This window comes from Lepidochelys kempii, chromosome 7, assembly GCF_965140285.1.
Source record: "Lepidochelys kempii isolate rLepKem1 chromosome 7, rLepKem1.hap1, whole genome shotgun sequence".
In the NCBI taxonomy this organism is placed as follows: Eukaryota; Metazoa; Chordata; order Testudines; family Cheloniidae; genus Lepidochelys; species Lepidochelys kempii.
In genome coordinates, this window is record NC_136386.1 from 125024928 (window position 1) to 125592866 (window position 567939).

The 567939-nt window shown below is 53.3% G+C and overlaps 8 protein-coding genes across 20 annotated transcripts; 2 read left to right on the top strand and 6 right to left on the bottom strand.

Annotated features, from left to right (window-relative positions):
- Positions 1 to 17259: 17259 nt before the first annotated feature.
- Positions 17260 to 77547, top strand: R3HCC1L (R3H domain and coiled-coil containing 1 like). 6 transcript variants are annotated; one of them, XM_073354652.2, is made up of 8 exons: positions 17835 to 18290; positions 19167 to 19304; positions 48945 to 51301; positions 72190 to 72365; positions 72748 to 72818; positions 73476 to 73571; positions 74134 to 74274; positions 76672 to 77547. In XM_073354652.2, the coding sequence occupies exons 3-8, from the start codon at positions 48959 to 48961 to the stop codon at positions 76725 to 76727; spliced, it is 2883 nt and encodes a 960-aa protein (XP_073210753.1). In that variant the 5' UTR covers positions 17835 to 18290; positions 19167 to 19304; positions 48945 to 48958; the 3' UTR covers positions 76728 to 77547. The 6 variants fall into 6 exon arrangements, with proteins under 6 accessions (XP_073210749.1, XP_073210754.1, XP_073210752.1 ...); XM_073354648.1 differs by lacking the exons at positions 17835 to 18290; positions 19167 to 19304 and adding an exon at positions 17260 to 17317; XM_073354651.1 differs by lacking the exons at positions 17835 to 18290; positions 19167 to 19304 and adding an exon at positions 17262 to 17304.
- Positions 77548 to 88881: 11334 nt separating this feature from the next.
- On the bottom strand, positions 88882 to 104195 carry LOXL4 (lysyl oxidase like 4). Of its 5 annotated transcripts, XM_073354659.2 has the most exons (15): positions 104074 to 104195; positions 101029 to 101314; positions 100293 to 100465; positions 99588 to 99793; positions 99199 to 99237; positions 98797 to 99013; positions 98081 to 98264; positions 97254 to 97408; positions 92948 to 93115; positions 92514 to 92676; positions 91987 to 92230; positions 90900 to 91015; positions 90246 to 90382; positions 89810 to 89921; positions 88882 to 89552 (listed from the first exon to the last, which is right to left on the bottom strand). In XM_073354659.2, exons 1-15 carry the CDS (start codon positions 104077 to 104079, stop codon positions 89482 to 89484), a joined length of 2277 nt encoding a protein of 758 aa, XP_073210760.1. In that variant the 5' UTR covers positions 104080 to 104195; the 3' UTR covers positions 88882 to 89481. The 5 variants fall into 5 exon arrangements, with proteins under 5 accessions (XP_073210760.1, XP_073210755.1, XP_073210756.1 ...); XM_073354654.2 differs by having other exon boundaries at positions 89810 to 90382; XM_073354655.2 differs by having other exon boundaries at positions 89810 to 90382; positions 104046 to 104195.
- An 18648-nt stretch (positions 104196 to 122843) lies between these two features.
- On the bottom strand, positions 122844 to 145724 carry PYROXD2 (pyridine nucleotide-disulphide oxidoreductase domain 2). Of its 2 annotated transcripts, none has more exons than XM_073354663.2 (16): positions 145408 to 145724; positions 144210 to 144229; positions 143703 to 143796; positions 143552 to 143625; positions 143104 to 143250; positions 140792 to 140945; positions 133509 to 133570; positions 133147 to 133244; positions 131671 to 131812; positions 131197 to 131331; positions 130533 to 130605; positions 130036 to 130192; positions 129448 to 129602; positions 127798 to 127904; positions 127157 to 127277; positions 122844 to 126504 (listed from the first exon to the last, which is right to left on the bottom strand). In XM_073354663.2, the coding sequence occupies exons 1-16, from the start codon at positions 145694 to 145696 to the stop codon at positions 126434 to 126436; spliced, it is 1899 nt and encodes a 632-aa protein (XP_073210764.1). In that variant the 5' UTR covers positions 145697 to 145724; the 3' UTR covers positions 122844 to 126433. The 2 variants fall into 2 exon arrangements, with proteins under 2 accessions (XP_073210764.1, XP_073210766.1); XM_073354665.2 differs by lacking the exon at positions 145408 to 145724 and adding an exon at positions 144786 to 145399 and having other exon boundaries at positions 131620 to 131812.
- A 782-nt stretch (positions 145725 to 146506) lies between these two features.
- On the bottom strand, positions 146507 to 153270 carry LOC140915122 (BLOC-3 complex member HPS1). Of its 3 annotated transcripts, XR_013636112.1 has the most exons (12): positions 153201 to 153270; positions 152905 to 152972; positions 152053 to 152389; positions 151012 to 151191; positions 150859 to 150926; positions 150524 to 150649; positions 149932 to 149998; positions 149205 to 149348; positions 148761 to 148874; positions 148318 to 148400; positions 147979 to 148062; positions 146898 to 146986 (listed from the first exon to the last, which is right to left on the bottom strand). XR_013636112.1 is itself a non-coding variant. In XM_073354662.1 (11 exons), the coding sequence occupies exons 2-11, from the start codon at positions 152919 to 152921 to the stop codon at positions 146824 to 146826; spliced, it is 1299 nt and encodes a 432-aa protein (XP_073210763.1). In that variant the 5' UTR covers positions 152922 to 152972; positions 153201 to 153270; the 3' UTR covers positions 146507 to 146823. The 3 variants fall into 3 exon arrangements, 1 of the variants encoding a protein (XP_073210763.1); XM_073354662.1 differs by lacking the exon at positions 147979 to 148062 and having other exon boundaries at positions 146507 to 146986; XR_013636113.1 differs by lacking the exons at positions 146898 to 146986; positions 147979 to 148062 and having other exon boundaries at positions 148316 to 148400; positions 148677 to 148874.
- A 1419-nt stretch (positions 153271 to 154689) lies between these two features.
- On the bottom strand, positions 154690 to 158285 carry LOC144930757 (BLOC-3 complex member HPS1-like). Its single transcript, XM_078853907.1, has 5 exons — positions 158197 to 158285; positions 156556 to 156672; positions 156163 to 156300; positions 155690 to 155832; positions 154690 to 154794 (listed from the first exon to the last, which is right to left on the bottom strand). Exons 2-5 carry the CDS (start codon positions 156670 to 156672, stop codon positions 154779 to 154781), a joined length of 414 nt encoding a protein of 137 aa, XP_078710033.1. The 5' UTR covers positions 158197 to 158285; the 3' UTR covers positions 154690 to 154778.
- A 5715-nt stretch (positions 158286 to 164000) lies between these two features.
- On the bottom strand, positions 164001 to 436331 carry HPSE2 (heparanase 2 (inactive)). Its single transcript, XM_073354666.1, has 12 exons — positions 433325 to 436331; positions 431489 to 431646; positions 406765 to 406926; positions 263409 to 263582; positions 260850 to 261021; positions 237952 to 237999; positions 213054 to 213147; positions 197861 to 197967; positions 196050 to 196164; positions 168172 to 168317; positions 166646 to 166792; positions 164001 to 165953 (listed from the first exon to the last, which is right to left on the bottom strand). The coding sequence occupies exons 1-12, from the start codon at positions 433582 to 433584 to the stop codon at positions 165788 to 165790; spliced, it is 1749 nt and encodes a 582-aa protein (XP_073210767.1). The 5' UTR covers positions 433585 to 436331; the 3' UTR covers positions 164001 to 165787.
- Positions 436332 to 476227: 39896 nt separating this feature from the next.
- CNNM1 (cyclin and CBS domain divalent metal cation transport mediator 1) lies at positions 476228 to 547565 on the top strand. Its single transcript, XM_073354668.2, has 11 exons — positions 476228 to 477704; positions 512193 to 512336; positions 513127 to 513267; positions 513817 to 513986; positions 516069 to 516168; positions 516733 to 516780; positions 538895 to 539052; positions 544577 to 544760; positions 544995 to 545108; positions 545273 to 545389; positions 546787 to 547565. The coding sequence occupies exons 1-11, from the start codon at positions 476228 to 476230 to the stop codon at positions 546930 to 546932; spliced, it is 2799 nt and encodes a 932-aa protein (XP_073210769.1). The 3' UTR covers positions 546933 to 547565.
- A 2790-nt stretch (positions 547566 to 550355) lies between these two features.
- GOT1 (glutamic-oxaloacetic transaminase 1) lies at positions 550356 to 558615 on the bottom strand. Its single transcript, XM_073354669.2, has 9 exons — positions 558421 to 558615; positions 555461 to 555642; positions 554494 to 554617; positions 554155 to 554267; positions 553803 to 553907; positions 551993 to 552143; positions 551710 to 551875; positions 551458 to 551600; positions 550356 to 551000 (listed from the first exon to the last, which is right to left on the bottom strand). The coding sequence occupies exons 1-9, from the start codon at positions 558536 to 558538 to the stop codon at positions 550861 to 550863; spliced, it is 1242 nt and encodes a 413-aa protein (XP_073210770.1). The 5' UTR covers positions 558539 to 558615; the 3' UTR covers positions 550356 to 550860.
- Positions 558616 to 567939: the final 9324 nt, after the last annotated feature.

Below are 567939 nucleotides of genomic sequence, written 5' to 3' on the forward strand. Positions count from 1 at the left end.
CATTGGGCAGGGCTCCACGGCTTGCCGGGCCACCACCTCCAACCTGGGGGCCGTTTGCACCTGGCTGGGCAGTGCTTTGCACACAAGCCCTGAAAGCTGCTCCAGGGAACTCGGCCACTAGCCCAGGCATCAGGCCCAGCGGGGCTCTGGCAGGGGGCTGCCGGGCAGCCAGGGGCCCTGTGGCAGGGTGCCAGGCTGCAGCCAGAACCCCTGGGCAGAGAAGCAAAGGACAAGGGCACCAGGCACCGGACAGGAGCCGAGGAGGCACCAGTTCGCTCAGGCTGGGGTGCTGGGTAGGGTTTGCCAGGCATCTGGTTTTCGACCTGAGCACCTGGTTGAGAAGGGACCCTGGCGGCTCTGGTCAGCACTGCTGACTGGGCCATTTAAAGTCCGGTCAGCAGTGCATTGGGGCTAAGGCAGCTGGCTCTGTGCGGCTCTTGGAAGCAGCCGGCATGTCTGGCCCCTGGGCACAGAGGCGATCAGAGAAGCTCCGCGTGCTGCCCCCGTCCCCAGTGCTGGCTCCACAGATCCCATTGGTCAGGAACTGCAGCCAGTGGGAGCTGCAGGGGCGGTGCCTGTGGGCGCGGGCAGTGTGCACCACGCAGAGCTGCCTGGCTGTGCCTCCGCCTAGGGGCCGGACATGGCGGCTGCTTCCGGGAACCACACAGAGCCAGGGCAGGCAGGGAACCTGCCTTAGCCCCACTGCGCTACCGACCGGGAGCCGCCTGAGGTAAGTGACGCCCGGCTGGAGCCCACACCCTGAACCCCCTGCCCCAGTTTGGACCCCCCTCCCGCACCCAAACTCCCTCTCAGAGCCTGCACCCCGAGCCCCTGCCCCAGGTCGGAATCCCTTCTTGCATCCCAACCCCCTACCCACCCCTGAGCCCCCTCCCACACCCAAACTCCCTCCCAGACCCTGCACCCCCACCTGCACTCCAAACCCCCTACCCACCCCTGAGCCTCCTCCCACACCCAAACTCCCTCCCAGACCCTGCACCCCCACCTGCACTCCAAACCTCTTGGCTCCAGCCCAGAGCCCCCTCGTGTACCCCAAGCCCCTCATACCTGGCCTAACCCCAGAGCCCACACCCCCAGCTGGAGCCTGCACCTCCTTCCACACCTCAACCCCCTGCCCCAGCCCTAAGCCCCCGCCCCCAGCACTCAAAACCTCTTGGCAGCAGCCTGAAGCCCCCTCCTGCACCCCAAACCCCCCATCCCCAGTGTGACGTTGACTCCGTATGCTTTATGGAAATATGCTTATGAATATGACATAACTGGAATATACTTTACACTAAATACCCCTTGTATGGTGTCATTAGAAAGATTATTTGGGCGTAAGCTTTTGTGGGCTAAAACCCACTTCATCAGGTGCATGGAGTGGAAAATACAGTAGGACGATATATATATATATATATATATATATACAGAGAACATGAAAAGATGGGGGGGCCTCACAAAAGTGGCAGGGAAGGGGGTGGGGCAAGGGTGTTCAGTTTTGAGCAGTTAGAAAGTTGGCAACCCTAGTGCTAGGCATGCTGCTGGCCCTCGGTTGCAAGCCCATTGCCTGAGCTGGGAGCAGGGGGCCTCCCCAGCTGGAGCCAGACCGGCTCAGACCTGCGGGCTGAACAGCTCTGAACTTGGGCCCGGTGCGCCGGGGAGCGGGAGGACATCTCACCGGCTGGGCCCCTTGCCCCTGGGGGGCCGATGTCCAACGGGCCCTGGGCGCAGCTCAGCCCAGGGTTGCTGGGGAGGCGGGGGGGCATGCCTGGCCCAGCCCAGCCTCCTCTGCCAAAACTTGGTCAGCTCCAAGTGGATCCCGCCGACGAATTGGATCAAATCACCGCCTACCCATGCAGGTCAGGTTCCTTCCCCAGCACCCAGCTGGGTGTCATCCACCCACGGCCCCTCTCCCCGCCCCAGTCAGAGCCAGCCACTGGGCATGACCTTAATCCCTGAGCACTGCTGAAAAGAGCCCCTCTTCTAGGACCACGCCCAGGGTCTGGGGTCATCAATGCCAGTGCCCCGGCCCGCCACCCCAAAGCGCTGCCCGTCAGGGGATGGGGTAACCCCACCACAGCAGCTGCCTCTGATACAATCTGGACTGGGGCGAAACAGGGACAGGGAGTTCTGTGGTCGGGGTGGGGGGGAGGAAACACCGGGACAGATAAAGAGAACTGGACTGGGGAGAGAAGCAGGGTGTCTAAAGGAGGCGGGGCACTGCCCTCCTCAGCGGGTTTCGAAGGGGAGGCTGGGCAGTGACAGAGACCCAGGGCAGGGCTGGAGGGGCCCTGGGACAGGAATGGGCTGCATGGGCTGGGTGGCAGGCCAGGGTGGGACAGGGCTGGGGGGCCCATGGCAGGGCTGGGCGGCAGGGCCCAGGATGGGCGGGGCACTGTGCCTGGTGACGTGCCCAGCTGATTCCAGCCATCACGCTGCCAGGGATCCGCGCCGCTCAGCCTCCCGCAGACATAAATCATTCTCTAATTTCTAACATGAATAATTGATTTTGCCTTCGCAGCCAGCGATCAATCTGCTGCGTGCACATGCATAAGAAAACCCTAATAATGAAGGGGATCAGGATCTGCCGCCATCGATTGGCTGTGTGAACGGCCACTTTCCCTGCAATTCATGCCTTCTTGTTTCCCGGGCAGGGTTCCCGCTGGGCAAACAGCTGCCCCCTGTACTCAGCCCCAGGAAGGCCGAGGTGGGTCCCTCTCTGGTCCTGCGCCGGGGAATGGCACCTGCCTGGGGTTCAGGGCTGGCCCTGGCTCAGGGGCGGGTCCCTGGGGCTGTTGCCTGTTTGCAGAAGGGCAAGCCCCAGCCGTGCTCCATGCACCTCTCAGTGCTCGTGCCTGGGCTGGGCAGTAGACGCTGGCCCAGAGACAGCCTTTCTCCACGTGCTCATTGCATTCAGTGCCACCGTTCTGCTGGCAGGGCCCCGGCCCCTTGTGGGCACTGCAGCACCAGTGCCCTGGGGTGCCCTGGCTCCCGCCCTACACTGCGCTCCCCAGTAGGGCACATGGGGCGAAGTGTCTAACACAACCCCAGTCTGCTGGACCCACACAGGCCCCTCTCACTGGGGGCAGAAATGTAAAGCCAGATGGCTTCAGCCTGGCACGTCACCTGCCAAGTGGGTCCCGCAGACCTGCCTGGCATCGTGTGTCCCAGGGCCGCAGCTGGGCTGGCTCAATCCTTGGTGTAAGGCCGGCAGGTTCACCCCGTGGAGGATTCCCCGGGTCTGGGCCAGACAGAATGACCAGGGAGGAGCCCCCGGGTGATGTGGGAGAGTGGCAGGGCGGGGCCGAGAAATGCCAGGTGGGGCGGGGCTGGGGCCAGGGAATGCTGGACAGGGAGGGACGGGGCCAGGGAATGCTGAGCGGGATGGGGACGGGGAATGCCAGGCAGGGAGGGGTGGGGCTGGGAAATGCTGGGCAGGGCAGGGCGGGGCCGGGATATACCAGGCAGGGAGGGGCGGGGCCAGGGAATACCAGCCAGTCCCAGCCCCGGGGTATGGACCTGCTGGGGTCTCTGTCCCTGGCTGCCCGCTGGCCAGAGGAAGACCCCTGCTAACGGTGAATCCCTTGTAATGATGCTGGTTCTGGCGGGACCCAACTGAGAGTGCCAAATTGCTTCAAGCAGGGCAGTCACAGCCCAAGGCTGCGGTTTCTCCATCTCTAAGGCAAACCAAACCAGCCAGCCAGAGAGGACTTTGGTCTCACCCCACTGGCTAACCGCAAGTCACACAAGCAATTCCCTTAGACACTCCAGTTTCCCAGTATCACCACCAGGGCCACTCGTTAGGGGGATAAATGGTTATGAAAACCAATACCCCAGTAAAAGAAAAAAGGTTCCCTCGATTCCAAAGGACCAAGCCCCAGACCCAGGTCAATACACAAATCAGATCTTAGCCACCAGTCACGCTGTTGCCAGTCCTTTCGAATCTAAAATCTAAAGGTTTAGTCACAAAAGGAAAAAGATAAAGATAAGAGCTAGGATTGGTGAAATGGAATCAATGACATACAGTCATGGCCAAGCTCTTGGTTCAGGTTTGTAGCAGTGATGGAATAAGCTGCAGGTTCAAATCAAGTCTCTGGAGAACATCCCCAGCTGGGATGGGTCTTTCAGTTCTTTGTTTAGAGCTTCTGTTTGTAGCAAAGTCCCTCCAGAGGTCAGAAGCAGGATTGAAGACCAGATGGAGGAGCTGCAGCAGGTTTTTATAGTCTCTTGCCATGTGGTCTTTCTTTCTTTGTCCCAAGGACAAGCTGCCCATCCCATGGCCTGGAAACACCTCAGAGTTCTGTCCATAGGCAGGTCCCTGCACACCTGGCTGAGTCGCAAGGCGTGTCTGCCTTCTCTCAGTGGGTCAGTTGTGTTGCTGATGGTCCCTAATGGGCCATCCGGCAGGCTAGGCAGAGCTGACACCAACTTGTCTGGGGTGTCCCCCAGAAGCAGAGCACAAGTTTGAACTACGGACAGTACAGAGCCAATATTCATAACTTCAACTACAAAAATGATACCCACATACAGACAGCATAATCATAACCAGCCAACCATCACCTCGTCTGAGACACCTCATTTGACCCCCTTTATACAAGATTTGGTGCCACTCCAGGACTTTGGTTGCAATGATGTTCTATACGGTCCCAGACTGGGTCAATAATGTCACACCCCCCTTGCCGCTTGCCAGCGGGTCCCTGTTCCCCAGCTCCGCCTGGCCTCCCCTCGCCTCCTTCGTAGCCGGAGAACGTTCTCGCCCCGCTCGGGCGCCATTCACAACGGCGCTGGCAGCCGAGCCCCGTTTGAGGCTGGTGCTGAGCTCGCGGCGCCCCAGGAAATGGCTCCGTCACGATGCTGGCGAAGGGGAGCCAGCTCCAGGGACACCAGCCACCCGCTCCGTCTGTCCGGCCGTCAGACACACTGCCGCCCCGAGCGCCCCCTCTGCTCACAGGAGCCCCCAGTGGGGCGAGGGGCGGGCAGGCAGGTGGGCCTGGAGCTGAGCCCCCGCTGAGATTTAACCCCCCCCCGTTCTCCGGCCTGCCTAGCAGCAGCTGGCCCTGCCGCTTGCCACCCCCCGTGCCATGTGTGCGCGCGTGTGCATAGCACGGTGTGGGGGGTGTGCGCAGTGCGCAGTGCCGTGTGTGTGTCTGTGTGTGTGTGCGCAGTGCCGTGTGGGGGTGTGTGTGTGTGCGCAGTGCTGTGCGCAGTACTCTGTGTGTGTCTGTGTGTGTGTGTGCAGTGCCGTGTGTGTGTGCGCCTGTGTGTGTGCGCGCAGTACAGTTGGGAGTGAGTGTGATGGGGGTGTGTGTGCGCGCAGTGTGCAGTGCCGTGTGGGTGTGGGTGTGTGCAGTGTGCAGTGTGCAGTGTGTGTGTGTGTGTGTGTGCGCAGTACAGTTGGGAGTGAGTGTGATGGGGGTGTGTGGGGGTGTGTGCAGTGCCGTGTGCAATGCTCCGAGGTCAGACCCAGGAAGGTGGAAGCCGGGTGAGCTGTGTGTCCTGCAGACAGGCTGCTCACAGAAAGGCGACTACCCCAGAGTCCTGACTGTGAGCAGCCTGTCTGCAGGACACACAGCTCACCCGGCTTCCACCTTCCTGGGTCTGACCTCGGAGCATTCAGCATCCTCTGCCCCCCATGCGCTTCCACCAGTGCCATGGGTCAGGGGTGGCAGTGTGGGGGTCAGGGCGGACGGGGGAGCCGGGGCGGGGGGCCGGGGGGAGCTGGTGCGGAGGCTGTCGCCCAGAGTCAGGCGTGGGGGGCTGGGAGCCCAGCCTGCCGGGGAGGGGGCGATGGCGGCAGGACTGGGGTTATTAGGAGGAGCTGCCGTATCTTGCTGGCAGCTCTTATTACATCCTCTCCGCGGCGGCGAGACGGGGCCTTATCGCTCCGTCAGCAAAGCCTTCCTCCCGCTGAAATGAAACCTGCCGGCGAGGTGGAGCCGGGCCTGGGCCCTGCACCGGTGCCAGCCCCAGGCCTGCCTCCAGGGCACAAGCCGTGGGGGCCCCGGCGCCAGGGGGCACCTGGGGGTGGCTCAGGGCTGCCTCCAGGCCACGGGAACGGGAGAGGGGCTGGGGCAGGGGCGCGCTCTCCCCCCAAGGCCCCGCAGCAGCAAGGAGCGCAGGACCGGAGGGAGGAGACTCCCGTCGCCAGCCCTGCAGTCCGAGCTGTGGGCTGTGCCGTGCCCATGGGGAGCCCGCGCCCAGCCTGGGGGGTGGGACAGGACCTCTGAGACCCCCCGACCTGCTCGCCAGCCTGCTGCGCCTGGGCCCAGAGCCGCAACCCGGGCGCCGGGCTGTAGCCACCACCCAGGCCCGACTGCTCAGAGCCCCATGGCTGCTGTGCTGCCGGGGGTCGCAGGACAGACGGACGGACAGGCAGGTCCCGTCGCATCGCCACCCCAGCAGCACAAGGCAGCAAACTGCAGCCCTGCTGGCGCCAAGGGCATGCGGCCAGCGGCCACCCTCGCACTGCCGGCCGCAGGGCGGCTAGCTCCCCCCAGGCACCCCTGCAGCCAGGCTCTCCGGCAGCCCCACCCAACATTCAGAGGCTGGGCTGTGTCTCCTGGTAGGAGCTGGTGCAAGGACTCATGTCCCACATCAGCCCATACGGCGTGTGGGGCAGGCAGCCCTCTGCCCAGGGTGAACGCCAGCCCCTCCACAGCCAGGGGGCCTATCACCCTGCAGGTGGCTGGGACAGACTCCTCATCAGCCAGGACATGCACAGACTGCATGGCAGCCCCCCAACACCGCCCTGACCACACACCCTGCCAGCCAAAATCCATGGGAATCCACAGAGTGGGGTGTCTCCAGAACACTCTGCTCCCAGCCCCCCCAGGAAACCCTACCATGCACCGCCCCAGTCCTCCTGGGGGACTGTCAGACAACAAACCAGGCTGCAGGACTTGGAGTAGACCCTACAACAACAAGACTTACGGAGTGCAGTACACTTGGTGAGCAGCCCTGTAGTACAGAGGAAAGCAGTATGTGCTAGCCCAGTCCTCCTGTGCCTTTCCTGAATGAACCCAGCCCTACCGCAGGCCTTTGCAGTCACAGCTGGCTACAAGACAGGCAGAAGGAAGGGGGCTATGAGATATCTAAGCAGAGCAGCTCAGGGAGCTGGCCAGCAGCTCCAGGGGATTCCCCAGCAGGTTTGCATTCCTGTGGGGCACGGGCTTTTTGCAGCTTGACACCAAAGAGTAGTGCAGAAAAGGCAGATGTGTTCAATGCACATTTCTGTTCTGTATTTGGGAAAAAAATAATTGATGTAGTCATAGCATATGCTACCACTCCTTCCATTCCACTGGTATCTCACAACGATGTTAAGCAGCAGCTGCCAAAGTCAGACATTTTTAAATTAGCAGGTCCAGATAACTTACATCTAAGAGTTTTAAAAGAGCTGGCTGAGGAGCTGGCTGGGCCATTCATGTTTATTGTCAATAAGTCCTGGAGCACTAGGGAAGTTCCAGAAGATGGGAAGAAAGCTAATGTTGTGCAAATGTTTAAGATAATGGAGCAGCTGATATGGACCCAATTAATAAAAAATTAAAGGAAGGTGATATAATTAAAGCTAATCAGCAGGGGTTTATGGAAAATAGATCCCATCAAACTAACTTGATAACATTTTTTGATGCTATGACAAGATTGGCTGAAAGAGGTAATACTTTGACTTGGTAGCATGAGACCTTTTAATTAAAAAATGAGAATGATCTAAAATGAACCTGACCCACATGAAATGGATTAAACACTGGCTAACTGACAGGTCTCCAAATGTCACTGTAACTGGGGAATCGTCATTGACCAGGCCTGTCTCCATTGGGGTCCTACAAGGGTTGGTTCTTGGCCCTATCCTATTTAACATGCTTATCAACGACTGGAAGAAAATCATCACTGCTAACGTTTGCAGATGACACAAAAATTGGGGGAGTGGTAAATAATGCAGAGGATGAGTCACTGATACAGAGCGACCTGGATCTCTTGGTAAACTGGGCACAAGCAAACAGCAGGCATTTGAATACAGCTAAATGTAAATGTCTAGATCTGGGAACAAAGAACGCCAGCCACACCTCCAGGCTGGGGGCTCTGGCCTGGCAAGCCGTGACTCTGAAGCAGGTCTGGAGATTGTGATGGGTAATTGGCTGAACAGGAGCGCCCAGTATGCTGCTGTGGCGAGAACAACGAATGCGATCCTGGGATGTATAAACAGGGGACTCTTGAGTAGGAGCAGAGAGGTGATTTTCCCTCTGGATTTTGCACTGGTGCGACCACTGCTGGGATCCTGTGTCCAATTCTGGTGTCCACAGTTCAAGGAGGATGTTGATAAATCGGAGAGGGGTCAGAGAAGAGCCACAGGAGTGATTAAAGGATTAGAAACTTGCCTTATAGTGACAGACTCAAGGAGCTCTGTCTATTTAGCTTAACAAAGAGAAAGCTAAAGAGTTACTTGATTGCAGTCTATAAGTACCTACCTGAGGAACAAATATTTAATACTGGGCTCTTCAATCTAGCAGAGAAAAGTCTAACCCGATCCCATGCCTGGAAGCTGAAGCCAGATAAGTTCAGACTGGAAACAAGGTGTACATGTTTAACAGGGAGGGTAATTAACCAGTGGAACAGTTTACCAAGGGTGGTGGTGGATTTTTCATCACGGACAATTTTGAAATCAAGATGGGATGTATTTCTAAGATCTGCTCTAGGAATTATTTTGGGGAAATTCTATGGCCTGTGTTGTACAGGAGATCAGACCAAACGAGACTGGCAGAGTAAAAGAGGCAGCTAGATGCAAAAAGGCATCCTTTAAAAATTGGAAGTCAAATCCCAGGAGGAAAGTAGAAAGGAGCATAAACTCTGGCAAGTCAAGTGTAAAAGTATAATGAGGCAGGCCAAGAAAGAATCTGAAAAGAAAAAGACAAACTAACTGCAAAAATATTTTTAAGTACATCAAAAGCAGGAAGCTGCCAAACAATCAGTGCAGCCACTGGACAATCGAGGTGGTAAAGGAGCGCTCCACGCAGACAAGGCCATTGCAGAGAAGCTAAATGAATTCTTTGCCTCGGTCTTCACGGCTGAGGGTGCGAGGGAGATCCCCACACCTCAGCCAGTCTTTTTAGGTGACAAGCTGAGGAACTGTCCCAGGCTGAAGTGTCAATAGAGGAGGTTTTGGAACACACTGATAAACTAAACCGTAATAAATCACCAAGACCAGATGAAGGAACTCAAATATGAAATTGCAGAACAACTAGCTGTGGTGTGTAACCTATTGCTTCAATTAGCATCTGTACCAGGTGACTGGAGGAGAGCTCATGTAACACAGATTTTTACAAAAGGCTCCAAGGCGATCCTGGCAATGACAGGCTGGTGAGCCTGACTTCTGTGCCAGGGCAACTGGTTGAAACTAAAGAACAAAATTATCACACACACAGATGAGCACAATATGTTGGGGAAGAGTCAACATGGTTTTTGTAAAGGGAAATCATGCCTCACCAATCTACTAGAATTCTCTGAGGGGGTCAAGAAGCATGTGGACCAGGGGGATCCAGTGGATATCGTGTACATGGACTTTCAGAAAGCCTTTGACAGGATCGCTCACCAAAGGCTCTTAAGCAAAGTAGGCAGTCACAGGATAAGAGGGAAGGTCCTCTCAGGGATCAGTAACTGGTTAGAAAATAGGAAACAAAGGGTAAATAAGTGGTCAGTGTTTACAGTGGAGAAAGTAAATAGCAGGGTTCCCCAAGGATCTGTACTGGACCAGTCCCGTTCAATATATTCACAAATGGTCTGGAAAAAGGGGTAAACAGTGAGATGACAAAGTTTGCAGACAATATTAAATTACTCAAGATAGTTAAGCCCAAAGCAGACTGTGAAGAGTTACAAAAGGATCTCACAAAACTGGGTGACTGGGTAATAAAATAAAATTCAATGTTGACAAATGCAAAGTAATACACATTGGAAAACATCATCCCGACTATACATACAACATGATAGCATCTAAATGAGCTGTTCCCACTCAAGCAAGAGATCTTGGAGTCACTGTGGAGAGTTCTCTGAAAACATCTGCTCAATGTGCAGCAGCCGTCAAAAAAGCGACCAGGATGCTAGGAACCCTTAGGAAAGGGAGAGATAATCAGGCAGAAAATATAATAAGGTCTCTATATAAAGCTACGATATGCCCACACTTTGAATACTGCATGCGGTTCTGGTCGCTCCGTCTCAAAGAAGATATATTAGAATTGGAAAAGACAGAGAAGGGCAACAAAAATGATCCAGCTTCTGTACGAGGAGAGATTAAAAAGTCTGAGACTGCCCAGGTTATAGAAGTCTGTAAAATCCTGATGGGTATGGAGCAAGTGAATAAGGAAGTGTTATAATGTATGTGGCACCCTGCTGCCAGGTGGAGTCAGCAGCAACAAGGGACGGGTCCAACATCTAGGGGGTCCTTCTGACAACACAGAAGAGAACCAGCTTGAGCCCCCGTGACGCAGCAGGGAGTGGGACAGATTTGACCTGGGATGTTGCAGGGGAGTTTTACTGGGACTGTCTGCATTGAGGAGGAGAGACTTCACCTGAGGGACGATACCTGAGCCTGTAACCTGAGCCCAGGATCGGGGTTGGGGCTGGGTGACACCTTCTGCCGAGGAAATTGGACAAAGGCTGGAGGAGGAGCTGGGGAGAGGCTGGGGGAGATGGCTGGAGAGTTTTTCCAGTTTGGAGTTGGCTGGGGAAGAGGAGGGAGCCCCCAAGTCTGGGATCTAATCTCCCTGCCCCCCAGAAGGACCTGACTGTGGGGTCCTGTTTGTACCTAGAAGCTCTGGTTTGGACTATGTGCCTGTCATCTCCACCACTTACCACAGCTCGGCGTGATTTTAGCTGTTAGTAGGGGAGCCCCACTGTAGTGCGGGGTGGGCAGGTCCCAGCCCAGGTCTATCATGCACACCAGGTTATTTACATCAGTGATTGCAGCTCTAGTGACACAACCGAGACTCTCAGTTGAGTTGTAACCAGCTCTGTCGTTACACAGTGGAGAGGGGAGGCGCAAGTGGTGTCATTTACAGCGCGCTTTGGCACCCCTGCACCCTGCTCAGTGAGTGCAGTTCCGTTCAGGCTGAACCCCTCAGTCGGGGCCTGCCAAGCCCACCAGGATAACCCCCTTTATTACCCCGCACCCAGTAACAGAGTGACTTGCAGCCCAACACCAGCCAAAAGTGATCACCGGGGCAAAGCCGCCCCATCATGCTGCGCACCTAGGCACGGTGGGCGGGTCTAAGCAAACAAGGTCAGTTCATGAAGTCTTTTCCCCCAGCTCACGGCTAGATGTCAGGGGAGAGCTCATGCAGACCCTGCTTACACAAGAACCAGGGTCACCCAATGAAATTAATGGGCAGCAGGTTTAAAACAAACACAAGGAAGTATTTCTCCACTCAACACACGGTCAGCCTGGGGAACTCTTTGCCATGGGGTGTTGTGAAGGCTAAAAGTATAACTAGGCTCAAAAAAGAATTAGCTAAGTTCCTGGAGGACAAGTCCATCAGTGGCTACTAGTCAAGATGGGCAGGGACGCAACCTCATGCTGTGGGTGTCCCTAGCCTCCGACTGCCAGAAACTGGGACTGCAGGACAGGGGATGGTCACTCAGAATTGCCCTGGTCTGTTCTTTCCCTCTGAAGCAACTGGCACTGGCCACAGTCAGAAGACAGGATCCTGGGCTAGATGGACCCTTGGCCTGATCCAATGTGGCCATTCTTATAACAACAATGGTCCCTTCTGGCCTTGGAATCTATGAATCTTTGGGAAAAGAACTCGACAGGTGGCCAGACGTGGCCCCACCAGCAAAGCTTGTGGCCGAGGGGTTACAGTCCCTTTGCTAGTGCTGGGAATGTCTCACTCTGTCTCTCGACCTGTCACCCTTACAGAGCAGAGAGGAAGCAGGACTGGGACGCAGCCTGGCGGCCAGCTGTGTCCTTAACCTCTTCAGAGCCTCCCTGGCACTGGGTGAGCGGCTGAGCCACCTCGGACGGACACAGGACAGAACATACTTCCTGTCACGGAGTCCCTGGGCAATGCTCTGGAACTGCTCCCCATGAAGCCAGTCAGGACTCTGGGGAAGTCTCCTTTCTGGGAGCAGCCTGTCTGCAGGACACACAGCTCACACGGCTTCCCCCTTCCTGGGTCTGACCTCGAAGCATTCAGCATCCTCTGCCCCTCCGTGCGCTTCCCACATCAAGTCCACCCAGGGGGGGTCCGGGAAGCCAGAGGGTCCTGCCCCCCAACTCCGCAGTCAGAGGTGACTCTCAGCCAGCCAGTAACACAGAAGGTTTATTAGACGACAGGAACATGGTCTAACACAGAGCTTGTAGGTGCAGAGAACAGGACCCCTCAGCTGGGTCCATTTTGGGGGGCAGTGAGCCAGACAACCACGTCTGCCCTTCACTCCATGTCCCAGCCAGCCCCAAACTGAAACTCCCTCCAGCCCCTCCTCCTCTGGGCTTTGTCCCTTTCCCCGGGCCAGGAGGTCACCTGATTCCTTTGTTCTCCAACCCTTTAGCTCTCACCTTGCAGGGGGGAAGGCCCAGGCCATCAGTGGCCAGGAAACAGGGTGTCGGCCATTGTCTGTGTCCAGACCCCTGCACACACCTGCCCTCTAGGGCTCTGCAATGATCATACACCCTTATCCCACCCCCTAGATACTTAAGAACTGCCTAGGGGAAACTGAGGCACCCCCACACTATTCAGAGGAACCATTAAGAACAGTCCCGCTTCGTCACACTTCCCTGCCGGGATATATGAGCCTTGAAATCTGCATGTGAGGCGGGTGGACAGGGAGCCAAGCTGAGTGGTGGTGCCAACCATATAGTGTCGGGGGGTGATTGGTTGGCACTGGGAGAACAGGGAGCTGGGCTGGGCAATGAGCACTGGGAGGACACAGGGGCTGACCTGAGTGGTGGCACTGGGAGGATGGGAGCGCAGTGATGGGCAGGCAGGGCCGGGTGGTGGCACTGGGAGGACGGGGGTGCAGTGATGGGCAGGCAGGGCCGGGTGGTGGCACTGGGAGGATGAGGGGGCACAGTGATGGGAGGCAGGGCCGGATGGTGGCACTGGGAGGATGGGGGGGCCCAGTGATGGACAGGCAGGGCCGGGTGGTGGCACTGGGAGGACGGGGGCCCAGTGATGGGCATGCAAGGCCGGGTGGTGGCCCTGGGAGTATGGGGCCCTGGTGGATGGGCAGGCAGGGCCGGGTGGTGGCACTAGGAGGATGGGGGTGCAGTGATGGACAGGCAGGGCCGGGTGGTGGCACTGGGAGGACGGGGGTGCAGTGATGGACAGGCAGGGCCGGGTGGTGGCAGTGGGAGGACGGGGGCCCAGTGATGGACAGGCAGGGCCGGGTGGTGGCACTGGGAGGATGGGGGGGCCCAGTGATGGACAGGCAGGGCCGGGTGGTGGCACTGGGAGGACGGGGGCCCAGTGATGGGCATGCAAGGCCGGGTGGTGGCACTGGGAGAATGGGGGGCCCGGTGGATGGGTAGGTGGGGCTAGGTGGTGGCACTGAAAGGACGGAGGGCCCAGTGGATGGGCTGGCTGGTTGCCCTTCAGCCAGGCTTTCCCCTTTGATCAGCGCTTCAGTCGCTTGGTGGTGCTGTCTGTAGATGGAGGTGGAAGAGAGAGGAAACATGGCAAATGTCTCTCCCTTTTATTGTGTTCTTTCTTTCCCCTTGGCTTTGCCCCCCCCTTCAGAGTCAGGGGAGCATTACCTCACCGCAGTCCCCACCTGACCAAGGGAAGGGGGGTGACTCACTGGAGAGTCCAACAGAGCCTTTTTGCTGCCTAGACCAGTGTCCTTTGTTCCTGGGAAGCTGGGCTGGGTTTGTCCCATACATGTCCTGACGAGGGGTGAACGGCCCCTCTGCTCCTGGAGAGTTTTGCCTGGGCCTGTTTTAAGCTGGGAGGACACATTTTCAGCCTCATAACTATTATACATTAAATTACGACCTATAACATCACTATAGCACCACTGCTCAGCCTTCCGAAGACACCCGACATGACAAACTTTGCACTGGATACCGGACAATCATATTATCAGGATGAACGTGGGGGTGCAGGGTGTTCCCCTGCGATAGAGTGTCACAGCCATGCCTTCCCAAGGGGGAGAATTGGGGGCCCTGCATTGTGTGCCTCGCACTCACTGCCTGTACCATCCATGCCCAGGATAGCTGGTGGCTGGGATTCAGTGGGAAGTGCCTGCAGTGTGACCCCCCTACGGCCCTTTCCCTGGGGAGCTCTGGGGACCCCTGCAGTGGGTGGCTGGCAGGGGGAGGGGTGGGTGCCTGACTGTAGTTTTAAGTTGGACAATGCCAGTGAGACACCAAGTGTGACAGCCCAGGCTGCAGGGGGTCCTGGGAGCAGGGCCCTAAAGCACCAGCCACGGGGATGCCTCGGGACAACCCGAATGCCCAAGGCCTGGGGACACTGCTCCCTTGCTGAATGTGCAGGCTGGGGTCTGCCAACCCACCCCCAGGACTCCAGGCCTTATTGGCAGGACTCCTCCATGGCTCTTCTCAAAGCTCCCAGAACGGGGGGAATTGAGAGGCTGAATCCAGGACAAACTTGCTGTGATCTGTGAGCCGGTGGAGCCTCGGTGGGGACAGACAGAGTCCCGTAGGGAGCCTCGCAGGCCTGGTCTCACATGGACCCTCCTTGGGCTTGACATCTGCCTTGGTGCACAAGGAGCTGGGAAGCAGGAGGCTGGGCCAGGTGCTGGCTGGGGCCGTTATCGCTTTCTCATTTGTAGCCCCGCTCCTGGCAGACCCCAGAGTGACTCCCGGCGAGAGTGGCTCTGCCGGTCCCAGGCGCGAGCAGCGCTGCATCCGCTGCAATCAGTGGAAGGAGCAAGGGCAGCAAACCTGGCCCCGTGACTGAGCGCTCGCTTTGGCGGGGCAGAGGCTCTCAGGAAGAGCTGCTCTTGTTCCCCGGGAACGGTGGGGCAGCCCTCTGGGTGCCATGCGGGTCAGAGAAGTGCTCCTTCGGCCTGCAAGTCTATTAAACCCTCTCCGCTCTGCACACCGGAAAGCAGGGAATGGGGCCAGAGCAACCCAGAGCTTCCGGCAGGGAGGTGTGAGCAGCTCCCCGCACCCCCAGCACAGGGTGACCTCACCACACCGGCCCAGGGCTTGGGGAGGGAGGGGTAGCCTAGGGGCTTGGTGACAGGCCCATGGTGGCCTTGGCCCCGTCACTGTACCTCTCTGCTGGGAGGCTGAGCGAGCAATCTGCACGCAGGAGACACCGGCTAAGGGCTAAAGGGGGGTGGTGTCCTGAAGCCAGCCAACTCCGAGCCTACCTGGCAGGAAGGGGCTTGGGGTTCCCCCAGACACTCTGAGAATGGAGCCTTTCCTCTGGTTGCTCTCTGCCTCCCCCGCCCCGCTCAGACCCCTTCCCCAGGCCCCCCCATCCCCATTTGGATCAGTAACGACTGGGCTCCCCTTGGTGGTCAGTCTGGCTCAGTGGGGAGCCTGAAGGCCAGTACCCAGGTGCCCAGTACCCAGGCTCGTACTCAGGTGCAGTGCGAGGGGCAGTGGCTGGAGCTGGCCTCCCGGAGCCTCGCTGAGCAGGGAGTCGGCTGGCGGCCTTGGCAGCAGCAGGAACGAAAGCACCGTCCAGCCCCATGAGGCCTGTCAGAGCCAGTGGGACCTGCGCCCGGGCTGCGCTGCAGGTCTGAGGGGCTGTGGAGACAGAGATGGAGCGATCTCTGCAGACTCTCAGGCTCCCCGACACCCAGGAGCTGTGGGATCATCCAAACCTCCTTCACCCAAAAGCCCTGCAGAGCCGGGCAAAACCCTGACCTCTGCCAGAGCTGGTGCCCCCGGGCAGCGCTGGGCAGGTCAGGGAGGGGGCCTGGAGTTGCACTCTGAATTCTGACCCTACAGGACCCCAGAGAACATGGCTCGGCCCTTTCACTCCAAGTGGGAAATGGGTTTAACCCTAACAAGGGTCTATGGGGGCAAAGGAAGGAGCCAATGGCAGAAAGGAAGCGGCCGGGGGTGTCTGGTTACCAGACCCTTCTTGGAGAGAGCATCCACTCCGAACCCCGACAGCCTTTCCGACACACCGGGTCGGCCTGTTTGGGGTGACGATCGCTGGGCCCTGTCCGCCCCGGGGGGCCCTCGTGTGCCACGGGCCTTCAGGCTCCTGCTCTCAGAGCAGGGTCGTTATCGTGGCATCGAGACACCCGGATCCCCCGTTTCTGGGTGCCCCTGAGAGCCCCTGGGTGGGGGCGGGCAGGCCCAGGTGAGACAAGCCCCCCACTGCCTGCCAGGGGCCTGTGGGCCTGGCAGCTGTTGCCGATGCAGAGCGAGGCGCCCGAGTCCAGCCCTCTGCCCCGAACGCTCCCGGGGGGAGGCTGGGCCCTGCCCCCCACAGAGCTGCAAATCAAAAGGGTGGGGCTGGGGTCGCCCCCTGAGTCTCTGGAGGCGGGGGGAGGGGCTGGGGTCACCTCCCCAAGTCTCTGGGGGTGGGGGGAGGGGCTGGGGTCGCCCCCCGAGTCTCTGGGAGTGGGGGAGGGGCTGGGGTTGCCCCCGAGTCTCTGCGGAAGCGGGGGAGGGGCTGGGGTCGCCCCCCGAGTGTCTGGGGGCGGGGGAGGGGCTGGGGTCGCCCCCAAGTCTCTGCGGAAGCGGGGGAGGGGCTGGGGTCGCCCCCCGAGTGTCTGGGGGCGGGGGAGGGGCTGGGGTCGCCCCCCCAAGTCTCTGGAGGTGAGGGGGAGGGGCTGGGGTCGCCCCCCGAGTCTCTGGGGAAGCGGGGGAGGGGCTGGGGTCGCCCCCCCAAGTCTCTGGAGGTGAGGGGGAGGGGCTGGGGTCGCCCCCCGAGTCTCTGGGGAAGCGGGGGAGGGGCTGGGGTCGCCCCCCCAAGTCTCTGGAGGTGAGGGGGAGGGGCTGGGGTCGCCCCCCGAGTCTCTGCGGAAGCGGGGGAGGGGCTGGGGTCGCCCCCCGAGTGTCTGGGGGCGGGGGAGGGGCTGGGGTCGCCCCCAAGTCTCTGGGGAAGCGGGGGAGGGGCTGGGGTCGCCCCCAAGTCTCTGGGGAAGCGGGGGAGGGGCTGGGGTCGCCCCCAAGTCTCTGGGGGCGGGGGGAGGGGCTGGGGTCGCCCCCCCAAGTCTCTGGAGGTGAGGGGGAGGGGCTGGGGTCGCCCCCCGAGTCTCTGGGGAAGCGGGGGAGGGGCTGGGGTCACCCCCCCCCGAGTGGCTGGGGGCGGGGCAGACACTACATTTCCCATCACCCCCCGCGGCGGGCGGAAGCGGAAGCGGCGGCAGGACGCAGCGGCGGCGGCGACCCCGGTTCGGTCACCTGGTAACCACCCCCCCCGGACCCCCCCGCGCCCCGCCCCCAGGGCTTCACCTCCCCCAGACCCCCGATCCTGCCCCCCGGGCCCCCGCCGCCCCTTCACCCCCGCCACGGCCCCCCCCGGGCGGATCGCGGGGCGCCGGCGCTGGGGGGCGAAGGGGCCCCCGAGCTGCGCCCCCTCCCCCCCCGCCCCGGGAAGGGGCCCCCGAGCTGCGCCCCCTCCCCCCCCGCCCCGGGAAGGGGCCCCTCCCCCCCCGTCCCGGGAAGGGGTCCCCGAGCTGCGCCCCCTCCCCCCCCCGCCCCGGGAAGGGGTCCCCGAGCTGCGCCCCCTCCCCCCCCGCCCCGGGAAGGGGTCCCCGAGCTGCGCCCCCTCCCCCCCCGCCCCGGGAAGGGGCCCCCGAGCTGCGCCCCCTCCCCCCCCGCCCCGGGAAGGGGTCCCCGAGCTGCAGCCCCTCCCCCCCCGCCCCGGGAAGGGGCCCCCGAGCTGCAGCCCCTCCCCCCCCGCCCCGGGAAGGGGCCCCCGAGCTGCAGCCCCTCCCCCCCCGCCCCGGGAAGGGGTCCCCGAGCTGCGCCCCCCCCCCCCCGGGAAGGGGTCCTTTCCCCTCGGGCCAGGCTGTCCCCAGGCAGCGGGCCGGAGGGGTGGTCACAGAGCCAGCGGGATGGGGGGAGCCCCTTGACCCCCAAGAGCTCCGTGACTCCGCTGCTCCCCTGCCGCTCCAGGCTCCCTCTCCCCCGTAAACCGTCTGCCCGCCCGGCTCCGGTTCTCACGGTCTCCTGCCAGCCCTGGTCTCCCCTCCAGTCGCCACCCTGGCCTGGGCCCTCGGGAACTGCCCCTCCCGTGGCCTGGGCCTGCCGGGGGGCCAGGGCTCCGCAGCACCTGCGGACAGGCCACGGGCTGCACGGGGGAGCCCTGAAATCACAGCAGCGCTTTGGGCGCTGAGCCAGGATGTCTGGGCAGAGCCGGCAGCCCTCGTCCGGGGTGCGTGAGACAGAATGGGGGGGCAATGCAGGCAGCCCCCGGCGTGGGGGGCCTGAGGCGGGGGTGGGCGGTGCAGGGAGCCCCCAGTATGGAGGGGATGAGGTGGGCGTGGGGGGTGCAGGCAGCCCCCGGCGTGGGGGGTGCAGGCAGCCCCCGGCGTGGGGGGTGCAGGCAGCCCCCGGCGTGGGGGGTGCAGGCAGCCCCCGGCGTGGGGGGCCTGAGGCGGGGGTGGGCGGTGCAGGCAGCCGCCAGCCCCTGCTCTGGAACTGGGGCCGGAGCAGTGCCAGCAGCCCGTGTGAAGTGTGCGTGGTACAAGGACTGTAGTTGGCAGGACTCCTGAAAGTGGTGGTCCTCTGCCCTTCTAGAGCCGCTCATGTACAGAGCTCGAAGGCTTTGCTGGTGTGTTATGAAGACCCCGGGGTTGTGGTAGGAATCGCTCACCCCAGGGAGCTGTACCTTCAAAGAAGGGCCTGACGGCTGTTCAGCAGGGCATGGCATCGCCATCCCTGCGGTGAGGAGAGGAAGGGGAAGTGGTGCGGGTCAGTTAGGGAGGCAGAAGGGAATCGCCCGGCCTGGGAGGTGGCCAAGACAAGAGGGTGACAGGCCTGCACCTGGGATGCAGCCGGGGGCTCTTTGACCACAAGCAGGCAACCCCTGCTCCACGCCTCCTGTGAAGGAGGTGGCGGGGCGGGGACTGAGCCCTAACCCCGGGGGAAGTGTTACCTCCTGCAGCATTTTAGGGCTTGTCCTGGCTGGCGGTGAGATCTGGCGGGGCCCCAGGCGGCAGGCAGGGCGAGTGGGCTGCTGCTGTCCTGTCTGTGTTGTCAGTTGCCAAGTTATACAGATTTTGCTCTTTTAATCTGCTCATTCTTACAGCACCCTACCCTGTGCCTGGGGCCTCCCAGACCACACGTTGCCTGGGTCCCTGCCCAAAGCACTTCCTCCCTTAGCCTGATGTGCCATGGCAGTGAGCCGGTACAGGGTGTCAGTCGGAAGGTCTCCCAGCAAAGACCAGTGAGTGGTGTTGGAAGCTAAGCTCCCACGGGCTCTAAGGCAGGGGTGCCTCTTGGTAGCTGTCTAAGTCTTTGTTAAGTCCCCCCTTGTCGCAGGGGGGAGTTGGGGCCTCCAGTTGTGTGCAGCCCTGGGGCTTACCGTTGCTTTCAGACTCCCTCCTCTTCCTGTTTGTCATGCTCACGGGGTTCTGTTCTCCGTGAGGTTGCTGGCAGCTCTTTGGGGCTGGGATGAGCTCCTCCCCTTTGCATTGCCCCGGCATAGGGGTGATCAGGGCCTTCTGCATGCAGCAAACAGGAATGGAGCATCAGCAGGATTCTGGGTGAGGTGAGGCAGGGGCTTTGGTCTGCAGGCTCTAGGAGCCTGGTGCAGGCCGGCCCGGCCGTGTGGAAGCCTTTGTGCGGGGAGGAGGTGAAGGAGGCATGGAGCTGGTGCCAGGAGGGTGGAGGGAACAGATCCGAAAAGTGACCTGGTAAGAGATGCAGGCAGGGGCTGTGTGAGGCATGTCCGGGGATCCACGCTCAGCGCCTTGGGGAGCACAGATTCTAAGGCTGAGGGACCATAGTGATTGTCTGCTCTGACCCCCTGTGCAGCCCAGGCCAGAGAGCTGCCCTGGATTCATTCCTGATGGAACTAGAGCAAAACATCCCATCTTGACTGAAAAATGGCCAGTGATGGAGAATCCACCATGGCCCTTGGTAAATTGTTCCAATGGTTAGTTACCCTTTGTTACAATGTGCCCCTTATTTCCAGTCTGAATTTGTCTAGCTTCAGCTTCCAGCCACTGGATCTCGTTAGACCTTTGTCTGCTGGGTGAGGAGCCCTCTGTGATCAAATTCAAGGTGCGGGGGGACGCCATGGCTGAGGCATCGTGTGCCAGTGAGGAGGATTTTGGAGGGGGTGGAGAGAGGGGAGGTTGTCTTTGTGGTCATGCAGCCTCTCCTTGAGCATCCTCCCTCCAGCCTCTTTCATCATTTCTGGTGCTTTTCTCTGAATTCTCCCATTTGCCAGAACAGGTTGGTACTGAAGGGCCTGGCTGGATCACGGCATTCAGGATGCGGAGCTTGAGCTGCCTCTGCAGCCTGAAATAACTCAGATGCTTTCAGCATCGCCCCGTGTATTTCTCAGCTGTCCCAGTGAATGTCTGCATTGGGCTGTTTTCACTACACTTTTCCAAGCTGAATTCTCCTGTATTTCTAACCTTGCTAGGTTGGTTTGAATTATTTATCTGTGCTTTCTGGTGTTTGCAACACCTCTCTGCTCCAGCTCATCTGCAAATTTAATTATAATTCATTATTCAAGTGTCAAACGATACCCTGGTGGTCAGTTAAATTGTGTCTACTGTGCTTGTTCAAAAGCTCTGGCCAGTAATCCTAGTGAAATAACTTGTGTTCTGGATAACCCCCATGGCTGTCACTCTACGTTTGCAGAGTCTCTTTGGTTTTTGTTCCATTCTTTCACTAGGGATTGCAATTGGATTTGCCATACGATGGGGGCTGGGGTTACTGTTCTTTCTCGGATAGAAAATCAGTACCTCCTTTACGTTTTTCACTCCTCTCCAGAGCGCCATGATTTTTTACCAATATTGTCTGTAGTTCGGTAGGTTAATTAGCTGACTCCTGGATACCCGACAGTGCCTGGCACCCTGATGAGCTGATTTGATAGAGAGCGATCTTCGGTGTTCTATTTTCTTTTACCAGCAGCTGTTTTCACAAGTCCTTATTTGGGTGGCTAAAGACATTTAAATAATCTCAGCCTTTTTTGAGTCCTGGTTAATTTTATCTTCTTCCTTATTTATTACTAGACCTGCTTTCTCTCTAGCGCTGATCCTGTCCCTGATAGATTTGTAAAATCCCTTCGTGTTTCCCTTAGCCCTTCATGTCATTAACTCATTCTGCTTTTTGTTGCCTTTTCTTTTCCCTGCAGCTTTGAAGGGACAGTATCAACTTACAAATCACAGTCCTGTCTGAAAATGTTTCCTTTCTATTGTTGCAGGTATCTCTTAAGAGCATCAGGGGAAAGGCTTGATTGAAATCTCTCTCTTTTCCAGTGAGATTCCTGTGTACCTTTGACAGCTCTCCAGCTTTCACTGTCTTCCCTTTGCAGTTTATTTCCCCTGCTGTTTGAGTGGATCTTTCACACAGCAACTGGGGAGAGAGACATTTTAAAAGAACACCAGTTGGCAGGGGTCTCAGGGCAGGAGGAGGCTGTGGAACTACTCTCCAGGCACTTTTGAGAACTGACTAGCTTTGTACTTTACTCTGTGCCTTTCTTTGGCTCTGTGTCTGTGGGTTCAGTCCCCCGCATTTCTCCATTGCCAGGGCAGCTTCCTGTATCCTCAGCTCTGCCTCTCCCTGGCAGTTTTCTAGGTACATTTGTGGCCCCTCACCTGAGTGTCTGAGCTAGTCCCTTGTGGAACAGGTTGGATGGGGGTCGCTGTAGTGTCCATTACCCCTGCTTGCCTCTGAGCTGGTCTGGGTCAGGTGAGTGCCAGGAGCTGTGTTCTGAAAGGCCGCCCTGTGGAGAGGTGTTGGACCTTCCCCCTGGCCGTGGCTCTGCCTGCAAAGGGTACTGCTATCCTCTGGTCCCTAATTCCTTTGGGATTCTTGACAAGGCGGCAGGGCTGGTTCTTAAGTGACCAGAGGAGCTAGCAGATGGGAGTTTTGCAAGGGAGTGTAGAGAGGGAGCGTGACAGCCAGATACACCTAACAAACATGCACTACACGTAGGCCAGTAACCCCACCAAAGAACGAACAAACAAATGAAATCTCTGCAAGAGTAAAAATAATGCAAAGATCACAGGCAGCCATCCAGCAGTGGAGTGGGGGCTGTCCAGTGTATTGCACTGAATGCAACATGTACATGGGCGCATTCAGTGCAAGGAGCTTGTGGCTCTCAGAGACCAAGTGCGGGCTCTGGCGACTACAGTGGCTGAACTGGAGGAGCTAAGGGAGCAGAGGTGCATAGAGGAGACTTTCCAGGACACAGCAGAGTGGTTCCACTCCCTGTCTGACAGCCTCTGTGCTGTTGAGGAGGATGAAAGTCTCGGGGAAAGAGAACATCAGGCTGGAGTGGAGGGAAACAATCCCATAGTTGGGACCCTTCTTCCAGGTGATGCAATGGTATCCTCTAGCACTGAGGTCCCCAGTTATTAGGAAGGTAATAGTAATGCAGGATTTCATAGAATCATAGAATATCAGGGTTGGAAGGGACCTCAGGAGGTCATCTAGTCCAACCCCCTGCTCAAAGCAGGACCAATCCCCAATTAAATCATCCCAGCCAGGGCTTTATCAAGTCTGACCTTAAAAACTTCTAAGGAAGGAGATTCTACCATGTCCCTAGGTAACGCATTCCAGTGTTTCACACCCTCCTAGTGAAAATTTTTTTCCTAATATCCAACCTAAACCTCCCCCACTGCAACTTGAGACCATTACTCCTTGTCCTGTCCTCTTCTACCACTGAGAATAGTCTAGAACCATCCTCTCTGGAACCACCTCTCAGGTAGTTGAAAGCAGCTATCAAATCCCCCCTCATTCTTCTCTTCTGCAGACTAAACAATCCCAGTTCCCTCAGCCTCTCCTCATAAGTCCAGACCCCTAATCATTTTTGTTGCCCTTCGCTGGACTCTCTCCAATTTATCCACATCCTTCTTGTAGTGTGGGGCTCAAAACTGCACACAGTACTCCAGATGAGGCCTCACCAATGTCGAATAGAGGGGGACGATCATGTCCCTTGATCTGCTCGCTATGCCCCTACTTATACATCCCAAAATGCCATTGACGTTCTTGGCAACAAGGGCACACTGCTGACTCATATCCAGCTTCTCATCCACTGTCACCCCTAGGTCCTTTTCCGCAGAACTGCTGCCGAGCCATTCGGTCCCCAGTCTGTAGCAGTGCATTGGGTTCTTCCGTCCTAAGTGCAGGACTCTGCACTTATCCTTGTTGAACCTCATCAGATTTCTTTTGGCCCAATCCTCCAATTTGTCTAGGTCCTTCTGTATCGTATCCCTGCCCTCCAGCGTATCTATCTCTCCTCCCAGTTTAGTGTCATCTACAAACTTGATGAGGGTGCAATCCACACCATCCTCCAGATCATTAATGAAAATATTGAACAAAACCGGCCCCAGGACCGACCCCTGGGGCACTCCACTTGACACCGGCTGCCAACTAGACATGGAGCCATTGATCACTACCCGTTGAGCCCGACAATCTAGCCAACTTTCTACTCACCTTATAGTGCATTCATCCAGCCCATACTTCTTTAACTTGCTGACAAGAATACTGTGGGAGACCGTGTCAAAAGCTTTGCTAAAGTCAAGAAACAACACATCTACTGCTTTCCCTTCATCCACAGAACCAGTAATCTCATCATAGAAGGCGATTAGATTAGTCTTCCCTTGGTGAATCCATGCTGACTGTTCCTGATCATTTCCCTCCCATGTAAGTGCTTCAGGACTGATTCCTTGAGGACCTGCTCCATGATTTTTCCGGGGACTGAGGTGAGGCTGACTGGCCTGTAGTTCCCAGGATTTGATTATTACAAATATAGATAGCTGGGTTTGTGATGACTAGGAGAATCGCATGGTGACTTGTCTGGTGGGTGCGAAGGTTGCAGACCGCTTGAGACATCTAGACAGGAGCTGGTGGTCATGGTACATGTAGATACTAATGACATAGGGAAAAGCAGGTGAGAGGTCCTGGAGACCAAATGTAGGCTGCTAGGTAAGAGATTGAAGTGCAGCACCTCCATGGTCGCATTCTCTGAAATGCTTCCAGTTCCATGCTCAGGGCTAGGTAGACAGAACTGCAGCGTCTCAGTGCATGGATAAGACGATGGTTTTGGGAGGAGGGATCTAGATTTATTAGGAACGGGGGAATATTTGGGGAAAGGAGGATAGCCTAGTAAAGAGGAGATGATAGAAGTTGGTAAAATACAGGTAGGAACTGAAGAGAAATGAAAAAGACCCATTCAGTTCCATCACATGAAGGCAGACAACCAACTAGTGACAAATTTTGTAAGTGCTTGTGTACAAATGCTAGAAGTCTAAATACTAAGATGGGTGAACTTAAATGCCTGGTAGTAAAGGAGGATGTTGCTATAATAGGCATCACAGAAACTTTGTGGAACAATGATAATTGATGGGATGCTGTAATACTAGGGTACGAAATATGTAGTCAGGATGGAGCAGGTCACGCTGTTGAACGAGGGGCACTGTATGTGAAAGAAAACATAGTCAAATATAGTAAAAATGTTAAATGGTGCCAGAGAATCGCACTGGACAGAAATTCCGTACTGGAATAGTAAGAGTCTAGCAGTAGGGATATACTGCCAACCCCTGACCAGGATGGTGACAGTGACTGTGAAATGCTCAGGGAGATTAGAGAGGCGACAAAAACAGAAACCCCAATAGTAATAGTGGATTTCAGCTACCCTATATTGACCAGGTACATATCTCTTCAGCCCAGGATGCAGAGATAAAATTTCTAGACACCATTAATGACTGCTTCTTGGAGCAGCTTGTCTTGGATCCTCCAAGGAGAGAGGCAGTTCTTGATTTAGTCCTCAGTAGAGCACAGGATCTGGTCCAAGATGTGAATATAGCTGAACCGCTTGGTAATAGCATCACAGATCCATAGGGCTGGTGCTGTGACCCCAGCTTTGGAACAGTCTCTTGGAAGAGCCCTTCAATGAGCCAGACCCCCTAAAGGTTTCACTTTTCTCCAGAGTAAGCCACACGGCTTCACCACCTCCTTAAGCTGAACCTCTGGTCCTTCAGCACCTGTACCTCACACTGAGCTCTGGCCAGTGAGTCCAACTGGGACAAACCCTAAGGGAGACTTGTGCAGGCTTAGGGAGCCAGGCACCTGCTCTGCCAGTGGCTGCAGGGACATTCAGCCAGCACTTTCACACAGAAGCCATTGTTAGTTGACTGGACACGGCACAGAAAGTCCTTGGTTAGCCCAGAGAAAAGGAAGTGACAGCTTAGTCCATCCTGCTCAGCACAGAGCCCAACCTCCGTCCCTCTGACCTCTCTTAGTCGGGGCACCTGACCTGGGACAGCTTCCCATAGCCACCACTTAACTCCCACCTCACCCCCAGGCCTTTGTTCCCCAGCTGGGCAAACACGGCTTGGCTTTCTGCGGAGAGTTGGGGCCATCCATGGTGGCTGGCCGCTGGGTACCAAAGTCCCAGTGATAGGGGTTGCCATTGTCTTCTCACGAACTTCCTGGATATGGGGCCCGAGCCCCAGACAGCTGGGAATTATCCACACCTGAGTCTCTGAGCTGCTGCAGAGAGCAAACAGCCCTTTCTATCCCTGGGGTAACCCTACATCACATAGGGGAAACTGAGGCACAAATAGGCTTCAGAAAAATATTTGAAAAACTTTCCACTCTGTCATAAATAGTCACCATAATGTAATTAAATTTCATATCCTTGTAGGGTGGAATATACAAAAGAAACCCACCACAGCAGCATTTAACAACAAAAAGGGGAACTACACAAAAATGTGGAAGCTAGTTACATGGAAATTAAAAGGAACAGTCACAAGAGGGAATTGCCTGCAAGCTGCATGGAAACGACTTAAACACCCAATAGAGGCTCAAATGAAAGAGGACCAAAAAATACCACCTTGGCTAAACAATGGAATAAAAGAGGTGGTTAGATGCAAAAAGGCATCCTTTACAAATTGGAACTCAGATCCCAATGAGGAAAATAGAAAAGAGCATAAGCTCTGGCAAGTCAAGTGTAAAAGTATAATGAGGCAGGCCAAGAAAGACTTTGAAAATCAACTAGCCAAAGGCACAAAAGCCAACAGCAAAATTTTTTAAAGTACATCTGAAGCAGGAAGCTGCCAAACCGACAATGGGGGACACTGGGCAATGGAAGTGCTAAAGGAGCACTCCAGGCAGACAAGGCTGTGTTGGAGAAGCTAAATTAATTCTTTGCTTTGGTCTTTGCTGCAGAGGATGTGAGGGAGAGTCACACACCTGAACCATTCTTTTTCAGCACAGATCGGAGGAATTGTCCCAAATGGAGGTGTCAGTAGAGAAGGTCTTGGAAGAAACTGTTTAATTTAACAGTAATAGGTCACTAAGACCAGGTGTTATCCACCCAAGAGTTCTGAAAGAACTTAAATGAAATTGCAAAACCAGTAACTGGAGTACATAACCTATTGCTTAAATCAGCCCCCCGATGACTGGAGGATAGCTAATGTAACACTGATTTTTACAAAAGGCTCCAGAGGCGATCCTGGCAATTACAGGCTGGCGAGCCTGACTTCTGTGCCAGGGCAACTGGTTGAAACTAAAGAACAAAATTATCCCACACACACAGATGAGCACAATATGTTGGGGAAGAGTCAGGGGGGACTGAGTCATCTATCTGCCGCCCCGACCGGGAAAATGGAGAAGTCTGCTGCTTGCCAGGAGCTAAGATTCGCGATGTGATGGAGAGACTGCCGAGACTCATCAAGCCCTCGGATCGTTATCCCTTCTTGCTTCTCCACGTGGGCACCAATGATACTGCCAAGAATGACCTTGAGCTGATCACTGCAGACTAGGTGGCTCTGGGAAGAAGGATAAAGGAGTTTGAGGTGCAAGTGGTGTTCTCGTCCATCCTCCCCGTGGAAGGAAAAGGCCTGGGTAGGGACCGTCGAATTGTGGAAGTCAACGAATGGCTACGCAGGTGGTGTCGGAGAGAAGGCTTTGGATTCTTTCACCATGGGATGGTGCTCCAAGAGGGAGGAGTGCTAGGCAGAGATGGGCTCCACCTAACGAAGAGAGGGAAGAGCATCTTCGCAAGCAGGCTGGCTAACCTAGTGAGGAGGGCTTTAAACTAGGTTCACCAGGGGAAGGAGACCAAAGCCCTAAGGTAAGTGGGGAAGTGGGATACTCGGATGAAGCACGAGCAGGAACGCGTGAGAGGGGAGGGCTCCTGCCTCATACTGAGAAAGAGGAGTGATCAGCGGGTTATCTCAAGTGCCTATACACAAATGCACGAATCCTGGGAAACGAGCAGGGAGAACTGGAAGTCCTGGCAAAGTCAAGGAATTATGATGTGATTGGAATAACAGAGACTTGGTGGGGTAACTCACATGACTGGAGCACCGTCCTGGATGGGTATAAACTGTTCAGGAAGGACAGGCAGGGCGGAAAAGGTGGGGGAGTTGTACTGTATGTAAGAGAGCAGTATGACTGCTCAGAGCTCAAGTATGAAACTGCAGAAAAACCTGAGAATCTCTGGATTAAGTTTAGAAGTGTGAGCAACAAGGGTGATGTCGTGGTGGGAGTCTACTATAGACTACCGGACCAGGGGGATGAGGTAGACGAGGCTTTCTTCCGGCATCTCGCAGAAGTTACTAGATCGCACGCCCTGGTTCTCATGGGAGACTTCAATCACCCTGTTATCTGCTGGGAGAGCAATATGGCGGTGCACAGATCCAGGAAGTTTTTGGAAAATGTAGGGGACAATTTCCTGGTGCAAGTGCTGGAGGAACCAACTGGGGCAGAGCTCTTCTTGACCTGCTGCTCACAAACCAGGAAGAATTAGTAGGGGAAGCAAAAATGGATGGGAACCTGGGAGGCCGTGACCATGAGATGGTTGAGCTCAGGATCCTGACACATGGAAGAAAGGAGAGCAGCAGAATATGGACCCTGGACTTCAGAAAAGAAGACTTTGACTCCCTCAGGGAACTGATGGGCAAGATCCCCTGGGAGAATAACATGAGGGGGAAAGGAGTCCAGGAGAGCTGTCTGTATTTTAAAGAATCCTTATTGAGGTTACAGGGACAAACCATCCTGATGTGTAGAAAGAATAGTAAATATGGCAGGCGACCAGCTTGGCTTCACAGTGAAATCCTTGCTGATCTGAAATACAAAAAAGAAGCTTACAAGAAGTGGAAGATTGGACAAATGACCAGGGACGAGTATAAAAATATTGCTCGGGCATGCAGGAGTGAAATCAGGAAGGCCAGATCACACCTGGAGTTGCAGCTAGCAAGAGATGTTAAGAGTAACAAGAAGGGTTTCTTCAGGTATGTCAGCAACAAGAAGAAAGTCAAGGAAAGTGTGAGCCCCTTGCTGAATGAGGGAGGCAACCTAGTGACAGAGGATGTGGAAAAAGCTAATGTACTCAATCCTTTTTTGCCTCTGTCTTCACGAACAAGGTCAGCTCCCAGACTTCTGCATTGGGCAGCACAGCACGGGGAGGAGGTGACCAGCCCTCTGTGGAGAAAGAAGTGGTTCGGGACTATTTAGAAAAGCTGGATGCGCACAAGTCCATGGGGCCGGATGCGTTGCATCCGAGAGTGCTAAAGGAGTTGGCGGATGTGATTGCAGAGCCATTGACCATTATCTTTGAAAACTCATGGCAATCAGGGGAAGTCCCGGACGACTGGAAAAAGGCTAATGTAGTGCCCATCTTTAAAAAAGGGAAGAAGGAGGATCCTGGGAACTACAGGCCAGTCAGCCTCACCTCAGTCCCTGGAAAAATCATGGAGCAGGTCCTCAAGGAATCAATTCTGAAGCACTTAGAGGAGAGGAAAGTGATCAGGAACAGTCAGCATAGATTCACCAAGGGCAAGTCATGCCTGACTAATCTAATTGCCTTCTATGATGAGATAACTGGCTCTGTGGATGAGGGGAAAGCGGTGGACGTGTTGTTCCTTGACTTTAGCAAAGCTTTTGACACATTTCCCACAGTATTCTTGCCAGCAAGTTAAAGAAGTATGGTCTGGATGAATGGACTATAAGATGGATAGAAAGCTGGCTAGATTGTCGGGCTCAACGGGTAGTGATCAATGGCTCCATGTCTAGTTGGCAGCCGGTATCTAGCGGAGTGCCCCAAGGGTCGGTCCTGGGGCCGGTTTTGTTCAATATCTTCATAAATGATCTGGAGGATGGTGTGGATTGCACCCTTAACAAGTTTGCAGATGACACTAAACTGGGAGGAGTGGTAGATACGCTGGAGGGTAGGGATAGGATACAGAGGGCCCTAGACAAATTGGAGGATTGGGCCAAAAGAAATCTGATGAGGTTCAACAAGGACAAGTGCAGAGTCCTGCACTTAGGATGGAAGAGTCCCATGCACCGCTACAGACTAGGGACCGAGTGGCTAAGCAGCAGTTCTGCAGAAATGGACCTAGGGGTTACAGTGGGTGAGAAGCTGGATATGAGTCAACAGTGTGCCCTTGTTGCCAAGAAGGCCAATGGCATTTTGGGATGTATAAGTAGGGGCATAGCGAGCAGATGGAGGGACGTGATCGTTCCCCTCTATTCAACCTCATCTGGAGTACTGTGTCCAGTTTTGGGCCCCACACTACAAGAAGGATGTGGAAAAATTGGAAAAAGTCCAGCGGAGGGCAACAAAAATGATTAGGGGACTGGAACACATGAGTTATGAGGAGAGGCTGAGGGAACTGGGGATGTTTAGTCTGCGGAAGAGAAGAATGAGGGGGGATTTGATAGCTGCTTTCAACTACCTGAAAGGGGGTTCCAAAGAGGATGGCTCTAGACTGTTCTCAGTGGTAGCAGATGACAGAACAAGGAGTAATGGTCTCAAGTTGCAGTGGGGGAGGTTTAGGTTGGATATTAGGAAAAACTTTTTCACTAGGAGGGTGGTGAAACACTGGAATGCGTTACCTAGGGAAGTGGTGGAATCTCCTTCCTTAGAAGTTTTTAAGATCAGGCTTGAGAAAGCCCTGGCTGGGATGATTTAGTTGGTGTTGGTCCTGCTTTGAGCAGGGGGTTGGACTAGATGACCTCCTGAGGTCCCTTCCCACCCTGATATTCTATGAGTCAACATAGCTTTTTTTAAAGGGAAATCATGACTCACCGATCTACTAGAATTCTTTGAGGGGGTCAGGAAGCATTTGGAGAAAGGAGATCCAGTGGATATAGTGTACGTGGACTTTCAGAAAGAACTTTGACAGGATCCCACACCAAAGACTCTTAAGCAAACTCTGCAGTTATGGGATAAGAGGGAAGGTCCTTTCATGGATCAGTAACTGGTTAGAAGATTACTTCTAACTCAAGTTGCAGTGGGGGAGGTTTAGATTGGATATTAGGAAAAACTTTTTCACTAAGAGGGTGGTGAAACACTGGAATGCGTTACCTAGGGAGGTGGTAGAATCTCCTTCCTTAGAGGTTTTTAAGGTCAGGCTTGACAAAGCCCTGGCTGGGATGATTTAACTGGGAATTGGTCCTGCTTTGAGCAGGGGGTTGGACTAGATGACCTTCTGGGGTCCCTTCCAACCCTGAGATTCTATGATTCTATGATTCTAAGATAGGAAACAAAGGGTAGGGATAAGTGGTCAGTTTTCAGAATGAAGAGAGATAAATAGTGGTGTGTCCCATAGTGGGAGTGTGCCTGGACAAGTGCTGTTCATATATTCATAAATGATCTGAAACGGGGATGAACAGTCAGATGGCAAAATTTGCAGATGATACAAAACTACTCAAGGTAGTTAAGTCCCAGGTAGACTCCGAAGAGTTACAAATGAATGGGTCACTGGGCAACAAAATGACAGTTGAAATTCAAATTGATAAGTGCCAAGGTAATGCACGTTGGAAAACATAATCTCAACTATACATACAACATGATAGGGTCTAAATTAGCTGTTACAACTCAAGAAAAACATCTTGGAGGGTATTATGGATATTTTTGTGAAAACATCCACTCAATTTGCCACAGCACTCAGAAAAGCTAACCAAATGGTAGGAACCATGAGGAAAAGGACTGATAATAAGACTGAAAATTTCATAATGCCTCTATATAAATCCATGGTAGGCCCACACCTTGAATACTGCGTGCAGTTCTGGTTGCCCCATCTCAAAAAAGAAAAATTAGAACTGGAAAAGGCGCAGAGAAAGGCAACGAAGATGATCAGGGGATGGAACAGCTTCTGTACCAGGAGAGATTAATAAGATTGGGACTGTTCTACTTGGAAAAGGGATGACGGGGGCTGGGGGGCTATGATCGAGGTCTAAAATCATGACTGATGTGGAGAAAGTGAACAGGGAAGTGTTATTTACCCCTTCGCATAACAGACAAACCAGGGAAACGAATAGGCAGCAGGTTTACATATGGAAATATTTCACACAATGCACAGTCAGCCTGTTACTGGTTGCCAGGGGATGATGTGAAGGCCAAAAGTATAAGTGGGTTCAAAAAAAGAATTAGATAAGTTTCTGCAGGACAGGTCCATCAACAGCTATTAGCCAAGATAGTCAGGGATGTAACCTCATGCTCTGGGTGTCCTTAAGCCCCTGACTGCCAGAAACTGGGACTAGCCAATGGGATGGCTCACTTGGTAATTGCCCTGTTCTGTTCATTCCCTCTGAAGCATCTGGCACTGGCTGTTGTCAGAAGACAGGACACTGAGCTAGGTGGACCATTGCTCTGGCCTGGCATGGCCATTTGTGTTGAATGGCTGTGTCCCTTGTTCTTGATGTGCCTGCTTGGGTGTGTTTAATCCGGCACGGTGCAGATCGTGACACTTGGATTTGTGTGTCTGTCATGGTGGCAGCGGATGCTGCTGGGAGTGGAATGCCTGGGGTGCAGCAGTGCTTGGGGCACCTGCCTTCCCTATACAGTACCTGCTTCGGCCCTGGCATTTGCAGTCCACCTTCCCTGTGCTTGTGAAACAGTGCACTTCCCAGACCAGATGGTCCATGAACATATTCAGTCTGGTGTCCCACCCCCAGTGCCCAGTTAGCAATCTGTCTGCTGCTGCTAGTGCAGTTAGAGATCCCCTGGCTTTGGGAAGCAGATGGGGGGGGGGGGAGTGAGTGTGCACACAGTGTGCACTCTGGGGTGTGTCTGGGCAGACTCGTGCCAGCACCAGGGCAGTAGGTGGCTCTGGCTGGCTGGGACTGAGTGCCCAGATGGCTCTGAAGCATCGGAGAAACTCGAAAGGAATCCAGGTCATGGGTTCGCAGGGACAAAAGGGCTGTGTGCTCCCGAGGAATGGGACGTGTAGGCGACTGACACGCTCCCCATGGCAGCCCCTTGTGGGGGCCTGTCACGGAGTCCCTGGGCGATGCTCTGGAGCTGCTCCCCAGGAAGCCGGGCAGGACTCTGGGGAAGTCTCCTTTCTGTGAGCAGCCTGTCTGCAGGACACACAGCTTCCACCTTCCTGGGTCTGACCTCGGAGCATTCAGCATCCTCCGCCCCCCATGCGCTTCCCACAGCGAGTCTGCCCAGGTGGGGTCCTGGGGAAGCCAGAGGGTCCTGCACCCCAACTTTGCAGTCAGATGTGACTCTCAGTCAGCCAGTAAAACAGAAGGTTTATTAGACGACAGGAACATGGTATAACACAGAGCTTGTAGGTGCAGAGAACAGGACCCCTCAGCCGGGTCCATTTTGGGGCCAGTGAGTCAGACAACCACGTCTGCCCTTCACTCCATGTCCCCTGCCAGACCCAAAACTGAAACTCTCTCCAGCCTCTCCTCCTCTGGGCTTTGTCCCTTTCCTGGGCCAGGAGGTCACCGGATTCCTTTGTTTTCCACCCCTTTAGCTCTCACCTTGCAGGGGGGGAAGGGCCCAGGCCATCAGTGGCCAGGAAACAGGGTGTCAGCCATTCTCTGTGTCCAGACCCCTGCACACACCTGCCCTCTAGGGCTCCTTACCTCACCCCCTAGATACTTAAGAACTGCCTAGGGGAAACTGAGGCACCCCCACACTATTGAGGGGAAACATTAAGAAGAGTCCCACTTCGTCACAGCGCCCCAGGCCAGTTCTCAGCTCTGCAGCTGCGGGTGGCATGGGGCTCTGCCGTGTAGGTGCAAGCGCTGATGGGGCGTGCAAGGAGGTGGGACGAGCTCTGCAGCCCAAAGGGGTTCGTCATCTGGGCTGGCTAGAGAGTCTCCTTGTCCCTGCAGTGTGTGAGAAGAGCCCAGTCTGCAGCAAGCTGCGAAGAGTGACATTGTGTGCATGGAAGTGCTGTACTGACACATTGCGCTGTCCCACAAGGGCACTTCCCAGCTCCCTCAGTGCTGCTGCCAGCCGGCAGGAGCCCATGAATCCTGGAGGGGAGGCTGGGCAGGCATGTCCCAGTCCCTGGGGGGAAGGGGGCAGGGCAGGGCAGGGCGACTCCTCTAGCCAGGGATAGGGCAGGTGCGTTCTGATGCCATGTTCGGCTGGCTCACTGCTGCAGCCCAGCCACCACGGGCACACCAGTCTGCGGGGAGAACGGCACATGCCTCCCGCTCCTGCCCAAGGTGTTGCTGTTTCATTTGGTTGTCAAGGCTTTAAGGTTAAACGTTCTATTGACAGAACTATGGATTGAGTGGAACTAGAAACCTCGGAGGCTAAAAATACAGCTCCCTGCCAGGAAACGAGGCAGCGTGCTGGGAGCGTGGCACTTCCAGCGTTTCCAGGAACGGGCACACCAAGTGTGGACCCAGCAACCTGGGATCCGCGCCCTGTGATGCCCAGCACGCGGCCTGCATCGTTTAGCTCCCTCTGTGCCTCCTGCTGACCCCAACACCCTTCAGTAGGAAAGGGTGCATGTTCTGCTGCATCATAGGGCATGCCAGCCCAGGTGCTGCTCCGCCTGGGGCTGGGCTGGGGGCCTCACGACTGCTCCGACGCAGAGACCGGTGTTGGGGAGCGTGAGCTGAGCCCTCACTGTAGGCCGGTGTGGGCAGGATACAAGGCCATCTGCTGCTGGGACTGTTGAGGGCCCAACAAAGCCCCGTGTTAACAGGTTGGGGGTTGCTGCAGGCTATCGCTGGCTTACTGGTATTGTAACAAGTATGTTACAGCTTTGCAATCTTTTATTGAAGAGACAGAAAAAGAAGGGAGAACTGTGAAAGCATCTGACCTGGAAAGAATCAGTCAGGCTTTGATGTCATGATATTCCTTGTTCCCTTTAGCTGCAGAGTCTTATCTCCTAGATAGTATTCGCTGCTCTTCTGGGGGAACAGGGCAACAGCTGAGCTGGGCTGAGCAGCTGCTGGTGCTGGAGTCCAGTCCTCTCTCCTCTCAGAGGCGGACACAAAGAGGAGAGAAAACAATAGCTGAGATGGAGCGGGCAGCTTTTGTTTCTGGGGCTGACTCCCTTCGGCCTTGCTGCTGGAGGGGCAGGGGCCCAGACACAGTGTGATCCCTCACGGTGACACCTGGCACACACGTACCCACGGCAGGCTGTTTTGGGCCTTGCTTTTAGCAGCCTTTGTGGTGACAGGTTCACAGCAGTGTTGCAAAGGTGGAGTTGCCTCGGCCAGCTAAATCAGACTCTACCCAGAAGCGAAAGAGAGAGGAGAGAGGGGAACGAAGGTGGGGGGCGGGCGACAGCAGGCAGCCCATGCTCCTGGGCCAGAGGCTGGTCAGAAGGTAGCTGGTGCTGTTGGAGGGGGGATGTTGTTAGTTCCCTCTCTGGTGGGGCTGAGGAAGGCCCAGTGGTGTCCGGTGGCCGCAGGGACACAGGAGAAGGGGGGTAAAGCTTGCTCCTTCCAGTCCACGTACTCCTCTCCCGTGTGAGCAGCGTCCCGGGCAGGGGTAGCCTCATCCTTTGACTTTAACTAGGTGAAACACAGTTTGATTATTTTACCTATACATGTTTCCTCCCACATCTGGAACCTTCCCGCTGGTTCTCACGGCAGCCCGTGACCTACCCGGAGCCCTGCAACCTCCTGGCCCGGGTCTTTGAACTGAGCCAGCCCAGTCTGTCCCAGGTGCGCGTGCTGGCGTTTGCTGATTTGATGAGTCATTTCACACAACAGGCGGAGCTGGACTTCTGCTAAAGGCACAACCAGACTTGGCTGGTGCGACCTCTGGCTCTGCATGTGACTGGGCTTTGGCTGCCGCTGGGCCAAGCCACCTTCCTTGTTCCTGCATCGTCTAGTCTGGCTGACTGGAGGAATGGGACGTCCCTAGCAAGGCATGTCCCCACAGAAATGCACCGCTGTGAGTCCGGGCAGGTCTCGGCCCCTGCTCGGTGTTTGGCTGGGCGGCAGAGCCAGCCTGTGCTCATGCTGCCCTCAGAGCCTGGGGTCCCGCAGCCTCTGCCGTGCCCCTGCTTGTGCCCTCCGCCCCGGCACAGCACAGAGGCTTCTTCGGGCTCCTCTTGGTGGCAGCTTGCTCAGCTGGGGCTGGAGCTTCATACTGTGTGGTGGGCCCCGGCGGTGTGAAGGGGGTGAGCTATGGGGTCACCTGCTCAGGCAGCGTGAATGAGGCTGAGCTGAGGGCCATTGCCCTGCCCCCGGAGCGTGAAATGGGTTCGTGGTGACGCATGGCGGGGCCGTGCGGTGGAGTGTGTAATGGGCTGGGGGCATGAGCTGCATTACCCTGTGAAATAAACCTCCGCACGCTGCAGCATGTTCCCTGCACGGGCAGGCTCTGCGTGCCTGTGTCCCACCCACGCTCCTGGGGATCTCCAGGGGCTGCCTTGTGCAGTGAGCCCGGCTGGCCCTGAAACGAGCAGCCCTGCTCCTGGCATATGCTGCACCAGAGATTGGTGCCAAAGTTGCGGTGTGGTCCATCTGCCCCCAGCTGCCAGTGTGACCCCTGCTCACTGGGCTGGCCATGTCCCTGCTAGGAATCCACTGAGAGGAGAGCGCTTTGTGGCCGGCCTGCTGTGGCCTCGGCTGGCAACTATCCATGTGCCTGTACGCCACTGGACGTGTGGCTGGCTCTGGCACTGGAGGGCTGCCAGGCTGTGCCCCAATGGAGAGGTGGCTGGCAGGGGTGCAGGGTGGGGGGGCGGTTCCTCCCAGCACCAGGCGCCTGCTAATTGATCCCATCTGGCTGGGAACGGGAGGCAAGCTGAATGGGAATCAGCTCTTCTGAGAAGGCCGTAAATCCTCAATAGGACGGTTCTCCTTGGAGGTGACTGGGACTGCGGGGAGCCGCTCCAGCCGAGTGCCGCTGCTGATGGGGGAGGTTCCGGGCCTGTCCGCTGTCCTAGCAGCTCCCCTCTGCGTCCCAGCTCTCAGGAAGGGTGACTGTGTGCAGAATTGGGCCTTGAGAAAGGCGGACGTGGTCAGTCGGTGACCTGGAGCTCGGCAGCTGAGTAGCCTGAGCCCAGCCGGCTGCCGGGACTGGCCCCACCGCATGCAGCTGAGGGCCCGGCTGGACTGGGGGGAGGCTGGTCCATAGGATGCTGGCCCTGGAGCATGGGGTCCCCAGGCCAGAATCTCCAAGCAGCTGACTGCCCCGTAGGAGAGCTCCGTGGTGCCGCACAGCGCCGAGGGGAGTGTGCCGCCCGCCCTGCTGCCTTGGCGTTCCGGTGCAATGGTGGGAAGGCATCTGGGGACGGGTCTGGAATGGCAGGGCCCAGCTGGCTGCCGTCGGGGGAGGCAGGCTCCCTTCCGTGCATTGTAGGACGATAACACACTGAAGATGGTGCCGGAGGTGGGGCTCCGGCTGCCCCCCCAGCTCTGATTCTCCCTAGAGAGAGTGGCTACCAGCCCAGCTGAAGCTAGGTGCAGTGGGTGTACTGAGGCTGTGCAGTGACTTTCCTGCTCCTCGTGGGGGGAGCCCTTCTGGCCTGTCGCCCTGCAGAGAGTTTCTCAAGGCTGGGTGGGGGACCAGCTCTTTTCCCACTCTGGTTCTGAAGCTGCTGGGCTGGTGGGGAGAAGCCCTGGCGGAGAGGCGGCTGTGGATGTCCTGCTGAAGGCTGACCTGGGTGCGAGTGAGCTCGGAGCCGTCAGGAATTCTCTGCTGGGCCTTGGCTTCTTTGCCCTTGTTTCTTGCTGAGCATGTCTCGTTCCCAGGGAGGGCAGCCAGGGCTGTGCTAGCCCGGCAGCCTGTGGCAGATGCTTTGTCCCTGCACCGTTGGGTGAGGAGCAGAGGGGATAGGGAGGCTGCTGTGTGCCAGAGTCTTGCCCCATTGTCCCTTGACAGTGATGGGGCAGGGTGTGCTGGGGAGGTCTTAGCTTTTCTCTGTGCTAACAGAGCTTCACGATCCTTCGGAGAAGCTGCTGCTGTTTGAGCTGGACCATTCATGTTGCTCACTGACATGCTGTAGATTGGCCAATGTCACAGTGAAGGTTTCCTGCTTAACCCTATCCCTGTCCACTTCGGGCAGTGGCATTTTTCAGATACCCCCTTTAGTGAAATGAGTGCAGGTCATTGCTTGGCCAGTGCTGTCGCGTCTCGTGCCACTGGTTCTGGAGGCCTCGGTGTACAGCCGTGCACTCCTCTGCATGGGGCAGGCAGAAGGTCCTGCCGAGCCTGTCCAGTGAGAGTACACATGAAATATACCGTACTTACCCTGTAAACTCTGCAGAGTGAAAACTCACTGGCTTAGAAAGCCCGCAGAGTCCATGGCGAAGCCCAGCACTGCCTCCTCCCCTGAGCTGCCCTTCAGGAAGACCGTGCTGCCCCTCGGAAAGAAAACAAATCATGCCTTGGTGCTGAAAAATGACTACCCAGGCTGTGAGCGGCTTCCAGGATGTGTTCTCTTCATGCAGTCAATAAAGAGAAAGGGACCATTCTGTCAGTGGAATGACACCGGCTGTATGTGCATCTCTGGCTAGACAAAGATACGCATTCAGACGTTCAAAAGGGAGCTAGATAGATTCATGGAGGAGAGGTCCATCAGTGGCTATTAGCCAGGATGGGCAGGGATGGTGTCCCTGGCCTCTGTTTGCCAGAAGCTGAGATTGGCTGACGGGGTGGATCACTTGAGGATAACCGTTCTGTTCATTCCCTTTGGGGCACCTGCCATTGACCACTCTCAGAGGACAGGATACTGGGCTAGATAGACCTTTGGTCTGACCCAGTATGGCCATTCTTATGTTAAAGGGGCTGGCTTATAGTCCTGTGCTTCAGGGCCTGTCCTCCATGGGCCGGCTGCCTTCATTCTGTGCAGCGCTAAAATGGGACATGGCGCCTTCCCCGCCGCGTAGCTAGTTGCTATCTGGTCCCCTGGGCGATGCCTCGTGGTCTCTGCTCTCGGACAGGGTCTCTGGCTGCTGCAGGGGTGGTGGAGTGTGTGCCCACTGCCCAAACCCCCTGTAGAGCCAGCACTAATGGCCCCCTTGCTGGCACTCCCGGACAAAAGCTCAAGGGGCGTGGGTGGAGGCCAGAGACGGAGCTCCCTTCCCTTCCTCCAGCTCAGCACTGGGCAGGGTGGGTCATGTGGGCTTCCACTTGCAGGGCTGTGCCTCTGGCACCTTTCAGCAGCATGAGAGTCGCCGAGCCATGTGCAGTCATTTGGTGGGCGCTGCGTGGGGATGGGAATCCCCCTGGGCATGGCACGAGGGGAGCCCTGGCATGGGTAGGGGAGGGCAAGACTGTGCCGGGGCTGGGTGTTTGTGCCTCAGTGTGTCTCCATCTCCTGGGGCCTGGAGTGCCGGCAGGTTGGGGAGAGCTATGAGGGACCCGTGCATCACACAGGCTGCACGGGAGCTGCCTGCAAGCGCCGCTTTCCCCAGGCAGGCGGCCGTCCATCCATCCATCAGCAGGATGGAATGAGATTTGGCGGAACAGGTGGCCCTGCAGCGGGGACATTTTCTAACCGACAAATGGGCCGTGGCTGAGGCCCGACCACAAAGTGCACCTGTGGTTTGGCCTGCTGTGGGTGTGCACCTGTCTTCCCGGCACTGCCGGCCCGAGGCGTGCAGCCAAGCTGTGCTCCCCCCCGGCTCCTGCCCCTCTTCAGCCAGCGGGCCGCCCCCCGGCGCCTGCTGTTGGTTCTGGAGGGATCCGTTTTCAGTTGGGGTGGGGGGCAGGGGAAGGAGCCTAATGCACCGGAGGTGCCTCGGAAATGAGAACCTTGGATGGATTCCTGGCCCTATTGATCCGCTGGCAGTTTCTGCATCCTGACATTCGTAATCTTGGGCGGCTCTGAGGTTCCAGATTAATGGGCTCGGGAGCTGTCCATCCGTCACTTCACATTAATTACTGGAGAGGTGTTTTTCCAGTGATTTACCTGACAGTGGCCTGTGATGAATACCCCTAAACAGAGTGGGCAGTGATTCATCACACAGCCACGCCCCTCCCCCACGCTCCCTTCCCCCAAACCACAGGACAGACCCCTGAGCCATCCGTCTCCATAAACACTGCCTGATGCATATTGATAGGGGGCTGGGGCCTGGCAGATAGCAAGGTGCTTCTTTGTGCCAAAGATTATGAAAAATAAATCTCTGCCAGGAAGGTGCGGTGGGCAAGCGGGGCTCCTCCACCTTGTGTGGCCAAGCTGCAGGCAGCGTGGGCTAGTGGTTGGAACACAGGACAGGGAGTCGGGACTCTTGGGTTTGCTCCCAGCTCTGCCACGGCATCACTCTGACCTTGGGTTGGTTGCATCTGGCTGCCTCAGTTTCCCCATCAGTACAACGGGGGTAGTGACCCTTCCTGGCTGGGAAATGACTCCTCTGCAGCACTCTGCTCCTCGCGTGGGATTGCCACATGTGGTTATTGCTCTGCCATGGCTGTTTACCAGAGAATGTGCCAGCTTGGCAGGGGAGGGTGTGTGCTCGCCGTCCTGTGCAGGCAACCCTACCTGTGCCCCAGATCTCTGAGCCTGCCTGTGGTGTGGGGTACCATGCCCTGGCTAAGGGGCAGGGCAGAGACTCAGCGTGTCTGGGTGCTGTCTCTGCAGATGGCAGAGAGCAGGGAAGGTGCTGCCAGAGAGGGGCTTGTAGGCGCAGATGTTCAAGAGGAAATTGATTCTTGCGCTGATGAATGTAGCTTCATTACAGCCCAGCTAATTACTCACTGACCTCTCTAATGGATGGCTCTGTAGGCCAGGGATTGGCTGTGGAAGGGGGCGGGGTGCACTGCTGGAGTCTCCTGAGAGGAGAAGTTGCGGTGTGTTCCCTTGAGTTTCTCTCACCTGCCCTTAAGGCAACCCCAAGCTGTGCTGGTGAGAGCGCCAGGCGTTTGCTGGAGAGCCGGGGGATCCGGGCACAATGGCAGGGCAGCCCCAGACTCCCTCTGGCTCTGTGTGGGGTGGACAGAGGTGGGGAGTGGAGGGTCTGGGGGCGCTCCCTGTCTGGGCACAAAGACAGGGCTGTGACCCCTCTGTGGTTCTACTTCTGCTTGTCTCTCAGGAGCAGGTTCATTCCTTCTGCCTAATGGTTACGTAGAAATGGCCTGGCTCAGTGCCCAGCCTCTCACTGCACTCCGCACCTGCTGCTTCAGAGCCAGGTGTGAGAAGCCTGGTGTCTGTCATCCGTTGAATGCCCTGATCATCCCCATTACACAGCTGCTCCTTTGCTGAGCTGCCGCACGCTTGGCCCCGGGGTACCTGGTGGCACTGAGTTCCTCTGGCTAAGCATGTGTGTGTGTCTCCTTGTATCAGTTTCAAAAGTCTTGATGTTCAGTTCCACTGAATCTCTTGTTCTTGAAAGGGAAATCTTGGTGCCTGAGCTCCCTGCTCCGTGTCAGACTTCATCTGCATCTGTCTCTTCCTGCCTCTTATTCCTCTCCTATCTCAACTCAACGGCCTCCATCTTTCCTCTCTTTCACACTTGGGACTCTTCCAAGGCCTCCAAGAACTACACAGGGCAGTAAATGTTGTTTGTTGTGTGGTTGGTGTGTGGTTGTGAGAGAGACAGAGAAATTTGCTAGCTAAGTTAGCAAACTCTATACTTGGATTGTGGCAGGACTTCCGTCGCAGCCCCTGTGTTCTGCTGCCCAAACGTTCTAAACCCCTCCTTGCTGGGCTGAGCCGGGCGCTGTCTCTGAGCAGGGGAGCTGCTGTGGTGGAGAGAGGAAGGCCAGTCTCAACCAAGCCCTTTCAGCCTTTCTTGCATTCTGTGACCTGCTGCTCACAAACCGGGTAGAATTAGTGGGGGAAGCAAAAGTGGATGGGAATCTGGGAGGCAGTGACCATGAGTTGGTTGAGTTCAGTTGAGTTCAGGATCCTGACGCAGGGAAGAAAGGTAAGCAGCAGGATACGGACCCTGGACTTCAGGAAAGCAGACTTCGACTCCCTCAGGGAACGGATGGCCAGGATCCCCTGGGGGACTAACTTGAAGGGGAAAGGAGTCCAGGAGAGCTGGCTGTATTTCAAGGAATCCCTGTTGAGGTTACAGGGACAAACCATCCCGATGAGTCAAAAGAATAGTAAATATGGCAGGCGACCAGCTTGGCTTAATGGTGAAATCATAGCGGATCTTAAACATAAAAAAGAAGCTTACAGGAAGTGGAAGGTTGGACATATGACCAGGGAAGAGTATAAAAATATTGCTCGGGCATGTAGGAATGTTATCAGGAGGGCCAAATCACACCTGGAGCTGCAGCTAGCCAGAGATGTCAAGAGTAACAAGAAGGGTTTCTTCAGGTATGTTGGCAACAAGAAGAAAGCCAAGGAATGTGTGGGCCCCTTACTGAATGAGGGAGGCAACCTAGTGACAGAGGATGTGGAAAAAGCTAATGTACTCAATGCTTTTTTTGCCTCTGTTTTCACTAACAAGGTCAGCTCCCAGACTGCTGTGCTGGGCATCACAAAATGCGGAAGAGATGGCCAGCCCTCTGTGGAGATAGAGGCGGTTAGGGACTATTTAGAAAAGCTGGACGTGCACAAGACCATGGGGCCGGACGAGTTGCATCTGTGACGAAGTGGGACTGTTCTTAATGTTTCCTCTGAATAGTGTGGGGGTGCCTCAGTTTCCCCTAGGCAGTTCTTAAGTATCTAGGTGGTGGGGTAAGGGTGTATGATCATTGCAGAGCCCTAGAGGGCCGGTGTGTGCAGGAGTCTGGACACAGAGAATGGCCGACACCCTGTTTCCTGGCAACTGATGGCCTGGGCCCTTCCCCCTGCGAGGTGAGAGCTAAAGGGTTGGAGAACAAAGGAATCAGGTGACCACCTGGCCCGGGAAAGGAACAAAGCCCAGAGGAGGAGGGGCTGGAGGGAGTTTCAGTTTGGGGCTGGCTGGGACATGGAGTGAAGGGCAGACGTGGTTGTCTGGCTCACTGCCCCCCAAAATGGACCCAGCTGAGGGGTCCCGTTCTCTGCACCTGCAAGCTCTGTTTTAGACCATGTTCCTGTCGTCTAATAAACCTTCTGTTTTACTGGCTGGCTGAGAGTCACGTCTGACTGCGGAGTTGGGGTGCAGGACCCTCTGGCTTCCCCAGGAGCCCCACCTGAGTGGACTCGCTGGGGGAAGCGCACGGAGGGGCAGAGGATGCTGAATGCTCCGAGGTCAGACCCAGGAAGGTGGAAGCTGGGTGAGCTGTGTGTCCTGAAGACAGGCTGCTCACAGAAAGGCAACTACCCCAGAGTCCTGACTGGCTTCATGGGGAGCAGTTCCAGAGCGTCGCCCAGGGACTCCGTGACAACTGGTGGCAGCGGTGGGATGTACTGCACCCCGTGGATGGCACTTCCTGCAGTAAGTGACTGGGGAGCAGTAAAACGAAGGGGGACTGATGAGGACCAGGCCTGCTGAAGGCTCAGAGAGGAGCGGTTTCGGGGGGCGGTTAACCCCTGGGAGTGTGTGACCAGCGAGAAGGACTGTGCAGTAATGGGGTCCCCCTGGGGACTGCAGTGAGCAGTCTCAGGGGCGGAGGAGCCTGCAGCTTGGCCCGGGGAGAGAGAAGGACTTTTGCAGTAACAGGGTTCCCCTGGGGATTGCAGTGAGCAGTCCAAGGGGCGGAGGAGTCTGCAGCTCGACCCTGGCAAAGAGGTGGTGACCTCGAGAAGGGCTGGCACACGAGGGGTTCTCCCTGGAAACCGTGGGGAGCTGAGAACACACGGGCCTGTGAGTCCACAACAGCTTGGGAAGAGCGGAGTGACGGCCTGTCACTGTCTCCTTAAGAAGGACATTGTAACCCTGTGCAGAAAGAGAGGGTTGAGCGTTGGAAAGTTCACCAAAGCACAGTTAATCGTGCAGCTGGAGGAGGATGACCGCTCTAAGGAACAGATTCCTGACCCCAAATGGGGCTATAGCAGGATCTGGGAGCAGCTGGAGTGGGAGCCAGGCATCCCCAAGACTCCTGTCCCCGACCAGACGAGGGTCTTCACGATCGGGTTCCCCATCGGGGTATCGGAGACGGACGGGATTGGAGCTGAGTCCGAGAGAGCCAGAGGACCGTGGGAGACAGCGAGAGCCCGAGAAAGAGCTGCAGAAGCAGCAGCAGCATGAACTGGCGGTGGGGGAGCGGAGAGGCCTAGGGGACCTCCCCGGGGTGAGTGGGGATAGACCCCGGGGGGCCAGTTCCGCAGGGAACCTCGAGACTAAATTGCTGCCCCTGGTTAAGGAGGGGGGGATGTGGATGCCACCTCACTGCCTTTGAGCAGGCTGGCGATTTGAACCAAGGGGACCCTGTGGAAAAGCCCCAGTGTCTAGCTCCCTTGCTGGGTCCCAAGGCCATAGACTCCGTCATCCAGATGGTTGGGGAGGTGGACAGGCTCCCACTCCTGGTCCCAACCTATATGTCTGTGTGGAGTTTCCTGGGGCCAGGCCCCTCGGATCTCCAGTGGGAGCAGAAGGTGATGGTCAATGGGGAGACATTCTTGGGGTGGCCAAAGGGCATGGGCTGCATAAACCTTCCCACATGCGGCCTGCGAGTGCTATCGACCACCCCTGACCTAAGGGAGGGCGTGAAACTGGAAGGGCCTGGTGTAACTCCTACCAAGGAATGGGAGAGATGCTGGGGCATCCATGGGAACGTTGGTGGCTTCGAACTTCCCCAGGGCACCGGCTAAAGTGACCCCGCTCAGTTCGATCTCGAAGGGGGGAGAGATGTGACGAAGTGGGACTGTTCTTAATGTTTCCTCTGAATAGTGTGGGGGTGCCTCAGTTTCCCCTAGGCAGTTCTTAAGTATCTAGGTGGTGGGGTAAGGGTGTATGATCATTGCAGAGCCCTAGAGGGCCGGTGTGTGCAGGAGTCTGGACACAGAGAATGGCCGACACCCTGTTTCCTGGCAACTGATGGCCTGGGCCCTTCCCCCTGCGAGGTGAGAGCTAAAGGGTTGGAGAACAAAGGAATCAGGTGACCACCTGGCCCGGGAAAGGAACAAAGCCCAGAGGAGGAGGGGCTGGAGGGAGTTTCAGTTTGGGGCTGGCTGGGACATGGAGTGAAGGGCAGACGTGGTTGTCTGGCTCACTGCCCCCCAAAATGGACCCAGCTGAGGGGTCCCGTTCTCTGCACCTGCAAGCTCTGTTTTAGACCATGTTCCTGTCGTCTAATAAACCTTCTGTTTTACTGGCTGGCTGAGAGTCACGTCTGACTGCGGAGTTGGGGTGCAGGACCCTCTGGCTTCCCCAGGAGCCCCACCTGAGTGGACTCGCTGGGGGAAGCGCACGGAGGGGCAGAGGATGCTGAATGCTCCGAGGTCAGACCCAGGAAGGTGGAAGCTGGGTGAGCTGTGTCCTGAAGACAGGCTGCTCACAGAAAGGCGACTACCCCAGAGTCCTGACTGGCTTCATGGGGAGCAGTTCCAGAGCATCGCCCAGGGACTCCGTGACAGCATCCGAGAGTGCTGAAGGAATTGGCGGCTGTGATTGCAGAGCCATTATCTTTGAAAACTCGTGGCGAACCGGGGAAGTCCCGGATGACTGGAAAAAGGCTAATGTAGTGCCAATCTTTAGAAAAGGGAAGAAGGAGGATCCTGGGAACTACAGGCCAGTCAGCCTCACCTCAGTCCCTGGAAAAATCATGGAGCAGGTCCTCAAAGAATCAATCCTGAAGCACTTGCATGAGAGGAAAGTGATCAGGAACAGCCAGCATGGATTCACCAAGGGAAGGTCATGCCTGACTAATCTAATCGCCTTTTATGATGAGATTACTGGTTCTGTGGATGAAGGGAAAGCAGTGGATGTATTGTTTCTTGACTTTAGCAAAGCTTTTGACACGGTCTCCCAAAGTATTCTTGTCAGCAAGTTAAGGAAGTATGGGCTGGATGAATGCACTATAAGGTGGGTAGAAAGCTGGCTAGATTGTCGGGCTCAACGGGTAGTGATCAATGGCTCCATGTCTAGTTGGCAGCCGGTATCAAGTGGAGTGCCCCAAGGGTCGGTCCTGGGGCCGGTTTTGTTCAATATCTTCATAAATGATCTGGAGGATGGTGTGGATTGCACTCTCAGCAAATTTGCGGATGATACTAAACTGGGAGGAGTGGTAGATACGCTGGAGGGGAGGGATAGGATACAGAAGGACCTAGACCAATTGGAAGATTGGGCCAAAAGGAATCTGATGAGGTTCAATAAGGATAAGTGCAGGGTCCTGCACTTAGGACGGAAGAACCCAATGCACAGCTACAGACTAGGGACCGAATGGCTAGGCAGCAGTTCTGCGGAAAAGGACCTAGGGGTGACAGTGGACGAGAAGCTGGATATGAGTCAGCAGTGTGCCCTTGTTGCCAAGAAGGCCAATGGCATTTTGGGATGTATAAGTAGGGGCATAGCGAGCAGATCGAGGGACGTGATCGTTCCCCTCTATTCGACATTGGTGAGGCCTCATCTGGAGTACTGTGTCCAGTTTTGGGCCCCACACTTCAAAAAGGATGTGGATAAATTGGAGAGAGTCCAGCGAAGGGCAACAAAAATGATTAGGGGACTGGAACACATGAGTTATGAGGAGAGGCTGAGGGAGCTGGGATTGTTTAGCCTGCAGAAGAGAAGAATGAGGGGGGATTTGATAGCTGCTTTCAACTACCTGAAAGGGGGTTCCAAAGAGGATGGCTCTAGACTGTTCTCAATGGTAGCAGATGACAGAACGAGGAGTAATGGTCTCAAGTTGCAGTGGGGAAGGTTTAGATTGGATATTAGGAAAAGCTTTTTCACTAAGAGGGTGGTGAAACACTGGAATGCGTTACCTAGGGAGGTGGTAGAATCTCCTTCCTTAGAGGTTTTTAAGGTCAGGCTTGACAAAGCCCTGGCTGGGATGATTTAACTGGGAATTGGTCCTGCTTTGAGCAGGGGGTTGGACTAGATGACCTTCTGGGGTCCCTTCCAACCCTGATATTCTATGATTCTATGAAGGGGAAGAAGAAGCCCACTCCCCAAATGTCGGATGGGCTTTGCACACAGGCCAGCTTGACTGCTCTGCAGCTGTTACGGCACCAAGTGCTCTCAAAAGGTCGGTAACAAGTGCCCAATAAAATGGAGCTAGTGTTTAACCCAGGCAAGAGGCTAGTCCTCAGTGAGGGGTGACGCCAGGCCAGCAAATACAAACCCTGAACGATAAGCTATTAGAATGCGCTTCCTTAAGCACACCTTCAAATGCCTGGCGATGTTTGGCTCTGCGAGACCATCTGCGGGGCCGTGGTAGCAGCAGAGCTGATGTCTACAGGAGTCTCTCCGTGCGGATGGTGTCAGTAGGACAGCTGTGTCCTTAGCTGGTCCTGCTGTGAACAGTGACTAAAAACCAGCTGCCTCCTACTCGGCAGAACTGCCCCGAGGTAGGAGGGTCGTCTCTGCTGATTGGGGGCTTGGGGCTGTCTCTCATCTTGATGACATTAATAACGGTTTCCTGCTTTTTGCTCCTTAGCCCAGCCAACCTCTCCCTCCTTGGCCTGAGCCCCAGTGCTGCGGCCTGTCGGTGACACCTAGCTGTGCTCGCTGCAGGCAGCGGGGCTGCACGGGTGATGGGGGACAGAGGCAGAGCTGTCATTGCTGGGGCCAAGGCCTGAGAGCGAACTCTTGGCGCCAGGCGGAGAAGTGGGGCTGGCAGGTAGGAAACCACCCTCGTACGTTGGACACGAGCTGTGGAGCTGCTAAGCCGCAGGGAGCCCCGCACACCATTCTGCTGCCGCTCTCCGGGCACGGCTGCGTTCCCGGCCCCTCGTAAGCCCGTTCTGCCGCAGGTGAGCTGCAGGCTGCAGAGCTCAGTACTGATGGTGTCCCGAGCCTCTGTCTGCCAGAAGGTGGGAACAGGTGACATGGGATGGCTCACTGGATGTTACCTGGTCTGTTCATTCCCTCTGGGGCATCTGGCATTGGCCACTGTCGGAAAACAGGATCTTGGGCGAGGTGGACCTTTGGGCTGACCCAATGTGGCTGTTTTTATGTTCTTATGATTGTCTTACGGTGGCTCTCCAGGCGCAGACCTGTAACCCAGCTGGCCCAGGCTGCGGGGAGCCCCGCACACCATTCTTCTTTCGCTGTTTGGGCGCGGCTGCGTGCCCGGCCCCTCATGAGCCCGTTCTGCAGGCAGGGCTGCCCCGGCAGAGCTCGGTACTGATTGTCTGCCGGTGGCTCTGCACACGCAGGCCCGGGCAGTGATGGAGGCCACGTTCCGCTGCTTAGAAACCTCCAGGAAAGTAGAGGACTGACAGTGCGAAGTGCTGAGCGGCAGGGCCGGTGGCTCTGAGCCCCTCGGAAATCCGCCTGCAGGGTTTCGTGTTGGCTGTTGCAGTGAGCTGCAGGCTGTGGTGTTACCGAGTCAGGAGCTGGGCTGGGAAGGGCTCACTGGGGGGCTGGCCCCATCTTGGCGCAGTGTCGTGTTCCCTGTGGGGCAGTATGTCGTAGCCGGTCTGTGTTTACTGGAGGCGGGGTGGGTGGATGTATTAACTAGCCTTGCTTGGGGCACCATGGTCCCCCCTTTCCTGAGGTCAGAGTCACCTTAGCACTGGGGTGAGTGTTTGGCACTGTGCGCTGTGTCCCCTACGGACACTGGCCTGGGCACCGTGCTGGGTGATCCAGGGCGTCAAGTGTCATGAAGGAGGGGCCGGGGCTCAGACCATTTGTTTACTTTATAACTGAGGTGGCAAAGCCCAGAGGGGCCAGGGCCTGGCCCTGCCACGGCCCGGAGACACCGGGGCTCTCCCCTGGCAAGCCCTGTCACAAATTAAGCACTGGGGTCTTCTCCACTGGAGTGTCCTGTGCAGCCAGGCTGGCCAGAACTGCAGTGGTGGCTTGGTGTATTTCAGTGGCATCCAGAAATCCCAGTTGAGATAGAGGCTCTGCGGGCGTGGGTGCACACGGCCTCGTGGTGGGCTCTGCGGGCGTGGGTGCACACGGCCTCGTGGTGGGCTCTGCGGGCGTGGGTGCACACACGCTCGCGCGCAGAGGAGTTTACAGCTGTAGGGACCCCCCCACCCCTTTGTACGCTGGAGGCTCTGAGATCGCTCAAGGCGGTAGAGCGGTTGGAGGCCGGAGGAGAAGTGGGGGTAACGTAGCGCAGGAGGGAGCCTTGGTGCTGGTGCTGTGCAGCGAGGGCAGGCAGGGAGCAGGGCTGTGGCCGGAAAGGCCCAGCGAGCTGCTGTCCTCCAGGACAGAGGATCTTTTGCGTGGTTATGCCCCTTGGGGCACGGTCCTGTCTGCGGGGCTGTAACTGGCTTGCCCTTGCTGCAAGCTCAGCAGCAGGACCTAGCTATGGGGCTGCCCCACTGGATCCTGTGGGCCGGGCTGCCTGGGAGGGGAGGGATAGTTTGTCGGAGGCCCTGGAGCCCCTGGGGTTAGAGTGAGCCGTGTAGAGACCTGTCTTGTAGGGTTGCAGTGCAACTCACTCCAATTCAGCCTGGCCAGCCCCATGGTGAGGGACGGGCGGCAGGGCCCTGCCCCTGGGACAGGAGCTGCTGCTGCAGGGCGAGTGCAGGGCAGGCTGTCTCTCCAGCCCCCTCCCCAGGGCCCCTTTGGTCTCCATGGCAATGGGTTGGAAGGGAGGGGGCCTTAGTTTTGGATTTTGTCCCAGGCCCCCAACAGCCTGTGCGGCTCGGCCCCGGGGGGTCCCGTCGGCTCGGCCCCGGGGGGTCCCGTCGCATTGCTGCCTTGGCAATGATTTAATGCTTTCTCTCCCTGGCAGGTGGAGGTGTCACCATGCAGCAGGAGGGGGAGAAGAGCCGGGTCCGGCCCAGGAAGCCTGACATGGCCCTCTACGTGCCCAAAGCGCGACGGGAGATGGCAGCCCAAGGAGCAGGCCCTGCCAGTGGTGCATGGACCATGGGGAGCCGGAGGGAGGAGGAAAACCGCCGTGTGCTGCAGAAGGAGGGTGCCAAAGGCAGCTGCGAGAGGCAGAGCCCCAGCACTGGAGCCCATGAGCCCGTGGCCAGAGAGGGGAGGAGGTCGGAGGGGAAAACAAGGAAGCGCGTACCCCTGGGGGACAGGAAACGGGGCAGCGCCCCAGGGCAGTCCCAAGGAGCCTCTGCTGAGGGCTGGGATCAGCGTCGCACACGCCACCAAAACCATCTGGCCCCAGAGGAGCAGCCGTGTGTGCGGCTGGAAACAAACCTCCACAGTGAACAGCCCAGCCCTCAGGAGCCCCGCCTGGATCAGGCTCCCGCTCGGCCAGGGGGCAGTGAGGAGCAGGTGCCCAGCCAGCCAGGGCTCCGGGAGCTAAGCCCAAGGTGCTGGGATTCAAGGACAGGTACTGGGCCTTGTTCCTATCTCTTGGTGGAAACATCTAGTCCCCTGCTCGTGCCGCCACGTGGAGGGGAGCAGCAGGCACAGAAGCAGAGGCTTGGGGGCTCACTGGCCCGGCGAGGCCCTTCCTCTCAGCCTAGGAATGAGAGCAGGGATGAAATATCAGAGCAGGCAGCGGGGAGCACAGGTGGCGCATCTGAATGTGCAGGCAAGAGCATCCCAGCTCCGAGCGGGGAGAGCGCAGGAAGCGCGTGCGAGCTCAGAGGGGAGGGTGCCGCAGATCCGAGCAGGGAGAGTGCAGGAAGCGCGTGCGAGCTCAGAGGGGAGGGTGCCGCAGATCCGAGCAGGGAGAGCGCAGGAAACGCGTGCGAGCTTACAGAGGAGGGTGCCGCAGATCCGAGCGGGGAGAGCGCAGGAAACGCGTGCGAGCTCAGAGGGGAGGGTGCCGCAGATCCGAGCGGGGAGAGCGCAGGAAGCGCGTGCGAGCTCAGAGGGGAGGGTGCCGCAGATCCGAGCGGGGAGAGCGCAGGAAGCGCGTGCGAGCTCAGAGGGGAGGGTGCCGCAGATCCGAGCGGGGAGAGCGCAGGAAGCGCGTGCGAGCTTACAGGGGAGGGTGTCACAGATCCGAGCGGGGAGTGTGCCGCAGATCCAAGCCGGGAGAGCGCAGGAAACGCATGCAAGCTTACAGGGGAGGGTGCCACTGATCCGAGCGGGGAGAGCGCAGGAAACATGTGCGAGCTCAGAGGGGAGGGTGCCACAGATCAGAATGGGGAGGGCGCAGGAAACGTGGCCGAGCTTACAGGGGAGGGTGCCACAGATCTGAGCAGGGAGAGCGCAGGAAGCATGTGCGAGCTTACAGGGGAGGGTGCCACAGATCAGAGTGGGGAGAGTGCAGGAAGCATGTGCGATCTTACAGGGGAGGGTGCCACAGATCTGAGCAGGGAGAGCGCAGGAAGCGTGTGCGAGCTTACAGGGGAGGGTGCCGCAGATTCAAGCGGGGAGAGCGCAGGAAGCGCGTGCGAGCTTACAGGGGAGGGTGCCGCAGATTCAAGCGGGGAGAGCGCAGGAAGCGCGTGCGAGCTTACAGGGGAGGGTGCCGCAGATTCAAGCGGGGAGAGCGCAGGAAGCGCGTGCGAGCTTACAGGGGAGGGTGCCGCAGATTCAAGCGGGGAGAGCGCAGGAAGCGCGTGCGAGCTTACAGGGGAGGGTGCCGCAGATCAGCCGTGCGGGAGGGCAGGCAGCGTGTCTGACAGCGAGGGGGGGAGCACTGCTGTCTGTCCAGAGCAGGGGTGTGGGCAGGAAGGAGGCATGCCTGAGCGTGCCAGGGCGAGAGCGCACAGCAGAGCCCATAGGACAGACTCTGGCGCTGGGGCCCTCCCGGAGCGTGTGGACAAGGCCAGAGGCAGCGCACCGCTGTGTGGGGAGGAAATGCCCTGCGACTCAGGCCCCAGTGCACTGGGGGACACCGAGCACTCGCCAGCTCATGGGAGCAGGGAGCACAGCCGGTCTCCGGAGATCCCGGGCAGCTGCTCGGCAGGGAGCCTGGCTGAGGAGCTGGACTGTCCAGGCGGGGTGGCGAGGCCATTACATGGCTTGCGAGCTGATGGAGAGCCTGGGACGGAAAGGGAGGATGATGGTGGTGTGATCGAAGGCGGCATGTCCTGCTGGGACAGCAACACCGAAGGGCCTGAGCAGTCCAGTGCCGGAGCCCGGAGCGACAGCAGTGCTGCGGCAGAGGGGAGCTGGGACTCGCTGTTTAACGCCGATGGAGACTGCCTGGACCAGCGCCTGCTGGAAGAGGTATGTTCTGTCGGCTGGGCTCAGGCCGGGCCAAAGGGGCTGACCCCACCCGCCAGCTGCCCTCACTGCCCGTGCTTGCGTGTACGGGGTGGGGAACAGCTCCCGACGCGTCCGGTCAGGCTGCTTTGGCGCTGCAGGAGTGGTCTGTACCCCAGCCCAGGCCTCAGATGGTACCATAGACCATGCTGTGAGCCCTGTTCCCTGCAGCCCCTGTGCACCTGTGGTCTTGTCCTCGTGCGTGGTGGTGATAAATGTCACCCCGATGGATCAGCACTTCGCTAGGCAGGGTGTAGCTAGCCTGTGGAACGCACGGCCTCTGGCTTCACTGCTGGCACGAGTGGCTGGGGGATTAGGAAAGGGTTCGATGTTCTTGTGGCTGAGGAGAACATCCAGAGTTACAGGGGAAAATGGAAGGGCCCAAACCTGTCTGATGCAGGGCCAGAGCCACCCACTCCCTGCCAGAGGCTGGAGAGAAACCTGCCTCTGCAGTGTCTGGGCCTGGTCACTGGGAGATGGGCCTGACTGGCTGTCCTTGGGTCACCCTGAGTGTGGGGGAAGGGAGGGAAATGCTTTTCAGTTATAGTACCTACAGTGTGCCCGGAAAAGGCCACGTGCTGCACCTGTGCCCTCGTGACACAGACTTGTAAGAAAGAAACAGGCTGAGACACATGGCTTCCCACTGAAAGAGCACCGTGAAGTTTCAGGGAAACGACAGCTTCTTAATCAGTTGTGGTTCATTACCATATCTTCCCGCAAGCACAGGGCTAAATTTACTGCAATGAGCTGGTTAGCACTAGGAAGCAGTTTTCCTGTTGACTGAGGAGGAAAGTTCAGCTTTCGCTGTGAAGCTGGAAATCCATTATTACATTTTCAAGCGATAGTTTGAAACCGGTAATCTGCAGAATGACATTAATGTCCCTAAAGTAACAAACAGGCCTAATCTTGTTCAAATGAATGTCCAGCCTGGTTCCCAAGTACCGTCTGAGCGTGTCATTCTAGTGTCTATGAAGAGCTGAAATTAACTAAACAGCTTCATTACCGAGGGGTTAGCTAATAAACCCTCCAAACCGTGGGATAACATCAGCTGTTACAGCTCCGCAGAGAGCATCGGTGGGAAGCAGTTTCAGATTTAACACAGTTTAATTCATGTGCGTATCTGTGCCGAAGTAAAACCCCTCTCAGGACTGCAGTGCTTGGCAGGCCAGCCCCAGCCCTGAGGGAGGCACTTGTGACTCCTCCCAAAGATGTGGGCTAAATTCAGGGGGTTGGGAATGGGGATACAAGCTAAACGTCTGGGGTCAGTGGAACTCACGTGCTGCGGGGTGGCTTTTCAGCCATGTGTAACTTGCCCGCACTGGTGGGGGATGTTCACAAGCATGTGTAGCCGTCACCCTTGCTTCCTTACACTCTGCTCTTAGTGGCTGGTCTTGCCAGAGCCCCATTGGCCCCTTGGTTTGTCCCCAGAGCAAGTCCCACTGCTTTGCCACTGTGACGAAGCGGGACGGTTCTTAATGGTTGCTCTGAATAGTGTGGGGGTGCCTCAGTTTCCCCTAGGCAGTTCTTAAGTATCTAGGGGGTGGGGTAAGGGTGTATGATCACTGCAGAGCTCTAGAGGGCAGGTGTGTGCAGGGGTCTGGACACAGAGAATGGCCGACACCCTGTTTCCTGGCCACTGATGGCCTGGGCCCTCCCCCCCTGCAAGGTGAGAGCTAAAGGGTTGGAGAACAAAGGAATCCGGTGACCTCCTGGCCCGGGAAAGGAACAAAGCCCAGAGGAGGAGGGGCTGGAGGGAGTTTCAGTTTGGGGCTGGCTGAGACATGGAGTGAAGGGCAGACGTGGTTGTCTGGCTCACTGCTCCCCAAAATGGACCCAGCTGAGGGGTCCTGTTCTCTGCACCTACAAGCTCTGTTTTAGACCATGTTGCTGTCGTCTAATAAACCTCTGTTTTACTGGCTGGCTGAGAGTCCCGTCTGAATGTGGAGTTGGGGGGCAGGACCCTCTGGCTTCCCCAGGAAGCCTGGGCGGAGTCGCTGTGGGAAGTGCACGGAGGGGCAGAGGACGCTGAAGGCTCGGAGGTCACACCCAGGAAGGTGGAAGCTGTGTGAGCTGTGTGTCCTGAAGACAGGCTGCTCCCAGAAAGGAGACTTCCCCAGAGTCCTGACTGGCTTCGCAGGGTGCAGTTCCAGAGCTTCGCCCGGGGACTCCGTGACAGCCACTTACGCCACTGTTCATGTCTCCATGGAACTTGTTCTGGCCATTTTATACAGAGAAGAGAATCTAATCTGGGCTAGGAAAGACCTTGGTGCTGCTGAAGAAGCAGACATCTGTGAATTGCAGCACACCTGATGTCTGCCTGATGTACCATGAGTGGGGGTGACACAGATGCAGGACTGTGTGCCCACCGGAACCAGAGACTGCATTGCAGTGTGTTTGTGCAAGGGGCGGAGTTAAGGTGAAGCAAGAGTTCAGCTTAACCTCTGCATTCCCTAGCTCTGCCACCCTGGCATTGCTGCTGCATGGTAACGGGAAGCATCTGGAACTTCCTTCTGCTGTTTAAAATAAAGAACAAACTTAGAAATCAGAAAATAATCTGCCTGCGTGTACGGGCAGGGCTGCACACAGTGGTCATGTCGCTTGGCCTTTATCAGCCTGCGGCCAGTCCAGTTAGAGCCATGCAGGCCCCTGTTGTGGGTTTGGTTACCCTGTTGTAAGGGTGCTGGTATCTGAAGTGGATTCCCATCAATATACAAACTACGCTATCCCAGTCCGAGCACCTTCCTAGCAATATTCTGATTATTATTCATCTACATTAGTGTAGTGCCTAGGAGCCCGGCCACAGACTGGGACCCTGCTCTGCTAGGCGCTGCACAGACAGAACAAAGATGGTGCCTTCCCCGGCAAGCATCCAGTCGAGTATGATACAAGTCAGCAGCTGGAGACAGACAGGTGAGGGCGTCCAGGGAGCAATGAGACAGGATTGGGCGGGGCATTCAGCACGCCCTATCCTTGTTAAGTATTTTGTAGGCTTCATGGCAAAGGAGGGTTGTGAGAGACTTTGTGGACATGCACAGGGAGCCCCTCCCAAGCAAGGGGCAGCTTGGGAGAAACACAGAGGTGCTTGTTTGAAAATGTAACCAGTGGGCGATGGGGCTCGTCGCAGGCAGGAGTCAGCCTGTGATGCTACCAGTGCAGAATCACTGCCCGGCCGACAGCTAAATCAGCACCTGGAGGGTGTGGGCTCGGGGGAGGGACGGCCAGCCAGGGCAAAGCGCCAGCAGCCGTGAGTACAGAGCTTGCAGTGCGCTGTCTCCTGAGGGTTGTGCTCACCCCAGCAGTCAGGCCTGCGGGTGGGTGGGAGGTAGGTTGTGTGTGGCGGGGGCGGATGTGTCTGGGTGGGGCTGGGGGAGGTGTCGCTGTAATGTGAGGGTGCACAGGTACTGTGTGGGTCTGGGGTGCGGGGGAGATGAAACTGTCCCCGGGTTGCTGGAGTCAAAATCTCTGTGGCTTGGTCCAGGGTTGCTGGGTGGCTGCGGAGCAGCAGGGAGGGTCTCTGGCAGAGCCGTTAGCTGCAGCCCTGTGGAGATGGACCAGTGGGGACCTGGGTGTGCTGCTCTCTGCGTTCCCATTGTCCGCGGGGGCAGTCAGCACAGCAATGTGGGTTTAGCCTTTTCTGCAAACGTTCCCCCCTTGGTCCCAGGATGGCATCCCACAATGCCCTGTGCTGGGACGTCCCTGAGAGCGGCTGGGCAGCGTTTGCAGGGACTCTGGGGTTTCCCCAAGCCATGCGGAGGTGGCGTTGCAGGGCAGGATGGAAACAGAGCACCTTAAAGATTTGGAAGCCCCTCATGCTTTGCTGAAGAGCCTGTTAGTGGGGACACCTGGGCTTCCTCTGTTATCAGGCCCCTTTGCCTGCGGGAGAGGGGCGGCTGTGCAGTGAGGAGTGTGGATGTTGTGGCTAAGATGTCCTTAAGGTTCCATCCTATTTACAGTGATGATTCAGCCTTTTTCTTTTTTATGCAAGACACACACGTGTCTGCCCCCAGATTTCCAGCACAACTTCTCAGGGCAGCGCTAACTTCATCAGTTTTCTGGGCTCTCAAAAATTCACATTCTTCAGGTGACGGCCCCTAGCTGTGCTGCACGCATGGGGTAGGCGTGTGCACCAGGCACCTGAGTCTGGGATTTTTTGCAAGCCGTATCTGTTGGCCGCACATAGAAGATCAGGGCTGGAAGGGACCCCAGGAGGTCATCTAGTCCAACCCCCTGCTCAAAGCAGGACCAACCCCAACTAAATCATCCCAGCCAGGGCTTTGTCAAGCCGGGCCTTAAAAACCTCTAAGGAAGGAGATTCCACCCCCTCCCTAGGTAACCCATTCCAGCGCTTCACCACCCTCAGCTCTCCTCATGCTCCAAACCAAGGGCATAAAAGATGGTGCCCCCCTGGGGTCTGAAGCCTGTTCCTCAGACTCGTCATTCTCTATAAGCTGAGCAATCAGCTACTTCTTAGTGAGCCTCCTGATGCTCAGCCCTCTCTCCCTGCAGAGATGTGCCAGGTCGCTCTTATGGAGCTGGTTATAGACCATTTCCAGGCTGGTTTCTTTCAATACCCTCATTCTTTCGCTGGCAGCCACTTGCTGCCAAGCGCCTGCGCTTGCAGGCCACCGTCTACAGGGGGCGTCCGCGAACCATCCTCTGTTACCAGGTTGTCACGGACTCACCGATCGTGCCCACTCTTGGCCCCATGTGGTCCATGGCGGGTGCCCCTTTCAGTGAGACAGCCCTTCTCCCGGGGGTCCACTCTCTGTCGGGGTTAAGCCCCTCCACCTCCTGGAGCCACACCTCTCTGAGCCTTAGCACGCCTGCCTTTCTCTCGCCGTGGGCCCCTCAGGGAGTCCACTTGCTCTGGACCCACGGGGCCTTCACCCCCCGAAGGGGACTATGCAACCCTGTTCTCTAGACAGGAGTGACTCTCAGCCAGCATAAAACAGGAGGTTTATTGAGCATTGAACACAACACGGGAAACTCGCATGATCTCAGGCCTGGCCTCCCTCAGCACAGCACATTCAAATCTCCCCTGTATCCAGGGGGGCTCTGCCTGCTCCCTCCCTCCAGCCCAGAGCCCCCCTGCTTCCCAGCTGGGCATCTGATGTCACCGGCCCCAAGCCCCCCTCTGTCCATTGTCTTCTGTCCAGGTAAACAGGTGTGATGTTATTGACATAATCTGGTATCGTATAGATCATCATTGCAACCAAGGTCCTGTAGTGGCACCAAATCTTATATAAAGGGGGTCAAATGAGGTGTCTAAGACAAGGTTATGGTTTGCTGGTTATGATTATGCTGTCTATATGTGTGTATCATTTTTGTAGTTGAAGTTATGAATATTGGCTCTATACTGTCTGTAGTTCAAACTTGTGCTATGCTTTGACGAAGTGGGACTGTTCTTAATGTTTCCTCTGAATACTGTGGGGGTGCCTCAGTTTCCCCTAGGCAGTTCTTAAGTATCTAGGTGGTGGGATAAGGGTGTATGATCATTGCAGAGCCCTAGAGGGCAGGTGTGTGCAGGGGACTGGACACAGAGAATGGCCGACACCCTGTTTCCTGGCAACTGATGGCCTGGGCCCTTCCCCTCTGCAAGGTGAGAGCTAAAGGGCTGGAGAACAAAGGGATCCGGTGCCCTCCTGGCCCGGGAAAGGGACAAAGCCCAGCGGAGGAGCGGCTGGAGAGAGTTTCGGTTTTGGGTCTGGCTGGGGACATGGAGTGAAGGGCAGACATGGTTGTCTGGCTCACTTCCCCCCAAAACGGACCCAGCTGAGGGGTCCTGTTCTCTGCACCTACAAGCTCTGTGTTAGACCATGTTCCTGCCGTCTAATAAACCTTCTGTTTTACTGGCTGGCTGAGAGTCCCGTCTGACTGCGGAGTTGGGGGACAGGACCCTCTGGCTTCCCCAGGACCCCGCCTGAGCGGACTGGCCGTGGGAAGCGCACGGAGGGGCAGAGGATGCTGAATGCTCCAAGGTCAGACCCAGGATGGTGGAAGCTGTGTGAGCTGTGTGTCCTGCAGACAGGCTGCTCCCAGAAAGGAGACTTCCCCAGAGTCCTGCCTGGCTTCATAGGGAGCAGTTCCAGAGCATTGCCCGGGGACTCTGTGACATATGCTTTTGGGTGACACCCCAGATAAGTTGGTGTCAGCTCTCCCTAGCCTGCTTGATGGCTCATTAAGGACCATCAGCTACATAACTGACCCATTGAGAGAAGGCAGACACCCCTTGTGACTCAGCAAGGTGTGCAGGGACCTGCCTATGGACAGAACTCTGAGGTTTTTTCAGGCCATGGGATGGACAGCTTGTCTTTGGGACAAAGAAAGCAGAGACCACATGGCAAGAGACTATAAAAACCTGCTGCAGCTCCTCCATTTTGTCTTCAGTCCTGCTTCTGAGCTCTGGAGGGACTTTTCTACCCTGAAGTTTTGAACCAAGGACTGAAGGACCCACCCCAGCTGGGGATGTTCTCCAGAGACTTGATTTGAACCTGCAGCTTATTCCATCGCTGCTAAAAGCCTGAACCAAGAACTTTGTCGTTACTGTGTGTCATTGATTCCATTTAACCACTTCTAGCTCTCATCTATATTTATTTCCTTTTATGAATAAACCTTTAGATTTTAGATTCTAAAGGATTGGCAACAGCGTGATTGGGTAAGATCTGATTTGTATATTGACCTGGGTCTGGGGCTTGGTCCTTTGGGATCGAGAGAACCTTTTTTCTTTTACTGGGGTATTGGTTTTCATAACCATCTGTCCCCATAATGAGTGGCACTGGTGGTGATACTGGGAAACTGGAGTGTCTAAGAGGATTGCTTGTGTGACTTGTGGTTAGCCAGTGGGGTAAAACCAAAGTCCTCTCTGGCTGGCTGGTTTGGTTTGCCTTAGAGATGGAGAAACCCCAGCCTTGGGCTGTAACTGCCCTGCTCTAAGCAATTTGTCCTGAATTGGCACTCTCCTGTTGGGTCCCACCAGAACCAGCATCGTTACACCTGGCCACCTAGTACTGGCCTCGTCAGCATATTTGGCGGGGAGCCAGCCATCTCGTCGTCCTCCCTGGAGGAGCTGGTTACTCCATCGCTCTGACTCGGCCGGACGCAATGCCCAGAGCTCGTGCTCGGGGGCTGCAGAGCTACAGGTTGAGCCAGAGGAAGCCCAGGAGCCCCAGGACAGCTAACTAGGCATTCTGCAGCCTTCCACTCCCAGTGGCGTGGCCTTGGCCATTGTGGGCACACTCCGGTTTCTTCGCTCCCACCCCTACGAGGGCTGAGGAGCTCTGCTTTGCTCTGTCCAAGGGGGAGTTGTTGTTGGTCACCCCCCACTTAGCTCTTTGGTGTCTACAGAGTGGTCCAAGCAATGGCACCCAAAGGCTACTCCCTCTGAGAAGGGACACAAGCTACTCGGCCTTCTAGGGAGAAAGGTCTTCTCTTCCACCTTCCGCCAGTTCAGGGTCTCCACATCAGGTGACCATCCCTCAGGACATCAGTCAGAACTCGCCTTCTCTGCCTTGGTCACGTGGCCTGATGCACACACGTGATGCTGTTCACTGGCCTTCATCTTTGCTGCCTACAAGCCTGGCTTCTCTTCATGCACTCCACGGAGAAGGCAAGAAACACGGCAAGGCAGGTGTTAGACGGTCGTCTGGTGGATTCAGCTGGAATTCCTTTCCTCACCCCAACTCCCAAGACAACCGTTGTTACCGACACCTGCCTCTTGGGTTGGGCTGTTCACACGGACAATTGTGGCATCTCAACCGTACGGGATCCAGGGAATGCATCCATTTACTTGAACTGTGGGTGGTCCATGGAGCCTGCGACACCTTCCTCCCTCTCATCGAGTTCAGCAATGTCAGACGACAGACTGGTATTTTATATAAACGTGCCTGGGGGTGCATAGAGGTAGTTGTCCTCTGGAACTGGTGCATCAGCCATCGCATAGCCGTACCAGCAGCATGTTTACTGGGGTGCAAAACTCCCTAGCGGGCTGCCTGTGCAGACAGTTTTCTGCAAATCACGCATGGGAGATTCACCGTTCAATTCTCGACGATGTCTTCTCCCAGTGGGGACCGCTGGTGTGGGAGCTTTTCACCTCGTGGGAGAGCAGCAAACTTCCATGGTGCTGCTCCAGCGCACCCTTCCGCACCCTGCTGTTACAGATGCAGCCTGCCGAACGCCAGGGCCCGCGCACCCTTCCGCACCCTGCTGTTACAGATGCAGCCTGCCGAATGCCAGGGCCCGCGCACCTTTCCGCACCCTGCTGTTACAGATGCAGCCTGCCGAGAGCCATGGCCCGCGCACCTTTCCGCACCCTGCTGTTACAGATGCAGCCTGCCGAGAGCCATGGCCCGCGCACCCTTCAGCAGCCTTTAACCTTTTGTTACAGGTACAGAAAAGAAGAGAAAACATTGGAGCATTTGAAGTATAGAGGATGAAGTAAGGCTGTCTTTTTATTAACATCCCTTGTTCCCTCCCCCTGCAGCTGCCGAGAGTCTGTGGAAGGAAATCCCCTTGTCTGACAGTCTCCTAGATGGTAATCCTAGAAGTGTAGGGCTGCAAGGGACCTCACTGGGTTGTCTAGTCCAGCCCCCTGCACTGAGGCAGGACTCAGTATTATCTAGCCCAGCAGTTCTCAAACTGTGGGTCAGGACCCCAAAGTGGGTTGCAATCCCACTTTTAATGGGGTCGCCAGGGCTGGCTTAGAATTGCTGGGGCTTGGGGCTGACGCCTGAGCCCCACAGCCCTGAGCGGTGGGGCTCAGGTTACAGGGATGGTGAGGCTCAGGCTTTGCCCCACTCCACGCGGGGTGGTGGGACTTGGGCAGACTCAGACTTCGGTCCCACCTCCTGGGGTCGTGTAGTAGGCTTTGTTGTCAGAAGGGAGTCGCAGTGCGATGAAGTTTGAGAAGCCCTGGTCTAGCCCATCCCTGACAGGTGTGTGTCGAACTGCTCTTAAAAACCTCCAGCAATGGAGATTCCACACCCTGCCTGCGTAGTTTGTTCCAGGGCTTAACCACCCTGACAGGAAGATTTTCCTCATGTCCTAAAGTCCAGCTGTGCTTGGCGGGGGAGCAGTGAGTTTAGCTGGAGCTGTTGCTGCTGTTACAGTCTGATCCTGTTTCCTGACAGACACACACAAGGGGGAAGAAAACGGCAAAGAGAGAAAAATGCAGCTCTGGTCTTGACGTCACTTGCAATCTCAGTGCTAAAAACGCAGGCCCAGCACATGGTCTTATCAGCCCCTCGGAGACTGGCAAACTTGTTCTGGGCATTGCGTGGAGCTGCCTTTCTGGGCAGTGCTGTAAAATACTGTCTGCGTCTTGGCCAGCTCAGCCAGACAATTTTATTAAGAAAAAGAGAAGGAGGACTTGTGGCACCTTAGAGACTAACCAATTTATTTGAGCATAAGCTTTCGTGAGCTACAGCTCACTTCATGTGTATGATAATCAAGGTGGGCCATTTCCAGCACAAATCCAGGGTTTAACAAGAATGTCTGAGGAGGGGCGGGAGGCGGAAAAAACAAGGGGAAATAGGTTACCTTGCATAATGACTTAGCCACTCCCAGTCTCTATTCAAGCCTAAGTTAACTGTATCCAATTTGCAAATGAATTCCAATTCAGCAGTTTCTCGCTGGAGTCTGGATTTGAAGTTTTTCTGTTGTAATATCGCAACTTTCATGTCTGTAATCGCGTGACCAGAGAGATTGAAGTGTTCTCCGACTGGTTTATGAATGTTATAATTCTTGACATCTGATTTGTGTCCATTTATTCTTTTACATAGAGACTGCCCAGTTTGACCAATGTACGTGGCAGAGGGGCATTGCTGGCCCATGATGGCATATATCACATTGGTAGATGTGCAGGTGAATGAGCCTCTGATAGTGTGGCTGATGTGATTAGGCCCTGTGATGGTGTCCCCTGAATAGATATGTGGGCACAGCTGGCAATGGGCTTTGTTTCAAGGATAGGTTCCTGGGTTAGTGGTTCTGTTGTGTGGTGTGTGGTTGCTGGTGAGTATTTGCTTCAGGTTGGGGGGCTGTCTGTAGGCAAGGACTGGCCTGTCTCCCAAGGTTTGTGAGAGTGATGGGTCATCCTTCAGGATAGGTTGTAGATCCTTAATGATGCGTTGGAGGGGTTTTAGTTGGGGGCTGAAGGTGACGGCTAGTGGCGTTCTGTTATTTTCTTTGTTGGGCCTGTCCTGTAGTAGGTGACTTCTGGCTCTATCAATCTGTTTCTTCACTTCCCCAGGTGGGTATTGTAGTTGTAAGAATGCTTGATAAAGATCTTGTAGGTGTTTGTCTCTGTCTGAGGGTTTGGAGTAAATGCAGTTGTATCATAGAGCTTGGCTGTAGACAATGGACCGTGTGGTGTGGTCTGGGTGAAAGCTGGAGGCATGTAGATAGGAATAGCGGTCAGTAGGAAGGAAAGGGCCTGGGGCCAGGGGAGCGGAGGCTGACTGAATCTCACATCCCAGGCAATGGTCGGGATACAGCTGGAACCAGAGGAGCTGGTGATGTCATCTGGGTCCCTGTCTTTGCCCTGGCTGGTCAGGACTCCTGTGAGGCCCCATGGGGTCCCAGGAAAGGGTGGGCGTGACAGCCCCGATAGAGGAGCGTGCTTCTTCCCTTTCTTTCTGTCAGCCAGCATTGCAGTAGCCAGCCTTCCCCCCCCAGGGCTCTGTCAGAGGACCCCAAAATGAGGGTGAGGGGTGAAATAACCCCACCCCTCGATGTTTTGTCCACCAATTTCCGGCACACCCATTTTGCTCCATTGATTCCTAGGCACTTCTCCTGTGTGCCTGGCATGATCTCCCACAGGCCTTGGGCTCCAGCAGAAGGCCACCACATTTGCGGGAGCTCTGGCTGACTTGTGCACCTCCTCTCAACCGCGGTTGTTGCTGTCGGTTATTGTGAGATGTGGTGAGCGTTCGCTCCCGGCTGAGCACACGCTGAAGGTGTGTGTGGGCCCAGCGGTCCCGATGCCCCTGGGCTCCCCGCCGGCCAGCCCGTGGCCCCGAAAGTGCGGCCGTGGGGCCGGGCCATGCTTGGGCTCTCCTGGGAATTCTTTCAGCCCCCACCGTGGGACCGCGGTGGAGAACAGGCCGCCCTGGGGGTGTGGGGCTGGAGTCCTGCTTGGGGCAGCCCCACCCATGCCCCTGATAGCACTCACCTGCCAGGTTTGCCCAGCAGCTAGTGTCCTGAAGCCCCACCATGTGGGGATGGATGGCGGCTGAGCTCTGCCCTGGGTTGGGGGTGCAGCTCTGGCTCTAGCCTGCCCTCTTGGTGCCGTGTCGCTGGCTGGCACTAGCTGGTGAGCCAGGGGAAGGGCAGCTCAGTCACTCCAGCCCTGACTGAGCAGCTGCCCAAGGAGCAGGGCAGGGAGCCCTTGCAGTGGGGTAGGCCTCCCGCATTCCTAGCAGGCATTGCCAGGAGCAAGCAGGTAGGTTCAGGCAGAAGGGCTGCAGCTGGCAGCGTCTGGCCACCTGGGCTGGAGAGCTCGCAGAGCGCTGCCCTGACCTGTGCCGTTAGGCCTGGAAGCAGCCGCTTGGCAGCCCATCTCTGTCATCCCTCTTCCCCCTCCCCTGCACTCAGTGGTTCGTGAAGGTCAGGGCTGGCAGGGGCTAAGCAGCTGGAGCAGTTTGCACTCCATGGTGTCTGATCATCGGAGTTACCCGAGTGCTCTGCTTCCTGGAGCATCTCCGCAGGGCCCGATCCTGCCTGAGCCACGCAGCACAATTCCCACCGATGCCGGGGCAACAGAGGGGCTCAGCCTGCTGGATGAGAGCTCTGAGAGCGCTCCTCGTGAACGCAGGGCTGGCCCGGCCCCACAGTGCTGCTGGCACGCTCTCCGATAGCCGGAGTGTGTCCCACGTGCTTCGCAACTCGGCCGTCCCTTCCGCCAGCCCCCTCGCTCCCTCCTTACTGGCAAAGGGTCTGAATTAATACTGCGCAGTGACTGAGCTGCCTGGGGTTTACAGCCTCGAGCCTGGCAGCCCGCTGCGTCCTGCTACGGCTGCCTGGGGATCGGGCAGGGACTGGGGCTGGGCAGAGCTGCCGGAACTAGGGGGGGCTGCTGCACCCCCTGGCTTGACGTGGTTTCTGTCATATCCAGGGTTTACAGTTTGCTTCAACGGCTCTCAGCACCCCCCCTACAAATAGTCCCAGCACCTCTAGGTTATAGACGCCCCCTGCACGGTACCTGCCCTCCGCACTCAGGCCCTGCGCGATGGGCCAGGAAGGGAGGCAGTGAGTCACGCTAACAAATGGCTGCTTTGTTTGCGCGGGAGCCGGCCTGACTGGAGCAGTAAATCCGCTGGTTGGCCGAGGGAGCGGCTCTGCCCGGGACTCAGCACTGCTGCGGGGCCTGTGACAGCGAGAACGGCCCCGTCCAGTCTACCAGGGGATGCGTTAGGCGCTCAGTGACCGGGTGCCAAGGGTAACGCAGCCGCACAGCAGCTGGTGGTGGCTGACCCCTGGCAGCGCGGGAGGAGCAGCTCCTGGGCTGCAGTACGGCTAGGTGTGCCAGGCCAGTGGCTCTGCTGCGAGGGGGGGTTTCCTCTGTCCCCTGGGCATGTCGAAGGTGCTCACCGCCGTGGGATCCAAGTGTCCTTGGATGGGATGTAAAACAGAGCTCCAGGCAGCCTGGTGCTATTAGAGATTGTGACAAAGTGGGACTGTTCTTAATGTTTCCTCTGAATACTGTAGGGGTGTGACGATGTGACTCAGCAGGGAGGGGGGAGTGTTGACCTGGGAATGTGCCCTGGGGATGGGAGACCTGAGAGCCTGTCACCTGAGCCAGGAGGGGGAGGGGGAGGTAACACCTCTGCCCAGGAATGTGGACGGAGGCTGCAGCAGGGAACCTGCTGGGTGGGTTTAGTTTCAGTTTGGGGCTGGGTGGAGGAACACAGGGAACCCCAGGGCTGGGGTCTAAGCTCCCTGCTCCCCCAGAAGGACGTGATTGAGGGGTCCTGGTTGTACCCACAAGCTCTGTTTTTGGACTGTGTTCCTGTTGTCCAATAAACCTTCTGTTTTACTGGCTGGCTGAGAGTCTCAGTGGATCCCAGGAAGAGGGGTGCAGGGCCTGGACTCCCCCACACTCCGTGACAACTGGTGGCAGCGGTGGGATCTACTGCACCCCGTGAACGGCGCTTCCTGCAGTAAGTGACTGGGGAGCAGTAAAACGAAGGGGAATTGACGGGGACCAGGCGTGCTGAAGATTCAGAGAGAGACGGTTTCGGGGGGCGGTTAACCCCTGGGAATGTGTGACCAGAGAGAAAGACTTTTGCAGTAACAGGGTCCCCCGGGGGATTGCAGCGAGCGGTCCCAGGGGCGGAGGAATCTGCAGCTCGACCCTGGCAAAGAGGTGGTGACCTCGAGAAGGACTGGCACACGAGGGGCTTTTCCTGGAAACCGTGGGAAGCTGCCCGGCCTGCGAGGGGCCAGCAGGGAGATGTACGCTAAACGCCTGAAGAGCGACCTGGTGGAGCTGTGCAGGCAGAGGGGGCTGCACATCGGGAGGTCCACCAAGGAACAGCTGATTGCCCAGCTGGAGGAGAGGGATCGCTTGGATGACCCGATCCCTGTCCCTGAGGGAAGCCGCCCGGCAGACGCAGCGTGGGCCCTGGGGCCTGACCGGGCTGGGAGGGGTCAGACTGCTGCTGAGGGCATCCCGAGACCCTTCCTACCTATGTCCGGGGGAGGGGTTGGGGGAAGCCCGGCGAATACCGAGGGCACCCTGACCCCGGCACCCAGCAGGGGATCCTCCCGGCGGAGCTCCCCATCCCTGGAGCGGAGGCGGCTGGAATGGGAGAGGGAGATGAAAATGAGGGAGCTGGAGGATCATGAAAAACAACGTCAACATGAGCAGGAGGAGAAGGAGAAACAACGTCAACATGAGCGTCAGGAGAAGGAGAAACAAAGACAGCATGAACTGGAGCTGGCCAGGCTGAGGAGCAGTGGGGCCCCGGCTGCGGCTGCGGTGAGTGCGGGGGGACCCAAGACTGCAAGGAGCTTTGATAAGTGCTTCCTGGCCCAGCGGAAGGAGGGGGAGGACATAGATAGCTTCCTGACGGCCTTTGAGAATGCCTGTGAGCTGCACAGGGTTGACCCCGCAGACAGGCTCCAGTTCCTCACCCCCTTACTGGACCCCAAAGCCGTGGAGGTGTACAGCCGAATGACAGGGGCGGAGGCAGGGGACTATGAACTGTTCAAGCAGGCCCTGCTCCGTGAGTTTGGGCTGACCCCCGAGATGTACCGGAGAAGGTTCCGGAGTCAGCGTAAAACGCCTGAGGTCACCTACCTACAACTGGCCAACCGGATGCAGGGGTATGCCCGCAAGTGGACAGCTGGGGCCCGAGCTAAAGAGGACCTGCTGGACCTAATCGTACTGGAGCAACTGTATGAACAGTGCCCGTCCGACCTGAGGCTGTGGCTGGTGGACAAAAAGCTCGAGAACCCCCAGCACGCAGGGCAGCTGGCCGACGAGTTTGTGAACAGTCGGTCAGGGGGTAGCCGGGAGGAGTCCCAAAAGAACAGGCCCCCCCTGATGCAGAGAGAGAGTCACCAGGGGGCCTCCCAGCGGGGAAATAGGGAGAACCCCCTCCCACGGGGAACGCCTGGCGTCGGGCCCCTCCGACCCGCTCGAGGGGACCAACGTGACCTGAGCTGCTATCACTGTGGCCAGAGAGGCCACGTACGGTCCCAGTGCCCCGGGCTCAGGGACAAACTGAGCAGACCCAACCTACCCAGGGTTAACTGGGTAGGGACCCAGCTGGACGAGGGGCAGACGACCCAGGAAAGGGGGCCTACCAGTTTACCACCTGCCCCGGAGGGAAGAGTACCCCAGGCCAGCTCCACCAGAGGGCTGGAGGCTCTGGACTCAGGGTGCTCAGTTTACAGGGTGGGCGCGGGGCTGTCCCTCCGGAGAGAGTGCCTTGTTCCCCTGGAGGTGGATGGGAGGAAGGTCAATGGATACTGGGATACGGGCGCGGAGGTGACACTGGCCCGGCCCGAGGTGGTGGCCCCAGATCGGGTGGTGCCCAACACCTATCTGACCCTGACAGGGGTGGGCGGGACCCCATTTAAGGTGCCCGTGGCAAGGGTACACCTGAAATGGGGGGCCAAGGAGGGCCCCAAGGATGTGGGGGTACACCACCATTTGCCCACTGAAGTTTTGATGGGGGGAGACCTAGAGGACTGGCCAAGCAAGCCCCAGGCCGCCCTGGTTGTGACACGTAGCCGGAGCCGGCGAGGGGCACTGCGCCCTGACCTCGGGGAGGGTATCACACCGGAGGCGCAGGACCCTACCCTGGTGGGGAGGGAGGGCCGAGGGGCACGGCTCAGAGAGGCGGAGGCCTCGGACCTGGCCAGCGAGAGGGAACCGGGCCCCATCCCTTCCCCAGCCGCTGAGTTCCAGGCCGAGTTGAGGAAAGATCCCTCCTTGCGGAAGCTCAGGGACCTGGCCGACCTCAGTGTGGGACGGACCATGAGGAGAGGCTGCCAGGAGAGGTTCCTGTGGGAGAAGGGGTTCCTGTACCGAGAATGGGCTCCCACAAGGGAAGTAGAGTCCTGTGGGATCAGGAGGCAGCTGGTGGTCCCCCAGAAGTATCGCTGCAGGCTCCTGTACCTGGCCCATGACATCCCCCTCGCAGGGCACCAGGGAATCCGGCGCACCCGGCAGAGGTTGCTACAGAACTTTTACTGGCCCGGGGTCTTTACCACGGTCCGGCAGTATTGCCGATCCTGTGACCCCTGTCAGAGGGTGGGGAAGGCCCGGGACAAGGGGAAAGCGGCTTTGAGACCTTTGCCCATCATAGAGGAGCCTTTCCAGAAGGTGGCCATGGACATCGTGGGGCCTCTCAGCAAGACGACCCGGTCGGGGAAGAAATACATTCTGGTGGTGGTAGATTTTGCCACCCGCTACCCCGAGGCAGTGCCCTTAGCTTCCATTGAAGCAGACACCGTGGCCGATGCGCTCCTGACCATTTTCAGCCGAGTGGGGTTCCCCAAGGAAGTCTTGACAGACCAAGGCTCCAACTTCATGTCGGCCCTGCTCCGGTGCTTGTGGGAGAAATGTGGGGTCCGGCACGACTGGGCCTCAGCTTATCACCCCCAGTCCAATGGGCTGGTGGAGAGGTTTAACGGGACGCTAAAGATGATGCTGAAAACCTTTATGAACCAGCACCCGCAGGATTGGGACAAGTACTTACCTCACCTGCTGTTCGCGTACAGGGAGGTGCCCCAGGAGTCGACCGGATTTTCGCCTTTCGAACTGTTATATGGCAGGAGGGTGAGGGGCCCCCTGGACCTGATGAGAGACGAGTGGGAGGGGAAGGCCACTCCCGATGGAGAGTCAGTGGTGGAGTATGTCCTGATCTTCCGAGAGAGACTGGCTGAACTCATGGGCCTGGCCAGGGAGAATCTGGCCAGAGCCCAGAGGAAGCAGAAGGTCTGGTATGACCGCACGGCACGGGCCCGTGCCTACGCCACCGGGGATCAGGTGATGGTTCTCATCCCAGTGAGAAAGAACAAACTACAGGCCGCCTGGGAGGGCCCTTTCAAGGTCGTCAAGCAGCTCAATGAGGTAAACTATGTGGTGGAGCTGTCAAACCGGGTGCACCACCGCCGGGTGTACCATGTGAATATGATGAAGCCATATTATGCCAGGGGGAATGTGGTGTTGGCCGTGTGTGGACAGTGGGAAGAGCAGGGAGATGACCCTTTAGTAGATCTATTCCCTGGGACCAGAGCTGGTTTCCCCCTGGAAACAATTCCCCTCTCGGATCAGCTAACCCCTGCCCAGCAAGCTGAGGTCAGGGAGGTGCTGCATCCGTACCGACAGCTGTTTTCCAACCAGCCTGGACGCACTAATCTGACTGTCCACCGGGTGCAGACAGGGTTGCACCCGCCGATAAGATGCTCCCCCTTCCGAGTCACAGGGAAAACTGCTCAGGACCTGGAAAGAGAGGTCCGGGACATGCTGGCTTTGGGGGTGATCCAGCCATCTGCCAGCCCTTGGGCCTCGCCGGTGGTGCTGGTCCCCAAAAAGGACGGGTCGGTCCGGTTCTGTGTGGACTATCGGAAGCTCAATGCCATCACTGTATCTGATGCCTACCCCATGCCCAGGCCGGACGAGCTCCTAGACAAGCTGGGAGGAGCTCAGTACCTTACCACCATGGACCTTACAAAGGGCTACTGGCAAGTGCTGCTGGATGCAGATGCCCGACTGAAATCGGCCTTTATCACCCCTCTGGGGCTCTATGAGTTCCTGACCCTGCCTTTCGGCCTCAAGGGAGCACCGGCCACCTTCCAGCGCCTGGTGGACCAGCTCCTGAGGGGGATGGAGAGTTTTGCCGTGGCGTATATTGATGACATCTGTGTCTTTAGCCAGACCTGGGAGGACCACGTGTCCCAGGTTAGACAAGTGCTGGACCGACTCCAGGGGGCTGGGCTGACTGTAAAAGCGGAGAAGTGCAAGGTGGGGATGGCTGAAGTATCTTACCTGGGCCATCGGGTGGGGAGCGGCCGCCTAAAGCCGGAACCAGCCAAGGTGGAGGTGATCAGAGACTGGCCCGCTCCCCACACCAAAAAGCAGGTCCAAGCCTTTATTGGGATGGCAGGATACTACCGAAGATTTGTGCCCCACTTTAGCGCCATCGCCACCCCCATCACGGAGCTATGCAAGAAGGGGAAGCCAGACAAGGTGGTCTGGACCGAACAGTGCCAGGTGGCTTTCCGGGCGCTGAAGAAGGCTCTGGTCAGTGGCCCAGTTCTGGCAAACCCAGACTTTGACAAGCCCTTTGTGGTGTTCACCGACGCCTCAGACACGGGACTGGGGGCGGTGTTAATGCAGGAGGATGAAAAGGGGGAGAGACACCCCATCGTGTACCTGAGCAAGAAGTTGCTACCCCGGGAGCAACACTACGCGGCCATCGAGAAGGAGTGCCTGGCCATGGTGTGGGCCCTCAAGAAACTAGAACCCTATCTCTTCGGGCGGCACTTCACCGTCTACACCGACCACTCTCCCCTGACCTGGCTGCACCAGATGAAAGGAGCCAACGCCAAACTCCTGAGATGGAGCCTGCTCCTGCAGGATTACGACATGGACGTGGTCCACGTGAAGGGAAGTGCCAACCTGATAGCGGATGCGCTGTCCCGGAGAGGGGGCCCCGAACTTCCCCAGGTCACTGGTCAGCGTGACCCCGCTCAGTTCAGTCTCAAAGGGGGGAGAGATGTGACGATGTGACTCAGCAGGGAGGGGGGAGTGTTGACCTGGGAATGTGCCCTGGGGATGGGAGACCTGAGAGCCTGTCACCTGAGCCAGGAGGGGGAGGGGGAGGTAACACCTCTGCCCAGGAATGTGGACGGAGGCTGCAGCAGGGAACCTGCTGGGAGGGTTTAGTTTCAGTTTGGGGCTGGGTGGAGGGACACAGGGAACCCCAGGGCTGGGGTCTAAGCTCCCTGCTCCCCCAGAAGGACGTGATTGAGGGGTCCTGGTTGTACCCACAAGCTCTGTTTTTGGACTGTGTTCCTGTTGTCCAATAAACCTTCTGTTTTACTGGCTGGCTGAGAGTCTCAGTGGATCCCAGGAAGAGGGGTGTAGGGCCTGGACTCCCCCACACTCCGTGACAAGGGGTGCCTCAGTTTCCCCCGTGCATTTCTTAAATCTCTCGATGGTGGGATTAAGGGAGTGTAACTGATGGCCTGGCCCTTCCCCCCTGCAAGGTGAGAGCGAAAGGGTTGGAGAACAAAGGAATCCGGTGACCTCCTGGCCCAGGAAAGGGACAAAGCCCAGAGGAGGAGGGCCTGGAGGGGGAGTCAGTTTGGGGTTGGCTGGGGACGAGGAGTGAAGGGCAGACGGGGTTGTCTGGCTCATGGCCCCCCAAAATGGACCCGACTGAGGGGTCCTGTTCTCTCTACCTACAAGCTCTGTTTTAGACCATGTTCCTGTCGTCTAATAAACCTCCTGTTTTACTGGCTGGCTGAGAGTCACGTCTGACTGCGGAGTTGGGGTGCAGGACCCTCTGGCTTCCCCAGGACCCCACCTGAGCGGACTTGCTGGGGGAAGCGCACGGAGGGGCAGAGGATGCTGAATGCTCCGAGGGCAGACCCAGGAAGGTGGAAGCTGTGTGAGCTGTGTGTCCTGCAGACAGGCTGCCCCCAGAGAGGAGACTTCCCCAGAGTCCTGCCTGGCTTCGTAGGGAGCAGCTCCAGAGCATCGCGCAGAGACTCGGTGACAGAGATCCCTGGGCCCTGCTCTAGAGCCAGACATGACCCCAGCATCCTGGCTGCATCCTGTGCTGGAAATGCGCTTTGCCCCTCTGAGATCCTCTGGGGCTGGGCTGGACCCAGGGTTCCGCTGGTGGGCATAGCACAGCAGGGAGAGCATGAGACAGATCGCTGCCCCTGGCGTCATCACTGGGTCTCAGCACGTGGCTGTAACCGCTGGCAGCGCTGGGCGTCCCTGGGCCTGTCCTGCAGTGCCTGGCGATGCTGGGTCTCGGCACGTGGCTGTGACCGCTGGCAGCGCTGGGCGTCCCTGGGGCTGTCCTGCAGTGCCCGGCGACGCCCCGGGGGGCTGGTTCAGGGTGGGACAGGATCCCCCATGCAGTGCGTTGCGGTTACCTCTGTGGGGCTGGGAACTGCTGTGCCCGTGCGATGTGGAAGCATGAGCTGCTGTTGTTACTAGGACTCTGTGCCGGCCTGTCTCTCTGCGGGGTCCCAGGAGACTCTGTAGATAAGAGCCTTTCAGTGCCTTCTGTGTCCCTGTGCCCAGCGGACACATTGGCTGCTGGGTGGGAATGTGCCTTGCTCTGGAGAACCGGGGGAGCCCAGGGCAGAGCCTGGACTGGGTGAAAGGTTTGCCACCCAGGTCTGTTCGCTGTCTCTCGGGCAGAGGCGCAGGCTGGCATAGGACCCACTTGAGGGGGACCGCCGTAATGTGGGAAGGGGCAGCCTGGCTTCCTCATGCAAGTGGAGTGCAGTCCCCAGGCTCTGACTCCATCCCATCAGTCAGCCCCAGCTTTGATCCATGTTGCAGATGATACTCTGGCTCCGGCTCCAGCAGCTGTGCCCCGGGGCCTCTCCCCTGCTCCAAAGCTGCAGGTGCCCCAGGCCCTGCCTGTGCCCTGCTGCCCCTCCCAGGACCCAGGGGTGACACCTAGCCTATGAGCGCCATGTCAGGGGCTGGTTAGTGTGTCCGGCCCTTGGTCCAGATCCCTTGGAGAGTCGCTGGGACCGCTCCATCTCCAGTGCTCATGCGGCAGCTTGCAGTGCCCAGTGTGGCCCTTTGCCTGCCTGGTGCAGGCCCGGGGAGGTCCAGCCGGGGCACTGGGGTTGAGCTGGGCGTGTGGTGTGCTGGCCTTGTTTTGGGGAGGTGCCATGTGACTGTCCCTGTGTGGGGCAGCGTGCCCTGGCAGGAGCAGTGAGCATGACCAGCATGTGAAGGGTTCCCAGGGAGCCAGCAGCCAATGCACCAGCCGTGGCTGTGCCCTGCCCCCTGTCTCGGGACCCCAGTGGCACAGCAAAGCCAAGGGAGGTTAGTAATGGGAGAGGCCCAGCTGCAGCGTGGAGGCCCGATCGATAGTTCCCTGCGTCCCCAGGGCTGTTAATCCATCTCCCGGGCTGATGGCCGGCATGCGGGCCCAGGAGCTCACCCCATTTATCAGCCTGCTTGCTCTCTCCACACAGAGACTGCAGCCAGCCAGGCTGCCAAGCTGCAGAGTGTGCAATGGGGCAAGTTCCTGAATGGAGCAGCCAGTCCTGCGAGCCGTCACACTGAACCGGGCTGTTGGGTAGGGCGGGGGGTGCCCAGCCTGGGCACCAGGGGGTAGCTCACAGCCCCATGTATGTCCCCACAGCTGTTGGGCGGTGAAAAGCCCAGGAGCAGCCTGCAGGAGCCCCGCTTCGACTACTCCGGCTGGCAGCCTGCTGAGCTGGACCTCAGTGACTCGGAGCTGCCCCATGTCATCGAGATCTACGACTTCCCGCAGGACTTCGGCACCGCTGACCTGCTGCACATCTTCTGCAGCTACCAGTGAGTCCCCCCGGCCCAGGCAGAGAACACCGCCCCCAGAGCCCTGCACGGTCGCTCTGCGCCAGAGGCCAGGAATCTTGTCCCCGACCCTCCCCCCAGCAGCGCCCAGCTCTGCAAGCTCCTTTGCCAGATTTGCACGCCCCCGAGATGGCCACAGGGCTCTGGATCGAGGCCTTCCCCAGCCAGTTCCCGCTCCTGCCCGCTGAGCCTCTGGGCTCTGCCTGTCCTCCCTCCCGAAATGGCGCTGCAGAAAGTGCTCCAGCCTTGTCTAGCCCCTCCCCAGGGTCCCTGTCCTTGGCGGCCCCGGTGCCCCCTGTCCTTCGCCCCCACGGTGCTGATGCCATCGATGCCTCATATTTCAGCTGCTCGCTCTCCCTGGCAGGAAAAAAGGCTTTGACATCAAATGGGTGGACGACACGCACGCACTGGGCATCTTCTCCAGCCCCATTGCAGGTACGTGCACCTCCAGAGCTGGGGCGGGTGCAGCTGTGAGGCTCCTGGGTAAAGTCCTGCCCATTGCTGGTGCCCAGGCTGGAGTCTCTGCTGAAGGAGCAGCCTGGGTGAGATGGGCAGTGCTGTGTCCACCCGCTCGCCCCCAGGGTGCTAGGCACTGGGCTCCGTGTGCTGGCCACAGGGCTGGCTGACCTGCCTGGGCTCCTGCTGGGATGGGCAGGGCTGTGGATCAGCGACTGGCAGACAGCCAAGCGATGCTGTTAGTCGAGGCTGGCCGCTGAGACTGCCAGCTGTGGCTGCTGGGGTGTTCTTGGGTGTGCCCTCCCCCCACCTGGCACAGCCTGGGGCTGGTTTCGTTGCTCTGCTGTTGCCTGTGGGGCGTGGGGAGGCTGGGTCCAGGTGCCCCGGCACTGGTCTCCGGGTGGGCATGGGCTGCTCGGGCATGGGCATGGCACAGAAATGGGACCTTGCCCGGCGTGCTCCTTTTCCCTTACCGCAAGGGCAGGCTGGGCACGGCACTGCTGAGCCTGGGGGCCAAGGAGCTGGGAGAGCCCTGTTGGTCCCTGTTCTCAGGGCTTGCCCGGCAGGCTCCCCGGCTCTTGGTGCAGCTCCCTTGGGGGTCCCTCCCTGACTCTGGCCCCCGCCCTCTTCCCGCAGCGCGCGACGCCCTGAGCAGCAGGCACGTGATGGTGAAGACCCGGCCCCTGGCGCAAGGCACAAGAGCAGCCAAAGCCAAAGCCAGGGCTTGTGCTGGTGAGTGCGGAGGGGGGCAACCTCCCCATCCCAGCTGCTGGGCTCCAGGAGTGGAGTCATCACATGGGAATGCTGCTGCAAGGGTCTGGGGCCGTGCAGCACCCGGATCGCGGCTCAACTGGCCCACGGGCAGGGCAGTGTTGGAGCCAGGAGAGAGCTGTACCTCCCCCGTGCTGTGCTCAGAGTGCCCTGCAGGGTCAGGGTGCGTGGGACTGGCCATGGATGCCAGCGTCTGGTTCGGTCTGCCGTGATCCCCTGGGAACAGGTGGCTGCTTGCTCCAGGCCCGGTGCTAAGTGGCCTGGCACAGGGAGGACAGCTGCCTGCATGGCCCAGAGCAGGGAGGTGCCCACGGGGCGGGGACCGGACAGGGAGCAGGGCTAGGACTCATCTGGCCCCAGTGCAGCCAGCCGCATGGGGGAGCCCACTGCAGACAGGGCCTTGGCGTCTGGCAGCGATCACAGTGTGGGGCGGGTTAGCGCTCCCCACAGCCAGGCCTGGGACACGCGTCCCTGCTAGCTCCGTGCTGCAGTCCCTGGGGTGATGGCTATCTCCTCTCTCCAGACTTCCTGCAGCCAGCGAAAGAGCGTCCGGAGACGTCTGCGGCCCTGGCCCGGAGGCTGGTGATCGGAGCCCTCGGAGTGCGGAGCAACCAGAGCCGAGCCGAGCGCGAGGCCGAGCGCAAGAAGCTGCAGGAGGCCCGAGGTTGGCTCCTAGCTGCTGCTTTCCTGCTGCTTTCCTTCATCCCTGCAGCCTGGGCTGTTCGGCTTGCAGGCGCTGGGGGTGTCACGTCGGGGCAGTGGGGGCATGCAGGGGTTTCTCAGCCATCTGCTGCCCGCTGCCCGATTGCTGCTGCTGGCTGTTCAGGGAGAGCCTGGCCCAGGCCTCGCTGTCTGCTTGTGGAGAGCCGTCAGGCTGGCTGGCTGCACCTGCAGCCACGCTGGGATCTGTGCTTGCGTGGGAGAACCCGGGGGGCTGCAGGCGCTGCGGGAAGCAGTGCTGATGTTCAGTGCTCTTCACTAGGGGGCGGCTGAGCCCTGACCCTGGGCCTTGCCCCCAATTCGGGCCCTATCCCAGGCATTCTGGCCAAATTCCCTCTGTGGAAAGTAAATCCCCCTGCCGTTTGTGGGGGGGGGTTAGGCATTCGCCCCAGCCCACCCCAGAGGCGGCTGCAGCTTCGTGGGTGGGGAAGTGCGGGCGGAGCGGCTGGTGAAAGGCTGTGGCACGGTGGTGCTGGGCAGCGTTGGTTAGATGCCAGTTTGTGCTACGCCCTGGCCCTTGGCCGCTCTGGGAGTTGGGCAAGCAGTGAGACCGGGCAGCGGAGCCCCACGACCAGCCCCTGCGCTTCAGCTCCATGCCCACCTCGTTCCTGGCACAGCTTGGTGCTGCCAGGACATGGGCCAGGCTTTGGGCAAATGCTGCCCACATGGCCAGTCCGGGCACTCCTTCCCTCCCCACACGGGGATGCAGGGTTGGTGGGGAAGCCATTCCCCCAGCTCACTGGCCAAGCTGCCTGGCTCCTAGCCCCGCCGGGGGCCGCTCTGTGCTGCTTCACAGACCAGAGCACGGTGGGGCAGGAACAAATCCTGGGTCCTGCCTCGTGTAACCCCAGCAGGCCCCACACTTGCATTTGGTGAGTCCCTGGGGCTGGTGGCTCCCGCAGATTGTCCAGTGGCTCCTGGCCCTGCCCGCCCAGGGCTGCACACTCCTGCCCCCGTCCTGGCTTAGCCTGCTCCACCAGCCCTCCTCCCACGTCAGCACTGCCCGGCCTGGCTCCTTTCTGCCCTGCCCCATCTGTCGCTGGGTGCGTGCGCTGGGTGAGGTTGGCCCAGGGCATTGTGCAGTGCCAGCTCCTCTCTGGTCCTGCCCGCAGCTTTCCCCTCGCTCTGAGGCGGGGTCCCTGTGCCATGGTGCCCTCACCCGCCACTTGCTGGTGCTTGCAGCCCCTCCCCCATTTAGTGCCTGCTGCAAATCTCATTGCCTGTCTTGGCTAGCTCCGGGAGAACGATGGTGGGGCCTGTTCCCTGCAGTGCCCCCCGGGCCTTGCCCAGCTCAGCCCTTTGTTGCTGGTTGAAGGGGGAGCGCTCTGCCTGGGGGTGTGCAGGCAGCTCTGGGAAGGGGGAGCGGGTTCTCCACCCCAGGACCTGTCTTCGGCTCCACGGTTTGCAGCCCCTCTACAGCCCCACCTGGGGCAGCATCTGGCAATCGGCTGGGCTGCTGGGCAGAGCCTGCTGCAGGCTGTCAGTCTGCCCGGCCCCCTCTGGCAGGCATGGCAGCTGGCTCGCGGCCCTCCAGCTGCAACGGCCAGATAACCGGTGATGGAGCGAGCCGGGCGGGCCAGGAAACAGACCGAGTGTAACAAGGTCACGGTGAATGTCCAGAGCGTGTCTGTCTGTCGTGAGCATGGAACGGGCCAGGAGATTAACCCTTACCTGTCTGCCTGCCACGAGAGCACTCTGCCTTTCGTGGTGTGCCCATGTGTGCCTGCCTGCCCATGCAGACCCTCGCCCCCTGCCCAGGCCCCCTCCCTCCTGCCCACTTGTGGGGTGGTGTTAGTGCTCTCTGGGACTAGGAGTCCCTGCCACTCTTACCCAGGGCATGATGGTGCTGTGGGGGGGGGCACAGTGGCAGGGAAAAGCCTGGAGCTGAGCAGAGACCTCCCATTCCTGTGGGTCCACCCCACTGCGCCCCTCGGAATAGCTGAGTGAGGGGCCCCCTCAGGCCAGGGGCAACTGCCCTCCCCACCTGCCTCTGGCAGCAGGTGCATTTCTCCTGGGCTGCAGGGATCAGCTCGTGCCACTAGGTGGAGCCCAAGCAGCGCGCTCGGTGTGGGGCACCAGAGCCAGCTCACAGGTGGGGGTGACAGACAGGCTGGGAGCTCCCAGGCCCCCCTTTCCGGCCCTCTGCCTCACTGCTCTCAGCCCCGAGAGCCCCTGCCCGTCTAGTGGACGGCCTGGGAGGGGTGCTGCAGTAGGGTAGCAGGAGCGGGGGGCATGGGACATGGAACACGCTGTGGCTGGGACAGCCGGGGCTGGTGCGGGCCCTTGCTCGGAACCCAGGGGCCTGGAGCCAAGCTTCACCCTCCCTCCCTTGTCTCTGCAGAGAGAAAGCGCCTGGAGAACAAGCAGCGGGAGGACATCTGGGAAGGCCGGGACTGAGCCAGGGCTGCAGCGGAGACGACCGGAGCACCCAGGGCTGCTGGCAGGCACATGATGGGGGGCACTGTGGTGCCATGGGTTTCAGATGCCAGTGCAGCCCAGTGCCAGCTGCACCCACGCAGGCTGGCCAGGCTGTGTCAGAGGGGGGAAGGGGAGAGGCCTGTCTGGAGCCTGGCGCAGGGGAAGCGGGGTCTGGCTGACAAAACACAGCAGCTGTTTGTATTAGGACTCTTAGTGGGGGAGCCTGGCAGGCCCTGCCGCCGGCTGTGTGCACCCCTGGAGGGGTGTGGGGGCTGGCAGGCCCTGCTGCCAGCTGTGTGCACCCTGGAAGGGGGCCTTGGCCTGCCCCGTCCCCGTCCCTTGCCCTTTGAGACCCTGGAGTACAGGGAGTCAGTGATCTGGGGCAGGAAGGGTTTGAACGCTGGGCTGGGGCAGCGAGAGCTCAGCTGAGTCTGGTGGCTGTGCCCTGTGCCTGGCACTGCCCAGGCTATGCTGGTGCTGGGTAACGCTGTCCTGACACACTGGCTGCAGCCTCGTTTGCTGCTGGGAACGTGGCCTCCAGGCTGCCCAGCTCGCTCTCAAGATGGTAACCCCCTTGCTCCCTGCAGCAGCCTGGACCATGCAAACAGCCCTAGGCAGCGGGAGGGGATTTTGCAGGACTCTGCGTGAGCTGTGCTTTGGTGAGCCATGCCGTGCTGTGCTGTGCCGAGCCGAGCCAACGCAGCCTGGGGGCGTGCCAAGCATGAGTGAGTGAGAAGCCGTGTGAGATGGAGATTCCCTGTCCTTTATTTTGCTATTAAATTGCCTGGTTTTTACACTGCCCAGAGGCTCCGGGCTGCAGATCTCTGTACTTACCCCTCGTAACCCTGGCAAAGGAGTGATATGGGGGGCAGAGGGAGCTACGCTCCCTTGCAACTGGCCGTCTCAGCACCTGGAGAGGCTGTTTAGGACAGTGGCAGAAGTGCTGGAGCTGGGTATTCCTGGTGAAATGGTCAGTAGTGAAATGGTTAATGTATGGACATTTAACACAGTATTAGGTTTCAGAGTGAACAGCTTCAACGCGATGGGCTCAGACTGGCATTGCAGGGTCAGGTTCTCGCGGGGAGGGCGTGGCGCTGTAAGGGCGGGAGCCCCCCGTGCCATGCACTGGGAGTCAGGGGTACCGTTCTGCCTGCAGAGCACACAGCAGGTGCGCACCGGAGACCTTTTGCACTGCCCGGGCATCTCTCCTGCCCTGTGGGATGGGGCCTGGACAGCAAGGGGTTAACAATGTCAACCTGAATGAGAGGTGAGACAGGCAGGCACTGGGGAACCCTCCCTCCCTCAGCACTTGGAGCCGCTGGCTGCCCTGGCCCCTGGCCTAGCTGGCCCCTGGCCCGGCCCTGCCCTGCCCTGCCCTGCCCTGGCTACTGCACCAGTTCGGGTCCCACATGCCACTTTCCTGAACGTTTTTATAGAAAACCCAAACCCTTTCTGCTCAGTCACTCTGAGAAGGAGCCCCAGGGCTGCGGTCCGTGCGCAGGGTCCTGCAGGCTGCGGGGCCGCTGAGACGCCTCCCGGGTACCTTGGGAAACGGGACAGTTTCAAGGGGATTTCAGTCAGACCCTCCTGGTGTTTCCCAGCCAGGACCCGGCCCCAGGAGGTCCCACCTAGGATGGGGCACTGGGGAAGTTGGGGCCTGCTGGGAAGCTTCCCTACAAGCTGGTCCCATCTCAGAGCTCTGTGAGCGCCGGGCCGGGCTGTCACGGGCTCTCAGGTCGTGCCCACTCCTGGCCCGTACAGTCCCTGGGGAAACCCCTTCAGTGTGACAGCCCTTCTCAGGAGTCCACTCTTTCTCGGAAGCCCCTCTGCCTCCTGGAGCCGCACCTCTCTGAGCCTTAGCCCACCTGTCTCTCGGCGTGGGCCCCTCAGGGAGTCCACTCACTCTGGAGCCCTGGAGCCTCCACTCCCAGAGGGAATAATGCCCCCTGTTCTCTAGACCAGAGCGACTATCAGCTGGCGTCAAACAGGAGGGTTTATTGAGCGTCTGAACACAATACAGGAAACTCTCAGGGCTATCAGGCCTGGCCTCCCTCAGCACAGCACATCCAAGTCTCCCCTGCATCCAGGGGAGTTCTGCTTGCTCCCTTTCTCCAGCCCTGAGCCCCCCTGCTGCCCAGCTGGGCATCCAATATCACCGACCCCAAGCCCCCCTCTGTCCATTGTCTTCTCTCCAGGTAAACAGGGTCACCTGGGCCTCCTCCGTCCTCTGGCCCCCTCTGGCCAGACTGGCTGGTCAGGTCACCGGGGTCCTCTCTCTGCAGCCCATTGTCCTCCCACTGGGCAGAACGAGCTGTGACTCCCGAGCTGGGCCTCCAGGTCCCCAGGTCACCAGTCGCTGGGGTTTCCATTCTCCAGGCCATTGGCCGGGGTCCCAATTCCCTCGCTAGTCCTGTGTCCTAACAAACCCCCTCTCCCATCCCCTCGTTAAACCAGTAACACCCAGGGACACTGAGTCCCACCCCTTCGGCATGCAAACCATTGACAAAACCAAGAAAATCCCCCCCTTTGTCGCACGGGCCCGCTCGGGGGCTCCTGGGGGAACGTGGCCGGCGGGCAAGCAGGCGGGGCACCCTGCCTCTGAAGGAACGGCTCCAGCAGTGAGCTGGCAGCCGCTGTGCCCTGTGACCACCGCGTCCCGTAAATAGCAGCCAACACTTAGTGCAGCACGAGCGTCGGCTTCCGCCTCTGTCTGTCAGAAAGGTCACGGGCTGGTTTCCGGGCACTTGGCCACGGAGCAGCCCCAAACAAGGGGCCGTGTGTGCTGTGTGCACAGGGGAGGAGAGCGGTCGAGAGCCCTGGCACTGAGCTGGGTCTGGACCTGGGCAGCAGGGACCTCGGGGGAGCAGCTCCACCGACTCCTGCTCCTGCTGGGCCCAGCTCTAGCTGGATGCAGCTGCCAGGGCTGGGGATGGGTGCTGGCAGTGCCCAGAGGGCCGGGGGAGGTGAGGGCTGCTGTGCCAAGAGGTGCTGCCTGGGGCCCAAAGGCGGCAAGGGGCAGTGGGCACCATGCTCCTGCTGCCACTGTGGGGGGGCACATCTCCCCCGAGCGCCCTGGCAGGGCTAAGGGGGCAGTGAAGGCAGCCCAGGTGGAGGCCCTGCTGCGCTCTCCCAGGGACTCTGGCCATGTGCAGGGCCTGGCCGCTGCACCGAGTGTCAGGAAGGTGCAGGTCCCAAGGACGCCCTCCTGGCAGGAATGTGCTGGCCTCCTGCCCAGAACAGCGGGGTGTGCCCTGTCTAGGAAGGGGCAGACGCAGCCCCTCTGTGGGACGTGTCATGTGGGCAGCATTCCGGGACATGGGCGGGCAGGCGGGTGGCTTCCTGCCCAGCACCATGGGACCTGCTTTTCCTGGCGCTCGCAGTAGCTCTAACCACCTGCCAGCCTTGGGCCCCTCCTGCTCCTTGGAAACAGCTTCCTTCTGCTCTGAGCTGCTGCTTGTCCCTGGATGGCAGATGTGGCCTGGCAGGGAGCCTAAGGTTCCTCTGCCCCATTCATACCATGCTGCCCTTGGGAGACAGGACCCACGTGGGGATGGGGCCGGTCCCACTGCCCCCAGGAGCCCTGGACTGGGCTTCTTGGGTGACCTGCCCATGGACCCCATTTCCCCAGCCCGTCAGGCCGGGCGCTCATGCCCTGCCCAGGGCATTGTGCCCCCAGCAAGAGACGCGTCTGTCTGTCTAGCAGGACGGCAGCTCCTGGTCCAGGGGCAGGGAGTTCACGCAGCCCCTGGCTCACCTGGGCAGTGCTGTTCCCTTCACTCAGCCCCTAGCAATGCCCTTAGCCGCCCCCTTGTCCGTGTGTCCTGAGCTGGGCTGACAGCAGCCAGATGCCCTGCCTTGTGTCAGGCTCTATTTACTGTCCAGCATGTCTCCTGATGTTTGTCTCTTCTGGACGTTAAACAGCCATGCCCCATGGCCTCTCTCCCCCCAGGTCCTGTAGAGGTGACTGGGAGAGGAAGATGGGGCTGGGGGATCTCTGGAAACTTACCCTCTTCCCTGCACTGCCCCTGAGGCTCTGGCACGGGCCCCTGTCTGAGGTAGGTACTGGGCTCGAGGGACTGTTGGTCTGACCCAGTCTGGCCATGCTCATGGTCTGCTGTAACCTTTCTAAGCAGAGGCTCTGAGAACTGAGCAGATGGCCAGCCGTGGGCACTGCTGCCCTTCAGTGATATCATCGCGCTTTCCATCCCATTCGTTACCCACCCTAACCATGGGGCCGTGTGGCTGGCAGCTGCTGCCCCATCAGCAGCTTGCACAGAGCTGGCCAGAGCCATGCTCTCGTCTCTTCTCGGAGCGGCTTCAATTCATCTAGAACCAGGCAATGGGTGTGAACGGTTCCTGGTTTACTGCGCGCTTGCCGGCACCAAATTTCAGCTGCCGTCGTGCTGCCACCTCCCCTCACTCGGCCCCCAGCCCGCTCTGGGCCCGACGACCCGAACTAACGCTGGGGCCTTGGGCAATGAGCAGGGGGCTGGACTAGATGACCTCCTGAGGTCCCTTCCAACCCTGATATTCTGTGAATGTGGCCCCCTCCTTTACCAGCCGCTTTCCCAGCTCCTTGGCAGCAGTGCGCGTGGCCGGCCCGCTCCTTGGGCTGCCGGACGCTGCTCACTGTGTGACCGTGTTCAGTGTCAGCCAAGCTTGACGCCTGGGCACCTGCACAGAAGTGTCAGCCGGCGCCGCCAGGACCAGGGCAGGGGCATAAGTCAGTTTGTCCATGTGAAAGAATTCATACAGCCCTGCACTGGAGAGGCTAGGGGGAGAGGCGTCACCCTGCTGCCAGGGATGTGCCTTTTGCCCTCCCTGCAATCCGGCCACATCTGGATCTGAAAAACCCCTGTTCACATGGGTGCCAGAGACCTGCTAGCCCTGGCCTAGAGTCCAGGATTCCTGGCTGTCTGCATTTTTCTGCGGTCCAAGCTGTGAACCCCCAGCAAAGTGTGTGTCTCACCTGTGCCATTGTCTGGCCCACAGGGAGGATGACAACCTACTACTGCTGTCAGTTACTCAGTTAGCTCAAGCGGCAGACCTGTGTGCGATGGCCCTGAAGGTCTGCTGCCCCAGACGGGTGTCAATATAGGGCGGTGTGATAGAATTTGTGGGTTTCTCAGTTTGCTTTTGTAAAAAGCCAATAATGACACACACAGTGAAAGTGCAGTGAGGGGCCGTCCCGCACTCCAAGCGGGACCGTGGGTGGCCTGTGCAAAGTTTGCAGATGACACAAAAATGGTGGAGTGGCGAGCAAGGGCAGGGTGCGTGTACAGCGTGACTGCATGAGCTGGACTCCTGGGAACAACGTGCGCGTTAAATGCAGTCGCATGCAAGGTGCTAAGGCTGGGAACCAGGCATAGGGGTCAGGCTGCCCGGCTGGCAGGCGGTGGCCTGGAAAGCAGTGACTCAGGAGAGGACTGGGGGGGCATGAACCCAATGGACCAGGGCTCCCAGCAGGGCCCTGCAGCGAAGAGGAGCGTGAACCGCGCTGTGTCCCTGGGGAGTGGCAGTCGGAGCAGGGAGGGGCCGTTACCTCCGTATAGTGCCGTAGGGAGCCGTTTGGGGAGGGAGTAACCCACAGGGGAGGGCATTGGGCCCCCAGGCCGGCTCCTCACCCCCTGCAGTCCTGGAGTCGCTCTGGCCACGGGCACTGCCGGCCAGCAGCTGTAAGTGGTGCGGGGCCTTTGCTGTGCCCCTGGCTGCACAATGGCCTTTGTGTGTCCTGCCCCTGGCACAATGGGGCACAGCCAGTGGGGAAGGCCCAGCAGGGCTGGGGCAGTGGCAGGGAGAAGGCCAGAGGCCCTGGCTGTCCCCAGGGCTGCTCCTTTGTTTAGGGGTTGAGGGTGCAGCTGCCCAGTTGGGTGGAGCCGGGTGCAGGCACCCCATTGCCCATGGCAGCTCCAGCTGGGGTGCGGCAGAGGAGGGGTCCTGGCTTTGGGCTGTTGCTGCTACAGGCTACCTGGGCCAGAGCCAGTCGGCTGGGCACCCTGTGTGGCTGCAGGAGAGTGGGGGAGCTATGGGGGGGCTGCCGAGGGCTGGGGTGGGGGATTGCTTCCTGTGTGGCTGCAGGGGCCTGGTCCCCAAGTCCCAGGACAGGCGTGTGCCCACACACTCGTCTTGCTGAGCTGACAGCTCTCTGTCTCTGTCCCCTGCAGGCTCTACCGCCCCCGCTCCCCAGCCCCAGCTTTGGGACTAGGGCAACAGGTGCCTCCCTCCACACACACCCACCATGCCACAGGGACGGGCAGCTCCCTAGAGATCAAGACCAGAAGTGACCCCTGTGATCAGTCCAGCTGCACAGGGCAAAGCCCCCCCCCCCCCCCGCCCTGATGTAACGCTGGTCTGGGGGAAAGAGGAGGGGCACCTGTGTGATGAAGTGGGACTGTTCTTAATGGTTCCTCTGAATAGTGTGGGGGTGCCTCAGTTTCCCCTAGGCAGTTCTTAAGTATCTAGGGGGTGGGATAAGGGTGTATGATCATTGCAGAGCCCTAGAGGGCAGGTGTATGCAGGGGTCTGGACACAGAGAATGGCCGACACCCTGTTTCCTGGCCACTGATGGCCTGGGCCCTTCCCCCCCTGCAAGGTGAGAGCTAAAGGGTTGGAGAACAAAGGAATCAGGTGACCTCCTGGCCTGGGAAAGGGACAAAGCCCAGAGGAGGAGGGGCTGGAGGGATTTGCAGTTTGGGGCTGGCTGGGACATGGAGTGAAGGGCAGACGTGGTTGTCTGGCTCACTGCCCCCCAAAATGGACCCAGCTGAGGGGTCCTGTTCTCTGCACCTGCAAGCTCTGTGTTAGACCATGTTCCTGTCGTCTAATAAACCTTCTGTGTTACTGGCTGGCTGAGAGTCACATCTGACTGCGAAGTTGCGGGACAGGACCCTCTGGCTTCCCCAGGACCCTGCCTGGGCGGACTCGCTGTGGGAAGCACACGGAGGGGCAGAGGAGGCTGAATGCTCCGAGGTCAGACCCAGGAAGGTGGAAGCTGTGTGAGCTGTGGGTCCTGAAGACAGGCTGCTCCCAGAAAGAAGACTGCCCCAGAGTCCTGACTGGCTTCATGGGGAGCAGTTCCAGAGCATCTCCCAGGAACTTGGTGACAAGGGGTGCCTCAGTTTCCCCTATGCAGTTCTTAAGTCTCTAGGGGGTGGGATAAGGGGCTGTAATTGTTGCAGAGCAAAGGGCCAGGGTACGTAAATGGCCAACGCTCTGTCTCCTGTCCACTGATGGCCTGGGCCCTTCCCCCCTGCAAGGTGAGAGCTAAATAGATTCATAGATATCTAGGTCAGAATGGACCATTGTGATCATCTAGTCTGACCTCCTGCACAACGGAGGCCACAGAATTTCACCCACCCCTCCTGCAAAAAACCTCACACCTATATCTGTGCTACTGAAGTCCTCAAATCTTAGTTTAAAGACTTCAAGGAGCAGAAAATCCTCCAGCAAGTGACCCGTGCCCCATGCTACAGAGGAATGCGGAAAACCTCCAGGGCCTTCCAATCTGCCCTGGAGGAAAATTCCTTCCCGACCCCAAATATGGCGATCAGCTAAACCCTGAGCATATGGGCAAGATTCATCAGCCAGATACTACAGAAAATTCTTTCCTGGGTAACTCAGATCCCACCGCATCTAATATCCCATCACAGGCCATTGGGCCTATTTACCATGAATATTTAATTACCAAAACCATGTTATCCCATCATACCATCTCCTCCATAAACTTATCGAGTTTAATCTTAAAGCCAGATAGATCTTTTGCCCCCACTGCTTCCCTTGGAAGGGCTGTTCCAGAACTTCACTCCTCTGATGGTTAGAAACCTTTGTCTAATTTCTAGTCTAAATTTCCTGGTGGCCAGTTTATATCCATTTGTTCTTGTGTCCACATTGGTACTGAGCTTAAATAATTCCTCTTCCTCTCCGGTATTTATCCCTCTGATATATTTATAGAGAGCAATCATATCTCCCCTCAACCTTCTTTTAGTTAGGCTAAACAAGCCAAGCTCCCTGAGTCTCCTTTCGTAAGACAAGTTTTCCATTCCTCGGATCATCCTAGTAGCCCTTCTCTGTACCTGTTCCAGTTTGAATTCATCCTTCTTAAACATGGTAGACCAGAACTGCATACAGTATTCCAGGTGAGGTCTCACCAGTGCCTTGATAACGGTACTAAAACCTCCTTATCACTACTGGAAATACCTCTCCTGATGCATCCCAAGACCACATTAGCTTTTTTCACGGCCATATCACATTGGCGGCTCATAGTCATCCTATGATCAACCAATACTCCAAGGTCCTTCTCCTCCTCCGTTACTTCTAATTGATGCATCCCCAGCTTATAACTAAAATTCTTGTTATTAATCCCTAAATGCATGACCTTACACTTCTCACTATTAAATTTCATCCTATTACTAGTACTCCAGTTTACAAGGTCATCCAGATCTTCCTGTATGATACCCTGGTCCTTCTCTGTATTGGCAATATCTCCCAGCTTTGTATCATCCGCAAACTTTATTAGCACACTCCCACTTTTTGTGCCAAGGTCAGTAATAAAAAGATTAAATAAGATTGGTCCCAAAACCGATCCCTAAGGAACTCCACTGGTAACCTCCCTCCAGCCTGACAGTTCACCTTTCAGTAGGACCCGTTGTAGTCTCCCCTTTAACCAATTCCCTATCCACCTTTCAATTTTCCTATTGATCCCCATTTTATCCAATTTAATAATTCCCCATGTGGCACGGTATCAGATGTCTTACTGAAATCGAGGTAAATTAGATCCACTGCGTTTCCTTTGTCTAAAAAATCTGTTACCTTCTCAAAGAAGGAGATCAGGTTGGTTTGGCACGATCTACCTTTTGTAAAACCATGTTGTATTTTGTCCCATTTACTTCAATGTCCTTAACTACTTTTTCCTTCAAATTTTTCCCAAGACCTTGCCTACTACAGATGTCAAACTAACAGGCCTATAATTACCCAGATCGCTTTTCTTCCCTTTCTTAAAAATAGGAACTATGTTAGCAATGCTCCAATCATATGGTACAACCCCTGAGTTTACAGATTCATTAAAAACTCTTGCTAATGGGCTTGCAATTTTGGGTGCCAATTCCTTTAATATTCTTGGATAACGATTGTCTGGACCCCCCGATTTAGTCCCATTAAGCTGTTTGAGTTTTGCTTCTACCTCAAATATGGTAATGTCTACCTCCATCTCCTCATTCCCATTTGTCATGCTACCATTATCCCTAAGATCCTCTTTAGCCTTATTAAAGACTGAGGCAAAGTATTTGTTTAGATATTGGACCATGCCTAGATTATCCTTAACCTCCACTCCATCCTCAGTGTTAGGGGTCCCACTTCTTCTCTTGGTTTTCTTCTTACTGACATGGCTACAGAACCTTTTACTATTGGTTTTAATTCCCTTTGCAAGGTCCAACTCTACTTGACCTTTAGCCTGTCTCACTTTATCCCTACATGTTCTGACCTCAAGAAGGTACCTTTCCTTGCTGATCCCTCCCATCTTCCACTCCCTGTATGCTTTCTGCTTTTTCTTAATCACCTTAAAGGGTTGGAGAACAAAGGAATCAGGTGACCTCCTGGCCCAGGAAAGGAACAAAGCCCAGAGGAGGAGGGGCAGGAGGGAGTTTCAGTTTGGGGCTGGCTGGGAAATGGAGTGAAGGGCAGACGGGTTGTCTGGCTCACTGCCCCCCAGAATGGACCCAGCTGAGGGGGTCCCGTTCTCTGCACCTACAAGCTCTGTGTTAGACCCTGTTCCTGTCGTCTAATAAACCTCCTGTTTTACTGGCTGGCTGAGAGCCATGTCTGACTGTGGAGTTATGGGGCAGAGGATGGGCAGACTCGCTGTGGGAAGCGCATGGAGGGGCAGAGGATGCTGAATGCTCCAAGGTCAGACCCAGGAAGGTGGAAGCCGGGTGAGCTGCGTGTCCTGCAGACAGGCTGCTCACAGAAAGGAGACTTCCCCAGAGTCCTGCCTGGCTTCATGGGGAGCAGTTCCAGAGCATTGCCCGGGGACTCCGTGATACCCCGCCACCGGGTCCGCTGGGCCGAGGGTTCATGGCTCACTGGTAAGGACGCACACAGCAGCACTGGTGTGAGTGGGGCTGGGTTCTGGGCTGCCATGGGTCAGTCTCTGCAAGACCTAGGTTCAGTGGTTGTTCCCCAGGCAGCTACTTCCAGCCTGTGATCACCCCACAACCTTGGTCAGGCTGCAGCCGCTCCATGAGCCCGAGCCCCCAAGGCAGGTTTCTCGGCCTTTAATCTGCCATGTGGCCCCCTCACCCGTTATCAGCCTCCTGCTCAGCCCCCCAGCCTCAGTGCTCCACTTTGCGCTGGCCCCAGCGACCCGCTTGGCTCCGGCCCTCCAGCACCTCCGCCAGCCCTGGAGCCCCCCAGTCTCCTTGCCAGCCCCAGCACCCCACCCTCCGCCAGCCCTGGAGCCCCCCAGTCCCCATGCCAGCGCCCTGCCATGGCCCCAGAGCCCCTGTGCCAGAGGCTCACATTCAGCTCGTTCCCCCCCAGCCCCCCACATGGCCACCCGCCATTGTCCCCAGCGTGCCAGGCCAGGGTGGGTTGGGGGTGCTCCTTTGAGGCCTTGCACCTTGGCCCCAGCATCTTCCCTACAGCCAGGTTCCCTCTCGCTCTTCTTTGGGAGGGCGGGGGGAGTAGCAGATGTGGCCGTATGGGTGTGGGGGTCACTGTCTGCCGCTCCCCAGCAGCCTCTGCTGACCCAGTCACCCATGTTGGGGGCCCCCTTGAGCACCCCCCTGCTGTGGAGCAGGGAGGCCCCCAACCCCCACTGAGCTCTTGGGGCTGCGTCCTTGTTCCCCCAGGCAGCCCCCTGGAGCTGGAGGGGCGCATGAGCAGGGCCCTGGCTGCAGGAAGAGGTGGGGCAGGTGCTGGGGAAAGGGCTTGGGGGAAGGCTGAGTCCCGGGGCGGCAGGTCCCCCAGGCTGCACGGCTACCCCGACGTGTTCCACTGCAGCCCCCAGTGGGGTATCAGTGGGGTGGGAGGGGGCTGGGGCCAGGGCTGCCCCGGGCTGGGTTCTTGAGCCTCCCCTGCCTGCTGCACATCCACACCTGTCCGGTTCCTCAGGCCTGGTGCTTGCACGGCCCCTGGGAGCCCCCTTTAGTGTGTGAGCCCCCCAGGGTCACACACTCACTGGGGTAAGGCCCGGGGCTTCCCCAGCTGCTGGGACCCACCCGCAGTGCCTGCAGCCCCCAAGGCTCACGCCGTGACTCCCCCGCGAGCGGGTCCAGCAGGGAGACGCCCCAAGGGGAGCCAGGCACCCCCAGGTTCCTTGCACTGCAGGGACTCAGCCAGCGGGTGACCGCAGGGGCTAGGAGGGGCTGGAACAGGCATAGCCCGGCCTCGGTTAGCACCGAGAGCAGGAAGTTACAGCCTGGCCCAGCTGGGTCCGGCCCAGAGCCCAGAGCTCGCGGCCCCTCTGTAGTCCCAGCCCAGAAGAGCTTCTCCCTCTGCCTCCAGCAGCCCCAGGGCCAAGTGGGGCAATTTTCCCCGGGCCCCACAGGGGCCCCCACGTGAGTTTTCTGCAGCAATTCGGGGGCGGGGGGGTCTTTCAGTGCCACCAGACACACCCGGAGTGAAGGACCTGCCGCCGCTTCTTCCACTCGGGGTCTTCGGCAAAGTGCCCCGAATACCCAAAGCAGAAGGACCCCCGCTGCCGCCAAAGCCCCTAGGCCCCCTGAATCCTCTGGGCAGTCCTGAGCAGCCCCGCCCTGACACCCCCTAGCCCTTTGCTCTCCAGCTGGGTCAGGCCCAGAGCTCCCATCCCCCCCTTTGAGTCCCCGTCCAGATGCATGGCTCCTGGGCACCTGGCCCTTTGGTCTCCAGCTGGTCGAACCTGGCTGGCTTCCTGCAGAGGGTGGGCCCCTGGGTTGCTAGGTACCACATGGCTGGGCCCTTCTCCCCTAGGCCCGGGCCCCACACAGCTGGGGCACAGTCCCACCTCTAGCCCTGGGTCTCTGCAAAGAGCAAACACTCCCACCCCTGTTAACCAGGCACCACCGCAGGGAAACTGAGGCACGCACGTGCTCTTCACACAAAATAGTATGGACAGTTTCCACTCCATCCCAGCACCCCCTGGATCCAGACACCAGCCTTTGACTTGCACAGAACTTTTATTAGTGACATGCTAGTGCTTGCAGACGTGGTGGTCGGCCCGCGGCCGCTCCTGAGACGAGGGGGCCTGGGCCCCACAGGCACAGGGCTGTGCTGGCCACTGGGGCGGCTGAGGTAGTCGGCCTGGGAGGGGATGCGGAGGAAGGCTCCTGCTGGAGCGTGAGTCGTGGTGCCCGCCCCCGTGGTGGGCGGCTGCTGGCTCCGGCGGTGCCCCCCGGGCATTAGGCGAGCACCAGCCCCATTCGCCCTCCAGCACCAATAAATACCAAGGCTCCCTGAGTGCAGTCGGGGCTGCCCCAGCGCGGGAGGGCCAGGGGGACAACCACCAGGATTTGGGGGGGCAGGCCTGGCGTGCCACCCCAGCACCGGCCCAGGAGAGAAGCTGCCCCCCAGCCCAGAGGGGCCTTGTGGGGGTGCTCTCGGGGGAGCCCCGGGGCTGGCAGGAAGGCCCAAGCAGAGGGAGGCAGTGTCCAGCCCCCCCCCCCCCCGCGGCTGCTGTGCAGGGGGCAGCGCTCAGCCCCACGCTGCCCCCTTTCGGGCTGCTCCCCCGGCGCCAGGGCTCCGCTCCGCCCCACACGCGTCACAGGAGGTTACTGGCCAGGCGCTGCTGCTGCTCCAGCTCTCGGAGGGCCTCGGCGCCGTACTGGTCACCTGGGGAGAGGAGGGGGCGGGTGAGGGGGGCCTGCTCCCCCCTGCCTGGCTGAGCGGGGGAGGGGCACAGGGCCTGTCCCCTGGAGGCCTGGTGCCCCGGTCGCGCCCCCGAGGGGTATGCTGCCAGCTGGGCCAGAGGGGCTCAGCTACCCCGGGCTGGGCCGGCTGCCCCCCCAGCTGCCTCCCCTAGGCCCAGCCGGCCCCGCTCCCCCGCCCCCCTCCCCCCGGGGCCCCGCCCCCCCAGGCGCCCCCCTCACCTGTGTGGCAGCCGTGCAGCCAGGCGCGATGCCCATCGTACCTGCACTGGCAGCGCATCACGTTGTTGGAGAAATCGGACTCGGCCACCTCGTGCTGGGGGTTCACGACCACCTGGGCAGGAGAGGGGAGGGGAGGGAGGAGAGAGGAGGGGCAGGGGGCCCGCGGGGGGGCAAGGCCAGGCACGCAGAGCTGGTGCCCGGGCTGGTGGGAGAGGGACGGGGGCTGGGCAGCCTCACACCGGGGCCCCCGGCCCCTCCCCGGCTGCCCCCAGCCGCAGGCGTCGGGGCTCTGGCCTCTGGCCCAGGCCGGCGGGTTCCCGCCCTGGCCGGCTCCCAGGGCGCAGCCAGGCCCTGAGCGGGCGCTGGGGGGAGGCGCGGCCCGGGGGCGGGCAGCGCGGACAGGCCCCGGCCCCGGCCCCGGGCACGCGGCTCCTACCTGTAAGACGTAGCTGCCGGGCCCCACGTCGCTGATGTCCACCCACTGGCAGTCGATGTCGTGCCGGTAGGTGTCCCAGCACCCCGCGCTCACCCCCTGCTCCCCGAAGTTGGCACACGCAAAGCGCCGCTGCAGCCCTGGGGGAGACGGTGAGGGGACAGGAGGACTCAGGCAGCCCCCCTCCCCCAGTCCCCCCAGCACCCGCTTCCCCCCCACACCCACCACGCAGCGGAGAGCTCTCCCTTCGGGGCTGCTGGCTGTGGGGGGCGCTCCCAGCAGGGGGCGCTGTGGGGGGCAGGGCACTGGCTGTGGGGGGAGCTCCCAGCAGGGGGCGCTGTGGGGGGCAGGGCAGGGTGCTGGCTGTGGGGGGAGCTCCCAGCAGGGGGTGCTGTGGGGGGCAGGGCAGGGTGCTGGCTGTGGGGGGAGCTCCCAGCAGGGGGTGCTGTGGGGGGAGGGGCAGGGTGCTGGGGGGGCACGGCAGGGCGTTGCCTGTGGGGGCAGCTCCCAGCAGGGGGCGCTGTGGGGGGCAGGGCAGAGCAGGGCAGGGCTGGCTGTGGGGGGAGCTCCCAGCAGGGGGCGCTGTGGGGGGCGGGGCGGGGCTGGCCGCGGGGAGCGCTGGGTCTGAGGAGGGGTTCCCGAGAGCCCGGCCCACACCTGGGGGGCAGCTGGTGTCCTCGAGGCAGAAGCTGGCCTTGTGCCCTTCGGCCACCCTGGAGCCGTTGGGCGTCAGCAGGTCGTAGTGGGTGAAAACCTCCATGCTGTGGTAATGCCTGTGGGGGACGAGAGGGGGCAGCTGAGCGCACGGGGGGGGGAGCAGTGCCCCCCCCCAGACATCGGGCCCGGTCTCCCCTGCTTGGTGAGCGGGACGGGGAGGCCGGAGGGTGAAGCCCCTGGGCGTTTCGGGGAAGCCCCCTGTGACGATGTGACTCAGCAGGGAGGGGGGGTGTTCACCTGGGAATGTGCCCTGGGGAGGGGAGACCTGAGAGCCTGTCACCTGAGCCAGGAGGGGGAGGGGGAGGCGACACCTCTGCCCAGGAATGTGGACAAAGGCTGCAGGAGGGAACCTGCTGGGGGGGTTTAGTTTCAGTTTGGGGCTGGGTGGAGGAACACAGGGAACCCCAGGGCTGGGGTCTAAGCTCCCTGCTCCCCCAGAAGGACGTGATTGAGGGGTCCTGGTTGTACCCACAAGCTCTGTTTCTGGACTGTGTTCCTGTTGTCCAATAAACCTTCTGTTTTACTGGCTGGCTGAGAGTCTCAGTGGATCCCTGGAAGAGGGGGGCAGGGCCTGGACTCCCCCACACTCCGTGACATGCCCCTGCAGTGGGCAGAGCCAGACCCCTGGCCGGGGAGGGCAGGAGGGAGCTGCCGGGGGTGGGGGCCAGAGGCCGAGGGCTGGGCCCAGAATTGCAGCTCTGCGTCCACATGAAGCCGTAACGACAGTCCTGGCCCAGATGCTGCCCCTTACACCCGGCGGGGCCGGCCCCACAGAGCCAGCCAGGGGGCAGGGGACAGCCAGCCAGGGGCCACGTGGGGCCTGGGCGTGGGGCTCTGGGGCAGTGGCTCGCTGGGCACGGCCCAGCGTCCTGCTGCTGGCTCTGGTTCCTCTCCTCGTCTGCCAGGGCACCCGGCCAGCAGCCCTAGCTCCGGGTGCTGCTCGCAGCTGCTGCAGTGGGGAGCTGGCATCCCTGGGGGCCCAGGCAGCCCCAGAGCCCGGCTGTGCAGCCCTGCGGGGGGCGCTCACCTGTGGCACTGATGCCAGAGCCAGGCGTGGCGGCCGGTGTGGGGCCGGAAGTCGGCTCGGCCCAGGTTGTGGATCCGGGAGGAGAAGCGCAGCAGACGCCGGTGCCCGTGGGGCCAGCTGGCGTGGTCGGCCGAGCGTGAGAGGCAGCGCTCCTCGTGGGCGCAGGACAGCATGGCGAGCGGCCGCTCCTCCAGGTAGCCCGTCTCCTGCACCAGCTGCGCATCCAGCACCAGGTCCGGGGCGGCTGCAGGATCCGCGGGGTCAGGCTGGCCTGGCTTCCCCTGGGACACGGGGCCGTGCAGGGCCCCCCCGGCCCCGGCAGGTGCAGAGCCGGGGCGTTACCGCCCGGCCCCTGTGGCCCAGCTACAGACACCCGCCCCCGCCGGCGGCCGTGGGCAACCGAGGGCTGGCCCGGCTCGGTGAGATCGAGGGGGCTGACCGCCAAGGAAATCCCCAGTCCCACCCCCGCCCTGGGGACGCGACACCTGCTGCCCCCGCCCACCCAGGCGGGCAGGCCCGTCACTCACTCTCGGTGCAGCTGACCCCGGCAGAGAAGCGCCCACCGCCAGCCGGGCAGTGCACGGGGCCATGGCGCTGGCACTGCTGGATGCTGAGCTCAGAGCCCGTGCAGCGCACGCCGCTCACCACCACCTCGCCCGCCTCCGGGCTGCCCTGCCAGTACCAGGTCTCCTGGGGGGGGGGGGGAGAGACACCCCAGTGCTCAGCGGGGACACAAGGGCCCAGGGCCCCCCATCCCCACCGTTGATGCCCGTGCCCTCCCCATCCTGCCCCTCAATGCCCGTGCCCTCCCCATCCTGCCCCTCGACACCACAGCACCTGGGGTCCTGCCCTGCCCCTCCCCACTCCCCCCCCCACAACGTCCCCTGCCACCAGGGCACAGGGCTCCCCCATGCATCCCCCCCAGCCTGGGCACAGCCCCTCCCCCGGCTCTGGGACTCACCTGGAGGGCGTGGCTGGCGAAGCCCAGCCCCAGCTGTCTGCAGACCACCATGGCCTCGTTCAGCCCCCACCGTTCACCGCACACGGAGCCCCACTTCAGGGTGCCCCCCCCCGGCACCAGCACCTCCACCACACCCTCCTCGGGGCTACGGCCCCCCACCAGGCGCACCTGGGCAGAGCAGGGGTTAGCTGCCAGCTCCTGCCCCAGCCCGGGGAGAGCCACTGGAGGGCTGGAGACCCCCACCCCAGCTGGGGCACCTGGGGGCCCCCACACCGGCTGCCTGCCCCACCCCATGTCTCCCTCCATGTCATTCACCACCTCCTTCAGCCTGTGGCATCCTCCCCATGGTTCCCTGTGCCACCCTCTCGTCCTGCAGTGTCCCCCAGCACCCCCGGCACCCACTCCGCCAGGCCCCTGAGCGTCCCCCAGCACCCCCTCCCCCAGGCCCCTGAGCGTCCCCCAGCACCCCCGGCACCCACTCCCCCAGGCCCCTGAGCGTCCCCCAGCACCCACTCCGCCAGGCCCCTGAGCGTCCCCCAGCACCCACTCCGCCAGGCCCCTGAGCGTCCCCCAGCACCCCCGGCACCCACTCCCCCAGGCCCCTGAGCGTCCCCCAGCACCCCCGGCACCCACTCCCCCAGGCCCCTGAGCGTCCCCCAGCACCCACTCCCCCAGGCCCCTGAGCGTCCCCCAGCACCCCCGGCACCCACTCCGCCAGGCCCCTGAGCGTCCCCCAGCACCCACTCCCCCAGGCCCCTGAGCGTCCCCCAGCACCCCCGGCACCCACTCCGCCAGGCCCCTGAGCGTCCCCCAGCACCCACTCCGCCAGGCCCCTGAGCGTCCCCCAGCACCCACTCCCCCAGGCCCCTGAGCGTCCCCCAGCACCCCCAGCACCCACTCCCCCAGGCCCCTGAGCGTCCCCCAGCACCCACTCCCCCAGGCCCCTGAGCGTCCCCCAGCACCCCCAGCACCCACTCCCCCAGGCCCCTGAGCGTCCCCCAGCACCCCCGGCACCCCCTCCCCCAGGCCCCTGAGCGTCCCCCAGCACCCACTCCCCCAGGCCCCTGAGCGTCCCCCAGCACCCACTCCCCCAGGCCCCTGAGCGTCCCCCAGCACCCCCGGCACCCACTCCCCCAGGCCCCTGAGCGTCCCCCAGCACCCCCGGCACCCACTCCCCCAGGCCCCTGAGCGTCCCCCAGCACCCACTCCCCCAGGCCCCTGAGCGTCCCCCAGCACCCCCGGCACCCACTCCCCCAGGCCCCTGAGCGTCCCCCAGCACCCACTCCCCCAGGCCCCTGAGCGTCCCCCAGCACCCACTCCCCCAGGCCCCTGAGCGTCCCCCAGCACCCCCAGCACCCACTCCCCCAGAAGTGCCCCACGGCACCCACTCCCCAAGACCTCCCAGCACCCCCCAGTGCCCACTCCCCCAGGCCCCTGAGCGTCCCCCAGCACCCACTCCCCCAGGCCCCTGAGCGTCCCCCAGCACCCACTCCCCCAGAAGTGCCCCACGGCACCCACTCCCCAAGACCTCCCAGCACCCCCAGCACCCCCTCCCCCAGGCCCCTGAGCGTCCCCCAGCACCCACTCCCCCAGGCCCCTGAGCGTCCCCCAGCACCCACTCCCCCAGAAGTGCCCCACGGCACCCACTCCCCAAGACCTCCCAGCACCCCCAGCACCCCCTCCCCCAGGCCCCTGAGCGTCCCCCAGCACCCACTCCCCCAGGCCCCTGAGCGTCCCCCAGCACCCACTCCCCCAGAAGTGCCCCACGGCACCCACTCCCCAAGACCTCCCAGCACCCCCCAGTGCCCACTCCCCCAGGACCCTGAGTGCCCCACAGCACCCCCGGCACCCACTCCCCCAGAAGTGCCCCACGGCACCCACTCCCCAAGATCTCCCAGCACCCCCCAGTGCCCACTCCCCCAGGCCCCTGAGCGTCCCCCAGCACCCCCGGCACCCACTCCCCCAGGCCCCTGAGCGTCCCCCAGCACCCACTCCCCCAGAAGTGCCCCACGGCACCCACTCCCCAAGATCTCCCAGCACCCCCCAGTGCCCACTCCCCCAGGCCCCTGAGTGCCCCCAGCACCCCCCAGCACCCACTCCCCCAGAAGTGCCCCACGGCACTCACTCCCCAAGATCTCCCAGCACCCCCCAGTGCCCACTCCCCCAGGCCCCTGAGCGCCCCACAGCACCCACTCCCCCAGAAGTGCCCCACGGCACCCACCCCCCCAAGATCTCCCAGCACCCCCCAGTGCCCACTCCCCCAGGCCCCTGAGCGCCCCACAGCACCCACTCCCCCAGAAGTGCCCCACGGCACCCACCCCCCCAAGATCTCCCAGCACCCCCCAGTGCCCACTCCCCCAGGCCCCTGAGCGTCCCCCAGCACCCACTCCCCCAGAAGTGCCCCACGGCACCCACTCCCCAAGACCTCCCAGCACCCCCCAGTGCCCACTCCCCCAGGCCCCTGAGCGTCCCCCAGCACCCACTCCCCCAGGCCCCTGAGCGTCCCCCAGCACCCACTCCCCCAGAAGTGCCCCACGGCACCCACTCCCCAAGACCTCCCAGCACCCCCAGCACCCACTCCCCCAGGCCCCTGAGCGTCCCCCAGCACCCCCAGCACCCACTCCCCCAGAAGTGCCCCACGGCACCCACTCCCCAAGACCTCCCAGCACCCCCCAGTGCCCACTCCCCCAGGCCCCTGAGCGTCCCCCAGCACCCCCGGCACCCACTCCCCCAGAAGTGCCCCACGGCACTCACTCCCCAAGACCTCCCAGCACCCCCCAGTGCCCACTCCCCCAGGCCCCTGAGCGTCCCCCAGCACCCCCGGCACCCACTCCCCCAGAAGTGCCCCACGGCACCCACTCCCCAAGACCTCCCAGCACCCCCCAGTGCCCACTCCCCCAGGCCCCTGAGCGTCCCCCAGCACCCCCGGCACCCACTCCCCCAGAAGTGCCCCACGGCACCCACTCCCCAAGACCTCCCAGCACCCCCAGCACCCACTCCCCCAGAAGTGCCCCACGGCACCCACTCCCCAAGACCTCCCAGCACCCCCCAGTGCCCACTCCCCCAGGCCCCTGAGCGTCCCCCAGCACCCCCGGCACCCACTCCCCCAGAAGTGCCCCACGGCACCCACTCCCCAAGATCTCCCAGCACCCCCCAGTGCCCACTCCCCCAGGCCCCTGAGCGTCCCCCAGCACCCCCGGCACCCACTCCCCCAGAAGTGCCCCACGGCACCCACTCCCCAAGACCTCCCAGCACCCCCCAGTGCCCACTCCCCCAGGCCCCTGAGCGTCCCCCAGCACCCACTCCCCCAGGCCCCTGAGCGTCCCCCAGCACCCACTCCCCCAGAAGTGCCCCACGGCACCCACTCCCCAAGACCTCCCAGCACCCCCAGCACCCACTCCCCCAGGCCCCTGAGCGTCCCCCAGCACCCCCAGCACCCACTCCCCCAGAAGTGCCCCACGGCACCCACTCCCCAAGACCTCCCAGCACCCCCCAGTGCCCACTCCCCCAGGCCCCTGAGCGTCCCCCAGCACCCACTCCCCCAGAAGTGCCCCACGGCACTCACTCCCCAAGACCTCCCAGCACCCCCCAGTGCCCACTCCCCCAGGCCCCTGAGCGTCCCCCAGCACCCCCAGCACCCACTCCCCCAGAAGTGCCCCACGGCACCCACTCCCCAAGACCTCCCAGCACCCCCAGCACCCACTCCCCCAGAAGTGCCCCACGGCACCCACTCCCCAAGACCTCCCAGCACCCCCCAGTGCCCACTCCCCCAGGCCCCTGAGCGTCCCCCAGCACCCCCGGCACCCACTCCCCCAGAAGTGCCCCACGGCACCCACTCCCCAAGATCTCCCAGCACCCCCCAGTGCCCACTCCCCCAGGCCCCTGAGCGTCCCCCAGCACCCCCTCCCCCAGAAGTGCCCCACGGCACCCACTCCCCAAGACCTCCCAGCACCCCCCAGTGCCCACTCCCCCAGGCCCCTGAGCGCCCCACAGCACCCACTCCCCCAGAAGTGCCCCACGGCACCCACCCCCCAAGATCTCCCAGCACCCCCCAGTGCCCACTCCCCCAGGCCCCTGAGCGCCCCACAGCACCCACTCCCCCAGAAGTGCCCCACGGCACTCACCCCCCAAGATCTCCCAGCACCCCCCAGTGCCCACTCCCCCAGGCCTCCCTGCCCCACTGTACCCCATGGCACCTACCCCACCCCAGGCTACCCGCTTCTAGATGGTGCCACAAGGCCCCCTCCCTAGCTATGCGCCCCACCCCCCAGCCTGACTGACAGCCCCCCGGGGCCGCGGGGCTCACCTGGCTCTGGTAGTCCATGCGGGGCACGTTGCACCGGACGGCAGCATCGGCCTCATGCCGGCAGCCGCTCTGCGCTGCCTCCTGGAAGCGGCACTCGTGGAGGGAGCGCTCGGAGCCCGTGCACTGCACCTCGGTCATGTGGATGGGGCCCAGGCCTGGAGCCAGAGCCCAGCGTCAGCCTGACTCACCCCTGGGGCCTGCAGGGACCCCATCCCCGCCCCCAGGCTGCTCCGGTGCCGCCCAAGGGGCTCCCTGCACAGGGCAGCTCCCGCCTCCCTCGGGAGGGTGGGAGGCCAGAATGGCCCCTTAGACCCTCCAGCCTGGCCTCCTGCAGAGCACAGGCCAGAGCCCCGCAGCCCCAGACAGGCCTCAGGGGCTGAGCCATGGAGAGCTGGGGAATCCCCGCTCCCCGGGAGCTTGTCCTGGGGCTCCCCAGCCGCCCGGCACGTTGGGGACTGGACCGGGCCTGGCTGCCGGTCCCTGGTGTGCCCGGCTCCCCAAGGCCTCACGCCGGGATCCGGCCGCTCTCCCTCCCAGACGCTGCCCAGCCCGAAGCTCCAGGCTCTCCCTGCCGGTTCTGCTCCATCCCAGGGCCCTTTGCCACTGGGGAGCCCAGACCTGGACACCCCAAAACCCTTTGCAGAGGGACCCCCCATGCCACCCCAGAGCTCACCCTCAGTGGCTCGTCCGCTACACCCCCATAACTGCTCCTGGGACACAGGCACATGGGAGCGGGGCCCCAGCACCCCAGCACGGCACCCGGGGTCCGGCCCCCCAGGTCTCCATCACCGCGGCTCCCCACGCGCTGGCTCCTTCCAGCCGCTCACCCTGGCCCAGCTGGGCCCCTGCCAGGGCCTGCCTGGCCGTCCCGTAGCCCAGCTGCCGACACACCACGCTGGCTGCGAGCAGGTTCCACTTTTCGTCGCACACGGTGCCCCAGTGGCCACGGTGCAGCACCTCCACCCGGCCCTCGCCCACCTGGGCGCCAGCCCGGAGACGCACCTGGGGCCCCTGCGAGAGCGGGGGGGGGGGATTAGGAGGGGCCAAATGTGTTCGTGCACCCCCCCGGGAATGGCTGGGGTAGAGAGCTGGGGTCCGGCCTGTAGCCAGGGCCCCCCACAGCCAGCTCCTGCCCTGCTCCCCACAGCGCCCCCTGCTGGTACAGGCTGGGACTGGAGCAGCCGGGAGCCCCCACCCCACCCAACACCCTGCCCCCTGTGTCCCCCCAGCACCCCCGGCTGGGACAGGACAGGGCTGGAGTAGCGGGAGCGCCCCCTACAGCCAGCTCCTGCCCTGCCCCCCACAGCGCCCCCTGCTGGGACAAGAGCAGCCAGGAGTCCCCCCACCCCCCAGCCGGCGTGTGGCCTCGCTCCCCCTCCGGAACCGTTGCTCGGTTTGTGCTGCTGACGTCAGTCCCAAGAGGAACCGTTTTCCCACCCCCGGCCCACGCCGTGCTGTGGCCCATTCCCTCGGGGCCGGGGTCTCTCATGGGGTCTCCCCCCATGTCCCCCAGACCCGGGGCCGTGGCTCTGGTAGGGCTCACCTCTGCGCGCCGGCCCTGGCGGAACGGCCTGGCCTTGGCTTTCTGGAACTCGGCGCCCGGGACGCAGCTGACGACGGCGTGCATGCCGCGGGGGCAGGCGGGCTGGAGCCGGCTGGCAGGGGACGCCTGCACCGGGCAGTGGGACAGGTGGTGCTCCGTGCCCAGGCAGCTGACCCGGTGGATCCAGAACGCGTTCTTCCGGCTCAGGGTCCTCAGGCTGCAAACCAGGGGGGTCAGGTCAGCCCACGCTAGGTCCTGCCCGGCTGGCGCTAACAGCGCCCGGCTCTAGGGGCACCCCTAGCGAGGTGCAGCCGCCCCATGGGACGGGCGCACCCCGTGGGAAGCCTGGCACCCGGCGGGTCAGCCCCGGACGGGAGCGCTCAGGCAGGGACGAGTCCGTACCTCGACTTGGGATCCTTCAACTGCAGGTTCCAGAGCTTCCTGCAGGGTTCAAAAGGGCTGGTCAGCAGGGCCGTGGGCAGCCCCCACAGGGGTCGCCGTGCCCTCCGCCCCCCACCCCTGCGCCCCCCCAGGGGTCTGCATGTCTTCCGCCTCATCCTTGGATCCAGGACTTCACACCCCAGGGAGCCTGTGACCCACCCCTCGCACCAATGCACATGCGTGTGCAACACTCAACCTTCTGTGACCTTGGACCCCTCCCGTGCCATCTCGTCGAAGCACCTCAGACCATTGCGAGGGGACCTGCCCGGACACCCCCCAGCCAGCCACGCGACCCTGACCGCAGGACCCCCCCGCCCCGCTCTGCACCCGCCCGCGGCGCCCGGCGCTACCTGTAGAAGCCGGTGTTGAGCCGCTTCTCCCGGGGGAAACCCAGCATCCCGCACACCACGCGGCTGCTGTTCCTGGTCCAGCCGGCGTCGCACACCTGCCTCCAGCGCCCCTCGTGCTTCACCTCCACCACGCCCTCGGTGATGGGCATGCTCAGCTTAGCCCAGGCCAGGACGGGCTTGAGCCGCACCTCCTCCAGCTTCGTTCCCTGCCCCAGGCCAGATGCCGGGTGAGATGGGCCCGGGAAACATGGGCAGCCCCTGGGGCACTCGGGACTGGGGGAAGCTGGGCAGGGCAGCGCATGGAGGGGTGGCGGGAGGATGCCCAGGGCTGCGGGTCGGGAGCAAGGGGCACCAGCAGAGCTGTGGGGGAAGGCCTGGGGAGGGATAGGAGGGAGCCGGGAGGGGGAGCTGAAGGCCGGAGTCACAGCAGGGATCTGCCCCCATGGGCCTGGGCTGTCCTCCCCCAGCACTCCTGCTTTGCACCCCCGGGCCGTGGCTCCTGGGGGAGGGGCTCGGGCCTGTTACATGGGTCAGACTAGCTGAAGCTCCTGGCCCGGCAAACCAGGGATCCCCTGGCCCTGCGCTGCGGAGCGAAGGCCCTTCCCTGCTGGCTGTTCCACTAGGGCAGGGCGACCGGCAGCAGGAGCCCCAGGTGGGAAGCGCCCCAGCCAGCCCCAGGACCCCGTGAGCCCGGTCCCCGCTCACCTGCAGGCCGGCGCCTGGGCCCGGGGCAGGGGCACCAGGCGGGTGCCGGCCCGAGCACACGACGCCGGCGTCCTCTCCGTGGTGGCAGTCACTCACGCCCCAGCCGTTGGAGTTGCACTCGGCCAGGGAGCCCTCGGTGCCGGCACACTGCACGTTGTCCAGCCAGACAGGGCCTGACGCAGCAGGGGCGGGTCAGTGACAGGCCCAGGCCAGGAGCTCTGGCACCCCCAGGGCCTGGAAGGGGCCTGGGCTGGGACACCCCCCTCCCTCCATGGGCTCAGCAACAGGGCCCCATGCCAGCAGCCCCCGCTCCCAAAAGCATCGGGGTGGGGCTGCAGGGGGCTCACTGACCATGGGGTACCAAATGGGATGCCCCAAATTACTAGCAGACACCCCACCCCCTGGGAGAGCTCAGGGGCTGTGCTTCTGACTACATCACCACCACTCCCCCCCGGCTCCCACAGCACCCCCTGCTGGGAGTAGCCAGCACCTCCCCCCACAACCAATGCCCTGCCCCCACAGCACCCCCTGCTGGGACAGGCCAGGGCTGGAGTCGCTGGGAGCTGCCCCACAGCCAGCACTAGGCCTTGGGGAGGGGAGAGTTCTGCAGCTGGGGGGCTCTCATCCCCATATCTCCACCCACAGGAGCCCGCACTCCATTCTGGGGTAGCATGGCTGGGGGTATGCCTGGGAGCCATGCCCCGGCTGCCCTGTGAGCAGGGGGGCGCAGCCTTACCTTCCCCTCGGCCATACTTGGCGCTGTGGGCCCATGTCACGGCCGACTCAAAGCCCAGCTCCCTGCAGGCCACACTGGCCACGTGGATGTCGAAGTCGTCGTCACACACGGTCCCCCACTGCCCATCGTACAGCACCTCCAGCCGCCCCTCGCCTGCCTGGCTCCTGGCCCCCACCAGCCGCACCTGAACCTGGGGGGGCTGCTGCCAGCTGGGGGTCGCCAGGCACAGCAGGAGCAGGGTGGGGATGGGTCCAGCCAGCATCACTGATCCTCCCCAGACAGACTCCTAGAAACAGCGTGGCATGGCAGGGGTCCGGGCCTGGCAGGGGTCCCCAGGGGCGCCCCATCCCACTGATTCCAGGGGGACAGACTGGCTCGGGGGCAGGGTTTGGGATGGGGCCTTTCCCCTCTAGGGGTGTGGCTGCGAGTCTCGCCCTGCTCCCCAGGGGCCGTGGACACACGCAGCCCCCGGGTGCCAGAGAGCAGGGCTGGTCCCACCTCACCCTGCAACCGTCACAGCCGGACACCCACCCCGAGCTGGCTGGACCCCACTCGCGGGCAGGGACCCCACGAGCGTGAAGCCCTGGAGGACCGGGGGAGCGAGGGTCCCAAAAATCAACAGCCCAGGTAGCTGCTGGCAAAGATCCAAGGAGCGGCCGATGGGAGCCGGCGCTGCCCATGCCCAGCCCAGCGCGACCCAGCTCAGACCCCCGCAGGTGTCTCGCCGTCTCCCCCAGAGCCCGCTGCCCAGTCGCTGGGGGGCTGCCTGGCCCAGCACCGACACCTCCCCCACCGTAACCAGCGATAAGGTGACAGGGCTGCTGCCCCCCGAACTGCTCCCGGCGCCCCCAGGCAGAGCCCTTGCCACTCCCAGCCTGACCCCCCCACGCGTCCTGTGCCCCCCACAACCTCCTGCCTACAAATCCCCCACATCCTCCCACCCGCCCTGTGCCCCCTTGGCCCCCACATCCCCCCGCCTGCCCCCCATATCCCCCTACCGGGTGTCCCCCCAACAGCCCCACATCCTGTACCTGCGACCCCCCAAGGCTCCCACATCCCCCCACCCTGTGCCCCCCAACAGCCCCACATCCCCCGTGTGCCCCCAATGCCCCCCACCCTGTGCCCCCCAACAGCCCCACATCCCCCGTGTGCCCCCAATGCCCCCCACCCTGTGCCCCCAATGCCCCCCAACAGCCCCCCATCCACCCTGTGCCCTCCAACAGCCCCTGTGCACAGCGCCCGGCACCAGGGCCCCGATCCCGCCGCTCCCCGCCACTCACCGCGCGGGCCGGGCCGGGCCAGGCAGGACCGAGGGGACTGACGAGCTGCTGGGGCCCGGCCCGCCCGGCCTTTTATCCCGGCAGCCGCCCTGGCCCCGCTCCGGGCAGCCCCCGCCTGAGCCCGGCCCCGGGGAGGCTCCGCGCCAGCAGGTTCCGCACCGGCGGGCGCAGAGCCAGCGGGTCCCCGCGCCCCACCCCCGAGCCGCGCCTGCCCCCCGCCGGGCCCCCCGGCGCCCCTGGTCCCCACCTGCCCCCCCGCCGGGCCCCCGCCTGCCTCCCGATGCGCTGGGGCCCCCCGACCCCCGCCTGTCCCCCCATCGGGCCGCCTGCCCCCCGCCGGGCCCCCGCCGGGCCCCCCGGCGCCCCTGGTCCCCACCTGCCCCCCCGCCGGGCCCCCGCCTGCCTCCCGATGCGCTGGGGCCCCCCGACCCCCGCCTGTCCCCCCATCGGGCCGCCTGCCCCCCGCCGGGCCCCCGCCTGCCCCCTGATTCCCGGCGCCCCTGGTCTCCACCTGCCCCCCCGCCTGCCCCCCGACCCCCGCCTGTCCCCCCATCGGGTCGCCTGCCCCTCGCCGGGCCCCCGCCTGCCTCCCGATGCGCTGGGGGCCCCCCGACCCCCACCTGTCCCCCCATCTGGCCCCTTGCCCCCTGCTGGGCCCCCTGCCGGGCCTCCCCAGCCCCCACCTGGTCCCTGACCTTGCCGGGATGCCCTGGGCTGGGACCCCGCCTGCCCCCCAGCTAGTGTGACCAGAGAGCAAATGTGAAAAATCGGGAAGGGAGTGGGGGGTAATAGGAGCCTATATAAGAAAAAGACTCAAAAATCGGGACATCTGGTCACCCTACCCCCAGCCACCCACCTGCCCACTGAACAGGACTCCCTCCTCAAAACCTCCTGCCTGGGCTGAACCCCCAGCCCCCTACCTGGGCCGAGCTCCTGGGCCTCCCGGCTGGGAGTTCATGGGCACGCCCAGAAAGGAGCAATTTGCCGAAGTTAGAAACCCTCTGGGCCCGAATGAGCCACCCGCCAGGGGCCCGGTGCCCGGAGCCAGCCCCGCTGGGAGAGCCCCATGTCACGCAGCCGGCTCTGGGCTCTCCTCACTGACCCGGGGGCCAGACTGGTCACTGGCTGGCATTGGCATCCGGGACCCCTGCCAGCCCTGCTCTGAGCAACCGAGACAGGGGGTGACCCGACCCCTACCAGGGTGGGGGTGGGCAGGGCTCTCGCCCCAGGCCACCTTTGTGCTGTTACTCTGGCCCTGCCAAGGCCCCTCAGCCCCGACCCGCAGCCCCCTGCTGTCCCAGCCATGGGGTCCCCCCGCTCTGCCCTGCCAGGGCCCCTCAGCCCCGACCCGCAGCCCCCTGCTGTCCCAGCCATGGGGTCCCCCCGCTCTGCCCTGCCAGGGCCCCTCAGCCCCAACCCGCAGCCCCCTGCTGTCCCAGCCATGGGGTCCCCCCGCTCTGCCCTGTCAGGGCCCCTCAGCCCCGACCCGCAGCCCCCTGCTGTCCCAGCCATGGGGTCCCCCCGCTCTGCCCTGTCAGGGCCCCTCAGCCCCGACCCGCAGCCCCCTGCTGTCCCAGCCATGGGGTCCCCCCGCTCTGCCCTGCCAGGGCCCCTCAGCCCCGACCCGCAGCCCCCTGCTGTCCCAGCCCTGAGGTCCCCACAATTCTGCCGGTGCCGCTCAAGCCCGACCCACAGCCCCCTGCTACCCCCAGCCTGGGTCTCCTCTGACTGCTGTACCCCTGAATCTGTCCCCAGCGGCTCTCACTGCCATAGCAGGTGTTGGGATGGCATCTCTGGTGCCCAAGGGCCGCTGCTTGAGCCGCCCCCCCGGAGCTGCGGTGCCCACGCGCTGGGACGCGGATAAACAGGAAGCTGCGTTCCCCCAGCTGTCCCTTGCAGGGATGTGCCAGTGGCCACGGGCTGTTTATTTGGCGTTTAAGGAGCAGGTTCCTGTCGGGAGGAGCCAGGAACCACAGGGCCTGGAATAGCCCGTGAGCTCATCACCACATCCGCGGGGGGGCGGGGGCAGCGGCCCAGGGTGCCCACTGACTCCCAGCAGAGAGGAAAGACCTGCAAAGCCTCCTGCACAGTATGCGCAGTGCCTGGGGCTCCCAGGGCTCTCCACACTGCCCCTGCCCAGGGAACCACTGGCCTCGGTCCCCACTGCATGGGGTCCCCCGCCGGGGCCATGGCACTGGATGTACACAGCCTCCAGCCAGCCCCAGAGCGTTACCTGCAGGCGGGGCCAGAGCCCGCACAGCTGGGGCAGGACGCTGGAGCAGAGCCGGGCAGTCATGGGTCGGGGACCCCGGCTCCCTGGCCTTGGGCTGCCAATCGCGCTCTGGGCCCAGGCCGTGACACCTGTGATTTATGGGTGACCAGGGAGCTCTGTGCCCACCCAGCCCCGGCTGGAGAGTGCAATTAAACAACCCCCCCGCCAGGCCCAGGGAGTCCCCACGTACCTCCAGTCTGGCTCGCAGGAGGTGCTTGGCTGCTAGGGGTCAGTTCGGGTCAGGGCAGGGGCCCTCAGTGCTGCTCTTGGGGGGTTGCCTCAGGGTCGGGGCAGGAGCTGGTTTGGGGTAGGGGGCTGCCCAGTGTCACTGCTGGAGGGCAGGGTGGAGGGGTGTGGGCTGGGTCCCCAGGGGCTGGACGAAGGCTCCCCGGCTGGCGCAGGCTGCAGACCCACCTGGTTGATGATTGGGGCAGAGGGCATTTGTCCCTTTGCATTGGGCTGCGCCCTGCAGCTGATTATGGTGCCTAAGGTGGCCAGGGGGCACCTGGGCTGGGTGCTGCATTAATTCAGCAGAGCGAGACCCCTGCGGTCAGGCAGCGGGTGCAGGGCCCACGGGCAGAGCTGGCAGCGCCTGGCTGAGTGCTTGGCACGTGCTGGGCAGGGGGGCTGCAGAGCTCCCCAGTTCAGGGGTGGGGACAGGCCTGATGCCAGCTGCTCAGGGGATACTCTGCCCTGTGCCCTGGGGGGCCAGTCTGGGTGCTTGGTACCCGCTTTGCCCAGCTGTGGGTGGTGACACGTGAGGGGATGTGAGTCAGACAGGGCCAGGCTGGGCCAGGAGAGCCACAGTCATCACCCAGAGCGGGGGCGGGGGGAGCCCCCCATCACGGGACCCAGAGCTGCCAGCCAAGCGGCAAAGCTGGGGCATTTGGGGATGGGGAAGGGGGCTGCAGGGCAGCTGCCCGGAGCCAAAGGAGATTTCGGCAAGGGCAGCTCAGCAGCGGGAGGGGTATAAGAGGGCTCTAGAGAACTCCGCTGTACCTGGCTCTGGGACGAGAGTGGGGGCTAGTAGATTGCAGGGGGAGGGCTGGGATCCAGGACTCCTGGGTTCTCTCCTTGGCTCTGGGAGGGGAGAGGAGTCTAGTTTGTTGCGGGGGGGACAGGACTCCTGGGTTCTCTCCCTGGCTCTGGGAGGGGAGAGGGGTCTAGTGTTGTTTTTTTTGTGGGCGGGGGGAGTTAGGCAGGACTCCTGGGTTCTCACCTAGCTGTACCACTGCCTCGGGCTGTTGGCAGCCCCCCGTGCCAATGGGACAGAGCCCATGGCTGGCTGGGGTTTCCTCACTCCAGCGAAGCTCCAGGACCTGGGGTGGCAAGGCCTCCCCACGGACACGTTCCAAGGGGGGGCTGTTACCGTGGGGGGCTGGCAGCCTGCGCAGAGAGCTACGCGGGCAACACTGGACTAAAAAGGAAAACTCCCACACCACAGCGACAGCATTGCTGGCTGGCTGGCGGGGCCGGGAGGGAGGGGCTGTGGGGCCCAGGTACAGGCCGTGCAGCCCCGTGCACGGGGCTGGCAGGAAGTGCTGAAGGCACCCGGAGGGCCCAGGGGCTATTCTTAGCCAGTCAATATTGATTCAGCAGCTCAGGTGCAGCTGGGTCTGGAGCTGTTTTATTTCGGGCGGTGGGGGGCGGGCTGGGCGCTCAATCCAGCCTTGTCCCCGGGGAGGAAGAGGGTTGGGCAAGGCACTGAGCCCTGTAATCTTCAGGGACGGGGCAGCGTGCGGGGTGCTGGCTGGGAGGGCTCGGCTCATGGGTGAGGACACACCCTGCTCGTTGCCATGAGCGGGCAGGCTGGGGGTGAGCTGTGCCAGGGGTCAGCCCGGAGCTAGACACACTCACACCAAGGCCGGCCCTGGGGGGGCCAGTGGGGGGGTTGGAGGGGCAGCCAGGGAGTGGGACTCTGCTCCAGCCCTGCAGGCGGGGATGTGGCTGGCACCGGGGGGCACCGCTGGATCCATGACCCTGAGCAGGTAGCTGGGACCCTCCAGCCTGGGGCAAACGCTGGCCCAGGGACCCTCTGCACCCGGTGGCCCTGAGCACGGCTTCAGGAACCAGTGAACAGCAGCTGAAGTGCACCAGGGGACCTGCCCATGGGGAGTGGGGGTCAGTGGCAGGGGCTCAGGGGGGTGTCTGGGCCCCCCCCACCTCGTGGGCTGGTGAATTATGGCTCAGAGCAGCCCTGCGAGGCAAAGCACCCCCCAGGGGCAGGGCAGGGGGGAAGATGGGGTGTGATCCACAATCCACCTGCACCATCTAGAGCTGCCTTGTTTCTTGGCTGCCCAGGGGAGCCGTGCCCAGCGCTCTGCCTCGGGCTCCCAGGAGGGGCAGGCAGGGGCCGGGCACCAGGATCCAGGCTCTGCCGCCGTGAGCCCCTGTTCTGGCCCGTTAGCACCGGGGCTGCTGCTCTGGGCACCCTGACGAGCCTCGGCTAGGGTGCCCCCTTCAGGCAGGCCCAGATCAGGGGCGGGCGCCGCACAGATCACCCCAGTGCCAGGGGCTGAGCCCAGCATCTCCCAGAATGCCCGGCCGTTTGCTGGGCATTATTCTCAGCACGGCTGAGTGCCCGGCTCCGCCTGCCAGCACTGGGGCTGTGGGAGGCTCTGGGAATGGGGCCTCTGGGAGTGTGACTGCGGCCGGCCTGGCACCGGGCGGGGGCACCGGGCAGGGGCACCGGGTGGGGGCACCAGGCAGGGGGAATGGGATGGTCGCGGACCCCTCCCCGTGTGACTGCAGCCGGCCTGGCACCGGGCGGGGGCACCGGGCAGGGGCACAGGGCAGCAGCCCCCTCGGGTGCAATGGGGTTCACTGAATTTGTCGGTTCTGGGCAGTGGCGAGCTGCTGCTGCCCCCTGGTGGTGCACATTGGACAAGCCTTCATCCTGCAGAACACGGTGCCCCTAAGGGATCTGGCTGCCTGCCTGGGGGCCATGGGGTGGGGGCCACCCCCCTCTGGCGAGTTCAGGCAGACCAGGCAGCGGCAGTGCAAGGAGCAGCCCGAGGTGCACAGGCCACCCCGAGTACCATGGGGCTGGGCAGGGCCCATGGGAGACCCACTGACCCGCAGTGCACAGTCCAGGGGTCAGGAGGAAGGGTTTGAACCACCTGATGTGCACACGGTCCCCACTTGGCACCCGGCGACACCCGCACCTCACTCAGAGGAGCAAAGTGCCCTAGAGCAGGCCCCGGGGGGGACACCAGGAGCCAGCCCCTTGTGCTGAGCCCGTAGGGGTGGCTAGAGACGCCCCGGGCCGGTGTCTCAGCACAGCTGGGAGCTCTGCTCCGTCCTCCCCACCCCACCCCGGGGCACAGCAAACGTGGCCACATCCCCCAAGGCAGCAGCCGCCCACCTGCAGCAGGAAGGCGAGCTCCCCCCGCCCCCAACAGGCCCTTCTGGAGCCGAGCCCCCCAGAGCCAGCCTGGGTGCGCCTGGCACTCAAGCCACTGGCTCCAATGGGCTGGTGGGGGCGGGGGGGGGCAGCACCAGCTGGGCAGGGGTCACGCTGCACTTGGCATTGCCAAGCTCACCCCCTGCGCGCCCCTTGGGGCTGGGCATGGGGCACGTCACCTCTAGCGCCCCCTGCTGACGGTCCCATGACGTTCAGCCTCTTCTCGGCTCTCAGCCCTGCAGCCATGTCCGGTCCCAGCTCTCCTGGGGCTCCAAAGTCCAGCAAAACAAACGTCTGGACCCTCCGTCGGGTCTGCCGCCCCCACATCTGGGCCCTGTGGTCCATTCCCCCCTCTCGCAGGGCTCCCATCAGCCCGTATCCCCTTCTTGGGGGCTTCACGCCACCTTCCCTGGGACAGGTTGTGATGAAGCGGGACTGTTCTTAAAGTTTCCTCTGAATATTGTGGGAGTGCCTCAGTTTCCCCCAGGCAGTTCTTAAGTATCTAGGTGGTGGGGTAAGGGTGTATGATCATTGCAGAGCCCTAGAGGGCAGGTGTGTGCAGGGGTCTGGACACAGAGAATGGCCGACACCCTGTTTCCTGGCCACTGATGGCCTGGGCCCTTCCCCCCTGCAAGGTGAGAGCTAAAGGGTAGGAGAACAAAGGAATCCGGTGACCTCCTGGCCCGGGAAAGGGACAAAGCCCAGAGGAGGAGGGGCTGGAGGGAGTTTCAGTTTTGGGGCTGGCTGGGACATGGAGTGAAGGGCAGACGTGGTTGTCTGGCTCACTGCCCCGCAAAATGGACCCAGCTGAGGGGTCCTGTTCTCTGCACGTACAAGCTCTGTGTTAGACCGTGTTCCTGTCGTCTAATAAACCTCTGTTTTACTGGCTGGCTGAGAGTCATGTCTGACTGCGGAGTTGGGGGGCAGGACCCTCTGGCTTCCCCAGGACCCCGCATGGGCGGACTCGCTGGGGGAAGTGCACGGAGGGGCAGAGGATGCTCCGAGGTCAGACCCAGGAAGGTGGAAGCCGGATGAGCTGTGTGTCCTGCAGACAGGCTGCTCACAGAGAGGAGACTTCCCCAGAGTCCTGACTGGCTTCGTGGGGAGCAGTTCTAGAGCATCGACCAGGGACTCTGTGACACAGGTAGGGGAGCCTGGCCTGGCCTCTGCGCTGGTTCCAGGGTCACTCACCTGACTCCTCGTTGGCACCTCCCTGGGCTTCCTCCTTGCCTGGGGAGACGCCCTGGTCCCTATATGTGTCTCATAGACTTTAAGGTCAGAAGGGACCATTATGATTTTCTAGTCCGACCTCCTGCACAACGCAGGCCACAGAATCTCACCCACCCACTCCTGCAATAAACCTCTCACCTATGTCTGTGCTATTGAAATCCTCAAATTGTGGTTTAAAGACTTCAAGGAGCAGAGAATCCTCCAGCAAGTGACCCGTGCCCCATGTTGCACAGGAAGATGAAAAACCCCCAGGGCCTCTTCCAATCTGCCCTGGAGGAAAATTCCTTCCCAACCCCAAATATGGCGATCAGCTGAACCCTGAACATATGGGCAAGATTCACCAGCCAGATATCCAGGAAAGAATTCTCTGTAGTAACTCAGATCCCACCCCATCTAACATCCATCACAGGCCATTGGACCTTGTCACGGAGTGTGCGGGAGTCCGGGGCCTGCACCCCTCTTCCTGGGATTCACTGAGACTCTCAGCCAGCCAGTAAAACAGAAGGTTTATTGGACAACAGGAACAGTCCAAAACAGAGCTTGTGGGTAGCCCCAGGACCCCTCAATCACGTCCTTCTGGGGGAGCAGGGAGCTTAGACCCCAGCCCTGGGGTTCCCTGCATTCCTCCACCCAGCCCCAAACTGAAACTAAACCCACCCAGCAGGTTCCCTCCTGCATCCTCCGTCCACATTCCTGGGCAGAGGTGTTACCTCCCCCTCCCCCCCGCTCAGGTGACAGGCTCTCAGGTCTCCCACCCCCAGGGAAACTCCCCTGCCCCCATTCCCAGGTCAACTCTTCCCCCTCCCTGCTGCGTCACAGGCCTATTTACCACGAATAGTCAAAGATCAATTAATTGCCAAAACCATGTTCTCCCATCATACCATCTCCTCCAGAAACTTATCGAGCTTAATCTTGAAGCCAGATAGGTCTTTTGTTGTTCGTGGGCGTCCCTCCCTGCAGCCCCTCCCCAGGGTGGGGTTTCCTCACTCAGGCTTGGCCCACCCCCAGGGCAACCCGGGGCGGGGTGAGGGGGCAGCTAACTGAGGGCTCTGGGGAGCAAACCCGGGTGCTGAAGAGCCCGCTAGTGGGAAAGGCAGCGGGCCCTGGCTGGGGCTGAGCAGAACTCAGGCCCCGGTTTCCTGCAGCGACGCCGCTGGGACAAGCCCCCCAGGGAGGCTCCTGGAGATCTTCAGCAGAGAGGCCTTAGCCAAGTGCACGTCGCTGGCTCGCACAGGGGTACTGGGCTGGGGGGGCGGCACCGTGCCCTGTGGGAGCTCAGAGCAGGTGCACTCATGGGCTGTGCTGGACTTAAAATGCATGAATCCCTCACCACCTCCCCGCACCCAGCCTTGGGGGCTCCATGCTCTCGGCAGCCCCCACTGCCCAGCCGCCAGGGACACCCCCTTCCATCCCCACCCTCCACAGGGAGGAACTGGTGCGTTCCCTGGGGAACCCCTGCGAGGTCAGCTGGGAGCGATGCTGGAGACTCCTGCCCGGGGGGGGCCACATGGGGGCTGCCAGGCTGAGCCTAGGGAGACCAGGTGTCTGGTTTTCGACCTGCGGGATCTTGGTGGTTGGCGGCAGAGAGGGGCTGGCAGGCTCCCTGCGCCGTGCGGCTCCCGGGAAGCAGCTTGCGTAATGACAGAAATGGCAGCTGGCACATTTCCCCATCACGAGCGGTTACCGCCATGTAAATACGGCCTTCTTTGCTTACCCAGGGCAGGGCTGGGGAACTTAGGGCCCATGGGCTGGATCTGGCCCCTTGGTTAATTTCATCCAGTTTGGGGGTGGGGGGGGAAGCCCTGAGTCTCAGCACCCCCCCCCCCCCACAGGGCTGGAGCCACTGCGCCAGCTTGTCCTGCTATGGGGGAAAAGCCCCCCCCCCCACCCGGCTGGAGCCACAAGCAGGGAAGCCCTGAGTCTCTGCCCCTCCCATTCCCTCTCACGGATGAGTGACCCATGATTGATTTTTTTCTGTGGGTCAATGGCCTGTGACAGAAAAAAGGATCCCCAGCCCAGAGCCTGCACCCCCAGCCCTCACTCCACCCCACCATGCCCCAACCCTTTGCCTCAGCCCTGAGCTCCCTCCTGCCCTCTGAACCCCTCAGTCCCAGCCCAGAGTTCCCTCCTGCACCTCAAAACTCTCATCCCCAGCCCCACCCCAGAGTCTGCACCCCCATCCAGAGCCCTCACACACCCCTGCACCCCAACCCCCTGTGCCAGCCCAGAGCCCCCTCCCACATTCCAAACCCCTCGGTCCCAGCCTGGAGCCCCCTCCTGCACCCCAAATTCCTCATCCCCGGCCCCATACAGAGCCCACGGCTCCAGCCGGGGTCCTCAGCCCCCCCCCACGCCAATCCCCTGCCCCAGCTTGGAGCCCCCCTCCTGCACCCTGAACCTCTCATTTCTGGCCCCACCCCAGAACCCACACCCCCGCAGCTGGAGCCCTCACCCCCTCCCACACCCCCAACTCCCTGGCTCAACCCGGAGACCCTGCCCACACTCTGAACCCCTCAGCTCCACTCCCCCCTCCCCAAAGCCCCCTTCTGCATCCCAAAACCCTCATCCCTGGTCCCACCCCCACAGCTGGAGCCCTCACCCCCTCCCACACCCCCAACTCCCTGGCTCAACCCAGAGACCCTGCCCACACTCTGAACCCCTCAGCTCCACCCCCCCTCCCCAAAGCCCCCTTCTGCATCCCAAAACCCTCATCCCTGGTCCCACCCCCACAGCCGGAGCCCTCACCCCCTCTCACATCCAAACCTCTGAGTCAGCCCGGTGAAAATGAGCAAGCGACTGAGGGTGGGAAGAGCGAGCGATGGGGGCGGGGAGTGGGTGCTCCCAGGGCTTCCAGGCTGCTGGCTCCAGGCAGAGTCTGGAAGCCCCCTCCCCCCCGTCACAGAGATTGGGGAAGTCAGGGGCCTGCACCCCCACTTCCTGCGATTCACCATGACTCTCAGCCGGCCAGAAGAACAGAAGGTTTATTAGCAATGACGGGAACACAGTCCAGACCAGAGCTTGCAGGTGCAAACAGGACCCCACAGTCCTTCTGGGGGGCAGGGAGATTAAACCCCAGAATTGGGGGCTCCCTCCTTTTCCCCAGCCAACTCCCAAAAACAAAACCCCTCCAGCCGTCTCCCCCAGCCTCCCTGCAGTTCCTCCTCCAGCCTGTGTCCAGTTTCCTGGGCAGGTGTCACCTGGACCCAACCCCCCTCCCGGCTCAGGTATCGTCCCTCCAGTGAAGTCACCCCCTTCTCTCCCATCCCCCATGCAGACAGTCCCAGTAAAACTCCCCTGCCACATCCCCAGGTCAATCCGCCCCGCTCCGTCCCCACACATGGCTCCCCAGGCTCTGGAACAGCCCCTGGGAGCCCCCTTCAGTGCGTCAGCCCCTCGGGGTCACACACTCACTGGGGTAAGGCCCGGGGCTTCCCCACCTCCTGGGACCCACCCTCAGTGCCTGCAGCCCTCTTGGGTCACGCCGTGACTCCCCCGCGAGCGGGTCCAGCAGGGAGACGCCCCAAGGGGAGCCAGGCACCCCCAGGTTCCTTGCATTGCAGGGACTCAGCCAGCGGGTGACCGCAGGGGCTAGGAGGGGCTGGAACAGGCGTAGCCCGGCCTCGGTTAGCACCGAGAGCAGGAAGTTACAGCCTGGCCCAGCTGGGTCTGGCCCAGGGCCCAGAGCTCGCGGCCCCTCTGTAGTCCCAGCCCAGAAGAGCTTCTCCCTCTGCCTCCAGCAGCCCCCGCTTAACAACCCCGTCCCCCCCCATCCCTGACCCACCTCGGTCCTTTGTCCGGGGCAAACATTGTCACCTGGCTCTTCCTCAGCCCTTTGCTCTCCAGCTGGTCACATCCGGCTGGCTTGGGTAGGGGGGAGAAGGGCAGGGAGGGGAAGAGGTGCATGGGTGTTTCTTGCTAGGTACCAAATGTCTGGGCAATTGGAGTGGCCATTGTCTTCTGGGACTGTCCATGGACATGGGGCCCAGACCCTAGACAGCCCCAGGTCAGTCACACCTGGCTCTCTGCAAAAAGCAAACAACCTTCCCCCCACACCTAGTTACCCATGCAGCATATAGGGGAAACTGAGGCACACACTCCCTCACACCCTGGCAGAGCCTAGCAGCCACAAGAGCCCTGGCTCCAGCTGGGGCTCCCCGAGCTGAGGCTGCAGAGTGAGGGGATTGCCTGCCCTCCCCCCCAAACCCCTCTAGCCAGGGCTCACCCAGGGACCGGCAGGCTCAGGAAACCAGATTGTCCAAGAGAGCTACGTTTTGTTGGAACCATTCTGGCCTGCTCCACTGGCGAGGCCTGGCTGCTTTGTAAGTGGTTTATTTTCTTCTCCTGGGTCAGGCCCCTGCACTGTGCCAAGAGCAGACGCCACGGAAATGCAAACATCTTTCTCAATGGCTGCATTAGCCACGTTTCCTCGCTGCTATTTCAGGGCGAACAATGAAATGCACAAGCTCCAGGCTGCGCTGCCGGCAGGGCACCAGGTGTTCTAATAACTGACGAATGTACCAGCGCTGAATACAAAACGAGCTGGTTGGATGTTTATATAGACCCAGGGTTTTAATAGGGATTTAATTCACTCAGTGGCAAACGTCTGCCATTTCCTTGTTCACAGGCTGGGCCTGCATGCTCTGTGCGAGGCCCCGGCCCCGTGTTGGTTCAGCTATTTATAAACCTGAAAGGGCATGGTGCGGGGTGGGGGGGGAAGCAGAGGTGTCCAAGGCTGCAGGTGACAGGTTATTTAGGTAAGTGGGGACCAGAGGGGACTGCCAGGCACGTCAGCGAACCCGGAGCCAGCCAGGAGGACGGGCCTCGTGATGGCACTGAAATTCACTGTGCTTCGGGCCGAGTAACGCCACAGGGGTTCAGGTAACTGTATCAACTCAGCGAGCGGCCGCGGAGCAGCAGAGCCCTGCAATGCACAGCTGTGCTCAGTGGGGCGGCCATGACATCGGCATGGGGGGGTTCAACACAGAACAGAGGGATCGGGGACGAGAGCCCCAGCCCCTCTCGGTACCTGCTGCTCCAGCCCCTGGCCCCCAGCTCTAACCTGACACTGCAGCCCAGCCAAGAGTCCAGCCCCTCCCTGTGAGGAGAGCAGCCAGCCCAGCAAAACCTGCCACTGGGGGCACCAGCCCCATGCAGCCCCTCCTGCCAGGTGTTCACACCACCCTCTGCAGTGGCTGGCCTGGGCTCAGATGAGAGCTCAGACAGCCTGATATCCAGTCGCAGCTCTGCCACTGGCTCTGCGCACGGCCTCGGGCCAGTCCCCTGGTGTCTGTGCTGGTTTCTCTCTCTCCCAGTGCGTAGGGGGCTTGTGAGGGTGAATTGCCGCCCTCGGCAGGGGGCTGGAGAGGCAGACAGCCCTCCACCCCTCTGGGGCAGGGACCCTGGCGCAGCAGAACCAGTCCCCCTACACAGGGCCCTGCTGCACCAAGGCAGAGATCCTCCTGCTCCGAGTCCCTCTTGTCACCATCATGTGCCCTGGTCACCAGCCCCAACCACCAGCCCGAATCCGTCACCTGGGGATGGATAACTAGGCCCAGGTAGGGCTGAGCCAGCCCTCACCTCCCCAGTGACTGTGCGGGTTCATAGCGCAGGGGGACCCTCCTCCGGCGGCCGTGGGCAGCACTGGGCCCCCCGGCTCTGCCAGGAGTGTGCAGGAGGGGAGGGACAAGGATCCCCAGGCCTGGAAAACCTCTTGCAGGCAGAGAGTGAACCGAGGGGGGTTGTCAGCAGAGAATGGAGCCGGAGGCGGACGTGACCAAGTCTCTAGCCCAGTGCCCAGCGAGGGGAGCTTGGGCGCCTCTGTTCTGCCGGCCTCCCAGGGTCGGGACCTTGGGTTTTGAGGCAGCTCCAGGGGGGCACAGGAACCAGTACAGACTCAAAGTGGGGAGCCCCCCAAGAACTGCTGGGGTCCGAGCGCTGTCTGTGACTAACGCACCAGTGTTTCCCTGGGTGGTTTCCCAGCCAGGCCCTGAGTAGTTATACAAGCAGCCTGGCTCCCTGCATTAGCTGGCGTTTCCCACGGCGGCACTGGCTGGCTCTGAAACCAGCTCACGGCTGACAGTGATGGACTGGGGGCTCCCTGGCCTGTGGGGCGTCTCACTCCGAGGCTGATGCTGCCCTGGGAGCCGCCTGCGGCCTGGCCCGGAGAAGAGCAGGGGGATGAGCGGTCGGCAGCACAGATGCTGGGCCGGCTCAGTGGCGCACACGGGGAGCCCAGCCCAGCAGGGAAGCCAGCTCCCTCTGCCCCCCAGCCCACGCGTGCAAATTCCCGTGAGCTGCCGTCACGCAAAGCCCCATCTCAGTGCGACAGCCTGTGCATCGTGGCAAGACAACTGCCACGGGGTCGCCCCATGCGCCGTCTCTGGGGCGTGCCGGGGACATGAGCGGTCTCGCGCGACATCTCCGAGCCTGGGGCCGCTGCCCGGCAGCTGCGTGGATGCTCACCCTTCGCTAGCCCTTGGCGCAGCAGGGCCCTGCGAGCAGTCACTAATTAACCTTTCGCTGAGACATTAAACCGCAACCCTGACACCTACGCTCATGACAGAGCCCAGGGCAGCTGGGCCAACCCCTCCTCTCCCTTCCACGGGCTCAGGGAAAGCCATTCCCGCCCTGGCTGGAGCCGGAGCCCGCTCCCAGAGGCTGCCAAATTCACCTGCGGAATTTGGCACATGGGCCAAGGTGGTACCGGAGTGACCCCTGCTGGCATACTGTGGCCTATGCAGATTTTGGGGACACCCCCCGCCCCCCATTGCCAAATGAGCCCGGCGGCTGCTCTGCAAGAGCAGGTGGCTGATGAGGCACAAGGAGACTTGTCACGCACGGGGCTGGGGCAGGTGTGTCTGAATGCAAGGAGCAGCGATAACAGGAGACACCTGGGGCTGCAGGGGGCTCAGGCTGGGGGGCGGGGGGGGGCGGCTCTGTACCAGAGCACTGACGAGGCTCCAGAACTGCTGAAGTAACTGCCCAGCTGCCCTGGGCTCTGTCATGAGCGCGGGTGTCAGGGTTGCAGTTTAGTGTCTCAGCTGAAGGTTAATCAATCAGTTACTAGGCACAGCGACCTCAACTGCAGGATCCTGAGACAGGGAAGAAAGGAGAGCAGCAGAATACGGACCCTGGACTTCAGAAAAGCAGCTTTCACTCCCCCAGGGAACTGATGGGCAGGATCCCCTGGGAGAATAACATGAGGGGGAAAGGAGTCCAGGAGAACTGGCTGTATTTTAAAGAATCCTTATTGAGGTTACAGGGACAAACCATCCCGAGGTGCAGAAAGAATAGTAAATATGGCAGGCGACCAGCTTGGCTTAACAGTGAAATCTTCGGGGAGCTTAAACACAAAAAGGAAGCTTACAAGAAGTGGAAACTTGGACAGATGCCTAGGGAGGAGTTTAAAAATATCGCTAGCTCATGCAGGGGTGTGATCAGGAAGGCCAAGGCACAACTGGAGGTGCAGCTAGCAAGGGATGTGAAGGGTAACAAGAAGGGTTTCCTCAGGTATGTTAGCACCAAGAACGTGGTCAGGGAAAGTGGGGGGCCCTGACTGAATGGGGAAAGGCAACTTAGTGACACGTGATGTGGAAAAAGCTGAAGCACTCAATGCTTTTTTTGCCTCGGTCTTCACAGACAAGGTCAGCTCCCAGCTGGCTGCACCGGGCAGCACAGCATGGGGAGGAGGTGAGCAGCCCTCAGTGGTGAAAGAACAGGTTCAGGACTATTTAGGAAAGCTGGACATGCACAAGTCCATGGGTCCAGATCTAATGTATCCGAGGGTGTTCAGGGAGTTGGCTGATGTGTTTGCAGAGCCATTGGCCATTATCTTTGAAATGGCGATGGGGGGAGGTCCCGGACAATTGGAAAAAGGCAAATATAGTCCCCATATTTTTAAAAGGAAAGGAGGAGAACCCAGGGAACTACAGACCGGTCAGCCTCACTTCAGTCCCTAGCAAAATCATGGAGCAGGTCCTCAAGGAATCCATTTTGAAGCACTTGGAGAGGAAGGTGTTATGGTGCGGGGGTGAACTGCAAACAAAACAGGGCAGACAAACCCCAACCGCTGGTGGATATTTCAATACTTAGATTTACCAAACCAGCTTCTATAGCGAGTCCCTGGTTACTCAGACATCCAAATAATGCACTTCCCTTGAAGTACCCAGCCTCAAGCCTCTGTCCAGACACATGTCAAATATATAATGATAAATTCTGAAAACCTTATATCATATAAACGAAAGGGTTTTACTGACCCCAAAGGACCAAGCCCCAGACCCAGGTGTCATGTTATTGACTTGAACTGGGACCATATAGAACATGATTGCAACCAAGGTCCTGGAGTGGCACCAAATCTTGTATAAAGGGGGTTAAATAAGGTATCTAAGACAAGGTTATGGTTTGCTGGTTATGATTATGCTGTCTGTATGTATCATTTTTGTAGTTAAAGTTATGAATATTGGCTCTATACTGTCTGTATTCCAAAATTGTGTTATGCTTCTGGGTGACATCCCAGATAAGTTGGAGTCAGCTCTGCCTAGCCTGCTTGATGGCCCATTAAGGACCATCAGTTATACAACTGACCCTTGAGAGAAGGCAGACACGCCTTGGGACTCAGCAAGGTGTGCAGGGACCTGCCTATGGACAGAACTCTGAGGGTTTTCCAGGCCGTGTGATGGGCAGCTTGTCCTTGGGACAAAAAGAAAGAAAGACCACATGGCAAGAGACTATAAAAACCTGCTGCAGCTCCTCCATCTGGTCTTCAATCCTGCTTCTGACCTCTGGAGGGACTTTGCTACCCTGAAGCTCTGAACCAAGGACTGAAAGACCCCTCCCAGCTGGGGATGTTCTCCAGAGACTTGATTTGAACCTGCAGCTTATTCCATCACTGCTAAAAGCCTGAACCAAGAACTCTGCCATTGCTGTGTGTCATTGTGACGAAGTGGGACTGTTCTTAATGTTTCCTCCGAATAGTGTGGGGGTGCCTCAGTTTCCCCTATGCAGTTCTTAAGTATCTAGGGGGTGGAGTAAGGGTGTATGATCATTGCAGAGCCCTAGAGGGCCGGTGTGTGCAGGAGTCTGGACACAGAGAATGGCCGACACCCTGTTTCCTGGCAACTGATGGCCTGGGCCCTTCCCCCCCTGCAAGGTGAGAGCTGAAGGGTTGGAGAACAAAGGAATCAGGTGACCTCCTGGCCCAGGAAAGGAACAAAGCCCAGAGGAGGAGGGGCTGGAGGGAGTTTCAGTTTGGGGCTGGCTGGGACATGGAGTGAAGTGCAGACGTGGTTGTCTGGCTCACGGCCCCCCAAAATGGACCCAGCTGAGGGGTCCCGTTCTCTGCACCTGCAAGCTCTGTTTTAGACCATGTTCCTGTCGTCTAATAAACCTTCTGTTTTACTGGCTGGCTGAGAGTCACGTCTGACTGCGAAGTTGGGGTGCAGGACCCTCTGGCTTCCCCAGGAGCCCCGCCTGAGCGGACTCGCTGGGGGGAAGCACACGGAGGGGCAGAGGATGCTGAATGCTCCGAGGTCAGACCCAGGAAGGTGGAAGCTGTGTGAGCTGTGTGTCCTGAAGACAGGCTGCTCACAGAAAGGCGACTACCCCAGAGTCCTGACTGGCTTCATGGGGAGCAGTTCCAGAGCATCGCCCAGGGACTCCGTGACAACTGGTGGCAGCGGTGGGATGTACTGCACCCCGTGGATGGCGCTTCCTGCAGCAAGTGACTGGGGAGCAGTAACACGAAGGGGGATTGCCGAGGACCAGGCCTGCTGAAGGCTCGGAGAGGAGCGGTTTCGGGGGGCGGTTAACCCCTGGGAGTGTGTGACCAGCGAGAAGGAATTTTGCAGTAACAGGGTTCCCCTGGGGATTGCAGCGACCAGTCCAAGGGGCGGAGGAGTCTGCAGCTCGACCCTGGCAAAGAGGTGGTGACCTCGAGAAGGGCTGGCACACTAGGGGTTCTCCCTGGAAACCGTGGGGAGCTGAGAACACACGGGCCTGTGAGTCCACAACACCTTGGGAGGAGCGGAGTGATGGTTTGTCCCCGTCTCCTTAAGAAGGACATTGTAACCCTGTGCAGAAAGAGAGGGTTGAGCGTTGGAAAGTTCACCAAAGCAGAGTTAATCATGCAGCTGGAGGAGGATGACCGCTGTAAGGAACAGATTCCTGACCCCCAATGGGGCTATAGCAGGATCTGGGAGCAGCTGGAGTGGGAGCCAGGCATCGCCAAGACTCCTGTCCCCGACCAGATGGGGGTCTTCACGATCGGGTTCCCCATCGGGGGATCGGAGACGGACGGGATTGGAGCTGAGTCCGAGGGAGCAAGAGGATCGTGGGAGACAGCGAGAGCCCGAGAAAGAGCTGCAGAAGCAGCAGCAGCATAAACTGGCGGTGGGGGAGCGGAGAGGCCTAGGGGACCTCCCCGGGGTGAGTGGGGATAGACCCCGGGGGGCCAGTTCCACAGGGAACCTCGAGACTAAATTGCTGCCCCTAGTTAAGGAGGGGGGGGGTGTGGATGCCCACCTCACTGCCTTTGAGCAGGCTGGCGATTTGAACCAAGGGGACCCTGCGGAAAAGCCCCGGTGTCTAGCTCCCTTGCTGGGTCCCAAGGCCACAGACTCCGTCAGCCAGATGGGTGGGGAGGTGGACACGCTCCCACTCCTGACCCCAACCTATATGTCTGTGTGGAGTTTCCTGGGGCCAGGCCCCTCGGACCCCCAGTGGGAGCGGAAGGTGATGGTCAATGGGGAGACATTCCTGGGGTGGCGAGATCCTGGGACAGAGAGAACTGGTGTCAGGCCCTGGGTGGTGCAGCCTCAGATGCTGAGGGTCTGTGTGAGCTGGGTGAGGGTCCCAGGGACGAAGCCCCTCGCCCTGCCTATGGCCCAGATCCCTGTGCAGACCCAGGAGGAGTGGGGCTGACTGGTCGTTGGGGTGCCCCAGGACACCAGCTGCGAGACCCTGTTGTGGGGTGACTGTGTCTCTTTGGGACAGGATCCAGGCCCTGTTCCTGTAACTGCCAAGGGTTTGAATTTGAATCCAGGGAACCAATCAGCGGAGAGGGAAATGGTCAGTGAAAATGCAGATGACCTGGCTGGCAGCAGGGAGGAGCCGCTAGGCTCAGGATACCTGCCTGCCTGTAACCAGACCCCTGGGGCTGGGTGGGACAGAGAGATGCTCCCTGCCCCCTTGCACACAAGAGTGGGGACTCTCCCTGGCTCTGATGCATTGAGGAAAGCAGTGGCCTGCCCCCACTGGGACAGCAAGGGCAGTGCTGAGCACAGTGGGAGCTGAGACCCCAGCTGAGTGGGGGGAGACACAGGCAGGGCAGGGGATCTGTGGGGAGTGGCAAGGTGCTTGGTTAGGAAAGTTTGGATGAGCCTAGGCAGCCTTGCGATCTGATGGCTGTGTCCAGTCAGCAGGGTGGGAAGGCGAGGAGAGCGGAAGATGAGAGTCCCTGGACCTTACCTGTTAGCTGGGTGGAGAATTGGGACAGTGAAGGAAATGGGTCTCTGTCTGTCAGGGGTATTGACTTGCCTATGGAGGGAGCTACCCTGATCTCCAAGCAGTTGTCTGTGACCAGCCTTGTGTGCTGGGACAAAGGGAAAGAGATCCCAACCTGTGTGTCTGGTAAAGGAGAAAGTGTGTCCGGCTCTTCTTGGTCTGTGGAGCAGACAGAAGGGACCTTTCAGCCTATGATGGTTGAGGGTCGTGCAGTTGTCTCAGAGCTGGTTCTGGACTCAGCTAAAGCCCAGGAAGGGAAGGGTCCTAAGTTTCTGTCTGCTCGGGAGAATGGCCCTGTAACTAGGTCGCATCCAGTTAGGGTCTATGTAAAATCCCCGAGACCAGACAATTCTGGTGCTTGTATTTTGCCTGTTGCTAGTGTGTTGTTGGAAAGGGTGGAGCAACTCTGTCTAATCAGGGTGAGATCCTAGCCAGGGCACAAGGAGAGCATGAAGGTGTGTGATTGTGTTACCTACTGAGGGTGTGGAAACCTGTAGCAAGAAGGAAAAGATTCCTGAACTTGTGTGTGGCAAAGGGAAGGAGAATGCTTCTAACCTTTTATCTAGGAAGTCTGTAAGTTTGCCTCAAAGGGGATTATGTAGGAATCCGCCTGATGGGCCAGAGGTGATTCTGGATGTAAGGGAGACCCAGAAAGAGTCTGTTGTTGCTCAGGAAAGTGTTCCCCTAGAGCAAGCCCTAGGTAAAGAGGGTAAGAGCAGAATTTCTGGGAGGGGTGAATTGTTGCATAGAAAAGCCCTAGGGAAAGGAATCCTCATGGAGTCTTTGCAAGCAGTTTACTGCAACTGAAGGGTGTGAAAAGGATTTAATCAAGAAAGTTTCAGTTCCTAACAGCCAGAAATGTTCTGTTGTGAATGGATCCACTGACTTTCCTGTTGAAAGATCCAGTGTGGAGAGCTTTGAGAAGGTCTCAGATGCAGTGAAAGCTGTTAAGAAAGGTATACCGTCCTATAACCAAGTGGCTGTGTTTGGCCAGCTTGTTGGGAGACAAGGTTGTGGAGAAAGGGATGTCTCCATGCTAGTTCTGTAAGTGAACAGTATGTGGCCCAGGTCAAGATGGGGGCCCTTAACCAAGAGAGCCCGAATTGCAGCCCTCCAGACTGGAGCACTCGGAGAAAACCCAATCCCAGTTTGACCCCCTGGGGTTTTGGGGTGGCCAAAGGGCATGGGCTGCAGAAACCTTCCCACATGCAGCCTGCTAGTGCTATCGACCACCCCCGACCTAAGGGAGGGCGTGAAACTGGAAGGGCCTGGTGTAACTCCTACCAAGGAATGGGAGAGATGCTGGGGCATCCATGGGAACATTGGTGGCTACGAACTTCCCCAGGTCACCGGGTAAAGTGACCCCGCTCAGTTCGATCTCGAAGGGGGGAGAGATGTGACGAAGTGGGACTGTTCTTAATGTTTCCTCCGAATAGTGTGGGGGTGCCTCAGTTTCCCCTATGCAGTTCTTAAGTATCTAGGGGGTGGGGTAAGGGTGTATGATCATTGCAGAGCCCTAGAGGGCCGGTGTGTGCAGGAGTCTGGACACAGAGAATGGCCGACACCCTGTTTCCTGGCAACTGATGGCCTGGGCCCTTCCCCCCCTGCAAGGTGAGAGCTGAAGGGTTGGAGAACAAAGGAATCAGGTGACCTCCTGGCCCAGGAAAGGAACAAAGCCCAGAGGAGGAGGGGCTGGAGGGAGTTTCAGTTTGGGGCTGGCTGGGACATGGAGTGAAGTGCAGACGTGGTTGTCTGGCTCACGGCCCCCCAAAATGGACCCAGCTGAGGGGTCCCGTTCTCTGCACCTGCAAGCTCTGTTTTAGACCATGTTCCTGTCGTCTAATAAACCTTCTGTTTTACTGGCTGGCTGAGAGTCACGTCTGACTGCGAAGTTGGGGTGCAGGACCCTCTGGCTTCCCCAGGAGCCCCGCCTGAGCGGACTCGCTGGGGGGAAGCACACGGAGGGGCAGAGGATGCTGAATGCTCCGAGGTCAGACCCAGGAAGGTGGAAGCTGTGTGAGCTGTGTGTCCTGAAGACAGGCTGCTCACAGAAAGGCGACTACCCCAGAGTCCTGACTGGCTTCATGGGGAGCAGTTCCAGAGCATCGCCCAGGGACTCCGTGACAGTCATTAATTCCATTTCACCACTTCTAGCTCTCATCTATAGCTTTTTCCTTTTATGACTAAACCTTTAGATTTTAGATTCTAAAGGATTGGCAATAGCGTGATTTGTGGGTAAGATCTGATTTGTATATTGACCTGTGCCTGGGGCTTGGTCCTTTGGGATCGAGAGAACCTTTTTTCTTTTATTGGGGTATTGGTTTTCATAACCATCTGTCCAAATAATGAGTGGCACTTGTGGGGATACTGGACTCTAAGGGAATTGCTTGTGTGACTTGTGGTTAGCCAGTGGGGTAAAACTGAAGTCTTCTCTGTTTGGCTGGTTTGGTTTTCCTTGGTGTGCAAAGAAACCCCAGCCTTGGGCTATAACTGCCCTGCTTCAAGCATCCGATGAAGTGAGCTGTAGCTCACGAAAGCTTGTGCTCAAATAAATTTGTTAGTCTCTAAGGTGCCACAAGTCCTCCTTTTCTTTCTGCTTTAAGCAATTTGTCCTGAATTGGCATTCTCAGTTGGGTCCTGCCAGAACCAGCTTTGTTACACCAGGTCAAGTGATAACTCAGATCTTACCCAAAATACACGCTTACAGTCAATTCTTATTAACTAAACTAAAATTTATTAAAAAAAGAAAAGAAAGAGTGTTGGTTAAAAGATCAGTATACATACAGACTTGAGTTCAATTGTTGAGGTCCAGATACACAGCAGAGATGAGTTTGTAGTGGCCAAAAGTCCTTTTAGAAATAGTCCAGAGGTTATAGTCCAAAGTCCATGTTCAGGGTGACTCCAGTCAGCAACTGGGGATCTCAATCCTTGTGGCTTAAGGTTTCCCCCTCTTGAAACCCAAAGCAGATCTGAGATGAGGAAGGATCGTGTCCCAGGGTTTTTATACATTTCCTGCAGCCTTTTGGCCTGAGAAGACAATAGGCTTAACTTTCCTTCTCCCAAACACCATGGCAATTAGCACAGGATAATTTATCCATTAAACCGTTCAGATACAGGCTATCACAACCTTCAAAGAGACATATAGACAATAATACGATTTCACTCAAGTGTCTTCCTAAATGTTAATATTCCTCTCTTGTTCTTTGAATCAAAGCTACAGCCATAGACAAGACTTCTTTGCTGACATCACAAGACCTGAACAAACATCTCCCCTTCTATCTCTAACAATGCAGGCTGCATTTCAAAGCTCTATTTGTTTCCATCTCTTCCTAACCAGCCTCTAAAGTTCGGCCTGGGGTCAGGTCAGTCTGGGAGTTAATTAACTCTTTCTGGCCCCGTCACCTTTCAATGAGATATTATATTACACTCAATGTCACAGAAGGTGATCAGGAACAGTCAACATGGATTCACCAAGGGCAAGTCATGCCTGACCAACCTGATTGCCTTCTATGATGAGATAACTGGCTCTGTGGATATGGGGAAAGCGGTGGATGTGATATATCTTGACTTTAGCAAAGCTTTTGACGCTGTCTCCCACAGTATTCTTGCCAGCAAGTTAAAGAAGTATGGGCTGGATGAATAGACTATAAGGTGGATAGAAAGCTGGCTAGATTGTCGGGCTCAACGGGTAGTGATCAATGGCTCAATGTCTAGTTGGCAGTCGGTATCAAGCGGAGTGCCCCAGGGGTTGGTCCTGGGGCCGGTTTTGTTCAACATCTTCATTAATGATCTGGATGACAGGATGGATAGCACCCTCAGCAAGTTCACAGATGACACTAAGCTGCAGGGAGAGGTAGATACGCTGGAGGGTAGGGATAGGATACCTAGACAAATTGGAGGATTGGGCCAAAAGAAATCTTGGGCCAAAAGAAATCAAATTGGAGGATTGGGCCAAAAGAGGTTCAACAAGGACAAGTGCAGAGTCCTGCACTTAGGACGGAAGAATCCCATGCACCGCTACAGACTAGGGACCGAATGGCTCGGCAGCAGCTCTGCAGAAAAGGACCTGGGGGTTACAGTGGACGAGAAGCTGGATATGAGTCAGCAGTGTGCCCTTGTTGCCAAGAAGGCTAACAGCATATTGGGCTGCATTAGTAGGAGCATTGCCAGCAGATCGAGGGATGTGATCGTTCCCCTCTATTCGGCACTGGTGAGGCCACATCTGGAGTACTGTGTCCAGTTTTGGGCCCCCCACTACAGACAGGATGTGGACAAACTGGAGAGAGTCCAGCGGAGGGCAACGAAAATGATTAGGGGACTGGAACACATGATTTATGAGGAGAGGCTGAGGGAACTGGGGATGTTTAGTCTGCGGAAGAGAAGAGTGAGGTGGGATTTGATAGCTGCTTTCAACTACCTGAAGGGGGGTTCCGAAGAGGATGGACCTATTGGGTTCCGGGAAGTGAGCAGGTGGGAGCCCACTGCTTAAGGACCGCCCCCCCCCCGCCCCAGCCTAAGGGGAAGATCTACAGGACCTGGAAACCAAATGATTCCGGGGGACAACTAATGAAATAACAGGGACAGGAGTGCGGTCAAAGGGTCAAAAGAAGGGAGCCTGACGGGGACACTGAGCAGAGAACCCCGGACAGCGCCCACTGCTCCTCAAAGGCGTCAAGGGATACGTGAACGGACCGAGGATTGGAAACAGGCCCCACAGTCACAGGAGTCTCCATTGGCCAACCTCCTCACTCTGGTTTTATAGATGGCCGTTTTAGCCAGGGCCAGGAGGAGGTTGACCAGGAGGTCCCGTGACTTTGTGGGGCCACGGATAGGGAGTGCGTAGAGCTCGGCTGTTCTCAGTGGTAGCAGATGACAGACCAAGGAGCAATGGTCTCAAGCTGCAGTGGGGGAGGTCTAACTTGGATATTAGGAAAAACTCTTTCACTAGGAGGGTGGTGAAGTGCTGGAATGGGTTCCCTAGAGAGGGGGTGGAATCTTCTTCCTTAGAGGTTTTTAAGGCCCAGCTTGACAAAGCCCTGGTTGGGCTGATTTAGTTGGGGATTGGTCCTGCTTTGAGCAGGGGGTTGGGCTCGATGACCTCCTGAGGTCCCTTCCAACCCTAATCTTCCATGATTCTATGGCATGGCATGACATGACACGACAAGCGTGGCAGCTGTTGGGATTTTTATTCTGCTGCTGACTGAGAACATGTGTAACATGGTCCAGACTTCAGCTTAGCTCAGGGGCAAGGATGAGTGACCCTGGCCAGTGCTGTGCCTGGCGGTTCTAAGAGAGCAGGCAAGGGCTCAGTCTGCCCTGGGCCTTGTCTACACTAGAAAGGGTTGGCCAGTGTCCCTCTCCAGGCAGAGCTAGACCTGCCCCTGCCAACAGCCCTCTGTGGGCAGCTCTGGGACGGGGCTTGATCCCCTGGGCTCTGCGGCGTGTGCGCTGGGACCAGCACTGCCAGGGCAGGATGGGCTAGGAGCAGACAGGGCTCTGCCAGCCCCACACGCCCCGGTTACCATGCCAGAGACAGGTAAGAGCAACGGTGCAAACACTCAGAGCACGGGGGCGGGGGGGAGGCAGCAGCCCCAGGGCAGGGCTCGCTCTAACAGCACCATGCTGTGGGGTGTGTGGGGGGTGGTGAGAGGCACCCGCGTGGCCAGGTCACGACAGCCACCATCCGTTTCCCTGGGCTAGGCTGGTGCGTCACCTCTGCCATCATACGTGCTTGAAGTCCTTGAGGGCCACGCTGGCTGCGTTGCGGCCTGGAGCGCCCATCACTCCCCCACCTGCAAGGAAACAGATGCATGTGGGGCCCAGGAGCTCTGGGCGTAGCAGGGCTGAGCTGCCATGGGGAGCAGGGGCAGGAGCCCAGATGCACAAGAGGGCAGCAATGGCTACGTTTCCAGCTGGAGAAGACTCCCCGCCACCCACGGCAGCTTCATGGCAGCTGGGAAAAACCTGGGGCTGGAGCACAGAACCCGGGCGGCCCCCACCCTGCCCCAGCTCGAGGGTGCAGCCTCTCTCTGGCCTGCGTACCGACTTCTCCCTCCTGCTGTGCCGGGCCCACCCCTTGGGCGGAAGGAGCACAGCGCCCGGTGGGACTTGTGCCAGCCCTGGGCAGAGCCATCTGCTGGATCCCAGCACGGGGGCAGCTGCTCATCACAGGCGCCCCACAGGGCACAAGGCACGTGGTGTCCCGTGGCATCAGCCTGTGACCCACGGGGTGTCCGTGGCCTCGGCTTCTCCTGCTCAGACCCTGGGCAGAGCTGGCAAGGTCAGCACGGCGCCCTGCAATCGCGCCTGTACCCAGAAGGGCCTGTGCAGCCCCCAGGGCAGCGCTCGCAGCAGCAGGGCCCGGGGAGGGCTGGACCCAGCGTGAGCCTCCGCCTGGCGCTCTCCCCACTGTAGCCACGAAGGGAGGGATCCCAGCTCACATACCGGGGTGGGCACCGCTGCCACAGAGGTACAGGCCTGGGATCGGGGACCTGTAGCCAGAGTACGAGGGCACAGGTCGGGCAAAATACAGCTGGTCCAGAGACATCGCACCGTGGAATATATTCTGCAAACAGGCTGAGTTAGGTCCTGGAATTGTCTCCTCCTCTTCCCGCGCTCCGAGCCAGACAACTGGGCTGCATGGCTCCAGCTTCCCTCACTAGGCTTTGGGCCAGGCTGGCTGGCAGGCTAGGCAGGTGCCAGATTGGCCGGGCACCGGGTAGGCAGATGCCAGGCAGGCTGGGCTGGGAGCAGGCAGGCTAGGCGGGCACCAGGTGGGCAGATGCCAGGCAGGCTGGGCTGGGGGCAGGCACTGGGTGGGCAGATGCCAGGCAGGCTGGGCAGGGGGCAGGCAGGCTAGGTGGGCACTGGGTCGGCAGATGCCAGGCAGGCTGGGCAGACGCCTGGCAGGCTGGGGCGGGCACCGGGTGGGCAGACGCCAGGCAGGCTGGGCTGGGGGCAGGCACTGGGTGGGCAGACGCCAGGCAGGCTGGGCAGAAGCCTGGCAGGCTGGGGGCAGGCACCAGGTGGGCAGATGCCAGGCAGGCTGGGCTGGGAGGGCTCTGTGAATCTCATGATATACCCACCCCTCCGGGCAGCCCAAAGATCTTCTCCAAAGCCGGCGGTGTTAGGATGTCTCTGCCGATGACGGACGCCTTGAAGCCTGGCGCGTAGGCCTCGACCCAGTCAAACACTAGAGAGCGAGCGAGAGATGTGGCTCAGCCTGCGTGTCTCACGTGTCTGCGTGTCTCAGCCTGCGTGTCTCAGGGGCCTAGCCCCAGGCCTGCAGCTCCCTGCAGGGCATTGGGGAGCAGGGCTGGATGGCCCCCGGGGGTAGGGTTACCAACTTTCAAATCCCCTCTATTCGACATTGGTGAGGCCTCATCTGGAGTACTGTGTGCAGTTTTGGGCCCCACACTACAAGAAGGATGTGGATAAATTGGAGAGAGTCCAGCGAAGGGCAACAAAAATGATGAGGGGTCTGGAACACATGAGTTATGAGGAGAGGCTGAGGGAACTGGGTTTGTTTAGTCTGCGGAAGAGAAGAGTGAGGGGGGATTTGATAGCTGCTTTCAACTACCTGAAAGGGGGTTCCAAAGAGGATGGTTCTAGACTGTTCTCAGTGGTACAAGATGACAGGACAAGGAGTAATGGTCTCAAGTTGCAGTGGGGGAGGTTTAGGTTGCATATTAGGAAAAACTTTTTTACTAGGAGGGTGGTGAAACACTGGAATGCGTTACCTAGGGAGGTGGTGGAATCTCCTTCCTTAGATTTTTTCAAGGACAGACTTGACAAAGCCCTGGCTGGGATGATTTACTTGGGGATTGGTCCTGCTTTGAGCAGGGGGTTGGACTAGATGACCTCCTGAGGTCCCTTCCAACCCTGATATTCTATGAATCGCACAAAACCGAACACCCCTGCCCTGCAGCCTCATCCCCTGCTCACTCCATCCCTGTCACTTGATCTCCCCTACCCTCACTCACTTTCACTGGGCTGGGGAAGGGGTGTGGGAGTGGGTGAGGGCTGGGACAGGGGGTGCAGGCTCTTGGGTGGGGCCAGAAGTGAGGGGTTCAGGGTGTGGGAGGAGGCGGTGCAGGCTCTGGGAGGGAGTTTTGGGTGCAGGAGGAGCTCAGGCTGGGGCAGGGGGCTGGGGTACGGGCTCCAGCCAGGCGGCGCTTACCTCAGGCGGCTCCCTGCCTGTGTTGGCTCCGTGTGGCTCCCAGAAGCGGCCGGCATGTCCCTGGGGCCCCTAGGCGCAAGACTAGTCAGGCGGCTCTGTACAGTGTGTGCTGCCCATGCCGGCAGGCGCCACGCCCCCGCAGCTCCCATTGGCCATGGTTCCCAGCCAATGGGAGCTACGGAGCCGGCACTTGGGGCAGGGCAGCGCGTGGAGCCTCCACGGTCACGCTTCTGCCTAGGGACATGTTGCTGCTTCCGGGAGCCATGTGGAGCTGGGCAGGGAGCTGCCTTAGCCCTGCTGTGCTGTGGACTGGACTTTTAACAGCCTGGTCAGCGGTGCCGACCAGAGACAACAGGGCCCCTTTTTGACCAGGCGTTCTGGTCGAAAACCAGACACCTGGGAACCCTACACGGGGGGAATTCTCTGCCCTGCTCGGAAGGCAGGACTGAGGGTGCCGGGCACTGGACGCCTCCCGGGGATCAGGCGCACAGGGAGCGGCAGTGGGCAAGGGGCCGTGGATGGGAAGCTAAAGAGCGCCGAGAGCTGCTGGCTTTACCCCTGTCAGCGTACGCGTTATGCTCCTGCTCGTCCCATGGCCGCCCGCCTGCCAGCGCGTATGGGGTGTACTGCGTGAAGAGAGAGACCACATGGCAGCCCGGGGGAGCCAGCGTAGGGTCCAGAGCAGAGGGGATGCACAGCTCGATCATGGGCCTGGGGAGAGCAAGAGAGAGTCAAAGCCCTCGGACTGGGCAGCCCGGGAAGGAATCCAGTCCGAGCCCTGCCCAGCACCCTGGCATGCTGCCAATGCAAACGCCTCACCGCCTCACCCCCTGCCCACTGGCTCCTCCAGCAGGGATTAGCCCCACGTCACCCAGCCTCAGGCTCTCCTCTGGGCACCTCCCCTACGTTCCTTCCAGAAATCCTGGTGTCTCCCCTGTGTCCTTCCCTTCCCAAGAGGCCCTGTTGCCCTGATGAGCGTGGGCAGCTGCCCCAGAGCCCCGGTAGTGTCGCCCTGAGAAGAGCTCTACGAGGGGCACCAGACCGGGCTGCACCGAGAAGTCTGGGCTATCTCCCCGCTGCCATCCCCCATGGCAGGGCCCAGCAGGGCCCAGCTCTGCCAACGACCAGCCAGCTCCAGCCCTACCTGGTGGACGGCTCCCCACTGCTGGCCTCCTGGAAGGCACGGTGGAGGAGGTGCGTGTCCTCGCAGTTCAGGTGGATGGAGCATTGGTGATGGGGCAGCGGGCGGCCATCACTGGCGTTGGGCGCAGCCACGAAGCTGGGCAGCCGATCCACAGCCACTGGGGATGTTGGAGACGGGGTGACTCCGAGGGGCAGAGGGGACATGGAGCCTCCCATGGTCCTGACATCCTGAGGGGCCAGGGCAGATGGCTGAACCCCAGGAGAGCACGGCAGACACGGAGGGATGGTGCCGTGAAAGGCCAGTTTCCCCTCTGGACTCAGGCTGCAGTAGGGAGCCTCACGGAGGCCCGCGACAGCTCCTTCCTCCCAGGGAAGCGCAGATCACAGGAGCAGCATCTCACGGGGCCCTGCTCCCCCAGGGAGCCAGCGCCAGGCTGCAGCCAAGCCCCAGGGGACCCCAGTGGGGCAGGGAGTGGGACGTCCCGCACTGACACTTACCGTTGATCTTGGTGACAGGGGAGCGTGTGTCGAACTGTGCCACTCGCTGGAGGAACTCCTCCGGCAGCTGCCCCTGGAGCGGGGAGAGCCCGGCTCAGACACCAGGGGCTGGAAACGAGCCTGGGAACTGGCTGGAGGCGCAGCCAGCACTGGGCTGCATCTGGGCACGGCTGGAGCTGCCCAGGACCCCTGGGGGCCACAGCCAGCGCCATGCTTTGGGGTGCAGCCCAGCCACATGGGGCTGGCCCCCAACAGTGACGGGCCCCACTGATGGGGGAGGGGGAGCAAACTCGTGCCCCCAGACACCTTCCTCTCTGCCGAGCTCCCCCTCTGCTCCCCTGCGTTGCTCCAGCCTCGGCCTCCACCCACCACACCGTGTTTGCTGTAAGCCTGGGGGCTCCCAGGCCAGCACCGGGGAGGCCCCTTAGTCACTGAGGGGGGAGGGGGAAGTGGCCTCCTCCGGCTGCCCCACAGGGGCTGGGGTGTGTCACACTCATTGTGGGGGGAGGGGCTCATACCATGAGGAACGCGACCCCTCCCCCTGACTGTACCTGCCGGTCTGCACACATCTCCCCCAGGGCACCCTCCTCCCCTCCAGCCCATCTCCCCCAGCGCGTCCCACCCAGGCTCGTCTCCCCCAGGGCACCCCCCCGGCACGTCTCACCTGGGGAACGAGCTGCAGGAACGTGAGCTGAGCGGACGCGTTGGACAGAACCAGTTTGCTCTTCACCTCGGTCCCGTCCTGCAGGACGACACCCTGCGCCTCCCCACGGGGGCCCAGCAGCACGCGGGCGACCGGCTAGCGAAGGGAGAGACAGGAGATCAGCCTGGAGCACGCTGGGGCGCCCAGCCATGCACGGGGTGGGGGAAGCAGGTGCTGAGCGGAGCCTGAGGTACGGCTGCCGAGGGGCTGAGTGACCCTTTCCCGTGTGGATGCTGTGGGGCTGGCCCAGCCTCCTCCCCCCACTCTTACCCCGTGGGGTTTACGCCCCTCACCACAGTCTCTGATCGCTGTTCCATGGCGGCTAATGGGCAGGAGGGAAGGGAAGAATTTGGGGCCCTGTGGTCTCTTTGGGCTGGGGAGCACCTCAGTGCTGGGGAGCTGTGTTCTCTGCCCCCTCCCCGGGAAGCCGGGCACCTTCTCGGTGAAGATGTCTGTCCCGTGGGCAGCAGCTGCGCTGGCGATGGCCTGGGACACCCCTCCCATGCCGCCTGCCACGTAGCCCCAGGCCCCCTTCTGCCCCTCCAGCTCGCCCATCACGTGGTGCAGCAACACGTACCTAGGAGAGAGGTCAAAGGTTAACAGCTGGGTCAGGGTAGCGCCCAGCAAGCGGTGCCGGGGTATGGGCAGGGCAGAGATACCGGCCAGGGGCGGGCAGCATTCCCACTGTGCATGGTCGTGGGGCACAGCCCTGGGACTAACTCTGATCCAGCCCTGCGAGCCAGGGGGCTCAGGCTCGGCCTCCCAGCAGGGTGAGTACATGCAGAGGGTCCCACGCTCCCCCTGACCCCACAGGCACAGCCGAACACCCATCCCCCTCCCATGCCCGCGTGCTGCCAACCCCCCCCAGCGGGGGACACTGAGCCCAGCTCCGGTCCCACCAGGCTGCAGGGCTGGGCACAGACAGCTGCCAGGCTGCAGAGGGATTCAGGCCCAACAGTGCCAGCCCAGGCAAACCCCATGGACCTGCTCGAGCAGGGGGCCCCTGAGCCTGGTGTGTGCCTGGGGGATGCTGTCATGGAGTCCCTGGGCGATGCTCTGGAACTGCTCCCCGTGAAGCCAGGCAGGACTCTGGGGAAGTCTCCTCTCTGGGAGCAGCCTGTCTGCAGGACACACAGCTCACCCGGCTTCCCCCTTCCTGGGTCTGACCTTGGAGCATTCAGCATCCTCTGCCCCTCCGTGCGCTTCCCACAGCGAGTCCGCCCAGGCGGGACTCCTGGGGAAGCCAGAGAGTCCTGTCCCCCAACTCCGCAGTCAGACGGGACTCTCAGCCAGCCAGTAAAACAGAGGTTTATTAAACGACAGGAACATGGTCTAAAACAGAGCTTGTAGGTGCAGAGAACAGGACCCCTCAGCTGGGTCCATTTTGGGGAGCAGTGAGCCAGACAACCATGTCTGCCCTTCACTCCATGTCCCAGCCAGCCCCAAACTGAAACTCCCTCCAGCCCCTCCTCCCCTGGGCTTTGTCCCTTTCCCGGGCCAGGAGGTCACCTGATTCCTTTGTTCTCCAACACTTTCGCTCTCACCTTGCAGGGGCGAAGGGCCCAGGCCATCAGTGGCCAGGAAACAGGGTGTCGGCCATTCTCTGTGTCCAGACCCCTGCACACACCTGCCCTCTAGGGCTCTGCAAGGATCATACACCCTTACCCCACCCCCTAGATACTTAAGAACTGCCTAGGGGAAACTGAGGCACCCCCACACTATTCAGAGGAAACATTAAGAACAGTCCCACTTCGTCACAGATGCTCTCCAGGCATGAGGGGGAACATGGTAGCCAGCGCGGGGCAGGAGTGGGAGGAAGCGAGTGCTGGGGTGCGACACCCCAGCACCAGCTGTTGGGGACGGGAACAGGAGGGCCCTGGGGAGCTGTGAAGTCTTCAGCCGCCACCTTACCCGCTGCCAGGCGTGTGGGGACTGGCCATGGCGCCGATCACTGCATCCGTAGCCAGGGTCGCTTTCAGGGGCTCCGACTCGAACCAGAGATCCAAGATCTGGAGAGAGAGAAAAATGAAAATGGTGTTTAACGAAGAGAGCCCAGCACAGGGGGCCTGGATCCCATGGCGGGGGGGGGAGGGGGAGGAGGAGGCGGGTCCCCCCAGGCCTGGCACAGGGGGCTGGATCCCATGGGGGGGCCACCACTCAGCCCGTAACCCCCTCCGAGGCCCAGCCCCAGGCCTGGTTTGGTCGGCCCCTGCCCCCAGGGAGGGCGTCTCCCATCCCTTGGGCGTGTCCCCTTGTACGGAGCTGTTACTCACCCTGGTGACTGGGGCCGTGAGCACTTGGTAACACTGGGGCAGCTGCTTCCCCAGCGCCAGGCCTGAGGGAAAGAAATGGGCGTCAGTGGCGGTGTCACCCAGCCTGGGAGGGGACGGCTCCCCGGGCCCCACCACACCCTCCCGGTGCCCGGCTGTGACGCAGCAGGGAGAGGGGGGTGTTGACCTGGGAATGTGCCCTGGGGAGGGGAGACCTGAGAGCCTGTCACCTGAGCCAGGAGGGGGACGGGGAGGTAACACCTCTGCCCAGGAATGTGAAGACAGGCTAAGAAGGGAGCCTGCTGGGGGGGTTTAGTTTCAGTTTCGTGCTGGGTGGAGGAATGCAGGCAACCCCAGGGCTGGGGTCTAAGCTCCCTGCTCCCCCAGAAGGACTTGACTGAGGGGTCCTGGGTGTACCCACAAGCTCTGTTTTGGACTGTGTTCCTGTTGTCCAATAAACCTTCTGTTTTACTGGCTGGCTGAGAGTCTCAGTGGATCCCAGGAAGAGGGGGGCAGGGCCTGGACTCCCCCACACTCCGTGACAACTGGTGGCAGAGGTGGGATGTACTGCACCCCGTGAACGGTGCTTCCTGCAGTAAGTGACTGGGGAACAGTCAAACGAAGGGGAATTGACGGGGACCAGGCGTGCTGAAGAGTCAGAGAGAGACGGTTTCGGGGGGCGGTTAACCCCTGGGAATGTGTGACCAGAGAGAAGGACTTTTGCAGTAACAGGGTCCCCCGGGGGATTGCAGCGAGTGGTCCCAGGGGCGGAGGAGTCTGCAGCTCGACCTTGGCAAAGAGGTGGTGACCTCAAGAAGGACTGGCACACGAGGGGCTTTTCCTGGAAACCGTGGGAAGCTGCCCGGCCTGCGAGTGGCCAGCAGGGAGATGTACGCTAAACGCCTGAAGAGCGACCTGGTGGAGCTGTGCAGGCAGAGGGGGCTGCGCATCGGGAGGTCCATCAAGGAACAGCTGATTGCCCAGTTGGAGGAGAGGGATCGCTTGGATGATCCGATCCCTGTCCCTGAGGGAAGCCGCCCAGCAGACACAGCGTGGGCCCTGGGGCCTGACCGGGCTGGGAGGGGTCAGACTGCTGCCAAGGACATCCCGAGACCCTTCCTACCTATGCTGGGGGAGGGGTTGGGGGAAGCCTGGCGAATACTGAGGGCACCCTGACCCCAGCAGCCAGCAGGGGATCCTCCCGGCGGAGCTCCCCATCCCTGGAGCGGAGGCGGCTGGAATGGGAGAGGGAGATGAAATGAGGGAGCTGGAGGATCATGAAAAACAACGTCAACATGAGCAGGAGGAGAAGGAGAAACAACGTCAACATGAGCGTCAGGAGAAGGAGAGGGAGCGTCAGGTGAAGGAGAAACAAAGGCAGCATGAACTGGAGCTGGCCAGGCTGAGGAGCAGTGGGGCCCCGGCTGCGGTGAGTGCGGGGGGACCCAAGACTGCAAGGAACTTTGATAAGTGCTTCCTGGCCCAGCGGAAGGAGGGGGAGGACATAGATAGCTTCCTGACGGCCTTTGAGAATGCCTGTGAGCTGCACAGGGTTGACCCTGCAGACAGGCTCCAGTTTCTCACCCCCTTACTAGACCCCAAAGCCGTGGAGGTGTACAGCCGGATGACAGGGGCGGAGGCAGGGGACTATGAACTGTTCAAGCAGGCCCTGCTCCGTGAGTTTGGGCTGACCCCCGAGATGTACCGGAGAAGGTTCCGGAGTCAGCGTAAAACGCCGGAGGTCACCTACCTACAACTGGTCAACCGGATGCAGGGGTATGCCCGCAAGTGGACAGCTGGGGCCCAAGCTAGAGGACCTGCTTGACCTAATCGTACTGGAGCAACTGTATGAACAGTGCCCGTCCGACCTGAGGCTGTGGCTGGTGGACAAAAAGCTCGAGAACCCCCAGCACGCAGGGCAGCTGGCCGACGAGTTTGTGAACAGTCGGTCAGGGGGTAGCCGGGAGGAGTCCCAAAAGAACAGGCCCCCCCCGATGCAGAGAGAGAGTCACCAGGGGGTCTCCCAGCGGGGAAATAGGGAGAACCCCCTCCCAAGGGGAACGCCTGGCGTCGGGCCCCTCCGACCCGCTCGAGGGGACCAACGTGACCTGAGCTGCTATCACTGTGGCCAGAGAGGCCACGTACAGTCCCAGTGCCCCGGGCTCAGGGACAGACTGAGCAGACCCAACCTACCCAGGGTTAACTGGGTAGGGACCCAGCTGGATGAGGGGCAGACGACCCAGGAAAGGGAGCCTACCAGTTTACCACCTGCTCAGGAGGGAAGAGTACCCCAGGCCAGCTCCGCCAGAGGGCTGGAGGCTCTGGACTCAGGGTGCTCGGTTTACAGGGTGGGCGCGGGGCTGTCCCTCCGGAGAGAGTGCCTTGTTCCCCTGGAGGTGGATGGGAGGAAGGTCAATGGATACTGGGATACGGGCGCGGAGGTGACGCTGGCCTGGCCTGAGGTGGTGGCCCCAGATCGGGTGGTGCCCAACACCTACCTGACCCTGACAGGGGCGGGCGGGACCCCATTTAAGGTGCCCGTGGCAAGGGTACACCTGAAATGGGGGGCCAAGGAGGGCCCCAAGGATTTGGGGGTACACCACCATTTGCCCACTGAGGTTTTGATGGGGGGAGACCTAGAGGACTGGCCAAGCAAGCCCCAGACCGCCCTGGTTGTGACCTGTAGCCAGAGCCGGCGAGGGGCACTGCGCCCTGACCTTGGGGAGGGTACCACACCGGAGGCGCAGGACCCTACCCTGGTGGGGAGGGAGGGCCGAGGGGCACGGCTCAGAGAGGCGGAGGCCCCAGACCTGGCCAGCGAGAGGGAACCGGGCCCCATCCCTTCCCCAGCCGCTGGGTTCCAGGCTGAGTTGAGGAAAGATCCCTCCTTGCGGAAGCTCAGGGACCTGGCCGACCTCAGTGTGGGACGGACCATGAGGAGAGGCTGCCAGGAGAGGTTCCTGTGGGAGAAGGGGTTCCTGTACCGAGAATGGGCTCCCACAAGGGAAGTAGAGTCCTGTGGGATCAGGAGGCAGCTGGTGGTCCCCCAGAAGTATCTCTGCAAGCTCCTGTACCTGGCCCATGACATCCCCCTCGCAGGGCACCAGGGAATCCGGCGCACCCGGCAGAGGTTGCTACAGAACTTTTACTGGCCCGGAGTCTTTACCACGGTCCGGCAGTATTGCCGATCCTGTGACCCCTGTCGGAGGGTGGGGAAGGCCCGGGACAAGGGGAAAGGCTCCTCTATGATGGGCTTTGAAACCTTTGCCCATCATAGAGGAGCCTTTCCAGAAGGTGGCCATAGACATCGTGGGGCCTCTCAGCAGGACGACCCGGTCGGGGAAGAAATACATTCTGGTGGTGGTAGATTTTGCCACCCGCTACCCCGAGGCAGTGCCCTTAGCTTCCATTGAAGCCGACACCGTGGCCGATGCGCTCCTGACCATTTTGAGCCGAGTGGGGTTCCCCAAGGAAGTCTTGACAGACCAAGGCTCCAACTTCATGTCGGCCCTGCTCCGGTGCTTGTGGGAGAAATGTGGGGTCCGGCACGACTGGGCCTCAGCTTATCACCCCCAGTCCAACGGGCTGGTGGAGAGGTTTAACGGGACGCTAAAGATGATGCTGAAAACCTTTATGAACCAGCACCCGCAGGATTGGGACAAGTACTTACCTCACCTGCTGTTCGTGTACAGGGAGGTGCCCCAGGAGTCGACTGGATTTTCGCCTTTCGAACTGTTATATGGCAGGAGGGTGAGGGGCCCCCTGGACCTGATGAGAGACGAGTGGGAGGGGAAGGCCACTCCCGATGGAGAGTCAGTGGTGGAGAATGTCCTGATCTTCCGAGAGAGACGGGCTGAACTCATGGGTCTGGCCAGGGAGAATCTGGCCAGAGCCCAGAAGAAGCAGAAGGTCTGGTATGACCGCACGGCGCGGGCCCGTGCCTACGCCACCGGGGATCAGGTGATGGTTCTCATCCCTGTGAGAAAGAACAAACTACAGGCCGCCTGGGAGGGCCCTTTCAAGGTTGTCAAGCAGCAAAATGAGGTAAACTACGTGGTGGAGCTGTCGAACCGGGCGCACCACCGCCGGGTGTACCATGTGAATATGATGAAGCCATATTATGCCAGGGGGAATGTGGTGTTGGCCGTCTGTGGACAGTGAGAGGAGCAGGGAGATGACCCTTTAGTAGATCTATTCCCTGGGACCAGAGCTGGTTCCCCCCTGGAAACAATTCCCCTCTCGGATCAGCTAACCGCTGCCCAGCAAGCTGAGATCAAGGGGGTGCTGCATCCGTACCGACAGCTGTTTTCCAACCAGCCTGGACGCACTAATCTGACTAACCAATTTATTTGAGCATGAGCTTTCGTGAGCTACAGCTCACTTCATCAGATGTTTACCGTGGAAACTGCAGCAGACTGTTTCCACGGTAAACATCTGATGAAGTGAGCTGTAGCTCACGAAAGCTCATGCTCAAATAAATTGGTTAGTCTCTAAGGTGCCACAAGTACTCCTTTTCTTTTTGCGAATACAGACTAACACGGCTGTTCCTCTGAAACTAATCTGACTGTCCACCGGGTGCAGACGGGGTCGCACCCGCCGATAAGATGCTCCCCCTTCCGAGTCACAGGGAAAACTGCTCAGGACCTGGAAAGAGAGGTCCGGGACATGCTGGCTTTGGGGGTGATCCAGCCATCGGCCAGCCCTTGGGCCTCGCTGGTGGTGCTGGTCCCCAAGAAGGATGGGTCGGTCCGGTTCTGTGTGGACTATCGGAAGCTCAATGCCATCACTGTACCTGATGCCTACCCCATGCCCAGGCCGGATGAGCTCCTAGACAAGCTGGGAGGAGCTCGGTACCTTACCACCATGGACCTTACAAAGGGCTACTGGCAAGTGTCGCTGGATGCAGATGCCCGGCTGAAATCGGCCTTTATCACCCCTCTGGGGCTCTATGAGTTCCTGACCCTGCCTTTCGGCCTCAAGGGAGCGCCGGCCACCTTCCAGCGCCTGGTGGACCAGCTACTGAGGGGGATGGAGAGTTTTGCCGTGGCGTATATTGATGACATCTGTGTCTTTAGCCAGACCTGGGAGGACCACGTGTCCCAGGTTAGACAAGTGCTGGACCGACTCCAGGGGGCTGGGCTGACTGTAGAAGCGGAGAAGTGCAAGGTGGGGATGGCTGAAGTATCTTACCTGGGCCATCGGGTGGGGAGCGGCCTCCTAAAGCCGGAACCAGCCAAGGTGGAGGTGATCAGAGACTGGCCCGCTCCCCACACCAAAAACCAGGTCCAAGCCTTTATTGGGATGGCAGGACACTACCGAAGATTTGTGCCCCACTTTAGCGCCATAGCCACCCCCATCACTGAGCTATGCAAGAAGGGGAAGCCAGACAAGGTGGTCTGGACTGAGCAGTGCCAGGAGGCTTTCCAGGCGCTGAAGGAGGCTCTGGTCAGTGGCCCAGTTCTGGCAAACCCAGACTTTGACAAGCCCTTTGTGGTGTTCACCGACGCCTCCGACACGAGACTGGGGGTGGTGTTAATGCAGGAGGATGAAAAGGGGGAGAGACACCCCATCGTGTACCTGAGCAAGAAGTTGCTACCCCGGGAGCAACACTACGCGGCCATCGAGAAGGAGTGCCTGGCCATGGTGTGGGCCCTCAAGAAACTAGAGCCCTATCTCTTCGGGCGACACTTCACCGTCTACACCGACCACTCTCCCCTGACCTGGCTGCACCCGATGAAAGGAGCCAACGCCATACTCCTGAGGTGGAGCCTGCTCCTGCAGGATTACGACATGGACGTGGTCCACGTGAAGGGAAGTGCCAACCTGATAGCGGATGCGCTGTCCCGGAGAGGGGGCCCTGAACTTCCCCAGGTCACTGGTCAGCGTGACCCCGCTCAGTTCAGTCTCGAAGGGGGGAGAGATGTGATGATGTGACACAGCAGGGAGGGGGGAGTGTTGACCTGGGAATGTGCCCTGGGGATGGGAGACCTGAGAGCCTGTCACCTGAGCCAGGAGGGGGAGGGGGAGGTAACACCTCTGCCCAGGAATGTGGACGGAGACTGCAGCAGGGAACCTGCTGGGTGGGTTTAGTTTCAGTTTGGGGCTGGGTGGAGGGACACAGGGAACCCCAGGGTCCCCCAGAAGGACTTGACTGAGGGGTCCTGGGTGTACCCACAAGCTCTGTTTTGGACTGTGTTTCTGTTGTCCAATAAACCTTCTGTTTTACTGGCTGGCTGACTCCCCCACACTCTGTGACACCTTCCCGCTTTGGCAGGCGGCGAGGGCAGCCGGGGCCCAGCGTGGGCTGTGCATGCGTGAGCCCTGGGCCCGTCTCTGCCCGGGGATGATGGGTACTTGACTCACACTGGAGCCAGGGGCTTAGCTGCCCAGAGGAAGGTCTCAGGCCTCTGCCAGCCCCAGGGCAGTGTCCGGGGCACCTGGTGTGACGAAGTGGGACTGTTCTTAATGTTTCCTCTGAATAGTGTGGGGGTGCCTCAGTTTCCCCTAGGCAGTTCTTAAGTATCTAGGGGGTGGAGTAAGGGTGTATGATCATTGCAGAGCCCTAGAGGGCCGGTGTGTGCAGGAGTCTGGACACAGAGAATGGCCGACACCCTGTTTCCTGGCAACTGATGGCCTGGGCCCTTCTCCCCCTGCGAGGTGAGAGCTAAATGGTTGGAGAACAAAGGAATCAGGTGACCACCTGGCCCGGGAAAGGGACAAAGCCCAGAGGAGGAGGGGCTGGAGGGAGTTTCAGTTTGGGGCTGGCTGGGACATGGAGTGAAGGGCAGACGTGGTTGTCGGGCTCACTGCCCCCCAAAATGGACCCAGCTGAGGGGTCCCGTTCTCTGCACCTGCAAACTCTGTTTTAGACCATGTTCCTGTCGTCTAATAAACCTTCTGTTTTACTGGCTGGCTGAGAGTTCCGTCTGACTGCGAAGTTGGGGTGCAGGACCCTCTGGCTTCCCCAGTAGCCCCGCCTGAGCGGACTCGCTGGGGGGAAGCACATGGAGGGGCAGAGGATGCTGAATGCTCGGAGGTCAGACCCAGGAAGGTGGAAGCTGTGTGAGCTGTGTGTCCTGAAGACAGGCTGCTCACAGAAAGGCGACTGCCCCAGAGTCCTGACTGGCTTCATGGGGAGCAGTTCCAGAGCATCGCCCAGGGACTCCATGACACCTGGTACAGGAAGCGCTGCTCCCCCTCTGCTCTGCCGGCGCCCTCTAACGCCAGCACCGTGCCCCACTGGATGGGCATGGACCCGTGGCCCTAGCCTCCGGCGCCAGACGTACCCGCCCGCATCAGGGGCTGCAGGCCTCGCAGGGCGCGGAGCCGCTGCAGCAGGGGGCCCTGGCTCCAGGCAGAGGGGTCCACCGGCGCGGCGTCCAGCAGCGGGTCAAGGGCCGACACCAAGCGGCTCAGGAACGCCTCGTACTTTGGATAGGCCTGAAGCGGAGACAGAGGCAGGAGCCAGCAGACGCCAGCCCTGATCCCCGGCCGTGCCCCTCCTGGCTCCCTGCACTCTGCTCAGCACCACAGTGCCTCTGGCCCCAGGCCAGCTCTGGGCTCCTGGACACGCGCCCCGGCTCCTCCCCTGGTCTCTGGCTAGCACACCCATGGTCAGAGGCAGGCTCAGCCACCCAGCCCTTGGCAGAGGGGTGGCAGGGGACAGCCTGCTCCAAAGCCCCAGCAAGCCGGCCGAAGGAGACACCACTCTCAATCACGCCGTAGGGCTGCATCTCTCCCGTCTGCGCTTTGAGCAGCAGGGACATTTCACAATCTGATGTTAATGGAGCCTTGGCTTCAGCCTGCCCTATAAACAGCAATCGGCTCAGGCTCCCTGCAAACTCAGGCCAGGTCCTCGGTAACACAGACAGGCCCAGGCAGGTACATTACACCTGGGTCTGACCCACTGAAGGGGGGCTCGGATGAGACCTGCCCAAAGCTGTGGGAAACGTGGAGGCTGCTGGAGGAAAAGCCCATCCCCGAGCCCAGGTGGGTCTCAGCTACTCAGCCGATAGTGAGAACCAGCAGCATCCTTTGACCCAGCCCTGCCCTGTGCTTCCAGCTACAGGCCTGAGCGTGGTCAAAGCAAAGAAAAGCCTCTGAGAAAGGTTCAGGGCTCAGCTGAAGCTAACGAACCGCCCAGGTTTTGGAAAAAGAAAGTGTGACAAGGTGGGGGTGTAGATGTGATGAAGCGGGACTGTTCTTAATGTTTCCTCTGAATAGTGTGGGGGTGCCTCAGTTTCCCCTAGACAGTTCTTAAGTATCTAGGGGGTGGGGTAAGGGTGTATGATCACTGCAGAGCCCTAGAGGGCAGGTGTTGCAGGGGTCTGGACACAGAGAATGGCCGACACCTGTTTCCTGGCCACTGATGGCCTGGGCCCTTCCCCCCTGCAAGGTGAGAGCTAAAGGGTTGGAGAACAAAGGAATCAGGTGACCTCCGGGCCCGGGAAAGGGACAAAGCCCAGAGGAGGAGGGGCTGGAGGGAGTTTCAGTTTGGGGCTGGCTGGGACATGGAGTGAAGGGCAGACGTGGTTGTCTGGCTCACTGCCCCCCAAAATGGACCCAGCTGAGGGGTCCTGTTCTCTGCACCTACAAGCTCTGTGTTAGACCATATTCTTGTCATCTAATAAACCTCTGTTTTACTGGCTGGCTGAGAGTCACATCTGACTGTGGAGTTGGGGGGCAGGACCCTCTGGCCCCCCCAGGACCCTGCCTGGGCGGACTCGCTGTGGGAAGCGCACGGAGGGGCAGAGGATGCTGAGTGCTCCGAGGTCAGACCTAGGAAGGTGGAAGCTGTGTGAGCTGTGTGTCCTGCAGACAGGCTGCTCCCAGAGAGGAGACTTCCCCAGAGTCCTGCCTGGCTTCGTAGGGAGCCCTTCCAGATCATCGCCCGGGGACCCCGTGACAGTAAATTATTAGCCCACAGAGGGAGCGAGCGGGACTCATGGCGGCTGGGAGTGGAGTGTGTGTTTTGCCTGCAGCTTCGGGAGATCGCCCCTGGCTGGGCAGAGCCGGGGCTCCCCCCTCATGCTGGGGGGAGGTGGCAGCAATTCCCCTGGACACCTGGGTAACCCCGAAATAGTGACACACTCACGCTGGCACAGCCAGGTCAGCTGGGGGGATGATGGCACCACACGCTGTGCTGACAAATGCCCCCAGCATAGACCCGGCTAGCCTGGGAAAATCGCGCTTTCCCTGGCACAGCTTGTGTCACTTGGAGGGGCTGGTACATACTGTGTCCACAGAAGGAGCTTTGCTAGGACGTGTGCCAGACCAGGGGTCCTAGGGCGGACCTGGTCTCAGGCTGCAGCTATGCGTTGTGCAGATACTGACCACCCTCCGCCCCCTGCCCCTGAGCGTTCGAGCTGGGACGTGCCCATGAGTTGGCAGGCTGGGGAGGGAAAGGATCCAAATCCTTGTTTTGTCTCTGACTCGGTGAGCGGCCAGGAGGCTGCAGGGAACGCTCCCAGGCCAGCCCCGCTGGTGAGTCCAGCCTATCATGGCTGCACGCCTGGGATTTGGGCCCTTTTGGGCCAGTCACACTGGGGTTGGCAGGACTGGGAGCCCAGCCCCAAGCCCCTCCTGCTGCCCTCAGTACCTGTGCATCCTTGGAGGAGAACTGAGCGATCTGCCGCTGGGTGTCCGCCATGTTGTGGCCCAGCAGGAGCGAGCGCCGGGCTTGCCCATCCTCCAGCATGGGGGTGAAGGAGTAGGGGTCACGGGCATAGACCCTCAGACCATGCCGCTGCAAGATACAGAGCATGGCCAGTGCCAGGCAGCGTGGCCAATCGTCACGGCCCCTCCGACCCCCCTCACCAGCCCAGAGGGGAGAGGCCAGGGGAGCTGTTCTGAGCTGGGGGCTGTCAGGCTCCGGGACTGGGCCCTGAGGTTCAGGGAGGTGGGGGAGAGGCAGGAGCGAGTTGGGCCTGGCCAGGGCATCCTGGCCCCGCAGTGGTGCTAGGGCCTCACACCCACCAATGCTCCCAGCAGTGGGAGGGAGGCAGCACGGGGGGCTGGCTGAGCCCCCCCTGGACTGGCCTCGCTACCTGCAGCTCCAGCTCCGTGAAGATCTGCGGCCGCAGGAGGCTGAGCAGGTAGGATGCTCTGGAGAACTTAAAGCCTGAAAGAGAAGGGGAGCGTCAGCTACCAGCCTGCCCCAGGCACCCGGGGCATCTCGCTGGGCAGGGCTGTGGTTACCTGGGACAATCTCCTCTGTGACCGCAGCGCCTCCCAGAAGGTGACGCCTCTCCAGCACGGCTGTCCGCACGCCCGACTTCTGCAGGTAGGCAGCCTGCCGAGAGCACAAGAGTCACCCGCCCCCACGAGCCCCCCAACAAGCCCACCCAGGACACCCCCAATCCCCCACCTGGGACACGCTTTCCCAACAAACCCACCCAGGACACCCCCAAAGCCCCACTCGGGACACGCTCCCCCGACAAACCCACCCAGGACATGCCCCCACTCGGGACACGCTCCCCCGACAAACCCACCCAGGATGCTCCGGGGGGGATCCCCCACTGAGGACACCCCCTCTCCCCAACAAACCCATCCAGGATGTTTGCACTCCAGAGTGCTCTTTGGAGCTTCCTCCTCACCCCATAGGATTCCCCCCATGCACATGGGAACTCCCCTGTCACCCCACAGGATTTCCCCACCCCCCCAAGCTAGGGCACAGAGGCAGATGCCTTGGCATTCAATACTCACTGCCACCAGCCCGTTGTGCCCTGCAACGAGAGATGGGCAGGGGGTGAGAGGGGCCAGGGCCCGTGGCACCAATGGGTCCTGCTGCTACTCACCACCTCCCTGGCAGCCAGGGCTGGACGGTGCCGTCTATGCTGCTTTCACCACAATGCCCCGTGGCCGCAAGGCAACGGCGCCCACGTGGGCGCAGGGGGCGAGGGGCGGGGACAGCGCTGGCAACTGCCCTAAGCATTGGAACCACCCTTGGGGACCTTAATGAATATGGGGGTTAGGGGCTGGGAGTTACGATGCTCCCCACACCAAGACCCCCCAGCCCGCTCCCTTTGCCCAGCAGCACTGGCTCCCCCCGAGCCTCGTTCCCCAGAGCACAGCACCCCCCCACACTGAAAGCCTCCCCCCAGCAGCACTGCGGCCCCTACCCCATTCTCTGCAACACAGCATGAAATGCACCCCACTGAGACATGGCGGCAGCACTGACCCCAAGGAGAGAGTGGGCCCCCACTCCAGCCCCCCGTCCTTCCTCTCCCCAACAGGTAGGACCCCCTTGCAGCCCCCTGTGTCATTTCCATGGCAACATACCGGCGGTTTTGCTGTTCACCTGCTTGTCTGGCATGGCTGAGGCCTGTTAGCTCATCTCACCCAATGGCAGGGGAGCAGAGCTGTGGCAAGAGGCTGCACCAGCCCCTGCCCATCACCCTGGGCACAGAGAGCTCCCCTGCACCCTGGCGGGCGTAGGGTGCCAGCCCCAAGCCGCAGCACCATTTCAGACTGGGGGGGCCGGGGGGAGCCACTTTACTGGTGACTCCAGGGGCTACACTTCAGACACAAGTCGATTTCAAAAATAACCAACCACCACCACAGCCTGCAGGCTAAGTCTCCTAAAGGTACTGGCTAGTTACCGAAACACTATTTTGTTAGCGGAAGATTTCTTTGCTTTTCCTACATCTCTAGCAGAATTATCTTTTTTTAAATATTCTTTGCCTCACAGCACAGCACAGCAGCGGCAGGCTGAGTGGGGGTGGAGTTGTGTGTCACACACACACACACAGACACACACAGAGCTCTCCACCCCTCTCTTAAAGGGCCAGTGCTCCTGCACAGCCAGGCTTGCCCCCGGGGGGAGCTGGAGCCTGGCGGGGGAGCGGGGAGTGCCACCCTAAAGGTGCCCCTCAACAGCAGCAGCCCCCAGCCCCGGCATTACCTCCCCCTATCACCACGGCGTCGTACTCCCGCTGCAGCTGGCCCCTGGGCCCGGCGTGAGCCAGCCTCCGGCCCTGCCGGCTGCAGCCAGCCCAGGCCCTGCCCAGCCCGTGCCCGACGGCCATGGCTGTGACGGGCACCAGCAGCTGCACCCCTGCCAAGCCTGGCCCTCGCTGCCGAGTCAGCGCTTCCCGCAGGGGCGGGACAGGCGGCGTCAGAGCAGGGGAGGGACGGGGCAGAGCCTGGAGCCGAGCCAGCCCGACAACGGGCCAGGGCCCAGGCAGAAACATGCTGGCCCCTCGTGGCTGCCCCCGGCCCCAATTCTCCTGCGACTCCCACAGCACCCTCCCACCCACACAGGAGACAGCCCCCGTCACTGCGCCCCCCCAACCCCCGTGTCACCAGGTCAGCCGCTTGCTGGGGCGACAAGTGCCATGCCCATGCTCCCTGCCCCCCAGGCACCACCCGGCCTGCAGGGAGCCTACTCCCCCGCTGCGGGGCAAAACTTCGCCGGGCAGGGGCGAGGGAGAGCTGCCGCCACGTGGCGAGGGGCCCAGCAAGACAGCTGTGCCCAGGGGCACCAACGCATGCCCTTGGCTGGGAGCAGCCGCACCCTGGCATAGCAAACCTGAGCCCTCCAGCCACTGGGGCAGGGATGAAGGGAGGCCTTAGAGCTGGAGCTGGGAGAGTAGACCCCTGGGGCAGGCTGGCTGTCCCCCTTTGCTAAAAGATGCTGAGGGCAGCTGTAGACCCCTTAGTCCTAGGGGCAGGGGAGCCTGGGGGGAGGGGCCCCTTGGATTGCAGGCACAGGTGAGAAGCCAGCGGACTCTCCCCCCCCAGTGCAGGAGGTGGGCAGGGCAGAAGCCTGGCAAGTACCTGCCTGGGCCCTACCCACACTGTGGCAAGAAGGGCCCAGTCCTGGCGGGAACACCGTGAACCCTCCTTGGTACCAGGCTGGAGAATGCATGGCAAGCAGGCATGTCTCCATGTTCTCACGTGCGTGTGCAAACACGTCTGTCCATGTACTCGCACAGGCAGGTCCACAGGCAAGGCCCAGTAAGCGGCCAAGCCCCTGACACAGACAGGGAGGAATCAGGGAGTGCACCACGGTGACCAAGTGCACCAGCTTTAATGCAAGCCTGGAGTGTGGCACGTACAGACAGAGACACGCTACCATGGCCATGCACTTCCAATGGCCCCCGCTGCCGGGCCGCTCCAGGGGCAAGTCAGGGGAGCCCCCTGGCCAAGTTTCAGCAGGTGGGGAGCTGACGGCTGGCTGCTGGCGGGTGCTGGTCTCCCAGCCGGGCCTGTGGGCTGCAGGGCCCAACGAGGTGGGTGCTGCAAGGGGCCCGTTGAGTCTGACTCTGAGGGTGGGAACAAGGCCCTCGTGGGGACGCTTGCTGCCAGCCCGCGTGGCTCAGAGCAGGGGGATGCGGGATGGCTCCCAGAGCCGCCGGGCCAGGTCGCAGGCCTGCTGGATCACATGCTCGGTGGGGATCACACCCAGATGCAGCGTCAGCAGCTCGTAACACTTCACCCCCTCGGCCGGGTGGTTCTTGCTGTAATAGCGCAGAAGCTTCCTGCACGGGAGGAGACAGCGGTCAGGTGGAAAAGCCTCCGCCGGGCCCCGGTCCAGCCCCCAGGGGGCAGCGCAAGTGCCTCAGACCCACCCCAGATCAGACTTAGGGCAGCACACGGGTCCCTGGGCCTGGCCAGCCCATTCCAAGGAGAGGCCCAGAGGGGAATATGTACGAACGGCCAGGCTGGGTCAGACCCAAGACCCATCTAGCCCAGTGTCCTGTCTGCCCACAGTGGCCAGGGCCAGGTGCCCCAGAGGGAACGAATAGAACAGGGAATCACCAAGTGACCCACCCCCTCTCGCCCATTCCCAGCTTCTGGCAAACGGAGCTTAGGGACACCATCCCTGCCCATCCTGGCTACTTGCCATTGATGGACCTGTCCTCCAGGAACTTATCTAGTTCCTTTTTGAACCCCGTTATAGTCTTGCCTTCACAACATCCTCTGGCAAGGAGTTCTACAGGTTGAGTGTGCATTGTGTGAAGAAATACTTCCTTTTGTTTGTTTTAAACCTGCTGCCTGTTAATGTCATTGGGTGACCCTGGTTCTTGTGTAATGAGAAGGAGTAAACAACACTTCCTTATTCATTTTCTCCACATCAGTCAAGATTTTATAGACCCGTCATATCGCCCCGTCATCATCTCTGTTCCAAGCTAAAAAAGTTCCAGTCTTTTTAACTTCTCCTCCTATGGAAGCCGTTCCATACCCCTAATAATTTCTGTTGCCCTTTTCTGAACCTTTTCCAATTCCAATATACCTTTTTTGAGATGGGAAGACCAGATCTGCATGCAGTATTCGAAGTGTGGGCATACCATGGATTTATATAGAGGCAATATGATATTTTCTGTCTTATTATCTATCCCTTTCTGAACGATTCCCAACATTCTGGTCACTTTTTTGATGGCCGCTGCACGTTGAGTGGATGTTTTCAGAGAACGATCCACAGTGACTCCAGGGTCTCTCTCTCGAGTGGTAACAGCGAGTTTGGACCCACCGTTGTGTATGTACAGACGGCCTCGGAGCCTGGACATCTGGGTTTGATCCCTGGCTTAGCGGCAGGCTCGTGTAACCTCAGCCCCTGGTGGAGACATGGGGACATCGCGAACCCCTGTTCTGGGGCATGTGGTTACAGCTGCCAGGCATTGGGCACCGAGACAGGGTCCCGCAGGGCTCAGAGCCCAAGCACTGCCAGCTCCCAGCCCCACCTGCCACCTGTGACCCATGGCAGGCGAAGGGCAGCCCTGCAGCACAGGGCTCTTCCCATCCGCTGCTGCCTAGCCCAGCAGCCAGAAGAGGACTGGGGGGGCAGGGGCTAGCTGGGTCCAGCACTCACCTGTAGTAATCCCCTGCCAGCATCCCGATGGGAGCAGAGTCGTCGGAGAGAACAGGAACCTCAATCACCTCCAGTTTGTAACCCTGCATGGCAAAGGGACAGCCATGAGGGGCTGGCCACGCCACCTGGAGGACCCGAGGCTGCAGCGGGGTGCTGGCTGCGTGGCCTTGAGCTCATGTACCAAGGCAGGGCTGACTAAGCACTTTGGGGAAACCTGTGTGCTGGGCGAGGGGGCTAGCCCCAGGTCCCGGGGCCTCAGGAACACACCACGGGATGATCTGCCAGGCCATGTGCCATGGGGATTGTGTGCCAGGGCAGCGGCTGGCCACATGGCCTCGGAGCCCAGGTGATGCCCACACCTCTCCATTTCTCGCCCTACGGAAGTGCTGCCGGGGCGAGGGGCCTCGTCAGGCAGGTCAGAGGCCGAGCGCCCCCCAACGCACCAGCTCGTTCTCGAACCAGAGGAAGTAGGAGCAGTAATAGTCGCCGTCGCGCAGTGTGAGTGTCGTGTAGCCCTTCTGCAGGTAGCGCCGAGCCAGCCAAATCAGAGACCAGACCTGGCGGGAGAGGAGGCAGCTGCAGCCGGAGCAGAGATCCCCCCGCCCCACAGCTCTGCTCCTCTCCCTCGGAGCCTGGGGCACCCTTCCAGCCAGAGCCAGGGCCGCTCCTGCTGAGCTCCCTGCTTCCCCAGCATCACACTCGACCCCTCCTGCCCGGCTCCCGCCACCCCAGCCATCGCTCTCACGGGGTTCTACAGCTGGGCCCGCGCTCCACCTGGCTGGGCCCCCACGGCCGAGCAGACCGGCCCAACCTGGGCGGGATGGGCCCCTTCTGAACCTCCCCACCCTCAAACCTAGGGGATCAGCGTCAGAGCCCAGGGCTGGTACCTTCTTCTTGATGAAGGCAGCCAGGGCACCCTTGCCCAGCTCTGAGGTGGAGTCCTCGGCCACGTTGAGAGAAGGTGCCACCATCTGCCCAGCGGTGCGGTCCACATAGATGAAGTGTACCAGGCCTGGGAAGTCCTCCAGGTATGTGGGGGCAGGTTAAGGGCGACCAGACATAGGGAAACCCCCTGTCCATGGGTGCCCTGCTGAGCCTGCCCTGGGCAATGGGGAGATCCCACGGACCCCCCAGGTGGTTCCGGATGGATCCTGCTCCCCGCCTCCCCTCTTGGTGATGGGAACCCAAACGCCAACAGCCCCCTGCCCACAGTCCCAGCAGCACCTCCTGTATCCCCCCCCAAGGCATCTGGAGGCGCAGAGGGGGGCTCTGTCCACAACCCCATGGCGTGGCCTACCTGAGGCCAGCCCAGTCCCCCACAGACCCCTGCCCTGTGGGACCCAATGTGTCTCGTTCAGGCCCCTCGCCAACTGTTGGCTGGGCTCCCTGCAGTCTCGTCTCCCCAGCGCTGGGCAGAGTCCAGCCCTGCTGTTGGAGAGATGGGGCGAGCCCCCACTTAGCTGTGCCAACTCAGCCAGGCCAACTGCCCCCCGAGCCGGCCGGAAAGCCGACCCCCAGCCCTTGCTACACCGCGGGAAGGTCCCAGGGCGGGAGGGAGGGAGGGAGGAGCCTGCTGTCCCCAGGTGCCCTTGCCCAGGGCTCTCTGGGCGGATGTGACACCATGGTGATATTCCGCTTGCTCTTCACCAGCAGGAAGTCCCTCCAGTCCAGCAGCTTCTCCCTGCAGAGCGCGAGGCCTGGCCTGAGCGTGGCGCCCTCTCCGCCTGGCCAGGCCCTTGGGTGCCCAGCACTGACACGGGGACGCCGGCCACGGCTGGCTCGTACCCCGCGCTGGAGGGGACGGGGCACGTGCCACCCCAGGGAGCCCCACAGAAGAGCTGCCCGCCCAGCCCAGGCCCCGGAGGTGGCTGGGGTTCAAAGTGCCCTGCCGGTTACAGGGACACGTACCTGCTAAACCCGCCACGGTCTGCGGTGGCCTCTCCACGCAGGGCCCAGGCCAGTCAGCCCCCGCCAACGGGCCCGGGGCTCAGCTGGGCAGCCCAGGGCGCCACCCACCGAGTTGCAGCTGGCGCTGCCCGGGGGTTGGTTTCCAGCCATTTCCCCACGAGTCCTGTTGAAGTGCCAGCCTCCCCCCCAGACCCCCCCACGCACTCGCCCCTTCCCCGGCAACCTCCTCTCCTCTCCTCCCCCCAGCCCCCTCCACGCACTCGCCCCTCCCCCAGCAACCCCCCCCCCACGCACTCACCGCACCAGCTTCTGGGCCCAGTCCCGCAGGCCCTGGGCCAGGCCCTGGGCGGACGGCGAGGTCAGGAAGAGCTGGCGATAGACGGAGCAGAGCTGCTGCCTCACGCTGCCGAGTGCCTGCAGGAACCTGGAGAGAGACAGCCCCTGAGCAACGCCCCTACCTGGCCCCCACCCCGGGCCCCCGACAACAGCTGGGGGCCCCCCCAAGAGCTGCCCCAACTTTCTTCCTTGCCCTCCTGGACCTCTGGGCCTGGAGCCCCCACCCTGCCCCAGAAGTCCCCGCCCCATCCCAGCCACCCTGTACCCCTGGTTTTCTCCCCACACCCCCATACTCACTCCCTGGAGCTCCCGGACTCATGTCTGGAGAACGCTTTGCTCTTGAACTCCAGCCAGGCGTTGTGTAACTAGGACGACAGACAGGGCAGCCGTGAGGTGTGCGGGCTGTGCAAGGGTCCCCAACCGCCTCGCAGCTCCACGCCGGACTCCCACCTGCACGTCCTGCCTGCCCAGCTTCTTCATGAACTTGTCCATCCTCTGGCGCAGCTCAGCCAGGAGTGGGTGGGAGCGGGTGGGTGGCCCCACCTCCTGCCCCTCCCTCAGCTTCTTCTCCAGCACCAGGAACCCGTCCAGCAGCTGGTACAGGGAGCAGACGACATGGGTGCTGGGGCTCTGAGTTGGGGGAGAGGGGTGTGAAAGTGGGAATTGGTTTGTATGACTTTTACGAGTCTGATGCGCCTCAGTTTCCCCTGCACTGTTCCCCCGTGGGTGGGATAGGACTCTTTGCTCTCAGGGCAGGCTGAGACAAGGGTGGGGCGTCGCCTGGCTGTCTGGGCCTGGCCCCAGATCAGTGGAGATTTGAGATGCCGATGGCAAATCCAGTTCCCAGGACACTGACACCCAGTACCCCAGGGGACAGAGATCTCCCCGCCTCTGCGCAAGGAGGCTGAGACATGCCCCCCAGCTAGAGATCAAAAGGGCTGGGAAGGGGGTGGGGGGCTTAGAGGGGGCTGCTTGAAGAAGTTGGGGCTCTCACTGAGAGTCGGACCAAGGGGGTCAGAGCCTGACACAGCTGGAACCCAGGGGCTCCCTACAGCCTGGCTGGGCTCTGGGCTCCCCAGAATGGGCCGTGCTGTAACCTTCAGTTCTCTGGGAGACCCGACCACTGGCCTGGGTCGTGGCCAGTTACCGAACAAACCCGACTGTCTGACCGCGCTGGGGAAGTCGCTGCAAACGCTGGCCGAGGGGCAACCTTCAGGGGCTAATGCACAAGCCTCCCTCGGGGGCTCTCCCAGCTGGACCCACTGCCCTGAGCTCAGGGGGGCAGCAGGGGCGCTGTACAGCTGGGGTCCACGCTCAGGAGGCGGGGAAGCAGTGGGGCTCACCCAGGAGGAAGAGCGAGACCCCTGGGGGCCTGACCCACTGACAGGCTCCTCCCAGACACTATTCCAAAGCTGGGGCCGTAGCACTGTCACTGTGGGTCTGTGGCAAGCCAGGCTGGGCAGCATGGACCACGCCCCAGACCCAACTCACCTTGGTCAGGAGCACCAGCGAGATGCCAGGCCAGAGCGGCAGGCAGTACATGGTGTGGGGCACCATGGGGCAGTAGCCCTCCCGCAGGTTCGCATCCAGGAAGATCCTTCTGGGGTTGGAGGCATCGGGCGCTGGGGGCACCAGGGCCCGGAGTGAGTCTTCTGCCACCTGGAGAGAGAGCGAGCGAGCGCGCGCAGCCGGCTGGACACCCCGCACCGGGGAAGGGACCAGGCAGCAACAGCCTGGTCTGCCCACGTGCCACGCCGCGCAGCAAGGGCAGAGCTGATGGCACCACCCCCGGGAAGCTGCAGGCAGATGTGGGCAGGTGGGAGGACTCCTGGGCAGAAGGGAGAGGGCGACAGGCAGAGCAAAGTGGGGAAACTGAGGCTGAATCTTGGGACAAACTCCCCACAAGGGGGGGGGATGGATCCAGCTGGGGGCTCAGACCCGCCCCAAACCTTCCCTAGGAGCTTGTCAGGCAGGGAATTCAAGTCTGGACAGTGCCCTCGGGCAGGTGCCGCCAGGCCCGGCCCAGGCCCACTCCAAGTCCGGGTTCCCTGGCCAGAGGGGCAGGGAGGACAGGGTGGGGTCTGCAGTGGTGGGCAAGTCTGAGAGGCCTGGCCTGTGCTGAGGGGCTGGGGAAGGAGCGAGTTGGGGTGGGAAGAGCTCTGGGGGAGAAGGGGCTGCAGGAGCCCTGCGGAGACCCCTCCTTTGGCCATGCTGGGAGGTGGGTGCGCGGGGGACAAGGGCAGGCTGGCAGGGCCAGGACTGCACAGGAAGACATAGGCACCAGGGGCTCTCACAGGGTCTTGCTCAGGGCAGGAATTCCTGGCGAGCCCATCCCTGGCTTACCTGGACATCAGCAGCATCTGCCTCCCCGGAACCCGCTAGCTCTGAGCCCTCCGACCAGCTGGCGCCTCCTGTGGGCAAGAACAGAGAAGGAGCCAGCTGCCCCAGCACCGTGTGCAGCCAAACCACCCTGTGGGGGGTTCCTGCCCTGGCCTCTGACACCCCACCCCGGGCCTTGGCCTCCCCCAAGATCCCCCGGCCCTCCTGGCACAGCGCCCTCGTGCCGGCTCTGCAGCCTGCCGCCTCTGGGGCACAACCAGTTTCCCGGTGTGAGGTGGCCCGTCTGTCCAGGGACTCACCTGTGCTCTGCCTGCTGGGCGAGGGCTGGGGGGTGTAATACTCCTCGGGCATGGAGAGCTCGTCCGCATCCTGCAACGAGAAGGGAGCCAGCTCAGCGGGGCAGTGGGACCCTCCCCCCAACGACAGGGCTTTGGGGATGGGTGGGGAGTTGCCAGGCCGGGCCAGGATGGGCCCCCAAGGGACAGAATAGCGAGGCTAGGCTGGTTGCGAGGCTGGGGCACAGTCAGGCTCCAGGTAGCTGGATTCCATCAAACACCCCTTAGTGCACCGTTTCCAGACAGCTGCCCCCCGGTAGGAGACAGATTTGTTTTGTGTACCCCAAGTGTCACCTCTCTTAAGAGCTGCCTGCTTACAAACCCAGATGTCAAAATACAAGTGTCCCAGCACGCCAGTACTGACCAACGGCGGACTCCTTTTTACCGTATCACCGTAAAATAGATCAACTGGATTAGAAACACTGTAGGTACATGTCAGCGTGCAGTGTATGGGGCAGAATGAACCAGCCTGGTCTGCATGAAGCCTCAGTTTGTACGGACTCCGCTAGTGCTTGATGTAGCCTGCTGTAAAACTAGGCAAATCTCCGAGTTGATGTGCCCCCTGGAAGAGCTCTGTGTACCCCAGGGGTACATGTACCCTGCTTGAGAACCTCGGCCTTAGCAGAGAGTCGCACCCAGCAAGTCCTGGCCCCATCCCTCCAGGTACCGGCAACGCCCCCCACTCTGCACCTTTGCTCTGATCACAGCAAGCGCTTTGGGGCAGGGAGAACGGCTTGGCTTGTGCTCCCAGAGTGAGGGGGGCATGAGCCCAAGCCGCTCCTGATCCTGGGGTTTGAAATGAGCCATGCAGCTCCCAGCACCAAAGGGCCCTGTTCCTGATGGGGAGGAGAGAACAGCTCTGACCATCACGGGACCCTGCCCTTGCTGGGGCTCCAGGGAACCACAATACCCACAACCCCTGTGCCATCCACCCGGGTGCCAGGCCCAGCCAGCCAGCCACACACACCTGTTCCTCTGCCTCGCTCCTGGGGGTGCCGTGTGGGCCTGGGCTCCTCACTGGGATGCTCTCGCTGCTCTTCGGCCTCTGGAGAGTCGGCCCCCCCTCTGCCAGCTGCAGGGAGAGCAGGAGAGCTGCTTAGAGGGGTCCAGCCCCCATCACAGAGGAGCACCCCTCTCCCGACAGTCCCACCAGCCCCAGGCTGCTCTCAAGGCCTGTCCCCCAGGCAGACCCAGGGCAGGCACCTGTGGGCTCTGGTCCTTGTCTGCGCTGGGGCTGCGACACAGGTCCTGCACCAGGAGGATGAGGGTGAGCAGGTCGGCTGGGCGGATGGTGCTGGCGCTCCGGCTGCGGCGAGAGAAGGCCCGTGAGCGGGGAGGGGCGATAGAGCTGCTGCTCCAGGAAGGGTCATGGAGGCAGGGTGGGGAGACGCTCTCACCTGGAGTAGAAGGCCAGCAGCCTGGTGTGCACCAGCAGGAAGGCGTGCATCACCTCCTCGCCCCCGCGCTGCCCGCTGGCGTTGATGTGCTGCACCACCTGGCGCTCCAGGAACTCGATGCACTGCTCACACAGCTGGGGGTGGATCAGCCGTTCCACGGCCTGCGGGCAGGTCACAGGGAGACAGACCCGGCGCTGAGCTGGGATGGGGCAAGGGGAGCCAGCGGCCCTGTGGGGCAGCTCCCGGCCACGCCAGCTGGGGAATGGGAGGAACCCCCAAAATATTCTGCACTCACGCCCCCCCCAGGATCCCCCAGCGCTGCCCAGGCCCTCCTCGGGGCAATTCACCCCAGTCACACCCAGCGCCCACAGCCTGGTAGCCCCCCTTCCCCAGGCTAGGCCCCCCACCACCCGTGGTGCGCCCAGCAGAAGGTACCTCCACGGCAAAGCTCTGCTCGGCCTCCCGCAGGCTGCTGTAGGTCTGGAGCAGTCCCTGGAACAGGGCCCACACGCGGCTGCGCTGCTCCGAGACCGCCGGCCGCAACCTGGGAGCACAGACGCCAAGTGAGCCGAGTCCCGCTCGGGAGAGGCAGGCCTGTCCCAGGGACTGCCCCTGGGCTCCCGGGGCCCCTGCTTGGGCCAGGTCTCCTCCCTGGGACCGGGACACACTGCTGCCAGCTGCTTCCCAAGCTCCAGTCGCTCCTCCCGGCCCTCAGAGGCAGGCGTGGGGAAGGAGGCGGCACCTCCTCTGGGCTAGCCACACTCCAAGAGCCGGAGAGGTGACCCAGCACGGTGCACGCTGCCCTGGGACCTAGCCTCCCTCCAGGCCATAGCCCACAGCACAGCTGCAGGCCCCACGTTCACCAACGCCCAGACCCCGGCACCTCCCAGGCCGGTCGCTGACCGGGCAGAGCGTCGGAGCCCCAGGGATCGGCCGCAGCGCTACCTCACCAGTCAGGCACTGGCTGCCGCGCTGACGTGCGCATCTGGGGGAGAGGGTCAGCTCAGCCCCACCCAGGCAGCGCCAAATGCCCTCCCGGCCCAGCCAGCCACTCACTCCTTGCAGATAAGGTGCGAGTCCAGGGTCACCAGGCCGAAGTGGACCTCGACCAGTCTCCTCAGCACGTAGAGCTTCCGGCGCAGGTCGTCCTCGCTCTCCGAGCCGTCACCGTTCACCGCAATGTACAGACACTCCCCGAACTGCAGCGCGACGGCAGGGCCAGGCAGGAAACAGGAAATCCCTGCCCGTTAGACCTCCTGGTCCCGGCTGGGCCTGGGGCAAAGCTCCCCGTGGGCCAGCCCTCGTCAGCAGCAAGGGGGTCCCCTGCCGGGAGTACAGCCCGGGGATCCTGCCCTGAAGGGACCCTCCCCCCGTGCACACGCAGTGACCCGGCGCAGGGCTCTTCCCGGGGCCAGGCAGGATGGCAGCTGCATCCCGACCGGGGCTAATGCCACACTCCCAGTGAAGGGACACACGCTCCCCTTGCCAGTGGGTGCTGAGCCCGGGAGGGGGTCCCTGGGCACCGTTACCATATGCAGCACGTAGAGCTGGCCTCCATCCTCAGCCGAGAAGCAGGTGTAGGTGTCCGAGAGCCGCTCCAGGAGCGTCACGCAGGAGATGATCAGGGGGGCGAAGAGCGTGTTGATGCTGTCCTCAAAGGCAGGCGGCTGCAGGGCAGGGCCAGACGGGCCATGAGCCAGTCCCGCTCCAGCTGCTCCCCCTCCATGCCCCCGCGCCCCCCACAGCACGGGGCCCTCAGCCCAGCCCCAGCTAATTCCCCCACCCTCCCAGTTCCCAGCTGCACCCCCGCGGGGGTCTGGAGCTGAGCCTGGAAGTCCTCCGCCCCCCCCAGCACGGGGCTCTCAGCCCAGCCGCTCCCCCCGACCCGGGGGCTTGCTGCACCCCTGGGGCAGAGCTCTCACCGGGTGCCCCCCTTGCCCCGCCGGGCTGAAGCGCCGGCCCAGGCTCTCTGTGAACGCCTCGTCGGCCCAGTAGAACAGCACCTCAGCCCCCGGGCTGGCGACCAGCACGCACTTCATCTGGGGAGAGGGAAACCCGGGTCAGCACCCCGCCCCGGCTGGGGCCCCCGGGCAAGGAGCCTGCTCGCCCCGGGCCCAGCTGCACCCCGGAGCCGCCTCAAGCCCGCCCGGCTCAGGGGTCCGCGCGCCCATGCCCCGTACAGCCGCGCCCGCCTGGGGAGGCCTGGCCCAGGGGGCGCGGGGGGTGGGCGGGGAGGGGGAGGCCTGGCCCAGGGGGCGCAGGGGGCGGGCGGGGAGGGGGAGGCCTGGCCCAGGGGGCGCGGGGGGGGCGGGCGGGGAGGGGGAGGCCTGGCCCAGGGGGCGCGGGGGGGGCGGGCGGGGAGGGGGAGGCCTGGCCCAGGGGGCGCGGGGGGGGCGGGCGGGGAGGGGGAGGCCTGGCCCAGGGGGCGCGGGGGGGGCGGGCGGGGAGGGGGAGGCCTGGCCCAGGGGGCGCGGGAGGGGCGGGCGGGGAGGGGGAGGCCTGGCCCAGGGGGCGCGGGAGGGGCGGGCGGGGAGGGGGAGGCCTGGCCCAGGGGGCGCGGGAGGGGCGGGCGGGGAGGGGGAGGCCTGGCCCAGGGGGCGCGGGGGGGGCGGGCGGGGAGGGGGAGGCCTGGCCCAGGGGGCGCGGGGGGGGGCGGGCGGGGAGGGGGAGGCCTGGCCCAGGGGGCGCGGGGGGGGCGGGCGGGGAGGGGGAGGCCTGGCCCAGGGGGCGCGGGGGGGGCGGGCGGGGAGGGGGAGGCCTGGCCCAGGGGGCGCGGGGGGGGCGGGCGGGGAGGGGGAGGCCTGGCCCAGGGGGCGCGGGGGGGGCGGGCGGGGAGGGGGAGGCCTGGCCCAGGGGGCGCGGGGGGGGCGGGCGGGGAGGGGGAGGCCTGGCCCAGGGGGCGCGGGGGGGGCGGGCGGGGAGGGGGAGGCCTGGCCCAGGGGGCGCGGGGGGGGCGGGCGGGAGAGGAGGGGGGGAGGCCTGGCCCAGGGGGCGCGGGGGGGGCGGGCGGGAGAGGAGGGGGGGAGGCCTGGCCCAGGGGGCGCGGGGGGGGCGGGCGGGAGAGGAGGGGGGGAGGACTGGCCCAGGGGGCGCGGGGGGGCGGGCGGGAGAGGAGGGGGGGAGGCCTGGCCCAGGGGGCGCGGGGGGGCGGGCGGGAGAGGAGGGGGGGAGGCCTGGCCCCGGGGGCGCGGGGGGGGGGCCTGGCCCCGGGGGCGGGCGGGGAGGGGAGGGGGGGAGGCCTGGCCCCGGGGGCGCGGGGGGGGGGGGCGGGAGGGGAGGCCTGGCCCAGGGGGCGGGCGGGGAGGGGAGGGGGGGAGGCCTGGCCCCGGGGGCGCGGGGGGGGGCGGGAGGGGAGGGGGGGAGGCCTGGCCCCGGGGGCGCGGGGGGGGGGGCGGGAGGGGAGGCCTGGCCCCGGGGGCGCGGGGGGGGGGGCGGGAGGGGAGGGGGGGAGGCCTGGCCCCGGGGGGGGGGGCCTGGCCCCGGGGGCGCGGGAGGGGGGGGCGGGAGGCCTGGCCCCGGGGGCGCGGGGGAGGGGCCCGGGCCCCGCCCCCGGGTACCGGTACCGTGTCCGCGCGCTCCCGCCGCCGCCCCCGGGCACCTCATGTGACCCGGCACCGCTCATGTGACCAGCCCGGCCAGGGGGAGGGGCAGTCGGCCCCGCCCCCAGCCCGGGCCCCGCCCCCAGCCCGGGCCCCGCCCCCAGCCCGGGCCCCGCCCCCAGCCCGGGCCCCGGCGGCCGCGCTCTCCCCCCCCCCCGCCACAGCGCCCCCTGCCGGGAGAGGGCGGGGCCGCGCTCTCCCCCCCCACCCCCCGCCACAGCGCCCCCTGCCGGGAGAGGGCGGGGCCGCGGGGGGCCCCCTCGCCGACCCAGAGCCCCCCAGGCTCCGCGCAGGGCTGGGGGCGAACCCGCTGCTGCTGGGGGGGCCGGGGGCATAAGGCAGGTGGTTTCCCCTCAAAGCCCGGCTGGAGAGACCCCTGCCCCGGCTGGCCCCCCATGTGCTCCGCGATCCCCCCCATCAGAACACGCCCCAGTTTCTCTGCAGCGGGGGGCCCCAGAACCTCCCTCAGCCTCCGGGAAACGGGATGGGACCAACCCAGGTGCCCTGCCCCGCCCCTGCCGGGGGCTGCTACGGGGCAATAGGGCCCTGGCTCTGCCCACTGCAGAGCCGAGTCCGACATGGCCCCTTGGGCTTGTGGGGCCTGACGGGGCAGCTGCCCCCCTCCCTGCCCCCCCCAGGCCCTGTGCCCCGCTGACCTCCAGCCGCCGCCTCGCCCAGGTGTGAGCTGCGGGTAGGCCAACGCCCGGGGCGGACAAGCCGGCCGCTGCGAGGGGCTTTGCGTGTGCAGCTCCAGAGCCGGCCTGGGCCACAGGGTCTCGCCCCAGCCTGGGTTCCTGGCGGACCGAGAGGGGCTGGCCCGGCGGCGCTCGGCTCCCTGCTCGCGCTCTGCAGATGCCGGAGGCTGGCGGGACACCCCAGTTCCTGCTGCAAGGATGGGAATGGGGCCCAGGGGCCCCAAGTGACCTGGTGGCTCCCGAGCCCCGCTGGCCGCGTCCTGCTAGCCGGCGGCATTCTGCCCCGCCGCGGGGCCTGCGCGCACCGGCCTGGCGGCTGCTGCATTGGGGTCAGGCCCAGGCCCCCACTGTCTGCAGCCGGGGGGACCCGGCTTCGTGCTGCCCCGTTTCCTCCCCGCCCTACGCAGGCTGCCAGAGGAGGGCAAAGTGCAGACGCGGTGCAGCTGGCCCAGTCATTGTCTGGGAGGGAGCCCAGAGCCGCAGACACTCCTAGGGCGGGCGGGAAGATGCTGCCTCAGGGGGTCTGTTTACCCTCTGAGCAGAAGGGGCCTAGTATCTCGGCTGGGTCCGTGTGTGTGTGGGGGGCCTAGCCCGGCTCTGGGCACACATTGCCACGACTACTCTCTTCGGGGCGCTCTAGCGTGTCACGGGCACGGCTCTTCCTGCTGGTAATCGCCCCTGCTCGGCATGCAGCCAGGTCCTACGAGCCAGGCCAGGGCACTGGGCAGAGACAGGGAGCCAACCGCTTCCCCTGAGAAACGCGCACGAGAGCCGGACCGGGGGTGTCTGTCTTGGGAGGCAGCCCCAGAACTCAGCACGTGCTGGGGCCGGGGCCCAGGAGCAGTGGGAGCCGGGCCCGCCCCGAGAGGAGACGGGATTTGCACCCGCGTGGGCTGTCACTGACTCAGCGCTTGGTCTCAGGGTTTTAAATCACGGAGCTGCCAGGCCCGCGTGAAGCCGTGATATGCAGCCAGCCAGCGTCTTCCCGGGCACAAGCCGGAAAGCGTGGCGTGCAGGGCAGGCTCCAGGCCAGGAGCGGGGATGCTGCACTGCTCTGCATGACTGGCTGCACTGGGCGCGTCCCCCGCCACCCCGGCAGCGAGGGGAAGAGGGGGGATGCAGCGCTGGACCCTCCCCCCAAATTCACAGCAACCTGCCTGCTATTAGGGCCGCAGCCGGAGAGTGCGAGCCCCACAGGATCTGTTCCCACTGCCCTGGCCTGTCCCCGCCCCTCCCGCCAGCCCTCCTGCCAGCTGGGCGAGATCCCAAGCAAACCCCCAAGCGGGGGGCTGGGGGACACTCAGTGGCCAGGCCCCAGTGGCTGTTCCCTGCAGAGGCAGGAATGCCCCGCGTTTCCTGGTAGGTCAGCATCTAGCAATCCTGGTGATCGGCTAGGCAGCCACCGAAGCCAACAGCCCCCAGCCCTGCCACCCCCTCTTGCCCCCCCGGGCGTGCAGGCTGGCTGAGAACGGGAGCCTAGCGGCAGCAGGCTAATGGCTCACCCCACGTGCAGCACAGCCGTGACTGGGGCACCGAGTGCCGCTCCCTACGGGTCAGCCGAGGCACCCCGTGGCCGTGAGAGGAAGCCGCTGTGTCGATGGGAGCCGCCCGCCCGTTGGCGCTGTCTACACCGGCAGTGAGGGCATCGCTTGGGCGCGGACGCTCTGCACCCCGTAGCTACCCCGACCGGTCTGTCGTGCGCCAGGTCCTAGCTGGTGCGTACCGGGGCGAATCCAGGACACAGCGGGGCAAGGAGCTGGATTTCAGGAACGCACAGCTGGGGGCGGTGAGATACCCAGAGCCCCAGGAGCCAGGGGCGGGAGCTGGGGAAGCCCAGAGACATGCTGGTGAGGCTGGACACCCCAGTAACACGGCTGCACAGGGAGCGAGCGACCGCGGTGGCGGTTACAGGCGACTGTACAGGGGGCAGCTACGCATGGAGCGCGGGGTTGGGGGGCTGGCCACTAGGGGGTGCTCTGCAGGTGAGCATGAAGAATTCCCAGCTCCTGTTCAGGGTGGGAGGTGGCTCAGGACTCTTGTCTGGAATGAGTCCCACCCTGGCCAGGCATCCTGCTGCTGGAAGCCCCCCAGGCTGCCCCCCCCCACTTCCAATCCTGGCCCTTAATTCAGAGCCAGCAAGGGGGCAGCCAGTCCAGTGGGGGCCCTGCTGATGCAGGGGAGAACAGGCAGAGGGTCAGGACAGGCAGAGCGCTGGCTGCAGGCAGGGGAGAACAGGCAGAGGGTGGGAGGGTCGGGACAGGCAGAGCGCTGGCTGCAGGCAGGGGAGAACAGGCAGAGGGTGGGAGGGTCGGGACAGGCAGAGCGCTGGCTGCAGGCAGGGGAGAACAGGCAGAGGGTGGGAGGGTCAGGACAGGCAGAGCGCTGGCTGCAGGCAGGGGAGAACAGGCAGAGGGTGGGAGGGTCGGGACAGGCAGAGCGTTGGCTGCAGGCAGGGGAGAACAGGCAGAGGGTGGGAGGGTCGGGACAGGCAGAGCGCTGGCTGCAGGCAGGGGAGAACAGGCAGAGGGTGGGAGGGTCGGGACAGGCAGAGCGTTGGCTGCAGGCAGGGGAGAACAGGCAGAGGGTGGGAGGGTCGGGACAGGCAGAGCGCTGGCTGCAGGCAGGGGAGAACAGGCAGAGGGTGGGAGGGTCGGGACAGGCAGAGCGCTGGCTGCAGGCAGGGGAGAACAGGCAGAGGGTGGGAGGGTCGGGACAGGCAGAGCGCTGGCTGCAGGCAGGGGAGAACAGGCAGAGGGTGGGAGGGTCGGGACAGGCAGAGCGCTGGCTGCAGGCAGGGGAGAACAGGCAGAGGGTGGGAGGGTCGGGACAGGCAGAGCGTTGGCTGCAGGCAGGGGAGAACAGGCAGAGGGTGGGAGGGTCAGGACAGGCAGAGCGCTGGCTGCAGGCAGGGGAGAACAGGCAGAGGGTGGGAGGGTCGGGACAGGCAGAGCGTTGGCTGCAGGCAGGGGAGAACAGGCAGAGGGTGGGAGGGTCGGGACAGGCAGAGCGCTGGCTGCAGGCAGGGGAGAACAGGCAGAGGGTGGGAGGGTCGGGACAGGCAGAGCGCTGGCTGCAGGCAGGGGAGAACAGGCAGAGGGTGGGAGGGTCGGGACAGGCAGAGCGCTGGCTGCAGGCAGGGGAGAACAGGCAGAGGGTGGGAGGGTCGGGACAGGCAGAGCGTTGGCTGCAGGCAGGGGAGAACAGGCAGAGGGTGGGAGGGTCAGGACAGGCAGAGCGCTGGCTGCAGGCAGGGGAGAACAGGCAGAGGGTGGGAGGGTCGGGACAGGCAGAGCGCTGGCTGCAGGCAGGGGAGAACAGGCAGAGGGTGGGAGGGTCGGGACAGGCAGAGCGTTCAGCCCAGGCTTCCTGTGTACCCCCCTGTGGTCAGCATGGTTCCTACAGCCGCGCTGGCTGGTTCGGGGCAGAGTCACAGCGTCATGTTGGCAGCCTTAGAGATGGGACGTTCCCGTCGACACGGGGCTGGGGGCTCAGCCCCGGCTTGGCACCCAGTTAGGGATCGGCTAGGCATGGCCTGCGGCCTGGTGGTGCAGCTCCCTGTTGGGGCTGGGCCTTACGAACAAGTGGTCTCAGCCTGGCAGCAGATGGATAACAAGGGCTTGGGGCCCAGCTGTGACAGAAACGGACCCCAGCTGTTGTGTTGCACACGCATGCTCCAGCTGGTCGCTCACATGCTCTCCAGATGCTCTGGCTCTCACACTCCAGCTGTTCTGTCCCACTTCCCTGCTGCAAACTGGAACAGTGAAATGCCCAGGAAAGCCTGGCCCGCAAGCGTGGGATTTCCACATTGTTACCAGCCACATCCTCCTCTGGCAAAGGCCTCACACCCTCCCCAGTCTCCAGGTCTCCTCTGGGGCTGGGAGTAACCCAGATAGTGCTGTGATCCCTGGTGTAAGGCTCTCACAAAGGCAGCTGGGTGGTGAGATGGATGGGAGTCCCTGGGACTCCCTGGTCAGGCTGTTCCAGCACCTGAGGAGTTCACACCTGATACCTCGTGGGTGAGATCTAAGTGCAGAACTCAGCCATGGTGGGGTCTGTGCCTGGCTCCTGACAGCCGGCCTGAGGCTGGTACCCACGCTCTGGAGTCGCTGCAGGACGGCCTGACAGAATCCAACCCTAGACTTCACTTCTCTGTGGGTGACACCAAGCTCTCCCTCTCCCCAACTCACTGACCCCTCTACCTCCCTCTGTCTGGAGCCCCAGCTCCTGGCCTCACCTGTGTCATTGGCTTGGACGGTGCAGTCGCTCTCCTGCACTCAGGACTTCCGAAGCCAGAACCTTGTCCCCTTTGTCCCTGCCCTGTGAACCCCTTGAACCCCTTTGCCAGAATTCACACTCCCTCCAGCCAGGATCTGGATCCAGGCCTTCGCCACCCTATCGCCCCAGCCGGACCCTGCTTCACAGGCTCCCTCACGCCCCACTGCCATGTCTGGAACCCCACATGGCTCTGCAGCCTCTGGGCACAGCACTCTGAGAAGGAGCCTGGCACTGACTGCTCAAACTCTGAGCCCCCCAGTGATGTGCAAAATGGCTCAGCCAGGTCATAGAAAGCCAGGCAGGTGGTTGGCACCGAATGGGTTGTGCCCTCACACCGCAGGGTTACCGCTGGGTTAGTGACCAGCTGCCAATATCTCGCCCCTGCCAGGGGTACAGGCTGGTCCGTAACGCTGTCTCTGCCATGTCCTACCTGTGCCTGTGTCACTGGGCGAGTTACGCCTCCTTTCTCCCAGCTTTCTGGGCACGAGGGCATCTCTGAGGGCATGGGCTGCTGGGCCTCTCTGGGAGCCAGGCCCTTCTGAGGCTCTATGGCCCAGCTCCCCAGAAGACACTGAGAAGCACGTGCACAAACGGGTGACAATGGCTGTGACGCGAACACACTTGGGCCCAGTGTCCCTGAGTCACGGAGCAGCAGCGGCTGCTCTGTTGTGTAGCCACGTCCTACAGCTGGGGACTTGGCCACGGCTCCAGGCCTGGGACAGACCAAAGGAGCATGGCACGGCAGGCCTGGCATTCGCTGCTGCGGAGAAACGAGGCCAGGCATGGTTGGACAGCCCACCTTTATTATCCAACATCTCCCACACAATCTCAGCTAGCTCCCGGAGCCCGGCTCTCCACACGCCTCAATAAAATCTCTTCTGGAAGGAAATATTCACACCTCTAACAATGCCCCCCAAGCCCCTGGGGAGCAGTGACCCTGCCTGTATCATCTCAGCCCCCTTCTCCTGTGAGCTGGGGAGAGGAGTGCCCCACCCCACTTCCCTCCCACCAGCTTCCAGACTAGCAGAGCTCAAAGTTTCTCTTCTTCAGAAAATATAATTTAAATATTAACATTTTTATAGCGAAGGCTCCTGCAGGCCTGGCTCGCAGCGCCCCAGCCAGTGCCGGGGCAGGACTCCTCATGGCTAACGCCCCTGCACAGGGCTTGGCTGACCCCATACGGGCTTCCTTAGCCTGGCCGAAGCGACTCCTTGCAGCCCCCCCAGCGCGTCTCATGTTGCCACTGTCGCAGCGTGGCTCCCGGAGGGGCTGGTACAGCTATTCCCTCACCCACCTTGCCTGTCTCGTGGCCAGGAGGAGCTACTCCCATGCATGTTCTGTCTGGGAAAGCTCTGGGTGGCTCAGTGGGCTGATACCAGGATCCCTCTGGCCCTCGGTCTCTCAGTGGGGTGGGCACAGGGTGCTCTATGGCTGCCAAGACCTGACTCTCAGGATCCGAGGGGAGAAGCAGTCGGAGGGCAATGGCTACCACTGGGGACCAGTCAGTGCCTAGCCCATCACTATTGTGAACGATGAAATCCCTGCTGCACTGAGCCTGGCCCACTTGTTTCCCCAGTCCTAGGCTCACCCCGTTATGGGCACTGGAACAGCAGTGTGGGGAGAAGGGTGGCCGGGAGGCTGGCTTCTCCTTGGGGCTGGCAGGCTGGAGCTGCCAAGAGCCCCTGGCACTCTCTGTCCAGCAAACTCTGCCCAAAAGCAAAGCACCCTAGGGGAGCGCAGAGCCGGGATGATGCCCACAGTTCTCCACAGCCTTGGTTAGCGTGGGGAAGGGGAGGCTCTGAGGGGCTGGACTGGCTCTAGCCAGCTGGGTTAGCTCCATCCCCTTTGCAGTGTTTGTGACTCTGCTCCCTGTCCCAGCTAAGACACAACTCTTGAGCTCCCTGTCTCCGCACTTCCCACAGAGCAGGAAGCCAGCTCCCCTAACCAGGAGGCTGTTAAGAAGCCGGCCTGGTGCAGCGCTATCCCCTGCAATCCGAGCCCTCGGAGCCAGGGTCGTCCGTGGGCACAGACCGAATTCACCAGCTGGATTTTCACTAGTCCTGTGGAAGAAACGCTGGCGGTGTAAAGAGGGCGTGTGGCCCACAACTCCTGGGCACCATTGCCTCTCAGTTGCAGGTCTCTGGCACTGCACCAGAGCCTCAAGTTCTCAGCTTTTCCAAGAGGAGCCAGTTGTCTCACCAGTGGAGTCATCTTCCTCCCCACAGACACAGCAATCCCAAGGGCCAAGCTGGCTCGTACTGCTGGGGCCAAGCGGCCAGCCTGGCCAGGTATTGCCGGGGGGAGGGTTTGCCATGCCTTTGGGCCACGCTGGAGGAGTCGCTCGGGACTTCTCTGCTCTGAGTGGTTATTCTCCAAGGGGCACAGGACCTGCCAGTGATGACACACATCCCTCCGGGTGCAGAGTCCCCAGGAGAGGGGGGCCCATTCTGCATCTGCCAGGCCTGGCAGTGGGCAGGTCACAGCCCCACTGACTGGCAGCAAGTTCTGTGCAGGAAGCGAGAGGACAGGGGAGGGTTAAAGCAGGTCCAGCAGGTCTCGTCTTGGCCAGCGGCTTTTGGGTAGAGCTATCGGTACCGGCAGGCCAGGGCGTTAACGTTCTTCACCACATAGAAGCTCATGGTCAGTGGCGGGATGACCAGGGTGCGGCCAGCACGAAGGGGACGAGGTTTCAGCTCAGGAAGTGTCCCGTCATCCGCCATGGCCAGCAGCTGCCCGTTGAGCTGCACGGACCTGCAGGAGAGGCACACTCAGGTCAGCGTCTCCACATCGGCCTGGGAGCCCGGCAAAAGGCGGCCAGCAGACACGGTGTGTGCCTGGAGCCCGGTGGGCTGTGCACTCTGCATGCATCTGCCCAGGAGGCAGGAGCCACAGGTCTGCAAAGGCAGGAGAGAGCCCAGCACGAAGATGGCCATGGGAGGAGGCAAAGGAAAGAGCAGGTGGTGCTGGGAGCCTCTGCAGGGACTGATGCATGAGGACAATGAGCTGATCTCCCAGGGGGCTGAGCTCCCACAGCTTCAGCAGGAGTCGGGGGGGGGGGGGGGAAGATTCTGCAGGTGTTCAGCACCCCACCCCCCGGTCCCTTATCTGGGTGCCTCACTTGGAGCTATGGCAGTGGTGGGCAACCTGCGGCCTGTCAGGGTAATCCACTGGCGGGCCGTGAGACAGTTTGTTTGCATTGGCCGTCCACAGGCCTGGCTGCCCGCAGCTCCCCGTGGCCGTGGTTCGCCGTTCCCGGCCAATGGGAGCTGCGGGAAGCGGCAACCGGCACGTTCCAGGAGTCAGCTGGGTTCACGAGGCCCGGCTGCAGGTGGTGCACCATGGCCTGGCTTCAGCCCTACGCAGTGCGGCTGGCCACGCGCCCGTGCTGCTGGCTGCCAGGCCCCGTGCTGGCGTTCAGGGCACAGCCCCGGGTCCGCACTCACCGGGCGTGAAGCCCGTCCTTGCCATGCGGCTGCAGCAGGTACTGGTGAACAATCTTATCCCGCAGCGTTCCCACCAGCTTGATTTTCTTCCGGGAGCGATGCAGGTTGATGATGTAGAGGGTGATGGATCCTCGGACATAACTGTGGCTGAGAGCGAAAGTGACAATGAAGGTGGGGTTGTCTGCATGTTGACTAGGAAACCGCATCGGTTCTAGGCAGCTTTAAAAAACAGGATGTAGCGAAGAGGCCAGTTAAGCAGGGGGTCTGTGCTAGGAACCGGCCTTCTGCAGAGCCCAGGAGGGGACGACACCAGCACTGCAGGAACTGGGGGCCGTCACCGTAACACTGCAGGGTTGGCACGAGCCCTCCAAAGGGAGAGAGGCTGTGTGTAGCAGGGGCAGACGCTGGCTCCCTCCCCAGATCTGTACAGAAGTCTGTGCCCTGTTTCCATCCCCTGGGCCTAGCGAGGGGCTAGGATGAATACGCGCTGGGCTGAGCAGCATTGTGCCATGGTAGGGGCGGGCTCAGGGCCTCGATTTACCCTCTAATGAGCGCAGGGTAGCCGCACATGCCCGACCCACGTGGCCCCGTGGCTGCCGTTGTCTGCCCACTTTAAGCAGCAGGCACCATGCTGCTTCCCCTGGGTTGCAGGTCAGAGCGGGGCAGGGAGGTGGCGTTTCCAGGCAGACACTGAAGGGCACGGGCCCATGGATTCACCTCCCTTGTGCTGTGCAATGGGGCAGGGCACAGGGATGTGCTGTGGGGAGCCCCTGCCCCAGCTCCCAGGTATGTGGGGATTGCAAGGGGGGAGGCTGAGAACAAGGTGAGTGCTCTGTGTGCCCGGGCGTTACCCTGGACACGTCCCGAACAGAGACAAGACATGGGTGCTCCGTCTCGCCCAGCACGCAGCCCAGAAGGGGGCCGGAGAGCGGGCTGCACCTGTTAGTTACTGGACAAGGTTTCCTACAGGGTGGGGGATGTTGAAAGCATCTGGAATATGTAACCGAACGGCCTCCCCTTGGCCACAATAGGAACTTGTGTCCGTGGAGATGGCAGGCCCACCCCCCTCCCCTGTGGGACCCTTTGAAAGAGCTTATCACCGATCCAGCCACCAGGCAGCTCCCTGTCAGCGGAGGGCAGTGTAACCCGACCCTCTGGGGCCTGGTTGAAATCCACTCCCTTGATCTCCCGTGCTGGGCTTGTGCCCAACCCCCCAGTCTCACTCTCTCTGCTCGGGGGCCCGCTGCCATTGCAGGAACCCCCTGTTCTGCTCACTCACATGGCACGGGGCAGCCCCATTCCCAAAGCACCTTCCGAGGGGGGCCAGCCCCCTACAGCCCCCCCATCCTGCACCCCCTCTGCTCCCCCAGCGGCACCGAGTGCGCCTGACCCAGCAGCCCCGGGCAGCGAGCGCCAAGCCTGTCCGGAATATTTCTGGGGTGCAGCTCAGAGGCCCCACGGCCTCGCCGCCCTGGGCTGCCGGCGGAGTCGTGCAAGGAGCAGCCAAGCCTGGCCGGGGGACTGACTTGTGGGAGCTGGTGCAGTGAGCGTAGATGCGGAGCTTGTCTCGAATAACTCTGCCGGGCCGCGGCTCCCGTTGGAGCCCTGCCACGTGGACGGCCAGCACCTTGGGCCCAGCCAGGTGCTTGAACAGGAGCGAGAGCCAGTAATCCTGCCGAGAGAGAAGAACTGACATGTCACCTCCTCCGCTCCCCGCTGGGCTGGGAGCAGAGACCCCCTGCCCCCCGCTGTACGACCCTCGCTAAGCTTGAACCATTTGGGCTGCAGCTTCCCATGCCTGGGGGCTGCCCCAGGCTCACCGCTGCTGGGACCTTTCCATCCTGCGGCTCAGCTGCACCCTAGACTCCGAGAAGGGCAAGATCCTGGGTTTTGTAATGTTAAAGGAACCCCAGCACCCCCCCTTCGGAACAGGGCCTGTGGGTGGCTCCCCTGAAAATCCGCCCACATGTAGCCATGTTATAAACTCTCTGAAAAACCTCAGCCTGCACATGCTCAGCAGAGACGCCCAGGGCTGCCAACTTTCTAATCGCACAAAACAGAACACCCCTGCCCCGCCCCTTCCCAGAGGCCCCGCCCCTTCCCAGAGGCCCCACCCACCCTGCCTCACTTTCACTGGGCTGGGTTGGGGTGCGGGAGGGGGTGAGGGATCTGGGGTGGGACCAGGGATGAGGGGTGGAGGGTGAGGGCTCTGGGCTGGGGCAGGGAGTGGGGTGCGGGAGGGGGTGAGGGATCTGGGGTGGGACCAGGGATGAGGGGTGCAGGGTGAGGGCTCTGGGCTGGGGCAGGGAGTGGGGTGCGGGAGGGGGTGAGGGATCTGGGGTGGGACCAGGGATGAGGGGTGCAGGGTGAGGGCTCTGGGCTGGGGCAGGGAGTGGGGTGCGGGAGGGGGTGAGGGATCTGGGGTGGGACCAGGGATGAGGGGTGCAGGGTGAGGGCTCTGGGCTGGGGCAGGGAGTGGGGTGCGGGAGGGGGTGAGGGATCTGGGGTGGGACCAGGGATGAGGGGTGCAGGGTGAGGGCTCTGGGCTGGGGCAGGGAGTGGGGTGCGGGAGGGGATGAGGGATCTGGGGTGGGACCAGGGATGAGGGGTGCAGGGTGAGGGCTCTGGGCTGGGGCAGGGAGTGGGGTGCGGGAGGGGGTGAGGGATCTGGGGTGGGACCAGGGATGAGGGGTGCAGGGTGAGGGCTCTGGGCTGGGGCAGGGAGTGGGGTGCGGGAGGGGGTGAGGGATCTGGGGTGGGACCAGGGATGAGGGGTACAGGGTGAGGGCTCTGGGCTGGGGCAGGGAGTGGGGTGCGGGAGGGGGTGAGGGATCTGGGGTGGGACCAGGGATGAGGGGTGCAGGGTGAGGGCTCTGGGCTGGGGCAGGGAGTGGGGTGCGGGAGGGGGTGAGGGATCTGGGGTGGGACCAGGGATGAGGGGTGCAGGGTGAGGGCTCTGGGCTGGGGCAGGGAGTGGGGTGCGGGAGGGGGTGAGGGATCTGGGGTGGGACCAGGGATGAGGGGTGCAGGGTGAGGGCTCTGGGCTGGGGCAGGGAGTGGGGTGCGGGAGGGGGTGAGGGATCTGGGGTGGGACCAGGGATGAGGGGTGCAGGGTGAGGGCTCTGGGCTGGGGCAGGGAGTGGGGTGCGGGAGGGGGTGAGGGATCTGGGGTGGGACCAGGGATGAGGGGTGCAGGGTGAGGGCTCTGGGCTGGGGCAGGGAGTGGGGTGCGGGAGGGGGTGTGGGGTCCCGGCGGCTCCTAGGCGCATGGGCAGCCAGGGAGGCTCAGCTCACTGCCCTCGCGCCTGCAGGTGTTGCCCTCACAGCTCCCATTCCTGTCCAATGGGAGCTGCGGAGCCAGCATGCAGGGCGGCGGCAGCGTGCAGAGTTTCCCTGGCTGCCCATGCGCCTAGAGGCCACGAGGACCCAGTAGCTGCTTCCAGGAGCCGCATGGAGCTAGGGCAGACAGGGAGCCTACCTTAGCCCCAGGCCTCGGCTGCGCTGCCGACCGGACTTTTAACAGCCGAAAGCCGGATGCCTGGCAACCCTAGAGATGCCTCAAAGTTTTACAGCAAAAATCTTTGAAGCTTCTGCCATCCCTGAGCAGGCGTCATGCCTGATGGCACGGCCGTGGAACCTGGCTGGGCCTGGGCCTGCCCCACAGAGCGAGCCAGCATGCTCCGTCTCCGGGTGGGGCCGGGCGCCTGGCTTGCCTGTGTGCTCAGTGAACCCTGGGGGTGCCCAGGCAGCAGGGAGGAGGCAGCTGCCTGCTCAAATGCAGAGGGGAGGGGAGAGCAGCCGGGGAGACTGCAGCTGGAAGAGGATGGGAGAGACACCGAGAGGAGACTGGGACTGGCAGAGTTTGTGGAACTGGGGCAGGCAGGTCTGGCCCACCCATAACTAGAGGCCGGCCTCTCACTAAACTCAGGCTCCAGCTGATAACACGGGACGACACAGGAGAAAACAGGAGTGAATGTGAGGTCAGGGGATGAAAACAAGGAGCCAGAGGGGAACACTGGGCAGAGACCCTGATGGTGTCCACTGCTCCTCACAGGTGCCTAGGGGTCAGTGGACACTGCCCAGAGGAACTCTGCCTGGAGCGATGACTGCATAAGGAGGGGGAAATAGGCCCCAGAGCCCCGGTCAAGCTTCCTCCTCCTGGCCTGGTGGGTGGATGGCCATCTTGGGCAGGGCCGGGAGGAGGCTGACAAGGCAGTCCCGCAACGGGATGCTCCAGGATCAGGAGGTTAAAGAAATCCCTGTCCCAGGTCGGTACTTATTGACTGTGATCGAGTCACCTCTCCAGCTTCTCTCGGACAAGTTAACTAGACCAAGTTCCTGAAGGCTCTTGCTATCAGCCCTGTGGCCCAGGCCTTGGCTCCTGCTTGTAGCTCTTTCCTGAATCCTTCCAATTTGTATCCACCCTTTTGGAAGTGTGGACACTAGAACTGGAGAGAGAATTCCAGTACCGGGCTCACTAAGGCTGTATACAGAGGAAATACCAGCTCCCGGCTCCTTCTTGTTATGACCTACTTCTACCTCTGTGGATCATGCTCAGTCACTGGGAACTCATGCTTAACTGGTTATTAAGTCCTTTCTCGTGTCGCTGCATCTCAGGATACAGATCCCCATCTCAAAAGTGTGACCTACTGTGACACTGGCAGACCAGATGCCAGCTCATGCCGAGGCCCCTAGGCCTCTCTGGACCTGACAAATACGTCGCTGGAAACAGTCTGCCTCACTTACGTGTTAGTGTTGTTAAAACAGACGTTAGTGTTGGAAGAATGTGTTTAGTGTTCAGATATTATGAAATGCTTATAGGATGCTGCATGTATTAATCTTCCCTGGAGTAGCTGTGTCCCAGGTTAAGGCACTATTTAAGCGTTTGCTCTGTAACTGTAAAAGTGTTTGCTAAAACAGTAAAACCCCACAGCCAGGAGAGACGCATCACCAAGCGTGTAATGGTCGTTTACCACAAGAGGTGACATCTTCTCCCCAACAAGAGAAGGCGCAAGAGACACCAGACAAGCCACTGTGGAACATCAGTGGATAAAAGACTTTGTTGATGGTTTCCGCCACACCCATGAAGAGGGCATGTGCACAAACCCTTGTCCCATCATAGCTTGAATGCTGGGAAAAGGGCATGAAAATCCCTGTCAAGGAAGAATTGTTCTCTCTATGCGGCTTGGAATGCGGAGATGTGATATTTCTAAGCATAAGCAAGGGATCCCCAAGCTGCCTGGCTCAGGTAAGCCCTAAGGACATATAGCACTTGCATATTATAGCACCATCTATTTATTACCTTTTGGACCCTAAGACTACATGTCATTTGTGTTGGGGAGGCTGGGGGGAAGGGAGTGTTTAACTGTTTTAACCTTGTCAATAACTCTCATTTCTTTTTCCTAGTTAATAAATCTTTAGTTAGCATTACAGGATTGGCTACAAGCATTGTCTTTGGTTTGAGATCTGAGTACAATTGACCTGGGGTAAGAGACATGTCCTTTGGGACTGGCGGTAACCTGACACTGTTGTGATTTTTGGTGTAAAGTGACCATCTATCACATAGTCCAGCTTGCCTGGGTGGCAAGTAGGCGGAGTGCCCAAGGGACTGTCTGTGACTCCGTGGTCAGACTGTTATAATGCTTTAGGAGTTCACACTTGTCACTGGGTTGGTGACAGCTAATTATAGACCATATGAGCAGTTTGGGGTTTGTGCCCTGCTCCTTGTCAGTCTACACTTACACTCTGTTCCTAGGTGTATGACCTTGCCTGCAGCTGTATTAATGTGAATGTTGTTTGACGAGGCCCCTTACCCAGCGATCCAGGCCGATCTGTAGAACTGACCTGTCCCCATCATTGTTTACCAATCAACCAGTTCTGCAGTTCGTGCTCTCTACGGGGTTTTAATCGGAATGCCACACAGGGCTAAGCCCAATACCTTACAGAGATCTCAGGCCTTGTCTAGACAGTGCAGTAAAGTGCTTGGGGTGTGTGTGTGTGTGTGATTTGTAAAGGGCTCTAAGTGCACCATGCAGACCCTGCTGGTGTGCTCTAAAAGATCATCTCATTTGTTAATGTGAACTAGGTACCGTTTAGAGCACGCCAGCAGGGTCTATGTGGGGGGAGGGGCCCTTCAGCTGTGAGGACAGAGCCAGTCACAGATGTAACGTTGGACTAAGCTAACAGAAAGGAATCGGCTCAGGTATTGGTCCCCGGGGAAGGGAAGAAGCTTTCTTGCTCTAACTACTTTGCAGAGCCATTAACCTGTGCTGGCCCTAAGTCCCTCGGTGGAGCTGCTGGCAGCAAGCACCCGAGCAAAGAAAGCAGCTCAGTGCTTCCGCAGCTTTTCTGGCTAGGAAACCTGATTTATGGGCCGGAAGGGCAGCTGCCTCAAGTGATGTGATTTGTAGACTTAGGGCCGACCATATCTACCGAGTGCCATGGGGCCAACGAGGGCCCAGGAGCTTTCCATTAGACAAGGAAAACCCAGAGGGTCTCATTTTATCTCTCTTCACCCTTTAATTCATTGCAGGAGCTTTTAGAAACTTAAGCTGTTGGAAATGGGGCTGGTTAATCAGCCCTTCAGACAGACCTATTAACCAGATCCTCCTGTCTCCAGCATGGTTACAGCATAACCCCCTGACCTCTCCTAGACAGAGCGAAGTTGCTTGGCAGCACGGCTGCATCTGTTCAATTGTGCACTAACCACATGTAGCTGTGACCAGAACGCTAGTAACAGACCCATAGCCGCTCAGCCCCTCGGGCTGTAACCAGCAGAGGCAGCTGAATAGCACATGGAAGCTCTGTGCAGCCCCACGGGTGCCCAGCCAACCAGCCCATCTCGTGCCCAGGACAGAACAGCATGTACGCCTGCCTGCAAAGGGGACAGTCCAGCAGCGGAGACAGCCAGTGGTTTGCTTCCGGGCGTGATACACTTGTGGGGATCTTTGTGAGACACGTGGCAAACGGCTCCCACTCCAGCATTCTTGTCGGGACAGGAGAGGGCCCCTTTCCAGCGGGATCTTAATCCCATCGGCCGAATTTGTCACTAGCTCCCTCTATCCTTCCTTCTCCAGAAACAAACGAATGTGAGCCCAAGACACATTTATACGTTGGGCTTCAGTAACTTGCTCCTCATGTCTATTCCCCAGGCAGTCAGTGGCATTTTACAAACCTGTCCTTGCAACAAAGCCCGTTGCCAGCTGTGCCCACATGTCTATTCAGGGGCACCATCACAGGGCCTAATCACATCAGCCACACTGTCAGGGCCTCGTTCACCTGCACATCCACCAATGTGATCTACGCCATCATGGGCCAGCAATGCCCCTCTGCCATGTACATTGGTCAAACTGGACAGTCTCTACGTAAAAGAATAAATGGACACAAATCAGACGTCAAGAATTATAACATTCAAAAACCAGTCGGAGAACACTTCAATCTCTCTGGTCACGCGATTACAGACCTAAAAGTGGCAATATTTCAACAACAAAAACTTCAAAAGCAGACTCCAACGAGAGACTGCTGAATTGGAATTAATTTGCAAACTGGACACCATTACATTAGGCTTGAATAGAGACTGGGAGTGGATGGGTCATTACGCAAAGTAAAACTATTTCCCCATGTTTGTTTCTCCCCCATCCCCGTTCCTCCCACGTTCTTGTCAAATGCTGGAAATGGCTTGATTATGGCTTGATTATCACTACAAAAGGTTCTTTTTCTCTCCTGCTGGTAATAGCTCACCTTACCTGATCACTCTGGTTACAGTGTGTATGGTAACACCCATTGTTTCATGTTCTCTGTGTATATAAAATCTCCCCACTGTATTTTCCACGGCATGCATCCGATGAAGTGAGCTGTAGCTCACGAAAGCTCATGCTCAGATAAATCGGTTCGTCTCTAATCTAAGGTGCCACAAGTCCTCCTGTTCTTTTTACCACTTGTTCTGTGAGCTGGGCTGAGTTGCTGGCGGGGCCGGAGGGGTTGAGCTGTACAGCCAGGCACTGGAGCTGGGGAGCAGTCACACGGGCTGCGCCTCCTTGGGTCCCACCAGCTGAATTCCCTCTCTGCTGGTCCCACCAGGCTTGCTATGTCTCCGTTTTCTGGATGACGGCCGGACAGTCGCCATCAGGGTGACGGAGGAGGTGAGATCCATGCTGGGACGTGGGAAGACCTGACTGCACAGCAGGGGACACTAAATGCAAAGCAGCAGGTTTGGAGCCTGGCTCTGGCTCTTTCCAAGCAGGCCGGCTGCTGCTTCCTGTGGCGTGGAGCAGATGGAGGAGCAGCCTGAAATCTCTCCTCTCATCGCCTCCGTCTGACAGAGCCCAGGCCATGGCGGCCGCAGGGAGGGAGAGGAGCTGCTGAGTCAGAAACCAAGAGCCATCCCTTTGGAGTTCTCGCTTCTCTTTTCACTTCCCGCTCGGGTGGGAACAATAAATCCAGGGTGGGACGAACCTGCCTGCAAAGCCATGGCACTGGCGGCTTCAGCTGAAGCAGGCAGGTCTCCGGAGTTTCATGGCACCTACCCTGGAGACACGGAACAACATCTGCAACTGAGCAGGCCAGATGTTGAAGCGCTGCAGCTGGCAGAACATGGCTGGGAAGGTCACAGCACGCCTAACGGGGGATCAGGAGAAACCAGATGGGGAAATAGATCCATTGCCCACTTCTAATGGAGTGAGAGTTGTAGGAGGAGCACACCTGGTGACCCTGCCCCCAACACCGGGAGGGAGCCGTTTAACTCCACGCTGGCCAGCTCTGAAGTTTGTAAGAGAGAGAGGCCTGGAAAGGCCAGAAACTCCCAGCCCCATGGGACAAAGGCTGGAGGAGGAGTTGGGGGCTGGCTGGGGACGAGGAGTGAAGTGCAGACGTGGTTGTCTGGCTCACTGCCCCGCAAAATGGACCCAGCTGAGGTGTCCTGTTCTCTGCACCTACAAGCTCTGTTTTAGACCATGTTCCTGTCGTCTAATAAACCTTCTGTTTTACTGGCTGGCTGAGAGTCCCGTCTGACTGCGGAGTTGGGGGGCAAGACCCTCTGGCTTCCCCAGGAGCCCCGCCTGAGCGGACTCGCTGGGGGAAGTGCCCGGAGGGGCAGAGGAGGCTGAATGCTCCGAGGTCAGATCCAGGAAGGTGGAGCCGGGTGAGCTGTGTGTCCTGCAAACAGGCTGCTCACAGAGAGGAGGCTCCCCCAGAGTCCTGCCTGGCTTCATAGGGAGCAGCTCCAGAGCATCGCCCGGGGACGCCGTGACACTGCACGCTCTGCCCCTTGACAGAGGGGGCCGCGTGCTGCTCTCAGTCACATGGTGATGCAGCCCCACTCATTGCTAACGTGTTCAGACCAGTGTTGCGGTGGTGACGGAGCTTGGGGATTTCCTGCACTTTGTGAACTTTCCGGCTCAGTCCAAGGGCTGCAGTCCCGCAGCGCTGCCTGCCCTCCTGGCGCTCCATGGTACGCTGATGGCGTGGAACTAGCTGGTGCCGATGCCGTCAGTACCAGACGGACAGTACTGGAGTCGATGGCAGAGCATGGGACTGGGGCTGCCTCAGTGCCGGAGCGCAGGTCTGGCCCAGCTCCATCTGGAGGACCTCAGAGTCACGGCATGTCTGGCAGAGGAGGACAATCTCCCCGAGCCGGGGGCGGCTGTGTCCCATTTGAGGAGACCTCTCTTGGACGAGCTGAGGAAGGCAGAGGAGTCTAAGGGCCCTGCTAGCTAACTAGAAACCAAATCCCGGAGACGGAGATAACAGGGGTGTGAGGTGAGCACACACCGAGCGCTCTGACTCTAGCCGGGGGTGGTGAGAAGGACCGGGGGGGGGGAGTGCCACCATGGGAGGGGCTCGGAGGGCGAGGGCACAGCGCCACCCCGACGGCCGGGTACCGCGACGCAGAGTTCTCCGGCTGCAGCCGCCAGGTAGGCGCACCCCTGAGTGGGCCGTCTGCAGCCACTCCGTGACGAACGGCTCCTCCAGCCGCTGGGGGCAGGACTCGGGGGCGGCTACTCCCTGCTGGGAGCTCAAGCAGCACAAGGAGGCGTCTGATGTGTCACACGCCGGCCGGCTTCGGGTCTCCACCGGCCGCATCCCACAGCCCCTCACAGGGACCCACAAAGAGAAATCCAAGCTGGGCAGAGGCCCTAAGCGTGGCCAGCGCGGCTGGGCAGCTCCCAGAATGGGGGGCTCCTTCTCCGCTGGGCAGGAAAGCCCTGGCCTGGCTCTCTGAGGTTTCTGGGCTGCAGCTTGCTCAGCAGGCAGAGCCCTTGAGCTGGCCTACCAGGGTCCCGGGGGCCACTATCTGGGGAGCTGGGAGAGTTTCCTGTATGAGTCACTGTCACTGTCCCTTTCAGGGAGCCAGACCCCACCCAGGGGCTCGCTCTGCCACTAGGGGAAGCTTCACCGCCCCCGTGGACTGAGTCTTCAGCACCCCTGGGTCATGCCGTGAGCTCCCTCCAGCGAGTCCACCTGAGAGAGACTTGGACCCCCAAGGGGCGCAATGCCCCCCACCTCCAGCCCCTGCAGGGCCGCAGCCGGCACGGTTACAGCAGGAGGGTTATGAGGGGCGTGGAACAGAGCTAGGCAGGCCTTGGGTAGTACCGAGAGCAGGAAGTTACAGTCTGGTCCACCTTGGTCAGCCCTGATCCCTCTTTTGTTCTATTCAGGAGAGTCTCAGACTTCCAGCAGCCCACCCTTAACATCCTGTCACCTGGCCCCTCCTCCTTCCTTTGTTCTTGTCCCTGGGCAAACATTGTCCCCTAGCTCCTCCTCAGCCCTTTGTTCGCCTGCTGGTCACACCTAGCTGGCTTCTTGAAGAGGCATGGGCCATCCATGGTCATTAGTTGCTAGGTAACAAATCTCTTGGCAATTGGAGTGGCCACTGTCTTCTGGAAGGAGTCCTTGGGGCACCTTAGAGACTAACACATTTATTTGGGCATCAGCTTTCGTGGGCTAAAACCCACTTCATCAGATGCATGGAGTGGAAAAAATGGATGTTGCCATACCAACTCTAACATTTGAGTTGTTATGGCAACACCCATTGTTTCACGTTCTCTGTGTATATATATCTTCTGACTGTATTTTCCACTGCATGCATCTGATGAAGTGGGTTTTAGCCCATGAAAGCTGATGCCCAAATAAATTTGTTAGTCTCTAAGGTGCCACAAGGACTCCTCTTTCTTTTTACTGATACAGACTAACCTGGCTACCACTCTGAAACCTTGGAGACTAACAAATTTATTTAGGCATAAGCTTTCATGGGCTAAAACCCACTTCCTCAGATGCATGCAGTGGAAAATACAGAGGCAGATATAAATACACAGCACATGAAAAGATGGGAGTTGCCTTACCAAGTGGGGGCGGGGGGTCAGTGCTAACGAGCCAATTCAATTAAGGTGGAAGTGGACTATTCTCAACAGTTGACAAGAAGGGGTGAATCTCAAGGGAGGGGGGGAAAGCACCTTTGTAGTGCTAATGAGACCAATGTAAACAAGCTGGCCCATTTCAAACAGTTGATAAGAAGGTGTGAGTATCAGCAGGGGAAAATTAGTTTTTGTAGTGACCCATTCACTCCCAGTCTTTATTCAGGCCTAATTTGATGGTGTCCAGTTTACAAATTAATTCCAGTTCTGCAGTTTCTTGTTGGAGTCTGTTTTTGAAGTTTTTGTTGTTGAAGAATGGCCACTTTTAAGTCTGTTATTGAGTGTCCAGGGAGATTGAAGTGATGGCCGACTGATTTTTGAATGTTATAATTCTTGATGTCTGATTTGTATCCATTTATTCTTTTGCACAGAGGCTGTCCAGTTTGGCCAATGTACATGGCAGAGGGGCATTGCTGGCACATGATGGCATAGATCACATTGGTTTTTGCTGATACAGACTAACATGGCTACTTGTCTGAAACCTGGGACTGTCCATGGACATGCAGGGAGGATTGGGGGAGGGAGGCAGGCCCCAGACAGTCAGTGTCCAGCACACCTGGATCTGCAGAGAATAAAAGACCTTTCCCTGCTACCTAGGTAACAACGCAGCATATTGGGGAAACTGAGGCACACACACTATTAACACAAAATATTACAGAAAACTCCCACTCAGTCACAGCCACACTGGATGCACTGGCTCCCAGGGTGAGAATCCTGCACCGATACACTCTCCAGACAGCGAGTCGCGGTTAAAGCAGGCAAGGCAAACCAAAGCAACAAACTCAGCATCCTGCCTGCTGAGCCTGACCTGCCCCAAAGCCGGGGTTCATGTTTATGCAGAAGTAGCAGTGAGAGCAGAAAAGCTACCCAGGACGTCAGGAGAGGCCACTGCTGTAAAAGCAAGAGAGCCTCTTACCTATCAGCCGAGAGCGGGACAGAGGCAGTTACTAGTCTCCGGTGCCGCCGCAGAGCCGGCGTCACCGGCTTGGGAGGAAATTCAGCGACTGAGTGCGAAGCCCAGGGAATCCGGGACCACATCATGTGCCTGAGGCTAAGCCCATGGCGGAGGGCGAGGCCCGGTGCCGCTTGGTGACAGCCAATGGTGCACTGGGAGCTGTCCCGGACTCCTGGACCATGGGGAGGGCATCCTTGAGGCGCAGCTCCACTCCTGTTCCCAGCCCCGCTCCCCCACAGAGCCTTCAGCGAGCCACCTCACCTGCCCTCAGATAGCAGAGCGTGGGCTCGCCGGGTCCTGCTGGGCGCAGCCTGGCGGGAGGGCTTCAGGCACTGTCCGGAGACGACCCCATTCATCCAGGCAGGCCCATCCGGGCTACAGTCCATACTGATTGGACACTCCCGAACAGGGCTTCATTTGTAACGAAAGAGGGGCTGGGGTTCAAGACATTTTTTTACTTCATAACTGATGCAGCAAACCCAGAGGTGCCGAGGCCCAGCCCTGCCGGGCCCAGAGGTGCCAGGGCTCAGCCCTGACACAAATTACACCCTGCTCCTAATAACCCGCCCTCAGACCTGGGCTGTGTGTGACAGATGTGGCTTAGGCACACACTGCTGTGGATGGCAAGGAGATACAGCAGCCTGATTGTGAGGAGGGGCACTGAGGGAGCAGCCAGCTCTGCATGCATTGGGGGGCGTCCTGCAGGGGGCGGGTGGGAGTAGGGGGGTAGGTGGGGAGCAGATCGCCCCCTGGAGGAGATGGCCCAGCCTGTCTGGGCGTGCAGCGGGAGCCTGGAAGACACTGTGTTATCTGTAAGTTTTCTGGCGTTCGACAGGTCAGGGCTGTTGTAAATCACCCAGCTTGGCCTCCCGTGGTTCGTGCAGAGCTCCAGCCAGGATTAAAGCATTGCTGTCTCAGGAGGGGGCAGCGCCTGGCAGCGCACTCAGGATGCGCAGCGCAGCAAGGGGACCGGCTCTCGGCAATATCACCGAGACGCTAGTTCTGGGTCAAACAGCAGGTTCCCCACCATTACGTGTTCCTTAAAGAGACACTGCCCGTGCTCCTCGGAGCAGCCGCTCCTCAAATCACGTTCGATAGCACGTACAGAACTGAGCATGGCCCTGCTGCGCCCTCTCCTGGGCTTTCATGGTCGCTGGGTGTCACTGGGGCAGGACTGGGCATCGCTATGATGAGTTAGGGCGAGAGACTGTGGTGCAATGGCAGGTTATTGCTCGAGTTTGGTCCAGGCCGGAGCGCATCTCATCCCCTTTCCCATGGGGGGAGCAACGCTGCTCTAGCTCCCCACGTCCCCAGCCTTCAGGGCGGGGGGCCAGCAGCGGGCAGTAGGACTGCTTTCACACGTCTGATGAAGTCCAGAGGCGTTTCATGGTGCAGTGACAGTAGGAGGGAAAGGTCCTTTAACCCACTGTGACAGCAAGCAAAGAGGAGCCGCTCTGAGCCCAGGAGGCAGCTCTAAATCTCTCTCTCCAGTCTCGGATAAAAGGAGCCTCTTGGAGGTCCTGGTCATCAGTGCAGGCCCCAGAAGTCTGCAAGCATCTTGCAGGGAACGAGGGATGCTGCAATCATTATGCAAAGATACAACTGGGGGTGGGGCGCTAGGCGCAGATCCAGGTCTGAATCACACTCAGGCCAGGCCTCATGCAATGACAATATGTGACCCCAACAAATCCCTGGGAGGAACAAAGGATGGTGTGCGTCTGGTTTCCTCCCTTTGCCCCAGAACGCCCCATCTGGTCACCCAGTTCATCCCCAGGGCCAGCGTGGGGCTACCCCCAGGGAACCTTTCTAGTGCTTTGTCCAGCCTAGATGTAAAGGTCCCAAGTGACAGGGCTTCCACGCACCTTTGTGGGGCTGACTTCACAGCCTGAGTGCTCCTCTGGAGAGACCCCCCCCTCCTCACATTCTGCGTGAGCCCCTTCCTCCTAGTTACAGCTGGACAACAATCCACCCCAAACGCTTTCTGCCCACCTTTCAGTCTACACCCCCCAGATATCCACAGACAAGTACCGGAGCACTGGGGCGTGGCACGGCTGCTTGCTTTGTCGATTTAGTCCTCAGGAAACGATTCCACGTTGTCACTGTCTGCTGGACTGTCTCCCTCCCCTCCACCCTTCATATGTCGCCTGCGAGTGCTTCGAGGCAGGGACCGGGCCTTTGGACGTGCCAGCCCAGCACCCGATTCGGACCGGGGTCTCTCAGCACATCAGTGGTGCAAATCATGCCACGTCACCACGAGGCTGAGAATTCACTAGCCAGGCAGCCAGCATGAGGGCGGCTGAGCTGCACTGTGTCTGTGGCACTGTGGATTAGGGCTCAGCTGGCAAATGCAGGTTGGCAAGGCCCTGCCCCGGCAACGCGGTGGGCCACTTGGCTGTGGAAGCCTGAACATTGGGTTTGAAACAGGCGCAGGGCAGGGGGCTAATGTTTGCCAAGTGCTTTGAGGAGAGAAGATTCTCAGCCTCGCACTCACCTCTGTATTTCATAAGATACCGTCCTTGAGCAGTACCTGGTGCCCTCCCCTCTCCTCTCCTGCCTCCTATACCCTGATATCCAGGCAGGCAGTGGGATGTCTCCACCTGCCAGGCAGCAAGGAGGCAAACTAGCTGCCAGGCCAGTGGGTAAAGGCAGCCTGCTCTTCTCATTCCAGACTCTGGCCGATCTGACCAAATAGCCAGTAGTTTGAAAGGCGCTGAAGGGGAGAAGCGTGGGGAAGAGGAGACCCACCGGTCAGTAGTTCTTGTTTGTAGACGGTCTCCCCCTTGCCCCACCAGAGCAGACACAGCATGCAACCCTGCAGAGGGAGATGGCTCTTACCTCCAGCCAAGCCAGCCTCGGCGAACAAGCTCACCGGGGAACACGTACGTACGTCGACACAAGACCCCCTCTCTTCAACTGACACTTAGAAACACTGAGCCCAAAGCTGAGCTATGGGCAGGGGCCCCTGGCTGTTTCGGTGAGACGGGGCGTTTCTCCAGGCTGAGCTTTCACAGGTGGGGGAATCTGCTCTTTGCAGCTAGGGAGCAGGATGGGCCCAAGTTCTGAGCCTGCCAGAGCGAATGACTCAAATGTTGCTGTCTGGCATTTGCCTTTGTGAACAGGGTGGGTCAGGCAGGGTGCCGGCTGCTCACTAACAGACTCAGACCAAGAATCCAATGCGATTCTCAGGGACCACATGAAAAATTCTTCAGCTGTCATTTCACCAATACTAGCTGAGGGCTGCCATGGCCCTTGGCACGCTTGCACTGCAATCAACATGACTAGACCGGGACGAAGGTGTTCCTCAGCAAGAGGGAGAGCGGCAGAATCTGGTCCCAAGCACGTGGATCTTATGGTGAGGGCACTGCCTAGACAGACAGGCAGACAGACAGACAGTCTAATGACCAAAAGCAAAACAATCCCCCTTCTGCGGTACACACCACCGTGCTCTGCAATGTTCTCGGCCCCTTTGGGCGACACTGCGCCAGGGAAAAATGACCTCGGAGCTGCCAGTGTTCAATCAAAGCTGTGCCAGACACAGCACGCACGCAGCCTCTGTCCAGGGCTCTCAGTGGGCTTTGCTGCTCACGGACGACCAAGTACGGAAGGGTAGCTGTAACTGGAGTTCTTCGAGCTGAGTCCACATACCCACATGTATGGGTAATGCGCTGCCTGGTGGTACCTAACTGCAGAACCTTCCAAGCAGTGTCCGCGTGCCAGCCGATCCCCACCTCACCATCCTCGGATGTTCTGGGGGCGAGGATACACCAGGGGGCGCTGCACGCTCTACGTCCTCTGCCCTTCCACCATTAGCCCGGAGGAGAAAAGCAGGGCTGTGAGCAAGAGGGCGAGACAGGTGGGAAGCGTGAATACGCAGCCTCATCTCGAAGAACTCGGTTGAAAGTAAGTCACTTTCGTTTCTTCTGCATATTCCCACTCCTGGGTAATTTGGGAAGCAGTGCTGAAACCTGAGGGGGAGGGAACAGCGTCCTAATTAAATAACGATTGACGCACCATTCTACCAAATCTGGCATCTGCTCTTGAAGGCAAATCCAAAGCTTAACGTTTGAGAAAAGTACGGACTGACTTCCAAGTAGTCGCCTTACCAAATTCCCCAACAGGAACATGTTTAAGGCAAGCAAAAGATGTTGCCACTGCCCTAGCAGAATGAGATTTTACAATTGAAGGCACAGAGAGTGCCGCTAATTTATACCATTCCCTGATACATTGTTTAACCCAGCTGGAAAGAGTTTGACTAGATCTACTATTGCCCAGATAGAGACAAATAACCTAGATGACTTTCTAAAACAATTAGTTCTATTTAAACAATATGCCAGAACCCTGCTTGCATCTAAAGTATGCATCAAAGAGTCCCCTTTATTAGCAGGCATTTTAGGGGGGAAACGGTAAATTAATAATGTGACCGATGGGAAATTCAGACACTATTTTTGGTAAAAACCTGGAATCAGGTGTAAGAAGCACCTTGTCTCAATGAAAAATAGTAAATGGGAGATCCGCCACCAGAGCATGCAATTGGCTTGCCCTTCCGGCCGACATTACAGCAATAATAAATAGTCTTATTAGCTAAATAAAATATGGAACACTCTGCCAAAGGGTCAAAGGGTGGTTTCATAAGCCTAGATGTGACCAAACTGAGATCCCCTGGTGGGACGAGATCCCTCAAAGAGGGATACGGATTGGACAACCCCTTCACAAACCTTTTAACTGTATCATTCACAAGTAATGATCTACCATCAAAGCATGGTAAATAGAAACAGCTGCCAAGTGAACTCCTAAAGAAGCATCAGATAAGCCGTTAGACTTCAAATACATTAAATACTCTGAAACAGAAGGACTAGAAGCTGAAATGGAGAATCAGATTTTCCCTGCATCCAAGAGACAAATCTAGTTCCTTTCAGACAACATCAGTTCCTTGGGAACAGCTTCCTGGAGCTGAGCAATACCCCCTGGGGCTGACGAGGACCAGGGCAGTCACAGTCTCATCTGCCAGGCTGTCAGATGAAGGGGGATGTTTGGAAATTCCACCCACAGCTGAAGGAGATCCATGTACCACTCTTGCCTCGGCAAACTGGGCAAACAAAAGTCATCCTGCCTTGTCCTGATGTCCTTTCCTCAGCACTTCCAGAATTAAGGGAAACAGGAGAACATACAGACGTGTCCGTGACCAGGACATGGGTGGTCATGCCTGTCAGAGCAGGAGCTGGTGGCCAAGAGTGGGAGCCAGGGCCAGCGCCAGAGTCAGAGGCCAGATGCTAGAGCCAAGGGTCAGAGCCAGGTTACCTGGAGTGAGGCAAGGCTGGGTCAGAGGCAGGAACAAGGTGGGAGCAAGGCTGGGAACAAGGCGGGTGAAGAAGCTAACACAGCTGTGGGCAAATACTTTGAGGAGCTGCTGATCTGATCTGCTGACTTGTCCCACCAAGATCTGAGGGCCAAGTGAATGGCTCTTAACTCCAACACATTTATATGCAAGTTTTTGTGAAACAGCCTGCGGCCTTGAACTGGAAAAAGGACCCGGATGAATTCCCCATCCGTTGCCGGATGCACTGGAGGCTATGGTGACGGAAGGTGAAGGAGGACTGAACAAGACACCTCTGAGGACATCCCATCTGGCTGCCCACGACACCAATGAATTCAGAACATCCTCAGGCATGGTGACTAACATCTGAGGCTGTCTGGGTCTGTAAACTTGAGTTATCTGGAGCTGCATCTACCTCATTTGAGGAAACAGAGACATGTAAGTAGTTGCTACTATAAGGCCCATGAGACCCAGAAAGAAAACCATCATCTGGGTTAAACATAATTGGATGTGCCAAATAGATTATTCTATCTTCAGAAACCTTCCCTCTGGGAGAAAAGGCCTTCTGCTACTGAGTCCAGTACAGAACCTAGGAAATGAAGTCTCTCAGCTGGGCAGAGATCTGACTTTTTGATGCTCAATAGCAGAGCCAGCTTCATAAGCAAGAAGATTGTGGAGTTGATGTGAAGTGGCAGGCTTTGTGTGACGAGAACTTCAGTGGCCAATGGTCTAATATGGGTAAACAAAACTACCCTGCGTTCTTAAATATGCCACTACTACAGAGAGGCACTTTGTACAAATTCCTGGTGCTGCAGACAGGCCAGATGGTAGGACCTTGTACTAGAAACGTTGCTGGGCCACCACAGAATGAAGATTCTTCTGATGGCTCAGCCAGATTGAAATAGGAAGATACGCACCCTTGACATGGAGAGTTGTGAACTATCCTTGGCTGAATGCAGGGGACATACTGAGCCAGGGTGAGAATTTGAAACTGGAACTTCCAAGTGGACGTGTCCAATCGTATTAGATCTAAAATCAGACAGAATCCCTCATCTTTCTTCTGTACCAGGAAGTTCCTTGAATGAAACAATTGGCCTCAAAGATGTTTGGGTCTCTTCAACAGCAACTCCCGGAGCAAGTTTTGAACCTCTGTTAGAAGAGCAGCCTGGTGATAATGTTCCCTGCAGAGAGAAGGGTCAGGGGTTGGAAGTGGGTCATTTTTCAGCTGCACAACATAGCCCTCTCTATAATTTCATGAACCAACTTGTTTGCCATAAGAAGCTTCCAACTGTTGATGAAATGGGCTAGTCAGGGATCCTTGCTGATTGGTCTGCGGTTCTCGATACTCCCACCAGAGCAGTGGCCCGGTGATCAAGGAAGGCAAAGAGGAGGGAGCAGGTTGTTTTAGCCAAGGTCTGTACTTGAAAGACCTCTTTTTGTCCTGGGTCTAGGACAAAGAATAAGCTTGCTATGCTGTTGTTGCTGTTTCTGATTTAAGGAAAAATAAAGAGACAATTGAGGGTATCAGTGTAACCATTCTGTGATATCAGTGTAACCATTCTGCCAGTTGGTGTCCACAGCAACAAGGGCTGGGTTCTGTATCTAGGGGTTTCCCTTAACATTAAAAAACAACTGGCTCAAGCCCTCCACGCCCAGAAATCTGGGGAAACGAAACACCACCCTGGGCACCTCTCGAAGCCATAATTCCCCATGCACAAGCACAGAAATCCTCTTAACTTTTATTAAGAGAAGAAAACCCACCATTGGTTTGGGAAAACACTGCAACAATGACTTGATAGTACATAAGCAATAAGTAAAACACCTGTCCCACAGGACCTTGGGCAGCGTCCTCTGCCTCAGTTTCCCACCTGGTGGTATGGAAGTCCAAGAGATGAATGTCTCTTTAAGATGCAACTCCCTTTCCCTCTGCTGCAGCAACTCGCGGTTTGTTGGCCGAGGTCACCAACATCGCAGAGCCTAGGGGGGCGTTCAGGTGGGTTCACCTCCCACCCTGCGGGAGCTGGGGAGTGAGTGACACCTTTGACTCTGCTCCCTGCTTGTCACTGTCTCTGCTGCCCTCACTTGGCTGCCTCCGTTGCTGTTGCCACGGGCTGCGAGGCTGCGTTCCGAGGTTCCACCTCGTAGCCCAGCTCCTAGAGACGGGGAGTGGGGAACCTCTTGGCGGCTGCCCCATCTCTTCACCGCAGCGCGGTCTCTGTCCCCGGTCTGAGGCTCAGCCCTTAGACCAGCTTATCAGTGATTTCAGCTTTCGTGCTGAGACAGAACCAGGATTCTCAGCTGAGTCGAGTCAGGCCTGCCTCTGAACACTGGACAGGGGGGTCAAACGGTCACTTGGACTCATTAAAACATCCGCACCACTGGGGGTGAACAGCTGTTCCCATGGCCTTGGATTTGGTATCACTACCCTGGCCCCCTCATCAGGGCAGGCCAAGTACAGGTCTGCTTGCCTTCTACTCCTCCGGTAACGCCCACATCTCATTACCCCGCACTCAGTAGTACAGTGAATTTGAACCCCAAGCAACCAAATGGATCACTTGGGCAGGCAGGTCTGTCTGCTGGTTACCTGTGCAGAGTAGGAGCAAATACAGCCTGCTCCTGGAGTCCTTTCCCCCAGTTCATCACTAGATGTAGGGGACAGCTCCCACAGACCCAGCTTACACGCATAAGAAGGGATATGTGGTCTCCCTCTGACACAGGGGTATACAGGGGTGCTGGAACAATTTTTACAGTGCGGGGGCTGAGAGCCATTGAACCAAACTGTAAACCCTGGATATAATGGAAACCACTTCAAGCCAGGGGGTGCAGCAGCCCCCGGCAGCACCCCTAGTTCTAGCACCTATGGGGATATAGACCCGGTGATCACACAGTGGACTGAGTTTCCTTCAGTTTTTCTATCAGTTCATCAGTCTTGTTGCTGAAGAGACCACCACCCTCAAAAGGAAGATCTTCTGTTTCAGTTCTGGTTTCCACAATCAGTGCAGATGAACGCAGCCAGACGTGTTGTCCGAAGGTAACTGCGGCAGCCAGTTGGAAGAGTCCGAAGCATCCGCTGAAGCCCTGAAAGCCTGTTTCACCATGCTCTGTCCCTCCAGAAAACCAGCCCATCTTCTGGCAAATCCTGGACAAACACAATTGTCTCTTCCCATAAATGGAGCTGGTAATTATTTACCCTAATACCAAGAGAAGAGGAAGAAAAAAACTTTCTTCCAAGGGCACCAATCTTTCCCCTCTGTCAGCAGCTGTTGAATGGGCCAGACTGGACCTAAGTCTATTACTGGCAGCAGCCGCCACCAGTGAATTAGGCGCAGGGAGAGTAGGAAAGGAGGAAATCCCCTACTGAGGTATCGGAGACAATTTATCTTCCCTGGCAGGAAGCAGGGGTTGCCCAAACAGGCCTAGCAGGCTGCAGCAGACACCCTGTATCGGCAATGCAGTCTGATTCCTGGAGGCAGCTCCAAGAATCTGAAATACCAGGTGAGAGGTTCCTCCTCAGCCACCAAAGGTAGGTTCGATGCAGATGCCATGTGATCCACCAGGCGATGAAACCTCAACCCATGTGCTGGAGGAGACCAAGCAGAAGCAACATTATGTGCTCATCAAGTGAGAAATCGGAATCCATCGGACCCTGTTCAGAAAGAGGAGCTGGCTCCTCACCCTGCCTTCCAGACAGCGTCTCATTGCACAGCTGTGCGTGCTGCAGACGGCCCAGTCAGGTGGAATGGGATCTGAGGATGGTTCTGCCTCTGGATCTTTATTTGATAAAACATCAACTCTCCAGCCATGCGGATACAGGTTAAGAATTGCTGCGGTGGAACCCAGGGAGGCCCTGGAGCCCAGGACGGCCAGTCGCTCCAGTAGCTGGGACCTGGGAACATGCTCATAAGAGGAAAAACAAATACTGGAGTGAGGAAACCCAGGCTGAGGAGCCATAAACCAGGATGAATAAGTCTCTTAATTCTTCCTCTACCCTCTGAAACTGAGGCTCCAACCTTGGATCCACGTGGATCTTGCCAGAGACAGCAATGGAACCAGAGGGTAACAAGCAATAGAAGGTGACAGTGATTGGCCTGAGTCCCTGTGAGGGCCCTAGAAGAGGCATGAATGGATCTGGAGAAAGACAAAATCTCTTCTGCTCTTCTCCTCCTTTCAGGTGAGGAGGCAGCCGAATGCAGAACCGAAGGCGGCTCCCTTCCTCTGCCAGCTGCCTCTCACCGGAACGCGAGGCATGCTCAGAGGCGGGATGATGCACACGCTGCCAGGAGTGGAGCGAGGAGCTGGCCCCACAAACCTGGAGAGCAATGTTTCCTCCAATTTTTTCCACCCATGTACAGAATAAATTTTGTTATGTGCACCGAGGTATGTGTGGATCTGCGCCACTAGCAGAAACAAAAAGCCTAGATATAATATATATTTTAAAAAAGTTACCATAGGGATAATTACTCCAGCCAGGACAGGTTAGGCATTTTAGAACTCACTACTCAAAGAAGTACATTTAAGCGTAAGAGAGAAATAAAAACTATGAAATGCATAGACCAGTCAAAAAACTAAAACAACACACTTTGAAAGAACAAAATACAGAGAATATATGCGCATTGCAGGAAGTACCAAGAAGTAACAACAACAACAGTGTTGGGAGGTGTGTGACACAGACAGTGTGTGTGTGTGTGTGCATGTGTGTGCGTGTGTGACACACAAACTGTGTACGCGCTGGCTGCTGGGGAAGTTTCTGAGAGATGCCTGTCCCCTGTGTCTTTGAGGCACTCACTGAAAGCTCTCCTCCTCCTGAACCATGTCCCCTGTCCCTCGCTCTGCGGAGATGGGGTACATGAGCAGGGGGGACGGGGAGAGACAGAATGTGTGGGTGTGTGAGAGACAGAAATTGTGTGTGCTGGCTGCTGGGGAAGTCTCTGAGAGACTGTGCACTGTCTCTTTAAGGCACTCACTCACTTGAAGGCTTGTTCAGATCTCAGAGCTGCTGAATCCTAATGAGCCCAGTCCCCTCTCCCCTGCTTGGTGGAGATGGGGTGCAGGGGCTGGGGGAAGGGGACACCCTGACATCAGCATCCCCCCCCCCCGCGCTGCACAGCCAGCAGGAGGGTCCCAGGAGCAGCTGCAGGAGCAAGGTGGCTGCAAAGCAGTGCGGGGAGGGAAGGGCTGCCGGCTGGGCACGCTCTGCTATCAGCTGGGCAGCATTTGACCCTCTCCTGCGCGGCCGCCCAAGCACGCAGCTTACAGGGAACACAGCTGGAGAGCACCAAATCTGGTGAAAGACTAAGCTCTACACCTCTGGTCTTCCAAGTTGAAACCAGAACTGACTTAGGTTTCAGAGACAGAACCGTAGAGACCATGTCAGAATTGGCAGACCAATAAGTCTGATGCACGGACTCTGACACCACTAACAGAGGTTGTCTTCTTCCTTGCCTTCTGCCTGGCAACCCATGCATCTGGAGCAGACAACATGGCTCTAGGGTCTTTAGCAGGCAGTCTGTCTTTTTTCACAATGGTGCCTTGGGAGCCTTGATGGCTTTGACAGAAAGATCCAGAGCTGGATCCAAGGAAGATCCTGACACCTTGGAATCTGTAGACAGTTCAGCCTTACTGGAGAAAGCTCCTGGAGCTGAAATGGGCTTTAAGACTTCGGCTCTGATGACCTTCTGCCATCAGACAGCTTAACAGCAAGAGCTTCCTTAGGGAGAAGCACCTGCAGTCTGTTCTGCCGCTCCTTGCATGCTCCTTGCATACAAGTCCAGCAAATAAATCACCCAGGAGGAGAGTGTCCTTCCCGCAAGCATTTCGGGCACCTAACGTGGTCACCCGACACTGGGAAGACGCTGGGCATGAAGCACACCTCTTCATGCGTCAAACTACCTTATACTAAACTGATAGAAGAAGAACAACTGATCAGAGACTATCCATGGAGAAAACCTCTGGATCCGAGTGGACGGGAATGGCTCATTTCTGTCTGGCCCAACAGCGGGAAGGAACTGAGGAGGTAGGGGCACAGCACCCCCTTCCACAGCCTGTCCCTCCGAATGTTTGAGGATGCTGAGGGAAGGAGTAGGAGGGGGCCGGTGCAGGCTTTACTGGGGGTCCAGGGGTACAAAGCACCCCCAGGAATCAGGATTAACCAGTGTGCACTTGCACAGGGCCCCCATCTCTGTCATGATGGAGGGGCAACCTGGGTGGCGCTGCAACCCCGTGTGCCAAGTCACAATGCCCAGGACGGGCAGCAAGGCCCAGCCCCGTGGAACAGGCGTCACTGCTATGGGCGGAGCGTGGGGCAGGCCTGCTCTCCAGCCCCTCATGCCCCAAGGCCAGGCTTAAAGTGCGGTGTCAGAGCAGAGGGGGCTGCTGCAGGCGGTCGGTGCTCCCTTAACAGAGCACTGAATCAGGAGGCCCCACCTGACCTGGAGGGGACGCATATGAGCGCTAATGGACACGGCTTGGGGAGGGCTCTACCATCAGGCACCGCCGGGAAGGCCGTAACCAGCGAGCGGGAACATGCAGCGCCGTTTGAAGACCCACCCCAACTTCTTCCCCACAGCCAGGAGAGCAGGTTCTGCCACCCCGTCACCCTCTGATCTCCCTAAACTCTCCTCCCTCCGCCTATCCCATGGCCCGTTACCCAGCTGGATTAAGGGAAATCCAGCATCGTTCTACCTGAACAGAACCAGACGTCTCCCCACCTCCAGGCTGGGTCTGGCAGGAGAAAGCTCCACAACTAACCGGAGATGTAAATGCAAGTTTAAGCACCAGCTTCTCCTGGGCTCTGGGCTGCTCTGGCTCCACTGGTTTCTACCCAGACGTCTGATGTTCCTGTCGCATCCCCCATGTTACGTAGAGCCGTTTCCCGAGCAGGAAAACCCTCCCATGTCACGCACAGCACCCACCCAGGGTCGCACAGGAGTACAGGGCCATTACATCATCTGGCCTGACCTCCTGGATTACACAGGTGTGACGAAGTGGGCCTGTTCTTAATGTTTCCTACGAATATTGTGGGGGTGCCTCAGTTTCCCCTATGCAGTTCTTAAGTATCTAGGTGGTGGGGTAAGGGTGTATGATCATTGCAGAGCCCTAGAGGGCAGGTGTGTGCAGGGGTCTGGACACAGAGAATGGCCAACACCCTGTTTCCTGGCAACTGATGGCCTGGTCCCTTCCCCTCTGCAAGGTGAGAGCTGAAGGGTTGGAGAACAAAGGAATCAGGTGACCACCTGGCCCGGGAAAGGAACAAAGCCCAGAGGAGGAGGGGCTGGAGGGAGTGTCAGTTTGGGGCTGGCTGGGGACGTGGAGTGAAGGGTAGACGGGGTTGTCTGGCTCACTGGCCCCAAAATGGACCCAGCTGAGGGGTCCTGTTCTCTGCACCTACAAGCTCTGTGTTAGACCATGTTCCTGTCGTCTAATAAACCTTCTGTTTTACTGGCTGGCTGAGAGTCACGTCTGACTGCGAAGTTGGGGTGCAGGACCCCCTGGCTTCCTCAAGAGCCCCGCCTGAGCGGACTGGCTGGGGGAAGCGCACGGAGGGGCAGAGGATGCTGAATGCTCGGAGGTCAGACCCAGGAAGGTGGAAGCTGTGTGAGCTGTGTGTCCTGAAGACAGGCTGCTCACAGAAAGGCGACTGCCCCAGAGTCCTGACTGGCTTCATGGGGAGCAGTTCCAGAGCATCGCCCAGGGACTCCGTGACAACAGGCCAGAGAACCCCCACCCGCAATCCCTTGCTGAGACTGAACCCCACCACTTGCGTGTGGCAAACGGACGTGTCATTTGCGAGGCGTGTGAGACAAACAGATTTCCTTAGCGGAGGGCGACAGCCACCGACGTCCCCACTACAGAACAGCACAGAAAGCTCAGCGCGGCCCTCCAGGTCCGATGTGCTGCGTGGTGATGGGGGTGGACAAAGTCACCCTCACCCCACTGGTTTCTCCAGGGGGCAGGGCTGACCCAGGGCCCTGGCAGCAGTTCCAGCAGCCTTGACAGTGGCCAAAAGCTGCTTTCCCACATCAGTAACGGAGGCCCTTTGAGACTCCTGTGTGGTCTCTGCGTAACCAACCTACGAGCACTGCTTCACCAACAGAAGCCACTCCCAGAAACGGAGCCCTGGAGCCCCCAGCCAGCAAAGCATTTCAGAGTGTACTTAACTTGTGGGACTACTCACAGGTGTACCTTGGAGCACGGTCTGAAGTGCTTTCCTGAGTCAGAACCTGAGACATGACGGTCTCATCTGCATGACAGCCCAGCATCAGACAACCTTCCCCAGCAAGACAGGGAAGCAGCATCCCCGGGGCAGAACGGTCTCTCTCCAAGAACATTGGAGGGCTGCAGGTCACGCTGCTGTAATCAAGGTGGGTGATCAGGTCAAACCTCTGCTCTTGGTGGCTTCTCACGTTCTCAGGAAACCCCTCAGGCTGGGAGATTCTCAGGCCTGACTGCACCCCAAAGGTGATTTTCTGAAAAACCAGAAGGCTCTGTCCAGCCACTGGCATCTGGTGAATGGAGAACTTTGTGCTGGGTGAGCAGCTAGTCCTGAGCAAACACCAGGACCTCTCCCCGTTGGAGAAATGCTGATGGTGCGGGAGAGGAGCATTTCCCACACACACTTTATTGATATACCACAGCAAGCATGGCCAGGGAAGGAGTGGGTTTCTTTAGCAGGCCCATACCCACATGAGAGATTTTCCTTGCTGATTTAACTGCACAGTCCCCATGCTGGCAAAAATCATCGTGCAGACAGGGGAACTGTACACTCACTTTTCCTTTGTCTTTTCTGAGAACATTACAGTAACACAGCGGCATGGAGGAGACTTTAAATAAAAGCAAACCAGTCAGGAAAGTCAGAAGTTAAGATTCCCACAGCTATGCCAAGCAGGCCAGTGTTGTTATTTTCAACCCAGAGGTGCTCAGACCCCCAGAGAGGTTTCCTGTGCCATGTTTGAAATGCCTGTTTATGCTAATAAATGTAACACGATGTGACAAGCAGAATGCGCAGTGCGGCGGAGCTGTGTGTGAGAACATTCGCTTCTGAGTGTCCTGATTCAGGGATTTTAAGTGATCAGTTCCCTTGTGTCAATTGCACTAATAATATTTAGCATGCACCAGAGCAAACAATCTGTATTTGATACTTTGCAGAATGACAGGTGAAAGGTCAGACTGTTCCCATCACTATCTTATCCCTGGATCTCAAAGGGAAGCCCAGCTACTCGAGAACAGCACCTAGGAGGGGCAAAGGAGCTCTGTTGTAAAAGGATCAGTTCAGCCCAGCATCCGAGGGGCTGGAAAGCCTGATGCACCAGCACTCTTATCTGACAAGGCTGGATCGGCAGTGGCATGGAAAGAAAAGAAGAAACGCGCTCCTACAGAGAGCCCAGCCCAAGTTCTCTGCCAGCTGACGAGCAGCCAGGTCCATTCACAGTGATTGATCATGCAGTTGATGTTGCACTTCTCTCAGCAGCCAGCTGACGCACACAAAGGCTACATGTGGAAAAGTCTTTGTCACTGCAGCTAACGAGGGGATTATATTTCACGTCACAGCTACCCGGCACAGGTACAGTCAGCTGCTTTCATCTCGCGGATCGCTCCCACGGGAAAATAGCACCCGCTACACCTACAGCCATGTCACAGTCTGGTCTTGTTGGGTTTTTTCATTTCTGCAGCTTTTAAACTCTTTAACAATTTTCACCTGCCCTGAACGCTTTTAAACCACAGGGGTGAAAATAAATTATTTTACAAAGCACACGTTAGAATCTATCCAGGAAGGTGATATAGGAGCATGGGAAATGAATTAATTCTGAAGCATGTGGGAGAGGGAATAAACAATTACTCCAGGGGGGATGGCAGCTCTCTTACTTTATGACAGGAATTATCTTTAAAATGGCAATGAAGTCCATGTTAAAGCCCTGTGCTGCCTTTAACAGCCAAGGGTTTGCTCCTGTAACTCCTGCCCTTGGAGCTCATAATCTCACACCATCTTAACCTCTGCAGAGGGCTCCTCAAGGCACTTACTCCCTGCTCCAGCTGAGCCAGCTGGCAAGTGGGCACATATACACTGCTACCTAGACCTTAGAGTAAGTCAAGCTCTGGGCTGTAGAAGAAACTTCTCAACAGGAGTTTGGAAAGGCCCCAGAGTCACCTGGGGATGGAGGTGCTGAGGCTTGGCCAGGGGACTTGGGTCTTTGGAGGAAAACCATCAACCATTTGCCCCAGGAGCCAGTTTTAGTTCAAACAGGATTGAAGGATGAATGAACAGGGAGACTCACTCCCCTGTGGCCAGGAAAGAGGGATCAGTCTGGGTCACATTAGGACATGTTGGTGGGGCCTCCTGGAGCCCGGAGCCCATTATGAAGTTCAATGGGGAGCTGAGGATGCATGGACAACATGAGATTGTATTCCCCTCTGCTTTAGCGAGTCACTCTTTGCTACTACCCACAGAATGAATTTGGGAGAAATAATCTAAAACATAGACCTCCAATGTCTTCCCCTGATGCCTGATGATGCGAGAACAGAGGTGTACAACTCAACAGCTGATTAGCTGGGAGAAAACTGTAAAACCCACTTCATGGAGGCTCTGACCCCTCGCTGACTCTCCCTGAGATCTCAGCACAGTATAAAACCCACCGCTTTTTACTGGCAGGATTTTGTTATCAAATGCTGAGCTCTCTGAAGTGGCTGCCCTTATGATTCCCAGAGCTCCACTCCACATTCCAAGGGCCTGCTGGCAGGGCTGTCAGATTGGTACCCTGGACCAGCCTTGTAAATTCCTTTCCGTGGAGATACAGAACACCTCTCTGCAGTGCCAAGTTCTCCACTTACAAGGTGCAGAATTTATTAGACTGAGAAAAGATGAAAAGGAAACCTGCCCCTTTAAAGCAGTTTTACATACGGTTTCTTTATTAGAGCTCTGCGCGCTTGGAGCTCTGCGCACAGCTGCCTGAGTCTTTCTGAAGAGCTACAAATGAAAGGTTTTGCACTGAATCAATGGGAACTGCTCTGCTCTGTGAACATCTTTTGCCTTCATTTCTATAAATCGAAAACCAGGCACTGATTCCAACCCCAACTCCCTGGGTCCGGTGCTCTCTGGAGATCTGGTCACTCTTCACTTTGAGCCTGTGTTTCTACACCACACTTTCCCTTCCTTCTGAACCCAGGTACCTCCTTTGGGCTGTCCCCTCACTCTGCCCACTCCAGTGCACAGGGCCCCTCAAAGTGATGTGCTGCATGTCCTCTGCCTGCCCACGGCACCCCCGGTTAGCCAGCAGCATTAGCCTCTGTCCCAAGTTCAGCCCCCGGGGTCCACAGAGTCTCCTCTTTTGGATACCGTTTCAGCTCCAGACGTAGAGCTGCCCCATCTGCTTTCAACATGTTGCGTCTGACATTAACTAATGTCTCCTATTAGCACTGAAAGAAACCGATCTGGAAAAATTCATTTTCAAGTGGAGTTCAAACAGGCCACAAGGAGAAGTGGATTCTTGACTGCACACAGGATTGTTTTTGCGGTGAAGCCAAGCGTCTGAGAAACCGGTCAAGGGCACAGACGACAAGAACTTCTCTCTCTGATTTACTAACTGGGAACAGGAAAGGGAAGACAAAATCCACCCACTTCAAAGGGCCAAGAAGGTGAATCACAGAGACTGTGTGTGCGTGTGCGTGCAAGAGTGTGTGTGTGTGTGTCAGTGACAGAGAGATGGAGCAGGAGCCTCCTCACACACCTACCGGCAAAGGGTTAAAGTTCTGGTCCACAAGGTGATTATGTCCATGGTCAAAAAACGAGCGTCGCATCACTACCTCAATGCCCTGGTTGGCCAACATACCCAAGGTGTTCAGCCACCTGGAACGAGGAAGAGAGCTGTGTCAATAGGTGGCCGGAGGAGCACACTTGCTGAGTGGCCGGCTGAGAAACCCCCAAAGGCATGTTTCTGTCCCAAGGGCCACGCTCCAGTCGTTTGCACTGGGCACTAGCTCCAGGAGAAGGCAATATATGAAGGTGCTAATGTCTCCGTTCCACGGGATCGTTACGACAGAAGCCATGTCGAGCACTTTATTGTTCCACATAGATGAACTGAGGGACCTCAGACAATTTTACCAGCTGGATACCTAGTGCCTCTCCCCAGTCCTGCCACACCACGTCACCCCTGCACACATCAGTTCTGCTTGTCCACACCTCCATCACCGGAGCCCATACACACTCCCACTATCACCCCTACACACACATTGCATCCTCACACCCAGCCACATCACTACAACCCACGTGCACAACCCTAACCATCACATCCCCACACACACCATACTGCCCTGGTATATGCCTCCTCCTCCCAAGCATCCCAGACTGTAGCAGGGTGCTGTTGCAAAAGCACCTAATTAGCCTCTGCCCAGTCAGCTCCAATCAGGGGAAACAGATGGGGGCTGATGGAAAAGGCCTGATGCCGGCCTGAGGATTGGCAACACCTGCCAGCCTGACAAGCCAAGGGCTATAAAGGCCGGGAGGGAGTCAGAAGGCAGGGGGGCAGCCCGGGAGAAGCCAGTCAGGGAGGGAACTGGAGGCCTCCTAGCTGACGGCCGACTCTGCCTGTAAAGGAGGTTGAATAATCCTGTAAAGCTTGTAAATAGAGAAACACCGGTGGTGGGATAACTGCAGGTAAATAAAGACACGGGTGTTGCACAACCCTGAAGCCTCTCTGAGCCTTACTGGGGGCAGCAAGAGGGCCCCAGGAAGAGGGGCGGGTTGTGGACCCTGTTACACAGACCTACAGACACACCTTACAACTCTTTCCAGAAAGAAAGATAATCTTCTAAACCTCCGATTATTGCAGTCAGCTCTAACCCTAGGAACTGGAACTATGCAGCAAGAGACCACAGGCTGCTCTGTCATGCCAGCCAGCAAACCCTGGGAACCATGAACATCTTGGGCTTCTAAGGTGTAAAGAAACCGGATTCCAAACTGGAGCCGTACAGAGCTCCTTTATAGGCTCTTGCTTCAGATGAGATTGCACACCCCTGTGAATGAATGAAGGAGTGAGTGCCGGTGAGAAAGCATGTCTGCAGCTGAAAGAAAAGGGCAAAGAGCTGGGGACCCAGCGACATGCCAGGGGGAGGGGGTGCGGGTCTCTCTGTGGCCAGACAAGCATGTCAGGTGAGCGATGGAGCCGCTTTCCTTCCCTCTCGAGACAGAATCAGGGGTAGAACCGGCCGGTTTTGTTCACTCCCAGCTCTGAGATGCCCCGGGAATCGGACTGTTCCGAATAGTCCCACGCTTTGATTCCTGTGGCCGGCCTGGGCCTGTGGGGCTGTTCCGCTTTCCTGTCTCCATCCGTTAGGCAGGAGGGGGACAGATTCGTATCTCGTGTGCCCTGCTGTCAGCCCAGAGCTCCTCGCCTGTGGTAATGAGACTGCTCAGGCGCAGAGCACGAGCCGTGGAAATGTGCGCTCCCAGCAGAGCTGTGAACCTGCTCCCAGCTGCAGACAGCTCCCCCCCGCCCCATTGCACTGTAGGAGTGTGTGTGGGTCCCACGCCCCACCCAACTCACAGGAATCCAGCAGCGTACGAATCCGAGAGATTGTTCATGCCTCCAGCTGAGGTGGCTCCGATACCTTCAAGCCAGATCTTCTTCCCAGGTGCATAGGTATTTACCACCTGTTCATAAAACAAAAAGAGCAGGAGACCGTCATCCTGTCCCTCGGCTGCAGGGTGCAGGTCATCACTGCCTGGCCACTGGCAGGAGCCTGAGAACAACCAGCCAAAGCAGGAGGTTGGCCAGGAGCAGCCCGCCACAGAGCCGGGCAGGGGAGCCCAGCGCCCGGCTGAGCCACTGGGGATGCCAGAGGCCGCTGTAGTCTCGACCCGCCTGACACGGCAGAGGGTGAAAGTGGGCACAGGCTGCGACGCTACCTGATTAAACTCGGACCACGGAAATCTTTGTTGCTACCACCATCACATAATTGCAGGAAACCTTGTACAAAAGCTGTCTAGTGAGGTGTCCATGGAAAGGTTGTGATTCGCTGAATGTGGTTATGCTATTTGCACGCATGGATCGTATTTGTATCTGAAGTTATGAGTATTGGCTCTGTACCTGGATTTCTAATGTGTTTGTTCTGGGAAACTCCAACAAGCCTGCACATCTTAGAGAGACTATGCAAATTAAGTGGATCATCAAGGAACATTTAACTCACAATGGAAGACATCGACCTACCCTGAATGGACTTTCCTGTGAAGAACATGCTGTTTGGGGTATAGGTAATGACTTTTACTGGGACTAAGTGAAATCAGGCATGGACATGTGACTTGCCCATGTGACCCCAAACTCCATCTTTTACCTGTAATTTTCCACCAGCAGCAGTGAGGGCTTTGTTTGAAACATTGGATTTCCCTCTGCATGGCAGAAGCTATGAAAGGCGCTGGAAACACCTCCATTTTGCCTCTTTCCTGCTCAAGGCTCTGGACTGTGGACTTATACTAATAGGAGCATCTAACCAAGGGACTGAGGACCTTCCAATGATTTGGAAGCTATCAGAGACTTGACTTAAGTCATCAGTTTATTCCATCACTGCTACAAGCCTGAACCAAGAACTTTGCAATTATTGTATGTATTTGATTCCTTTAACCAATTTTAACTTTCTTTCTTTCTTTCTTATAAATAAACCTTTAGATTTTAGATATTAAAGGATTGGCAAAAGCGTGATTATTGGGTAAGATTATTGGGTAAGATCTGAGTTGTATATTGACCTAGGTGTGTGGCTGGTCCTTTGGGATCAGAAGAACCTTTTATTTGATAGGTTTCAGAGTAGCAGCCATATTAGTCTGTATTCACAAAAAGAAAAGGAGTACTTGTGGCACCTTAGAGACTAACCAATTTATTTGAGCATAAGCTTTCGTGAGCTACAGCTCACTTCCTCAGATGCATAAAGTGGAAAATACAGTGAGGAGATTTATATACACACAGACCATGAAAAAATGAGTGTTTATCATACACATTGTAAGGAGAGTGATCACTTAAGATGAGCTATTACCAGCAGGAGAGTGGGGTGGGGGGAGAGTAAACCTTTTGAAGTGATAATCAAGGTGGGCCATTTCTAGCACATTTCCAGGAGTTAACAAGAACAGTGGGGGTCACTGGTCACTCTGGTCACTTGATTTCTGACCTAAAAGTGACTATTCTTCAACAAAAAAACTTCGAAAACAGACTCAATGAGAGACTGCTGAATTGGAATTATTTTGCAAATTGGATACAATTAACTTAGGCTTGAATAGAGACTGGGAGTGGTTGAGTCATTATACAAAGTAAAACTATTTCCCCTTGTTTATTCCTCCCTCCCCCCCGTTAACTCCTGGAAATGTGCTGGAAATGGCCCACCTTGATTATTACTTCAAAAGGTTTACTCTCCCCCCACCCCACTCTCCTGCTGGTAATAGCTCATCTTAAGTGATCACTCTCCTTACAATGTGTATGATAAACACCCATGTTTTCATGGTCTGTGTGTATATAAATCTCCTCACTGTATTTTCCACTTTATGCATCCGATGAAGTGAGCTGTAGCTCATGAAAGCTGATGCTCAAATAAATTGGTTAGTCTCTAAGGTGCCACAAGTCCTCCTTTTCTTTTATTTGATGAAATTGGTTTTAAAGAACCACTCATCTTTAAGTCTAGTGTTTTGGGTGGTGATACAAGGACTGGAACGCCTACGAAAATTGCTTTTCTGACTTCTTGTTAGCCAGTGTGGTGAACCAGAAGTTTACTTTTGTTGCTGGTTTGGTATATCTCATAGGAGAATAACCACCAGTTTTGGGGTGTGTCTGCCCTATTTCTCAGCAGTTTGTCCTGAATTTGGTATTCTCAGTTGTGACCCACGATGGCCTGGTGACAGGCATCAGGGAGCAGGGAGGTGACAGGTGCAGGAACAGTCAGGCAAAGCACATGCAGTTTCCAGTCCTGTCGGGCCAGATCTATGATGCGCAGAGGGAGTGCTGAGGGATCCCCACCCCCAATTGGAGAGACGATTGAAGGGATTTCCCTGCCTCTGGGGGACTCTGCTAAATCTCCCTCAGTAGAGAGCCCTGCCCCATGGGCTCAAAAGCCTGTTCCTGGAAGAATGCGTACACAGCTGACGGCAAGCGTGGTCCTTTGGGCTGGGCTGGGCACGTGGATCCCACAGATGCTGCTCCCGCCCCTGCACAGGAGTTTGGAAATTTCTCACTGAGCAGCACCACTCAGGCTCTCGTGCTCCTGCTCCTGAAAGCCTGGTGGGCGGGGCGACCCCAACTGCCAGCCAGTTTCTTCGCCATCCAGGGCCTGAAGGGTCAGACTCTGAGCTGTGGGGCTGGAGTGTGGGGCCTGGGATCCACATGCACATCCACATCTCAAAGAACCACAATTATTGTAAGGCAAGTGTGACACTGAGCCAGCGAGGGTTAAACAGTCAGCAGGCTACGGGCCCTAAAGATCAACCTTCAAGAACATATTAGGGAAGTACTGAAGTGGCAAACAGTCAGCAAAGCCATGGACAAGAGCTCCATATCGTTAGCAAATTAGAGGTAAATACTAATTGTATTTGTCTATGTTTACCTATATCAGGGTTGGAAGGGACCCCAGAAGGTCATCTAGTCCAACCCCCTGCTCGAAGCAGGACCAATTCCCAGTTAAATCATCCCAGCCAGGGCTTTGTCAAGCCTGACCTTAAAAACCTCTAAGGAAGGAGATTCTACCACCTCCCTAGGTAACGCATTCCAGTGTTTCACCACCCTCTTAGTGAAAAAGTTTTTCCTAATATCCAATCTAAACCTCCCCCACTGCAACTTGAGACCATTACTCCTCGTTCTGTCATCTGCTACCATTGAGAACAGTCTAGAGCCATCCTCTTTGGAACCCCCTTTCAGGTAGTTGAAAGCAGCTATCAAATCCCCCCTCATTCTTCTCTTCTGCAGGCTAAACAATCCCAGCTCCCTCAGCCTCTCCTCATAACTCATGTGTTCCAGTCCCCTAATCATTTTTGTTGCCCTTCGCTGGACTCTCTCCAATTTATCCACATCCTTCTTGAAGTGTGGGGCCCAAAACTGGACACAGTACTCCAGATGAGGCCTCACCAATGTCGAATAGAGGGGAACGATCACGTCCCTCGATCTGCTCGCTATGCCCCTACTTATACATCCCAAAATGCCATTGGCCTTCTTGGCAACAAGGGCACACTGCTGACTCATATCCAGCTTCTCGTCCATTGTCACCCCTAGGTCCTTTTCCGCAGAACTGCTGCCTAGCCATTCGGTCCCTAGTCTGTAGCTGTGCATTGGGTTCTTCCGTCCTAAGTGCAGGACCCTGCACTTATCCTTATTGAACCTCATCAGACCACACACTCACTGAATGCTGGGCTGCAGCAACAGCGGTCTCACAGGTCCAGATGGGTCTCTCCAGGGTCTGCAGGAGACAGGCTTTCACAGGAAGGTGTTATTCACACCTGTCTGATGCAGCCCCAAAGTGTCTGGCACTCAGGGCCAGCCCACAACATTTTGGCATCTGAGGCTGGGCGCTCAAATGACACCCCCATGCCCCTTCACTTGGGCCAAAACTTTGAAAGGTCTCAGTTCTGCTTTCTTCCTGTTCTACTCCTCTCATGGTACTGCTCTGCTACCTACCCCAATGACGGAGAACTAACGGCTTAAAATGCCTTGTTCAAAAATTTTAAGTAACACTTAACTTTCAAATGTCTGAACGGCAAATGTAACTTTTCTTGTCTGCATAGTAAATACTGGCATTTTTATCTGTTTGAATAATCAAAGTGGTGCTTTCCGTGCCTTCTTGGTTGCAAAGATTTGAACTGCTTCCTGAAGGTCCACAGTCTGGGCCAGCTCATGCTTTGTTGAGATGGTGGCAAGGCCGACCAGCCTCTCCTGTGTCATTGTGGCGTGTAGATGTGTTTTTATTAACCTCAGCTTGGAGAAGCTGTGTTCTCCACTGGCAACTGCTACAAGAAGTGTTAGAAGTATGCGCAGAGCAACAAAAGCATTTGGAAAGAGGGTGGTCATCTTATTTGTGCACATATATTCCAGAACAGCTTTTGGAGTTGATCCTGCTGACATGTATCTTGAAAGGGCTTTCAGTTCATCCCCTAAATCACTCGCATCAATATCGCGCATGTCATCATGTGTCATCAACACTGTCTCTAGTGCCCTGCATTGCTGGTGTCGGTCTTCTTCAGGTATAGTGGGGAGTTTTGGAATATCATACAACATCCCAAATATACTTCTGTGTTCCTTGAGCTGCATGAAATGTTCTTCACCTGACTGTATTGCACAATCTAGCACCTGGTTAAAGAATTCAACTTTGAATTGTTGTTTGGGGTCTCTTATGGGATTATCCCGTGCCTTGTAATGTCTTCTTCGGTGACTCTTGTACTCTTGAATGGGTGGGAAAATAGCTTCAGTGTGAAGTTCCTCTGCCAACTTCTGTGCACTCTTCAGAACATTTTGAAATCCCTCATCTGACCGGTAAAACTGTAGGTATGACTTTGCTTTGTCCAGTTGTTCCATTGCTCCAGATATATCAAGGTCAACACCTTGGAGTCTCTTGCTTACAACATTTATTTCAAACAGTATGTCATGCCACAACACTAAGCCACACGGAAATTTGAAGTTATGTATGTTTCTGGTGATTTCATTTCCCTCTGCCACTGTTCTCCCACGAACAGTTCCTGTCATAGCATTATCCTCCATAATGGCAACTATGGCATCATCTATCTTCCCAATTTGGTGTTTGATAGGCTTTATTGCCTCCACACGACTTTCCTATTGTGTGGCACTCAGTGGTTTCAGTGTCAGAGAGGATGTTCCCAGATGTTGCTTCAAAATTTGCCATCAATGAGTTGATGCAGAGAAAAATACACAGATGCTTTGAATTACATTAAAAAATTCAGCAGCCTCACGAGAAGCTGATGCTGCATCACTGACCACCAAGTTCAATGAATGAGAACTGCATGGGACAAAAAAAGCTCGAGGGTTTAGCTCTCGGATCCGTGTCTGCACTCTTCCTGTTCTTTCCTCTCATGTTGGCACCATTATCGTAGCCCTGACCTCTCCTGTCAGCTATCGCAATTCCCGTCTCTTCCAGCTTTTTAAGAAGCACATTTGTCACACCCGCTCCTGTAGCATCATCAATGTCAATAAATTCTAGAAAATGCTCTGACAGTCACCACTGCAGGGACATTGTCACTAGGCTCTGTTGTTGTTGTTACAAAACGCACCATTAAAGTCGTTTGTTCCGTATGGCTGATGTCAGGTGTGCAGTCCAGAATAACAGAGTAAGATCTTGCTGACTTCAGATCTGCCACAATCTGCTGTTTGACTTTTGTTGCCAGAAACTGTATGATCTCATTTTGAATGGTTTTTCCAAGGTAGTGGTGTGTGTACATCTCTTGGGTGGTGACTCAGATGCTCTGGAGTCCAGCATCAAAGTCAGCCATCAGCTCCACAATTTTAAGGAAGTTTCCATTGCTTGGCACATACAGCTGATCTGAAGTGCCACGCAGGGCTAGGTTTTGGGTTGCAAGCATTCTCACAAAGGCAATGAGCCTTTTCAGAACATTTGGCCAGTAAAGAGACTCTGATGCAATCTTCTCTTGATGCTGATCATCTGTGGTGGCCTTTAACCTTAGTCTCATCTCAAGCTCTTTCCACCTGCGGAATGCTCTCTGGTGATTTGCTGCCTTCTCATGGCATGCCAGATTTCTAGCCAAATGTTTCCAGTCCTTTGTTCCTGTAGAACCCAATGTGGCTGGAACATTAGACTGGAAGAGTTTTTTCAACAAAACCAGTATGCAGCATTCTGGGTTTTTGAGTACATAAGCCATGGCCTCTCCACTTTGTCACCACTGGGGATTTCACGCCAGTAATGTGCTGGATGGAAACTTCTATTTTCATTGTCTTTGGGGAACATGAAGTTTTTCACTTGCTGTGGCCCGTGCAGTACAAGGAAGTCCCTCAGGCTACTGCTCAGGGGGGTCCACTGTCCTGGATCCTCTAGACTTAAGGAACTAAACTCAGCAGCTGCTGTTTCCTTGCGCCTCCACCACACTCTTCTCTGATCCACACTTTTCTTCAGGACTGTGCATGGTTACATCCATTTGCGGTGAAGATATGGATGCTGCAGCAGCTGCCAGGTCACCTGCACTCTGACTGACTGGAAGATCAGGCAGCTCCTCACCACTCACATCCTCACTGGGGCCGGAAGGCTCACCGTGAACATTTGTGTCTGTGTATCTCGGGAGAGCTCCTTCCTGCTTAGATAGAAAAGCTTCCTTTGCTTTCTTTCTTTTTCTGAATGCTGCCCCAGAGGGGCGTTTTCTTCTTTCACTCCTGGCTGCTGTTCTGGGCCAGCTAGAGTGGCTCTCAACACTCAATTGAAGGGGACAAATAAACAGGCTGGTAGCAGGGCCTGAGCAAGGGAAGAGATCAGCGTCTTAAGGGCCTCACTGGCTCCTACTACTTCAGTTGACGGCCTGTTCTCCTCCAGTGGGTTCAGGGAAGCAGCAGGGAACAGGAAGCTCCCCGAGAAGCTGGGGTTAATCAGTCCAGGCCCTGGGGGGGCTAGAGAGGTACCCAAGAGGCTCCTCCTCCTCTCTCTCCCTGCATCTCCTGCTGCTTTCTGTGATTCCCTCTCCCCTTGTCTCCTGCCTGCCTGTTCTGTCTCTTGTGCCCCCCTCCTCCAGCCCAGCTTTCCCACATCTCTGTGTGTCTCCAGCAGAGAGAATCCAGACTCACCAGCAGCAGACACCATTTTCTACACCCGGGGTCCTAGGGGCGCCCCCCGCCCCCAGTCTGACACCTGAGGCGGCCGCCTCAGTTCGCCTCATGGTAAGGCCAGTGCTGCTGGCACTGGCAGAGAGGGAGGGGCACAGCCCCGTTCAGCCCACCCCCCCCAGCGACTTCACAGCGGAGGGAGGGCAGCACCACCACCTTCCCTTCGCCCTGGTGAATCCCCTCCCAGGCACGTGGCACAGGACGACGTGAATGGGGTTGGTGAGCTCTGCTGGAAGCAGGTGGCATTCATACCTTGCTCCTAATAGACCACCTGCCCACCCGCAATCCACACTGCCCTCCCTCCTGGGGTTCGGCTCTGTACTACCTCAGACATTGCACCCCAGTGCCTAGGGTTTCCCTGCGCGCCCTCTCTGCCCCACCCCGTCTTCCCGCTCGCCGGAGAGAGGGGCGCCAACCCTTTTGGTATCGTGGCTGGAACTAACTGTCCCCGGCTGGTGGCAGGACTCCGCAACGGTCGCACGGCGTCTTCTGCAGGCAGGGGTCGGGCACCCGGGGCCGCCCCTTCGTCAGCTGGTTCCGAGAGCCTGGCTTAGCGTTAAACCCACTCTCCCTCGTTTACTTGGCGCTCCTGGGCTGTTACTGCCCCTGCCTGGCAGACCCCGGATTGTGCATTGCTCTCATTCCACTGCAGCCACTGATTTACACCAATGCAGGATCGGGCCCTAGGCAGCTGTTCCGGAGACGAGCCGAGCCCCAGCAGGGCGTCACGTCTCTGCAGGTTGCCTCTCGGAGAGCCTCCCCCTTTCAATGCTAGGCCAGGGGCTCGCGGGCTCCGTGACAGCACTGCCCATTGGAACATGGAGGACGTCATTTTGAAGCGCAAAATAGCTTCCTCTGCAGAGCGCGGCCTCAAGGCTCATGGAGACGTCGCTCTGCAAAGCACACACCCTACATGTGAGGTCATGCTCTGTGGCGCAGAACGACGCCCTCTGCAGAGTAGGGATCGCTGTGACCCCATGCGCTGCGACCCACCGTTCCGGAACCGCTGCATCAGGCCCTGGGCCCTCACAATACATCTACCCAGTGTTTTGGAGCCCGCGGGAGCGAGCATCCCAACCTGGCTGGACAGACTTGGGTTACCGGGACTCACACAGCACTCTAGAAACAGCTGTGTAGACCGTGCCTCGACATGCCAGCTCAGGCGGGAGCTTGGGTTCCGAAGCCTCGGGAGGGCGCGGACGTCAGACCCTGAGCTGCAACTTCAGCGCACTGGTGACACCGCTGTTTCTAGAGCTCTAGGTAGAGGCCCGCTAGCCCAGGTCTGTCGAGCCAGGCTTCAGGGGGAGGCTGGGAGGCCCCACAATGCTGTATAGACGTACCCCACTTTCCATGCTCCATCACTCCACGCCTGGGTTCCTGACCTCAGCACCTCTGGGCCTCACCAGGGCTCTTTCAGAAAGCTTAGCAGCTTGGAGCCTGCCCCTCCTGGGAGCCAGACGGCCAGCAGGCATTTGCAGCGACCCAGGACAGATTTTTCTAAGCACGACCCGTGTTTATTAGTCAGCTGGAATTCAGTGTTTAGGGACAGTGAGTGGAAATGCCCCGGCCTAATTGGCCAGTTTCTCTTTGCTCAGTTAGGCAGTCCCACGTTGCACTGGACGGGCAGGCAGGCTGCCTGCTTGCAGCTAACCGCCCTGGCCTTACTCTGCTGGAAGTTCTGGAGAGCCGGTTTCCTGTCCCCCTTCCTAATGCCTTGGGGTTGGTCCTTTGTCTTACGTCTCGGTTATGCTGTTTTCATGTGTACTGCCCGTCCCCCTGACGCACGGGTTCAGGTAGGGGACGGGCTGTGGTCAGACAGGTAATTGTCCATCCACATCCAACAGATCCTCTGGGCTGGCTGTCATTACCATGGTGTCTCCATGGTAGCTTCATTCACATGCTCACAGTTCTTGTTAGTCCATTCATACTAACCTGGCATGATCCACACCTGGTCAATTCATCATTTAGCCCCCCGTCTCTGGAAAGAAATTAACCCCTTTGGTGGCAGTACAAAAGTGAGTGGGAAACTGAGTCATACAGGCTTTTCATAAACCCCCCCAGAACTTTCCCATGTTCTCCCTGCAGAGCTTTCCCATCTCTCACTCACTGCTCCTATCAGTCTCTCCAACACCCCGCTGCTGCTCCAACCACGTCACTCCCCCACCCCCACTTCTGGGTCCCTGCGCTGCCTCCCCATCTCTTTTTGTCCTTGCCCTCACCTTCCAGATAACTGGACCCCTTCCTCCATCGCCGCCCAGCCCTGCTCCCCGCATCTCCTTCCATAGCTCTACCCCAGGTCTGAGCAACCTCCTGTCTCAGCACACCAAGCTACACCACCCTCCTCCAGGCCCCTCACAGCATCTCACGCTGCCTGGTTTTCACCCCTCCGTGCACCTGCGCAGGGTCAGCGTAACCCTTGCCCCTCCCCAACACAGCACAGATCACGTGCCGCAATGGGAGATGTTCTGCTCAGCTGGGCCCAAAGGAGACAAAAAGGCTGATTGAGTCACACAGTCAAAGCCCCCAAGGACAGAGCTTCCTGCCGTCACAGATCAAACAGCAAGAGAACAGCATTTCCTCAGGCCTTGACTCTCTCTTTAGCTTCCCCACTTCTGTTGCTGGCATACTGCCCACCCCCACCCCTCCAGGACTCGGGGGAGGCTGCCCATGAAGCTTGTTTACAAGGTGAGGGACACAGTTTGGCTCTGTGCTGCATCGCCAGCAGACCCGAGGGGGCACTTCCCCTCTGCAGCACCAGGGATGCCCGGCCTCACCCTGCTCATGTCTGAGCAGAGAGGAGGTGCCATTCTTCCCCCCGAGATGCCAGATTCTGCCCAGAGAGGAAAGGTCCCTGTGTATCGAGAGAAATGCTCGCAGCCCAGGAACGTTGAGCCAGACACTGAGCCCGAATGCAAGAGATGCTAACATCTCCGCTAGCAGGGTGCAGCGTAGACCTGTGGCACCAGAGCACCCCTGCCCGGGCACCAGCCAGCCGCAAACATGCCGTCCCTGGAGTCCCAAGACTGTGATGGCACCGAGGTGACAGGAATGGAGGCTCCACATAGAGGCCAAGTAGGCAGCAATTTACGGAAAAAACCCAGGTGCTTAGGTCCCAAATCCCAGGGTGCCAGAGCCTTGTGGCAGGTGCTGGAGCACAAGAGCCCAAGCACAAGTGACAACGCCCCCAGAAACGGAGCTTCTGTATCAGACCTGAGCCGCAGGCAGAGCAGGAAGCGGGAAAAGGAAAGTCAGGGGTGCCCGGGGACTGGAGATGAGTCAGTGCAACGTCCGTGCAGAAACTGCTTTGTTGGCCACATCACTGGAGTGGATGGGAACACTCTAAGGGAAGCGTTTATAGCCAGCAAGGGGACCCCTTCCAGGGGCCGGCTCACTCTCTACCCCACTACCGCTGCCCTCAAGGGTAGAGCTGGAGAAGTCCCGCTAGCCCTGGGCTAAGGAGCTCCTGGGAGTATCAGTACAAACCCCGAAGAGATGTGAGGTGTGATGGACGTTTCAGACAGCCAGGAGCTCCCCTCCCATGACAGGAACACCCTCCTGTGCCCAGCACAGAGCCTTCTCTCCAGATTTCCCAGCTCCTCCAGGCAGTGGTCACTAGATGTTTGCAAACGCCAAAGAACCAGGAGCATTTTTGTTCCTGGGCCAGTGTGGGCGGATGGAACACGTGGCTGGACTGGGTTCCCAGGAAAATGTTAAGGACGTCAGCGCTGAGTTGCTTCCCTCGCAGCCTGTGAGAGTCAGCATCCCTGACGGAAGGCCCAGAGGTGCTGGCATTCTGCCTATAATTATCTAAGCCCGCCACCTTCCTGAGCAGAGAGGAAGCAATAAAACAGGAGAGTGTCTGAGCCCAGCTGTGCTAATCAGCCGGCAGGATGCACTCGCTCCCAGTGAAGCTGCATCCCATTAGCGCCCAGCTCCGCGTGCTCTCAGCTGCGCTGCAAGTCCCACAGGACTCCTTCCCCCAGCCCCAGCAGCTCCTCCAGGCTTCCCGAGACTCAGGCCCCTGCAAACCCCGGTCCCTGCCGGCCTTCCCAGGGCCCTGCGCCTACCCCCAGTGGCTGCTCACGCTGCAAAGAGGAGCGATGCTGGGGCAGTTGTCATGGCATGCAACCCTGTGTAGGGTTCAGTGCTAGGGGGCACTGTGTAAAACGAACCTCAGCCGCACCTGGCAGAGCATTAAGGGGTCGAGTGATGAGCACAGCCGGGGCGTGTAGGCAAGCGCTGCAGACAGTTCCCATCCGGTACAGAACACGCCAGCAAAAGGGCATCCAGCATCTTCAGAGCAGGAACCCAAGAAAGGGTCTGAACAAGCAGAGGCCATGGGGCCCAGCACTCCCCCTTGTAACACACTGGTCCCCTACCAGTTGTCACCTCGTCCCTGCCCGCTCAGAGTGAGAAGTCTGCCAACTCTCAGCTTCTCTCAGATCGGGCCCCCTCCTCAGCTCCTTCCCTGGGCCAGCCCCACTGGGATCGCTGCCCAAGCTCTCCGGTGACACCACAGTTCTTCAGGTTTGGATCCTGTTTCCCACCTCTGAAAATGCCTCCCTTGACCTTCTCACTCCATGTGGCCATTTGTTCCCTCTGACGGCCCCCTGGAGCCTTCCCTCGCAAAGAGGGAATGAGCCCCTCCCTGCACCCATACCCAGCACAGCCGTTCATCCTCCCTGCCTGTGCCCAGCCCAGCATCCTGGTGATACACACGGTCCCTGTGACGGACGTTTCAGACAGCCAGGAGCTCCCCTCCCATGACAGGAACACCCTCCTATGCTCAGCACGGAGCCTTCTCTCCAGATTTCCCAGCTCCTCCAGGCAGTGGTCATGAGATGTTTGCAAACGCCAAAGAACCAGGAGCATTTTTGTGCTCCTTGTGCCCTTTCACTGGCTCCTTGTGCCCTTTCATTGGCTCTCACCACCAAACCCTCCAGTGGCAGGAGCACGCTAGGGTTATTTCTTGACATGGTCAGCGATTGTCCCTTCCACTTTGCTGCACGGCCCCTCAAGTCCCTTCCCCGTATTCTCTCCGCGTTGCTTTCCCATCCCTACAGTCTCTCCAGATGAGAACTGCAATAGTCAGGCAGAGCAGTGACGAGTGGTATAAAAACCTAGACAGAAGAGAGAGACAACACGTCCTCCAGGCCCTTTACCAAGGGCGTAGCCCCTCGCTGAGATTCTCCCATTTGAAGGTGTCCTGTTTTTATTGCGGGGCTCGCAACTGAGCACGCAGCGCTAACGCCCGGTCCACACTGCAGCTGAAGCCACTGGCTCCCTGGCTCAGCGCGTTTCCCGCCCAGCCGTTGCTAGCACGCTCCAGCCCCGTCTGCCGCCCAGCATGGACAGGACAGGCGTCCTGAGACTCGTGCTAGCCGGTCAGTGCTGTAGGTTCAGACGCAGCAGGCTGAGGAGTGCCGGGGTTTATAGCACCCTCAGTCACCACATGACTGCCAGGGAGAAAACAAACTGCTGTTCATGAGGACCAAGGAAACTTGTGCTAGAATCATGCCAGCAGTAACGGCTGGAACGGCGTTACAGCCGTGCTACCAAGGCCCAGCACTAGCCTGGCGTAGGGCAGACCTGCGGCCCCACTGCGTTTCCCTTGGTCACAAACACGCACTTGGATCACAGAGCGAGCTCAGGTTTAGTCTGGCCTGAGCTGTTTTCAGAAGCCCCCCAGCCTCCACTTCTCAGGTGCTGCCAGGTGCTCAAGGCCCTGCTTTTTGCTCCGTGTGGTTAGGAGCTCTGGAGGTGGGGGCCCTGCTCTGGGCTCTCCTTGCCCCTCTCCCATGTGTACGGGGCTGTTGGCCCCTCACTGAAAGTCAGTGGGGTTTTTTGGTTGGCCTCTTGCAATACCAAAAGAAAGGGGAAGGCCTGAAAAGAAATCAGGATCCTGAGACTGACAGTCCCCAGGGCCAATGGAGAGAGGCCAACGCTCCAGGTCAGCACGACTGACAGGGCAGGCAGGCCAATGGGGGAGCCAGGGGCCTGGGGGCCCGTCCTCGGGGTGAGCTGGGGCAGAGCTAAGGGGAGAGCAGCACCAGAGCCAGCGGAAGCAGAGCAGGAGCCCAGCAGGCGGAGGCGGGCTGGAGGCAGGGCAGCAGCACGGAGCCCACCGACGGGCAGCCTGGAGCTGCGGGGCCGGAGCCGGGGAGCAGACGCGGGCCGGGCCTCACAGAGTCCTGCAGCTGAGCGCAGCGAGCGGCTGGGGAGAGACGGGGTCCCTGGGCAGAGGGCCCAGCGCAGGGAGACGTTGCCAGAGAAGAGGCCTTGCAGGCTGGACTCAGAGCGGGGTTGTGACCCTGACAGGGGGTCTAATGCTGGGGAGAAGGGTCCTGTCACATAGAGCCTGAGGGCGTGGGGCCACCCCCAGAGCAGAGTCTGGCCCGCGGTGTCACCGCAGCGTGGCCAGGGCCTGGACGGGGGCCTGGGACATGTGAGGAGCAGACTGGGAACTTTCCTTATGGCCCAGAGACACGGATTGTGCGTCCCCGTGCCCACAGGGCGGGGTCTTGTTTTCCTTTACCTTTTCCATTTTTCCATATTTTTCTTACAGTTGCTGTTTAATAAATCATATGTGGTTTGAACGGAATGCAGGGATCAGTGGGGCAGGGACGTGGCCAGTGTGGAGAGATCACCGCAGAGAGGGGACACCCTAAGCCCTGTCTTAAGTGACCACAACAAGACTGGGGTTCAGCCTCCCAGGGATCAGGGTCACGAGGACTCTGCCATGCACGTTGGAGTCTATTTTTGAAAATGCGAAACTGCAGAACTGGACACCATCAGATTAGGCCTGAATAAAGAGTGGGAGTGGTTGGGTCATTACAAAACCTAAACCTAGTTTCCCCCATACTAATTTCCCCCTACCGTTACTCATACCTTCTTGTCAACAGTCTGAAATGGGCCACTCCCATTACCCCTACAAAAGTTATTTTTCCTCCCTTGGTATCCTGCTGTCAATTGAATTGTCTCATTAGACTGACCTCACACTTGGTAAGGCAACTCCCATCTTTTCATGTATTTATACCTGCTCCTGTATTTTCCACTCCATGCATCTGATGAAGTGGGTTTTAGCCCACAAAAGCTTATGCCCAAATTGATAGGTTAGTCTCTAAGGTGCCACAAGGGCTCCTCATTGTTTTTGCTGATACAGACTAACATGGCTCCCCCTCTGAAACTTAGTGGTCTGTTGAACACAGTATCTACTTCAATGCTGCTTCCTTCAGGGACTTGGGAGGCAAGTCGCGAGAGATGGCTTATTTCAATAAGTTTGGCTTTGCCACCCATTCCTTCGCCTGCTGCAGCATCCCACTCGCTACGCCAACAATTGCAGCAGCCCCAAGAATCCTCCCCCTGCATTGCCCAGGTACCCTTGAGCCCAGCCCATTTCACGCTCTGCTCCTCTGAAGTCCCATGCACTGTGTTACTTCCTTTCCCGCAGGCCTCACTCAGCATTTCACACCTGTTACTACCATGAGTCCCCTGCAGGGGCTATTCCACTGCTACCCCCCTGATCAGCCCTGGCTGGTTCCCATTTGTTAGCCACACTCTGCAAGGAGGCTGGGAGTTCGGCCACCTCCAGTGGCCCGGCTCCTTAGTCAGCTTTCCCAGTCAGAGTCTGGTAGCTGCCATCCCCCATGACCACCACCTGGCTTGACTCGCAGCCCCTTTTGCCTGCACAGGGGCTTCCTGACCTCCCTGGCGAGAGCCAGGTGATTAACAACTGAAAACATGCCAGACTCAAGAGCAGCCAAGATCAAGGCCCCGTCTCTCTCAGCAGTTCCACTGCTGAACACTACTCCTGAGACCAAACGTGCGCACAATTAGGGTCAGTCGTGCAGGTCCCCGACCAGAAGCCTGTGCCAAACCGCAGCCACTAGAGCTGGGTCGCCCTTTCACCCCGCGCAGTCCCTTGGCACTCACGCACTTTCTGGATTTTCCTGATCTGGTCAGAGAGCGTGTCTAACAGGCGTGTTTTCAGGAAGTCCGTCACTTTGGCCACTCGGCCATCAATGTAGTAACTGGAATGAGAATAAGAAGGCAAGAATCAGACAGGAACTACAGCAAGGAGCTGGGAGTAACTCTGTCCCTGACCTTGTCTTCTAAATGTCTGCTGGGCCACACCCAGATGGCTCCTTCACTCAGGCTGCTCATGGACTGGGAAGAGTCCCTAACCTGGGATGGCCCCTGCCTCATTCCCCCTTCCCAAGCACTGAACCCTAGCCATGTCTGTCGCTGGGCTCCTCCGTGAGCTCCCGGTCACATATGTATGTAACAGTTTGATCAAGGCATGGAGTGAACTGCACCTGAAGTGCCAAATGCTCACCTGGAGCAGAAATTACTGGGAGGAGCTGGGATCTCGCTCTCTACTCTTCCGAACACTCAGGGTAGATAACAGGGCAATGGGCATGTAGCAGATACGTCGTAGGGAAGTCAGAAGACAAGGAGTTGGCAGCCGTATCGTGCAGGGATGTTGTAAAGTTCTACTGATTACTCTCTGTGAAGTGCTCTGAGATATCCCACTGAACAGTGAGCAACACCTGGCAGCGGAGGGGTGGAAATTATAGACCTGACCATGTCAAACTGCTGTGTAAGTCTGTGTGAATCCTGGCTTCTCTTCGTAAGATCAGTGCTCTGTCCTTGGACTCCCCCAGAACAGCAGTTAAACCCAACCGCCAGCTGCCAGTGCTCACAGAGACTATTGCCAGGGAAAGGGCCATACGAGCATCCTTCTCTACCTTCCACCTCCGAGGTCTCGTGTACAATACACGTCAGGAATCCAGAGGCTGCACCTGCTGCCAGTCCACTGTCCATGATGCCCAGGGACAAACTGGCAAGTTTTGTTTTCTGTGGCTTGAGGCACCAGATTCTGGTGAGTGCTTAAAGCAGTGGGGAGAGGAGAGCACACTGAAGTACTGTGTGCCAAATCATCCCCATGAAGAGAGCCCAGGTGAGGTCTATGCACCACGGGCATCCCAGCCAAGGCCCAGCAGACTTACGATGCAGAAACCTTCAGCACAGGGGTCAATTTCACACCATGCAAGATGGATACCCGATACCACACAGAGTGACAAGGACTAACTGGGGCCTGGTGGTCACCCTAACAGCAGATTTGTAATTGTAAATGCCCTATAGCCAAAAGTCCCTCTCCTCCTTCAGGTCCCTTCTAGAGACACATTTCTCTGTGCTGCCCACAAATCAAACCATAACCTATGCCACTCAAACACCTGCTCCACTCCAGCAGCTTGTAGGCAAGGGAAGTACGAAAGAGGGACCTTGCAGTATGTCTTGTCTTATCTGGGTCTTTAGCTGCAAGCTGCTAGGGGCAGAGGCTGTCCTCAGTGGTGTTTCGTACGGCACTCAGCATATCATCATCACTTAAATAATAACGTCATTAAATCCCTGACCATGCCGTGAACAGACCACGAATAGCCGGTACCCATGGGACTATACTTTTTACAAGTGAGTTACAAAAACAGCGGGCCCCGGGAATGGCAGGTATTTGAATTTTAGTGAGGGACAGACGCTCTCAAGGACTGAACTGAAAAGCTCATTTAGACTGGCTTGGATGAAAGCACTGTCCCATGGGTTGAAAACTAGCTGAAAGATCAAACAAAGGGTTATGTTAACGGACATGGACAGCAGTTTGGGAGAAGTGTCTACTGAGTGCTGCAGGGATCGATGTCACTTGACACCTTCGTTACTGATCTGGACAGAGAGGGAATGGCACACTAACGTATTCACAAGTGATGATGGGTGGGAAGGTTCTATGAACATCCGTGACAAAAAGAGCAACGTTACCTGAGATTAGAGACAGGGGCAGGAAATAGAATGAAAACCAGCTTGGAAAATATAGCTCACTGAGCTGTGAAAGGCAGGTATTCACTGGGAGGGAGCTGTCTGGGAAGCAAGGATCATAGAAAGGCCTAGATGTGAAGGAAAGCATGTTACTGATGAATCTGTAACATGATACAGCAGCAAAAGAGCTATCTGATTTTGGGCTGCAAAAGCCCAGAAGACATCCTGGAGTGAGGTGGGAATAGGCAGCCTGGCACTGGGAGGACAGGTGGCTCTGCCATTGTCCCAGAGTACTGCAGTTAGTTCTGGGCACCACATCATCAGAAAGACACTGGTTGGCGTCCCAAGAAAAGCAACAGCAAGTATCAGAGAACTGGAGGAACTGCTTACTGAGGAAAGCTGAAAAATGCTGAACGTGTCTAGCTTGGCTGAGTGGTAAGTAAGGGGACTTGACGCAAACCTATGAAGGGTTAAACACTATTGAGGAAGAAGATTTATTAAGCAGAGTAAAAGGGAAGATAACTAGGAGTAATGAGACGAAAGTAAAAAAAGAAACATTGAGCTTCAATATCAGGAAAACCTCTGTGAAAGCCTGTGGAACTGTCTTCATCTCATGGGACATTTAACTAGGGGAGGGAACCAGCAGGAGACTGCATACCATTCACTAGGGACCTCTTGCAAATCTAATATCATGGTGTGACGATGTGAGGCAGCAGGGAGGGGGGAGGGTTGACCTGGGAATGTGCCCTGGGGAGGGGAGACCTGAGAGCCTGTCACCTGAGCCAGGAGGGGGAGGTGACACCTCTGCCAGGAATGTGGAGGGAGGCTGCAGCAGGGAACCTGCTGGGGGGGTTTAGTTTCAGTTTGGGGCTGGGTGGAGGAACACAGGGAACCCCAGGGCTGGGGTCTAAGCTCCCTGCTCCCCCAGAAGGACGTGACTGAGGGGTCCTGGGTGTACCCACAAGCTCTGTTGTGGACTGTGTTCCTGTTGTCCAATAAACCTTCTGTTTTACTGGCTGGCTGAGAGTCTCAGTGGATCCCAGGAAGAGGGGGGCAGGGCCCGGACTCCCCCGCACTCCGTGACACATGGAAAGTTCTTAGCTACTCCAGCAATGGATGCTACAGGAACCCAAAACCGGACATACAGATTTAAAACTAAACTAGGCCAAGCTCAAGAACTGTCAGGAACTCTCCTGCTTTGGCACCACAATGAACTGAATCATCGAATGGGCCTTTTCCATTCCTCTTTTACATGGATCAAACTTAGGCAAGTCCATCCAAAGCCTTAAAAAAAGTAAATAAAAGCACTTTAAAAATCCATGTGTGACTTTAGCAATTGTAATGTCTTTACAGCACGAGAAATGTCTGCCAGGTTTGGATTCCTTCTGATTCTACACACAAGATGCAATGAAATCAAGTGTGCTGGACAAAAGAGTCACATCAATCCAGCCTCAGAAAAGCCAAGAGCAGCCACACAAAGGTAGAGTATTCACAAATCATTAAAGATCTCGCCCCCAGAACAATGATTTCTGTTTAGGAATACTGCAGCTAGATCAAAGGGAGGATTCACCACAAAGTGAGGATGGGTGTTCGGCATGGAGGGGCAGCACCATATCTGCCTTTCGAACACGGGATGAAGAGGTCTTGGTCATATTAGCAAATGGAATTTCTAGGAAAAGGCAGTATAGCGCTTTTAGCACCATGTAATGCTGTGTTTGTTCATGTGGGTCATAACCTCCAGACAGCATCTGCAGCTCAGAAATGATATGGTCAGAGACACCGCCCACTTTACTAGTGACATGCACAGCTTTTAGAAAGAACTTGCACCACAGTTACCATCAAGCATTCCCCAAGATCTCACTGCTTTTTCGATCAACTCAACAGAACTTGTCCGTCATAGTGCCACCTGGTGATGCCCAATAATATTACAAAAAGAAAAGGAGGACTTGTGGCACCTTAGAGACTAACCAATTTGCTCATATAAATGGGTTAGTCTCTGAGGTGCCACAAGTCCTCCTTTTCTTTTTGCGAATACAGACTAACACGGCTGCTACTCTGAAACCAATAATATTACAAGTCACTTACCTTGATCCCACAAGGAGAAACTCCACTATAGTCTGGTTCAGTTTAATAAAATGATGTGCTATCCAGTACCTGATGTCTCATAAGGAATCAGTCAGGTTGCAGCTGACAGATTAGAGAGCAGAGCGGGCTAAGGTGTCATCTACACACGAGCAGAAACGCAGGCTGAGCTGGCTAACAATAGCTCTCAGCAGAAGCAGAGAGAGATGTAGAACAGAGTTGTTCCTTAAGAAGGACACTGAAGGAACCTATGGCTATATGAGCAGATTTGGGGTTTTACAAGAAACGACCGCTAACCAGTGAGAGCGATCAGGTTTAATGCACACCAAGACCATGCCCAAAAGCTGAGCAGCACATTATGGACTCATGAAGAGAAATCAGAAAGCAAGTGGTCAGCCAGCAAAGCAATGGATGAATCGTGCGAGATCCAGAGACAGAGGTTCTTGAGGGAGAATGCTTGGTCCTGGGACGAGCAATCAGAGGAGATCAGCACAAGACAAAGGCTGAAGTGTCTTGCTGTGAGCTCTGAAGAGGATGTGGAGCCAAAGCCTTCCTGCCATTATCAAAGCCAAGACAATACTGACATCCCCAGCCATGCACACAAAGGCACCAGAGCTCCCACAAGCCTGGGAGGCATGCAGAGCAGACTCAGCTATGGACAATGCTATGCAAATCTAATTGTTCATCATTTAGTAATTCCTGTCATGACCATGATAGAAATACAGCCCACAGAAAGAGAGGCACTCAACAAATTAATGACTGGACAGCAAGCACCGTACAGGCTACCATTGCCTGATGCTCATTAGACAGTTCAGATGCCATCGCCTCTAAAAGTGCCATTGAACACAGAGCTAGTGTGTATAAACCTCGCAGGGCCAGCTCATGAAGTTATACTATTGAAACAGAGCAAAGGTTAGAGTGACTATAGAGTTCCCTACACGCCTCGGGAATCTGTATGCATGAAGTCAATACAAGCAGTGCATTTTACAAATCGCTGTCATGCTTCGGGATACAGTTAAGACCAGTGAGAGGCTGTGTTTCTCTGCTTGTATCACAACCTTGAGTGCCCCAAAATGCTTCTGCTATGTGTCAGCCTGGGACACACACAGCCGGCAGCCAGCATGCACTTTGTGTTCTGTAAGTAGGACAGCTCTGCCAGTTATCCCAGACCCACTCTTGACATTAACCCAGTCTGGTAAAGACATCAGGTGACCCCAACACACTCCTAAATCCGAACTTCCCAAAACCCATGTGCCCTGCAATGCCCAGCCCTCTCTTGTAACAATCCGAGGAATAATACCGTCCATTTGTTCCTTTAAATAGACAGAACCCGGCAGCTTGACACACAAACTGGAGTTAATGAACACTTTAATTCAAACACAGCACTGTTGGTGTAGATGAAACAAGCTTTTTAGCAAAAGAAGATAGGATTTCAAGTGAGTTCAAATACAAGGGATAAAGTTCAAAATGGTTACAAGCAAATAAAAAGGAAAACACAAATGTAAAAGTCTAAAACTTACTCTAGCAAGGTGCAGGCTTTGTTCACGATGGCTGTTCTCACTCACCGTCTTCCAGCAAGATGGTGGCTGCCCCCTCCCCACCAGGATTCCCCCAAAGCCCCAAAGTGTTGGTTCCTTGTCGTCTCAGGTAAAAGAGAGAACTGGGGCTTTTCTGCCCCTCTCTTTTACAGTCCAGTGAACTTTGGAAATGGATTCTTCTGAAGAATACCCTGCAGAGCAAAGTTTATTCAAGCTTTGAGGAAGGCGACATGGAGGCTGGTGGTGAAGGAAGCTCCTTGCTGTTTTTTACCACTGCTGCTGTTTGCTAAAATGGAAATTGTTCTGTTTCCTGCAACTCCCCGCCCTGCGGTCTTGATGGCCCTGTTTACTTCTTATATGTAAACTGCGGTAAACCCACAGCCCTATGTTTAGGACAGACCTGTTTAACACCTTCCCCTAGGAATTGTTTAAAATCATCAGCAGTTGCTGCATTAATCGCCCCGTCTGGAGAGGAGGAGGAGGAGTTATTAGTGTCTGGGGAGATGCCTGCTCAGGACTGTTCTCCTATTCCTCTGCTGGTTCTTCGTGGGGCTCAGATGGTATCGTCGCTGATGGTGGTAGCAGAGATCTAATGCTCTCCCTATGTGGACTGAGGGGTCTGCTGTACTGCCTTCTGTACGGCCCACAAGGGTCCCAGTAGGGCCAGTGTGTAGGAAACAGCATGGGTGGGCCCATCCGTGGGGGTCCATACCAGGGTGGTACCTCCTGTCTGTATGTCGACCTTGATTATAAAGGTCCAGATGTTATGGTCGATCTGACAGGAGAGGAATGGTGTGAGGAAAACACCCTCCCTTCCTCATCATCAGCCTCCTCGCTTGAGAATGTGGGAGCTACTGGTGATAAGGGGTACTCTGGTACTGCGTGCACTGGGAAGATATCGGTGCCCAGAAGCGGGGACTCCCATGTTGAGGACACCAACAGATCCTTCTAGTGATTGGTGCGGTGCTGGAGGCTTCGGTGCTGAGGAGGTCGGTGCCGGCACTTCATTGGTGTAGCAGTTGGTGCTGGTGGCACCGCTGTTGTGTCAACATAGAAGCACTGGGGGTGTCAGAGTGGGTCTCAGGGCCGTCTCCTTCAGCGGCATTGACAGTGCTGTGGTGGAGGAGGCAGGCTTGGTCTTGCCACTCAACTCTGCACTGAAGCGCTGGGGAGTGGCAGAGGCCACTGTGCAGGTGGCGCTGGAGGATCCTGGTGCCTCGTATGTGCTGAGCCGCGGTCAGCACTGAGGAGAGCAGCCTGGTTGGAGAACGCTTTCTCTTGGTCTACTCTCCGCGAGGTGAAGTAGAAGCTTGCTTCCTCTATGATTTTTTTGAGGAATGAGCCTTAGCCGAGTTCGGAGAGGTCTCCAGTGAGCTATTCCCAGTGGGGTCTGTTGTCCTGGGTCTGAAGCTGGCCATAGGGACTTTTCCATCAGATGAGTTTAAGCCTCAGGTCTCTGTCTCTGCGAGCCCGGGCTTTGAGGTTGCTGCAGTGAGAGCACTTCTAAGGGATGTGCAACTCACGCAAGCAACAAACACATTGCAAGTGTCCATCCGACATTGGAACCGCTTCCCTGCGTGTCATGCAGTGTTTGAAGCCAGGTGAACCAGGCATTTTTTCCAGTTCACAGCCATTATCCTACCTCTGCTACAGATTTGTTGGGTTTTTTTGAGAAAGAAGAAAGAAAGGTAAGTGTGACGTTCTGTACCTCGTAGGAACACCCTGCACCCCCATGTTCATCCTTGTAAAATGACTGTACAGTATCCAATGCAAAGTTTGTCACGTCGGGTGTCTTCGGAAGGCTCATGATGCACCGAGCAATGTTGCTATAGTAATGTTATAGGTTGTAATTTCATGTATATAATTATGAGACTGAAAATGTGTCTTCATGGCTTAAAATAAGCCCAGGCAAAATCTCTCCAAGAGCAGAGAGGCAGTTCACACTGCATCATGGCAGGTATGGGACAAACCCAGCCCAGTCCCACGGGAAGAAAGGACGCTGGCCCAGGCAGCAACTAAAGGATCTGTTGGACTCTTGAGTGAGTCACCCCCCTTCCTTTGGTCAGTTTGGGACTGCGGTGAGGTAATGCTCATCTGACTCTGAAGGGGAGGGGGCAAAGCCAAGGGGGAAGAAAGAACATTATAAAAGGGAGAGACGTTTGCCATGCTCTTCCTCTCTCTTCCATCTATATCTACAGACACCACCACCAAGTGACTGAAGCGCTGATCAAAGGGGAGAGCCTGGCTGAAGAGCAACCAGCCAGCCTGTGGTGAGAAGCATCTAAGTTTGTAAGGGCACTGAAAGTGTTAAGATCAGCTTAGAATGCGTTTTGCTTTTATTTCATTTGACCAAATCTGACTTGTTGTGCTTTGACTTATAATCACTTAAAATTTGTCTTTTGTAGTTAATACATTTGCTTGTTTATTCTACCTGAAGCAGTGCATTTGGTTTGAAGCGTGTCAGAGACTCCCCTTGGGATAACAAGCCTGGTACATATAAATTTCTTTGTTAAATTGACAAACTCATATAAGCTTGCAGCGTCCAGCGGGCATAACTGGACGCTGCAAGACGGAGGTTCCTGGGGTTGTGTCTGGGACCGGAGATATTGGCTAGTGTCATTCGCTTGCACAATCCAAGGAGCAGCTGACATGCCAGAGGCTGTGAGTGACCAGCCCAGGCGTGGGGGTTCTCACAGCAGAGCAGGGTCAGGCTGGCTCCCAGACTCAAGGACTGGAGTGACCCAGCAGATCACTGGTCCAGATAACACCAAGGGAACGTCACAGTAAGTAACTATCCAATAATTAAAACATATGCTATCTAAATCACCATAACACTCTTTGAACAGTAGGACGATCTACCTTTGCAGGGTTGCTGCGGCTCCATCTCAGGCCAGGGACAGTTGAGAAGGAACCGTGGAGGTCGGGTCGCACACGCACTAGACAAGGCGCCAATGGCACCACGACTGGCATGGGGCCTGCGGCTGGAGCTCTCCGAGTGAAGGTGCAGGGATGCACCAGCTCCTCAAGGGGAGCATCCACAGGGACATCACTAGAAGAACAAGCCTGGGATACTTCCTACTCTCCTCTCATGATGTACATGGATCTCAGCATCATCCTCCGTTTCCCCAGGGTACACCGCCAGCAGCAGTCCCATAGCTCCTTGGTGTCCTGGTCAGCTGGCAAGTCTGGCAGGTCTGCTGAGTCCTCAGTGCTGCAGAAGTCCACTTTGGGCTCCTGCTCCAGCAGCAGGTGGGAAGTGTCTGGCTCCTCCGGTGGCTCCATCCCAACTGAGCTGCAAGGCCAACCTTCTGTACTTCCTGTCCCACCCCTCAGCTTCCAGCGGAGCGGACGCCGGTGTCCTGGCTTCACCCACCAAGGGGCGGGCGCAGGTCCCTCCCTGTCAGTCTTGGAGGGAGGCCATGCCCCCTCGCTACAAGCCTTTAGTTTTACGACCATACTAGTGGAGAGAGATCACTTAGGACCCTGATTTCTTTTGAAAGACATAGGGCTGGAGTGGTTAAGCTGTCACACCATGGCGTAGCATTCTCTATGACAGAATAATTCTGTTCCGGGGGGTCACTTCCTGGCTTCAGAAAGCTATGGGGGGTTTCTTGCTACTCTTGCCAGTGCCATCAGAGCAGCACCTAGGCCAACGTCTGCAGTGTCTGCGCAGCTCCAACGTTCTGTCAAAATCTGGACTGGCCAGAACAGGGTTTTCCCACAAGTTTTTCTTAGCCTCACCAAACCCTCTTGACATGCCTTTGACCATATGGCTTTGGCTTGGTCTTTTTACATACGTTGATGTTTTGCAACGTCACTGACCCCCCAAACGAACTGTCGGTAATGGCTTACCAGACCTATGAAAGACTGGAACTGCTTCTTGGTGTGGGGCACAGATCATTTAGCAATAACTTCAACCTTTAAGGGATCAGGTGAGATTTGATCACCTACCCAACGTCCCAAATAAGGCATGTGGCTGCTCCAAGTTTATATTTAGACTTTTATAGTCAGAGCAGCCTCTGAGCTTTGACAACACAATTCCCACGTGTTTCTTGTGCTCAGGCCCAGAGTGCCGAACCCCGCTCTATAGCTGACGCAGGCCCTTGTGAAGTCCTGTCGTCCGTTTAACACGGGGGTCACCAGCCTCTGAAAAGTGGCTCCTGCAATAATTAACCCTAACAGTCACACTCTGAATTCACACAGTGCCAGAGCAGTAATAAACGCCGATCTTTTCCGTGACTTGGGTTGCAAAGGAATTTGCCAGTATCCTTTCACAGGGTCACACGTGGTAAGATGCCTAGCTTTGCTCACAGTATCTATCGCATCAATTCCAGGTGTAGGCTAAGCATCGGAGACAGTGACGCCCAGGGCTGGCTGGTCCTGGACAGGTGCTAGCAACATCCCCCAGGGGGAATTCAGAACTCGACAGATAATGGTGCTACGCACCTTTCACCAGGACGCGACTAACCAGCGAGTTTCAGCGTTCACATGACACCTCACGAGGCAGGCTTTGTACAAAGCTCATTACACTGGTGCATAGGGTGTGACCACAGGGTGCTCAGGGTCACAGCCCCATTTCACAGATGGGGAACCGCAGCACAGAGAAGGGGGATGAGTTACCCAAGGCCACTCAGCAAAGTCTAGGGCACAGCTGAGAACAGACCACAGGTTGCCCGCCTCCCAACCCTGTTCCTCATCCACTAGACCCATGGTCCAACTCTGCAGCTAACTCCCCCACTGTCCCACCCTGTCCATGGCTGCGGGTTTCCCCACAAGGGAGGGTCAGGGGGTTTTCTTTGCCCTTAATACAGGTTAGTCCCAACGCGGGCTGGTTCGTACACCACCCTCACACCTGTCGGAGCTGAAAGGCTGGAGCAGACAAGGCAGCACAGACGCTAACATGGGCTCAGCTGGCTGGCAAAGCCTGGCAGAGCTAGGGACCCCTCCGCCTTACCCAGAGCCACGTGGCCTGTGCAAAGTGTGCACGGCCTGGTCCCACGAGGCAGCGGGCCAACATGCCTCCAACGCCTGCTCTAGACAAGCCTAAGAGGGCAAAGCGGGAGGCACCAAGCGCAAACTTCCCCTGAGCCTGGCACGGCTGGAGCCTGGCTCCTGCAGTGACACCAGTCTGCAGGGACTCCCCACATGCTGAGCCCCCAGGAGCAGGGTCTATCACCCCAACCCTGAGCCCCTGGGGGAGCAGTGCCCCCGGGAGCAGGGCCTACCCCCCAACCCCGAGCCCCTGGGTCAGCACACCCCTGCCAGCACTGCCCCAACCCCAAGCCCCTGGGGGGAGCACACTCTCACCAGCAGTGCCCCAACCCTGAACCCCTGGGGGGAGCACACCCCTGCCAGCAGCACCCCCTCCGCACACAACACTGAATAGCACTCCGCCATAACCCCAAGCCCCTTGCGGGAGGAGCAGCATGCATGTTCCCCCCCAGCACGACCCCGAACCCCTCAGGGGAAGCAGTGCCCCTCCCCTGCCACAACCCTGAGTGCCCCAACCCCAATTCCCTGGGGGTAGCAGCACATGCCCCCCCCCCCCCCCGCCACGACCCCAAGCACCTGGGGGTGGGGGGAAGCAGCGTGTCTCCCTCTGCCATGACCCTGAGTGCCCGGGAGGAGCGACACCGCCCACCTGCCACAACCCCGTGCCATCCTCCCTGGCACAACCCTGAGCTCTCGGGGTTTCGGCACAGGGGGGAAGCAGCATCTCATCGCCACAACATAGGTAAGTCACAGCTCGCTGTTCTGAAATTCTTTTTTTTCCCATCCACAGAAATTTTTGCCAAAAATGTAGAAATGTTTGTTTTCAAATAACTTTTCACGTGGATACTTTTGAGTTTTTGGCCAAATTATTTTGACAAAAAAACACCCCCAAAACAATGACAGCTGAGATTCTCACGTAATCACATGACTCCAGCAGCTGGAGCCATATCATGGAGCATACCACATAAATACACTGAGACTCGTGACACAGGGCCGGGTTGGTGACACTGGGACAGGACAGGTTATGGAAGGGAACCAGTAATAACAATAACTACCTAGTGTGTTTCATGCCTAGCGCTCAGAGCTTTACAAAGGAGATCAGTATCATTAGCCCTACTTTACAGGTGGGGAAACTGAGGCACAGAAGGGGACGTGACTTGCCCAAGGTCACCCGGCTGGTCAGAATAGAACCCAGGGTTGCCTGTGTGCAGGGCTCTGCCTCACCGTTTAGCACCACCAATGCACTGCACAGGACTGGGGCAGTGTGTCAGACGCAGTCACCCCACCATACCCCATGAAGGCAAAGCCGGGCACCAGGGTTCCCTGGCTACTCCTGGGGCCTGGCTGCATCTCTGCCGCCCCCTCCATCTCTGGGTTTCCCGCTGCCTTCAGAATCCTTCCCCAAAAGGGTCACAGTTAGCTGCCTGGCCCATTAGCCTCTTACCCTGTTTAATGAAGAGAGCCCCCAGCCCCCGAGCAGCTGGTTTTGTTTACTCTCCCCTTATTTTAAAGAGGGACCTTTGCCCCTATTATCTGACCCCTTCTTTTATTTCAGTTAATTAAATTAAAGCCAACTTCCCAGAGCTCAGGAATTTCCGGATCTAGTGCGTTGCCTGCCGCTACAGGGAGAGTCTGCTTAGAATTATACCGCCCGTGTGCCCGGGGGCTGAGCGCACGGTCCCTGGTGGCCAGCCGGGAGGGGCAGCGGGTGGCGAGTGTGCGGGGAGAGCTGCTACCGCGGACCTGACACCTCTGCGCATGGCCAAAGAGCTTTGTCCCAGAGAGATGGGGGGCAGCCCCACCCCTGCCGGGCACACAGAGGGGGCAGCCCCACCCCTGCCGGGCACACAGAGGGGGCAGCCCCACCCCTGCTGGGCACACAGAGGGGGCAGCCCCAGGCCCGCCGGGCACACAGAGGGGGCAGGGCAGAGACACAGACACAATTATTTTGTGTTTTCAACCCGCTTTTTCCCATTTCTTTTACCAGCCCCAGCCCCTGGCCTGAGCCGGCAGCTCCTTCTGTGCTCACTGTGACCCCTTCTCCTCCAAGCTCACAGGTCCACACGCCGCGCACACACTTCCCGCAGGCCCCACGTGCACACCCCCAAACAAACAGGCCCTACCCGTGTGCCTGCCTAGTACAAACCAACCTCCGCTTCCTCCCTCCCCCACACAACGAGCCACACAACCAACACATCTCCACTCAGCCTTAATGCACCCGAGGCCGTCTCAGCCGCCCCCTGCCCACACCCCGCCAAACCCTCTCAAACCAACCGCACCAACACGCCCCCCACCCAAACCAAACCCCGCCCGACACACCCCCGACCCAAACCGAACCCTGCCCCCACACATGCCCCCCCGCCCAAACCGAACCCTGCCCCCCACACATGCCCCCCCGCCCAAACCAAACCCCGCCCGACACGCCCCCGACCCAAACCGAACCCTGCCCCCACACATGCCCCCCCACCCAAACCGAACCCTGCCCCCACACATGCCCCCCCACTCAAACTGAACCCTGCCCCCCACACATGCCCCCCCACCCAAACCGAACCCTGCCCCCGACATGCCCCCCACCAAACCCCACCAACACACGCCCCCACTCAAACTGAACCCTGCCCCTGACATGACCCCCCACCCAAACCCCACCAACACACACCCCCACCCAAATCGAACCCTGCCCCCGACATGCCCCCCACCAAACCCCACCAACACCCCCCCACACTCAAACTGAACCCTGCCCCCGACATGCCCCCCCACCCAAACCAAACCCCGCCCGACACACGCCCGCACCCAAACCGAACCCCGCCTGACACACCCCTGACACAAACCGAACCCTGCCCCCGACACATGCCCCCCTCACCCAAACCGAACCCCGCCTCCGACATGCCCCCCAAACCGAACCCTACCAACACGCCCCCCCCACCCAAACCAACCCCTGCCCCTAACACACATGCCCGCCCAAATGAACCCTGCCCTGACACATGCCCCCACCTCAACTGAACCCCCCTAACAAAGGCCCCCACACTGACACATGCCCCGGCTCAAACCAGCCCCCTGACAGGCCCTCTACCCAAAGTCCCCCCAACATACCCATGGCACCTGCCCTGACACCCCCCCCCCCAACTGAACCTGCCCACGCCCACGCTCTGAAGCCAGCAGCATTCCCTCTGTGTGCCAATGCCAGCGACTCCTTTGTTTTACGGGAACGTTTTCACAAGTGGCCCACGCCCCATAAGCAGCCGCACACACCGCGAGGCACCATGCGCACAGCTGAGCCCTGCGGCCGCAACGCCAGCTGTGCAGACCAACAGGGCTCACGGGTTAGTGGGCAAGAACAGGGCCTGCCCCTTTCCTTACTCAAGCAATCCGTTTTCAGCCTGGGCAAGGACACCAAGCGGGCATCGAAGTCCGGAGGAGGGGCCTGAATGACTGGAAAGACCTTCTCGACTCCTCTGCTCTGCAGGTGCAATCCTTGAGGGGTCTAGCCGATGACAAACTCACTCGTAACCAAGCACAATGAACAAAAGTATATATCAAAAGGAAAACGAGCAAGCCCCCGGTGCATTGTCAGTCCTACCCGCCAGACCCAACTATAAGAGACCCTCTGCATGCACGTCTGAGCCACTAACACACTGAGTCAATAATACTTCGTCCTGGAAGCAGGAGAGAGGGACACAGTGAATTATGTCAGTCAGCTCAAGAATATCTGGAACGTCTGGCAAATCTGCTTATAGAAACCCAAACAAGGTCATATTTTCATCCGAGAGATCTGAAGAGCGAGGGGAAAGCGGAGTTTACACCCAGCCAATCTGCCAGGCAGGGTTTGTTTTGGAGCTCCCTGGGTGGAGCAAGCGTAGCCTTTCAAAGGGATAACAGCTTTGACAAATTATACCCAATGTCCCCTGAGAATCGTCAGGATTTGGGAAAGCAATGTTCATATTTTAAGCTAGACACCAATTTGGTTTCATCAGCATTAAAATAAACTGTCACCTGCTAATAATTTTCTCGTTGGTTACAAAGGGCTTGTTTGGTGCGTGTGTGTTTGTTGGAACAAAGAGGGAAGAGACGCCATTCTGATCATTATCCACAGACACAATCCACTGCCAGCCCCCACAACTGGTTACGGATGCCACGCTGCAGACTTGGAATTCAAAGCCAGGACGAGGCCCCACAGACCAGAGGCGGCTCCATAGAAGTGTGGCCCTTACCTTACACACCTGGAAACAATCCAACAAGCCCTCCTGTTTCCCTTGGGGTGCTGCACGCGGCACCTCCCCAGCACGCAGCCAGGCAGCACCAGAGCAGCAGAACGCGGTCCACGGTCCCTGCCCCCAAAGTCCCCAGGAACTGGGAGAGGGAGCCCTGCCCTACTGAGTCAAGATGAATTTGCATTTATTTAGCCTGGGAGTTTGTTTCCGCTAACAGGCCCTGATCCAGGCAGCTTTCCACTGATTAGGACCTAGTAGAGGAAGCAAACTCCCAGCCTGAATAAATGCAATCTGCCCACAGTGTAATCCTGGGAAACAGACCCCCCAGCTGAATGCAGGTCACCCCTGCTCAATCTGAGCTTGGAAATAATAAATAATGCAACCCATGCTTCCAGAGGAGAGGGCTGTACAGCCGGCCTCCGAGCCCTCCTGCCCAACACCGCTGGCCAGGCAGCAAACCCCAGGAGCCGTACGCTCCAGCTAAGCCAACACCATTGCAATATTCGGGAACCCAGTGAGCCACACTCCCAGAAAGTCATGACTTGTAAAACCCCAGCAGTGCGCTTGGTGCTGTGCGCAGCTCAAGGATAAAGACAATTGGCTGCTGCCCCGAGGGGCACCCAGGCTGAGACACCAGACCAGAGAACGCAGGCGCAGTGAGGGGAGAGAATGTGCAATCTGAAATCCACTGGTAGGGCCCTGGGCTGGGGCTTGGTGGATTCAGGTGGGCCCGGGCCGCCACCCCCCCTGGTGGCAGCCCCTTGGGTATTGGCCACTAGGCCATACTGCCCTGTATCTCAGGGATGCTATTTTGATTCTGTCCGCTAGGCCACGGTGCGCTGAAGGCAGGGGCCGCTAGTCTGTGCTGCCCTGGACTCAAGGGCCACTGCTTTCACTCTGTCCCTTGGACTTCAGTGTGGTGAGGTCCAAGACAGTCAGGCAGACAGTAACCGCGGTGTCCACACACCCACTATCCACCTCGACCGGGGACGGGGTATGCATACACCACCACACTCTCTTTCTGCAGTTAATAAATCTGTTTCATACTTTACCTAAAAAGGTGTGTTTAGTCGAAGTGCTTAGGAAATCTCAGCTCAGATTACAAAGGCTGGTGCATTGTCCTCTTCACATCGAGGGAGGGGCAGACTGGGTAATAAACTGACACTGGTCAGGCTTCTGACCAGGCAGGATGGTACAGCTCTGGAGTGTAAGGCTGGGGAGCTGAGAGGAATTGGCTGGTACCTTTCTCTGTGTGATTCATGAGAGACTTTGGGAGCCTTCATGCAATCTAGCTGGGTGAGGGGCTCCACATGCAGTTGTACTGAGTGATCACAGCTCCTGGAGGGGTTTGCTGCTTGTGACCAGCAAAGCACTGAGAGAGACACCCAGGCTGGAGACTTAAGGGGGCTCAGTGGTGCCCCAGTTCCAGGATGCACCCCAGGGATCCCACCACAGTCACATCCTTAATGATATTCTTACGATCTGATGGATGCTTTGCCAATTGGTTATCAGCAGAGGGATGGTTCCTGCCAGAGTTTTCCTGTAAAGAACTTGTTTTACCCCGCCGGGGCACCCTCTTTCATAATGTGATTCAGACCCTGCACATGTGTGTGAAAGCATTGTCCTCTTTTTCCTTATTTGTATTGTGTCCCCCAAGAATATTGGGGTTCCCCATTTTTCATTGGTTGTTTGTAGTTCTTTTTATTCTCATTAGCATTTACACACACAGTGTACCCTGCGATTAGGGCATGTGTTCGAAAAGTGTGACTACCTGGGTGTCGTGTAGTCAAGATTACTCTTACTGTTCATTTTTTTGCAGTACCGCCCCTGGGTGCATCTTTTCCCATAATCTTGTGGCCTAGGGCCATTCTCTGGTCACTTACTTATGTCAAGCATTTCTTAAGCCTATGGTCTAGTCAGGCTAAGCTGACATCTGACAGGCCACAGCCTGCAGGCCTTGCATTTCAGCCATACTTACTTAGATACCGAATGCTACTTATCAGTCTTATCCTTCTATAACCCTACAACTTCACCCTATTTAGCAAACAATGATTATATGTGACATAGCAGATGAGTTAATTATAACATCACACAACACACAATAAATTAATGATAAAATGAACTAATTGGCTACATTATGCAGAAGTCCCAGAGGTGAATTGCCTCCTGGTACAGTTGGGTGGCTTGTGCTCCACGCTGGCTATTTATGTAAAACATGGCCACCCAATTATCGGTTAGAATTAACACATTTTCCCCTACTATGTGGGGGAGGAAGGCTGGGCCGGGTCAACGCACCACTCTTAACTCCGTGACATTTATATGAGTCTTTAGATCTTGAGACTAGAGGGACCCCATGTGAGCGTCCCAAGCCAGGGAGGATGTGTCTATGACTAGAGTGAGGGTTGACGGTAGGAGGACACAGAGGTCCCCCATGCAAACTTTCAGAAGGTCCATTCACCAATCCAGAGATAACAAAACTAAGATTCGCAAAAAGAAAAGGAGGACTAAGGTGCCACAAGTCCTCTTTTTCTTTTTGCGAATACAGACTAACACGGCTGTTACTCTGAAAACTAAGATTGGCACTTGAAGCACTTTGTCCAGCTGATGATGATTCAGGGCATACATTAGCCCTCCCTACAGCTTTCTGAGATGCAGCCTGGTGTGCTGAACTACCTAGGCACCTGCTGCCAGGAGACCCAAGTGACTAAGGCAGTTGCATGCTGTGGGGAGAGAACATGCTCTCAGCCACACCACTAGGTCCCATAACATTTCGAACCTGGATGTGGTAGAAAGGCCTTGGCCTTTGTGGAGTCTAAGACTGCCCCATGAACTCTATTCTCTGCACTATTTACTAGGAGTCCTAGCATGTCAAGATGGACAGGACTGTGGATGCTCTGGATAACACTTGAGCCTCAGACTGACCTCTGATCAGCCAGTTGTCCAGGTGCAGGAACATATGGACTCCGCATTTTCATAGATGCGCTGCCATCATGGTCATGCACTTCGTGAATATCCGAGCAGCAGATGACAGATTGAATGGAAGCACCGGGAACTGATAACGGTTCCCACCCATCCACCACAAATCTGAGGGGTTGTGGTGTATTGCCACATGGAAGTAAGCGTCCTTTAAGTCGAGAATAGCACACCAGTTTCCCTGTTCCAGGGAGGGGATAACTGAAGTTAGCATAACCAGGTGGAATTTTATTTTCTTTGGGAATTTGTTCAACTCTTAGATCTAAAATAGGTCTGAGGTCCCTGTGACGCATGGCCAGAAAGGGTTAAGCATCCTGCAGGATAAATGACCCAAATTCAGCCTTTAGAGACATGTTAGAAAAGTATGTAAATGGTAATTAGGGCCATTCCATGCAAGATAGGCTAGAACTTTGAAATGCAAACCTGTATGGTTAGAGAATTAGAGGTGATACTAATTTTATGTGTTTACTTATATCCTGTTAGATGTTACCCATGTAAACAGACAGTTCCTGTCTGTTACTATAGCTATTGATTCAGAGATCAAAAGGAAATATTAACATTTAGAGGAATCTTGGGTGAAATTGTGTCATTGACTATATGTCTCTTTAAAGCTGTACATGAGCTACTTAATGGATAAATTACCTTATGTTAATCCATGTGGTTGATTACCAGTGATGTTTGGGAAACAGAAGGTTACATCACCCAGGACTGTATGGTCAAGGGGCTGCTAGAAAACTGTAAAAAAAGATCAGGTCCCAAGAGTCTTTTAATCTCAGATCTGCTTGATGCTTCATGCAGGGGAAGCTTAAGTCAATAAAACTGAGATCTCCACTCCTAATCTGGATCACCCTAAATATGAACATTGGACTGTAACCTATGGACTAATTCGGAAAGAACTCTTTGCAACTACAAAGCTCACCATCTCCACTACGAATCTGATCTCAGAACTGTACTCATGTCTGTATAGATACTGATCTTTTAACCAATACTCCCTCTTTTCTTTTTTAATAAATTTTAGTTTAGTTAATAAGGATTGGCTGTAATTATATATTTGGGTAAGATCTGAAATATTCATTAACCAGGGAGGTAATGTGTCCAATCCTTTGGGATTGGTAGAACTTTCTTCTATGATGAATAAGATTTTCAGTAATCCTCATCACATTTGACTTGGGTGTCTGGGTGGAGGCCTGAGGCTGGGTTGCTTTAAGGGATCTGTGTTGCTGGCTTCTGGAGAACCAGGGAGGTGCTATAGAAGCTGCTTTGTGCTGGTTTGGTAAATCTAAGTATTGGAATATTCACCAGCTTTGGGAATTGTCTGCCCCGTTCTTTGCAGTTTACCCTAATTGAGTAACTTCAGTGTGGCTCCCCGGGACCGCAGTCACAGCCCCCTTTTGCCTTGGGAATGAAGAAGTTATGGGAATAGCCTTTCCCCTTGAGGTACAACAGGACTTCCTCTACGGTCCCTCTCTAAAGAAGAGACTACACCTCATGTTGAAGGACAATCTCTTGAGAGTGGTTCTTGTAGAGGGAAGGGGTGGGGGGAAAATGAACTGGAGAGCATATTCCAGTTCCACCGTGCTTAAGATCCAAGCACTTAGGAAGTGGGATAAGGAATTGGTAAATGAAAGGTGGGGAACCAATAGAACTATATCATAGGACACTTCCTATGACCCCGGCCCTTTCTCTTTGGCAGATCTTGGGATCGGGGAGCAAAAATTTTGTGCCTGTACAGCTGCTGTAGATGAAATTGTTTCCCTTTCATTGCTGGACTACAGATTTCAAGAGATTTTAGTGTTGCCCTGGAATCTTTTAGCCGATGGAGTCTATCATCCATTTTTTTCTGAAAACAACGAGGGATCTTTGAAAGGGAGGTCCTGGATGGTCTGCTGGACTTCTGGCGGTAGCCCGGATGACTGCAACCACGAACACCTTCTCATAGTAGTAGCTGACGCCATGGTTCGAGCAGCCAAGTCTGCACTACCTAAACTGTCCTGGACAGCAGTCCTGGCGACCAGTTTACCTTCTTCTATCATTCCTGTAAACTCCTGTCTACAGTCCTCTGGTAACTTCTCTTTACATTTTGTTTTCCCCATGACTCAGAGTGACTCTTGGTTTGCAATCCTGAGTTGCAGACTTCCTGCCGAATAAAGCTTGTGATCAAACAGATCCAGCCTCTTCAAATCTTTGTCTTTTGGCATCGATGCTTGTTGTCCCCGTCTCTCGCGCTCATTGGCAGCTGCCATTAAGGGAACCTGAGGAGGGAGGAGAGCAGAAATGGTCATGCCCCTTTAAGGGGATGTAGCACCTCCTCTCAGCTTGCTTTGCCGTGGGAGGCCAGAAGGAAGGCGTCTGCCAAAACACCTCAGCTGGCTCCATGAGGACGTCGTTGGCTGGCAGAGCTACCCTGGCAGGGACTGTCGATATCAGAACGTCCACCAGCTTGTGGGAACATCCACACCCCTCCTCTGCCTGGATGTCAAGCACAGAGGCCATACTTCTCAGTAGATCTGGATGAGCCCCTGTCGTCCTCTGGCAGCAGGGAATCTGGTGATGAGACGACACAGGTGCTGGAACTAGAGGTCCAGGCGGGTGGGAGGGGACGGGCTGCCGCACCCCCTGGCTTAAAATGGTTTCCATTACAGTATATCCAGGGTTTACAGTTGGTTTAATAGCTCTCAGCAGCCGCACTATAAACATTGTTCCAGCGCCCCGTGAGACGAGAATGCCACAGACTTCTGAGGTGGTGGCTGACCTATGTCTTGTGGTGAAGAAGCTGCCTGAGAGACTTCTGGCTGGTTGGTACGGATCTTGGGGCAGAACCCGCTGAGACTGGAGGGGTGACAGTACAGGCTTGCCCCTTGACTGCTCCAGCTTTTGTGGAAGCTTGTGACGTTGCACTCTATATGTTTATGAAAATATGCTTATGAGTGTGACTATAATGTAACTGGAATATGCTTTATGCAAAAGGTCTCTTGTAAGGTGTCATTACAAAGCTTATAATCTACTGAGTGTGGTCATCCTATTTGTATGAACGTACCGTTCTTGTATCTGAAACTAGGAGTATGAAATATAACTCTGAGGTTCTATTGTAATTATGCAAAGTGTGGGCCATTAATGGTGGTTTGGAATCTTGATGGCTCCCATTAACCAGGACAACTGGTTGTAAATGGCTCTGTTTACTTGTAAGATTTCCTGTATACGTGTGTGCCAGCGAGTGGGTAATGAAGTCTCACAGGACATGTGATCATGTCACCTGAACTGGAATCCATCTTTAACCTTGTGCTTTTCCATTTAGAAGGAGGGGTGGGAACCCAGAGAGAGAGAGACAAAGGATTCCCACCTTGTGCCAAAGCTATTAAAGGGGGTGGAACAGAACAATTGGGGCTGCAGTCATGAGAAATCCCCTAGTTACCACCTGAGCTGGAATTAACAAGGACTGTACCAGGGGAAAGGATTGGACCCAGACTAGGAAGGAGTCTAGTCTATGAAAGAAGCTTATTGGAACATCTCTGAGGGTAAAATTTATCTGTAATCAGTTTCTTAACGTATTAGGCTTAGACTTGCATGTTTTTGCTTTATTTTACTTGGTGACTTACTTTGTTCTGTCTGTTATTATTTGAAACCACTTGAATCCTACTTTTTATACTTAATAAAATCACTTTTGTTTATTAATTAACGCAGAGTAAGTGACTAATACCTGGGGGAGCAAACAGCTGTGCACATCTCTCTATCAGTGTTATAGAGGGTGGACAATTTATGAGTTTACCCTACATAAGCTTTATACACAGTAAGTAAAGTGGCACTGCAGAGATCTCTCAGGGGATGGCCTCGACAGACCTGGCACAGGTTCCAGAGGCAGCAATCTCCTCTCCCTAGGCGAGGAGTGCTCCAGGGGCAGCTTCTCCCCTGCATGTTTCACAGAGTCTCTGCCTCTACTTGGCCCTGGTACCGAACCTGAGGAAGGCCTGAGCCTTTTCTTCAGTACCGCCAAAGAGAGAGAGAGAGGAGAGGAGACGACATCTCCAGTGGGGCACTCCACTCTGAAACTGACTTACGGGGGGCGCTTTCCCCAGTGATGACTCTGATGGAGGGCAAAGTGCTGCCTCCCTAAGTAAGCATGTGAGCCGCTATGTTGTTCTTTCTTTGAGTGGGGCTTGGTCCCTTCACAAAAGGGACATTTGTCACTAATGTGGGATTTTCCCAAATGTTGTAAGCAGGCCAGGTGTGGGTCGCTGACAGGCACAGGCTTAGCACAAGTCCAGCAGGACGTAGCCCTGGAGATCCAGGCATCGTTCTGGTACCGATCCTGGTACCGAAAGATAAAAAGTGGTCAAAAAAGGCCTAAAATGCAAACCTAGCACTGAGAACTGGCTAATTTCTAACAGCAACAGGCTATATACACACAGGAGTGAGGGACGCATTTGTCGCACGCAGCCTGGCTTTGCTCTGACAGCCATCGGTGGCAGTAAGAAGGAGCTGAGAGGGCGCAGGGTGGCTCTGCCCTCTCAAACCAGGGTGGCGACAGAGGGCTCTCGGAGCACCCTGCTGGGTCCCGCAGAGGGTAACATTCTCCAATCACTGTGCACAAGGTGCGCACCTACAGTGGAACGTGCCCGTGCAAACACTCCAAGACGAACCGGGAAAGCGGATGCTCATGGGGAAGGGGAGAGGACATGGAATAATTTACACCAAAAAAAGCCAACACCCTATGGTGGCCAGTGCCGCTAGTCAGGGTTTGGTTTTTAACATACCCCTCATTGTCAGGGGAGTCGCTGGGGCTCAGCACGCTCCCTGAATCATAGGAAGTGGTTCCTGACTCTCTAGCAGGATTAGGGTCATGGGCAGCACATCCCATAGGCTGGGGAAGGCTGTGCCTACCCAAACAGCCCGGCGCAGCCCCACCCATGCTCCTCCCCGAAGCTCTGCTTAGTGCTTGCCCTTCCCCCTTGACCCCAGCCCTGGCATGGTGCTCCTCTCTAGGGAAGCAGCTTGCTGGGGCTAGGGCGGCTGGGACTTGGAGTGGCTGGGGCCGCCCAGCGCTGGGGAGAGGTGGGTGAGGCTGGAGGCACTGAGGCTGCCCGCCCTGTGCTTGGGTGGGCCACGGTGGGGCCACGCCGCCTGCCCTTTGCTCGGGGGCCAAGGGAGGGGGCCTTGTGCCTCCCGGGTCCTCGTGTTGGGGGGTGGGACTGGCTGGGAGCTAGCCTCCCGCAGCTGGTGGTTCACGCACCGCCCATGATTAGGGTACACAGGACAGCTCAGGCTGTCTGGCATGAGGCATTCCCACTATTTGCCCAAGACTAAGGCTACGATTTTTTCACGGAAGTCACGGAATCCGTGAATTCAGCCCTGTCAGCTGGAAGCTTCAGGGTTCCCCCACTGCTCCCTGGGGCCGCGGGTACCAGGGCCTCCCAGAGTTCCCAGCCATCACAGGCAGCAGCTCCTGGCTGCAGTGGGCGGTGGGGTAGCCCTGCAGTTCCCCGTGGCTATGGGTGCCAGGACCCCGGCGTATTTCCCAGCCAACACGGGTAGCGGGGCCCCAGCGGAGGTGGGCAGCGGGGGTCCCCTGGGGCTCCGAGCTGCTGCAGGCAGCACCCCAGCCCTGCGGCCCCTGGCCAACACAGCCAGTGGGGCCCTCCCGAGCTCCCTGCCACCATGGGTGGTGGGACCACAGCTCCTGACCACAGCGGGGCCCCCGCAGCTCCCAGCCAACACAGGGGGTGGCCCCTGAGCTCTGAGCTGCCGTGGGTGGTGGGGCCCCAGAGTTCTGAGCTGCTGGGGTCACTGGGGATCCTTCAAAGCTCCTGGCCCCCACAGGGAGGGGGGACCCCCAGAGCTCAGAGCCTGGGAACCCTGGAGCTCCAAGCCCCCACAGGCAGGGGGGACCCCCAGAGCTCAGAGCGGCCCCCACAGCTTTCCAACCTCTGGAGGCAGCTGGCCTCCCCATTTGGTCAGGGATATTTTCAGTAAAAGTCAGGGACAGGCCACGGGCTTCCAGGAATTTTTCTTTATTGGCTGTGACCTGTCCCTGACCATTACTAAAAATATCTCTGACAACATCTTCACCTTACCCATGACATACGAACATGCTCCAAGCCTCTCTACCAATGGCACTATTAACACTCATTTTGTAATTTGGGGAGTCAGGTGAGAAATCAAGCATTAACCTCTGGCTGACAATCCCATCCTGGACTGGAATCTGGGAGTTTACATAAAAGATTTCCATGGAATCTATTCTCCAGCCCTGTATCCTAGTTACAGTGCTGTGTAGTGGTTTAAAGGTTATTCCTATAGGTGGATTCCCCCTGGACACCCAGTCTCTGTTTCCCATGTAGGGATGGCAGAGAACCCAGCTCTACATTACTCCTGGGCAATAATGTATTTTCCATTGGACTGAGTTTTCTCTCTCTAGCTCTGGTGGGTTTAGATTCAGGCCACCAGCATGTGAGAGGCCACAGCCAGAGGTGCAAAGAGAAGCAGGATACACAGAAGGACTTTCAAATTGTCCAGTGACGCACCGCATGCAGCTTTCTGCTCCCCTGTCCAGTGCAGCCTGGCCTAGCCCTGAAGCTGTCTGCCTACCTTACGAGGTATCAGGTACCCAGGCAACAAATGAAGCTTGGGGAAGAGCTTTTTCCACTTCCTGCAATTTGGTAGAACAATCTGGTAGCTGGGAGGGGTGACTGATTATTCCGAGATTCCAAGACCCAAAGAGTCACTGTGGTCACCTAGTCTGACCTCCTGTATAGCACAGGCCAGAGAACGGCCCCAACATAATGCCTAGCGCAGATCCTTTAGGAAGGCAGTGTCAGTGCTGGAGATCCATCCCAGCCCTTGCTAAGTTGTCCCAATGGATAATTACATTCACCATTAAAAATGTACACCATATTTCCAGCCTTAATTTATCCAGCTTCACCTTCCTGCCCCTGGCTCTTTGTAGACCTGTCTCTGCTAGACTGGAGAACCCATTATTAAATATTTGTTCCCCAGGTAGATACTTACACACCCAGCCCAGGGCAACATGCGTCCCTGCCATGGCGTGTTTCCGAGTGAGCTGCCAGGGGATGGCCTTTTTCTCCACTTAAGCACAGTACAGTGGCTGAAGAGGTGGCTTCCAGGGGGTCTGTCCCTTTCACAGTGACCTTTTGAACCTAGACAAGATGTTAACTCTGCCCTAAACATCTCATTGCTGCACAGCTGCTAGTTTGGGAAAGTAAAAAGAATGGTGAATACCTACTGTTGCCAGGTAACAGCATCCACTGTGCGGCCAGCCACCTTCATGAACCTACAGGAAACAAATGAAGAAACCATGTAAGCCTGATATTGTGACAGTGGTTGATGAGCGCATGACAAATCCAAATGCAACAGACACTCCTCCCAACTCACATGCTGGCAGACACAGTCACTGCACCAGCTGCTGCTGAACTGGATTACTGTATCCTTCAATGGAAAGAACCAACCAACCAATTATTGTAAGTGTCTGTTGCATCTCCAGCTCAGAGCACAGGAGGAGGAGAAAGCTAACCCAAGATCAAGGCCTTGAGCATTCTTTCAGGACGTCAGATCTAGGAGGATTATGGAAGCACTTTAGGAGCTCCATAGTTAAGGTTCCAATAAGGTATGTGCATGAATTAGTCTCTTGATAGTTCATGACTCAGAAGTCTAAGCCCATGGAAGAGCTCATCCCCACACAACAGTCATGTTAAATTAGAGTTAAGGCTGTTCAAGTTTATTTCCTCACATGCCTAATGCCAAAAACAAGGAGGTTATAGATTATAGGTACCATTCACACCCAGTACACCACCAGCCTCCAAGCCTTAGCTTACTGCCACCAGTACACTAATGGCATCTCTAGTCATCAATACCATCACCCTCAATGCACACATCAGAAACCATGCTCCCCAAAATCACACTGCAACGCACAGTCTGTGACTAGTTCGTTATAAAACACATTATAAATATACATACAAAAATATTGATTTGTACATTTTAATGACAGTTGTGTGCGTGTGTTCAGCAGTGCGCATTGTACTGTGATATTTTTGGGAAGTCACACTGTAACTATTGTGACATGCGTGAGTGTTCTCCAGACCAGTCTCATCACTTGCCCTGTAACCTGGGGGGCCCTGCAATGCCTTGCTGCTGTAGCTCCCAACCTGGCTTGCTCACAAACAGCCACCAGCATGCAGGTGCCCCTGCGTCTGTGTGTAACTGCAGCCTGCCAGCCACATTCTGGTTCTAACCAGTCTCGGTTACTACTGCAGGGTGACCACAACACATCCCCAGTCTCAGATTCCTCCCCAAAATGTATGCTCTGAACCATTCAGCTGTTTCCCGGACAGTCCAGAGATATTAGGTCCATTGTCCCACTAAGGGAACAATACACAACTTGCCACCCAAAATGGAGTTACCCAGACAATGTAACTTAAACACACTGGATTGGATTAAACAATAAAACCAGTTTATTAACAAAGGCAGATAGGATTTTAAGTAAGACTGAGTACAAGTCATGAGGCATAAAAGTCAGCATTGTTTATAAGAAAAAGAAAGATAAGTACTTCCTAACATAACAAACTAGATTTAATTCCAGGTAAATTCCTTACCACATCCTCCCAGCTATATTACTGAGCAAAATCTTCAGAGCAAAGTCCAGCAGTTTGTTCTTTTGTATTCTTAGGGGCAAAGAGGGAGATGGATAGGGAGAGAAATCCCTTGCAGTGTTTGCTCCTCACTTTTATCATTCAGCCTATTAATTTCATTTGGTGGTTCCTAGTTCATGTAATGAAAAGGAGTAAATAACACTTCCTTATTTACTTTCTCCATACCAGTCATGATTTATAGACCTCTATCATATCCCCCCCTTAATCGTCTCTTTTCCAAGCTGAAAAGTCCCAATCTTATTAATCTCTCCTCATACGGAAGCCGTTCTATACCCCTAATAATTTTTGTTGCTCTTTTCTGAACCTTTTCCAAGTCCAATACATCTTTTTTTGAGATGGGGCAACCACAACTGCACGCTGTATTCAAGGTGTGGGCATACCATGGATTTATATAGAGGCCATATGATATTTTCTGTCTTATTATCTATCCCTTTCTGAATGATTCCCAACATTCTGTGTGCTTTTTTGACTGCCACTTCACACTGAGTGGATGTTTTCAGAGAACTATCCACAATGACTCCAAGATCTCTTTCTTGAGTGGTAACAGCTAATTTAGACCCCATCATTTTATATGTATAGTTGGGATTATGTTTTCCAATGTACATTACTTTGCATTTATCAACATTGAATTTCATCTGCCATTTTGTTGCCCAGTCACCCAGTTCTGAGAGATCCTTTTGTAGCTCTTTACAGTCTGCCTGGAACTTAACTATCTTCAGTAGTTTTGTATCATTTGCAAATTTTGCCACCTCACTGTTTACCCCTTTTTCCAGATCATTTATGAATATGTTAAATAGGACTGGGCCCTGCACAGACCTCTGGGGGACACCAATATTTACCTCTCTCCATTCTGAAAACTGATAATTTATTCCTACCCTTTTGTTTCCTATCTTTTAACCAGTAACTGATCCCTGAGAGGACCTTCCCTCTTATCCCATGACAGCTTGCTTTGCTTAAGAGCCTTTGGTGAGGGACCTTGTCAAAGGCTTTCTGAAAATCTAAGTACACTATATCCACTGGATCCCCCTTGTCCACATGCTTGTTGACCCCTGTCACTGTGCTTTCTTGGATCACAACTGAGAATACCAAATTCAGGACAAACTGCTGAGAAATAGGGCAGATGAACCCCAAAACTGGCAGTTACTCTCCCATTTGGTATACCAAACCAGCAACAAAAGTAAACTTCTGTCTCACCACACTGGCTAACAAGAAGTCAGAAAAGCAGTTTCCTGAGGCATTCCAGTCCTGGATTCAACACCCAGACACTTGACTTAAAGATGAGTGGTTCTTTAAAACCAGTGCCTTGCATGGTGACAGGTTTCACAGTGGTAGCCATGTTAGTCTGTATCAGCAAAAACAACAAGGAGTCCTTGTGGCACCTTAGAGACTAACACATTTATTTGGGCATAAGATTTCGTGGGCTAAAACCCACTTCATCAGATGCATGGAGTGAAAAATACAGTAAGCAGTATAAATATTACAGCACATGAAAAGATGAGAGTTGCCTTATTAAGTGGGGGGTCAGTGCTAATGAGGCCAATTCAGTTAAGGTGGAAGTGGCCTATTTCACCTTAATTGAATTGGCCACATTAGCACTGACTCCCGACTTGGTAAGGCAGCTCCCATCTGTTCATATACTGTGTATATATGCCTGCTGCTGTATTTTTCACTCCATGCATCTGATGAAGTGGGTTTTAGCCCATGAAAGCTTATGCCCAAATAAATTTGTTAGTCTCTAAGGTGCCACAAGGACTCCTCGTTGTTTTTTCTTTAAAACCAGTTTAATCAAACAAAGAGTTCTTCTGATCCCAAAGGACCAGCTACACACCCAGGTCAATATACAACTCAGATCTTACCCAAAAATCACACTGTTGCCAATCTTTTAGTATCCAAAATCTAAAGGTTTATTTATAAAAAGAAAGAAAGAAAGAAAGAAAGAAAGAAAGAAAGAAAGAAAGAAAGAAAGAAAGAAAGAAAGAAAGAAAGAAAGAAAGAAAGAAAGAAAGAAAGGTGAGAGTTAAAATTGGTTAAGGGAATCAAATACATACGGTGACAGGGTCGGGCTAGATGGCTACAGGAGAGTAACAGAAGGCAGATATATTAGCCCCAGGCTAAGTAGGTCCCTTTTCCATGGGTAAGGTAACAGGGAAGGTTCCAGAACAATCAGGAACCTTCTGGAGACAATTAAGACAGGCTGATTAGAACACCTGCAGCCAATCAAGAAGCTGCTAGAATCAATTAAGGCAGGCTAATCAGGGCACCTGGGTTTTAAAAAGGAGCTCACTTCAGTTTGTGGTGTGCATGTGAGGAGCTGGGAGCAAGAGGCACTAGCAGCTGAGAGTGGGAACGCGGACTGTTGGAGGACTGAGGTGGACAAGCATTATCAGACACCAGGAGGAAGGTCCTGTGGTGAGGATAAAGAAGGTGTTGAGAGGAGGCCATGGGGAAGTAGCCCAGGGAGTTGCAGCTGTTGCACAGCTGTTCCAGGACAGCTGCATTCCACAGGGCCCTGGGCTGGAACCCGGAGTCGAGGGCGGGCCCGGGTTCCCCCCAAATCCTCCCAACTCCTGGTCAGACACAGGAGGAGTCGACCTGGACTGTGGGTTCACAAAAACAGCCAAGCTGAGGGCTGCCGTGAAGCTCCAAGGCGAGCAAATCCGCCAATAAGCGCAAGACCCACCAAGGTAGAGCAGGAACTTTGTCACAATACAATAATTGCAAAGTTCTTGGTTCAGGCTTGTAGCGGTGATGGAATAAACTGCTGACTTAAGTCAAGTCTCTGGTTGCTTCCAAATCATTGGAAGGTCCTCAGTCCATTTGTTAGATGCTCGTATTAGTATAAGTCCATAGTCCAGAGGCTTGAGCAGGAAAGAGGTAAAATGGAGATCTTTCCAGGGCCTTTTATATCTTCCTCCATGTGCAGGGAAACCCATTGTTTCAAACAAAGCCCTCAGCAGAGCTAGTGGCAAATTACAGGTAAAAAATGGAGTTTGCAGTCACAAGAGCAAGTGACATGTCTATGCATAAATTCACTTAGTCATAGCAGGAAAGCGAATTATCTGTAGATAGGCGTCTCCCATCGTCCATTATGAGTTAAATGTTCCTTGATGAGCCACTTAATTTGAATAGTCCCTTCAAGATGTGCAGGCTATTCCCTTGTCTACTTCCTTGGGGACATGCCCCTCCCACCATTTCCTTTATGGATCCCTTTTGGTTTTTAGATAGCTAAAAAGCTCCTTGTGCAGCCAAATTGGCCTCCTGTGGCTCTTATCTTTCCTCTGTGTTGGAATAGCTTGATGTTGAGTCTCCAATTTACAGCTTTTAGGAACTGCCAGTCTCCTTCGACTCCTTTTCTTCTTAACTGGTCTTTCCATGGCATCTCGCCTGCTATTTCTCGGAGTCGGTTGAAATCGCCTGTCTGAAGCCCAGTTTGGCTGTTTCCGAGGATCTTGAATTCTATCAGATCACGATCACTTCCTCCCAAGTTCCCGACCACCTTCCCGTTCACAAGTAATTCATCCCTGGTGGTCAAAATCAGATCCCAAATGGTTGACCCCTTAGTTGTTTCCTCAACTTTTTGGATTAGAAAGCTGCCCCCTACACATGCTCAGAACTCGCAGGCGCATTATGGTTATGCTGCAATCATAGGCGCCAGCTCCGGTTCTGGAGCACCCCCTGGGGAAAACAGTGGGTGCTCAGCACCCCCCAGCGGCCCCACTGAGCAGCTCATGCGTTTAAATAGCTTTATTGGGTTATATTTTGTCAATTTCAAATTTTATTTTAAGTAGGTTTATTTTTATGAATAACTCGTCTTTAATTTCAATAACCTGATTTCAATCAAATTTTTAACTTTTTAAAAATGATCAATTTTTGTCCATCCTGACCTGAACACTTGCTATTTTTTCAAAGGGATCACGGTCTAAAAGTATTTTCATCGGGCAGAGATTTCTGGTGATAGGTGGCTCTTTAATTCATCAGGAAAAGGCAGACTGAGATCCAGTGGCTGGCAGCTGAAGCTAGACAAATTCAGACTAGAAATGAGGTGCAGGTTTGTGCACTGATTCATTAACAACTTAGAGGGGGCGGATTCTCCATGCCTGGCAGCCTTTAAGGCAAGACTGGATACCTTTTCCAAAGAGACACTGCAGCTCAAAGACCTGGATGATCATAAACGGTCCCTTCTGGCCTTAAATTGATGACTAACGCTATGGGGCCTCTGTGTGCTACTCTAACAATAACAGTGTCCCCTGAACCAAGGCTAGTCAAGCACAGCACACCCGTACTCTAATGAACCCCTCGGAACGCAAGCCGGTTCTTTGTTATAGCCAGGAGTTCGTTATAGCAAAAGAGATCCGTGGAGGCGGGGGCTGACAGCTCCTCCAGCCCCAGCACCGCAGTGGGGCTTGAGGTGGGATCCAGGGACCAGGTTCGTTGTAGTCCAAGGTTCGTTATTGTGAAGAGCATTATAGTGAGGGTGTACGGTACGTATGTGCCAGCAACCTCCGCACAGGAATTACATTATACACTGGTAAGAATCCTTATCTAGTGCTTGTCATCCCTAGGTCTGGCTCTGCGAAGGAGGTGAAGGATTACTACTCTGAGTTAAACTCCATAGTTAAAGATGAGCCAGAAGTTTTAAGTTTAATGAGATCTTTAAGCCTTTGGTTTTTGTCATTTTACTGATATTTGTACAAAATAAACACAAAGTTTTTGAACCCTGAGCAGAATTAGAATCTTTCACAGTCGTCTGAACATTGGTATTATGCAGAAAGAGTAAGAAGAGTTCCAGAACTGACCCTTTTTTCCCCCTGAAGTTTTTTCACTTGATTGTCTCATCTTTGCTTTCTATTAATTTTGATGGCATAAATGGGCCCAAAGAGTCAAAGATGGCCTTGTCATTGGCCAACATTAACCAGTGTTAAACAAGGTTCAGGTTTGGTGTACAGAGACCACAGCCTGCTTACTATCATGACAAAAATAACATTCAACAACCAAATCTGGTCCAAAAGGTGAATCTAGCTGGACCGTTTGGTAATAGTGATCATAATATAATTAAATTTAACATCGCTGCGGCAGGGAAAACACCACAGCAACCCAGCATGGGAGCATTTAATTTCAGAAAGGAGAACTACAGAAAAACGAGGAGGTTAGTTAAACAGAAATTAAAAGGTACAGCGCCAGACGTGAAATCCCTGCACGCTGCATGGAAACTTTTTAAAGACACCATAATAGAGGCTCAACTTAAATGTATATCATAGAATCATAGAATCATAGAATATCAGGGTTGGAAGGGACCCCAGAAGGTCATCTAGTCCAACCCCCTGCTCAAAGCAGGACCAATTCCCAGTTAAATCAAATATCCCAAATTAAAAAACATAGTAAGAGAACCGAAAAAGAGCCACTGTGGCTAAACAACAAGATAAAAGAAGCTGTGAGAGGCAAAAAGACATAAAAAAAAAAAGGATAGCTAATGTGATTCCAATTTTTTTAAAGGGCTCCAGAGGTGACCCCGGCAATTACAGGCCAGTAAACCTGAATTCAGTGCAGGGCAAACTGGTTGAAACCTATAGTAAAGAACAAAATTGTCAGACACGTAGATGAACATAATTTTGGGGGGAAGATTTTGGAGTCATTCTGGATAGTTCTCTGAAAACATCCACTTAATGTGCAGCGGCAGTCAAAAAAGCAAACAGAATGCTGAGAATAATTAAGAAAGGGATAGATAATAAGACAGAAAATATCATATTGCCTCTACATAAATCCATGGTATGCCCACATCTTGAATACTGCATGCAGATGTGGTCGTTCCATCTTAAAAAAGATGTATTGGACTTGGAAAAGGTTCAGAAAAGGGCAACAAAAATGATTAGGGGCAGGGAACGGCTTCCGTATGAGCAGAGATTAATAAGACTGGGACTTTTCAGCTTGGAAAAGAGATGGCTAAGGGGGGATATGATTGAGCTCTATAATCATGACTGGTGTTGAGAAAGTAAGTGAGGAAGTGTTATTTATTCCTTCTCATAACACAAGAACTAGAGGTCACTGAATGAAATTAACAGGCAACAGATTTAAAACAAACAATAGGAAGTATTTTTTCACACAAGGCGCAATTAGTCTGTGGCGCTCCATGCCAGAGGATGTTGTGAAGGCCAAGACTATAACAGGGTTCAAAAAGGAACTAGATAAGTTCACGGAGGATAGGTCCATCAATGGCCAGTGGCCAGGATGGGCAGGGATGGTGTCCCCAGGCTCTGTTTGCCAGAAGCTGGAATGGGCGATGGGGGATGGATCACTAGATGATTCCCTGCTCTGTTCATTCCCTCTGGGGCACCTGACATTGGCCACTGTTGGAAGACAGGATACTGGGCTAGATGGACCCTTGGTCTGACCCAGTATGGCTATGCTTATGTTTTTATATTCTTAAATTCATGGATGACAGGAGAGGTCCCAGAAGACTGGAGAAGGGCTACTGTGGTGCCCTGCTTTACAAAGGGGGGAAAGAGGAGCCGGGGAGCCATAGACCAGTCAGCCTGACTCCGATATCTGGGAAGCTGCAAGAGCAATGTATCAAACATTCTATGTGTGAACACCAGGAGGACGAAGGGGTGATCACCAGCAGCCAGCCTGGATTTAGCTTCCAAACTAGCTGGATTTCCTTCTCTGACAGGCCGACTGGTTTGATGGATAGGGGGAAATGTGGTGGACATTATACTTAGACGGCTTTTGACACAGTCCCATGACATTCTGATAAGCGAGCTGGAGAAACGTGGTCTTGGCAGAACTACCATTGAGTGGATACAGAATCGGTTAAACCACCGCAAACAGAGTAACTATTAATGGAATGATGTCAGATAGGAGGGAGGTCTCAAGTGGGGTTCCACTGGGATCTGTTCTGGGTCTGGTGTTTGTTTAACATCTGTACTAATGACCTGGGTGTGGGGATAGACAGCACACTGATCAAGTTTGCCGATGACACGAAGCTGGCGGGGAGGTTTCCAACACTTTGGAGTATGGAGCTACAATTCAGAGGGATCTTGATAAGTTGGAGAACTGGGCTACAGACAACACAATGACATTCAGCAAAGACAAAGGTGAGGTGCCACACTTAGGAAAGAAAAACCAACTGCACAAATACAGAATGGGGGATAACTGGCTTGGCAGCAGCACGGCTGAGAAGGATTTGGTGGTTGTGTTGAGGTTGTGATCCACCAAGAGTCACCAGTGTGATCCTGTTGTAAAAAAAGCAAATGCAATTTTGGGTTGCATTACCAGAGGCAGAGCACGCAAGTTACAGGAGGTGACAGTACCGCTCTGCTCGGCGCTGGTGAGGCCTCAGCTGGAGAACGGTGTCCAGTTGGGGTCGCCAATGTCTAGAAAGGATGTAGAGAAACTGGAAAGGATCCAGGGGCGAGTGACAAAGATGATCAAAGGCACGGGTGGCAAGTATCGCAGGCCGGGTGAGGCTACGCATCCCCAAACAGCCCCAAGTAGCGCCGCCCATGATCCGCCCCCAGGCCCCTTCCTGCTTGCCGCTCCCTCCTTGGCCCCAGCTCAGGCAAGCTGCTCCCTTCCTGGAAGTGGACTGGGACTGGGGCTAGGGCAGGCCAGCCTGCTGCCGGGACTCAGGGTGGCTGGGGCCGCCCGGCACTGAGAGGCCCCCGGGCCCTGGGGCCACACCACCCAGGGCTGGGCGTGCGCCGCCCAGCACTAGGGGCGCTGGGAACGGAGGGTCAGCAGGGCCTCCTGTAGAAGGGATGTGGCAGGGGCTAGCCTCCCTGAATGGGAAGCTCATGCGCCACCCATGATCAAAGGGACAGAATGCAAGCCATATGAGCAAAGGCTGAAAGAACTGGGTATGTTCAGTTGGGAAAAGAGGAGATTAAGGGGGGAATATGATTGTGGTCTTCAAATACTTGAAAGGCTGCCATACAAAGAGATGGAGAAAAGTTGTTCTCTTTTGCCACAGAGGGCAGGACAACGGGCAATGGGTTCAAACTACAGCACAGCAGATGTAGATTAAATTTCAGGAACATCTTTCTAACTGTAAGAGCAGTCGGCCAATGGATCAGATGCCTGGGGAGGTTCTGGAAGCTCCTTCTCTGGAGGCTTTCAAAAGGAGGCTGGATAGCCATCTGGCTTGGGTGGTTTAGACACAGTAAATCCTGCATCTTGCCAGAGGTTAGATGAGGTGAACCTTGTGGTCCCTTCTAATCCTATTATTCTATGATTCTATAAATTAAACACAAAAAATATTAAGCTATACATGTTTGCTGTCAAGTTTTAAAGAAAACTCAAACTACTGAACTGGTGGAAATCACTTGCTAAGCACCCAGAACCAGAGTTTGTTGAAGTGCTAAACCAGCTGTTGACAACAGTAGACAGGCGGAATCTCCATCCTTAGAGATTTTTAAGTCCTGGCTTTATAAAGTCCTGGCTGGGATGATTTAGTTGGGGTTGGTCCTGCTTTGAGCAGAGGGTTGGACTAGATGACCTCCTGAGGTCTCTTCCAACCCTAATCTTCTAAGATTCTATGAACAGTAGCCTCTCCTGCAGGTGCAGAGGGAATATTTTCTTCATGTCTGTTTATTCACCTAGTTCAGCTCACTGACTAGTTTATTCAAAGTTACAAAACCAATTGGAAGCTGAAAAAGCAGGAAAGCTTATTCGCCTCTTCCAGTCTGAATAAAAACTAGGCATGAGGATGAGATCTACTAGTTCTAAATTCTTGAAGCACATGGTGACCCGAAACAAATTAGTTCAATTAATTAACTACAGATGATACTGCCTTTGTTTAATACATCTGTTAGTTTTAAATGAAAAATATGTTTTGATGAGAAAAGAGTTTATGTATCCAGCACATTTAAGGTAGTTTATGTAATAAAAAACTAAAATGCTGGTTTTGCACATTTTAAATTGCATTTGAAATTCCATCTCAGTCAAGCTCAACACAAATCACAAGTAAAAAAATTAATCTCATAAAGAAAAACACCATTAACCATTTTCTAACATAATTTAAAAAAATATTAAAAAGAAGAATCAAAGAAATGTAAATTAAGCTATAGGATTGCTTATATAAATGTGTCTAGACATAATGTATCCTCCTGGAAAGCAAAAAGAAGCACCACATTTAGTGCAAAGGTTATATTTAGTTGTAAATCAATGTGTTTTAATGCTCAACCAATGAGAATCAACCTTTCTTTAGGAAAATGACTAAAAAGCACAAAATACAATTAAATTTGATGATTTAAAAGAAGTTTTTTTGCTTCCTGATTTAAACCATAATTGAAAGTTAGTGCTTTAAATCATATTGATTTAAATCTATTAACCCTAGTTAATGTAATTAAAAATGATATGATACATACACACAAGGGGAACAAATTCAGGTTGCACAGGCAACCTTAATTCTGCCATCTTCTAACTTTTGAGTGCTTGACTTTGCAAACTTAACACTCTTTTAAATTTAATTTTTTTAAATAGCAGGAATTCCACAATGTGGAACCATATTGTCACCCTCCACTCCCTGTGGTTTATCAGCAGGGCTGGGATATTTAGATCCACAGCACAGAGTTTTACCACATGAGCTAATGGAGTAAACTGGTAGCAGTAGTAGGCTATTAACCTCTATGCGAACCAGCCAATGGCAGAGGATAAGACAAACACTTTGCCAGTAGGTTTCACAGCTATCTGCTGACAATAGAGGAGTACAGAGACTCAGGAATACTGAGCTCAGTCCTGGAAAGGAGTGCACGCCAGTGATTGCAGACCCTTCTGTCCATGTGATTGGAATAATAGAGACTTGCTGGGGCAGTTCACATGCCTGGAGCACTGTCATGGATGGGTATAAACTGTTCAGGAAGGACAGGCAGGGGAGGAAAGGTGGGTGAGTTGCACTGTATGTAAGGGAGCAGTAGGATTGCTCAGTGCTCCAGTGTGAAACTGGAGAAAAGCCTGTTGAGAGTCTTTGGGATAAGTTTAGAGGCGAGAGCGACAAGGGTGATGTCATGGTGGGAGTCTGCTATAGACCACCAGACGAGGAGGAGGAGGTAGAAGAGGCTTTCTTCGGACAACTAACAGAAGTTTTCAGATCACAGACCTTGGTTCTCATGGGGGACTTCAATCACCCTGACATCTGCTGGGAGAGCAATACAGCAGTGCACAGACAATCCAGGAAGTTTTTGGAGAGTGTTGGGGACAATTTCCTGGTGCAAGTGCTGGAGGAACCAACTAGGGGCCGTGCTCCTCTTGACCTGCTGTTCAGAAACAGGGATGAATTGGTAGGGGAAGTAGAAGTGTGTGGCAACTTAGGCAGCAGTGACCATGAGATGGTTGAGTTCAGGATCCTCACAAAAGGAAGAAAGGAAAGGAAAGCAGCAGAACACGGACTCTGGACTTCAGAAAAGCAGACTTTGACTCCCTCAGGGAACTGATGGGCAGGATCTCCTGGGAGGCTGATATGAGGGGGAAAGGAGTCCAGGAGAGCTGGCTGTATTTTAAAGAAGCCTTATTGAGGGCACAGGAACAAACCATTCTGATGTGCAGAAAGAATAGCAAATATAACAAACAACCAGCTTGTCTTAACAGAGAAATCTTCGATGATCTTAAACACAAAAAGGAAATTTACAAGAAGTGGAAACTCGGACAGATGACTAGCAAGGAGTATAAACATATTGCTCAAGCATGCAGGGGTGTAATCAGGAGGACCAAAGCACAATTGGAGTTGCAGCTAGAAAGGGATGTGAAGGGGAACAAGAAGGGTTGCACCCTAAGAAAGTTCATGGATGACACTAAGCTGCAGGGAGAGGTAGATACACTGGAGGGTAGGGATAGGGTCCAGAGGGACCTAGACAAATTGGAAGATTGGGCCAAAAGAAATCTGATGAGGTTCAACAAGGACAAGTGCAGAGTCCTGCACTTAGGATGGAAGAATCCCATGCACCGCTACAGACTAGGGACCGAATGGCTCGGCAGCTGTTCTGCAGAAAAGGACCTAGGGGTGACAGTGGACGAGAAGCTGGATAGGAGTCAGCAGTGTGCCCTTGTTGCCAAGAAGGCCAATGGCATTTTGGGCTGTATAAGTAGGGGCATTGCCAGCAGATCAAAGGACGTGATCGTTCCCCTCTATTCGGCACTGGTGAGGCCACATCTGGAGTATTGTGTCCAGTTTTGGGCCCCACACTACAGAAAGGATGTGGACAAATTGGAGAGAGTCCAGCAGAGGGCAACGAAAACGATCAGGGGGCTGGGGCACATGACTTATGAGGCGAGGCTGAGGGAACTGGGCTTGTTTAGTCTGCAGAAGAGAAGAGTGAGGGGGGATTTGATACCTGCCTTCAACTACCTGAAAGGGGGTTCCAAAGAGGATGGAGCTCTGCTGTTCTCAGTGGTAGCAGATGACAGAACGAGGAGCAATGGTCTCAAGTTGCAGTGGGGGAGGTTTAGGTTGGATATTAGGAAAAAGTATTTCATTAGGAGGGTGGTGAAACACTGGAATGGGTTACCTAGGGAGGTGGTGGAATCTCCTTCCTTAGAGGTTTTTAAGGCCAGGCTTGACAAAGCCCTGGCCGGAATGATTTAGTTGGGGCTGGTCCTGCTTTGAGCAGGGGTTGGACTAGATGCCCCCTGAGGTCCCTTCCCACCCTGATCATCTATGAGTCTATGTCTGCTGTGATGCTGGCACACCAGGCCTCATGCCAAGGCCCCAGGCCTCACTCAACACTGACAAATGCGTGTCTGGAAACCAGTCTGACTCACCTGTGTGTTGGAAGTGTTAAAATAGATATCAGAGCTGAAGAATGTGTTTATGGAATGCTAGTAGGATGCTGCAGGTACTGTATTAATCCTACTTATAATGTCTGTCTCCCACACTGTAAGATAAGGTTTAATTGTTTGCTCTGTAACTGTAAAAATGTTTGGTAAGACTGTAAATCCGCCCCAGTCAGGGGAGAAGCACTACCAAGTGTGACATAATCCCTCTTGTGGTGAACGAGTATCTCCTCCCCAAGCAAAGAAGGACTACAGACATCAGACAAGCCACTGTGGACAAAAGACTTTTTTGACTGCTTCCCCCACAGCCTGGAGAGGGTACGTGCCCAAGCCCTTGTGCCATCACAGCTCGAATGCTGGGGGAAGGGAATAAAAATGTCTGTTAAAAATTTATTATTCCTATGCTGCTGAACTCTGAGGGGCGAGGATTACTAAACATAAGCCAGGAGTCCCCAGCCGTTTTGCCTGGGTTAGCCCTAAGGGATAGACAGAATCTGCTCACTATAGAAGTTTTTATGATCTTCTGAAACCTAACTCCTTTGTGTGTGTTACCTGCTTTAACCTAGTTAATCAACCTTTACTTTGTTACAGGATTGGCTACAAGCATTGTCCTTGGTTTGAGATCTGAGTACAATTGACCTGGGGTAAGAGACGTGTCCTTTGGGACTGGCGGTAATCCTGACACTGTTGTGATTTTTGGTGTAAAGTGACCGTCTATCACATAGTCCAGCTTGCCTGGGTGGCAAGTAGGCGGAGTGCCTAAGGGACTGTCTGTGACTCCGTGGTCAGACTGTTATAATGCTTTAGGAGTTCACACTTTTGTGACTGGGTTGGTGACAGCTAATTATAGACCATATGAGCAGTTTGGGGTTTGTGCCCTGCTCCTTGTCAGTCTGCCCTGAGGTTGGCATTCATGGTGATGAGGCACTGCAGACTGCGTGACAGCCACATGCCCCCAGCTCTGATCCTCATACCCTTCATTTCCTACCTGCTCCCTTCCCCTCCCATACTGCTATGCCTCAGCTCCCGCCCTCCCCCTCTGCTCCTATCCATCTCCTCCATCATCCCACTCTTCTGCCCCCCAGGCTCCTACCTCTCGGCTCCTATCTGTACCCCCTCTCCCTCCTCTGCCCCATGGTTCCTGCCCCTCTGCTTCCATCTGCCCCTCCCAACTGCACAGTTCTTGCCCGCATTTGATCCTAACCACCCCCCCCCCACATGCCAGCTCCTCGTCCCTCTGCATTCCAGGTGGGGGTTCCTCCTTCTCTCCCTGATTCTTGGGCACCAGCAAGGGGGCATTGAGAGCTCACCATTTCTCATGACCAGCACAGTAGTGTCCCCTGGCAGCAATTGCTTGGGAAATCCTGTGCAGCCCCTGAAGCCCTCAGCTGGAGCATGCTCAGTGCAGACAGACTCTTTAGAGAGTTGAGCTGCCAAACTCTAACAAGTCTCTACTGAGCATGTGTGAACTGAGGTTTTTCAATGAGGCATAACTCAGCCAGATTTTAGCAGATTTTCCATGGGAATGGCAAAGGTGCTTCCCTGCCAAATTTCAAAACCCTGCTCCAAAGCATGTAGGTGTAACAGTGTCTCAATTAAATGTCTGTAAGATTTTTTTTTAACATGGCCAAACAATGTATTTTCATATAACCTCATTCCGACAAATGGCTGAATAATTTTAAAATAGCTTCCAAACAACTTCTGCCTGTGGCAGCCACCCCAAATGGTGAAAATTTGGCAAAGTTATAAGCACCTAAAACCCGGGTCTTATAATGGAGTAATGAGCAGCCTTAACTATAGGTTGTTGTTACCTTCACCCCTTACATTAGTATGGACATTTTATACAACACCTTTCACCCCAAACACTCCCAATGTTCAAGAGGATGATTATTCTTGGTGACCCTTCTGCCTTAATGGTATGTTAGAACTATCATCAGGCCTCATCTCTTGAGGAGTAGTGCTCTGTATTAAGGAATAACCGTCTTCCTGGTTTCTGTGCTGTGTGGCTCAGAGCACCAAACAAGCCTTGACTGCTCTAGAATGGACTCACCAGTATAAGAAGACCAGCAAACCCTTCAAGGGGAGATGCAGCTGTACCCAGTGCAACAGTTCTTTTGCCAGTAGAATGTATTCTAGTTCCCCAAACAAAATAAGTATATCAGCAAGATAACTTTTTGCCTGTATAACCTTGTCTACCCTGGGGCTTTTGCAGATACAGCCGTGTCAGTTAGGGGCAGTGATTTTTCCTCATTTTAAACTGACAGCAAAGTCAGCAAAACATTTCAGTGTAGACCAGGCTTCGGTGTTACACTGAAAAAACAAACAGTCACATTCCACAGTTCCTGGAGAGAGAACAACCATCCTATCCATTAGCAAACTGCTATTCCCTCCAAGCAGGAAGAGTTTGATACTTGAGCACTGGACCAGCCAGAAAACACAGGTAGCTGCAGATAACCTAACCAACCCTAGGATGTCACTCTTCCACCACACAAATGCTGCTGAAAGACTAGGGATATCAGTAAAAACCTAATTCCACAGAAGGAAGTTCAGAGACAAGTAGCTAAATTCATTTTGAGAAGTACATGTTGATATTTATACATTAGTGAACCTGCAATCTGTCCTGTGGGTGTGACGTCATGGAGCTGCTATGTAATAATCTAAGCATACTGATATGTAACTTAGTTATTGAGATAGACTGTATAACATATACTGGGGGAAGGGGTATGGTTATCATATGCCCTTAATGCTTCAGTTCAATGGGGACTGTGCAAAGTGACACAATGACTGTCCCAATGAGAATATCCAGGCACACACTTGAAAGACAATGGGGAAAACTCTTCACTTTGAAAAGGAGTACTTGTGGCACCTTAGAGACTAACCAATTTATTAGAGCATAAGCTTTCGTGAGCTACAGCTCACTTCATCAGATGCATATCGTGGAAACTGCAGCAGACTTTATATATACACAGAGAATATGAACCAATACCTCCTCCCACCCCACTGTCCTGCTGGTAATAGCTTATCTAAAGTGATCATCAGGTGGGCCATTTCCAGCACAAATCCAGGTTTTCTCACCCTCCACCCCTCCACACAAATTCACTCTCCTGCTGGTGATAGCCCATCCAAAGTGACAACTCTTTACACAATGTGCATGACAATCAAGTTGGGCTATTTCCTGCACAAATCCAGGTTTTCTCACATCCCCCCACCCCCATACACACACAAACTCACTCTCCTGCTGGCTGTCTCCAATAAACTGCAACACTTCAATCTCTCTGGTCACGCGATTACGGATATGAAAGTTGCTATTTTACAACAAAAAATCTTCAAATCCAGACTCCAGCGAGAAACTGCTGAATTGGAATTCATTTGCAAATTGGATACAATTAATTTAGGCTTGAATAGAGACTGGGAGTGGCTTAGTCATTATGCAAGGTAGCCTATTTCCCCTTGTTTTTTCCTACCCCCCCTCCCCCGACGTTCTTGTTAAACCCTGGATTTGTGCTGGAAATGGCCCACCTTGATTATCATACACAATGTAAGGAGAGTGGTCACTTTGGATAAGCTATTACCAGCAGGAGAGTGAGTTTGTGTGTGTGTGGGGGGTGGGTGTGTGTGAGAAAACCTGGATTTGTGCTGGAAACGGCCCACCTTGATTATCATACACATTGTAAGGAGAGTGATCACTTTAGATAAGCTATTACCAGCAGGAGAGTGGGGTGGGGGGAGGTATTTTTTCATGCTTTGTGTGTATATAATAAGATCTTCTAAACTTTCCACAGTATGCATCCGATGAAGTGAGCTGTCGCTCACGAAAGCTCATGCTCAAATAAATTGGTTAGTCTCTAAGGTGTCACAAGTCCTCCTTTTCTTTTATCAGATCAAAGGACTGCAAACATTTAAAAGGTGACAGGATGCCTGTGAATGGGGGTGGCGGGTACTCAAAGGACTGGTCAGGGCAGGGGGAAGAGTACTGCTTTGTGAGTCAAGGGAAGATACTGTCACCCAAGCACAGAGACTTTGCAGAGGAGTCCATAGACCCAGATTCCAAGGCCAGAAATGACCACTGTGATCAGCTGGTCTGACGTCGTGCATTGCACAGGCCAGAGAACTTCCCCCAAAATAATTATTAGAGCAGAGCTTTAAAAAAAAATCCAATCTTGGATTTACAAATTGTCAGTGATGGAGACCCCACCGTGACCCTTGGCAAATTGTTCCAAGGGTTAATTACGCTCACGGTTAACAATTTACACCTTATTTCTAGTCTGAATTTGTCTAGCTTCAATTTCCAGCCACTGGATCATGTCACACCTATCTCTGCTAAACTGAAGAGCCAATTATTAAATATGTGTTTCCTGATAGGTACTTCTAGACTGTAATCAAGTAACCCCATAACCGTTGCTCTTTTAAGATACACAGATTGAGCTCTTTGAGTTTATCACTATCAGACAGGTTTTCTAAACCATTTTTGTGGCTCTTCTCTGCCCCCTCTCCAATTTATCAACTTCCTTCTTGAGCTGTGAGCACCAGAACTGGCAAAGGATTCCAGCACTGGCCACACCAGTGCCACATACTGAGGTAAAAGAACCTCTCTGCTCTACTTGAGATTCCCCTGTTCATGCAGCCCAGGATGGCATTAGATCTTCTGGCCACAGCATCACACTGGGAGCTGACGTTCAGCTGATTATCCACTATGATCCCAAAATCTTTGTCAGAGTCCCTGCTTCCCAGGACAGAGTCCCCCGTCCTGTAAGTACGGCCCTGCGTCAGTGGTTCTCAACCCGCAGCACAATCAGCACCGGCCCATGTGACATCCTCAGGGCCATACAGGTAGTATATATATTCTGTGGATGCAGCCCATATAACACAGAGAGAGCTGCATATGTAGCCCAGGGTGGTAAACAGGTTGAGAACCACTGGCCTACATTCTTTGCTCCTAGATGCATACATTTACATTTAGCCATATTACAATGCCTATTGTTTGCTTGCACCCAGCTCACAGAGGTAAAATGACCTCCGTAGTCCTATTCTCCTGTTTATGCATCCCAGGATGGCATTAGCTTGTTTGGCCACAGGTAGCTCATGTTTAGCTGATTACCACCGTGACCCCCAAATCTTTTTCAGAGTCACAGTTTCCCAGGACAGAGTCCCCTATTCTGTAAGTACGGCCTACATTCTTTGCTCCTAGATGCATACATTTACATTTAGCCATATTGAAACGCAGATTGTCTGTTTGCACCCAGTTTACCAAGCAATCCAGATCATTCTGAATCAGTGACCTGTGCTCTTCATTACTTACCCCTCCCACAATTTTTGTGTTATCTGCAAGCTGTATCAGTGATAATATTATGTTTCTGTCCATGTCACAGAGAAACATGTTAAATAGCATATGGCTAAGAACCAATTCCTGCAGGACCCCAATGAAAGGAAACATACACTCAATGATGATCCCCCAAGATGATGAGAGTTTTAGCTGCATGGGTGGAGAGAAAAGGCCAGATCCTAGAAATACGCAGGAAGAATCTGTATAGTATGTCATCACTATTACCTTTATTAACCAAACTTGTAATCTCATCAAAAAAAGACAGCAACTTAGTTTGACAGGATCTATTTTCTATAAACTCATGTTGATTGACGTTAATTATATGTTCTTTAATTCTTCATTAATTGAGTCCTGTATCAGCTGCTCAATTATCTTGTCCAGAATCAATGTCAGACTGAAAGGGCTTTAATTACCCAGGTCATCCTGTTTACCCTTTTAAAATATTGGAACATTAGCTTTCTTCCTGTCTTCTGGAACTTCCCAGGATTCCAAGATTTATTGAAAATCAACATTAATGGTCCAGCGAGCTCCTTGGCCAGCTCTTTGAATACTCTTGGAGGTAAATTACCTGGACCTGCTGGTTTAAAAATGTCTAACTTTAGTAGCACCTGTGTAACATCCTCCTGAGATGCTAGTGGAATGGCCAGGGTGTTACCCTCAGATGTTGAGACTACGTCATCGGGTTTTTTCCCCAGACACAGAACAGAAATATTTATTGAACACTTCTTGTTTTTCTGCATTATTGTTGAGAATTCCACAATTTCCATACAGTAAACTTAGGAAACACTCCAGTGACCACAGAACCCCACAGCCCATCTCTTCAACAACAGGGGCTGCCGCAAGCACATCACCCTGGCCTCTCTGCTCTCTCCACGGGCTACGATACGTTCAAAGGGAGGATAGAGATGGGGAGCGGGAAGCAGGGCTAGCCTTCTCACAGCACGCCTGCCGCACGTGGAGGGCGGGTGGGGGGTCCCAGTTCCATGAACGGATGGGTGTCCCGACCTTGAGACTGGCGTCCATTGTCTGCTTTGTGTGCTGTGCTTCAAGCAGAAGCCAGGAGCGTTCAGAGGCCTATGTGACATCGCGCTATGAGCCACAGGAGCCAGATGCGCTCCAGGAACACGTGTGGCTACAACAGAGGTACACGTGCTTTACCATTAGCAATCCAGAGTGACGCTGAAGAGTCGGCACTCCTGCCAGCTTGGCGAGGCCTGCGACCCTGAGTCTTCGAGCGGCTGCCAGAGCACTTGGGAATTCCAGAGCCCATGGACGCCTTTGGGCAGTGTCGACAGTGCAGCTCTATTGCCTACTTCTTTCCCAGCACTCAAGGGTGCGTCGGCCACGCATTACTCCATGTGCCAAAGCCTGAGCTGCTATTAAAATCTACATGAATTCCTTACAATCCCACAACTTTTTCCCAAGCAAAGAACTCTGCCGTTCTGGGATTCCTAGTCCTGTGAGCTCAGTAGGTAGCTAACATGTCTGTTCTCCAACAGCTCAGGCTCCATGAATGGGCTAATTAACACCTCATCAAACTGGACTGTTTGTTGTGCCTGCAGAAATTCCCTCTTGCACCTGTGCACTCACAAGTCTCCACTGCTAGTCTCCTGCACAGCCGGCAGCAGCCAGGAAGCTAAAGAAGCAATGTCTCATCTCCCTGCAATCTGTTCTTGGTCATCTTAAATCCAAGTATCAGTTCTTGTCTCCCAGTGTGAGCACACGGCTCACTGCGCAGTTAACACCGACACTCCCCTGACGCTGGCCAGGCATTTCACCTCTCACTGTGTGCCCTCACCCTTAACATGGGCAGTGATCCTCCCTCCCTCCCTCCCAGGGCCTGTGAGGAATCAACAACTAGCTTGGAGCTGTACAGAGCCTAGGTCTGAGTTTCAGGTTGGGCTCTTTGCTGGGCACAGAATGCCTTTGTCGCGGCACCTTGCCCAGCATTGTCAGCACTGAGAAATTATAACCAATAATCAGAATCACAAAGCTCCCTGTGGACCAGAGCCTGCTGGTTTCCTCCAGCCTCACTGTGCTCCAGCAGTGTGAGAACAGCCTAGGCTGAGGGTGAGACAGGCATGACTGTCACCCCCATTCTGCATCCCAGCCCTTCCAGCAGTGTCACCAGTGAAGTGTTCACTTGAGCTCCAAGACAAATCCAGGAACAGCAGCAATCTGCCCATCCCTGATCCCCCTCCAGAACAGCCAGGACCCGTTAGCCATCTCTGGGCCCACTCATCCCGGGAGAGGGGTGCCGTGCTCAGTAGTCACAGAGGGCCCTTGATGCTAGAGACAGAGCCTCTCTTATTCCGGATACGTCTACACTTGGAGTTGGGAGTGTGAGTCTCAGCTCAAGACACACTCCTGTTAACTCTAACCTAGCTAGTGTGCCGAGGGTGGGAGTGGCGGGAGGGACTATGGGTCAGAGGCCACAGGGACACACTCAGGGCAGCCAGCGCCTCTAGCCACAGTGGCACGAGCAGCATACTCATGTCCAGCACAGAGCTGGCATGGGTATGCCTGCTCCAGCCCGGCCTCACCCCCAGCTCCAGTGCTGACACGGGTCCCCTCAATGCCAGGTCCATGGGCCTCTTCAGCACCCTTCCTGCGCTCCCTGTCTGGAGAGCTCAGACACTTAAAGGCACAGCTCCCGCACCCGGGGGGAGGCGACCATGAGTTTACACCTTTTCATTCCCTGGATGCTGGGGCTGGCCAGGACCCAGGTCAGCTCTGGACACAACTTAGAGCAGCCTCATGCCTTGGCCCCTTGGTTCCTAGACACAGCCACTAGGTCAGAACCTTGGAGTGGGGGTGGCAGAGACACACGGAGGCAGTGGAATCTCAGGGGGCTGCTTAAGGCAGCTCTACGGCTCCTCTGTGCTGCTGGAACAGAGCTGAGGATCTGGTCGGAGCTCTCTCCTTGGTGCACCAGGGATTATGTTCGTGTGCTGTTTATTGTCTATGGCAGATTATTCGTGCAGCTGTTAATGAAGTCTGGACCTAACTCCGCTCCCAGCGGAGTCCACTAGCAACCTCCCCTTGCCCAGCCCCCATACTGCAGCTTTTGTTCACAGTCCTTCAGGGAACTGCTGCCACAGAACAATGGTCCTGTTCAGCACGATGCAAATTCCTTTTCGCTGGAAGCTCCTGCATCTCCCATGTTTCTGTGGCTGTCCTGTGTCTTCTCCAGCTGTTGGTGTCCATCACCGCCTCGTCTCCTCTTCTGCTATCCCCTTCCACTATGGCTGCTCCCTTCTCTCTGGCCTGCCTCACTTCTAGTCCCGGCAGAACCTCGCTGCCCCCTTCCTCATACATATGAAGACGTGAGACGACAGCACGCATGCCCGTCAGCACCTCCACTGGCTCCTGGACACCCTTCGGCAGCTCCCGGGAGTTCAGAGCTGAAATGCAGAGGATGGCTAATGCCATCCAGGAATCTCTGATTCTGAGAGGTGCCAGCGGGACTTGGCTGTTTGGTGCCTTTTAACGGCACAGCCAGTCTGCCAGAGGATCTTCTTCTCCAAGATGAGGGGAGGGACCTTCCCCAGCCCTGGCCTCTGCTTCAGAAGTGGAAAGCAGGGATTTAGCCCTTCTGCTGTAGCTCAGGGAAATCATGTAAGTGGCTTAGGGTCATAGTCAAAGCAAACGATTATTAGCAAGAACTCTGACAATGACTGGAGCACTGTCCCCAGCTCTACACCTTGCCTGTGCTCTGGACGGAGCAAGCAGAGCGCTTGGCACAAGGCAAAGTCTGGCAGCACGCTAACCGACATGTGCCAGGCCCCTCCTCCCTGCGCTGATCTGAATGGCAGGATGAGGAGACAGGACACTCCAAACAGAGCAGGAAAGCAGCATCTCTCTGAAACATGCTTCTCCTGTCCTCTGAAGAGACTGAGATGAGGCACACTCCCTGCTTACTGTTGCACTTACTGTCTAATTATTACCACCATTGTTATTATCATCTCTCTAGCTCTTGTGTTAGAAGGTTCCAGTCAGGCTCAAGGCCCCTGGTTCTTGGTTCGGCATAAACATATCGGAGGCAGAATCCCTGTCTGAGGAGCTCCTTCCCTAAACGGACTGTGTGTGGATGACAGTGTCATAGCATGGAGGCACAACACTCAGAGTTAAGAATGGGCGTATCTGTACGCGCCCGGCTCTGCTCCCCGTGGATTCTGGGCCACCATGCCCCCACTCCAGACGTTCTTTACCACGCGGGGACCCTTGGCCTCCTTCGCGCCATTACACGGAGTGACAAACAGCAGTGCACCAAGCTTGCCCAGCAAGAGACTCAGTGCATCTGCAGGGGTGGGACTTGGACTTGTTTGGCCTCCATCAGCCTTGGTGAGGGGAGATTTGAGGACCTGGGATCTAACCCGCATCACTTACCCCTCCAGGAGAGTGATGACGTTCTTTCTGGGCCGCCCAATGTTGGGCCCATAGAGGCTGGCTCTGGTGTAGGTGCGGATAAGCTGCAGCAGGCTCTTCAGCTGGATATAGTCCTTCCCCAGCTGACTGCCATTCACGGTACGGCCAGTCAATGTCCGATAGTTGTTGGGTTCTGGGAAAATAAACATCAACAAGCCCGCTCAGCCCTTCTGGAGAAGGTCACCCAGCTCATGCACCCCACCCAACAAAGAGCCACAGCAGGGGACCTCCCGGCTGTTTATACTGCAGCACCTAGCTGGCAGAGCCCACTAGTGTAAACACAGGCGAGGTCTCTACTGAAAACACCCCAGGGCCACAGCCCCAGCTCTGCAGGGCTTCGGTGCAGACACTTCCCACAGCACTGGGTGGGAGCTCCAGTCCATGCAGGTAACCCACCTCCCCGAGAGGCAGGATTCTGTCCATCTCGTGCTGTCTACACCAGGGCTTAGCTTGGCTTAACAATGTCTCTCCGGGGGCTCAGGGATTTTCACAGCCCTGGGAGAAGCTACGCTGACATACCTTTTCAGTGCAGACCCGCCCACAGCGTATGCTGACAGAAGGAGATTTTCTATGCTGGAGGAACACCACCATCCAAACGACATTAGCTATGGCCAGGGCTACACTTAAATATGAGGTCGACCCAGCTATGTTACTCAGGAGTGTGAAAAAGCCACTCTCCTGAGCAGTGCCGCTAAGCCGACCTAACCACCATACAGACAGCACGAGGGCACCCTCGCCACTGCCCCTCGGCAAGGTGGATTCACTCCAGCAATGGAAACCCTCCCCGCACGCTAGCGAGTGGTTTAAGTCAGTGGTTCTCAAGCAGGGTACATGTACCCCTGGGGTATACAGAGCTCTTCCAGGGGGCACATCAACTCAGCTAGAGATTTGCCTAGTTTTACAGCAGGCTACATCAAGCACTAGCAGAGTCCGTACAAACTGAGGCTTCATGCAGACCAGGACTGGTTCATTCTGCCCCATACACTGTACGCTGACATGTACCTACAGTGTTTCTAATCCAGTTGATTTATTTTACAATGATATGGTAAAAAGGAGAACCTAAGCCGCTCTTCAGTACCAGTGTGCTAGGACACGTCTGCATTTTTATGCCTGATTTTGGAAGCAAATCATTTTTGAGTGAGGTGAAAATTGGGGGGTACTCAAGACAAATCAGCCTCCTAAAAGGGTACAGTACAGAAACTCCTCACTTAACATCCTAGTTATGTTCTTGAAAAATGCAACTTTAAGTGAAACAATGTTAAGTGAATCCAATTTCCCCATAAGAATTAATGTAAATGTGGGGGGGTTAGGTTCCAGGGAAATTTTTTTCACGAGACAAAAGACATTATATACATATACAGTATAAGTTTTAAATAATTTTAAAGAAACAATTTAATACTGTACTTACCAATGATGATTGTGAAGCTTGGTGGAGGCAGGGGCGTAGCAGGGTGGGGGCATGAGGCCTTGCCCCGCTCTGCCTGTCTGGCATTCCAGCCGGGGAGCAGGCAAGCCCCTGTGCCCCGACTCCGCTCCCTGGCAGGAGCACTGGGCAGTCAGAACAGGGGAGCCAAACAACGTTATAAGGGAACATTGCAGGACTTTAAAGGAGCATGTTCTCTAATGGCGTAGCGACCTAAGAACGTTTACTGGGACGACGTTAAGTGAGGAGCTGCTGCAGTCTGGAAAGGCTGAGAGCCCCTGGTTTAAGTGTGGACGTAGACGGTGCCAACAGAAGCACTCTGGTATCACCGGGGTTGTATCAGAACTGCTGTGTCGCTGGTGGGTGCGGGTTTCACGCCCTGTCCGACACAGCTCGGCCAGCGTCAGTTTTAAATGTGGAGCAGGCCAGAGAGGCAGGAGGGATATAGGAATAAATGGGTGCTGTGAGCTCCCCTCGCCGCCCTTCCCCAGCCTGGGGTTCAATCTGCAGGTTTTCCTGAACTGGGAAGAAGGCGGAGAGGTGGCCTTACTACTCCTTTCCACCCTGGCAACCTGGGGCCAGCTGAGGGCTAATGGGCACAGGGGCTGGAACTGGGGGTGCCGGAGTGGCTTCCATTAGATACAGGATTTACAGTTTGGTTCAATGGCTCTCGGCACCCCCACTGTACACATTATTCCAGCGCCCCTGTTTCCTTCGCTGCGTCTCCTGTAGCTAGTTATCGCAACTGTCCTTTCTGCCCCGCCGGCCCACGCCGTGGCTTGTCTGCACTCCCATGGCACACCCCGCTGTGACAGGCAGTGAGCTGTGTGGAAGCGTTTCTGATCGTGAAATACCAGCAGACAGGAGCGTTCAGACAGGAGCCCATTACACGGACGTTACAGAGATGCCCTTCTGAAGCTAGCTGGGTCTCCAACAGTGCGCACTTCCTCACAGCAGGGTCCTTTCAGTCCCCTCTGAATGGCTAAGGGCAAAGCGTCCTGCAAGTGTTCGGTACGAAGGGGGAACTGACCCTTCCCTTCCTGCCACAGCGAGCGACACTCTGAGGAGCTGCAGGCGAGCTGGCCAGACACACTCACCGTTGCCTAGCTCCCAGGAGATGTTGTATTTCTTGCTGGCACTGTACTTCAGCAGGCTGAGTGCATTGGAGCTGTTCCAGGAGTTATTTGGATTTCGGCGCAGGGCATTCAGCGCAAAGATCAGGTGGAGGCCAGAGCAGTCGGCGAAGTTATAGAGTTTGTCTAGAGACCTGGCTGGGAAGAAACGAAAACCAGCTTGTAACTCAAATGAAAGAAAAGTACCAGGCGTTCCAGACCCTCTGCTCCTGTCCGTCAGCTCTGCCTCTGATGTCAAATGCTGACCTGTGGCACCTCGTAGTGAGCTGAAGTGGCCTCCCACTGAGCCAGAGCAGGAGAAACCATGCTCAGAGCCCAGGTGGGCAGAGCCAGGCCATGCCCGCCCCTCCCTCAGGAAGCTAAGAGGCGAGACAGGAAGTGTAAAGGATGGGTCCTCGAGCTCAGCTGGGCTGCAGCTGCTGGAGGAGATGGATGCCTTCTGCCTGCTCCCGAGGCTGGACCGAAGGGGAGCCCCGCCAAGCTGAGGACTGGCCAGAGCTGCTGGAGCTGCCAGCTGACCCATACACTGAGGAGTCGCTTGGCCTGCCGCTGGCTACCTACCCTGGGGAGATGGAGGACCCACAGATCCGGGGGCACCGCGCGGCGAGGGTACAAAGTGGGCCAAGGACAGTCGACTCCAGTCCGGCGGCGTTGCTGCCTGAAACCCGGTCAGCGTGTTGCAGCTGGATTCCCTGCTGACCCAGTGCGACGCACTCTGCCACTGTTAGGGCTGGGCTGGGACCCAGTGCAGTAGGGTGGGTCCGGGTGACCCACTGCCGGGCCACCCCTGGGGTGGCAGCCACCTCACCTTGGGCCAGGAGGCCTGTGTTACTCTACTGTCCGCCAGAACTAGGATGCTAGACCCTGACTGCTCTGTGCTGCCAAGGGCCTGGGCCCCTAGACTGTTCACTGCTCTGCCCTGCCTGCGGGATGAGCACCTAGACTGCTTTGTGCGCTACCCAGCCTGCGCTTCCTAGACTGTTTGGTGCTTTTCCCTGCCCAAGAGCCTGAGCCCCTAAACCTTTACTGCTCTGCGCTGCCCAAGGGCCAGAGCACACAGACTACCTAGAGCCTGTGTGACATTATTGACTTGAACTGGGACCATATAGAACATGATTGCAACCAAGGTCCTGGAGTGGCACCAAATCTTGTATAAAGGGGGTCAAATGAGGTGTCTAAGACGAGGTTATGGTTTGCTGGTTAGGATTATGCGATCTGTTTGCGTGTATCATTTTTGTATTTAAAGTTATAAGTTTTGGCTCTGTACTGTCTGTTTTTCAAACTTATGCTCTGCTTCTGGGGGACACCCCAGACAAGTTGGTGTCAGCTCTGCCTGGCCAGCTTGATGGCCCATTAAGGACCATCAGCTACACAACTGACCCATTGAGAGAAGGCAGACATGCCTTGCGACTCAGCAAGGTGTGCAGGGACCTGCCTATGGACAGAACTCTGAGGTGTTTCCAGGCCGTGGGATGGGCAGCTTGTCCTTGGGACAAAGAAAGCAGAGACCACATGGCAAGAGACTATAAAAACCTGCTGCAGCTCCTCCATCTTGTCTTCAATCCTGCTTCTGACCTCTGGAGGGACTTTGCTACAAACGGAAACTCTACACAAAGGTCTGATGACCCACCCCAGCTGGGGATGTTCTCCAGAGACTTGATTTGAACCTGCAGCTTATTCCATCATTGCAACAAGCCTGAACCAAGAACTTTGCCATTGCTGTGTGTCATTGATTCCATTTAACCAATTCTAGCTCTCATCTCTATCTTTTTCCTTTTATGAATAAACCTTTAGATTTTAGATGCTAAAGGATTGGCAACAGCGTGATTGGTGGGTAAGATCTGATTTGTATATTGACCTGGGTCTGGGGCTTGGTCCTTTGGGATCGAGAGAACCTTTTCTCTTTTACTGGGGTATTGGTTTTCATAACCATCTGTCCCCATAATGAGGTGGCACTGGTGGAGATACTGGGAAACTGGAGTGTCTAAGGGGATTGCTTGTGTGACTTGTGGTTAGCCAGTGGGGTGAAACCAAAGTCTGCTCTGTTTGGCTGGTTTGGTTTGCCTTGGTGTGCATAGAAACCCCAGCCTTGGGCTGTAACTGCCCTGTTCTAAGCAATTTGTCCTGAATTGGCACTCTCCTGTTGGGTCCCTCCAGAACCAGCATCGTTATAGCCTGCCTGGCCTGAAAGCCAGAGCCCCTTCAGGCTGTGAGTCCACTCCACCCTGCCACCAGAGCCCTAGATCCTCACACCAGACTTTGCTTATTCCCTGCCCACGGATGTAGTGAGCCAGAGTGGGAGGAACCACCACGAACCCGCTACACACCTACAATCAGGTAAATGCATGTGACCTTTTAAACTGGGCAAAACTCCTCCTAGACCCTGAAGTCTGGGCACGCTTCACAATTGCATCGAACCAAGGACCATGCCTGGGGAGTCGCTGCACCTAGACCACCAGATAGAGAGGTGGCTTCAAAAGCAGCCATTATTGGCCAGGATGCTGCAACCTTTCCTCTGCGATGCACCTCCCCATGCTTTGCCCAGCTGGGTCGTACCCAGGCTCGGCTCCTGCACACACTGCACTGGGGCTGCCTTGGAAAGCAACAGAAAACTTCAGCTGACACAAAATGCAGCCGCTCCCCTCCCAGGTTGAATGAGCTTCTGCCAGGTGTTCACTCTGGGAGCCTCTCAAAGGCATGGCTCCAGTCTTTCAAACACCACCTCAGAGCCGGCGCTAGGCGTAAGCAGACTCAACAACTATTGAGGGCCCCAAGCAGCTCAAGGCCCCCCCCCATTAATTATTAGTATGTGTTTGGGGGTGGGGAGAAATATTCCTGCTACGGCCTCCAATGGGCTAGCCCTGGCATTGCCCCAGCCCTGGCACTGCCCCAAATGCTCTGCCACCTGGCTGCCTGGGGGAATGGCTGAGGACAGGTCTGTTTTGGTTTTAAGTTTAACACTAATGTGGTTCTCTGTGGTTCAAACGTCTGAGTTCAGGCTTCCGAAGTGCCGTGCTCCAGCGCAGAGAACCCTGTTGCACTCCCCTAGCCAAGTTAGTAAGAGAATCCCGCATACAGCTACTTCCATCCCCCGTCAACTCTCCCGCCCCACCCCACTCACAAGTGCTATGGGTCATATTGGGTGACACCACCCTACCTCCAGACAATCAACAACAACTAAACAGTCTGACCAGGGCTGACCGGGAACGCTGTCATTCATTCTTCAGGTTTGATATGTTGTTCTCCTAGACAATGTTCGTAGTCACCAAACAGTGTGTTTCTTTGAGGGTGTGAAATTTCATGGCCGTGTTCTACAAACATGTTTGGAAAAAGAGGGATACCCCGCCTGAAATCTGTAAAAAAAGATTTGTTTCCAGCCTGTAGCTTAGGGACAGAAATTCCAGCACATGGGCACTGCAGGGACACCAGGCATGCTGAGAACTATCACTCCTGGTACCTTCCCCTCAAAATAGTCACGTGCAAACCGATTTAGAAGACCACAAAGGTCCCACTGAAAAGACAATCCTGGTGTAACCTTCATTTTGGAACCACGATCATGGTCTTCATAATAAAACAAACGTTGCTAGAAGAGACATGATGAAGCATATCCATGGTATGAGGGATGCCACACCCAGAAGCCACAGTGCTGGGGGCAGGGCTTAATTTGTAATTAAAGAGGTGCCGGGACTCAAGCAATTAGGTGCTGGGGCTCAAGCAATTTTTTTTACTTTCATAGCTGATGTGCCAGAGCACAGGTGCCAGGACTGTGGACTGCCAAGCCCAGAGGTGCCAGCCAGGGCTCAGCCCTGGCAAGAATTAAGCTGAAACACAGAATGTGCAGCGCAGGCCATTCAGGTTGGCACCTCCTGCAATACTGTGCCCCAAAGACTGTGCTCTGGGTCAGACTGGGTGACACAAGCCTTCACCACCCTGCCGTGCTGCGTTGGAGAGGAAGGCGATCTGCTTTCCTCATCTAAAACCGGGGTCTCCTCACACCAGAGGGCGCCAGCAGCCCCGTCTGGGCTCTGGCAGCACAGAGCCTGCTGTCAGAGGCTTTGGGATTTTCTGTGTATAGTTCCTCGAATCGATACCCTTCTCCGAGTAGCTTCTAAGTGATGGTGAGTGCATGACGGATTGTCTCGGAGCAGCCTCTTCCTTCAGCCCCTCCTTCACCATTTCTGCACACAGGCCACCGCTTTCTCAGGAGTCCTACACCTACTAAATCTGACACAGACAACCATAAATCTGAGACACTGAAAAACATCCTGCAAGCAGGGCCTGCTGTCCCATCTCGCACAGAACGGGATGGGGGCAGGGAACTGGAGAAAACAGCCACAGCCACAGAGGAGAAAAGAGGTCAGCAGATGCTAAATAGACACAGGCTGCAGCATGTTTGTTCTGTGGAAATATTTATGGAGCAAACTGCTTCCTCGCTTCCCTGGGGTGAATTTACCGTCCTCCTCAGGTCGTCGTTCGTGGGCGCATGGCAAGCACAGCAATTTTGGTGCATGTGAAAGTTGCAAACTGGGCAGAGGACAAGCCAGCAGCCGAGCACCGCTCTCAGCCGCATGCCGCTTGCTCTGTGCATGTTGTTTGTGTGTTCACGGTATCCAAGTGTGGCTGTGAAATACTTTGACGGAAGTCCTGGGAAGTTTTTCCCAGCTAATTACATCCTCATTCTCTCCACACTCTGTGCTTTCTAGGGTGAGGTGTAGGGCTGGGGGGAGACACACGGGCAAGTTTTAAGTGGAATCAGGTGCTGCTATCCCTGCAGGGAAGTCTGGAGAATGTCAGAGCCCTTCGAGTAACAGGTACTGGCAGACACACATGGAGCACTTCCCACAGAGCCTAGCCGCCTCGCCAACACTCCAGCGCTCACTCGCATTTTCCTCTTGTGTCTATTTTAATTGGGCCATTTACTGGGTTCTTTCTCTTTGGAAAGTTATCAGCTAAGTGCTAGGATTTGGTGCAGGCTGTTCTGTGAATGTGCAGGGAGCAGGAGCGACCATTTCCTCTTGCCTCCCCCACAGCCTGACAGAAAGCATATCATCTCTGAAAAGCCCTCGGATGCCAAGGCGCGCAGGGTAGGGAAATGCGAGGCCTGGAGAACAGCCCCCAAGGCTCCCCCCTAACATACGCTCAGAACCACAGAGTAAAAGGAACGTTAAAGAGGAAGGCACCAGGAAGGAGTCATGTGCTTTTAAGATGCAGAGAGCTGGAACAATTGTGCAGGAGCCGGAGGGATGGCTGGCCGCGAGGGGCTGGCTGGGGAGCTGGGAACCATGTTCAGGGGTCAGAAGATCCCACCTGTGAGTGCACAGGCACCAGGAGAATTAATGTAACCATGGAGATCACTATTGTGTTTCCTGGGTATGAAATGAGTGAGGGAAAGAAGCCTGAAGGTGCACTGAGAAGCCTGAGGACTCCAGCAGACAGCCCTCTGCTCTGGACCCTCGTTCCCGCACTGATGATGTAATGCTAAAGTTGGCTAAAGCAGCCTACAGAGAAACGCTAAAACTCCAGCTTCATTCATTATCAGCACGCTGCACCCATTGCGTGTGCTGGGAAGAATGAATTCTTCACCTGCCACAATGGGTCAGTTGAATTGGAAATAGACACAATCCATTTCCTGTTATTTGGGAGACTCTTTGAGTTACTAGAACCTGGTCCCTGGAACAAGGGATGGAATTTTATAATCTAGTTCTTTTTCATTTTGATCCCACCTCCTGGTTCTGCCCTCCCCCGCTCAAGTCCCCATGCCCATGTGCAGAGCTGCATGCCACCCCGCCTCCAACCTCCAAATGTATGTCCATCAGTTTACCGACCCCCTCGGCCTCCTGCAGCTCCCTCCCTCCACCTATGCCTGGAGCCCATTGTGGGTCAATTTACATTTCTAAACATTTTAAAATTGTGTAAAGCTCTGATCAGTAGAGGTGTGAAAACCAGTCACTCTCAACAAGAACAGGTCACACACACCGTGGGAGAGGTCCTCCTATCTCTGTGGTTCATCCACCTCCTGAGAGGTGGCAGCTAGGTCAACCAAAGAATCCTTCTGTCCAGCTAGCGCTGTCTCCACAGGGGGTTAGGCCAGCATGGCTCTATCTCTCAGGGCCGCGGATGTGTCACACCCCTGAGTCGGAGATATTCTGGTGTAAGTTTTCAGGGTAGACCAGCCCCTTGTGAATCCTCAAGAAGCAAAAAGGGCTGTTACTTAGATGGGGAAACTTAGGTGTCCTTCCCAAATATGTATTTATTGTGAATTATGGTGTATAATTTTGAAAATGTTTAAATTCACAAAACCCCAGCTGAGCATTCTATTGCCATGCATATTTTTATTGCCATAAAATGCCCGCCAGGCTGGCTGAAGAGTGTTTGACAGACACAGTGGCAATAAAAGAGCACCCAAGCTGGCTATCATATCACTGTGCCCTGCTACTTCTCAGTGTTTCCATCAGATTTTCAAGATTAGAAGTTAACTAAGAAAACAATGGGCAATATTTTTCTGATTTCCTCCTCTGAGCTCGACGAACGAAGAATATAAGGAGGGGGATTGAGTCTAGGCCTCCTGGCAATTAGCCAGCCGAATGCCCAGCTATCCACTGTGCCAACTTGTGAATGTGAGCTCTGCTTGTTAATTTATTTCCTCAAAGCTGATACCCTGCAGCTGCAGGAGTTCATTCTGGAAGATCACAGATGGAATATCTGCCCACAAACTGCCACTAGCTTCTCAGCATTGCAGCGGGAAAGAGAGCCCTGACTAAAGCTCAACTAGCTTATTGGCTGAGCCTCTTGGCCACGTTGGATGCCTGTGCTGTCTCCTGCCAAGTTTCCTGATCATTACCTTTCTATGAGGTCATACGCCAGCTCTGCACGATATTGAGAAGCAAGCGACTAGCAAACAGGGCAAACCAAGATGGAGCCCCAGGTTCTGACATTAGAAATGGACAAGACTCTGCTGAGTACACATTTCCCATCAAACTGTAGGGGTTACATGCAGTGTTCCCTCTAATTTTTTAATGTCCATGTGCGGAATGAATTTTGTTGTGTGTGACACATCACCTTCATAGTGGTGCATATAACAAAATGCATGTGGTGGGGCGGGTGCCAAGGGGTTCAGAGTGTGGGAGGGGGCTCAGGGCTGGGGTAGAGGGTTGGGGTGTGTGGGGAGTGTGCAGGCTCTGGGGTGAGGCCAGGGATGAGGGGGTTGGGGTGCGGAAGGGGGGTCAAGGCTGGGGCAGAGGGTTGGGGTGGTACAGGCTCTGGGGTGGGGCTGGGGATGAGGGGTTTGGGGTGCAGGCTCCCCCAGGGCTGTGGTGGGGAGAGAGGACTCCCCCCACTCCTCTCTCACTGCAGCAGCTTGAGGCCGGGGGAGAGGTGCTGCTCCCCGGCCAAGGCAGCTCCAGCGGACCTGGGTCGGGGGAGGGGCTCCTCTCCCGGGGCCGTGGCAAGTCCGGGGCAGGTCCGTGCTGGGGCCGGCGGGGAGGGGCACCTCTCCCCGCCGCGGCAGGTCCGTGCTGTGGGAGAGGCATCTCTCCCCGCAGCAGTCCTGAGCCCCTGCACAGGGCTTAATAGGCAGCTGCCCGGCTGCGCAGCTTAGAGGGATCTAAGGTTACCTGTTCTTATTTTTTATGTTGAATCTGAACAAAAGAGGAGGTATCGTGGGCCACTCCAGCTACGCAGAGGGTGCTCTCCAAAGAAGACTGTTTATGGGCACGGGATGGCCCGGGAATCCTCCAGGGAGCTCTCCAGGAAGCTTTCATGGAGGTACTCTGCAATCCTTTGCAGAAGGTTTCTGGGAAGGGCTGCCTTATTTCATTCACCACAGTAGGACACTTTCCCATGCCACTCCACTATTAACTCTTCTGGCATCATAGAATATCAGGGTTGGAAGGGACCTCAGGAGGTCATCTACTCCAACCCCCTGCTCAAAAAGCAGGACCAATCCCCAATTTTTGCCCCATATCCCTAAATGGCCCCCTCAAGGATTGAACTCACAACCCTGGGTTTAGCAGGCCAATGCTCAAACCACTGAACTATCCCCCCCCCCCCCCCCACAACATTGCAGCATAAGGACCAGGTCTGTACCCAGATGCTTGCAGCATCTGCTCCCTTGCTGCCTCTGTTACCTTCAGGAGAGTGATATCACACAGGGTACCTATGGGAAATGAGGGAAGTTTTCAGTGCTAGCCCTTAAACCGCAAACAATTCAACAAATAATCTGCTCTGTTTGGTGAAATCTGGGTCACACAACCACGCTTTCCCAAACATAGAATCATAGGACAAGGGACCTTGAGAGGTCGCCTAGTCCAATCCCCTGCACTCAAGGCAGGACTAAGTATTATCTAGACCATCCCTAACAGGTGTTTGTCCAACCTGCTCTTAAAAATCCCCAATGATGGAGATTCCACAACCTCCCTGGGCAATTTATCCCAGTGCTTAACCACCCTGACAGTTAGAAATTTTTTCCTAATGTCCAACCTAAACTGCCCTTGCTGCAATTTAAGCCCATTGCTTCTTGTCCTATCCTCAGAGGTCAAGAACAACAGTTCTTCTCCCTCCTCCTTGTAACAACCTTTTATGTACTTGAAAACTGTTATGTCCCCTCTCAGTCTTCTCTTCTTCAGACTAAACAAACCCAATTTTTTCAATCTTACCTCATAGGTCACGTTTTCTAGACCTTTCATCATTTTTGTTGCTCTTCTCTGGACTTTCTCCAATTTGTCCACATCCTTCCTGAAATGTGATGCCCAGAACTGGACACAATACTCAATACTGAAGCCTAATCAGCGTGGAGTAGAGCGGAAGAATTACTTTTCGTGTCTTGCTTACAACACTCCCGCTAATACATCCCAGAACAATGTTCGCTTTTTTTGCAACAGCGTTACACTGTTGACTCATATTTAGCTTGTGATCCACTATGACCCCCATATTCCTTCCTAAGTGGAGTACTTTGCATTTGTCCTTATTGAATTTCACTCTATTTATTTCAGACCATTTCTCCACTTTGTCCAATGGTTGTGGTTGGAAGGGATCACCATGTATTGCAAACAGCATTGGAAAGGGGGGGAGGGGTGTGGCAGCAGGGGGCGGCTTTCTGTTTGTCTCCCTTCCCCCGACCCAGTGTCACTTTTGTAAAAAACAAACTATTTGGGGGGCTTTCCACTGGTGCCTGTCCTCCAGCACCATCCAGGTTGCTAGGGGACAGGGGATTTTTCTCAAGTTCCAACCTGTGATTCCAAGGATGTCTTCACAAAAGCAACAGCAGAAGACCTCTCACCCATGCCTCGTGGCCTTACTCATCATTCTCCTCAAGTGTTTGCCCTAAGCAAACACAGTCATGCGTGCTGCTTATGTTACCCGCATACCTCCTGGATGTGGGGTTCTGTCCCATCTAGTGGCAGCAAGACCTCTTAGAGAGAGAGAGATTATGAGTCTGCTCTACAGCCTTAACTAACAGGCAGCTGGCTTTCAGTTCATGCGGTAGAGGCTCATGCACTAAGCTCCAGAGGTCCCAGGTTCAATCCTGGCGACTGGGGTCTATCGGTGTTACACTTACACTGTCAAGTCTATGCTGACTCATCTCCCACTCAGTGTCCAACCATCCCATGCCCATAGGATTTACAGCAGTTCTCTCCATCTTTCTCTGCTGCGAAGACCCTGATCCTGCGAATGCTTACACACTTCCAACACTGCACAAACATTGGCAGCATCGGAGCCTAAGGCTCTATGACCTCTCCTTGATTCCCTCCTCATCCTCCCTGAGCTGTTGGCTGCTTTCAACACCATTGACCACACTCTTCTTCTCCTCAAGAGCTAATCCTCCCTTGGCCTCCTGCCTCTGTCTTCTCCTCATTCTCCTTTTACCTCTCCAGTAGCAGCTTCAATGTGTTCTTCAGATGCTCTAGTCATCAAGATGCTAGCCTAAAACCTGAGAGACCTGGACTCAATTCCTTGCTTCGCCTCAGACTTCCTGTGCCCCAGTTCCCCATCGATAGCCCTGCCCTGCTCCCAGGGGTGTTAGGAGAATAAATACATTAAACATTGTGAGGTGCTCAGAGACTACGCTGAGGGGGACCATATAAGTCCTGAAGATAGATAGGATCCTCCTCCTCTCCCCACCCCTCATCAACTATCACTGGGGGTCCCACAGGGCTCTGTCCTTGGTCCCCGTCTCTTCCCCCTCTCCACCTTATCTGTGGGTAATCTCATCTGCAAACACACATTCAACTACCAACTCCATGCAGAGGATGCAAAGATCCACCTCTCTACTCCAGACCTGTCTCCTTCTGTCCAAACCAGAATCTTGGCCTGTCTCTCTGGGTGTCTAGCTGTCACCTCAAGTTCAACATGACTAAAGCAAAGTTCTTGGTCTCCTTCCCCAACAAACCCTCCCTGCCATCTCCTGTCTCGATCACTGTGGACAACCCCACCATCCTGCCTCTTACTCAGGCCCATAACCTGAGTGTCATTTTCAACTCAGACCCCTCTCTAGATCCTGATATCCAAATCCTACACCTTGCTGATTCTTCCTGAATAATTCTAGAATCTGGCCCTTTTCCTCTACCAATGCAGCTAAAAGTCTCATCCAGGCTCTAATCATTTTGGGGAATCATCACCAAGTGGGTGTGTTTCTAGTGGGGTCCTGCCGTGATCGGTTCTTGGCCCTACGCTACTTAACATTTATACTGATGACCTGGGAGAAAACATAAAATCAGCAATAACAAATCAGTTTGCAGATAACAAAAATTGGGGAAGTGGTAAAGTATGAAGAGGACAAGTCACTGTACAGAGTGATCTGGATTGCTTGGTAAACTGGGCACAAACAAATGTATGAGTGAGTGCAGCTAACTGTAATTGTATACATCTAGGAAGAAAGACCATAGGGACTCTATCCTGAGAAGCATGACTCTGAAAGGATTCGGGGGGTCGTGGTGGATATGCATCTGAACATGAGCTCCCAGTGTGCTGCCGTGGCCAAACAAGCTAATCCCATCCTGGGATGCATAAACAGGGCAATCTCAAGTAGGAGTAGAGAGGTTAGTTTACTCCTGTATTTGGTGCAACCGCTTCTGGAATCCTGTGTCCCGTTCTCATGACCACAACTCAGGACGCATGTTGATAAATTGGAGAGGGTTCAGAGAAGAGCCACAAGGATGATTAAAGGATTAGAAAACCTGCCTTTATTACAGTGATAGACTCACGGAGCTCAATCTATTTAGCTTCACAAAGAGAAGGTTAAGGAGTGACTTGATTAAAGTCTACAGGTACCTACCTGGGGAACATATATTTAATAACGGACTCTTCAGTCTAGCAGAGAAAGGTCTCAGACAATCCAGTGGCTAGAAGTTGAAGTTAGACAAATTCACACTGGAAATAAGGCATAAAGTTTTAACAGTGACAGTAATTAACCATTGGCACAATTTATCAAGAGTTGTGGTGGATTCTCCATCACTGGCAATTTTTGAATCAAGATTGGATTTTTAAAGAAAAAGATCTGCTCTAGGAATTATTTTAGGGCAGTTCTGTAGCTTGTGTTACACAGGAGGTCAGGCTAGATGATCACAATGGTCCCTCCTGTCTCAATTACTGCAGCCGCTTTCTCTCTGGCCTTGAAAAAGGCGATCTTGGCACACTCACATCCGTTCACAATGCTGCTGCCACGATCATTTTCCTGGCTCAGCACTTTGACCACGTCACCTCTCTCTGCATCGCTCCATAGGCAACTCCTGGTTTTGCGATGTCAGCTCCCATCTGTGCTCTGCCAGTGGTTCCAGGTCCGTTGCCCACTTGTAAAGTTTTCAAGCAAGCCCCTCTGAACTCTTTTCCATGCTGCCCTTCACACAGGGGCTGAGCCCCCTGTAAACATCCACAAAGCCACCTCCTTGTCCTCCTTCAAATCTCTCTTGGAAAGGTGTGTTTGCTGTGATGCCTACAAAAATCTTGACAACAGGTTGGCTTCTGGCATGCCGAGACTCGTGCTGACCAGTACTGTCCCACTGTAGCCTTGTCACAATCAGCTTGCTGGCTGCAGCCGCCTGTCGTCTTTTCTCTTAGACCTAGATTGCAAGCAAGGACCATTTTTCTGTTCTGTGCTTGTCCTGCCCCTTGCACACCGGGGCCCTAGCCCATGACTGGGGCTTTCAGACACTACCACAATACACATAACAAACAATAGTGATGTTTGCTCTGGCCAAGACTTTGGTGACAAAAGACATGACTCTTGGAGGGGGTGGATCCTAAAGGTCTGTGTCAGCCCCCACCCCACGGGTCAGCAAGGCTGCTCCAGGGAGTTGTAAGAATGTGTACTGGGTACCCAGCATAGTGGAGTATTTTTTTAAATGATTTCAAATTATTAGAAGAATATTAAATGGTTTCAAACAATTCTTACTGTAACGAGAAAATATGTGACTCTCCTCAGAATTTGCTTTGCCAAACAACTGGAAGGAAAAAGTCACAGGATTCAACCATCTAATTAAACTAAAATTATTACTTTTGCGTTCTTTGCTGTGCGAGAGCAGTGACTGTGTCTTTTTCTGTCACAGCAAACAACCCCTGTCACTCACGGGCCAGTCTTTGTGGCACCTTCATCATTCCGATGATTCGTCTCTGAATTCCTTCCTACTTGCCAACTTCTTTCTGGTGCTGAGGCGTGACTCCGCTGGTCCTGTCTGAACAGGAATGTCCTCTGGTTTCAGAGTGGGAGCCGTGTTAGTCTGTATCAGCAAAAACAATGAGGAGCCCTTGTGGCATCAGATGAAGTGGGTTCTAGCCCACAAACGCTGATGTCCAAATAAATGTGTTAGTCTCTAAGGTGCCACGAGGGCTCCTCGTTGTTTTTCCTCTGGTTTCTGACATGACTCCTCTTTATAAAGCAGCCACAAGTTGCATCACGGGGTGTTGCTGAGGCTGTGTTGCTCTCAGGAGATTAGCGAGACTAGGTGGGCGTACACACCCAGACCTGACGAGCTTTGCGTAAGCTTGAAAGCTCATCTCTCTCACAAACAGAAGTGGGTCCTGTGACACCTCACCCCCATATTCTTCATAGAGATATTATTATAATATGAATATGGCATAACTAAGATGTATTTTACGCAAGATAGGAAATGTGAGGTGTCATTGAAAAGGTTATGATTTACTGACTATGATTATCCTATTTGTATGCATGTATCATTTCTGTATCTGAAGTTAGGAATATTTACTATGTAACAATTACAAGTGGGTTTACACCTGGGGAATGCCAACCAGACAGTAGGCAATCAGCCTGTATGGGCCATTAGGGAGAACAGTAGGACTTTGAAGATGCTAATCTCCCACCTTCCCTACTGCCCATGTTTTGTACAGTCTAAATTTAAACGTGTCAAGAGATGGAGTTTCTACCACGTATTATTGACATGCTTCTCATTTGAAAGATCTAAGGAGACTATACCAGGTCTGGTATGAATTAAACAAAATGCTAACCCAAAGAAAGCAGCATTTCTACATGAATTCAATGGAACTACTCATGTCCTCCAGTGCTTTAAAGGGCTGGGCCAATGTGCTCAGCACCATGCAGGATTGGTTCTCTTACAGACACAAACAGCATGAGTAGTACCACAGCGAAGGTACAAGTAATCCAAGGTCATGCTTCAGGTTGTATTTTATCATTATGGGTCAGGAAGGGATTCTGCTACACCCACATGGCGGAGTTTTTCTTCTATCAGCTTCTCCAGAACACTGACCATTGCCACAAGCAGGGTCCCTGTCTTGTTCAGCCAATGGCATCGGCTAACGTGGCCAGTTCTATGTTCAGCTAAGGGGAGTATGGGATTGTGGATGCTCAGTAAATTGCTCAGTAAATGATTTTCTAACATATACAAATTTCTTTCTTTCTATCTTTTCCTTCCTTCTTTTTTTTTTTTTTTAGTCTTATTCCTCATTCTGGGCCATGACCATGCCACGTCAGAAATATTAGTGAGCAAGAGGAAAGAGAGGCTGGTTTGAGTTATCAGAACAAAAACACAATCCAAGAATTAAAAAAAAAAAGAAATCTGAAAATGAATAGGTTTCAGAGGAACAGCCGTGTTAGTCTGTATTCGCAAAAAGAAAAGGAGGACTTGTGGCACCTTAGAGACTAACCAATTTATTTGAGCATGAGCTTTCGTGAGCTGTAGCTCACGAAAGCTCATGCTCAAATAAATTGGTTAGTCTCTAAGGTGCCACAAGTCCTCCTTTTCTTTTTGAAAATGAATAGTAGAAAACCAGAAAAAAGAGACAAAGAAGCGGAGAGAATCGGGGCCTGGGGTGTGATAGCCCCACACCCGCCCGCCTGGGAAGAGTAAAACTTGGTTTTTTATACTAACATTTTAAGCAGTTTAACAAACTTCATGGGGCGGGGGGCGACCCACCAACCCAACATCCTCTACAGCTCAGCAAAGCTGGGGCAGAGAAAAGAGTTTCCTCCACAGCAGAGGAAAGGCAGGTTCTTAGCCCTTTGTCCACAGCTCTGAACTCTACTAGACTTCGACCCCAGTGGCACACGACTGAGTTCCATCCATGGGGTGCACTGAACCCACTGGCTCAGACACAGCACCTGAGTTTCTGAGTGCTCCGTGGATCAGACACAGCTACTGCTCCTTCGTCCTCAAAAGGGCAAGAACTCTGCTTAGAATGACAACTTTGGCTAGAATGCTAAGAGTGTCGGAACGACAGCAAGGTCTCTCCTGCTGCTTACAATTTCCCTTGTTTAAATCCAACATTTTTAACAGCTACGCGGTTTACCTCTTCAGTCACGCAGAAGGGGACTGTTCCCAGGGGTGGCAGAACTGGGGAGCGGGGGATGCTAGTGCCGCACAATGGAAATACTGCCGGGCCGGGTGGGGCGACTGATGTATGTTTCTTCTCCAGGCTGCCTTTGAGTTGAGATCAGGACCAGGCTGTTTCTGCCCCTGTGTGCATGCCAGGGGGCAGAGGTGAGAGTGAGACTTGGAGGAGGGTCTAGAGTGGACAACACAGGGGAGGAGATAAGGCTGGCAACAGCACTCCTGTCCGTGCCACCGGGAGGGGGGTGGGTGGGGAGCAGGGCACCGGCACCTGGGCAGGGGGGTGTCACGCACAGGGCACCCATAGCCAAGGAGCTGGGGGAGCACAGGGCACCAGCTGCTGCAGCACTGCAATAGGAACTGCCAAGGATGCCTCTTCCCAACCTGCAGCCAGCTGCCCCTCCTCCCACTCTCCGGGTCTCAGTAGCTCTCCTTGCTCCCCTTCTTATATCTCTGTTCCTTCCCCCATCCCAGCCACAGTGAGCTTCTGCCCCCACCCCCAGCCCTGACTTTTCCCATTTTGCACCCACCCGACTGCAGAAATGGGGTGTATGAGGTGTATGGGAGAGGTAGCACCTTTGAGTGATTCGAACTGCCGCACTTCTTGAGTGGTTCTTTTCCTCTCTGGTCCTCAGTGGACATCCAGCTGCCACCTGTGGCTCCAAGCAGTTGTAAGTATGCGACAGTGGCCACACCCTGATAAGCTGCCTCGGCAGGGCGAAACCAGGTGAGGGTAACCAGAAGTGTGGAAACTGACAGTGATTTAGGGATTGCCCTCCCCAAGCATACAAAGACTGTTCTGGTAGCCAGGGTGAAAGAGACCATATATTGGTCCAAAAGCTTGAAAAGCAACCTACTGTGGAAGGCGAAAGGCACGATGGGGCGCTAGAGAAGTCAAGGCTAGCCACTGCAGCTAAAGAAGCCTCCAGTTGTAACAGCCTTGTGCCATGGGCCAAGCTTCAGCAGCTGAGAGAACGGGTTTGTCCCAGTCCAAAGACTCTCCCATTTTAATCAACTTCACACACACCTCATTCATGCACATCTCTCTCTAAAAGTCCTGAGCAATGGGGGAGTGGCAAAGCGACAGGTGAAGATGACTCCTGGCAGTCATAGCCACAAGCCTGCATGCAGGCGGCCTGGGACCCTGGTTGCCCAGCCCTGACCCAAGGGCAGCAGGGAAGCTCGGCAGCACCCAAAGTGACAGAGCATCTATTTTTAGGCTTGCACGGCTCTCCCTTTGTAAGGGAATGGGCTGGAAAAGGTGCTTCAAACATTGCCTGCCAAAATCAAATCTGGCAAGCTTACCACGGCTGGTGGATCATCCTCAACGCAGTAGAAAACCAAAGATAACTAAAAAAGCGCTAAAGATTGCTGCTTAGAACATCAGGACTGTGATAGACAAAGACGATACCTCTCGATCTGAAAGAAGAACAGCTCCCCTTTCAAAAGAGCTAGCCTGGTATGACACTGATATTAGTTTCACTGAGTGCTGCAGATTGGCAGACGAGGGCATTTTTACAGAACCAGCTGGGGGTTACACCTTTTTTTGGAAGGGACAAGAACCACACGAAGATAGAATCCATGGAGTGGGAATTGCCATCAAGACCAAACTCTTGCAATGTCTTGAAGACTTCGCAATGGGCATCAACGAATGACTCATGAAACTCCGGTTACCACTAAATAAGTCACGATTTGTTACCATCATTAGTGCATATGTGCCCACCTTTACAAGCCCTGACGATGCTAAGGAACGGCTCTACTCTGATCTCGACTCTCTCATCAAGTCAACACTGCAAAGTGACAAACTAGTCATCCTAGGAGAGTTCAGTGCAAGAGTAGCTAATGATAACAACAACTGGCAAGGTGTCATAGGGAAAAATAGGATTGGAAAAATGAATGAAAATGGTCTCCTACTCCTAAGCAAGTGTGCAGAACATAGCCTGACAATTACAAATACCATCTTCAGACAGGCAGACAAATATAGAACTACGTGGATGCACCCCAGATCCAAACAGTGGCATCTAATAGATTACATCATTGTCTGACAATGTGACATAAGGGATGTCAGGATCACCAGAGCCATGCATGGAGCAGAATGTTGGATGTATCATAGAATGATTTGGTCAATACCGAATCTACACATTGTACCCACACGCCTGAAATGCCCCAAAACAGTCAAGACATCTCCTGACATTGTTAAACTAAACCATGCATCCTCTCAAGACAAACTACAAAGTTCACAAGAAACCAACCTTGGGGATAACCCTGCCTCATGGGAGGAATTTAGAGACACAGTACAAAAAACTGCAAGTGATGTCCTTGTATGGAAGAAAGCGGCTCACCGTGGGGTCTTGGGCTCACTGGTTTGATGAGAATGAGGAGGAAATCACAGTACTCTTGAAAGAAAAAAAAGAGTCTTTCCAAATCTGGCAAAATGATATTCAGTCCCCCTCGGAAAGAGACAAACACCTGCAAAGCACGGCACAAAGACAACTCCGCTTGATACAAGATAAATGGTGGGAGAAGGTAGCAGAAGACACTCAAATGTATGCAGAGACAAATGAAACAAAGTTCTTTGATTCCTTGAAGCTAGTCTTTGGACTTTCAGAGGTGGGCACAGATTCGCTCATGATGGCTGATGGCAGGACAGTCATCAAGGACAAACATGGCGTGGAACAGAGATGGGTTGAACATTTCAGCCAACTACTGAACAGACCATCCTCCATTGAAACAAGTGCTATTAATCAGATACCTCAAAAGCCTATTCAGCACCACCTTGATTTGCCACCCTCACTTGAAGAAACAGAAAAGGCAATCAATATGATGAGCTCAGAGATGGCAGAGATGGAATACCAGCAGAAATATCTAAATCTGTGGGTCCAAAGGTGGTAACAACACTCCAGAAGATCCTTACTGACATCTGGGACAGTGAAGAAATGCCACAAGACTTCAAAGATGCCACAATTATTCCTTTATTTAAAAATAAAGGCAGCAGAAGTGAGCTGTAGCTCACGAAAGTTTATGCTCAAATAAATTGGTTAGTCTCTAAGGTGCCACAAGTACTCCTGTTCTTTTTGCGAATACAGACTAACATGGCTGTTACTCTGAAACCTGTCAGAACGGTCTGTGATAACTACCGTGGGATCTCTCTCCTACCTGTCACTGGAAAAATCTTTGCTCATGTCCTCCTGACTGATTTAATCTGTCTCAGAAGCCAATCTACCTGAGACTCCCAGTGTGGAGTCAGACCTGGCTGTAGCACCATAGACATGATTTTCAGTATCAGGCAAATACAAGAAAAATGTATTGAACAAAACATGAATCTGTTCAGTGTTTTCATGGATCTGACAAAGGCATTTGATACAGTCAATAGAGAAGGATTATGGATAAGGCTACATTTTGGTCACAGGTATTTTTAGTAAAAGTCATGGACAGGTCACGGGCAGTAAACAAAAATTCCTGGCTGTGACCTGTCCATGACTTCTACTATATATCCCAAAATAAAACTTGGGTGGGGGGCCGCGGGTGCTCTGGAGGCACCACAGGTGCTGGGGGAGGTTGTCCGCGACCCTGCTGGTGTTGGGGGTGGAGGCGGGCAGCAGTGCACAGCCCGGGACCCCCGCTGGTTCTCGGGGGAAGAGTGGTGCGTGGCCCGAGACCCCTGCCGGTGCTGCGAGGGAGGGCCAGGCAGTAGCGCATGGCCCGAGGTCCCCGCTGGTGCTGGGGAAGAGGGTTGGCGGGGCTGACAGGCGCTCCCTAACTGGCTCCGCATGCCCCTAGCTCCTAGGCAGCAGAGGGGCCAGGGGGCTCTGCACACTGCTCCCCCACCACAAACGCCAGCTGTACAGCTCCCATTGGCCGGGAACGTAGGAGCTGCAGGGCCATGCTGGGGAGCCCTCCACCCAAGGTAAGCACCCCCCCGACACCGCTCAACCCCCGGCCCCTAGCCCTGAGCCCCCTCCCACACCCAAACTGCTACTGCTGGCCTATCTGAAGAAGTGGTTTTTTACCCACAAAAGCTTATGCCCAGTGCATCGAGGTCACTTCGCTGAAGCATCAAAATTGTTTGGCCTCACAATCAGCCTGAAGAGACCTGTGGGGTTGCACCGATCATCTCATCACCGCGCCGGGCCATATCCCCGAGCACCTCCATGAGTGGAGTCCAGCTAAAGCAAGTTGACAGTTTTGCCCATGTCGGCAGCAACATCTCCCATGATGGATCTCTTGACAAAGAGATCACGAACAGGATACAGAAAGCTTCTCAGTCATTAGTAAAGCTACATAACAAAGTCCTGAAATCCCACAACATAACCCTCTCAACAAAAGTAAAACTTTATAATTAGGGCTGTCAATTAATCACAAGTAAGTCATGCAATTAACTAAAAAAATTAATCTTGATTAATCACACTGTTAAATAAGAGACTACCAATTGAAATGTATTAAATATTTTGGATGTTTTTCTACATTTTCATATATATCTTGTTTTCTGTGTTGTAACTGAAATCAAAGTGAATATTTGGATCACAAATATTTGCACTGTAAAAATGATAAACAGAAGAAATAGTATTTTTCAATTCACCTATACAACTATTGTAATGCAATCTCTTTGGCCTAAAAGTGCAACTTACAAATGTACATTTTTTTGTTACATAACTGCACTCAAAAAAAAAACAATGTAAAATTTCAGAGCCTACAAGTCCACTCAGTCCTACTGCTTGTTCAGCCAATCACTAAGGCATTTGCATGGCACTTTAGTAGCCAACGTTGCAAGGTATTTTTGTGCCAGATATGCAAAACGTTCATATGCCCCTTCATGCTTCGGCCACCATTCCAGAGGACATGCTTCCATGCTGATGATACTCATTAAAAAAAGAATGCATTAATTAAATTTGTGACAGAACTCCTTGGGGGAGAATTGTTCATCCCCTGCTCTACTTTACCCGCATTCTACCATATATTTCATGTTACAGCTGTCTCGGATGTTGACCCAGCACATGTTGTTCATTTTAAGAACACGTTCACTGCAGATTTGACAAAATGCAAAGATGGTACGAATGTAAGATTTCTAAAGACAGCTACAGCACTCTACCAAAGGTTTAAGAATTTGAAGTGCCTTCCAAAATCTGAAAGTGACGAGGTGTGGAGCATGTTTTCAGTAGTCTTAAAAGAGCAACACTCCAATGCGGAAACAACAGAACCCAAACCAACCAAAAAAGAAAATCAACCTTCTGCTGGTCACATCTGACTCACAAAATGAAAACGAACATCTGTTGGTCCGCACTGCTTAGAATGGTTTTCAAGCAGAACCCGTCATCAACATTGATGCATGTCCCCTGGAATGATAGTTGAATCATGCTCATCTGGCACGAAAATATCTTGCAACGGCGGCTACAACAGTGCCATGAGAACGCCTGTTCTCACTTTCAGATGACATTGTAAACAAGAAGCGGGCAGCATAATCTCCTGCAAATTGTAACCAGACTTGTTTGTCTGAGCAATTGGCTGAAGTAGGACTGAGTGGACTTGCAAGCTCTAAAATTTTACATTGTTTTATTTTTGAATGCAGTATTTTTGTACATAATTCTATATTTGTAATCTCTGTGTTCATGATAAAGAGATTGCATTACAGTAGTTGCATTAGATGAATCGAAAAATACTATTTCTTTTGTCTTTTTACAGTGCAAACACTTGTAATCAAAAATAAATATAAAGTGAGCACTGTTGTATTCTGTGTTGTAATTGAAATCAATGTATTTGAAAATGTAGAAAACATCCAAAAATATTTAAATAAATGGTATTCTATTATTGTTTAACAGTGTGATTAATCGTGTGACTAATCGCAATTAAATTTTTTAATCACTTGACAGCCCTATTTATAATGCTTTTGTGCTCATCTCTCTCCTCTATGGCTGTGAGACCTGGACACCATACAAATGGCATATCTAACAGCTAGAGGTCTTCCATAATGGGGACCCACTGGCAGGACAAAATTACCAGCCTGGAGGTTCTCCAAAAGTCAAATGCCATAAGCATTGAGGCCATTCTGATAAAAGCCCAACTACGCTGGGTTGGACTCGTCATTAGGATGCCTGAATATTGACTTCCCAGAAAAATTTGCTATGGAGAATTGGCACAAGGACATTGGAATCAAGGCCACCCCAGAAAGCGCTACAAGGACAGCATCAAGGACAGCACAGACTTTGGTGCAATAAAACTGGATGATCTTGAGAAGGCTGCGTTAAATAGATCAGCCTGGCGACACAGAGCACTCTCAGCTTTCCAAGCCTTTGAAAAGGTCAGAAATAATCGATTGTTAGCTGCAAGGGAAAAGCGTCATACGACTGCTATCGCTACCTAGACGCTCACCAATGCCGTTGCCTGCCCGATCTGCTCACGAGCATGCGCGTCACTTTGGACTTCAGAGTCACTCCAGAATCCACAAAAAGAGAGAGCATGGAAACGTCATCGCTGAACCAATGGGCTACACACACACTGCAGAAATATGCAGTTTGTCCATCTCTGTGCAGGGAGCAAACACAGCGAAGCTACAACTTTCCAGGACATTCACTTAACGCAGGAGATCTCATCTGTGATTCATGTGACCAAGATTTCTACACCTGCAGGCTAGAAATCTCGGCGACCAAGTGGAAGTGGCAGATGCAAGGCATAAAGGCAACTATATTGTTCCTGCACATTTGCGATGGTTTTCAGGCAAGCCCACAGCTCTTCTTTGGCCAGTGTCAGTAGCAGACAACAGTAGGAGTTGGAAACCACACAAGAAGTGATTTTAAACTGAACCTACCTGCCCTATCCTATCCAAGGCAGCAATCACAAAGGAAAGGGACTTTTTTCTTCCATGAACCAATGTCCTCACTTTTGGGGGCCGGTTTTAGGGAGGTTCTCTGTCTAGGTGTGTTCCACACTGGTTTTGTCTTGTCAGTGTAAAAAGACAGTGTTCTCATCACCTGCTAGAAGGACCCATACGTAGCGGACAGCAAGTCCAGACTAGTGCTGGAAATGTCCAAACACAAAACTCTTCCACCTAGCTTTACAAGTCACCCTAGTTGATGCTTTTGTGCAGAACCTTCTGAACTTCAGTTCAAAAGATTTTTTCAGTGGACATCGTCCTGCCAGTGTCTGGGCTGTCAGCCACAACAATGCTGGGTCTGAGTGCAGGACCTGAGCAATGTTCCTTAAGACTATTGTTAGGATATAGATATTCAGGCCTGTCTGTAAAGGCCTATACTCTAAGAATTTAGGTGTATTCTTATCACTTGGCTAGTTAGAGGTATAAAAGAAAGAATCAAAATCACTGTCTGCCGGTGGAAGGGCCTTCTCTTACTGTGACAGTCTGAGGCCTGTGCTTAGGCTAAGGCCTTTGGCTAAGCAGCAGAGGCAGCCATAAGCTGGGAAGTGACCGGTCACCTCCTCACATTCCAAACTAGTCACACTGAAATAAGAAGCTACTGAGCTGTTAGGATACAATCCTGTCCTGATAATGCCTATCGGCTCCAGAGAAAGGGAAGTGCCTAGAAGATGTAAAAGGAAACTTAGTTTGATAGCATCCTGTCTGGCAAGAACTCACTTATCCATAGCTGGGATGTGAAATCCTCATTTCTGTGTTTGTTCTATCACTGTTGTCCCCGTTTCCCTATTGTTTGTATATTTTCAACAGTATGCATCTGATGAAGTGAGCTGTAGCTCATGAAAGCTTATGCTCAAATAAATTGATTAGTCTTTAAGGTGCCACAAGTACTCCTTTTCTTTTTGCGAATACAGACTAACATGGCTGTTACTCTGAAACCTGTCTGTATAATCTCTGTCTGGTTCTGTGATTGATTCTGTCTGCTGTATAATTAATTTTGCTGGGTGTAAACTAATTAAGGTGGTGGGATATAATTGGTTAAATAATCATGTTACAATAGGTCAGGATTGGTCAGTTAAATTTCAGTAAAATGATTGGTTAAGGTATAACTAAGCAGAACTCAAGTTTTACTGTATAGTCTGCAGTCAATCAGGAAGTGGGTGTGTGTGTGGGGGGGTGGGTGGGAACAGAGAATGGGGTTGGGGAAATTGGAATCATGTTTAGCTAAAGGGGGAAATGGGAACAGGGACACAGGTAAGCCTCTGTGGTGTCAGAGCTGGGAAGGGGGACACTAAGGAAGGAAACTGGAATCATGCTTGCTGGAAGTTCACCCCAATAAACATCAAATTGTTTGCAGCTTTGGACTTCGGGTATTGTTGCTCTGTTCATGCGAGAAGGACCAGGGAAGTAAGTGTGTGAAGGAATAAGCCCCCTAACATCTGTGTCTGGCAGAGCCGGTAATGTGACCAGGGGGGCTGTTCTGAGAGGTTCATCAGATGCAAATACCAGAACTGCTTGGCACATATTGGGGGTTGTCAAGGTTCGTCCCCCACTCTGAACTCTAGGGTACAGATGTGGGGACCTGCATGAAAACCTCCTAAGCTTACTTTTACCAACTTAGGTTAAAACTTCCCCAAGGTACAAATTAATTTTACCCTTTGCCCTTGGAATATCCACTGCCACCACCAAACTCTAACTGGGTTTACTGGGAAACGTAGTTTGGACACGTCTTTCCCCCCAAAATCCTCCCAACCCCTGCACCTCACTTCCTGGGAAAGGTTTGGTAAAAATCCTCACCAATTTGCATAGGTGACCACAGACCCAAACCCTTGGATATGAGAACAATGAAAAAGCATCCAGTTTTCTTACAAGAAGACTTTTAATAGAAATAGAAGTAAATAGAAGTAAAGGAATCACTCCTGTAAAATCAGGATGGTAGATACCTTACAGGATAATTAGATTCAAGACACAGAGAATCCCTCTAGGGAAAACCTTAAGTTACAAAAAAGACACACAGACAGAAATAGTCATTCTATTCAGCACAATTCTTTTCTCAGACATTTAAAGAAATCATAATCTAACACATACCTAGCTAGATTACTTACTAAAAGTTCTAAGACTCCATTCCTGGTCTATCCCCGGCAAAAGCAGCATACCGACAGACACAGACCCTTTGTTTCTCTCCCTCCTCCCAGCTTTTGAAAGTATCTTGTCTCCTCATTGGTCATTTTGGTCAGGTGCCAGCGAGGTTACCTTTAGCTTCTTAACCCTTTACAGATGAGAGGATTTTTCCTCTGGCCAGGAGGGATTTTAAAGGGGTTTACCCTTCCCTTTATATTTATGACAGGGGTGCTGTAATCATAGAAGATGATCATTATAATCATCAGGCCTGTGTCTTATCTCAGTTTCCTCAGAACTGTCAGTATCACAGGGATCAAAGGAAATGTGTCCAAGGAATGAGAAAGGCATCTGTCAGGGAGCCTGGGCTCAAAACTCCTCTGTAATAAAGTGTCTGACAATTCTGGCTCACCTCAGACCCTGGAAAAATTATGGAGCAGGTCCTCAGGGAATCAATTCTGAAGCACTTAGAGGAGAGGAAAGTGATCAGGAACAGTCAACATAGATTTACCAAGGACAAGTCATGCCTGACTAATCTAATTGCCTTCTATGACGAGATAACTAGCTCTGTGGATGAGGGGAAAGCAGTGGACATGTTGTTCCTTGACTTTAGCAAAGCTTTTGGCACGGTCTCCCACAGTATTCTTGCCAGCAAGTTAAAGAAGTATGGGCTGGATGAATGGACTATAAGGTGGATAGAAAGTTGGCTAGATTGTCGGGCTCAACGGGTAGTGATCAATGGCTCCATGTCTAGTTGGCAGCCGGTATCAAGTGGAGTGCCCCAAGGGTCGGTCCTGGGGCCGGTTTTGTTCAATATCTTCATAAATGATCTGGAGGATGGTATGGATTGTACCCTCAGCAAGTTTGCAGATGACACTAAACTGGGAGGAGTGGTAGATATGCTGGAGGGTAGGGATAGGATACAGAGGGCCCTAGACAAATTAGAGGATTGGGCCAAAAGAAATCTGATGAGGTTCAACAAGGACAAGTACAGAGTCCTGCACTTAGGACAGAAGAATCCCATGCACTGCTACAAACTAGGAACCAAATGGCTCGGTAGCAGTTCTGCAGAAAAGGACCTAGGGGTTACAGTGGACAAGAAGCTGGATATGAGTCAACAGTGTGCCCTTGTTGCCAAGAAGTCCAATGGCATTTTGGGATGTGTAAGTTGGGGCATTGCCAGCAGATTGAGGGACGTGATCGTTCCCCTCTATTTGACATTGGTGAGGCCTCATCTGCAATACTGTGTCCAGTTTTGGGGCCTGCACTACAAGAAGGATGTGGAAAAATTGGAAAGAGTCCAGCGGAGGGCAACAAAAATGATTAGGGGACTGGAACACATGACTTATGAGGAGAGGCTGAGGGAACTGGGATTGTTTAGTCTGCGGAAGAGAAGAATGAGGGGGGATTTGATAGCAGCCTTCAACTACTTGAAGGAGGGTTCCAAAGAGGATGGATCTAGACTGTTCTCAGTGGTAGCAGATGACAAAACAAGGAGTAATGGTCTCAAGTTGCAGTGGGGGAGGTTTAGGTTGGATATTAGGAAAAACTTTTTCACTAGGAGGGTGGTGAAACACTGGAATGCGTTACCTAGGGAGGTGGTGGAATCTCCTTCCTTAGAAGTTTTTAAGGTCAGGCTTGACAAAACCCTGATTGGGATGATTTAGCTGGGGATTGCTTTGAGCAGGGGGTTGGACTAGATGACCTCCTGAGGTCCCTTCCAACCCTGATATTCTATGATTCTATGGCCAACAGGTCTATTCCCTGTGGAAGACCCTTTGCAGGACTGAATCTTTGACAAACCGCTCATGGTTGTCAGAGAACTGGCTGTGGAGTTGATCTCTCAAGGTGCTCTGAAGGCTGGAAAATGTAGAGCCACCAGTGTGATTTGATCCAGAATGCACCAAATACCAGTGCAGGGATGATCTTGCTTGACTACTGACACTTGTTTTGACAGCTACACGGAGGTAGGAGGCAGACCACTTGAGAGTTTCTGGATAAAGATAAAAGGGGGAAAAAATAGGGATGATGTCATGGTAGGGGTCTGCTATAGACCAGCAAATCAAGAACAGGAGGTGGATGAGGTGTTTCTAGAACAAACCGAAATATCCAAAACACAAGACTTGGTAGCAATGGGGAACTCTAACTACCCAGACATCTATTGGAAAAGTCATATGACAAAGCACAAAATTTACAAAAAGTTCTTGGAATGTGTTGAGGACAACTTCTTGTTCCAGCAGGTGGAGGAAATAACCAGGGGGACAACCATTTTAGATATGATTGTGACCAACAAGACGGAATTGGTTGTGAATCTGAAGGTGGAAGGCAGTTGGGGTGAAAGTGATCATGAAATGAGAGATTTCGTGAGTCTAAGGAAAGGAAGGAGAGACAGCAGCAGAATGAGGACAACGGACTTCAAAAAGCAGATTTTAGCAAACTCAGAACTCATATGTAAGGTTCCTTGGGAAGAAAATCTAAGGGAAAAAACAGGCCAGGAGAGGTGGCAGTTTCTCAAGGAGACATTACTAAAAGCTCAAATGCAAACTATTCTGATGTGAAGGAAAGAGAGGAAGAACAGTAAGAAGCTAATATGGCTCCATCAGGATCTCTTTAATGACTGAAAACCAAAAAGGAATCCTACAAAAAGCAGAAACAAGGATGAATTGCTAAGGACAAGTACCTAAGAATAGCATAAGCATATAGGAATAAAATCATAAAGGGTAAGGCACAAAATGGGATACACCTAGTGAAGGACATAAAAGGCAATAAAAAGAGGTTCTTTAAATACATCAGGAGCAAGAGCAAGACAAAGGAAAGTGTAGGTCCTCTGTTTAGTGGGGAAGGAGAGCTAATAACTGATAATATCAGGAAAGCTGAGGGGTTTAATGCCTATTTTGCTTCACTATTCACTGAAAAGGTTAATGGTGACCAGATACTCAACACAATTATTATTAACAAGGGGAAGGAATGCAAGCCAAAATAGAAAAGGATCAGGTTAAAGAATATTTAGATAATTTAGACATCTTCAAGTCAGCAAGGGCTATGAAATTCATCCTAGGGTGCTTGAGGAGCTGAGTGGTCTTTGAGAACTCCTGGCGGATGGGTGAGGTCCCAGAAGACTGGAGAAGAGCAAACAAAGAATTTATCTTTAAAAGGGGGAACAAAGAGGACCCAGAGAATTATAGATCAGTCAGCTTAACTTAGATACCTGGAAAGATATTGTAAGAAATTATTAAACAATCAATTTGTATGCAGCGGAAGGGTAACAGGATTATGAGGAATGGCCAGCATGGATTTGTCAAGAACCAATCTTGTCAAATCAACCTAATTTATTTTGTTGACTGGGTTACTGGGCTAGTGGATGGGGGAAAGCAGTAGATGTGATATACCTTGATTTTAGTGAGGCTTTTGACATATTCCCATACAATATTCTCATAAGCAAAGTAGGGAGATGTGTCCTAGATTAAATTACTATAAAGTGGGTGCACAATTGGTTGAAAAACCATTCTCTAAGAGTAGTTATCAATGATTCACTGTCAAACTGGGAAGGCATATCTACAGGAATCCTGCAGGCATCAGTCCTGGTACTATTCAATCTTTTCATTTATTACTTGGGTAATGGAGCAGAGAGTACGCTTATAAAATGTGCAGATGACATCAAGCTGGGAGACGCTGCAAGCACTTTGGAGGACAGGGTTAGAATTCAAAATGACCTTGACAAATTGGAGAACTGGTCTGAAAACAAGAAGATGAAATTCAGTAAAGACAAGTGCAAAGAGCTTCATTTAGGAAAGAAAAATCAAATACACAAGCACGAAATGGTGAATAACTGGGTAGGAGGCAGTACTGCTGACAAGGATCTGTGGGTTATAGTAGATAACAAATTGAATATGAGTCAACAATGTGATGCAGCTGGGAAAAAGGCTAACATCATTCTAGAGTGTATTAACAGAAGTGTCGTATGTAAGACACAGGTTGTCATTGTCCTGCTCTTCTAGGCACTGGTGAGGCCTCAGCTGGATACTGTGTCCAATCCACATGTTAGGAAAAATGTGGTCCAGAGGAGAGCAACAAAAATGATAAAAAGTTTAGAAAACGTGACCCATATGGAAAGGTTAAAAACCTGGGCATGTTTAGTCTTGAGAAAAGACAACCGAGGGGGACCTGATCACAGTCTTTGAATCTGTTACGGGCTGTTCTAAAGAGGACTGTGATCAACTATTCTCCGTGTCCCCTGAAGGTAGGACAAGAAGTAACGGGCTTAATCTACAGCAAGGGAGATTTAGAACAGACATTAGGAAAATCTTTCTAACTATAAGGATACTGACGTCCTGGAAGAGGTTACCAAGAGAGATGGTGGAATCCTATCGCTGGAGGTTTTTAAGAATAGGTTGGACAATCCCTAGGTTTACTTGGTCCTGCCTCAGTGTGGGGGTATAGACTAGACGACTGCTTGAGGATTGACCATTGGGTGAGAAATACTTACTAGACTGGAGGAGGAACTCATTAATAAGCACAGGTTCTAGGCTGCACGGTATGTTTTTCTTTTAACTGTAACCTTATATTTCCAAATGCTTTGACTTGCTTTTATTTGACTCTTTAACTTAAGCTTTGTAAAATAAACTTCCATTTGGTTTTACCACAGACATGCCTGAGTGGCTTGTGCTAAGGTGAGTGCTGAACTGAGGAGAAGCCAGTGAACTTGGGTGCACTGCTTTCCCAAAGGCAGCGGATCGCTGTCCATTGTGGGCGTCCAGAAGACCAGGGACTGGGTACTCGAGTGTAACAAGGTGGGCGTAGCATTTGTGCTGCCAGTGGCTGGCAGAGTTGGAGAGATTTCCCCTGGTGGGCACAGGCAAGGCTCTCTCACGCTGTAAGCAGGCGGTAGTGATTCACCCCGGGTAACCCCCAAAAGAGTCACAGCTTGTTCGGAATCTCTCTATGCATTCAACAGGTCCTATCCGTGTCGGAGCTGGGACAGGAAAGCTGTAGCCCCACAGTCTACAGCTTGTACACTTATCACCAACTAGAAGCTCGGGTCTGACACTGTCACGCTCTGACATAAATTCAGTGTGAGCCACAAGACCATTTGCAGATTTTTCTACTCTAGGTTTCTATTACAGAATTCTTGGAAATGTTCTACCCACATTGAATTTTAACATTGTCTAGACGTAGGAGGTAACCCATTCAGTCATTGGCCCCCATCTTCTAATGCTGCGCATCCCAGATGAGGAATTCAGGTAGTTTGGTTTCACTATTCTCAAGCATTGCACAGTGCGGGATAACCAGATCATTGAAAGATGTTTTTAAACTGCCAAGCAAATCTGTTGGGAGCAGGGAGTTTGTTTCAAACAGACATCAGGTGAGGAACAGGTCTGAGGTGCTCCCTTCACTTTGACAAGTTTCTGGTTGAGCTGAACAAGAGTGAAGGTGGACAGATCTGTTCTCTACTTCCATCTAGCTTCCATTATCTCCTTGTAACACGACAAATGTTGCTAAGGCACCTGGTATCTAGGGCTGCTGGGTGTGGTTCCTAAAGCGAGGAACAATATTGGTAATCTGCTGTGAGTGAAAGGAAGTGCTTTGACAGAGCCTTGTGCTGTCTAATGCAATACAGAAGGGATTTTGTTCAATGCCATCTGAAGGAGCACCTGAAAGTCAGAGGAACCTGCCTTTAATGCCCCCAGCTAGTAAAATAATACCATACATAGTGAATTAACAAGAACCTGGATTTTATATCCAGCTGGATGACAGATGGGAGATCTGGGGCTGTTCCCCAATAAATATCTAGAGAGCCTGGTGCCAGTGGGACAGTTGTCATCTCTCAGATCTTTTTTCAGAGTAACAGCCGTGTTAGTCTGTTTTTGCAAAAAGAAAAGGAGGACTTGTGGCACCTTAGAGACTAACCAATTTATTTGAGCATAAGCTTTCATGAGCTACAGCTCACTTCATCGGATGCATACTGTGGAAACTGTAGAAGATCTTTTTATACACACAAAGCATGAAAAAATACCTCCCCCCACTCTCCTGCTGGTAATAGCTTATCTAAAGTGATCACTCTCCTTACAATGTGTATGTGTATGATAATCAAGTTGGGCCATTTCCAGCACAAATCCAGGCAACGGGCTTTGTTGCAAGGATAGGTTCCTGGGTTAGTGATTCTGCTCTGTGGTATGTGATTGCTGGTGAGTATTTGCTTCAGGTTGGGGGGCTGTCTGTAGGCAAGGACTGGCCTGTCTCCCAAGATTTGTGAGAGTGTTGGGTCATCCTTCAGGATAGGTTGTAGATCCTTAATAATGCATTGGAGGGGTTTTAGTTGGGGGCTGAACACCTACAAGATCTCCATCAAGCATTCTTACAACTACAATACCCACCTGCGGAAGTGAAGAAACAGATTGATAGAGCCAGAAGAGTTCCCAGAAGTCACCTACTACAGGACAGGCCTAACAAAGAAAATAACAGAACGCCACTAGCCATCACCTTCAGCCACCACATACCACACAACAGAACCACTAACCCAGGAACCTATCCTTGCAACAAAGCCCATTGCCAACTGTGTCCACATATCTATTCCGGGGACACCATCGTAGGGTCTAATCACATCAGCCACACTATCAGAGGCTCGTTCACCTGCACATCCACCAATGTGATCTATGCCATCATGTGCCAGCAATGCCCCTCTGCCATGTACATTGGTCAAACTGGACAGTCTCTACGTAAAAGAATAAATGGACACAAATCAGATGTCAAGAATTATAACATTCATAAACCAGTCGGAGAACACTTCAATCTCTCTAGTCACGCGATTACAGACATGAAAGTTGCGATGTTACAACAGAAAAACTTCAAAACCAGACTCCAGCGAGAGACTGTTGAATTGGAATTCATTTGCAAATTGGATACAATTAACTTAGGCTTGAATAGAGACTGGGAGTGGCTAAGTCATTATGCAAGGTAACCTATTTCCCCTTGTTTTTTCCTACCCCCCACCCCCCCAGACGTTCTTGTTAAACCCTGGATTTGTGCTGGAAATGGCCCACCTTGATTATCATACACATTGTAAGGAGAGTGGTCACTTTAGATAAGCTATTGCCAGCAGGAGAGTGAGGTGGGGGGAGGTATTTTTTCATGCTTTGTGTGTATAAAAAGATCTTCTACACTTTCCACAGTATGCATCCGATGAAGTGAGCTGTAGCTCACGAAAGCTTATGCTCAAATAAATTGGTTAGTCTCTAAGGTGCCACAAGTCCTCCTTTTCTTTTCACAGATCTTTGAGCAGCTGAATATGGATGCTCAGTTTTCATTCAAGAGCTTTACCCAGATTTTTCACTTCCCGGCCATTATGCAGGTGATTCTAATGACCACAGGATCTAGATTCAGCCCCCATGCCACGATACCTAAATAGCAGCTGGGGGGGGAGGGGGCGGGGGCGTGTTGTGTCAGTCCTTCACTAATAGGGATCTTGGATGACAGCCATGGATTGTGGGCTTAGTTCCCAGCTGGCATAGAGCTAGGAAGAGAACCATGAGGTCTGGGTTCAATATCCCACTGCTAAGGAGTTTGGCTGACAGCCCTGTTTTGTGCAATGAATCCCAAATTGATATAATGCTTCTGATACCAGCGAAGGGACACGGCACTAACCCAAACACTGTAAATGGCTGTGATAAAAGCCGTCGGACCTGGGCTATCGAGTTCAGAAAACAGTCGGGACTGGGCTTAATCCTCCAATGGTGGAGAAAAAGGAAAGAACTCTGGGCTCTGCCTCTAGCTGGAGAAGAGCACAGATGGGCAGGGTGAGCTCTGGTTTCACTCCTCAAATGGTGAAGAGCCATGTGACAGCAATGGTTTCTAGGGACAAGTGTAAATTGACATGGCGCTTGAGATAAGCCATGAGATCTGGGTTCAATCTCAGAATGGCAAAGAGCCTAGATCATTGCCATAGGTCTGCGATTTCAATTCTCAGCTCTGAGAGGGCTCTCAGATCCAGGCGCAATGCTTGGTAAAGCGCTAAGAGGACATTGTGGCCCAGATTGTAAGGAGACTGGGTGACAGCTCCAAGGTCTCGGTGGTAAGAAGAAGAGAGAGCAGGGTGTAAGTCTCAGTAAGAAGTACTACAGAAAGCTATGGATTGTAAATTCCATCTCCAACTAGCAAGAGTCTTGAACAGCAGCCATAGGGTTTGAGTTAAATCACCCACTCACAAGGGTCTTTGATGACAGCCAGAGGTCATATCCTCTAGCCCCCATCAGCAAGCACTGGGGTACATGGGCTGTAGGTTCTAGCCGCAGCTCTGGGTGATGGGTTCAAGCCCCAGAACAGGCATTTTTCTTTTTTTCTTTTATGTCTTAAAACTAACATGTGCATCTTGGTGTCAGATCAGGGGCGGGTGCTGCAAATGTGTCTTCCCATCAGCTCTGTATCTGGAACAATGGAGGGGGGTACACACTGGTCCCGGGAATGTGATTCCAGATATAACATATCTCTGCTCTGCTGACAGAATGACTGTTTTATGTGGCTATGAGAGCAGCTGTCTGAAAAGCTACAGAATCTATTATGTGTGTTTCTAAATACAATGACAGCTGGCACCACTGCACTAAAGTTCATTCCTGCTTTTACAGTTTAGCTAAAACACTTCTCTCTGATCACCCCGATTTATCAACAAACAGCCGTTTCTGGAACAATTTAAAAGCATTCCCAAATAGGCAAGAAGTGGTCAGCTCGTCAAACACTCCACAATCTGCGAACCCGCAACAGGCAGGCAGCTGGGAATGGACGTGGATTCCTGGGCGGAGGAACACAGCGTCCTGAACGACCTTCCCTCCCTGCTAATTGGAGGAGCATGGCTTTTACATTAAAACTCAAGGTGAACATCAGGAACATTTTCCAGGCTGAGAGACCTAGGAGGCTCTGGAATTGTTTCTCAGAGTCGGTCAAAGCCCAGGAATTTGTGTCATTTAAAGCTGGACCAGACCAGGGCACTTGCGATACAACGTGGAAACAATCTCATGCTGGCAGGCCCTTTCCATCTCCAGCGCCTGCGATTCTGCAATAAACACCAGGGAACAAGAACTTTTTATTGGGTAAAACCTTAGCGTAAGCATGAAAAATGAACTAATGAACCCTGAAGCCTTCAGAGACAGGAGGGAAAATGTATCAAACTCCAGTAAGCCAACAGCATGAGGAATAACCAAACCACCAACAGGTGCTTCTGAGTAAACACTTCTGCAGCTTGTCACCTATGACAAACCATCTACTATGCTGGCACTGGATTGGGCCTGGTAAGGCCTTGGGTGAGAGCCCTCTAACGAAAATATAAGAGCTGTAGGTAATTCAGTAGTATATGCTCTTCACTGAAACAATGCTCCTGGGGCCAGGCCATCTTTCAGATGAGAGGTTAATAGTGGTTCTAGCTATTTCTGTAGAGATGCCAGTATGCTTCTAGCTAAAGTACAGATATTAACTTCAACTGTGCTATCCAAAGGCCAACTTTGTGTGATGACACGGGTGGATTTGATATTCATTTCTTGCCCTAAGATGCTATGTATTGTTCTTTGTATGTTGTTAAACATCGGCTGTGTTCCACCCCAGAAAAGAGCGCACTGCAGATTTAAGGTTGAACCTCACAGACATCAGGAAATTCAACATCGCCCCAACTCTGCTGCCTCATGGATATGTATTATATAGTACAGTAGTTCATTACATGACCATATTCAGCAGCACCCGGGAGTGTCACTGCTACACAAAATCACAGGAAGGCACTGCATTTGTGTTGTATGCACTTTCTACTCCCAACTGTTACACATGGCATGTGCGGGAAAAGCACAGTTCCTGCCTGTCACAATCGTCTCCTCAGAGAAGTATCACCAGAATAGACAACAAGCGCCACACACGACAAAGATTATGCCTCAGCCGTTTGGTGGGTGAAGCTGTGTGAAATGAAACATGCTGGAGACTGCTAAGCACCCACCAGCTATAGTACTTAGAGGGCTGCCATTTTCCCTGCCCTAGTGCATGGAAGCAGGGATGGGACCTATGACATATTTACACTGTAATACCAGTTGTACAAATGCTGGACACGTTTTAATGTCTGCTCGCTCACAATAAATTCTTAACCACAGTAAATGGGTGCACTGAATCTACATTTCTCTTCAACTAATTCACCAGCCATTATGTTGTATGTTTGCTGTCTAGCTAAAAATCTGTCACACGACAGATATGAGTGATGTATCAGAATACCCCTGCAGAGAGAGGGAATAAGCCAAATCCATTCCTGGAATCTATGAAGTCACACAAGGGAAGAACATGGCTGACTAGATCTTTCCCACTTCCATCGCCTGTGGTTCTAGCTTTACTAAAGTATAAAATTGTCTGGGCCAAGAAAAATGCTCTCTGTTTCCAGTCCTCAGAAATGTTTAAATCTGCACGTGCCCCAAGGACCTCTTGATGGCAACTGGCAGAGGACACCAGGGTACATAAGGGTTACAGGAAGCCTCTAGGTTGGATATCTACATACTAGTCTGCCAAAGAATGTCATGTACGGTCTCTAATGAAAGTTTGTGTCACACGGGTCAGCATAATCATTGCAAAATGTAGGTATGGAAAATATGTGAAGGGTTATGTATATATATTGAAAATTGTATTCACTAGGTCTGTGAGTTAAAGCAGGTCACCAAATGGCGATCCATTCATGAGCAAATTAAGTATTGTATGCTTCACAATGGATGCTCATATACAGTCTGAGAAATACTAATCCATAGATTGCGATGGTCATAGGGATTGTCCTGTTTAAGAGTAAGGAACTTTTGAAACTATCTGGAGTGCAGATGAACCCTCAGTTACTCATTCAGTCTATGAAGACAAGCTGCGGCAAGCTTGAGCTTTAGAGAGGGGATCTCAGCCAGCCTGGTTGAAAACGCTGGGGAAAGATCTTAGGGGAATGCCTTGTTAGCTAAGTTTAGGCTCTGGAAAGCATGTGATGATTTTGTTTTACGTGTAACCATTTGTTCCAATGTTCTTACTTTCTATCACTTGCATCTATCTGTTCTTTGATAATAAATGTGTTCTTGTTTTCACTGTATTCTATCTATATTTCAGTCGGGTGTCGAGTGAGTGGGGAGCCTGAGCTGACTGACAAGCTGGGGTGTACTTTTCCGGTGGGAATTGTGCAGCTGGGAGTGTCCAGGGATCAGGGGCTGGGCCCTGCAGCGGGATGTCTGGAGAACTCACGGGTCAGCCTCTGCCTGTCGCTGACTGTACAGGGGAAGCAAGGCCAGTGAGGTGCTGCCAGAGGCTGGCGTGTTTGGGGAGCTGATCCATGGCAGCACAGACAAGACTTCCTGACCCGGGGACTGGGGATGGCAAGGTGCCTCACAAGGCCGGGGACTCGGGAAAGCATCACAAGACAATAGAAGCCCATTTAAAATGTAGGACTTTGATTTTGTCAACCCCAAGCGTCCAGAAATAAAGAGTCAAGCCCCCCAGATTCATGGAACCAAGAGATTTTTTAAAAATAATCCTTTTGGTGCTCTTTTTCTTTGCCTTCTGGTTTCTGAGCCAACCAAGAGGTTTAGAAACTTACTTTATTGTAAATGGCGGCTGATGTGCGACAAGATCATCATTTTATTTTACAAGTTGAACTCCCTTCCCTGTGAGTCAGGAGTGAGGCATACTGGCAGGGCCAGCATGGGGAAGCTTGTAGGGCAGCTGTCTGGACTGTCCCTGCTCTGTGGACATGTCACCCTGGCCCCTTTCCCAAGCACTAGCCGTACCTCACAAACGTAACAGAGCTATTGAGCTCTGGCCTCGCCCTGGTCTTGCCACAAGCTGTCAGTACTGGGAGAGTAAAACCAAAGCACAACAAACTCAGGGATTTCATCCTATGTGCATGAATAGAACTCTCCCCTGGCATTAACTGGAAACCAACTCCGTCGTATTTCACTAAAGACCACAAACCTCATTCTAACCCCACTAATACTAATGGTTGACCCTAACTTTGCCACCCTCCTTCCCCTGCTGTTCCCCCAACATCACAGCAGCTGATTTGCCCTAAAATGAAGAGGGACCGACTGTTAGGGGGTTTTGCAGACTTTTTGAACTGGGCATCTGGTATTTTTCAAAACTGTAAAATATTTTAACTGAAAACTGTCCTGAAAAAAAACAAAACATAAAACCGGAAATGTTTCAATCTGAAATCCTTAATTAAAACCACACTCATACTGCTGCCTTAGTATTTAAAGAAGGAAGTTAAAGAAGAAATGTACTTTTGCACATCATGGACAGCATTATAATAAACACAGAATGCTGCCAAGAGAGATTCCTTTTCAAGGCTAGAATAGATGCCTCCAGCTGCACTGGACTTGTCCCCATTACAAAGCATCATTGTGTTTGAACAGGATTGTGAACAATCAAGGTAGAGGACATGATGCTGAACCTGATTTAGGGTCAGTGTAGACAGCACAAGTGTGTGTTCAGCATTGTGTCACTTAACTTGGCAGTTCACAATCATGTTCAAAACATGATAGAGTTTCTGAATGTGGACAAGCTCAGACATTACCAGCACTGTTTCTCTGGTCTGGGAAGACTGAAGACACAAAATTTGGAGAATAGCAAACAGCAGCAATGGAAAACTCACATTCTCCTTCAGCGTATGGCAGCAAGGGAGGGAGCTTCCATGCAAAGCTACAAAAATTCAGAAATTCTATTTTTTCACTTGTGTTGCCTTGTCTGTATATGCTCCTGCAAAGACTTCATGACAACATCTATTCATGTTCTGAATCTTTCTGATACCACCCTAACTTCTGCAAAGCTAGCCTCACCCTTGAGGAAGGAGTTAATTTTGAACTAGATTTCGAACATGTTACGTTTACTCTCATGAGGCATTCAGACATCCCCCCAGTGATCCATACTTAGCTACGTGAAGGCTGAGCTCCTTAAGCTGCAGCACTCCCTGCCAGATAGACTCATGATGGGCACCGGCTCCATGTCACCCAGACTCCTCTCCGGCAGATGTTCATGGGGCTCAATATTCCACTGGGTCTGAGACCACTCAGAGAATCTGGGAGATGCCCAGACTCAGGGTCCACCGGCATGCAGTCACCCCGAACTATACCTCATTTAAATCAATGCATGCTCCACCGTCACCAAAGTGCCACGGTGCCTGGCACATCGATGAACAGCAGCTAGCTCAAACTCAAAACAAGAAAAATAGGAGATGCACGTAGGAAGGGGATGCTCTTCAGGGCACTTGGAGGGATCCTTGTATCTTGGTCAGCCAAAGGCACTGGCATGGGGCAGAGCCACTGCATCCTGGTCATTATTGCCCAGGCACACAGATTACCATTCCTCCAGTGCCCCATGAAATCACCTCTCTCCCCTAATATGGGAGTCACCTCCACTTTCACCACCTCCCGGTCAGAAGAGCACAAATGGCTCTAGCTGCGGGTGAGCAAAACTTCCAAAGGACGCTTGCTGCAGCCCGCTGGGTCTGTGACTAAGACCACGTTGTACCTGGGTTTGTGAACCCCATGGCCTTCCCATTTGTGTCAGAACCCAATGGCAAACCCTGGTCCCCATCTAACAGTCCTTAGTGGAAATGGACTCGCCCAGCACTCCTCCTCTGTGCCACTTCAAGCCAGCTGGGGTCCACTGAGGGTGGAGTGGAAACGATAGCCCCAGCAGAACCGTGCTGAAGCTTAAATAACTGCACATGCTATTTAACTAGGATGGTAATTGGTGCAATGTGGACACATGGCTTTCCCGCTGTTTGGGCCCTGGCTGGCCAACCCACAGAGCAGATCATTAGAGGTCATCAGAGGAGGTTTTGAAACAAACTGATAAATTAAACAGTAATAAGTCACCAGGACCAGATGGGATTCACCCAAGAGTTCTGAGGAACTCAAATGTGGAATTCTAGAACTACTAACAATGATATGTAACCTCTCATTTAGATCAGCCTCTGCACCAGATGACTGGAGGATAGCTAACGTCACACCAATTTTTTTTAAAAGGCTACAAGGACAATCCCGGCAATTACAGGCCAGTAAGCCTAACTTCAGTACCGGGCAAATTGATTGAAACTACAGTAAAGAACAGAATTGTCAGAAACATAGATGCACATGATTTGTTGGAGAAGAGTCAATATGGCTTTTGCAAAGAGAAATCATGCCTTGCCAATCTACTAGAATTCTCTGAGGGGGGTCAACAAGCATGTGGACCAGGGAGATCCAGTGGATCCAGTGTACTTAGATTTTCAGAAAGCCTTTGACAAGGTCCCTCACCAAAGGCTCTTAAGCAAAATGTGCTATCATGGGATAAGAGGGAAGGTCCTCTCATGGATTGGTAACTGGTTAAAAGATAGGAAAAAAAGGTAGGAATAAATGGTCTGTTTTCAGAATGGAGAGAGGTAAACAGTGGTGTCCCCCAGGGGTCTGTACTGGGACCAGTCCTGTTCAACATATTCATAAATGATCTGGAAAAATGGATAAACAGTGAGGTCTCAAAATTTGCAGATACAAAACTTTCAGATACAAGATAGTTAAGTCCAAAGCAGACTGTGAAGAATTATAAAGGGGTCTCTCAAAACTGGGTAACTAGGCAACAAAATGGCAGATGAAATTCAGTTTTGATAAATGTAAAGTAATGCACATTGGAAAACATAATCCCAACTATACATATAAAATGAAGGGATCTAAATTAGCTGTTACCACTCAGGAAAGAGATCTTGGAGTTATTGTGGATAGTTCTCTGAAAACATCCACTCAATGTTCAGCAGCAGTCAAAAATGCTAACAGAATGTTGGGAATCATTAAGAAAGGGATAGATAATAAGACAGAAAATATCATATTGCCTCCATATAGATCCATGGTACGCCCACATCTTGAATACTGCATGCAGATATGGTCATCCTGTCTCAAAAAAGATATATTGGAATTGGAACAGGTACAGAAAAGGGCAACAAAAATTATTAGGGGTATGGAATGTTTTCCATATGAGGAGAGATTAATAAAACTGGGACTTCTTTAACTTGGAAAAGAGATGACTAAGGGGAATATGATAGAGGTCTATAAAATAGTGACCGGTTTGGAGCAAGTAAATAAGGAAGAATCATAGAAGATTAGGGTTGGAAGAGACCTCAGGAGGTCATCTAGTCCAAACCCCTGCTCAAAGCAGGACCAACCCCAACTAAATCATCCCAGCCAAGGGTTTGTCAAACTGGGCCTTAAAAACCTCTAAGGATGGAGATTCCACCACCTCCTTAGGCAACCCATTCCAGTGCTTCACCACCCTCCTAGTGAAATAGTGTTTCCTAATATCCAACCTAATCATAGAATCATAGAATATCAGGGTTGGAAGGGACCTCAGGAGGTCATCTAGTCCAACCCCCTGCTCAAAGCAGGACCAATCCCCAATTAAATCATCCCAGCCAGGGCTTGGTCAAGCCTGACCTTAAAAACTTCTAAGGAAGGAGATTCCACCACCTCCCTAGGTAACGCATTCCAGTGTTTCACCACCCTCCTAGTGAAAAAGTTTTTCCTAATATCCAACCTAAATCTCCCCCACTGCAACTTGAGACCATTACTCCTTGTTCTGTCATCTGCTACCACTAAGAACAGTCTAGATCCATCCTCTTTGGAACCCCCTTTCAGGTAGTTGAAAGCAGCTATCAAATCCCCCCTCCTTCTTCTCTTCTGTAGACTAAACATCCCCAGTTCCCTCAGCCTCTCCTCATAAGTCCTGTGCCCCAGGCCCCTAATCATTTTCATTGCCCTTCACTGGACTCTCTCCAATTTGTCTGTATCCTTTCTGTAGTGGGGGGCCCAACACTGGATGCAATACTCCAGATGAATGGACTATAAGGTGGATGGAAAGTTGGCTAGATTGTCGGGCTCAACGGGTAGTGATCAATGGCTCCGTGTCTAGTTGGCAGCCGGTATCAAGTTGGCAGCTGGTATCAAGGATTGGTCCTGGGGCCGGTTTTGTTCAATATCTTCATTAATGATCTGGAGGATGGTGTGGATTGCACCCTCATCAAGTTTGCAGATGACACTAAACTGGGAGGAGAGGTAGATACGCTGGAGGGCAGGAATAGGATACAGAGGGACCTAGACAAATTAGAGGATTGGGCCAAAAGAAATCTGATGAGGTTCAACAAGGACAAGTGCAGAATCCTGCACTTAGGATGGAAGAATCCCATGCACCGCTACAGACTAGGGACCGAGTGGCTAGGCAGCAGTTCTGCAGAAAAAGACCTAGGGGTTACAGTGGACGAGAAGCTGGATATGAGTCAACAGCGTGCTGGATATGAGTCAACTTTCTTTCCCCCTTATACTCCATTCATCCAGTCCATACTTCTTTAACTTGCTGGCAAGAATAACGTGCGAGACCATATCGAAAACTTTGCTAAAGTCAAGATATATCACATCCACCGCTTTCCCCATATCCATAGAGCCAGTTATCTCATCATAGAAGACAATCAGGTTGGTCAGGCATGACTTGCCCTTGGTGAATCCATGTTGACTGTTCCTGATCACTTTCCTCTCCTCCAAGGAACCAAGCCACTGATCCCTTAAGAACATAAGAACGGCCAGACTGGGTCAGACCAAAGGTCCATCTAGCCCTGTATCCTGTCTTCCAACAGTGGCCAGTGCCGGGTGCCCAAAGGGAATGAACAGACCAGGCAATCATCAAGTGATCCATCCCCTGTCACCCTTTCCCAGCTTCTGGCAATTGACAATTGAAATGGGGTTTCTGAATTTAGGTGCCAAGCCTTGGTTTATTAAATGGTTTTTTTCCTACAGCTTTTTTTCCTGAGAAAGCCTCTGACTATTTCTTAATAAACCAAGAGGTATCTTGACCCCACTGCCAGCCCTGACCCACGATTCTTTTTATTATTATTAAGCAAAGCCTTCTGCTCAAAATAAATTGTATTCTGAGGTTAAAGAATGATATTAAAATCTAACAGGGGGATGCTGGATTAAGTTAATGGTGACAATGGCCTGCTTTCTGGGAGAGGAATCTGAGATTTTTTTCAATATCCTTGTCAGGTTTTAAACCTTATTAGACTAAGTAAATAACCAACATTAAACCTCTGGAAGGCATTCTGATCCCAGTCCAAGGAGGCAGCAGTCACAGGCAATTCTCCAGGGATAAAGTTCAATCTGCACAAGCAGAATATTTTCAGGTTTAACCAAGTCTATCTGACTGATTAATTAAACCTTTATCTGCCTGGATATGGGATAAGCCTCCATTTAAAATAAACCTATGGAAAATATTAAAACCTACTTATTAAAATAAATGCCCAAAACTTGCATGGCAACCTGTAATTAAATAATTCCACATGAGCATCCCATCCACACATAGCATGTGGGATATCACATTGGCTTCTAGCTTCATTAAATGTGAACCATGTGGGCAGCATTAGAAGAGGGAAGTGCAAGAAGAGGTGAGCTCAGGGAACGGGATGTGAACAACCCAAAGTATGTTGGGAAAGGGTAAGAAAAGGCAGAAGGGAGGGCTGAAGGCTTATGATTGTGAGGAGCCAGAGGGTTTCCACCATCAAGAGATTGTAGGCTTGCCCTAAGCAGGCAGGGAGAGTTTAGCAGCTAGAAAGAAAGACTGGGGTTTGTCCTTGCAGGAAACTTTTCCAAAGCAATTCTCTTCCAATTCAGCGATAATCTTGCTCCATTTTTCACTGAGTACTATGGATGTGTCAAGACTGAGACTGCAAATTGAAGCTGACTTTGTATTACTGGAGTGCAGAAAAGGGTCAAGCTCTCAGAACTGGAAAACCTGTTTATGCTCTCATTGCTCAGAAACGACTCAACAGATTTTCACTCAAACTTCATGCCATCTCCTCAAAAAAACCATCTTTAGGCTGAGACTAAGCACGAGAAATTTCAGCCTAAATGGAAACTTTTTGATAAAAATTACAAACATCTGAAAATAGGTTCAGAGTAAAAAGTCTGTGTCCCCCTTGGCTCTAGTCTGGAGTAATGATGGCAGGATGAAGAGCACATGGGACAAGAGAGTGGGCCAGAGAAACGGTTGCTGGAAAGAAGTGGAGGGATGAGAAAGTGCCTTGGAAGAGGAGAGCAACAGCAACATAAAATTCAGATAATCTCAGCCAAACACAGATAATACTGAGCCCCACAAATGAGATGCTGTCTCTCTAAGCCTTGGCTTTCTTCTAGACTGGAAGGCACCCTAAACAGTGTGCTGCTAAGCAACTAGAATCCCACACAATGGGGTGATGAGAGAGTCCTATAGGAGTGTGATCATGAAGAGGTAAAAGATCTTTAGTGATTTAGAAAAGGATGTAAAACATTCTGGTATCACTTGTGTTAAATCTCTCTGTAAGTTGAACAGACAAATCTCATATTGTACAAGTCAGCCTGCCATCATGGCACAAATTCAGCCCTTATTTGAGAAGAGAAAATGGCCCATGTGTTTACGAGATGTTTTTAAAGCTGTCTCTTCAGGCCCTGGTTAATTATTTCATTTCAATAAACTTTACTGGCATCACAAAATATATACAAGTCTTGCCACAGTGATATGCAATACAAATTTGTTACTATTGGCGAGCCGTGGAACCTCATCAGCAATCTGATTGTTCTGCACCCAAGGCTTTAGAAGAGAGTCTGCCAATGCCCTCAGTGCACCACAGGTGAAGTCCTGACCCAGTGAAGTCAACAGGAGTTTTGTCACTGACTTCACTAGAGCCAGGATTTCACCCAATATCTCAGTCTGAAGCCGGACTGATTTGCAACTACAAGTGGAAAACAAGTGCTGCTGGGGTCAGATTGCTATGACCATTTCAATGACCTTGCTCCAGAAGGGGAGAGACAGGGCAGTGGCTGGGGCAAGGTGTTTATGTTCTAGACAAAGTGTTACTGTGTATTTCATTCTTGGCACAGAAGGTGCTTTAAATCCTACTGATGATGGTTTCCTTCTTCTACAAAGATGGGGCTCTGTAAAATCCCTTAGAGTCTGATGGCTCCTTCCCAAAGCCAGACGCACTAGGAGGTGCAGGCTGTTGGCAGCCCTGTGGCCCAGAGGAGCTGTTGACCGTGTTTAGGCCACAGTCCAGCAGCACTTGATTTCATCCAGCAGAAGTAAAAACTGTTTTATTTATTTTGCTGGCCTAACTGGCGAGGGCGGAACATTCATTAGCTGCCCATTCGAGCCACAGCCGCAATCCAGATGCAGGGCCCCCGAATGCATTACCCTGCTCCCGAACACTCCACTCCTGTCTCACACCCGTCCATTACAGGAGGGTTGCTGAAGATTCGCCCTGACATCAGTACTCAACATTCTGCTTCAGGAAATAGTCCGTCTTCCCTGGTTGAGCTCTCCTGGGCCTGATTCTGTCCCCTTCCCAGGCAGGGAGGCTCCTGATGATTGGTGCCATGATGGAGGTGCCCCACTGGGGTAGACACTGCACACACACCTAGAAATGCACGGCCTGGCCCTACGAGCTTGCAGTCCTAACATGTCCACGTGAAAACCACTTGTGCGAAATGGCAGGAGCCAGTGACACAGGTGCACGGGCAGTTATGGGCTCAGCTGGATGGTTCCAGACCATTCAAATCAGCAACCCCAGCTCCCCTGCAGCCTCGCCATCGCTGCTCAACATCACCTCGGACAGGCCCTGAGGAGGGATTTGAAGGAGGAGAGGGCGGTGGCTCCACAGATCACACAGGGAGGGCATTTCAGGTGGTTCATCATTCTTATTCAAATTACAGTAGCACCTACGGGCCTCAACCAAGGGTCAGGGCCCTACCGTGCCAGGTGCGGTACAAACCTAATGAAAGACACAGCCTTTGCCCTGCCCAGTCTGCAATGCAGGTGCACCTGACAAGAAACAACAGACACCCCCGAGGTGGGTCAGGAGGGCGAAGTAACTGGAAAATAAGCACCACTCGCAGCTTCCACCCAGTCCTGCCCTTGTCATCTGCACAAATACAAGCTTCACCCAGAGGTTCATGCAGACACTTTGCCCCCTTATTTGCATAGTTCTCGTCAGACTACTGGGAGGAGAGGAGACGGCTCTCACAGTTCCCAAAGGAGGAAGGACAGTCTTTAGTAGACAAAAAGTTCAGGATTAAAATTTGACCAGGATTCTTCACATGGCCTGAGTAATTCAAAGCCTTCCAGGTTACCGTCAGTCACAGCATTTTGCTTCCTAACTGCGGGTGGTAGAATAGGGCCTAGCTTAGTTTGGTTCCCCATCAAAAGAGCAGAAAGCAAAAAGTTCTAATTTATGTGCAGGAGCAAATTTGCCCATCCCTCACAAAAGCCTCAGCTTCAAACACTAACAATGATCCAGGAGGCTTTGACGTAAATGCTGTAATGGTGGCTACAAAAATAAGTTCTTCAGAAGTGGCTTGTGAAGCACCCAGCGAGTGCCTGCAGGGCCTGGGTTGCAGGGAAGGGAAGTTCTCAGTAACTGGAAGGAGCTTTCAAGAAAAACAAAAGTTAAGCAGTGCCAGCTTGTGGCACAGATTTTCCATCCACTAAAAAATAAAAGATGTGAACTCTGACAAAGCTCCCTGCGGGTGAAATGCCCCCTAAGCAGAGGGCCAGCACAAGACTCTAGAGCGACTGAAGGGTGCATAGGCCCTGAGTTGGTCCATGGCGCCGAGTAGAATAGCACCCTCTAAGCCTAGTTTTGCTCTCAGAGGTAATACCCTCCCGGCACTCGAAGCTAGCACTTGGCACTTTCGGACCTGTCATCTGTTCTCTATGTACAGCACCTGTCTGCTCAGAAGGTGCAGATACCCTCTCTCAAGATGTAATTTCCAGCTTGAGAAGATACGTCCACACTAGCTGGATGACAGCTAGCACGCTAAAAGTAGGGTCGTCCTAGTAGTGTGAGCAGGGGAGGGACTGGCCACCCCAAGTAGATACCTAGCGTCTGGGATGGGTATGTACTCAGGGCGGGTAGCCCCTCTGCCTACTCACCCTGTCACAGCCTGATGAGAGCTAGCATGGGTCTGTCTACACTTTGAGCTGGAGGTGGAATTCCACAGAGACGGAGCGAGCAGAGAGCCTTGGCAGCTGAAGGAGCAGGGGAGCGAGAGGCAGAGGATGAGTTTGGGAACAGAGAAAAGAACGCTTATTCGTCAAATCCTGAAGTCACAATTTCTGGTGACTCCCACTGCCTTCAACTGGAGCATTCACCGATGACTAATACTAGGCACCTCCCTCTTTCATAACGCTTTCAACCCAGAGCTCTCAATGTGTTTTACAGATAAGTATCATTATTCCCATTTTGACAGATGGGGAAACTGAGACCCAGAGAGAGGAGTGACTTAGCCAAAGTCATTCAGCAAACCAGTGGCAGAACTGGTAACAGAACCCAGGTCTCGGGAGGCCCAGCTCAGTGCACTCGCCACTATACCCCACAGCCTCCCGGAACGAAGATTTCAGGATCTGGCCACAGGTGCCTGTGCTTGCACGAGGACAGGGGCTGGGGAGGGAGGGGAGAGAGATTTGGGGGGGAAAGGGAGTAGCAGGCGAGGAGGAAGGTGCAGGAGGAAAAACAAGAGTTTATTTTTTTCACACAGGATTAACAACATTCCTCAGAAATTCAATGTTGCCGTCATGTTCTCATTTGTTAACCAGAACCAATTTAATTTTAAATCTACATGCAGAGCCAAAGGCAGTGGGGTGGAAGGGGGGGATATTTTGCAATGGCTCTTCGCTCCCAGTTGGAAGACAGACTACAACTTAACTAGCTTGATTTCTGCTGTAGTAAACAACTCCGCAGGTTCACCATCTCCCAACCGGAGACTTGGAGAGGACGGACCCATTGCTGGGTCTGTCTCCATTTGGTTAACAAATCACTTCAGACTTGTCTGCAGCCGGCATGAAATCCTGTGTCAGGAGAGTGGTTTGTCACACGGAATGCCTCCCTCTTGCTCCATGCCTGCCCTCTGGCACTCTCTGTTTGACGGCTAGTTTGGTGGTTTTTAGAAAAACGGTCTTATTCCCACATTTAACAAAAAGCAGAAAGCTGTTCCCTGTTCGCTACCAGGAACACATTTCTCCTATCAGCGTGAGTCTGCCGTGGTTTTATGCCTTGTTGTGACAGTTTGGTAAACAAGCTGATAAAATCAAGCACTTTCCAAAGGAAAAGTTATCGCACTCATGTACGACCCAGCTTGTCAGAGAACTCCAGACACACTGGTTCTGCTTACCATCTGCACAAGCTGATTCAGAATAATATAACAAAGTGTGGTTCCTGATTTCCTTCAACGTAAATAGCCCCATTGAGCTATAAGGGTGTTTACATTCTGGAAGGCAGTCATAGCATTCGTGCTGATTACTCCTCATACCCCATAACCCGAGCCCTCGTTCCCACACTGAGCATTGCAGCAACCCTCCTGCAGTCCTCCTCCTCACCACCCCTGCTGGGAGAGGCTGGGGCACAAATCACTGAGCTCCACAAGCCAATGCACACATCTTATACTAAAAAAGCAAACCCCAGGCTAACATTGTGGTCCAGCAGTAGTGCATTTGTGCCAGCAAGTCAGGATGCAACCCTTTACAAATATTATACAAACAGCCAGCGCTGGCCAAGAGCATTTTATCCAGGAACAATTGTAACCACCGAGATCCAATTCTCCAAACTGTAATATCTGGCAGGCAACGGAAAGAACAGTCACATTTTAAAATGAAATGTTTTTGGTAGGTAAAACTGCAAATATTAAGCAACAAAAGGTCAGGATTTTCTCACTACTTTGGTTACAAAAGCAATTTATTTGTTTGTTTCCGTAGTGCCCACACTGGGCTGGGAGCTGCATAGACACAAAAGAGAGAGGGTTCCTTCCCTAAAGAACTTATAGCTTGACAAAGCCTCATCTAGGAAGAGTAGTTTCTCAGAGTATCAGGGCCAAATTCTACACTCTCCTGGGCAAAAGAAGATGTCCGTCACTTTGAGAAAGAAATGGGAAGAGTCACAAAACCCAAAGGATGCTGAAAGCCCCATCGCTACTTGATGTAGCGCCGTACTCTGCGTTGGCCGCGGGTGCAGCGTATGTGCTCCTGGCAGGTAGATCTCTGAGAAAGAGGAATTTTCCCCGGATATTTTGGAATATGTGTTACTGTGGACATTAATTCCATATACTTTATCTATCTGTGCAAACTGTGTTCTAAAAGCACTGACATTTTTCTTTTGTTGCAAGAGACCGTTGTTTATTCTTGGCCTGCATAACTGCAGGAGAACAAGAACTTCCTGAGTCCACAGGTGGAAACCATGAAAGGATAAAACTGGGCAAACGATCACGCAAGCCAGGTCACACGTTCCCATTGTAGTAGATTCAAACCCTCCTGAAAGAATGGCCCTGACACGGGGTGTAGGAGGGAGAGTGCAGATACTTGCGATCGGACATTCCGTTTCACGAACCGGAGGGACTGCATTACTGTCGGGTTTTCATCATCAGTTATGTGCTACAAGTTCACCATGTTTTGTTTTCACTCCATATAGCACAGTCACTCATGGACCTCATCTCCTCCTGCTCTCTGCTAGCTTAGCACACATTTCCTCTGTCCCTTCAAACAAACTCCCCAGTGCAGGACTAGAATTCCTGCCTTCCTGTAGCTCTCTGCTTCATGGACTCTCCATCTCAGACCCAACTCAGCTGAAAACAATTCTCTTCTCTTTTGCATTCTCCACCTCTGCTAATAAGTATCTCCAAAAATGCTTTACTGAGTTAGGTTGAATGAAAGAAGCTGCACAAGATAAAGTTGTCCTGTATTCTACTTTTCTCTCCAGCAGCACTGAAATGGAGGTCTTGGATTCGTTTTAAATGTGTGCTGAAAAGCGTATGTGCAGAGAAGAGGCCTGCACAGCTACACCCAGAGGATGAGAAGGAGGCAAGCCCAAGTGTGTTTACATTGGCTACTGATGTTCTGCCAAGTCCATCAGACATAACTGTTTAACAATAAGGGCTTTTTTTTTTTCATGAGCTCTCATCTCATCTTGTGTGAGCTTTTGTCTTGAATTTCAAAGCACTCGAGTACTATTTGTACTGAATATTTTTACAGAAACAAAGCAAAAGGGTTTTCAATTTGCATGTGAATGATTCATAGATTCCAAGGCCAGAAGGGATCACTGTGATAATCTAGTCAGAGCTCCTGTATCGCACAAGCCAGAAAACTTCCCTAAAATAATTCCTTGAGTACCTCCTTAGAAACACGTCCAGTCTTGATTTTACAATTCCCAGTGCCAGGAAATCCACGTTCTAAGGGTTAATTACTCTCACTGTTAAAAAATTACACCTTATTTCCAATGTGAATTTATCTAGTGTCAACATCCAGCCATTGGCTCATGTTCCACGTTTCTCTGATAGAGTGAAGAGCCAATGATTAAATACCTATTCCCCATATAGGTACTAATAGACTGTAATCAAGTCATACCTTAGCCTTCGCTTTGTTAAGCTAAATAGATTGAGCTCCTCGCGTATGTCTGCACAGCAACTAGACATCCGCAGTTGGCCTATGCCAGCCAACTCGGGCTTGTGAGGATGTTTCATTGCCATGTAGACTTCCAGGCTTCGGCTGGAGCCTGAGCTCTGGGACCCTCCCACCTTGCAGCCTCCTAGAGCCCAGACTCCAGCCCGAACTGGGAAGTCTACACAGCAGTGAAACAGTCCCACAGCCCGAGCGCCATAAGCCCAAGTCGGCTGACATGGGCCAGCCACAGGTGTCTAGTTGCTGTGTAGATAAACCCTTTGAGTCTATCACTATGAGGCAAGTTTCTAGGCTTTTAATCACTCTGATGGCTCTTCTCTGAACCCTCTCCAATTTATCAACATCCTTCTTCAATTGTGGGCACCAGAACTGGATACAGTATTCCAGTAGCAGTCGCACCGGTGCCAAACACAGAGGTAAAATGACCTCTCTACTCCTACTTGAGATTCCCCCGTTCATGCATCCCAGGATCACATTAGCCCTTTGGGCACAGCGTCACACTGGGAGCTCAGATTCAGCTGATTATCCCCTACTACCCTGAAATCTTTTTAAGAAAGTCCCAAGCTAGAGTCCCCCATCCTGTATGTTTGGCCTACATACTTTGTTCCTAGATGCATACACTTAGATTTAGCCATATTAAAATGCCAATTGTTTGCTTGCACCCAGTTTACCAAGCAATCTAGATCACTCTGAATCAGTGAACTGTCTTCATTATTTACCACTCTCTCAATTTTTGCATTGTCTGCAAACTCTATCAGTGATGATTTTTTGTTTTCTTCCACATTATTGATAAAAACAATAAACTGTGTAAGGCCATGAACCGATCCCTGTGGGACACCCCTGGAAACACACCTGCTCAATGACTATTTCTTGTTTTACAATTATATTATGAGATCTATCAGTTACCCAGTTTTTAATCCATTTAATGGGTGACCTGTTAGTTTTGTATCACAACCAAACTTGTAATCTCATCAAAAATACACCACATTAGTTTTACAGGATGTATTTTTCATGAATCAATGCTGATTTGCATTAATTACATTACGTTCCTTTAATTTTTTATTAATCATGTCCCATACCAGCCACTCCATTATCTTGCCACAGATCAACGTCTGGTTGATAGGCCTATCTATAATTACCCAGATTAACCTGTTTACCCTTTTTTAAAATTAGCACAACATTAGCTTTCTTCCAGTCTTCTGGATTTATTGAAAATCAACACTAATCGTCTAGTGAGCTCGTAAGCCAGCTCTTTTAAAACTCTTGAATGCAAGTTGTCTGGACCTGCTGATTTAAAAATGTCTAACTTTAGTAGCTGCTATTTAACATTCTCCAGAGATACCAGTGGAGTGGAAAGAGTGTTCTGATAAGACTATATGATTTGTTTTCCCCCAAATACAAAATAGAAATAATTATTGAACACTTTTGCCTTTTCAGCACTATTGAGAATTCTACCATTTCCATGTGGTAACAGACCAGTATCATTGTCAGGATTCTTTTTGTTCCTAATATATTTTTAAAACTCCTTCTTATTGACCTTAACTCTGCTGGCTATAGATTTTTTCTTGTGTCCCTGGGCTTCCCTTATCAATTTTCTACAATTCCTAACATCTGATTTATATTCATTGCTATCAGCTTCCCCTTTCTTATATATTATTTTATAGCTGCCTTCACCTCCCCTCTAACCCAGGTTGTATTTTTAACCAGCACAGCTCTCTTCCTCAATTGTGGCTTTTTGGGCATCTAGTAAGGTGTTCTTAAATGATTCCCAATTATCATTCACATTTTTCTCATTAAATTCTTCCTCCCCAGCTGATTTGGTTCATCACTGTTTTTAGCTTTGTGACATTGGCCCTGTGAATGCAACAACTATTTATTTTACTGGGCTTGACTTTATTTTGCTTGCACATTATCTGTGTGATGAAGTCCATGGTCCCTTCTAGCTAAGCTGTGTTTAATTTTTGGTTCTGCCCATTAGTTCCCCTTTATCTGTCAAGAAAAATTCTAATATAGAATTCCTCCCACGTTGAGTGCAACACTTTTTTGAGTTAAGAAATTGTCATCTATCATGTTTAGAAACTCCAAGGATGTTTTAGTGCTGGCAGCAGGAGACCCCCAGCAGACATCACCCAGACTGAAGTTCCCATAATCATGCAGCTTTTTTGCCTACACATTACAGACAGATGTGTAAGGAGGCAGTCATCCTGTTCCCTAATGTGGTTTGGTGGTCTGTAGCAGAGACCAACCAACACCCCACCTTGTGCTTTATCTCTTAGGACTTTTATCCATAAGCATTCAAGAGCATTTTCCACTGAGCTATCAGTGACTCGGAAACAGCTATTACCATTTTTGACATATAAGGCTACTCAACTTCCCCTTTTGGCGACTCAGTCCTTCCTAAGTAGGCTATAACCATCGAGTTCAACATTCTACTCATGCAAATCAACCCATCAGGTTTCAGTAATACCAGCTAGACAATTTATGTTCATAAATGAGCAATTCCAATTCTTCTTGTTCGTTACTAGGCTCCTAGCATTGGTGTATAAACAATTCAAAAATTTCTTCTCTTTAAATTTGCCTAGTTACTCCAGAGTGATACATTTTTTTAAATTGCTTGTCAGCCCTAGCTGGAATGTATTTCCCACTTGTGATCTTGGAAGAAGAGTCTGCTGAGAGCATCCTCAGTCATGTTCTAAATACCCAGGAGATAGGCCACTGTGATAAAAATCTAGTTTCGTATGCACCTATTCCATAGTCTGACAGCCTCGGTGCAAAAGGAGGGGGATCTTGCTCCTCCATGGTGGTTGACGTAAAACATGCATGATATATTGTCAGTAGGGCTGTCAAACGATAAAAAAAATTAATCATGATTAATCACACAATTAAAAAAAATTAATTGCAATTAATTGCACTGTTAATAATAGAATACCATTTATTTGAATATTTTTTGATGATTTCTACATTTTCAAATATATTGATTTCAATTACAACACAGAATACAAAGTGTACAGTGCTCACTTTATATTTATTTTTGATTACAAGTGTTTGCACTGTAAATAGACAAAAGAAATAGTATTTTTCAATTCACCTCAAACAAGCACTGTAATGCAATCTCTTTATCATGAAAGTTGAATTTACAAATGTAGAACTACGTACAAAAAAAGCTGCATAGAAAAATAAAACAATGTAAAATTTTAGAGTTTGCAAGTCCACTTAGTCCTACTTCTTGTTCAGTCAATTGCTCAGACAAACATGTTTGTTTTCATTTCCAGGAGATAATACTGCCCGCCTTTTGTTTACCATGTCACCTGAAAGTGAGAACAGGTGTTCTCATGGCACTGTTGTAGTCGGCGTCACAAGATATTTACATGCCAGAAGTGTATGTGTCAAACACCATTCCAGGGAAAATGTGTCCATGTTGATGCCGGGTTCTGCTCGAAAACCATCCAAAGCAGTGTGGACCGACGCATGTTTATTTTTATTATGTGAGTCAGATGCCACCAGCAGAAGGTTGACTTTCTTTTCTGGTGGTTCGGGTTCTGTAGTTTCCGCATCAGAGTGTTGCTCTTTTAAGACTTCTGAAAGCTTGCTCCACACCTCATCCCTCTCAGATTTTGGATGGCACTTCAGATTCTTAAAACTTGGGTCGAGTGCTATAGCCCTCTTTAGAAATCTCACATTGGTACCTTCTTTGCATTTTGTCAAATCTGCAGTTAAATTGTTCTTAAAACAATAACAACATGTGCTGGGTCATTATCTGCGACTGCCGTAACATGAAATATATGGCAGAATGTGGGTAAAACAGAGCAGGGGACATACAATTCTCCCCACAAGGAGTTCAGTCACAAATTTAATTAATGCATTATTTTTTTAACGAGCGTCATCAGCATGGAAGCATGTCCTCTGGAATGGTGGCCAAAGCATGAAGGGGCATATGAATGGTTAGCATATCTGGCACGTAAATATCTTGCAATGCTGGCTACAAAAGTGCCATGCAAACGCCTGTTCTCACTTTCTGCTGACATTGTAAATAAGAAGAAGGCAGCATTATCTCCTATAAATTTAAACCAACTTGTTTGTCTGAGCGATTGGCTGAACCAGAAGTAGGACTGAGTGGGCTTGTAGGCTCTGAAGTTTTACATTGTTTTGTTTTTGAGTGCAGTTATGTAACAAAAAAAATCTACATTTGTAAGATGCACTTTCAGGACAAAGAGATTGCCTTACAGTACTTGTATGAGGTGAATTGAAAAATACTATTTCTTCTGTTTATCGTTTTTACAGTGCAAATATTTGTGATCAAAATATGCACTTTGATTTCAATTACAACACAGAATACAAGATATTATTAAAATGCAGAAAAACATCCAAAATATTTAATAAATTTCAATTGGTAGTCTCTTGTTTAACAGTGTGATTAATTGCGATTAATTTTTTTGAGTTAATCATGTGAGTTAACTGACAATTAGGGCTGTCGATTAATCGCAGTCATAATTTTTATGTGTTTGCCTTTGAGTTGCGGTAGGACTCAGAGACAGGACTCCGAGACAGCTCTAAGCTCCAGAAGATTGATATGTAGCATCGTCTCCTGTAACGTACACATGCCTTGGATTGTATGAGTACCTAGATGCGCTCTCCAGCAGAGAAGCATCCGTCATTATAATGACCATCAGGGAAGGATGTGTGAATGGAAATCCTGTGCACACATTGTGATGGTTCTTCCACCAATCAAGGGAGTGTTTCATGAAGGAAACATGTTTAGGTAGGAAAGAAGCATATCTAGACTGCGTCTGGTGGATGAATTAATGGTTCTGAGCCACGTTGGAGGCAGTGACTGTTCTGTCACAAGGGTGGTGGACACTATGTGACCCAGTAATTGAATGCAGGTAAGCTCTTGCTTTCATTGAATCAAGATGTGCTCCTATGAACTCTAGGTTCTGTACTGGTGTCAAAGTGAATTTTTGTATATTCAATTATATGCCCAATTGGAGGAATAGGCCTATGGACTCGGAAGTTGCCTGAGATGTCAGGTCCAGGGAGTGGCCCTTTAGAAACCAATCGTCCAGGTAAGGGAATACTAAAATAGCATTTTTGCAGAGTTGAGCTGCTGCCACTGGAATGACCTTCAAAAACACCGTCGGGGCAGATGATGGGCCAAAGAGGAACACTTGATATTGGAAGTGATCCTGACCAACAATGAAACAGAGGAATCGTTTGTGGGATGGATTGATAGTGATGTGGAAATATGGGTCCTGAAGGTTGAGGGCTGAAAATGAACCCGCTTGCTCTAGTGAGGAAATCATCACTGCAAGCATCACCATTCTGAACTTCTGCCCCTTCAGATAGGGGTTGAGTAGTCTTAGGCCTAGGATGGGTCTTCAGCCTCCACTCTTTTTTGATAGCGGGAAGTACCTTGAATAAAACCCCTTCCCTTTGTGCTTCATGGGGACTGATTCTATAGCTCCCAGGCGTAAGAGAATGTCTATTTCTTGACTAAGTATGCTCTCATGAGAGGGGTCCCTGAAGAGGGACAGGGAAGGGGGGTTCACTGCTAGAAGTGAAGAGGATTTCGTAACATATGGAGACGATCTCCAAACCATCCCGATGTGCAGAAAGAATAGCAAATATGGCAGGCGACCAGTTTAGCTTAACAGTGAAATCTTCGGTGAGCTTAAACACAAAAAGGAAGCTTACAAGAAGTGGAAACTTGGTCAGATGACCAGGGAGGAGTTTAAAAATATTGCTTGAGCACGCAGGGATGTAATCAGGAAGGCCAAAACACACCTGGAGTTGCAACTAGCAAGGGATGTGAAGGGTAACAAGAAGGGTTTCTACAGATATGTTAGCAACAAGAAAAAGATCAGGGAAAGTGTAGGACCCTTAATGAACTGGGGAGGAAACCTAGTGACAGATGATGTGGAAAAAGCTGAAGTACTCAATGCTTTTTTTGCCTTGGTCTTCATAGACAAGAGCAGCTCCCACACTGCTATCCTGGACAACTCAGTATGGGGAGGAGGCGAGCAGCCCTCAGTGGTGAAAGAACAGGTTAAGGACTATTTAGAAAAGCTGGACATGCACAAGTCCATGGGTCCAGATCTAATGCATCCGAGGGTGCTGAGGGAATTGGCTGATGTGATTGCAGAGCCATTGGCTATTATCTTTGAAAACTTGTGGTGATCGGGGGAGGTCCTGGATGATTGGAAAAAGGCAAATATAGTGCTCATCTTTAAAAAAGGGAAGAAGGAGGACCCGTGGAACTATAGACCGGTCAGCCTCACCTCTGTCCCTGGAAAAATCATGGAGCAGGTCCTCAAGGAAACCATTTTGAAGCATTTGGAGGAGAGGAAGGTGATCAGGAACAGTCAACATGGATTCACCAAGGGCAAGTCATGCCTGACCAACCTGATTGCTATCTATGATGAGATAACTGGCTCTGTGGATATGGGGAAAGCGGTCGGTGCGATATATCTTGACTTTAGCAAAGCTTTTGACACTGTCTCCCACAGTATTCTTGCCAGCAAGTTAAAGAAGTATGTGCTGGATAAATGGACTATAAGGTGGATAGAAAGCTGGCTAGATTGTCGGGCTCAATAGGTAGTGATCAACAGCTCGATCTCTAGTGGGCAGCCAGTATCAAGCGGAGTGCCCCAGGGGTCGGTCCTGGGGCCGGTTTTCTTCAACATCTTTATTAATGATTTGGATGATGGGATAGATTGCACCCTCAGCAAGTTTGCACATGACACTAAGCTGCGGAAGAGGTAGATATGCTGGAGGGTAGGGAGAGGGTCCAGAGTGACCTAGACAAATTGGAGGATTGGGCCAAAAGAAATCTGATGAAGTTCAACAAGGACAAGTGCAGAGTCCTGCACCTAGGACAGAAGAATCCCATGGACCGCTACAGGCTGAGGACCGACTGGCTAACCACAGTTCTGCAGAAAAGGACCTGGGGACTGCATGGACGAGAAGCTGGATATGAGTCAGCAGTGTGCCCTTGTTGCCAAGAAGGCTAACAGCATATTGGGCTGCATTAGAAGGAGCATTGCCAGCAGATCAAGGGAAGTGATTATTCCCCTCTATTCGGCGCTGGTGAGGCCTCATCTGGAGTACTGTGTCCAGTTTTGGGCCCCCCACTACAGAAAGGATGTGGACAAATTGGAGAGAGTCCAGGGGAGGGCAACAAAAATGACTAGGGGGCTGGGGCACATGATTTACAAGGAGAGGCTGAGGGAACTGGGCTTGTTTAGTCTGCAGAAGAGAAGAGTGAGGGGGGGATTTGATAGCAGCCTTCAACTATCTGAAGGGGGGGTTCCAAAGAGGATGGAGCTTGACTGTTCTCAGTGGTGGCAGATGACAGAACAAGGAGCAACGGTCTCAAGTTGCAGTGTGGGAGGTCTAAGTTGGATATTAGGAAACACTATTTCACCAGGAGGGTGGTGAAGGACTGGAATGGGTTACCTAAGGAGGTGGTGGAATCGCTATCCTTAGAGGTTTTTAAGGTCAGGCTTGACCAAGCCCTGGCTGGGATGATTTAGTTGGGGTTGGTCCTGCTTTGAGCAGGGGGTTGGACTAGATACCTCCTGAGATCTCTTTCAAACACTAATCTTCTATGATTCTATGATAGTTAGCTAATGGAACAAACAACATTTGGAAAGCTCATTAAGTGATCCACCGAGAGCCTCAGCAATTTTCAAGTGGTCAACAACAACAAAAGTTTAAGAACCACTGCCCTAGAAGATCCTGGCACTTGTGATCTTTATCGTGAGACGTGGATTTAGCGTAGTGCTGCCTACCATGTTCATTCACCGCATCCACTACTAGAGAGTTAGGTGAGGGATGGGAAAATAAAAACTCAGTCCTTTGAGGAGATGTAATATTTCTTGTCTGCTCTTCTACATGTAGGTGGAATAGAAGCTGGTGTGTGCCAAATGATCTTTGCCAGATCTAAAAGATCTAAAAGAGCCTCACTGACAGGAAAGGCTATATAGGCCACTGAAGGTGAATGAAGGATATCGAGCAGCTTTTGATGAGGCTCTGTAACCCCCTCAAGGGGAATCTGCAAGAAGTCTGCAACTATCTTGATCAGATCCTGGAAGAGTTTAAACTCACCCACCAGGAATGGGGGAGGAGGCATGACGACTGCTTCATTGGGGGATGAAGAGAAGATGCTGGCCTCAGGTGAACTGTCTTCATCAGCTCTAGCCTCCTGCTCCTTCAAAAATTCCTCCTGAGGATCAGGTCTCCTGGGGACAGTGGGTGACATCAGCTGTTCATGTCAATGATGGGTAGCACTGGATGCCCTGGAGAATTGTTGGTGACAAGCAGCCCAAGGGTCCCAATATGGCCAAGGAGGATGAGCATAAGGCACAGGCAGAGGCACCCAAGGGTGCTCAGACAAGCAAGGCATTGGTGGTAATCGTGGGCCCCGAGCAGTCTCAGCTTGAGCCAAAACCTCTGGGAAGGGAACTCTGAAGGAGTGAGGAGGCGAACCCTGGACCGACACTTGTGAGACCAAAGCAAGGTCCTCCTCAGAATCCTCTTCCTCTGGTTCACTCAGAAATGATGGAGTGCCTGCAGAAATCTGAGGTGACATAATTGGTACTGGGTGCATCAGGTGATCTGGATGTCCTTGATAGCAACAGTACATCAGAGCCGAGGACCTGAGAGTCGGGAGTCTCGGATACAGCCAGGTCCCAAGGAAAATGGAACTCCGGTTGTGCTGTGGCTGACAAGTGCGCCAAAGTAGTCATGGCCAGGTGCATTGATGGTACGATAGTCTTTGGTGGTGCCAAGGGCTTCGTGTGATCTAAGGGAGGTGAAGTTGGAGCCCGAGCAAGCTTCTTTGGTACCGAGGGAGCAGAGGAAGGAAAACTGTTTTTCTTAACCTCTAAGGATAGGACAAGAAGCAATGGGCTTAAATTGTATATAGACAGGAAAAAGAAAAAAAAATTTACAGGAAGAAGCTAGAATAAAAGGAACTATTGACTCTGAGAGAACTAACATGAACACCATTAACAAACAGTGAGAGACGTTAGCGTTGAGGGATCTCAAAAGGATGAGGGCTGGAGCTACGTCTCAGGTTGAGAAGGAACTGAGGGCAGTTCACCCGCGCAGTGCTATATAATAGCAGGAAGAGGCACAAGGCTGACTAACACACATGCGTAGGCCGAACACTGGTCGCTGCTGTGAGAAATCTCTACTCAAAGGCACAGGGGGCAATAGTGCACCTAGAGCGGAGCACTTGTAGGGACACTACTTGAAGAAAAAGGGGAAGTCCCATTGAGGTTAATGGGAACTGGGACTTTTTACATCAGGGTTGAATCTGGCAGCATCTCTCTGTCCATCGTAAAGCCTGTCACAGGAGCAGTTTGATTGAGACCTGAAAGATGAAAGCCAATGGGCTTGCTGAGGGAATGCGGCAACAATTTATTGTTAGGGAGACAATGCAGGCCAGAAATGTTCCTGGTTTCCAGCCAATGGGAGCTGCGGAGCCGGCTCTCAGGGCGGGGGCAGTGATTGTGAGTGAGGCAGTGAGTCCCTGGCCACCCATGCATCTAGCGGCTGCAGGGACCTGGCGGCTGCTTCTGGGAGGTGCAGGGAGCTAGGGCAGGCAGGGAGCCTGCCTTAGCCCCGGGCCCCCACTGCACCGCTGACCAGCCAGTGCCAACTGGAGCTGCCAGGGTCCCTTTTCGACCGGGCATTCCAGCCGAAAACCGGACACCTGGCAACCCTAAAGGGAGCTTACATTAGTTTGGCTTATTTGAGTAAAAGAAAACACAGTGATAGAATAACTGTCTGAAGATGAGCCCTAAGGCAGGCAGAAGAGAGCTCTGGAGTGTTGAGCTAATTTTGTTAACAGCCTCAAGTACTGGAACCTTCCCAGGTAGCCAGCACTATAGTTAATGCTGCAAATGATGCAAGCAAGCCCCTATTTTAGATACGCACAGTAACTTTCTGAAGTGTTTCCCTCGGAGGTGAAGCCCTTGAAAGGCTCCCAAAGGCGTATGCTGGGGAAGTTGAGGAAAGTGTGTCCAGCTGCTTTGGACGTGGGTGACTAAGGGAAAAAAAGGTTTGCTCAACGTTAAAAAGCTTCGCCAGGAGTTAGAGCATGATGGAATGTTGAAAAATTCAGCTTAGGGCTCTCTTGCGCATCGTGCACGTGCTGGCTGAGGGAACGGGAACAAGGACATTACCTGTATGTAGAGGTGTTAGTGTGGAAACCTCAAACATTAGCGAGTTTCTCTTCTCAACATCCCCTTTTGCAAAAGGGGATCTGAGGCACTGGGGTCGGGGGGAGGTCACATAGGGAGTCTCTCTCCATGCGAAGAGAAGAACCCGGATCTTGAGTCTAGTGCCTTAACCACAACACCATCCTTCTCATTCTCAAGCTTCAGTGACTCATAGAATTTAAGGCCAGAAGGGACCATTGAATCATCTGGTTTGACCTCCTCCTTCATAGCACAGGCCATTAAGCTGCACCAGTTACCCTGTGTTGAGCCCTGTAACTTGTTTCATTAATGCTTATTTTCCACAAAGGCCTGCAGTCTTCATCTGAAGACACAGAATCATAGAATCACAGGGTTGGAAGGGACCTCAGGAGGTCATCTAGTCCAACCCCCTGCTCAAAGCAGGACCAATCCCCAACTAAATCATCCCAGCCAGGGCTTTGTCAAGCCTGACCTTAAAAACCTCTAAGGAAGGAGATTCCACCGCCTCCCTGGGTAACCCATTCCAGTGCTTCACCACCACTTCCTAGTGAAAAAGTTTTCCTAATATCCAAGAGAGAAATAATCCACCACTTCTCTTAGGTGCTTGTTCCAATGGTGAATTACCCATACTGCTACAAATTTTAACTGGGATTTGTCTGACTTCAACTCTCAGCCATTGGTTCTTTTTCTGCCTCTCTCAGATAGTAGTACCCAGTACTTTTTCCCTGTGAAGGAACCTGTACATGGTGATCAACTCACCTCTATCTTCTTTTTGATAAACTAAATAGATAAAAGAAAAGGAGTACTTGTGGCACCTTAGAGACTAAACAATTTATTTGAGCATGAGCTTTAAGCTTAAAGCTTAAAGCTCATGCTCAAATAAATTGTTTAGTCTCTAAGGTGCCACAAGTACTCCTTTTCTTTTTGCGAATACAGACTAACACGGCTGTTACTCTGAAACCTGTCATTAAATAGATAAAAGCTCTTTAAAAGCTCTTTTGCTGCCAGGCACTGTCTCCAGCCCTCAAATCATTTGTGTGGCTCTTCTCTGCATCCACTCCAATTTTTTGACATCCTTTTTAATGTGGACACCAGAACTGGATGCAATATCCAGTGTCAGTCTCACCAATGCCACTTACAGAGCTAAAATCACCTTCCTGCTCCTACTGACCATTCCTCTGTGTATACATCCATGGAGCGCACTAGCCCTTTTTGCCACAGCCTGGCACAGGGAGCTCATGTTGAGTTGCTGACTACTGTGATCCCTAAATCCTTTCCAGAGTCACTGCTTGCCAGGATACAATCCCGCATTCTGCAGGGATGGCCTGCCCGCCTTGTTTCTAGGTGTATAACTTTGCATTTGGCTGAATTAAAATGCATTTTGTTTGACTAGGCCCAGCTTACCAAGTGATCCAGTCTTCTTTGTAAGACTTCTTTACCCTCTTTATTTACTGGTTTGCCAATCTTTGTGTCATCCACAAATTGTATCAGCAGTAATTTTATATACACACCCAGAGTTGTCCTCATTGACAGCTACTTATTTAATCCATTTAATGAATGCTTTATGGATATTGTACAGTGCAAATTTTTTAATCAGAATGTCGTGCAGTACTAAATCAAATGCCTCACAAAAGTCTAAGTATATTACATCTATACAGTTACCGTTATCACCCAAACTGCTCATCTCATCAAAGAATGAAATCACTTTTGTTTGCCAAAACCCATTTTCCATAAAAGCATGTTGACTGACATGAATTGTATTCCCATCCTTTAATTCTTTATCAATTGAATGTTGTATCCGTTTTTCTACTATTTTGCTTGGAATCAGCTACAAGACAGATGTCTCCATCGTGCTCAGGAGAGCACCAGGGAGAGAGCCCAGAGATGTGAGATGTGGCCCCAGGTAGTTAGCCAGTATTTGAGGTCTTGATGGGTTGTTTCTATGAGGAGGAAAAATGGATTATATGAGTCAGGTCTATTCTTTGGAGCAATCCAGTTTATTTACAAAGAGTGTAAAGTCCTGTTTTCCTGAACACAGTAGGAATAAAACAATAGCAGGCAGTTTCCTTGCTCACCATTTCCAAGCCTGCTAATCCAGCAAGTTCTGTGCCTCAAAGGTGCTCGCGCTCTCTCTCTCTCTCTCTCTCTCTCACACACACACACACACACACACACACACAGTTGTAGCCAATCAATCCCCGTGCCCCTGCACTTGCAATCAGTCCCTGGGAATCTTCTCAGACCACATTAGGAACTAGTCACCCTTCCCATACACCGCATTGCCTTGGGCGATGGTTCCCTATTGCTTCCAGCTATCACTACGTAAAGGGGCATTTAATTGTGTGTTCCATTTAGTGTAAAAGAAGGGTGCTTAGCATACTCATCAGACTTGATCTGTCTGTAAGTGTCTACTGTGACAGGGTCGAGCCAGATGGCTACAGGAGAGTGATAAAAGGCAGATATATTGGCCCCAGGTTAAGCAGGTCCCTTTGCCCTGGGTAAGGTAACAGGGGCGGTTCCAGAACAATCAGGAACTTGCTGGAACCAATTAAGGCAGACAGGTAATTAGGACACCTGGAGCCAATTAAGAAGCTGCTAGAATCAATTAAGACATAAATGATAAATAATCATAAATGATCTGGAGGATGGTGTGGATTGCACTCTCAGCAAATTTGCGGATGATACTAAACTGGGAGGAGTGGTAGATACGCTGGAGGGGAGGGATAGGATACAGAAGGACCTAGACCAATTGGAAGATTGGGCCAAAAGGAATCTGATGAGGTTCAATAAGGATAAGTGCAGGGTCCTGCACTTAGGACGGAAGAACCCAATGCACAGCTACAGACTAGGGACCGAATGGCTAGGCAGCAGTTCTGCGGAAAAGGACCTAGGGGTGACAGTGGACGAGAAGCTGGATATGAGTCAGCAGTGTGCCCTTGTTGCCAAGAAGGCCAATGGCATTTTGGGATGTATAAGTAGGGGCATAGCGAGCAGATCGAGGGACGTGATCGTTCCCCTCTATTGGACATTGGTGAGGCCTCATCTGGAGTACTGTGTCCAGTTTTGGGCCCCACACTTCAAGAAGGATGTGGATAAATTGGAGAGAGTCCAGCGAAGGGCAACAAAAATGATTAGGGGACTGGAACACATGAGTTATGAGGAGAGGCTGAGGGAGCTGGGATTGTTTAGCCTGCAGAAGAGAAGAATGAGGGGGGATTTGATAGCTGCTTTCAACTACCTGAAAGGGGGTTCCAAAGAGGATGGCTCTAGACTGTTCTCAATGGTAGCAGATGACAGAACGAGGAGTAATGGTCTCAAGTTGCAGTGGGGGAGGTTTAGATTGGATATTAGGAAAAACTTTTTCACTAAGAGGGTGGTGAAACACTGGAATGCGTTACCTAGGGAGGTGGTAGAATCTCCTTCCTTAGAGGTTTTTAAGGTCAGGCTTGACAAAGCCCTGGCTGGGATGATTTAACTGGGAATTGGTCCTGCTTTGAGCAGGGGGTTGGACTAGATGACCTTCTGGGGTCCCTTCCAACCCTGATATTCTATGATTCTATGATTCTATGACAGGCAGGCTAATCAGGGCACCTGGTTTAAGAAGGACCTCACTTCAGTCAGTGAGGGGTGTGCAAGGAGCTGAGAGTGAGAGGGCATGCTGCTGGAGGACTGAGGAGTACAAACGCTATCTGGCATCAGGAGGAAGGTCCTGTGGAGAGGATACAGAAGGTGTTGGGAGGAGGCCATAGGGAAGTAGCCCAGGGAGTTGTAGCTGTCACACAGACATTACACAAAACACTGTGGACAGCTGTGATCCACAGGGCCCTGGGCTGGAACCTGGAGTAGAGGGCGGGCCCGGGTTCCCCCCAAACCTCCCAACTCCCTATTGGATATAGGAGGAGTTGACCTGGACTGGGGGTCCCACCAGAGGGGAAGGTCCCTGGCCTGTCCCCCGACCCACTGTGGATCAGCAGAGACTGTGGGGATTGTTCTCCTTCCTTTTCCCCATGCTGGCCAGTGATGAGGTTAGCTGAGTGAACGGCAGGTTTGAGCCACTAGCAAAAGTGGCCAAACTGAGGGCTGCCGTGAATCTCTGGGGCAAGAAAATCCGCCAATAAGCGCAGGACCCACCAAGGCAGAGGAGGAACTTTGTCACACTACACATCAAAACCACACTTGGTGGCAGTCATCATCACCTTCCAGGGTAACATGCGACTTGACCTAAGCCTGCAGCCCTTCCCGAGTTCCCTGTCCGCACACTCCCAGTGCCCACCACAGCCCCACACACCTTGGCAGGTGAGCTGCTAGTATCCAATGCCCTTCCCAGTTACCAAAACCCTGCCGCAAATTACACCCTTGAGACCCCTGCTATTGAGCACTCAAGTGCTCTAAAAATCCCTACTCCACTTGCTAAAACCCTCCTGCATCAGTCCCCAAAAAGAGAATCATCCTGATCCACCCTTCAATCCATGCCCCGAAAACACTCACATCCACCTGAGGCTCTGCATGTCGGATATTGTACACAGACCCTCAAACTCTAGTCACAGCTCCGCAGCGTATGGCTTACACACGAGACCTCAAGGGAGCAAAGCCTGCCAGTTACAGAGCATGACCACTCTACCTCGAGCACCTCTAAGCTGGTTAATAGAGATGCTGCAGGTAGATGGCAGGGCTACCAGACACGTTCTGCGCTCCTTCCCAGAGCAGCCGACAAGAGCACCACTTTGCTCCAGCCTGCCCTGGGTAATGAAGCGCTATAGCGGTAGGACGGTTGTTCTTCCCAACACACAATTAGCACTGCCCACCCTGTGCCTGCCTCCCTTAGATACAACCAGCTTGTACTAGAGAGTTCACCTGAGGGAGCCTTTGCCTCGGCGCGTGTGCGCTCATATATCATACGTGTGTATTAGTTACCCTATATAAACGGTATGCACCACAATTCTAGGAGATGCAGAGACAACCTCAGGAACACAAGACCTTCAGAATGCCAGGAATCCGGGATCTCCACTGCCTGGGGAGGAGGCAGTAGGATTGACTTCACAAAAACAAACATCTCCAATTTGATGTCAGAATAAACTGATACAAAAAGATGGGGAGAAAGGAGATGAGTTACTAACATTTTACAAACACCACTTAAAATCACAGGATCAATGGAACCACTGTTAAGGCACCATTGGAAGCACTGCAAATGCTTATCCATCTGGAAACCTTCATTTAAATCCACTTCTGTAGCCGATGACTGGCGGAGAGCTAATGTGACGCCAATATTTTTAAAAAGCTCCAGAGCTTATCCTGGCAATTACAGGCCAGTGAGACTAACGTCAGTACCAGGCAAACTGATTGAAACTATAGTAAAGAACAGAATTGTCAGACACACAGTTGAACACAATTTGTTGGGGAAGAGTCAACAGGGCTTTTGTAAAGGGAAATCATGCCTCACCAATCTACTAGAATTCTTTGTGGGGGTCAACAAGCATGTGGACCAAGGGGATCCAGTGGATATAGTGTACTTAGATTTTCAGAAAGCCTTTGACAAGGACCCTCATCAAAAGCTCTTAAGCAAAGTAAGCTGTCATGGGATAACAGGGAAGGTCATCTTATGGATTGGTAACTGGTTAAAAGATAGGAAACAAAGGGCAGGAATAAATGGTCAGTTTTCAGAATGGAGAGAGGTAAATAGTGGTGTCCCCCAGAGGTCTGTGCTGGGCCCAGTCCTATTCAACATATTCATAAATGATCTGGAAAACGGGGTAAACAGTGCGGTGCCAAAATCTGCAGATGATACAAAACTACTGAAGATAGTTAAGTCCCAGGCAGACTGCGAAGAGCTACAAAAGGATCTTTCAAACCTGGGTGACTGGGCAACAAAATGGCAGATGAAATTCAATGTTGATAAATGCAAAGTAATGCACATGGGAACACATAATCCCAACTATACGTATAAAATGATGGGGTCTAAATTAGCTGTTACCACTCAAGAAAGAGATCTTGGAGTCATTGTGGATAGTTCTCTGAAAACATCCACTCAGTGTGCAGCAGCCATCAAAAAAACTATCAGAATGTTGGGAATCATCAAGAAAGGGATAGATAATATAGAAAATATCATGTTGCCTCTCTATAAATCCATGGTATGCCCACATCTTGAATACTGCATGCAGATCTGGTTGCCCCATCTCAAAAAAGATATATGGGAATTGGAAAAGGTTCAGAAAACAGCAACAAAAATTATTTGTGGTAAGGAATGGCTGCCATATGAGGAGAGATAAATAAGACTGGGACTTTTCCTCTTGGAAAAGAGACTATTAAGGGGGGATATGATAGAGGTCTATAAAATCATGACAGGTGTGGAGAAAGTAAATAAGGACATGTTATTTACTCCTTCTCATAACACACGAATTAGGGGTCACCAAATGAAATGAACAGGCAGCAGGTTTAAAACAAACAAAAGGAAGTATTTTTTCACACAACGCTCAGTCAACCTGTGAAACTCCTTGCCAGAGGATGTTGTGAAGGCCAAGACTATAACAAGGTTAAAAAAGAAAAGGAGTACTTGTGGCACTTTAGAGACTAACCAATTTATTTGAGCATAAGCTTTCGTGAGCTACAGCTCACTTCATCGGATGCATAAAGTGGAAAATGCAGAGAGGATGTTTTATACACACAGACCATGAAAAAATGGGTGTTTATCACTTCAAAAGGTTTTCTCTCCCCCCCACCCCACTCTCCTGCTGGTAACAGCTTATCTAAACAGCTTATTGTATCTCCTTACAATGTGTATGATAATCAAGGTGGGCCATTTCCAGCACAAATCCAGGGTTTAACAAGAATGTCTGAGGAACAGTGGGGGGGGAGGGGGGAGGAAAAAACAAGGGGAAATAGGTTACCTTGCATAATGACTTAACCACTCACAGTCTCTGTTCAAGCCTAAGTTAATTGTATCCAATTCAGCAGTCTCTCGCTGGAGTCTGGTTTGAAGCTTTTCTGTTGTAATATCGCAACTTTCATGTCTGTAATCGCATGACCAGGGTTAAAAAAAGAACTAGATAAATTCATGGAGGATAGGTCCATCAGTCAATGGAAATTCACAGCTAGGAAAAAGATACTTTAAAAGAGTGTTTCAGCTAGCTGGATGCAACTACTACAGACTACACTGAGATGCAATAGAACATTAATTCTGTTCTCTAATTATATAGCCAGATCATTTACCTGCGACATGCTCAGGCAGACATCTTTCAGAATCAATATCACTCACGAGCAGTTCTGGAACCCCTTGCTCTATTACATAACCCCCCAGTGTGAAACTACCAGTGTCATTCCCACATAACCTCCCCTAATGCTAAACTAGTACAGTAACTCAACACTCACAGCTTGGTGACCATGGATCTCTGGAGTTCCCTGAAGACAGTGCAACCTTACTACTGTTATAGGGGCAATTCCCTTTTTCATCAGTGTAGTGGGAAGAGGGCCTGAAACACAAGCCCATGTATCAGAGGCCTGGTATGAGGCCTCAGGCCTCGGCTAAAGTAGTCAAAACTTTGCTGATATAAAGCAAAGTTAAATAGTGAGCAAGAGGCCGGCCCTGCTCACAGAATTTGGCAAGCATAGGGCTGATATTGAAAAACACATATTCCTAAGAGGTGCTAGGCATAAAGCATTCACGCAAGCACATTCCAGAAGGGTGGTATCAGAACACCCCAATAAACACATTCCCAAAGATAATAGGAACATGCTCACCCATCTTAAGGATAAGGTCAGGATGACAGCATGATGAATAGAGATGCTTTGATCCAACCTACAGGTACAAGGTGATGGGTGGCACCCTAATACGTCAGAGGGTGGCACCCTGATATGTCACGGGTGATACATCACTTGTTTGTATTGGTGTATAAAGATGTATCTCAGAGGGAGCGTCTTTGGCCAGCCGAGGGGGCGGCGGGAAGTCCCACCACTGACTGAGCGGCGTCCATTGTCACGGGCATACATGAGCTAATGTAACGGTAGACATTGACCCAGGGAGCTAGGACCATGCTTTGCTGACAAGAAACCTGACCAAGCACCTTCACACCCTAACGGATTTTGTAGTCTTTGGGCGGTTTGCTCAAGATCTGCTGTGCCAGCTATCTGCACAGAGCTGAGACAGCACACAGGAAGAATACACATGCAGCCGAACATCTGATGATAATCAGGAAGAAGATGTATTTATTTATTATGTGTATTACAGCAGGGTCAACAGGCCTCAACTGACCTAAGAGCCCCGGTGTGCTAGACATTGCATATGCCTAAAGAAAGCAAGAGCCCCTACCTTGGAAAGCTTACAGCCCAATTAGAAAGGATTATGAACAAAGAATCATAGAAGATTAGGGTTGGAAGAGACCTCAGGAGGTCATCTAGTCCAATCCCCTGCTCAAAGCAGGACCAACACCAACTAAATCATCCCAGCCAGGGCTTGGTCAAGCCTGACCTTAAAAACCTCTAAGGATGGAGATTCTACCCCCTCCCTAGATAACCCATTCCAGTGCTTCTCCACCCTCCTAGTGAAATAGTGTTTCCTAATATCCAACCTAGACCTCCCCCACTGCAACTTGAGACCATTACTCCTCGTTCTGTCATCTGCTACCACCGAGAACAGCCGAGCTCCATCCTCTTTGGAACCCCCCTTCAGGTAATTGAAGGCTGCTTTCAAATCCCCCCTCATGCTTCTCTTCTGCAGACTAAATAACCCCAGTTCCCTCAGCCTCTCCTCGTAAGTCACGTGCCCCAATCCCCTGATCATTTTTGTTGCCCTCCCCTGGACTCTCTCCAATTTGTCCACATCCCTTCTGCAGTGGGGGGCACCAAAACTGGACACAATACTCCAGGTGTGGCCTCACCAGTGCTGAATAGAGGGGAATAATCACATCCCTTGATCTGCTGGCAGTGCTCCTTCTAATGCAGCCCAATATGCCATTGGCCTTCTTGGCAACACGGGCACACTGCTGACTCATATCCAGCTTCTCATCCACTGTAATCCCCAGGTCCTTTTCTGCAGAACTGCTGCCTAGCCACTCGGTCCCTAGTCTGTAGAAGTGCATGGGATTCTTCTGTCCTAAGTGCAGGACTCTGCACTTGTCCTTGTTGAACCTCATCAGATTTCATTTGGCCCAATCCTCCAATTTGTCTAGGTCGCTCTAGACCCTATCCCTACCTTCCAGTGTATCTACCTCTGCCCCCATTTTAGTGTCACCTGTGAACTTGCTGAGGCTGCACTTAATCCCATCATCCAAATAATTAATAAAGATGTTGAAGAAAACCGGCCCCAGGACTGACCCCTGGGGCACTCTGCTTGACACTGGCTGCCAACTAGACATTGAGCTGTTAATCACTACCTGTTGAGCCCGACAATCTAGCCAGCTTTCTTTCCACCTTGTCACTTTGGATGGGCTATTACCAGCAGGAGAGTGAGTTTGTGTGTGGGGGGGTGGAGGGTGAGAAAACCTGGATTTGTGCTGGAAATGGCCCAACTTGATGATCACTTTAGATAAGCTATTACCAGCAGGACAGTGGGGTGGGAGGAGGTATTGTTTCATGGTCTCTGTGTGTATATAAAGTCTGCTGCAGTATCCACGGAATGCATCCGATGAAGTGAGCTGTAGCTCACGAAAGCTCATGCTCAAATAAATTGGTTAGTCTCTAAGGTGCCACAAGTACTCCTTTTCTTTATCCACCTTATAGTCCATTCATCCAGCCCATACTTCTTTAACTTGCTGGCAAGAATACTGTGGGAGACAGTGTCAAAAGCTTTGCTAAAGTCAAGATATATCACATCCACCGCTTTCCCCATATCCACAGAGCCAGTTATCTCATCATAGAAGGCAATCAGGTTGGTCATGCATGACTTGCCCTTGGTTAATCCATGTTGACTGTTCCTGATCACCTTCCTCTCCTCCAAATGCTTCAAAATGGATTCCTTGAGGACCTGCTCCATGATTTTTCCAGGGACATAGGTGAGGTTGACCGGTCTGTAGTTCCCCGGATTCTCCATCTTCCCCTTTTTAAAGATGGGCACCGTATTTTCCTTTTTCCAGTCGTCCAGCTGATCGTCACAAGTTTTCAAAGATAATAGCCAATGGCTCTGCAATCACATCAGCCAACTCCCTCAGCACCCTTGGATGCATTAGATCTGGACCCATGGACTTGTGCATGTCCAGCTTTCCTAAATAGTCCTTAACCTGTTCTTTCACCACTGAGGGCTGCTCATCTCCTCCCCATACTGTGTTGCCCAGTGCAGCAGTCTGGGAGCTGCCCTTGTCTGTGAAGACCGAGGGAAAAAAAGCATTGAGTACTTCAGCTTTTTCCACATCATCTGTCACTAGGTTGCCTCCCCCATTCAGTAAGGGGCCCACACTTTCCCTGACCTTCTTCTTGTTGCTAACATACCTTCCTAAGTGCAGGACCACGTTCTTGTTACCCTTTATTTCCCTTGCTAGCTGCAGCTCCAATTGTGCCTTGGCCTTCCTGATTACACCGCTGCATGGGCTAGCGATATTTTTATACTCTTCCTTAGTCATCTGTCCAAATTTCCAGCTGGGAACACAGACACAAAGAGATGCAGGAACTTGCCCCGTGTCACCCATATTGTCTCTGGCAAAACCAGGAACTGAACCCATAATTCCTAGTCCAATGGCCTAACCCCACCCCCATCGTCCTCTCTAAAGACCTTGTTTAAAGGATTTGAAGAAGAGGTCAGTTGTAGCAAATAGCTGCATTATAATGAGTACAGCCTAACAGTAACAGAGTCATCTAGACCTGAGGTTCTCAAACTGTGGTCCGTGGACCACCAGTGGTCCGCGAGCTTCATTCAGGTGGAGAGAGAGACCCCTGTCCTTCCCAGCCCCAGCTCATGGGCTGCTGTGGCTGGGGAGAGAGGGCACATCCATCTCATTAGAAAGGTAAGACTACTGATATTAAAATATGAGTTGTGTGCTTACAAAGGCAGTCTTTCAAAGTAGCCCAGACTTCATGGCCATTATGATGGGCAGAAAGGGCTTCTCCCAGGTGGTCTCTGGACTCATGCACACAGTCAGACACACCCCTGACCTGATCTCAGTCTAGGAGTCAGCATGGGTGTGTAGACACATGCCCCTATCTGTTCTATATTTGAGGGGGAAACAGATGAGATCACCATATGATGAGACTAACACTCTTTCCATTCCACTAGTATCTCTGGAGAATGGTAAACAGAAGCTACTAAAAGTAGATATTTTCAAATCAGCAGGTCCGGATAACTTGCATACAATAGCTTTAAAAGAGCTGGCTGAGGAGTTTGCTGCACAGTTAATGTTGATTTTCAATAAGCCTTGGACCACTGGGGAAGTTCCAGAAGACTGGAAGAAAGGTAAAGTTGTGCCAATTTTTAAAAAGGTAAATGGGTAATTATAGTCCTGTCAGGTTGACATCGATCCCTGGCAAGATAATGGAGCAGCTGGTATGGTTTTTGATTAATAAAAAATTAAAGGAGGGTGATGTAATTAATGCAAATCAACATGGGTTTATGGAAAATACATCCTGTCAACTGTGCTATCTTTTTCGATGAGATTACAAGTTTTGTTGATAAAAGTAATAGAGTGGCCATAATAGACTTCTGTAATGCGTTTGAGTTGGTAACACACAACATTTTGATTAAAGAGCTGGAACAATATAAAATTAACCTGGCACACATTAAATTGATTAAAAACTGGATAACAGATAGGTCTCAAAATGTAACTGTAAACGGGGAATCGTCATTCATCTGGTATGTTTCCAGTGGGGCCTCCCAAGGATCAGTTCTTGGCCTTACGCTATTTAACATTTTTATCAATCTGGAAAAGAACATTAAATCATCACTGATAAAGTTTGCAGATGATACAAAAATTGGGGGACTGATAAGTAATGAAGAGGACAGATCAATGATACAGAGTGATCTGTATTGCTTCATAAAGTGGGCAGAAGCAAACAATACAGCTAAACATAAACATATACATTTAGGAACAAAGAACATAGGCCAAACTCATAAGATGGGAGGCTATCCTGGGAAACAGTGACTCTGAAAAAGATTTGGGGTCGTAGTGGATAATCAGCTAAACATTCACTCCCAGTGTGATGCTATGGGCAAAAGGGCTAATGCGATCCTAGGATGCATAAACAGTGGAAGGAGTAGGAGTAGAGAGGTTATCGTAATTTTAAAATCAAGATTCTATGTTTTTCTAAAAGGTCTGCTCTCTGAATTATCTGGGGGTCGTTCTCTGGCCTGTGTCACACAGGAGGTCAGACTAGATGACCGTAACAGTTCCTTCTGGCCTTGGACTCTGTGATAGTTGCATCTGCGATGGTTACAGTGTGTATGAACATTTGCCCTCTTGTGTAGCTTAGTGTGAAAATAAGGTTCCTTCAGTACATCACCACTGCAACAGTGAATCTTCCTTTGCTCAGGCAGTATAGGCCTGTGTTTTTGGAGCTAAATGACCAGTCCTGGCTTTGGAGGTCTGTTTGTTTCTCTAACTTCCATCTTGTTTGTATGAAGTAATTCATTGAAGAATGACAACCAATTGCTTTCCCTGCCCCCCACAAAGTATGAAGAAAATGGGCCAAGCTACTTTGAAAATTAATCTACTTAGTAGCAGCTCTACAACTAAGGTTGCAACCATGGTTCCATGATGAAAAAGATCTGTGTACTCTGGAATTCTGCCGCTGAACAGCTACTGCAGTGCCCACTCCTTCCAAAATATTTTTTCTCCAGAATCTGAGCTTTTATTTAAAGATAAAGGACATTTCCATCCTCATGGGAGTGAAAATAACCTTGAAACATGAGAAAAGAGTGACTGAGATAGTGTTTTCCTGCCTCAGCAGGGAGCCCGAAACAATAGCTCAGAGAAGGGTAAATTGCCCCATTCACAACAATGAATTTTTCACTTCATAACTAAAGATGGCATATTAAATGTTAACTATTCCATTGCGAACCATTTTAGCAAAAACATCCAGCTGATGTTCTTATCCCAACTGCCTCCAATGCCTCCCTGTACATCAAAAGCCTCAGCCTGTATGATGTAGCTATGCATAGTCAATTAAAAAAAAGAAAAAGTGTGGCACACTAAAAACCAGAAGTGTGGGAGACGGTAAAATAGTGAATTTAATATCAGTAACACTGACGATACTGTACTGACTGTATTGTTCATTATCATATTTAATTCACAAAAACCACCATTTTCAATTTAAAGGACTATGATACAGATAATTTGCTGTACCAGAATGTAAAAGAATTCAGGAACCATGTCACAGAACGTACCTGTGGCCCCATTACAGCAATGAATAATTATAGACACGTTTTTCTCAGTATAAGCTCTGTGTGGGGAAAAACCCACATTTTCATTTTAAATCTCTAGGAAAATTCCCACTTTCTTTCAGTTTTCCGCCCTTGAAAAGTTGGGGGGGGGGGGGAGAGAAGTAACAATTGTTAAAGAAGAAAAGTAACACTTTCATTTAAAGTGTTACATTTCCCATGTCATAAATTCATAAGTTTACAATGGGTAAAAGATATAAAGTGATCCAGTCACCCATCACCATAAATGTTTATGGGAAAAGTAACAAAAGTCCAGTTCAGCCTATTATATAAAATTGTTTATAAAAATCAGTAAAAGTTAAAACCAGAAAGACTGATTAGCCCAAACCAAAAGGCCTATTGATATAGTTCAAGGAGATCATACCTGGAAAACAAAAAGAGTGGGAAACTAAAATTAATGGACCACAATTGGTGTGCCAGAAATGAAGCCTCATGGTGGACAAGGTAATAAGAGGATGGGCTATTCTGTCCATCACTACTTGTCAGACATTGGATGGGTAGTGGATGGTTGAGGGATTCCCTGAGGAGGGGGAAAGGCTGGCTGGCTTCTGTTTCACCCCAGGGACACTGCCCCTTTGTTCTCGAGCTTTGAGCACCATTACATCATTGTGACACCCAGACTGCAACACACCAGTGGGGATGCCCAACCATCACTACTGCCCCAGCAGAGATTCCACCACAGGCATGTGAGATCCTGCTCTGTCTCCAGTTTCCTCTCACATTCCTTTCCATCCCCCACTACCTTCCTCCTGTCTTGTCTCCCTCTCTCAGCTTTTCACCTGACCTTCAGGCCAACTGTAATGCATGGCATGAGCACAGCCAGATGAGATGGTCCATTCAGCTCTGTCCAGCTTGAGAAAGACCAATAAAGAAGAGGGACCTAACCAGACTAGACAGATGACATCCCAGACCAGGGAAATGAGCCAGAGCCCAGAGCAACAGCTGCCATGACCAATGTGCCAACCCAATGAATTGGTTTGTGACTGACACCTGGTACCATGAGAACATTAACAAATGCTATATTTCCCATCTTTACCGTCCTCTCTCTCTTTCCCCTTTGTGTCTGCCTGTCAAAAGCAGGGAAATAACCACCATTTGCTTCTCAGAACTGAACAGAACTAACCCATTCCTCCCCACCAAGAAGGTTGCTTGACAAAATAAGAGACTCTAACTGATATCCTTCCTCTGAAAACGGGCTTTGATAGATTTTGATTGTTTGTTCCATATAACCACTCAATTTCAATTCCAAAATGCTTTGTGTCTTGTTCGGATTCTTTTTCTCTTGTGCATCCTGACCAATAAATTTCCAAACTTTGGCATGAATTTTCTCGTATATTCGCCATGGGACTAAGCAGATTGAGTTCTCTGTACTCCAACCCCCGAGCCTTGTTTAGCTGTTTAATGATGTACAGTATCAGAGTCATGTTAAAACCTTTGACTCCCTGTGCTTATTTATTCAATCAAAATTAATACAATGTCCCTTCCGTCTAGTAGTACATGGCATATGCTGATGAGCATGTAATAATTTAACAAAACCACTGAGATGTGCACATGCCTTAGATCAGTGACCATGTGATCTTATTACTGGAACCCTTTGTCCTACCTCTCCCTTTGCTTGCCTTTTGTTTATTACCCTCACTTCTTGTGTAACACATGAATACCAGTTGCAAACTCTCTGAAGCAAGGACCATTCCTTTCTTTGTTTATGTGCAATGTCCAGCACACTTCTGGGCATACAGAAATAATAACCATCTGCAACTCCATACCAAACCCTACACTGGGAGAATGCCACAGACACCCAGATAAGCATGCAAATGGCAGGAAAGGCCAAAGCTGGCTACAATCAGACAGACACTGTAGCAGTCAGTAGGATCAAACCTGGCACTTTCATCCCCCATATTGCAGAAGGCTTTTCTCCTCACTCAGGCCTACCGCTACAGGGAAACATCATAACACACTCAGACAAGTGTGTTCTTTTCTCCCCACACCCCACTAGACAAGCTCATCTCAAGTGCCCAAAGATCACAGGAGTTCAGGTCCCACCTGGGGTGCCATGGCTGTTTACATACAGAAATCACCATTCGTAGGAATCAAAGCTACATCTTTTGGCGCCAAAGGTCCAGCCTAAAGGGAAACTGTGCTGTGCTTTCTTAGGCCCATAAAGAATGGTGAAGATTTAATAAACCCAGATCCACATTTTCCTGGAATTTAATGCTGCACTTTTAGAGCAGTCTAAATATGATACCAACACAACCATTCCTACTCACTCACCATCTATAATGCTGGAACCCCACTTACCGCAGAGTCAGATAGATCACTCACCAGGAGCTCAGCCTTGCAGCACTTTATCTGGGCCGAACTCCTGAGCAAGGATGGAGGCAGGACTACAGGACTGGGGCCAGATAGCACCAACAGAAACTACTAGAAGGAACTACCAGTTCGTTTCTATTTAAGACTAGTGTTACTAAAAAGTCCAACAAGGTAAGAAAACTTGAAGTGGAGAGAGCGAATGTGTGCCCTCCCCGCACTGAAGGTGCAATCTGAGCAACCAGACTGCATGAGGCAAGCCATATGAGCTTGCTGCGGGAGCAGCTGTGAATGGTTCTGGGTTTGTGGACAGCATTGCCTAAAGGAGAACGTATCACTATGCGGTGCTGTGTCACCCTGTGGAATTTACAGCCTCAGGAGGTCACTGAGAATAACGCTGTGGCTGTTTTATTTTATTTTTTATAGTGCTGGATAATTTTATGACCATGAACAACATTTATGGCTATGCAACCAATGTCTATGAAAAGGGTAATCAAATGCCGTGCTTCAGCCCAAAACCAAGCCAAGTACAGTGCAGGCTGCTCTGAGGAAAGGCAATTGCTAACAGGGAAACAAGTATCTTTAAAAAGAAGCATATTTATTTCACTAGATTTACCTACATTAGCAACAGAGTAGCAGGGGGCTGGTGCTCACAGTGATGGAAACATGGAAAGGTGAAGAATAGGAAGAGAAACTTCTAACCTGAGGTTCCAAATTAGCAGGGGGCTGATTTCAATGGGAGTGGACAATACTCTGCCTCTGTGGCCTCAGGGGAGGCTCTTCCTGTGCATAACATCTTGATTACTTTTTAGTTTCACAATTCACCTGCTTTCTTTCATTTCCCCTCTGACATCCTTGGTCTGTATGTTGTGTATTTATGACCCACTCTGGCTTACCTTACCCCCAGAATCTCTCTTCACTTGGATGGATCTAAACAGGGCAAGGAGGATTTAGCTCGTCATTGTACTGCTGCATCCTGCCATCGGGTCCAGCAGCACACCAACTGGGTGTCCATTCCATCATGGATTGCCAATAGCAGAGCCAGGATCTTAGACAGTAGAGCAAAGCTGGAGATTAAATTCGCAACCTGGAGTGACTCTGCTGACTCCAGTAAGTGGAGATTTGAGAGCAGAATTTGGCCCATCATCTTTATACTGGTTTTCTGTTTGGTTGGTTTTTAATTAAAATTCATTTAAAGTTTTAGTTTGGAAAAAGCGTCAGAAAGACACAGACGTGCACACAAACTGAATTCACTCTGTATGTGTTTACAGGACAGTGGAAAGGAAAGAGAAAAAACAAACGGCTCTGAAAATCTAAACACCTGTCTGAACTAGACTGTTTGTTCTTATTTCAAGAGACACATAAACCCTCCGTACATGAGTGCATCTGGTCCTGCGGTTTGACAGAAGAGTTACCAGAAGGGAAAAGGACACTACGCTGATGTGGTAGGAGTTAGAGTATGGTCATGGGTTGTGCAGCAAGAAAGGTTGGGTGTGGGCAGGGATGGTGGGGTGAGGGTCCAGAGAGCCAAGAAGGTTAGGCCAGTTTCACCAAGTGAGGTGGAGATCTGAGGCTAGGGCATGAAACAGAGAGAGTGCTGGTCAATGGTGAGGGCTGACCTCATCTTGCCCACAGTCAAGGGACACAATTCCATTCTTGCATGGCTGGATCTCTGAGGCATTTGTGCCATCAGTCAATCATGAAATGCTCCTGTCCTTCCCTAGGGATGTAACAGGAATGTGCTGAGATGGTTCCACTCTCTCTTCAGACAGCATCATTAAAGGCACCTGCTCCTTCACATGTTAGTTGCCAGACTGGTAATATTCTGTTCTATAGAGAGGTTCTTACACCATGATCATCACCATGTAGCGTCTGAGCATCTTCCAGTAGGCCACTGAGAAACGTGACTAACATCTGTCCCATGTTTGTTCTCTCATCCTTTCCCCAATCATACAGGTTTCATGAAAGGTCAATTGACCTCAGTCTGTATCAGAAAGAAACATGCACCTCATCCATGCTGGTTCATAAAAAGGAAGTAGTATTAAGCCACTCAACCAGGGAAAGCAGCTGACAGAGATGGCTCTAAAAACCTCTATTCCAGAAGTGTTCAAAAATCAAAGGAATTAAGTCTGATAAAACTAGTCCTTGGAAGAGAAATTATCAAAAAGAAAAGAAAAATTACAGGCTCAACCAGGCTTGACTAAAATAGGAGATGGATTGAGCCATTCGGGAAGCAGCTATATGATAAAAGTGAAGAGCAAACAAATAGCGGAGCAAAGATATTTACCCATGACAGACAAAAGCTTTTCTAGCATAAAAGTTCTGACTCATAATTGAACCTAAAAGAAACTCCATCTGGGGCTAAGGTTTTTAGGAACCAACATAAGACGACTTTGTTTTATGTACAGGAACACCTTCCAGCTGACCACGTTTTCCTGAAGAACTTGGGGGAAGCTCTGAGGCAGTTATGGAGGAGGCAGGAGGATTGAAATCAACCCAGACTACAGTCATTTCTTCATAAGAGGGATGCATCAGAAACAATGCAGACAAAGAGAGTGAACCTTAAATAAGTCTTGGGGTTTTCCCTATGAAACCACAGCCTGGACCTGCATAAGGATACAGTAAATTAAAAGGGACATAGTATGCAAGTAGAGAACCTGGAGAGGTGGATAAATGACTACTGTATGTCTTGAGATTCATTCTTGCTTTATTTCAGCTGAATTTTTTTATAAAAGTTAGACTATAAGTGATAATGTTTGTAGCCCTGTAACCTTAATGGTGACATTTGGTTAAAGGGTTTTACTATTAAATTTATATTATTTGGTGGGAAAGTCATTCAGGTTTGGGGGAATTCTAGGTTTGGGGGGGTTGTATTGAGTGCTAAGGAAAACTGAGCTTTTAAAAATACATATATAACATTAAAACCATTTGGAAGGAACCAATATTTGAAATAGTAGAAATAAAAGGGGAGGAAAGAGGAAATAATCTCAGCAGGAGCTGATTCTTCATGTTAATCTCCACTATTGAGTCAATCTGCATTAAAATAATGCTAAAGATAAATGCCTAGCCAAAGAGGAAAGTACATTGTGACAGGCTACCACAGGAAAACCCAAAACATGATGGTTATCCCTGGTGGAGACCTTGGCACGTCTTGTGGTGGGCACCTGAAAGGCAAAATCCTATGGATCCCTGACTGATGTTACCAGCTGACCATCTGCAAGGGCCAGGAATATTTATTGTAAGAAAGCTACTTTGATTAATTTAACCACTACAAATTTAGCCAAAAGTACTTCTTAAAAGGAAGAGTTTATGAAACAACACTGAGCATCTCCAGTTATTAATACACTGTGCTGTATTTTCTGTGTCTTGAACTACATCATACAGGACTTACAATACCTTTCTGGGCAGTGTTCATCTGGCTGTATCACCAAAGTATTGGGGCACCTCATAACCTTTAATGCACTTATCCTCACACATCCACGTGAGATGGGGAACTTTGTTGTTCCCATTTCACAGGTAAGGAATTGATACTCAGAGATTGCATCAACTGCCAAAGGGGATATCTGGGGCAGAGCTGGGAACTGAATTCCTGAATCCCTGGGCAGAGCCTTATCTGCAAGACCATCTTTTCTCCCTGTGGGGCTGTACCAGTGAAACGGCAATTCTCATTGAGATACAACCCAGTTATTATTTGTACAGGCACATTTCTATAGCACCCAGTCTGTGTGTTGTGGAGATAATGGAACATGGAGGCAGGTACAATCAAGCCCCCTTAAGACCATCATCCATTTGCCACAATGTATTTTCTGGTAAGCAATCCGATTTTCCTCAAGCTGGAAATGAAATTGCTAAAGCAGAAGTGTATTTTACTCAATGCTTTAAACCTAAAAGAGTGAAATCATCAGCACAGTCTGGCCATATCCAACAGGACCTTGCCTGCAAGAGTCAGATCCTGCCTCTTGCTAATGGCTCTTGCTAGATAAGGGAAGGCAGCAAGTATTCCACAGTTTAAATGCTCATGCAGTTAACTGACAAACTGAAAACTCACTTGCCCCACCTGCGCTAATTGATTAAGATCTGTTTGGGACAGAAAACCAGGGATTTTCTATTGGTATTAAATGAGTACTTTTGCACCAACGGAATGGGAAATGGTTTCACCCCCAGAAAGATTTGGTGAAACCTGCTTTATAGAGAGACTAAGTCCACTCTATTTAGTTTATCCAAGAGAAAGTTAGGCAGTGACTTGACCATGGTCGACAAGCACCTGCATTGGGAAGAGATTTCTGACAGTAGATAGTGCTTTAATCTAGCAGACAAAGGTGGAACAAGATCCAAAAGGTGGAAGCTAAAACTAGACAAATTCAGATTAGACTAAAGATCCACCTTTTTAAAGGTGAGTCATTAAGCATTGGAATGAATGACACAGGGACATGGATTTTCCAGCACTTCAAGTTTTCAAATCAAGACGGGAAATCCTTCTAAAAGCTATGCTCTAGCTCAACCAGAAGTTATGGGTTTGACACAGAAATTACTGGTAGAGGATCTACAGGCCTGTGCTATGCAGGAGGTCAGACTAGAAAATGATCATAATGGCCCCTTCTAGCCTTATAATCTATGAAAAAATGTGTCAGGAGAGATTTCCCACTAAACAAGTTGATGTTAAGAGAGTTAAATTGCATTTTTAAAAATTACTGTGAAAAGTTTTGCTTTAAAATAGATAGATTGCTAAATAAACATTTACTGAATATGTCTAAGGTATTGTAAATAATCAATGGAGTTTTCCTTAAATATTTATTACATGTTTCAGAATAGGGTCATTAAAGTACTGAAAATATACAAAGTATGTTTGGAATTTGGAAACTTGAAAACCTATGGATTATTGACCTGATTCTAAGAAGGTATTCTGGGGATTTGGTCTGATAGCTGCAGTATATTAATCTGTCTCCTCATTCTCAGATCTGGGGAAGGGGAAATTAGAGTTTCTCTCAGAGCCCAGAAGGTTTTAACCTATTGGTACCCCCTGATTAATTTTTAACTAATTTCTCCTAGGTTCAGGACTCTCTGGCCGCACACACGTACACACCTCCTTTGTCTCTGGTGGTTGCACACGTCCTTTGTAAATAAAAGCAAATGTCTACAGGAAAGGAATGCTGCACCTTAAACCTGAACTTGGATGAGTGGAAAAGAGTCAAATGTAAAATTAACTAGAGCTCCTGGTCAAAGATATTCTGCCCTATATTGCATTGAGTTTCATGTACATATCACAAACTCCCCTAGTTAACACACAAAGGGAATTAGCAGTTCCAATTTGTGCCTCAACAGTGAATCAGCTCTTAATCCCCTAAAGTCAGATACAGACACAAGGCATCCCATATCGTTATACTGCTTAGTGACTGTCCTCAGCTCCGTGTAGAGACATTCGAAGGAGGTGGACATATAAAGGTGGCTTGCGGAGCCTGTGTGCTGGAGCCAGGCTGTGCTGGCCCCTCAGGACCTAAAGGCTGTTCTAATTTGAATTGGCTGCCAACAGCCCCAAATGGCCATTACAGCTGGGGATCGCCAGAGCACATGGAAGCCCTTGCCATGCCCCCTTTTTCCAGCTATGTCTTTGCATCAGCCACAGGGATAGGTGTGTCATAATATAGTAACTGCTATGGTGGGTCTACAGCTTCCAAGGACCCTCTTACATAGGGTAACCCAGCACCATGCCACCAGCACAAAGCACAGAGTAGGATCTGGCCCTAACCCTCTCTATATTGCGATGTATAAGTAGGGGCATATCGAGCAGATCAAGGGACGTGATCGTCCCCCTCTATTCGACATTGGTGAGGCCTCATCTGGAGTACTGTGTCCAGTTTTGGGCCCCACACTACAAGAAGGATGTGGATAAATTGGAGAGAGTCCAGCGAAGGGCAACAAAAATGATTAGGGGTCTGGAACACATGAGTTATGAGGAGAGGCTGAGGGAACTGGGATTCTTTAGTCTGCAGAAGAGAAGAATGAGGGGGGATTTGATAGCTGCTTTCAACTACCTGAGAGGTGGTTCCAGAGAGGATGGTTCTAGACTATTCTCAGTGGTAGAAGAGGACAGGACAAGGAGTAATGGTCTCAAGTTGCAGTGGGGGAGGTTTAGGTTGGATATTAGGAACAACTGTTTCACTAGGAGGGCGGTGAAACACTGGAATGCGTTACCTAGGGAGGTGGTGGAATCTCCTTCTTTAGAAGTTTTTAAGGTCAGGCTTGACAAAGCCCTGGCTGGGATGATTTAATTGGGGATTGGTCCTGCTTTTGAGCAGGGGGTTGGACTAGATGACCTCCTGAGGTCCCTTCCAACCCTGATATTCTATGATTCTATGATTCTATAACCAGTTCTTCAACCTGCCTCTGCCCCAGACCTGGATGCTGTTACACAATTTGTATAGTGATGTGGACTGACCACTGAACAACGTTCAGTTCATGTTGCATATCCTTCACCTTCATGCCCTCTAGGCCATTTATGGCAATGCCAGAGCAGTGAGAAATAAAGAACTAAACCCCAATCCATTTCAGGTTAACAACTGTATATGCCTGGTATATCACAACCACAACACTAGACTTCGGGACTGTTTTCTTAGCACCCCTCGCCCATTCTCCACACCCCCTTATTATCATCATCAATAATACTAAGCAGGACTCACCTCCATTGGCCAGGGGTATCTCTTGCTGCTTTTTGCACCACTCGGAAACTCCCAATTTTGTTGTACAGAGTTGAAAAAATAAGGGATCATTGGCAACCCCACAGCCATACTGTGGCTTAACAAAGAGGCCTACAACTGCTCAGCTATAGATTTCCCCTCTTCCTCTTTCATTTACCTCTAGAAATAAATCCGCACGCACCTGGCTACAGGAATCAGCACTGGGAAATTTGTTCTTATGAAACCCGCACAGGTTGCATCAGAGGGGCAGTAATGAAGTGAGGCGGCTACAGACGCAGACTGAACATGCTGCTGGAGGGCAGATGGGGCCTCCCAGATACCGCGTGCAAAGCTGCCCAGCAGCTCTTGGGAACAAGTCACCACAAATCAGGAGGCAAGCGTACAGCCTGGGTATCCAGTGCACATGCAGAGCACCCGGTGACCCAGTTCTGAAGGACCATCAGTCCTGCATCCTCAGAGATTCTAGCCAAACTGGAGTGTTGTCCCTCTTCCATTCGCAGTGGCCACCTACCCACCTCCACACTATTTCTGAGCCCTGTTACTGTCCTTATGGTGGCCCTGTCTGTATGGTCTCTCTCCCTGCCAGCTGTGTTCTCCATGAACTGGGCCCACGATCATGTTATGGACTATGGGAAGCAGTTGGCACTGTTCCCTCTAAGCTGTGTGCTTGCACACAGATCCTAAACCCCACACACATGGCAAAACACTGCATGCACATTTGCACAGAAGTACAAAAATTTGCACAGAAGAAATTCTTTGCACATGGCCTGTCAAAAATTAGAGGGAACATTGACAGTTGGGGATGCTCCATAATCCACCATGTGGTAATGGAGGGACAGTTAGGCTGAAATGGCCCTTGTGCAGAGGACCAGCAGATGGCCTACGCACACACTTAAGGTGTAGGCCTTTGGCTGGCCCTCTGCACGGGGGCAACGTTCACCTGCAATGAGGAAGCAGTTGGCAAAAAGAGGAGCAGGGAATGGATACAGGAGCTGCGGCATGTGGGCCTAATTGCGTCAGTTGGATCCCATGGTTCTTTAAGGAGGAGGTTTGCGCATGTCTACAGAGCGGGGATGACAGTAGGACAAGGAGGAGCAGGCTACATGCTGGGAGAGAGGAAGAGCATGTGGCTGCCTAGGAATCGGAGGGAAGCTGGAAAGCTGTGGGATAAGGAAAAGACACAAGCACCTTTCTCACCCCCGTAGGTCCCCAGCTCTGTGCTCCCTCCCCCATATAGTGACAGGTGTGCCAGTCCTGGGTTAATAAGAATTTGCTTGCTAACTCCAGGTTTGACCCTGAAAGGTGCCGAGCACCCTCAGATTCCACCAACTCCAACTCAGCACCTCACAGGATTGGTCTTTTTATGAAGTATGAATTGCCTTAACATCAGGAGTACAAGAAACACTCTTAGAAACACTAGTTCTGCATAAACAACATCATTCTGCCATCTTCCCTCACGGCCAGAACTACCCTCAATACCCAGGAATGAAGACATGCGTTTCAGAATGAAGGCCTAGGAACACTGGCTCTCCAGAGCTTTCCATCCTCTGCTCATGTTTACATGTGTTTGTCTGAAGTTAGAGAGAGAGAGAATACGAGCCTTTTAATTTCCCAATAAAATCTAGGCCACAGTATGAGTCATTGTTTGCTTTTTTACACTGGTTGGGAAAGGCCTTCTGGTTTTAATAACTAATACTGCTGAGTTCAATAAAAAGCACTTAATTTAATTTAATGCAAACCTTGATTAATGCCAGCTTCCCCTGGAATTTTATCTTTGTTTTAATTTGAGTCACCATGTTAAGTGTGGGGGGGGGAGAGACAGAAAGGGATAGAAGTCAATTAGTTCCTCTGCTTGTTTCTGGGCAAACGACTGGAAAATGGAAGATTGACAGGTAAGCTCCAAGAGTCCATTTTTTCTTGTCTCTTGGACCAACTTCGCTCTAAGAATGTAATGTTTTCTTTTGTCTTAAAAAAAGAAACTTAACAGTTCACAGTTCAGTTTTGAAAATAAAATATTCCGGGGCCAATTAGGATCAGATTTCTTTGCTGGAAGTATATTGCTTTTAATGTGTTAATATTCCAGAGATACGCTACTGTTTAATTGGACACAGAGAGCCCTTAAAGCTAGAATGTTTGAACATTAAAACAGGCAGTCTCATTCATGGATTCTGGAACAGACACAGAAGGAAACAATCTGGGGGAAATAAGAGGTTTTTATCCTTTCCCTACATTAGTGTGTATGCAGGTGAGTTTGTGTATATATACTTTACATACAAATAAACTATGTTAAAGACCCTTTAGGTTGAAAAGCCTATCACTCCAGTTAGGAAAAGCCAGAATATAGGTTGCCCATGCAAGCTAAATCCAACCTCCTCCTACAGAGGCACGGTGATAGCCTTGCCCAGCATCACACAGGAAGTCTGTGACAGAACCATGTTTAGAACCCAGCTCTCCCAGGTACCAGTCCAGAGCCTCAAACACACCAAAACATTCTTGCTACCCTGTCTCATTCCATGCAAGGAATTGCGCAGGGTCCTGCAGAGCAAATGGCATGTGATCATGTAATTAAAGAGTATCGCACTGCATGTGCACAAGGGACAGAATTAAGGTTGCACGGGAGTCCTGGTATTTTCTAACTTTTGCTTGATTGACTTTGCAACCTTAATGTTCTTTGAACGTAGGTTTTTGTGTGCAATTTCTAAGGTTTTTTCTTCTCTTCTCTTTTCTTTTTCTTTTTCAGCACAGAAAACTGTAGAAATAGAAATACTCTCTGGTGGAACCATCCAACCACTCGTGCAGGTCATTAGCAGAGCATGAACTCAGGACCTTTAGAACTGCAGCACAGAGCTTTCTCACATGAGCTAACAGAGAAACTGGTAGCAATTAGAGGCTGCTCAACTTTATGTGGAACAGTCATTACACGGGCATGGGACACCATAGGGTGCTCTGTGGGTGCTCTGGGGCTGGAGCCCCCATTGAAAAAAAACAGTGGATGCTCAGCATGCAGCCACAGCTGTTTGGGGGTGCCACTGATCAGCTAATCAGGGGCGCTGCCAAACAGCTGTTCAGCGAAGCCTCCAAACAGCTGATCGGCGGCTGCTGCCAAACAGTAGTTTGGCAGCTCAGGGAGAGGTTTGGGGGAGGGCGGAGAGCAGCGAGTGGGTGGGGACTTTGGGGAGGGGGTGGAGCAGGGACAGGAAGGGGCGGAGCAAGGGCGGTGCCTTGGGAAAGGTGACAGAGCAGGGGTAGGAAGAGGCGGAGAGAGAGCAGGACCTCAGGGAAGGAGACGGAGCAGGATAGGAAGAGGCGGAGCAAGGTCCTTAGGGGAAGGGGTGGAGTGCTGGCAGGGCCTTGGGTGGAGCGGGGGTGGAGCACTCCCAGGGAAAACTAGAAGTCGGCACCTATGCATGACACACATTTTGCCCATGACGTACACAACTATTTGGTAGACTGATGGGGAATGTTGGGACTCAGGAATCCTGAGTTCTAGTCTGCGCTGGGAAATGAAAGACACCACAACCAGTGGCATAGACTTGGCACATTTACTCTCACAGGAAGAGTGTCTAAGTGTTTGAGACTTGCGTCTGCCATATTAGAAACCTGTAAAATAGGGGGAAATAATTCTTTCCTGCCTCCCCTTGGCTCCCAGCTGAGCACACCCTCCCCTAAGCCACAGGAGACTGGCACCCCATGTTCTGAACTGTAGTTCTGGCCCTACCATGTGGGAAAGGCAGCGGGGCCCGGGAGCACGCTGAATGGGGCTGGCACAGAGGAGGCTGTACAGAACCGGAGCATGCTCAAAGCAGGTGGAATGTTCAGAGATTTTAGCAGCAAGCTCTACTGTGCATGGACAAGTGGCGATTTTCTCAGACCTGGAATGCGTGTGCGCTCACATGTTGGAGGAAGATTTAGCCAGGCCGAGTGTAATTAGCCAAATTAGACCTTGGTTAGAATACAGATATTACCACCTGAACGCTTACAAAAAGTTCTATGAGATCTTTAGTGACCACAGGTAATCAGGGCCTCAAATTTTACAACTCATCTGAAAGACAGCCCCCTAGTATCATAGAGCCCATTGACACTACACTGGGGTCAGTACCGAGTTGGATGAAAAAGAACCACAAGCAGCACTTGGGTTATCCCCAAGAGATCCCTCCCTCATCCAAGAGCTGATTCACCTTTGATTAGCTTGCGAGATCTGATCAGGTAGTACAATTTTATTCCAACACATACACGTACTTTGCCCTGCAAATAGGAGCTACCTGAACCATACATGCTCATGACTGTAAGCCTCATCTGTGATTTCCTCTATCCCTTCCCTCCTCTCATCAATCCCTTGCCCTACCGACCCAATAAAAACAAACATTAGCAAACAAAGCAGAAATGAAAAGGAGTACTTGTGGCACCTAGTCTCTAAGGTGCCGCAAGTCCTCCTTTTCTTTTTGCGAATACAGACTAACACGGCTGCTACTCTGAAAGCAGAAATGGATGATTTATGTCAATGATGAAAGGGGTCAACAAAGTGGAGAAGGGAATTCAGTGGAGATCAATGGGTAAATGTTCAGCCACAAAAGTTGTAAATGAGAAGTGAAATGCAGCCCCAGAAGGAAGGGGTCTAAAAGGAGACGTTTCCGTGAAGTCATCAGTTGGACTGCTGAAATCTCAGAGGCCTTGGTGCCACAGAAGTTAGGAAGAGGGAGCACTTTATTTTCAGGTCTGTGGTGCTGGTCTCTGTAGGTGGGGATGGGAGGATGAGAAGACTATATTGGCCTGATTGCCTACAATCTAAAGCTGTAGCCATCTAGAACCTGCAGCATGCTATGCTAACCCAAACCCTCCCACTCACACCACCAATGACAGGGGAGGGCTTTTCAACGCTGCCTCTGAACCTCTGGGGAAATTCATTCCCTATGGCTTTTCGACAACCTTACAAAGCTTCCCTAATAAAGATTAAACAAATAAACGTGATAAATAGCTTTATTCAGAATAGAGGCCAATTTGCCATTAATGGTGACATTTAGGTCCTAAAAGGGAATTGAGTTACACAGCAGTAAAACCACAGAACACAGCTCATAGCTTTAAAATAAATACAGGTGCCAAAATTAAGGGCCAAATTACCAATCTCTTTTAAATGATGGTCTGGGAATGCTCAGCGTGACAAGGGAAAGGTAGGACAAATAATTCTGCTAAAATGCTAAGAAAAAGTTGTTAGAATTTATTAAAGGAAATTTGTTTCATTGTACGACTTCCAGCCTTAATACAGCTCAAAAACCAATTCTTCCCAGAAGGCTTTACACACAGGGATTAAGAAGCAGAGATCCTGTGGAAAAGAGAAAGCAGCTCTTTTGTAATCCAAGAAGTTGCTTCCTGACTTGGTCATTGCCTGTGCTACTCAGGGTGCATAAGGACTTCGGAGAAAACCAACTCCCTGTTTTCACAAACACATGCAAGCCATTGCAATGGCAGCCCAGTGAGATGACAACTCCTGGGCTGCCATTGACTTCCTGTCCGCTGACCTCTGTGACAGACATGTCCTGGCAGATACATGACCTCTGTGTCAGAAGAACATACGAACAGCCAGACTGGGTCAGACCAAGGTCCATCGAGCCCAGTATCTTGTCTTCCGACAGTGACCAATGCCACATGCATCAGAGGGAATGAACAGAACAGGGAATCCTCAAGTGATCCATCCCCTGTCACCCATTCCCAGCTTCTGGCAAACAGAGGCTAGGGACACCATCCCTGCCCATCCTGGCTAATAGCCATTGATAGACCTGTCCTCCATGAACTGATCTATTCTCACCATCTTCTCAATATTTCACCAAAAGGGGCCATGTGGGATCCCTACCAAAGTCCAAGCCTAGCCAGTTATTGTGCGATGTTTGTAGGGGAAACATGTTTAGAAATATGTGACTTAAAATATTGATTTCCAAATCTGTGTGGAGGTGAAACTTGTCACGTGAGGAGGGTGGGTGGGTTCCTGGGCATCACCACACTCCAACCCTCCACCTAACCGGCATTAGCTAGAACTGGGACTTCTTGAAGCCCAGCTCAGACAATGACACCTCTGGGCCCCAATTAGCGGAAAACCAGATCTCCTGATTGACCCACTCCCCCTTCTTAAGCCAGAAGGAGTAACAGGAAGTCATTCGTACAATCGGGGTCCATCCTCCTTTGGACTGCTCACCCAACACTACCTGCTCCTGACCTCCTGGTTTCCTGATTCAGCCTGATTCCTGGTATCTGACTCTCAGTTCTTGACTTCGTAGTTCTGAACCCCAGCTGCCACGAGGACCTGGACCTCACCCTGTGCTAACCCCTTGGCCTGGCTGCCTACGTCCTGACTGCCTATGTCCTGACCCTCACAGTTTGTATAGGTAAGAGGTAAGGAACCAGCAACCCAACTGCTGTCTCCAGGGGCACCGGACTCAACCAAATGGGCTGCCCACCTCCAGGAAGATAACCAAGCACTACAGATTCAAGTTGTGCAGCTCACCTGAGAGAATTGGCTGCTGTGGGATCAAGCAAGCCAGTTTCCTGCAGAGACCACCATGCTTTGGACATGGCCCATAGAGTCCTGCCATAATACTCCGACCAGAACGATTCAATGGGAGTTGCCAGTGGTTAGGAGCTTTGTGAACCTATTCCTCCTTCAGTTCCTGTTGTGTCCCCAGACCTACACCTCTAACCCAGCCAAGGTGGGCTTGGTAAATCAGTCTGCTGACAGGGAAGATGTTGGACTGGGCCTCCCCCTTGCTTGAGCGTAACACCTCAGTGCTGTCAAATTCCAATGCCTTCCTCCAACCTGTATCAGTGCTGTTCAATGACCTGTGTCATGTACATTTGGCCAAGGCTGCGCTAAGGAAACTCCGGCAGGGGCAGGGTCCCATTGTTTCCTTCGTGGCACACTTCCACCATCCCACTGTGGACACATTGTGAAATGAGGCTGCACAGCAATGCCGATTCTGGTGGGGTCTGCAGGTAGAGATCAAAGATGAACTGGCCTATGTGGAGATGACCATAGGTCTAGATCAGTGGTTCTCAACCAGGGGTATGTGTACCCTGGGGTTAAACAGAGGTCTTCCAGGGGTGTGGTGCGGCGGCTGCCCCACAAAGGGAGAGATGAGGTTAAAAGCAGGGAGGCTGCCCAGAACCCACTAATCAGGAAAGGGCTTATTGAGCCCACCAACAGGGAGGGAAGGCTGGCTGGAGCAGCCAATCAGGGCTGGAGAGGACCATATATAAAGGGCTGCTCAGTGGCGCAGAGGGCAGTCTCTCCCTGGAAGGTGAGGGAGGAGGACTGGCTGCCTGGGGAAGCGCCGTAGATGGAGCAGTGCTGGGCAGGGGCAGCAGAGTGCGAGGGTGAGCTGCTGGCTGACCACTGCCAGGCTGGGGCCTTGCTAAAAGGGCTGAGAGGGTGCTAGGGCTACGGGGAAGTGGCCCAGGGAAAAGAGGCAGCAGGTTGGAGGAGGGCAGTAGGAGGCTGCCAGCTGTAGGGTCCCTGGGTTGGGACCCAGAGTAGCAGGGTGGCCTGGCTCCCCCTCTTTGCCTCCCCCACTTGCCAATGAGGAGAGTGTCTGGTATCCAGACTGCAGTTTGCCCCTGAGGCAGGGGGTTCGACCTTGGACTGCAGTTGGCCATTGAGGAATTGGCGGGACTAAGGACTGTCGGCCCCCCCTGGAAGCGGGGGAGAAAGCAGAGCGGGGCACAGCCGGAGGGCCGTGCCCAGAAGAGGAGGCTGCGGACTGGGGAGTGAAGTGGGTCTAAAGAATGGAGACAGCAGTGATGTCAGGCGTGACCTCACTAGCTGAAGGTGGACTGGAAGGGCCAAGAGCTAATTCCCAGGACGGCCAACAGGAAGCGTCACAGTGGTCAGTTGCACCCCATTACAAAGGGGTACATCAACTCATCTACAGATGTGCCTAGTTTTACAACAGGCTACATAAAAAGCACAAATCGAGTCAGTACAAACTAAAATTTCATACAGACAATGACTTGTTTGTACTGCTCTATATACTAGAAGCTGAAATGTAAGTACAATTGATTGATTTTAGAATTATATGGTAAAAATGAGAAAGTAAGCAATTTTTCAGCAATAGTGAGCTATGACACTGTTGTATTTTTATGTCTGATTTTGTAAGCAAGTAATTTTTAAGTGAGGTGTAACATGGGAGTACGTAAGGCAAACCAGACTCGTGAAAGGAGTACAGTAGTTGGAAAGGTTGAGAGCCACTGCTTTAGACACCTTCATCCACTTCGCTATCTGCATAGAGAATCAGTTATGGGAATGGAGGGGGAGGAACAAAGAGGATTCCTACAGCCCCCTGTTCACATACCGTTACCTGGGTGCCTGTTCCACTTGCTGAACTGATGCAGATGGATCTGGCTTGTCACCAGCTCACCTGCAAAGAAAGGGAATGATGCCACCAGCACCACCTGTGCCCAGATTGCAGTGAATCTGGCCACATGATTTCTGCCTGGCCCATCCAAGTCCCTAGGAACCCGCACAACGAGTTGGCTCAGCTTCAGTAAGGGGGACCAGCGTAGGCTCTGTGAGAAAAGAGTTCCCCCACACCTCAGTCTTGGAGAGCCCCAATGGATTCCCACCCAATAGGCCATCAGCAATTCTGGAGCACCTGACAACTTCACATATGCAACAACAGCAACCTGGGCTCTGCAGATTCCTTTACGACACAAGTCCATGCCAAATCTAACAAACTATTGATGGTTTCCCTCTGTCTTTGAGGCCAACAATTGAGGTCACAGTCCCCCTGGAAGCCGTTATCCACGGGCACCAAGAAATATTGCAATTCAGCATAATTTAATCCCTGCACTTCTCTGTGATTCCTGGTATTTCCTGGCTGACCCTTCATAATCCCCTCATTCACTGGCAAGAACAAGAGGTCAGTTTTCTTTCAGGATTCTGCCAGCAGTATTGCTCAGAGCAAACCAACATTGCCGCAGAGGCCAGGAGTCGGAGGGCTCAGACGAAGATGATCACCCAGGCAGGAACGCTCACTAAACCCACATCGGAGCGCCCCTTAAATATTACCACTACAGCAACATGTTTGAAAAGAAAAACATGGAAAACCTTCTTCCACGCTGGGACCACGACTGCCCCATACAATCACAGCAGGAGCAAAAATACCATTTGGGTGATTTATGCCATGTGAGAATCTGAGCTGGCTACACGACATGCACGACCTTGAAGAGAACCCGGCCAGGGCATTCATTCACAAGCCAGCCTCGCCGGACAGCGCGCTGGTCCTCTTCTTCAAGGAAAAATCCAGCACTCTCAAAATCTGTGACGATTACCATGCCTTAAGCCAGATAACAATCCCTGATTCCAGAATTATTGGACTGTGTAGAAGCTGCATGTATATTCGCCAAGCTGGACCTCCAAGGAGCCGGGGATGAATGGAAGGCTCCCTTCTGAACCCGTTATGGTCATTCTGACTATTTAGAGATGCTGTTTGGGCTCACAAACGCCCCGGCGACCTTCGAACATTTTTTTTAATGATAAGTTAAGTGACACATTGGATCAGCAGGTCATGGTCTATCTGGATAATGTCTCATTTTGGATGACCCTGCACAACACACCATTCATGTCCGAACTGTACTGGAGAGGCTATGGCAGTCTGGGCTCTATGCCGAGTTTGAGAAGTGTGTGTGTGTGTGTGTGTGTGTGTGACCAGACCTCAACAAAGTTTTTCGGCTTTATCCTGTCCCTAGAGGGACTCAAGATGGACCCCTGCAAGGTCCAGCCTGTCTGTGACTTGGCAGCTCCCCACAAGATACAAGATCAACAGCATTTCTGGGGGGATTGCAAATTTCTATTGATGGCTCATTCCAAATTTTTTGAAACAAATCCACACCTCACCACTCTACTTCAGGAAAACATCCAGTCCCCTGAGGCCAAGCATGCATTGGAACAGTTGAAGCTTGCCTAAACCATCTCTCCCAGATTGGCTCACCCAAACATAATGCAAGCTTGTCATGGAAGCCGATACCTGCAGCATGGTGATCAGGTCAGTTCTCTCCCCAGAATACCAGCCCAAGCAAATATTACACCTCTCCACCTATTACTCTAGAAAACTTACCCGCATGGAGCAAGTCTATCAAAGATCTTGTAAAGAGCTTCTGGCAATTAATATTGCTTTTGAGGAGTGAAGAAGTTACTTAGAAGAAGCTCATCACCTGGTCCAAGTGTTTACCAACCATAAAAGCCAAGAGTACTTGCACAGGGGCAAGGTCCTGAACCAACAACAGCTTTGGTGGGCCTTTTTTTTTTTTTTTATCATGGTATAATTTTAACATTACATACAGCCCTGGGACCAAAAATGGCAAGGCTGTGATCCTGTCCTGAAAGGGAGAACCTGGTACTAATCTGCAAGCCTCAGCCAGGAACCAGGCCACATTCTTAAGACTCAAAACAGTCTTAATGCAGCTTTCCCGGATCATAGAATCATAGAATATCAGGGTTGGAAGGGACCTCAGGAGGTCATCTAGTCCAACCCCATGTTCAAAGCAGGACCAATCACCAACTAAATCATCCCAGCCAGGGCTTTCTCAAGCCTGACCTTAAAAACTTCTAAGGAAGGAGATCCTACCACCTCCCTAGGTAACGCATTCCAGTGTTTCACCACCCTCCTAGTGAAAGTTTTTCCCAGTATCCAACCTAAATCTCCCCCACTGCCACTTGAGAGCATTACTCCTCGTTCTGTCATGTGCTAGCACTGAGAACAGACTAGATCCATCCTCTTTGGAACCTCCTTTCAGGTAGTTGAAAGCTGCTATCAAATCCCCCTCGTTCTTCTCTTCCACAGACTAAACAATCCCAGTTCCCTCAGCCTCTCCTCATAAGTCATGTGTTCCAGTCCCCTAATCATTTTTGTTGCTCTCCGCTGGACGCTTTCCAATTTTTCCACATTCTTCTTGTAGTGTGGGGCCCAAACCTGGACACAGTACTCCAGATGAGGCCTCACCAATGCCGAATAGAGGGGAATGATCACGTCCCTCAATCTGCTGGCAATGCTCCTACTTATACATCCCAAAATGCCGTTAGCCTTCTTGGCAACAAGGGCACACTGTTGACTCATATCCAGCTTCTTGTCCACTGTAACCCCTAGGTCCTTTTCTGCAGAACTGCTGCCTAGCCATTCAGTCTCTAGTCTGTAGGGTTCATGGGATTCTTCCGTCCTAAGTGCAGGACTCTGCACTTCTCCTTGTTGAACCTCATCAGATTTCTTTTGTCCCAATTTGTCTAGGTCATTCTGTATCCTATCTCAACCCTCCAGCGTATCTACCTCTCCTCCCAGTTTAGTGTCATCTGCAAACTGCTGAGGCCATCCTCCACGTCATCCTCCAGATCATTAATGAAGATATTGAACAAAACCGGCCCGAGGACCGACCCTTGGGGCACTCCACTTGATACCGGCTGCCAACTAGACACTGAGCCATTGATCACTACCCGTTGAGCCAGACAATCTAGCCAGCTTTCTATCCAACTTCTAGTCTATTCATCCAGCCCATACTTCTTTAACTTGCTGGCAAGAATACTGTGGGAGACCATATCAAAAGCTTTGATAAAATCAAGGAATAACATGTCCACCACTTTCCCCTCATCCACAGAGCCAGTTCTCATCATAGAAAGCAATCAGGTTGGTCAGGCATGACTTGCTCTTGGTGAATCCATGATGATTGTTCCTGATCACTTTCCTCTCCTCTAAGTGCTTCGGAATTGATTCATTGAGGACCTGCTCCATGATTTTTCCAGGGACTGAGGTGAGGCTGACTGGCCTGCAATTCCCCGGCTCCTCCTCCTTCCCTTTTTTAAAGATGGGCACTACATTAGCCTTTTTCCAGTCGTCCGGGACTTCCCCCAATCGCCATGAGTTTTCAAAGATAATGGCCAATGGCTCTACAATCACATCCGCCAACTCCTTCAGCACTCTCGGATGCAGCGCATCCAGCCCCATGGACTTGTGCTAGTCCAGCTTTTCTAAATAGTCCCGAACCACTTCTTTCTTCACAGAGGGCTGGTCACCTCCTCCCCATGCTGTGCTGCCCAATGCAGAAGTCTGGGAGCTGACTTTGTTCATGAAGACAGAGGCAAAAAAAGCATTGAGTACATTAGCTTTTTCCACATCCTCTGTCACTAGGTTGCCTCCATCTTTCAGTAAGGGGCCCACACTTTCCTTGACTTTCTTCTTGTTGCTAACATACCTGAAGAAACCCTTCTTGTTACTCTTAACATCTCTTGCTAGCTGCAACTCCAGGTGTGATGTGGCCTTCCAGATTTCACTCCTGCATGCCCGAGCAATATTTTTATACTCTTCCTGGTCATTTGTCCAATCTTCCACTTCTTGTAAGCTTCTTTTTTGTGTTTAAGATCAGCAAGGATTTCACTGTTAAGCCAAGCTGGTTGCCTGCCATATTTACTATTATTTCGACACATCGGGATGGTTTGTCCCTGTAACCTCAATAAGGATTCTTTAAAATACAGCCAGCTCTCCTGGACTCCTTTCCCCCTCATGTTATTCTCCCAGGGGAGAGTATTCCAGTTCCCTGAGGTTGTCAAAGTCTGCTTTTTTGAACTCCAGGGTCCGTATTCTGCTGCTCTCCTTTCTTCCTTGTGTCAGGATCCTGAACTTGACCATCTCATGGTCACTGCCTCCCAGGTTCCAATCCACTTTTGCTTCCCCTACTAATTCTTCCCGGTTTGTGAGCAGCAGGTCAAGAAGAGCTCTGCCCCTAGTTGGTTCCTCCAGCACTTGCACCAGGAAATTGTCCCCTGCAGTTTTCAAAAACTTCCTGGATTGTCTGTGCACGGCTGTATTGCTCTCCCAGCAGATATCAGGGTGATTGAAGTCTCCCATGAGAACCAGGGCCTGCGATCTAGTAACTTCCGTTAGTTGCTGGAAGAAAGCCTCATCCACCTCATCCCCCTGGTCTGGTGGTCTATAGCAGACTCCCACCACGACATCATCCTTGTTGCTCACACTTCTAAACTTAATCCAGAGACACTCAGGTTTTTCTGCAGTTTCATACCGGAGCTCTGAGCAGTCATACTGCTCTCTTACATACAGTGCAACTCCCCGCCCTTTTCTGCCCTGCCTGTCCTTCCTGAACAGTTTATATCCATCCATGATAGTGCTCCAGTCATGTGAGTTATCCCACCAAGTCTCTGTTATTCCAATCACATAATAATTCCTTGACTGTGCCAGGACTTCCAGTTCTCCCTACTTGTTTCCCAGGCTTCTTGCATTTGTATATAGCCACTTGAGATAACTCGCTGATCGTCCCTCTTTCTATTGGATCTATGCACATTGATCCATTCTGTCTTTGCCTTGGGGATTCTGCCCCATGAACTGTCCTTCATAAACAAAGAACCACATAACACCTGCGATAGAATCATATTAATGAATTATCTTATTTTTTCCCCAGATCCTGCAAGAGTGGCAGCCCTACCATCACGGTACTCCTCTGGCAGGATGCTTTGGGTGCTTGTGACCCTACGCATCCCTGTTTTCATACCCTACACACTACTGCAATATTATTTATGTAAAATATGCCTTGTGAGATTTCCTATGAAAGCTAATAACTCACTGGTTATTAATATAATTGTACAATGCACATGTTCATGTTATACATTAAGTTATGAATTCCCTCTGTATGATGCTTCTAGAACATGTTTAAAACAAGAAAATCTAGTCTAGGTAAAGGTGATAAACAGGCCTGTCCTAGACAAAGGAATACAGATTTACCTCAATTTACATATTAGCAGTACACAAAGCCATCCAGCTAAACCAGTGGGAGTCATCCTGTGCCTGAACTCGAGAGAGAGAATTAACATGACTCCTGCATCCCAAGGAGTAACAGGAGACTGAATCTCCAGGAGGCCTTCCTGACTTGTAAGACAAAGATATACCTTTGGGAATATAAAGGGAGACTCCATCTTTAGCCTTCATCTTAAGGAGAACAAGAGACAAAGAAATCAAGCAATCTGATCTCTGATGGGTCCTGGACAAGCCAGCCAGTAAAAGCTGGAAAGGAGACTTTGGGTAAAAGACTATCTTGCTAAATTAAGTTTTAGACTTTTAGATGTGTGTTTTCACTTTCATTTGCAGGTAATTATCTATATATTTATTGTTTTTACTTGGTATCACTTAACCTATGCTCTTTTGTTAATAAACTTGTTTTACTTTTCCTATAACTCAATTCAGTGCTGGGTTTGAAGGGAAGTGTGTATTTACCGAGTTACATTAATAAGCTGTGATGTACTGATTCCAACAGAGCAGTGAGCTTAGTATCTTCTATGAATGAACCATGGTAGGGGCTGTGCATTGTAGGGAAACATCTCTGAGGAGTTTGAGGGCTGGAGTCCACAGACAGTTACCTGATGGGTGAGGCTTGAGGACTTTGCTGGTGAGACAGACAGGTTCGGGTGGCAAGGAGCTGACACATCACATCATTGCCAGCAAAACTCACTCTTGCTGAAGCAGAGACGTAACACATTGGCTCACAGCTCTAGGTATCCCCAGCAGTGTGTTACAGCACTCTAAGACCCAACAGCTGCATCCTGTTTCTGCAGGTATCCCTGAATGCAACCCACAAGGCAGTTATTTGTTACTTCCTCCAATGTGTGCGCTCATGTCAAGACACCATCCCAGAAATTCTGAGCTCTCCTCCGACCTCTGGAAACCCTCTCCCAAGTGTGGGTGGCTATTGCCATGGAGTTTGCTGTGGAACTACCAGAATCCAACAGATTCACAATAATTTTGAGTGTGATAGACCATTTCACCAACTTCATTCCCTGCATTGGTCTACCCTCCGCTGAGGAAGCTGCCCAGCTATGGATAAACTGTCACCATGTCTTCCCAGACTATATTACCTCCAACTGAGGGCCACAATTCATTTCCTGGTTCTGGCATGAGACTCAACACTTACTGGGGGTCCACACACACACACACGTCTCCTCCACCTACCATCCCCAGTCGAATGGCCAGACAGAGAAGGTGAATCAGATACTTGAACTATACCTGTAATGCTATATCCATTATCACCAGGATGACTGGTCCTCACTTCTATCCTGCACAGAGTTTGCATATAGTAATGCAGACCATGGGTCAAAGCCCTTCTTTTGCCAACTATAGGTACCACTCCCAATTTAATCTGAAACTACCCAAGAGCTCCTCTAACCTGACTGCGTCAGACTGGGTAGAATGGATCAGTCAAACCCATGAGGACACGAGGAAACTTGTACAAAAGGAGAAAACAGACCACAGATCCTATGAGGATCAGAACAATCAGCAGGACCCCACCTATTCAGTGGGACAAGAAGTATGGCTCTTGACAGAGTACCTTTACACTGACACATCATCTAGTAAACTTGACTAGCAATTCCTCAGTCTCTATCAAATCCAGTGACTAAGTAATGCAGTTACATTCGAGCTCCACCTCCCCAATTCCTTCAAATCCACCTACTGTTCTATGTATGCCTCCTAAAACCATTCTTGGAGAACTCATTTCCCCACAGGGCCCAACTGCTCCCCTGCCAGTGCATGTACAGAACCACAAAGAATACATCATTCACAAAGTCTTACGTTCCAAACTTAAATGAGACCGAGTCTGGTATCTAATTGACTGGGAGGGCTACGGGCATGAGAAGCACAACTGGAAGTTGGTGGAAAATGTTCACACCCTTGCACAAACCTTCCATGACAGCCATGCAGAGAAGCGCCAATCAACATCACCCAGAGGGCACCTCCATGGGAGAGGGTGATGTCATGACCCAGGGATCTTAATCCTGGATCCACAGGGTTCCTGGGCATAATCACACTCCAACATGGAGTTCTACCCGATGGCTTACTGCAGTCAGGTAGAACTGGGGCTCCTTGAAGACCAACTCAAATAAAACGTCACCCCTGGTGCCTGACTGGCCCACTCCCCCTACTTAAGCCAGAAAGAGGAACAGGAAGTTGTCCATAAAACTAAGGCTCCACCCTGCTTTGGACTGCTCATCCAGTGCTATCTGTTTCTGTCTCCTGATCGTGACCTCCTAGTTTCCTAACTCAGCCTGATTCCTGGTATCTGACTCTTGGTCCCTGACCTCAGCTCCTGACTTGCTGGTTCTGAACCACAGCTGGTGAGGGCACCTAGCCCCCCACACTATGCTAACCATTAGCCCCAGTCGTCTATGTCCTAGCCCTAACAGTCTCTGAATTCACACAATCAACACTGAGAACAAATCAACAGGGTTGGGCTAGGTGGAGGATCTGTTGACCCAGCCCAGCCCTGTGTTTACAGTTTGGGGCAGATGCTCAAATCTGCAAAGAAAAAGGTTTGGGACTGTATAAGAGGAAGAAAGAGGGTACAAATGGCATCCATTGTGGAGGTGACATTCTGCCAGTGGGCGTGTCTCAGGAGAAGTGGATCCCAGCTCTCTGGCCTGCACAAGCACTGTATGGACTGACCGTTGGATGAGAAATACCCTCATTAGACAGGAAGTCAGTCGTTAATACGTATAGGCTGTAGATTGCATGTTATGTTCTTTATATTTCCTATAACCTCAAGTTTCCAATCCTTTTACTTGCTTTTATTTGAATCTTTAATTCAAGCTTTAAGTAAACTTCAATTTGGCTTTACTATAGACGTGTCTAAACCCCTCATGCTAAAGAGTGTTGAGCTGAGGTGAAGCTGGAAACGGGGGTGCACTGCTTCCATGAATGCAGCAGATCCATGTACACCATGGGTGTCCCACAGACAAAGGACTGGGCACTCGAGTGTAACAAAGTGGGGTGTGTACTTTGCTAGCCTGCAGAGAGAAAGAGCGGGGTTCAGAGCCCAGAGCAGAGCCTTTGAGCTGCCAGTGTCCAGCGGAGTTGGGAGGATTTCTCCTGGTGGGCAAAGGCAAGGCTCTTCCATGCTGTAAGCAGCTGGTAGTAATTCATGCTGGACACCTTGGGTAAAACTAAGAACCGTCACAATTGCTAACCCCAGGTGACAGGAAACAGACTTAACACACCGGCAATCAATTTGAAAGAGAATGTTCCTTGCCTGAAACTGTAAAATGTGGGTGCAGCATGTTCGGTGCTTGCACAGCCATGTGATCTAGTATAATGAGAGACGAGGTCAGATTTACTCAGTGTTGAAGAGGTGTCATCAAGAGCTGCATATAACTTCAAGTGTCTCTCATATGGGAGTCTGCTTCACCTACTGGAACTTGTAGAATCCATGCTGGCTTTAATAGATGCCACCAATCTGCACAGACGCACATAGGACTAGTGTCCTTTCCCTGCCATGCCTTCTCTTAAAGAGGCAGAAGAAGCAAGCAAGCAGATTGGAGTACGCCTATGACAAACGTACATACTTTTCCCTTTTATACATTTGGATACCAGTATGGGGATGGCTGCTTTGTCTGTACATCCCACACACATTACCTAACAGCAACTAAACCCCCTCCAAGTGATGCTTAACTCCCACATTGCCTGGGAAATCACCATCCCCTTGCTCAGCTCTCACTGTGGTTCTGGTTATGCTGTCAGTTTCTTGCTTACATTCAGTAGCAGCTGCAGCTCTCAGGGGAGGAATGGATTTTACAGTCAGTAAATCTCAGTTACTCAGCTCAGCATACCTAGCTCTTACAGGGTAGTTCTAAGGGTCGGAAATCTGTTTGGTTTCTGATATATTAAACATTTTCCTCCACATCTGCATTTTCATAGAATCAAAGAAGATTAGGGTTGGAAGAGACCTCAGGAGGTCATCTAGTCCAAACCCCTGCTCAAAGCAGGACCCATCCCCAACTAAATCATCCCAGCCAGGGCTTGGTCAAGCCAGACCTTAAAAACCTCTAAGGAAGGAGATTCCACCACCTCCCTAGGGAACCCATCCCAGTGCTTCACCACCCTCCTAGTGAAATACTTTTTCCTAATATCCAACCTAGACTTTGTAGCCCACAAGGCCAGTTTGCTAGCTTGCTATATTGCATAATGTGTTTTCTTTTTTGGTTTGATTCATATTGTTTTATCATAGCCTATTATTAGTGAATCACAGTGCCTTCTTTGGTTTTGTTTATGTTGAATTCCAGTTTATGGTATTCATAAGAGTTATTCATGGCTTTTCATAATAGTTGGATGTAACGCAAGTAACATACAGGCCTGTATCTTGCATGATTAGCTAGAGCAAGTCAGTATGAGTGTTTGTAACCTTTGGCATAGATAAATGGCCTAGCGGTTGCCCCTCTTAACTATGGGGAACTGAACAAAGAACTGAATCTCTTTACCTTAGGTCTGGAGCAGACCAGTAACAGCAGGGCACACCGCAGAACATGGAAGTCATGAGTTAGGCCAAGGGTAACGGTTTTGGGGATTGAGCCATTGATCACTATCCATTGAGCCCGATGATCTAACCAGGTTTCTATCCACCTTATAGTCCTTTCATCCAGCCCATACTTCTTTAACTTGCCGGCAAGAATACTGTGGGAGACCGTATCAAAAGCTTTGCTAAAGTCAAGGTATCTCACATTCACCACTTTCCCCATATCCACAGAGCCAGTTATCTCATATAGAAGGCAATCAGGTTGGTCAGGCTTGACTTGCCCTTGGTGAATCCATGTTGACTTTTCCTTCCTCTTCTCCAAATGCTTCAAAATGGATTACTTGAGGACCTGCTCCCTGGTTTTCAGCCTATTTATACACTTCTTTCATAATCTAGTTACTGAATGTGTCTATCATTATCTTATTTTCATGATTAAATTGTTATGAACTACATGACATGATAATTACATTATCATGAACTACAGTATATTAAAATCATTGCAGTCACCTACAAGCTCTCTTCACTAACAGCCAGTTTAAAGACGTTATGTCTCACTGTAGCTTTCTGGATGAAACTGTCAGCAATCGTATTTATGTCTAGCTCTCTGGTGATGTCTTGATGAATGTTAAGGACAGCTACATTATTCAGTTGTGTCTGTCCCATTGATGACTGGAGATAATTTTTAAGTCTTCTGAAGCTGGAAAATGAGTTCAGAATGATACAAGCATAGTGAGAAGGATTCTGATAAATTCCAGAGTACTGCAAATGATAGTAAGATCTCTTTCTTGATGGGTAACCGCTAATTTAGGAACCATCATTTTGTATGTATACTTGGTACTATATTTTGCCATATGCATTACTTTGCATTTAACATTGAATTTCATCTGCCATTTTGTTCCCAAGTCACCCAGTTTTGTGAGATCCCTTTGTTACTCTTCACAGTCTGCTTTGGACTTTACTGCCTCACTGTTTACGCCTTTTTCCAGATCATTTATGAATATGTTGAATAGGACTGGGCCCAGCACAGACCCCTGGGGGACTGAGCTATTTACCTCTCTCCATTCTGAAAATGAGCTATTTATTCCTACCCTTTCTTTCCTATCTTTTAACTGGAGTGCCTGACAATGCTTTCAGGGTCATCTAACAATCCTTAATTTAATGACAAGCCTTTTGTTATCTTAATCACCCTGCCTCTCTTTATAAACAAACTCCCTGTCCCGAGGGCAGATGTTGTGAGCAGCACAGAACTCATCACATTCCACACTGAAGCTCTGGCTCCTGGGTGCTGAGCACCCCCTATTTTGTTTTTCATGGGTGCTTGAGACCTGGAGCACCCACGGAGTCGGCTCCTATGACTGGGATAGCCTCCTTGCAAAAAGGGCAGCATTTGAATTCAGGAGAACAGGACAACCCCATACTGGTGATGAATAAAACTCTAAGAACTAAAGGTTGCAACCAGCAGCCAGGCAACTCTAGTTACTGGTTATCGATGAACTATTAAGCTATCACCTATAGTTGAAAGACAAAGTCAAGGCTCTGTTTCTAAGCTGTGGGGCAGGGAGAGGAAGCGAATAGCAGCTGGCACACCTCACTCCTTATATGCTCTTGCTGTGGAGCACAAGGATTTGAAGACTGCATGCATCCCTGCAGGCCAATCTCTTGCTCATGAGGTGCATGTGTACTACCCGCGGAATGCACATGTATCCAGTGCAAAGTTTGTCATGTTGGGTGTCTTCGGAAGGCTCATGATGCACTGAGCATGGTTGTTATAGTGATGTTATAATAATTGTTACAGTAATCTTATAGGTTATGAGGCTGAAAATGTGTCCTCATGGCTTAAAACAAGCCCAGGCAAAAACTCTCCAAGAGCAGAGGGTCCGTTCACACCTCATCAAGGCAGGTATGGGACAAACCCAGCCCAGCCTCACAGGAACAAAGGACACTGGCCTAGGCAGCAACAAAAGAGCCTGTTAGACTCTCGAGGGAGACACCCTGCTTCCTTTGGTCAGTTTGAAACTGAGATAAGGTAATGCTCACCTGAGTCTGAAGGGGGCGGGGCAAAGCCAAGAGGGAAGAAAGGACATGATAAAAGGAAGACATTTGCCATGCTCTTCCTCTCACATCTACAGACACCACCACCAAGTGACTGAAGCGCTGATCAAAGGGGAGAGCCTGGCTGAAGAGCAACCAGCCAGCCTGTGGTGAGAAGCATCTAAGTTTGTAAGGGCACTGAAAGTGTTAAGATCAGCTTAGAATGCATTTTGCTTTTATTTCATTTGACCAAGTCTGACTTATGTTTTGACTTATAATCACTTAAAATCTATCTTTATAGTTAATAAATCTGTTTGTTTAATCTATCTGAAGAAGTGTGTTTGGTTTGAAGCATGTCAGAGACTCCCCTTGGGATATCAAGCCTGGTACATATCTATTTCTTTGTTAAATTGACAAACTCATATAAGCTTGCAGCATCCAGTGGGCATAACTGGACACTGCAAGACGGAGGTTCCTAGGGTTGAGTCTAGGACCGGAGATATTGGCTAGTGTCATTTGGTTACACAATCCAAGGAGCAGCTGACATGCCAGAGGCTGTGCGTGACCAGCCCAGGCGTGGGGGTTCTCAGAGCAGAGCAGGGTAAGGCTGGCTCCCAGAGTCAAGGATTGGAGTGACCTAGGGTGATCACTGGTCCATATAACACCAGAGGGGAATGTCACAATGGGTCATCTGAGGATAGTTCTTACAGCTACCTCAGTCAAGAGGGAGAACAACTGCCATCTTTCAACCCAGCCCAGCCAAGTGCTTACCATCTGGACCAGTGTTTCTCAATCTTTCTGATACCAGTGACTGGCTTGTTGCCTTCCTAATCTTCATCAGGGACATCTCAGGGACCGGCACCAGTCCACGGACCAGTCATTGAGCAACACTGGTCTAGAAAAGGTGTGAGCTAAGCTGAGCTTGGACCTTTACAAAGCACAAAAGAGCCCTTCCTCTTAAGAAGACCTTGCATAGGGGGACAATTAGGAGTGAACTGAAATTAAAACACACCCTGGTTATGAAAAAAGACAAAGGTCTGGGGCCTGGCCTACATTACAGGGTTAGGTTGACATAAGCTGCCTTGTGTTGACCTAGCTGTGGAAGCATCTTCACTTAAATTTGGCTCCCACCAACGTAAGTGTCTCTCTACATTTATTTAGTAACACAACTCCCCGAATGGCATAGAGTGTCACGGTTGATGTAATTAGGTCAACGCAGCATCAGACACTACGTTGCTTATATCGACTGTTGCTGCCTTTCAGAAGCCATCCCACAATGCCCCACACGGACAGTACAATCGATACAAGCGCTCCTGGTGAGGACACGCACCGCCAACACAAGAAGCCAAGTGTGTGCACACACAAGCAATTTGATTATTGCAGTGGCCGTATGCCAACGCAAGTTAGGTCGACATGATTTTGTAGGGTAGACATGGCCTGAGACTGTATAATAGGGAAAGAAGGGCACACGATGGCATCCATTACAGAGTTGACATGCTGCCAGTGTGAGTGTCTCCTGAAAAATAGCTCCAAGCTCTCTGGGCAGGACAAGTGCTGTACGGACTGCCCAATGGGTGAGAAATACCTTATTAGTCAGGCAAGTAACTTGTTAATAAGTACAGGCTCTACCCTGCATTTAATATTTTTCTTTCCTCTGTAACCTTATGTTCCCAATCCTTATACTTGCTTCTATTTGAATCTTTATCTCAAACTTTGTCAATACATTTCTATTGGTTTTACAATAGATACGACCAAGTGCTGTGTGCTGAGGAGAGGGTTGAACTGAGGTGAAGTGAGTGAACGGGGGAGCTCTGCTTCCATGCAGGCAGCGAATGTGTGTGCACTGCAGGTGTCCAGAAGTTAAGGGCCAGGCTGTATGGATAGGTTGGACAGATCTCTGTCCCAGGGCCAGAGCAGGACTCTGGGGCCTAACTATCTCCAGAGATTTAGCTACAGGTTCTCTCTGCTCTGCCCCAAGAACTCACCTAGGGAGCCAGGACGGAGGTGTGCAAATTGCCTAAGGGAACAGTGGAGCTTGAGAAGCCTGAAGTGGGTCTGTACTGCCAGCAGCTAGTAGTTTTGGGCACGTCTCCCCTGGTGGGCACAGACAATGTGCCTCTGAATTGTAAGCAGGTGTTAGCAATTCACGCTGTACCCTGTGGGTATCCCATAAGCATCACACCTGCTCGGTCTCTTCACTGCAGCCTCACTTCACACATGTTCTGTACCCTCCTCTGCCACCCCTGATTCTTCCCTTCCCAAAGCCACTACCACCTGGCCATGGCACAGGGCCTATATAGAAGCAAGTACAATGACTTTTCCTAAGCTCTTTCTGCTGACTGCAGCCTAGAGGCAAATATTTCTGTCATGACACCCTCCCTTAGACATTGTCGTTTTGCAGTGGGACATAGAATCATAGAATATCAGGGTTGGAAGAGACCTCAGGAGGTCATCTAGTCCAAACCCCTGCCCAAAACAGGACCAACACCAACTAAATCATCCCGGCCAGGGCTTTGTCAAGCTGGGCCTTAAAAACCTCTAAGGATGGAGATTCCACCACCTCCCTCGGTAACCCGTTCCACTGCTCCACCACCCTCCTAGAGAAAAAGTTTTTCCTAATATCCAACCTAAACCTCCCCCACTGCAACTTGAGACCATTGCTCCTTGTTCTGTCATCTGCTACTACTGAGAACAGTCTAGAGCCATCCTCTTTGGAACCCCCTTTCAGGTGGTTGAAGGCTGCTATCAAATCCCCCCTCACTCCTCTCTTCTGCTGACTAAATAACCCCAGTTCCCTCAGCCTCTCCTCATAAGCCATGTGCCCCAGCCCCCTAATCATTTTCGTTGCCCTCTGCTGGACTCTCTCCAATTTGTCCACATCCTTTCTGTAGTGGGGGGCCCAAATCTGGACACAATACTCCAGATTGAGGCCTCACCAGTGCCAAATAGAGGGGAATAATCACTTCCCTCGATCTGCTGGCAATGCTCCTACTAATACAGCTCAATATGCCGTTGGCCTTCTCGGCAACAAGGGCACACTGCTGACTCATATCCAGCTTCTCATCCACTGTAATCCCCAGGCCCTTTTCTGCAGAACTGCTGCTTAGCCAGTCGGTCCCTAGTCTGTAGCGGTGCATGGGATTCTTCCATCCTAAGTGCAGGGCTCTGCATTTGTCCTTCTTGAATCTCTTCAGATTTTTTTGGCCCAATCCTCCAATTTGTCTAGGTCACTCTAGACCCTATCCCTACCCTCCAGCGTATCTACCTCTCCCCACAGCTTAGTATCATCTGCGAACTTGCTAAGGGTGCAATCCATCCCATCATCCAGATCATTAATAAAGATGTTGAAGAAAACCGGCCCTAGGACCAACCTCTGGGGCACTCTGCTTAATACCGGCTGCCAACTAGACATCTAGACGTTAATCAATACCCATTGAGCCCGACAATCTAGCCAGCTTTCTATCCACCTTGTAGTCCATTCATCCAATCCATACTTTTTTAACTTGCTGGCAAGAATACTGTGGGAGACCATATCAAAAGCTTTGCTAAAGTCAAGGTATATCACGCCCACTGCTTTCCCCATATCCACAGAGCCAGTTATTTCATCACAGAAAGCAATCAGGTTGGTCAGGCATGACTTGCCCTTGGTGAATCCATGCTGACTCTTTCTGATCACCTTCCTCTCCTCCAAGTGCTTCAAGTTGGATTCCTTGAGGACCTGCTCCATGATTTTTCCAGGGACTGAGGTGAGGCTGACTGGCCTATAGTTCCCCGGATCCTCCTCCTTCCATTTTTTAAAGATGGGCACTATATTTGCCTTTTTCCAATCATCCAGGACCTCCCCTGATCGCTATGAGTTTTCAAAAATAATAGCCAATGGCTCTGCAATGACATCAGCCAATTCCCTCAGCACCCTCGGATGCATTGGATCTGGACCCATGGACTTGTGCATGTCCAGCTTTTCTAAATAGTCCTTAATTTGTTCTTTCACCACTGAGGGCTGCTCACCTCCTCCCCATACTGTGTTGCCCAGTGCAGCAGTGCTGACCTTGTCTGTGAAGACCGAGGCAAAAAAAACAAAAAAAGCATTACGTACTTCAGCTTTTTCCACATCATCTGTCAGTGCGGTCCCTCTACCCAGCAACTAAACTGCAAAATATTCCAAAAGCCCAAGCTGTCTCCCTGTTTCAAAATAACTTTTGCACGCTTGTGGGATACCCATTTCTCTGGGGTCACTGGTTTATCACATAGGAGAAGGAACAATGTTCTTGACCTAAGATTAAGCCCTTAGCCTTGATTTTTAGGTGAATCAAACGGCCCTTAACATAAGCTTGTCACACCAGGCCTCACACCAATCAAATAGGGCCTTTATAGCACAGCAAGCCTAACAACTCAGCCATCTATTTTCTCTTACTTGCCCCCAGCATGTTTCAAGCTAATGCAATTCTAATCTATAAGTATTAAATGCCTGTAGTGTTACTACAAAGGTCTGACAGGGCCATCGGTGAACTTCTCCTAGCATGGACCAGTAGCAGAATCATAAACCCCTCTATAGGCCTAGCTGCTAGCAGGCGACAGAGCCAGACAGTTAAAAGCACCTAATACAACATGTTCCTTCAGAAAGATGGTGGCAAAGTAGATGAGATTTGGCTCTGTGACATTAGCAACCTGGTTTCTATTCCTAGCTCTACTTGAAGCAACCTTGTGCAAGTACCACCTTATCTAGGAAAAGGGGTGAATATCCTCCAAGGTAGCAGCGTGAAGCCCAGTTAGTAATAAGGGTTGTGAAGGACACACATTAGCAGCAGGCTGACAGACGAGAACCCATGGTATCGGAGCTCACCATTTAGTGCACCTTCCCCTAGGCTGTGGGGAGGAGCTGCTCGTTTGAGATTTTGCACTCCCAAAATTGCATGACAGCCAAAGGTTTTCTCATCATCATGAGCTTGCCTGCGCAGAGACCAAAAATCACATTCCTGGCAATAAGCGGTCAAGAGTCAGCCACACAGTGATAGCTGCATCCTGTGGCTGCTTCCTAAATGACTCTGCTGCTGGAAAGAAGGGCTGCCTGTCTGCACTGCCAATGTGCCAACAGGGGCAGACATTACCTGGCCCTGACACTGCAGAAATAAAAAAAAATTTTTAAAAAGCATTACTGAGAAGGGCTCGCCTAAACTAGGTGCCGGGCAGAGTGGGCTCCCATCAGGTTTACAGAACACTAATTAATGCTGAATTCAGTAGAGCCACCTGGGCATTAAAGTCCATAACATAAACAAGAGTACTTCATAGAGGTTCAAGGCAAATGCTGTCAAAGGCTAGGCGCTGACCAGGCCAGTGCATTGGGATGAGTAGGGAGAACCTGGTATCACCCAGAAATGGGCTCTAATTGAAGCAGCCAGCCCTTTTCACCTGGCCTGCTGGGCCTTGATTGGTCTATGCTTGCTCCTGGCCCTTCTAGGCATCAGAGGACCAACGCCCATTGGTTCTGTCTGCAGCTGATCATGGGAGACCTCTCTAAGCAACCCCTGGAGGTCTAAACTCACTGCTTTTCTCTTCCTAGGGTGGGGTGTACCAAGGCAGTAAGGTCTCTGGCTGGGGGCAGCAAACACCTAGTACACCCCATCACAATTACCTTTATAGAGTTCAAGGTTGGAAGAGACCACTGTGATCATCCAGTCTGATCTCCTGTATAGCACAGACCAGAAAATGTCCCCAACAGAGCTTTTAGAAAAACATACATTCTTGATTTAAAACTTGTCAGTGATGGGGACTCCACCACAGCCCTTGGTAAATTGTTCTTTTTTTAAACTTTGAGTTCACTGAAAGAGCATTTCACGCATCACACAGAAGAGATTCCAGCTGGAGAATAACCTCCCCCAGAAGGAATAATTATCCATTACCTACACCAGCCAATACCCAGAGGCTGGAGCACCAGTCAAGCCAGAGAGGGAAGACACATGAAGTCTGGCTGGGGAGTCAGGTGGCAGCAAAAACCTGTACTAAGGACTAGTGATGATATTGAGGGACTTGCTCAATTTGTTCCTCATGCAAGTGTTCAAGTTCTGTAAGAATGGGGTGGCCCTTGTCTAACCTGAGCCGGGGCAGGTCATCACAGGTCCTGATCCTAGATGGGGTGAGTGATGACCTGGAGGCAGGAGACTGTGTGTGAATGAAAATCACCACTGGCTTACTTTGAACCTCGTGGGAGGGGGGGAATCTTTGTAAGTTCAAAGCAAGTGAATTGTCTGCCGAAAGCAGTTACCCACGACTCGCACTGAGTTTCTAAGCAAGGACTCTGCTGGTGGAACGCTCCCCGCACTGGAACTGTTAGCCCTCGGTTTCTTGCTGTAGAGCTATGTTAATCACACCACATAGATCTGACTAGCATATAAACACCATCATCTTAACCACTGCTTGGCACATCATAAATACAAGAGTTTGAAGGTGACCATTGGTCACTTGCCCAATGGAGAGTGCTGTAAATTTAGAGAGCAGGAGAGAGGCTGCACAGGAACAGCCCAGGAGAGAGTGGGAGACAGCTGTTTCATTTCTACATCTTACAGAAAATTTTTCCATGAAGTGTAATGTTTGGAAAACGTCTAACAACCAAGTTCATGCTTTCTACAGATTATAAGGATTTAGATTTCTGTTGTCTATATTGGGAGAGATGGAGAGAGAGAGAGAGAGAGAGAGAGAGAGAGAGAGAGAGAGAGAGAGAAAAGGAGGCACAAAGGTTTAAGACACTGGGACTGCAGGAGAATTTACAGAATGTGGAAAAAATGTAAGAAAAAAGCTAAATAAAAGAAATAAAGACAAAAGACATTTTCAAGGCAGTTGCTGGAGAAGCCAGCAGGGTCCCCGTTACAAAGAAAGACTCGCAAATCACAAGCAAAGCAGTTGTTACAGAAAACGTACATGTTTTTTTTAACCTTGGACTTCACCGGGGAGTGCATGTGGACAGGAACTAATGTCCAAGGCAAATATGTTTTCCAGAAGAATAAAAGGGAATATCCCAGGAGCCCAGTCACCCCCGAGGAGCAGGGGCAAAGGAATAAGACTTCTGAGCACTCGCAATGCCTGAATGGGCAGCCTGCTTCTAGAGGAAGCAGCAAAGGAAGGAAAGGAACTTCCAGCAGCACAACTGACTGGCTCCCAGAGGACAGGTGAGGAACCTGCCAGGGGCTGCACACATTTATCAAAAGGAAGCCAAGGGGAAACAGCTTTGCTTCAGCAGTGAGGACCAAATAGTGTGGTGCTGTAGCTGGGGAGTGAGAAGTGCTGTGAAGGAAGTTTACACTGAGTCTGCCTGCATTTTACCTGGCTCAAAGACAGTGCGATCAGCCATCCCACTCCAACCCACCCTAAGAGCCAGGGAACTCCATTTTGAGTAGCGTGACCTACAGTCAAGGGGAAGGGACGGATGGTGACAAAAGCCGGCGAGTGAGCAGCAGCATCAGGCACATGGCCTGTCAGTGCCGTGCTCTCTGTCTCTAGGGTTGCCAGCCCTCCCGGATTGGCCAGGAGTCTACTAGAATCAGCATCAATCTCACAGTGACTACTGAAAGCAATCCGGGAGATTTTAATAGGATATTTTAAGAAAATAACATTATGTCATGTTGGGAAAAACAATCTCTCAGAATAGCTTCAGTCAGAGTTGGCAACCCTACAAGTCTCAGGTGGTTTACTGTCCTCCACTGCGAGGATGATTTGAGTGTTTAGGCTCTGTGGGGAGAAGTGTGTTTTGAGGCGGGAGGAGTGTGTGTCAGTGAGGACAGTGCGGGAGCTCAGTGGACAGGTTAAATAGGCCCAATGGCTTGTGATGGATGTTAGATGGGGTGGGATCTGAGTTACTACAGAGAATTCTTTCCTGGATATCTGGCTGGTGAATCTTGTCCATATGCTCAGGGTTTAGCTGTCACCATATTTGGGGTCGGGAGGGAATTTTCCTCCAGGGCAGATTGGCAGAGGTTTTTTGCCTTCCTGGAGGTTTTTTGCCTTCCTCTGTAGCATGGGGCACAGGTCACTTGCTGGAGGATTCTCTGCTCCTTGAAGTCTTTAAACCACAATTTGAGGACTTCAATAGCTCAGACATAGCTGAGAGGTTTATCGCAGGAGTGGGTGGGTGAGATTCTGTGGCCTACGTCGTGCAGGAGGTCTGACTAGATGATCATAATGGTCCCTTCTGACCTTAATATCTATGAATCTAGGTGGGGGGCAGCCTTCCAGGCAGCGGATATACAAAAGGCCGGGTCAGAGCCAGGCCATGGGACTGAAGCTAACCTATGCTGCTGCCTGCCAACTGGTTCTCCTGGACAGTACCACAGGTCAGAAGGAAACGTATCGCATGGGGCCTCATCACAGGTGGACATGAACAGGAGAAACTGGTGCTGTCCAAGCTGAAAGTCAGAGACTGTAAGGTGTGCCGGCATTCCTGTGCTGTGTCCCAGGGCGGAACCAGCCCCCATGTCTTCTGAGGACAATCCCTACATCAGGGCAGGGGAGGGAAGGAAGAAAAGTGAGCCCAGTAGCTTCCTTGCAAACCTTCTGCAAGTCAGGCCTGGCCCACTCCTCCTGCTAAGGGGAAGGAAGGACACAGAACTGCCCCCACTCCTACTGCAGCACCATGGAAATAAAACAGAACATACCTAGTGCCAGCTGGCTTCAAAGACAAACCCAGCTACAGAAACTGTCTCCTGGAATATACAGTTCCTTCTGTTACACAATGCTACCCTCAGCCTTCAGCTCCAGACAATTTACCTTCTTCTCAGAAACTATTAGAAGTATTGGAGCATGAGCCTTGGTGGGTGAATACTCACTTCTTCAGATGCACGCAGTGCAAATTTCCAGAGGCAGGCATAAATATGCAAGCAAGAATCAGGCTAGGGATGACGAGGTTAGTTCAATCAGGGAGGATGAGGCCCTCTTCTAGAAGTTGAGGTGTGAACCCCAAGGGAGGAGAAACTGCTTTTGTAGTTGGCGAGCCATTCACAGTCTGTGTTTAATCCTGAGCTGATGGTGTCAAATTTGCAAATGATCTGAACCTCAGCAGTTTCCCGTTGAAGTCTGGTCCTGAAGTTTTTTGCTGCAGGATGGCTGCCTTTAAATCTGCTATTGTGTGTCCAGGGAGATTGAAGTGTTCTCCTACAGGGTTTTGTATATTGCCGTTCCTAATATCTGATCTGTGTCCATTTATCCTTTTTCGAAGAGAAATATAGTGGCACTGCTATGGGTACCCGCATGGCCCCACAGGATGCCAACATTTTTATGGCTGACTTAGAACAACGCTTCCTCAGCTCTCGTCCCCTAACGCCCCTACTCTATTTGCGCTATATTGATGACATCTTCATCATCTGGACCCATGGAAAAGAAGCCCTTGAGGAATTCCACCATGATTTCAACAATTTCCATCCCACCATCAACCTCAGCCTGGTCCAGTTTCACAAGAAATCCACTTCCTGGACACTACGGTGCTAATAAGCGATGGTCACATAAACACCACCCTATACCGGAAACCTACTGACCACTATTCCTACCTACATGCCTCCAGCTTTCACCCTAACCACACCACACGATCCATTGTCTACAGCCAAGCTCTGCGATACAACCGCATTTGCTCCAACCCCTCAGACAGAGACAAACACCTACAAGATCTCTATCAAGCACCTGCTGAAGTGAAGAAACAGATTGACAGAGCCAGAAGAGTACTCAGAAGTCACCTACTACAGGACAGGCCAACAAAGAAACGCCACCAGCCGTCACCTTCAGCCCCCAACTAAAACTTCTCCAACGCATCATCAAGGATCTACAACCTATCCTGAAGGACGACCCATCACTCTCACAAATCTTGGGAGACAGGCCAGTCCTTGCCTACAGACAGCCCCCCAACCTGAAGCCAATACTCACCAGCAACCACACACCACACAACAGAACCACTAACCCAGGAACCTATCCTTGAAACAAAGCCCGTTGCCAACTGTGTCCACATATCTATTCAGGGGACACCATCGTAGGGCCTAATCACATCAGCCACACAATCAGAGGCTCTTTCACCTGCACATCTACCCATGTGATATATGCCATCATGTGCCAGCAATGCCCCTCTGCCATGTACATTGGCCAAACTGGACAGTCTCTAGGTAAAAGAATAAATGGACACAAATAAGACATCAGGAATTGTAACATTCAAAAACCAGTCGGAGAACACTTCAATCTCTCTGGTCACTCGATTACAGACCTAAAAGTCGCAGTTCTTCAACAAACAAACTTCAAAAACAGACTCCAATGAGAGATTGCTGAATGGGAATTAATTTGCAAACTGGATACCATTAAATTAGGCTCGAATAAAGACGGGCAGTGGATGGGTCATTACACAAAGTAAAACTATTTACCCATGTTTATTTCCCCCCCTCCCACCACTCTTCCTCAGACGTTCTTGTCAACTGCTGGAAATAGCCCACCTTGATCATCACTACAAAAGGTTTTTTTTCTCTCCTGCTGATAATAACTCACCTTACCTGATCACTCTGGTTACAGTGTGTATGGTAACACCCATTGTTTCATGTTCTCTGTGTATATAAAATCTCCCCACTGTATTTTCCACTGCATGCATCCGATGAAGTGGGTTTTAGCCCACAAAAGCTTATGCTCAAATAAATTTGTTAGTCTCTAAGGTGCCACAAGCACTCCTTTTCTTTTTGTGAATACAGACTAACACGGCTGCTACTCTGAAACCTACTATAGTTCTGTTACCATTTTCAACAACATACTTATGCAAGAAAGCCTTTTCCTCATATGGACATCTGAAAACCAAATACAGAAATAGACTCAGTGCCGAACCAGACCGGAGACTTTATCTTTCTCCAATAGTTCCGGACTTTTAAGAGCTATGCAGATCAAAGCAAGCACATCCATCACACTGAGGAAATTTAAACGTCAAAACTCCTTATGAGAAATGGAAAGGAGGGGTGGATATATTTGCTGTTTCTAAAATTAAGTAGGCTGCTGGTGTTGTTTTTAAAATTATTATGAAGAACAAGTTTAAGCTTTGTTGTAGTTGTGTGTTGTTTGCCTGCACTGCTCATGACCCAAATGCTTGTAGGAGGAACTCTTTATTTGAGTTGGCTTCTTAAATACCTTTATGCTGGTTCACGTCTGGTACTCCTTGGTGAAACATGTAGGAGCCTTGTCCTATAAAGGGCTTAATCGAAGTGATATGAGCTACAAAAGTGAAATCTTGGAAGAGTGTCACCATTTTCATAATGTAATAAAATTAATAATGTAATGATAAATAATGTAATAATAGTGTGTAATAAGCGTGTCAGAAAAAAAACAAATTATTTCCAAGATCACTGATTCTATAATTTATGCTCAGGTAAGGGAGAAAATCCCTGGAAATATTCGTTTTTAGGAGGGGGTTTGCGAGATTTGATATTTTCGTAAAAGGGTTTCGCGGGTTGTTAAAGTTTGAGAACCATTGAGTTAGAGCAATAAGCTGGTCATGTGCTTGATTGGTTGTTTGAAAAGTGTGAATTGGGAGTGCTTTGTTCCAGGTGAGCCTTGAGTGGGCCTGACTGTTATAAAAAGCCAGTCAGCCGCGAACCAGCTGAGCGGCGAACAGCAGAGAGGCTAACAGAGGGAGTTTGCCTGAGAGTTCGCCCGGGGAGAGCCCACTGAGGCTTACATCTTGCTGGCTTCTCTGAGTAGTTACTACAACTCCTGAGGAAGCTCGTAGAAGGAAGGTAATATGGATGGGGAGCGTTCAGCTGTTGTGACCTGCACTGGATGTGCCATGTTTGTCTTTCTTCCACAGGACAGAAGCGACTTTGTCTGTACAAAGTGCAAGCTGGTCTCCATATTGGAAGAGAAAGTTCAAGGTCTGGAAAAACAAGTATCGACCCTGCGTGCCTGAGAGAAACTGAAGATTTCCTGGACAAACATCAGGATATGCTTCTACGGACACAATGTTCTGAAGATTCAGAGCAGGCTGCGCAGCGGGGACAGGAGGACGGGAAAGAAATTTGGCAGCATGTGACCTCCAGAAGAAGAAAGGGCGTCCATGTACCAGCAGTACAGATACAGGTAAGTAACTGTTTTCATGTTGCCTTCACAAGTACCATTGCGGAGAGTGGACTAGATGATGAATCTGAGGAAGGGAGCAGAAGGAGACTCCGCCGATTGGAAGGCATGAGATGCACTATCCTAGGGATGGGGGTTCTAAGACCACCGCTCCCAAGAGAAGGAGGCAGGTGGTGGTGGTCGGGCACTCTCTCCTCAGGGGGACTGAGTCATCCATCTGCCGCCCCGACCGAGAAAACCGAGAAGTCTGCTGCTTGCCAGGAGCTAGGATTCATGATGTGACGGAGAGACTGCCGAGACTCATCAAGCCCTTGGATCGCTACCCCTTCCTGCTTCTCCATGTGGGCACCAATGATACTGCCAAGAATGACCTTGAGCAGATCACTGCGGACTACGTGGCTCTGGGAAGAAGGATAAAGGAGTTTGAGGCGCAAGTGGTCTTCTCGTCCATCCTCCCCGTGGAAGGAAAAGGCCTGGGTAGAGACTGTCGAATCGTGGAAGTCAACGAATGGCTACGCAGGTGGTGTCGGAGAGAAGGCTTTGGATTCTTTGACCAAGAAGGAGGAGTGCTAGGCAGACGGGCTCCACCTAACGAAGAAAGGGAAGAGCATCTTCACAAGCAGGCTGGCTAACCTAGTGAGGAGGGCTTTAAACTAGGTTCACCTGGGGAAGGAGACCAAAGCCCTGAGGTAAGCAGGGATGTGGGATACCAGGAGGAAGCATGAGCAGGAGAATGCGAAACGGGAGGGCTCCTGTCCTAAGAAAACAGGACAAACAGCAAGTTATCTCAAGCGCCTATACACAAATGCAAGAAGCCTGGGAAACAAGCAGGGAGAACTGGAAGTCCCGGCACAGTCAAGGAATTAGGATGTGATTGGAATAACAGAGACTTGGTGGGATAACTCACATGACTGGAGCACCATCATGAATGGGTATAAACTGTTCAGGAAGGACAGGCAGGGCAGAAAAGGTGGGGAAGTTGCATTGTATGTAAGAGAGCAGTATGACTGCTCAGAGCTCCGGTATGAAACTGCAGAAAAACCTGAGTGTCTCTGGATTCAGTTTAGAAGTGTGAGCAACAAGGGTTATGGCGTGGTGGGAGTCTGCTATAGACCACAAGAACAGGAGGATGAGTTGGACGAGGCTTTCTTCCGGCAACTCGCAGAAGTTACTAGATCGCATGCCCTGGTTCTCATGGGAGACTTCAATCATCCTGATATCTGCTGGGAGAGCAATACAGCAGTGCACAGACAACCCAAGAAGTTTTTGGAAAGTGTAGGGGACAATTTCCTGGTGCAAGTGCTGGAGGAACCAACTAGGGGCAGAGCTCTCAAACTCTCACAAACAGGGAAGAATTAGTAGGGGAAGCAAAAGTGGATGGGAACCTGGGAGGCAGTGACCATGAGATGGTTGAGTTCAGGATCCTGACACAGGGAAGAAAGGAGAGCAGCAGAATACGGACCCTGGACTTCAGAGAAGCAGACTTTGACTCCCTCAGGGAACTGATGGGCAAGACCCCCTGGGAGAATAACATGAGGGGGAAAGGAGTCCAGGAGAGCTGACTGTATTTTAAAGAATCCTTATTGAGGTTACAGGGACAAACCATCCCGATGTGTAGAAAGAATAGTAATTATGGCAGGTGACCAGCTTGGCTTAACAGTGAAATCCTTGCTGATCTTAATCACAAAAAAGAAGCTTACAAGAAGTGGAAGATTGGACAAATGACCAGGAAGAGTATAAAAATATTGCTTGGGCATGCAGGAGTGAAATCTGGAAGGCTAAATCACACCTGGAGGTGCAGCTAGCAAGAGATGTTAAGAGTAACAAGAAGGGTTTCTTCAGGTATGTTAGCAACAAGAAGAAAGTCAAGGAAAGTGTGGGCCCCTTACTGAATGAAGGAGGCTAAACGGATAAAGCTAATGGATAAAGCTAATGTACTCAATGCTTTTTTTCCCTCTGTCTTCATGAACAAGGTCAGCTCCCAGACTGCTTCACTGGGCAGCATAACATGGGGAGGAGGTGACCAGCCCTCTGTGGAGAAAGAAGTGGTTCAGAACTATTTAGAAAAGCTGGAAGAGCACAAGTCCATGGGGCCGGATGCGCTGCATCCAAGAGTGCGAAAGGAGTTGGCGGATGTGATTGCAGAGCCATTTGCCATTATCTTTGAAAACTCATGGTGATTGGGGTAGGTCCCGGATGACTGAAAAAAGGCTAATGTAGTGCCTATCTTTAAAAAAGGGAAGGAGGAGGATCCGGGGAACTACAGGCCAGTCAGCCTCACCTCAGTCCTTGGAAAAATCATGAAGCAAGTCCTCAAGGAATTAATTCTGAAGCACTTAGAGGAGAGGAAAGTGATCAGGAACAGTCAGCATGGATTAACCAAGGGCAAGTCCTACCTGACTAATCTAATTGCCTTCTAGGACGAGATAACTCGCTTTATGGATGAGGGGAAAGTGGTGGACATGTTGTTCCTTGACTTTAGCAAAGCTTTTGACACGATCTCCCACAATATTCTTGCCAGTAAGTTAAAGAATTATGGGCTGGATGAATGGACTAGAAGGTGGATAGAAAGCTGGCTAGATTGTCGGGCTCAATGGGTAGTGATCAATGGCTCCATGTCTAGTTGACAGCCAGCTGGAGTGCTCCAAAGGTCGGTCCTCGGGCCGGGTTTGTTCAATATCTTCATAAATGATCTGGAGGACGGTGTGGATTGCACCCTTAGCAAGTTTGCAGATGACACTAAACTGGGAGGAGAGGTAGATACGTTGGAGGGTAGGGAGAGGATACAGTGGGCCCTAGACAAATTAAAGGATTGGGCCAAAAGAAATCTGATGAGGTTCAACAAGGACAAGTGCAGAGTCCTGCACTTAGGACAGAAGAATCCCATTCACCGCAACAGACTAGGGACCGAATGGCTCGGCAGCAGTTCTGCAGAAAGGGACCTAGGGATTAAAGCGGATGAGAAGCTGGATATGAGTCAACAGTGTGCCCTTGTTGCCAAGAAGGCCAATGGCATTTTGGGATGTATAAGTAGGGGCAGTGATCGTTCCCCTCTATTCGACACTGGTGAGGCCTCCTCTGGAGTACTGTGTCCAGTTTTGGGCCCCACACCACAAGAAGGATGTGGAAAAATTGGAAAGAGTCCAGCGGAGGGCAACAAAAATGATTAGGAGACTGGAACACATGACTTATGAGGAGAGGCTGAAGGAACAGGGATTGTTTAGTCTGTGGAAGAGAAGAATGAAGGGGGATTTGGTAGCTGCTTTCAACTACCTGAAAGGGGGTTCCAAAGAGGATGGATCTAGACTGTTCTCAGTGGTAGCAAATGACAGAACGAGGAGTAATGGTCTCAAGTTGCAGTGGGGGAGGTTTAGGTTGTATACGAGGAAAAACTTTCACTAGGAGGTTAGTGAAGTGCTGGAATGCGTTAGCTAGGGAGGTGGTGGAATCTCCTTCCTTTGAAGTTTTTAAGGTCAGGCTTGAGAAAGCCCTGGCTGGGATGATTTAGTTGGGGATTGGTCCTGCTTTGAGCAGGGGGTTGGACTAGATGACCTCCTGAGGTCCCTTCCAACCCTGATATTCTATGATTCTATGGTCAGGACTCAAGTTCTCCTCTCTGCTCTGTGACCAGCTCACTCTGTGACCCTGGCCTGGTCATTTCAATGCTCTGTGTCTCATGTTACCCAACCGTAACTGGTCAGCATGCTCTCTCACAGACGCTGTGAGGGTTATTCAATGTCTGGAAAGTGCTTTGAGACCCTTACACGAAACACATTATCGAAATGCAAGGTACTGTTATAAATGAAACTCCCTCTATTGACATGCTTCAGCTGGCCTCCTGGACTTTAGCTCTGCTCCGCTCCCTCTCCCTCCACTTTTCCAGCACAGACCTGCTTCTCTTTTTGTCCACACAGTCCTGCTGCCTCTGCAGCTCCTGCTGTCGAGAGCAGCTTCCATGGACTTCTCACTTTCATTACATAACTAATGCAAACATATCATTTTCTCCCATGCCCACAGCTCTTAGTTTCTCTCTTATACCATCAATTAATGTAGACAATGATACTATCCAATTCTGGGATTCCCAGTGTATATTAAAGATATTACACAAAACATTCTATATATGGGAAATATTTTTCCATTAGGGTTAGTACAAAGGAGGGAGGCAGACACATTCAGCAGAGCTAGGACAGGCTGCACGTAAATGGCTGAGGGACAAAGCATTTGAAAAGAAAAGGTAAACTCAAAAAGGAACAAGGTGGGTCTTTACAGTACAGTCCGTATTCTGTGCAATTAGTGGCTGCAGCCCCCAGCTAGGTAGCAGAGTTAAAATCAAAGGGCTCCCAGCCTGCTGTGGGTTCATAACGTTCCTATCTTTCTCTGTCACACCCTATTAAACACAGATCAGAAACAAGATCTGGGATTATAGAACATACTGAACTCAGGACATTAGAAGGCTCCTCTCCTATAAATAGGAACCACTTACCAATTCAGAATACCACACATATACTTTGGCAACACATTGGCCAATAAAAGCAGGCAGTCCAACTTGAGGATTATCCTATTACTATAATTTTCAGTACAGAACAGTGAATTCCATTGTACTGGAATTTAACCCCTCAGCTCCTAAACTCTTGTTTCATAGGGCTGCACTATGTCTGACTGAAAACAAACATCCCTGAAACCAGCTGTTTTCTGTTCCCTGAACCGATCACTATTTCTGTACTGTGAACCCTCTGCTTTCTATTGGACAGTCATGGAGGTCAGAGTCAATCTCTCTGAGAGCAGCCTTTTCCTGTGTACTGAAACCTGTTGCTCAGCAATTCTGCCTAGGTTTTGTTGGCCCGAACGTCAGAGCTTTCATGGAAATAGCACCCTAGAAAGACTCCAATTAGCTATTATCGATTTTGCACAGAATTGCAATGTAGGTTTCTAGTTAGTTGACACTCAGGTTTCTAGGAAAAATTAACAAAAACACATGCAACAACAATCTGTACAAGAGAAAAACGTGAAGAGTTGCTTCCAAACAGGTGCAGCCGATTATCTGAGGCAACTCGGTGCCTGAAAAAACGTTATTTTCTTCACAAATTTTAAGAGCACTAAAAACTTCCAGATAATGGGAAGTCCCTGAAGCTTTTAGAAAGTGTTTTCTCATACTCCATACCTGGTCTGACAGCTGCTGCTTTGCAGCTATGGGGAGTTGTGGTTTTCCATTTGTGAACGTTCAAGTGAAATCTATCATTTTTTGGAAAGAGTCTAAGTCCTGGGGTTCTCAAATATCTTTACAGGTTGAACATTTGGAAAGGACTCAAGACTCCAATCAGCGCTCGGATATGTGGAAATATTTAACTCTCTAAGAAACAGTATATAAAATAAGCTGTTTCTCGGCTTGATGACTATTTCAGGATTGACTAATGACTTGTCTTTGTGCCAGACACCTCAGAGATGGCTCAAGAGGCTAATTTCCAAAACTCAAATTCATAGCATTCTATCAAATGAAAACTCTTTCTGCATAAAAACCCTAGATCTGGGAATTTGCAAACAGCATGATCATAAAATGAACTTTTGGACACTGGTTTCATAAGTACCTGTATTGAATTCATTATTATTTATCTTATTCTAGTGCCTGGAAGCCCTGGTCACAGACTAAGGCCACACCGGGCTAGGTGCCATACAAACACAGAACAAAAAGATGCTCCCTGTCCCAAAGATCTTACAATCTAAGTGTGAGACAAGAGACAACAGATGGCTACGAACAGATCATAGAATCATAGAATATCAGGGTGGGAAGGGACCCCAGAAGGTCATCTAGTCCAACCCCCTGCTCAAAGCAGGACCAACCCCAACTAAATCATCCCAGCCTGGGCTTTGTCAAACCGGGCCTTAAAAACCTCTAAGGAAGGAGATTCCACCCCCTCCCTAGGTAACCCATTCCAGTGCTTCACCACCCTCCCAGTGAAATAGTGTTTCCTAATATCCAACCTAGACCTCCCCCACTGCAACTTGGTATCACTGCTCCTTGTTCTGTCATCTGCCACCACTGAGAACAGCCGAGCTCCATCCTCTTTGGAACCCCCCTTCAGGTAGTTGAAAGCAGCTATCAAATCCCCACCCCCCCTCACTCTTCTCTTCTGCAGACTAAACAACCCCAGTTTCCTCAGCCTCTCCTCATAACTCATGTGTTCCAGACCCCTAATCATTTTTGTTGCCCTTCGCTGGTCTCTCTCCAATTTATCCACATCCTTCTTGAAGTGTGGGGCCCAAAACTGGACACAATACTCCAGATGAGGCCTCACCAGCGCCGAATAGAGGGGGACGATCACGTCCCTCGATCTGCTGGCAACGCTCCTACTAATGCAGCCCAATATGCCGTTAGCCTTCTTGGCAACAGGGGCCCACTGCTGACTCATATCCAGCTTCTCGTCCACTGTAAAGATGGGGAAGCACAAGGAGTCAGCATGATAGGCGGTGGTCTCTGCTTGCTAGCAGCCTAACTGCTGTCAAGATTTGTGTCAGCAATGCAGCAGAGAAGGGTTTTGAGGAAGGATTTGAAAGGTGGATACTAAGGTAGCTTGTGGTAGTACATGTGGATCACCTCCCAAGTCTGAGCGGGAGTGTGGGAGAACGCACAGAGGTGCCTGTTTGAAAATGCAACAAGTGGGCGCAATAGAGGCTGCCCTCTGAGCCAATCAGATGCAAGCAACAACAGCTCAGTACTGAAAGAGAGATGGTGCAGGGGGGAGATGGGCTATGAAGGGCCTGGAAAGCGAAGACAAGCAGTTACGTTTAATGTAAAGAGAAGGGGAAGCCAATAGAGGGGTGACATGGTCAAGTGACGGGCTAGGAGAATGATCTTTGCAGCAGCATTCTGAATGGATACGAGCAGGGCAAGACGGCCTTTGCCAAGGCCAGAGAGAAGGGTATTGAAGTAATGGAGCCATGAGATATTGAGAGCTTGGACGAGAGTTTTAGCTGTGTGGGTGGATGGGGAAGGCTGTATCTTAGAGATGTTCTGCAGAAAGAATCAGCAAGATTTAGACAAAACCTGGGTTTGAGGACATAAAAGGAGATCTGAATCAGAAATGATGCCCAGATTAAGTGCCTGAATGATGGGCAGGATGGCAGTGTTACTCCTGCTTTGTTCCAAATCTGCTCTTGACTCCTAAGTCCAGCTCCGACCTTTGGCTCCAGTTCTTGGCCCGGCTGCCACCATACTCACCGCTAGGCCCGACTGCCACTGCTCCACTAGACCTGACCCTCCATGTCTCAGTTTCTGACAACTGCCAGAGGATGTTGCAAAGGCCAAAAGTATAACTGGGTTAAAAAGAGATTTAGATAAGTTCATGGAGAATAGGTCCATGAATGGCAATTAACCAAGATAGTCAGAGTTGCAACCCCATGCTCCACGTGTCCCTAAACCTCCACATGACAGAAGCTGCGACTGGACAACAGGGGATGGATCACTTGATAATTGTCCTGTTTGGTTCATTCCCTCTGAAGCACCTGGCACTGTCAGAGGACACGATACTGGGCTAGATGGACCTTTGGCAGGACCAACCATTGCTGTTCTTATGACTATCCAATCTGACCTCCTGCATAAGACAGGCCAAAGAACCTCAACCCACAATGCCTGCATCAAGCCCATGGTTTCTGTTTAGCTTAATCATACCTTTTAGAAAGATATTGAGTCTTGACTTAAAGTCTGCCAATGATGGTGAATTTACCGTGTCCCTTGATAAGTTGTTCCAGTGGTTAATTACCCCCTCTGTTATAATTTGCATCTTATTCTTAGTCAGAATTTGTCTTGCATCCAATGAGCTACTGGATCTCATTCTGCCTTTTTCTGTTAGATCAAAGGGCTGTCTACTATCAGAAGTCTCGTTTCCATATAGGTACTTTTAGGCTGCGATCAAGTCACCTCTTAACCTTCTTGTGGCTAAATTAGATCAAGCTTCTTAGGACGTCAGATGTCAAGAATTATAACATTCATAAACCAGTCGGAGAACACTTCAATCTCTCTGGTCACGCAATTACAGACATGAAAGTTGCAATATTACAACAAAAAAACTTCAAATCCAGACTCCAGCGAGAGACTGTTGAATTGGAATTCATTTGCAAATTGGATACAATTAACTTAGGCTTGAATAGAGACTGGGAGTGGCTAAGTCATTATGCAAGGTAACCTATTTCCCCTTGTTTTTTCTTACCCCCCACCCCTTCCTCAGACGTTCTTGTTAAACCCTGGATTTGTGCTGGAAATGGCCCACCTTGATTATCATACACATTGTAAGGAGAGTGGTCGCTTTAGATAAGCTATTGCCAGCAGGAGAGTGGGGTGGGGGGAGGTATTGTTTCATGCTTTGTGTGTATATAAAAAGATCTTCTACACTTTCCACAGTATGCATCCGATGAAGTGAGCTGTAGCTCACGAAAGCTTATGCTCAAATAAATTGGTTAGTCTCTAAGGTGCCACAAGTACTCCTTTTCTTTTTGTGAATACAGACTAACACGGCTGTTACTCTGAAACCTTCTTAGGACTGTTACTCTGAGGCATCTTTTCCAGATCTCAGATCATTGTTACAGCTATTTTCTCAACCCTTTCAATTTGTCAACACCCTTTTTGCAGTGTGAACACCAGAACTGGACACAGTCTCCAATGGTAGCCTCACAGATGCCGACTTTAGAGGTAATATTACCTCTCTCTTCATACCTCCAAGGATCACATTAACGCTCACAGTTTCAGTAACACGCTGAGAACTCCTGTTCAGCTGGTTCTCTCCCATGACCACCCTTTTCAGAGTCACTGCTTTCGGGATACAATCTCTCATCCTATCAGTGTAACCCACAGTCTTTGCTCCAAGATGTGTGACCTTGCACTTCACAGGATTAAAGTGCATGATATTCAAGTGAGCCCACCTTCCTAAGGGATTAAGTGCCAATGGTGCACTCCAAGCCATGCAGGAGCCTTCCCCAAGGAGACACAAACAGCAGATTCTTTTCTCAGTGGCAGTGGTGTGAACCTGAAAGATGCTGCTGAAGCCAATAGAATCTCTTTGGATTGTCATTAGAGTAACTGTGAAGAATCTGGCCCAGAAAGGATAAGATGTATTGGGAGACCAGCAGGGATGTCAGTTTGCGGCATTACACAGTTTAAATCCCCATCATTTCTCTCATAGCTGAACCGGGCTGGCAGGGAGAGGCACAAAGTGATATGGGCCAGTGTTGTCAGTCACAGAGAGGAGAGGAGTCTCTGGGAGATTTAGAATGAGGAGAGGTGGAGGCCAGGAGTATGAGGCCTGTGAAGTGATTCCATGCCAGGCATAGGGGTTGCCAGGAAGGAGGAGGAGGAAGAGGAAGCAGTGCAGAGAGGTGAACAGGGGGGTCCCCCAAGGACCCATACTGGGACCGATGCTGTTCAAATATTCATAAATGATATGGAAAAAGGGGTAAAACCATGAAGTGGCAAAATTTGCAAATGTTACAAAACTATTCATGATAGTAAGCCCAGAGCAGACTGTGAAGAGTTACAAAGGGATCTCACAAAACTGAGTGACCGGGAAACAAAATGGCAGGTGAAATTCAATGTTGATAAGTGCAAAGTAATGCACATTGGAAAACATAATCCCAACTATACATACAAAATGATGGGGTCTAAATTAGCTGTTACCACTCAAGAAAGATCTTGGAGTCACTGTGGAGAGTTCTCTGAAAATATATGCTCAATGTGCAGAGGCAGACAAAAAAGCGAACAGAATGTTGGGAATCATTAGGAAAGGGACAGATAGTAAGAAAATGTCATAATGCCACTATATAAATCCATGGTTCTGATCACCCCATCTCAAAAAGAAATTAGAATTGGAAAAAGTACAGAGAAGGGCAACAAAAACGACCAGAGTATGGAACAGTTTCCATATGAGGAGAGAGTAAAATGACCGGGACTTTTCAGCCTTGAAAAGAGATGGCTAAGGGGAGGATATGATAGAGGCAGGGGCGGCGAGTTGTATGGGCCCATGGTGGCCGGGCTTCAGCAAATTCAGGGCCCAGGTGGCCTGGCTCCACCAATATTTGGGGCCAGATCTCTCCCCTGGCCCTGCATGCTGCCCCTGTGCGCCTCCCCCGAACGTCCCTGCCTGCCCTGGGCAGTGGGCGGCTTCCCCCTGCAGCTCTGCACTGCACTCCCTCACCAGCCGCTGCCAGTTGCAAGGGATCGGTGCCATGAGCAGGCTGAGGCAGCTGCTGTGCCCGTGGAGGAAGGAGGTGCATGGCAGCCCCAAGCCCTGCCCTCCCCAGCAGGCCACTCCAAGTAGACTCCGAAGGCTGGGGAGGCTTATCCTGGCTGGACCTCCTGAGCAGCAGTTGGGGGACGGGGGAGCGCTTGGGTGAGTGTCGTGTCGGAGGGCCGGGGAGGGGCTCCCCGGAACTCGCTGCTGCCAGTGGGAAGAGAGCTGGGGGGAGTCCTCCTCTATGGCCCCCCACCAAAGTCCTAGGGCAGCCTGCCTGCAACACCCCAAACTCCCTCCCAGAGCCTTAGGCAGGTGAGGGGGAAGGGCGGGACTTGGACCCGTTCTGGGCACCACCAAAAATTTTACAAACCTGCTGCCGCTGGACAGAGGTCTGTAAAATCATGAATGGTGTTGAGAAAGTAAGTGGTATTTACCTCTTCATCTAACACAAAACCAGGGGTCACACAATGAAATTAATAGGCAAGAGGGTTAGAACAAACATAAGGAAGTACTTCTTCAGACAACACACAGTCAACCTGGATCACTCGAGAAATTTCCCTGTCTGGCTCATTTTCTCTGAAGCATCTGGCACCAGCCACTGTCAGAAGACAAGATACTGGGCTAGATGGGCCATGGTCTGACCCAGAATTGCTCTTCTTATGACTACTAACATCCTGCATGCCGTCCCACAGATCACCGTAGTTAACAGATGACCTATGACTAATGAAACATTTGGGAAGTAGGTTAGTGCATCATTGCTGGAAGTTGCGTTTGAGTCCAATCAATTAGGGCACAGATAATTCTGCATGTCGTAGGCCATGGCTGTGATAGGGGAGATGCATCCTATTCCTTCCATCACTGCATTCATCCAGCAGCAGGGGGCTCACAGCTCAGTAAACGCTGGCTGCCTTGGCTCAGAAACAGACAGACTTTTCAAGCTGGGAGGAGTTCTCCTTCACCAGTCGGATTCCAGCTGAGTCGGCCGTGTTAAATGAAAACCAAATCACATCTGGGGGAAATGATTCATCCTCTCCCCCTGAGGTTTTAAGGCATTTTATCTAGTGTCTTGAGAATTGGACCTGCAACAGGGGATCTGTAAAGCCAGAGCAGGTAGTTTAGGAGGCCCATTATTCCATTCCATGTGTCCAGGGAAAGCAGATAAAGTCTGGAAAAATAATTTAAGCAGTCATTGGTCCCAGGGAGCAGCCAGCATCAGGGAGAGAGAAGGTATAGGGCCATCCCAGAGCATTATTCCTTTAAGAGCCAGGGACTAGCTGCAGTGCTGAACACCACAGCACCTGTTAGCCACCTAGAAAATCCCGGAACGGCACTGTGGCATCTAGGCTCCTTACATAACGTATGGGGAGAGACAGTGCCTAACAATGCGATCCACAAAAGCCAACGATAGGCTGAGATAGGCACCTATGTCCGGGTGGCAGGGTAGTACTTAGCTCTGCTAGCAAATAGGAACCTGCTGCCTGAAGTCAGGCGGCTTAGGTGGCTCCGGAGTTTCTTGCGGGAATGAGTTAGATGCCTGACTTGCTCCACACAAAACGGCTGGAGGAGGTGGTGATGCTACCACCCACCTTATAACTTCTAGCTCCTTGGTTAGAGCAATTGCCTGGGAGGAGAAAGGATTTGAACTAGGGCTGTCAAGTGATTAAAAAAATTAATCGCGCGATTAAACAACAATAGAATACCATTTATTTTAAATATTTTTTGATTTTTTTCCACATTTTGAAATATATTAATTTCAATTACAACACAAATACAAAGCGTACAGTGCTCACTTTGTATTTATTTTTATTACAAATATTTGCTCTGTAAAAAATGAAAAAAGTATTTTTCAATTCACCTAATACAAGCACTGTAGTGCAATTTCTTTATCATTAAAGTTGAACTTACAAATGTAGATATATGTACAAAAAAAACTACATTCAAAAATAAAACAATGTAAAACTTTAGAGAGAGCTACAAGTCCACTCAGTCCTACTTCTTGGTCAGCCAATCACTCAGACAAACAAGTTTGGTTACAATTTGCAGGAGATAATGTGGCCCACTTCTTGTTTACAATGTCACCTGAAAGTGAGAACAGGCGTTCACATGACACTACTGTAGCTGACGTTGCAAGACATTTACGTGCCAGATGCGCTAAAGATTCATATGTCCCTTCATGCTTCAACCACCGTTCCAGGGGACATGTGTCCATGCTGATGATGGGTTCTGCTCGATAACGATCCAAAGCAGTGCGGACTGATGCATGTTCATTTTCATCATCTGAGTCAGATGCCACCAGCAGAAGGTTGATTTTCTTTTCTGGTGGTTCAGGCTCTGTAGTTTCTGCATCAGAGCGTTGCACTTTTAAGACTTCTGAAAGCTTGCTCCACACCTTGTCCCTCTCAGATTTTGGATGGCACTTCAGATTCTTAAACCTTGGGTTGAGTGCTGTAGCTATTTTTAGAAATCTCACATTGGTGCCTTCTTTGTGTCTTGTCAAATCTGCTGTGAAAGTGTTCTTAAAACGAACATGTGCTGGGTCATCATCCGAGGCGGCTGTAACATGAAATATATGCAGAATGCGGGTCAAACAGAGCAGGAGACACACATTTCTCCCCCCAAGGAGTATAGTCACAAATTTAATTGATGCATTATTTTTTTAACGAGCATCATCAGCATGGAAGCATGTCCTCTGGAATGGTGGCCGAAGCATGAAGGGGCATACGAATGTTTAGCATATCTGGCATGTAAATACCTTGCAACGCCAGCTACAAAAGTGCCATGTGAACACTTGTTCTCACTTTCAGGTGACGTAAATAAAAGCAAGCAGCAGTATCTCCCATCAATGTAAACAAACTTGGTTGTCTTACCCCGATTGGCAGAATAAGAAGTAGGACTGAGTGGACTTGTAGGCTCTAAAGTTTTACACTGTTTTGTTTTTGAGTGCAGTTATGTAACCAAAAAAAAATCTGCATTTGTAAGTTGCACTTTCACAATAAAGTGATTGCACCACAGTTCTTGTATGAGGTGAACTGAAAACTACTATTTCTTTTATCATTTTTATCATATACAGTGCATATATTTGTAATCAAAAATAAGAATATACAGTGAGCCCTGTGCACTTTGTGTTCTGTGTTGTAATTGAAATCAATATTGCAAATGTAGAAAAACATCCAAAAATATTTAATACATTTCAATTGGTATTCTATTGTTATAAGTGTGATTAATCGCAATTAATTTTTTTGAGTTAATCGTGTGAGTTAACTGCAATTAATTGACAGCCCTAATTTGAATAGTCTCCTTCTCTACCAAAGGGGGAGAGTGAATCTAGGTCTCCCACACCCCAGGTGAGCGCTCTAACCACTGAGCTATGGGCCTCCCTCACTGCCATGTTGAAGCTGCTCCCCTGTGGCTGCATAATGAAAGTGTCATTGGTGCTGGACTCAGGGAGCTGGACCCAGGGTACCCCTGCTCCTACATCGTGCCCAAACCAGTGGGCTATAGTGGCATTTCTACTCTCTCTGGCCCAGTGGAACAGCTACTGTGAGACAAAGCAAGCGAGAGCACACCTAGTCAGTGGTTAGGGCACCCACTTGGGAGGTGCAGACCCCGGGTCCAGTCCCCCTGCTCCACTCTGATTATGCAGCCACAATGGTACAGCTTCAGTGGGAGAGACTGCGGGAGCCTCACTCCAGACTAGCTCATAGCCCAGTGGTTAGAGCTCTCACCTTGGGGATAGGAGACCCCTGCTCAAAGCCTTTCCCTCCCTCTGGCAGGGAGGAGGTAATTGAATCTGCCCACATCCCAGGCAAGTGACCTGAACACAGCCACCAGCTCCTCATTCTTCTAGATTTTAAATGATTCCAAGGCCAGAAGAGATCATTGTGATCATCTCTGACCCTAACATAGGCCAGAGAACACCCCCAAAATAATTCCTAGAGCAGAGCTTTTTGGAACACATCCCATCTTGATTTAAAAACGGTCAGTGATGGAAAATCCACCACGACCATTGGTAAATTGTTCCAGTTGTTAATTATTCTCACCATTAAAATTTACACCTTATTTCAGTCTGAATTTGTGTAGTGTGACAAAGTTCCTGCTCTACCTTGGTGAGTCTTGCACTTATTGGCGGATTTGCTCACCTTGGAGCTTCATGGCAGCCCTCAGCTTGGCCGTTTTTCTGAATTCACAGTCCAGGTCAACTCCTCCTGTGTCTGACCAGGAGTTGGGAGGATTTGGGGGGAACCTGGGCCTGCCCTCTATTCCGGGTTCCAGCCCAGGGCGCTGTGGAATGCAGCTGTCTAGAGTGCCTCCTGGAACAGCTGGGGGACAGCTACAACTCCCTGGGCTACTTCCCCATGGCCTCCTCCCAACACCTTCTTTATTCTCACCATAGGACCTTCCTCCTGGTGTCTGATAATGCTTGTCCACCTCAGTCCTCCAACAGTCCGAGTTCTCACTCTCAGCTCCTAGCGCCTCTTGCTCCCAGCTCCTCACACGCACCCCAAAACTGAAGTGAGCTCCTTTTTAAAACCCAGGTGCCCTGATTAGCCTGCCTTAATTGATTCTAGCAGCTTCTTGATTGGCTGCGGGTGTTCTGGAGACAATTAAGACCAGCTGATTAGAAGGTTCCTGATTGTTCTGGAACCTTCCCTGTTACCTTACCCAGGGAAAAGGGACCTACTTAGCCTGGGGCTAATATATCTGCCTTCTATCATGCTCCTATAGCCATCTGGCCCGACCCTGTCACAGCAGCTTCAGCTTCCAAGCCTTGGATCCTGTTGCAGCTGGGGCTGAGCCATTCAGACAGAAGAACGCCCCGGGCAGTGCAGCCTGAATTTTGTCATATTGTTAATTTCCTCATTAAAAAGGGCTAAAGCTCAGGAAGGGGGTGAGGTTTTAACCCTAGAGAATGTGAGAAAGGTGCCTGTACAGAGCCCCATCCCAGCCCTGCGTGCCCTGACAGTAGTTTAATATAATCTGTACATATGAAAATAGCCACCTACCACTCTATCCCCACACAACAAAATGTCACCTAGTGAGTAAAATTAAAAATATGCCACAGCTCTCCCCGCAGCCTGAGCAGACAGACGACCTGCTGGGCATGCTGCAAAGGCTAGCAGGTTCAGGGTCCTTTGGACCAAGGATGAATGGGAGTGAATCCCAGAGCCACGGAGTCCTTGACGTGTCGGCAGCTTCTTCTCAATCTGATCTCTGCAGTTGACATTTCCGGTAATGAGATGCTCAAAACTATACATGACGGCGTGAGTGTGACCTCACCACAGCCCTTTCCCTGATGCCGGCTGTGAGACCTCTGCAGACACAGCCTAAAATATCACTGTTTTTTTGCTGCCCATAATGCATTGCAAGTACATACCCCTATTTGATGTCACCTATCAAACCTCAGGACTGCCATTGTTTTCCAAGTATCTGATCTGCTTACCCTTAAATATATCTGCATGAACCCACAGCCCCTTCCAAGAGAAGGTATGTCAAGGGGATGGGCCATATAGAATCAGTTATGGGAGATTAAAGAGTTTCCTATCCAGAGAGGAGAACCCTCTGCAGATGGTATGACTGCTCCTTTGTCAGGAGAAGGCATCTACACAGCTTATTGGATTCTTCCCCACTTTTGCATTTTAAAAAGTTATCCCAGAGCTGAATACATTTCCTCCACCCAGAGATTCTAGTCAGAGCACTTCCAGGATTCTCGTCTCTCTTTCTCTGTGTCTATTGTACACGTGCATAAACAGTCACATCGTCATATGAGACAAGTGAAGACTGAATCTTATGGGTAAAAACCAGATGTTTCCCAATCTTCCTTAACAAAGTTATATATTATATATAGCTCTTCAATGGATTTATAGCCAATGAAGGGATGTTACTACATTAACTCATGGAGGGGGTGGATGATAAAAACTGGAAAGGAAGAGCCAGACAAGGCTAAGAGAAGCTATCCAGAGGGCTGCAACTGGAGAAGCATGACGAATGGGCAGCACGGTTTTAAAGGGCTCCAACAGAAAGGCAGATTGCCTGGCTGGGAGTGATTGTCCGCAGCTGGAGCATCGCACAAAGACCATCTGGTATTTCTTAAATGTGCTTTCCCCAGGTGATCTGATTCTTGGAATGCCCCAGCAGAGAGAAGAAATAGAGGGACTGTGAGACTGGGCCTTATTTCCAACGTTCCCCTAATTAGTTAATGGAATCTTGTTTGAATCAGTTTCAGTTTCTCCTCTGAATCCACTGCTCTCGCTGCCTTTTCAACAGAAAACTGTCGACTTAATTCCTAACGTTTTTTGTTTGTGTGTTCTAAGTAATTCAATAACTGTGCCTTTTAGCAAAAACAACCAGGCGTCCTTTTGCACCTTAGAGAGTAACAAATTTATTTGGGCATAAGCTTTTGTGGGCTAGAACCCACTTCATCAGGTTTGATAATAAAAGTAAATGTGTTCATCTCTAAGGTGCCACAAAGACTCCTCGTTGTCTTTGCTGATACAGACTAACACGGCTGCTCCTCTGAAACCTGTGCCTCTTAGCACAGTGGCCCAACAGCGCTGACAGGTCAAAAATGTCCCAAACTTCAAAGCCAACTTCCCTTTGATTGTCACCCCACTTGTGTCTTTCCAAGGCCACTTTCAGCCACAGCCTCCTGTATATTTTCCACAGAGATCCTATTCCTCGGTCCCAGCTAGTTTGTCACAATGCAGACAAGTCGATAACTGTCTGGTTATTATGACTGAGATCCAGTCTGAAACTGGCATGTAAGATCTGAGAGCTTCTGAAAGAGCAGAGTGGGGAATACATGCGAGTCTTTGATCAGGAATCTATTTTCCAGGATTATTATCCTTTTTTTGATGAAGTTCTTTCAAGCTCTCCAGGTTAATTGCTCCAGACACACCAACAGTCTTGTGCTGGAGACAGAGAACATTGCCATGTTACTAGTGCAAAGGCAGGCATCGTGGTTCAGAGCTTACCAATGAGATTGTTCTTCTGACTGAATTAGTCGGATCAGAATCATGCCAATGAAGAGAGGACCAACTGAAAGCTGCAAATAATAAATGTACAGATGGAAAAATGGTTTAGAGTCAGTAGAAGGAGAACAAATCCTTGGAACCAAACTGCATTCCCACCAGCAGGCAGTGCCCCCACAGAGCAGCAGAGCTTAGAAGGAAGCCCCATCATCCAAACTGAAAGATTATCCAGATCACTCCTGCCAAACCAAACTCACCAACTGTTGCTTCTTCCCTTTCTTCTGTTTTTACTATGCAGCAAGCCCAGCCATAAAGCATGGCTGTCATCAGACATGTAACCCTCAGGCCACAGATGAGAGAATGAGCCCCACATACACAGACTCACTGGGCTCCCAGGAGGTTTCAAGCAGCAGATGAAAATTGTTCTTGTTATTTTTCCATAGTGAGGTTGGTTTCTACCACTTTAGAACAGGCTGGTATATGGGTTTGGAACAACTGTCACCACTCTTGGAGCAAGTAACAGCTACTAAAGGCTTGTGTATTCTGGAAGTGACTGTGCAACATCCAAACCAGCAGCAGGCATTCACACCTCGGAATCCCAAAAGAAAAGTAAAATCTGCAAGCCCAGCAAAGGCACCTTCAGTCCTGGCCTCAGTGCAGAGCTGAGCTCTGCAAATACATCACTGAGATCTGTGCACCCAGCATTCCATAAACTCTCCCTAAATGGAACAGCTCAGAACATCATCACCTCCTGGATAAGTACTTGCCCTTGCATGGTAGGTGCATTCCATACTCCAAGATTCTGACATATAAACCTAATAAAAAGATAACATTTTATTCTGACTGCCACTAAAAACAATGAACCATCCTCTGCATAATACATGAAAGCAGGGCTTAATGTGTAATGAAAGAGATGCCGGGACTCCAGCAATTAAGTACTGGGGCTCAAGCAATTTTTTTACATTCATAACTGATGAGCAAGTTCAAAGATGCCAGGGCTCTGAACTGCCAAGCCTAGAGGTGTTGGGGCTCGGCCCTGGCAAGCCCTGGCACAAATTAAGCACCGCATAAAAGCACAAGGATGCAGCCAAGAGCTGTGAAACACTGCGTGCACACCCAGCGTTATGAATGCACCTCAATCCTGACCTGCAGCAGGCTCTGCTCTTCTAGACTTCTCCTGCTCAGAGATAACTAAGAATACCAAACTAAGTAATATTCTACATCTAGGCAGCAAATTTATTTATATTCACTACCTTCACACAATATTAATAGGACAAGCATTAAAAACATTTCTTTTAAATGCTAATGTCAGTGAGTTAATGTGTTTGGCCCCAGCAGGCTATCTCCTCTGAACTATATTTGCTGTATAAGTGATAGTGAATTTACTCTATACCACGTTTGCTCAGACCCCAGTAGGGATTGGATATCCTCTGAAGACGTATCAAAGCGTTACTGGTATGGGAGAGATTCTTAACTAGCTGCATGCGAGAGGTTTGGGCATTCAGCTGAAAAGGCTCATCCCCTTCACAGGATTAAAGGAATCCTTTGGAATGGCCCAACTTCACCAGACAGGCCCCTGAGTGCAACTCTTGAGAAATGTAATGGTGGTGTGGACCACAGCACAGGGCAAGGAACATAGTTTCTCGGCTCCTGTCACGTGCTGCGTGAGTTCATGGGACTGTATAACCCTTTCTAGTGATCATTTAAAATATGTAACAAATGATAATGGAGTCAAAAGAATGTCACCACATCCAGCAGACTAACCATCACTCCTACGGAAACCCGGACAGACTGTAAATGGGCCCCTGGATGTCAGGCGTGTGGTCTAGCTCAGCCCTCTTAGCCCCAGTTGAACCAGGGAAGGGCGGAGTATGGAGCTGGCTATGTTGCCGGGAGGAACTTGTTTGGTAGACATGCTGGGGATTTCATGAAACAAGCGGTAAATCTCCCTGAGAGTGTCTCACAGCTTTAGACAGTAAGTGTATGTGTGACAGAGGCTAGTTGCAGCACCCTGAGCACTGAAGTTGCTGCACCACCATGAAGGCTGCAGGGTTAATTGGAGCCAATCAACTTACTTCTCGTGGGGATTACTAACACGTGGTGGCATAGGCACCAAAGTCTTCTGGCGCTGGTGGGTGCTCGATCCCGCTCTGCCCCCTCCCACCCGCATTCCAACCCCCTTCCCAAATCCCTGCCCCCACCTCCTCCCCTGAGCGCCCCACGTTCCCGCTCCTCCCCCCTCCCTCCCGGAGCCGGCTACAGCTGTTTGGTGGTGGAAGCGCTGGGAGGTAGGCAGAGGAGCAGGGACGCGGTGTGCTCAGGGGAAGAGGAGGAGGTGAGGTGAGGTGGGGCGGGGAGGGGAGGGGAGCTTGGCTGCCAGTGGGTGCAGAGCACCCACTGATTTTTCCTCGTGGGTGCTCCAGGCCCAGAGCACCCATGGAGTCGGTGCCTACGCTTGGTGCTAATTACTGGGCTAATTACACAATTTGTTCAGTAACTGGGAGGAACAGGAAGCCAGGGGAGGCTCAGAGGGTGAGCTGGGTGGAAGTCTCCTCCTGCTGTATACCTGTGCTAGGTCCTGCCCTGTGCAAAACCAGAGGGCACGTGGTGGAGAAACAACAGCCTGCGTGTTTGTGACTGACCGGCAAGGCAGCACTGCTCGCAAGTAGCTGAAGAAGCAGCCTATGACGTACAACACACAAGGGATTGCTCCCAACCCAATGGAACTCTATTCTACACCTCATTATAATGGATAAAGGTGAATGAACCACTGGACTGGAAGTTGGTGGTTGCCTAGGGAGCGGTGATCATAATCCAATTACTCAATATGGGCAAACAGAGGACAGTCCCAACTAGTTTATATATGTACTTGGTGCTTCAAAAAGGCTAATTGCCCAAAGATGAGGAAATTTATGAGGAAATTGATTGGGAGTAAATTTTTAGATAATGTGAATGAAAACTGGGAGTTCTTTAAGAAGAATTTATTACATGACCAAAAAACATGATTCCATAATCAAGGGGGTGGGGAGAAAGACAGCTTTGGCAAAAAGTCCATCCTGAGTCAGGGGCAAAGTGAAGGTAGTAATTACAAATAAAAATGACATATATAACAAATGGAAAAAGGGATAAGTGGATAGCAATTAATATAAACCAGAAGTTATAAGTGCAGAAAATTGATAAGGGAAGCCAAGGAAATCAGAGAAAAAGCCATACCTGGTAGGGTTAATAAGAGGGTTTTTTAAAAATATGCTGGGAACAAAAGGAACCCTAGAAATGGTATAGGCTTCTTACCAGATTGAGATGGTAAAAGGGTTCAATAATATCTCTATTCTATATTTGGAAAGAAGTAGGGCGATGTACGTATGTTACAGTAGGATGATGAAATACTGAGGAGGATGTCAGACAGCATCTATTAGGGATAAACGTTTTTAAATCAGCAAGCCCTGACAATTTGTACCTAAGAGTCCCAGCAGAGGTGGCTGAGGCGATCTCTGGCCCACTGATAATTTTTGATAAGTTGGAATGCCAGGGAAATTAGAGCAGGCTGCTAACGGCATGGCCAATATGCAAGAAGAGCAGGCATGATGACCTGGTAATTATAGGCCACTTAGCCTGACATCAGTGCGGAGCGAAATAACGGTGAAGATGTGATAGGATTCATAGAATCTCAGGGCTGGAAGGGACCTCAGGAGGTCGTCTAGTCCAACCCCCTGCTCACAGCAGGACCCGTCCCCACCTAATTGATAAATAGGGCCCTACTAAATTTGTGGCCATGAAAAATGTGTCATGGACCGCGGAATCTGGTCTTCCCCCATTAAATCAGGTCTTTTGTGTGCCTTTACCCTGTACTACACAGATTTCATGAGGGAGGCCAGCGTTTCTCAAACTGGGGGGCCTGACCCAAAAGGGAGTGGGGGGGGTCCGCAAGGTTATTTTAGGGGGCGTCACGGTATTGCCACCCTTACTTCTGCAATGTTGCCGTCAGAGCTGGGCGGCCGCAGAACAGCAGCTGTTGGCCAGGCGCCCAGCTCGGAAGGCTGCGCCCCCCAAGAGCAGGACTGAGGTAAGGGGGGCAACACCCTACCGCGTCGCCCCCCCCCCCGCGCTGCTGCCATCGGAGTGGGCGGCCGGGCAGCGGCGGCTGCTGGCCGAGGGCCCAGCTCCAAAGGCAGCAGCGCGGAAGGGAGGGTGGCGATCCCAGACCAGGCCTTCCTGACTTCTGCGCGGCTGCTGGCAGCGGCGCTGCCTTCAGAGCCGGGCTCCCGGCCCGCAGCCGCCGCTCTCCAGCCGCCAGCTTGGAAGGCAGCGCCGCCCGCAGCCGCCGCCGCCGCCGCCGCCGCCGCACAGGGTTAAGAGTAGGGGACGCAACGCCCCCTGCAATAACCTTGCAAATCCCCCACCACTCCTTTTTGGGTCAGGCTGCCGACCATTACAACACTGTGAAATTTCAGATTTAAATACCTGAAATCATGAAATTTATGATTTTTAAAATCCTATGGCCGTGAATTTGGTAGGGCCCTACTGATAAAGGATGGAAGTATAATTAATGTCTGTCAACATGGGCTTATGGAAAATAGCTCTTATCAAACAAACCTGACTTCATTCTTTAATGGGATTAAGAGTTTGGTTGACAAAGGTCACTGCGTAAGTCTTAGATTTACTTTACTTTCTACTTTAGTGAGGCACTTGATAGAATACCTAACGACCTTCTGGTTTTAAAATTTGGACTATACAAGATCAGTAGAGCGCACACTCAATGGACTAACAACTGTCTGGCAGATCTCAAAGTAGCCATCAATGAGGAATCATCAAAGGGGGTGTTTCAAGTGCAGTTCCTCATGGATCAGTACTACAACTGACTCTATTCATCATTTTCACCAATGACTTGGAAACAAACATAAAATCACTGTTGATAAAATCTGTAGATGATACAAAGATTGACGTAGTGATAAATAGTGATGAGGACAGGGCAGACATCTGGAGCGATCTGGATCACTTGGTGATCTGCCCATTCAAAGCAAATGTGTTTAATACAGCCAAATGCAAGGTCACACGTCTAGGAACAAGGAGTGCGGGACATACCCAAAGAATGGGGGCCTGCTCCCCACAACTGCCCGCGCGGCTGTTATCATGGCCGGGTTGTGGCAGGAGACCCACACAGGCAGCTGTGGGGAGCAGGTCCCTCCACCTACCCTGAGCGGGAGGCCTGAGGGGTGGGGACACAGGCAGGGGTCTGCTTTCAGCCCCACCCCCACCCTGGGTTGGGGGGCAGGCTCCCCAGATCTGCTCCAGCTTCCAGCTTGGTCTGGGGCGGGGCCTCCAGGGAAAGAGGAGGGCGGGGGCCTCAGGGACTGGGGAAAGGCTCCGATGCCCACTGCTTCCATACATCCCACTGCTCCCATATACCGCACCCCCCACTACCGTCCCACAGCCTCGTCCCCACACACTTTGACGAAGTGGGATTGTTCTTAATGTTTCCTCTGAATACTGTAGGGGTGCCTCAGTTTCCCCTAGGCATTTCTTAAGTCTCTAGGTGGTGGGATAAGGGGGTGTAATGGCTGCAGAGCAAAGGGCCAGGGTACATAAATGGCCGACACTCTGTCTCCTGGCCACTGATGGCCTGGGCCCTTCCCCCCTGCAAGGTGAGAGCTAAAGGGTTGGAGAACAAAGGAATCAGGTGCCCTCCTGGCCCAGGGAAAGGGACAAAGCCCAGAGGAGGAGGGGCTGGAGGGAGTTTCCATTTGGGGCTGGCTGGGACATGGAGTGAAGGGCAGACGTGGTTGTCTGGCTCGCTGCCCCCAAAAATGGACCCAGCTGAGGGGTCCTGTTCTCTGCACCTACAAGCTCTGTGTCAGACCATGTTCCTGTCGTCTAATAAACCTTCTGTGTTACTGGCTGGCTGAGAGTCCCGTCTAACTGCGGAGTTGGGGGGCAGGACCCTCTGGCTTCCCCAGGACCCCGCCTGGGCGGACTCGCTGTGGGAAGCGCATGGGGGGCAGAGGATGCTGAATGCTCAGAGGTCAGACCTAGGAAGGTGGAAGCTGTGTGAGCTGTGTGTCCTGCAGACAGGCTGCTCCCAGAGAGGAGACTTCCCCAGAGTCCTGCCTGGCTTCATGGGGAGCAGTTCCAGAGCATCGCCCAGGGACCCTGTGACACACACATATTACCTCTTCCATATACCGCACCCACCCCACGCACACCCCACTACCACCCCGCACCCCACAGCCTCGCCCCCACACACCACTGCTCCCATATACCGCACCCCCACTACCGCCCCGCACCCCACAGCCTCGCCCCCACACACCACTGCTCCCATATACCACACCCCCCCACGCGCACCCCACAGCCTCGCCCCCACACACCACTGCTCCCATATACCGCACCCCCACTACCGCCCCGCACCCCACAGCCTCGCCCCCACACACCACTGCTCCCATATACCGCACCCCCCATGTACCCCCCACTACCGCCCCGCACCCCACAGCCTCGCCCCCACACACCACTGCTCCCATATACCGCACCCCCCCACGCGCACCCCACAGCCTCGCCCCCACACACCACTGCTCCCATATACCACACCCCCCCACGCGCACCCCACAGCCTCGCCCCCACACACCACTGCTCCCATATACCACACCCCCCCACGCGCACCCCACAGCCTCGCCCCCACACACCACTGCTCCCATATACCGCACCCCCACTACCGCCCCGCACCCCACAGCCTTGCCCCCACACACCACTGCTCCCATATACCACACCCCCCCACGCGCACCCCACAGCCTCGCCCCCACACACCACTGCTCCCATATACCACACCCCCCCACGCGCACCCCACAGCCTCGCCCCCACACACCACTGCTCCCATATACCGCACCCCCCCACACGCACCCCACTACCACCCCGCACCCCACAGCCTCGCCCCCACACACCACTGCTCCCATATACCGCACCCCCCCACACGCACCCCACTACCACCCCGCACCCCACAGCCTCGCCCCCACACACCACTGCTCCCATATACCGCACCCCCACTACCGCCCCGCACCCCACAGCCTCGCCCCCACACACCACTGCTCCCATATACCGCACCCCCCCACGCGCACCCCACAGCCTCGCCCCCACACACCACTGCTCCCATATACCGCACCCCCCACGCGCACCCCACTACCGTCCCGCACCCCACAGCCTCGCCCCCACACACCACTGCTCCCATATACCGCACCCCCCACGCGCACCCCACAGCCTCGCCCCCACACACCACTGCTCCCATATACCGCACCCCCCACGCGCACCCCACAGCCTCGCCCCCACACACATACCCGTACATCCCACACACGCACCACTGCCCTCATGCACCCCACAGCCTCACCCTGATACCACTACCCCCATATGCTCCACCCCCACACACATACCACTGCCTCCATGTACCCCACCCCCACATACACCCCACAGCCTCACCCCACATACATACCACTGCCCCCATATACACCACCCCACCGCCTCACCCCATATGCCCCGCCTATACCAATGCCCCCATAGACCCCCAAACCTACACACCACTGCCCCACTCCACACACAGCCCTTAGGCCACCCTCTCCCCATACACACACAACCCAAAAATACCCCAGAAGCTGATCAAGTTATTTCTCCTGCAAGCTGGGAAGAAAGAGAAAGGCTACTGTTATTTCTGTTAGTAGATCCTGGTGCTGAAAGCCATCCATCCTGGGCCAGAAAACAGCAGAGAACTGTTATTGTAGAAAGATGTATTTTATGTGATGCCCACAAGAAGCTAGACATCAATATTAATCACCATATTTTTTAAGTCCCAGCCTTTCCCAGCTCCCTGTGTGTCTCAGTGTGTCCCGTTTGCTCTCTCTCTCGAATTTAGTTTCTAGGCAACCCTGTGCAGCACACCATCAGCAGCTCACACACACCACAGAGACACGTACGTAACATTTCTGTGGTCCGCTCTATCCATAACCCTCAAAAGCAGGTTCTTCTTTTTTCCAGACTGTGGCTCCCATACGTCTGGCTGTCATTAATAAGCTTGTATACCGGCCATGTCCTTTCAAGCCGTAAGTTCCTAGTCCTGGCAGCCCCAAAAGTAGCACCACAGGGTCCATCAGGTCCCCTGATCTGTCACCTTCAAGGTGAGCAGAGAAGTTTTCATTTCATTTTTTAAAGGAACCAATTAGTGAACACAGCATGAAGGATCCAAACAGGGAGCAGATTCCCCCACCTGGGAGCGGGACACGGACCCAAGGCAAAGCCACTGACTCTCCTATTGCCCAGCCGTGGCTGCAGCACCAGGCTCTCATTTGTTCCTAGGAGAGGAGCACGAAGGGGTGGAGGGACGACAGCGTGAGGAAGGGAAGATGCTAACCTCTCCCTTCCTGAGGGAGGGCCAGACAAGGAATCCCACCAGCCTCCGGTTCCCCAAGGCAGGCACCACACCTTTCACAAGAAGCCCCCCACTACCACCAGTACAATCAGCAAAGGACTTTCCCCTTCCTGAGACACAAGCTCGCCCCTTGAAGGGCCTGGGATAGGGAAGGCCACGTCCTGCCCTTGCCCCAGGACAGCAGGTCACGGATCCACAGGATGGCTGCTATGGCCCTACCTTCTCCTCATTCATCTCCCTTTTGGGAAACCAGGCCCCCAGGCCGAGAGCAGCACAACGTGCTTTGAGAAAAGAAATCCTGCTGCCCTCTCCTCACGCTGCGCTTCCCAGCAGCCTCGTCACCTCTGCCCCCATGACCTAGAACACACGGGGCAATGGCTGGGCAGCCGCTCTGCTGTGATGCTGCCTGGGCCCAGAGTGGGGATGGAGAGCCCAGGGCAGACAGGCTCCTAGCTCCCCGTTCTGTTATTTGTTCGAGAAATGCCTTGCCAGCCTCTTTCTGATTTGCTGGTCTATAGCAGACCCTCACCCCTATTTTCCCCCCTTTTATCTTTACCCGGAGACTTTCAACTGGTCTGCCTCCTACCTCCGTCTGGCCCTCAGAACAGGTGTATATATGCTTGATGCATAATACAACGCCTCCTCCCTTTTCCCCAGCTGTCCTTTCTGAACAAGCTGTACCCCTCTGTAACAATATTCCAGTCAGCAGATTTATCTAGTTAAGTCATTTAACTTACACACTAATACTTCCAGTTCTTCCTGGTTGTTCCCCATACTTCTTCCAGTTGTGTATTGACTTGGGCAGATTACCCATCGACTTCCCTCTTATTGCTCTTACGATCCTATTGGAACGTCCCACCCGGCCATCTAGCCCTCGGTTAAGGCTGTCTTTTTTCTGCTTACCCATGGGCTTTTGTCACGTGACCCCTGAAGCCCTAATTTAACACCCTCCTCACGAGGTTGGCTTCCCCCTTTCAGCCTGGAAATGACTGATCTTGGGCATCTTTGAAAGGGCTTCTTCCTCTGTACATAGGAAGCCGGAACCCTGTGTACCTCCAAAGAGAGGAGCTCTTACCCTGCATGCTCTGCTGAGGCTTCACATACAATACTGGAAGGTGAACAGCCTGGTTAAGGTGAAATTCAGAAGCTACCTTAGGGATGAATCTGGGATGCAGTCACAAAGACACTTCTTCCTTGTGAAAAACGGTGTACAGCAGGTCTGCCATGAGGGCCCCACCCTCCCAGGGGAGTAAGCACCACGAGTAAGGCAACCATCATGGCAGATGGTTCCACTTGGCAGACTGGCATTAAGCATTAGCATGTAGAGGGTCTCCTGCTGTTATGGTTGAGTTGAACACACTGGGAGTAGGCTCTATCTCTATTGGGATATCCATCCAACAGCCATGCTGCCAGGTTGGGAAGCTGGACTGGGGTGGTTTGTCTTGCCCTTATTCAGATAGTAGGCCTGGGAACAGCTGTAGGTAGATGCATGGGCAGGATGCCAGCTGCAGAATGATGGTGAACCAGAACTGCCTTAGCCACAAGGAAGGTCTGAGGATCACTGTGGCCCTGCCAAGCTTGATTTTCCTAAGGACGCAGGGCAGGAGGGGAAGGGAGCTGAGCTGCTCACTGCATCAGGAAGACACCCCCTCTGGACTTGAGACCTGGCCAGCTTGGGAGCAATAAAGCAGGCACTTTTTGTTCCACTGGGTTCCAAAGAGATCTTACAATGGGCCACCCCTTTGGTGAAAGATTTGCTGCACTGTCAACAGGTGGAGTTCCCCCTTGTAATCCCTGTACAAGCACCCGCAGCAGCTGGCTGCTAGGGAGTTCATTACCCCGGAACGGGAACTGCGAAAGCGTGTTCTGATGCTGGATGCACCAGTTCCAGAGCTGGCCCATCTTCCTGCAGAATGGAATGGATCTCGCTCCTCCCTGCTTGTTTATACACTAGGCAGAGATCATGTCGCCTGATCTGACCTGAACACGCATGGACCAGGCAATGTGTAGAAATATCTTGCATGCCTTGTGGACTGCACAAAGCTCAAGCAGGTTGATGTGCATCCTGGATTCCTGCAGGGACCAGGAGCCTTGGGCTATCTGGTCATGTAGATGCACTCCCTCTCCCAATAGAGAGGCATCCTTGATAAGTGTTCTTGGAGGGAGGGAGAAAATGAAGGGACCACTGTGGCACCTTCAGCCACAGCAGACTGCATGGAACTCAGTTTACGGACAGATGGCAGGCAAAGTCAGATCACCCAGGAATTGAACCTATGTGGGCAGAGCGCCCACTGGATATTCCATACCTAGGGGCTAGCCCATTTAACCATCCCTACCAGAGTAAATCTGTGTCCAATTCGATCTTGCTTGGTGACCAAGCCCCTAACAAAGAGCTGTGCAGAGCAAAGAACCCCCTCAAATACATTCTATGTGTTTGGATTCTGAAGATAAGGAAGGTCCCTCTACCACAGATGTCCGACCCTCGCAGCCCACTCCAAAAAGACAAAATCTATCACAGAGAAGGGAAATATTTACACACGTTAGTCTAGCTCCAGTTAAATATTATGCTTAGCTGTCTGGAGTCTGTGTTCTCAGGCTATGTCTATGAAATCAAAGATTAAACTTCATAACAATTATGAAGCTACGCTGCTCAAATTCAAAGGGAGTTAAAGGCCATTAAAATAGTTTTACTGCTGGTATTAAAGTGAAATTACTCCGTCTCCTCCAGGACACCTGGAGCCGAAACCTTCTGAACTTTCCTATCAACTCACACGGAAAGGCTACGAGCAGAACTGATCACTAAGGCAGCACCTCTGTGAGCAAAGCCTGAGAGCGCTTTGAAGCAGCCTGGGAAGGAGGGGGAGCCTCTTCTCTCAGGAAAATGTGTTTAGTGGAAAGTAAGCAACTTGTCAGGAGAAAAGCGGACAATGCTGATTCCAACAGTTGTACTGGGAACAAACCACCAAGCGGATTAGGTTACCGAGAACGAGAAATGGCTCTGACAAGCCCACGTAAATGCCGGGCTTTCAGGGACAATGTGTGCTTCAGCCACATTTGCAGCCTTGGCGCCACAGGCCCTGGGGGCAAATCTCACTGCCAGTGCCCGCTGCCCCTTTGCGTGGGGTCCCAGGGGCACTACCAGACCCAGGACAGCCAGTGCGTCCGGGGGCCCTGAGCTCACTGCCAGCTCCAGCCGTTTGAGTTACAGGGCTGGGAACTGACAGCAAGATGGCAACAGAGAGGGGTCTGGGCCTCTTTACAGCCCCCCACCTTTTCTGGAGGAATTTTATTTTTTGAGGGGGAGGGGGCGTTCAGGCTGGGAATACACCAGGGGGCACAGACTGCACCAGTCTCCGCTGCCTTCTCTCTGCCTTCCACCCCGGAGAGTCTACCAGACCCACCACAGCCAGGGGCCATCCTCAGCCACCCCATTGGGGCCTGCAGCGTCCCAACAGCTGAGGGCCTCCTTCACCCTCCCCAATAACGGGGGTGGGAGGAAGGGCTCTGCAGCCCTGGCTTGATTTAATTAATTCCTTCTTGAAGTGTCTTTGGTTTATTCTCCTGTGGTGATAGAGAGATCACTGTGGGCTGCTGGGGTCCCTCTTCTCTACCCCTCATTGCCTGGAGACCTGAGCCCTTCATAAGACTTTTAATGTGTGTCCATAACATGGCAACCCCTTCTGTCTCTCGAGGTACTACTCCCAAGCTAATGCAAACATTACCAGGAATAGAGCATTGTCTCAGCTCCGTCTGGGCCATTATCATTTTATATTTGCTCTTTAATATTTACTGGGTTCATGCAAAGTGCATGCTCTGAGCGGGGAAAAAGAAGAGCCGCAGCTTAGATCCAAATTTAGTAATTGCTGCAGCCCCATCTGACACGGATGGTTAACAGGGAGATCTCTACAACACTTCACTTTCCACTGCATTCGGCATAGCGACCTGGCCCCCCGTGTACCAGGCACCCTGGAGCTGCCACCTACAAGAGTCTTCACAGCCCCTCTATCACACTCAGCAAATCCCATATACCCAGACACTCAGCATTGCTGGTAGAACAACTGAGGAGACACGCTCAGGCTACAGAGCCAGGCATGTTGACTCAGTTTGGTTTCCGAGCCACTCCACAGTGAAGGCTGCAGCTCCTATGTGCTATTTGTAACACAAAGCAAAAAAGAATTTGAAAAATTGAATTTGAGTGTCACTATTGATGCTGTTCGTTTGCCTTTTTCTTGAGTTGTTCCCACTGAAATGCTTACATTTAAAGGAAACTTTTGTGTTGGCTTTTGGTTTTGCAAACCCTGTTTTTTGGAAAACTTCTGTATCAGCCCACTGTGACCTGACAGGGTTTCTTTAATCAAAGGGAGGAGACACTTCTCAGACTTTCCTTTCCTAAGCCAGGTAGATGTTTGTTGGCACAGTACTGGAGTGTCAGCTGGCTTTCGAATACCTACTAGCTAGCCATGGTTCCTGGGGCCAGAGCTGACCTTGCAGCCTTACCTGTTACCGTGAGGTTGCTGTAGGTGTTTGAGAACTGCTCCTTCAACAAAACCAAATGCATCTGAGCTGCCTTTTCTCGCTGCAGTTCCAACATAATGTCTGGGTGCTGGGCAATCTTACAGCCTTTCTGCTTATCCAGGGCAATGTCGCTGCGGACAATGTCTAGAGGGAGAGGAAAGAGAGAAAAAGGGAGACGGACAAAACTCAGCTTTCAGTTCCACCCAAAGGAGCCAGATGCTTGACTCTGAACCAGCCAACACTACAACCAATAAACATTACCCGATCATACAAAATGCAAGCCAAGGGGCAGCCTTTCTGGGGCCCATCCACCCCATTTACCTTCTTAGCTCAAGCCCTAGATCATCTGCAGACCTCACTTCTTATCTCCCGCTAGAATGTCAAGCCACTCTCTCTAACGCAGCAGCCTATCCCACCCCCCTTGGAGTGGCTGGCCCCCTGGCAGTTTATCACTCTAACTCATAATTATTACCCTTCCTTCACTGGAAAGTTTTGTCTAAAGTCTCCCAATGTTTATATCATGTCTCCTTGTTTCTGGTTTCTTTGCCAGCGATAACTACAGTGAGCTAAATGCCTCCTTGGTGTAAGGCCACTGCTTTCCCTTACCACCAGATACACCAGGGAGGGATTCGGCTCAACGTCTCTGCTCCAGCACTATTCATCCTTATTGCAACTTTCAAACCTTGGATTAAACCTGTACAGAGTATAACCCTGGGAACAGCTCCCTTGGCACCTTCCCATCCTTGCTCCCCGCACATCAAGAATGCAGAGCTGACGCTTCGTTAGCCCTTTGTTTCCCTCCATATCAATACTGTATGGGTCATATTGTTGATCATGACATAGTCTTCCCATCACACACACCCACAAAACGACTTGCCTGCTGTGGAGACTTGGAAGCAAAGGGAAAGGAAAAAGAAGAAGAGAAAAATAAGCTATATAGCTTCTCCTACGTGCTTCCGGACAGGGGGAGAAAGTGAAAATGCAGGTCTCTGTGTGGACCACTTGCCGAGCTGAGTTACCTCATAATGCACTCGGATACCACAGGTTCAGCCCACCTAGCTCGCTGGCCATTACAATAAGCCAGGAAAGCTGGAGATTCTTGCAGTGTTACAGACGGCTGTGTTTTACTCGGTCTATTTTTTATCTTATCAAACGCACAGTCCTTTCCAAAAATAAAGCCCTGTAGGGTGGCACCTTTGGATCCCAAGGAGCTTGTGTTCTGATCCACTTGTTGGTCTAGCAGAATGTGTCCCCTACTACTATTTACTCTGCAATTCCCGTACAGCTTTACAGATTGCATATCAGAAGCACCAGGTGGTCAGAGCGGAGAGCCTTCCCTGTACCCCTGCCCTTATCTTGCAGTGCTAGATACCATTGTTTGCTTAGTGCCCTAGTGTTTCCGGTAGGGTCATTACATGCAGACTCTGCCCAGCCTGTAGCCATCCCATTTTGTACTGGGCGTGACTGCAGGCCTTGGACAGGTAACCATGCAGCTTTGGGATCCAGCTTATTGACATTTGGCAGAGTTGTGCCCCGAGAGCTGCTGTGATCTTCCCTGTCCAACTGCAGAAGAGCAAGGATAGGGGATGGCTGCCTTTGCAGCCTCATTCCATCCTGTTCCAGGACCCTGTGGCAAGCCATCCAGGGGTTGCGATCAGAGTGCAAGGGATGGACTGGCTGGGGGCACACCTTGGCCCTTCAGTGCCCCACCTCTCTGCCAGGAATTAAGGTGGGAAGGGGGGGGAGGGTCCTGACGGTTTGCGGATCTATCAGGTTTCCTGTGGCTCACTCCACAGAAGTTTAACTGGGGCAAAGTTTGCACAATGTGGGGAACCTCAGAGTTTTACCCCCACCCTCTGCTCCCCCTGTAGTCCCTTCCTGCAGGAGCCTATTGCTCCTCAACCCCTATTCAGAAGAACCAATTGAACCTGTTACTCTTCATGTTGATGTTTTCCAGCTAGAGTTCAACTGTGAGCCCAGCACTGTGCAGATCTCAGGCCACCACCAATATCAGGAGGCAAACCCAGCTGTGCAGAGACCTCTCTGGGGCCCCAGGCCTGCCATGCTGTGCACCCAAGCCATCTTGTCCTCTGACCACCCAGGCTCACAAGCTAAGCAAGATGGGGCTCACATTAGTGCTTGGATGGAGAGCTACAAGGGACACAGGGGTGCTGAAGGAAGTGGTGCTGGTTACTCATGAAAGGGGCCATCTTCCCTCCAAATCAGCACCGAGTCCCCAGCGGTGGCAGGGCGCTAGGAGGTGCCATCTCTCGACAGAGCTCTAGTTCACTTTTGGTCAGTGGAGATGCGTCTCCACTTCCTCCTGTGCCACCTGCCCTCTAAGCTTCCTGGGCACCGGGAGGATGCAGAGCTCCCTCAGGGCTGGCAGGATGCCTGCACGCTCCCGGGTCCCTGGCAGCTTTTCTTGCTTGAAGGAGACACGGAGGATCTCCATTTTCACAGGGTCAGGCGCCCCTTGTGAGACTTTGTCTGCCAGGGGGCAGGGATCAGTTCTGGAGATGTTGGATTGGAATTGCTCCTCCAGGGCTCCTGAGCTGTGGCCCCATGGAGGAAACTCTGGAGAGCCAAGTAGCAGTCTCTGGTCCTGATGTAGGCCCTGGTCACGGGCTGCGGGCCATGGCCAGGCAAGCACTGCAGGCACTTTAGCTGCCAGGCACAAAGACTCCTCCATTACCAGCCTGCACCCTTCCCCAAGGGCCCCAGACCCCTGCTGCTGTGACCCCCCCGCAACTGTCTCCTGCTCCCTAACTCTTCACAGGAACCCCATGATCCCCTGGGACCCCATCCCCTGCCTGTGACCCCTACCCGCAACTGTGTCCTACCCCTAAACTCCCCCCAGGGACCCCACCCCTGCCCGTGACTCCCGATCCTCAAGCGTCTCCTACCCCTAAACTCCTTACAGGGATCCCCCACTCCCTGCTTGTCATCCCCACCCTCAACTGCCCCATCCCCTCCCTCCACTCAGAAACCCCCATTCCCTACCTGTGAGCCCCATTCCCCCAATGCCTTCCACCTCCACCCACACCCTAGGGCCCAACGCTTTCCCCTGTAGCCCTCCCACCTGACCCCAGCCCCCACCCGGACCCAACCCAGAGCACTGTGGCCCCACAACTGCCTTCTGCCCCAGCTGCCACGGAACCTTCCCCCTCCCGTCCGGCGCCGGAAGAGCCACTGCACTTTCACCATGCTGGCCGCTCGCCCAAGCCACCCGGGCGCCTGCCCGCACTCTGCCAGTGCAGGCGAGAGCATGTCCTTCCAGGGCTGGGGTGGACTCCTCTGCCTCGGTGAGCCCCTCTTTGGTTTTGGCGGGCAGCGCTTTGCACAGGCAGGGCTGAGACCAGTGTCCATTGCACGGTAGGCACCAGTCATCCACCTCCTTTCTGCTGGTGGCACAGCTCTAAAACCCGCAACGGCCTGCAGAGACTGTGGGCAAAGGGGTCCTCCTGGGGTGCTCTCCTTGACTCTTCTGATCTGCAGGTGGCTGCCATGTCCCACTAGTGTGTCTACACCTTGCTTTTCAAAGAAGTTGCTTTTTTTCCTCTTCCAGGTGCTTCTGGGAGTTTCCCAGGAATGACATCTCCCAGGGACAAAGTCTCCGGGCTAGGTCACGATCTGGAGGAAGAGTTGGTCAGCCCAAATGGCCAGAGAATGAAAAGTTAAAGTTCTGTGACCACCAGGATCTCACCATATTGCCTGCACGTCTCACTCTTACCAGTACAGTGCCCTAGTGGGTGTAGCTCTTTGCAGAGGAGTTACTTATTATTTCTAGTTTCAGAGTAGCAGCCGTGTCAGTCTGTATCCACAAAAAGAACAGGAGGACTTGTGGCACCTTAGAGACTAACACATTTATTTGAAGTGATCTGTAGCCCACGAAAGCTTATGGTCAAATAAATTTGTTAGTCTCTAAGGTGCCACAAGTACTCCTTTTCTTTTTATTATTTCTAGGACAGCAGCACCTAAAGACCTCGCTCAGGGTTGGACCCCATTGTGCTAGGCGCTGCACAAACTCAGACTGACAGTGCCCACTTCAAACAGGTTCAAATCTAAATGAGTACATCAGTAATTTAGGGGTTTGAAGGATTAGGGAGGCTGTTCAAGGTACTAACATACCCTACATGAAATGCAGGGCAGTTAACGTTTCTGTCCCTTTTTTATGATAAAAAGGCTGCATTGAACCTGCACAAACATGGGGGTTTTGCATTTAACACACATTAATGGACTTGATTTATATTAGACCAACTGCATAAAAGTTAGCGAAATCAGACACAGATTATAGGAGCCCACTGGGAAGCAGCCTCCTGGAGATGGGCAGGCTCGGGTGGGTGGGGGAAGAGGGAGGGGGCTGGCATGCTCACTGCCCATTCAATGGACAGCCTGTGCTAGACAGTCACTTTGCTTCAGTTAAAAAACCCAGCTTGCCCCAGTGTGGCTTGAAAGCTTGTCTCTCTCACCAGCAGAAGTTGGGCCAATAAAAGATATTATCTCACTTACCCTGCCTCCCTGCAAAGAAAGTCATTTGAAGTGCCTTAGACTTTTTATATCAAACAAAACAATTCACTTTGAAGCTGGCTCTCTTTCACCAGTACCCATGGGCAGTCCCCAGCCCTGGGACGTTTGATCGCACAGCTCGTGCGGTGCTACGTGCACTCTGTACAGTAGAATCACTCATGTAACAGCCGCGCAAATGCAGTATGAAGGGAGCACACCCGTGTGGCAGGTCAGGTGATCTGCGGCTGATTACAGGACAAAACTATCCATGCGATTGGGGGGTCACACAAATGATTCATGCATCCGATGAAGTGAGCTGTAGCTCACGAAAGCTCATGCTCAAATAAATTGGTTGGTCTCTAAGGTGCCACAAGTCCTCCTTTTCTTTTTACAAATGAAGGCAAAATCCAAAGGCATACTGTGGCCAGAGTGCCAAATAAAGCAAGAGGGGCTCCTCACAGGCAGTATGTCCTCTCGCCCCAACGTGGTCCTGGTTCCTAGCTCAGTTCCACCAAGATTGAATCATCTCCCTCATGAGAAGGTAACTCCTGCTAGCTGATCCCGGCCATATTCCCCATATGCCTGGCCTATGCTGCACTCCCTGCACTGAGGGCAACAGGTGATGCAGTATCACTCTCGGCAAATAGCCTCCCTGCTCCCTAGCCCCTTGGCAGGGCCTTTGCACCCAAGCACACCTCACGGAGAGTTACTTCTCCGGTAGGAATTCTAGCACCATGCAGCTACCAACATATAGACTGTGACTACACCATGCTGGGGGGCTAAGGAGATGACCAGGAACCTGTGAGGGAGGTATTTGTTATCACTGATTAACGATCAAAAGCAGAGAGTGACCACCCTACACACTGCAACAGAAAACCAAACCAGACCAAATAATGACACAGCTCCTCAGCCACTCTGCCCTACAGCCAGCCTAACAGACCACAGGATGCTGGTGGTGTAGAGCAGGCTAGAGGCTTCTACTGCTCCATCCTCCCTGCAGCCTGCATAGGAGCAAAGGGGCATGGCCAGGAGGGCCCCACATCCCACCTGATGGAACAGCCTCTTGGGGTCATTGGTAGCTGCTGTAAATTAGAACATCCTTCAGGCTCCTCTAATTTCCTCAAGGGAGCCAGACCAGCACACAAGCAGCCCCAGACCAGGGACCATGAAGGAAGCTGAAAGAAACCCTTGTACAAAGGCTGTTTTTGAATTGTTCTGTGTATTCCTTGGCTGTCCCTGGGGATCCGGGCCAATACATCTCTACAAGACTAGAACATTCACAGTTAACAAGTGTCTGCATTAACCATTATCCACAATACACTTGCTATACACTTTCAGTCTTACCATGTGATTTTTTTAAAGAAAACTGTAAAACGTTGTGATGCTCTGTACCTCGAGGCAACACACAGCACCCCCATGTTCATCCTTATAATATGATTGCGTGGTATCCAGTGCAAAGTTTGTCATGTCAGGCGTCTTCGGAAGGCTCATGATGCCCTGAGCAGTGTTGTTACAGCAACGTTATAGTAATGTTATAGGTTATAATTTCATGTATGTAGTTATGAGGTTGAAAATGTACCCTCCTGGCTTAAAATAAGTGCAGGCAAAAACTCTCCAAGAGCACAGAGGCAGTCCACACCTCATCAGGCAGGTATGGGACAAACCCAGCCCAGCCTCACAGGAACAAAGGACACTGGCCTAGGCAGCAACAAAAGAACCTGTTAGACTCTTGAGGGAGACACCCCGCTTCCTTTGGTCAGTTTGGAACTGTGATGAGGTAATGCTCACCTGATTCTGAAAGGGGGGGCAAAGCCAAGAGGGAAGAAACGACATGATAAAAGGGAGAGACATTTGCCATGTTCTTCCTCTCTCTTCCACCTACACCTACAGACACCACCACCAAGTGACTAAAGCGCTGATCAAAGGGGAGAGCCTGGCTGAAGGGCAACCATCCAGCCTGTGGTGAGAAGCATCTAAGTTTGTAAGGACATTGAAAGTGTTAAGATCAGCTTAGAATGCATTTTGCTTTTATTTCATTTGACCAAATCTGACTTGTTGTGCTTTGATTTATAATCACTTAAAATCTGTTTATTCTACCTGAAGCAGTGCGTTTGGTTTGAAGCATGTCAGAAATTCCCCATGGGATAACAAGCTTGGTGCATATCAATTTCTTTGTTAAATTGACAAACTCATATAAGCTTGCAGCGTCCAGCGGGTATAACTGGACACTGCAAGACGGGGGTTCCTAGGGTTGTGTCTGGGACCAGAGAGATTGGCTAGTGTCATTTGGTTACACAATCCAAGCAGCGGCTGGCCAAAAGTGCTCACTCACGTAGCTGGGAGCAGCTTACATGCCAGAGGCTGTGCGTGAACAGCCCAGGAGTGGGGGTTCTCACAGCAGAGCAGGGTAAGGTTGGCTCCCAGAGTCAAGGATTGGAGTGACCTAGCAGATCAACGGTCTGGATAACATGAGAGGGGAACGTCACAAACGCATTAGTTAGAAATGAACATCCCTGTTTATGGAAATTAGTAAGATGGGGCACTGGAAAGTAAAACACCCTTCAGGGATCAAACTTATGTTTGACTGGTCACCAGAGAAACATACGAGTAAACTGCAAGTTGTAAACTATATAAAATATCTAGTTTTTAAAAAGCTCACCACAGTTAAAAATGTTTAAACAATTTCTCTAATCTATCTGTCCAGGATTTTATAAAGTGCTCAGTGACTGTACTGTCTACACACTGGTATAAAATTAGGATCACAAGTAGTTTATGCTGGCTACCAGCATGAGGCAAGTGTTACTTGGATGGATTTAGATTTTAGTTTGTGTGTGTTGTGTGCTTATTTGTTTGACTCTCTGAGCAGAAGATGAGGCTCTTCTACACAGAAGGATGTATACAACACGTAAAAAAGTAAATTTTTCTAAGAAAATTTTAGAGTATACACTAGCATCAGTCAAATACATCCACAGAAAATTCTGCTGTCTCACTCATCAATCAGTAAATAACTAACAAACCAGGATGTACCATTCTTTCTGGTCACAGAGCAATTTCCACTGATATTGATAATGAGACAGCTTTCTAACTGAAGAAACTAGAGATAAGAAATAGGAGGAGTCCATCCTTACCTTGATTAACGCCCTGTATGTAAACAGCACCATCCCCACCTCCCATTAGACAGATGGTGGCAAAAGCAAGTGAAACAAAATTTGCTAATGAACAAAATTGCTCAGGACATTTCAAATAGAACTCGGAACCAAGTCAAAATTACATTATGGGGGTCATTTGTGCTCTGGCCCTGGCACATAGTCTCCATGGGACCTAATGGGTCTTTCCCATCTCCAACGTCTAGGGCCCACCTCACACCCTGAGGAACCATGTGGGGAGATTCTTCACACACACGGCTCTCTCCTATCCACACCGCAAAGCAGCACCGCCCTCTCTTCTCCCCAGGCCATGTGGCGTGTCGGCTAGCACAGCCACACTCACTGGGAACAAGAAAGGAAAAGGGTGCTGCAGAGTTAATGCCAAGGCACCGAGCCTCCCCTGACAGTTCCTGGCCTCCAGCAGATCCCAGAGAACCATGAAGGCCTCAGGAGATCCACAGTCGCTGAGGGGCTGACCATCCTGCTGCCTCTGCAGTGGCACAAACCCCCAGGAGAATTCATCAGAATCTCTGCAAGGGGAGCAGGAGCTTTTTCAAACTTAACTATCAGTGCGAGCTTGATGTTCCCAGCAACTGGAGCCCCTGTTTATCTCCAGAAGACCCAAGACAGCCTGGGATTGCTGACTCAGGGGGCAGGAGACATGGAACAGCCTCCGCCATTCTGTCTCTGCTTTCCATTACCCCCTTCTGTTCCATCAGCCATCTCACACCTGCCCAGTCCCCTACACCCATTCCACTTTTGTCCCACACCCTCAGCAGTCACCCCTCCTAGCACGACTCCTCCTGCCCCAGCCTCCTTCCCCTGAGCCTGTCGCCTGCCCTTTCCTGCCTGCCCTTGCCCCGCTTCACCAGTATGACCCCTCTTGCCAGCGAGGCAGCCAGAAGCTCCTTCCTCCCCGGGCCCAGCACGGCAGCATTAAGACTAGGCCAGTCACCCTGCCACCCGTGCAGGCACAACTGCAGCCCCAGGACCAGGAGGGGTCCATGTAGCCGATTCCCTGATCTGCCCCACAGACCCCAGCCAGACTGCCGGCCGGCACCAGGGGGCCACTTGGTGTGAGTGCCCCATGCCCAATGCCCAGCACAGGCAGCCCTCCACGGCTCCAGTGTTCTGGGACTTGCGCTCTCCGCTTGTGGGTTTCCAGGCGGAGTGCAAGGTGTTAGGTTTAGCCTGCTGTATAAAGCCCTAAAGTTTGGGGCCATTCTGCCCAAGAGATACTCCCTCCCATACCCCGTGCAATACTCTGCAGCTACAATCAGCAGAGACATCCCAGGGCGATGCTCTGGAACTGCTCCCCATGAAGCCAGGCAGGACTCTGGGGCAGTCACCTTTCTGTAAGCAGCCTGTCTTCAGGACACACAGCTTCCACCTTCCTGGGTCTGACCTCGGAGCATTCAGCATCCTCTGCCCCTCCGTGCGCTTCCCACAGCGAGTCCGCCCAGGCAGGGTCCTGGGGAAGCCAGAGGGTCCTGCCCCAAAACTCCACAGTCAGACGTGACTCTCAGACAGCCAGTAAAACAGAGGTTTATTAGACAACAGGAACATGGTCTAACACAGAGCTTGCAGGTGCAGAGAACAGGACCCCTCAGCTGGGTCCATTTTGGGGGGCCGTGAGCCAGACAACCACGTCTGCCCTTCACTCCATGTCTCCAGCCAGCCCCAAACTGAAACTCCCTCCAGCCCCTCCTCCTCTGAGCTTTGTCCCTTTCCCGGGCCAGGAGGTCACCGGATTCCTTTGTTCTCCAACTCTTTAGCTCTCACCTTGCAGGGGGGAAGGGCCCAGGCCATCAGTGGCCAGGAAACAGGGTGTCGGCCACTCTCTGTGTCCAGACCCCTGCACACACCTGCCCTCTAGGGCTCTGCAATGATCATACACCCTTATCCCACCCCCTAGATACTTAAGAACTGCATAGGGGAAACTGAGGCACCTCCACACAATTCAGAGGAAACATTAAGAACTGTCCCACTTCGTCACACATGCTAGCTAGACCTCAGTTCAAACAGGAAGAGGCTGCTAGCAGGGTGTTCTCACCCCGGGGTATCCCTAAATGTGAAACTCTCTCCTCCAAAGGTGCTGACACATTGGTGTTGTGAATACTCAAGATTTTATCACAAGTCTGGCAATATTTGGTGCTTTTCTTAAAGCCCCAGCTGCTGGAGTCAAGAGATGGCAAGAGAATCTCAATTTACATTTAAAAATAAGTTTCTAGCCTTCAGGGTTGTGGAGAACGTGAAGTGAATGCTCCCTAAGACAAATAAAAAGAGCACAAAGCTTATTACTTTTTTAAAATCTCATGATTTTGGGGGGCCAGGCTCATGAATATTAAATGCTATGGGTTAACAATACTGCCTTTCAGAACCAAACATTCAGGACACCTACTTTCTGATGCAGAAGATTTTACGTGAATAAACTAACTTGCCTATTTTCAAAATGATTTGCACAGAGCCATCAATTTCATCTTTAAAAAAAACCATGCGGATTTTGTGCTGGTGAAAGATATTTGTTAGAAAATTCTAGAATTAAGATGGACTGTACAACCATAATTCTATCCCCACGTGAGCATGCATTACCATGCAGTCTTTAAAATTACACAATCAATCACATGCTATTTTTCCCTGCATGGATCATCAGCAGAGTTTGAACTTAAATCCTTCAGCACGGATCTCTTCTGTCAGAGTTACAGCCATAACTGGTACTGGAATCAGGCTGTTATCCTGTATGTAGAACAGCCACAGAGGGGTGTGAAAGACACACTTTGCAAGACAGCAGGAGAATGTTGGGTATCAAGATTTTGGGGTTCTGCTCCCGGCTCCGAGAAAGGAGTGTAATCTAGAAGTTAGAGCAGAAGCTACAAACAGAATAGTCGAGCACATAGACTGGGTGCATTTTTTCCTGAAAGGCTGCAAAGGAGTTGTGAAATGCAGAGGAATATTAACCTCAGTTAGTGGGAGAGATGTGATTAGAGAAGGGGTTCTCACAACACATTTTTGGTGGCCTCAGAGTGCGGCCACCAACTCTTGCTGGTGGCCGCTCTGACACTTTTTCATAAAATACTTAAACTTAAGGAAAAACAAATAAAAATGCACATGTCCAAATCATTGTAATGTATTTATGTAGGGTTTTTTGCAATAATAAAAATAATGTACAGTTGTTTCTATTCTTTACTAGACCTAAACAGACTAGAAACACAAATAAAGTGCTTTGCACGTTCTTGTATTTTTTGTTTTTCTTTTGCCTTTTTTTTTAAAGACTTGCTGGCTAGTAAGTCTGCTGCTGGGAAACGTGATACTTGTATGTTAATATCACTTTTCACAGCCTCCAGCTAGCTACTAAGGCTATGTCCATACTACAGACCTTACAGCAGCATCGCTGCACCCCTGTAAGGTCGCTCATGTAGCTGCTCCATGCCGACAAGAGAGAGCTCTCCTGTCGGCATAATTAACCCATCCCTAACGAGCAGCAGTGGCTATGCTGGCAGGAGAGCATCTCCCACCGACATACCGCTGTCCACGCCGGCGCTTCTGTCTGTAAAACTTTTGTTCACACCCCGACTGACAAAAGCGTAGACATATTAACAAACATACAAATATCACTTTTCACAGCAGACTTACTCAGCCCTGGCATGCCAGGATACAAATTAAGCCCGGAACAGTGAGGTGGGTCGGGAGCCAGTGGGTCCAGGGGTGACAGGAGGAATGGATGGAGGCCTGGGGGAGGCAGCGGGGGCCAGAGCCTACTGCCATATGGACAGAGGCTGGGGCTGGAGCCCACTGCTGTGCAGCTAGGGGATAGAGCTCAAAGCCCTGACCCCGGAGACAGACCCCAGAGCCTGGAGATGGAGCCTGAAGCCCTGCGGCTGGAGCCTGCCACCCACCATCCTAGGGCTGAAGCCTGGCCCCTCCACAGTTGGGAAGGTGGGGAACTCACTGCCTGCTTGCTCCTCCAGTGTTTGTGTCTCCACAACCCCTTCTGTAGGCCCCGAGGGAGGGGCTGCTGCTTCCCACCCCTCCCCCCAGTCATCACCCAGGAGGCTGTGGCCACAAGAAAAGCCACTGGTGGCTGCATGCAACCACAGTGGCTGCATTTGAGAAACACTGGATTAGAGCTTGCAGCTCAGTGCATCTTCCTCTAAGCTAAAGGGTATTTTGTAGGGAAGGGTACCTTCCCCACCACTGAAAAGCAGGGTTTGGGCTGTGCCAAAGCTCTGGAAGGCAGGACAGTCTCCTGCATTTTTTGGAGGACACTCCCTACTCAGTTCAGATGGCAACCCTACCCAGGGCCCAGATTTGTTACCCTTCCAGAGATGCTGGCAGAGGCATATCGGAGGAGGATCTCTGCTGAGAGGTAAGTGCTTGTCACAGCTGCGACAGGGAGAAGCTGTCTGAAGTTACAACGGCAGCTTAATGTCCAAGTTGCACAAGCTGGGTTTGGGTTGTGTGTGTGGTTCAAATACTCAGAAACCCCGGGGTGATGGGTGGGCACTTTGATAGAAAAAAAGTCATTTCGCTCAGGCTGCTAAGCAGCCAAAGGGCAGGAACTGTCAGTCACTTCCCACCTGGGGCCATGGAAACATCCATACACAAGAGCTGGATTGTTATTTTCCCCACACTTAACCCCAGGAGTGCTGTGTCCCATACAGGCTTCATTGTGTGGGCAGGGAAAAACAACTAATCAAGGGATTGCTCCTGCAGGCTGAGAAAGGAGAGAGATGGTTACTTCAATGAGACTAACCAATTTTATTTAGTCTCTAAGGTGCCCCAAGTCCTCCTTTTCTTTTTGCGAATACAGACTAACACGGCTGTTACTCTGAAACCGGTTACTTCAATGTTTAACTAGCTGGGAGGGGCTCAGATACAACGGCTAGAAGGATAGACACAATAACACCCCACCTCCCCAGACACAGGCAGGGGATGAGCTAGCGAATTAAATAGACAAAAGGGCTGCTCAGATCATCCAGAGCCAGACCCCCTTACTCTCACTGGTGAGCAGTCACTTGTGTCACCCCACTGGCCTACACTACTTATGAAGTAAGGGTATCCAAATCTGACCCGTAAGCGAGAAGGACAGAAAATGTCACTTCTAACCCCACAACACAGACAAAACCAAACCCCTTAGGACACTGACTATGGTACTGTCTGTTTCAGCTCAGTATCTATGGGCCTCATTCATGCTATAAAAACACAATAGCCTGAAAACAATACTACCCAATACAAACTTTTCAGGTTTAGCTGCTGTCCTCCCTTGACACACATCTCGGTTGGGACCTCAACTCAAGTCCGCTTTAAAACTCTCTGCGGCTGTCTGCTCCCAGAGCTCCTTTTGGGCATCATTTCCTGGAATGCTGGCACTTCAAAGGGGACAGGTTGGGGCTATGACACAGCATCATGTTTGCATTTTGTGTTATGGGTCTGCTATGGGATGCACCTGGGAACTCATTAATTCACATGTGCAAATGAATTTGCTGCTCTGTCCCAGCCTCTAGAGAGCATGATTCTGCAATGTGCAGGCACCACACAACTTGTTGCAATTAGCACATTCTACTCAGGAGAGGTCCAAGGCTGAAACAGCTGGTGTTATTTCTGGTTAAGATTCAGAGGCAGGTATCTTAAGGGAAAGCCTGAAAAGTGCTTACTGCTTAATAGCTGAACAAGCCAGTGCAATTAGCTCCTCAGTTTATGGGCAAATTTCACACACAAATATTTTTGTAAATCGCTCCCTCTTTACACTTTCATACCCTTCCCAGCTTCATGGTAGGTGAGCACCTGTGTCTCGGTATTTCCCTTTGCACAGCATTCAGATTGCAAGACAAACTGACAGCAATTGCCAGCCATTTCAAACGAGGCTGAAATTCAGATCTCTGCTGGCTCTCCTTTTGCCCAAACATTGTATGCTGTAGAGACGTACCCAGGCAGAATTGTACTGAAATCTTCAACTCACATCCCATTGTTCAGTACTCAGTCTTTAGCTAGTAATGCCTGGTAAACAAGGTTACTCCAGGGTATAATGAGCTACAAATCCCTTCATCTTTAGGTTCCTGGTTGAAGCTAGTCAGGAAACAAGAGAAGCTAAAACTGCAAAAACTTTCTAAAAATGTGTTTCTGTTTTGTGGTTGAAATTTTGTTTTTATCTGCATTTTCTAACCAGCTCAATTACTGGTTTGAAACTAACCCCAGGTCAATCCTCAGGAGTCATCCCCAGCTGACGGCCATTTGGGAGTCTCTGTGAAATAAGCTGGTGGCCTCAATTCCCAGCAAAATGTCCATGTCAGAAAATTCACCACTACCTTTGGCATTTTCAGCAGAGGTGTTGAAAACAGGATGAGCATCAGGCCTGAACTTCCCTCTCGCTTCTATGGGTGAGTCCTTCTAGCACCTGGCAGAACTGCCCTGATGGAGCAATGGGCAAAGGTTCCAATGGCCCTGGATGGAGTGCCCCTGTTCTATGGGGAGAGGGCTCCAGGCACCAGGCCTGTCAATTCAGGGTGTTTCAGGGGCACAAAAGCTAACTTCTAAAAACTGAACAATGACAGGATGGCAGCAAGTTGGCCTGGATCCACCCCAAGGAATGAGGAGGTGAGAGGGGCAGGTGAGAGTGCCTTTCTGTTAATCGCCTCCTTCACCACTCAGGCTCCTTTCCTTCACTGTTTTATAAATAAGCCCGGATTCGTCCACCATAAAATGTAATGGGCTCTATGTACATTTTAAGGGCTGTTTTCCAGTTACATTAGCCTCAACAGACAACCGTCCCTGGTCCATTAACTCTGAAACTGTGCAATCGCTTTTCTCAGGTTTAAAAACAAATAATGCTCCCCAGGCTAAGAGCCTGCAGCCACGTTTCAGGGCCGAGCAAACTCCCAAGGTGCAGCCAAGAATCCCACAGGGGAAGCGCTCCCCTCAAAGTTAGCTATGGGTAGAGGGGACTGTTCATTGATTCCTAACAGGAACAGTCTGAGTCACAACAGCAGCAGCAGAGACTAGGGTGACCAGATGTCCCAATTTTATAGGGGCAGTCCTGATTTTTGGGTCATTTTCTTATATAGGCTCCTATTACCCCCCCCACCCCCGTCCCGATTTTTCACAGTTGCTGTCTGGTCACCCCAGCGGAGACCGATGCAGGGATGCACAGTGGGGATTTAGTTGCAGTGCTAACGCTGAGAGACGCGCTGAAAGGACAGTGAACGTGCAGGTGCCTGGAGAAGAAACCAGAGTGCAAAGTGCATTGTTCCGGTGTCATGCTGCTAAGACTGAATCCTGAGCTGTGATGGTTCTGCGACAAAGTGGGGATCTGCCCTAACATTTCAATGCTTCTGTGTGCCTTGGTCCCCCCTGCATTTGGCATGGCGAGCCAGTGGGAGGAAAATACACGAATTTGCAGGCTGAGGCCACGTCTACACGTACAGCGCCGCAGTGGCAGCACCTGTAGAGAAGAGGGGAGGGAGCTCGCCTGCTGGCATTGTAAAACCACCTTCACAAGCAGCAGGAGCGATGGCCGCGGGAGAAGCTCTCCCGCTGACCTAGTGCTGTGCACACCAGCGCTTATGGCAACTTATGTCGCTGGCGGGGGTGGAATATTCACACCACGGAGCAACCTGTGGTAATGTAAGAGGCATCGGTCTGTGCATCACCCTCCCTGTCTAGGTGGAATGAACAGTGATTAAGGAACTGGCTCAGATCAGCAAGGGGTCCCCCAGAGACAATGCAAGTGATTCATGGATTGACACTCTCAGTAGGGAAGTCGAGCAGACTGTAGCTCAAAAACAAGCACTGGAAGGTGTGAGGGGATAAGTGTGAGCTCTGGAAGAAGCCTGGGAGCTCTCTCACCTGGGAACTGATTAAGGAACAAAGTCTGAGAGAGAGTTCACTCCAGCTTGGCTGGGCTCTGGGCTAACCAGAATAGATTATGCTGTAACCTTCAGCTCCCAAAGGACTTCCTATGCTGTCCTCCAGCTGACCAATAAACCTGACCGTTCTGAAGATGCTGCTTGAGTGGCCCACTAAAGGCTGGGTGAGGTGCATTAGTAGTTCCTGAAGAATGTACAGGTCTCTGCGGGACTCAGTGAAGAGAGCTCATGGTGTGAACCAGGAGTGCTGGAGCCCCAGAGGTTGAGTCTCAGGAAGCGACAAGGCTGGGTGGCCTACCTGAAGGAAGAGTGAGACCCCTTGTGGGCCAGGACATGAAAGAAGTTCCTCCAAGAGTCTGTTCCAAAGCTGGGGGTGTAGCTGGATCGGTGACAGCTTCCCATATGTAATCCTGCAGGGACTCCATTCAGTAATCCACCCCTTACTGGCTGGACTGGCCAAGCCAGTGTGTTCAGTCTGCTTGTCCCTAACCACACCGTAAAGGGGGGTCTAGAAGCAAGTCCCTCAGGTGACCACTTTCCAGGCATGAGAGAAAAGAAACATACAAGGACTGAGGTCTACAGTACCTGACCTGAACACCCTGCTTCTTCTGCCTAAGCCCCACACTACTCCAACAAGGACTGGGGCCAGTTCCTCTGGGCCCAAATTAAGTTTGACAAGGGCCAGGGCTATTCTAGTTCTTGGGGGACCTCTGTGCCTATTCAGATCCTTCTCTTTACTGTTTAACTACCACCCATAGTGATGTCAAACACGATGCTGTTAAAATTACCTTGGTTATTACAGTTTGGTTCTTAATTGTGATGCACCAGCTCTAAAGCTGAAAGGCAGTTAGTTTTGTTTTTTTATTTTTAATTTCAGCATATAACTGGTAGTAATGAAAACAGTAACACTATGGCTTTAATTACCTATAGCAGTGGCATTCAATGACATTTTCTGGTGGGATGGACAAGGCAATGTCCAAATCTTGGTGGGCCAAAGGGCTCTCTCTAGGGCTAAAGGGTTCTGCAGCTGTTTGTTCTCTCCAGCAGCCTGGGGTGGCAAACTTTCAAGTGTGGTGTGCCAGACCATATTTCTGAATCTTAAAATCCAACATTAAGTGTGCTGATAGACAATATTCCAATGAAATCTTGCAAATAAATAATTAAACAAATACACTGAAATGCTATTAAAACAGAACATTATTAATATTAAGTCTTAAAAGTATTAAATTAAAATTAGAAGTTAAATTCAAAGAAATGAACAGACATCTCATTTCTCTTTCTTAACGCTGGAAATTTTGACACTCACCCTGTCTTTTTGTTTTGTTTTGTTTTGTTTTGTTTTCCAGAGAAGTACCGTGCAGTGAGCAATCAGACTAGCTGATGAAAGCACATCAATTACTGATCCCCTTATGTGGCATAAACATCGGATGAAGTGCCTGATTAAATGTGTAGCACTATGAGTGGAAATGTGTCAACACTGTCTAACTCCAAGGGGTTTAAATGGAAATTCTCTAAATTAAATAAATGGCATGATGGTAAACAGAGGGCAAATGGAGTGCAGCTGCCCAGCCCCCACCAGTTCTGCCTCCTCAGCCCCCACATCTGCCCAGATCCCTACCCCCCATCAGCTGTGCCCCCCGGCTCACCTTCCTTCACCACCCATCCTCCCAGGCCGAGGGCAACTGCAGCAGGGCCCCCCCAGATCCTTCAGGTAGGGAGGCAGCTCCTGGAGCTCTTCACTCCCTCCTCCTTCCCAGGGAGGGTGCTACAGAGAGGGGGAGCTGCAGAGCTCTTTCTCCCCGCCCCCCACCCGCTTCCTGTGAGAACAGGCAGAGCTCCCCGCGCAGCTCTGATTGGCAGCTCCTCTCAGGTGGCATGGCAGAGCAGCTGTCCCCCACCCCACCCCACCAAGTCAACTGAAGAGCCATGCAACAAACCATATATGTGTTTGGGGGGCCTTCAAAATCCAAGGCCCTAGGCTGCAACCCCAAAAGTCCCTGCATTAATCTAGTCCCCTCCCTGGCTACCTTTTCATCTGCCTTGCTGTCCTGGCTACCAGGAACAATCATCCAAAATCTACCTGTGAAGTCTCCACCCTCACCTCCTTCAAGTTACTCCTATGAACTCTTCTTCAGCACTGGCTACAAACAGGAGTGTGTCTGCCCTTAATTAAAGCAAAACACAAAGCTCTGAACCCACAAGGCCCAGACAGGCTGAATGAGCCACTCCCCCACCTCTGGAATGTTATTTCCTCACTTTCATTGCAGGCTGCTTGGGGCAGGATCCCATCTAGTTTTCTGTGAGTTGCCTAGAATACCTGTGAGTGTGATAAAACACAGGACAGACACAGAGACACTCCTAGATCCCTGTCAGGTGGCCCTGGGAGAGAATGACCAACCCAATGGTGGTGATGTCACTATTTATCCCTTCTATTAGAGTAGTGCCTAGAGCCCCAAGCAGGATGGGGCACCATCGTGCTAGGCGCTGTACAAATCCAGTGCAGAAAGACAGTCCCTGCCTCTAGGAGCTCGCCATCTAAATTAATGCAGAATGAATTTAACCCTGTGTCCATGGGCAAAAACCCTCATAAACATCTTGTCCCATTTACACTCAGACCCCCTGTGGGAGGAACTCTCTCCATTTCCTCTTGGATTCAGCCAGGATCCAAGAACCCCAAGCCCTGAAATGACCCTCTAGGCATTTAACTGAAACCCTGTTTGATATGTTCCAGGCATGGCCACGTGTCCCCTCTGCAGAAGAGAGGGTAGCGCAGCAGCTGAGCCAGCAGTCACCACAATACCAAGAACACCAGGCAGCCTCAGCCTAGCTGAGTCCCAAGGGCAGGTCCTGGCTCTTCTCTTGGGACATCCCTGTCACAAGGGGCTTAAAGCAAAGAGGCTGACATGACCTTAACAGCTGCAGCATCGCAAGTCCCTCTTTCCTAATACCTTGTTCCTATTAACTCATCCTCTCTGCCCTTTTCGCTTCACCCCACCCCGGACCAATAATACATTTTAAAACCCACAAAAGCACATACAGAGAAAATGGAAAAACACAGATAACTTCGAAAAAAAGAGGTAACCAGTGCCCTCTCTGATCAATCTGCTCACATGCTGCCTCCCAGACTTGCACCCTTTGTCTATGTCGCTTATGTAGACTGTCAGCTCTTCAGGGTACAGGACAGCTCTTCTTGAAGTGTTTCTTCAGCACCTAGCACAAGGGGGTCCTGATTCTGAGTGCAGCTCTAGGTGCTACTACAATGCAAATAGTTCATGCATGAATGATAAGAGTGGCCTAGTCATGCTCTGGAAAGATAACACGGCTACTAGGACTCGGTGAGCTAGGGCAGAGCTCTCCGGTGGCAGCAGGATTTCATTTCAGAGAACTGGATTCTTAGTGAAGCTCTCAATGCAACCTCCACACAAAAAGACCCTCTCTAATACAATGACAGTTACTAGCTTCTGGTTATGAAGTTTGCACAGAGATCTTAGGAACAAATAAGAAAGTTTTGCTTCTAGGCAGGAAATCCCCCTTAGCACACCTTTCTGATTTACACTGATCTCTGATATACACCACATGTGTCCCCTCCTTCCCTCACCCACATTCGCAATGGTTCTGTTCCACATTTAAGTGATGAAAAGTTAAGACCTGTGGTTACAACTTCTATGAGAAACTTCATTTTGAAGGGCTGCTACATTTCAACTTTATTGCCATGAGGAAAACTGAAGAAACAAAAGCCTTCAGTCATTCCGTCATGAAAACCCCTAGTGAAGACATTTAATAAGTGGAAGTTTTCTGCCGCAAGTTGTTGAAATATTGACCTTTGGGCTAAAGCAGCGACACTTATTTCTACAAATGTTTTGTATGAACCCATGGTTGTATGAATCCACGGTTTATGCCGTGCAGTTAGTTTCTCCAGTCTGCATCTCCACAGACTGAGATAAAGACAAAACTCTTCCCTTGAGATTTGTTAGGTTAGCCCAAGATCAGGGCTGCTTTAACTAGTGAAACCCAGAGATGAAAGAAAGACCCAGAATGACCCACCTCCCTGTATGTAGCAGAATTCAAGAGTGTTGATCTGAGTGCAGATCAGATCAGGCATGGGGGGGGGGGGTGGAACAGACAGACTGGCAAATATGTCTGCTTTTTCCATTCAATACTTCACCGTTTGACTAGCCCTCTGCAAATTATTGTCTTTTCTACTGATCTACCACTGGGATCTGTCTTTCTAAATTAATTGGTTTCCTAAATAATTACTTATGGTAAATCTTCAGCTAATGGCTCTTTTAAGTCACAGCTAGAAAAGGTATATTTTAAAAAACAGACACAAATATTGTTACTTTTTTCCTATTTGTATTCATTACATTCCCCTTTCTTATTTAAATAATGCAGGACAGAGCTTTGCCACTGACAGTTTCCTGAAGTTTCTTTGCCTGAATTAATGCTGTCCAAAGGGAAGGAAAAATGCTTATAAAAATATTTCAAGGGAGAAAAAAATTCTAAAAAAAAAGCCAGAACCACTAATACAAAAGCAAAGTGCTGCAATTTGCAATTTTTAATTTTAAGGTACTGAAATGCTTTTTATTATCTGTTTTTAATGAGGAAAAGTAAATAAATGTGGACAATTGAAAAATTTTAAAACCTTTTAAAAACAGCAATTATTAATAAAACTTCAGCTTGCCACTCTTTTTGGAGTTAGTGATTTCATTGGCATTATTAGGGTTTCTCACATGAGGAAGGGCTGCAAGATCTGGCCCAAAACACAGGTAAGATTTGAACCTATGGGACACACAGGAAACATCCCAAAACACCGAAGATTATTTATGAGAAGGCAAACATCCTACCTTTTAAAAAAGGAAACAAAAGTAACCCTACAATCACCTCTCAGTGCTAGCTTCAGACCAGTTAAATAATGGAAAATGTCATGGGGATGGGGTGGGGGAAATATGTGAAAATCTGAAGAATAACTGAACCAAGGCCAGTAAGCAGCCTGCCTTTATGGCAGTCAAATCATGTCAGACCAATGTAATTGCTTGTTAGGGCTGTATTACAAACTGTAGTCAGTGTAATAAATAAATGAAGTCAATTTAATAAATAAATTGTAGTAAAGCTTAATTAGTATCTTAATTGTAGTACAGCACTAAATCCTTCTCTGGCATAACTGCTAGAAAAAATGGAGATAAACCAGCGATAAATCTGGTCCAATAACTTAAAAAAATGTCAGTAAACAGAATTAAATTCCAATAGGCTGGAACACTCTCAAGCGGACTGAAACATGCAGCCCTAAACAAAAGGAAACAATGAACAGCAACGGATGGGGCTGGCGAAGGTGCCGAGCAGTGTTAAGACTGGTCTCATTTAACATTTTCATTAATTATCTGGAAGTGGAGTAAACAGCAGGCTCCTTGCGCTAGCAGAGGATGTGAAATTGGGAGGCGTGTGAACGCCCGCGCGGGTAGAGAAATGAGGCGAAGAGGCCAGAAACGTTAGAAACGTGGGAAGGAAAAGGCAGAGAGGGCTGAGAAACGGAGGCCGGGAGACTCAGCAGCAAATCGAAGTGGGATTTTTTTCTGCTTTCTTTGGTGAAAAAACAAAACAAAACGAGAATGGTTCCAGCGGGCTCCACGGCTGGCACGCCGCAGCCAGGAACAGGCGAAGGGACCTGGACGGAGAGATTTGCCCCCTTGCTCATGGCGGGTTTTGACCAGCTCTCTAACCACCAGAAGATGAGACTCGCCCTCGCTGCATGCAAAGCGACCCCGGCCCGGACAGCGCGGAAAGCGGCGCCGGGCCAGGGGCTGCGGCGGCCCGGCAGCCGGTGCGAGCACCGCAGGGGGCCCAGGGCAGTTCGGGTTCGGCCTGCAAGGAGCACCGGCCAAGAAGCCGCGGCGCCGAGACACCACTGGACAGGTGTGAGCCTGACGGGACCAGAGCCCGAGCCGGGCCCCGCCGTGCCGGGAACAGCCCCCACCTGGGGTGCGGGGAGCCGAACCGGGCCCCCGGTGCCGGGAACAGCCCCCACCTGGGGTGCGGGGAGCCGAACCGGGCCCCCGGTGCCGGGAACAGCCCCCACCTCGGGTGCGGGGAGCCGAACCGGGCCCCCGGTGCCGGGAACAGCCCCCACCTCGGGTGCGGGGAGCCGAACCGGGCCCCCGGTGCCGGGAACAGCCCCCACCTCGGGTGCGGGGAGCCGAACCGGGCCCCCGGTGCCGGGAACAGCCCCCACCTCGGGTGCGGGGAGCCGAACCGGGCCCCCGGTGCCGGGAACAGCCCCCACCTCGGGTGCGGGGAGCCGAACCGGGCCCCCGGTGCCGGGAACAGGCCCCACCTCGGGGGGCGGGGAGCCGAACCGGGCCCCCGGTGCCGGGAACAGGCCCCACCTCGGGGGGCGGGGAGCCGAACCGGGCCCCCGGTGCCGGGAACAGGCCCCACCTCGGGGGGCGGGGAGCCGAACCGGGCCCCCGGTGCCGGGAACAGGCCCCACCTCGGGGGGCGGGGAGCCGAACCGGGCCCCCGGTGCCGGGAACAGGCCCCACCTCGGGGGGCGGGGAGCCGAACCGGGCCCCCGGTGCCGGGAACAGCCCCCACCTCGGGTGCGGGGAGCCGGACCGGGCCCCCGGTGCCGGGAACAGGCCCCACCTCGGGGTGCGGGGAGCCGGACCGGGCCCCCGGTGCCGGGAACAGGCCCCACCTCGGGGTGCGGGGAGCCGGACCGGGCCCCCGGTGCCGGGAACAGCCCCCACCTCGGGGTGCGGGGAGCCGGACCGGGCCCCCGGTGCCGGGAACAGCCCCCACCTCGGGGTGCGGGGAGCCGGACCGGGCCCCCGGTGCCGGGAACAGGCCCCACCTCGGGGTGCGGGGAGCCGGACCGGGCCCCCGGTGCCGGGAACAGGCCCCACCTCGGGTGCGGGAAGCCGAACCGGGCCCGCCGTGCCGGGAACAGGCCCCACCTCGGGGTGCGGGAAGCCGGACCGGGCCCCCGGTGCCGGGAACAGCCCCCACCTCGGGTGCGGGGAGCCGAACCGGGCCCGCCGTGCCGGGAACAGCCCCCACCTCGGGTGCGGGGAGCCGAACCGGGCCCGCCGTGCCGGGAACAGCCCCCACCTCGGGTGCGGGGAGCCGAACCGGGCCCGCCGTGCCGGGAACAGCCCCCACCTCGGGTGCGGGAAGCCGAACCGGGCCCGCCGTGCCGGGAACAGCCCCCACCTCGGGTGCGGGGAGCCGGAGAAGAGCGAACGCAAGGCCGGGGCTGCCGAAGGGCGCCGGGGAAGGATGCTCAGGGCTGAATCTGCCCCTCTGGGCTCCGGGCTGCGCGGGGAGGGCACCGCATCCTCCGGCCGCTCCGCGGGCAATCGGCGGGGACAGAGCGAAGCGCTGGGAGCCCAGGACCCTTCCCAGCCGCCGGATGGACCCCCGTGGGGGCAGCAGGAGCCCCGCAAGGGAGGTTGGCACCGCCCGGCGCTCCGGCCCTGCCCTGCCGGGGGCTCTTTCGGCTGCCTCTGCCGAGCTCCGAGCCTGCTCGCCGCCCGAGCCCTGCTCAGCAGACACCCCAGCGCCAGCAGCTTCGGCTGGGCCAGGCGGACAAGGCGGCTGAAAGCTGCGCCCCGACACCACCCCGATGGGCGCCAGGCCGCAGGGGGCTCCGGGCCCAGCGGACAAGCCCGGGGACGCCTCGGCATTGAACCTGCGGGCTCGGGGCCCTGAGAGGAGCATAAGGGCTGCCGGGGCGGCGAGACCCACCCAGCCCCGAGTGAAGCGGGGGCAGTCGGCGCCCGGGGCAGCGAGCTGGTTCACAAGCCAAGGGAAGTGAGGCCGAAGCAGGCCCCTCCGAAGGGCGCGTGTGTGCGAGCGTTACTCGGGGAGATGGAAACAGGCTTCCTACCGGGCAGCGGGTTTTTTTACCCGGCATCCAGAAAGTATCGTCCGGGACCTCCATCTCCCTACACACCGCCCAGAACCACGCACCCCTCCCCCCCACAACTACACACCCCGAGAACCACGCACCCCTCCCCCCCCACAACTACACACCCCGAGAACCACGCACCCCTCCCCCCTCACCACCACTACACACCCCGAGAACCACGCACCCCTCCCCCCCACAACTACACACCCCGAGAACCACGCACCCCTCCCCCCTCACCACCACTACACACCCCGAGAACCACGCACCCCTCCCCCCTCACCACCACTACACACCCCGAGAACCACGCACCCCTCCCCCCCACAACTACACACCCCGAGAACCACGCACCCCTCCCCCCTCACCACCACTACACACCCCGAGAACCACGCACCCCTCCCCCCCCACAACTACACACCCCGAGAACCACGCACCCCTCCCCCCCACAACTACACACCCCGAGAACCACGCACCCCTCCCCCCTCACCACCACTACACACCCCGAGAACCACGCACCCCTCCCCCCTCACCACCACTACACACCCCGAGAACCACGCACCCCTCCCCCCTCACCACCACTACACACCCCGAGAACCACGCACCCCTCCCCCCTCACCACCACTACACACCCCGAGAACCACGCACCCCTCCCCCCTCACCACTACACACCCCGAGAACCACGCACCCCTCCCCCCCCACAACTACACACCCCGAGAACCACGCACCCCTCCCCCCTCACCACCACTGTACCCTCAGCACACCCCGAGAACCACACACACCTGGCCTCCCTCCGACCCCATCACAGCAGAAATAAGGAGAGGTAAAGCACCGACCAAAACCAAGGGCCAGGGGTCCATTCTCCTGCCCGGCCCAGCCTTCGGCCCGCAGCACCCCACACCGGTCCCTCCCCGAACTCATCCGGGCGTCGGCGGCCAAGCAGCAGGAACCAGGCTTTGACACCCGTCCCCGTACCAAGGGCGCCCCGGGGGCCGCTGGCCGCCCTGTGGCCCAGGGCCTGGAGACCTGCAGCGACTCACCCGCCGCAGAGCTGCCTGCCAGACACACGGACCTGGTCGGCCCGCTGCGCCCATTCCCTCCCGCCGCCCGGTGCAGCCCACCCGGCCCCACACCGACACCCCGCTTCCTGCCTCCGGGCCCGCTGCCCCAGCAGCCGGGGGTCCCGCGCACAGCCCACAGCCCCGGCCACGCCGGGCGTGTCTCGCCGCCCGTGCCTCCGGCGCACGCCGCCCTCGGTGCTGCAGGGACCCGCCGCGCCCTCCCCAGCTCACCGTCCTCGTAGTTCTTGAGGTAGTAGTCCGGGCCGGGCCCCCCGCGGCTCTTGGCCGGGTTCTTCAGGTTCTGGAACTGCAGGAAATCGGTTCTTTTCCCCGCGAAGCGCAGGAAGGCGGGAGCCAGGCCCCGGGCCAGGGTCACCAGGCGCCTGGAGCTGGGAAGGAGAGAGTGAGGCGCTGAGGGGGGAGCAGCAGCGCCGGGCGCACTGGGGGAGGGGGGCGGGCTGGCTCGGGGCGCCCCAGACCCAAACACCACCTGCGGAGCAGCCCCCACCCCCGTTTGGAGGATCCCACCAGCCCCGTTTCCTCTTCCGCAGGATACAAGGCCGAGCCGGTCCCTGCCCGGCGCTGGCCGCAGCCCCCGCTGGAGCCTGGGCTGCTCCGGGATAACGCGGGGGTGGGGGTAACCCGGGGGCAGGATCGGGCCCGAGGCATATTCCTGGCCAGGAACTTCTGCAGGGGTTAGCCTCGGGCTGCTCTGATCCCCCAGAAGCCCGCGCAGGCCCGGGGACTCCCGAAGGGAGAGAACTCCCGCCGGGACACTGCACCGAGCCCAGGCGAGCAGCTCGCGTCTCATTCGGGCTTTTAAAGACCTTCCAGCGGCCCCGGCGCGGCTGCAAACCCACCTGAGGATCCCTCTCGGGCCGGAAACCAGCCCAGGAGCGGAGCGGTGGGCAGACCCACTACATCTCTCCCACTGCGCCCGGCCCTGCTCGCCTCAGCCGGGCAACCGAAGCCCGCCTCGGCAAAGATGGGGACACCCACCCGCTTCCCCGGGAAATGGCCAGCTGGTCCCTCCCCAGGACCCCGGCGGGCCCGACCCTAGCGAGCCTGCCCAATTGTGGCTGCCAGTTCTCGGAGGCGCTGCAGCTTTGCTAGCGCACAGGCTGCCCGGTCCCTCGGTCGGTGCGCGCCCCGCGCCGTTCAGCCGGCCCGGCCCGCGGACCCTCCCCTGGGCCCGGCTTGGGGCTTTCGAACCAAACCTTGTCTCCGCGCTTCGCCTCTCCGCCGCTGCCAGTCCCTGGGACGCCGCCCGGGCGCGCCACGGAGCAAAAGGCGAATCCAGGGGCGGACACGGGTAGCCTGCGCCCCGGGCCGGGGTCCCGCTGGCGGGGCTGCGCGCCGGAGCCAAGCGCCCAACCCCGCTTTCCCAGGCGCGTGTCCCGCCGTTTGTTCGCCTTGCTACCCCTTCGCGTCAGCGGGAACTGGAACTGAGCGGAGCCTCGGCGCGATGGGAGCTGGGCCCGCGGCAGAGACACCCCGCTCCCCCGCAGACCTCCGGCCTGACGGCCCCCGGGAAGGGAGGGGGCGCTCCCCGGGCGGGGCTGCCTCCTCCAGGCCGCTGCAATTCCACATTGTCTGGGCGAACCGCGGGCAGTTACATCGGAGGGAGGGCTTTGCCCTCGGTCCCAGGAGCTGCCTGCTCGCAACTCGCTGAGCAGCCGGCGGGCGGGCGAGCCAGCCCTGCAGCCTGAACCCAAACCCAGTTCCCCGCCCGGCAGGAACAACCGGCGGCTCTGTGGGCCGTCCCCTCTCGGCTCCCTGGCTGCGGCTGCTGGCTCGGCACCGCCTGGTGCTTTCTGCGGAGGCTAATTGCTGCGGAGAGGGAAGCCGGACATTTTTTCAGTCATAACTGATAAGTTTCTGAAATGCCTCCTCCATTGCAAACATGTGCATCTTAATGGGAACCGCGGCTTTGCTCCTCGGCCACAACGAGCGCTGGCCGCCGCGCAGAGCCGGCCCAGGGCTCTGGACCATTCGCCTGGCTTCTCTCGGGGACTGTGCGAGTGGGGAGCGGGTACGCGAGGGGTGCCCAGGGAGCGCCCGCCTTACCTTAAGAAATCGAGCCAGCCATCATGGATGATGGAGGGGTCCAACTGCAGGGAGAGGAAGTTCTCACTGGTTACCCTGACAGGGCTCTTGGTGTTCACATCGAGAAGAATGAGAGTCCTTCCCTTCACACCTGAAGGTTTCTCTGCGGGGAACGTTCTCCTGTCCCCTGCCTGGGAGGAAAGGGAGAGGTGCGCCAGCAGAGCCAGCCAAGGGGCCAGGAGGGCGAGGAGCCCCGGCGGGCAGGAGCTGGGATAGGGCATGCTGAGCAGGGGCACCCCTCTAATTAAACCTCTCTTTCCGCGGGGACTCGCTGGTGGCTAATTGTTCTTATCTAAAGTGTGGGGCTCGCTGCCTTTTTTTGCAATGTTTTGGTGCTGGTGGAGGGGAACTCACGCCCCTGTCCAGCCTTTCCAGCAGCCGGTGCCAAGACTCCTTGTTAACCAGCACCGCCCCTTTAAGAGATGTAGACTGCAGACATTTTTAACTTTTTCAAGGTAAGGGAAGTCTCCTGGTTTAACCCTCTCAGTTCAGAGCTCAGGAATCTATTCACGAGGCCAAATGTAACCGTGGCGAGTTCGAGTTGTTTTTATTTAATTTGCATTTGCTGGACAAGAACTTAAGGTAAAATGTTCGCTGAGAGAGACACAGGAGAGCGGGGTCCAGTGACCCCGTCGCAGCAAGCAGGGCTGCGTGCTTGCTACAAGCCTTGCACACACGTTCCGAATGCATTTGCAGGATCTTTGGGCAGGGGACTCAGTGTGATGTGTGCTGATGTTCGCATTGCTCTGCGCCAGAAAGGTGAAAGGAGCCCTCTCCGTGCTGGGTGAGTGCTGCGCTCGCTCGTCAGCCAATATTCCCTCCCAACTTTCAAACGAATTTGCTTCCGCCATCCTTACTACCTTGTGCATTCAGTCTGAGCCACAGAACTTTACTGGTACAAGTATTTGTGGAAAGTGCATGTCAAAAGTCTTGTGCCCTGGTCTTATTATCTGTATTATGGCCGCACGCACACCCAGAGCGTCTTTGCATGCTCACAAGTATTCATACCAGAGATGCAGGCTCAACTATTCGGCCAAGGAACAGAAACAAACACTGCCCGGTCGATCACAACAAATCAACACAAGGCAATCAATAAATACTGAGTATAATAAGGGGATCAGACACACACTGAAAATTAATAATTTCAACTGATGAATAAATTGCAGGGGGTCTCCAGGACTCGCAGAGCTGGAAACAAGGCTGAATTAATCTCTTTATTCATTTGGAATTATTAACTCGCTGGGATTCTCAGATTCATAGATTCTAACCACTGAGATCAACTAGTCTGTCCTCCTACATAACACAGGCCAAAGAATTTCACCCACCATTCCTGCAGGAAGCCCAATCTTTCATGGTTAAGCTAAAAGATAGCTTTTTAGGAAGACTTGCCCAGTGGCAGTGAGGGTGGAAAGACCCCAAGCGATGAAGAAGTTACCGCATGGCAAATTTAGCAAAGAAAGGCTGGAGATGAAAAACAGGCCTAGCTGAAACACTCCTGAGTCCCCACTGCAGGGGGGATTGCCTGGCCCACCATCTCCCATATTCGGAAGGAGCCCTTTTGATTTGCTTCTGGCAGCCTCATGTTTTGGAAATATGCCCCAATCTTGCAATCGCTGGTCATGAGAAATGTTCGCTCTCTTCAGTGAAAAAAACCCTCCCTGGTTGTACACAACAGAGACATACAGGAAGAAGGAGTCCTTGTTAGCTAACTGGAGCTGAGAATAGAATAGAATCAACTCTGTTGTCTGGACAAGGCCTCATGCCTTCCCTGTAAAACTGATCAGCTATAGGCAAGTTGTGACAAAGCAGGACTGTTCTTAATGTTTCCTCTGAATACTGTAGGGGTGCCTCAGTTTCCCCTGTGCATTTCTTAAGTCTCTAGGGGGTGGGATAAGGGGGTGTAATAGTTGCAGAGCAAAGGGCCAGGGTATATAAATGGCCGACACTCTGTCTCCTGACACAAGTCCATAGTGGATTTCATGGAGGCTAGTCTCCACTGTCAGAAAGGTGTGTTTTTACATGGGGATAGTGTTATTTCCCCTACAATCCTGGTGGAGAGGAGGATTGGGTAGTTTCAAACCTCAGTGTAGTTAGTGGAGGTCACCTACACACACACACACTTTGGCTAGCTATAGCAAGGTAAAACCTATCCCTGCCTTGTCTCCTCTAGGATTTTACAGGTAGCTAGCACTATCGGTTTGGCTTAGGGGTAGGTTTTTGTTCGCCTTGTTAGGGCTGTGTGGTTTAATTGTGTGGGGTTGTTTTGTTTTTGTGGGAAGGAAGGAGGGCAGCTAGAAGCTGTCTGAGCTCAGCAGAGCTGGGAATTGGTTCCCTGTTGTACTGTCACTTTCTGAGCCTCTCTCTGCGCTGGGCCACAGGAAGTTATGGGGCACGGCCCACTGCCACTCTTTAAACTACCGATTATTCGTTTTGAGCAAGCCAGGACTTGTTGGCCGCGCCAGCTGCCTCCTTGTACCGGTGCGGAGGGAGGCGCCAAATGCAAAAGGCGAGGGAGCTCTCCGCAGGCAGACGGGCACTGCCTCTGTCTTGCGGTAACACCCAGAGCCCCGCAGACGGCCCCGGAGAGCTACGGGCGCTTCTCACCGGACTCGGGAACAGGCGGTCCGGGGGGCTCAAAGCACTTGCAATCTGAGCAGGTTAGAGCCTAAGGCCGGGGATCAGACACTGCATCACCCAGCGCCCAGTTCAGTGCGCCGGACAAAGACCCTGGCCTGCCCCGCCCTGCCCGGCGATAACTGCTCCGTGCCCCACGGGTGGCCTGGCTGCCCAGGGCAGCGGAAAGGGATGGTACATACACCCCTCTGCATGGACACCCTCCAGGCGTCCGACTCGCTCCCCACAGGCCGCACGGGGCCGCGCTCCCGCCGGTGCGGAGGGGGCCGGGAGAACGGCTGCCGTCCGAGGGGTCTGGCAGGATGCTCGCGTTCCCAGGCTCACACAGATTGGCGGCCGCCGCCCCTCCTCCCACCTTCGGGGCAAAGGACGGTCCCCCTCCCCTCCCCACCCAGCCGGGGCCCTGCGCGCAGCACCAAGAGCTGCGGAGCACCGGGGCCGATCCAGCCCTGTTGCTGCGCTGGAGCAGCGCCGGGCGAGGGGGAGAGCCCCGGGGACGGCCCGAGCAGCCCCTGGAGGGCGCGCCGCCTTCCCTGCCTGCTGGGGCCGAGCCCCACTCCTTACACCAGCGCCCGGGGCCGGGCTTCGCACCCAGGCTGGCGGCTCCAGGCCTGACCCCTGGGACTCCTCCCAGAACGCTGCTCGCAGACGCCGCTGGTCTGTGAAAAGGGTCCCCGCCCTGAGCACATGCTGCCCCAAGGGGGGGTCACCGCGGCACGAGCAGGGCGCCTCCCCAGCCCGAGGGGTCGGTGCAGAGCCCCCCGGGGTGCATGGGCACGGACGAGGCCTCCAAACCTGCACTGCCCGCAGACCCGAGGGGGCTCCAGGCAGCCCTGCCTGCCCCTGGTGCGCAGTGGACTGTGCATCTGGCCCCCCGGCCCAGAGCCCGGCTCCCACCAGGCGCCCGGGGCGGGGCAGTCCCAGGCCGGCCGGCACCGCTTCCCCGGCTCACCGTCCGCAGGCTCTCCCGGGGCTCGCCCGAGCCTGAAGTGTGGGTGCAGAGCAGGGTCCGCAGCGCCACCTGCCGGCCACTGCTCCTCAGCGCAGCCCTGCCCGTCCGTAGCACGGGCCAGCCTGGCACGGGTCAGGGCCTGGAGCTGCAGGGAGCCGGGTCATCACTGCACAGGGAAGCAGCTGCCATCCTGTTCCACCTGGATCGCCCCAGGCTCTGGGCGGGAGATGGGCCAGGAGCCCTCTATTTCTCTGCCCCACTGGAAGTGCCCCTGGGCCCAAGGCCCTGGGCTCCCTGCTGCAGGACCCAAGGTCCCAAACCTCACCACTGTGCCACCCCGGCACACTGCAGGACCTGCCTTCCTCCAGGGACCAGGGCACACCCGCAAGAGGGACAACTGTCTGCCGGGGCACCTCCCGCTGCCCCCAAGCAGGAACCAGGAGAGACCTGCGGGAGAGCCACTTAGTGCCCTGCTCAAGCACCAGTCGCAGGCTTGGCCAGGGTGCTCCAGCCCAGGTCCTTGTTTATGGCCTCCAAGTCACTGCACCCACTTCTGGGGGGTCCCCTGGTGCTGTTACTCCCGGGGATCCCCCATGCTACTACTCCAAGGGCTCCCGGGGGTTCCCGGTGCTGTTACTCCCGGGGGGGGGGGGGATCAGAGCAAGGGCAGAGTGTAATCCCCCCCCCCAGCTCTCCCCAGATCTGTCAGCAGCGCAAAAACTGCTGCCTAGGACACTGGCTTGCGCTTCCCAGGGGGTGTGGGCAGCCTGCCCCCCTGCTGGTGCCAGCCCAAGGAAGGGAGCGGGGCACAGCCCTGCGAGCAGCCCAGGAAGCGCTGCCTGGTGAGCTCAGACCCCTCCAGCAGGGGAATAAATCCCAGACGGTCCCCGCTAGAGCAGGAATGGGCAAGGTGACCCTGTCCCGGGGTGCCCCACCCTTCCTGGGGAGGGACAGGGCACAGACGGTCCCCGCACAAGCCCCCGTGGGGTAACCAGCCCGTTAACCGCAGCGGGGCCAGGATTTCACCCTGCCGCACTGAACGCGTTCTCCTCCGGCCATGGCCCCGGCCGGGCTGCGGAAAAAGGAGACGCCCGCCGCCTGAAGGAGGACCGGCCGGCCCGTCGAGCGCCAAACGCCAGCCCCGACACCACCAGCCCGGCCGGGTCCCAGGGCCCGCAGCGCCGCAGGGGCGGGGAGCAGCCTGAGCCAGGGGAGCTGGGGTGACCCACGCGCCTCAGAAATCAAAGCGGCAACCTGAGCGCTAACAAGGGGAACTGACCCGCCTCCCACTGAGGCCTCGGTGGGGACAGGACCCGGACCCCAGCGCCTATCTCCTGGGGATGGGCCGGCGGAACTCTCCGCCATTGCAGCGCTCTCGGCCGGAGCCGGCCGGGAAATCGGTGCCCCAGCTCCCGGCGGGACAGCACAGGGCTCCTCAGCCGAGCGGGCCCGGGGCTGGTAGCCCCACCCAGCACCATGAACGGCTCCCACTCTCTCGGGGGCGGGGGCAAGAACCGCGCTGCAAGGGGTGTCTCCCCCTGGATCCCGCCAGAGCAGGGACGATGGCACTGGCTGCTCCGACAGCGCCGCGCCCTAGCCCGGGGAGCGCATGGGCCACCTCCCTGTCAGCCACCGGAGCCACCCCGGCCCTAAGGCACCCGCGTCCCCCGGGGCCGCTCGGCTCACCCCGCTCTGCGCCACAGCTCCGAGACCCCAGGGGCTTCCAGCCCCTCCCGGCTTCTATTGAACCCGAGCCGCCCGGACAAGCCCCCATCACTGCCTCAGTGGGAGCCCCGGGGCCCGCTGCACAGGCCGGCCCCCGCCCTCCCTGCCTCCCAAGGCAACCCGGGGATGGGATGAGGGCGAAATGCCGAGTGGACTCCCATGGCCCCGGAGCCCAAAGGCTGACGCGGGCACCGGCGGCGCCGCCCGGGTCCCCACGGCTCGGCCCTTCGCTTCAGCCCAGCGCAATGTCCAGTGCCGAGTTCGAGCCCTGACCTAGCGCCGCATAACGGGGTAAGGCCTGACTCCGCGGCGGAGAGATCGCTTCACCCCGGCCCGGATCCGCTCGGCAGGGCAGGGCAGGGCGCGGCGGGCCCCAACCCGCACATCCCTGCCTGGCGCCCGGCTCAGCTTCCCGGCTCGGGGCCGCCCCTAACAGCGAAGCTCCAGGCGCTGCAGCTGCCTGCAGCCGCGGGCCCTTGCGCAGCGGGACGTGGCGGGCTCGGGGCGAACCGGTCAGGGGCTTTCCAGGCAGTCCCAGCCCCGGGGCTCCTGGCACCTCCACCGTGAGCGCACCGCTGCCTTCAGCCCTGGCTCTTTGCACCGTTGCTGGTGTGGGCAGCAGAAGAGCGGGAGGGGGGCGCCGAGAAACAGGCCCCGAGGAGGAGTCTAGACACTGACTTGTTTGTGCTAGGAGAGGCGACCCACAGGGCCCGGCTGGAGCCCCCTGTCCGGCGCGCCCCAGGGCAGGAGGGATCCCCGCTCGGCCCTGGGAGGGAGGATAGCCCGGCCTGCCCTGAGAATCCAGCCAGGCCTGTAGCCAGACAGCGGCCTCCTGGCCGCGGAGCCTGCCCAGCGCACCCAGACAAAGCGCCGGCGGCTGCCTTCGCCCGGCCGCTCCGGAAATAACCTTCGGGCGCGCAGGCACTGGTAGACACGGGGAGAAATCCTGGCTTCGTGGAAGTCAACTGCGAGACTCCCATTGACTTCAGCGGGGGCAGGGTGGGAGCCACAGAGCTGATCCTGGGGAGCTGCGGGGAGGGTTCCCGGCAGAGGGGCCAAACCGCAGTGCGTGGCCCTGGCCGAGCTTCCAGCGACACAGGGAGACACCCTTGCAGCTCCGGCGCAGAACCACTCCCAGGAAACACGTGGATGGACAGACAGATCTCCTGAGCCAGGCCTCCCGCAAGGGTCAGCACAGAGCAAAACCCACTGGGAACAACAGGCCACAGGTGGAACAAGGAGCAGGCCCTGAGGAAGCAGCTGTGCTGTGTGGTGCTCTGGGGGCCCTGCGGACCTGGCCTCTCTCTCCCCCGGGCACTGCAGAGCAGACAGGTGAGCTGGGGCCAGGAGCTGAGCCACCACCCCTTTTACTCTTACTAAATATCTACCCATCAGAGGGGTCCTGAGTTGGGTGTGCACGCAGGTGTTTCTAGCAGTCTATTGCCCTCAGTACGGCTGGGATTTCATCCAGATCAGCCTGAGACTTGGACCGTTTGCACATGAGATTCTTTTTAAAAATCCCAAACAAGCAGCTATTGTTAGTTTAATGAGGTGCTGTGCAAGGAAGCGAGGGGGCTCAGGAGAGGCAAGGGAATCAAAGGCAGAAAGCTCCACCAGGGCCAGAGGGAATTTTTAAAATTTTGCTTTAGCAACAGCCTATTAGGCTCATAGGATCAGGTCTTGCAACTGCCTCTGAAGACCCCTGTTCCCAGTGCAAGCCCCATTGGGGCCAGCAGGATCTGGGCCTAGGTGCCTCTTTGTGCTTTTCAACGGGGTACAAGCAGTTCCCCAGACCGCAGGGCCTCACACTCCCTGCATTACTAGGCATCAGGAGCAAGGAGGCTGTTAGTTCTGGCAGGGGTGGTTTGGGAACCATGTGTTCAGCCCAGGCTGCTGTCCCTTGGGCCCACCAATATAGTTTCCATTTAGTCTCCAGGTTTGTTTAGGCAGTGCTTTGTGTTTACTTTCTGATAAATGGAAGGAGTTGTGTTTGTGGCCGGCTGGATAGGAAATCAAATCACTTTGGACCTTAATTGATTCAGCCTCCTCAGCGCTGGCAGAATGCATTCACTCAGCCAGGGGGCTGCTCTAGTTCATCTGATCTCCTAGTTCAGCATTTGTTATTCCCCCTAAAAGAAACTGGAGTTAAATTTTCCACATTTAAAACCAGATCCTTACCTGTATTACAGAGAAGGCTGCAACTGAAGGGGTGTTCCATCCTCAATTTCATTTTGCATTTCACTCCCCCTGTTCAAAAAGGGAGATTAGTCAAATTCACTTGGGTTTCTAGTAAATTTTACTTTTGGTTCATATGCTGAGTTAATTGGAACAAACACTCTACACAGGGAAGCCTCATTCAAAACATACACACAGTTCATTGACATTTAAAAACTGCACGAACATATTTCCATTAATATTCAGTTTGCAAAGTTTGAAAAATGCACAGAACTTCACTTCTGGGCCCAAACTCCCTGGTGGTTTCCCTTCAAACGCTTTCAACATAACAATACATGGAAATTATTCCTATAAATCAAACTTTAAATATTAGCTAGTGTGAATGATCTGGCCATGACAGTCACCCTCAGAGCCCCTAGCCCACTGTCAGAAGATGTTTAATAAACTGCTCCAAAAGCAAATGTCCCCAGAGTGGCCATGAATCGTACCTGTCCTGACAAGGGTGAAACATGGAGACACCAATGCACATTTCATGCCAAACAAGAGCCTGATCCAAAGCCCACTGAAGTCAATGGGAATCATTTCATTGACTTCAGTGGGCTTTGGATCAGGCCCTAACAGTCTTTTCTTTTCATTGCTATAATATTTTTGATCTTATTCTCTCTGGATGAGAATACTCTGCAGTGAATTGCTGGCTTCACTCATGCACACAGTCCTTAGTCACACACTAGCTGCAAGTCAGTTAAGCAGGCTCCTGTCCCTTTGTCTCTAATAGTCCAGGGCAATCCAAGAGCAACGTGGGGCCCATTGCCCAGCCCCACAACTGTGGTCTGTTCACGAATGGTAGATAATAGCAAACTCAGATACTGCAGCCTTTGGGGCTTGTCAGCCCAGGGACAGTCAGCACAGCTTTGGTTTGTGGGGCGATGAGGTTTACACAAAGCAGATGATGTCAGAGAACGCTGCACAGTATAAAATAACCGTTAGAGTCTCCGGCCCCACCGGAGTCTGGAGAGCAGCGCAGCCTCCCTTTTGATAAAGCTGCTCTCATGTCCCGGCTCTGCTTCAGATACTGTTTCAAACATGTTGATGAAGCCATTTGGCTAGTTTAAGATAAACAGAGAATACTGCAAAATGTGTCTCTTCTTATTTCTTGTCTCAGTTCTATAAAAGCCAGGCCGGGGGAGTCCAGGGGAAACAGGGCTGGGGACGTGGCTCCAGAGGATACAGGATCTCTCAGATCACACACAGCCCAGGATTTCACTGGGTTCCTTAGTGAAACCAAGCGAAAATTAATTGCAGCAGTGTGTACTGAAAGAAATCTCTCTGAGCAGAACCTGATCCTGCAGCAAGTAGTTCACCAAAGTCAAGAGGGAACAAAGGAAGCAGCTTGAAGGAGATGTTCTTGACCAGACAATAGCTTTTCTAAGTATCATCACCTCAACATTGTCCCCATGGGTTGGGAAACAAGAGCCCATAGCTTCTCTCTACCAGGGCAGCTAGCACAGCGAGGACAGGCCCAATTCCCCAGCTGGCAGCTTTCACTCTCATTGCCTCATCTCCAGAGGCTCTTTTGCTCTCCCGAAATTTCCCTGTAGCAGGGAGATTAATTTTCACTGCATTTCTCAAAGAACCTATTACCCTAGTGTGAGGAAGTGGGACTGTGCTTAATGGTTCCTCTGAATAGTGTAGGGGTGCCTCAGTTTCCCCTAGGCAGTTCTTAAGTCTCTAGGTGGTGAGGTAAGGGTGTATGATCACTGCAGAGCCCTAGAAGGCAGGTGTGTGCAGGGGTCTGGACACAGAGAATGGCCGACACCCTGTTTCCTGGCCACTGATGGCCTGGGCCCTCCCCCCCTGCAGGGTGAGAGCTAAAGGGTTGGAGAACAAAGGAATCAGGTGACCTCCTGGCCCTGGGAAAGGAACAAAGCCCAGAGGAGGAGGGGCTGGAAGGAGTTTCAGTTTGGGGCTGGCTGGAGACATGGAGTGAAGGGCAGACGTGGTTGTCTGGCTCACGGCCCCCCAAAATGGACCCAGATGAGGGGTCCTGTTCTTTGCACCTACAAGCTCTGTGTTAGACCATGTACCTGTCGTCTAATAAACCTCTGTTTTACTGGCTGGCTGAGAGTCACGTCTGACTGCAGAGTTGGGGGGCAGGACCCTCTGGCTTCCCCAGGACCCTGCCTGAGCGGACTCGCTGTGGGAAGCGCACAGAGGGGCAGAGGATGCTGAATGCTCCGAGGTCAGACCCAGGAAGGTGGAAGCTGTGTGAGCTGTGTGTCCTGAAGACAGGCTGCTCCCAGAAAGGAGACTTCCCCAGAGTCCTGCCTGGCTTCATGGGGAGCAGTTCCAAAGCATTGCCCAGGGACGCCGTGACACCTAGTATTCTGGGGCAGGGGTCTCCTCTTTCCTTGGGTCCGAAACCTGGAGCTAGCTGCAGGAGGGTGCAGGGTCCACAGCTGCACCAGTTGAAAGACAAGGGCCTGGTTTCTACAATAGGTGAGGTCATAACATTATCCAACATGTTCTTATAACAATTAGAGATGGAAAATACCTGTCACTCCATTAAATATGAGCAGGAAATGTAAAAAAACAGGATTAGCTATGGAACAATTCAGCTAATACATGTGGGGAAAAATAACTCAAAACATTGCAAGGGAGAAAGGAACCTAAGAGCTGGAAAGGCTGAAAGTGGGCACCAAGGACTCTAGAAGGTGCTTGGACACCTCAGTGAGGGGCGCAGTACAGCAGCTCAAATAACATAGAAATAAGAAACCCAGCACAAGCCAATGTGATTTTTGGTGGTTTGGAGACATAGGGTGATGGGGCAGGCAGGAGACAGGTCCCTCTCTGGTTATAGTGTGAATATACCTGGAATACTATATTCAGTTCTGGGCACCTCTGCTAAATTTTTCTAACGCCCTTAAGCGATTTAGAAACCTAAGTCCCATTTTTAAAAGTGACTTGGCTCCCAACTGTCTAAAAGTCACTTTTGAAAATGGGACTTAGGAGTCCAGGTCACAGAGGTACTTTTGAAACTTTTACCCCTCTTTACCAGAAAGACATCAACAAACTGTAGGTGGTATCGGGTGTCCAAATAAGTGGTGGGGTGGCAGACAGCTATCTGCGTATTCTCTCCCCGCACCAAAGTTGATATTTTAAAATGAAATACCAAGACAATATACAATAAGGGGCAGAGAGAAAACAATATTTCTCCCTCTGACTTCCTTTACTATTCTTTCTTAATCCCCCTTTCCTGCCCTCCAATCCAGCTCATGTTTAGAAAGGTGGATTTTCGGAAATGGAATTTTCTCCGAACTGGTCTCCACTTGTTGAGTGCAAGCCAGGGCTGCAGTGCGGTTATAGGACACGGTGTGGTCACCTGCTGAGGCCACCAACAGCAGCAGACAACAAGAAAATAGCAGCCTGCATCACAGCCGTGAGGCTCGCTTGCAGAATGGGGGAGAAGGCCAAAGGAGGAATAGTCACGTCCCTGTCACAGACTAGCAGCCAGGACACTGGCTCAGCTGCCTGCCCAGTTTTTGCTGGTGATGTCCTCAGACAGCAATTCTTCCTCCCTCTGCAAACACAAAGTGGAGGCTGGGGCTGCAGAAATAGCAAATTCCATCTACATATAAACTATTTCAATTCTTAAAAATTAGGGCTTTATTAGAAAAGCCTCTTCTTTTAAACGTGAAAAAGCTTGGGAAGAGGAAGTTGGCGCCAGGAGTGTTCAGCACGCTGAATGAGCACGAGAACGGCCAGGCTGGGTCAGACCAAGGGTCCATCCAGCCCAGTCTCCTGTCCTCCAACAGTGGCCAATGCCAGGTGCTTCAGAGGGAATAAACAGAACAGGCAATCATCCACTCCCAGCTTCTGACACACTGAGGCTAGGAACACTCAGAGCATGGCATTGCATCCCTTATCATCCTGGCTAATAGCCATCGATGGACCTATCCTCCATGAACTTATCTAGTTCTTTTTTGAACCCTGTTTAGTTTTGGTCTTCACAACATCCCCTGGCAAAGAGATCCACAGGTTGACTGTGCATTGTGTGAAGAAATACTTTCTTTTGTTTGTTTTAAACCTCCTTCTATTAATTTCATTGGGTGACCCTTAGTTCTTGTGTTATGTGAAGGGGTAAATAACACTTTCACTTTCTCCACACCAGTCAAGATTTTATAGACCTCTATCATATCCTCCCAATCCCTTAGTCATCTCTTTTCCAAGCTAAAAAATTTCCAGTCTTTTTAATCTCTCCTCATAGAGAAGCTGTTCCATACCCCTCATCATTTTTGCTGCCCTTCTCTGTACCTTTTCCAGTTTCAATATATCTTTTTGAGATGGGACAACCAGATCTGCAGGCAGTATTCAAGATGTGGATATGGATTGATATAGAGGCAATATGATATTTTCTGTCTTATTCTCTATCCCTTTCCTACTGGTCCCTAACTGTTAGCTTTTCGGACTGCGAGTGCACATTGAGCAGAGAGGCATTGTCATAACCAAAAGAGGCAGGTTTGCTGTCTGAACTGGTAAAGCCAGCCTGGGGCTGGAGTCCACATGGCTGGAGGATGTAGATGCCTCCCCAGAGAAGACAAACAAAAGGCCTGATACTCTTCGCGCTGATATTGGATTTACACTGGTGTAATTCCAAAACTTTGGCAGTTACTCCTGATTTACACTTGTGCATGAGAGAAGCAAATGAGGCCCAAAGGCTGCATGTCCCTGCTCTGATGGAGTGCCAAAGACAAGCTCCCGAAGAAAGAGACTGCAGTAAGAATCTCTCTCGGCATCAGATTTGTCAGGAAAATGAACAGTCATTTAGTGTTGTTTTAATTTTCTTGGGAAAGATCCAGTTTTCACCAGCTGAAGTTCTGGCCCCGTCCTCAGTCATGGCGAAAGTGTTGTTTCATTTTTATATTATGATAATTACTTTTGAAAGCCTGGCTCATTTTTACTCTTTATGCCTGTAAATATTTAGTCCATGGCTTTGTTAGACTTATAAATACATTTCTCTTTTTATTTTCCCTTTACCCTGTACTTGCTGTTTTTAATCTTCACGGCAGCCATTGAGAAAAGAGAGTGGGGGAGGGGAGGAGTATCTCTAGAGAGAGTCATTCCAGAACACAGTAAACATGTTCCCAACGCCCCCAAACTATCCTCAACCCCCCTATAAACTATTTAGCATATGTCACATCCTCTCACCTGTCTGCAAGCTTCCTTTTTAGATTGTAAGCTGTTTGGGGCATGGCCTTTTCTTTTTTCTTTTGGTATGTGTGTGTTTGAAAAATGCCTGACACCCCTTTCAGTCACTATATAAATAACAATCTTACGCCCTGATCCTGCAAACACTTACACACTTAACTTTACTACCCTGAGTAGTTCCATAGGAAGTGTCTTTTCTAACATGAGTAGAAACTAGAAAGCAATGGAACTACTCAGGCTAGTAAAATAGAGAATGTGCATCTTCGAGTCTTGTATAAACACAAGGGGGACCTATTTAGGCAGCTCCAAATGGGGTGGGGAAGGTGTTACAACTAGGAGCTAATTAGGAGAAATTCAGGATGAATATGTAGGAATACGAACAGTGAGAAGTATCAGGGCATGGAATTGTCTCTAAAGTGGGGAAGCCTCGTCAGCTGGGATATTTAAAACTAGACTGAATGAAAAATTACTTAGCCTGTACGGTAACTGGAGTTCTTCAAGATGTGCTGCCCATATGCACATTCCACGGATGGTGCACATGCACCTCGTGCCAGAGACCAGAGTCTTTCTGGCCGGCAATATCTGTACAGTGCGCATGCACTCTCAGCCCTCATGTTCGCAGCGACGGTGTACAAGGGCACAGCATGCCTGCCACTGTTCGGTTCCTTCTCAATGCAGAACCCTCAGGGTGAGGGTCTTACAGCCCCACCCACTGCCACCAGAATGTGCCACAGGTCAGGGCAACAGCACCTGTATTTCCCTGCAGTGATCCAGCAAGAGCAGCCTCTCTCAGCTCCCCAGCTATTGCCTTTCTTGGGTGAAGACCGGCATCTCACTCCCTTCTGACCAGGCTGCACAGGTCTCTGCCTTCACGGTGTTGGTCCCCGCACAGATTACCTTACCTGCTGGTTTCCTCTTCAGAGACAGTTACCGGTGAAACTGCGCACAGTTAAAGATTCTGCACAGCTCTCTTTGTGCAAGCCTGTTTTCTTCTTAAGGTAAAAGCACCACAGAAAAAATATATTAAAAATCAATAAGAGAACCTACACGCATGCTAATGAGCTTACCAGAGATCACGCCAACCCTAACACAGGCTCTGACAGGAGCAGTCCTTCAACATCCCACCCGAGGGACTTCCCAAGTTCATCCACAGCTTCCGCTTGGAACAAGCACGCAGGCTTACAGTGCCTCAGTAGGCCCAGTCCTTCCAATTCTTCCCTAAGGAAAGGGGCCCTCTCTGGGCCAGAAGTTTGCTCCATTTGCTGGAACAGGAAGAAGGCCCTGAGCCTGTTGAAAACTAGGCAATTTATCCAAGATCCTTTCTTTGCTGGTCACTGAAGAATTCAGTTTGAACTAGTACATGTAAATGTTTCCAGGGGGTGGCTTCAAAGTGGCTGATAATCAGTGGAACTCCGTAAACATTCCCCTCCTCCTCGAGGCGTTACGTACAATTCCACAAACTCAATTACATTTTTAATACAATGGACCCCAAAGGTATTAAACCTAATTCAGTAAAGCTTATCTCAATTCTATGAAGTTTGTTGAGGACGTAGCAGGGTATTGTCAGTCTGCCACAAAGGGGATGGAAGGGCTGGGCGGGTTGTGGAATGTGCATCTGGACGACACATCTGGAAGAACTTCAGTAACAATACATAGTAAGTAATGTCTCATTCTCCTTTGAGTGTTTGTCCGTATGCCCATTTCACTGATGGCGCCCCCCAAGCAGTGGTTTTGTTAAGAAGATGGGAGTTCGGAGTAATTAGGTAAACAGTGCATGAAGAACTGCTTTACCCAGTGCAGCATTGGAACTGGAGGCCTCTGTCAGGGCATAGTGCACCATGGACACGTGAACTGATGCCCAAGTGGCTGCTTTACAAATGTCTGATATCGGTAAATGTCACAGGCTGCTGCAGCTGCAGCCTGTGCTCTGGTGGAGTGAGCTCTGATTGCAGATGGTGGAACTACTTTGGCCACCTCATAGTAGGTTTAATGACATCAGAATCCAGTTCAGTAATCTCTAGGATGAAACTGCGAAACCTTTCATCCTTTCTGCATCAGAGACAGAAGTCTTGGTAATGTTTAAAGAGTTCTGCTCTGTTTAAGTAGTAGTCCAAGGCTCTTCTAATGTATGCAGCATTGCCTCTGATTTTGGTGCGTGAGGTTTCGGGAAGAATACGAGTAGATGTATTTGTTGCTTCAAATGGAATTCTGTCACTACCTTTGGGAGAAATGCAGGGTGTTTTCTCATGGATACTTTGTCGAGGGGGGACACCATGTACAGCAGGCCAGCCATTAGTGCCTGCATTTCTCCCACTCTTGTGGCAGAAGTTATAACAACCAGAAATGCCATTTTCATTGAGAAATGTAGCAGGGAAGAGGATGGCATAGATTTGGGCTGAGAGTACTCGGTTTAAATCCCATGAGGGACAGGTTCCTTGATAGGAAGGAACACTTTAATTAAGCCCTTCAAGAACCGAACTGCCATTGGCTGAGAAGATCACATGGTCCTCCTCCGCCAGGTGGTAAGCTGACATTGCCACCAAGTGCACTTTGGCAGAGCTGAGGGATGTGTTCTTTCTTTTTCGTTCAAGTAAGTAGTGAAGAAACTGCAAAATCGAAGAGTGATGTGGGATCACTTATTTTTGGTGACACCAATGGGAAAACCTCATCCAATTTGCCAGGTAGGTTTGTCTTGTTGATTCTTTTCTACTGCTTAGTAGAACTTCAGAAACTTTAACCAACTCAGAGAACTGGTGGTACGTAAGGTCCCTTGGGAAGAAAATCTAAGGAATAAAGGAGTTCAGGAAAGTTGGCGGTTTCTCAGTGTTAAAGGCACAACTGCAACCTACTCTGATGCGAAGGAAGGGTTATGACACTGGCAGACCAGGTGCCAAAGTCCCCATGTCTCAGTTAAACTCTGACAAATACATAACTGGGATCAGTCTAGCTCACCAGTGTCTTAGTATTGTTAAAATAGGTATTAAAATTATAATAATGTATTTCATGTTTAGACTTCATGGAATGCTTGTGAGTTGCTGCCGGCATTAATCACACTCATAACATTTGTATCCCATAGTGTAAGGTAATATTTGAGTAGCTGTATTGTGAGCCTCTGTGACTGTGTAACTCACCAGACAGGAAAGACACATTAATTATTGTGAAGTGCTGATCATCAACAGAAGGTGTTTCGTCCTTCCCAACAGGAAAGGTCCATTGACACCAGAGCGTTGACTGTGGGACATTAAAGATGACAAAAGACTTTGTTGTTCTGCTCTTCCCCTATGACAATGAGTCATGCAAGTGGATTCCTCCCATCATCTGAGTTTGCAGCTCAGAGCACATGGCAGGAGGGGGATAATGATCCCTAGCAAAAAGGAAATGGTTATCTCTATGCTGCTTGGACTAGGAGGGCAAGGGTTTTCTAGGCATAAGCAAGAGATCCCCAGCCACTTGGCCTGGGTTAGCCCTAATGGAGATCTAGAACTTGCTTATTGTAGAGGCTTCTATTACTTTTTTAAACTTAGGATTGTGGCTCATTTGTGAATATATGTTTATCTGCTTTAACTCTGTAAATAACTCTCTGGTTTCCTTTCCTATTTAATAAATCTTCATATAGTTTATTACAGAATTGACTACAAGCATTGTGTTTGGTGTGAGATCTAAGGGGCAACTGACCTGGGGTAAGCGACTGGTCCTTTGGGACTGGGAGTAACCTGAATGTAGCTGTGATTCTTGGTGTAAGGAAGCATCTGCCACAAAGGTATGCTCACCTGGATGATTTCCCAAGGGGACTGTCTGCATCATGTTCAGGCTGTACAGCACCTGAGGAGTTTACACTTCATAATTGGTGGGTGAAATCTAAGTATAGAATTCACAGCCAATGTGGGGTTTGTGCCTGGTTCCTAACAGCCTGTCCTGAGGCTGGTACTTATACTCTTGAGTCACTGCAGGCAGCGTTACAAAATAGTAAGAGGCCAATATGGCTCAATCAGGAGATCTGTAATGATACACAATCAAAAAGGAATGTGGACAAAACTGCTAAGGAGTACAAAATCATAGCACAAGCATGTAGCAACAAAACTGGAATGGCTAAGGCACAAAAGAAGTTACACCTAGCAAGGGACATAAAAGGCAATAAGAAGAGGTTCTTTAAATACATTAGGAGCAAGAGAAAGATAAAGGAAAGTGTAGGTCCTCTACTTAGCAGGGAAGGAGAACTAATACTGGATGACATCAAGAAGGCTGAGGCATTTAATGCCTATTTTGGTTCAGTCGTCCCTTGGAAAGGTTAATGGTGACCAGATGCTCAACACAATTAACATTAACAAGGGAGAAGGAACACAGAACAAAATAGGGAAAGAACGGGTTAAAGAATATTTAGATAAGTTAGATGTATTCAAAGTGCCAGGGCTTGATGAAATTCATCCTAGGATACTTAAGGAACTAGTTGAAGCAATCTTAGATCCTTTAGCAATTATCTTCGAGAACTCATGGAGGATGGGTGAGGTCTCAGAGGACTGGAGGACAAACATAAATTTTGTCGTGTCCATCACGCAACATGGTGGTGCTGACTCCTGAGCAAAACTCATGCCAAATTAACCTAATATCCTTCTTTGAAAGGGTTACTGGCCTAGTGGATAGGGGGAAGCAGTAGACGTGATATATCTTGATTTTAGTAAGGCTTTAGATACAGTCCTATACCATACTCTCATAACCAAGCTAGGGAAATGTGGTCTAGATGAAATTACTGGGGAAATGTGGTCTAGATGGATGCTTAATTGGTTGAAAGACCATACTCAAAGAGCAGTTATCAGTGGCTCCCTGTCAAACTGGGAGGGCATAATCACTGGGGTCCTGCAGGGATCGGTTCTGGGTCCACTATTATTCATTATTTTCATTAATTACTTGGATAATGGAGCAGAGAATATGCTTATAACATTTTCAGATGCCACCAAGCTGGGAGGGGTTGCAATCACTTTGGAGGATAGGAATAGAATTCAATATGACCTTGACAAATTAGAGAATTGGTCTGAAATCAGTAAGATGAAATTCAATAAAGAACAAGTGCAAAGTATTTCACTGCAGAAGGAAAAATCAAATGCACAATTACGATTACAAAACAGGGAATAATTGGCTAGGTGGTAGTTCTGCGGAACAGGATCTGGGTGTTACAGTGGATCATAAATTGAACATGAGTCAACCATGTGATGCAGTTGCAAAAAAGGCTAACATTATGGGGTGTTGAAGGAAATAATTTTCCTAAGGTTTCAGAGTAACAGCCGTGTTAGTCTGTATTCGCAAAAAGAAAAGGAGGACTTGTGGCACCTTAGAGACTAACCAATTTATTAGAGCATAAGCTTTCGTGAGCTACAGCTCACTTCTTCAGATGTGAAGAATCTGAAGAAGTGAGCTGTAGCTCACGAAAGCTTATGCTCTAATAAATTGGTTAGTCTCTAAGGTGCCACAAATTTTCCTAAGGTTTACCCTGACTCAGTTTCCACATAAGGAGTCATTTATTAGTCCAAAGGCCACACAGTATGCTCCATATCCTAGCAACAACACAGTTGTAAGAATTTTGGGCAATACTTATAACAGGATCAGGCCCAGTAGATACCTTCCCATCATGGCATAACTCCAGATAGTAAGGAAAAGCTCTGACAAAGACATGCATAGAAAACCTTGCTTTTTATACATTATAACAAACAAGTGATGTCTTTGCTAATTATTAGAACTTAGCTAAAACCAGATGAAGCAGTTTAGGACTGAACCCTGCTCTAGTCATGGTGTTCTTATCTCACTTTGCTCTATTTTCCCCTAGCTCCTGGACTAAGCATTTCTTTCTAAACAAACTTATATAACTATTTATTTACTACACCCAGGACCCAATTAACCATGTTTTCTTTATTCCTGTTTCTACAACACAACCCTTAAATAGGACAATGCTTTTATTTCAAAGGGTCACTACAAGTTAAACTCAAACAACTCTTCTTTCTCACGATATCATTCTTTTTGGCCATAGGCTTTGAGACTTGCACCAATGCTAACATCCAAACTCAATTTAAAACCATAGTTCGCCTAGTTCTAATGTGGACCTAATCCCTATACATGTATTAGCAGGTATTTAATATATTAGACATGGGAGGGAACTGTTCTGCTCTGCTCGGCACTGGTGAGGCCTCAGCTGGAATACTGTGTCCAATTCTGGGCGTCACATTTTTGGTAAGATGTGGATAAATTGGAGAGAGTCATCAGAGAGCAACAAAAATGATAAGAAATCTAGAAAACCTGGTGTGTGAGGAAAAGGTTAAAAAAACCTGGGCATGTTTAGTCTTGAGAAAAGACGACCGAGGGGGACCTGATCACAGTCTTTGAATCTGTTACGGGCTGTTCTAAAAGAGGACTGTGATCAATTGTTCTCCATGTCCACTGAAGGTAGGACAAGAAGTAAGGGGCTTAATCTGCAGCAAGGGAGATTCAGGTCAGATATTAGGAAAATCTTGCTAACTATAAGTATAGTTAAGCACTGGAATAGGCTTTGAAGGGAGGCTGTGGAAACCCTGTCAGAGGTTTTTAAGAACAGGTTAGACAAACACCCATCAGGAATGGTCTTCGTATACTTGGTCCTGCCTCAGCACAATGGGCTGGACTTCATGACCTCCCAAGGTCCCTTCCAGCCCTAAATTTCTATGATTCAAACTTCTTGAAATGGGGAGAAGGACGCTTGCACCATTGATGACATCCATCCAATCACCATGCTTTGAGATGCAATGACACCAGGTTCAGGTGTAGGGTCTATCCCTGTTTCTCAGATAGTATCAGAGGTAAGGGTTTGGGTTGGAATACTGACATGTTCAGAAGATCTGTGAACCATAATTGTCTGGTCACTCTGCAACTATGCAGCTTAGCTTGACTGAGTCCTGTTTGAGATTGTGAAGCACAGTGAGAATCAGTGGGGTTGCGGGGAGTGATAAGCAGGGTTCCTGACCATGGTATCAGAAACACATTTGCCATGGACCCCAGACTTGAGCAGACTAGAGACATCCCTCCCCTTGAGCAGAATTTTGGACAATTATAGTTGTGTTGAGTGGTGAAGAGGTCCATCCTGGGATTGCCCCAGTCCATGAAGATGTCTGCCAGAATCTTGTCTTTGATTTCCCACTCATGATTTGGAAGGAAATGCCTGCTGAGTTTGTACCTGCAACCCAGGTAAGTGTACTGCTGCTAGGCAAACTTGATGTTTGATGCATCATTCCAGAGCCTGACAGCATACTGGCAGAATGGGGAAGCCTGGCACCACCTTAATTGTTGATAGAGAACACGGTAGATGTGTTGTCAGTCCTGATCTGCACTGACTGCTCCTCTATTCGGTGCAGGCATTCTGTACAGCTCTGAGTTCTAAAAGATTGATGTGCATTCTCCTCTCCCTTGGAAACACACACGTGTATCCTCAGTTTATCCATATGTGTGCCCCATTCCAGCAAGGATGCATCTGTGACAACGGTCTTGGGCAGTAGAGGTGTCTGGAAGTGAGCCCTTCTGCAGGCATTCACTGGATTCTTCCACCACTTTGGTGAATATAGGACCATGGGTGGGAGGATGAGAGGCATAATCAGGTGATGTTTTGAGGGTGTGTAAACCAGCTTCAATCAATCCTGCATGAAGTGGAGGTGAAATGTGGCATGCAGCATCACAAAGGTGCAAAAGGCCATATGACCTAGAAGAGTGAGGCATGACCTTACACACGTATGTGGGTTTCCCTCCAACAGGAGAATTGGAGCAGACAGGTTCTCAAATCTGTCTTCAGGGAGGCAGACCCTGGATGTAGAAGAGTCTAGGATTGTGCTGATGAATTTGATCCTCTGCACTGGGGTTAAGGTTGATTTCTGTTTGTTGATTGTCAAGCCCAATCTCTGGAAAGGGTCAAGCTTGTTGCAGATTGCTTTGGAGGTCTGTTGAGGAGAATTCCCCCATATTAGCCAATTGTCCAGGTAAGAGTATATGTTGATGTTGCGTCTTCTCAAATAAGCTGCCACTACCAACAGTCACTTGCTGAATACTCTCAGTGCTGTGGGGAGTCCAAAGGGCAGTACTTGATATTGATAGTGGTCCTGACCCACTGTGAATTTTAGGCATTTCTTGGGGAGTGGAATGATGGAGAGAGTGACCATTCTGAGCTTCAGTTTGCAAACAAAAGTGCTGAGGTTCCGCACATCTAGGGTGGGTCGCCAGCCCCCCTTTTTCTCCAGAATGAAGTTATAGTTGCTGGAAAAGGCCTCCCCCCTGTATTGTGGAGGTCCCTCTTCTCCCTTTTCAAGATAAAGGAGAATGAGGCCCTCTTGACATAATAGATCCTCGTGAGGTAGGTCTCTGATAAGGGATAGGAAAGGGGGATTGCGTGTAGGCATCACCGAAAACTGGATGGATAATCCATGTGTTATTGTGGCCATGCTCCATTGAGCAGCAGTGGTGATTATCAAAGCATGCCTAAAGTGGGCTAAATGACTTCCAAGCGGGAGGTCTGGAACTTCTGGAGTTGACGGAAGTAGAACACATCACTTGACCGTCCCATCAAAATGAATGTTTCTGGGACTGGGAAGGCTGGGTGGTTTAGAATGGAGAAGTGTGTTGTCTCTTCCACCGGAAGTGATAATGTTTTCTTGATGGTTCTGACAACTTTTGATGGTAGAAGGGTGGTGCAACTGGTATCTGTGAAGGGTAAGGCTGTTTGGTATGTCTCCTCTTAGGAATTAGTATGTATACTCCGAGGAAACACAGGTTGGCTTTTGAGTCCTTCAGTGTATGGAGGACTTACAAGCTGCACATTTGCTGGGAATGTGCCCTCTTCCCAGACAATAGCGGCACTTTGAGTATCCATCTGAGGCTCAGATAGCCTCCTTGCATGAGGGGCAGCATTTGAATCAGGGAGAACTGAATAGCACCATACTGGTGATAAAGCAGAATTCTGAAGAACTAACAGTTGCAATCAGCAATCAGAAAAAATAATCACAAACTAAACTATTGACAACGTTTCCTCAGCTCTCGTCCCCTAATGCCCCTACTCTACTTGCACTACATTGATGACATCTTCACCATCTGGACCCATGGAAAAGAAGCCCTTGAGGAATTCCACCATGATTTCAACAATTTCCATCCCACTGTCAACCTCAGCCTGGACCAGTCCACACAAGAGATCCACTTCCTGGACACTACAATGCTAATAAACGATGGTCACATAAACACCACCCTATACCGGAAACCTACTGACCGCTATTCCTACCTACATGCCTCCAGCTTTCATCCACACCACACGATCCATTGTCTACAGCCAAGCTCTACGATACAACTGCATTTGCTCCAACCCCTCAGACAGAGACGAACACCTACAAAATCTCTATCAAGCATTCTTACAACTACAATACCCACCTGCTGAAGTGAAGAAACAGTTTGACAGAGCCAGAAGAGTACCCAGAAGTCACCTACTGCAGGACAGGCCCAACAAAGAAAATAACAGAACGCCTCTAGCCATTACCTTCAGCCCCCAACTAAAACCTCTCCAACGCATCATCAAGGACCTACAACCTATCCTGAAGGATGACCCATCACTCTCACAGATCCTGGGAGACAGGCCAGCCCTTGCTTACAGACAGCCCCCCAACCTGAAGCAAATAGTCACCAGCAACCACACACCACACAACAGAACCACTAACCCAGGAACCTATCCTTGAAACAAAGCCCGTTGCCAACTGTGTCCACATATCTATTCAGGGGACACTAATCACATCAGCCACACCATCAGAGGCTCGTTCACATGCACATCTACCAATGTGATCTATGCCATCATGTGCCAGCAATGCCCCTCTGCCATGTACATTGGCCAAACTGGACAGTCCCTACATAAAAGAATAAATGGACACAAATCATACATCAAGAATTATAACATTCAAAAACCAGTCGGAGAACACTTCAACCTCTTTGGTCACTCAATTTCAGACCTAAAAGTTGCAATTCTACAACAAAAGAACTTCAAAAACAGACTCCAACTAGAGACTGCTGAATTGGAATTAATTTGCAAACTGGATACAATTAACTTAGGCTTGAATAGAGAGTGGGAGTGGATGGGTCATTACACAAAGTAAAACTATTTCCCCATGTTTATTCCCCCACCCCCACCCACCACTGTTCCTCAGACATTCTTGTCAACTGCTGGAAATGGCCCACCTTGATTATCACTACAAAAGGCTTCCCCCCGCCCCCGCCCCACTCTCCTGCTGGTAATAGCTCACCTTACCTGATCACTCTGGTTACAGTGTGTATGGTAACACCCATTGTTTCATGTTCTCTGTGTATATAAATCTCCCCACTGTATTTTCCACAGCATGCATCCGATGAAGTGAGCTGTAGCTCACGAAAGCTTATGCTCAAATAAATTGGTTAGTCTCTAAGGTGCCACAAGTCCTTTTCTTTTTGCGAATACGGCTGCTACTCTGTAAACTATTAAACTATAACTAACTAGTAAAGAAAGGCTGGCAGTCTATCAGACAGTCAGGGCTCCAACTCTAAGCTGGGAGGCAGTGAGGGGGACTGAATGGCAGGCAGTGAGCCTTGCCCTTACATGCCCATGCCACAGAGCACAAGGGCTGGCGAGCGCATGTGTGCCATATGGATACAGCTTGCCAAAAACACTTCAGTCTCTGGCACACGAGGCGCATGTGCACCATCAGTGGAATGTGCAGATGGACAAAAACTCAAAGGAGAACAAAGAATTATCGGCACACAGAGGTAAAGCACTATTCAGTGATAAGTTTCATTATTACTACTAGAAAATGTACTGTAGGGAACAAAACTTCGTTAGACAGGGAAGGACTAAATAACCTAGGAGGCCTTTTCCATCTCTTCTTGAGCTATCTAGCATAGGGACTTCTATAGCAGCAATCACTGTAATATCTACGTGCTGGAAATACCTATTGTAGTTCATATCCATATGTCCATGAATCAAGAGCCTGTTAATTTTTTTGCTGGCAAGAGCCCACCCAGGAAGCCTCAGTGGGGATGGGTGTCCTAGAAATATGGCAGGGAGAAGATTTAATGAGTGAGAAAAAATACTATGTATCCACAACTTATCAGAAAGATTTTCTGTTAATGCTTTTCCATGTCAGCCCTTTACTGCAGCCCAATAGCTTCCCAAATCAGCTTGTCAGCTCGAGAGCAAATCGAGTTTCTAGTATGTGGTAAAGATGTGGCCATGCATAGCACATTCCTTCCATTACCGTTTCTACTCTTTCTGCACAGCACGTGCATAGACTTTTCCCCAAATGAGTCAAAATCCTTTGATGGAGAAAGTTCGTCCCTACACTAACCTAATTGACATGCCGTAGCAATCAATAACTGGAATGCTTTTTGTCCTTTGCACTGGATACAAACAAATGTAGTGCTGAATTTCCTGTAGTCAAATGTGTGTATGGAAATAATACAATGAAGACACTGTACACTTCTAGAGCATTACTGAGGTCACACAGCCTTTCAAAACATTGTCTCATAACTTCCCCCCAGCTCTGTGAAGTAGACAAATAAATAGAATTATCCCCATTTCCCATATGGAAAAATGGAGGCAGAGAGAAGTTAAAGCCAGTATTTTTTAAAATGTGAAAATTAAGGGAAAGAGCTATTTGATCAGACATCTAGGAGGTGAAGCAGTGCTATTTAGCACAGTGGATGGCATACCTGAGGAGGACAGAATGCATTTGTAGTGGAGGAAGTTCATGTGGACTCTGGATTTTTTGCAGAGAAGCTCTGAATCTAAGGAGCAAACACGAAGAAAGTGGACATGGGGGGAGGAAGAGAGAGGGCTATTGGGAGGATGGATGAAGTGGTATGATAGAAGAGCAAAAAGTGTGGAGAAGAGGGTGGAGCTGAGCATGGAGGCCACGGAGGAATTGAAGTTTTGTGAGGGAGGACGTCAAAAAGAGCAGAGGAGAAATCAGAGTTGGTGCTGGGTGGACGGTAATAGAATGACAGAGTAACTGGGAGGCCTGTCCTAATGTGATTTGCAAGCACCTCTCTCACTTGGCACAACAAGGCCATGACCCTTACTGGGCTGCTGGGTGCTGCTGCAATACAAAAAATAATGGGGAAGAAGAAAATTAGCTACGTCAAGGAGATAACCTGGTTTCAGAGAGAGGGAGCAGCGTTTGGAGAGGACAAAGTCAGGAGAGTGACCAGCATGTGCATGGGGAGGCCTGACCAGAACTGCAGGTCAGATTAGAGAGAAGTCGCAAGGCAGAGAAGTCATCAGCATGGAAGCTGAAGTCACCCAGGATAAGAGCAGAGAGCTGAGATGAGAGGAGAAGGGAGAACTGGGCATCAAAGTCTGAGGTGGATGACAGGGCAAATAAGCGACCGTCACATGGAGAGAGCAGGGACTTTTGGAGTGAGCTAGGAGCAGAGCCAATCAAAAAACAGAATTTCTGTCCTGCAACAAATTCTGATATTTCAAAATGTTTTCATCCCAAATTAGGCTGAAAAGTCAAATAACAAAGTTTTTCACGGGACAGAAAGTTTTACAAAAATTCTATTTGGAAACATCAAAACATTTAATTTCAATATGAATCTGTGTCTCTTTTTGATGCATCATGGTATTCCCTCTGGTTAAACCACTGCAGTGCATGATGGGAAAAAAATCCTACCTCAAAATATTTCAGTTCACTCTTCCAGGTGCAAAATAAACTAATTTCCACACCTTTGAAATTTTCCTGAAGAAAATTTTAATTTTGAAGAAACTGCATTTTCTGTTGAAAACCCATTTCAATTGACAGGTTTCTGAGCAGCTCTGCCCAGCCGTGAGGAGGAAGGTGTGATGACAGGAAGCCCTTTATAGAGTCATTTTCAAAGAGGAAAGTGAAGAATTGGGTAAATCTGTCTGGGTCTCCATGAACTACTGAGAAATGTGATTTACCAGCTGTGTAATATGAATCAGATACATTTTACCTGCTCCCTCCTTCGACTGGGTAACAAGTTGGGGAAGTATCGCCTGAACGCCATGAGCTGTGAGACAGGTATTCACATCATACCTACAGCAATAGGGCCTGCTCCTACAACTGCCTCAGCACAGGAGACTCCTGTGCCCAGGCAGAACTCCCAGGGGATCTCTGTGCTGGGTACCGGGGCCCAGCCCTGCAGAAAAAGTTACAGGTTTGGACCACGAACGTATAACATGGGAATTGCTTTTGTACTCTGCAGAACTTTGCTGTACATCTTTCCTCTCCCTCAACTTTTTGTTGAATCTCTAGTTATAGGAATTTGGGGCAAGTTAGATACACAGCTGTGCAGGCAAAATGTACATGCAATTGCATGCCAAGATTGTTTGGAAACGTGGCCCATTACTTTCCATATTACAAACACTATTGGGAGGGAATAGGGAGCGGTTAAATTGGTTGTTGCAACTATGTGCTTTTGTCTGTGTGCAAAAGCTTGATTTATACAACCACTTTTCTTCTGTATTTAGTATCACCATGTGTCACTGATTATATATTTAAATTGCAGAAATTAGTGAAACCTCCTGACTTCCTCCCTTTAGCTTCCCTGTCAGACTGGGCTGCCTTCAGCCATTATCCAAAACCCTTGGAAAACAGATGGAGCCAGAGTAAGGCACTTGTTGTACCTGTGCAGGAGAGACCACTGCTTATTATGGACTAACTACCATGCACAGGCAGCACCAACGACCTCCCGCGTGCTTTGCAAACGTGCAGTTAAGACAGTGTCCCTATCAAAGCAGCTCACAGTCTATACAAGATAGTGTCAGAGGCTGAACAAAAAAGGCACCCTGCAGTTCGTAAATAAAGTTCTCCTGCCTGGGGATCTTTAGTTCAGCCTGCCCCAGAAGGCAGCCGCAAAACATCCCCACTTCCCAGCAGGTGTTTCCTATGCTCTGCAGGGGTGTCTGCCCCTGAGTTGTTACTAAGCAAAGGGTCACAAAAAGAAAACAGAAGCAAGTCTGATTTACTTGCACATGCCTTCCAGGAGAAGTGGCTAGCCCTGCCTGACTCCCTCTAGATTTCATCCCACCTTGAGAAAAAAGTCGCCTTTAGATAAGTGATACTCAGACCTCAGTGGTTCAGGAGCCAAATTAGCGATCACCCAAAGGAGCCACAGTCATGTGAATTCATTGGTTTATTTACTATTGTTATATGTATTATTCTTATGTAAAATGACTGGCCAAGTATTATTATTTTATAAACTACAATTGGTTAATAACATAGTAAAAGCCTCCTGATTGGTTAATAATTAAATCACACAGTGTTTTTTAATATCATATGCCATAAGTGCTGGAACTAGGGGTGCGGGGTGTGTGATGTGGTTTCCATTATATACCGGGTTTACAGTTTGGTTCAATGGCTTTCAGAACCCCCACTGTTCCAGCGCCCCTGTCATGCTGCAAAGAGCTGCAGGGGAGATGTTCAAGAGCCACTTGCAACTCCAGAGCCTCAGTCTGAGTATCACTGCTTTAAATACTGCCTTTGCTTCCCAACATGCTTTGCCAGAAGGTAGAACTACTAACATGGCTGCCATAGTGGACTACAGTCCCCAGCCTGCCTTGCTTACCTGTTTCTCAAAGAACTATTAGGGCCAAACCTGCCTGATACCTCTTCACTGAGAAAGGAGTGGGAGGGTAGTTCCAACCCACCCTGCTCATGAAAATCTGGCTTCAGGCCCTAAAGCCTGGATCAGCAGAATGGGCTTCTTTATAAACCCCAGCCCACTTCCTCACTCCAAGTCTGGGTGCCCCTGTCCTACACAGATTTGTGTAAGCAAACTTGGAACAGGATGGTGATGGCCCACTAGGGTTCAAAGCACCTGTACAGCTCATGACACATGGATATCAATAGTTAAGGGACAAGGCATGAGAGTCAGAACAGATCAGCCATAGAAGGCAGGCAAAAGAAGTGGGATTTAAAGCAGAGATTTGAAGGGGCAACTGAGCAATCCTGGAGCATGGGAAGAGGTCACTGTTTCTAATGTAAGAGCAGTGTCACCAGAAGGGAAAGGAATAAAGGACAAGGAGACCAGAGAGTAAAGTGCAAGAGGAGTTATAGGTGGAAATGGGGGCTGGGATCAGGTGCCTAGATATTTTGAAAGTGGGAGCCCTAGAGAGAGCTAATAGATAGAACGTTGCCAGGGCAGAACTCCGTGCAGAGCCCTAAGGTGAGGACAATGCCCCTAGCACTTCTACTGGACAAATTTAGCATGAGTTAAAGGACAACTTGCTTTGTCTTGTCTCCAGGTTAAGAAGGTATTAAATAGGCTGAGCTTTAAGTCTTTCAGTCCCAGGGTGTGTCTCCTCTAAGAAAAGAGCTATAGTCTGAGCACGGGTTAGCTAACACAGGCTCACTAAAATGAGATAAAATCTTGCAGTTTTCACATGTGTTAGCAGGTTGAGGTAAACTAACTTGTGAAAACTACAAGCCACCGTACCTTCACTAGTTACCTCGTGTTAAAAATACCCCTGTTCTTCTTCGACATTGGTGAAGCCTCATCTGGAGTACTGTGTCCAGTTTTGGGCCCCACACTACAAGAAGGATGTGGATAAATTGGAGAGAGTCCAGCGAAGGGCAACAAAAATGATTAGGGGTCTAAAACACATGACTTATGAGGAGAGGCTGAGGGAGCTGGGATTGTTTAGCCTGCAGAAGAGAAGAATGAGGGGGGATTTGATAGCTGCTTTCAACTACCTGAAAGGGGTTCCAAAGAGGATGGCTCTAGACTGTTCTCAATGGTAGCAGATGACAGAACGAGGAGTAATGGTCTCAAGTTGCAGTGGGGGAGGTTTAGATTGGATATTAGGAAAAACTTTTTCACTAAGAGGGTGGTGAAACACTGGAATGCGTTACCTAGGGAGGTGGTAGAATCTCCTTCCTTAGAGGTTTTTAAGGTCAGGCTTGACAAAGCCCTGGCTGGGATGATTTAACTGGGAATTGGTCCTGCTTCGAGCAGGGGGTTGGACTAGATGACCTTCAGGGGTCCCTTCCAACCCTGAGATTCTATGATTCTATGATTCTCCTGAAGACAAGAGTCTCATCTAGACAAAGGGAATGGGGATGGAAAGGTCCAGCACCTTGAAGGAGGCAGTTACAAACTCCACAGAGCAAGCCCTATTTCCCTGTCAGATCTTTCCGATTGCTCCTGTTTGGGAGTGGAGGTCCCAGCTCTGTGTCCTGCTGCTAACACTTTTTAATCTTCTCCTCTCTCTGGCTGCTCAAAACCAAATGCCACGTCCAACTCACAGCATGTGACCTGCTCCTAGTATCCAGCCTCTTTTTATTGTGTTAAAAGAAGCATAACCCTAAACATCCCCCGGCTGCTTGACGCAGAAGCCTGACAGGTCTGGTTTTGTTAATGTAACATTAGGGTTAGGAAGAGACACTCCAGATCCTCTGACTCTTCTGCTGGAGACCGTGAACGTCATCTTTGAAGAAGGAAACCTACCACCCTTAAACCATGGAGTAGCTCGGCCAGTAACCAAGAAGGCATCACTGGTCCCTAGAGATCTGGCCAATTACCACCTGCTATCCCTTTCTGGGGGGAAAGAGCAGCCTCCCGTGCCACCTCGACACACCCCGAGGCCCTGGGCCCCTCAGGGTCCTGCTCTCCAGGCATGAAAGGTGGAATGACACAGAAGGGGAAACACAGGGTTCAAATGAGCGTCTCAGCGTAAGCTGAAGACCGCAGGCGCCGCCAACCACCTCCTGGAAGAGGCGGTGCCCCACGGGAACTACCAGACATGATTTTTAAAAGCACCAGTTCCAAAGTCATCAATCTGCTGTTCATTCTACGGACAGAAGCACGAGGAGAGTTCGCCACCCTGTGGCTCTTCAAGTTATTGCCAAATATACCCACGGGCTGGGGAGACAGACCATGCAGACGTTTAAAAACCTGCACTGGCCCCTACATCACCCCTGTCTGACCCACACAGGGAGGGCATGCTCACATAGATCTCTCCCTCTGATACCCAGGATGGATACTACCGGGACCTATGCACAGGGCCTGTGCTGGGGAAGGGGGTGGACAAGAAGCTCCCTCTCTAAGGATCTCCTGGCAGCTGCAGCCAGGAAGAGTCCTAAACAGATTGCCTCCATTGGAGATCCACTTTCAGGGAGCTGGAAGGGAGAAACCACCAGGAGTCACAGCTGGTGCAGAGGCATAAGACTACCATGCAGATGGGCCTGCTCAGATCCCAGGGGATCCACCAGATTTGGGCTCTACAAGGGGAGGCACCTCCCTATCATGGGACAATGTGGGAGGGGAAGGGGGAGACAGGACAGTTAGGAAATCCTCATGGAGATTTCCATCCCCAGAACTCCCTCCCAGGGATTTTCTGTGGGAAGTGACGGACTGAGCCCCTTGCTGTTTGTGCCCCATGGACTCAGGCACAGCCGTCACATGCCGATTTTCAGCCTGGGGTCTGGAAACAAGGATGTGTAGCAGTCTCTGAAATTCTGCAGAAATCCCATTTCCAAGCCCACCATGTTCCTTTCTAGTCCTTTTCTCTCTTACGAGTAACTATATCAAATGCAAAATACCATGTAGTGCTACACTTATATTGCGAGTTTAAATAATCCGTCAGGAAATATGGCAGCTAAGGTTTCTCCAATAACGTTACATTGTCCCAGTACACATATGTATGTGGAACAGGTAACTGTGTTGTAAAGAATGGTCCCAGCTATTCTGTAACTCTAAACAGCTAGCTGAACATTCAGATGGGAAATAAGGGTGAACTCTCCCTTACTGGTTTTCAGCTGAAGTCAGTACTTGGCTATGATAGCACTTGTTTGCTGAAGGATATAAAAAAGGGAACACTTAAAGGGTTCATTGCTAACACCTGCCTGCCCATACGGGAGCCAACCGGTATGGGTCTAAGCTAGTGACTATGGGAATGGGGAGTACCCCGGGTGGGGCAGTGGGGCAGGGGTGTGCAGGGCTGAGGGGATGGGGTATGCGGGTGTGGAGCTCTAGGGGAGGGGTGTGGGGAGGAAGAGCTAGGGGAGGGGGGGTGCGGGAGTGGGAATGTGGGAGAGGGGTGTGTGGGACTGAGAGGATGGGGTGTGTGGGTGTGCCCGGGAGCAGGGCTGTGGGGGAGGGGTGTGTAGGAAGTGGGGAGGGGTGTGGGGGAGCAGGGGCTGTGGGGGAGAGGGGTGTAGGAAGGGGGAGGGACAGGGCTGTGGGGGAGGGGGGTTTAGGAAGGGGGAAGGGAGGGGCTGTGGAGGAGGGGGGTGCAGGCCAGGGCTTGGGGGGGCCCCATTTTCTCACCTCTCCCCCACCCCCTTCAGCAGCTGGCACGCCCGGGCATGACCCAGGACGGGCAGCTGGAGGAGCAAGTGCAGGCAGCTCGTTGTCCCGGGCGGCCACAGGCCAGCTGGGCAGCCCTGGCCCGGGCGGCTCTGGTCCAGGAGAAGCCGGTGAGCACCCCTCAGGCAGGGCAGGGGCGTGGGGTCCCTGCCTGCACCCCCTGCCCCCGGCAGGCTCAGAACTCAGGTCTTGGCCCTTCAAAGCACGGCTCTTGTGCTGGGGTCACAGGAACACACCCCACCCAAGTGCAGCAGGGCCTCTGTGCAGCGCAGCACGCTCCCCCCTGTGCACACGCACGTACTCACATGCACGTACTCACACACACCACGCAAACCTACGGACACCCTCAGACCCGCCCCTTGGCTACGGCGAACTGGGGCAACTGCTCTGGGCCCTGCGCTTTGTGGGCTCCTGGGCTTCAGTGTGCCTGTGTCCTGCAGGGGGTGCTAGGGGTGGGGTTGGGGTGCCCGGGGGACCAGGCTGGCCCGGGGTTGGGGTTACGGGTTCAGGGGGCCAGGCCGGCATGGCGGGCTGGCAGGGGGCCTGGCGCCCGCAGCGGGGGTCGGGCCTGCACTCACAGGTGGGAAACACGCATTGTATTTATCTTTCTTGTTCACTTGCCGCCACACCGACCGCCAGCATCCCAGCACCGCCGGACCACGCCAGCACCAGGCTGACCCCATCCATTGCCCTTCCGCCCTGGACCCCTCCTTCTTCCAGGAATCCGCAGAACATGGGGGCCCCTCGCCCCAGCACAGGTGCCACCCTGTGACTCTCCATAGTCCCTCGTCCCCCCAGCACTGGTGTCCCCTCCCCACAACAGATTTCACCAGTATAAAAAATGTGAAGGGGGCCCATACAGGCCGATTTGTCCCGGGGCCCCGCAACCCCCTCGGGATAGCCCTGGACACACTGTCACACGTACACCAGCACACACGTGCACACACCCCCAGAGGCGGATTAAGATTTTTTGGCACCCTGGGCACAAAGAACATTTGGGCCCCACACACCCTGGGGGCCCAGGGGTGCCAGAACCAGAGGTGCCAGGCCCGCCCACTTTCTTAACTTGGGCATAATAACCTTAGGCTGGTGCTATACTTGGCGGTGAGGAGTTGGTGATCAGCTCCCCTGGTGTGAAGTGCAGCCCCTGCTAGCAATGTTCCCAAGCTGGCTTCTTCCCCGCGGTATGGGCGGGGGGGTGTCACGAGGCGGGACCGTTCTTAATGTTTCCTCCGAATAGTGTGGGGGTGCCTCAGTTTCCCCTAGGCAGTTCTTAAGTATCTAGGGGTTGGGGTAAGGGTGTATGATCATTGCAGAGCCCTAGAGGGCAGGTGTGTGCAGGGGTCTGGACACAGAGAATGGCCGACACCCTGTTTCCTGGCAACTGATGGCCTGGACCCTTCCCCCCTGCAAGGTGAGAGCTAAAGGGTTGGAAAACAAAGGAATCAGGTGACCTCCTGGCCTGGGAAAGGGACAAAGCCCAGAGGAGGAGGGGCTGGAGAGAGTTTCAGTTCTGGGTCTGGCAGGGGACATGGAGTGAAGGGCAGACGTGATTGTCTGGCCCACGGCCCCCCAATATGGACCCAGCTGAGGGGTCCTGTTTTCTGCACCTACAAGCTCTGTGTTAGACCATGTTCCTGTCGTCTAATAAACCTTCTGTTTTACTGGCTGGCTGAGAGTCCCGTCTGACTGCGGAGTTGGGGGGCAGGACCCTCTGGCTTCCCCAGGAGCCTGCCCGGGCCGACTCGCTGTGGGAAGCGCACGGAGAGGCAGAGGAGGCTGAATGCTCCGAGGTCAGACCCAGGAAGGTGGAAGCTGTGTGAGCTGTGTGTCCTGCAGACAGGCTGCTCCCAGAAAGGCGACTACCCCAGAGTCCTGACTGGCTTCGTAGGGAGCAGTTCCAGAGCATCACCCAGGGACTCGGCGACAACTGGTGGCAGAGGTGGGATCTACTGCACCCCGTGGATGGCACTTCCTGCAGTAAGTGACTGCGGAGCAGTAAAATGAAGGGGGATTGACAAGGACCAGACTTCTGACCTTTTATCTAGGGAGTCTGTAAGTTTGCCTGAAAGGGGATTGTGTAGGAATTCACCGGATGGGCCAGAGGTGATTCTGGATGTAAGGGAGACCCAGAAAGAGTCTGTTGTTGCTCAGGAAAGTGTTCCTCTAGAGCAAGCCCTAGGTAAAGGGGGTAAGAGCAGAATTTCTGTGAGGGGTGAATTGTTGCATAGAAAAGCCCTAGGGAAAGGAAGCCTCATGGAGTCTTTGCAAGCAGTTTACTGCCACTGAAGGGTGTGAAAGTGATTTAATCAAGAAAGTTTCAGTTCCTAACAGCCAGAAATTTTCTGTTGTGAATGGATCCACTGACTTTCCTGTTGAAAGATCCAGTGTCGAGAGCTTTGAAAAGGTCTCTGATGGAGTGAAAGCTGTTACGAAAGGTATACCGTCCTATAACCAAGTGGCTGTGTTTGGCCAGCTTGTTGGGGAGACAAGGTTGTGGAGAAAGGGATGTCTCCATGCTAGTTCTGTAAGTGAACACTATGTGGCCCAGGTCAAGATGGGGGCTCTTAACCAAGAGAGCACGAATTGCAGGCCTCCAGACTGGAGCGCTGGGAGAAGACCAGATCCCAGTTTGACCCCAGGGGGTTTTGGGTGGCAAAAGGTCACGGGCCGCATAAACCTTCCCACATATGGCATGCGAGGGCTATCGACCAACCCCGACCTAAGGGAGGGCGTGAAACTGGAAGGGCCTGGTGTAACTCCCACTAAGGAACAGGAGAGATGCTGGGGCATCCATGGGAACATTGATGGGTTTGAACTTCCCCAGGTCACCGGCTAAAGTGACCCCGCTCAGTTCGGTCTCGAAGGGGGGAGAGAAGTGATGAAGCAGGACTGTTCTTAATGTTTCCTCTGAATATTGTGGGGGTGCCTCAGTTTCCCCTCTGCAGTTCTTAAGTATCTAGGTGGTGGGACGAGGGTGTATGATCATAGCAGAGCCCTAGAGGGTAGGTGTGTGCAGGGGTCTGGACACAGAGAATGGCCGACACCCTGTTTCCTGGCAACTGATGGCCTGGCCCTTCCCCCCTGCAAGGTGAGAGCTAAAGGGTTGGAGAACAAAGGCATCCAGTGACCTCCTGGCCCGGGAAAGGGACAAAGCCCAGAGGAGGAGGGGCTGGAGAGAGTTTCAGTTTGGGGCTGGCTGGGGACGAGGACTGAAGTGCAGACGTGGTTGTCTGGCTCACTGCCCCCCAAAATGGACCCAGCTGAGGGGTCCTGTTCTCTGCACCTACAAGCTCTGTGTTAGACCATTTTTCAGAGTAACAGCCGTGTTAGTCTGTATTCGCAAAAAGAAAAGGAGGACTTGTGGCACCTTAGAGACTAACCAATTTATTTGAGCATGAGCTTTCGTGAGCTACAGCTCACTTCATCGGATGCATACTGTGGAAACTGCAGAAGACATTATATACACAGAGACCATGAAACAATACCTTCTCCCACCCCACTGTCCTGATGGTAATAGCTTATCTAAAGTGATCATCAAGTTGGGCCATTTCCAGCACAAATCCAGGTTTTCTCACCCTCCGCCCCCCCACACACAAACTCACTCTCCTGCTGGTAATAGCCCATCCAAAGTGACCACTCTTCACAATGTGTATGATAATCAAGGTGGGCCATTTCCTGCACAAATCCAGGCCCTCCCTCCCCCCCCCCCCGAAACACACACACACACACAAACTCACTCTCCTACTGGCAATAGCTCATCCAAACTGACCACTCTCCAAGTTTAAATCCAAGTTGAACCAGAACGTCGGGGTAGGAAAAAACAAGAGGACACAGGCTACCTTGCATAATGACTTAGCCACTCCCAGTCTCTATTTAAGCCTAAATTAATAGTATCCAATTTGCAAATGAATTCCAATTCAGCAGTTTCTCACTGGAGTCTGGATTTGAAGTTTTTTTGTTGTAAGATAGCGACCTTCAGGGAGAGTGGTCACTTTGGATGAGCTATTACCAGCAGGAGAGTGAGTTTGTGTGTGTGGTTTTTGGAGGGGGGTGAGGGGGTGAGAGAACCTGGATTTGTGCAGGAAATGGCCCACCTTGATTATCATACACATTGTGAAGAGAGTGGTCACTTTGGATGGGCTATTACCAGCAGGAGAGTGAGTTTGTGTGGGGGGGGGGGGGGGCGGAGGGTGAGAAAACCTGGATTTGTGCTGGAAATGGCCCAACTTGATGATCACTTTAGATAAGCTATTACCAGCAGGACAGTGGGGTGGGAGGAGGTATTGTTTCATGGTCTCTGTGTGTATATAATGTCTTCTGCAGTTTCCATGGTATGCGTCTGATGAAGTGAGCTGTAGCTCACGAAAGCTCATGCTCAAATAAATTGGTTAGTCTCTAAGGTGCCACAAGTCCTCCTTTTCTTTTTGTGTTAGACCATGTTCCTGTCCTCTAATAAACTTTCTGTTTTACGGGCTGGCTGGCTGAGAGTCACCTTGTGACGCAGGAGGGAGGGGGGAGTGTTGACCTGGGAATGTGGCAGGGGAGTTTCAATGGGACACCTGAGAGCCTGTAACCTGAGCCAGGAGGGGGACGGGGAGGTAACACCTCTGCCCAGGAATGTGAACAGAGGCTGCAGGAGGGAGCCTGCTGAAGGGGGGGTTTAGTTTCAGTTTGCAGCTGGGTGGAGGAACGCAGGGAACCCCAGGGCTGGGGTCTAAGCTCCCTGCTCCCCCAGAAGGACTTGACTGAGGGGTCCTGGGTGTACCCACAAGCTCTGTTTTGGACTGTGTTCCTGTTGTCCAATAAACCTTCTGTTTTACTGGCTGGCTGAGAGTCTCAGTGAATCCCAGGAAGAGGGGTGCAGGGCCTGGACTCCCCCGCACTCTGTGACAACTGGTGGCAGAGGTGGGATGTACTGCACCCCGTGAACGGCGCTTCGTGCAGTAAGTGACTGGGAAACAGTAAAACGAAGGGGGATTGACAGGGACCAGGCGTGCTGAAGATTCAGAGAGAGATGGTTTCAGAGGGTGGTTAACCCCTGGGAGTGTGTGACCAGAGAGAAGGACTTTTGCAGTAACGGGGTCCCCTGGGGGATTGCAGCGAGCGGTCCCAGGGGCGGAGGAGTCTGCAGCTCGACCCTGGCAAAGAGGTGGTGACCTCGAGAAGGACTGGCACACGAGGGGTTTTTCCTGGAAACCGTAGAAAGCTGCCCGGCCTGCGAGTGGCCAGCAGGGAGATGTACGCTAAACGCCTGAAGAGCGACCTGGTGGAGCTGTGCAGGCAGAGGGGGCTGCGCATTGGGAGGTCCACCAAGGAACAGCTGATTGCCCAGTTGGAGGAGAGGGATCGCTTGGATGACCCAATCCCTGTCCCTGAGGGAAGGCGCCCGGTGGACGCAGCGTGGGCCCTGGGGCCTGACCGGGCTGGGAGGGGTCAGACTGCTGCCGAGGACATCCCGAGACCCTTCCTACCTATGCCTGGGGGAGGAATCCCAAGGGCACCCTGACCCCGGCAGCCAGCAGGGGATCCTCCCGGCAGAGCTCCCCATCCCTGGAGCGGAGGCGGCTGGAATGGGAGAGGGAGATGAAAATGAGGGAGCTGGAGGACCATGAAAAACAACGTCAACATGAGGAGAAACAACATCAACATGAGCAGGAGGAGAAGGAGAGGGAGCGTCAGGAGAAGGAGAAACAAAGACAGCAAGAACTGGAGCTGGCCAGGCTGAGGAGCAGTGGGGCCCCGTCTGCGGTGAGTGCGGGGGGACCCAAGACTGCAAGGAGCTTTGGTAAGTGCTTCCTGGCCCAGCGGAAGGAGGGGGAGGACACAGATAGCTTCCTGACGGCCTTTGAGAATGCCTGCGAGATGCACAGGGCTGACCCTGCAGACCGGCTCCAGTTCCTCACCCCCTTACTGGATCCCAAAGCCGTGGAGGTGTACAGCCGAATGACAGGGCCAGAGGCAGGGGACTATGAACTGTTCAAACAGGCCCTGCTCCGTGAGTTTGGGCTGACCCCCGAGATGTACCGGAGAAGGTTCCGGAGTCAGCGTAAAACGCCTGAGGTCACCTACCTACAACTGGTCAACCGGATGCAGGGGTATGCCCGCAAGTGGACAGCTGGGGCCCAAGCTAAAGAGGACCTGCTTGCCCTAATCGTACTGGAGCAACTGTATGAACAGTGCCCATCTGACCTGAGGCTGTGGTTGGTGGACAAAAAGCTCGAGAACCCCCAGCACGCAGGGCAGCTGGCCGACGAGTTTGTGAACAGTCGGTCAGGGGTAGCCAGGAGTCCTAAAAGGACAGGCCCCCCCCCCGATGCAGAGAGAGAGTCACCATGGGGCCTCTCAGTGGGGAAATAGGGAGAACCCCCTCCAAAGGGGAACGCCTGGCGTCGGGCCCCTCCGACCCGCTCGAGGGGACCAACGTGACCTGAGCTGCTATCACTGTGGCCAGAGAGGCCACGTACGATCCCCGTGCCCCGGGCTCAGGGACAAACTGAGCAGACCCAACCTACCCAGGGTTAACTGGGTAGGGACTCAGCTGGACGAGGGGCAGACGACCCAGGAAAGGGGGGCTACCAGTTTACCACCTGCTCAGGAGGGAAGAGTACCCCAGGCCAGCTCCGCCAGAGGGCTGGAGGCTCTGGACTCAGGGTGCTTGGTTTACAGGGTGGGCGCGGGGCTGTCCCTCCGGAAAGAGTGCCTTGTTCCCCTGGAAGTGGATGGGAGGAAGGTCAATGGATACTGGGATACAGGCACGGAGGTGACGCTGGCCCAGCCTGAGGTGGTGGCCCCAGATCGGGTGATGCCCAACACCTACCTGACCCTCATGGGGGTGGGCGGGACCCCATTTAAGGTGCCCGTGGCAAGGGTACACCTGAAATGGGGGGCCAAGGAGGGCCCCAAGGATGTGGGGGTGCACCACCATTTGCCCACTGAGGTTTTGATGGGGGGAGACCTAGAGGACTGGCCAAGCAAGCCCCAGACCGCCCTGGTTGTGACGCGTAGCCAGAGCCGGCGAGGGACACTGCACCCTGACCTTGGGGAGGGTACCACACTGAAGGCGCAGGACTCTACCCTGGTGGGGAGGGAGCGCCGAGGGGCACGGCTCAGAGAGGCTGTGGCCTCAGACCCGGCCAATGAGAGGGAGCCGGATCCCATCCCTTCCCCAGCCGCTGGGTTCCAGGCCGAGTTGAGGAAAGATCCCTCTTTGTGGAAGCTCAGGGACCTGGCCGACCTCGGTGTGGGACGGACCATGAGGAGAGGCTGCCAGGAGAGGTTCCTGTGGGAGAAGGGGTTCCTGTACCGAGAATGGGCTCCCACAAGGGAAGTAGAGTCCTGTGGGATCAGGAGGCAGCTGGTGGTCCCCCAGAAGTATCGCCGCAGGCTCCTGTACCTGGCCCATGACATCCCCCTCGCAGGGCACCAGGGAATCCGGCGCACCCGGCAGAGGTTGCTACAGAACTTTTACTGGCCCGGGGTGTGACGAAGCAGGACTGTTCTTAATGTTTCCTCTGAATAGTGTGGGGGTGCCTCAGTTTCCCCTGGGCAGTTCTTAAGTATCTAGGGGGTGGGATAAGGGTGTATGATCATTGCAGAGCCCTAGAGGGCAGGTGTGTGCAGGAGTCTGGACACAGAGAATGGCCGACACCCTGTTTCCTGGCAACTGATGGCCTGGGCTCTTCCCCCCTGCAAGGTGAGAGCTAAAGGGTTGGAGAACAAAGGAATCAGGTGACCTCCTGGCCCAGGAAAGGGACAAAGCCCAGAGGAGGAGGGGCTGGAGGGAGTTTCAGTTGGGGGCTGGCTGGGACATGGAGTAAAGTGCAGACGTGGTTGTCTGGCTCACTGCCCCCCAAAATGGACCCAGCTGAGGGGTCCTGTTCTCTGCACCTGCAAGCTCTGTGTCAGACCATGTTCCTGTCGTCTAATAAACCTTCTGTTTTACTGGCTAGCTGAGAGTCACGTCTGACTGCGAAGTTGGGGTGCCGGACCCTCTGGCTTCCCCAGGAGCCCCGCCTGAGCGGACTCGCTGGGGGAAGCGCACGGAGGGGCAGAGGATGCTGAATGCTCCGAGGTCAGACCCAGGAAGGTGGAAGCTGTGTGTCCTGAAGACAGGCTGCTCACAGAAAGGTGACTGCCCCAGAGTCCTGACTGGCTTCATGGGGAGCAGTTCCAGAGCATCGCCCAAGGACTTACTGGCCCGGGGTCTTTACCACGGCCCGGCAGTATTGCTGATCCTGTGGCCCCTGTCAGAGGGTGGGGAAGGCCCGGGACAAGGGAAAAGCGGCTTTGAGACCTTTGCCCATCATAGAGGAGCCTTTCCAGAAGGTGGCCATGGACATAGTGGGACCTCTCAGCAAGACGACCCAGTCGGGGAAGAAATACATTCTGGGGGTGGTAGATTTTGCCACCCGCTACCCCAAGGCAGTGCCTTTAGCTTCCATTGAAGCAGACACCATGGCCGATGCACTCCTGACCATTTTCAGCCAAGTGGGGTTCCCCAAGGAAGTGTTGACAGACCAAGGGTCCAACTTCATGTCGGCCCCGCTCCGGAGTTTGTGGGAGAAATGTGGGGTCCAGCACAACTGGGCCTCAGCGTATCACCCCCAATCCAACAGGCTGGTGGAGAGGTTCAACGGGATGCTAAAGATGATGCTGAAAACCTTTATGCACCAGCACCCGCAGGATTGGGACAAGTACTTACCTCACCTGCTGTTCGCGTACACGGAGGTGCCCCAGGAGTCTACAGGATTTTCGCCTTTCAAATTGTTATATGGAAGGAGGGTGAGGGGCCCCCTGGACCTGATGAGAGACGAGTGGGAGGGGAAGGCCACTCCCGATGGAGAGTCAGTGGTGGAGTATGTCCTGATCTTCCGAGAGAGACTGGCTGAACTCATGGGCCTGGCCAGGGAGAATCTGGCCAGAGCCCAGAGGAAGCAGAAGGTCTGGTATGACTGCACGGCACGGGCCCGTGCCTACGCCACCGGGGATCCGGTGATGGTTCTCATCCCAGTGAGAAAGAACAAACTACAGGCCGCCTGGGAGGGCCCTTTCAAGGTTGTCAAGCAGCTCAATGAGGTAAACTATGTGGTGGAGCTGTCGAACCGGGCGCACCACCGCCGGGTGTACCATGTGAATATGATGAAGCCATATTATGCCAGGGGGAATGTGGTGTTGGCCGTGTGTGGACATTGGGAGGAGCAGGGAGATGACCCTTTAGTAGATCTATTCCCTGGGACCAGAGCTGGTTCCCCCCTGGAAACAATTCCCCTCTCGGATCAGCTAACCGCTGCCCAGCAAGCTGAGATCAGGGGGGTGCTGCATCCGTACCGACAGCTGTTTTCCAACCAGCCTGGACGCACTAATCTGACTGTCCACCGGGTGCAGACAGGGTTGCACCCGCCGATAAGATGCTCCCCCTTCCGAGTCACAGGGAAAACTGCTCAGGACCTGGAAAGAGAGGTCCGGGACATGCTGGCTTTGGGGGTGATCCAGCCATCGGCCAGCCCTTGGGCCTCACCGGTGGTGCTGGTCCCCAAAAAGGACGGGTTGGTCCGGTTCTGTGTGGACTATGGGAAGCTCAATGCCATCACTGTATCTGATGCCTACCCCATGCCCAGGCCTGACGAGCTCCTAGACAAGCTGGGAGGAGCTCGGTACCTTACCACCATGGACCTTACAAAGGGCTACTGGCAAGTGCCGCTGGATGCAGATGCCCGGCTGAAATCGGCCTTTATCACCCCTCTGGGGCTCTATGAGTTCCTGACCCTGCCTTTCGGCCTCAAGGGAGCGCCGGCCACCTTCCAGCGCCTAGTGGACCAGCTCTTGAGGGGGATGGAGAGTTTTGCCGTGGCGTATATTGATGACATCTGTGTCTTTAGCCAGACCTGGGAGGACCATGTGTCCCAGGTTAGACAAGCGCTGGACCGACTCCAGGGGGCTGGGCTGGGCTGACCATAAAAGCGGAGAAGTGCAAGGTGGGGATGGCTGAAGTATCTTACCTGGGCCATCGGGTGGGGAGCGGCCGCCTAAAGCCGGAACCAGCCAAGGTGGAGGTGATCAGAGACTGGCCCGCTCCCCACACCAAAAAGCAGGTCCAAGCCTTTATTGGGATGGCAGGATACTACCGAAGATTTAAGCCCCACTTTAGCGCCATCGCCACCCCCATCACGGAGCTATGCAAGAAGGGGAAGCCAGACAAGGTGGTCTGGACCGAGCAGTGCCAGGAGGCTTTCTGGGCGCTGAAGGAGGCTCTGGTCCGTGGCCCAGTTCTGGCAAACCCAGACTTTGACAAGCCCTTTGTGGTGTTCACCGACGCCTCCGACACGAGACTGGGGGTGGTGTTAATGCAGGAGGATGAAAAGGGGGAGAGATACCCCATCGTGTACCTGAGCAAGAAGTTGCTACCCCGGGAGCAACACTACGCGGCCATCGAGAAGGAGTGCCTGGCCATGGTGTGGGCCCTCAAGAAACTAGAGCCCTATCTCTTCGGGCAACACTTCACCGTGTACACCGACCCCTCTCCCCTGACCTGGCTGCACCAGATGAAAGGAGCCTACGCCAAACTCCTGAGGTGGAGCCTGCTCCTGCAGGATTACGACATGGACGTGGTCCACGTGAAGGGAAGTGCCAATATGATAGCGGATGCGTTGTCCCAGAGAGGGGGCCCTGAACTTCCCAGGTCACTGGTGTGACGAAGTGGGACAGTTCTTAATGTTTCCACTGAATAGTGTGGGGGTGCCTCAGTTTCCCCTATGCAGTTCTTAAGTATCTAGGGGGTGGGGTAAGGGTATATGATCATTGCAGAGCCCTAGAGGGCAGGTATGTGCAGGGGTCTGGACACAGAGAATGGCCGACACCCTGTTTCCTGGCAACTGATGGCCTGGACCCTTCGCCCCTGCAAGGTGAGAGCTAAAGGGTTGGAGAACAAAGGAATCAGGTGACCTCCTGGCCCGGGAAAGGGACAAAGCCCAGAGGAGGAGGGGCTGGAGGGAGTTTCAGTTTGGGGCTGGCTGGGGACATGGAGTGAAGGGCAGACGTGCAGAGGTGGTTGTCTGGCTCACTGCCCCCCAAAATGGACCCAGCTGAGGGGTCCAGTTCTCTGCACCTACAAGCTCTGTGTTAGACCATGTCCCTGTCCTCTAATAAACCTTCTGTTTTACTGGCTGGCTGAGAGTCACGTCTGACTGCGGAGTTGGGGGGCAGGACCCTCTGGCTTCCCGGACCCCCCCTGGGAGGACTCGCTGTGGGAAGCGCATGGGGGGCAGAGGATGCTGAATGCTCCGCTGTCAGACCCTGGAAGGGGGAAGCTGTGTGAGCTGTGTGTCCTGCAGACAGGCTGCTCCCAGAAAGGAGACTTCCCCAGAGTCCTGACTGGCTTTGTTGGGAGCAGCTCCAAAGCATCGCCGGGGACTCCGTGACAGTATGTTATCATCCCCTTTAGACGCTTTGAAAGGGTGTGTATTAATGTTTCAATTTCAATGTCCAACCAATCACTAAACTGGCAACACTGCATGTAACTAGTTCACAAACTGGGGGGCGGGGTGTAATGAAAGTCGAGGGGGTGCAGGGAAATCCCTGCCCTGAGGCCTGGTCCGATTCTCACCGTGTGTCCCCCCCCAGGCCGTGGCAGCGAGCGGGTCCCTGGGGCCGCACCCGCCTTTGGGGACACCCAGCGCCCGCGGAGCCCGCCGGGGCTGGCTGACGGACCGCGGGCGCAGGCCGGACGCCGCTGCAGCGGGGCTCGGGCCGCCCGCTCCCCGCCCCGCACGTGGGCCCGGCTCCCCCCGCTGCAGCGTGACGCGCGGCGGGGGCGCTGCGGGCTGCGGAGCGCCATGGCGGTGCAGGCGGGCGGCCGGGGCCGGGGCGCCGCGCTGCTGCTCCTCTTCTGGCTTGCGCGCCGCCCGCCCGCCGGGGCCGCCTGGCTGCTGGGGCTGCGGCCCGAGGACACGGCCCCGGGCCGGGTCTCGCTGGAGGCCGGCGCGCTGGGGGCGGTGGAGGGGGCCAGCTTCCTGCTGCGCGTCTTCTTCCAGCCGCCGCCCGAGGCGAACCGCAGCCGCGCGCCCTCCGGGGCGGAGAGCGCGCCCCGCCTGGCCTTCGTCGAGGAGCCGCCGCCGGCGGGAGCGGGCCAGGCGCCCGGGGAGCGCTGCCCGCGGCAGAGCGCCGGGGCCTCGGACGTGGAGGTGCTGGGCCCGCTGCAGCCGGGCGGCTCGGCCGGCTCCGCCCTGGTGCGGGTGCGGGTGCGGGCGCCGCGCAAGGGGGAGCCCGGGGCCGGCCCGCGGGGGCGGCTGTTCTCGCTCTGCGCCTGGGACGGGCGCGCCTGGCAGCACCACGGCGCGGGGGGCGGCTTCCTGCTGCGGGTGCGGCCGGCGGCGCGGGAGCCCTGGCTGCTCGGGCCGCTGCCGGAGGCGGGCTGGCTGCGGGCCCTGGGGGCGCTGCTGCTGCTGGGGCTGTCGGCGCTGTTCAGCGGCCTGCGCCTGGCGCTGCTGGCGCTGGACCCGCTGGAGCTCCGCGTGCTGCGCAACAGCGGCTCGGCGGCGGAGCAGGAGCAGGCGGGCCGCGTCCAGGCCGTGCGGGGCCACGGCGGCACCTACCTGCTCTGCACCCTGCTGCTAGGCCAGGCCGGGGCCAACGCGGCGCTGGCCGGCTGGCTGTGCGCATCCCTGCCCGGCCAGGGCCCGGCGCTGGCCGGCTGCGTGCAGGGCGTCCCCTGGCTGCCCGTGCTGCTCTGCACCGGGGCCGTGTTCCTGGGCGGCGAGGTGCTGCCCTACTCGGTGTGCTCCCGGCACGGGCTGGCCATCGCCTCGCACACGCTCTGCCTCACCCGCCTGCTGATGGCCGCCGCCTTCCCCCTCTGCTACCCGCTGAGCCGCCTGCTGGACTGGGCGCTGCGCCAGGAGCTCAGCACCTTCTCCACGCGCGAGCGCCTGCTGGGGACGCTGAGCGCCGCCGACCCGCACAGCGACCTGGTGCGGGAGGAGCTGGCCATGGTGCAGGGCGCGCTGGAGCTGCGCACCAAGGTGGTGGAGGACGTGCTCACCCCGCTGGCCGACTGCTTTATGCTGCGCTCCGACGCCGCGCTGGACTTCGCCACCGTCTCCGAGATCCTGCGCTCCGGCTACACCCGCATCCCGGTCTACGAGGGCGACCGGCGGGACAACATCGTGGACCTGCTCTTCGTCAAAGACCTGGCCTTCGTGGACCCGGACGACTGCACCCCGCTGCAGACCGTCACCCGCTTCTACCGCCGGCCGCTGCACTGGGTCTTCAGCGACAGCCGCCTGGACACGCTGCTGGAGGAGTTCAAGAAGGGTGAGGGCGCCGGCACCCCCGGTTCTGTCCTCCGGCCACGCACCCCCAGGCTCCGCTCCCGCCGGCCAGCCCCGCCCGTGCGCTCCGGGTCCATGCACCCTCCTGCGGGGCTCGGTATCTCCCTGTCCCTGCCTCCACCCAGCCGTACACCCACGGCAGCCACCGCCTTCCCTTTGCATGCCCGTGGCCGGGCTGCCTCTGGCGCACCCCGTGCCAGCTTGCGCCTCCCCGACAGCCTCCTGCTCCCCCAGGCCCGTGCGTGCGGGGCAGCTTCTCCCGGCGGGCTGAGCTCAGGGGGTCCGGGCAAGGAGCGGGGGCCCTGCGGGAACGGGGCTGGGATGCCCGGATAGGCTGCCCGGGAGCTGGGCGGGAAGGGGGCTCCTGGGCCCTTTGCGCCCTGCTTGGCCCCGGCGTGTGCCCGCTGGCTGCCCGCAGCTCTCGGTGGCGGGGGGTGTCTGGCTCACGGCGGCACGCAGCAGCTCCTGCAGCCTGCGGGGACTCCGCTCGGGCGCCCTATACGGGCCCGGGGCGGGGTCCGGCTGCCCGGGTGCTTTTGACCCCGAACCTCATTGCGAAGCGCTGAGGGGGCGCAGCGCCGGAACGAGCCGCCCCTGCGGCTCAGGCGGGCACAGTTCACACACCCGCCCCGGGGAGCGGCGGACTCGGGCGGCTGGTGCTTTCCGCACGGAGCTGCTCAGCATTGGCCCCTCTGCGCGCAGGCTGGGCGGGGTGAGGCAGGCAGCAAGCGGGCGTGGAGCTGGGCTGAGCGAGCGGCAGCGGCTGAGATCTGCCAGCCGCCCTGGCAATTAACCGGCATCGGTTCTTTCCCCCGAGCTGAGTGACAGCGGCAGGGAGTGCGCGGAGAGGGGGCCAGGGCTCAATCCTGGCCGTGCCACTCATTTGGGACGGTCGCTGCTGGTCTGTGGAATGGGGACAGACACTTAGCCCCAGGGCCGGGTGCGGGAGGGTTAGTTAACATGCACGGGGGGTGTTCAAAGGCTGGTGCTTTGAATCACTTTAACAGAGTGGCTGGAGGTGAGGTGCCTGAGGCTCCAACCTTGTTTGGGGGTTTTAAAGTTACTTTTGTCCCTTCTTGCTGGTGAAAACTGACTAAAACTGCTGTCAAATGAACAACATAAGTAAAGGAGGGCTGTCCAGTGATTACAACAATAATCACAACTAATCGTGTGAATAAAAAAAATCGCAATTAATCATGCGATTATCATGCTTTTAAAGAATAATAGAATACGATTTAATACCTTTTGAGTTTTCTACTTTTTCAAATATATTGATTTCAGTGACAACGCAGAATATAAAGCGTACAGTGCTCACTTGATATTTTTTATTACAAATATTTGTACTGTGAAAAAAATAGTATTTTTCAATTCACCTCATACAAGCACTGTAGGGCAATCTCTGTATCATGAAAGTTGAACTTACAAAGGTAGAATTCTGCATTCAAAAATAGAACAATGTAAAACTTTAGCGCCTACAGGTCCACTCAGTCCTACTTGAGCCAATCGCTCAGACAAATAAGTTTGGTTACAATTTGCAGGAGATAGTGGGGCCCACTTCTTGTTTGCAATGTCACCTGAAAGTGAGAACAGGAGTTCGCATGGCATTTTTGTAGCCGGTGTTACAAGGTATTCACACGTGCCAGATGTGCTAAACGTTCTTATGCCCCTTCATGCTTCAACCACCATTCCAGAGGACATGCTTCCATGCTGATGACAGGTTCTGCTCGATAACGATCCAAAGCAGTGTGGACCGATGCATGTTCGTTTTCATCATCTGAGTCAGATGCCACCAGCAGAAGGTTGATTTTTTTTTCTGGTGGTTCGGGTTCTGTAGTTTCCGCATCTGAGTGTGGCTCTTTTCAGACTTCTGAAAACACCTCGGCCCTCTCAGATTTTGGACAGCACTTCAGATTCTTAAACCTTGGGTCCAGTGCTGTAGCTATTTTTAGAAATCTGACATTGGTACCTTCTTTGCCTTTTGTGAAATCTGCAGGGAAAGTGTTCGTGAAATGCACAATATGTGCTGGGTCATCATCCGAGACTGCCGTAACATGAAATATATGGCAGAAGGCGGGCAAAACAGATCAAAAAGGAGTTCAGTCACAAATTTAATTAACACATTATTTTTTTAACGCGCATCATCAGCATGGATGCATGTCCTCTGGAATGGTGGCTGAAGCGTAAAGGGGCATACAAATGTTTCGCATATCTGGCACGTGAATACTTTATAACACCGGCTACAAAAGTGCCATGTGAACACCTGTTCTCACTTTCAGATGATGTAAATAAGAAGCGGGCAGCATTATCTCCTGGAAATGTAAACAAACTTGTCTGAGCAATTGGCTGAACAAGAAGTAGGACTGAGTGGACTTGTAGGCGCTAAAGTTTTACATTGTTTTGTTTTTGAGTGCAGTTATGTAACAAAAAAAATCTACATTTGTAAGTTACACTTTCATGGTAAAGAGATTGCACTACAGTACTTGTATGAGGTAAATTGAAAAATACATTTTTTTATATTTACAGTGAAAATATTTGTAATAAAAAATAATATAAAGTGAGCACTGTACACTTTGTATTCTGTGTTGTAATAGAAATCAGTATATTTGAAAATGTAGAAAAACATCCACAAATGTTTAATAATTTCAATTGGTATTTTATTGTTTAACAGTGTGATTAATTGTGATTAATTTTTTTATTCGCGATTAATTTTTTTGAGTTAATCGCGTGAGTTAACTGCGATTAATCGACAGCCCTAAAACAAAACAAAACAGTAGAAACATCAGTCTGTTCTTTTTCAGTTGCAATAAGCTTGAGTTTTACTGGTTTTTCAAGTAGGCACATAACTTTAAGGATAGGTTGTTGGGTTTTGATTTTTTTTTTTTTTGAGTCAAAGTTGTGTTGTAAGCACCTGATAGAGTAATGTTTGCAATGCCATCCAGTGGGGTGTTTCAGCAAAGTGAGTAAATTAGCCTATACCACCTGTCCCAACCCATCCCACCTCCTTCCTGCACACCAGATCTAGATGAAAATGTAATAGATGTTAGGGGTCAGTCCTAGGTCTGGTACTATTCAGTATTTTCATTAATGACTGATAAGGAAGTGGAGAGTTTGCTTATAAAATTTTGAGGATAGCACTAGACTGGGAAGGGTCTGTGACGAAGTGGGACTGTTCTTAGTGTTTTCTCCTTCTCCTCCAGTTCATGCTGACACTGCTTTTCCCACTCCTGATGCTGCTTTTCCCGCTATTCCTGCTCCTCCTGCCGTTCCCGCTGCCTGAGCTCCAACTCTCTCAGTTTTAGCTCCTTCTCCCATTGCAGCTGTCTCAGATCCAGCGATGGGGAGCTCTGCCAGGAGGATCCCCTGCTGGCCACAGGGGTCACAATGCCCTCAGTATTCGCTGGGCTCCTCCCGGCCCTTCCCCTAGGCACAGGTAGGAAAGGTCTCGGGAAGCCCTCAGCAGCCGCCTGATCGCTCCCCGCTGGGACAGACACCGGTGCCCGCGCTGCATCTGCCAGGCTGCTTCCCTCAGAGACAGGGATCAGTTCATTCCAGCGATCTCCCTCGTCCAGCTGGGCAATCAGCTGTTCTTTGGTGAGCCTCCCAATGCGCAGCCCCCTCTGCTTGCACAGCTCCGCCAGGTCGCTCTTAAGGTGCTTGCTATACATCTCCTTGCTTGCCACTCATAGGCCTGTGTGCTCGCCGCTCCCCACGGTTTCCAGGGAGAATCCCTCGTGTGCCAGCCCTTCTCGAGGTCACCACCTCTTTGCCAGGGTTGAGCTGCAGACTCCTCCGCCCCTGGGACTGCTCGCTGCAATCCCCCAGGGGACCCTGTTACTGCAAAAGTCCTTCTCTTGTCACACACTCCCAGGGGTTAACCGACCCCCCGAAACCGCTCCTCTCTGAGCCTTCAGCACGCCTGGTCCTCATCCATCCCCCTTTGTTTTACTGCTCCCCAGTCACTTACTGCAGGAAGCACCATCCATGGGGTGCAGTAGATCCCACCGCTGCCACCAGTTGTAACAAAGTATGGGGGAGTCCGGGCCCTGCACCCCCCTTCCTGAGATTCACCGTGACTCTCCGCCAGCCAGTAAAACGGAAGGTTTATTGGACAATAGCAACACAGTCTAAAATCGAGCTTATGGGTACAACCAGGACCCCTCAGTCAAGTCCTTCTGGGGGGGCAGGAAGCTTAGACCCCAGCCTTGGGATTCCCTGCGGTCGACCACCCAGCCCGAAACTGAAAAACTCTCCAGCCCCTCCTCCTCTGGGCTTTGTCCCTTTCCCAGGCCAGGTCACCTGATTCCTTTGTTCTCCAACCCTTTAGCTCTCACCTTGCAGGGGGGGAAGGGCCAGGCCATCAGTTGCCAGGAAACAGGGTGTCGGCCATCCTCTGTGTCCAGAGCCCTGCACACACCTGCCCTCTAGGGCTCTGCAATGACCTTGTCCCACCACCTAGAGACTTAAGAACTGCATAGGGGAAACTGAGGCACCCCCACAATATTCAGAGAAAACATTAAGAACAGTCCCGCTTCGTCACAGGGTCACAGACACTTTGCAGGACAGGGTTATAATTCAAAGCTACCTTGACATATAGGAGAATTGATGTGAAATCAATAAGATGAAATTAAATAAAGACTAGAACAAAGTACTTAACTTTGGAAGGAAAAATCAAATGCACAACTACAAAATTGGAAATAACTGGCTAGATGGTACTACAGATGAAATCTGGGTGTTATAGTGGATCACAAATTGAATACAAGCCAACAATGTGATGCAATTGCAAAAAAAAACAACCCCCAACATATCATTCAGGGGTGTCTTTACAGAAGTGTTGTATGTAAGATACAGGTCATTGTTCTACTCTGGTTGGCACTGAAGCGGCCTCAACTGGAGTACCATGTCCAATTCTGGGGTACCACACTTGAGGAAAAATGTGGATAAATTGGAGGGAGTCCAGAAAAGAGTAATAAAATTGATAGAAAGTTTAGAAATCCTGACCTATGAGGAAAAGTTAAAAAAATCAGGAGTGTTTAGTCTTGAGAAAAGAAGACTGAGGCTTTGTCTACACTGGCAATTCATCGGCAAAATGTTTGTCATTCAGGGGTATTAAAAAAAACAACACCCACCCAAACAACAAAAAGTTTTACCGATGAAAAGCGCCAGTGTGAACAGCGCTTTGTCAGCAGGAGAGCTCTTTCCTGCCGACAAACACCAGCTACACTACGTGCCTTTTAGCGGCACAGCTGTGCCCCCTAAAAGCCTTGTAGTGTAGCCATAGCCGGAGGGGGGGGGGACACCTGAGAACTGTCTTTGAATCTGTTAAAAGCTGTTTTAAAGAGGACAGGGATCAATTGTCTTCCATGTCCACTGAAGGTCAAGAAGTAAGGGGCTCAATCTGCACAAGAGAGATTTAGGTTAGATATTAGGAAAATCTTTAACTATAAACAAACTAGAGAAATTTAGCCTAGACAAATCTACTGTAAAGTTATGGAAAACCATACTCAGGGAGCAGTTATCAATGGTTTACAATCAAGCTGGAAGGGCATATTAAGTGGAGTCCCTCAGGGATCTTTCAGTATCTTCATAAATGATTTGGATAACGGCAGAGAGAGTACACGTATAAAGTTTGTGGACCGTACCAAGCTGGGAGCTGTTGCAAGTGCTTTTGGAGGACAGGATTAGAATTCAAAATGACCTTGACAAACTGGAGAAATGATCTGAAATAAATAGGATGAAATTCAATAAGGACAAATGCAAGGAAGGAATAATCAGTTGCACAAATACAAAATAGGAAGTGACTGCCTAGGAATGTAGTGATGCATCTGATGAGGTGAGCTGTAGCTCATGAAAGCTTATGCTCAAATAAATTGGTTAGTCTCTAAGGTGCCGCAAGTTCTCCTTTTCTTTTTGCCTAGGAAGTGTTAATGAGCCACTTCCCCTTGAATGGTCCAGTAGAATGTGTGTGAGCTACTGAGGGTAACCTATCTGTTTGATCTTGTGTTAAGCTGTGACACCGATTTCCTTTCCCAGACCGGAGGAAGAGCTCTGTCATAAGGGACTGGGGTGTAGGTGGCATGGCCTAGTGGTCACAGCTGGGCTGAGGTCTGCCCGCCAGGGACAAGAGTGGGAGGAATCACAAGGCCAGACCCCATAAACAAGAATCAGGGTCAGGCTGGAATCAGAGACCAGGAGAAGAGGCAAACCTGTGGGATCAAAGTGCAGTCAAAGTCTGTGGGATTGATCAGACAACTTCTTGGGGCAACCCCTGGGGTTAAGTAGGGGAACTTGGCCAATCAGAGGGCTGCAGGGTGCTGCTACTCTTGGCTACTATTTGGCCCTGCCTCCACACAGGGGGCTGAACTAGATGACCTTTCCCGCTCTATGTGTCTATGGTTCTGTGATTGCATTAGGATAACACAGGATGCATATGCACTATGGTGCTCATGTGTTCTGTTTGTTGCATAGCAGAGTTCATGACTGTGCTCTGCTACTGAGGATAACTACAGTACATTGGAACCCTCTTTGCCTAGGTGAAAGTTGAGCTTGGCAGCAAGAAGGGGGGAAAGGAACAAAACAGAACTGGTGCTGTGTAGAAGTTTACATGAGTGTTTGTAAGATGACTTACCACAAGCTGTACCTTCTGCTGAAATTCTGACATTATCGATCATGGCAGAGGCTGCCTGCAGCTTTAAAGAGGCTAGGAACTGTTGTGCAGCAGGTTTGCTCTTCCAGCAATATTCCTAGGCTTTTGTTTCCTCCCTAGTTAGAACTGTCAGATTCTCTGCTATGCAGTAGTCCCACACATCTAGCTCATGGGCTTTGTACTGCAGCGGGTGGATCCTGCTCTTTAGGAAATGTCTACAGTGATGACATGTTGCATTCCATAAATAAAGTTGGAAGCTGGGAATGACCAGGCTCCATCAGTGCCTGAGGCCTCCTTGCAGTCAGAGGAAACTGATCATGAGAGAGTTGCTCATGAGGTCCTTGCTGAAGGCTGTGCAGGAGAAAGCTATTCCCCAATACCATTTTCCTGCCAATGTGACCGTAGAGGGAAGCATTTCTTCTCCACCTCAGATGATGAGCAATAGGACATGCTGCAGTTATCCCAATAGTACAGCATTTTATCCACACACTGGGCTCAGAGGCTTGCACACATAATTGTTTCCTCTCTCTGGAATCACAGCTGGATGGATTCTGCTTGACAAAGCATCCAAATTATCACCCTCTTGGTGGGAATTAATGGAAAGTTTGGCTTCTTTAATTTCCAGGTGTGCTCATAGAATCATAGGACTGGAAGGGACCTCAAGAGTTCATCTAGTCCAGTCCCCTGCACTCATGGCAGGACTAAGTATTATCTAGACCATCCCTGACAGGTGTTTGTCCAACCTGCTCTTAAAAAATCCCCAATGATGGAAATTCCACAGCCTCCCTAGGCAATTTATTCCAGTGCTTCACCACCCTGACAATTAGGAAGTTTTTCCTAATGTCCAACCTAAACCTCCCTTGCTGCAATTTAAGCCCATTGCTTCTTGTCCTATCCTCAGAGGTCAGGAACAACTATTCTTCTCCCTCCTCCTTGTAACAACCTTTTATGTACCTGAAAACTGTTCTCATGTCCCCTCTCAGTCTTCTTTTCTCCAGACTAAACAAACCCAGTTTTTTCAATCTTCCCTCATAGGTCATGTTTTCTAGACCTTTAATCATTTTTGTTGCTCTTCTCTGGACTTTCTCCAATTTGTCCACATCTTTCCTGAAATGTGGCACCCAGAACTGAACACAATACTCCAGTTGAGGCCTAATCAGGGCGGAGTAGAGGGGAAGAATTACTTCTCGTTTCTTGCTTATAACACTCCTGCTATACATCCCAGAATGACGTTTGCTTTTTTTGCAATAGTGGTACATTATTAACTCATCTTTAACTTGTGGTCCACTATGACCCCCAGATCTCTTTCCACAGTACTCCTTCCTAGGCCGTCATTTCCCATTTTGTATGTGTACAACTGATTGTTCCTTCCTAAGTGGAGTACTTTGCATTTGTCCTTACTGAATTTCATCCTATTTACTTCAGACCATTTCTCCAGTTTGTCCAGATCATTTTTAATTTTAATCCTATCCTCCAAAGCACTTGCAATCTCTCGCAGCTTAGTATCATCCACAAACTTTATAAGTGTACTCTCTATTGATGAAGATATTGAACAGAACTGGACCCAGAACCGATCCCTGTGGGACCCCACTCATTATGCCCTTCCAGCATGAATGCGAATCACGGATAACTATTCTCTGGGAGCAATTTTCCAACCAGTTATGCACCCACCTTATAGGAGCTCCATCTAGGTTGCATTTCCCTCGTTTGTTTATGAGGTCATACGAGACAGTATCAAAAGCTTTACTAAAGTCAAGATATACCATGTCTACCGCTTCCCCCCATCCACAAGGCTTGTTACCCTGTCAAAGAAATCTATCAGGTTAGTTTGACATGATTTGTTCTTGACAAATCCATGCTGACTATTATTTATCACCTTATTATCTTCTAGATGTTTCCAAATTGATTTCTTAATTATTTGCTCCGTTATCTTTCCGGGTACAGAAGTTAAGCTGACTGGTCTGTAATTCCCTGGGTTGTCCTTATTTCCCTTGTTATAGATGTGCACTATATTTTCTCCTTTCCAGTCTTCTGGAACCTCTCCCATCTTCCATGACTTGTCAAAGATAATCGCTAATGGCTCAGATATCTCCTCAGTCAGCAACTTGAGTATTCTAGGATGCATTTCATCAGGCCCTGGTGACTTGAAGACATCTAATTTGTCTAAGTAATTTTTAACTTGTTCTTTCCCTATTTTAGCCTCTGATCCTACCTCATTTTCACTGGAATTCACTATGTTAGACGTCCAATCACCACCAACCTTCTTGGTGAATACCAAAACAAAGAAGTCATTAAGCACCTCTGCCATTTCCACAATTTCTGTTATTATCTCCCCCCCCCCCCCCATCATTAACGGGCCTACCCTGTCCTTGATCTTCCTCTTGCTTCTAATGTATTCGTAGGATGTTTTCTTGTAACCTTTTATGTCACCAGCTAGTTTGATCTCATTTTGTGCCTTGGCCTTTCTAATTTTGTCCCTACATACTTGTGTTATTTGTTTATATTCATCCTTTGTAATTTGATCGAGTTTCCACTTTTTGTAGGACTCTTTTTTGAGTTTTAGATCGTTGAAGATCTAAACCAGGGTGGTCTCTGGCCAGACTTCCTGTCTTTCCTACGAAGTGGGATAGTTTGCTCTTGTGCCCTTAATAATGTCTCTTTGAAAAACTGCCAGCTATTGTTTTTCCCCTTAGAATCATAGAATATCAGGGTTGGAAGGGACCTCAGGAGGTCATCTAGTCCAACCCCCTGCTCAAAAGCAGGACCCATACCCAATTAAATCATCCCGGCCAGGGCTTTGTCAAGCCTGACCTTAAAAACGTCTAAGGAAGGAGATTCCACCACCTCCCTAGGCAACGCATTCCAGTGTTTCACCACTCTCCTAGTGAAAAAGTTTTTCCTAATATCCAACCTGAACCTCCCCCACTGCAACTTGAGACCATTACTCTTTGTCCTGTCCTCTTCCACCATTGAGAACAGTCTAGAGCCATCCTCTTTGGAACCCCCTTTCAGGTAGTTGAAAGCAGCTATCAAATCCCCCCTCATTCTTCTCTTCTGCAGACTAAACAATCCCAGTTCCGTCAGCCTCTCCTCATAACTCATGTGTTCCAGACCCCTAATCATTTTTGTTGCCCTTCGCTAGACTCTCTCCAATTTATCCACATCCTTCTTGTAGTGTGGGGCCCAAAACTGGACACAGTACTCCAGATGAGGCCTCACCAATGTCGAATAGAGGGGGACGATCACGTCCCTCGATCTGCTGGCAGTGCCCCTACATATACGTCCCAAAATGCCATTGGCCTTCTTGGCAACAAGGGCACACTGCTGGCTCATATCCAGCTTCTCGTCCACTGTCACCCCTAGGTCCTTTTCCGCAGAACTGCTGCCTAGCCATTCGGTCCCTAGTCTGTAGCTGTGCATTGGGTTCTTCCGTCCTAAGTACAGGACCCTGCACTTATCCTTATTGAACCTCATCAGATTTCTTTTGGCCCAATCCTCCAATTTGTCTAGGTCCCTCTGTATCCTATCCCTCCCCTCCAGCGTATCTACCACTCCTCCCAGTTTAGTATCATCCGCAAATTTGCTGAGAGTGCAATCCACACCATCCTCCAGATCATTTATGAAGATATTGAACAAAACCGGCCCCAGGACCGACCCTTGGGGCACTCCACTTGATTCCGGCTGCCAACTAGACATGGAGCCATTGATCACTACCCGTTGAGCCCAACAATCTAGCCAGCTTTCTACCCACCTTATAGTGCATTCATCCAGCCCATACTTCCTTAACTTGCTGACAAGAATACTGTGGGAGACCGTGTCAAAAGCTTTGCTAAAGTCAAGAAACAATACATCCACTGCTTTCCCTTCATCCACAGAACCAGTAATCTCATCATAAAAGGCAATTAGATTAGTCAGGCATGACCTTCCCATGGTGAATCCATGCTGGCTGTTCCTGATCACTTTCCTCTCATGCAAGTGCTTCAGGATTGATTCTTTGAGGACCTGCTCCATGATTTTTCCAGGGACTGAGGTGAGGCTGACTGGCCTGTAGTTCCCTGGATCCTCCTTCTTCCCTTTTTTAAAGATTGGCACTACATTAGCCTTTTTCCAGTCATCCGGGACTTCCCCCGTTCGCCATGAGTTTTCAAAGATAATGGCCAATGGCTCTGCAATCACAGCCGCCAGTTCCTTTAGCACTCTCGGATGCAACTCATCCGGCCCCATGGACTTGTGCACGTCCAGTTTTTCTAAATAGTCCCTAACCACCTCTTTCTCCACAGAGGGCTGGCCATCTATTCCCCATGGTGTGATGCCCAGCACAGCAGTCTGGGAGCTGACCTTGTTCGTGAAGACAGAGGCAAAAAAATCATTGAGTACATTAGCTTTTTCCACATCCTCTGTCACTAGGTTGCCTCCCTCATTCATTAAGGGGCCCACACTTTCCTTGGCTTTCTTCTTGTTGCCAACATACCTGAAGAAACCCTTCATGTTACTCTTAACATCTCTCGCTAGCTGCAGCTCCAGGTGCGATTTGGCCCTCCTAATTTCATTCCTACATTCCCGAGCAATATTTTTATACTCTTCCCTGGTCATATGTCCAACCTTCCACTTCTTGTAAGCTTCTTTTTTATGCTTAAGATCCGCTAGGATTTCACCGTTAAGCCAAGCTGGTCGCCTGCCATATTTACTGTTCTTTCGACACATCGGGATGGTTTGTCCCTGTAACCTCAACAGGGATTCCTTGAAATACAGCCAGCTCTCCTGGACTCCTTTCCCCTTCATGTTAGTCCCCCAGGGCTTGCTTCCCCCGGGATTTTACCTACCAACTACTTGCGTTTGCTAAAGTCTGCCTTCTTGAAATCTATTGTCTTTATTGTGCTGTTCTTCCTCCTACCATTCCTTAGAATCATGAATTCTACTATTTCATGATCACTTTTGCCCAAGCTGCCTTCCACTTTCAAACTCTCAACCAGTTCCTCCCTATTTGTTAAAATCAAACCTAGAACAGCCTCTCCCCTAGAGCTGTCTCCACCTTCTGAAATAAAAAATTGTCTCCAACACATTCCAAGAACTTGTTGGAGAATCTGTGCCCCGCTGTGTTGTTTTCCCAGCAGGTGTCTGGGTGTTGAAGTCCCCCATCACCACCCAGTCCCGGGCTTCGGAGGATTTTGTTAGTTGTTTAAAAAAAGCCACATCCACCTCTTCTTCCTGGCTAGCGGGTCTGTAGTAGACCCCGACCATGACATCACCCTTGGTTTGTGCCCCTCCTGTCCTTACCCAGAGCCTCTCAGCAAGTTTGTCTCCTGCTCCCATCTCAACCTCAGTCCAGGTGTGTACGTTTTTAATACCAAAGGCAACACCTCCTCCCTTTTTCCCCTGCCTGTCTTTCCTCAGCAAGCTGTACCCTTCTCTACCAATATTCCAGTCATGCGTATTATTCCACTAGGTCTCTGTCATGCCAACTAGGTCATAGTTGTGTTTATTTACTAGCATTTTGAGTTCTTCCTGCTTATTCCCCATACTTCTCGCATTAGTATATAGACATCTAAGATACCGATTTGATTTCCCCCCCCCCCGCCACTTCTGTCTTGTCTCTCCTTTATCCCTGCTAAAACAGCCCATGGTCCCCCCAAATTCTGACCCTTCTCCCAGGTCTCCATGTTTTTTACTTACCTGTGGGCTTTGGTCACCTGCCCCCTTTAAAGCCCTCCTCACTAGGTAAGCCAGTCTGTATCCAAATATACTCTTCCCCTTCCTCAATAGGTGGACCCCATCTCTGCTTAGCAATCCTTCTTCCTGGAACAGCATCCCATGGTCAAGGAAGCCGAAGCCCTCCTGGCGACACCATCCTCACAGCCTGGAGGTGAATGCCAGGCTGCATCTGTCTCTGCCTGGGCCCCTACCCTTGACTGAAGGATCAAAGAGAACAGCACCTGCGCTCCCAACTCCCTCACCCTTACTCCCAGAGCCCTGTAGTCACTTCTGATCTGCTGAGGGTCATACCTCGCAGTATCATTAATGCCCACAGGGATGAGTAGCATGGGGTCATAGTCAGAGGGCCGGATGATCCTCGACAATCCCTCTGTAACATCTCTGATACAGGCGCCTGGCAGGCAGCATACCTCCCAGGATGCCATGTGTGACGGAGTGGGGAGGATTGACCTGGGGATGTGGCAGGGGAGTTTTACTGGGACGGTCTGCATTGGGGATGGGATAGCAGGGGGTGGCTTCACTGGAGGGATGATACCTGAGCCTGTCACCTGGCCCCAACCCCCCTTCTGGGCTCAGGTGACAGGCTGAGGTATTGTCCCTCCGGTGAAGCCACCCCCTGCTATCCCATCCCAATGCAGACCATCCCAGTAAAACTCCCCTGCCACATCCCCAGGTCAATCCTCCCCACTCCCTGCTTCATCACACCATGTCAAGGCGACAGATGGATGCCTCCGTCCCCTTCGGAAGAGAGTCTCCAACCACCACTACCCTTCGTTTCCTCCTGGGAGTGGCGGCTGAGATCCTCCCAGCCTTGGGGGTACATGGCTTCTCCCCCTCCACCTTTGGGGGTGATTCCTCATCACTCGTTGCCAGGGCAGCATATCGGTTTTCCATCACCATGGTGAGTGGGTTGGGAATAGGGATGGAGCACGGCCTGCTGCCGGAAGTCACCAGCAACGAGTGTCCTCCCTGTGACAGAGCCATATCCTCCTCCACAGTGGTGTGGCAGCAGTTATCTCTAGCTGGATAGCGTCCTCAGCCATGGATGTCTCCATGTGAATACTCTCGAGGACTTCCTCATGGGGATGGATGCTCCTCAGCCTAGCCATCTCCTCCTGTAGCTCTGCCCCCTGCTTCCTGAGAGATTCCACCAGCAGGCCCCTTTCGCACTGGACGGTCCCCCCAGCCTGGCTTTCTGAGAGTGGGAAACGCCCGCCCCGGTCTCTGCAAGTCCACGCCAGGATCTGGGGGGAGGCCTCCATGGTTCAGTTCGCTGTCTGGACGCCGGCGCAAGTGGAGGAGACAGGAGCAGCGTGGGCACTGGCCATGTGGCCCTTCCTAACCGTAGCCACTCTGTTACGTCGCCCTCCCACAAACTCCCTCTCAGACTCCCTTGTTGCTGTTTAGTTCCATCTGGAAGTCACTAAGATGCATTCATGTATGTTAGAGTAAATCTGATAAGCGTGTAAATGCTGAGAATTCCTTATGCCACAATAGAGATGTCTGCTGTTTACTGGGGTGAAGGAATTATCCTCTTGTGGAACAGTGGGAATGAGCATTTCTGGATATTGTAGCGTCAGGTTGCCAAAAAGTGCAAGTTGTATAAAAGTAGCAATAAAATTAGTCAGTGGTCTAATGCAGTTACCCAAACCAGCAAGGTCAAAAGTGAGCTCCTGGCTGACAATATGAGAACCTAACACTATCCAATCAGAGAAGTGGTCCAGTTTTTCAGATCTTCTTTCACCTTGGCAGTTCAACCTGAACTTCCTCTTCATAGAATATCAGGGTTGGAAGGGACCTTAGGAGGTCATCTAGTCCAATCCCCTCTGCTCAAAGTGGGACCAATCCCCAGTTTTTACCACAGATCCCTAAATGGCCCCTCAAAGATTGAACTCACAACCCTGGGTTTAGCAGGCCAATGATCAAACCACTGTGCTAGCCCTCCCCTCAACTCCCCTCCCTACCTAATTAAACTAGAAACATCAACAGGGTTGAGGACCACTCAGGTCAAAGTTAATTGCTAAGGATCCAAGTAATACAAAGTTAACTGGTAGTAAGGAGAGGACTGGAATTACTGGTGAACTGGAGGAGAGGGACTGGTTGGGATCATAGAATCATAGAAGATCAAGGTTGGAAGGGACATCAGGAGGTCATCTAGTCCAACCCCCTGCTCAAAGCAGGACCAATCCACAACTAAATCATCCCAGCCAGGGCTTTGTCAAGCCTGACCTTAAAAATATATAAGGAAAGAGATTCCACCACCTCCCTAGGTAACGCATTCCAGTGCTTCACCACTCTCCTAGAGAAAAAGTTTTTCCTAATATCCAACCTAAACCTCCCCCACTGCAACTTGAGACCATTACTCCTCGTTCTGTCATTAGCTACCACTGAGAACAGTCTAGAGCCATCCTCTTTGGAACCCCCTTTCAGGTAGTTGAAAGCAGCTATCAAATCCCCCCTCATTCTTCTCTTCCGCAGACTAAACATCCCCAGTTCCCTCAGCCTCTCCTCATAAATCACGTGTTCCAGTCCTCTAATCATTTTTGTTGTCCTCCACTGGACTCTTCCAATTTTTCCACATCCTTCTTGTAGTGTGGGGCCCAAAACTGGACACAGTACTCCAGATGAGGCCTCACCAATGTCGAATAGAGGGGAACGATCACGTCCCTCGATCTGCTGGCAGTGCCCCTACTTATACACCCCAAAATGCCATTGCCTTCTTGGCAACAAGGGCACACTGTTGACTTATATCCAGCTTCTCGTCCACTGTAACCCCTATGTCCTTTTCTACAGAACTGCTGCCTAGCCATTTGGACCCTAGTCTGTAGCGGTGCATGGGATTCTTCCGTCCTAAGTGCAGGACTCTGCACTTATCCTTGTTGAACCTCATCAGATTTCTTTTGGCCCAGTCTTCTAATTTGTCTGGGTCCCTCTGTATCCTATCCTTACCCTCCAGCATATCTATTTGTCCTCCCAGTTTAGTGTCATCTGCAAACCTGCTGAGGGTGCAATCCACACCATCCTCCAGATCATTTATGAAGATATTGAACAAAACCGGCCCGAGGACTGACCCTTGGGGCACTCCACTTGATACCGGCTGCCAACTAGACATGGAGCCATTGATCACTACCCGTTGAGCCCGACAATCTAGCCAGCTTTCTATCCACCTTCTAGTCCATTCATCCAGCCCATACTTCTTTAACTTGCTGGCAAGAATACTGTGGGAGACCGTGTCAAAAGCTTTGCTAAAGTTAAGGAACAACACGTCCACTGCTTTCCCCTCACCCACAGAGCCAGTTATCTTGTCATAGAAAGCAATTAGATTAGTCAGACATGACTTGCCCTTGGTGAATCCATGCTGACTGTTCCTGATCACTTTCCTCTCCTCTAAGTGCTTCAGAATTGATTCCTTGAGGACCTGCTGTATGATTTTTCCAGGGACTGAGGTGAGGCTGACTGGCCTGTAGTTCCCAGGATCCTCCTTCTTCCCTTTTTTAACGATGGGCACTACATGAGCCTTTTTCCAATCATCTGGGACCTCCCCCGATCGCCATGAGTTTTCAAAGATAAAGGCCAATGGCTCTGCAATCACATCCGCCAACTCCTTTAGCACTCTCGGATGCAGCGCATCCGGCCCCATGGATTTGTGCTTGTCCAGCTTTTCTAAATAGTCCCAAACCACTTCTTTCTCCACAGAGGGCTGGTCACCTCCTCCCCATGCTGTGCTGCCCAGTGCAGTAGTCTGGGAGCTGACCTTGTTCGTGAAGAGAGACGCAAAAAAAGCAAGAGTACATTAGCTTTTTCCACATCCTCTGTCACTAGGTTGCCTCCCTCATTCAGTAAGGGGCCCACACTTTCCTTGACTTTCTTCTTGTTGCTAACATACCTGAAGAAACCCTTCTTGTTACTCTTAACATCTCTTGCTAGCTGCAACTCCAGGTGTGATGTGGCCTTCCTGATTTCACTCCTTCATGCCTGAGCAATATTTTTATAATCTTCCACTTCTTGTAAGCTTCTTTGTTGTGTTTAAGATCAGCAAAGATTTCACTGTGAAGCCAAGCTGGTCACCTGCCATGTTTACTATTCTTTCTACACATCGGGATGGTTTGTCCCTGTAACCTCAATAAGGATTCTTTAAAATACAGCCAGCTCTCCTGAACTCCTTTCCCCCTCATGTTCATGGATTCCCTAGTGGAATGAGGATTGCAAATTATCGATCAGGGAAAGAAATAAGACATACAAGTAAGTAAAACACACATGAATAGTAAAGACTTAATAAATTATAAAAGATGTAAGGCGGTGGCACAAAGGATTATTCAAATGACAAAAACAGAAAGTTGGATAAATTGTGGGAAATGGAACAAAAATTCAAAGCGTTCAGAAATATATAAGCAAATTCAAAGAACGAATGGAATTTGAAGTAAAAGGAAATGTAAACCGGGGCTTTATGTAAGCAATAAAATTGAGGTCTCCAGCGTGGGAAAGGCAGACATTATAGCAAAAGAATCAAAAGGTCAGTAGTCATATGAATCAAAGTAATGAGTTTTGTGAGGGGAAAAAGAAGGTTTATTGAGGAAAACGATGAACTGTTGAATGGCTGGAGAGAATGTGATGATGTGTTAAACAAAAATTGTAGTATGCAGGAGCTTATTGCAGCTGTTAGGAAAAGGAAAAATACAGCTCCAGGTAAAGAGACTACCAGTAATAAATGCTTCAACACTTCTCAGAAGGCATAGGAGTCCACTGTGGTCACAGAGTGATCTATGGCATAAAGAACTGCTGCCAGCTGAATGGAAACAAGCATTGGTGATACCAGTTAGGAAACCCAGCAAGGAACACACAAAAGCGGATGATACTAAACTGGGAGGAGTGGTAGATACGCTGGAGGGGAGGGATAGGATACAGAAGGACCTAGACAAATTGGAGGATTGGGCCAAAAGAAATCTGATGAGGTTCAATAAGGATAAGTGCAGGGTCCTGCACTTAGGATGGAAGAATCCAATGCACCGCTACAGACTAGGGACCGAATGGCTAGGCAGCAGTTCTGCGGAAAAGGACCTAGGGGTGACAGTGGACGAGAAGCTGGATATGAGTCAGCAGGGTGCCCTTGTTGCCAAGAAGGCCAATGGCATTTTGGGATGTATAAGTAGGGGCATTGCCAGCAGATCGAGGGACGTGATCATTCCCCTCTATTCGACATTGGTGAGGCCTCATCTGGAGTACTGTGTCCAGTTTTGGGCCCCACACTACAAGAAGGATGTGGATAAATTGGAGAGAGTCCAGCGAAGGGCAACAAAAATGATTAGGGGTCTAGAACACATGACTTATGAGGAGAGGCTGAGGGAGCTGGGATTGTTTAGCCTGCAGAAGAGAAGAATGAGGGGGGATTTGATAGCTGCTTTCAACTACCTGAAAGGGGGTTCCAAAGAGGATGGCTCTAGACTGTTCTCAATGGTAGCAGATGACAGAACGAGGAGTAATGGTCTCAAGTTGCAGTGGGGGAGGTTTAGATTGGATATCAGGAAAAACTTTTTCACTAAGAGGGTGGTGAAACACTGGAATGCGTTACCTAGGGAGGTGGTAGAATCTCCTTCCTTAGAGGTTTTTAAGGTCAGGCTTGACAAAGCCCTGGCTGGGATGATTTAACTGGGAATTGGTCCTGCTTCGAGCAGGGGGTTGGACTAGATGACCTTCTGGGGTCCCTTCCAACCCTGAGATTCTATGATTCTATGATTCTATGAAAGCTAATCATGCTTATAGGCTATTGCCCTCACATTCTGCGTGGGGGAAAATCACGGCAAAAAGGGTACATGTGAGACTAGTGGAATACTTGGAGAAAAGTGATGTTATAACTGAGGTCTGAAGTGGTTTCAGAAAAGGAAGATGCACAGTTGACCATATAGTGAGGCTAGAAACAGAGGTACAAAACAGCATAAGGACTAAGAACGTTAAAATAACAGTCTTCCTGGACTCTGAAAAAGTACATGACATGCTAAGGAGGGAAGGCCTCCTATGTACACTAGCCAAAACTGGAATAAAAGGGAGAAATGTTTGGTGGATAAGGACCATTGTAAGTGACAGAACTACACAAGTCGTCAAAGTGGGAACAGCTTTATCAGAAACTTACAAGCTTACAAATGGAACTCCACAAGGGAGTATTATCAGCCCTGCTTTGTTTTCCTTTATGCTAAATGAACTCCTGGAAAGCATGCAGATGGGAATATTTCCCTTTTCACAGACAACTGTGTTATGGGACTGAGCATAAAAGGCTCAAAGTAGTCAAAGAATAGACAAATGAGGCACTCCAGAGAGTTTCCAAGTTGGGAAATGATTGGAGATTTAAATTCTCACTTGCAAAAACTAAGGAAATGCTTTTAACCAGGAAGAAAGTTAGGGAAGACTGGCACTTATATCTTTATGGTGAAAAAATTCAGGTAGTTCAAAAGTTTATGTTCCTTGGAGTGGAATTGGATAATAAATTAACTTGAAAAGGTCACATAGATAATATCATACAAAAGTGTAAAAGTAGGATGAACTTACTGAAAAGTGTAGCTGGGAACAAGTGGGGTGCAGATAAGAAGGTATTGATGATGATGTAGCGAGCGTTGATAAGACCAGTTTTAGACCACACATGCCAAGCTTTTGGCTCAGCCTCAAAAACAACTGTTAGAAACTTGGAACAGCTCCTGGTCAAACGTCTGTGATTGGCATGTGATAACAACACCAGAATGTGTGCTGCAAAGAGCCACTGAAGGACCACCTCTGAATTTAATGATGAAACTATTAGATTTAACCTTCTGGGCAGAGATAAAAGGGAATAATGAAAATGGAAGTGCACACCAGATTTATGCTGGGAGTTTAGTGGACAAATTATATGGGTTGCCACAGAATTCCTCATACTGTCAGGGTCAAAAATGGGTAAAGGAGCTATGTAAAAGAAAAATTGAGAGAACTAAAAAATTGTAGTATGGGAAATCAAATGATAGCTGGACACTTATTCCCCATTTGTGGATTTGGCATTGTACGGAAAAAACAAGGGGAGCAATAAAAAACACTAATGAGATTTCTGAATTTGTTTATGAAAAATGGAGCCAGCTTTGCCAAGTCTGTACAGATGGATCAAAAGATGACAGCACAGGTAGAGTGAGAACAGCCTTCTGCGTTCCTAGTCTTGGAATCCAGAAATCTAAAAGGCTATCAAATTATGTAGCCATTCTGATGGCTGAACTAATGGAGATAATGTTGAAACTAACCTAGATTAGAGATATGCAACTGTAATTTTGTCATAGAATCATAGAATATCAGGGTTGGAAGGGACCTCAGGGGGTCATCTAGTCCAACCCCCTGCTCAAAGCAGGACCAATCCCCAATTAAATCATCCCAGCCAGGGCTTTATCAAGCCTGACCTTAAAAACATCTAAGGAAGGAGATTGCTTATGCAAGCATTATGACAAGCCAAAAAGGGACTTCCGAAAGCCAATATGACATAATAAGTGAAATAGTGTTCCTAACTATGGAAATAATGTAAGCAGCTATCTGTGTAACTATAGCAAGGATTCTGGCACATATCAGAATACCTGGAAATGAAATAGTTGACAAAGCAGCAAACCAAGCTCTAAAAACGGAGGAGGAGGATATTAAGATGCCCTTAAGTAGACAAAAACAACAAGGAGCCCGGTGGCACTTTAAAGACTAACAGATTTATTTGCGCATAAGCTTTCGTGGGTAGAAACCTCACTTCTTCAGATGCATGGAGTGAAAGTTACAGATGCAGACATAAATATACTGACACATGAAGAGAAGGGAGACTAACATGGCTACTCCCTGATACTTGACATCATGCAAGGCACTAAATTTAGCTGTATGGAGTGGAAATCCATCTACCTCAACAAAAAACTTGCACAGATACAGACAGACATCATCTTCCTCTCCAAGTGCAAACAGATGGACATCGTACCAAATGGACTGAAGGTAAAAAATCCATTGCAATTGACATACTACTCTGACTATGAGGAGAGAGTGTGCCACACACTCTCAAAGAGACTGAGGAACCACCTGATCAGCATCCTGTACAGCAGACAGGAGAAGATCAAGAATGAGCTCTCAAAACTAGAGACTCTCATTCAAAACCAGCCTTCCACACAAACTTCTGCGTGGTGGGACTTTACAAAAACGAGACAAGCCATTTACAACACACACTTCACTTCTCTACAGAGGAAAAAGGACAGTAAACTATCTAAACTCCTACATGCCACAGGGGGCTACAACAGTGATACCCTCAACTCACCTAACAATATTGTTAATCTATCCAACCACACACTTAACCTAGCGGAAGAGTCTGTCCTATCTCGGCGACTCCTATCTCTTTCTGCCCCACCACCCCCACGAACATGATACAGTTCTGCAGTGATCTGGAAGCCTACTTTCGTCATCTCCGACTTAAGGAATATTTTCAACACACCACTGAACCCTGCACTGACCCACAGGAACCCTCCTACCAACACCACAAGAAGAAGAATTTCTGCGTGGACTCCTCCTGAGGGTCGAAATGACAGACTGGACTTCTACACAGAGTGCTTCCGCAGACGTGCACAGGCTGAAATTGTGAACAAACAGCATCACTTGCCCCATAACCTCAGCTGTGCGGAACACAATGCCATCCACAGCCTCAGAAACAACTCTGACATCATAATAAAAAAGGCTGACAAAGGAGGTGCTGTAGTCATAATGAACAAGTCGGATTATGAACAGGAGGCTGCTAGGCAACTCTCCAACACCACTTTCTAGAGGCCACTATCCTCTGACCCCACTGAGGAGTACCAAAAGAAACTACACCATCTGCTCAAGAAACTCCCTGCTACAGCACGGGAACAAATCTACACAGACACACCCCCAGAGCCCCGACCAGGGGTATTCTGTCTGCTACCCAAGATCCATAAACTTGGAAACCCTGGACGCCCCATCATCTACATCAGCCACACCATCAGAGGCTTATTCACCTGCATGTCTACAAATGTGATATATGCCAGCAGTGCCCCTCTGCCATGTACGTTGGCCATACCGGACAGTCCCTACGTAAAATAATAAATGGACACAAATCGGACATCAGGAATGGTAACACACAAAAGCCAGTGGGAGAACACGTCAATCTTCCTGGACATTCTATAACAGATTTGAAAGTAGCTAAACTTGAACAAAAAAACTTCAGAAACAGACTTCAAAAGAGAAACAGCAGAACTAAAATTCATTTGCAAATTTAACACCATTAATTTGGGCTTGAATAGGGACTGGGAGTGGCTGGCTCATTACAGAAGCAGCTTTGCCTCTCCTGGAATTGACACCTCCTCATCTGTTGTTGAGGGTGGACTACATCCACCCTGATTGAATTGGCCCTGTCAACACTGGTTCTCCACTTGTGAGGTAACTCCCTTCTCTTCATGTGTCAGTATAATAATGCCTGCATCTGTAAGTTTCACTCCATGCATCTGAAGAAGTGGGTTTTTTACCCACGAAAGCTTATGCCCAAATAAATCTGTTAGTCTTTAAGGTGCCACCAGACTCCTTGTTGTTTTTGTGGATACAGACTAACATGGCTACCCCCTGATACTTAAGTAGACAAGAATTTAAAAGTTTGGTCACGAAGGAGCTTGTGCAGGAATGGTCAGAACTACAGACTAAGGAAACAAAAGGATGAAAGTTCTATGATGTATGCTCAAAACCCAAAGATAATACTATACTCCACAGTCATGTTAGAAAAAGTGAAGTAGTCATCTTTAAAGTGTTAAATGTAAGTTAAACTGATTAAAAAGACCAAGGTGGGCTGTGTAATGTGTGGAAAACCAAAGAAACCTGATCGTGGTCTATGGCATTGTACACAATATGCTACGGAAAGAAAGTTTCTTTACAAAAAATTGAGTGAAATCAAAGATTTTTCCCTGTAAGGACTAGTGAGAATGTCAGAAAAATGGAATAGTACACACACACAAGGCTGGCTGTGTTTCCTGACGGATACTGGACTGAGTGAAAGAATATATATTTTAAAAAACCTTAGCTAAAAATGCATGAAGAAAATGGCGGTCATAGCCTTGTATGATGAGGCTGTTGCACCAAAAAACAAAGACAAAAGCATGCTGGGAACAAGCTGCCTGCAAGAAGGCAGCCTGTACTGGGAAGAGTTAGTTGGGGCCAGGATTTTGCATACCATTGCTGTCTCACATCCTTCTAGGGAGAGAGCCGAGAAGTGTCAGTACTTTTGGGGGAAGAGGGTTGCAGTGGGAGCAGCAGCATCAGGAGCCCAAGTTTTCTGGAATCTCCTCTTCTCTGGATGAGATATCGGTATTAGGGAGTGTGTTGTGGTGGGGAATGGACTAAGATCACCAACACGTTCTGCAGAGGCCTGGAGAAGCCGCTTGTTCAGTGAGATGATTTTCCATTCCTACCACCTTAGGCACCTGCTCTGTTTGTGACATGGGCGTTAGTATGGAAATCTGATCATAGAATCATATAATATCAGGGGTGAAAGGGACCTCAGGAGGTCATCTAGTCCAACCCCCTGCTCAAAGCAGGACCAATCCCCAATTAAATCATCCTAGCCAGGGCTTTGTCAAGCCTGACCTTAAAAACTTCTAAGGAAGGAGATTCTACCACCTCCCTAAGTAATGCATTCCAGTGTTTCACCACCCTCCTAGTGAAAAAGTTTTTCCTAATATCCAACCTAAACCTCCACCACTGCAACTTGAGACCATTACTCCTTGTCCTGTCATCATCTACCACTGAGAATAGTCTAGAACCATCCTCTTTGGAACCACCTCTCAGGTAGTTGAAAGCAGCTATCAAATCCCCCCTCATTCTTTTCTTCTGCAGACTAAACAATCCCAGTTCCCTCAGCCTCTCCTCATAACTCATGTGTTCCAGACCCCTAATCATTTTTGTTGCCGTTTGCTGGACTCTCTCCAATTTTTCCACATCCTTCTTGTAGTGTGGGGCCAAAAACTGGACAGAGTACTCCAGATGAGGCCTCACCAATGTCGAATAGAGGGGGACGATCACGTCCCTCGATCTGCTGGCAGTGCCCCTACATATACGTCCCAAAATGCCATTGGCCTTCTGGCAACAAGGGCACACTGTTGACTCATATCCAGCTTTTTGTCCACTGTCACCCCTAGCTCCTTTTCCGCAGAACTGCTGCCTAGCCATTCGGACCCTAGTCTGTAGCGGTGCATTGGATTCTTCTGTCCTAAGTTCAGGACCCTGCACTTATCCTTGTTGAACCTCATCAGATTTCTTTTGGCCCAATCCTCCAATTTGTCTAGGTCCCTCTGTATCCTATCCCTACCTGCCACCGTATCATCCGCAAATTTGCTGAGAGTGCAATCCACACCATCCTCCAGATCATTTATGAAGATATCGAACAAAACCAGCCCCAAGACCGACCCTTGGGGCACTCCACTTGATACCGGCTGCCATCCAGACATGGAGCCATTGATCACTACCCGTTGAGCCCGACAATCTAGCCAACTTTCTACCCACCTTATAATGCATTCATCCAGCCCATACTTCTTTAACTTGCTGACAAGAATACTGTGGGAGACCGTGTCAAAAGCTTTGCTAAAGTCAAGAAACAATACATCCACTGCTTTCCCTTCATCCACAGAACCGGTAATCTCATCATAGAAGGCGATTAGATTAGTCAGGCATGACCTTCCCTTGGTGAATCCATGCTGACTGTTCCTGATCACTTTCCTCTTGTGTAAGTGCTTCAGGATTGATTCCTTGTGGACCTACTCCATGATTTTTCCGGAGACTGAGGTGAGGCTGACTGGCCTGTAGTTCCCAGGATCCTCCTTCTTCCCTTTTTTAAAGATGGGCACTACATTAGCCTTTTTCCAGTCGCCCGGGACTTCCCCCGATTGCCATGAGTTTTCAAAGATAATGGCCAATGGCTCTGCAATCACAGCCGCCAATTCCTTCAGCACTCTCGGATGCAACTCGTCCGGCCCCATGGACTTGTGCACGTCCAGCTTTTCTAAATAGTCCCTAACCACCTCTATCTCCACAGAGGGCTGGCCACCTCCTCCCCATGCTGATAATCTTCCTAAAGCGAGGTGGTTTGTAGTGTGGCTACAAGTGTTTATTTTCTGTTAAAAGAAAGGACTTTAATTCCAATTCTTGAATATTCAAACAGCCGTTCCAGCTGTATCCCAATTACAACAGGCCGTATGATCTCTTCCCAAAGTAGCATGATTGGGTTATTTTTAAGTAAGCTGGTTTGCTGCTGTTTGAACGTGGAGTCGGAAATCTGGGGCTGCTCTAGAATAATTCACAGCATAAAAGTAGGTACTTGGCCAAGAGAAGAAAAGTCTCAGTGTTAGTCCCAACTGCTGTTAAGTCGCCCCTAGTGCTCTTTGTAAGGGCTTGGTGGTTTTTGGCTGAGTGCGCATGTCATTAACAACCAGCTTTTGGCCAAAAGAAATAACATTTTCTCACCCAAAGACTTGTATGAGACCAGATGGCCCCGCGTGTCTGGAAGTAGGTCTTGGCAAACATGACGTTTTTGAAAGCAGGATTTTGCTAGGATTTATTCCTGATGACACATAGCTGCTGGTTTGAGGTAGCCAGCTCGGATTCATTTTTTCTGTGCTGTGTTATTACTCATTCAACAGACGCTACGCTTGGCCTTATGTGTGACAAAGGGAAAGAGCCTCTGAGCCAAAGAGCTGACAACATTTTTAAACGCCCGAGGACTGTTAAACAGGCAAATTTGATCAATTAATTTTTCTAAAGCGTGCCTTAAACTTCGTAAGAGCAGCGGTGCTGCTTGCTGTGATGTGAACTTTCCGAGTCCTGTAGGAGCGGGAGGCTGTGACTCTGCCCTCTAACGTCTTGCAAGACACCTTTGGGATGAGAGGGAGGGGTTTTTCATTATGGAAATTTCCCCTGCTCTTCTAGGTGAAATTGGCAATATTAAACTTCAGCTGGAAGGTTTAATAGCCTTGGATCAAAGGATGGGGTTACTTTACAAGTTCTCCAGCAGGCCCATTATTGTTAGGGTAACGGTGTGCTAGCTGCTTTCCACGTATCTAGGAGAACGGTCCCTGCCCTGATGAGAACACAGCCTGAAAGCGAAGGAGTGGCTGAGGGCTAGGGGAGAGGAACGCCATAGATGAGCAGGTACACACGCTCACTGTAAATGCCCCTCACACCTACTGGTTGTTACTGGCTAATTGCTTGTAGGCAGCATGACAGAAGTGGGTCTAAATGAGACATTTGAATGATGGGAGAGGGGGCCTGGAGTATTAACTCAGGTAGGTCCATTCCTTGCATGGGGCAGGATGGACGAGAGCACAGAGAGTGGGAGAGGAATTGGAGTAACAAGACTGGCCTCATGGGCAAAGCCAAGGAGTGAGGAAGGTTATGCAATAACAGACAGAATCAGTTACCAGACTGTGCTTAAGAAAACTGCGCTCCAAAGTTTCACACCAGCAAGGCTTTTGGGGGAACTAGTTGCAACTCTCCTGGAGGCCATGTCTCTCTGGAGAGGAGAGGCTGTTCTTGACTTAGTCTTAAGTAATACACTGGAGTTAATTCAAGGATTAACAGTAGTCCAGTCACTAAGTAACAGTGACCACAGCAGAGATGGATCCAACATGCAAGGGGGAGGGAGGAAACCAAAAAGTGACACAGTGACTCGGAACTTTAGAAAGGGAGATTTTAATAAAACAAAAAGGACAGTCAAAAAAGGCACTAAAGTTAAAAATAAAGTAAAATCCTTAGCTGTGGCTTGGATGCTATTAAAAAACCAAAAACCAGTCATCTCAGAAGGCATGTGTGCAACTGAACAAAAAGTGAACCAGGAAATCAAAGAGTAAACCAGTAGAATTAAATGGCAGGTTCAAGAGGCTACTGATGCCAAACAAATCCTTCTACATTTGGAAGTGAACCCAAGTAAAGCTATGAAACAGGAGCATAAATTACAGTGGGCAGTGTGCCAGAGGGAAATTAGGGAGGCCAAGGTGGCTTTCAGACAGCAAGGAGCTAAATAAATGTTTCAAACATATCAGAAGCAGGAAGCCTACAAAAGAATCAGCGCAGCTGCTGGATCATTGGGGCTAAATGGAGCAATTAAGGAATCATAGAATCTCAGGGTTGGAAGGGACCCCTGAAGGTCATCTAGTCCAACCCCCTGCTCGAAGCAGGACCAATTCCCAGTTAAATCATCCCAGCCAGGGCTTTGTCAAGCCTGACCTTAAAAACCTCTAAGGAAGGAGATTCTACCACCTCCCTAGGTAACGCATTCCAGTGTTTCACCACCCTCCTAGTGAAAAAGTTTTTCCTAATATCCAATCTAAACCTCCCCCACTGCAACTTGAGACCATTACTCCTCATTCTGTCATCTGCTACCATTGAGAACAGTCTAGAGCCATCCTCTTTGGAACCCCCTTTCAGGTAGTTGAAAGCAGCTATCAAATCCCCCCTCATTCTTCTCTTCTGCAGACTAAACCGTCCCAGTTCCCTCAGCGTCTCCTCATAAGTCATGTGTTCTAGACCCCTAATCATTTTTGTTGCCCTTCGCTGGACTCTCTCCAATTTATCCACATCCTTCTTGTAGTGTGGGGCCCAAAACTGGACACAGTACTCCAGATGAGGCCTCACCAATGTTGAATAGAGGGGAACGATCACGTCCCTCGATCTGCTCGCTATGCCCCTACTTATACATCCCAAAATGCCATTGGCCTTCTTGGCAACAAGGGCACACTGCTGACTCGTATCCAGCTTCTCGTCCACTATCACCCCTAGGTCCTTTTCTGCAGAACTGCTGCCTAGCCATTCGGTCCCTAGTCTGTAGCGGTGCATTGGATTCTTCCATCCTAAGTGCAGGACCCTGCACTTATCCTTATTGAACCTCATCAGATTTCTTTTGGCCCAATCCTCCAATTTGTCTAGGTCCTTCTGTATCCTATCCCTCCCCTCCAGCGTATCTACCACTCCTCCCAGTTTAGTATCATCCGCAAATTTGCTGAGAGTGCAATCCACACCATCCTCCAGATCATTTATGAAGATATTGAACAAAACCGGCCCCAGGACCGACCCTTGGGGCACTCCACTTGACACCGGCTGCCAACTAGACATGGAGCCATTGATCACTACCCGTTGAGCCCGACAATCTAGCCAGCTTTCTACCCACCTTATAGTGCATTCATCCAGCCTATACTTCCTTAACTTGCTGACAAGAATACTGTGGGAGACCGTGTCAAAAGCTTTGCTAAAGTCAAGAAACAATACATCCACTGCTTTCCCTTCATCCACAGAACCAGTAATCTCATCATAAAAGGCGATTAGATGAGTCAGGCATGACCTTCCCTTGGTGAATCAATGCTGGCTGTTCCTGATCACTTTCCTCTCATGCAAGTGCTTCAGGATTGATTCTTTGAGGACCTGCTCCATGATTTTTCCAGGGACTGAGGTGAGGCTGACTGGCCTGTAGTTCCCAGGATCCTCCTTCTTCCCTTTTTTAAAGATTGGCACTACATTAGCCTTTTTCCAGTCATCCGTGACTTCCCCCGTTCGCCACGAGTTTTCAAAGATAATGGCCAATGGCTCTGCAATCACAGCCGCCAATTCCTTCAGCACTCTCGGATGCAACTCGTCCGGCCCCATGGACTTGTGCACGTCCAGCTTTTCTAAATAGTCCCTAACCGCCTCTATCTCCACAGAGGGCTGGCCATCTCTTCCCCATTTTGTGATGCCCAGCGCAGCAGTCTGGGAGCTGACCTTGTTCGTGAAAACAGAGGCAAAAAAAGCATTGAGTACATTAGCTTTTTCCACATCCTCTGTCACTAGGTTGCCTCCCTCATTCAGTAAGGGGCCCACACATTCCTTGGCTTTCTTCTTGTTGCCAACATACCTGAAAAAACCCTTCTTGTTAATCTTGACATCTCTGGCTAGCTGCAGCTCCAGGTGCGATTTGGCCCTCCTGATTTCATTCCTACATGCCCGAGCAATATTTTTATACTCTTCCCTGGTCATATGTCCAACCTTCCACTTCTTGTAAGCTTCTTTTCTATGTTTAAGATCCGCTAGGATTTCACCATTAAGCCAAGCTGGTCGCCTGCCATATTTACTATTCTTTCGACTCATCGGGATGGTTTGTCCCTGTAACCTCAACAGGGATTCCTTGAAATACAGCCAGCTCTCCTGGACTCCTTTCCCCTTCAAGTTAGTCCCCCAGGGGATCCTGGCCATCCGTTCCCTGAGGGAGTCGAAGTCTGCTTTCCTGAAGTCCAGGGTCTGTATCCTGCTGCTTACCTTTCTTCCCTGCATCAGGATCCTGAACTCAACCAACTCATGGTCACTGCCTCCCAGATTCCCATCCACTTTTGCTTCCCCCACTAATTCTACCCGGTTTGTGAGCAGCAGGTCAAGAAAAGCGCCCCCCCTAGTTGGCTCCTCTAGCACTTGCGCCAGGAAATTGTCCCCTACGCTTTCCAAAAACTTCCTGGATTGTCTATGCACCGCTGTATTGCTCTCCCAGCAGATATCAGGAAAATTAAAGTCACCCATGAGAATCGGGACATGCGATCTAGTAGCTTCCGTGAGCTGCCGGAAGAAAGCCTCATCTACCTCATCCCCCTGGTCTGGTGGTCTATAGCAGACTCCCACCACTACATCACTCTTGTTGCACACACTTCTAAACTTAATCCAAAGGAAGGCAAAGACATTACTGGGAGATGGAATGATTTCTTTGCAGGAGTCTTCATCACAGGGGAAATTCCATCCCCAGCCTGCCGTTTTTTAATAAGGAAGATGAGGTTCTTGCAGAGGCTGAGATGTCAGAAGAAGAGAGGTCCTTGAAAAAGTAGTAGGTCCCCAGGCCAAAATGGTCCAGCCAAGGGTTCTGAAGGAGCCAAAGTATGAAGTGGCTAAACTGCTAACTAAAATCGGCCCCTGTTCCAGGGGCTCAGAGGGTAGCTAATGTTGAACCTGTATTTAAAAAAAGGCTCTAGGGCCAATCCAAGGAGTTGCAGACTCCTAATCCTTAGAGTTGTAGCTGGCAAACTAACTGAACCAATCATTAAAACCAGAATAATTAAACACCTAAAAGATCATGCTACAACAGGGCCTGACAGTACAGTTTCTGCCAAGGGGAACTGCCTCTCATGAAGCTGTTACAATTCTCTGATCAGGTCAGTAGAGTTGCGGGTAAGGGAGAACCACCTGACATAACGTACCTGGACTTTCAAAAGGCCTTCAACAAGGTGCTGCACAGCAGGGAAGCCAAGAAGCTAAGTCCCCATGGGGTGTTAGGGTTGTATTGTCCTGGTTCAGAAACTGGCCAGGAGACAGCAAACAAAAAAAGCGTAGAAGTAAATGGTCTCTTTTCACCATGGCAAAAAGTGAATAGAGGGGGTGTTATACCAATAAAATAAAAACCAGCAGGATCTTATTAAAGGGAAAAGGCAAAATGCCACATTTATTGTAAATATAATAAAGAAATATAAAACTCACACTGTCCTATCGTTACTTATTCCTTACTTATATATATATATATATTCATTCATACCAGTTCTGCATAGGGGTTTATAGTTACCAGCCTAGAGGTTGCTCGTGACAGGGTACTGGCCAGGTAACCTGTACACGAGAGTGGAGCCGAGTCCATGTCAGATGCGCATCCGATGCTCCTGAAGGGTAGTGGCAGAACTGGAGACTCAAAGTTCTCAGTCCTTAGTGTCCATTTTTATAGGAATTTCTTCCTATGCCAGTCCGTGGAATTTGCTTTGTCATATTGTTAGTCATGACTGCTCCAGGACGGCTGTCAGGTGCTCATCAGCTTTCTTCATCCTTTGAATTGGTCGGGTGGATCCCAGTTTGCCCTCCGGTGGGGTTCTCTGGTTGTCTCCACCTGGCGTCTTCTTCGGCCAATCAATGTTAAATTCCTAGGCTGGCACTTCCCTGTTTATTCAAAACCCACCATTCATTCACATACATTCCTTACTTTAATAAAAAAACACATTTCTCATTTCACCGAGTATTGTTATTTTATTTGAGACTCCCTGTCTCTTGACATTCCTGATCCAAACTATAGAAGGTGGGAGTCTCTATGTGACATTTCTATGAGTGCCCCAATTCGCGGTTCTTCATGGGTGTTACAAACAAACATGTCAATCTCCATTACAAAGTATCTGTTTGCAAAGTAGAGCCAATTGAACATAAAGTGAAGTTAGTTAAAAAGCATGTCAATCTCCATTACAATCAATGGAAAGCGCCAATACAGAGAAAGCAGAGTCAAATTGAGCACTTTAGTTTTACAAGCGTCAATCTTAATAACAAGTGAGAAAGTATCAATTCAGAGTCAATATGAGCAGTTTGGTTTTACAAGCGTCCATCTTAATAACAAGTGAGAGAAAGTATCAATTTAGAGAAAGCAAAGCCAATTGAGCGGTTTGCAAGGTACGGTTTGCAAGCTTTAATACAGAATTGTAAATCAATATTGCAGATTTACAGTTATGTCAAATAGAAGAATTATAAATGCAGATTTAATAAATATTATAAATCAATATTGCAGGTTTACAATTTCTTATGAACAGAATCACAAATATTGGAATATGCCTACAGGGGCATCAGGGTTCCATATTGTATTGTTTAATATATTTATTAATTATCTAAATAAGGGGATGAGCAGCAAGGTAGCAGCATCTCCAGATGACACAAAGTTACTCAGGTCGGTCAAATCCAGACAAAATTATGAGGAACTTCAGAGGGACCTGAGCAAGTTAAGGAAAAGGGAAAACACAGAGGCAAATGAAGTTCAGCACTGATAAATGCAAGTAATGCATTTATTGGAGAGAAAAATTTAAACTACTTCTACACCTTACAGGGTTCTAAATTAGCTGTGTCCGTTCAGGAAAGGGGCCAGGATGTCACTGCAGACAACACAATGGAGAGCTCTGCATAGGTGCAAGCAGAAAAGCTAATGAGATGCTATGGTGCATAAGGAATGGGATGGGGAATAACACAGACAATACTATAATGCCTTTTAATTATTGGTGCAGCCTCAGCTGGATACTGTGTGCAGGACCGGTCACTCATCTGAAAACATATACTGAAAAATTAGAGGGGATTCAGAGAAAGGCAACAAAAGTTATTAGGGCCCTCGGAAAACTCTTAGAAAGGAGATGAATAAACGGGGACTTCACAAAAGTTCATAAAATAAAAAGAGTGTTATAGAGAAGATAGATTCTGTGTGTCTGATAATACAAGAAAAAGGGCACAGTCAATGTAATTAACAGAAAGCAAATTCAAACTGATAAAAGGAAATACTTTTTCACATAATGTGTAATTAGTCCAAGGAACTTACTGCCACCTAAGTCATTGAGGTCACAAACTTAGCAAGATTAAAAATGAGATTGTACATTTATATGGATAATAAGAATAATCAGAGTTATAGCAGTTAATACTAACCCACTTTGGAAAGGGATATTACGTCTTGTACACCAGGGCTTAAGCCGATCCCTTAACTCTTAGGCCTCAGGAGGCGAGCTAATGCGGTGCGGGGAGAGGGGAAATTATCCCAAATCTGCCTAATGTGAAGTTTCTTGCACCTTCATCTAGGGCATCTGGTTCTGGCCACTCTCAGAGACAGGAGCTGGACTGGATGGACCTCAGGTCCCACCTAGCCTGGCAGTTCCTGTGATGCTCTCCATATCTCTTTCCTTTGGTTTGGAGCTGGCGGGTTTCCCCGCTCAGTGAATATTGGGGAGGGGAGTTGTCAATGCTCAGTCCCCACTCTAGACAGTCTGTCCCAGGCTCCTACTTCATTGAGAGTGAATATTCTATCATTCCTCTGCTTCGGCAGCAGCTGAATGTCACTGAACCCAGATCTCCTCCAGGAGGGCACTGGGGCTTCCTACGCAGATCCCAGCACAGCATCAGACCCAGCCCTCGTGCCCCACCCGTTTGAGGAAAAAGCAGTAAAAGAAGCACAAAGGCTTAACAAAACTGTCTAGATTTCATCCCCAGGAAGCGTGGATCCTGGCTGTTCCTTTCCCCTCCCTTCTTATTAGGGAGATAAGGAGGTGGCTGTAGGGCGCAAGGGACTTAGCGGGTGCAGTCGGATGGGGTGCCAGCCATCCCCAGCTGGCTCAGAATGCTGCATAATAGGGACATTTTCAAAATACTCGGCTCTGCCGTTCAGCCTGTGCTGTGCAACCTTTCCCCCAGCCAGGTAATACTGCGTTGCTTTCTGCTGGGGTGCAGGGGAGCCCGTTCCCCCTCGTAAGTGCTTTGTTGTTTGCTTGTGTTGTTGTCTTGTGCACACAGCAGAGATGTGTGGTCCGGGGGCAAGAGGGGTAAGAGGGTTACGGGTGGAGCAGGGCTGGGCAGCCTGGTAATTCTCAAGGCTGAGCACATTAGAGTCCCCATATGCCTAGAGGAGAACTGACCACACTCCCGCAGCACGCTAGTGAGTTACGTGGGCTCTGTCCATGCCCAGCGCTGGCCCAGCTTGCACCTATCCACGGGTGCTCATGATATTCAGCTTTTCCCAGTGAACCAGGTTCAGTCAAGCCTAAGGCTTCAGTTTGCCAGTGGATCACTGTGGGGTGACCTAACCCACTCCCCATCCAAGAGGGCTGTGCTCCCAGCCAGGATCAGGATCGGGGCCCAGGCCCCCTTCATCCTCACCACTGTTCAGCAGCATCAGCAGATTCCTGCCATCTGGCCAACAGTAGAGAAGGGCCCTGCAGGAGGGTCTCATTCGCCCACTGAAAGCAGGGGGAGGGAAGGGCTCCCGGGTACCTTAAACAGGCACCTTTCTCCTTCAGGCCAGATGCGGCTTCTCCTTGTAGCTGCCTGGCCTGTTCTTTCCATGGCAGCTTAACTCAAAGGCTCTGGGAAGAAGGAAGGTGAACCGATCCCCTTGACATTGCAGCCCAAGCAAGCACAGAACCCCCAGCTTCAGGGCAGCCTGACCACCGGCTTTAGGGCAGCTTGACCACCAACCCAGGGGAGGCACAGCCTCCGCCGAAGGCCTTTCCCTCAGGCCTGGCTAATGCCTCTGCCTTCTCACACCCCATGAAGGGATTTAACCCCTCCCAGCTGGGCAAGGGTTGGCACAATCGGTCACAGGTATAAAGCAAATCCAAGTGGCAGTCAGACATCGCGGTGAGAGAGTGGGGTCCCCTCGTTATCCCCATATCCTGTGTGGCATGGATCATCACTGCACCTGCCTGTAACCAGAGGGGCCCCTGAGTGTGCCCCTGAGTGAGCACTAAGCAACCGAGTGCAAGTGCGTTCACCCCTGGGAACCCAGTGGGTGCCACAGAGGGGCTGGTTACTCAGAGGCACAGAGCACGTGCAGCAGCTGCCGGTGGGCGCTCAGCATCTCTGAAAATCCATGCCCAGTATCTCAAGTGGGGCACTCAGACAAAGCAGCTTCTTTTGAAAACTTGGGCCCTAAAGTCAGAGCAAATTACCCAGAGTAGGAGCGAGAAAGAGACTCCCACAACTCCTGCAAGAAGTCAGCCCACTGGCAGTGGGGGCTCAGTGCAGGGGCCGGGGGAGTCTGACGCTCGGCATGTTCTGTGTGAATCGTGTCCCGTTTGACTGGGTGCTTTATCCCTCTTCCTCATCCTCTGCCTCCTGCAGTTTTCTTAGATGAGGGCTCCAAGGCAGGACACTGCCACAGTTCTTCTTTGTTATTTGTCCCGCTTCCAAGGTCCACTCCAAGCCACGCCTCCCATCCAGCTCCAGGCTGGTGCTCAGAGTGTGGGGAGCTCTGGGTCAGTTTCTGTACCAGCCCAGATCAGCCAGCTATGACAGTGCTGTGCTCTCCTGCTGCCTTTCTGCAACCCTCGTGCAGCAGGTTGGAGGTATCACCTCACAGCCTGCTGGCAAGAGCTCACCTCGCGTTCTAGCCCGGAGCAGCCTGCCGCTGCTGTGGAGCTGTGCTCCCTGCCCGGGGATCTCCTGAGGAGCCCATCTGGCAGAGAGAACGCGGGCCTAGGAAGGGACATTTCGGTCCCTCAGCCTAGGGAGTCTCCCTGGGTGGAGACAGATGCAGGCCAGAAGCCCCTCCCAGCGGCTGGGGGATTCCGTTCCTGTTCTGTTCCCTTTCGACAGGTAAATCGCACCTGGCCATCGTACAGCGAGTGAACAACGAAGGGGAAGGAGACCCGTTCTATGAGGTGATGGGGATCATCACGCTGGAGGATGTCATTGAAGAGATCATCAAGTCCGAGATCCTGGATGAAACAGACCTTTACAGTCAGTGTCACAGACCAGATACTGTGATGAGGGGAACCAGGATAGGGGCTGAGCTAGCTAGATTAGACAGACAGCTTGCTCAGCTTGCCCAGATAAACACAGTCAGCCTGAGCAGCCAGGAATTAATTTCCTGAGGAGGGGAGTGTATCCGTCCTGTGCCGCCACTCCCCAGTGGGCCCTGCATGTCCTCTACAACACAGAGCACTTGTCAGGAGAACAACCAGCACAGCCTGAGACCCATCCTTGCGCTCTGTGATTCTTGCACCTCACCTGCAGACGCTGTGTATAAGGCGCAGTCACACTGCATGTCACTGGCCCCTCTGCCTGGCGTGGTCCCTCGGCTGCACGAGAAGGGAGCGATGTAAGTGCTGACAGACTCGGCCCGGTGCTTTCACTGCACAGACTTGCAGGTATCGAGGGAAGTTCTCGAGACGGGGGTGGATCTGGCTGGGGAACTGTCTCCTCAGGGCGGGGTGGGAGCTCCATTGCTTGGCTCTTTTAGAACTGGACTGGCCAAGGCACGAGACAACAGCCTGAAGGGAACAATCCGGCCCTGGCAGCTGGGCAGCGGGGACGGACTGGAGGGGACCAAACAGGTCTAGATCTTCCGGCTGGCCCCTGTGGGTCTGGAGGCTCCGATCTCAGCTGGGCAGACACCGTGCGGATGAGCACAGTGTAAATGTCTCAGGTGTCAGCTAGGCCAGTGTCATTTGAGGTTCAGTTGTGTTCCGAGCTGACCTTTAGCAGTATTGTCCAAGGCACGTAACCTTGCCGCTCTCCACCCCTGCAGCAGACAACCGAAAGAAGGAGAGGGCGCTGCACCAAGGCAGGAAGCCACACGACTTCTCCATCTTCAGGCTCTCAGACAGTGAGATGAAGGTGAAGATCTCCCCTCAGCTGCTGCTGGCCGTGCACCGCTTCATGGCATCAGGTACCAGCTCCCCTTTGTGCTTCGTGGACAGATGCCCAACACCCCCGAGCACAAGCGCCTGGGGGCTCCCAGGACCCTCCCCACAGCATTACCAGCTCTCCACCGCCAGGGTCTTGTGCTCTGCTGTCTCTTGGATTTCATCCACTTCCTTCCCCCCCAAGGAGGGGGTTCCCCTTTCACCTCCTTCCTGGGGACTTGAACCCATGGGGGCCACAGACTCCCCAGCTCAGGGGGTTTGGATCTGGCTCCCAGTCCTGGCCCAGAGCACCATGGGGGGATACTGTGCTGTGGAAGGCCCCATCACCTGAGTGAGATGCCAAACCAAGGCCCCCCTCTCTCCTGTCCCTGGTCCTCTGCCTGGGTGAAGTTACGATCCCCGAGCACTTTGCCAGCAGCGTCAGGGGGGACGCCAGCATCCCGGCCAGCGTCTCCTGACTGGGCGGAGCGAGCACACACGGGGGGGGGCCTGCACAGCCCTGCCCTGCTGGGCTCTCCCACGCGTAAAGGGCCTTGGGATAGGTGGAGTCCATCTCCTCTCTTCCCCCCTAGAAATCGAACCCTTCAAATCTCCCTGCCTCTCGGAGAAGATCCTGCTGAGGCTCCTCAAACGCCCCAGCGTCATCCAGGAGCTGAAGTACGACCATAAAAACAAGCGGGCCACGGAGCACTGTCTCTACCAGTGCAACCGGCCAGTGGACTACTTCGTCCTCATCCTGCAGGTGAGTCCGGGCACTGGCCCCCGCAGGCCCCTTCCCCACGTCAGGCAGCACCAGGTGAGCCCCTGGGGCCGTTCCTCAGTGGCTCAGACCTGGTCGTTCAAAGGAAAGAGCCTTGGGTTTTCCTCCCAGGGTGGGTCCGAGGTGGTGACTCCAGTGAGGGCACGGGTCTAGGAGCTACCTCGTACGTGCTCATTGCCAGCTCTGACAGGCTTGCCCCGTGGTGTTTAACCTCCAGGCCTTGGTTCCTCTGTCTGTGAAATGGGCCTGCGAGTTCCCCAGCTCGCAGATGGGGGGGGAGTATGAAGAAGTGAATCTGGCAAAGTGCTTCGAGGTTACAAAGTGCTTCGAGGTGAGCTCTCCTTGCTCAGCGGTAATGATCTGGGGGATGTTTCTCATTCCCCAAGTGACCGTGCTGCCCCGCAGCTAGAAAGAGCCCAGGGGCTAAAAATTCAGGGAACCTCACTGATCCTGAGTGTCTAATGGAGTTATTGCCCTTCAGCCAGGCTCCCTGCAGGCAAACGCTGAGGAAGCTTCCCCACATTCTCCCTAACAAACAGCTCTGCCAGCGCCCCTCAATCCTGACTCACAGCCGCCCGTCACTCCAGGCCTGGGCTGCCCACACACACCCAGCTCCCCACCGGTCCCCCAGTCCTGACCCACAGCCCCCCGACACTCCAGGCCTGGACTCCCCACACACACCCAGCTCCCCACAGGTCCCTCAATCCTGACTCACAGCCCCCCGTCACTCCAGGCCTGGACTCCCCACACACACCCAGCTCCCCACCGGTCCCCCAGTCCTGACCCACAGCCCCCGTCACTCCAGGCCTGGACTCCCCACACACACCCAGCTCCCCACCGGTCCCCCAGTCCTGACCCACAGCCCCCGACACTCCAGGCCTGGGCTGCCCCCTCACACACACCCAGCTCCCCACCGGTCCCCCAGTCCTGACCCACAGCCCCCGTCACTCCAGGCCTGAACTCCCCACACACACCCAGCTCCCCACCGGTCCCCCAGTCCTGACCCACAGCCCCCCGACACTCCAGGCCTGGACTCCCCACACACACCCAGCTCCCCACCGGTCCCCCAGTCCTGACCCACAGCCCCCCGACACTCCAGGCCTGGACTCCCCACACACACCCAGCTCCCCACCGGTCCCCCAGTCCTGACCCACAGCCCCCGTCACTCCAGGCCTGTGCTCCCCACACACACCCAGCTCCCCACCGGTCCCCCAGTCCTGACCCACAGCCCCCGTCACTCCAGGCCTGTGCTCCCCACACACACCCAGCTCCCCACAGGTCCCCCAGTCCTGACCCACAGCCCCCGTCACTCCAGGCCTGGACTCCCCACACACACCCAGCTCCCCACCGGTCCCCCAGTCCTGACCCACAGCCCCCGTCACTCCAGGCCTGGGCTGCCCCCTCACACACACCCAGCTCCCCACCGGTCCCCCAGTCCTGACCCACAGCCCCCGTCACTCCAGGCCTGAACTCCCCACACACACCCAGCTCCCCACCGGTCCCCCAGTCCTGACCCACAGCCCCCCGACACTCCAGGCCTGGACTCCCCACACACACCCAGCTCCCCACCGGTCCCCCAGTCCTGACCCACAGCCCCCCGTCACTCCAGGCCTGGGCTGCCCACACACACCCAGCTCCCCACCGGTCCCCCAGTCCTGACCCACAGCCCCCCGACACTCCAGGCCTGTGCTCCCCCCTCACAAACACCCAGCTCCCGCAGTCCTGACTTGCAGCCCCCACCCCGACCCCGTCACTCCAGGCCTGGGTTCCCCCCACCACACACACCCAGCTCCCCACAGGTTCCTTAACCGTGGGCTGCAGCCCCCCACCCCGTCACTCCTGGACCGGGCTCCCCACACGCACAGCCCCCATGCCCATCAGAACTGACCTGGGTTTATGCTGTGGACACAGAACCAGTTGCAGCCTTGAGGACATTTTTGGCCTTTGTTGTTTCTAAGCTGTGCTCTGACCCCCCTCTGCCTACAGGACCCACCCAGCCCTGCGAGGGGTGGGGGGGCAGGGGGCGAAGTGGGGGTGACACTGAGCACTGTTACCTCCTTGCAGGGCAAAGTGGAAGTGGAGATTGGCAAGGAAGGGCTGCGGTTTGAGAACGGAGCGTTCACCTACTATGGCGTCCCAGCCATCACGGCTGTCGTCTGCTCAGGTAAAGCCAGCGCTGGCCAGTCCTCAGCCTGGAGGGGCCGCTGGAGAACAGGCTGCAGAGAGTAACCCAGCCCTGGCCCCAGACAGCAGACAGGGCCTGGGGCAGCAGTGGTCGGGGCCAGGGGGGCAGGGTGCTGTCCCAGTTCAGTGGGGTTTTAGGCAACGTGAGGAGTCTCTCACTTGGCCCCGCAGCCAAGCACAGGCCTCGGCCTCTGGTCGGGACTTCCCTCGCGGGCTGGGAAGAGCAGGGGGGGTGGGAGCTGGCCATGTGCATGCCGACCTCGCGGCCGCGCAGTGAGACAGCCCCCGGGCCTGCACAGGGCCAGCTCTGCATGGAGGCAGGTGCGGGGTGCAGGAGCTGTGCAGCAGGCAAGCCCCTTCCAGTGAGCAGAGGCAGGCCATGCCCGGGTGTGGGGGGAAGCCCTCAGGCAAAGGGAGCGCTACTCAGGTGATTGGCAGCAGGCACGGCCTCTCCCACCCCTGTTCCCAGGGGAACGTCTCTCCTCCCTGGGGTGGCGTGGGATTGGCTCCTGTGCAATTCACTCTTTCCCACCTGTGATTTCAGATAACGATGTGCAGAAAGTGAGCAGCCTGGCCGGATCCTCCTTCCTGCGTAGGTACCTGCCACACCCGCCCCTCTGCCACCACGCGGTGCTTGTGTGTACGGCCAGAGCAGCGTCCCCACAGCGGGCGAGCAGCAAACCCCCGGGCTCGCTCCCAACCAGTGCAGTGGCCAGGCTGGCGTGAGCCATCTGCTAGCAGAGTCTGGCTTGGCACACACACTGGGCAGAGCCATGTTCTGCTTGGCCAGAGCCTCGTCACCACACACCAAACCAAGCCAATCCCTCACCCCAGGACCAGGAGGGGGCCCAAACTGCGGAAGAAGAGCAGAGGCGGCTGGGGCTGGGAAGCAGCGAGCTGGCTAGTGGAGGAAAAGCCACTCTTCTGAGCTGCTCCACCTCTGCTGTGGCCCAGCCCCTCGCTCACTTTAGCTCCTTTTCTACTGGAAAAATCGAAGGTGGGAATTTCCAGTATTTCAAGCCTAGCTTTTCCTAAAGAAAGTGAACTGGAAGTGAGCCTGGGCCCAGAGCTTCAGGGGATGGGGAGAGCAGGCTGGGGTAAATCGGACAGGGGGCCTTAAAATCAAGGAAAAGGTTAGAAAAATTTGAGACATATGTTCAAAATAGCAGAGAAAGCGCACGTGCAACCCCAGCGGTTTCCTCTCACCCTTTCTCAGAGTGGAATGAGACGTTGTATCCCCCACCCCCCCAATTAACCCAGTTTTGAGCATTAGAAAAAAACAATTTTAATGTAAAATGGGTGACACCCCAGTCTACACAATGAGCCAGGCCCGAGTGAGCATTGGTGGGATAAGGGAACTGTTAGATGAGCAAGGGCCCAAGGCCAGAGTTGTGTACAGCTCCTAACGCACCGGGCATGGCGTATGGCTATTAGGTCAGGTTGGGAAATAATTATTTACTGCAGGATTTTTAAAGTGTTTTTACACAAATGTCATATGAACGTTTATTGTTTTACACAAAAGAAAACCTGACCATTTGTTTTTTTTAAAAGTTCCTGGTAACAATTTTCTGTTTTTCAAACCCCAAAACTTTTACCAAAACCAGAAATGTTTATCAAAAAATGTTTTGTGAGTGTTGTCAAAGAACTGGAGAAATTCTACCGGAGCTAAAGCTTTTGTGGAAAATTTTCATTTTTGTCAAAAAGCCATTTTTTGTCCCCCCCAAATGTAGTTTAAATGAAAAAATGTGCACAGCTCTATTGCCCTAGTTCCACATGAGGGCCCCAGGCCTCGGCACACACCTGCCTTAGCGCCTGCAGGATTGGGCCTGTCTCTGGCCATCCACAGGGGCACTGTGGGAATGATGCTAGAGTACCAAGCGTGCAGGCATTTTGTGCCGCCTTTGGGCAGAAATCTCCCCTGCTCAGCCCAGGCGGGGCCTTTTCGGGCAAGTTTTAAATCCCTTTTGCCAAGCTCTCTGGCTGGAGGGAGGAGCTGTTTTTCACACTTTAAAGAGCTGTTCCTGCCCTGCCCTGGGCTTAGTTTTGAACATTTGGAAATGCCTCGGGCCCCGATCCTGGAGCTTTGCCATTGGCTACTATAGCAGCTGGGGCAGGACCTTATTGAGCAGGTGCAGCCGGCCATGTTGTTGTTATTATCTGTGCTGCAGAAGCACCAAGACCGTCTCAGCCCCAGAGAACTTACCGTCCAAGGCTTCAGTCGTGCAGCTGGAATGGAACGGGTAGACCCGGCCCCAGCACAGAGCCCTATCAGCTTTGGAGGGGCTCCGTACAGCTGCAGGGCACTGCCCAAACAGACTAAGACACAGTGCAGCAGGGGGACAAGGCAAACAAACAGAAGGGAGAAAATGGCAGTGACGACAGTGAGGTTTTGTATGATCCATTTAGGTCTCAGTTCACCACCTTGAGGCTGTACCGAATGTGGGTCCCACACAGATGTGGGCTCGCGTGTGAACAAAGGCCAGTCTGAAATGGCACAGGTGGTTCAATTTACCTAGCAGCTGCTCAGGCGAACGTGTGCATGCAGTCAAGTGAGAAAAACCTAGAACCTTCCCCCACCTTCGCTGCCTACAGCTACTGACCAGTTCTGGCTTCGCACTGGCCTACACTGGGAAGTTACGTCCTCACGGCTCCGTCTCTCAGGAGTGTGAAAAGTCCACACCCCTAAGAGATGCAGCTGTGCTGGCCTAATGCCCAGTGTAGACAGCATTAGGTCGAGGGAAGGATTCTTCTGTCAGCCTGGCTACCAGCTCTCGGGGAAGGGAGAGCAGTTTTAAGTGTAGCCCAGGAGAACTTTCAGCATCTAATTGGCGTGTTCCTATTATTAATCATTACTCCCCATCCAGCTCCTTTGCTGTGTACTGTGATGCCCCCGTCCTGCTGATTTTATAATCTGAGCCCCCGATTCTGAATCCTGTTCCAACAACTAAAGCCCTCTGCCTGGGCCGAGCCCAGTGGGGCCCATGGAGATCTGCCTACATAGGCCCAATTGTGGGATCGAAGCCCAGATTCGTACCCGGCCCCATTGGGGAGGGGCAGATGGGGGGGGAAGGGAGAGCGCTCATGGGGGGAAGTGGTGAACTATTCCCAGGGAGGCCAGACTGTTGGGAGTTTGTTAGGATCAGGTATTTCTTACTGGATACTCTGACTTTAATTTAAAAAGCAGTGAGGCTTGTGTTGATGATTTAAATCCTCTCCTTGGATGATCATCAGGCATTCTCCCCCCTCTCACGGCTTTCTGCGCCACATTCCACTTGGGCGATGAAATGAACAGGTTACTCTCACTTTGTGGCTCTCCAGCATTAACTTAAAGCTCCAGGCCTGCAAGCACTTAGGCACACGCACTCCCATGAGTGGGATGCACAACTCCATGCGTGTGTTGGCAGCGATGGGGGCCGCGGCTGCCATGTTTGGGCTGCAAAACCCGCAGGGAGGGGAGAATCATGAGAATTATTCCTAAGGCACCTCAATCCACCTGACTGCCCTTCCAACTTCGACAGACACCCCCTCCTCCCAGGTGTGCACCCTCAATCATGTGTGTGCTCTTAGCGCCACCTGGTGCCCCTCTCAGGGGCTGTGCATGATTCAGCTATATATGCATGATGGCCATTTATTGACTCCAGTATTTCCCTTTTCCCATGAATATGAACCTGACCTTGTGCAATGAGACATTTATTCTCATGTGACCACACGGTGAAATTTCATCAAAAGGGCATGAAATTCCACTGACATACTACTCACATCCACAACTGTAGGTCTTATGAGGGGGGACATAGGTGTTGGCCAGGCCTTGAATTTCACCCACAGAATATTTATTTTGATCATTCATTGTTTTACCTTCCCCCTCCCCCCCCTTCAAGAGTAATCCAGTGAAACACACATGTGATCTTATTGTTACTATTGGAAATTTAAAAAGTAACATTTACTGATTAATGATTAAACCTTTGTTATATCACTACTATGCAACCATGTAACCTTTGTTATAGCACACCAGAGATGAGCAAGAGGCATTAGAGACAGAAATGATCTGGAAAAAGGGGTAAACAGAGAGGTGGCAAGATTTGCAGATGATACAAAATTACTAAAGAGAGTTAAGACCCAGGCAGTCTGCAAAGAGCTACAAAAGGATCTCTCAGAACTGGGTGACTGGGCAACAAAATGGCAGATGAAATTTAATGTTGATAAATGCAAAGTAATGCACATTGGAAAGCATAATTACAACTATACATATAAAATAATGGGGGTCTAAGTTAGCCGTTACCACTCAAGAAAGAGATCTTGGGGGAAAAAAGACCTCTTGGGGGAGGTTTAGATTGGATATTAGGAAAAACTTTTTCACTAAGAGGGTGGTGAAACACTGGAATGCGTTACCTAGGGAGGTGGTAGAATCTCCTTCCTTAGAGGTTTTTAAGGTCAGGCTTGACAAAGCCCTGGCTGGGATGATTTAACTGGGAATTGGTCCTGCTTTGAGCAGGGGGTTGGACTAGATGACCTTCTGGGGTCCCTTCCAACCCTGATATTCTATGATTCTATGATCTTGGAGTCATTGTGGATAGTTCTCTGAAAACATCCACTCGATGTGTGGAATCCCTGTTGAGGTTACAGGGACAAACCATCCCGATGAGTCGAAAGAATAGTAAATATGGCAGGCGACCAGCTTGGCTTAATAGTGAAATCCTAGCGGATCTTAAACATAAAAAAGAAGCTTACAAGAAGTGGAAGGTTGGACATATGACCAGGGAAGAGTATAAAAATATTGCTCGGGCATGTAGGAATGAAATCAGGAGGGCCAAATCGCACCTGGAGCTGCAGCTAGCCAGAGATGTCAAGAGTAACAAAAAGGGTTTCTTCAGGTATGTTGGCAACAAGAAGAAAGCCAAGGAATGTGTGGGCCCCTGCCTGAATGAGGGAGGCAACCTAGTGACAGAGGATGTGGAAAAAGCTAATGTACTCAATGCTTTTTTTGCCTCTGTTTTCACGAACAAGGTCAGCTCCCAGACTGCTGCGCTGGGCATCACAAAATGGGGAAGAGATGGCCAGCCCTCTGTGGAGATAGAGGTGGTTAGGGACTATTTAGAAAAGCTGGACGTGCACAAGTCCATGGGGCCGGACGAGTTGCATCCGAGAGTGCTGAAGGAATTGGCGGCTGTGATTGCAGAGCCATTGGCCATTATCTTTGAAAACTTGTGGCGAACCGGGGAAGTCACGGATGACTGGGAAAAGGCTAATGTAGTGCCAATCTTTAAAAAAGGGAAGAAGGAGGATCCTGGGAACTACAGGCCAGTCAGCCTCACTTCAGTCCCTGGAAAAATCATGGAGCAGGTCCTCAAAGAATCAATCCTGAAGCACTTGCATGAGAGGAAAGTGATCAGGAACAGCCAGCATTGATTCACCAAGGGAAGGTCATGCCTGACTCATCTAATCGCCTTTTATGATGAGATTACTGGTTCTGTGGATGAAGGGAAAGCAGTGGATGTATTGTTTCTTGACTTTAGGAAAGCTTTTGACACGGTCTCCCACAGTATTCTTGTCAGCAAGTTAAGGAAGTATGGGCTGGATGAATTGTGACGATGTGACTCAGCAGGGAGGGGGGAGTGTTGACCTGGGAATGTGCCCTGGGGAGGGGAGACCTGAGAGCCTGTCACCTGAGCCAGGAGGGGGAGGGGGAGGTGACACCTCCGCCCAGGAATGTGAACAGAGGCTGCAGCAGGGAACCTGCTGGGTGGGTTTAGTTTTCAGTTTTGGGCTGGGTGGAGGAACACAGGGAACCCCAGGGCTGGGGTCTAAGCTCCCTGCTCCCCCAGAAGGACGTGATTGAGGGGTCCTGGTTGTACCCACAAGCTCGGTTTGGGACTGTTCCTGTTGTCCAATAAACCTTCTGTTTTACTGGCTGGCTGAGAGTCTCAGTGGATCCCAGGAAGAGGGGTGCAGGGCCTGGACTCCCCCACACTCCGTGACAACTGGTGGCAGCGGTGGGATGTACTGCACCCCGTGAACGGCGCTTCCTGCAGTAAGTGACTGGGGAGCAGTAAAACGAAGGGGAATTGACGGGGACCAGGCGTGCTGAAGATTCAGAGAGAGACGGTTTCGGGGGGCGGTTAACCCCTGGGAATGTGTGACCAGAGAGAAAGACTTTTGCAGTAACAGGGTCCCCCAGGGGATTGCAGCGAGCGGTCCCAGGGGCGGAGGAGTCTGCAGCTCGACCCTGGCAAAGAGTCGGTGACCTCAAGAAGGACGGGCACACGAGGGGCTTTTCCTGGAAACCGTGGGAAGCTGCCCGGCCTGCGAGTGGCCAGCAGGGAGATGTACGCTAAACGCCTGAAGAGCGACCTGGTGGAGCTGTGCAGGCAGAGGGGGCTGCGCATCGGGAGGTCCACCAAGGAACAGCTGATTGCCCAGCTGGAGGAGAGGGATCGCTTGGATGACCCGATCCCTGTCCCTGAGGGAAGCTGCCCGGGGGACGCAGCGTGGGCCCTGGGGCCTGACCGGGCCGGGAGGGGTCAGACTGCTGCTGAGGACATCCCGAGACCCTTCCTACCTATGTCCGGGGGAGGGGTTGGGGGAAGCCCAGCGAATACCGAGGGCACCCTGACCCCGGCACCCAGCAGGGGATCCTCCCAGCGGAGCTCCCCATCCCTGGAGCGGAGGCGGCTGGAATGGGAGAGGGAGATGAAAATGAGGGAGCTGGAGGATCATGAAAAACAACGTCAACATGAGGAGAAACAACGTCAACATGAGCAGGAGGAGAAGGAGAAACAACGTCAACATGAGCAGGAGGAGAAGGAGAAACAACGTCAACATGAGCAGGAGGAGAAGGAGAAACAACGTCAACATGAGCAGGAGGAGAAGGAGAGGGAACGTCAGGAGAAGGAGAAACAAAGGCAGCATGAACTGGAGCTGGCCAGGCTGAGGAGCAGTGGGGCCCCGGCTGCGGTGAGTGCGGGGGGACCCAAGACTGCAAGGAGCTTTGATAAGTGCTTCCTGGCCCAGCGGAAGGAGGGGGAGGACATGGATAGCTTCCTGACGGCCTTTGAGAATGCCTGTGAGCTGCACAGGGTTGACCCTGCAGACAGGCTCCAGTTTCTCACCCCCTTACTGGACCCCAAAGCCGTGGAGGTGTACAGCCGAATGACAGGGCCGGAGGCAGGGGACTATGAACTGTTCAAGCAGGCCCTGCTCCGGGAGTTTGGGCTGACCCCCGAGATGTACCGGAGAAGGTTCCGGAGTCAGCGTAAAACGCCTGAGGTCACCTACCTACAACTGGCCAACCGGATGCAGGGGTATGCCCGCAAGTGGACAGCTGGGGCCCGAGCTAAAGAGGACCTGCTGGACCTAATCGTACTGGAGCAGCTGTATGAACAGTGCCCGTCCGACCTGAGGCTGTGGTTAGTGGACAAAAAGCTCGAGAACCCCCAGCACGCAGGGCAGCTGGCCGACGAGTTTGTGAACAGTCGGTCAGGGGGTAGCCGGGAGGAGCCCCAAAAGAACAGGCCCCCCCCGATGCAGAGAGAGAGTCACCAGGGGGCCTCCCAGCGGGGAAATAGGGAGAACCCCCTCCCAAGGGGAACGCCTGGCGTCGGGCCCCTCCGACCTGCTCGAGGGGACCAACGTGACCTGAGCTGCTATCACTGTGGCCAGAGAGGCCACGTACGGTCCCAGTGCCCCGGGCTCAGGGACAGACTGAGCAGACCCAACCTACCCAGGGTTAACTGGGTAGGGACCCAGCTGGACGAGGGGCAGACGACCCAGGAAAGGGGGCCTACCAGTTTACCACCTGCCCCGGAGGGAAGAGTACCCCAGGCCAGCTCCACCAGAGGGCTGGGGGCTCTGGACTCAGGGTGCTCAGTTTACAGGGTGGGCGCGGGGCTGTCCCTCCGGAGAGAGTGCCTTGTTCCCCTGGAGGTGGATGGGAGGAAGGTCAATGGATACTGGGATACGGGCGCGGAGGTGACGCTGGCCCGGCCCGAGGTGGTGGCCCCAGATCGGGTGGTGCCCAACACCTATCTGACCCTGACAGGGGTGGGCGGGACCCCATTTAAGGTGCCTGTGGCAAGGGTACACCTGAAATGGGGGGCCAAGGAGGGCCCCAAGGATGTGGGGGTACACCACCATTTGCCCACTGAAGTTTTGATGGGGGGAGACCTAGAGGACTGGCCAAGCAAGCCCCAGGCCGCCCTGGTTGTGACGCGTAGCCAGAGCCGGCGAGGGGCACTGCGCCCTGACCTCGGGGAGGGTATCACACCGGAGGCGCAGGACCCTACCCTGGTGGGGAGGGAGGGCCGAGGGGCACGGCTCAGAGAGGCGGAGGCCTCAGACCTGGCCAGCGAGAGGGAACCGGGCCCCGTCCCTGCCCCAGCTGCTGAGTTCCAGGCCGAGTTGAGGAAAGACCCCTCCTTGCGGAAGCTCAGGGACCTGGCCGACCTCAGGGTGGTACGGACCATGAGGAGAGGCTGCCAGGAGAGGTTCCTGTGGGAGAAGGGGTTCCTGTACCGAGAATGGGCTCCCACAAGGGAAGTAGAGTCCTGTGGGATCAGGAGGCAGCTGGTGGTCCCCCAGAAGTATCGCCGCAGGCTCCTGCACCTGGCCCATGACATCCCCCTCGCAGGGCACCAGGGAATCCGGCGCACCCGGCAGAGGTTGCTACAGAACTTTTACTGGCCCGGGGTCTTTACCACGGTCCGGCAGTATTGCCGATCCTGTGACCCCTGTCAGAGGGTGGGGAAGGCCCGGGACAAGGGGAAAGCGGCTTTGAGACCTTTGCCCATCATAGAGGAGCCTTTCCAGAAGGTGGCCATGGACATCGTGGGGCCTCTCAGCAAGACGACCCGGTCGGGGAAGAAATACATTCTGGTGGTGGTAGATTTTGCCACCCGCTACCCCGAGGCAGTGCCCTTAGCTTCCATTGAAGCCGACACCGTGGCCGATGCGCTCCTGACCATTTTCAGCCGAGTGGGGTTCCCCAAGGAAGTCTTGACAGACCAAGGCTCCAACTTCATGTCGGCCCTGCTCCGGTGCTTGTGGGAGAAATGTGGGGTCCGGCACGACTGGGCCTCAGCGTATCACCCCCAGTCCAATGGGCTGGTGGAGAGGTTCAATGGGACGCTAAAGATGATGCTGAAAACCTTTATGAACCAGCACCCGCAGGACTGGGACAAGTACTTACCTCACCTGCTGTTCGCATACAGGGAGGTGCCCCAGGAGTCTACCGGATTTTCGCCTTTCGAACTGTTATATGGCAGGAGGGTGAGGGGCCCCCTGGACCTGATGAGAGACGAATGGGAGGGGAAGGCCACTCCCGATGGAGAGTCAGTGGTGGAGTATGTCCTGATCTTCCGAGAGAGACTGGCTGAACTCATGGGCCTGGCCAGGGAGAATCTGGCCAGAGCCCAGAGGAAGCAGAAGGTCTGGTATGACCGCACGGCACGGGCCCGTGCCTACGCCACCGGGGATCAGGTGATGGTTCTCATCCCAGTGAGAAAGAACAAACTACAGGCCGCCTGGGAGGGCCCTTTCAAGGTCGTCAAGCAGCTCAATGAGGTAAACTATGTGGTGGAGCTGTCAAACCGGGCGCACCACCGCCGGGTGTACCATGTGAATATGATGAAGCCATATTATGCCAGGGGGAATGTGGTGTTGGCCGTGTGTGGACAGTGGGAAGAGCAGGGAGATGACCCTTTAGTAGATCTATTCCCTGGGACCAGAGCTGGTTTCCCCCTGGAAACAATTCCCCTCTCGGATCAGCTAACCCCTGCCCAGCAAGCTGAGGTCAGGGAGGTGCTGCATCCGTACCGACAGCTGTTTTCCAACCAGCCTGGACGCACTAATCTGACTGTCCACCGGGTGCAGACAGGGTCACACCCGGCGATAAGATGCTCCCCCTTCCGAGTCACAGGGAAAACTGCTCAGGACCTGGAAAGAGAGGTCCGGGACATGCTGGCTTTGGGGGTGATCCAGCCATCTGCCAGCCCTTGGGCCTCGCCGGTGGTGCTGGTCCCCAAAAAGGACGGGTCGGTCCGGTTCTGTGTGGACTATCGGAAGCTCAATGCCATCACTGTATCTGATGCCTACCCCATGCCCAGGCCGGACGAGCTCCTAGACAAGCTGGGAGGAGCTCGGTACCTCACCACCATGGACCTTACAAAGGGCTACTGGCAAGTGCCGCTGGATGCAGATGCCCGACTGAAATCGGCCTTTATCACCCCTCTGGGGCTCTATGAGTTCCTGACCCTGCCTTTCGGCCTCAAGGGAGCGCCGGCCACCTTCCAGCGCCTAGTGGACCAGCTCCTGAGGGGGATGGAGAGTTTTGCCGTGGCGTATATTGATGACATCTGTGTCTTTAGCCAGACCTGGGAGGACCACGTGTCCCAGGTTAGACAAGTGCTGGACCGACTCCAGGGGGCTGGGCTGACTGTAAAAGCGGAGAAGTGCAAGGTGGGGATGGCGGAAGTATCTTACCTGGGCCATCGGGTGGGGAGCGGCCGCCTAAAGCCGGAACCAGCCAAGGTGGAGGTGATCAGAGACTGGCCCGCTCCCCACACCAAAAAGCAGGTCCAAGCCTTTATTGGGATGGCAGGATACTACCGAAGATTTGTGCCCCACTTTAGCGCCATAGCCACCCCCATCACTGAGCTATGCAAGAAGGGAAAGCCAGACAAGGTGGTCTGGACCGAGCAGTGCCAGGAGGCTTTCCGGGCGCTGAAGGAGGCTCTGGTCAGTGGCCCAGTTCTGGCAAACCCAGACTTTGACAAGCCCTTTGTGGTGTTCACCGACGCCTCAGACACGGGACTGGGGGCGGTCTTAATGCAGGAGGATGAAAAGGGGGAGAGACACCCCATCGTGTACCTGAGCAAGAAGTTGCTACCCCGGGAGCAACACTACGCGGCCGTCGAGAAGGAGTGCCTGGCCATGGTGTGGGCCCTCAAGAAACTAGAGCCCTATCTCTTCGGGCGACACTTCACCGTCTACACCGACCACTCTCCCCTGACTTGGCTGCACCAGATGAAAGGAGCCAACGCCAAGCTCCTGAGATGGAGCCTGCTCCTGCAGGATTACGACATGGACGTGGTCCACGTGAAGGGAAGTGCCAACCTGATAGCGGATGCGCTGTCCCGGAGAGGGGGCCCCGAACTTCCCCAGGTCACTGGTCAGCGTGACCCCGCTCAGTTCAGTCTCGAAGGGGGGAGAGATGTGACGATGTGACTCAGCAGGGAGGGGGGAGTGTTGACCTGGGAATGTGCCCTGGGGAGGGGAGACCTGAGAGCCTGTCACCTGAGCCAGGAGGGGGAGGGGGAGGTGACACCTCCGCCCAGGAATGTGAACAGAGGCTGCAGCAGGGAACCTGCTGGGTGGGTTTAGTTTTCAGTTTTGGGCTGGGTGGAGGAACACAGGGAACCCCAGGGCTGGGGTCTAAGCTCCCTGCTCCCCCAGAAGGACGTGATTGAGGGGTCCTGGTTGTACCCACAAGCTCGGTTTGGGACTGTTCCTGTTGTCCAATAAACCTTCTGTTTTACTGGCTGGCTGAGAGTCTCAGTGGATCCCAGGAAGAGGGGTGCAGGGCCTGGACTCCCCCACACTCCGTGACATGAATGCACTACAAGGTGGGTAGAAAGCTGGCTAGATTGTCGGGCTCAACGGGTAGTGATCAATGGCTCCATGTCTAGTTGGCAGCCGGTATGGAGTGCCCCAAGGGTCGGTCCTGGGGCCGGTTTTGTTCAATATCTTCATAAATGATCTGGAGGATGGTGTGGATTGCACTCGCAGCAAATTTACGGTTGATACTAAACTGGGAGGAGTGGTAGATACACTGGAGGGGAGGGATAGGATACAGAAGGACCTAGACAAATTGGAGGATTGGGCCAAAAGAAATCTGATGAGGTTCAATAAGGCTAAGTGCAGGGTCCTGCACTTAGGACGGAAGAACCCAATGCACAGCTACAGACTAGGGACCGAATGGCTAGGCAGCAGTTCTGCGGAAAAGGACCTAGGGGTGACAGTGGACGAGAAGCTGGATATGAGTCAGCAGTGTGCCCTTGTTGCCAAGAAGGCCAATGGCATTTTGGGATGTATAAGTAGGGGCATAGCGAGCAGATCGAGGGACGTGATCGTTCCCCTCTATTCGACATTGGTGAGGCCTCATCTGGAGTATTGTGTCCAGTTTTGGGCCCCACACTACAAGAAGGATGTGGATAAATTGGAGAGAGTCCAGCGAAGGGCAACAAAAATGATTAGGGGACTGGAACACATGACTTATGAGGAGAGGCTGAGGGAGCTGGGATTGTTTAGCCTGCAGAAGAGAAGAATGAGGGGGGATTTGATAGCTGCTTTCAACTACCTGAAAGGGGGTTCCAAAGAGGATGGCTCTAGACTGTTCTCAATGGTAGCAGATGACAGAACGAGGAGTAATGGTCTCAAGTTGCAGGGGGGGAGGTTTAGATTGGATATTAGGAAAAACTTTTTCACTAAGAGGGTGGTGAAACACTGGAATGCATTACCTAAGGAGGTGGTAGAATCTCCTTCCTTAGAGGTTTTTAAGGTCAGGCTTGACAAAGCCCTGGCTGGGATGATTTAACTGGGAATTGGTCCTGCTTTGAGCAGGGGGTTGGACTAGATGACCTTCTGGGGTCCCTTCCAACCCTGATATTCTATGATTCTATGTGCAGCAGCACTCAAAAAAGCAAACAGAATGCTGGGAATAGTTAAGAAAGGGATAAGATAATAGGACAGAAAATGTCATGTTGCCTCTGTATAAATCCATGGTACACCCACATCTTGAGTACTGCGTGCAGATGTGGTCACCGCATCTCAAAAAAGATATACTGGAATTTGAAAAGGTTCAGAAAAGGGCAACAAAAATTATTAGGGGTATGGAATGGCTTCTGTATGAGGAGTGATTAATAAGACAGGCACTTTTCAGTTTGGAAAAGAGACAGCTAAGAGGAGATACGATTGAGGTCTATAAAATCATGACCGGTGTAGAGAAAGTACATAAGGATGTGTTGTTTACTATTTCTCATAACACAAGAACTAGGGGTCACCAAATGAAATTAATAGGCAGCATGTTTAAAACAAATAAAAAGTAGTATTTCTTCACACAATGCACAGTCAACCTGTAGAACTCCTTGCCAGAGGATGTTGTAAAGGCCAAAACCGTAACAGGGTTCAAAAAAGAACTAGATAAATTCATGGAGGATAAGTCCATCAATGGCTATTAGTCAGGATGGGCAGGGATGGTGTCCCTAGCCTCTGTTTGCCAGAATCTGGGAATGAGCAACAGGGGATGGATCACTTGAGGATTCCCTATTCTGTTCATTCCCTGTGGGGTGCCTGGCACTGGCCACTGTCAGAAGTCAGGATACTGGGCTAGATGGACCTTTGGTCTGACCCAGTAGGGCCATTCTTATGTTCTTATATTCTAAAGGTGATAGTCCCTGCCCTGACACCATACGGGCTGAGTTAGATCTGATATAACAGGTAGATGGAGAGGAGGGGGCTCACAGACCAGGGTATGAGCAATCATGCCAAGTGGTCAGAGCAAGAGTCAGTAACCAGGAAGTGGAGTCAGAGGTCAGGAATCAGAACTGAGAGTCAGAACCTGGTTACCTGGAGCAAAGCAAGACTGGGAACAAGTAGACACAAGAGCTATCACAGCCATGGGAAAATGCTTTGAGCAGCCACAGAATTGCTGCTGGGCTTAAAACCAGTCTGCCACTCACCCTCACCAAACAGTGTAGCCAATCAGGCAGCCGATACAGGCCAGCTGTGCTTGTTAGCTTGCCCATCAGCTGGCCCTGATTCCTGACTGGAGATGTCACATGAAGACTTGAGGTGGGTGTTTTTGAAAGTGCTGCATTGTATTAGTGCATCTTGCAATCCTTGATTTTCGCTAGGTTTGTCATTCCAAGGGTCAGGTGAGTGGGGTTACTGCTGTGAGGAGTGTGAACAAGGTGGGTTTGCAAAAAGAAAAGGAGTACTTGGGGCACCTTAGAGACTAACCAATTTATTTGAGCATGAGCTTTCGTGAGCTACAGCTCACTTCATCGGATGCATACCGTGGAAACTGCAGAAGACATTATATACACACAGAGACCATGAAACAATACCTCCTCCCACCCCACTGTCCTGATGGTAATAGCTTATCTAAAGTGATCATCAAGTTGGGCAGGTATTGTTTCATGGTCTCTGTGTGTATATAATGTCTTCTGCAGTTTCCACGGTATGCATCCGATGAAGTGAGCTGTAGCTCACGAAAGCTCATGCTCAAATAAATTGGTTAGTCTCTAAGGTGCCACAAGTACTCCTTTTCTTTTTGCAAATACAGACTAACACGGCTGTTACTCTGAAAGGTGGGTTTGGAAAAGGGAGGCGACCAGGTGGCAAACTTTCCAGCTTTTTATCTTCAAGGCACTTTACAAACAAACATTCATCAGTCACAGCAGAATGAGAAACCTGATAGTTCCTACAGCAATGTTAACATGGCCCCTTGCATGTGCATATACAGACAGACTTGTCCCTGGAGAGCGAGTGTCATGTACTGGTTAGAGCAGGGGTCTGGCAGTCAGGACGCCTGAGTTCTGTTAGTGGTTTGGGGAAAGGAGTGTGATGCAGTGGTGAGAACCAGGGGGCTGGGAGTCAGGACGTCTGGGCTGGAGCCCTGACTCTGGGAGCAGTGCTGCCTGGCAGTTAGAGCAGTGAACAGGGAGCCAGAAGACACCTACTGCCTTGTTTGTAACCTTAAGTAAATCACTTACGTTCGTTGTGCCCGTTTCCAGCGTACGGCTGCTGCCGTGACCAGTTAGTCAGTGTTTCTGAACAGCTGTGAGCCCTAGGTTAAAAGCAAAGCGTGGCTAGTAGCGGAGACGTAATGCCTGACACAGAGAGCGGCTCCACGCGGTTAGTGACCAGCTGCAGGAGGTTGCGGCTGGGGCCTTGAACCCAGCTGATAAGGAACCAACAGGAAACGCTGGCCTAGGAATTGCCGGGGGGGGGGGGGGGAAACTGTAAAGAAAAGGTGAAGCGATTCCCTTTCTCTGCAGCGATAGCTCATTTGCCCTGAATACGGCTTCCCTGCCTGATCCAGGCCAGGAGGGCAGGTTCATGCTCGTTCACCTGCACATCCACCAATGTGATCTATGCCATCATGTGCCAGCAATGCCCCTCTGCCATGTACATTGGTCAAACTGGACAGTCTCTACGTAAAAGAATAAATGGACACAAATCAGATGTCAAGAATTATAACATTCATAAACCAGTCGGAGAACACTTCAATCTCTCTGGTCACGCAATCACAGACATGAAGGTCGCTATCTTAAAACAAAAAAACTTCAAATCCAGACTCCAGCGAGAAACTGCTGAATTGGAATTCATTTGCAAATTGGATACTATTAATTTAGGCTTAAATAGAGACTGGGAGTGGCTAAGTCATTATGCAAGGTAGCCTGTTTCCTCTTGTTTTTTCCTACCCCCCCCCCCCCAGATGTTCTGGTTTAACTTGGATTTAAACCTGGAGAATGGTCAGTTTAGATGAGCTATTACCAGCAGGAGAGTGAGTTTGTGTGTGTATGGGGGTGGGGGGGATGTGAGAAAACCTTGATCTATGCAGGAAATAGCCCGACTTGATTATGTAAAGAGTTGTCACTTTGGATGGGCTAGCACCAGCAGGAGAGTGAATTTGTGTCGGGGGGTGGAGGGTGAGAAAACCTGGATTTGTGCTGGAAATGGCCCACCTGTTGATCACTTTAGATAAGCTATTACCAGCAGGACAGTGGGGTGGGAGGAGGTATTGTTTCATGATTTCTGTGTGTATATAAAGTCTGCTGCAGTTTCCACGGTAAACATCTGATGAAGTGAGCTGTAGCTCACGAAAGCTCATGCTCAAATAAATTGGTTAGTCTCTAAGGTGCCACAAGTCCTCCTTTTCTTTTTGCGAATACAGACTAACACGGCTGTTCCTCTGAAAAGAGTTCAAAACAACACTCAGCCTCTTGAGGAAGGAACAGCCAGCCCTGCCCATCTCTGTGCAGCCTTGGGCACAGCGCTGCAGAAACAGCCTTGGCAGGGTATGACTTTGGGGAGTTTCTGTGAGCAGCTCCATGCAGGGCCCCTGCACGTATCCCCCACTGCTTCCGTGCACAGAGCTGCCTGCAGAATCAGGGTCTGAATCCTCAAGTACTTCCCTCATTAAGTCGCTCCTGATGCAGGATCTGTTTTGTTTCTTCAGGGAGATGTTACGTTAGTGTAACTGTGTGTCTGTACAGCACGCCCCCCACCCCTCATCCATGGCTCTGCTACATCAGGACATGGAGAAAGAAACCCATCCTCTTGATACATGTACACACAGGGCCAGATCCATGGCTGGTGTAAACTGGAGCCGCTCCATTGCAGTCAAAGTGTCTATGCTGGCTTGCACCAGCTGGCTCGTTAGCTGACCTCTGTCATGTTTGAATCCATTAGATCTGTGACCTTAGAAAGCGACTCTCTTCTGTTCTTTAGGCCTTTTGTCTTCATGGGGAGGCTTTGCCTGTTAACACGAATGTGGTTATCCTGGTGCAGTTCGTGAACTCTTGTCCTCCCTTGACTTCTGTGATGGTCTTCTCCCGGTTATCCTCCTACCTCACTAATGGCCCCTTCAGCAGATCCTCTTCATCTGCCCTCCAGCTTTCTGTGGGGGCTCCATAGGGCTCTGTCCTTGATACCCTCCACCTTGTCTCTGGGTAATCTCATCCACAACACGACTTCAATGACCACTGCTACACTAACGACTCACAGCTCTACCTCTGTGCTCCAGCCTTGGGTTCTCCAGACTAGTTCCTCGGCCTGTCTCTGATGTTTCCTCACGGATGTCTGCTCAAGCCATCAGCTCAAGTTCAACGTGGCTAAAACAGAGTCCCAACCGCCTTCCCTGCTAGCTCTTGTCTTGATCACTGTCGCCAACACAGCCATCCTGCCAGGTCCATAACCTGGGTATCAGAGCTCTCCCCAGGTCCTCACACCCAGGCTATGTCTCAATCTCGCAGATTCTTTCTGCAGAACGTCTCTAAGACACGGCCTTCCCCATCCACCCACACAGCTAAAACTCTTACCATCTTGTATCTCAGTTACTGCAACATCCTTCTCTCTGGTCTTGGCAAATGCAATCTTGCCCTGCTCAGATCCATTCGGTGTGCTGCTCAAAAGCTGGTTCTCCTAGCCTGCGGCTCTGACCACATCACCCTGTCTGCATCCCATCACCAGCTCGCTTGTCTCTGTGCATTAGACAGCAGCTGCTTGTCTTCACTTTCAAGGCCCTTTGTGGCCTCTCCCCACCTTATCTAATCTCTCTCCTTCACTGCTGAGAGTTGACTTCTGCCTCCCATCAGCCCATGACGCCAGCTGCCAGCACCCACGTGCTTTCATCCAGGCTGCCCCTCACCTGTGGGAGGGGCTCCCTGTGTCACGGAGTCCCTGGGCGATGCTCTGGAACTGCTCCCCATGAAGCCAGTCAGGACCCTGGGGTAGTCGCCTTTCTGTGAGCAGCCTGTCTTAGAATAGAATAGAATAGAATAGAATAGAATAGAATATCAGGGTTAGAAGGGACCCCAGAAGGTCATCTAGTCCAACCCCCTGCTCGAAGCAGGACCAATTCCCAGTTAAATCATCCCAGCCAGGGCTTTGTCAAGCCTGACCTTAAAAACCTCTAAGGAAGGAGATTCTACCACCTCCCTAGGTAACGCATTCCAGTGTTTCACCACCCTCTTAGTGAAAAAGTTTTTCCTAATATCCAATCTAAACCTCCCCCCCTGCAACTTGAGACCATTACTCCTCGTTCTGTCATCTGCTACCATTGAGAACAGTCTAGAGCCATCCTCTTTGGAACCCCCTTTCAGGTAGTTGAAAGCAGCTATCAAATCCCCCCTCATTCTTCTCTTCTGCAGGCTAAACAATCCCAGCTCCCTCAGCCTCTCCTCATAACTCATGTGTTCCAGTCCCCTAATCATTTTTGTTGCCCTTCGCTGGACTCTCTCCAATTTATCCACATCCTTCTTGAAGTGTGGGGCCCAAAACTGGACACAGTACTCCAGATGAGGCCTCACCAATGTCGAATAGAGGGGAACGATCACGTCCCTCGATCTGCTCGCTATGCCCCTACTTATACATCCCAAAATGCCATTGGCCTTCTTAGCAACAAGGGCACACTGCTGACTCATATCCAGCTTCTCGTCCACTGTCACCCCTAGGTCCTTTTCCGCAGAACTGCTGCCTAGCCATTCGGTCCCTAGTCTGTAGCTGTGCATTGGGTTCTTCCGTCCTAAGTGCAGGACCCTGCACTTAGCCTTATTGAACCTCATCAAATCTGATGAGGTCTTCAGGACACACAGCTCACACAGCTTCCACCTTCCTGGGTCTGACCTCGGAGCATTCAGCATCCTCTGCCCCTCCGTGTGCTTCCCCCCAGCGAGTCCGCTCAGGTGGGGCTCCTGGGAAGCCAGAGGGTCCTGCACCCCAACTTCGCAGTCAGACGTGACTCTCAGCCAGCCAGTAAAATAGAAGGTTTATTAGATGACAGGAACATGGTCTAAAACAGAGCTTGCAAGTGCAGAGAACGGGACCCCTCAGCTGGGTCCATTTTGGGGGGCAGTGAGCCAGACAGCCACGTCTGCACTTCACTCCATGTCCCAGCCAGCCCAAAACTGAAAACCCCCTCCAGCCCCTCCTCCTCTGGGCTTTGTTCCTTTCCCGGGCCAGGTGGTCACCTGATTCCTTTGTTCTCTAACCCTTCAGCTCTCACCTTGCAGGGGGGAAGGGCCCAGGCCATCAGTTGCCAGGAAACAGGGTGTCGGCCATTCTCTGTGTCCAGACTCCTGCACACACCTGCCCTCTAGGGCTCTGCAATGATCATACACCCTTACTCCACCCCCTAGATACTTAAGAACTGCCTAGGGGAAACTGAGGCACCCCCACACTATTCAGAGGAAACATTAAGAACAGTCCCACTTCGTCACACCCTGCAACCATCCACAAAGCCACCCTGCACACTCTCCTTTGCTGAGATGCCTTACACAAACCTTGACATGGGTTAGGTGCTGAGACCAGTCCTGTCTCATTGGTTCCTCATATGTCTCCGTCTGCCTGCAGCCAGCTGTTGTCTCAGACTTGGATTGGGAGCTCCGGGCGGCAGGGATTGTCCTTTTGTTCTGTGTTTGTGCAGCGCCCAGCACTGTGAGGGCCTGGGCCATGTCTGGGGAGCCTAGGCACTAGGGTAATACAAGTAACACATGATAATACAGTTGTGAGACCAGTAGCACCCCTGGGTGGACAGCTGGATTCTGGTAAACCCCTTCTCAAGCAACATAAGCTAAATCGAAAAGGGCTCCTGGCATAGATGCCGACTTTCCAATGTGCCAGGGGGTGCTCAACCCTTGGCTCTGCCCCAGGCCCCGCCCCCACTCCTCCCCTTCCCCCAAGGTCCCACCCCACCTCACCTCTTCCCACCCCCCACCCTGCCTCTTCCTGCCTCTGCCCCACCCCCTCCCTCGAATGTGCCCAGTCCTCCCCCCTCCATCACACCATGAAACAGCTGATTGCGGCAGGCAGGAGCCACTTGGGGGAAGAGGGGGAGGTGCCAATCTGCGGGTCCCACTAGCAGGCAGGAGGCACTGGGCGGGGAGGGGGAAGCTGCTGGGGGGCTGCTTTTTCCCTGTGGGTGCTCCAGCCCTGGAGCACCCCCGGAGTTGACACCTATGGCTCCTGTCATCCTGCAGTAAGAGCATCCACACTGGCATGGGGCACTATTCCAGTATAACAAGAACAGTCTAAAGTCACACCTGGGCTCATACATAACACATTCCCATGGAGACAAGGCCATGGAGGAGTTAGTGCCACCTGGCCTCATTATTGGTTCTACTCGGACACAGTGGCCTTGTGGGTTTCCCAGAATGCTTTGCGTTATTCCATTCTGAGTGTCTCGCAGACACCAGTGAAGACGCGGTCCCTGCAAGTCGGAGGTGTGTGGGCCTCATGCTGGGCCCAGTATCACTGTTAGTGCAGGACAGGGGGCATTCCCACTCCACCCAGATGGGGATACCTGGATCTGTGGCCTTGGGACCCCAAGAGAAGCTCTGGGATACTGTCTAATGGACCCTTCAGTCACCACAAGCCATGTGCAGCTACAGAGAAGGCAGACCATGGGGAGCGGCTTGGCAGGTGGCTGCAAAGTAGGGCTGAGTCGGGGATGCGGGTCAGTTACGGTCCCGACTTCTCTCCTGTCTCATTCAGTCTCTTATTTCTTTCTTCTTCATCTCTTCTCCCCATCCCTGCCTGGTCATTCTGGCCTGACCCCTCACTCTCTCCGTAGTGCCCGTCTCAGTGTCCCGTACCTTGGCCGTCAGCAGAGGGGAATCCCTGGCTGGCTCCCCAGGTAACGGCATGGCTTTCCCGCTCCGGCTTTTGGGAAAGGAAACCTCTGCATGCGCACGAGTGACAGGGACTGGCTCTGCACACGTGGCCGGGGGGCGCACCCTCCGTGTCATTCGGTACATCTAGGGGGGCACACGCTACAGCAGGCAGCATAGGAGCAGGGCAGAAGTGCCCAGCGTGTGAGACTGCATGTACAGAGCGGCACACCCAGCTATGGGACGCTGCATATGCACAAACAGCGGGGCTGTTACAAACACAAAGGGAAGGGTAACCACCTTTATGTGTGCAGTAACATTACATTTCTTCTGGCCAGAGGTACAGAATTACTCACCTGCAAGGGGTTAATTAGGTTGTTTAACCTAAGCTGGTAAAAGATAAGCTTAGGGGGTCTTTTATGTGGGTCCCCACATCTGTACCCCACAGTTCAAAGTGGGGAGGGAACCTTAACGGGGGCACGTGCTGTGGAAGATTCTGCGCTGATAGAGACGCACCTTCTGAAGAGCAAATGGACTGAGCCGTTGCCCGTCACCGGCCCCTGTGGCAGCCAGGCCCCGGGGGCCGAGGAGCAGCACTGCACAGTTACAAATGCAGGGAGGGGCTGGCAGGCGCACTACTGCCCCTGCATGTGCACACGTGTTAGTACCACAGCAGTGTGCTCGACACACTCGGCCACACACACTGCTGGGGCACTGGTGACTGGGCGGGGGGGGAGGGGTGTTGCTAAGTTGCTCGTGCGAACCTGTATTTTTCACTCCCCTGCTAAAACCCAACCACGGAGGACTATGAGCCAGCAGACAGGCAGGCTGGGTGGGGGACAGAGGAAGTAGGCACAGCATTAGGGGTAATGGGGCATGGTCCTGGGTTATGTTTGGGTTTTTATAAGTTTCATTTCTTGGCTGTATTTTTTTTGCTGATTGCTGCTCCTGTACATCCCTGTACCTGTCAGTCATGGATACACTCTCTGGTCAAGCAGTTCCCTCTCTGGGAATTACCATAATAAAAGGGTATTTGTACCAACAGAGCGAAGGTCAGAGAGACATTTACATCAGCAGTGCCGCAAACAAGCTGCCTTTGTTCTCTAATAAATCCACTGACCACTTTGAATCCCGCTGCATGTCAGAGCTGTCAATTAACATGATGGACAGGAGGCCCTGCTCTGCAGTGTCTGCCCCAGCATCAGACCCCGTTTATAACTCTACCCCTGGAATGCGGCTACACAGCCATGCTGCTGGGGGATTGTGGGTGGAAATTTGTAATTTGTACCAAACAACACTGGGAGCAATGAGCATCAACTCTTGCTGCATTAGAGCAAAGGGACTGCCAGGTGCCTTAAGCACAGCTCTCCAATTAGGTGAGAAGGCTGTCAATCAATATAATTGACAGGCAGCAGCTCTGGAAGAGCCTATTAATAGGAGCAAGCGGGCAAACAACCTAACCAGTTTTAAGTGGGATCCCGACACGCTAATGATCGGGATGGCCCAACAGGGTTGTTCGTGACAGCAGGGACTGGACTCCATGACCTAGGAAATCCCATCCTGTGCTACATTCCGAGCCCCCACACTCATGTGCATTCTGACGGCCTGTCTCTTCTGTCACCTTTATAAGATTCTGTACTTTAAAACCTGTTTCTGTGAGGACACCAGAGATTGAGCGACTGCTCCCAGACAGCAGGCCCCACATGGGAGAGAATAAACCTGCACCTGCCAGGCTGAACAGCTGCGATGCCTGACTGCCCCTCCTGGGGGTTCTCTCTTCCCAAATACTCACTGGGCTCAACTCCCCGGGTCCCTGTGCTAGCCCTGTGCTGTGCTGGGGAGCTGCGAGCGCTGCTGGCGGAGGGGTGAAGTGTGGGCAAGGCAGCGTCCGAAGGAGCAGTATCCCCTAGTTTTCACCTGCATGGCTTCCACAATCTGCACCTTCTGCTCGGCCCCCTGCTCTCTGCATGGCGCTGCCCATTCCAACCCCGGAAGACAGCTCAGCCAGCCACAGCCTGCCTTTAGCTTCTGGTGTAAGCAGATGCTCAGAGGCCTTTCTCCTTGCAGCACAGGGAGCCAGGCTCTGCACTGCTTCCTCTTGCAGGGAGGGGACGGAGGGGGTGGAGAGAAGCAAAGACATCAGGGACCCCATCTGTCCAGAGGGTGAGAATCCCAGCCAGGCAGGAGCTCTAGAAAGCTTCTGGGATGCGTCCCTGGCACTTTAGCGTCTGCACTGTCCTGGTGCTAGAGAGCCAGGTGACAGAGTGTCAGTAAACAGGCTCTCACACTTTGCCTCCATCTCTGTCCCCTCCCCACCTCTAGTAAACCGATCACCATCTCACTGCAGCCGGCTGAATCGCTCCGAATCCCCAAACCGGGAACGCGACTGCGGGGGCAGCAACACCCAGCTGTACAGCAGCAGCAGCATCTACACGCCCGACTACTCCGTGTACATCCTCTGCGACGTGCAGTTTGTCAAGGTAGCCGCAGGGCTGTGGACCTCGCTGACGCTTTTCGGGGTGTCCGGGTGAATTGCTGCGCGAGGGAGCTGTGGCCGTGCCCAGCAGGGGGCGATCTCCCAAAGCTACCGACCGCAGGCAACACGCCGCGCTCCACTCCCGGCTCGCTCCCTCGGTGGGCTAATAATTTACACCCCCACTTGTCACACCGGAGCACCCAGCCCCTTGTCATCTGGGCACCCGCAATGTGCGCCGATCTGCTGCCTCCCCAGAAGCGGCACCCGAGTTTACTGGCTTCTCCTTAGTTCACTCCCCTTAGCACAAGGTAAAACCAAACCGAAGTGTATTTAACCAGGTTTGAGTTAAGGATTCAAACAAAGGCAAATTAAACAATTGAAAACACCAGGTTACAGGAAAAAGAAAAACAAAAAATGCAATGGTGGCCTAGTACCCCATGTGTCAGCACCCCCACTAGGCCAGACAGGGCACTGCATGGAGTCTGCTCGGATCGGCAGGGCCTTCAGGCTGTCCTTGTTTGAATCTCTCCCATCCTATTGTGGGGACAAGAACATTAATTTCTGCCCCACTGGGGTGTATGGGCTTCCCCTTATGTTTGACAGGGGCTAGCCAGCCCTTGTCCTCACCAGACCCGGAACCCCTTGGCTTTGCAAGGGGTGGGTAGGGAATCCCAGGCTCTCCCACTCCACTTGGTCCAGCTCAGGGCCCTTAATCCAGGCAGGCAGAACCAGTTCTCCACAATTCTCCTGCCCCAAGCTCCAGCTTACCTCCCTGGGGCTGTCAGCTGCTGCAGCCTGTGGCTCTGGCCGTCCCTCCCTTGGGCTCTTGCCACTCTGGGGCAGCTTCTCACCAGCTCGCTGGCAGCCCCTTCTTGCTCCTCTGGCCGCCTCCACCCCCTTCTAGGCTCTTTTATCCCCAGCTGTGGTCAGGCTGCCAATCAGCATGGCCAGTGGGTCCTGCATTAACTCCGTGGTCGCCAGGCCCACCTGAGGCCTATACACCCTATGACAGCAATCTATAGCCTATACTTATTAACAATTATTAATTAATTCCTGAGGGATTTCTCACCCAGTGGTCAGTCTGTACAGCGCTGTCCAGTCCAGGGAGCTGGGAGCCACTTTTCATGAGACGCTCCTGCTGGCAGAGCATTGACTGTGTAATGGAGATTCTCTTGGGCCATTTTGTCTTCTCTTACAGAGTACCAGACTTCGTCCCTTTTCAGAGCCAGGGTGCTTCATCAGCTCCAGCTTAGCCCTTAGGTCCCCGAGGCAGTCTTTTCTTGGGGTTCTTTGGTCTTTGAAAATGCTCCAGCCTGCATCTGGTCCAGCCTGCACATACAGGGTTGGGCTGGGTTGAAAGGTGTTGCTTGTTCTTATTCTTGAGTGTGTGACATCTGTCCCACCTCAGGTGATTACGCTTCACCTCCAACATAGGGTTTGGAACGTAATCATAGAATCATGGAAATGTAGGGCCTGAAGGGACCTCAAGAGGTCATCTATTCCAGCCCCCTGCACGGGAGCAGGACCATGTTAACCTAGACCCTCCCTGGTAGGTGTTTGTCCAACCTGTTCTTAAAAACCTCCAATGACAGGGATTCCACAACCTACCTTGGAAGGCTATTCTGGAGTGTAGCTACCTTTAGAGTTTGCAAGTTTTTCCTAATATCTACCCTAAATCTCCCCTGCTGCACATTAAGCCTGTTACTTCTTGTCCTACGTTCAGTGGACAAGGAGAACAATTGATCCCCATCCTCTTTAGAGCCGCCCTTAATAGATTTTAAGACTATTATCACGTCCCCCCTCATCTTCCTTTCTCAAAACTAAATATGCCCAGTTTTTTTTTTACCCTTTCCCATAGGTCAGGTTTTCTAAATCTTTTATCAGTGTTGCTGCTCACCTCTGGACTTTCTCCAGTTTGCCCACATCTTTCCTAACATGTGGTGCCCAGAATTAGGGCTTGTCTTCACTACCGTGGTAAATCAACCTAAGTTACGCTACTCCAGCTATGTGAATAACGACTTCCCCCGGTGTCTTCGCTGCGCTGCATCCATGGAAGACGCTCTCCGGTCGACTTCCCTTACCCTTCTCGGGGAGCTGGAGTACCGGGTTCAACCGGAAAGCGCTCTGCCATCGATTTAGTGGATCATCGATTGCAGCAGCTTTAGCGAAGACAAGCCCATAGACAGAGTATCCAGCTGAGGTCTCACCAATGCCTAGAAGAGCAGGACGTTGACCTCCCGTGTCTTACGTATGACACTCCTGTTAATACACCCCAGAATTATAGTCACCCTTTTCACACCTGTATGACTCTGTTGACTCCTATTCAATCTGCGATCCACTCTAACCCCCAGATCCTTTCCAGCAGCACTGCCCCTAGCCAGTCAGTCAGTCCACATTTTGTGGCTCTACATCTGATTTTTCCTTCCTTTGTGTAGTACTTTGCACTTGTCTTTATTGAATGTCATATTGCTGAGTTCAGACCAATTCTATTTCTGCCCCCCCCCAAGTGCATACAACCCCTCCCAACTTGGTGTTGTCCACTAATTTTAAAAGCATACTCTCCACTCCAGTATCCAAGTTATTCATGAAAATATTCAATAGTACCAGTCTCAGGCCTGACCCTGCAGGACCCACTGGATATGCCCTCCCAATTTGACAGCAAACCATTGATAACTATTCTTCAAGTATGGTCTTTCAACCAATTAAGCACCCACCTTATAGTAATTTCATCTAGACCACATTTTCCTAGTTTGCATTGAGAATGTCATGAGGAACTATATCGAAAACCATACTAAAACCAAGATATATCATATCTACTGCTCACCTCTATCTACTAGGTCAGGAACCCTGTCAAAGAAGGAAATTAGGTTGGTGTGGCATGATTTGTTCTTGACAAATCCATGCTGGCCATTCCTTATAACCCCATTAGCCTCTAGGTGTTCACAAATGGTTTAATAATTTGTTCCAGAGTCTTTTGAGGTATCGAAGTTAGGTTACCTGCTCTATAATTTCCCAGGTCTTCTTTGTTCTCCTTTTTTTAAAGCTAGATATTATTGTTACCCTTCTTCAGTCGCATCCGATGAAGTGAGCTGTAGCTCACAAAAGCTCATGCTCAAATAAATGGGTTAGTCTCTAAGGTGCCGCAAGTCCTCCTGTTCTTTTTGCGGATACAGGCTAATGCGGCTGCTACTCTGAAACCATCCTCCAGGAATTCTCAAAGTTAATTGCTAACGGCTCCAAGATTGTTTCAACTAGTTCCTTAAGTACCCTACCATGAATTTCATCAGGCCCTGCCAACTTGAATTCATCTAGCTTACCAAAATATTATTTAGCCTTATTTTGGCTTGTGTTCCTTCCCCCTTGTTGGCATTAAACACCTCATCCTCCTTGAGGTCATCTGTTAATAGCTCTCCTTCCCCATTAAGCAGCAGACCTACACTTTCCTTCATCTTTCTCTTGCTCCTAATGTATTTAAGGACCCTCTTCTTGTTGCCTTTTATGTCCCTTGCTAGGTGTAACTCATTCTGTGCCTTAGCCTTTCTGATTTTGTCCCCACGTGCTTGTGCTGGTCTTTTATACTCCTCCTTAGCAATTCATCCAGGTTTCCGCTTTTTGTAGGATTCCTTTTTGATTTTCAGATCATTAAATAACTCCTGATGGAGCCATTTTGGCCTCTTACTATTCTTTCTATCTTTCCTTTGCATTGGGATAGTTTGCAGTTGTGCCTTGAATATTGTCTCCTTGAGAAACTACCAGCTCTCCTGAATTCCTTTATCCCTTAGACTTTCTTCCCATGAGACCTAACCTACCAGTTCTCTGAGTTTGTTAAAATCTGTTTTTTTGAAGTCCATTGTCCTTATTCTGCTGCTCTCACTCCTTCCTTTCCTTAGAATCATGAAATCTCTCATTTTGTGACACTTTTGCCCAGATTGCCTTCCACCTTCAGATTTGCAACTAATTCCATCCTGTTGGTCAGTATCAAGTGTAAAATGGCTGCTCACTTAGTTACTTCCTCCACCTGCTGGAACAAGAAGTTGTCCTCAACACATTCTAAGAACTTATTGTAAATTTTGTTTTTTGCCATATGACTTTTCCAAAAGATGTCTGGGAAGTTAGAGTCCCCCATTACTACTGTGTTGTGTGTTTTGGATATTTTTATTATTCTAGAAATGCTTCATCCAGCTCCTTTCTCTGATTTGGTAGTCTGTAGTAGACCCCTACCATGACATCATCTCTATTTTCCCCACTTTTATCTTTACCCAGGGCACTGACACCCACCTCCGTATGGACCTCAGAACAAGTGTATATATTCTTGATGTATAATGCAACACCTCTTCCCTTTTCCCAACTGACCTTTCTGAACAAGCTGAACCCTGCTATAGCAATATTCCAGTAAGCAGATTTATCCCACCAAGTCTCTGTGATGCCAGTTAAGTCATAATTAAGCTTATGTACTAATACTTCCAGTTCTTCCTGTTTATTCCCCATACTCCTTGAATTTGTATATAGACAGCTAAGATATTGAACAAATTCCCCCACTGATTTCACTCTTGTTCCTCCTATGACCCTATTGTAACTTTCCACGTCCCCCCACGCCAATCTAGCTTTGTGTTCAGGTCGCCTTTTTGAACATAATTTTCCACTTGTCACATAACTCTAAAAATGTTTTGTGTACAAGCATCCTGCAATAACCATGCTAACCAGCGAGTTCTTGGCTTTTGGCAGAGACCACCCACAACCCCTTTCAGTTAAATATTGGAAGGATTATATATGTCGAACACAGGAATAATACACCTGCCTGGGCACGTCTGTGTCACAACCTTCCCTTCCCCCTGCTGACTCCACAGGGCACTGAACAAACAGCAAGTGATGGAAAGTAACAGAAGCAGGGCGCTGGTGGGAGACCAGCTGCCCCATCAGGAGGTGCAACAGAGCCTTTCCAGCCACCCTCTCACTGCTGTGAGATGAGCTGGCTGCTATTGCCACCCCAGGGTGCTGGGCCCAGCTCGACTGCTCTCCAGTGATGGCTCATGCAGAGTTTGGCAATGCATGCTCTGAGTTGTCTCTACCAGCCACCCATACACAGGCCCCCTCCTTCTGCAGGCTCTGCCTAGCGCACCCAGTGCCTTTATGCAGTAAATAGCTCCATGATAAATAACCGGGTGGGGAGCAGCTGCTCCCCCAGTTGGAGGGGCCAGGGCATCATGTGGACTAGAGCTATTTGCTGTATCAGTGCGAACTTCCCCCCGTGCAGGGAGGAGCTGTAAGGCCTACGCACCACTGAAGTCTCCAAAACAAGAGTTAAGTAGGATGTCAGTGGGGCATGGTTGGATGCTGCCCCACACAAAGGTGAACGTCACCCCCAGGCAGGCAGCGTTGCTCCCCCAAGGACTTGGAGCCAGGCAGCTGGCCATGCCCCTGGAAGCTCAGCTCACACCCTGCTGCCCTACCAGGCAGCACCAGGGGAGCAGGCCATCCCCACGGCCTTGAACTCACCCAGCTGAGCTTGCTTGTCTGTCCTGTGCCAGATCACCCGGCAGCAGTACCAGAATGCACTGGCAGCCAGCCGCATGGACAGCTCACCCCAGTCCCCCGACATGGAGGCGTTCAATGATGGCAGCTCCACCAACGCCCCGATGGCCTGGGGGACCCCACAGACCCCGAAGGAGGACCCTACCCCTACCCTCCTGAACGAGAGGAACAGCATCGTTTGTAAGTCACCCCACGGCCACCTGACGGCCAGTCCCACAGGCCAGCCACTCCCCACAGGCCTCCGACACTCCCTAGCACCCATGGGACCCTGACGCCACCAGCCGCACACACACACCCCTTCATGCTCGGGGCCTGGCCCGTGGCGTGTATTCACACCTGGGCCCCGATGCTCACACTGACACGCTCCCCCTCCCCGTGCCGCCACCCGCGCTGGGGACGGGGTGTCTCCCACAGGCAGCCGGTCGGATGGGCTCCAGAGCCCCAGCGACTCCATGTTCCTCCGCGTGGAGGGAATCCCCTTCATCAGGGAGGAGCTGGCAGACAACGAGGAGAACAGCAAGCAGCAGGGTAAGTCCCCGGGGTGGGATCAGGCCCATGGGATGGATGTGGATTGGAAGGGGTGGCTGCACTGGGGAGGGGGCGGGAATTGGAGGACGCAGCCACAAGGCACCCAAGATGCTCCGGAGAGCCCTGTCTGGAGATAGCACTGCTCTTACCTTCCTCCTTTGCAGCCAGCGAATGCTGTGACATCACCCTGGAGCAGGAGAGCCCGAACAGAGAGACAGCGAGTGGCACGTCCCCAAGCGGCACCGAGGAGACCCTGGGCAAGAAGCTGCTGAGGACACTGAGTGAGTGAAGCACCCAGCCAGCCCCATGGGAGGGCCAGCAGGGCAGAGGGGTACAACGTGGGAGCACGTAGCCCCCAGTGGTGTAGGGAGGCACGTAAGGGGGGCAGGAAAGCTGGGGCCCAAAACAGCAGTGGGGCTGCAGGTACCAGCTCCGCACCCAACAACGAACATGGAGTGAAAACCTGGGGCCCGAATGGGGAGACGAGAAAGGAAAGGAGCCTCCCCTACTACTGCCCCCCTTCACCTAGGCTCAGATCTACCAGCCCAGCCCCCTAGGGTCCCTCCCTTCCCGTTACGCTGCTTGTTGCTGGGCCTGGACAAGTACCGGGGCCCATGGAGCAGCAGCAGGGAGCCCAGCTCTCCATGGAGGCACCTCCCCTGGGGGCAGCAGGCGACTGTAGCATGGCTGAAGACTGGGGTGTTTGGGGGGCCTGGCTCCACTAGTTCCTAGTAGCCAGCAGCTTCCAGGTGCTATGAAGGGCCTGGGCTGTCCCCTCCCACCAGCGCAGCACCCCCAGGGTGGGACAGCGCTGTCTGGGGACCCGGGGGGCAGTGATCCCGGGATGGCTGCTGTGTGCAGGCGGGCAGAAGAGGAGGCAGTCCCCGGATGGCGAGACGACGCTGGAGGAGAATTCCAACCGAGCACCATTCATCACCTGAGCGGCAGCATGGCGGGAGCGCAGCGCTGGAGTCCCCGGGAGCCTGGAGGTGTGAACATGCCCCGCACTACTGCTGCTGCAAAGACACTTCCCCACCCCCACGCCCACGGCCCGCCACAGGCCCTGGGGACACACCCTTGCTCTGCCCTGGGCACATGCTGCAGGCCCTGAAAAGCTGGCCAGGAGGTACCATCAACCCTCTCAGACCCTCCCCCCCATCCACTACAGGGCTGGGGCTTTCTGCCCTCCTGCACTGAGCAGGCGAAAGCCTGGATGCAGTAAGCCCTGCCTGTCCCTTGCCAGAGTCTGGTAGGGCTGTAGCTTGTCTGTCCAGGTGCTGGGTGTGGTCTTCAAAGCGGCACGGGAGACAGGGCGGTGTGTTGAACCTGGCGGTGCTGTTCAGGCCAGTGGGTCTTTTGGTGCCGGTTCCATGTGGGGGGGGGCGGCGTAGAGTCCCCCCACCCCAACAGGAACACATCCATAATGCTTTCAAAACCAGCGTCTGCCCCTCTGGAAAGCTGCTCTCAGGCAGGTTGATCTATGGAATTAGCAGGTGCAGCCTGTATGGGATCCTGCCATGTCCTCGTTTAGGGAGTCCCCAAGCTGCTGAATGCAGGCCCTGAGACTTTACACCCTGCAGCCTGGCTCAGGGTGGCACTAGGAGGGTGGGAGGCCCGGGGGGGCTCTGGAGAGCAGGGAGGGGGAACGACGAGCATTAAACAGCTGCTTTTCTTTCAGGTCTGCAGCCTGAGCGCGTCCTGCAGGGGGTCATGTGCAACAGCAGCGGGTTTGCACGCCGCTGCCGGCCCACCCAACACCTGCCCTCCCTCCAGGACACGCGCAGAGCCCCAGGCGAGAAGAGCAAGGCCCCCGGGTGGGACTGAAGCAGAGGTGGCAGCCCTGGACTTGCCAGGAAGTCAGGGCACGTGGCCGGCTCCTGCCCGGCTTTCCGTCTCAAAGAGGAGAAGAGGAAGAAGCAGCAGTGCCTGGGGCATGGTTCCCCTGCTGCGAGAAGCAGGAAGGGGTGGCCCCGAGCATCATTTAATACTTTACAGCAGCTCCCAGCCCCTTCTGAATCAGGGCCCCATAGCACTGAGCACTGCAGCCATAACGAGACGTGGCTCCTGCCCCAAGGAGTGCCATGCTCCGGGCAGTGCCTGTCCCCTCCCACCACACCCAGTGTGACACTCAGGAGGCTGCTGCACGTGTGTGCAATGACAGTCAAAACCTGCCCTCGCACTTCAGCCTGGCCCCTGGGAGCACTGAACTGCCCATCCCACAGACACTGCCCCAACCCGGGCACTAGCCAGTTGTGGGCCTCAGGCCCCGCCCAGTGCTGAGTGTATCTGTCCCCTTCCCCCCAGGAAAGGGAAGCTCAGAGCTGTGCTTCAACCACCATGGCCCTGTGAGAGGCCTCAGCTCAGAGCCAGGTGTTGACATCGGAATGGGAGAGAGTTTTAAATCGCTGCTATAGAGGCTGAACACAATGTACTTTACATTAAAAGCCATCCCTCCGCGAGCAGCTCCGCCTCTGTCTGGGCCAACGCAACAGCAGTTGCTGTAACAGCCCAAGCTGTGCCAGGATCTCTTCCCCACAGAGATGGGGGGCCTCGCTGCTGCATGGCGCAGCTGCTCCGTTCCCCAGTAGTTACCAGCACGAAGGGGAAAGCAACCTCTGCCTGCAGCATGGACAACCTGAGAGCCCGCTCTGCCTGCAGCGGAACAAGCTGCATCCTAATCCCCCTCTCCCCAAAACAGCCCCCTTAGTGCTAAGCCTGCTAGCTTCAGAGCTGCTGCCAGCCTGGGGGGCAGATTCCCGCTCCCCCAGGAGACTGGTGCAGAGTCACGTTGCCTGGCAAGCAGCCTTCCCTCACATTCAGCCTCAGGTTTCCCTTTCTAAGTGCCAGCCCATTGCCCCACACTCTCTTCCACCTTGCCCTTGCTCCTATTATTCGTTGTAGCACTTTGGCACCCTCCCCCCTGAGCTCAGGCGGCCCTGGGGAAGGCTGTATTCAAAGCTTTTCTCTCTGCAAGGGGGGAGGCAGCCCTGGAGGGGGATTTCCCCACAGCAACACGCAGGCACATAGAGAGCAGAATGCTAGCCCTGAGCTCTAAGCACTGGACACACTTCCTCCCCACGCTCAGTAAGACCATCACATGATTTAACACACAGGAGAGGGAGTCAGGGTGCCTGGGTTCTGCTACCGCCTCCCTGTAGGGCCATTTAAAGCTCTGAGACAGAGCATGGCCCAGCATACGCTGGAGAAAGCCCTTTTCTCAGGGGGCTCTGCAGGACTAACGCGTTAACAGAGTGTAGTGAAAGCATGGCACTGAAGGGAATATTAAATGTAAACTAGCCATCTCTAAAGTACCGTGTAGAGCCAGAGAAGTAGCTACTCCATCCTCTTAATGTCAGACTGCAGACTGGGTGAAGAACCTGTTTGCCAGTGCTGTGGCCAAGAAAGGCTGTGATTAATTTTGTGGCTGTCGCAGACTAAGAGACACAAAACGTGATGGGTCTAGAAGGCAAATGGAAGCCGTATGAGCTTTTAGGCACCGCTGCCCTCATGCCCCAGCGAGAGAGCCCTGCATAGGGTAACCAGATGTCCCGATTTTTGGATCTTTTTCTTATATAGGCTCCTATTACCCCCCACCCGTCCCAATTTTTCCACATTTTCTGTCTGGTCACCCTACCTCTGCAGGCCCGGTTGCACAGGCCCCTGCTTCCTCCCAGTCACGCCTGCCTCACTAATGGGGGAGCACCTGCATGGCAGTAGGGGCTGCACCTACACAGGGCATCTTCTTGGTGTTCTCCCTCCATTGCTCCCACAGCTGGAGATATAGCTGAGAAGTGAAATACAGGACGTTCCAGCCACCCTTCAAGTCTCCAAGATGAGCCACATTTGGCCCAAATCAGTGCAGCAATTTGAGTTCTGAACAGAGCCATGGGAGCTGCATGGTAGAGATTCTGTTGATCTGGCTCAGCAGAGTTCGAGGGGGAGGAAAACAAGAAGTCATGCACGGGACAGGAGCCTCCAAGGAAAGGCCCCTCCACACACACATCCTGTGGCACAAACAAGAACTGTGATACAGCAAAGGGTGCATTGTGCACTGCACTCAACAGCACTTTTCCTTTGAAGGGAAGAATTCCTTTCCCTTTTACAGGTGGGGAGGAGGTACAGAGAGGTTAAGTACTTGCCAAGGGTCACAGTACGGCTGTCCAGTTCCCACTCCTGTGCTTCAACCACTGCAGCTGGACGGTGCATCCCTGCAACCCCACTTCTCGAACACCCCCCCAATTTGTGCCCTTTCCAGCACAGTGTGTACACGGTGCTGTTCTGTGAAGCAGCACAACACTTACAAATGCCACTCCACAAAGTGAGCTTAACCCAGCAGAGTGGCTAAACTCCAGACCTGACCTTCTGCTGTGATGGAGGGAACTTTCCTCAGCCCTGGGAAAGAGCAGATGGGTCACACTGCTCTGAATGAAGATCTGCTCAGAGGCTACATCCGCATTTCCTAAACTAGTCCACGGAGCACTGGCTGGCCACATGCAGAGAAATGGTTTGCTGGATGGTCCTAGCTCTCCTCGTCTCCCACTGCTTCTACAGGAGTCTTGGTTCTCCATGGCATAGTGCCCAGATGCCTGTAATTGCAGCCAGGAATGAGGAGGATGCAGCCCATGGGCCTCCATCAGTAACTGCTGCATGAGAAGAAATAGGATCTACTCAGAAGGAATGGAACCACCCGTGGGACAGGGGCTATGATCCAGAGAAGAAGTCCCCTGTGGAGGAGATGATCAAATGTCTAGGCAACATCTCACCAAGTGGTGAACATGGATATACACATGTGGAGGAAAGCCAGGCAAAAAAACAGGAACAGAAGAGATACATGGGGAGTGAATTAGTTATTCAAGGACACATTTTGGATTCATCAGAACTTTCCAGTAGCATTTTGCCCTGTCAGTAGCTGTAGTTGCCAGGGGGATGCAATTGTGAATGGGAAGGGAAAGTAGCCATGAGACACCAGCAAAGAATGAACGCTTGGACAAGTCTCTTTAAAATAAGAGGAAGCCTTGGATCGTGGGGCTGGCCGCTATTGCTTGGGGGGGGGGGGGGCATGGGCAGAGGAGTCCACCCCACAGCAGTTCAGACTAAGGCTGGAGCCTATTACAATAGTTAAGAGTCTGGCCGTGCAAGGTCATGTCCATCTTCCCTCTGCCACCGGCACGTCAATGCCAGTTTAGGCGGTTACCCAGCAATGCAGACACAGAGCGCAGGCAGCAAGACAAAGCACCGGGCAGGGCATCCTTCGGAGATGGAGGTTTATTTTCTTTCAGCAACACAAAGCAGCAGCGACACAAACAATCACACTCTTTGCTCGTGTGAGGCAAAAGCCAACAACAGCCTCACTTCCTGAAATTTTACAGTGCCTCCAACCCACAGACAGGACAAGGGGCCCCAAGAATTTGGGCACCTATCCCACAATGCACTGCACCTGTACAGGAGTTGACTGGTTATATTGGGTCTATTTGGTTGCACAGAAATAGGCAGCTTTGAGATGTCTGGGTCCCAGTGCATATGGCTGCTGTCAGTCAAATGAGATGAGATGGCTTACTTTGTCACCAGCCCCAGGAGGGCACTGGCCGGTATTATGAGGGGGCTTTCAGAGATGCAGGCAGACTGATATCCCTGATACAGCCACTATTCCCCAACCCTAACAGGTGTGACAGAGGTGAGTTATAAGCAGGGAACAGAGACTACACACTATTGCTTTGGTGGGTTCAGATGGGAGTTCAGTGGTTTGTGTTCCTCACTGGAACTTGGTGACAGCTTCGTGGATGGAGCTGGCCACATAGTCCAGGTTCTTGGTGGTCAGGCCGCACATGTTGATGCGTCCATTGGCCATCAGGTAGATGTGCTTCTCCTTGATCATGTACTCCACTTGCTTAGCTGGGGAAACATTTGAGAAAGAAGTCAGGTCAGCCATGTGGGAGACCTGGAAATCCCAGAGTGCAGTTCAGTGCTGCATCTCATCAGCTTTCAGAATGGAGAGAAGGGGTTCAGGACCTGGCCAGTGAAATAAAGCATAGAGCTACTCCAAACCCAGCCTCTCCCAGCAAAAGATGCAGTAGAGAGAACAGCAGGAGCACTGGCTGTTCAGTAAACTCTAAGCTATTCCAGTCCTGGTCAGACCCAGCAGGAGGTGCTGTAGAGATCAGGCCAGGAGTGCTGACTGCTCTATCCAGACTTTCTTACTACCCATTAGAGGCCCAAGACTGCACCCCAGAAAGACACTGGAGAAGTTCTTTAGCAAATCCAGCTTGGGTTCTTGCAGCCCAACCCCACTCAGTTCCAGGCCCCTGAGCTCACCTCCTGCCGCAACAGCATCTGGTTCATTGATACTTACGGTTCAGCCCTGTGAAACTGAACATGCCGATCTGCTCAGTGATGTGATTCCAGGTGCCTGGGGTCCCAAGAGCCTGGAGCCGAGCCCTGAGCTCTGACCGCATTAGCGAGACCCGATCAGCCATCGTTTTCACATTGTCCTTCCTGTGCAGGGGAGAGAGTGAGCCGGTAGTGGGATTCAGCCATGTCCATCCATGCCCCGGTATGACAGCTCCTCCCTTCACCACCCTGTTTTGGCACCAGCACTGCTTACCACTCAGTCAAGAGCTGCGGGCAGGCAAGGGTGGTAGCCACAATATGTGCTCCTTGTGAGGGAGGGTTGGACCAGATGGCACGGACAATCTTCTCCATCTGGGAAAGAACACGCTGCATGTTGTCAGCATCCTTCCCCACCACATTCAGGTTCCCCACTCGCTCATCTGGAGACAGACATGGAGACATGAGCCACTAGACCCAACCCCTGTGCCCCACAGCCCGGCAGGCTTCACCCACCAAACCCAGGGAGGCTGGCCCCATCTGCAGGGTCAGATACTCACTGTAGAGCCCGAAGTTCTTGGAGAAGGACTGAGCACAGAAGAGTTCGAAGCCCTCAGAGACAAAGTACCGCACGGCCCAGGCGTCTCTGTCCAGGCAGCCGGAGGCAAAGCCCTGATAGGCTGAGTCAAAGAATGGGAACAGGAACCGGCGCTGCAGACAGGAAGATAGTTAGAGGCAAGACCCCGCCCCTACCCCTAAGAACCCCTTGTCCTGATTTCTGCCCCCTCCCCTCACCCAAGCAGGGTGGGCTGATCTGCTGGGAAGTCCTTTAAGAGTCAGCATGAATCTGGGGCAGGGTGGGAACCCCTTCAAGCCTGACTGGAGCACTGCCATTAGAACTTGAATGAAGAGGGAGACTTAGAGATATGGTGGTGAGCGTGTCAAATCACAGGCCAGTGGACGGGAGAGGAAGGTCATGGCAAGGAAACAGCAGCAGCTGCCCCACACACTACCTGGGAGAAGGACAGAGGTGTCCCCTTTATCTGGCTAGTGTGTTCTTTGGGGGACAGAGGAGGGGATATTACTGGGCACCCAGGAGAGAGAAAGACTGCCCTTGTACCAGACAGAGCTGGAGATTAAAGGCAAGTTAGCAGCACAAGCACAACTGGGGCAATTTAAACATCCTGTGGTGTCCAAGAGCAGACTTCTGCTGGTCCCAGCCCCTCCTCATTCTTACCTAAGCCTCCAGCAACTCACTGGCCCCTCCTCATGGGGAGGGGCCCTTTCTCCCACTCCTCACCCAGCTTTGTCCCCCCTCTTCCCCAAAATAGAGTCTAGAGTCATAGAATCATAGAATATCAGGGTTGGAAGGGACCCCAGAAGGTCATCTAGTCCAACCCCCTGCTCCAAGCAGGACCAATTCCCAGTTAAATCATCCCAGCCAGGGCTTTGTCAAGCCTGACCTTAAAAACCTCTAAGGAAGGAGATTCTACCACCTCCCTAGGTAACGCATTCCAGTGTTTCACCACCCTCTTAGTGAAAAAGTTTTTCCTAATATCCAATCTAAACCTCCCCCCCTGCAACTTGAGACCATTACTCCTCGTTCTGTCATCTGCTACCATTGAGAACAGTCTAGAGCCATCCTCTTTGGAACCCCCTTTCAGGTAGTTGAAAGCAGCTATCAAATCCCCCCTCATTCTTCTCTTCTGCAGGCTAAACAATCCCAGCTCCCTCAGCCTCTCCTCATAACTCATGTGTTCTAGACCCCTAATCATTTTTGTTGCCCTTCGCTGGACTCTCTCCAATTTATCCACATCCTTCTTGAAGTGTGGGGCCCAAAACTGGACACAGTACTCCAGATGAGGCCTCACCAATGTCGAATAGAGGGGAACGATCACGTCCCTCGATCTGCTCGCTATGCCCCTACTTATACATCCCAAAATGCCATTGGCCTTCTTGGCAACAAGGGCACACTGCTGACTCATATCCAGCTTCTCGTCCACTGTCACCCCCAGGTCCCTTTCCGCAGAACTGCTGCCTAGCCATTCGGTCCCTAATCTGTAGCTGTGCATTGGGTTCTTCCAGGACCCTGCACTTATCCTTATTGAACCTCATCAGATTTCTTTTGGCCCAATCCTCCAATTTGTCTAGGTCCTTCTGTATCCTATCCCTCCCCTCCAGCGTATCTACCACTCCTCCCAGTTTAGTATCATCCGCAAATTTGCTGAGAGTGCAATCTACACCATCCTCCAGATCATTTATGAAGATATTGAACAAAACCGTCCTGTTTGTGCTCTGGTTGGCTGAAGGGCTTTCTGCTCCCTGGCCACACTACAGCCCTCTCCCCACCAGTCCCCTCTGTGCTGATACCTTCATGACAGCAGCAATCTGTTTCCACTGCTCCAGGGTGGGGTCTGTGCCAGTTGGGTTGTGCGCACAGGCATGCAGAACAAAGATGGAGAACTCCGGTGCACTCTGAGGAAAAAGCAGTTCTCAGTCACACGCACACACAGCAGAGGGCCCACATCCAGTCAGCCACCAGCTGCCTTGGCCGCTCTGCTGGACTTAACCACAGAGATCTGGTTCCAGTCCTGCTCCAGTTACCCCAAGGCAAGAAACTGGCCGGCTCCTGCACAGAAGGGCCTGGCTGATCTGAAACTAGGGCAGCTGGTGCCTTTGGATGCAGCTCAGGAGATCTCCTCTCCAAGGCACTCTTACCCACCTCCATGTCCTCCAGGAGCCCCTCCAGGTCCAGCCCCCTCTTAGCAGCATCCCAGTAGCGATAGGTCCGGATGTCCTTAAAGCCAGCGTTCGCAAACACAGAGTTATGGTTCTCTGAGGAGAGAGATCAGATCAGTCCATCTGCATTGGAGAGCTGCCCCTGAGCCAGCCAGTTCTTCCAATCCTGACTTAGCCTGCCTCCCGCCACACCGCCCATGGGGTAGGGGGTGAACCTCTCCCTTGTTTGTATGACACCCCACTCCCCCGCCCCAGCATGAAGAGCCTGGCTCCCACCTTACCCACCAGCGAGGAGTAAGCGTGAGCATGCTGCAGCACTCACCCCAGGAAGGAGAAGAGACGTAGACAGGAGTTGCTGTGTTGTTGGTTCCATTGTACCAGCGCCGCAGGAATTCTGCTCCAATGCAAAGAGCACCAGTCCCACCCAAGCACTGAACGCCTCCTACCTGAAAGGCAGGCAGGGTCACCAAGAGCCTGCCACTGACAGATGGCACCAGTGCAGAGATCATGTGGAAACATCAGAAAGGGACAGAGTAAGATGAGCCTCGCTGGCCTCCAATTACTAAAGGGATCAACCCCTCGCAGTCCAGGAATTCAGCACGCCTCATCCAATCTGAGGCAGATCCCTTTCGTTACCACATTCCAGGACAGTGCCTCCTAGGCCAGGCTTCCTGACATCAAAGCAGCAGCTCCTCTGCAATATGGGGCAGGCTCTGCTCCTCACTGACTGCTAACCATTTAGCTCCTTATATGGCCCCATAACCATGGTATCAGCGTGCCTGTTTCCAGGCCAACCTGGACTTTCATATCGCAGCCACATAGTTCAGAGCTGACCATCAGATGCACTAACACACCCAAATCACCCCCCATCTACCCCCAGCTTCCATCCTACTGTCACCCTTCCTTAAACAGCTTCTCTCGCATTTCTCACACCCCCTTTGGCCTCGGCAGGTTCCAGCTGTTTCTGTCACACCTGTTGACCCTTCCCATCAGACTCCAAGGGCAATTGCCTGGCCAGTTCTGGAACTGTTCACCATCAGGTGGCAGGACCCATATCTTCCTATCAGTTTCTGGTATTCAGCCTCCAGATGGGAGCACAAAACCTGCTTGTTCAGAGAGCTCTGAGCACTCACAGCAACAGCTCCATGCAGCCAGAATGCAGATTGCAAACTGAGCTCAGTGCCAGACCAGTCAGGGCAAACTCTGCAATCCTGGCAAGATCTTCCCCCCTCCAGAGACCCCATTCACCAGTACATCTCAGCAAGGAGTCGCTTCCCCCCAGAGCTTACACGATTCTCCTTGATAGCACGACTGTCTTCCCCAAGCGCGATCCTTGAAGCGTTGGCCCGGAACTCAGGCAGGCCGAGGATTGGCAGGTATTCATGGCTCAAGCTGGCATCATTGGCGATCTTCTGTTCGACTTTCTTCACTACTGGCAGGACCCAGGGCTGCCCCTCATCTGTGCGATAGGCTGCAAGAGAGAAAAGGAGAGTCTTACGCTCCACAAGACATGTCCCGAGGAGACCCTCGGCCAGAAAAATTTACCCACTGTTATTAGACTAGGTCTCTTTCCCCTTCTCGCAATTGCTATTCAGATCCAGAGGCTGAGGCCACAGGGAGGGCAACGGTACGTTTTCTTATGACCTGGGATGTGTCCTTTATAGACAGTCTCTGGAATCCATAGCACCACACACACGCACACAGAGTTTCCCCATCAAAACGTTTCATGAGTAAAGAAGCTAAATTAGGAAATGATTAGAAGGATTCTGTTAACCTTCCAAACACCAAGGGACAGTACAAGCTCCACTACACTAGCTTCTGGACAGAGACTCCCCACACAAAAACACCTGACCCGCAGCGATCATAGTAGTGCCACCTTTGTACCATCCAGTGCACTCACTAGCATGCACATGCTGTGGATTAGGCTTGTAAACTCTGTGGAGCAGGGATGAGTCTATAGTCCATTCCCTATAGCACTGAGCATGCTTGATGGAACCTGGTAAATACATTTCACAGGGAAGAGGGAGCGACCGTAATCGAAATAACATCTCCTCAGCATCTTTCAGGACAAAATGCTTTCTAAACCAGCCCACATGTGCAGGGAAATGCAGCCACCTCTGCATATAAACCGAAAGCAAGATGGAAAAATAGCACACAAGCAGCTGCAGACTAGCTGAGATGAAGAGATGTTGGAGCAAACCATAGGTCTTGGGAAAAGGGCCATGGGTTATTTAGCATCTGTCTAACCCTAAAGGTCTATATACAACATAATGCATGGAACTCCAGTTATCTGCCTTAGGAGGGAGGGCAGAGCTGACCGTGCCAACAGGGAATCTTGGGGTCTCAAGCCTGAATCTTAGAATCAATTCCCCTCCATTGTGTAGTGCAAGGAACAGGCATCTGGGACCCACTATGTAATTATGGAGTCTGGGCTACTTCCATGCCATTTTACAGCTCAGACACTGGGGGGGGGGCTCCCATATTGTTCCCTAAATGGAACGGAATCAGAATGACAAAGATTGAATTTGGACAGAGATTAGGATATAGGCTTCTGCCTCTTTGGCACTGGTTTCAAGGCAACTAGGGGCCTTAGAGACTGAAAACAATTGCCTTCAACAACTGTTCCTTCACCCTGACGTGAGATGAGTTATTAGTTCTCCCCCAGACAGGTGTCCAGTGCAAGAGTCATCACTAGCACTAATCTGCTCTCCTGATACTACTCTCAGAGATCTTACCAAATGAACTGTGCAGACTGAAGTCCATTCTGCCCTCGGGGGTGGTATTGCCCGATTCCCGGGGCTGGGCGTATTACGGGCTGAGTAGAGAAGCCTACTTGGGAGGGCACAGCACTGACTAGAAGTGTTCAGTCGCCAAAGCCATGGAGCTGTAGGTACCCCTACAAAGGCAGGTCACACGCGCTAACCCTCCGCACATCTCTAGGAATGTCTGTCCCAGCACGTCACCGTGCTGAACACTAACAGATAGCCTAGACCCTACCTCCTGTGCAGAGGACAAAGATCACGCCTCCCCTCCCACCCAGCTTTGCTTTGCGCAAGGAGGCAACCCATCCAAGGTCACACAGTGCGGGGGTAGTGTTGAAAAGGAGCCAGCCCACCAGGCCTTCTGACTGCCTCCACCCCCCAGACCTCCTTCCCTAAGGGCCTGCCTGGGTGCCAGCATCCTGGCTCAGCTTAGCACATGGAAAGGGGGGCAGAGCAGCTGGAGGCTAAAGGGGAAGTGAGCACTGAGCATGGCCTAGGGCAGCTGCAGGGCAATGGGGCCTAGAGGTAAGAGAAGGGAGACCCCCAAGCACAGCTAGTGTTCAGGTGACCCATTGCGGAGAACAGGAAGCAACTCAGGGAGGGGCCGGTCACTCACCTTCTAGAGCCACCCGCAATCGCCTGGCTGACCTGAGGCCCCCACAACCCCCATATCAGCCCAGGTCACGCCTCGCCACCCGCCCTCCATCCGGGATCAGACACAGGGGCCACTGGGAGCGCACTAGACTGACCCATTCACCACCCGCCCCCAGCTTCCCACTCACCACCCTGCCCACACCCCACCAGCCCCCCCCCACTCACACTCCCCCCCGGCCCCCCCACTCACTCCCTCTCCCCCCCACCCCACCCAGCCCCCTCAGTCCCTCTCCCCCGCCCCTCCCCCCACTCACCACCCCGCCCACCCCCCACCAGCCCCCCCCACTCACTCCCTCTCCCCCCTCGGCCCCGCCCACTCACTCCCTCTCCCCCCCACCCCACCCAGCCCCCCCAGTCCCTCTCCCCCGCCCAGCCCACCCCCCACCACACACACACGCACTCCCCCTCCCCCCCACTCACCTCACCACCCCACCCGCCCCCCAATCCCCCCCACTCCCCCCCCGCCCGGCCCGGCCCCCCCCCACACACTCCCCCTCCCCCCCGGCCCAGCCCCCCACCACACGCACTCCCCCTCCCCCCCACTCCCCACCCCGCCCACACCCCACCAGCCCCCCAATCCCCCCCACTCACACTCCCCCCCTCTCCCCCGCCCGGCCCGGCCCCCCCCCACACACTCCCCCTCCCCCCCGGCCCAGCCCCCCACCACACGCACTCCCCCTCCCCCCCACTCCCCACCCCGCCCACACCCCACCAGCCCCCCAATCCCCCCCACTCACACTCCCCCCCGGCCCCCCCCCCTCTCCCCCGCCCGGCCCGGCCCCCCCCCACACACTCCCCCTCGGCCCCCGGGCGGCCCGGCCCCCCCCACTCACCGCCCAGCCCCAGGTTGACTTTCCGCGGGTCCGCGTCCTCCCGGAAGTCGGCCGTGAGCCGGAAGACGACGACGGGCGGGGCGCGCGGGACGTGGGCGAAGACGGAGCCGGCGGCCATGGCTCCCTGCGGCTGCGGCGCCGGTTGACTGAGGCCGCCGCTTAGAGGAGACTCTCACCTTCCCGGCCAGCGGGGGTGGGACCGGGCGCAGCCAATCCCAGAGCGGCAAAGGAGAGGGCGAGCGGGGACAGCCAATCAGATATCGTCGGAGGGTGGGAGGACCCGAGATAGCCAATCAGAAGGCCCAGACTGGCGGTCCATGAACACCCAATGACAAAGCGGGAGAGATGGGCGGGGTCCGCATAGCCTATCACAGTGCGGCAGGGCAGGCGTGATTCCCCAGTACCCAATCACAAGGCGGCTGCTGACGGCCCCTTTGCGGCCGGGGCGAACCGCGGAGGCTGCACTGATTGGAGGAGAGGGGGGGCTCCGAGGGGCTCCTGTCACGCTGGGAACGCTGGGGCGGGGGCGGGGGCGGGGGCGGGGCCTGTCGCTCGCGAGCGGGGGCGGGTTTGGGCGGGAATCGCGCCAGGAGCCGGGCTGGGGGGGGGGTCACCGTGACCCGCCGGGCCGGAGCGGGCGCGGGCCCCGGCTGGGGTTCGGGGGGGGCCTGGCTCGGGCCCCGGCTGGGGTTCGGGGGGGGGGCTGGCTCGGGCCCCGGCTGGGGTTCGGGGGGGGGGCTGGCTCGGGGTTCGCGGGGGGGCCTGGCTCGGGCCCCGGCTGGGGTTCGGGGGGGGGGCTGGCTCGGGGTTCGCGGGGGGGCCTGGCTCGGGCCCCGGCTGGGGTTCGGGGGGGGGGCTGGCTCGGGGTTCGGGGGGGGGCCTGGCTCGGGCCCCGGCTGGGGTTCGCGGGGGGGGCTGGCTCGGGGTTCGCGGGGGGGCCTGGCTCGGGCCCCGGCTGGGGTTCGGGGGGGGGCCCGGCTCGGGCCCCGGCTGGAGTTCGGGGGGGGGCCTGGCTCGGGACCCGGAGTTCGGGGGGGGGCCTGGCTCGGGACCCAGAGTTCGGGGGGGGGGCTCGCTCGTGCCCCGCCTGGAGTTCGGGGGGGGGGGGGCCTGGCTCGGGACCCGGCTGGAGTTCGGGGGGGGGGGCCTGGCTCGGGACCCGGAGTTCGGGGGGGGGCTCGCTCGTGCCCCGGCTGGGGTTCGGGGGGGGCCTGGCTCAGGGTTCGGAGGGGCTGGCTCGGGCCCCAGGGTTCGGGGGGGCTGGCTCGGGGATCAGGGGGGGCCTGGCTCGGGCCCCGGCTGGGGTTCGGGGGGGACCCACGGGGCGCTGGCTGGGTCTGGGCCCCGGGGAGCAGCACCTCGGGGGGCGAAGTGGTTAGGGTCACAGAATGACTAGGACTGGGGGGCAGGGGGGTGGGTGGCTGATCATTTGTTTTTCCTAGGCTAGGCAGAGTGCAGGTCTGGTGTTTATCCTGCAGGTGGAGAACAGCCATGTTTGGTTTTGTGCACTTTTTTCCCTGTTTTTAATGGCTATTTGCACAATTGCAGGAAACCCCGGGCGGTGTCGGACAATCATTTTTAACGACAGTCTCTAATATGTTCTCAAGCCCCATTTTTCTTACTTTGCAGAGCTGTAACTCTCCATTATTATCGATGGAAATGGTTTTCGTCAGTTTGGGCCTGTGTGGTGAGTTTCATGTTCACTAACATTTACTGGTTAAAAAACTAATCCTGTTAAGCCTTATTATTATGGTATGCTGGTCCCCACACCAGACCCCCTACCAGAGAAAGCCCCTAACCCAAAGACCTCACAATCTAAATAACAAGCTGAGAAGACTAGAGGAGCCGAGAGGCCCAGAGGAATGTGGTAACTTTCAGACGCCCTAATCGTCGGAGCCCTGGGTGCCTGGGACCCCTGCAACAAGCGTGTGCTGCAGACCTGCAGGATTGGTCGATGCTACACACAGCTCATGAGGCACCTCGTGGTCTCGGACACCATCCAATGGTCCAGGGACATCTACACTGAACACATCACCGGCCACCGACAGTACCAGGAGGTGAGAGCCGGAGCAACATCGTGTTTTGACTACGAGAAAGGGACTGAGAGACTTTTTTCCGTTGGACCGTACAAACTGGAACCATAAACTCAATGAATGTTAAATCTCACCAAATGAGGGTCAATCCATCCTCATCATCATATCCACTCATTATACTCCACACCTGAACATAGCCATTATATGAACAACATACCCTCATGTCCCAATGTCTGTACTTTGACCCGTTAACCTTTTATCCCCAATCGGGGATATTGCAGATTATGTATTCCTTATACCACCAGACCTTAAACCAAACTTCGCACCCCTTGATGATCTGTACGTTATTCCCTGATAACCAGAAACTTCTACACTTAAACTCTGTACCGTTCACTTTTTTTTTTAAACATCATAATAAAATTTTCCCTCCTTTTCTCAGTCATCCATGCACCCACCTCATGAAATGTAAGGGTGCAGGAGGCCCCACATGGGTTACTCAGTGTTTGTGGTCTTGGCAGGCAAAGTGATGCTAATCGGGGTTGGTAGCGGGCTGGTATTTCAGAACAGAGAAGTCATACTATGGGGTGAGATGTGGAAGAAGACCCAGACAGCCGAGAGAGAAGGGATAAAAGGAGGTGGGGAAGTTGGCATAACTGCTAGCCTGCATGGGGTGGGGAGGTGACAAGAAATAATATCTGAGAAGTAGGTGGGGACAGAGGTTTTGCGCTGAGACAGTTTTACATTTGCGATGGGGAGAAGGAAAAGCCATGGAGACCTCTTGGTAACAAACACAGAACTTGATCCTACAATCAGCTCTGCACAGCCAGACTCCTCAGTGCAAGAATTGGACCATAGAGGGTCTCAGTCCATGATGCCCAGCTGATAGGAGAGATGAAGTGTTCGTTCAGCATTTCTGCAATGAACCCAGTTGTCCTCTGGATGCCGCTGTTGAGCCATGTTAGCTTTATACTTTTTATCCTACGTGGTTCTTTTGAGCCTCATGGTGCAGGTGAGCCTGGAGCCCTGCTGGGGATTTAACTAAGCAAAGGTTACTGGGTACTAAAATGAGTTCCATCTGGGAAGAGCGGCTGTATGAGAACACATCAAGCTGGGGCACTGCTGGATGAGGTGAAGCAGTTACTGCCCCAGACTCCTTCATTGCGTCTCTGCCCCAAGAAAGAGGCACTTTGCTGACCTGTCATGTTTTTAAAATTTGTTTATTTTTTTTAAGTTCTGGGGTTGGGGGCCTTTCAGCTCCGGGGCACTGGTTCAAAATTAGCCCAGCTAGTGACTGAAAGTCATTAACATCTTTTGGCTTTTTAATGGCCCATGTAAAATGAGGTGGGGATCTCAGCCTAGTTCAGCTAATATCCTTTGGCTGCCTCAACAAAGGGGTTGAGGAGCAAACTAGCTCTAGAGGCTGTATTGTCCCTCACCCTCTGGTCTTGGCCAAGGCATGTTGGTGGTCTTGTATGAAGGCAGCAGGCGTCGATGCTGCAAGCGTCATGCCTGCCCTGAAGACGAATAGACCTCGGTTGTCAGTCTCTCACCTGCCCCAAGCACCAAATTTGCTTTAAATAAAACCAAAACATGCATGAACAGACAAGACAAAACCTGAACAAGTTTAGGAGGATGCTCCAGGGCATGGGTGAAAATGGGTAATTTGAATGGAAATTCTCTTTCTGCCTGCACTATGGGACACTTGTGTGTGTCATGGTTGTGTTTCTCTCCAAGGCACTGTATGGCTGATCATTAAGGGCTTCCTGGGTGGGCTCAGAGGGAAAGAAATAAGGTAAAGTGTTCAGCTCCTTATATTTATATGTCCCCTCCTCTGGGCCTGCTTGAAGGTGTTTTGTCTGAGTTCTGCATCCCTTTGCCTTTGGCTGCAGTGATCTCTGGAAACTGTAAAAAGAAAAGGAGTACTTATGGCACCTTAGAGACTAACAAATTTTGACTCTCATTCTTATTAGTCTTATTCTAACTGTATTGGGGTGAGGTTACATGGATTCAGTCAGAATTATTAGGCATGAGGGCCAGTCCCTGCTAGAAGCAGCATGCAAACTAAACCAGGAGGGAAGATGATACTGGGTCCCCATCTGTCTAGTCCTGGGGGTGTCTCAAGGCGTTTGTGTTCCAGGGAAGAACTTTCTTGATGGTTTGGTGGAGTTCCGAGCAGGAAGGACGTGAACCAGGCCACATTCATCAGGAGTGAATCTCGGTTCAAATGCTGTAAAGTCCTTGAGCCTTCAGGACCCAACCATGTAGTGTCAAAAGTGTGAACAAACCCAGTATTGGGACGGCATTGCAGATCCGAATCTGCTCTTCAGGGCAGGGACTGTTCGTGCAGTACCCAGGCCAGTGGGGTCCCACTCCTGACGGGGGCCTCTGGGTGCTACTGAACAATAATAAAAGGAGTACTTGTGGCACCTTAGAGACTAACCAATTTATTAGAGCATAAGCTTATGCTCTAATAAATTGGTTAGTCTCTAAGGTGCCACAAGTCCTCCTTTTCTTTTTGCGAATACAGACTAACACGGCTGTTACTCTGAAACCTGAACAATAATAGTCTTCCTCTATCTGTGACTGACGGTCAGGAGTTTGGTGCTAGAATCACTGACCATTCCCGCGCATGGAAGTCAGGAGAGGGCTGCCCTCGAGAACTTACAGTGGCACAGCTGCATAAGCACTCTCCTGTAGCCACCCTACGCTGACAGAAGACAGCTTAACTACTGTCCCGCCGGCTTAACTACTCCAGCCCCCGCAAGTAGCAGAAGCTCTCCTGCTGGGATAGCATTGTCCACACCAGCACTTTTGTGGGTTTAACTTATGTCGCTTAGTGGGTGATATATTCACCCCTCCGAGCAACATAAGTTCTGCCGACGTAAACTGTAGTGTAGACGTGGCCTTTGGCTGGTTACTAAAATTAGTCTACCTAGCAACATCACTCAAGGGTGTGAAAAATTCACACCCCCCCACCCCCCCAAGAGACATAGTTAAGTCGACATATGCCCCAGCATAGATGCATGCCATTAGGTCAACAGAAGACTTCTCGAGGGGGTGCATTTACTCCAGTGACAGAAAAACCCTTCCATCACTGTAGCACGTGTCTATGCTACAGTGGCATAATTGCAGTGCTGCAGCTTGTCACGGTAGTGCCTGTCATGTTGATGTACCATAAGCTGGAGGGAGTTTAGAAAAGAAGCCATCATTCTGGGAATAGTTAATTTAGGAGTGGCAGCAGATACTGGCGACTGTCAGAGGCTTATGGGAGACGTGCCTCTCGGTGTCATAGCCAGAGGAACGTGGTGAGAACGTACAATTGAAGGAACCTTCTACCTGTCCCCAACAGGGAAAAGAGGGAGCAGCCCCTACAGCCTTTCATTCATGTTCATTCAGGTGAGGGATTCCCCTCCTTTCCCTTTGATGAGCCTCCACCAGTGGATCCTGACACTGACCACTCTGAGATAAAACAACAGTGTCAGCCACCTCTTCCCCCCAACCCCCCGGTCCATGTAGCAGAAGTTGGATTCTGTCCTGCAGCAGGACAGAATATCCTGGCTGCGGTGGGAAAGGGCAGAGCTGTTCTGTAGTTCACATAATGGGGTGTTAAATGGGATCACACTGGAGAAGCCTGTTGTGTCCCCAAAAAATCCCCTTTATCTTTCATAAATATTGTTCTGTTGTGACTGTTTTTGGCCATGTGTGTTGGTGTCAGGGCAGGGGCCTGTAGCAGCCTAAGGAGGAACCCAGACAGACAATAGTGAAGGAATGGGACATTCTTATACTGCCAGCTCTTCAAGGCAGGGACTGTTCCTTCCACTGTGTTTGTGCAGCACCTATGTTATGGGGCCTTGGTCCTAGTGGGGCCTCTCTGCCCAGCTATGGCACAAATAATACCTGCAATTAACCATGAATAATCTGAAATGTTTTGAGCACAACTGAGATTGCGCAGGAGATGGAGCTGAGTCCCAGTGCGGTCTAACTGGACTCTCGGGAATTATTCCCACTGGATTGTACTGGGTCGGGCTCAATTAGGCAAGCGAGGGACAGACACTGTCCTGAAGGGAGATAATGGAACCATACACATCGGAGAAGGAAAAACAATGGCTGCCCTGGCAGGAACATTCCCTACCCTGAAGAAGGCCTTCGGTAATTCAGTCTAATGTGGGAGGTTGCCGCAGCCCAGGCCTGTGGACCTGCAGCTTGGAAGAGGTTTCCTTTTGCTCAGTTTCATCCCATCCTTCGTAGCTGTTCCTCCTTGCTCCCATTACTGGAGAAGAAGCAGGATGAGAGGCACTAAACGCTCCATCAGCTGGAGCAGAACTACATGGAAGGAACTGTCTTCCTGTCTTACGAAGCTTTTGTAGAAAGGGAAGTTTTATAGGACTTCCGCTGAGAAAGTAACACCTGTGACAGTCACAGAACCATGGAAATGTAGGGCTGGAAGGGACCTTGAGAGGGCATCTAGTCTGCCCCCCTACACACACACACGTACAGAGGCAGGACCTTTCAAAAGGAAACAAAGGACCTTGTGAATGACAGACCCATCAGCGTGACCCAAGAGATACATAACACAACCGGTTACCACACTACACTACCACACAGCTGTGGAGTTTGTCGTTTTGAAAGCGCACAGAATCCATAACTGATCTCACCACCACAATTACATGAGAGCTTTCTTACCAGATTGAAAGATCTTCACCTTGCTGAAAAGAGAAGACATGTTAGAAACCCTGGAGCAGAGCAACAATCTACGAGACTCCCAAGCCGTATCTGCAGAAACTGCAGAGTGGCGTTTACATTTGGCCAAAGAGTGGACCATGAGCAAGAGGCAGGATTATCCTACCATATGCCAGCTTGTTGCAATTCATGCCCTCTGCCCTGGAGAAAACATGAATGGGATGAAAAGGGGCAAAAAAGGCAATAGCATTAGGCCTAATCCCCAAATCTTCACATGATTTTACCCTGTCCCTAACTCAGCCAAAACTTCCACTGAAGCTTGAAAAAGGACAGCGTGAAAACTGAATAAGGACTTCAGGGTTGGGCTTAATAATAGTTCTTAGTCCCCACACAGAGCCTTTCATCTTCACAGTGCTATATGGGCATTAGCCGATCAGTTAATACTGCTGATGAACAGCACCTGAGCACCCTTAAATTTGAGCAATGGTCAGAGAGTTGAATCAGAGGAATGAAAGTGAACATAGATATAGATTCTGGAGACCAAAATATTATATTATATATATGGGATATTATAAAGAGACAAGTCTGCCTAAATGATCTACGGCATCCTAGTCCTGAACCAGAGCAATGGGGTAAGGAGAAGTCTCCAGACCAGCAGGTTCTCAGAGCCCTTAGGGTATGTCTACACTGTGATCAAAGACCTGTGGAACAGCTGTGGCTGGTCCAGGTCAACTAACTCAGGCTATTAAATTGCAGTGTAACTGTTCTGGCCTGGGCTAGAGTCCAGGCTCTGAGATGCTGCAAAGAGGGAGCGTCTCAGAGCCCAGGCTCCAGCCTGAGCAAGAACATCTACACTGCAATTTGTAGCCTGGCAGCCTGAGCACCATGAGCCTGAGTCAGCTGACCTGGGCTCTGAGCTTTGGTGCCTTGGGTTTTTTATTGTAGTGTAGACATACCCTTAATGGTTTCAGAGTAACAGCCGTGTTAGTCTGTATTTGCAAAAAGAAAAGGAGGACTTGTGGCGCCTTAGAGACTAACCAATTTATTTGAGCATAAGCTTTCGTGAGCTACAGCTCACTTCATTGTAGCTCACGAAAGCTTATGCTCAAATAAATTGGTTAGTCTCTAAGGTGCCACAAGTACTCCTTTTCTTTTTCCTTAATGGTTTCTAACTCTCCTGATCATTTGCTCTCCAGATTGACATGAGATAGCGTCAGTGGGATGGTGGAACTATTTTGCACAGGGGAAGAACACGGGGTGCTGGCATTTTCTGCCAGCCTGGCTGTACTAGCTTCTTGGCCACATTACCCATGGATGGAGCCCCGGGTGCCTGGCTCTGCTGTGCGGATCATGTGGAAATGGTAGAGTGGGGTGGATAATGTCCATAGGCAGCGGAACATCACTGCACAAGATTCGTCACCACTTTTTACTCCATTTTCTGACCAGCTCTAATCGAGGCAGATAGTAGCGCTTTGACCCTCACCCATGCTACACATACTCTAGGTGCTCCTCCCTGGAGCTCATCTGGTGGCCTCACTTACCCGTGAGGCTGGGTGTTCGCAGCCCAAGCCTGGCTCTCGCTCCTTCGCTTTCACAGAGCAGTCGATCTGGTATGTGACTCTGGGAACAGCTGCATGAACGAGACAGGCACAAAACAGGAGGCTGCCGGGTCCCTTGCTGGAGTGGCTACGTGATAGCTTATTAGAACGCGAGCTCTGGCCCTTTCCTTTCATCTTGTCAAGTTACACAAAGGTTGCCACAGAACTGTGTGTAAAGTCAAGCAAGAATGTACAAATTGGCCCTGGGGTGCCCTCCCCCACCCTTCATCTCCCACCTCCGATTGACACCCAGAAATGATCTGCCACTCAGCATGAATGCTTGCACAGGGTCCTGAACTGGAGTGAAACAGCCCCCTCCACCCTGCCCCCCACACTCATTGTCCCCACCCTGGGAATCTATGTTTATAGAGAGAGTGAGATGGGGGATGTGCACAGGTGTGCAGGGCCCTCCCTAGGGTTGGCCTTACACAAATTCACCAACAGCTGCTGCCTGGGGACCCGTCAGCTTGGGCAGCTCCTCCCCAGCTGATTCCTCCTCTCCCGCAGCCAAGCCTCCACCTCCTCCCACTCCAGCCTGTGGGGCTGGGCCTGGCTGCCACAGTGGAGAAGCCATGTTCAGGAGCGTGATTTTGACAGGCAAGATGGCTCTAGCAAGCTGAGCTCCATGCCAGCCAGGCAGGGGGAATTAGCCCAGCTCTCTTCCTACACCCCAGGGCCAGTACCCTGCTGTGGTTTTGCATTTCCTCCTCTGGCTGCCCTTGGTTTTCACCTGGGCATTAGCTAGTGTTAACTTTTCCTTAACACTAGGCACCCTCCTCTCCCCTCAGCATCTCCAGTTAAACAGCTGCAGCTCACTGACTGGCCCGTTCACCATCTGCTCCAAAGAGCATGGTGCTGCACCCATTAGTGTGGTAGCCATAGAATTAAAGCAGGGCCCACAGCCCCAGGGTGCTGGACACCCAGCCGAGCGGGCAGGCCAGCCCTGCCCCAAAGCCCTTACACTCTAACTAGACCTGACCGACACGGGGAGGGGAAGGGCTGACAGCCAAGTAGAGTGATGGAGTGGCTCAGGCTACAGCTGTTCCTGCTAGGCCGCTCTGGATGGGGGGTTATTTTCCCAGCATTCCTCTGAGTACAGATGTTCTCTCGGAGTGGGATCCAGACAGAGGAGGGTAAAATGTTTTCATTCCAAATGCTCAGGGTCAGGTCATGGTTTGTCTAAACGGCTTTTGTTGCTGTAATTATCA

What these genes read in the sequence shown, in the direction of transcription:
- R3HCC1L (XM_073354648.1), top strand. Translation starts at nt 48,959, where the DNA reads ATGCAGCAGGAGGGGGAGAAGAGCCGGGTCCGGCCCAGGAAGCCTGAC. An exon ending in ACCAGCGCCTGCTGGAAGAG is followed by an intron (nt 51,302 to 72,189) that starts GTATGTTCTGTC and finishes ATGTCCCCACAG; the next exon opens with CTGTTGGGCGGTGAAAAGCC. An exon ending in CAAAGCCAGGGCTTGTGCTG is followed by an intron (nt 73,572 to 74,133) that starts GTGAGTGCGGAG and finishes TCCTCTCTCCAG; the next exon opens with ACTTCCTGCAGCCAGCGAAA.
- LOXL4 (XM_073354654.2), bottom strand. An exon ending in CAAGTATGGCCGAGGGGAAG is followed by an intron (nt 100,466 to 101,028) that starts GTAAGGCTGCGC and finishes CTGCTGCGTCAG; the next exon opens with GCCCTGTCTGGCTGGACAAC. An exon ending in CTCAACACCGGCTTCTACAG is followed by an intron (nt 99,238 to 99,587) that starts GTAGCGCCGGGC and finishes TGAACCCTGCAG; the next exon opens with GAAGCTCTGGAACCTGCAGT.
- PYROXD2 (XM_073354663.2), bottom strand. Translation starts at nt 145,696, where the DNA reads ATGTTTCTGCCTGGGCCCTGGCCCGTTGTCGGGCTGGCTCGGCTCCAG. An exon ending in CGCCGTGGTGATAGGGGGAG is followed by an intron (nt 144,230 to 145,407) that starts GTAATGCCGGGG and finishes CTCTCGTTGCAG; the next exon opens with GGCACAACGGGCTGGTGGCA. An exon ending in TCTTTGGGCTGCCCGGAGGG is followed by an intron (nt 127,278 to 127,797) that starts GTGGGTATATCA and finishes GCCTGTTTGCAG; the next exon opens with AATATATTCCACGGTGCGAT.
- LOC140915122 (XM_073354662.1), bottom strand. An exon ending in CGCTGGTGCTCCTGACCAAG is followed by an intron (nt 151,192 to 152,052) that starts GTGAGTTGGGTC and finishes CCCCCAACTCAG; the next exon opens with AGCCCCAGCACCCATGTCGT. An exon ending in CTGCCTTCATCAAGAAGAAG is followed by an intron (nt 148,875 to 149,204) that starts GTACCAGCCCTG and finishes CTCTCCCGCCAG; the next exon opens with GTCTGGTCTCTGATTTGGCT.
- LOC144930757 (XM_078853907.1), bottom strand. Translation starts at nt 156,672, where the DNA reads ATGAAGTGCGTGCTGGTCGCCAGCCCGGGGGCTGAGGTGCTGTTCTAC. An exon ending in CGGGGCAAGGGGGGCACCCG is followed by an intron (nt 156,301 to 156,555) that starts GTGAGAGCTCTG and finishes CCTGCCCTGCAG; the next exon opens with CCGCCTGCCTTTGAGGACAG. An exon ending in AGCTCTACGTGCTGCATATG is followed by an intron (nt 155,833 to 156,162) that starts GTAACGGTGCCC and finishes GTCGCGCTGCAG; the next exon opens with TTCGGGGAGTGTCTGTACAT.
- HPSE2 (XM_073354666.1), bottom strand. Translation starts at nt 433,584, where the DNA reads ATGCCCTATCCCAGCTCCTGCCCGCCGGGGCTCCTCGCCCTCCTGGCC. An exon ending in GGCTGGCTCGATTTCTTAAG is followed by an intron (nt 431,647 to 433,324) that starts GTAAGGCGGGCG and finishes TCTCCTTCCCAG; the next exon opens with CTCCAGGCGCCTGGTGACCC. An exon ending in GATGCTGTTACCTGGCAACA is followed by an intron (nt 213,148 to 237,951) that starts GTAGGTATTCAC and finishes TTCTCATTCCAG; the next exon opens with TTACTACATTGATGGCCGAG.
- CNNM1 (XM_073354668.2), top strand. Translation starts at nt 476,228, where the DNA reads ATGGCGGTGCAGGCGGGCGGCCGGGGCCGGGGCGCCGCGCTGCTGCTC. An exon ending in ACTTCGTCCTCATCCTGCAG is followed by an intron (nt 513,987 to 516,068) that starts GTGAGTCCGGGC and finishes ACCTCCTTGCAG; the next exon opens with GGCAAAGTGGAAGTGGAGAT. An exon ending in GGCCGGATCCTCCTTCCTGC is followed by an intron (nt 516,781 to 538,894) that starts GTAGGTACCTGC and finishes CCCCACCTCTAG; the next exon opens with TAAACCGATCACCATCTCAC.
- GOT1 (XM_073354669.2), bottom strand. Translation starts at nt 558,538, where the DNA reads ATGGCCGCCGGCTCCGTCTTCGCCCACGTCCCGCGCGCCCCGCCCGTC. An exon ending in CGTCTCTTCTCCTTCCTGGG is followed by an intron (nt 554,268 to 554,493) that starts GTGAGTGCTGCA and finishes CTCTCTCCTCAG; the next exon opens with AGAACCATAACTCTGTGTTT. An exon ending in CAGTTTCACAGGGCTGAACC is followed by an intron (nt 551,001 to 551,457) that starts GTAAGTATCAAT and finishes ATGTTTCCCCAG; the next exon opens with CTAAGCAAGTGGAGTACATG.